The 405,114-nt window shown below is 39.2% G+C and overlaps 38 protein-coding genes, 2 long non-coding RNA genes, 1 other non-coding gene and 1 pseudogene across 64 annotated transcripts; 20 read left to right on the top strand and 22 right to left on the bottom strand.

The window, feature by feature from the left end:
* Positions 1-17,421: 17,421 nt before the first annotated feature.
* On the bottom strand, positions 17,422-22,984 carry LOC131663582 (cilia- and flagella-associated protein 43-like). The gene is made up of 9 exons (XM_058934054.1): positions 22,776-22,984; positions 22,416-22,710; positions 21,541-22,352; positions 20,019-21,451; positions 19,580-19,959; positions 19,177-19,512; positions 18,594-19,112; positions 17,784-18,338; positions 17,422-17,721 (listed from the first exon to the last, which is right to left on the bottom strand). The coding sequence occupies exons 1-9, from the start codon at positions 22,982-22,984 to the stop codon at positions 17,422-17,424; spliced, it is 4,839 nt and encodes a 1,612-aa protein (XP_058790037.1).
* A 25,275-nt stretch (positions 22,985-48,259) lies between these two features.
* Positions 48,260-60,493, bottom strand: LOC131663449 (chromatin assembly factor 1 subunit A-B-like). Its single transcript, XM_058933873.1, has 10 exons — positions 60,235-60,493; positions 59,724-59,810; positions 58,749-59,644; positions 58,481-58,632; positions 57,967-58,394; positions 57,731-57,894; positions 50,618-50,772; positions 50,490-50,544; positions 50,091-50,229; positions 48,260-50,026 (listed from the first exon to the last, which is right to left on the bottom strand). The coding sequence occupies exons 2-10, from the start codon at positions 59,806-59,808 to the stop codon at positions 48,981-48,983; spliced, it is 3,120 nt and encodes a 1,039-aa protein (XP_058789856.1). The 5' UTR covers positions 59,809-59,810; positions 60,235-60,493; the 3' UTR covers positions 48,260-48,980.
* LOC131663451 (early growth response protein 1-B-like) lies at positions 55,049-57,451 on the top strand. The gene is made up of 5 exons (XM_058933874.1): positions 55,049-55,154; positions 56,000-56,270; positions 56,337-56,591; positions 56,656-56,798; positions 56,883-57,451. The coding sequence occupies exons 1-5, from the start codon at positions 55,128-55,130 to the stop codon at positions 57,180-57,182; spliced, it is 996 nt and encodes a 331-aa protein (XP_058789857.1). The 5' UTR covers positions 55,049-55,127; the 3' UTR covers positions 57,183-57,451.
* Positions 60,494-60,798: 305 nt separating the features above from the next.
* Positions 60,799-64,013, bottom strand: LOC131663500 (arrestin domain-containing protein 17). Its single transcript, XM_058933949.1, has 7 exons — positions 63,310-64,013; positions 63,036-63,179; positions 62,385-62,540; positions 62,091-62,302; positions 61,612-62,006; positions 61,333-61,541; positions 60,799-61,261 (listed from the first exon to the last, which is right to left on the bottom strand). Exons 2-7 carry the CDS (start codon positions 63,148-63,150, stop codon positions 61,125-61,127), a joined length of 1,224 nt encoding a protein of 407 aa, XP_058789932.1. The 5' UTR covers positions 63,151-63,179; positions 63,310-64,013; the 3' UTR covers positions 60,799-61,124.
* A 1,841-nt stretch (positions 64,014-65,854) lies between these two features.
* On the top strand, positions 65,855-74,607 carry LOC131663598 (synaptotagmin-4). Its single transcript, XM_058934076.1, has 6 exons — positions 65,855-66,449; positions 68,991-69,296; positions 70,401-70,783; positions 71,262-71,420; positions 71,504-71,821; positions 71,902-74,607. The coding sequence occupies exons 1-6, from the start codon at positions 66,359-66,361 to the stop codon at positions 72,019-72,021; spliced, it is 1,377 nt and encodes a 458-aa protein (XP_058790059.1). The 5' UTR covers positions 65,855-66,358; the 3' UTR covers positions 72,022-74,607.
* A 1,530-nt stretch (positions 74,608-76,137) lies between these two features.
* On the bottom strand, positions 76,138-82,081 carry LOC131663597 (dolichol kinase). The gene is made up of 7 exons (XM_058934075.1): positions 81,154-82,081; positions 80,280-80,533; positions 79,981-80,201; positions 79,722-79,910; positions 79,434-79,643; positions 79,038-79,365; positions 76,138-78,959 (listed from the first exon to the last, which is right to left on the bottom strand). The coding sequence occupies exons 1-7, from the start codon at positions 81,231-81,233 to the stop codon at positions 78,826-78,828; spliced, it is 1,416 nt and encodes a 471-aa protein (XP_058790058.1). The 5' UTR covers positions 81,234-82,081; the 3' UTR covers positions 76,138-78,825.
* Positions 82,082-82,281: 200 nt separating this feature from the next.
* On the bottom strand, positions 82,282-85,915 carry LOC131663596 (glucose-6-phosphate isomerase). The gene is made up of 11 exons (XM_058934074.1): positions 85,429-85,915; positions 84,987-85,080; positions 84,715-84,906; positions 84,566-84,646; positions 84,261-84,479; positions 83,950-84,189; positions 83,693-83,873; positions 83,511-83,629; positions 83,204-83,432; positions 83,065-83,131; positions 82,282-82,990 (listed from the first exon to the last, which is right to left on the bottom strand). Exons 1-11 carry the CDS (start codon positions 85,557-85,559, stop codon positions 82,867-82,869), a joined length of 1,677 nt encoding a protein of 558 aa, XP_058790057.1. The 5' UTR covers positions 85,560-85,915; the 3' UTR covers positions 82,282-82,866.
* Positions 85,916-86,327: 412 nt separating this feature from the next.
* On the top strand, positions 86,328-88,577 carry LOC131663599 (uncharacterized). 2 transcript variants are annotated; one of them, XR_009301864.1, is made up of 5 exons: positions 86,328-86,420; positions 86,480-86,678; positions 86,867-86,915; positions 86,987-87,074; positions 88,526-88,577. It is a non-coding gene; the product is annotated as an uncharacterized LOC131663599 (long non-coding RNA). The 2 variants fall into 2 exon arrangements; XR_009301863.1 differs by lacking the exon at positions 86,328-86,420 and having other exon boundaries at positions 86,434-86,678.
* A 482-nt stretch (positions 88,578-89,059) lies between these two features.
* On the top strand, positions 89,060-97,179 carry LOC131663594 (phospholipase DDHD1-like). Of its 2 annotated transcripts, XM_058934072.1 has the most exons (12): positions 89,060-90,216; positions 90,489-90,536; positions 91,601-91,808; positions 92,179-92,496; positions 93,352-93,525; positions 93,604-93,732; positions 93,854-93,995; positions 94,349-94,455; positions 94,542-94,846; positions 94,969-95,254; positions 95,368-95,520; positions 95,602-97,179. In XM_058934072.1, the coding sequence occupies exons 2-12, from the start codon at positions 90,507-90,509 to the stop codon at positions 95,748-95,750; spliced, it is 2,001 nt and encodes a 666-aa protein (XP_058790055.1). In that variant the 5' UTR covers positions 89,060-90,216; positions 90,489-90,506; the 3' UTR covers positions 95,751-97,179. The 2 variants fall into 2 exon arrangements, with proteins under 2 accessions (XP_058790055.1, XP_058790056.1); XM_058934073.1 differs by lacking the exon at positions 90,489-90,536.
* A 349-nt stretch (positions 97,180-97,528) lies between these two features.
* Positions 97,529-100,913, top strand: LOC131663622 (polyubiquitin). Its single transcript, XM_058934115.1, has 2 exons — positions 97,529-97,685; positions 99,085-100,913. Exon 2 carries the CDS (start codon positions 99,092-99,094, stop codon positions 100,694-100,696), a length of 1,605 nt encoding a protein of 534 aa, XP_058790098.1. The 5' UTR covers positions 97,529-97,685; positions 99,085-99,091; the 3' UTR covers positions 100,697-100,913.
* A 104-nt stretch (positions 100,914-101,017) lies between these two features.
* On the bottom strand, positions 101,018-106,805 carry LOC131663581 (NPC intracellular cholesterol transporter 1 homolog 1b-like). The gene is made up of 23 exons (XM_058934053.1): positions 106,583-106,805; positions 106,071-106,285; positions 105,877-106,001; positions 105,659-105,806; positions 105,390-105,582; positions 104,988-105,328; positions 104,876-104,906; positions 104,651-104,721; positions 104,415-104,590; positions 104,150-104,350; positions 103,877-104,078; positions 103,689-103,805; positions 103,417-103,597; positions 103,217-103,344; positions 102,890-103,144; positions 102,644-102,807; positions 102,454-102,572; positions 102,231-102,379; positions 101,883-102,079; positions 101,561-101,792; positions 101,365-101,478; positions 101,108-101,270; positions 101,018-101,028 (listed from the first exon to the last, which is right to left on the bottom strand). The coding sequence occupies exons 1-23, from the start codon at positions 106,803-106,805 to the stop codon at positions 101,018-101,020; spliced, it is 3,756 nt and encodes a 1,251-aa protein (XP_058790036.1).
* An 829-nt stretch (positions 106,806-107,634) lies between these two features.
* On the bottom strand, positions 107,635-173,754 carry LOC131663608 (protein still life, isoform SIF type 1). 3 transcript variants are annotated; one of them, XM_058934090.1, is made up of 31 exons: positions 172,991-173,753; positions 157,360-157,925; positions 153,849-154,030; positions 152,902-153,020; positions 152,327-152,356; positions 151,578-151,863; positions 150,559-150,815; positions 149,139-149,727; positions 147,043-147,393; positions 146,652-146,708; positions 146,335-146,515; positions 145,064-145,291; positions 140,638-140,767; positions 127,210-127,355; positions 124,155-124,422; positions 123,374-123,517; positions 123,105-123,287; positions 122,782-123,033; positions 122,148-122,318; positions 121,599-121,785; positions 120,510-120,773; positions 118,528-118,796; positions 118,072-118,266; positions 117,896-118,004; positions 117,436-117,615; positions 116,978-117,096; positions 116,690-116,866; positions 116,087-116,376; positions 115,434-115,756; positions 114,891-115,112; positions 107,635-114,273 (listed from the first exon to the last, which is right to left on the bottom strand). In XM_058934090.1, the coding sequence occupies exons 2-31, from the start codon at positions 157,530-157,532 to the stop codon at positions 114,110-114,112; spliced, it is 6,246 nt and encodes a 2,081-aa protein (XP_058790073.1). In that variant the 5' UTR covers positions 157,533-157,925; positions 172,991-173,753; the 3' UTR covers positions 107,635-114,109. The 3 variants fall into 3 exon arrangements, with proteins under 3 accessions (XP_058790073.1, XP_058790074.1, XP_058790072.1); XM_058934091.1 differs by having other exon boundaries at positions 149,148-149,727; XM_058934089.1 differs by lacking the exon at positions 146,652-146,708 and having other exon boundaries at positions 147,043-147,732; positions 149,148-149,727; positions 172,991-173,754.
* Trnal-uaa (transfer RNA leucine (anticodon UAA)) lies at positions 117,222-117,305 on the bottom strand. Its single transcript has one exon. It is a non-coding gene; the product is annotated as a tRNA-Leu (tRNA).
* Positions 173,755-181,398: 7,644 nt separating the features above from the next.
* Positions 181,399-186,660, top strand: LOC131663494 (reticulon-4-interacting protein 1, mitochondrial). Its single transcript, XM_058933942.1, has 7 exons — positions 181,399-181,488; positions 184,989-185,262; positions 185,356-185,585; positions 185,677-185,886; positions 185,962-186,074; positions 186,134-186,401; positions 186,486-186,660. Exons 2-7 carry the CDS (start codon positions 185,010-185,012, stop codon positions 186,591-186,593), a joined length of 1,182 nt encoding a protein of 393 aa, XP_058789925.1. The 5' UTR covers positions 181,399-181,488; positions 184,989-185,009; the 3' UTR covers positions 186,594-186,660.
* LOC131663495 (tryptophan--tRNA ligase, mitochondrial) lies at positions 186,600-188,311 on the bottom strand. Its single transcript, XM_058933943.1, has 6 exons — positions 188,150-188,311; positions 187,910-188,077; positions 187,574-187,836; positions 187,367-187,488; positions 187,013-187,280; positions 186,600-186,941 (listed from the first exon to the last, which is right to left on the bottom strand). Exons 1-6 carry the CDS (start codon positions 188,249-188,251, stop codon positions 186,710-186,712), a joined length of 1,155 nt encoding a protein of 384 aa, XP_058789926.1. The 5' UTR covers positions 188,252-188,311; the 3' UTR covers positions 186,600-186,709.
* A 282-nt stretch (positions 188,312-188,593) lies between these two features.
* On the top strand, positions 188,594-189,954 carry LOC131663561 (uncharacterized). The gene is made up of 2 exons (XM_058934030.1): positions 188,594-188,836; positions 188,963-189,954. The coding sequence occupies exons 1-2, from the start codon at positions 188,733-188,735 to the stop codon at positions 189,420-189,422; spliced, it is 564 nt and encodes a 187-aa protein (XP_058790013.1). The 5' UTR covers positions 188,594-188,732; the 3' UTR covers positions 189,423-189,954.
* Positions 189,955-191,879: 1,925 nt separating this feature from the next.
* LOC131663552 (bifunctional 3'-phosphoadenosine 5'-phosphosulfate synthase) lies at positions 191,880-201,878 on the top strand. The gene is made up of 7 exons (XM_058934018.1): positions 191,880-192,304; positions 197,858-198,302; positions 198,867-199,225; positions 199,877-200,311; positions 200,390-200,599; positions 200,725-201,007; positions 201,075-201,878. The coding sequence occupies exons 1-7, from the start codon at positions 192,149-192,151 to the stop codon at positions 201,170-201,172; spliced, it is 1,986 nt and encodes a 661-aa protein (XP_058790001.1). The 5' UTR covers positions 191,880-192,148; the 3' UTR covers positions 201,173-201,878.
* Positions 201,879-202,000: 122 nt separating this feature from the next.
* Positions 202,001-207,312, bottom strand: LOC131663550 (uncharacterized). The gene is made up of 3 exons (XM_058934015.1): positions 206,977-207,312; positions 202,841-206,538; positions 202,001-202,775 (listed from the first exon to the last, which is right to left on the bottom strand). Exons 2-3 carry the CDS (start codon positions 206,420-206,422, stop codon positions 202,515-202,517), a joined length of 3,843 nt encoding a protein of 1,280 aa, XP_058789998.1. The 5' UTR covers positions 206,423-206,538; positions 206,977-207,312; the 3' UTR covers positions 202,001-202,514.
* A 1,084-nt stretch (positions 207,313-208,396) lies between these two features.
* Positions 208,397-216,473, top strand: LOC131663551 (WASH complex subunit 5). Of its 2 annotated transcripts, none has more exons than XM_058934017.1 (17): positions 208,397-208,875; positions 208,959-209,061; positions 209,140-209,331; positions 209,408-209,622; positions 209,702-210,068; positions 210,135-210,410; positions 210,479-210,704; positions 210,805-211,040; positions 211,110-211,361; positions 211,431-211,613; positions 211,694-211,810; positions 211,877-212,058; positions 212,130-212,377; positions 212,451-212,634; positions 212,716-212,924; positions 213,003-213,156; positions 213,221-216,473. In XM_058934017.1, exons 1-17 carry the CDS (start codon positions 208,754-208,756, stop codon positions 213,372-213,374), a joined length of 3,420 nt encoding a protein of 1,139 aa, XP_058790000.1. In that variant the 5' UTR covers positions 208,397-208,753; the 3' UTR covers positions 213,375-216,473. The 2 variants fall into 2 exon arrangements, with proteins under 2 accessions (XP_058790000.1, XP_058789999.1); XM_058934016.1 differs by having other exon boundaries at positions 212,130-212,392.
* Positions 216,474-219,368: 2,895 nt separating this feature from the next.
* LOC131663553 (cAMP-dependent protein kinase type II regulatory subunit) lies at positions 219,369-228,030 on the bottom strand. Its single transcript, XM_058934020.1, has 9 exons — positions 227,891-228,030; positions 227,203-227,441; positions 225,113-225,204; positions 221,662-221,745; positions 221,432-221,538; positions 221,111-221,354; positions 220,775-220,933; positions 220,595-220,697; positions 219,369-220,514 (listed from the first exon to the last, which is right to left on the bottom strand). The coding sequence occupies exons 1-9, from the start codon at positions 227,914-227,916 to the stop codon at positions 220,384-220,386; spliced, it is 1,185 nt and encodes a 394-aa protein (XP_058790003.1). The 5' UTR covers positions 227,917-228,030; the 3' UTR covers positions 219,369-220,383.
* A 375-nt stretch (positions 228,031-228,405) lies between these two features.
* Positions 228,406-231,445, top strand: LOC131663554 (uncharacterized). Of its 2 annotated transcripts, none has more exons than XR_009301861.1 (3): positions 228,406-228,565; positions 230,008-230,324; positions 230,480-231,445. It is a non-coding gene; the product is annotated as an uncharacterized LOC131663554 (long non-coding RNA). The 2 variants fall into 2 exon arrangements; XR_009301860.1 differs by lacking the exon at positions 228,406-228,565 and adding an exon at positions 229,749-229,933.
* Positions 231,446-235,391: 3,946 nt separating this feature from the next.
* Positions 235,392-238,406, top strand: LOC131663520 (ribonucleases P/MRP protein subunit POP1). The gene is made up of 2 exons (XM_058933974.1): positions 235,392-235,687; positions 235,774-238,406. Exons 1-2 carry the CDS (start codon positions 235,561-235,563, stop codon positions 238,317-238,319), a joined length of 2,673 nt encoding a protein of 890 aa, XP_058789957.1. The 5' UTR covers positions 235,392-235,560; the 3' UTR covers positions 238,320-238,406.
* Positions 238,407-238,508: 102 nt separating this feature from the next.
* Positions 238,509-240,546, bottom strand: LOC131663559 (ribokinase-like). Of its 2 annotated transcripts, none has more exons than XM_058934027.1 (8): positions 240,420-240,546; positions 240,009-240,095; positions 239,804-239,936; positions 239,609-239,735; positions 239,362-239,523; positions 239,192-239,283; positions 238,935-239,123; positions 238,509-238,852 (listed from the first exon to the last, which is right to left on the bottom strand). In XM_058934027.1, exons 2-8 carry the CDS (start codon positions 240,056-240,058, stop codon positions 238,679-238,681), a joined length of 927 nt encoding a protein of 308 aa, XP_058790010.1. In that variant the 5' UTR covers positions 240,059-240,095; positions 240,420-240,546; the 3' UTR covers positions 238,509-238,678. The 2 variants fall into 2 exon arrangements, with proteins under 2 accessions (XP_058790010.1, XP_058790011.1); XM_058934028.1 differs by having other exon boundaries at positions 240,476-240,509.
* Positions 240,547-242,241: 1,695 nt separating this feature from the next.
* Positions 242,242-267,035, bottom strand: LOC131663515 (frizzled-10-like). Of its 2 annotated transcripts, none has more exons than XM_058933967.1 (6): positions 266,378-267,035; positions 245,753-245,972; positions 244,923-245,251; positions 244,284-244,568; positions 244,000-244,204; positions 242,242-243,689 (listed from the first exon to the last, which is right to left on the bottom strand). In XM_058933967.1, the coding sequence occupies exons 1-6, from the start codon at positions 266,585-266,587 to the stop codon at positions 243,109-243,111; spliced, it is 1,830 nt and encodes a 609-aa protein (XP_058789950.1). In that variant the 5' UTR covers positions 266,588-267,035; the 3' UTR covers positions 242,242-243,108. The 2 variants fall into 2 exon arrangements, with proteins under 2 accessions (XP_058789950.1, XP_058789951.1); XM_058933968.1 differs by having other exon boundaries at positions 244,965-245,251.
* Positions 267,036-287,970: 20,935 nt separating this feature from the next.
* Positions 287,971-291,555, top strand: LOC131663530 (recQ-mediated genome instability protein 1-like). The gene is made up of 8 exons (XM_058933990.1): positions 287,971-288,184; positions 288,260-288,403; positions 288,470-288,691; positions 288,761-288,918; positions 289,003-290,596; positions 290,673-290,999; positions 291,084-291,179; positions 291,277-291,555. Exons 1-8 carry the CDS (start codon positions 288,071-288,073, stop codon positions 291,448-291,450), a joined length of 2,829 nt encoding a protein of 942 aa, XP_058789973.1. The 5' UTR covers positions 287,971-288,070; the 3' UTR covers positions 291,451-291,555.
* Positions 291,556-291,726: 171 nt separating this feature from the next.
* LOC131663453 (uncharacterized) lies at positions 291,727-292,416 on the top strand. The gene is made up of 3 exons (XM_058933877.1): positions 291,727-291,793; positions 291,978-292,111; positions 292,192-292,416. The coding sequence occupies exons 1-3, from the start codon at positions 291,790-291,792 to the stop codon at positions 292,414-292,416; spliced, it is 363 nt and encodes a 120-aa protein (XP_058789860.1). The 5' UTR covers positions 291,727-291,789.
* A 647-nt stretch (positions 292,417-293,063) lies between these two features.
* Positions 293,064-299,093, bottom strand: LOC131663452 (myb-like protein X). 2 transcript variants are annotated; one of them, XM_058933875.1, is made up of 6 exons: positions 298,393-299,093; positions 296,862-296,989; positions 296,542-296,794; positions 296,074-296,192; positions 295,376-295,823; positions 293,064-295,180 (listed from the first exon to the last, which is right to left on the bottom strand). In XM_058933875.1, the coding sequence occupies exons 3-6, from the start codon at positions 296,685-296,687 to the stop codon at positions 293,068-293,070; spliced, it is 2,826 nt and encodes a 941-aa protein (XP_058789858.1). In that variant the 5' UTR covers positions 296,688-296,794; positions 296,862-296,989; positions 298,393-299,093; the 3' UTR covers positions 293,064-293,067. The 2 variants fall into 2 exon arrangements, with proteins under 2 accessions (XP_058789858.1, XP_058789859.1); XM_058933876.1 differs by having other exon boundaries at positions 296,074-296,189; positions 298,393-299,092.
* A 1,036-nt stretch (positions 299,094-300,129) lies between these two features.
* Positions 300,130-303,738, top strand: LOC131663548 (E3 ubiquitin-protein ligase PPP1R11). Of its 2 annotated transcripts, XM_058934014.1 has the most exons (5): positions 300,130-300,333; positions 300,403-300,724; positions 302,588-302,696; positions 302,767-302,925; positions 303,006-303,738. In XM_058934014.1, exons 2-5 carry the CDS (start codon positions 300,653-300,655, stop codon positions 303,032-303,034), a joined length of 369 nt encoding a protein of 122 aa, XP_058789997.1. In that variant the 5' UTR covers positions 300,130-300,333; positions 300,403-300,652; the 3' UTR covers positions 303,035-303,738. The 2 variants fall into 2 exon arrangements, with proteins under 2 accessions (XP_058789997.1, XP_058789996.1); XM_058934013.1 differs by having other exon boundaries at positions 300,130-300,724.
* LOC131663547 (succinate--hydroxymethylglutarate CoA-transferase) lies at positions 300,741-302,551 on the top strand. Its single transcript, XM_058934012.1, has 3 exons — positions 300,741-301,499; positions 301,594-302,096; positions 302,169-302,551. The coding sequence occupies exons 1-3, from the start codon at positions 300,944-300,946 to the stop codon at positions 302,397-302,399; spliced, it is 1,290 nt and encodes a 429-aa protein (XP_058789995.1). The 5' UTR covers positions 300,741-300,943; the 3' UTR covers positions 302,400-302,551.
* Positions 303,739-303,877: 139 nt separating the features above from the next.
* Positions 303,878-308,990, bottom strand: LOC131663546 (F-box/WD repeat-containing protein 5). The gene is made up of 10 exons (XM_058934011.1): positions 308,706-308,990; positions 307,108-307,804; positions 306,792-306,949; positions 306,535-306,712; positions 305,957-306,149; positions 305,636-305,878; positions 305,386-305,567; positions 304,973-305,312; positions 304,683-304,895; positions 303,878-304,600 (listed from the first exon to the last, which is right to left on the bottom strand). The coding sequence occupies exons 2-10, from the start codon at positions 307,580-307,582 to the stop codon at positions 304,333-304,335; spliced, it is 2,250 nt and encodes a 749-aa protein (XP_058789994.1). The 5' UTR covers positions 307,583-307,804; positions 308,706-308,990; the 3' UTR covers positions 303,878-304,332.
* A 510-nt stretch (positions 308,991-309,500) lies between these two features.
* On the bottom strand, positions 309,501-314,600 carry LOC131663648 (phosphatidate cytidylyltransferase, photoreceptor-specific). Its single transcript, XM_058934158.1, has 11 exons — positions 314,447-314,600; positions 314,305-314,377; positions 313,184-313,308; positions 312,988-313,084; positions 312,735-312,911; positions 312,262-312,464; positions 312,016-312,172; positions 311,607-311,759; positions 311,391-311,522; positions 311,177-311,311; positions 309,501-311,102 (listed from the first exon to the last, which is right to left on the bottom strand). Exons 2-11 carry the CDS (start codon positions 314,368-314,370, stop codon positions 311,013-311,015), a joined length of 1,335 nt encoding a protein of 444 aa, XP_058790141.1. The 5' UTR covers positions 314,371-314,377; positions 314,447-314,600; the 3' UTR covers positions 309,501-311,012.
* A 770-nt stretch (positions 314,601-315,370) lies between these two features.
* On the top strand, positions 315,371-316,823 carry LOC131663455 (vesicle transport protein USE1). Its single transcript, XM_058933881.1, has 5 exons — positions 315,371-315,738; positions 315,815-315,864; positions 315,949-316,190; positions 316,282-316,599; positions 316,685-316,823. Exons 1-5 carry the CDS (start codon positions 315,640-315,642, stop codon positions 316,723-316,725), a joined length of 750 nt encoding a protein of 249 aa, XP_058789864.1. The 5' UTR covers positions 315,371-315,639; the 3' UTR covers positions 316,726-316,823.
* On the top strand, positions 316,801-318,257 carry LOC131663456 (osteoclast-stimulating factor 1-like). The gene is made up of 5 exons (XM_058933882.1): positions 316,801-316,991; positions 317,273-317,319; positions 317,388-317,511; positions 317,591-317,802; positions 317,888-318,257. The coding sequence occupies exons 1-5, from the start codon at positions 316,931-316,933 to the stop codon at positions 318,119-318,121; spliced, it is 678 nt and encodes a 225-aa protein (XP_058789865.1). The 5' UTR covers positions 316,801-316,930; the 3' UTR covers positions 318,122-318,257.
* LOC131663454 (gamma-tubulin complex component 4) lies at positions 318,101-321,151 on the bottom strand. Of its 2 annotated transcripts, XM_058933880.1 has the most exons (9): positions 320,940-321,151; positions 320,743-320,863; positions 320,418-320,617; positions 320,245-320,339; positions 320,025-320,172; positions 319,361-319,937; positions 318,932-319,109; positions 318,573-318,798; positions 318,101-318,503 (listed from the first exon to the last, which is right to left on the bottom strand). In XM_058933880.1, exons 1-9 carry the CDS (start codon positions 321,006-321,008, stop codon positions 318,252-318,254), a joined length of 1,866 nt encoding a protein of 621 aa, XP_058789863.1. In that variant the 5' UTR covers positions 321,009-321,151; the 3' UTR covers positions 318,101-318,251. The 2 variants fall into 2 exon arrangements, with proteins under 2 accessions (XP_058789863.1, XP_058789862.1); XM_058933879.1 differs by having other exon boundaries at positions 319,361-320,172.
* A 2,972-nt stretch (positions 321,152-324,123) lies between these two features.
* LOC131663651 (armadillo segment polarity protein-like) lies at positions 324,124-331,277 on the bottom strand. 4 transcript variants are annotated; one of them, XR_009301872.1, is made up of 11 exons: positions 331,095-331,277; positions 330,218-330,281; positions 329,688-329,933; positions 329,170-329,602; positions 328,453-328,814; positions 327,276-327,886; positions 326,918-327,091; positions 326,541-326,843; positions 325,903-326,002; positions 325,522-325,587; positions 324,920-325,056 (listed from the first exon to the last, which is right to left on the bottom strand). XR_009301872.1 is itself a non-coding variant. In XM_058934162.1 (11 exons), the coding sequence occupies exons 2-10, from the start codon at positions 330,252-330,254 to the stop codon at positions 325,583-325,585; spliced, it is 2,271 nt and encodes a 756-aa protein (XP_058790145.1). In that variant the 5' UTR covers positions 330,255-330,281; positions 331,095-331,277; the 3' UTR covers positions 324,936-325,056; positions 325,564-325,582. The 4 variants fall into 4 exon arrangements, 3 of the variants coding, with proteins under 3 accessions (XP_058790144.1, XP_058790146.1, XP_058790145.1); XM_058934162.1 differs by having other exon boundaries at positions 324,936-325,056; positions 325,564-325,587; XM_058934161.1 differs by lacking the exon at positions 325,522-325,587 and having other exon boundaries at positions 324,124-325,056.
* Positions 331,278-331,825: 548 nt separating this feature from the next.
* Positions 331,826-334,946, top strand: LOC131663521 (telomerase Cajal body protein 1-like; annotated as a pseudogene).
* A 762-nt stretch (positions 334,947-335,708) lies between these two features.
* On the bottom strand, positions 335,709-338,585 carry LOC131663512 (uncharacterized). Its single transcript, XM_058933964.1, has 3 exons — positions 337,105-338,585; positions 336,832-337,011; positions 335,709-336,707 (listed from the first exon to the last, which is right to left on the bottom strand). The coding sequence occupies exons 1-3, from the start codon at positions 338,125-338,127 to the stop codon at positions 336,438-336,440; spliced, it is 1,473 nt and encodes a 490-aa protein (XP_058789947.1). The 5' UTR covers positions 338,128-338,585; the 3' UTR covers positions 335,709-336,437.
* Positions 338,586-339,508: 923 nt separating this feature from the next.
* On the bottom strand, positions 339,509-341,739 carry LOC131663535 (uncharacterized). The gene is made up of 2 exons (XM_058933998.1): positions 341,529-341,739; positions 339,509-341,339 (listed from the first exon to the last, which is right to left on the bottom strand). The coding sequence occupies exons 1-2, from the start codon at positions 341,590-341,592 to the stop codon at positions 339,724-339,726; spliced, it is 1,680 nt and encodes a 559-aa protein (XP_058789981.1). The 5' UTR covers positions 341,593-341,739; the 3' UTR covers positions 339,509-339,723.
* A 442-nt stretch (positions 341,740-342,181) lies between these two features.
* Positions 342,182-343,598, top strand: LOC131663469 (RRP15-like protein). The gene is made up of 4 exons (XM_058933902.1): positions 342,182-342,401; positions 342,546-343,068; positions 343,141-343,369; positions 343,471-343,598. The coding sequence occupies exons 1-4, from the start codon at positions 342,347-342,349 to the stop codon at positions 343,588-343,590; spliced, it is 927 nt and encodes a 308-aa protein (XP_058789885.1). The 5' UTR covers positions 342,182-342,346; the 3' UTR covers positions 343,591-343,598.
* A 34-nt stretch (positions 343,599-343,632) lies between these two features.
* Positions 343,633-354,067, bottom strand: LOC131663468 (uncharacterized). Of its 3 annotated transcripts, none has more exons than XM_058933899.1 (6): positions 353,848-354,067; positions 350,863-351,023; positions 347,472-347,981; positions 346,469-346,706; positions 345,442-345,839; positions 343,633-344,754 (listed from the first exon to the last, which is right to left on the bottom strand). In XM_058933899.1, exons 3-6 carry the CDS (start codon positions 347,965-347,967, stop codon positions 344,459-344,461), a joined length of 1,428 nt encoding a protein of 475 aa, XP_058789882.1. In that variant the 5' UTR covers positions 347,968-347,981; positions 350,863-351,023; positions 353,848-354,067; the 3' UTR covers positions 343,633-344,458. The 3 variants fall into 3 exon arrangements, with proteins under 3 accessions (XP_058789882.1, XP_058789883.1, XP_058789884.1); XM_058933900.1 differs by lacking the exon at positions 353,848-354,067 and adding an exon at positions 351,408-351,538; XM_058933901.1 differs by lacking the exon at positions 350,863-351,023.
* An 892-nt stretch (positions 354,068-354,959) lies between these two features.
* On the bottom strand, positions 354,960-364,801 carry LOC131663647 (lysophospholipase-like protein 1). Of its 4 annotated transcripts, none has more exons than XM_058934156.1 (5): positions 364,787-364,801; positions 357,769-358,110; positions 357,551-357,675; positions 355,519-355,779; positions 354,960-355,445 (listed from the first exon to the last, which is right to left on the bottom strand). In XM_058934156.1, exons 2-5 carry the CDS (start codon positions 357,860-357,862, stop codon positions 355,206-355,208), a joined length of 720 nt encoding a protein of 239 aa, XP_058790139.1. In that variant the 5' UTR covers positions 357,863-358,110; positions 364,787-364,801; the 3' UTR covers positions 354,960-355,205. The 4 variants fall into 4 exon arrangements, with proteins under 4 accessions (XP_058790139.1, XP_058790140.1, XP_058790137.1 ...); XM_058934157.1 differs by lacking the exon at positions 364,787-364,801 and adding an exon at positions 362,176-362,190; XM_058934154.1 differs by lacking the exon at positions 364,787-364,801 and adding an exon at positions 359,483-359,750.
* On the top strand, positions 364,680-401,327 carry LOC131663645 (septin-7). 5 transcript variants are annotated; one of them, XM_058934152.1, is made up of 10 exons: positions 364,916-364,989; positions 366,040-366,271; positions 391,599-392,034; positions 393,783-393,990; positions 394,991-395,243; positions 395,749-395,938; positions 396,045-396,210; positions 397,195-397,330; positions 397,458-397,621; positions 398,940-401,327. In XM_058934152.1, exons 2-10 carry the CDS (start codon positions 366,149-366,151, stop codon positions 399,100-399,102), a joined length of 1,839 nt encoding a protein of 612 aa, XP_058790135.1. In that variant the 5' UTR covers positions 364,916-364,989; positions 366,040-366,148; the 3' UTR covers positions 399,103-401,327. The 5 variants fall into 5 exon arrangements, with proteins under 5 accessions (XP_058790132.1, XP_058790135.1, XP_058790134.1 ...); XM_058934151.1 differs by lacking the exon at positions 364,916-364,989 and adding an exon at positions 365,017-365,177; XM_058934148.1 differs by lacking the exons at positions 364,916-364,989; positions 366,040-366,271 and adding exons at positions 376,211-376,576; positions 380,799-381,285.
* The last annotated feature ends 3,787 nt before the right edge of the window (positions 401,328-405,114 follow it).

The following is a 405,114-nucleotide window of genomic DNA, read 5'->3' as shown; positions in this document are numbered from 1 at the left end:
GCAGCTGATAGCTTCCGTAGTGGTGTTGCTAGCGGCGAACGTTTGACGGCGAGCTGGGCGTAATTGATGGATGGGAAGTGGCGTTTGTTCTAATGATTAAGCTTTATTGTAAACACACGACTTGGTATCCTGCATTGGTATTTCTTGCAAATTCAAGTTTTTTTTTACGGTCAGAACGAGGCACATTCCCAGCAAGTGTCGCAATCAATTGTTGCTCGGTCGACGGAAATGAAAGTGACGAGCATTGTCTTGCGTAAAGTCAGCAGTAGGCGTTGATTGATCGCAAGCACGAGTAAATTCACGAGATCGTTGAGCTCCGTGCAAGCCTGCTCGGGCCGGATTCACCTGCGGCTTCGACAATCATTTCAACCCTTCGAATGCACACAGGCAATCTTCCTAAAGTCATCGTACGCTCGAGCCTAAAATCCTTATCTAGTAATTGCATTTTCTTATCTCGAAACAAGCCAGAGTTTATACGCGTTCCACCGGCAGACCGAGCAGGAAAGAAAAATTACATTACACATAAGCAATATATCGTTGAAGGCATCTGCAACCGAATCGATTGCCAATGAAAACGATCGACGCAAAGTCATTTGCAGTGGTGGGCAACTCGCCTAAAACTTGACTGCTGCACACACAAGTCGAAAACTCGTAACATCACGCGCGCAACAGAGGGAGAGAGAATCGGTAAACAGAACGCGCGAGAGAGAAGTCGGCAGCGCGGTATTTTCAATTAGTATGTTTGAATATGCAAGTTTGATCGATCGCGGTGTGGTACGAAATGCATGGCGTGCTGCAGTACACCTAAACACACGTTTAATCAGAGAGCGAAGTGGAGTTGGGAAGGGAGGCTCGCCTCGCCCAACGTCGAACCGTGAATATCGGACGCTCGCATCTCGCGCGCAGCCCTCGCGGCGCGCGCAGGATAAGCATCTCTCACGGCAGCTTCGGCGTCGCCCACATGTCACGCTCGCGCTCGCCGCGGCCTGTCCGAAAATTGGAGCGCTGGCGCGCATTATTGAGAGAGGGAGCGAAAAAGACGGACCCGCCCCGAGACACTATCGCCGCACGCTTTGCCGCGTACCGTGAAACTCATGCCGTAACGCGTGTCGAGAGCGAATTTCGCGATGTAAGATAGGAAATGCCTTTTGTCTAATTTTATCACTCGCGGAATCGGCGATTGTCACGAGGATCCTTAATCGGTCGAAGAACGATTTTTCGTATTTTCAATTTAGTTACAACACTCAGCAAGTTTACCAGTCCGAGATCGCAATGACGAAAGCAATATAACGAGTATACTACGACGACTCGACATAACATCCCTGTGTTGACTGATTAAAATGGCACGCCCGTTGTAACGAAAACCGGGCTTACAAAAATAAATGAATAATTATTCTCGACCGTATATCGATAGAGTAGAGATTTGATCGCGATATCAGTGTCATAATTAGCTCGTTGCTGTCCAAGTACGTCCAAAAGGAAAACATCGGCGAGTGATATCGGAGCCAATATAATCGTATTTCAAGGAAGCAGCAATGAGGTGCCGTTTGAACGGATTGTATTTATTCACGTTAAAGTCCACATTGAAGAAAAGGCAAACGTGCTCGGTTAAAGGGGGCCTTGAAATCTCTCTGGTCCGGCCAAAAAGCCGAGTATAGAGTATGGTATTTGCAAAACGAAATAATGAAGCGCACGCGGCAGTCGATCGCGGTGGCACGTTTCATATGGGAAAAAGATGAGCGTGCGACGGCGACGAGGACGATATAGGCGGCGACGTACAATGGCATCACGCGAGGCTTGCGCAGCCGCGTCGAAAAATCAGGCGTCGCGCGAACCGAGCCGCTCGCCGGCAGACCGCAACGCTTTTCCGGCACGACATCCACGCAGCCGCGGCGGAGCAAGGGGCCATCTGTCGCAGCGGTGTGGCGGCGACAAGTTCGCCCGCTGTTTTGTCGGGCTTCTGCGCTTCGGCGATCGCCGATAATTGGCCGGGGCTGCACGCGATCCTCGCGACGAGCGCCGAAATCCGGCCGCCGGCTCTTCCGCGCGAGGCCGAGATGCGCATCCGGAAGAGGTTCCCATGCCGCGCGGGGATGATCGCGAGAGAGGGAAGCGAGGCGCGGTTTATCGGCGCGCCGGCCGACCGGTCGATGCGCATAATGACCGGCCTTTATTTCGCCGATCCTTCTTCTGCGCCTTGTTCTTTTTCGGCGATGGGTCTGGGCTCTTTGTGCGTGAGCCACTATGGAGATTCCAAAGGCGCGCGCGGCATTTTGTCAGCGGGGCTAGCAGTTATACTGTCACGAGCTTGGACTGACTGACTTTGAGGCTCTCTCTCTCTCTCTCTCCCCGTCTCGCGTGATGCCACGTCCAGAATCGACGTATTAATCGCGCCGCGCATCGCCGCAGCAAGACTTTAAATCGAGCCGCGACGTGCCGTACGATCAAAGTATCCGCGCACGAGATTGGGAGCTGCCGGAAAATTATGGGCGGCGCGACGCGCAGCAACAAATTATTATTATCGGGCTGCTCTGGCGGCGCGATGGACAAGCTACCGTGAAGCCAGATGCATGTGATCGGCATATCGACAACCTTGCATGCTACTCGCTTTTTGATGGCCAAGGAATTTCGAGTACGACAAAAAATTGCACGTCAATATATTATCGAGGTATACAGCTCGAACAAGTGTATACATCTGAAAGCTTGCCAAGTTTCGGTATTAAATTTTACCTTTCAAATTTCACCGTGTACAACCCAATTATACCGACAGAAGGTGCGTACATTTTTTATTATGAGTTGTCAATATTGCTACATCCCTCCCTGTTCGCCTTCAACAACGCGGAGAACTGTTGCTTAGCAATAACTTGACTGCAATATCACTACGGCAAATCTGCGGACGAAAGCCCTTTACCAAGTGCTTGCTAGCTTAATTACATCAAATGGTATCTTGTTCTGTGTTTTTATTGAAAATAAAACGCAATTGTAACATCCCTCAGCGAGCTAAAAGTATAGAAATACTCTAACAATTTCGTGAAAACAAGCAATGAAAATTATTCATTTTCAATTCTATTCGAATTTTTACGACATCGTTACAGTATTTATAGTTTTGGTCAGCAGGGGATATAATATTTCAGTTAATCCTTCATAAGAAATTTCCTTGCTATTTCCATATATCGAGCTTTTAGCTTGCTTGCGCAATGTCAGAAGAAAACTGTACAATCCGCAATCTTTTAAAGTACGTGAGTTGTATATGGTATTGCAACATTTAAACTCGAAATACTTATGTTACGTTTCACTTAACAAATTATACAAAGATGTAAAAAATCTAAAAAGGTCTTGAATCAAGACGACAACGAATGGTCATTGTTTAGTTGAACAAATGCACCAAACGTACGACTTTGACTGTAAACTTGCAGCGTACACTGTAGTGTAGCCGCGCTCGAGCGCCACATATGAAGGTCGATCCTTATCTCTTTGCACGTGTCATCCACTGGGGGAGCGCGCACAACTCGTCCTGCCAGTGGTTACATACCGTCAAAGCCCATTTCGTTGCGCGCGCGATCGTTTTGGCATTCTTCAAAGTGAGCTACGTGGCAGTGTGCTGCTGCAACTAGGAGGCGAGCAAAAGCTAAGGTCTGACTTTAAGAGCTCCTCGACTGGTTTACTGCGCCCGCACGACTCTTTTTCCGCTAGGGCATTTTTTATCCCCTCCGAGAGAGATCTGCACACCCCGATCGTTTTCTTCGTCATCTTTCGCCTTTCACGGCGGAACGCCAGTCGTGAGATTTACGGAAGGGCACGAAGAACGGTACAACGATTAGTCCATAGCCGGCCGAAGAAAAAAAACAAAAAGATCTCGAAACGCGCGTTCGGATAAGTCAAAGATCACTTCTCCAAAATAAGCATTTAGAGATAATGCAGACGCGGTCACTCGGAACAATGGGCTAAGCTCACGCGAAAGCCGAAGAGAAGTGGAGAAAAAGAGCTACACACAGGCCGTAGCATCCGAAACAGAAATAAAATCAAAACCGTCCAGCTTGGAACTACCAAGCAATTTCCTCTGCGCGGGCAACTCCACAGCCGCGTCTTCACGCAACCTCTTTCCCAGAGTATATCCTCTCCTCGACCAAGGTTTTGCAAACAGAGAAAAAGAAAAAAAAAAAGAAAAAGAAAAAAAAAAGAAAAAAAAACTAGTGCCGCGCGCGCTATGCCGCCGCGTGTATGTGTTTTTTCCAGATCTTTCGCTTCCTTCTCCATCGACTCCTGCGCACGGTGAGCTTAGAAGGCGTGCGACCATAACGGCAGCGGCAGCCGCGGCCGCGCGAGAGCTTTTCGTTCCTCGGCCGCGCGCGTATTCGTGCACAAAACCGCGAGAGCACAAGAGACAACGACCTGTCGTAAAATGCTCTCGGAGGGAATGTCACTGAACGCTTCACTCTCTCCCTCGTACCGTGGCAATATAAGTAATTCGTTCGGCAATTACATAATTGGCAGCACAAGGCTCGCGGCTCACGACGCGAGTCGTTACGATATTTACTACTATATAATGGCCGACCCAGAAGAAACGACCCAAGAGCCTGGGCCTCTTCCCGCGGCCATTGCGCGCGAGCGCGCGCTCGTGGGCTCCCTGTCGTTTTCTCGCGCCTTGTTTTTTTCTTTTCGACGGTAACCCTTCGGCTATTTTTCTGCGCAAAACCGCACGTCGATGTTGTCCTTGTTCTCCGCAACTCTTCTTCTCTTTTCTTTATTTTTTTGCAAGTTGGCGCCTCACCTATAAACTTTATGACAGGAAGAAACGAGCACGATGAAAAAAAAAATGAAGAAGAAAGAAGAATAATAAAACGTTAGGGGATCCCGTTTAATCAGTAAGTTGTGGTGAAATTTTGCAATGCTGCTTCCTCCTCAATCTAGAAACTTTTTATTTTGGTGCTTACAACGACGAAACTCACGGCACGTTTGCACTTGAAAATCGACCGCTGCCACATTGGCAAGGCGTATTATGTACACGAAGCCTATATCGTTTGGCGACGTATTACGTATAACGGGAAGCCAGCTCGCTAAAGTGCGAACACTTGATAGCAGCTCGCGAGGAAAAGGGAATACGCCGGTGTTTTTCAGCGATTACGGATACCGGATGTCTTGACTTTGTCGTTGAAATTCCAAAAGGCCCATTCGTTCGGGCGACAGCGTTGTCGCCTGTAACGGAGACAAAAGAAATGCACAAACCGCAAGCTCTTCACTTGATCAAGTCGAGTGTGTTTCTCGGTGGGCAGCCAAGGTACAAGCAGCAAAAAGGAAAAAGAAACCGTTGGAGATAGACCGAGCAACATCCGCGTCGATGCTTACAGGCCAGAACAGATCTCATCACAAGGGCAGCGCCAGCAGCGTCGGGAAAGCCGAATGAATAAATCGATATGGAAAGGAGGCTGCTAGTGGGCTGACGTTTAAAAATGAGTAGGCAGCGCTCACTCGCCGCACACGTGAAAAAGCACGCGCGCGGTATAAGCGCCGCCGCCACCGCCGCCGCCACCGCCGCGCATATCGTTTTTTAACGCGCCTATAATTCCCGCGCGTTGCGGGCTAATCTGGTTTTAATGACGGGCTCCCACGTGGCGAATAATGAAGTGTCAAATCGCTCTCCTCGGCCGCGCCGCCTCGCTCGGCGGTGGGCGGCGTTGCACTTTTTCCACGCGCGTGCGTCCTCCCCGGCACGCAAACGCAGAGAGAGAGAGAGAGAGAAGACATATATACAACAAAGTGTTGCTCCGACGGATTTCAATTAACTCGGAGAGCTGCAAGAGCGCCCGTCAACTCTGTCTCTCACTATCATTACGATGCTCTAAGCGACTCCCTTCTTTTCCTTCTTCTCGTTCAATGTATTCCTTGCGAACTTGTTGCTAATTTGGCGCATTCAACCGTAAAACGACATTTCAATGATTGATACGTAAACCGACCGTAAAAAACTCATTGTTTCTACTTTTGCCTAATTATTGGTCTATTACACTTCGACGATACCTACTCGTCTGGAAAATAAACGTTTTTATTGCGTTAACGTAGTAACCTTCCGGGGTCTACGTTAAGTTTTCAAAATTTATGACAATTTTGGAAGAAAACGATCCTTGTTTGACGTCGCAAGATTTATATCTCATACGTTTTAATTTTTGTTTGTTGTATTAATCAAGTAATAAAAGTTACAATTTCAATCAATTGTCGTTTAAACTTCTTGTGTACTTGTGCAAGTTTGATATTTACAAAACAATCCTTTTTTTGTCGACCAACAGAGGACCATCGTCTCTAGTAGACCATATTTAAAAGTTGTTCTTATAAAGCTCCAAAAACATTAATATCAATGGCAGTGCTTATCTATTCAGCCCACAAGATATGTATCTTCACAAATTTATATAGCTGTGATCTGCTTTATTTGCATCTAAATTTCTTTTCGACTGATATTTAGCCTGAAAATGTAATGTGAAGCTACTGACGAGTATCGACGAAAAAGTAGTCAAGAAAAAGTGTAGGCAAACGTAACGGGGATCCATTTCTGAGGACGGAGCAAAGCCACACGCAAAGCTTAGCTCTAATTAACTCGACAGCGAAGTTTGTTTTCGAATTACAAACTGCCACCAGAACGCACTCTAAAAGAGAAACGTAATCCGTCGACTGGGCGGATTACAGCGAATGAATCTCGCGCGCGCGCTCCTTTTCGTACATACTTCTGTAATTTGCGCCGACACTTTTCGCGAGCACGCGCGCGTGCATGCACGCCAAAGGGGATGGCATCAGAGCAGCGCGTGCGCGCATTTCAAATTCGGTGACTGGTGACAGGTCCCTCTTTTGAAAGAATCACGGGGCGCCGTTCGCGTATATGACCGGAGGGCTCGTACCCAAACCCGTTCGTGATAGTTCGCCTTCGTTCGAACAAATTTGCATTGTCCCTCTCGCGGCACTTCGATATATCGTGCGCGCGCACCCTTCATTTGCGCACACAGTCGGTCGATTTTCGAAACCGATGGCTCGCAAATTATACATGTTATTTAAAGCGACCACAAGGAATGTGTTTTAAAACTCGGCGCTGCAGGTATATATACACACCAACCATCCCCGTCGTCGTTTAAAATATTTCTCATTCCTGGCGCGCGAGCATTTTTGCTTGTTTTTTTTTTTCAAAGAGAATATCATGCGCGAAACCTCAACAACCCCGTCGCGCGCGCACACACACTTGTCGAGCGGATATAATAACGTAAATAATACGCGCGTTCTATACGCTTTGGGTGTACATTCCTGTGGCTTTGAGCCCCCTATCAAAGAAGGGTAAATTTCACGATCGTGCCAGCAGAACTCTCAGAGTTTTGCTATATCTCGCGTGCGACCGTAATAATCTGGACAGTAGAGGCAAGCAGCATGCAACGACTGTACCACGGCATCGCCTTCCGCGAGCTAGATGTATCGTGCAAATTCACCGACTCCGAGTGCTTTCGCGGACTCGGTGCGTAGATATATTTGCCTGCAACCCCGCAAGCAATTTTACCAACATTTATATACTCCAGCGACGCGAGCGAGCATGCACGTATGATACGATCGCGAAAATGCGGGTGGAGAATGTGCCGCGCGCGCCCTTGCACGATGATTTTGTCAATTTTTTTTTTTTGTTTTTCATTGCCTTCTTATTCACTGGAAAGAAACTCTTTAATAACTGAAGCTTCTATTTATACATCAAAAGTTCTCTCTATGCTATTGCTATTAAAGATATAAAATATCTATTTTAAAACAATGCACTCCAAAATAAAAATACAAAACGTTTCATCACATTTCACAGTTTTGACAATACTTAATTGTCCAGTTGTTCATGCTTCTTAAATTTACCATCGCGATACAATTATTTGAATGCTTTTTGTTAGAGGTGAAATTTTTTTAGCAAAACTTGCAGGTGCAAGTCGTATCTACATGCAGACATTAAGATACTCTCGCTCAAAGTTTCAAACCGAATCTATACTACGTCGGTAAGAATAAAAAATTTTATATATGGAAAAAACGCAAAAAAAATTGTGCGATGTTTATTAAAAATAGTCGAAAAAAATTATTTAATATTGAAAGTTAAAGCAAGACGATCACAAAGTCTACGAGTAGAAAAGGCATAAGACAATTGATAATCAGTCACAAAAATCTCGAATTTACAGTTTCTAAAATTCAACCAAGAGAGTAAAGTCCAAAACAAAATATTAAAGATCACCATCGCTTGACTAAAATAGATCTCAGCAGAACGATTTTTACTTCCTTGTGTCAACATAAAAATGCTACGATACTAGTAAATTTTATCTGAAAAAGGGCGCGAAGCGAAAAAGAAGAAGAAACAGCACAACAAGCAAAAGATAACCTATGCGCTCAAAGAACAGCTAACCCTATCAATTTGGTATAGGCGCGTGCATGTGCAGGCAAGGCGAAATATCCCCTGCCATGATTCATCCTTTCTTCTTTGGCCAGTTGATAACAAGTAAATAAGCTTCGCTTGCGCAGCGCGCGGAACGAGGGTCTCTCTCTCTCTCTCTCTCTCTCTCTCTCTGTCTGCGCCCCATCCAATACTAATGCTCAGGAGTTGTACGGATGCTGCGCTCTCGGGCCGCCTCTCTAAAACCAACCCAGATATCCAGATTTTTCATATTTCTTGTCTCTCTTCGTTTAATCTCTTGATCCGTTGCGCGCGTAGGCATTACACGTATATATATACACATATCTGTCGATCTAAGTTAGCTTGGTGGTAAATAGTGGCAAGCGAGAGCGAGCCGATGGATCCGCGCGCAAAATCTCGGCCGCCATTAATTTAAACGCCAACCGACAGGTCACTCGAGTAGAACAGCCCATTATAGATATTACGGGGCTGTGCCCGCGCATACTCTCAAGTATTGCTGACCCCAGCGCGCAGACGAACACCTCTCTCATTCGCTCTCTCTCTCTCTCTCTCTCTCTCTCTCTCTCTCTCTCTCTCTCTCTCTCTCTCTAACTTATTGCCTACATCAAATAATTATTATTGTTGTTTGCTTTGGCACCAGCAACCTTTCGGTATCTCTATCTAAGCCTCTTGCGCGGGCTCTTTCGCGCGCGCGAGCCGTGTGCGTGCAGTGCAATTTATTTCGGAATTTATTACCGATCACCGATAAATTCGCCAAGCGGACCACGCGCTCGAGCCACAGCCTCCGCTCTCTGACTTGGCGATGATCTCGTTCTTTTCTTAGTCTATCTGTGTTTCGCGCGGCGCACGCTGTGTACAGCTTTTTCTTTTTCTCATTTCTCTTTCTCGTTTTTTTCTTTTCTCGCGCGAGAGAAGCCACGCGAGTCTGCGCGAAAAACCGAGAGATATCGAATTGGCATCGGGGATTGCGGAGGTTCGATTGCACCGCGCGCAGCACCAAGCAGATGTACGCCTCGCGCGCACGTGCTGTCCGCTGCAGCTGACTCGAGAGTCTTTCCTTGCCTTCTATGACGCTCCTTTTTTTCGCTTTACCATCAGTTTAGCTTTCTTCACTGATGGATCATTTCTTTGATCAGTTCTTGTTAATTTTGCCGAGAGCTCAATATTTTTTTGGCCTACTGTGAGCTTGCGCCTGTATGTTCGAACAACATAAAATTGAATAAATGTACATTGGTGTCATTGATGTAACCTGAATAACTTGTTGTCCATTTGCAGATTACTTAGTTTACCGATAGGTGAAGCCCTCGTGTTCAAATGCGATAAGTGGTATCTCATGCTTTATGCCAGCAAGTCGTACTGCTCATCTACCTGTATTGCTGTAACTGTAATACGTTGTGGTCTGTTGGGTGTAAGATTTGGCAAAAAGTAATTATTGTTATCTATTACAGGAGCTGAACATTATTCGACAAGTGTTATACTTACGCTACGATTATAGTCCAAAGGCATAAAGAAACCACGTGGCGTTCGAGGAAAAGCCGTGAGTAAACGAAAAATCATGTATGAAAAGAAGTACAAATTAAAATTTATGATTTTCAAGATATTTAACATCGATTAAAATTCTTAGAAGACAATAAGCTTTAACATGAATAAATTTGATACGCTTGGATCAAAAAATTATTTGTTGCAATATTAGACAAGCCAATTCGCTATTATTCTTTGAAAGAGACTATTCAGTTTAGCTGATAGTAGGAAAAACTATTTGCAATTAGAAATAATGCGAAGGTAATTTTTTTTCAATTTATTTATCAATTTTTGCTGTGAAGGATAGAGAAAGTTTAGAGATCTGACTTATCTGGACTCTTTATATTATACTATGCCATTTCAAAGAACATGCCGAAGAATTTCAACTTCACCACGCGCAACTTGATGATTTGTTGTTTCTTTTTAGTTATTGAACGATTACCTATTTTATCAAAGATCAGCCATGATCCAAAATTAAAGACGCACAATAATGTGAGACTAGCATTGAAAAAGTCATTTCTTAAAGTCAAAAATCACGCTCGAATGACTAATTTACGTTTTTGCAAAAAGTTTTTTATCGTAAACATACTTACGATAGAATTTGTAGAAAAATTAAGAATTTCATCTCAGACCTTAATTTGCATGAGACTGATTGACATAAAAGCTATATTCTATAATACAACCACGACGCTAAAAGTTCCATATTATCTACAATAAAATAACGTTATTTAAGAGTTTGACAAGAAACGTATTTCAATTGTGACTTCCTATGGAAATTATCTTGTTACAAAATATCGATGCGTTATTTATATAAATTAATTATAATGCCAATAAGCTCTTATATATAAATGTGCCATGATTTTCAATCACCTGTTCAGTCGCTTGAATGATCTTTTTATTCGTTATCACGTACAAGTAACAAGAATATTTTCGAGATTCTGCTTTATTCTTGATACTCTCTCTCTCTCTCTCTCTCTCTCTCTCTCTCTCTCTCTCTCTCTCTCTCTCTCTCTCTCTCTCTCTCTCTCTCTCTCTCTCTCTCTCTCTCTCTCTCTCTATCTATCTATCTCTCTATTTCTATGTTTAATCGACCAAAATTAAGCGCTACAAGTTATTATATCCTTAAAATGAAAAAAGGAAACAATAGTAAACAATAATAATGAAGTTTTTAAATTTTAACTGAAAATGTTACGAATTGAAACCTAGAAACTGGACCATTGTGTATTTCGACTATGAATCTCATAAAGTCGTATGAACGCGACTGATACCCATAATAAATCCGAAAAACAACTTCTTATTTGCAACCATCAATAAACTAGGTAATCCATCACTCGAATTTTTCATAATTCTAAATCAAGATAAGATTTTGTTACAATTAATGATATATTATAATTGGTATGTTAATTATGACTTAAATATAATATTATTCGTGTTGAAGAGAACGCAGGAGAACATGTACGCGAGTACGACTGCGGTTACTTCAAAGGCAGTGAGTTTAAAAATGATGTTTTTTATTGAAACTATATTTTAATGTTAATGATCTAATGTAATTTAGAATATTTCAGTGTTTTTCAACGGTGGAAAGGCTTTGGTCATTAGAGATTGTATACTAAAATATCTTTTGTGATACCTTAAAAATAATAAAGGTCGGTTTAAAAGTACCTGCTTTTAAACTTTTATTAATACTACTAAACTATATTATTTTATCAAACTGTAACTCCAGCATTGGTAAATATTAAATATATTTATTCTTATGTATTTTATTATTTTTCATATTTGTTAGCAATTTGTTTCAAATAACAACGTAGTCATGACTTTCATCTTATAGGGTTGTCGAGTTATAATGTCTTCGCGAACGTGTCGATTATATTTTATCAGTTAGATATTTTTATCTTGCCCATCAGGTTTCACAAATAGCACACTTTTTCTACAATATTCGACAGTTTGCTATGTAGCTGTTCGCAATATAATGATCTCATAAAATTTTAAACGGCACAGAATTTTTTCCCCAAGAGTTTTCACACTAATAAAATTGTTTTATAAAAACTAAATAGTTGCGGTAATTAATCCTAATTTACACCTCAACAACAATTGATATGTGTTACAAGGAAAGCTCACTAGTCAGAAACAACGAATTATGGCCAGTTTTTAAAAATTGCAGAAATTGTTTGAAAAAAATGAAGACTGTTAGATCGACTTACAGAGGTGCAATAATGATCAAAAACAAAAATCGCTCTTCGAACGGTAATATACAGTATCCCCCTCCCCCTTGACCTCGCATACCAGCAAACCTTAAATGCCCTAAATACATTGTAACCTCGGACGCACATGAAGTATATTACATACCATCGTCATCCTCGTTGTTTCTTTTTTCGGAATATGAAATGGTTGATGAGCGGCAAAAGGCGGAGATCGGTAGCGTTCTCACGTTGTTCGCGTGCGCTCATAGCAGCAGCAGCAGCAGCAACCGATGCGAAATAAGAAGACTCCGGAGACGACGAACTCTGTCTCGCGCGCGGCCGAGAGAAGCATAAATACAGGTCACGTGCGAGCTTGTGGTCACGCGTGTTTTTTGCCCCACGCACACACATACGTATGTCTGTTATTTCCACCGATCGCACGGGGGCTGAGCTGGCTACCTGCGCCGCGCATACCTTTCTTTCCGTGACGCCCGCCACACACCACCGATTATGTTTAGTAGCGATAATTGTTACGAAATCACTGTTTATGGAACCTTAGACCTGCGCGAGTGTGTACGCACACTTGCTGCTGTCTCTCACGTGTCTTCTCTTTCACTTTTTATTTTGCTTCTTTTGCGCCGCGGCGGCGAAACGTTTCTCTCGAAAAGAGGGATAAATGGCGTTCTTTTCGTGCGCTACCATCGCGGAAATTATATATATCGGGGTATTAGAACTTAGTTTATTAAAATGCAATTTGCCAGGCATTTGCCGATAGTCTAGTGATACTAATAAGAGGCCATAAATCTTGAGCGAGAAAAAGAAAAAAAGAAAAAACAACGACGAACTCAGAGTCACATTATGTTTTATGAGCACAGACGTTGATTAATAACTTATGCAATTAATTTAAAGTCGTTGCTCCATCAATCATCGCCTGGTTATTGGTGATTAATAAAGATCGGTATAACGCGATAAGTTGATGCCGAAGCCGCGCACGAGATATATTATTGTATATCGACGAGAGAAGAAAAACATCGAGTGTTTGCGCGAAACGCACTTGCAAATTGAAAGCGCCACTTGCGTCTCGGGCATCCCCGCATAAATACGCAGCGGCCCGTACGTTCATTCACGTTTCTCATGGTGGGATCATTCATTCGAAAGCCGACCGAGGGGGAAAGGCCCGAGTTACGTGAGCCTTGCCCGTGCATATTTTCGCATACACCAAAGTCGTCGTATTAGATGATTGCAGGATTCATTTTCGGCGAGGTCGGGGCACACGCGAAGGTCCATCTCTCTCTCTCTCTCTCTCTCTCTCTCTCTCTCTCTTTCTCTCTCCCTCGACCGCCTGAAAAAAAAGGAAGCCGGTGGGAATGCCGCGGATGCAAATTATCCTTTGCGCGCTCACACAAGCGTCGCTTAACGGAACGCGATTGCTCCCTCATCAGAAGCATCCACTTTAACATTTGTTCTCTTCGAGCAGTATGAGCAAAGGGAGATGAGGAAAAAAAAGTCGGTAGAAAGAGATATGTATGCTGCCGAGCTGTAATCGACCGCTCTAATGAGTGCGTGGTCGTAGGGGGGTATAGGTATACCAGTACTAAACTCGAAAGAAGGCGAAACGTGGGTTCACGTTGTAATTTAGTTGAGATGTGACTGCTTTGTCTCTGAAATAGATGAAGCACCTTTGCCTTTCGAGAAGTTGGCGCGCGGTTGTTCGAAGCAAGATTCGATTGGATTGCATCGATCCGGATGAATAAGGAACGATCGATCAAAATATTCTTTACGCGACAGTTGCGTTGATATTTGCATAAAGTATGAGAAAAATTACACATTCATAGATAACATGAACAAATGGTTATTGAGTGAGTTTTGAGCGGCTAACGACTTTGCATTACGATTTTGATGATCCCAGATACATTTATCAGTAGATGATAAAACGCACGTCCTCTGTCAACGTCGAGTGCACGCTAAACGAATAAACGAATTGGCTGGTTGAAACATCACTGCCTACAACATCATCGACGTGCAGAGCTAGCATGCCAAAATATGTAATGTGCAAAAGCAATATTGACTCGCCGTAGTCCATCGACGAGAGCAGGCATCGCGTGTGCTTAGGCGCAGCGCGCTGTATGGAATACATCGCTCAGACTCAAGTGAAATCCCCCGAAAAGGACGAAGGGTGACGTTGTGTTCTTCTCATTCGCTACTCTCGCGGGCGAGCATGTGCCTTTCTCCGTAATGGCAACAGCGGCAGCGACGGCAGCGGCGGCAGCAGCAGCAGCAGCAGCAGCAGCAGCAGCGCCGGCAACATATTGACTCGCGCGCATACGTAATACCGCCACTGTCCGGCTTACGAGGGTATTAACGTCATGTGTCAAACGTCGACTAGGGCATCTCTCTGCTACTCGCTGCACGCTTCGCTCACTGGCCCGTGAAAGTAGACGTACGCATAGCGAATATACTCCTGATGCTGGCATGTCATCGATTTTTCTTTCTCTCCTCTCGACTCCTTATATTGTTCGACGTCTTGCCAACATGCCTCATAATATAATAGCCTTTTTCCGAGGATACACGCGCGATAATGTCTAGCTACAGCATACCTGTTACGCATATAATTTTCGTGAAAATGATGCGGCGGGTAAGAAGCATTGAAAATTACTCCGAGACGCAACAAAAAGAAAGTTTTTTGAGTGTCGAACGGTAACTCCAAGATCGGCTGAGAGACTGGCAGGCAGTGCATACGTAGCTACGTCCGCGGACGGTAAAAGCATCCCGAGCGTGCAGTGGACATTAAAAAGCAGCGGATTACAGAGTGAGAGACGCGCGCGCGCGCGCGGTCGCCAGTAACAAAGCTATGCCTCTCGACAATTCATCTCTATCCTCTCTCTCTCTCTCTCTCTCTTTCTCTCGTCGGGGACTAATCACCGCTTAGGGGGCTCGTAAATCGCGCCCGCGCCTTGTATATGTATATACACGTATACCGAGGAGAGAGAGAGAAAAAATACGTTGCTTCCCGCGAGCGCGAGGTGCGAGTTTACGCAACGTTAAACCGCGAGACTTGCAGAAATCGTAAAACTCGCGCTGCTGGCTGCTGCGAAAGCGCCGTCACCGAGCGATTCTTTCTCTCCTCGAGTCCTTCGGTTTTTCTCCTTGCGCGTCTTCGCGAAAAGCATGCTTTACTACCGCGTGGCGAAGCTTCTTTGTGTCTCTTTATGGTCTGAAAGTGGCCGAAGCCCTCGCGGTGAAAACGACTGTGTCCGATGATGACGATGACGACGACCAGTCCGAGAGAGAGAGAGAGGTATCCCTCAACTTGTAATCATCCGAGGTTCCGTGGCGAAAGCCAACTTCCAGTAACTCGAGCGAGTGCGAGCGCTTATGTATTCTTTTCCGAGGGGGAGACAGTTACGGGATTCGTAAAAACTAACTTTGCTGCGCAATTCGTGATTTTTATCAATTTCATTTTCTCCCTTTTTCTTCAAATACATTTCTGCAGGAAATGTCCAGTTTCTTCACTTTCATATTTACGCTCAGTCGTTATGTAAATTGCGCACAAGATTATGACAAAGCAAATTGACTTATTTCGTCTTATGAATATTTAAACAATATAAACCAAGGTTTTTGAAAGAGCTCTTCTGATAATCTAATCAATGTACACGAATGCAAGTTACATCTACAAATTCACTTTTCAAAACCTTTGTTAAAGTCTAATTTAGGATTAGATTATTCAAGGATTTTGTCCGAAATACTTGATAAAATTGTTGTACATTTTACAAAGAATAGGACAATTTAATGCCATTCAATGAAACTTAAAAAAAATAGGCTTATCATCGAATAATCAGCAACCAAATGAATTTTCACAGTACACTGCTGCACGCACCCTCTACGATATAAAAAAAAAGAGGGAAGCAAGCGCGCAACATTGTCTTGGCGTGCGATTCAACGAGCGGTCGCGTTATTTTTTTTACGCCCGCCGCATACAGGAAAGACGCATTACCAGATTGGCTGTTGCGCTCGCTCGCACGCGGCATAGCGCAGGCGGTTAGTATTCAGCGGGTCTTTTACATTCATGAAGCTTTTACACGGTTGATTTGACTAGCCAGCGAGTTGTGGCTTTCGATTTGATTTGCATTGATTGGAGTGCCGCTGCTCGTTTGCTATTGCTGCGTGGCGATTTTTTAAAGCTACCCTCCCCCATCCTTCCCCCTCCTAAGAGCGAATTTTACTCTCGCGGTCGTGCGGATAAAATTGCTAGAGTAGGGCAGGCTATGCAGGTAGATGCGCACCAGTTGAGTATATTGGAATTGTAAACTTGATTGCATCGTTCTGGCCGTTTAGTGTCGCGATATTTTTGGGGATGCGCTTTCGTTTCTTATTATTAGTTTGGCGATATTTTTTGAAAATATTTTGATCGCGCACCTATCTGCTTAATAACGACAGCAATACTTTAATAAATAATCTTCTTCTGGAGAAGTTTACTTTTAAAAAAGATGCGAAAGGCCTTCTCACCGGCAGCTAAATCGAGCTCGCGAATCAATTACTCATGTGTTGACAGCGATCCCACGATAAATAATTCACCTTGCGCGTGTCAAACTTTTTCTCTTGAGCCGAAAAAAGGAGATGCTCAAAGTCCATTGAATCCTCGACGTCGCGTGAGAAAGTATCTGCGAAGTGCTCTCGCCGCCAAAATATTTGTTCAACACGCAGCCGCGAGAGATCATCAATAAAAATCATAAAGTCGTTAATGGAAACATTCAGGTGTAGGGACGCTTGCGCGACAAAGGCGAGCTCGGGGAATCCCGTGCGTCCGCACTTTTCCATTTTGATTGTGCGCACGCGTGTAATCGAGTAGTCGGGCGAGAGTGGCTGGATATGTACACTTCTTCGGAGGTAGATCAAATTGTCGAGGGATGATCGTTGGATTCTTGCTTCGCGAAGGGCATGAAATGTAGCTACGTCAGGCAACACCTGGCTGATCTTTCAATACATATATTCAAGAATGAGAGTGGAGTCGTAACGCCAGTGACGTCGGCTGGAAGAGATACACTTGGATGTGTTACTTCTTATTCATGCTCAACGGGTCAGTGGGAAGTGGATCGAGAAATATTTATGGCCTCGTATCTTTCTAGTGATACTTCGTGTTTTACGTAGATAGCAAGTGTTCCTCTTTTCCAAACGTGTGCGGAAGGAAGTTAAACATTATCAAGAAACTTTTATATGACTTTTCTAAATGAACAATTGTAGAGCTCGTGCATGGAAATGTTCAAGAAAAGTATGGCAATTTGAATTAGAACGTTTTAAGATATCAAAAGTTTATTACTTGGCCAATGGCTTTCCAACGCAAGAAACGCCGTCCCTCTTTTGACGAAGTTCGAGTAACTCTTCGTAATGTGTCAGCAGCTTTCTGACAATAGCCGATCGTTGCGCGGCCATTTTAACAACTTTCTCGCGAAAATTCCTCTGTCTCGCTTCACCTTCGACATCTCTTTTCAATTCCATGTCGCATCTGTCCACATTCAATTTCACCACCCTTCTGTCCAATTTCTTATTTTTCTTTCGAATTTTCACGATTTCCTCGTAAACGTCATCGAGCTTGGTTTCCCAGTCTCTCAGGATCTGAATTAAATTCAAGTTTCGTTTGAAATTTCGTACATCGACCACGTCCAAATACAAATTACCTTTTCTTGTCCGCGCCGAGTTATGTTTAACTCTTTCTCTATTCTCTGTGGGGTCTTGTCATCCTTCTGACCCTTTGCTGCTCTCCTCAAAAACTCTCTGATCTCCCTCGTCACGTTAGCCATCCTAATAAAGTACAAATCTTCTCCAAGATGTTTAACGTTTGCTTTAAGACACTCATGACCCCATCGCTCCACCATGATACTCTTTCTAAGCTTCAAACTTCTCACGATCGTTCGTATCTTCTTCCTTCCCGCTATCAAAATCGCCTCGTTCACTCTATCCAAATCGGATCTTGGTACGACAACTGCATTCTTCCAATCGTCCGTGATGCTACCCATAATCGTGCCAATTTCCGATTGACCCATTTTCAGCACCAACTGCACCTCCGTATTGAGTTCACGCTCGTTTCTATCCTTGCGCGCTTTTTTCAGCTCTCGATTCATCGAGTCGATGTTGATACGTTGCTCGATAAGATTTCGATGGCACTCATCCAGGGCTGCAGCCGCCAATGCCCGTTCCATCGACAACGCGTGCTGCCTCAATTCGTGATCGATCTGTACGCGCGCGCGATAAAGCAAGATGTGCCATTTACTTTCGGATTGACGATTGCCACGTGTGTGAGCGTGTGTCTGCGTGCGTGTACTTTCTTTTCGTGAGGGTTCGTGGATAGGATAACCGAATGGAGCAGTACGAATATACAACAATTTTACCGAATAATCATGAGTCGAATGTATATTTTTTTGAGAGATATGAGTGTGTAAGTGATTCCACGATTTCAAGTGAAATGTAAGCTGTTAGAGGTTACGTACCTTCAATCGTCTAAGAGCCACTAAATTCTCCCAATGCGAATCTTCAATCGACTGCGGAAGATTCGCGGGTCGTATTTCCAGCCCTTCGAGTTGCTTTAAATAATCCATACATTCGAATGTCAAGTAGGGTGGCTTCTCGACGGTTTTAATCGCTTTGGTAAGATCTAAAACTTCAGCTGGTGAAGTGGTTTTCAGAAAGTACTTGGGTCGCTTTTTAAATTGCATCACTATCGCAGCGTAAGCATTTTTGTTAAGCGAAGGAAATTCATTCTTCAATTTCTTCTCCATGTACTTGTCCTTGGTGATGAGAGTATCGTATTTTTGACGTAACTCTTCTTCGGCAGCCCGAATTACTTTTATTTTCTCGTTGATACCTGATATCAAATTATATGAGTGCTCGATTGTTTGTTTTGTATCGTCGTCGGCTTTCATTTCCATCAGGCGATTGACGTGCTCGACGGTGTATCGCAAGTACCGTAAGTTTAGCTGCTGTATCGCCACTTCAACTTTTATTTTTAACTGTGAATAAATAAAAAGCAATGATTAGCTATAATTACAATGAAAATACGTTTAGAATGCTCACCAAACGAAACTCTTCGAGTCTAGAGTTAAACTTCTCGATTGACTCCCGAAGTTCGTTAGTTGTCTTGACCAATTCCATGTGTAAAAGTCTTCTGTAACGTTCACGCTCAGCCTCGAGGTTTTTAAGTTCTTCCTCGTAACGTTTGATAGCAAAATTTTCCTCGTCGGTGTAAGTTTCAGGATCTCTGTCGGAGAGCATGCATTCAGGCTTAGGTGGATCGCGTTTGATACTGTCCTCCCATCGCACTTCCAATTTGCCGTCCATCATTTTCTGCAATTCCCGCTCCCGAAAATCATTAGCGAGCATCTCCAATCTTCTGTGCTCTTCTTCTGCTGCCTATGCGATAACAGCACGCAATGCAATTCAATATTGAACGTAAAAATGTCATGTAATATAACTTTACTTTTCCATCCAATAATTCTTGTCGCGACGGTGATATATAAGGTTTGGCTGACATTTCCGAATCTCTCACTTCAATAATTGACTTCGGGTGTTCTTTTGGATTCCATTCGGGATAAACGAAGTTCTCCGAAATCAATTCGTTAAACATCGTGTAAAGTTCGGAGGTTATGTGAATAATACGATCGATGCGTTCGCGTACTAGATTCATTTCGCGCTCTTTCAATGAGTACATCTCGTTGAATCGCTCGTTAAAAAAAAGACGCAACAGCATGCAGTCTTGCGCGATGTTGTACGAGTCGTATGTGATTTGAGTAAATGCATAAATTTCAAATTGTGAGTAGTAGTTGCCGGATGGCTCGATAAACTCGCGAGCTGTCAGACCTGCGAAATAATAGATATGTAGAATTATTTTTGAAAACAATATTAATGTTTAATGTTACCTTCTAATAAATATTTGTTTCTTTCTTCTTCTTCGTCAACTTCTGCTTCTTCGTCGATCGCAAGAAGTTGTCCGATATCTTCTTCTTCAAAGATGTTTCTCAATTGAATACTGTTCATTTTGCTCCTTCTTTTCTCGTTGCCTTCCCACGGATAAATAGTCTCCGTATGCATCAACTGCTTTGTAACATTGCGAGCAAATTGGACATATTTAAAGTCGTCCGACGCTGATGCTTCGAATTTTTCTACTGGTATCGCGTAATTTGTCACTTCGATGTTGTCGAATATACCACAAACTGATTGTGCTAAGACTTGCTGTGAATTCCAATAATTATTTTGTATCCAATCTGATATTCGTTCCAATTCGGAACAATTCGCTTCTACTTCACGGCACACTTCTTCGCGCTCGTCCTTTGCCGTTTTCATTCTCTTTTCTCGATGCATTTTATTCAAAGCGAATTGGGATATCGGCAGTTTTTCGTAATCGGAGCTTTTTTCATTTTTATCCAATAGCTCGACCAATTGATTTTTGACAATGTGAAATTTCGAATTCAATTGTTCTTTTTGTCGCGAAAATTTCTTTTTTTCTTCTTCAATGAGCTGCTGTTCTCGCCATTCGATCCAAGTCAAATTGTGATAATTTTCATTGCTCGCATAAGTTTCCATTGCGATATTGAAAAATTTGATTACTTTTTCATCAAATACTTTTTTATATTCGATAACTCTACCGTCGTGATCTTGAATATTCATAACACCAAATTGTAATAAATGTATAAATCTGTCATCTAATGGAATCTCATTGACATTTGAACGACAAACAGCGACCAAAGATCCGTCAGCACCAAGTGCAATTACTGTGTCGCCCGTCGAGTTAACAACAGATGTCGTAACACCGAAATCATACTTATGATGTGTCATAAAATGTAAATTCTTGTGATTTTTCATGTTTATATCTCTGACGGTAATTGATCCGTCAAGGCTACAAGTAACAAGCCATTTTTTATCCGTAAACACTTTAATGCATCTGAGATTATGACCGCTTGACACGATCTCGCTGCATGTAATAATTTTCCAATCGGTTATTTTATAAAATCTCAAATGCTTTGTCAAATAAGGCGAACCTAAGAAGCTACTATTATCTCTGTATGTGTAATATAAATCAGAATGAAATTCATTAAAGTAAAAAGCATTTTGTGCTTTTGTAAATTGACGCTGACCACTAGCAAGCGTATATAATAAAAGCTTATGCCCAATTGGTACGATGCTCGATGATTTGATAAGTATATAAAGCTTTAGGTTGTCTTGTACGTCAAATAAAATAATGTCGGCTATTCTCGCGTTTGCGTCAAGTTGCGTAACGACGTCGATCGGGCGATTGGCAAATATTGACAAAATATAACATATTCCAGATTCTCTTTGTCCGACAATCAAATAACTAAAAGAACGTTAAAACATCTTAAAATTAAAAATCTTCGTAATCTCGACTTTATTAGATAAGTAATTCTTACCCATGGTAAAACAAACCTTCCTGTGCTTGAAAATTTCATAAAATCCAATCCCTCCGAATGCAATTTATACTTGACCAAAGTCATTGGCTTATGATACTGAAGCAAACTTACAAACAATACTTCTCCTTTGTCAGAGCACACGACGACAATGGGATAATCGAGATGCGACAACATTTTGTTTGGCTTTCCTTCAACATCTAGAGCTATATTCATAACGGTCGCACCAGTACGAGCTTCAATAAGTTCCAACGCCAAAGACGCATCGATCGCAACGATATGATCACCCCAAGGACGAATAAAATCAACAAAACTATAAATTCCTCCATTGAAGTGTTTCTCCTCTATGATAGGTTGCACGGTATTCTCCGAGAATTTAATCTGATTTACATGACCTTCTTTGCTCGCGAAGAACAGTCGATCGTGTCGGTGAGGATACGAAGTCAGAACGGTAGGCCAACAGTAATTTTTAACGAACCAAACTTTGCGCCAAAAATCCGAACTGTCTTTTCGGTAATATCGAATCTGGCAAAAGGTTGTTCGCAATATAATGCCACCTTGGTACCAACAAAGTGCCGCCGGTTCAATTTCTACGCAAACACCGCAGCGTTGCGATAGCACGATGCGGCTCAGGTCAGTGCCGGTTGGATTCGTTAGGTAGATATGCCCGTCTTGATCGGCGATGGCGAGTAAATCGTTTTTGTCAGGACACCAAGATACATCTTTGACTAAGGCCCTTTTTGGCATTTTAATTTCAGTTTTAGCGAAAATTGCTGTCGTACTGATCAAAGTCATCTCCCAGATCAAAAGTCTACCGGAAGTGTTGCCAATCTAAAAACACGCACGCGTTATACTTGAGTCTACAAAGGGAACTAAAATTATAACTGAACTTACTTGCGCAGCATACAATGGCATTGAAATACTTAACCGCAAAGTTTGCCCATCATCCCCAGCATCAGGCAAACCAGTTTCGATATCGTTCATTTTCATCCCACTTCTCCATGACCATACTGTCAACTTAAAATCCGGCATCGAACCTAACGACACCAAATAATCCCCAGTGATAGCAGTCCTCAAATAAACATTACTCGTTCCATCGACACATTCGCTCAATCTCAGCATCGAAGGATAAGCGTGCACAATAATCTTCGGTTCGCGATTTTTTTCGGCGAACGCGAAAACCCGTCGACTGGAAAAAGCAAAGTAATTATAACCTGCTGGTTCACGTGCAACAAATTTTACAGGCGTATGCACCTCAAGTGGCCAGACAAGCACGTGATACCAGCCATAGTGACGTCGCTTGCAAACTTTGACAAGCGCACTTTGTTGGCAGCTACGTCGAAGAAGACGATATGAAGTCCTGAACACCATGCAAGCGTGTCCTGACCGATCCACACGAGGTCGGCTATTTTGCCGCCACGTACCCATGCCGTTTGCCAATTTTCTTCCGCCGTCGTACTCATCAATAGCACATAATTAACTTTTTATATACTCGACAACAGTTGGCAAAACAACAGTGTTGAATATTAAGGTTAAACGTGATTGATTGATTGTGATGCTTTACTTTCCGTGACAGAGTGAAGTTGGTTTTGATCAAACAACTGTGTTACCAAATCATGTAGTTCAATAGGAACAAAGAACACTAAAAAGAGACTTCGGTAGAATATTCGCGTGCTAAATAACGAAGGCATAATAACGTGTAATAAGGCAACAACATTCGCAATTTGTTAGACAGAACATGCACACGCAAGTGCAAAAAGGCCAACAAACTTTGCGTCGAATGGAAGCTGGATTCTATGTGTTATTGTTCTTGTGATTTATATAGCTGTTTTTTTGTCTGGAAATTTAGACATATAAGCAAGAGTCAATATTTTTTTGATTTTTAGAGATCGAAGTAGTATCGAATCAAATAATTTATCTTTTTATTTTTTTCCTTACTCTTATTGGATAGAAAAGAAAGAAAAAATGGACATATAAAATGTATAGAAAATGAAAGAGATAGGAATGACGTAGAAAATAAATTAATTGGAGTAACGATAAAGGATAAACATAATACTGAAATTAAAAATAGCATGGTACAATTATAGACCAACGTAAAAATATTTTATGAATCGAGGGCATTTTTGAAGAAAATTAGTTAAAAAATTAGATGGTTTAAATATAAACTTCAAAAATGGTAGCGTACATTCAGACTGTCAGTTTACTATACCATCTTTAAAGTTTTTATTCAAGTCATTGAAAAATGGAATAAAAACGTTCTTTAAGATTTATATCTAGGATAAACTCATACCACATGATCAATATCTTCAATTAACATTAATACAGGCAGGGCAAAATTCGTTATTGTAATCAAATTTTTCTGAATAAACTACAACCTAAATTATAATGATTAGATCTAAATCTGGTAATTGTGGAAATGTGAAATCTGGAAAGATTGCGAGTATTATATCACGGTTTTTATCTATGTGAATAAAAATTATTACAATAAAAAAACACTAGTATCAAATATAAGGTTCTGTAAAAAACTTTTTTAATTTATCACAAGATTTTGAAATATTAACCACAAGATCTGAGAAAGCAATAGACCCTTCATAAGGAATCGCTTTTTTCTCGCTTCATTGCTAGGAAAATCTACAAGTTTATTGATTTTTGAGTATTATGAATTAATTCGATTTCTAGTTCAACGATTATTTATAATTTATCATTAAATAATATATCTGGAAAGATATCCTAAGGTATTTTGGTGTATAAATTGGAAAAACTTTGTAAGTCTGCAGCAGAAATTATGTCAATTTTATCACTGACACGAGCTCGAGATCTATCATTTAATAATTTCAATTCGAGTCAATTACTTAATCATAAAGTTTAATTCCAAGAGTCAATTCCAAAAATCAATTTTCTGTAAAAAAAATTCCATAACTTGTTATCAAACTTGAGTTCGAGTGTAGAGAAATTTTTCTGTAAAATGCTATATCATAAATTGCAATTTCTGTTAATCTATGGATAGTTTGGATTTGTAATATGATATTTTTATTTACAAGTGACACAGTAAAGATCTTTATTGAAATTGGAATAGTGTATAAGTAGGCTATGATTATTTTCTCCAGAATATTCACAAAGTATTTGAGTGTTGCAAGATGATTTTGAGTATCTAAATTTAAAACAATTAAAAAGTTATTTTGAGTTTTCTTGATAACTGCTAATTTTATATTTGATTAAATTTAAAACTAATTGTTTAGTGTATATTTAGAGTTTATAATAAAAAGAATAGTTTTAAATTTAATTGTTTAAAGCGTCTGGGTAGTAACATTTTTCGAGTGAATCCAAGTTCTCAAATTTTAGCAAAGAAATATGAGTTGGAAACGTTTCAACAAAGACTTTGTTTTTTTGAAAATAGTCAGCAAAATTAGATTACTTAGACATTGAACTAGAAACTGAAAACGTTTTATCAAAATTATTATCTACGCCGCTATAAAATTGATTTCCATCTTTATTGTCTGTTTCATTCACATATTGATTACTGAAATTTTCTAAAAGATCATTATCGTTTGATATATCCATATTAAAGCTGTTATTATTTCTATTTTCAATTTCTTAAGGATTCATTGTACTTTTTACCGTCATAACGATTTTTTTATTAATATTAGAAATATTACATAAACCCATTCAAGCGTTTATTCAATATATGCGTTTTCCTCTGTCTTGTAAAGTCTCATCGATATTAGAGGTAGACAGAATAATAAAAGAAAAATTATATGTAGGGGACCTCTGACATATTTATCGTAATGAGAGCGTGAAAGTGGGTTAACTATAACAAATTATACTTGATACGGAATGAATAAAGAAAAGAGAAATAAAGAAACAAGAAAAATAGAAGTCTATAAAAAAGAATAAAATTAAGAAAAATTGAACTATTAACTTAACTAAAACATTATTCAAGAGAATTTTTGCATTTTATAAATAAAATCAGTTAGTAATATTAAGTACTGAACCCATACAAGTCAATGAAGTTTTCATCGGTGAAGTTTCATCGGATTTGACGCATAGCTTTCCATGTCTGTGTTTAATTCAATAGTACTTTCTATCAATTTTTATATTATCTTTTATCAAATGAAAACTCATTCCTCTTATTAAATATAATTAACTTTTTTAAACATTTTTAACGGTATAATAATAATCACCTTGACCAATGCCATTTATAGTAAATGTTAAGAAATCTTCTAAAAGTGACATTTTCTATTTTAGTTATAGGAATAAAAGTGTAATACTGCTCAAGTCAATTTCCAACTGGAAAAACTACGTATCTTGGATAATAGGACTCTTCAGGGTTTAAAAGTGGCAGAGAAGTACTACGAGCAAATAAGCACAGCGAGAATAACAGATAAAACACTAAAATCCAGAACTTTAAGCAACAAGAACAACAGCAACTTTTACATGATATACATAATCAGAAAATGATTACTGATAGTCAATACAAAATACAATTATTGAAGATGAAAGCTCCTATTGTTCAACCATCACTCCTCTTGTTACAGCAGCATCCACAGCAGATACTTCAACTAGGATTGATGGTATAGTTACAACAGCTTCTTAATTAACAAGTTAAACTTCCAGCTGTACACTTAGAACATCTATTACAGTAGCATCCTGCATCAAATGAAACTTTCGATTTGTAATCACAGCAGTAAGCAGAAAATGAATGTGATTATATGAATGTTTCAAATGGCGCTGAAGATTATAAAGCTGAGTATTTGTATGAAGAATATTTACATCCAAAAAAAGACAGTGATAATATGAGCAAGAGAAAAAGAAAGAGAAATCCTGAAAAACAGTATTAATTAGATGGAAGAGCTTCTGTGAAAATTCTGTTTCAGATAATTATAAGTCATTTACAAAATGTAGTAGAAACAGACTGATGAATGCGAGCGTGAATAAGGAAGACGAAAATTATAAGTTACATAGTTGAATAATGAATAAACCAAAATTTCATTGGAATTGTCTTTTCTATTAAGTATGATTTTAAATTGCCGCATGCGTTTAATCATATTTCCCTTACATTTTTACTACGTATAGTTATATATACTGCGATAAAAAAAAAAGAATAATTCCTATCAATTTGGGTTACCTATTCATTATTCAGTTTCATTCTTTCATTCTCAAGCTTGTCTCGTCTCGATCTCGTCGCAATGAAAAGAAGCGTAACACGTACAGAATCTAGCCCTAGCTAGCTGTTCGGATCGATCGAACGCATACACCACCTTCTCTCTCTCTCTCTCTCTCCCTCTCTCGTGGCTTGCGCGCGCGCGAGATAAGAGAGATGTGGCTGTACGTGGTATGTAGTCAGAAGAGCGCGTGCGGCTTTCCGGCAATCATTTATCAGTTACGCGTATTCATCATATATGGCCAGCCCCATCTCGTGTGCGCGAAATTGGAAACACGCGCCAACAAATCGAGCGATTCGCGGAAGTTCCCAGGCTCCGCGTGTACGCATATCAACACGCAGAGGTCGGCCGAGAGAGAGAGAGAGAGAGAGAGAGAGAGAGAGAGAGAGAGCAAAAATGAAGAGCACGACGATGTGAACGAGAACCGGGTGCAGCCGTATCGCGTCGAGAAAACTGGAAGCAAAGGGGAATGAAAGGAAAAGAAATATTATGTAATGATCGTTTGGAAAATCTTTTGATATGAAGAGGGCACGAGAGTTTTCATGCCGGCTGCCTTGTCCTAATTGGTACGTGGGCAGTCTTATTATTAATTTTAGTTTTGATTGATGGTTGGCTAAAATTAATTTATACTTGTGAAATCATAAAATCGAGACCTATTTAATATTGTTTATACAATTGTTCATCGATTCTCGTAATATAAAATTCGCTTTAAGTAAGGTAGAAATCATAGTACAGAAAAAAGGAGACGACAAGTAACGTAGCTGGCCTCTATTATATACATTTAAATATCAGCCCAAATCCGTATAAATAAAAGGCAAAGGAAGTGGAATCTCCTCGCAGCCCGGCATCACCAAAACAAGGCATAGCTTTAATTACTACATGGAAGCCTGCCCGCAGCACAATGGTCGCTCGCGTTTCGGTAACCGTATGTCGCGGATGCTGCTCGGCGTAGCAAGGGATCACTGCTTCACTCACATGTCCCGCGCGTCGGTTCGGCCGGCCGTGTATATATCACGCATCCACCGCGCGGCCTCGGAACTCGGAAGAAGAAGAAGAAGAAGAAGAAGAAGAAGAAAGAAAAGAAGAAGAAAGAGAGCGCAAAAGAGGTCTCGGGGATGGAGAGGGACGCAAGTATAAGTTGGCTTTGGCGAGTGTGGGAACACAGGCGGGTAGCATTTAATCAGAGAGAGAGAGAGAGAGAGAGAGAGAGAGAGAGAGAGAGAGAGAGAGAGAGAGAGAGAGAGAGAGAGATGCGCGTTGGTTAGTTTTTGCTTGGGCGGTTGTCTGGAAATTGGCGCCAAATTAGTGAGGAGACGCTCGCTGCGTGACGCGAGACATTAAAAGTAACCTCTGCTTCTTCTCCTCCTACCGATCGTTTCTTTCCCCTTGACCTCCCTCGCAAACAGCAGCAACAGCAGTTTAGAATGTGCGCGCGTAGTAATCACGGCTTTTGCGCGCGCCAGCGCAAGACAGAGAGAGAGAGAGAGAGGCCAGTACGAGCCACATGCACGACGACCTTTACCTTTGAATGAGATGGTAATTCCCCTTACTTTGCTGCCACTCAGAGAAATTGTCGGACAAAAGCTGAGCGCCAAGAGAGAGAGAGAGAGAGAAAGAGAGAGAGAGAGGAAAGAAGCGTCTCTCTTCGGCTTGTGTGTTTCGCTTTTTTTCCTCGTCGACTCTTTTGCTATTGACGAGCGCGCGAGCAACGAGGTTTCCTTCGACTTTTGTTTTTCGGAGTAACGCTTCGCGCGAGCTTCAGCACACATGCAGCGCAGTGTGCCATTGGCAACGAGGGTACAGCGGCGAGCGATTCGCTCAGAGCGACTACGATGGGCGGCGTTTCAGGCGGGAGATCCACTCGTTTTTCGTTGCTGTTGCCGCCGAGAGGAAAGATAAATAAAAAATACTTATTCTTTATGCGTAAACGTTTCAATTTGTTTTTCAAACCGAATATTGTCCATTTCGCGGACAGTTTTATTAAAACTACTCGGTAAAGTTGCTTTTATTTACCTTGTTGCGCCATCTGTTTCACAACGCCGTTCTGGTTGAAAAATTAATTGAATAACAAAGAACGGTAAAGCAGAAAAAGTAAAAAAAAAGCCGAAATTAAAAATACGCTAAATTCAGCAATACGTTACGTAGCAAATAAAAGACTCGCTAAGGTTTAATGAAATTTCCGTGCGCCCTTACAGAGGTGTGTGCGTGTGTACGTGGGTGTAAGCCGCGCTGACGTCGTCGTAATTTCAGCTAAACGTTCGATAGCGCGCGAGCCTTCTCCACTCCCACCACTGCCGCATGCAGCGTATATTACATATTAAATGAAACTTTGCCGCTTTGTACCTTCCTCTGTTCCTCGCTCGGCGCTATCGGAGAGACGAAAGCCCAACTGCAATTATCGAACTGTCACTGGCACACGGAGGCTTCGACTATACCGCGATAAGGCGCTGGGCTTCTGGAATTTTGCACTCTGACTTGTTTGAGCTTGCGCATAGCGGTTGCGCTTGGAGCTATTGCTCGGATCGCGCTCGTGTGAAAAAATTGACGCCGTTCACTGTCGCGGTAGTTCGCAGGAACCATTTGGAAAGATGTTCCTTTCTCGACGATCAATCAGAGTCGTCGGAGTAAACTTGGCCGCCTGGCCGTCAAAATGATAAAATTAACGCTCGATGCGCGAGAATCGTTCGTCGTATTCCAGCGTGAAACAACGGTCCGACGACGCAGAGCTTGACTTGAAAAAAGCATCGAGGAACCTGCCACAGACATCTCTTCTGCTGTAACTACTGCTCCGGAGTGCGGCGCTCCTCGGCAATGGCTAACTTTACGAGGTAGCGGTCAACGACCAGTCCCAATAAATACAGGGCTACGTTCCCCGAAAAGTCTAGCCACCGAAATTTTGTCGCAGCTGTACTTAAACGGGGCGTCAGCGGTGTGGCTTAGATTACAGTTGCAGCGTATAGTCGCTGCTGCGGTGAACGTCAAATTACCCAACGGAGCGCCTGCTCTCCCTCTTTCGGCGCTGCGCGTCTCTCGCTGCCTCTCGTAATTTCTGACTCTCTGTCGCAGAGAGCATGTGAGCCGTAAAAAATAATAACACGGTTTTTTGCGAGAGACAGAGCGAGAGAGAGAGAGAGAGAGAGAGAGAGAGAGAGAGAGAGAGAGAGGTGATTCTTTTTAGATCGCGCGCGCGATCTTTAACTTACGCGTCTCTTTGCCGCGGTGGTTAAGTCACGACGAACCTCGCGTGCTTCCGAGGCGTTATTGTCGTTTGCAATCACTGCTCTTTCTTTACGAAATGCGCCTTTCGTTGCGTTTATTGACCTGTTGCGTACGAGCATTCGGGACTTTTCAAGCGTTGTTTCTAGAATCACTCGATCATTCCTAAGATTTGTCTCTCTAGCGCGATGTAGTGAAATCGACCGATAGCGTCGTCACAGAGAAATCGCGAAATTAAAAATCGTGCAGCGCGCTCGTATAAGCTGCGGCGTTCGTTCGATCAGAGCGGCGCTGGCCGTGCTCGCTCGCGCCTCGCGACGTTCACAGGCCTTCGCGGCCAAATGGCATCGCACGCGGCGAGTCGCGTACGGCCGCGATCCCGCGCTTGGGGCTTTTGTCAGCCGCGATGAATACCAAGTAAATTGCCGATGCTACCGACGCTCGACGGAACGCAAAGCCCGGTAATGCTGCCGATGATTTATCACACGGAGCTGCGTTCGCGTGAAGCGGCACGACGAGCTCGGAACGCAGATGGCCTTTGGGACGAAGTCACGCCAATTTTCAATTTCTTTAGCCGAAGCTCGCTGATGGGACGGGAAGCTGGAGCACACCGATCGGCTCTGCACTCGCGGCGTTTCGAAGCTGCTGTACCGTCGAAAAACTCATTACGACTGTGCTAATTCCGGGCAGCGTTCACGATCGTCTAATGAAAGCCAAGCGGAGGAAAATCCAGCCGTCGTCTACACCGAGAGATCGCGATCCCGCGAGCCAAGGTCGCACGCACGCAACATACTCATCGGGGCAGGCAAAGTATATAACGCACAAAGGAAGAACAACGAGGTCGCATACGAGGTCCAGGTACGAGAGACGAAGAGAGGAGGTGGTTTCCTTGCTGGGCATCGCAGTTGGCCACGTATACGCGCACACACATACGGCAAAGCCGTAGACACGTCTGTCATTAATATCAAGCGTCCCGGCTATTAATAATCGGTTAATGAGACGCTCGAGTTCCGAGCCCCTCCCGTGCGTGCGGTGTATTTCATATGTGCTCCCTCTCACCTGTGTGCGAGAGAGTACACACGCGAGGAGCCTGACGATCATCGACAAAGGCTCCGCTCTCACGTGATTTATAACTATACGCGTCCTCGCTCGGCCTCGACTATTACATTGTGTATAGGTAGTCGGGCCATGAGCCGACTTTAATCGCCCCTACCGTCCAAGCCGCGATACGTTCGCCCTGTACTGCCAATTGCCGAGCTTAGCACCACACGCTCGAACAGTCGTCCTGTTTATGACGCACAATTGCGTCCAATCGATGTCTGATGCTCAGCTACAGCGCGTCAGCGTTTTAGACGGAAATCATGAGAATGAAAGTACTTGGAGGGCTTGAGCAAAATAATGATAATAATGGCGGCATTACCTTCGCCGATATCGCCAAGGACGCACGCGTCTTGTAATTGGAAATTAGCGTGAAATGGTTCTCACGCACTTGAAAATGGAAATCGACCGATCGAACGCCAATAACAATCTACGTATGATCACGATAAAGGAAAATTGATTATGGAGGCAATAGTGTGATCGATCAGCTGTATACATATAGCCATGGCGATTAATTCCCATAATGACTTCATCAATCGGCCGCGCACATTTTCTTCCCCTGCTCGTCCAGAGAATGAGCCGACGCACGCGTAAACATATTCTCCACGACGTCCTCTCCTCTCGGGGAGGATCGATCGTTAAAAAGACATCATGCCTGCCTGAAAAAAGCGCCGCGTCCACCTCCTCGCCACTAAGAAAATTGCGCAGTCATAATCATCCATAACGCGAAATTTCCCACGTGTGCTCGCTCGTCACGATCAACGAGCCGCGGTACAACGACTCACTCAGTCACTCGTGAAACCACGCACGCCCCCCAAAATGTTGCGCCTGCCTCGCCGTTGTCACGCTCGCGCGCACGCCCACGCATCTCTTTGTGGGAGGCTCGCGATATGTATCATCTCCGCTCTCTCTCTCTGCGCTTCGTGCTACAGTCGCTTTTCTTTGCTCGCTTTTCCTTTCGCCCCAATTATCGTCCCCGCAACGTCGGGGCAGCACATGCTGCACGCACGAGCTTTATGTATAGCTGGATCGCATGCGTCTGGTTGTGTGCGTGCCTCATGCTGGCTATACACACGCGGATACGTGCCTACAGTGTTTATTTATTTGTATTTTGGTCGTCTTTTCTTTTCTTTCAATGCTGCGCTCTGATTTTTGACGTCAATCAATGATATTCCTTCGCTCTCCCCGAAATAATTACTGTTTTTTGGTTTTATACAACGCATTAACAAATTTTAATTGATTTCAAAGGTCATGCGTACATTGGTAACCATTTGTTCGTTCACTTTTGATTATCCGGATTGTCGTTGCAAATGGAAATACATTTAGAGATTATTATGTTAGTGAAGAGCAAATATCGGTCACGCAATTTCGTGAACAAACCGCGCCCAGCTTACTTGAAATTAAAATAATTCTTAAAACTCGAGTGATACAAGTTATGATTTTCGCATTATGCAGAAGCTTATATTTGTACGCGAGTACATCGTTTTCTGATTTTGATGATGACTCTAATTATCTTCTCGTATATGTCGTTGTATTATAATTGACGAGATGGCCAGTCGTTACGTTCAATACGTCTTCCTTTTAAGGTCGTCACTGACTTATTCGTATTCTTATTATCGATTCTATAAACATTTGTAATTTACAGTGTTATAAGCCGATTTTGATGATTGAATGATTTGGAAGAAAATTTGAATGCATGAAAAATTATCATCCATTAACGAAAATGTCACGAAAATCGCGGTGCGCCGCGATTCAAGACTTGAACCTCGACAATCAGCCGCAAGACCGAGAGAGATAGAGGGAGATAGAGGGAGATAGAGAGAGATGGCGATCGTTTGACATTGGGAGAGGAAAAGGAAAGGGCGGCGACACTTAGGTCACGCACGAGGCGCGCGCGAGCGAGAGCAGTCGACCTCGAGAGGCTTAATTATCGATGTTGGTGCGACAGATATCGAGATGGAGTCTGGCCACGCCCATGTCCCCGCGAGCGACCAATCGCGCGGCTGTCGCAGAGCCGCCGCTGTGCCGCCGGCTGTCCTCCCGCTCTCCTCGCGCGCGACACACTCGAGTCGTGTCCCTCTGTCGCTCAGCGCTGCTGCCCCGCGCAGCGACATCTCTCGCGTCCCCTCTCCTTTCGTTGACCGTATAGCCAGCGCGGAAACTACCCTGACAAAGGGTGGGCGGTCTCGCGACACCGCCGCAAAAGCTACAACAATGCCCTGTCGCTCGCCGCATGGCTCATCACCAACCTTCTGCTTTGCGAGCAAAGTCCTGCACTGTCGATAATATTCTATTGGATTACATCTGACACTCGGTCGAACACCCACCACCCATGTGCACGTAGCACGAGTCGTCGTGCTTTTCAATGTTGCAAATACGTGTATAGTTGACTTGATTGCTTCTCGTCGACTTTCACATCTTTGAGCGCGCTTTTGGCAAAATGTTGGATAGTAGATATAAGAACGGCACGCACCACGAGAGCATTCCAGATTTCTATTTATCAGTTGAAATAATAATTTTTCCAATGATATGTTGCACGGCCCAAATTTATACTTATGATAGATCCGTTAAATTATACGACGATGTATTTTCGGATGAGCAATCGATGATTTGTCGTTTCTCGGAACAAGCAGTAACCGGGAATTCTGGAAAAGTATGAAAATAAAATTGCAGATTGTTGTTCTTCTCTGAGAAGTAAAATAGTAGTCAATTTACGAGGTAAACTTGACTAGCAATTACTAGCTTAAGTAAAACAGACGAGACACTGGTACGTACACTCGGGAGTATATAAATTTCGCTAAAATCACTGGAACTCCGCGCACACGTGCTGGTAGCTGGCGCAGCATCTCGGCAACGCGGCAGCGCTGAAATGCAAAAGCATATAAATATTTCAGTCGGAGCCTAAGCGCATCGTACGCAGCGTATATAGATGAGCGAGTGCACAGGCCAGTGACGAAGCAATAACATTTTTGCCTCTATCGGAAGTAAAGTGTGCGGCTCGCGTGCTGGCACACATAAATACCGAAATACTTAATAAGCGAGCACTAAATTACCTAAAGTAAACGCGTAAACACTTTAGCGGTATATTGTAGAGCGAGGAGTGAGCGCGCGCTCTGCCGGCGACGCGACCCATAGCTTTTCTCCGCGCTGCAGCTCTGCGCTGAGCGGATAATAAAGAAAAGGGTTCTACGGCTGTACTCCGGGAAAATTACTTGCCCCCCCCCCCCCTCCGCCCTCTCTCTCTCTCTCTCTCTCTCTCTCTCTCTCTCTCTCTATAGCAGCACAGAAATTTAGCTTACGCGCACAAATTAATAAGTAGCTGACGCGATGTACGAGAAAGAGCTGCTCACCTATTCATGCATCAATTTCAACGCGACCCTCTTTTTTCGCTTATTTATACTATACGTACGTTAGCTTTCCTGATTGACGACTTGTCTAATCTTTAGTTAACTTCAAAGTTTTTATTGTGATTAATTGTTTTCGTTAAGTTCTATACTCATAATTTTTGAATAGTAGGGATCTGTACTATTAATTATATAATATGCAACTTTTTTTGTAAAAAATAGTGTCAAAATCATTTTAATAAAATGCACGTGCGTAACAGCAATAATTATAAAATAAGTAGTCTGATCTATTTATTTTATAAATATGTTAAGTATATTCAATACTAAATTTTTTTTCATCTAGTGGAAAAATGTAAATCAATCATTATTAATTATAGAAAATGCTAAATGAAAGACAAGAAGTTCGTATCATATCAGATATTGATCTACGAACTCATTTATGAGGGTTATTTATATTTAATTTGTCGGATTGCTCATTCATATTGTATATGATTTACTGTTTAAACATTACAAGAGTGCATACAGTCTATATGTAAACATCCACTTGTGCATCGTGATCACTCGAAAAGAACTCCAAAGGCTCAAGAGGCATCGGAAACAACTTTCAGATTAAAACGAAAAGTGACGCGTAGAGTATTTATCGAACGGTCGAAAAACTGTGATCCAATAAAAGTAAATCGTCACTACGCGGGCACAAGATAAAAGGGACAAGAAGCGAGCCGAATTGAAAATTGAAAGCCACATGTAGCGTTGAAAAATCTGATCATTGTTGTTTGCGATGAACCGCGCGCGGCCGTTATTTATCCGGCAGTTCGGCCGTCCGCGTAGACCTGCGGGTTATCGGTCACCGGCTACCGGTTATTAATCCCTCTTCCATTTTCGCTTCCCAATACCTCGCGGGCCTCTCTCTCTCTCTCTCTCTCTCTCTCGCTCTTTGACTATATACACCTATATACGTCCGCGTTCCTTCCTCCATTATATACCCGCTCGAGCAATCAACGCTATGCCTGCATTCTCGGGCAAAACATCGCACGCTCGAGCGCGTGCGATGTTTTGCCGATCCGATCATCGATTTTCGTGTTTGATATTGGATTAAGGTACACGCGCTCTAATAGCTAGCTGCTGTTGGCAGTGTATCATGGAATTTTGTAATGTTGCGCGCGCGCGCGTGTGCGTAAAAATGCTTGGGTTGTTGGGATGAAAATTTTTATAGAAAATGCTCATAACTTTTTACAATCGAGATATAACGCTCTCATCGGACTCCTCGTAAAATGATAAAAACAATTATTTTTTACGTGGCATTTTGGATACTTCATTGTTGAATTTACTTATTCTAGATGTTATTACATATACGTTGTAGAGCGACGAATGAAAAATATAATGAACACTGGCCAAAGGTGTATTTTTGAAGAGAATATCGAAGGTACCGTAATCTCTATCATAAAATTCACAATTCTCTTTGAATAAAACACAGTCCTTAAAAGTTGCGAAAGATTTGAAAATCTCGAGAAAGAAAAGGTTCGATCATAACACAATAACCAAATATTTGATTGATGGACGTTAAGCAATGAATTAATAAAGAGGCATATATAGCTTCCACGTTCAGCTCTTGGCGATAAAGTTTTCTCGATAAATACGAATTTATGACTTTTGTCAAAAATATATCTACGTATTACGTTATAAGGCTATGAGTGAAATTAGTAAGTATGTCGTACAGTTTTTCCTTATTGATGGGATCAAATTTTTTTACATTATTACAGTTATGCAGAAACCACCGCAAAGTGATATGTAAATAATACGCTTGCAAGAAAGAACACAATCGGACAAGCAAACGAAAATTGCAGAGTGTACGAGGTGAGCAGTCAAGTGGATCGCATGAGATATCTTCCGAACAAAATGTCGCAAGATACCGTTTGGCTGCCGGGGAAAAGGGCGTGTACACGGAGCTTTGACAAAATCGTCTCGGAGGGAGGGTAGATCGGGGTGGGGGTCATGCGAGTGACAAACCGAAGGATGGGACTGTCGCACGACAGTCTCGACACGGTGGAGAAGGAAGGAGAGGAGGAGGAGGTGGTGGTGGACGAGGAAAGGCGACGAATCAGATGTCTCTGCGTTGGCGCGCAAGCGCTGCGACCTGCAAGCTCTTTCCACTCCTCTCTCTCCTTCCTCGAGTTTCTCCGGGGCTCGCGCTCGCCGGACACACCGAGGACACACCGCGGCATCGATCCGTTCCCGCCGCCGGCGCACCCCGACGACAACGATCCCCAAGCCTTCCTCTTCCTCCTTCCCCCCTCCCTATCCGCTATCTTGCGTCAGTGCTTGCTGTTGCGCTCTATATGGCATTTTCTTCAGGGCTTGGCTTTGCCAGTCCGCCGCTTCAAACTCCACATTTTACTTACCTTTCAGGAGTTTCTTTTCATTTCTTTGCATACATGGTTCAGTTCGATTGTTTTTTCTTTATTTCTACTGTCTTCTACTACGATTATAGCAGACAAGTTTCGTTTTCATTTTTCATACAATTTATGGGAGACACCATCTTTGAACGAAATCAATTGATTTCATAAACGGTTATAGCATAGCCATCTGGTGGTAGCTTTCTAATCGTACGTTACTCAGCACTGCAATTATTTGATAACTGCATATGTGCACAAAGAAGAATTTCATTTTCAGCGGAGTAAAAGATGCACCTCAAAGCTTCAGAATGATCAATAACCGGCTGATAACATGAAGCGGCAAACTATTTTTAGACCGCACAACTCGTCGATAAATCAAGTCCCAAAGTTATTACGTGGCTTGTCTTATCTCGTGGTGTATTTCGATGTTAAAAGAGAGGAAGAGAGTCGCGATGTGATTCGTCTCTGGTCTTATCTATCTTGGCGTTGCTTCCCTCTCCTTGATTAAACCGCGCGGCTTCTTCGCACTGCCTGCTTCTGTTGCAACTGCAAGGCTAACTTTTCGTGCCCCTACCCCATCTCTCTCTCTCTCTCTCTCTCTCTCTCTCTCTCTCTCTCTCTCTTCATCTCTCACATTCTCTCATTTCCACCAGCTTTGCTCCGCGCTTTTGCCTCGCGCTGTCCTGGTATATGGGCCTCGCTGATGAGATAGTTCTATATTTATAACAGTTTTCTTCGAGACTTTCCTCTTCGAACTTTAATGCTCTTCACGGCAGAAAATCACGACGAACAGTGAATTTCCACTCAACAGCGTCATTTCTCCGAGAGTTTTCGTCTCTTATTTTCATTATTCGAAAAGTTCAATTGTCGCAAGACTATAAGTTTTTACAATCTATCTTTCGTGATCATTTATGATAGAAAGATAAAAAAAGTGAAAATCCCCAAAAATCCCCTGGAAAATACCATCTCACTAGCAGAATTTTTAAACTCCCTTAAGAAACATCCCAAGAAGAGAGAGAGAGAGAGAGAGAAATGCAGTTTTTTCCTCTCTTGCTCGCGGCGGCGGTGGCGGCGGCAGCAGTAGCAGCAGCAGCAGCAGTGACTATCGATTCTCTCGGCAGCACGGCGCTTGCAGAAGAACGAAGATGAAGAAGCTTGCACGCCCACGCTTGGGCGAGTGACCGGGAGGAAAAAGGACGTCGGACGACATGGGCTTGATATATTGCCGGGAGCTTCTCTCTCTCTCTCTCTCTCTCTCTCTCTCTCTCTCTCTCTCATTTCTCTCCTCTACGAGGGACGACGCCAAAAACGCTATCGGCTACACCTTCACTTCTTTTATGTAGACGCGTACGTAGCGTGGGAGTATCTCTACCTGCAGAAATCGATTGATTTTCGCCGGTGTTGTAGTCTGCATTATTCAGCAAGAGCGCTGCTGCTCCGCGCGTACGTGCGTGTATGTGTGTGCGCGCGCGCGCGCGCGTGTGTGTGTGTTGATTGAGCAGATTTTCATAATTCAGCTTGAGGCCTGTTGGCCGACAACTAACATCCTTGTCCTCTGAATCTATGTACGTTTTATATGCCCGAGAACATTTTTTGAACAATATTTCATTAATATATACGTTGTTCGCGTTTGGAATTAATTATATTCGATACTTTAGGGTACAGAAATTCGTCTTCTTTACGAAGATGTTGTACACGCGAGTGCGAACGGAATGGTAAATCAGAAATTTCGTTTGGCTTGAAATAATCAATGAGTTATCAGTGGAACTGATAACTCTCCCCAATTTCGTCTTAGTTATGTAATTATAAAAATGGAAAATTATAGTACACCTGCCGCAAACGCTTGTGCGGCATTTCATTGACTGTTTATATTTGATGGGCCTGTAGTTACTGTGATTTTCAATTAATTAACTGTGGTTAGATGTAAGCGACGTTTAATTGTAATTATATTTGTAAGATCAAAGTATAGTTATATAATTGCAATCAAACATATTACACGCAGTCGAATATACAGCAAAAAATGTTTAATTATTACGTATAGAACATTCACTCGACAAGCGATCCGTATGGATATAAAATAGATAGAATAATACTTAAAAACAGAAAAAAATAAGCATCGGAATCCACCTGGTGGCACATCGACAATCCGTTATATTACGTATAAATTTCCTTCTTCTGTCTCGCCAAACTCGACTCCTACTACTGAACATTCGACTGGCCATTGGTTTTTTTTAATCAATAAGACCACACCTTTCAGTTTGGTAGACTAATCACACGTCGTACGAACGGCCCCGCGGTTAATGACGTATACTTTGCTGAATTCAAGCTCGTCTTTGGTACGAAATTCAAGTGGTATTGTCAGCGGGCAAAGCAGAATCGCCGTTCGGACGATCTTGTGTCATGCAACGAGACGATACGGGTGAATCATGGATGCCCGCTGCGATTACTCGAAGATTCCACTCGCGAAAGAAACAAAACCAAAAGCAGACGCGGGTAGCGCCGAAAATGCCCGTGGATGAATGGGGAACGCGACTGCCATTACCACATCAATGAAATTCCAGGCGAGAAGAGAGGAAAGAAGAAGAAGAACAGCCCCGGCGTCGTATCAGGGCATTTCGCACGGGAGATATGCCCTCGAAACGCATCGGCAGCGCCAGCAGGATTTCTCGCAAGCAGAGTTTCTCACGCCGGCTGCTGCAGCGGCACGGTCTTATTTAACTACTTGTTTCTCTTTTGCTCGAGCCACGCACTGCGCAGGGACGCTCCCGATCGTTTTCTCTCTCTCTCTCTCTCTCTCTCTCTCTCTCTCTCTCTCGTTCTCCTGCGAACGGTGGTTTATGCCGCCGCCGACGTTCTCGCGCGAACCGTGGAATGTAGAAAAGTGCCGCGCGATTCCGCGGGCGCTACCCATCCGCGCGCGCACTTTTCACGCCGATTTCTTTCACAGGGGGATAATAAGGACGCTCCTCGCTGAACTGCCCGACGCGTGCGCGACCCGTCGCGACGGACGCTTCGACACAGCTTTGCACTTGCGGAGCTTTTATTGATTCGCTGTCTTGTGTATGGCGATTAGGTGACTCCACCTTTGCCTCGCATTTCGAATCTTCAAGTCAATGCGCTAATCATCTAAATAATCTCATGGCTGACGAGTGGCGATACATTACTTTTTATTATATGTTCTTTAATTTGCTTACGATATTGTAAGGAACAATCTGCGCGTGATCGTCAGGTCGAATTAAATGTATGACTACGGTCATTCTAAGCTAATTCGAGAGACAGAAAACGTGTTTTTTGTACGGCTGATTATTATAATTTATTATTTTTTGACATTTTACTTTAAGTTGAATAATCCGAGTAATATAGATAAAATACCATCATACATACCCAATATCTAAGATTTATAATATTTCTTTGTATATAATTTAGTGAATATTGCTGAGTTGATATCTATTACTACAGAAGATTAAAGTTTACTTATAGAAAAATATCTTTGCAACTTCAAAAACGACATTATAAGGCAATAAAACCTGTAACAATTTACTTTCGATTGTCCTATTCATTCAAATTGCACGGCGAAACTCGTTCAAAAAAAAACGGATTATCCATTTCACCAACTGTATAACATAGTATATTGTGCATTTTGACGCGTGCGCGTGCAAGCTCCTAGAAAGCCTCAGCTGCCTCTTCGCGAAAATCGTGCGCGGAGGCGGTAACAATCCGCAAGCAGCTGCGAGTCTTATGGTAATCCGCGCGAGAAAGAGAAGACGCGGGAGAAGAGGAAGAAAAAAAACAATGCACGAAAAAAGAGAGAGAGAGAGAGAGAGAGAGAGAGAGAGAGAAAAAGTTACTCTCGTTACCGCGGCAGCTCGCTCAAGCTAGCCCATAAATCTCAGCGGCGAGCGTTGCTTTTCTAAACTTAATCTCTGTGCGTTTCGCGTCCCCCGTTCGTCGTGGCGGCAGGTGCGCGATGCCGCCTTTTCTCTCTCTCTCTCTCTCTCTCTCTCTCTCTCATTCTCTCGCTACGCCCACAACTTCGCCGTGTAGCACTGCGTTGTAGGTACCGCCGTAGATACGCTGTCTCGTTTGGATAAATTTTGCATAATTTTTCAGCGAGCAAGCAGCAGCACCACCACCAGCGGAAGCTTTTGTTTGGCCTTTTTTTTTTGTTTTTGCTTCTCGGGCCGTATTTCGTTGTCTATGTGACTTGCAAATTTTCGCTTCGCAATTCATTTGAAAAAAAGGGGTTTGATGGATTAGTCGCCTTTCCATTATTTTAAGTCTTGTAAATTTTTAGTTCTCTGCGGCAGCATTCTTGCAAAACTCGCGCGTTGATTGTTTACGTGCATTGTGAATTATTTTTAGGGGATTTTGTAAGCTATTTGAATACGGAGCGGATAGTTTGGTATGTATGTTGACTTAACACTTCTTCAGAATTTTCGGACAAAAAGAGATTCTATTCATTAGTTGAAGTGGTTTCCTGACATTATTATGTAAAAATATACTTTCCATCTATGCGTACACGAGCGTCATCGGAATAAATTTACTGGTAAGAGCCTATAATTCAGTGTAAAAAAGCGTATTTCTAGGCTACACGTTTCATCGAGTTCTCATGTCGTTGGACAGTCATTTTCGGTCGAACGTAGGTGAAAAACGCGCGAGAAAGCTTAGCAACGGAAAAATCGGGCGAAAACTTCCAGTGCTGATATTTTGTCGCTACTTTGACCTTTCTAGAAGATTGGCGCTGATGCGGTCGGGCGAGGACCTGACGTCTGACGAAGATAAAGAAAAAGAGGTAAGAAAAAAGAGTAAAACAGTGAAAACTGCTGGCGCACTATCGCAAAAAAGGAGCAGCAAGAAAGAGAGAGAAAGAGACAGCGAACGGCGGGGGGGGGGGGGGGGGGGGGGGTAGAGCAAGAGACGAACGGCAGAGTGAGATGCGCGAGAAAGGAAGTAAAAAGGCAACGCAGAAAGGCGAGTCGTTATCTCCGTCGGGCGAGGAGCGTCTGAAAAACCGAGAGATACGAGGAGGCTTGTCGGTAAAAGGTGGAGACCTGCAGTACGGCGCCACGACAGGAAGCCTGCCCTTTTTAGCTTAGGCGATAGTGCGCTGCCGAGCGACTGACCTGGCCGAAGTGTTACAGGTGAATTCATCGGGAATGAGAGCAGCGTGACCGAGGCGGCGAGCAGGCAGATCGCGTAAAAGACAGGTGTGGGGCAGGGGGACGAGGAGGTTGCGAAAAGCGGCAGAAAGCTCCATGGTAATCTTGGCGCGTGTGCGTGCGAGCGAGAGACGTTCAATAGCGGGCTGCTCGCTCGAGGACGACGAGCGCCATTCACTGCCATTATCTTCGCTTCTAGCTCGTGCCCCTTATATATGTGCCACTGCTGCGGCTTCCACCTCCGTTTTTATATGCATATACGTGCATATATCTACGTGCAACCTTTCCAATATCATCCGTCTTATTGAAATAATATTTTTTTTTGGATTGACAGCGCATTCTATGTCGTTTCAAGGTGTCACAAAGTCAAAGTGTTACTCGGACCAACACGAAAAATATTGTCTTGAAAATATTTGTTGAACGGATTTCCACCTGGAAGCTGTTGAAAAGAAGAGGCGCCAGAGTGAATTTTCACGCAAACATAAAATTCAAAAATGAAAAAGGCAAAAGAAAAGGAAAAAACAAAAATCTATACACACGACCAGACCTACGAGGGTGTTCATTAACTTGAAAAGCAAGAGAAGCGGCATAAAAAGGGCCAAAGAGGAGAAAAAACTGTATCACATCAAAGGGAGAGGTAACATTTTCCACATAATATACGTATTTTCACTGAATTTATTTACCGTTTGCCTACACACTCGTACTTTGCCGCGGCGCGCTTTAATGCTTGGCAATTCTAAATAATGAGTTGATACGTATATAGTAGAATACAGGCCAGCGGAGAAAAAGATAAATCTGCCACGCAGAGCAGAAAAAGAGCGAAATCACAACAAGAGAGAGAGAGAGAGAGAGATGAGCTTTATGTATAAAGCTCCCGACGTAAGCGTAAAAGAGGATAAGTGTGTATCCAGCCACGCGTATACTCTCTCTGCAAGCTCTGTGTGTGTGTGTGTGTGTGTGTGTGTGTGTGTGTGTGTGTGTGTGTGTGAGGGACGGCTTTCCCCCTTTCAGCCTGAGGCGGCCGTTCCTCGTCCTTTTTGATCTTTCTCGCTCTTCGCGAGAGCTTGCCTATACGAAAAGGCTTGCTTTTTGCGGAGCCTCGAGAGCCGAGCCAACTTCCGATGACTGCCTGACACTGCGCTCTCTCTGTGTGCCGGTGCCTGCCTCTTCCGTAATTAAATTATACGCCGCTAAGGAGCTCGCGCGCGCCCGGGACAGAGAGAAAGAGAGAGAGAGAGAGAGTTTATTATAGTTGGCTTGATCAGAAATCCTTTTAGAGAAAGAGCGATTGGTGCGCAACGAACGATTTCTTGTCGGCAAATTTTCTTTTGTGAAATGCTTATGACATTGTTTTTTTTTATTATTATGAAATATCCTATCGGTATCGTTTAAATTCGTGCACCGAGAAAAATCCGATTCGAAATATGAGTGAAATTTCGCTTGAGAGAAATATTATTGAAAAAAAAAGATGAAGAGAACAAGCGAGTTTCGCGTTCGATGACAAATATATTATTCGCATTGGGATAGCTTGCATCCGTACAACAAAGAAAACAAGTGACAGCCTTCGAGAGTCATTTGAAAGCATTGGTTTCGGCGATAGTCTGCCGTTCGTTCGACTTAGCGCAGACGTCACTGAGTGGGACACGGCTTTACTTTCTTTTTTTTGTGAGGCCACGAGCGCTCGGGAATCCCGTTTGGGAGGTTACCGGAGTTCCCAAAATTGAGCCGGTCCTATATCTATATATAAGGCCCTGTCGACGTTCCAGAAAGCAAGGCACTTTCTTTCCTGCTTCCAACGGGCGCGGACGGAGCAAGGTCGCCGACGCCGCAGTCCTCCAAAATGAAATACGCCTGCGTCGTCGTTTTATTTTTCGCGGCACTGGCAGCCGTTAACGGATACAGAGAGAACGATCAATTCGCGCAGCAGTTCGTCAAGCAACATCTCGGATGTCTTCTGCAGAGGAGCCCCTGCACCAGTGCCAGTAGAAAAGTTAAAGGTTAGTCAATCTACTTGATTCGACTCGCGCGTGAGCGGCCAATTTTATTGTCTTTTCAATTTGTCCCTGCGACTGGAAAACAAAGAATCGAAATATCTGTCTACGAATCATTCCCAACGAACTCTGCGGCGAGCATTATCATAAATATTAGGACTTACAACTTTTCAAATGGTCCAGTGAACATTTTTTCATTTGTTTTATAGCTATGCTGCCTCATATTGTAGACGGTGATTGCGCCTTGTGTAGTGCTAGGCAGAGAGCTATGGTTGGTCAAATCGCACGCTACATGAAAAGTTATCATCCGCACGAGTGGAACAGAATTCTCCAACTTTATGGATAATTAAAGAGCTTTCATACTGTCCACTACGACAACTGATGATGCACACGAAAGACATTTATTTGCATACTTTAGTGAATTACGGTAGTCAAAGACCAGTAATTCAGTGCTGTCTTACCCTTGTAATATGAACGTTGTTATAACTTTTTGTTGAATATTGAATAAGACTACATTTTTGTTTTGAATAAAATTTATTGAATTATTTTTTATCCATTGTTTATGATTTACCTAAATACAGTATTGCATCTAAATATTTACTAGAAATGTATAAAATATAAATAAAACGTTGTTTCTTGATTTCAACTAGTAATCGTACATCAGACATTGAAATAGCACACTTTGTCACAAATAACTTAACAAGTGTTCAAAAGCTCATCGATATCGAAATATCAATATTGGTTCAATGAAATTTATATCTATTACATGATACCAGAAAAGTGTTAGTGTTCATCAAAATTCATTATAATTCATTAAAACTCATTAAAATATCAAAATACGCTAATACGTAATTACCATAATTCATGAAAATTCATCGAATTTCCTAACACTAACTGTAACTGTCACACTTTTACGGGATTATACGGTATTCTAGTGAGTAAGCTCATTGGAATGTACCTATAATTTATCAAATTTAATATTAATTGCGGCATTATCTAGAACTCTATACCTTTTCGAAAGTTTACAATATTAAAAAATATTAAAAAATATAGAACTAACCAGAATAAATGAAATGGAATAAAATCAACACAAAACACGAAATCTTGTATACAATAAATTATTTTGCATTAAATATATTGCTCATTGTTTTAATTTGTAAGTCTTCAATTATCAAGTAATATATATTATGTAAAATCGGCGTATCCCAGCTCACGCATGAGCGGTAAATTCTGTCCTGCAGTTTTTGGCAGTAATAATTTATTTCCAAGTATCTAGGAAAATCCACCTTGTGATACGAGCGTGTAATTGAAATGATAATAGGTTTGGCACAAATAGCCTCATCTTTTTGTGGTCTCTTCTGCCCTATACAAAATAGCATGGTAGCAACTAAAAATAAACTTAATAGTAAGCGAGAGCAACAACCTCATCCCGTAGAGTATATTTCACGAAATAAGAAACGTTAAAGAGAGAAAGAGAAAGAAAATAGAGAAAGATTATAGGGTACAATAATGAAATGCCCGAGCTTTATCAATATATGAATCATAAATTAGTTCACACTTCATTTTCTCACTTAAACGTCGATAATTCATTGAATTGCATAGCGCCGGTTATTTTTCCAAATCCAGTAGAATTCCGTCAATTTTCCTCCGCACTTAACCGTCAAATAAAGCCGTGCGGTATTATGTACATAATATCATATTTCGAGTGCTAATTTGTATAGTTTGCGTAGCTCCGGTCATTTTCTACTTGTTATACGATTTTAACAAAAGCATCGAATCTCGCATGAAAGTTAAACGCCGTATGAAGAAAATCACACTAGCTTAGAGACAAAGCCATGTAGGTGCAATGAGTAGCAGTCGCTTTTATATTCCGCTGACTAAACTGCTGTTATTTGTGACGTTGTTAAACTTGGAATCGCCGTACCAAGGAGTATTAAGGCCGGGCCAATTCCATTACTGTTATAAGGTCCTCAACTGAACGTCGCTACAAAACGACAGTTCTCCTATTGTTTATCGCCGCAGTTTGAACGAAATACTCCATGCCTCGTTGTTGCAGTTAAAAATCAAGTAGATAACTCGTTTCGTTACCCTTCCAAGCGCTAGCAGAGCTAACAAGATTATAACCGAATTATTTAGTCAGGAGTTATGAGCGCTTTACCTATTTCCATTTGAATAATAAGGAATTTTCAACAAATCGTACAGCCGTATAATGGCAAGTGTTGAATCAATTTCTGCAATAGTGTCCCTATCTCCAAAGCTTAATATTCACGGGGAATAGTCTATGGAAAAAATAATCGATCAACAGCTCGGATCTATTCTCCAATGCAAATTTTGTAATAATACTGGCAGTCGATTGAAAAGCGTGGTCTTTAGTTTATATTTGTTTATGCATTATATTTTTTCCTTGGAACATTACATACAACTATTGTTGTTATTGTTATACTCAACTCATTGGACAAGCGCGTAAAGCAAACCGGATCATAAAAATTTCTCTTCGACTGTATAGATGTTTGTCAGCATGCTACAATTAAGTACTTCATTTGCTTGCGAGATATTCTGTGATGTTACGTTGTGTTTGAAAAAACACACTTTTTTAATATGTTTCATAATTTACTTGACCTACGCCTTAAAAATTCAAGCGCCAAGACCAACTCAAATCTTCCCTTGACTCGCCGCAAAAGCAAGAAAAAAAAACACTTCGTAAAACTCTAGTTCTCCATTGTCGCAAATTCGGTGGACACCTGCCCAAATCGGCGGTCGCTCTGAGCATCTGTCGCAAGCGCAAAATTAGTGGTTCAAGTTATTATTTGCTTTCGTTCGAAACACCGACTTGTCCCTTCCTTCTCTATTTAATCATCGACACAAGGTTTGTGCCTCGATGCTGTTGATCGTTTTACGTGGCAAACGGCAGCAACAGCAGCAATGGTGAGAGCCCTTGGGCTATCGGTGATTCTCTACGAGCAATTAGGCTCGAAGAATGTCTCGAAGTCATCGAGAGCAGTGATCCTCAAGAGAAACAGTAGAGCAGAGACTGGCCATTTGTCTCGTGCTACGGGGTAGCAATCGATTTGGCTCTTTCTTCTTCTGCTTCTACTTTTTGCCTCCCAGACATCAACGATTGCTTTGCTTCTTTTGCTTTATTTTTCAGGTGCAACGTAGTACTTTCTAGGACTTTATATCTAGAGAGGTACAAGTGAATAAATGGATTTTGCAGTTTTACTTGAAATATACTTCTTTGTGAAATTACGCACGTCTCTTTTCTTTTGTTTTGTTTGTTTTGAAGCGAGCAAAGAACATATTTTCTATGTCATTTAACAAAATTTGAAATGAATTTCAATAGTAACTTCAAATTCGATTACAAAGAACATATTGTTTCGGATCTTCATTAGTAAATTAATTTGCACTGTGAATATAATTTATCATTGTAATGCAATAAAAAGAGAACGTTTTCAATTTTCCAAGTTCGTGTATAAAACTTGAATTACGTAAAACCAAAATAAGATTGGCGTTCACTGACCGCTCCATTTTTTTTTTTGTAGAACAATAACGCAAAGCAATAAAAGAGCACCGGTCGCTTTCTGAAGTTCTCTTGGCTGCGGAGAGCGAGAGAGCTTCGACGTGCGCGCGGACGATCCTCGACAGCCCCGACTAATTCGCGTATAGTGGGGTAATTCGATAATTGCGGCAATCAGAGCGTTCGCTCTCGCGCCCCTTTTTTCGCAATTTTCGGACACATGGCGACGACGAGAAGGACGACAATTATCCTTCGGGCGCCAACTTCGAACTACCGACCGTAAAAAACTCTCGCGTCTCTTCTCGTTTTATGCGCGTCTACCGTGTTTCTTTTTTTATTGTTCGCCTCGACGAGTTGCTCTTTTCTCGAAAACGTTTTCTGCGAGTTGCTTGTCGTTGAACGTCAGCTATGTTCTTGCGACTATACAATCGTATTAGTAGAGAGAAATTTATTTAATTTTTGTGCAATTCACAATGACGGCTTTATTGTTTAATAAACATAACTATTTAACTAATTGCAAAATATGGTAATGGTCCATAACGAACAAGTACACGTGAAACTTCAACACAAAATACACTTTACGGCGGTTTTGCAAAAGTGCTTTTTCAGAATTTTCGAAATTCTTTTTTTATCTAAATAAGCTATATTAATCTAGATTAAAGATCATATATTGTCAAAAACGTTTCCTGAAATATTATTTGATATTTTAATAAGTTAAATATATTTAGTGTTGCACCTATCATTTCAAATATTTAAACATTATGTCGGCAAAGTAGATATGTTTACATTATGGATATCCATATAAGATTTCTATGTTATCGACTACTCAAATTTTGTTAAAAAATTCAAAATTTAATTAATTTGTTTAATGCTCACAAATATAGAAAATAAAGTATTGTCTTGTTAAGTATTGACTTTATTTAAATAATCACCATAAAACTACATAATAATACAAACGGACCATTAAATCTTCCAGAACTGTTTTTTAAATAACTTGTAATATATAGCAGTGAAAATAATATATTTCTTAAAGTTATCTTCTTTACAATAAACTAGTATTGGGTTTAAAAAATATGTAAAAATGATTAGTATGATAGTAACTATTCAAAGTATAGTATATTGCTGCATGGATTATGAAGCGACGACTAAAAATAAAATAGTAATCAATACGGTTTGTGAACAAGATATCTAATATAATTTCTGCAAAATTTTTTAAATGCCAATACAACAGTAACACTTATTTTTATATTTATTAAGGCACAAAATTATGTATCACAAAGACTGCTAAGTGTGAATGTTTTGAAAAGCTTTTCGTAAGTTTTGACTGAAAAATCAAATTATACATATTTAACTATAAAAAATATTAAGCTTGATCATAGTAATTTGTCTTCTCCTATTATTACCTAATACAGAGTAGAAAATATACGAAAAACATTAAAATAAAAATGCGTCAAAAAACATTCATGAATTTTACAAAATTAAAACTAATTCGTATAAACGTAGAATATATCTGCTTATATTATGTTGTATTTTACATGATTCACATGTTTCAGACGATTTAGAATAATACATCGTCAAACACTTAATTTTCAACGACATCCATATCAGAATTTGCCGATGAGTTGTCCAGTTTCTCGCTCTTTTTTTCACTTTCCACAATGACATCTTGATCAGTTTCTGATTTTTCTTTATTCGACATTTCTTTAACGTTCTTTGTGACATTTGATACATTTGAAGCTAGCGTAACGTCAATACTCTCATCAGAATTATCAATGATCATGCAATCTTCTTCGTCAAGATTATCAGATTTCGGCTTTTTATCAGTGACACTATCATCGGCACCGTCCTTAGTTACAAATTTTTCCATAAGACTAATACGAGGTGACTTGGGAAGTGACTCTCCCCGAGGAACAGAAATAAGAGTAGCACGTTTTGGAGGTCTATTCGAAAGAGGAGTTATTTTTGATGCCGATATGACTTTTTCTACCGTCTTTGGTGTAGTAACAGATGGTTTTTCAGTCAACTGTTTTTGCATATTTTCGGCAGTCAGCGTTTTAGTAAATTGAGTTATCAAAGGCACGGTTTTCTTTTCCTTTTCCTTTTCCTTCTCTTTTTCTTTTTCCTTTTCTTTGTCGTCAACTTTTTCTGTTAGCTCCACGGCTACTGTCCTTCTCTTTGGTTCTAAATAGTAAGTCCAAGCATTTGGCATAGAAAGTTTTTCTTCGCCAAAGTACTTCTTTCGAATTTCCTCAGATACCCACCAACAATGTTTACCATACATTGGTCCACTTTCCGTACAATTCATCCACGCTGCAATTTCTTTAATCTTCTGTTGTATTTTCATTTTAGGCATCGGCTGTTCTCCCTCCTTCGTTTTAGCCAAGAACTCTAAGAACTCTTTTACCAAAAACTTGCAACCGTTTATATTGCCATGTACCAATTGTATCAAATTTGGCGTAGCTTCTTCCAGGGCTTTAGCTTTTCTTGCACTGGATCCAATACCAGGTTTGCCTAACGATGAATTATCGTCGTTAACTTTGTCAGTATCAGGTGAAGCAGCCAATATGACCGGAATTTGGCGTGTCCAAGCTTGACGAGCTATTAAGAACGAACTGGCACGTGACGGTACTACGAAAAGAAGCCATGCTTGATAAATGTACATTTAGAAAAATGAATTTAATTAAAAACTTACCGGATTCTGGATAGGTATTATCACTGTGCAACCAGACGCATCCAATTACCTTGGGCTTCAATTTTGTCGTCTTTCTCGTTCTCTCAGCTTCAAATTGTTCTCCAAGAATTTTTAGTTTGTTCTTCTGGTTTTCGGGATTCTAAAACATTTAACAAATACACCTCAATTATTTGGAAAAGTAAATCTCACATATGTGTATTTATCAAAACAAATAATTATTAAAATTAAAACTAATTGATTAATTATGTAAAAATCAATTCGAAGTAATAAATTATATTTAGATAATACTGCACGATAGAATAGAATTCATTGATAAGTATTATAAAATAAAAAATGTTTTTGTTGATAATATTATACATATTTGTTGACAGAAATTTGCAGATGTGCCTTATGACATACCAAGTCATCTTCATCGTCTTCTTCATCAGCCATAATTTCTTCTTCTGACAGATACCTTAAATTAAAATAGTCCAATCAAAAAATGTATTCATTCTACTTTAGCTAAGTAATAATATAAATACACATACCCGTGAGGAACCATGAATTCATTGTCGACATCATAATCATTTTCATCTGGATCTTCCTCATCCTTATCCTTTTCATCATCAGATCCATGCAGAGATTCTCCAGGTTCTTCTTCTTCCCATTCATCGTCGGAATCAACTTCGTAATCGAAACAGCTCTAAAATGTACAAGTCGATAAATTAGTATTATATATTTCAATAAAAGTCTGCTATATCTGTATTATTCAAACAATTCATATCATGCTTAACAAACAAAAAATTTCTGCGTTCGAATGTTGTTTGATGACATTTTGTATTGTCAAACGTCGTACGCAATTGGAAATAAAAAAAAGAAAGAAAGAAAGAAAGAAAGAAAGAAAGAAAGCGCTAGAGAGAGAGTAAAAAAGAAATGATCAACTAGGTATCTCTGCATCTGGCTCTCGAAATCTCGCAGGCGCGATGTGTTTGTGAATAAGCAGGACATCAGTATCAGTCAACTTCCTTGACGAGTGCCTTATCTGCTTGCTGGAGAACGCAACGCGCGCGCTATGCCCGTGAATGCGGCGAGCGCGATGCTCGGCCAACTTTTTTAATCTCAAACTTAGTCAATGAAGAAGAGTTGTCACGCTCGAATCGCCGCATACTCGTAATTTAACGGCTGCTGACGTTACTTCAACGAATTTTGTTTCATTTTCCTACAATTTCAACGGCACTTTGATGAGATTCAAGAACAATTATTAAAACAACCGAAAATATTTTGCCATTTGAATAAATTGGTTGGTATAGATCTAGATCGATTAACATCTAACACTGTACTTAGCACAAATATTTTGGTGCTTATTGAGGTTCCGAAAATCGATTAGTTTGCTTTATAATATTGACGCTCTTAATCATTCAACATTTTCATCATTCACGCATGCTAATCTGCTGACTGAAATAGCTTCTTTTACTAGTTAATCATGCTTTTCTCACGCTTGTTTACTGATCCACTACGTTTTATCTAATTGAAATGAATCAGTTTTGTGTAGTAATGTGGGAAGTATGCCAGACAACATTGACAACATAACGAAGGACACTTTTATGAAGTGTCTTAGAACAAAGAAATAAAAAGTTTGGCTGTTAGGATAAGATTTGAGACTTTTCTACCGATCAATTAATCTCAATTTCATTTCCGTAAAAACGTCTACTATTGAGGCATTAATTTATTACTGGAGAGAAGAAGAAACAGTATAATTTATTGAGCGAGGCCCGCGCGAAATGACCGCCATGGGATTGAGCCGGAAGAAAAGATGAGTGATCGAGATTGATCCGTTTCATTGGTACAACTTTGGTAGCAGCTTATGGCAGCAGAGTCGCACATTATTTTCAAGGTAATGATTTTAATAATTTACTTATATAAATTGATTTGAGAAACAAGTATTTTATAAAATTATTAGGAAAGAAAAACGTAACAAAGAAAAACTATTGCGATAAATGATGTCACGGACAAACGTATAAAATTGCATCGACGACGCGGCATCTACCGCATGATTGTCGCTTATCCGTCCCATAGGGTTTGAACATTAGTGGCGCCTGCGTCATCTAAAATTAAATCCTCTAGAGCTGTGATATGAATTTGAAAAAAAAAAAAGAAAAAAATTTTAATTTATACCGATTATTTAGAAACTAAATATGCAACAAAGTTGAAAAATAAATGTGATTTCAATTGCACAAATATAATGTAACCGAAACGAATTCAATTGGTAATATTTTTCAAGACAAACCATGGCCTTGAATTCACTCAGGTCACAGTTTAGCGATAAACATTATCGCACTAAATTAAGATTTGGATATTTATCAACAACATACATGATCACGTAATTAATTAACTGGAGAATTGTCGGACGTAGGTTTCCACATTTAGACACGGAAAATTTTAAGTCGATCCGTTGGAATAAAGGAATTGAATTGCCTGAAATCGGCTTCAAAAGCGGCAGTTGCACGTTAGATCTCGCAAGTCGGAGAAAAAATAGAATTCCAGATACTTTTGTAATCGTGACGGACACGTGTTACAAATAATAAACTAAAACAGATTCAAAGCGGAAGGGATGCAGCATAAAGCGTCAAGAGTGACGTACAACACTCTAACTGCCTCGCGTGATATACGCTAGAAAGACAAAGTGGTGCCAACGCTCGATTCGGTTGTTGTTTTTTTTTTTTCCTTATCAACCTGTCGCGTGCGCCTATTCGACGTGTGAAACCATGAAAAGCCCACGTTGACTTTTCGGGCCATGTGTAATGGCTGTTTTATACCCCAATTCTGATAAGCCAAGCAGCTTGTTTAGCCTGCCGCTGCATCACCACGACAAGTCGCGGGTGTTCTAGGTTCAAGGCGATTTTAGTACCCAATGTGGTGCCACGATGATTCGTGACAAATGACAAGCTCTAATATTATAGAAAACGCATTGGTGTCACGGAAAATGTCCATTTTCGGATTTCACTTAACGGATCATGTAATTTCAACACACGAATGAATGTCTGTGAAAAGATCCTTATTCACGCGCGAGCAACTATTTTGGAGAAGCTGGATAAAATAAATTACCATTAAAATATGAATCTTTTTTGCAATTTTTAAGGTCATAAACATTGATACTTGATACGGCAAACTCTTCGGTTACTCTTCGCATCAACTATTACACAATCTACCGAAGAGATAATACTTCACTTTGACTCACAGTTATAATCCACATTCACAGAAATATCACATTATATTCTAAAACATTTACGAGTGAAATTTATCATTACATCAAAATAGAAGCAAACAATTAATTTGTCCTTATGGATGACTTCAAATTGATATAGTTTACAAATTGTAACCTTCTGTAAGCGTGTATGTTCCGATTTTGAATAACAAGTTGATTTGAAAAGAAATCAGTTCACGATTTTTCAGAAAAAAAGGAACACATTGCAAATTAACAGTCCGTTCAGCCACTGCGAAAAAAAAAATAATAAAACAGAAATTGTGCGATTGCACTTGGTCATCATTAAGATTAGCGACATGTGTGCCTATAAGGGGCTCAAATTTCCAATAAAAGTCCACATCCGCAAAAAATCTTATCAAGCCAACAGTCATTGGTACCATCGGCGCGCGCGTATGTGGCATTAAAAAACCGTCGCACTTCAGTCATTAAACGTCAGCGAGGCAAAAAAAAACATACCAAACAGATGCTATTTCATTATATGTGACGAATAGCGCGAAGACAGGCGGAAATCACGGCGTGATATGCCCAGAAATCGTACGAAAGCACGAGAATGTTTATCGGGACACGCGCGAGTTAATTAGTGGCGTATTGAAGGGAGCATAAATGGCGAGGTGCTTGCAAGCTTCCAGAATGCGATGTAAGGCTATTTTGAAGTCTGCTTTTTATATAAGACTTAATTATTTTGAGATTATGAAAAGGATGTAAGATCTAGGATTAACTATCAATTAAAATTTGGAATTCCCGATAAACCTTGATCTATACACGGGATTCCAATATTTTTAAGCTGAAGACATCAAATCAGAAGAACACGTCTATTCACTTTCGAGTGTAATATCTTCATAACAAATTGCAAATATTTAAAATTTTCTCGCTTTGTAATTATTCAAATAATTTTCATACGATTCAAAATGCATCTGTAACGCTGAAACCATGAATATGCAACTTTGGATATATTCTGAAAAGTGCTTTTTAACATGAACGAAGGTCAACTTTTACTTCAAAAGTAGTCACATACACACTTTCGGTTAATAAGATCAAATTATGTACTAATAATTTTTTTAAGATTGATTGAAAATCAAGATATTAATTATACTATCGATAGTTTTATTCTTAAAAATATTTATGAATAAATTTCACGATGAAAGACAACACTTCGACCGATCGTCAACAATAAAAAATAGAAAGCGCTTTACTCTCATCTCAAATAATTTTCAGCTTTTAACCGAAGGTTTCTTCTAATCTCCCCCCCCCCCCCCCCCACGTCAATTCGTTATCAGCGCAGTTGTAAATTTCCTTTAAAAAAATTCATCAGCAGCAACGAAGTATACAATCGGAATGTCTGAGCTTCGGATACAGATGAGCGTAGAACGCGAGTGTTTGTGTCTTCATCGGTGATCGGGGGGCCCCGTATACACGCACGTGGTCCCTCGGGGGATGGAGCGTGTGGCTGGTTTTCGAACGCGGTGACAGCAGTCACCGAATGGCACAGAGCTGATAATCGCTCGCTCTTTTTTTCCCCTCCAAAGCTAACTCCTTACCGAGACTCCTGGCTCCACGAGAGTTTCGCGTCAGTTACATCTCGGATGTGCTCCTGACGAGCGCAGCTCACGTGTCCTGACTCGCGCGCGCACAGAGCTCCTCGCTTAATTATCGTGGCTCCTTATCGGCAATGCTTGCCTTCGACTGCAAAGACGTTTGCGTAAGGTGCGACTATTCGGTGGATAATTCGTTATTGTCGCTTGAATGGCGGCGTCATTGAATTTTGAAGACGGCGCATTTTTATTGACTCCACTATGATTGAAGATAGCTCGATGTTTGACGTAAGTACCTACGTCATTGCAATTGTGAATGAAATATTATTAGCAAGTCTTTACCTGAAATAAAAATCAAGAAGTTGATGATCCTTTTATTCATAGACTTGCACAATCAATCGAGCATGTATCTTTCTTTAATCGAACTCAAGAGAAGCGTTATCAACGCGAATCGGAAGTAAAAGAAACGTGAATTTAAATCGGCGCGCAGACGTTTGTGAAGAACATGTAGCAGCGTGATGGGGGAGTTTGGCACGAATTTATATGGAGAAAAACCTACGGAGAAATAAAATATAACCCGTTGACAAACAACAATGCACGACACGCGGCTTTTCATCATTAGCGCGACGCACGAGCTCGCGCAAGTTCGACTTTTACGCTATTGCACATATATTGAGACTAACATTGAAGTTTTTCTCAATTGATTATTGTAACACACTGTTCATTTGAGTGTAACGTTGACTTTAGCTTGGTAGTGCTTTGCGATAACTTCGAATCAAATGAATTTCCCGAAGAATCGTGGATATAATTCATACGAATTACAAAATTGTTCTTGAAAATGAGAATGACATTACACAGATTAGTATTCGACTTAAACAAAGTGGTCTACTTGAAAAGCCTGCACGTAAACCTATTGGGATAGTTAATTTTTCCATTGGCCCAAAAGAATGCCCGGCAAATCAGTACGAAAATCACGAGCGCGAGAAAAAAAAATAAAATACGCGAACACATGCGTTATATAACATTATCGAGTATAGACTTTATCGCGAACCCACGTTGGATGTATGCGACACACGCGCGGCGCGCAGCCATAGATTCTCATCAATGATTCATGGTTGTTGTATTATTTGCAGATGGCCGACGAACTGCTGTTCTCAGCCCTTGGCCTTGAAGCGAATTTCGATTCGCCGGTGGTGGTGGCGCGGGACGATTCGTCGCCAAATTCAGCGAGTTTATTCTCCGACTACGAGGCGACGCCATGCACCACACCGTCCAGCGTCAATTCCGAGCTGCTTGAAAACTTGGAGAATCCCGCGAGCAACGCGCAGGACTTTTACACCGACTCCCTGTACTCCCCCGAGGTGTCTTGGAACGAGTGGGCGTCGAATAATCCACCACCTCCAGGTAATTAACTCAGCCCCCGAATCAACGAAGCTTGATTATTTTCAAGCGATATTGTACGAATCGCAGAGGACCTAAGCGACTTGATGACGGATTTGGACTGGTGTCTGGATAAAGAATGGAATACCGGTCTGCCAGTGAGAACACCACTTTGCACACCCGGATGCGAAGACTTTCTCCACCTGCAGTTGCCGAAACCTACGCAACAGCAGCCGCAGTCGCAGCAGCAGCCACAGCAGCAGCAGTATTCGCAGCTCGAGGAGCCTCTCTTAGTTTTAGGCATCGATCTTAGATCATTAGATGATAATCTCGTTATGGCATTAGGTAAGTAGAAAAGCTACGTATACGATCGTGCGATTCTCGTTTGCTGAAGGAAAAATTGTTCCAGATTTTAACAATAATCAAGTGAACGATAGCCTCGCGACGAATGCAACTGACGTAGCTCTGGCAACTCACGATTACACAACTCGCAACACCGTTCAAACGACCGACGAACGTTGCTTTCCATGCACATACCAAGGTTGTGAAAAGGTGCTGAATCTCTTCGAACGATTGTCACTACACATTCACACATTTATATTTTCTTTCGTTAACGAATCGCCAATTTTTTTACAGGTCTACGCAAAGGCATCGCACTTGAAAGCTCATCTACGCAGGCATACCGGTGAAAAGCCTTTCGCGTGCACGTGGTCAGGCTGTGGTTGGCGTTTCAGTCGTTCGGACGAGTTGGCACGACACCGACGCTCCCATTCCGGAGTCAAACCCTATCCATGTGAATTATGCAGCAAACGATTCGCACGGAGTGATCATCTCGCCAAACATCGCAAAGTTCACCGTAAAAATGCTTACAACGCGCTCTATCCTAGCGGTAGAGCGCCAAGAGGATCAAAAAGAGTTGAAGAAGCGAACGCTTGACGTGAATTAGAAGTGTGCAGACTTTGCCAAAATATTTCGCCAAAAGTGCCAATTTTTTTAAGATGCAAGCTAATGAGATTTTTTTATACTGCTGCGATATTTTCATACTATAGTGCTTCATTAGAATTTAAGATTTAGATTTGTATTTACAGTACTTTAGTGAACTGTATAAGCCATGACGTCTTTTTGACAGATTTTTGTATTTTTACCTTTGTGTATTGATGAAACCTAATTCTTATTTTGGTTTTTATAAAATTAGGCACGTTCATTTTTGTAAAATTAATGATGCATAAAGATTATCTGATTTACTGAACGACCCATATTTAACATAAAAAGTTTATACGATAAAAAAGTGCATTAAGAGAAATATACCAATAAAATTACATCCAATTACTTTTTACTATATCAAGATAACAATTTTTTCCCTTTTGTTATGGATTCAATTATGAACTCAAATATGGACTGAATAATCGATTTTCAAAAATATCTAGTCGACTAGCAGCAACTATATAATTTCAAGATAATTTAAAATAAAACTGTTAACTTACCTCGTCCTTTGCGAATGGCCTTCGAGGATTAATAGACGTACTCTTTTTACGCCAAGTGCCCCAGTATGGTGGTCGCCGGTTATCTTCGAATAGCAAAAGTTTCGCGCGATGTTTCTCCACTTTTGTTGCTTGAATGACATTAGCGCTCTCTTCTTCCCCATCCTCTGTAAAATTAAATTTATTCAGTAACAACAAATTATTGATATATATAAAAGTAGAATGGAAAATAAACACACCCACTATAATAATGTCATCGTTACTTTCCGGAGGCCAAGTATTTGCAGACTTTCTTATCCTTAATTTGTTACTTTTCAATTCACTTATATACAAATTAGATTTATCCAAGTCGTTTTTTAAGAATAATTCATAAAATTTCGATTTTTCACTTTCGCTTATCTTTCTTCTTACGTTCGGAGCTAATCTCATATCAGTCTTCACCTCGAAAGGCATGAAATTTTTGTTTTCAACTTTTGCCTCTTCCTCCACGGGTTTTGTCTCTGTTGGCTTCTTTGACACGAAGAAACTCACGAAATTAGATGCAGCTTTTTGTTTTTTTCTCTCCGCCTCGAGTTTTTCTTCTTCTTTTCGTTTCTTTTCTTCCTCCTTTGCTTCTTCACGTTTACGGCGGTCCTCTTCTTTTGCTTCTTTTTCTTTTTGCTTTTGTCTGAAAAAATCAAGCGAGCGCACGTGAATAGTTATTCTTTGAGACGTTTTGGAATAAGAATTACATTCTTTTTTATGTTTACTTACTCAAGTTCTGCTTGTCTTTTTTGTTCTTTCAACTCTCTCTCTTTTCGCTTTTGCTCTTTCGCCATTTTCTCCTTCTCTTCTCGTTCACGCTTTTTTTCTTCTTTTTCTCGCTTTCTACTTTCACGCTCCTCTTGCAATTTCTTTTCTCTTTCCTAAAATGTTATTAAAATTACACGTTAATAAATATTACTATCAACTTTTATTGAGTATGCACCACAAAAAAATTGTAATAGCATGACCATTTAATTTTATAAAATAAAATGCTTACTAGTCTTTGCTTATCCCTCATCTCTCGTTTTCTTTGTATTTCTAATTTCTTTTCCAATTGTCTGGGAGTTAATTTCCTCTCCTTAGACATATCAAGCAACTTATTTTTTGCTTGTGTGATTTGTTTTTTGCTAATATCCCTGCTGTAATCTTCTTTACTATCGGTATCTTCATGTTCTGTTTTTTTATTGTCAGTATCTGATATATGAGAATCATCATCATTATCATCATGACTATCATCTATATCTGACAGAGCATCAGAGTCTATAGTAATATTTTCAGTGCTATTCAAATGAGATGTATCAGCAGTTTCATTTTCTTTACTTGAAGATATCTCGTTTAATACTTCAATATCACTGTCATAGATTTCATCTTGTTTTGATTCATTTACATTTTTATTTTCATGGTCATCTTCAATATTTTCAGAGCTAGAATCTGTTGAAACTTTTTTTGATTCAGTTTTGACACTAGCTTGAAGTTTCAATTCTTTACTCTTAGAACTAGTAGGACTCTGATCATTATTTTTGGTAACTTTATTGTCGACTTTTTTAAAAAACTTGGTGAGAGAATTTACTGGAGTTTTTGATTCAGATTTTTTATGCTTTCCTGATCCTTTACTAGATGTCTTCTTATTTTTAGTACCATCTGTATCAATTGTATCTTCAGATTTTGAGAATTTTGAGGTATCTTTCACAGCACTACTGTCATTTTTTTCCTCTGTTTCTTCAATTAGTTTTTCATCTTCATTTTTAGTCTTCTGCTCAGATGCTTTGAAAGAATTTTCTTTTGTTGTAACTTTAGCTTGTTTAGCATTTCTGCAATCTGGCGATGATACTGGTTTCCTTTTTTTATTAACTTTAGGTGTATCTGTACTTAATGTTTGGAAAGGTAATCTTGCTGTAATGACAATATTGAAAACATGATTATATTTAAATGGGAAACAATATAACGTCTAGTCATTCTAGTAATTATTTACCTTGTTTTGATTTCTTTGATTGAGGCGTAATAACAAGTTTAATTTCACATTCTCCATCATCACCAGGTAATTCCATAATTTTCATGCCTATGTATTAAATCAAGTTGTAAATGCAAATGTTAAAATTTTATTCAAAAATATTAAAACAAATGAAAAAAGTAAAAAATACTTATGTGAACGCTATTAAAATTGATTAAATATTGCATATAAAATATATGATCTCTAAAATTAATATAATTATATTAATTGACATACATTTAAAATTCTTTAATTAATAAATTCATAATTGAAAAAGTTAAATAAACTTTTCTTAAATTTTTAATTATAGAGTAAATATTATATTATTACATAGCGTTCAATGTGTAACAAGTATGGCCACAAAAAAAAACAGTTATATTAGTAGATAATTAAAATTATAACGTGTTAACAATTCAGACTAAAAATAATATTGGATTTAAAATCGATTCCTGTGTTTTTGTAATAGTTGAACTTATAGCAAAATTAAGCAAACCTTTATCCACAATGAACAAGCACTGGAATTTAGTGAGAAAAAGATAATGAGCTTATGAGAGCACAGCGCGAGTCTTTTGTGTGCTCGGTGTTTCCATGTCCCACACACTGTTATGCAGAGAACTTCAATATGTCAACAGTAAATAATAATAAACAAGTCTTTCTTCGAGAGGTATAAATATGAACATTAACTTTTCCGATAGTTTTTGCAAGATTACTTTGACACTTTCGCGAACCACAAAAGAACAGTATCACCGAAATCCGCGGGAAATTAATGGATGGTGGGGGAATCGCCCCAAATCAGAAATTGTATCAAAAACATAGATGGGTAATATAGTGTTTAAAGTTACATGACCATAAAATATATGTATATGCTAGATGTTCAAAATTTATCAGCAGTTGCTCAGGTAGTTTCTTAGTTACAGTACTTACAAATGAGTGAATGAATGGGGAATTTGCAATAGTTGAGTAATTTTTTAATTTTATTATAAAAAAAATTTACAACTATTTTCCATTTTAACAATAGATCAGGAGTCTTAATCAAAAGAATAAAATGAAGCTGCTATGGAATCTAGGTATTAGTATTTATTTTTTAACTTACACATATATTCAGTATAGATTTGTCAAAAATATTTATGCTGTATGCACATATTTGACAATTTTTATAAAATATAGTATATATTTTTGCAAAATAGATATAAATTTATTTTGTCGATACATTTGTGCGTTAATTAAATTATAAATTTATAATTATACAAAATAATAAGTCTTACTTTCAATATCATTAAAATTATTCATTGCAACTGAAAAAGCCTAGGCTTTGTAATATACAAACTGCCTGCATTATCACAACTTATTTTGCTCGTCAAATCAATTTGTTCAAAAAGGCACCTATTGCAGAGGAGCATTGAAATTATAAACTGGATATCTTGGGGCAAAGTGTTCTTTAGCTCCAATTACATGATCTGATTCATCTCGATCACGAAGAGTCATGGCAGCAAACTGAGATTCTTCATATGATGGTGGAGCTAAAATGTTAAAGATAGAAGCATACTTATTAAAATAATTTTCATAATATAATGTTTTTAAAGAAAATTACCTAGATTTGGATAAAGACCAGAAAACCCTATGTCTGCTGCAGGTGGAGCAGAAGGCTCTGGAACTGATGGATACATTCCTCCACTTTCATCAGATTTTGGGTAAACAGTAGGTACGTAATTGTTGACTTTTGGATAAGGCATTTGGTACGAAGATAATGGTATAGTTCCGATCAAAATAGGAGTATTAAATGTCAAGTTAGTGCTGAATCTGTTGAAAAATTATCAAAAGGGTATGCTCATTATTCTTACTCAACTTTGAATCATATAAAAATACTCACAACCCTGAAACACAAGCTTCAATGTTTAATTTATATGCCACATCTATGATTTTGCAATTTTTAAGATTTGATGGTGGTAATGGAGGAACTTCTAAAGTTTGCTCATAAGCTGTAGTTTCATTTCCTCCAATTGGGCCTTTGCTAACTTCTGCAACTGTCACTTCCACTATTTTGGTTTCCGGACGTGGTGTTGATGCCGTGTAATTAATGACCTTGTCAAGTTTAAGCTTCACAACATTAACTTCTTTACCAGATTGATTTTCTACATTCACTTTAACTGGTATTATTTGTCCTGGCACATATCCTCTAACTGGTAGAGAAACATTCACAGTCAATGGAGGTGATCCACAGCATAGACAACAAAATGTTTTACTGTTTTCAATCATTACTGGTTCCTGAATACATTATCAACAGAATAATTTTAAAACTTCAGTGATTAGATTACAAATAGACAAAAAATATTTTAATAAATGTCTTACAGAAGCACTTGAATCTTGATTGAGATCATAATGTGAAATAACAGTGAAGGCCATTTTAGTTTCATGATCAAATTTCCATGGGCGATCGATGATTGCCTTTATAGTGTATCTAATACGTCCAAAGTCTGATTCAAAACTGCTTGGTAAATTGGGAGGTATAACACAATTGATCGGATAAGTATGGGTTCCCACAGGTAATTCTATCTCATCACCTGAACAGGCAAAAGATAATGTTGAGTTATATTTATTTGTACTTTAAACACACCGTATTCAAAATAGTCATATTGAAGTTACCAGATGATGATCCAGTGAGATAGAATTGAGCTTTGAAATATTCCTCATGGCCAGTAACAGTATCAGTTTCGTTAATGTATCTACCTTCATTATTTAGCTCTTGTCTATCTGTTGACCAATAAGTGTTCGCTTCTCCTTTTACTGTCAACTTAATACCTGAAAAAGTAATGTAATTGATTGATTTAAAAAAATATATATTCATTTATAAAATTTGCATTTACAATCAAAAAAGAATTCTAATATAAAAATAAAGAAGTTCTATGTTGACAGCAAATAATAATGAATAATATACTTATTCAAAATACAACTAAAAGTTTATTTTAATAATTACAAAAGTATATTTCAATTTATAAATTAGGAATGTAGATAATAATAATGTTCCAATTATTGAAAATCTGCACAATCATAAAAAAATGTAATCAGTAATTAATGAAATCAAATTTACTTTTTCAATAAAATTCCATTATCCACAAAACCTAAGCAAACAATTAGTAAACCAAAATAACATCGGAACATCAATGGCAATTCCGAGAATTCTTGCTACACTTGCAAACACTAAAATTAGCCGTTCATCATGCACTTTGCTGTCAGTGTATAATGAACGAATCACATCGAAAAAAAAGAAATAGACTAATTACTATGTAAACTTACCTCGAATTTTTTTCGGAGCATCTATAGTCACGATCACTTTTCCAGTCACAGTCTGATTTGGAAAGTAAGTAGCGTAAGGATTATCAAGGTAAATCTTGAATTCCTTCAAGCCCATCTTGGAGGCCGGCAAATTCCTGAGTTATTCTGCGTGTCCGAGAGAAATGTAGACGGCCGCGTAACAAAGACGGCGGCGGAGAGAAACAGAAAATATTCGAATTAGTCACATAATTGTTATTGCACATCCTACTCTAGTACAGTGGCGACTGTCTCTTACCTTATGGCTCGTGATCCTCTCTAAGATAATAACTGGCAACTATTTCATCAATATGTTAGAAAAAAAGGCATATTCGAACTCTTTATACTTGTAGTGTGTTTTGTCTAGATGCTGTGCTATATGCAGAATTGAAGACACTCCCTCCGTCCAAAGTCTCGAAGATGCGTCGCGAGAGAGACGATAAGAGATGCCGTATGGGCAGGGATCGTTTTTACTACGTGCGTGTGCGGCGCGATCACGTACAGTGTAGCTGCGGGTCTCCCACCCTCACTATTTTAAAGCGTGCGTGTGCATGTGTACATACATCTATGCGGATGTATGCAGTTGGGACTTGGACGGAGCTGTTCGATTTTGCGCCTGTTCTGCCCCGAATTTAAGTTTACAAATTAAGTGTTTTTTTGCACAGCATGCGACAATTTTAATTAATCATTTAAAATAAAATGAATCGTTAAAAGTTAGGTTACTTTATTTAAGGCCTTGAAATTGTAGTAATAATTTTCATTATACTCTTATCCTTATATAGCCGGTATTAAGTTGAACGAACTCTGAAATTTCAGATAGTGTCGTCGCTATGGGGTGACATTGAATATCACATTTTTCCTGTCAAATTTATGACTACCTTGATTGAAGATTTTTCTGTAAATTGTTTATGTTTATGTTCGCATCCATGATAATAACTTATTATAAGCGTTTAGCGCAATGTTTTACAATAAATCTGAAAAATTTGAATTTATATATACTCATAATGAGACTCCGAACGTTTTATTAAATATTTAATTTTAATTTTATGATAGTTATTTATCTTTTGCAAATCATGAAAAAAAAATTTCAATTTGATAATCACATTTATTACAATTTCAGGAAGTCTAAAATATGTTAGTTTGATTAAAAGATTAGTTCGCTGTAGTTTTGTATTGTTAAACTTGTGAGGTTGATATTTTTAAAGCAACATCATGTAAAGATATCAAAACAAGCGTGTCCACAAAAATAAAAATAGAATCCAACAATTTTTTCCGGGAAACCTTGATACTCTTTTAGCGACCAATAATATAATTGCAATATAAAATCGACGTCTTGTTGCAGCATTTTCCTTCGACTTGTTTGAATGCTAAGAATAACGATGAAGTTTTACGTAGCATTAATAGTTCGCTGCATTGTATTGAATGCTGAAAGTTCTATGTTTATCGTTCATTTATAAAACATTGCTTTTCACCTTTACGTAACAAATTTGTTTTGCAAACTAAATGGCCATTGGGAAGTTTATAACTGTAAACATATCATCAATTTAATCATTCAATTTGTTTAAAAAGGTTCCAATCCGAAATATTTAAGTATATAGTCTAGTCAAAATTTTGATTTAAAAATAATTGTTCATTAAACTATTTTTCCATTAGCAAATTGTCTGTAAAATAATGTAATAAGATAATACTGTAAGATGTTAATTAATAAAATAAAATATTAATGTAAGATGCCTCATTTCCATCTCGTTGTAGACGCAAGACAAACCCATTAAAATCTTCAGCTCGATGTGCCTCTCCGAGGTGAAAATTTGCACGGGTAAGCGGAAGCGATTTTTACAGACTGTCAAATGTTTCGAGTAATAGTGCGAGGCTTGCGGTGGAATATGCCGATGATATGAATTTTTGTTTAAAAAATTGAACTGTTTAGTTGCGTAAGTTAATTCAAAATACGTGATTAGCGAAAAACGAAATTCCCAGCGAACCACGTACGATTCAATTTCATAATTGCGTTACGAATAATGAAACTTGTTACTTGACCTTACGTACAAGAGGAAGGTGAAGCTCGATTGCCTATTACAGAGCTGATGTTTTATCAGACATCTGCGTAGGCGCAGTTGCGTTTGCGTAGGCGCTATAAATTGCGAATAAGACGTAGCTCTTTTATTGTTTATATTTCGTACCTGATACAAGCCACACGATATCATAGTGTTATTTTTAATTTAAACAAATTCCATCTGAAATTAATAATGGCAATATTTTACAACTGAACTCAAATTACTTAAAATTGTAGGTTTTTAATTATTGAAAATGTTCCACCAAGTTTTACATTTAGATTTAGTAGGATAAGAATTTCGAATGTAAACTAAAGAAAAACCCAATTTTCTTCTATGTACAGGGATGCAAGAAGAGATTTAATTGAACTCTATTGACGTATTAGAAAATCCTGCGAAGCACAACCACATGGCTTTCGGGCAAAGTCGATAAATAAGTAAATCACGAAAGCTTCGCTTGCGCTCGCGATACTGTAGGCAATTAGCTAAACATCGAACCAAATATGTTCCCGTAGCAAAGCGTTCGATCGCTCAACCGATTTGACATCGCGGGCCGACAGCGCGTCACATCGAAGCTCATAAACGCCAAGCTAGACGTCGTTCGACGAGCAAGTCCACCGACCGCAAAGAAGAAGCATCTCGTCGCGTCCTGGAATCAATAAATCTTCCCTTCGCCTCGACGAGGCCTCGACGAGGCGATGCTCGCGACCAGGGTGCGCAACACGCATCGCGCGCGATCAAGGCTGAAGCTGGCCAAGCGCGAGAAGAACGGATGGGCGTTGGACCAGAAGAACGCGCGAGCTTTTTCACGGGGCGCAGTGAAAAGACAAAGGACAGCACGAGCAGGCCATGCGAGCTCTACAGGTATAAGCGCGTGTGTCGGCGGCGGCAAAGCTGGCGTGCACCGCTTGGCGCAGGTGCGGCTACGGAGTCGTTTATTGATCGACGTGGCGCGCGCTTGCGCCATCGGCGCGCGCAAACCCACGGCAGGGTTACACCGTGCCTCGGCCTTAGTGCGCCCGAGCGCGGACCGAGTGAGTGGACTGGCGGAGCGACGAAGACACGGGTTACGAGGCGTTCAGGCGACGCATTTGTCCACGAAACAGCGCGAGCGTAACGCTGTCCTCGTGCCTCGGTGCGGCGCTACTTCGACGCTGCAAGCTCGTGTTCTGGTGCATCGGCCAGCAGCACGCCGCTGGTAGAGTCGCCTCCGCGAAGAAGCGATTGACGGGAGCCTCTCGGCCCAGTGGCAGCAACATGGTTGCCGGGCCCGCCGCCGCTGCTGCGGCCTCCGCGGCCGCTGGCGTCGTCGCCGAGGACGGCCCCATCGTCAGACCCCTGGATCAGGGTGAGTTGCGCCCCCCCTCCCCCGAGCTCGCTCGTCCACGGCCAGCGGCCGAACCGGGCTCGCGCTGCGGATCTTCGCCAGCTGAACGAACTGCTGGGTCGATCATTTTGTCCAGGCCGTGGCAATCGCGCAACGACACGTTGGACGCTCGTATCGCGAGACTGAAGTGGCACAGCTTCGGCGGATGGTTGTAGCGCGCGACGCAAGCTTTCTGCCCGTCTGCGATGTGCGCATTTTCATTCTCAACTCTCGCGCACAGCTCCACTATACGATGATTCATTAGCTCGCGGCGTGAGATCCGATTGTGCGCGCCTCTTATCGACGCGCTTGGCGAGAGACGAATGCTCGGACGTGGTGCGGATTATTGCTTTTTTGCACAATTACTTTTGTGCGCGACAATAAGTCGATCAACACGCTTCTTTCCTTCGGAGTACGGATTCTAGTCTAATGTGTGCCGTGATTTGGAGCGTCGAAAATTCCTGACGTGTGTTTGCGTGTGCATACTTATTCGCAGCTAATTACGAAGGGTTTACGAGCTCACGTTATTTGGCTGGAATACTTGCACTGAAGCAACACCACGCGGTCGCGACCATTCGCAAGATTGCACAAATAACACACACACGCGCGCGCGCTAAAAAGTAGCCCGGCTAGGCGAAATACTTGTCGATCGATTCTCCAGCTGCAGCCTGACAAAGATACTACAATGCGAATATACATGTGTAGAAAATACTAACTACACCGTATTTTCTTTTTCTTCGAAGAACGTTTATGTTTCGAGATTTCTTTTCTTTTCGACTTTATTGCTCCCTATAATTATTTTGCGTTTTTGTTCTGCCCGAAGAGATCCAAGGTAAGAGATTTCAGCTAAGTTTTGTTCTCCTCGGCTGCGCTATCTTCTGGTTCGTTAAAGTCACGCTGTCGTCGTTGCGCTCGGTTCGACTTAATGACAGCCTCTTTGGCGATTAATTTGACGCGCTATAACGCTGGGCAAATGGCAAGTCACACTTTTCGCATTAGCTGTATCAATTCAATATCCCGTCGATGGAAAGTTTGTCAAGTATCAATTCAATTAAAATTACTTTGCGGCAATACCAGAAACAGTTGAGCTGCGACGTTTTTTCTGGAACCAGTAGCGAGAAGTCACGGCGCGCAATCAGCATAGGTGACGCATAAGAGAGCGGCGAAAGCGCAAACAAGGAAGCACGCAGAAGTCAATGTGCTTTCAACCCCCTCCCCATCTCTCCCTTCGGCTGGCGTCAATTTGAGTGGAAGGAAAACTTTGGCCAATTACCCACCCATCTTTGCGAACGAGCTTTACGTGGGCGAGCGCGAGAGCGTTGTTGCGCAGATTTCTTTTTTTTTTTCACGAGGCTGAGGGTTTCCGGCTAAAAGTGGACTTACCCTCGGGGTCATGCGTAAACTTCATCAACAGGTTCGATCCCCGGGCTTGGCTTGCACAGAGCTGCCGCGATCGTTACGGCGAACGAGACGTAACGATCGCGATTATTGCGTAACTTTGAGGCGAGCAAAGCTTGCAACGCGACACGCTGGTCGCGCGCTGATTATTCAAACGAGGCTTGTCGTGAGCTGGCCTCTTGCGCCTTATTCCGAGGAATATCGAAGAAGAGCCATAATGTGCCGTTCGCTTTTCTTTTCTAGTCACGTTGTACCCAAAGAATGGGCCATGAGCGCAATTTCGAGGTGCGTAAAATGCGAATGAATACGCGTAAATCAATTATCGCAGAGGCGTCGTTTGACAGACGTAAAGTACGGTTGTCGTGTAAAGCTTTATGACGCAAACGCGAAGCGAAATCTCGGCGCTCTCGCGTCGTAACACTGCAAACAAAGATGACCAATTACGATATACGCACCGTGTGCCTTGCAGTCTCTGCGGGGTACTGTACCGTAACAAAATATCGGGTAACGTTTTGCAATCACGAGCTGTCTTTCAATCTATAACGCAACAATCGGTGCTTTCATTGTTGACTCGTGTAGAACAACACAAACAAGTTCGTCGAAACTTGTAATTTTAATGGAATTGATTAGAAGATAAAGACTTAGGAGCAAAAGTGATTGATCACGTGGAGAATAGCCGAAGATGGTAGCGCGCAACAATTGATTTTCCATCGTACTTATAGAGTTGATTGCTCGTTTGTTTCACGCGAAAAGCAACTGGGAGGGCAGAAATAAAAAATTTCATTAGCCACGAAAGCAAAACATCTATACGTATAGGCATACGCGAAATGTACATTCGAATCCTCATGCAGGTCCCGCGCATAGTAAAAGTGAGCGGGCCGTAAAGAACGCGTAACAAAGCACAAACAAAAGCACTCGAAAAGCTCGACGTTACAGAGGCGCGGAAAGGATGAAAAGTCAAATAATAAAAGCGCGGACTTGTAACGAGCCGATAAAAAGTGAGAATGGGACTGGAGATAGCTTCGTGTACACGTATCTGCGCGTCGCACGGGTGACATTCGACGAAGGCCATAGAGAGATGCCTGTGGCGCGCGCTTACGAGCGCTCTCATCCTCTTGATTGCAGTATCGCCAGCAGTGTACGTCGGCGTGTGCGTGGGCATGGGCTTTTTGGTATCGGTGATAGCAATGACATGGTGGCTGTGTCGCCGACGTCGCGAGCATACAAAGCTTGGCTCGGACAAATCATTAGCCTTCAGGCCACCGCATCGTAAGCCAACGGCAGTGAAAAGTCCCGGCAGTCAAGGTCACTATCTAAAGAAAAGTCCAAGTCCCACGGGTCCGGCTAAAAGTCCACCTGGTGCACAGACGCCGAGTCCCACGGGGCCTCAACCTACCAATTTACCAGGCCAGTCAAGACAATCTCCCCAAGGTAAGCAAGCGCGGGATTTATGATTCAATAAAGAATTTACTGAGAGGCTTCTGCGTGTTAGAGACTTACGATCATCTCGTTTCCACATTTTATTGAGTGCGTCCAATATATGGGATTTGAGACGCAATATGGATGGGATATGTGGCCTTTTATTCTCGATTCGAGCTTTTTATCATTCGATAAGCAAGATTACATTGATTGGCACAAGCTGCATTATTCCATTACCAGATAAGTGTGATGAGAGCGTTAATGATGTTGAGTGCATATTGTCAATAACTACTTATATGAATTTACTTTTACCCCTCTGTCACTCTATTCGCTTTTATAACAGTCTGCTCATACTTTTTTTTTGCGGTGGACTTACGTCGCCGTTGTGGTCATGTCTTTATTAGCTTCGGCTAGAATAAAACCAGAATATTAAGTTAAAAGCATTCCCGTGTAATGTTTCAACGTTTTCTTTACGTTAAGGGTATTGGTTTTCAAAATGACGAATACGCTTCACAAATATTTTACGCGAATGGCAATGTCAGTTGGATAAACTAGCGAGAAAAAGTTTATGCATTGATGAAGATCAGCGACATGAATAGATGGTTTAACTATCAATAACATTTAACAATTGCTAATCACGTCTTTGTTTGTTGGACGCTGCAGATACATATCGCAAGCTCGTTATCGTTACGGGTGAAATGCTCACTTTTTCAGATTAACCTTTACATACGAAAGCAATTTTATCTGTGATTGCGATATGAATTTAAGTAGATCTCAGTTTTTATAATTAGAAGCTATTTGATGTGCACTAAGCTCATAAATTACGCGTTCAGTTGATTCCGAATCAAATATCGAATACGCGTGTATACAGTCGTATTGTAAAGGCATAATATATATAATACATCCAGCAATTGCCCCATTTAAATGCGATCGATTGCCAAATCGTACCCACTTTAGAGTAAACTCGCGTCATCGAACACACGTTCTATTTCCTTGATAAAGGCTTATTATTTGTAAACACGTGTTCAATGCATTATTCGCGCAAGACACGCGCGCCTCTCAAGTACGTATCCTCTGTAAAAGAAAGAAAAAAAGCGAATAAACGCACAATGACAGGTGGAGCCACACCGGTACAAACGCCATCGGCAGACGTGACGTTGAGTATCGAGAACGAGCGTGACAAGGCCGAATTGGAGAACAGCGAGAAGGCTGACCGGAACGGCGACTGCAAAACGTTCGAATCCGACAGGAATGGTCTTGGACAGTTGGTTTTCAAATTGCGATATCTAAGCGAGCAAAATGCCCTAGTTGTCACGGTCGTCAAGTGCAAGGGTCTGCCAGCTCGTGGTCAACACAATGCCAGCAGTGATCCATATGTCAAGTTGCAGCTGTTACCCGATAAACAACACCGTACTAAGACCAGAGTGCTTAGAAACACTAGGGATCCAATTTACGATGAGGACTTTACATTCTTTGGTATATCGCGTACTCAGCTTCAGGTTGGTTTCTTTCCGATCCAATTTGCAATTTACACTTGTATTAAAGTTATAATGAATTAAAGTTAAAGGTTTGTCGCCTTCAGATTGGAAAAAATATATATTAAAACTTTAACATCTGACCTTATTTTTCTTTTTTTAAAAAAAGAAAACTTTCTTGTTCAGTTTACAAGTTTATTCGTTAAAAACATATTCTTGTGGCTTTTAGCTACTATATTTCGACCTTCTTCGAAGGATCTGCACTGAATATTTATCGAAGAGCTTGTCAATCCCTATTCGCGACATATTTCGTAACATTCTCTCGTGTTAACTTGAGAAAGAGCTTTTCCACTAGATCGATTAGATTTTACATATTTTTGTCATTCTGAACTTACTTGTACACTAATAAATTATTAACTCGTGTCTGTCGTGTTCATAACTTTCTATTTTATTAAATTAATTTGATTAATTGTTGTTCTCTTTCTTTTATTTGTATTTTTAGAAAATCAGCCTGCACTTCGTAGTCATGAGTTTTGACAGATACTCACGGGATGACGTTATTGGAGAAGTTGTCTGCGCAATCTCTTCAATAACCGACTTGGATATTACGCAAAACCAGCATATCACTTTGTGTCACGAAATATGCCCGAGAAATTTGAAGGTAACTTTATGAATTTTTAATTTAATAACAATACTATGGAATATAACTAAGAAAAATGAAGTACTAATTTTTGATCTTGTCAGATCCAATCTCAAGGTCGCGGAGAGCTTTTGGTATCATTATGCTGGCAACCCGCAGCAAGTAAACTGACGGTAGTCGTACTGAAAGCTCGAAATTTACCAAAGATGGACGTGACAGGATTAGCAGATCCCTACGTGAAGATTTATTTGCTTTACAATGGTCAGCGTATCGCTAAGAGGAAGACGCACGTGAAGAAACGCACGCTCAACCCTATTTTCAACGAGTCAATCGTGTTCGAGATTCCGCATGGCGCCGAGGGTCTCGGTAAGATCAGTTTGGAGTTTGCTCTACTTGACTGGGACAGAGTTACCAAGAACGAGGTAAGATAGCTTCGTAGTTTTCGCCGGATCTATGATCCTTTTGAGTAACTGTAACTAACGTCGATGATCGCTCGCGACAGGTCATTGGACGGCTAGAAATTGGCGGACCCAAGTGTCAAGGCTCAGCGCTGAATCATTGGAACGAGGTTTGCAGCTCGCCGAAACGTCAAATTGCTGACTGGCATAAATTACGAGAGTAAACGGCGCTAGAGTTACCATCTTGATGAAATATATGTAACTCGCGTGATTTTACCCGCCGCTCCCTCGATCGAGAAAACAAAAAAAAAGACAAACTTATCCTACGAAAACAGTTCTATCTCTCTCCTTCTCTCGGCCCTCATTGTCCAGTCAATCCAAAGCGTATTCACTAATCTAATCGCGCATGTATCAAATCTGAGCACTTCCATACTTGTCACGCTTTCCGCAGAAACAGTATTATTAAAGCCTTATCTGCATGCAGTTCAATTACTTACATATATATATCAGTTAGACCGACATTCCCGCCAGAGCGAGGAAAAAACTCCCCTTTGGAAGTATTGACCTGGAAATCAAGTGTACAACGAGTGCTCAGATCTTTTACAAAGTGAATGATACGCAAATGGAGGCACGGCAATTGTATTCTGTTTTATAAAACCATATAATCGATGTATAGAATGTTAGGGGAAAGGGGAGGCGACGATCTAAGTAATGGCCCATATATCGATTACCGAGTATGCGTCCCTGATTATTATTAGATCCAACCATTAATGGTTCTCGAGCTTTTTGTCTGATCGATGAAAAATGTCTTCACTTTGAGAAATCGACCGATAACACTTTGCTTCGTTATTTATTAAACTTCTCTTCCTTATTATTAACTTACAATATTTTACCACTCGACATTGTCAATATAAAGTTACAATTCGAATGTTAGTGTGATGGTGATAGCAAAATTTGTAGTGAAAGACGTTATGTTTACGGCTTTGGTTATCAATTGCTTCTGAGTGAAATTCGAGAGAATCAGCCAGGAAAAATTGTGTAAGCGACGAATGAAACATGATGTAACAATGTGAAGCTTAGAGATTAAAAAATCAAGATTATTCGACTGATTAATAGTGATATATATGTAGATAGCGAAAAATATTGTGCGCTGTGAATATTTTTTACGTCGTTTTACGCCTTAATTTATCTGATGGATATCAAGCTCATTCTATATAGTATCAAAAAGCATTTGGAACTTCTTATGTACAATTGCTTGAACTGCGAGAGAATACTTGAAATGAAAAAAAAACAAATTTTTTAAGTCACAATGATTGTTCGATTTCTCGAAGTGAGCATGAGACAAATTGGTAAAAGGTTCACGAGTGATAGCGAAAAAACAAACCAAAGGTCAGTGTCTGACTAAATGTAAAATTGTAATCGTTTTGTGCGGCGTGGATGTTCTTATTTAAACATAAATTGAACATAGACATTCACGAACTCGCCCTGGTTAAACGATATCATGAAAATTCTACGGAATATATGTGTATATTATAATTTATCATTATGTAAATTTTATCATTGCGTAATATAGTTAATCCTACATTTCATTAAATTTATAATTTTTCATCGATCTATTTTTTTATGATACTATATTTGAGAATTCATGATGTCAGTTTACGCTTCAGAGATATACGTAAACTGCAAGACAGTATTTTATAATAATCATTTAATTGCGCGTGCTCCTCCTTAATAATTATTGTCTATCATTTTTCCTTTGATTATAGCGTGAACAATAAATATTTACTGAATTTTGTATTGATAAACTAAATAAATGCAGTCACTGATAAAACACTAACATAAAATAAAGTGAAACTCCGAATCATGCCTGTTGAACACAAACATTATCACGCAAGTACGATAAGTACACCCAAGATTAAGCAGAATGAATTATTACCTTACTCACGATTAGTCGATCGAAAAAAAAAATTAAATAACTTAGATATTTTTGTTGGACATTAATGCTTGCATTTGAAATTAGCAAACAGTATTAGTGCTAAAAAAGACAATTTACGTTAAAGCATCATATTTTATTGAATAAAACTATAATACATATTTACAATGATGTCTTGTTAAAAGTTATCGTTGCAAATATGCATTGACGTTGGCTCAGAAATAGTTAGATGCGAATTATATTAATAGAATTATACGTACTTTCGTAAATTACAAAAATGAAATGTGATGGGGGACGAAGTTTAACGAACGAATTTTGAGTTTGTGTAGTTTCAAGGTCATTCCAAAGATTTTGAATTTTATCAGTTCTATGAAAAAATAGTAAGTAAAATTTATAAAAAAAAGCGTGTTTATATTGAGTATGTTATCTCATTTATTGGCCATGTATCATTTTCTAACATTGTAATGTATCAAAAGTTTTGGTCCGACTTTTAACGAAAATTGAAACTTCTCAACGAAAATAAAGTCGACCCATTGTAAAAATAATCCAATATGTAGAAATTTTTATTTTTCAACAAAAAATAAAAATGAAATTTATGTTGCTATACGCGATGCCTTTTCGTAGTATCGCTTTCTGGAGATTACCTTTAAAAAATACCTTATACATTTGACTATCACGTAAAAGTAGTAACTAGGCTGATCACTTTGAACGAAATCATCGAGATTGAACTCATTTTTGGCATTCACAACCATTACGACGCGTATGTACACACTTGAGTTCAACGTACCAATACAACTACTGCGCACGTATAGAGAAGGAAGTGAATATGGGCAAGTTGTTATTGAATAACATAACCGATCAACAACAAAAAAAACATGTAATTCTTTTTTCAAATAAAGTATTCAATAAAAAATACATTGTTTCAATCATTTTCTTACCAATATACAAATTCAATTAAAATTTGCCCATTATTAATATATCCATAACTAACACAAGTATAATGTCAATTTTTCGTCGAAACGATTAATAAGTAATACTTACAAATTTGAAAAACATAAATACAATTAATTCAATGAACATTTCAAATGTCATGGATTGGATAAATTGAAAAATACAATCAATTAACGTACGATTACTTGTCCAGCTTAAACGTTAATCGTTTTAAAATGTCCAGTTGAATAATGAATTATCTCTTGATATAAAACTAGCCTTGAAATATTTTATCAAATAATTGTCCTCAATTAGATTTTGAGACGAATAACTTAAATGGACATAAGGTTAATGACCGAAAAAAAGAATGATGAATAACTAATTAATATCACTTACTGAGCTTCAATGTATTGTATGCAACATTTGATTCGATTGTAATCATAGCTAACAACATCAATCATGTCATAAGCATATTCAATATAAAATTATTCTTGCAAAAGTATAGTTTAAACACTGCTTAATTTTCAGCCATATTATGGCTATAAGAGTTCGTTGCGTTTAAAACGCATCGATAACATTGCAAAACTTCGAAAGGGATGAAAAGTAGATGTATAGGTCATGAATAGTAATTAAAATCACGATTATCAGCGTTATTTATTTACGTGCTATACAAACAGTAAAAAATTTGTAGGTTTAATAAATATATAGCGTTTACCTTCAGGAACAATCAATTATTATGATTCTTTGCTGGTCACCGAATGCCACAGTTACAAATTCAACATTCGTATAATCATTCAAAAAATGAACGACTACATTTTAGAAGGTGTATGTACGATTGACTTTGACTCTGTCAAACTTTAAAAACTGCTGCGTTTTTCCCGCACGCTCGGCAAAAAACGTGCGTTGAAAATCGCACTTTCCACACGTCGTATCAAAAAATACGGTACGGCACATGTTCGGGAAAGAGTTTCTCGTTTTTTTTAAATCTATTTTTAGAATCTATTTTCCCGCACTTGTATCGTAATGTAATATTTCATAATCGAATTATATGCGTATGAATGAACAAATTCCTAAGTCGCATACAACGTGCGCTTTTATTTTTCACGGAAGAACGAATATTTTTTTATTGCGTTTTGCCGAAATACCCAAAGGCCCGTGAAATGACTTGTATTGTTACACGGCTCTAATGCTCTACTGTTTAAGACTGCGATTAATAAAACCGTAAAAAAATAAAAGCTGTAAATTACTTTTTCCCTAAGCAGTTGTTACGGAGAATTAGTTTACGAAATCTAAACTACGTGGTTTTATTATTTGACACGTTATATTAGACACATTGAACATTTAATAATTTAACAGTCTAACTTTGTATCATAAACTTATCATTTTTGTCGTTATTTGTTAATGACAATGATGTGTTATTATTAGATAAACTTTATTAACAATGCAAACTCAAAGTAAATAATACAAAATAAAAGCAGCACGTACCGTAGTACGCGAATATAAACTTGAATATCTTTAGTTAATTGAAATACTATATAAAACACTTTGTGTGTAAAACAATGATTATAACTTAAGATGTAAATTTGGAGTGCGACTATCTGTCGTGTCGGCTACTTGCGAACTGAACGCGCGTCGCTTGTAAACGGCTCTGCATCTTTCGGGGCTTCTTTGGTGGAAAAGGAAAAAACAATAAAAATCTACAACCGTAGACAATTTAGTAAACCCTTAATATCCTTATGGGAGTAGCTACGAACATGTACATGAAAAAACAAGAGTAGGAAGGGCAAAGACGGTATGCATGTCTTTCGTTGTCTTCGATTTTCAACTATGTGCATCGCTTTTTGCGGAATTCAACATTTCTTAAGGCCTAAACTATAGAATAGTTGAAAATAATAACTTAAGAAATTATGAATCATGAATGCTGCTGTATAAAATTTGGTACGGTTGACTTCAAGTTTTGATAACGTAGTAGTTTAAAAGAATTGAAAATAATATGTATAAGGTAATCAGTAAGAATTAAAATCACGATTATCATGATGTTATTTATTTACATGCTATGCAACTGCAACAGCAGATTTTAAAAGAAAATGACAAATGTAATAATCGATAGTGTGCAGCTTTAGGACAAATCAGTTAATGCACTTTTATGGTAACTACAGAGTTCTAAAGTTGCATAAAATTTCGATGATAAAAGGACAGCATTTCGACAAGTACAAGTGATTAAGACAGGAGATCGACCCATAATAAAAAAGAACTGACAACGAGTATCGATATCTAGAACCATAGAAATATTGATCAAAACAAAGAGATTTTTATCCTGTACCTTAACTATTCATAAAAATTTACATCGATAATATTTATTTTTTACATTATTTATAATCATATGCATAAATCTGAAAAATTTTTTATTCCGTAGCTTATCCAACATGCACATTTATTTTTACTTTCATTTAATATTTATCATTGCTCTTTTTATCTATTACAGAAGAACAAAATACATGGTTATTGCTTTTCGCCACGATACGCATAGATTCGAACAATTACTTGTCTTGATATTTGGATCCAATATTCTTCTGCGCAAACAAATTTGAAAACTATGCGGTAAATTAAAATTTTTAAAAATAAAAATTGTTAGTCTTTCACGATAGTTACGTAGATTTTAAATATAGAACATAAACGACTGTTAAGGTATAATAAATTGACATTTCTTTACAGTCTAACTTTATATCACAAACTTTTCATTCACATTTTAGCTTTGTAAAAACTGAATCTATTTTTTACTAACATTGCGCGAAATCACACATATAAAAGTTGAAAAAGAAATACAACTTTAATGCATACATTAATTTGATTAGTGGTATGAAATTTTATTTTAAGCATTTTTTAATTCTTAAATATTTTTAATACTTACTCAAACTTTTTTGCATAAACCTTCACCCATTTCCATGTTATTTGAAATGTTATGATTTATCGGCTTACTATATATTTATTCACAGTTCTTATGAAATCATTAATACAATAAAATAATTTACTTACACTTTCTTTCATCGATGGTAAATGCTTTACTAAGCATGTTTTATAAAAATAGCGAGGCGCAATATAATATTACATTACATATTTGTTTCGTTCTCAAGTAAAAAATAATATCTATTTTATGATCACTTTAATTTGATCATAATAACTATAATATATCTATATAATTATTAGATATCATACACACACGCGCACGTGCGAGCGCGTACGCACATACACACACATATATAACACCAAAAATTATACTTGATTAGACAAAATTCTTGTGACATTATGTGATCACTTTCTTTCAGGAAAACTTAATAGGCATTTACATCTCGACTTGCTTTGCACATACGAAAAAATATTCTACTGCAGAAACGATTACATCTCTATACATGAGAGTTTGCGTTTATTTATAGGAAACTTCAATTATGATAGTATAATTAAACTGCGTTTGATTGAGAATTGCATTAGTAGGAATGCTATAATTTATCATTGTTTTTTTGTAAAAAAATGTTCTTAGGCACAATCGTTATAACATCACTTAAATTATTCGTTGTTTGGCATATAAACATACGCGTTATATAAGTATTATATAAAATTTGTCGTTCTAATCGTTCTAAAATCAATAATTCACAGATATAAATTTATAACAAAAACAAATTAACCAATTCAATAACTTATCAATTAAGTATACCGTCATTAAAATTTGAATATTAGTAAAGCAAGATCATTTGAGGAAACTGAAAAAGTAATCTCGGACGATAATAATTTTTCATTTCCTTAATAATATTTTACTATTTTATATCGAGAAATTATAAAAAACAATGCATTTTATTAAGCAATTACTTATTTGTAATTAAGACATTACTTATTTGTATTGACAGAATGCTCAAACGTCTTAGTCAATTTTCAAATTTTAATTTAGTTTGCAATATTATATATCCTTTCAACAAAAAAATATATAAAGATTTATACATCCATTGATGTTTTACTTTCAATATAATAAATATATAATTTAATTTACAACAAGTTAAATCTATATTTGATCCTTCAAATGTATTAGACTCCAGGTCTAATATTCTGTACTTTTGGAGACTTGAGCGTGATAACTGTTTTGATAATCCATATTTTCACGTCAACTTCTTTTTTAAATTATAAGGCACAGGTACATAACGAATGGCAATGCCAGATTGTCTACTTGTTCAGTACGAGCTTCTATAAATGATACCAGAATTACTGAGCATACACTTCTGACTAGTAGTGACATATTTTCTATATACCCTGAAATAAAAATTTTATTAAAAATCGTTTAACTAATTAACTTATGTAAAAATATTAGATATTTCTAATGTAACATACCAAAAAGAATAAGTCCAAAAATAAAAATAAGTTGAGCCACTATGCAGGCAATTGTTCCTTCTATAGATTTATCAGTGCCCACCCATTTGTGCTTTCCCCAAGTACTTCCTACCATACTAGCTGCAGTATCACCAATACCAATGGTTAGGACACCACTCATAAGAGATAATAAACTCATACTCTCAATTGGCATCCATAAAAATGCTGATAAACCACATAATAAATATAATGGAGTTAGAGAAATTAAAACATCTTTTTCATCAGCAAATATAGAAAATCCATCTTGAAGAAACCCTCCTAATGGCGGTAAATGCAAAAATCTTAATATCTAAACAAATAATGGCCACTATAATATTTGCATTAACAACTTTACAAAATATAAAATTTAAAAGTTACCTCAAGAGCTACAAAAACTGCTAAAATGACACCAGTTGCTAAATATAGAAAAGTAGGATCCCAAATAAAGCCAGGAACATACACAATTACAGACAAAATATGAAAAATTTTTCTGACTGATGTAGTAGCCTGAGAATTTCTCGAAATTTGTATAATTATAGCTATAGTAGCAAAGAATAAACACGTTGCCCAATAAACTACCATCATTATCTATTAGAAAAAAAAAAGTATTAGCATTAAAATCAAATAATGATATCAAAATAAATTTTTTCTACTTGATAAACTTACTCTACTGTATGAGCTGAACACAAAATGCATGATCCAAAGTAATGGACTCTGATCAAGTATAACATGCAATGTTGGAATAACTAAAATAATGAGTATTCCTAATGCCATTGAGTAAAACTTTGTTGGTCCACGTAAAGCAGGAATATTTGCACAAAGAATGCAAATTAACATAATGTACAAAATTCCTACCTATAATCATAGAAAGTGATTTAAAATAATATAATTTTAACGACAATATCATGTATTTGGAAACACTCACTTGCAATATTACAGTAGCAATATCATTATCATGAATTGGAGGTAAGTGATACCTCAAAGGTAAATTTGTAAAAGTAGAAAGTAAAAAAAGTACAATGCCATGAGTTACAGCTGTGGCTTCACCTAGAGTAAATGCTCTGGGGAAGCTGGACATTACTTGAATAACACCCCATGTACTCAAGCTTCCCACAGTAAGACCCCATGCTACACTCACCAACAAACCTTTAAACAAAAAAATAGATTTGAAGAATATGAATTTTACAATGCATAACATAATATAATGGAAAATTTATTTATTACCTTTGCCTCCAACAAAATGAAATAACATTGATAGAGTTATGGCAGGTAAAAAATATACAACATGAAAGTCTTTTGCTGAGACATTAAGTGACATCAGACGAGTATATAAACATATACAACTGATAAACAAGCCACCTCCTGCAATTCCATTCAGCAAACATATTTCAGAATAACTACTATCCTCTTTTAAAAAAGTAAACAATGCACTCAAGCCAATTAATGGTCCAAGCCACAGCCCAGTGCAGTCTTTAGTTCTATAAAAGAGAAAAATTATTACATTCCATTGCTTTCTACTAAAAAGATAAAGCAGCATTGAGTAGTAAATGATTTTAGGAAAAAGATTAAAGTGAATAATTTATTTAACTCTGATAAGATATGTCAAATGGTTGTTCCCAATTTTTAGAGCACAGATATTTATCTTTGATTTTCTTTTATCAACATGAAAATTAATTGGAGTTTTAAAAAAGTTCATAAAAAGGTATTCAACAAATAGTTTTGTATATAATTGTTTGAAATTACTTTGGAATAATTGAAAAAACTCAGTTATTTACTTGACAAAGATATAATTAGAAATAAATCATGCAAGCTGAAATATTTACGAGGTACATGAAAAAAAAAAATAAAAAGAAGCTCTTTTTCCTGGAGCAAAAATACTCGACAAAGAAACTGCGCACTGACGCAAATAAGGACAAAACTGCATAATAACAGAAAGGTGTCAGAGTACGGCATTCGAGGTTAAGTCACGTTCATGTAGATGTATATCTTATTTGGTCCATCAGTTTAAGACTACACACGCGAAAGAGAAGCACATAAGAGAATAGAGAAGGAAGGAAAAAAAGGATAGCCAATTTAATTAATCGACGAACGGACGTACCGCTGACGTAGATGGCTGGCTGTGAGGCTGTTTAAAATCCTCTTCTCCAGAACGTCGTAATTTCTCGTAAGAATCTCCATTTCGATGCGTGCACTTTTCGAGTTCTGGCGATAAAACGTTCCTTGACTTTTCTCTTACGAATCGTTTATTTTTCTTTCTGTTCACGCCATCAAGTCACTATTTTGTGCACCACACCCCCGCCGCCCGCCAAAAAGGGAAGACCAAAACTGGAGCGCGCAATGTAAATACGCCAGTGTAAAAAAAAAAACGCGTATCTCTTCTCTCACTCGCTCTCTCGCACTCAGTCTTAAGTCCGTCTTTGATCTTTAAACGACTTGCGTCGATTTAAAAAGTCAATCTCCATATATTCAAAAAACAACTAAGATTTCGCATGGAGAATAAAAAAGAAGTAAATTTACACGTTATCACACGTAACGAGAATACGCAGTTTAACAATAGTATAATATTCAAGGTTAACCTATTGCACAGGATTAACTATTATTCAACGAATTTCAAATAAATATCGAAACACTCGCAGCAGCAAAAGCGAAATATTAGCGAGCCTTGCGCGCTCCCGTAAATGGCACGCACATACACGTAAAAACGTATATAAAGCAGAGAAGAACCTGCGATTTCAAGGCGCGCTATCGTATTCGCAAAAGATAATAATTAAAAAAGCGATGACGAAAGACATACGCACGTCCACGGCAAGAACATCTCTTGTGTGCTGCTCCGCGCCGCAAGAGCGCTCAGAGGAAACTGCCTCGCAGAGGCAACGACAACGCACACACGGTGCGTGCAGAGTTCGCGGGCGCGACTCATAATTTATTCCAGGCCTGTCAGGAAGTCCCGCCACACTACACCGCACAATTAATCGTGTTACGCATCATTGGCTTTTCAAGAGCTTGAGTGTCCTTGTATTGTTACTATGTTTGACGGTGTTTTTTTCCTCATTTATCTCTCGTATACGAATTTTTTTTCTTACGTAGTATATAGTGAGTTTTACACTCGACCGCGTTATTTTAAAAACGTTTGCAAGTACAGGTATAATATAATGAGATTAGCTAGCGATTGATTTTATATATTTAATTTATTAACGTTAACAATGATAATGCTGTTGATATATAGAATTCAATAGTGTTGTAGATTATAGCACCGCTAATCTAGTGTAATGAAGTACAATAAAATTTATCAATCAGATAAAATAGCGTTTGATTTGTGAAAGATATGTATCAAAATGAGCATAATACGGATATTTTTTATAAAACATAAAAAAGAATAGATGGCTTTCTTTTGTACAATCAGAAAATTCAATGAAATGGAGCAAAAAAAAACAAATTTTTTTTCCACAAATCGACATTTCAATGCTAATTAATATTGCTTTTAGCATTTACAATTATTGAAATTTCTCTGAAATTTAATTATTAGAATTTTTCATAAATAATTTGCAATCTACACGAACTATAATATATAGTATAAGTAATCATAAGCACACTGCAATGAATTGCAAGTGTAACTTAGTCACCAATTGAGTTTCAAAGCACAAGAGTACTAGTACGACATAAAAAGAACATGCAAGTCTAACTTTTATAAAAGGCTAATAAGTCATTGATAACGCTTTCCAGATGTAGCTAAATTTCATTAAAGAGCGACGTTTAAAACCTCACAGATTTTTGTTTTTTCCAAATTGGTGCTTTGTTGATCAAACAAAAGTTAAGCGCTGTGAGCCTTGATAAAAGCTATTAGTCCATTTGTAGATGAATCGTGACTGGTAATCTTATCAGCATTGTTCAATTCAGGTTCTATTGCTTTAGCTAACTGTTTTCCCAATTCAACACTGAAAATTTAATTTATATTATTAGTCAATATTTTTTTTATGCATTGTCATTATAATGACATTATTTTACTCACCCCCATTGATCAAAGGAGTTAATATCCCAGATGATACCTTGTACAAAGATTTTATGTTCATATATAGCTGGAAACAAGAAAGTGACGATTAAAAGTACGAATTGGACGAATAATTAGAATTATGTAAATTAATATATACCAATCAATGCTCCCAAAATAAATGGAGTGAGCTTTTTTACAAGAATGCTATTTGTTGGTCGATTTCCTTCAAAAACTTTATGTGGGAGTAATGCTTCGACTTGATCAGCATTCAATCCAGATTTTTTAAGCTCTTCTCGAGCTTGATCTGGAGATTTTCCTTTCATTAAAGCTTCAGTTTGTGCTAAGAAGTTGGAAAGAAGAATTTTATGATGCAAGTCCTTTTCAAACTATACGACAATATAATATAGATTGATTTATAGATTAATTTCAATGTACATTATTACACTTTTCACATCATAACTTGCCTTGTTATGAGATAGTGCAGGTGCAATAAAATCTGCTGGAATGAGTCTGGTGCCTTGATGGATTAATTGATAAAATGCATGTTGCCCATTAGTTCCAGGTTCTCCCCAAACAATAGGTCCTAAAAAATATTAGTACGAGCATGACAAAAAATACATAATTATCCTTTATTTTACACTTTTACCTGTTGAATAATCTACAACTTCTCCAGACCTGGTCACATATTTTCCATTACTTTCCATGTCTCCTTGTTGGAAGTAAGCAGCAAATCTGTGAAGATATTGATCATAGGGCAACAATGCATGAGTTTCAGCATTGTAAAAATTGTGATACCAAACTCCCAGTAAAGCAAGAATCACTGGAGCCTAAAATATTATGGTATTATCATTAACAACAAGTTTAAAAAATTAGTATTTGATGAAAATCACAACTGTTACAAACATTTTTTTCTAACTGAGCTGTTTGAAAATGTTGGTCTATAAAGAAAGCTCCCTCCAGAAGCTTTTCAAAGTTATCAAAGCCAATAGATAGTGAAATTGATAAACCAATAGCAGACCACAGAGAATATCTTCCTCCAACCCAATCCCAAAAACCAAACATGTTCTTTTCATCTATACCAAATTCTTTGACTTTCTGGTTATTTGTAGATAAGGCTACAAAATGAGAAGCCACAGCAGAATCCTATTGTAAAAATATTTTTATTTAATTATTTTGAATTTATTTTGAAATTTTAAAAAGCTGTAATGACTTACATTCTGCATCATATGCTCAAGAAGCCATTTCTTAGCAGAAGTAGCATTGGTGATTGTTTCCTGAGTTGTGAAAGTTTTTGATGCAATGATGAAGAGAGCTGTTTCAGGATTGAGCTTCTTCAGTGTTTCAGCTATATGAGTTCCATCAATATTGCTGACAAAATGAACTCTTGGTCCAATATGATATGGTTTTAAAGCTTCTGTTACCATAAGAGGTCCCTATGAATGAAATATATGTTAACTTTTAAAAAGTCAACCCAAGAAATGCTTTATTAAATTTAACATTAAAAAAATGAAATAGTTACCAGGTCAGACCCACCAATACCAATGTTAATAACATCTTCAATAGGCTTGCCAGTGAAACCTTTCCATTGTTTGGAAATGACCTATTCAAAACAAAAACAGAAATTTTATTTGCCATTCTATTAAAATACTCAAAATTTAAAATGTGTACCTGATTGGTGAATTGCTTCATGTGAGCTAAAACTGCATTTATATCAGGCATAATATTTTTTCCATCGACCATGATAGGAGTATTGGCTCGATTTCGAAGGGCAGTATGGAGCACAGCTCTACCTTCTGTGAAATTAATTTTTTGTCCAGTGAACATTGCATCTCGAGCATCTTCAACTTTACGAGCCTTAGCCTGAATAAAACCAGTAATTTTTATACTATTCGTTCATGAACTTATAAAATAATAGGTGGATATATTAGCCAATGACTTACCAATTGAAACAATAAATTGAGAACTTCATCGTTGACACGATTTTTTGAATAATCAATAAGAATAGGTCCATCTTCAGGTGTGGAAATTGTCAAACTAAATCAGTTAAAAATATAGCCTCATGTTGCTTTTAATTAATCACACGCAATATTCATTCAATATTACATAATTTTTAAATAGTTTTGTTGATAATCTTGTTTAGAATTTCAATGAATTAAAAAAAATACAAATCATCTACAAACTACATTTCATTATTTACAACAAAATCATTTTATAATAAATCTTTTTATAAAGTAACACAGATTTCATAGATTATATTGCATAACTTATTAAGAAATTTGTTAAAAGTAATATAATAATGCGATTTTTGAAAATTCACTGAAAATAATGATAAGGTGAGAAAGGTCAGCTCAAGGTCAAATGGTGAAAAGCTCAATTCAATACCTCATCTTATCGAAGCGACCGCGGTCTTCTTCAAACAGTTTATTAATGTTGATTTTAGCACCATTGTTGCTGTAATATTCGTTCAATTTTTTCCAGGCAGCTTCCTGGGTCAACTTTGGTTTTGCTTCCATTTTCACTTTTCTCGTGACCCCTTACGACTTGCAATGTACTCCGAAAATTTCAAACGAGTGTCTACCGCACACCTCGCACCACTTTCTGAGGCATGAATGTTGTATTTGTGCTTATATGTATGATATTCACTCACACATCGATGCACGTACAACTCTGTTCATGCGCAACAACGATGACGATTAAACCGCAGTCACATTTTTTGCAAATAATAGAAAAATTTGTAGATGAGAATGAGAACGTGACGATTATAATTTATTAGCAATTGCTATATATACAGTCTATTTTATTGCATAATATGAATTAATGCTATACATGTACTACGACATATATATTAACACAAAATTATTAATCTAGAAAACGTCAAGTGCCGAATAGTAGTCTGCAATTGCTTCGTTTACAATTACAAACTATATGATTACTTGCAATTGGTATAGTTTCCTATTTTCTATCTAAATAAAGATACTCAGTAAAATCAACGTGCTCACACACACGTGCGCGCGCGCGTTTGTGTGTGTGTGTATGTATGCGTCGTTTTATAAACTACACATTATGAAAATGAATATTTTTCAATTATGCTTTGAATCGATGAAATACTTCAAAAAAGAACAACAAATAAAGATTCATTTAGATAATTATATTAATATTTCTTAAAATATATAATTGATAAGTTTCCAATTTGAATTTCGAACGTGGAACGTTAAACAATGAACCGCGCAGAGTGGAACAGGAGAGCACAAACTATCGAACATATGTAGTATACAAAAAACGCAAACGTCGTAAACGTAAACGCGTCATCGTTTTACTAGATGGCGGTGGATGGCAGTGAATTTCTAACTGAGACGACACAAATACATTTACATGTATGTAGACGGCAGAAGCCAGAAGCATAAATCTACTATATATTCCTACACTCTTACAGAAAAGTCTGGATTTCACCCATGTAACTACAAACTACCGCTGTTTCCTATTGAACACGATTGAATTTTACCTTACAAAAAGTGCATTTGGTGTTTACAATTCCACTATCAAAAGTAGTATTTATTAAGTAATTATCTGACTATCGTAGTCTTTAAACAAAGGATTCGTAGATAGAATTAGTTTTTCCTACTTGCACAATGGTAAGTCATCTCGCTTCTTTCAAAATGTCAATGTAAATGTTTGTTTACGTTTCTTGCGTAATTGTAAGCCGCTACAACAATGTCATATCGTTAAAAACCATTTTTCTATTTTTTTACTTGGCTTGATACAATATTATATATTTTATTTAATCATCGAAATGTCGTTAAATAATAATTACGGTTTTTAGGTTAGTAAGCGGCGTTGATGCTCACAACGTTGGTGTAGATTGGTTATATGTAATAGTATACGACCCATTAATACGCGTTCAAAGATCATAGTTTTTAATCAATTATTACTTTATTTTCAGTCACACACTATTCTTCTTGTTCAACCTGCAAACAGACCTGAAACTAGGACATACTCAGATTATGAAAGTGTCAATGAGTGCATGGAAGGTAACGTGTACAAATTGATATATATACTTTATTATACACTTTAATTCCACAACTTTAATACAATTATCAAAATAGTCACTTGAATACATAATAAACATTTTGATTATTATAAATATGTTACATTAGAGCAGCAAATTTCTTATTAATGAATATACAATACTATTAAATGATCAAAACAATGCTTATTTTTTATTCTTTAAAATTATTAGTTATTTTTTTAAATAAAATTGAGTTAAAACAGTTTTAATGATATATTTACTACAATATCGGATAGTTAGAAATATTGATAAATTGTGTATCCTTAGAATTCAACTTTCTAATGTCAATTTCATATATTAGAAATATTACGCTTTATTTATCATGTAATTGACAAGACCAGGATATGCTGTTTAGCTCGAATTTTAATGTAAATGTACTGTATACATATTAATATAAAACTAATTTGATTAACTGACGTGAAAATATTAGGAAAACTATACAAACTTTTGACAAAGCATTCGTATGTAGATTTCTGTACATTAAACAAATTTTACAATAGAGATTTTTGAATAATTAATTACATATAATAAAATAAAAAAAGAAATTTACTTTGGAATTTGATTGTATTTTAAAACATCATTAAGGAATTATTCACCAAATATAAAAATTCTTAAATACAGATTACTTTGCAAAGTTTCAGGATAGTTAGATAGTTCATAAATTTATTTCTAATCATTGAACCTTATTTAAAGATACAGCTTTTCATAAAGTAAGCATTTTAATACTCACAGTTAGATAACAATTAAAGAAGTTGTTAACTGAAAATGTATACTTGATCAACTTTGGATTCATTTATAGTTACATAATTTAATTGTTCTCATATAATAAACTATTTTTTACTTTAAAAAAATCCAATTATAATTTGTTTCATACCTAGAAAGAAACTAGCTCTATTGTCTACATTTTTAATATTAATATTTAAGACACTACAGTAGATTTTCTTCAATTTCAATAATTTCTTTATTAATGCCATGTACTTGACTGTTAGGCTTATACAAAAACTCGGCTTGGAATCGCCAGCCAACTATATCAAGTCGCTTGAGCTTTTGAATCCGTAAAAATTATCTTGCGCGTCAAATCTTCATCTCGAATCTTTCAGATCTTCTCTGTTTACCGAGCTTTTTCGCAGTTAGAGCTATTTCACTCCTTATGTGTAAATTTTGTTGATATTTATAAATTCTTGTGAATCGAGGTAGAGTTGTATTTAAAATTATTCATTTCGGTAAACTGACAAAATATAAAAAACTAAAGGACTCTAAGACTTGAAAAATGTATGAACTTGAGCTTTACCATAAATCTACCGTGTCCTTTTATTTTAATTTTTCATTTTATTTAATGTATAACTTTAGTAACTTTACATAATCAAACGTAGTATGGTAAAAATAAATTTTTTTAACTTTAATTTATCACAGGCGTATGTAAAATATACGAAGAGTATCTAAAGAGGCAAAATCCAAACACACCGACAATTACCTATGACATAAAACAACTCTTCGATTTCCTTGATGATTTGACAGATTTGTCGTGCTTAGTTTATCAAAAGTCCACTAATACGTACGCACCATACAACAAGACCTGGATAAAGGATAAAATTCACGTTCTACTTCGGCGAGCAGCCGAACTCGAGTGAAAGTTCCCAATTTTATTAATACACTTCTACTTAGCTCGATTTTCAAAATAAATTAATTGACATTTAAATTTAGGTATCATTGAATTTTGTTGTAATAGTAATTTCGTGATTTTATAAAATGGAAAAATTCCGTATATCATTTATACATAATTCCACTTTTATTGTGAATGTAAGAAATGATCTACATGATATAATATACTTGTGTATTACAATTAATGACTGTAAAATGAACTAAATCAACGTACTCTATAATAAATACAATTATTTCCTATAAAAACAAATGCTTTTATATTTACTAGGACCTATTTCGGAAAGGTTTTCTCGCCTTGCATTAGGGTACGCTCACTCGATATTTTGATTGACTAACTTTTAAAGTTCTTTATTGTTTCGTCTAAAAAAAGAGAGTCGACATTTACCGCGCACGTCCCCTATTGAAAATCAATAAACGGATAAAAAAATGCTCGCCTTCTATTCGTTGAGTCAGTATTGCGGCACGGACATGTTTGAAGATAACGGGGATGATTCATATTTTTAATCAAATATTGGCATTAGGCTATATTTCGCCTTGCTGTGTCAGCTCTCTCTCTCTCTCTCTCTCTCTCTCGAATGTAATCAGCGAAACCTAATTTATGATTATAGATGCTAATCGACTTTAGTATATCAAATTCACCAAAAAATATATCATGATGATCGGTAAGTGCGCCTATTCTCTTATCATTAGCGCGCGTGAAATTTTCTAAAAAAAATATATCACGGATAACAATATCATTTTACCAGTGTCGACGCAGCAATAAGGTCATTTAGCCGCTTGACTAACAGTAGAGTTAGAAACTCATTCATTCGGCGTAACGAAAAAAAAAACATAGAAAGAATCGAGGAGTAGAGCAAGGAAACAATAAAGAATGATATAGAGCTACTACTTTCGAGCTGATTACTTTCGAGAAATTGTTCTACTGGCTAACAAAAAGGAATAGCTCGGCAAGCAAAACGCTCGACACTGTATACTACCACGGCACTCCTCTATAATACTCGTCGTCGTCGTTACTACCCGTGTACGTGCACCTCCTCTCCTCTCTCGTCAATTTCGCAAAAATAATGTACGTACCGATGACGCGTGTCGTCGTCCCTTGCGCGCCGACAATACCGTGCTACGTCTCACTCATCAGATCTCACGAGCAAAGTGCGCCAGTCACGTTGTTCCGCAAGGACGAACTCATCGAAAAACACTTTTTCGTTCATACCGCTCGTTGATTAATTAATATCATCTTTATCGACGATTTTCCGCGCCTTATCTACCTATAGTTTTTCGCTCTCCTTTGGAAAGCTCTAATCTGTCCCCTCACGCGCCTGTCTGTATATGCAATTTTTATCGCGACAGTCTGACTGCGATATTCTGCAGTGTGCTATATCGAGAAAAATGCCGGCCTAAAGCTGTTGCTGTGGAGCTGTCTGTCAAGGCTCTTTTAAAAGAAGGTAAATTTCAAATGAAAATTCAATAATAAAAGAATGTACAAGACACTGAGAGACGCTCGACGCCAGACACTCTTGTCACTTTTTATTTTTGTTTTATTGTTGTTGAGGGCCATTGTTTTTTTCGTCTCTTTCTTTCTCAAAGCTGATCACTATTAAGCTGGTGCATCCAATGAAAGAAGGAAAAGACAATCGTTAAGGAAATTCCAAACTAACGAGATCTTTGTTCTTTCCTGGCGTTGCACAATCCCTTCATTTATTCCACGGAGATATAGGTGCACGCACATTGAAAAATGGAAATTTCCGTGTCGCCACTTCAGTACGTGAGTATGTCATCTTTTTTTTAATACATTGAAATCATCAAATGATACCTCGAAAAGAACGTTCCGCGCGCGTACCCTGACAAAAGACCGACTACGCATGTCTAATAGGCTATTATACGCTAATCAGATTTGATTCAAGGAGCAATGTCCGATTTTTTTCTCTTTTATTTCTTTATACTCGTCGTGAGCTGTTACCCATTATTCATATCTTGTTATAAATAGATCAGCAAAGAATAATTGGAGTAAGGCCATGATAAAGTCAATCACGGCTTGTTTTTTTTAATAAAATATGAACGATAATTAACAGAAAATTATATTTGTCCAATCACTTGTTTTTTTTAATAAAAACGTTTGGTAATTAAAACACTGGCTTAAGATTCTTCTATTTTATAAATTATTACGTACTAAAATATATAAATCGCAGTCACACAAAATGAGAATATAACTCAAGAAACGTGCGTTGGATTGGTGCTTCCTTGTCATTCATAATACATAAAGTACGTCAAAAAGATTAGCCCTAACAATGGCCATACGGTTGCGAATGAGAAGAACAAATTTACGCGTCGGGCGATCATCTCATAGAAACACGCGATCAAAGATGGAAAAATGCACGCTTCGATTACGTAAGTCTCACGTTTGACAAGATATCCGCACGCGCTCGTGTCTTTTTTCTGATGCAGATCATCAAGTACATACAATGTTGCTTACGACGGGTGCTGAGAGAGCAAGAGAGAGAGAGAGAGAGAGAGAGAGAGAGAGAGAGATAACGCAAGCGAGAGTCTGACTCAATTCCGCGGGTTTCTCAGCTAAGTAACGGTCAGTAAGCTCGGAGCAGGCAGAGAAGTGTGTAAGTGCGTGTGTCTCTATGTGAATATAAAACCTGCATATATGTGAAAACATTGCGGCACAAATTGATCATCGCAAAACAAGAAACAAATCGATTAGTGCAACATCCGTCACAAGTGTTTTTCTTTGGCCAACAATCTAATCGGTCTTTTGTGTTCCGTTGTTGTCATCCATAAACTTTACTGTCACTGTTGTGCATATGATTGTTGTTATTCAAGTTGTTACGGTGCGTACTGCTCGAGGATCCAGAGACAACAGCGATCAAGGCGCCAGTAGCTCTCGATCTTGGATCCCTCATTCTTAACACCTCCAGGTGTGTCATACTCGTCGGCGCTGTCATTCTGGTTAAGAGAATGTCCGCCAATTTGTTTGTCGATGTTGACCCTTTCAGCGAGACTCCCTTGGAAACTGATGTCACTCACACTGGTACGTAGGTATACATATCTGGTCCTGGAAAAAATAAAAAACAAACTTTTTTCCATGACCTATTATTGGTTCTGCTAATTGAGAATGGTTGCACAGACTTTGAGCTACTTAATAAGTACATTCTTTAATTGCTAATGATATCATGTTTAAACATAACTGTTTAATGAATCATCCATCACACCTTTAGTATCAATTAAAAGTTTATCTTTGAGTTTTGAATTGGTCAAAGTACTCTAGAGTACATAGATAGAAAGTAATCAAGATAGTTGCATCACTATCATCTCTATTAAGCATCGTAAAAGCTTCATTTAAAGCATAAATAAAATCTCTTCAAAGTGTCTATCTCTTTATTTAATTTACTATTTTGTAGATTGCCATCTGTCAGTCAACGGAATAGACAACGAAAATAATGATACTAAAAAAGATAAACCAAAACAATTGCTGTTTGCTGAACCATTAAAACCTGAAGAAGTTCGATGGCTGTACAAAGATGATGTTAATAAAAGATGGATGGAATTCTGTGGTTATGATAGTCTCAGAATTGAAAATACCTGGAGATCAAAACAGAGTAATGTAAATGAAGACGGAAACAAAGACAATGCTATGAACATTGAAAGAGTTGTTGTTAGAGGTGGAATGTATGATGTTGAATTGGAAAACATGAAGTGTGTTTCTATATACTGGCCAGGTAATATATGTAAAAATTATTTTGTCACTATTTTGACAAATGAGAAAAGTATTTCTAATAAATATACTTTTTTATTTTATATATTTCTTACAAGAAAACTTTTTTAATATGAATGAATTTCATTTATATTTCATCAGGATTCTATTCTGGTACTTGTTTCATTAATTCATTGCAATTTCAAAACCCAATTTTACAAACTTTCAAAAACAGATCACAAATACGTATTGGTTAAGTATAGCAAATGCTTGTTGCATAAATAATAGATGGTAAAATTGAGGTTCATGAAAGATCATATATCATCAATTGATTATAAAATGATAAATTTCTCAATTTTACATATTCATCATATTTGTTCCATAATTGTATGATCCAACTGGTGATCTAAGATATGTAAGTCTCTACTGTCACAAGGTTCATGGTATTACTTCTGTACAATTTCTGTGAAAAAATTGGTTTATCCTTGAGTTCATTAAATTTAATTTCGTTTGCAATGTTTGACTGAGTAACAATCTGAAATAGAGACTGTTATAATTAAAAATTTGTTTTTAATGTCTCCCTAATGATAAAATAATCTATCTATAGAATTATTCATTATTACTCATTTAATTCTGTTAAATATAATTTTATATATAATTTCTTCATACTATATAGAAATCATAATAATATTAATAATTTTGAAAAAGAATTAGGTATTTTTTTGCATACGATCAAGTATATCTGAATCCATACATTATTCAACTTTGAAATTAGTAACATTTACTTAAAATTAATAGAAAATTTTTAATAAAAGTATTGAATCAAATGAAGATGTGTTAATATAATTATATTGATGATTTTAATGCTATTTTTTTGTAGGAGAAGAATGGGAAATAATGAGAGGTATATGGTTCTATGATGGAAGCTGGATACCATTAGAAATGGATCATTCAGAAGTACTCGAAGAAGCACATTTGAAGATATTTCAAAAACAAACTTTAACACAATCAAGTTCTACGCCAAATTTGGGTACTCCAACACATACATATAAAGGTATGATGTCTACTAAAATTATAATTCGTTAATTTCTAATTTAATTTTATGGAATAACTAATATTGTTTCAATTTTAGTGATTCATACTGAACATTTTACTCAATACCACATTGATTGGCATGCAATAGATGATGTGGTTTTACATAGTGAATACACACCTTCCAAATTGATGCGTAGTGTCACATCTAAGTTTGGTTTCACTAAAAGTATGTAGTTTTTATCTGATTCTTTGATCATCATTAAACTTATTGAATATAAATTTAGAATTAAAGCTGTCAAAATAATATATAATACGAAAAAAAATTACTATTATTTAAAATATTATAGCTACTGGATATAGATTAGTAAGAGGGTATAAAGAGCTAGCCACAATGGAAGATAAACCTGATGATATTGATCATTTAGTATTTGTAGTTCATGGAATTGGCCAGAAAAGAGATACAGGAAAAATTATTCGGAATACATCGATGTAAGTTTATGATTGAGAAGAATATAGTTTTAAATGTCACCGTTTTATTTTTACGACATTCATTTCTACATATTCACATTGAAAGTAGATCGCTGTAGAATTCAATGGCTAGCAGCCAATTACTTGCCGGATTTGTTTTTGAAGGTCGCAGATTCAGTCACATTTAACGAAACTTATGATTGATTTCGCAAAGCGAATTTTACGTAATATTTACTAAATAATATATCCTGACGCAAAGTCCTATATATTGTACACGAAAAAATCATGTAGGATTATCAAAGTAAAAATTGCTACAGAATTCATTGAATTAATTTAGTATATTCTATTTATAATAATCGAACTTTCAATTACAGGTTCAGAGAATGTGTTGAAAGAATGAAACAAAAGTATTTTCCAACTTCTGAACACAGAGTAGAATTTTTCCCTGTTGAGTGGAGGTCATCATTAAAACTCGATGGAGGTATTTTTCAGTTACTGATATAAAGTCCCTAATATCACGAAATAATCCATGTAAACATCAAACATTATTAACTTTTTATTTTTTAGATATTGTTGATGCAATAACGCCATACAGTGTCTTGAGTATTCGACATCTTCTCAATACATCTGCAATGGATATCCTATATTACACTAGTCCTTTATATGGTGGAGAAGTCAGAGCTGGTCTCCAGAAAGAATTGAATAGGTTATATTTTATGTTCATAAGTCGACATCCAGGTTGGCAAGGGAAAGTATCAGTACTAGCACATTCACTTGGATGTGTTATAGTTTATGATATTGTCACAGGATGGGTTGGTTATGAATCTCGTCCTCCAGGTTCACCTCAGCGTTTGACAGGTTTACAATTTCCTGTAAGTCTTTTGCAATTCAACAAAAACATAAACATTTTAATTTAAAATCAATCAATAAAATTTAGTTCTTATGTGTTATTTATTGTAGTTATTTCAAAACTAATCATTTTTCTCATTTACAGATTGAGAACTTATTCTGTTTAGGTTCTCCGTTATCTGTATTTCTAGCTTTACGCACACGCACGCCGTCCAACAGATTAGATTTAATGCCAGAATATTTGTGTAAGAGGTTTTACAACATATTTCATTGGTCAGATCCTGTTGCATATCGCATGGAACCATTGATAGAGAGAGGATACAGTAAGATAGAACCAGTTCTTATACCACCACATGGGGGTATTGACAACCATTTAGATCAACAACAACCCTCTTCAATGAACAATGGTGATCAGAGCAATCCACAGTCAGGTATGCTATATATTTAGTTTTTACAGAAAAAAATTCCATTTTGAATTCAATAATTTTCTATAGACTCATATAAACTAGATTAGTTTTTTCTCTAATATGTTTCATTGGTTTAGATAACGACGAAAGAGATGATCTAAGCCCAACAGATACACCAAGCAAAACTGCAGACAGAGGTTGGAGCTTATGGGGCTTAGTAAGAGCTGGATGGAATGCCAAAGAAGATACGTCACCAACTCCTGATAATCCACCGATTCAGCCTGAGCAAGGTGTTATTTAAGAAATTATAAACCTTCAAAAGTTTTTAGATTTAATGTCATCTCTAATAATTATTAAATTTTTGTTAACAGAATTGGCTCAACGTTTAGATTATGTGTTGCAAGCTGTTGGAATAGGTCGTAATTATTTATATAGTGTAACAGCTCATACTGCTTATTGGACTAATTGCGATGTTGCTTATTTTGTGTTAACGAGAACATTTCCAACTTTGGAAACGTGATGTTGGTACATAATTTTAGTGAGAGAGTTGTATCAGAGTACGCTGGAAATAACTAGTCTAATATGGGCCTATACGGCCTGAGCTTGAAAATAGGCCTGCCACCAAAAACAATCTGTGATAATGGAAAAACGATACAATAATACAACAAAATTAATGTTATACGAATGATTTTTAATTATTTGCACTTAGAATGTTAAAACTTTAAATATATAAAATTTTACGCGTATCGCTCATAAAAAGCTACTATGTAATTAATTTGAAATCGGAGCATGCTTCTTGTATTGATAGTTAAAAATATCATATTTGAAGTAAATGATTCACGTAATAATTTGTTTAAAAATGTAGTACAAATTAAATTTTGCTATAATACTGGTTTATTAATGCAAATACTTGACAATATTTAATCTTTGACTGTTCAAATATCTTGTCAGTTATATAATCATTGAAATGCTATTTTGAAGCATAACAGTATTGAAAGATGGCCAAATTGAGTTTTGATAACTTACAACATAATTGTATTGAAAAAAAAGAAATGTTAAAATAACTTCCTTCGAAATTTATTTTAAAGTATGTAAGGCATAAATTGAAAAGTAACTTTATTTTCTTATTTAAGTTTATAAATTATGTATAAGTTTTCTCTACAGCACGATTTGCATTATGTTTAGTTACTATTTGGTTTCACGTTTTTCAAAATAAAATTCATTGTATCATGAACGAAAATCTGTAGGAAAATAGTACAATTATTAACACCAAGAAATATAAAATCAATATAGAAATATTATTGCAATTATATTCAATGAAAATCGATACCATTTTTTATATTGAGTAATATAATATATCAGAATTATTATAACTAAAATTTAATAAGACTTGAATGAACTATATCATATCTTCACATACTCATTAATTCATGATAAATCTTTAATCAATACTGCAGACTTATAGCTTAATTGTATCAATGTAGCACCAAACTTTATGGAAATTAATATAAAAATATCAAAAATATCGAAAGAATGTAGGATAATTCTCACGATAAACTTTCAAAACAATCGTTCTGAGACCAAATCAACGTAGATATATTTTGTTTCACAAAAAGTAGAAATATTCTTTTTAATTATAAAAACTAATTGCTTTCTGCAATTTTGTATATAGCAACAGTTCATGTGGTTCTTTCACGTAAACTATTTGTATAAAGTATTGTTAACACCAAATTATAAAGATTACCGTTTTAGACTATGTTTGATACTTTTATGAGTGAACAAAACAAATAAAATTATGTTCGAAAATACGAGCCATTATCTGTGATGCCATAAATATTATTGGTAGATTGATAGATCATGAATCTACAAAAAGTATATGATGTTAACATTGTAATTTGTCAGGCTCGATCAATTATAACGTTATGAAAATTGGTAAAATTATAAATGAAAATCAATAAAATATGTTTTTATTGATACTCAAAAGAACATTTTATTTTGTTTATTGTCCTAAAAAATTACGTTATTTTATTAAAATTTTCAGTAATTCCATGATCATTTATATCAATGTAAAACTTGCACTTTATAAAAGAACACATTATTAATCCTACATTTATAATCAATTTCTCGGCAAACAAATATTTTTACTGTGTTAAGCGATATTTTCTTTTTCCTAATGTAGTTTATTGTCTCTCAATTTTTCAAACTTATTTCGTGTTAACCATTGCGCATGTGCTGATGTTGAACGTCCACTTCCGGTTGTGTTTCTTATCCGTTGCTACGTGAACGTCAAGTCGTTAAGCGTTGGAGTACTGGTAGTCGCATTCGCTTCGCTGGCATTCGTTGTTGGGATACCAAGTGGGTAAGTCGCATTACTGACTGCTGCTTTTCTCCATTTACTTCTACCAACAAAGACTTTGTTACACCTTCTTCAGTGGTGATTATTCGTCTAACGAAGGTAAATATTCAACAATAATTATATATCTATCTTTAATATAAACAACATCCAATGTTAACGTCTAATAATATCCAATTTATGACGCAATAAACTCGTTGAGTCATGCTACGTCCTCCATATTGACAGACTTAAATATTATAATTTTCTTTTTCTCTTTACCTCGTGTATGATAATTTCCCAATATTCAGTACTTCAAACTAATTCTATTTCAAAAACTTCGTTATATATTTCTTTAGTTTCGCATGAAGAAATATTAGGAGTGCATCCGAAGTGAAACTCAGTCTACCATTTTGATTTCCTTGAGTCGTTCTAGAGAATAACAAAAAAACATCAATATTTCACTTTTTGGTAACCTAATCTACAGTTAAATTTTTAGTTTTCATTTCATTTTTGAAACAAACTTCAAACTTCTTAAAAGTTAAATCGAAGAAGTTTTATTATTTACGACTCAAAATTAATCACTGAACAGTACGTTTATTATACGTTAGAGAACAAAGAAATTGGCAGTTACATTCCAGTACAGCTAAAACAACTTCGTAACCTCGTATGTTATCAATTAGCTAACTTTATTTAAAATGTATTAATATATAACTGCACAAATATGAGTGAATCTGTAATTTTTTTTTCATCATTTTGCGACACAGGCGGTAAATCAGGTCATCAGCTATCTCCGCAAACGAGTCGTTGGCTCAAGAACGTTTGAGCAATCAACGAATTGTTATACGTGTCTAAATAAAAATGGAACTGTAATCTTTTTGGTAAATGAATTATTATCCGTGTTTTGCACATGAAAAATAGAAATTTAACAGATTGACCAAAATAATTGTTGTAATTCTTATTTGGGAAATTTTAATTGATTAGGTTATTTTAAAAATTCAGAAAATCGATAGACAACTGTTTTTGTCAATATTCAAATATTGTCGTGATTTAATGTATTAAATATTAACACATAAAGCCCGAGCGATAATTGGGTAAGACAGCAGGAAATTAATCGCACCATTCTTTGCATAATCGAGAAATAAAATATACTTGTTTTTGCTTTTATCATTCACAATTGGAAATAAAAAATTATTTGAACAAGTTACATTAAAATAATTATTTTGAAAGATTAGTTTCAGCAATCGATTTTACAGGAACAATTAAAGAAAACAGCTATAAAGCAATTTACTTTTAGAGTTCATTTTGTTTTTATAAAAATGTAAATAATTCAGTGATTGTGCACAAAATGATGCAGTTAGTTTGCTACTATCCCATTTAGTTTTGAGATCTTAATAGGTTAATATTTCTGAGTCAATTATGCAAATATTGATTATATACCTAAAAAATTTCATAAAATATTGTAATTCTGTTTCAAAGTTACAATTAACATATAACTAATTAAAGTAAATTTTTATTTCAGGTTAAAAATGCAGATCTTCGTCAAAACCCTTACTGGCAAAACCATTACACTTGAAGTAGAGGCTTCTGATACCATTGAAAATGTAAAAGCCAAGATTCAAGACAAAGAAGGTATTCCTCCAGACCAGCAGCGTCTTATCTTTGCTGGTAAACAATTAGAAGATGGCAGAACCCTCTCTGACTACAACATCCAGAAAGAGTCCACCCTTCATCTTGTTCTCCGTCTTCGTGGTGGTATGCAAATTTTTGTCAAAACACTAACTGGCAAAACCATCACCTTGGAGGTTGAAGCTTCCGATACCATTGAAAATGTAAAGGCAAAAATTCAAGACAAAGAAGGTATCCCTCCAGACCAGCAGCGTCTTATATTTGCTGGTAAGCAATTAGAAGATGGCAGAACCCTCTCTGATTACAACATTCAGAAAGAGTCTACCCTTCATCTTGTTCTCCGTCTTCGTGGTGGTATGCAAATTTTTGTTAAAACACTGACTGGTAAAACCATCACCTTAGAGGTTGAGGCTTCAGATACTATCGAAAACGTCAAAGCCAAAATCCAAGACAAAGAGGGTATCCCACCAGACCAACAGCGTCTCATTTTTGCTGGAAAACAATTGGAAGACGGCAGAACTCTTTCAGATTACAACATTCAGAAAGAGTCTACCCTTCATCTTGTTCTCCGTCTTCGTGGTGGTATGCAAATTTTTGTTAAAACACTGACTGGTAAAACCATCACTTTGGAGGTTGAGGCTTCTGACACAATTGAAAACGTCAAAGCCAAAATTCAAGATAAGGAAGGTATCCCTCCAGACCAACAACGTCTCATTTTTGCCGGGAAACAACTTGAAGATGGACGTACTCTTTCTGATTACAATATTCAAAAAGAGTCAACCTTGCATTTGGTCCTTCGTCTTCGAGGAGGAATGCAAATTTTTGTTAAGACATTAACTGGTAAAACTATTACTTTGGAAGTTGAGACATCTGATACCATTGAGAACGTAAAAGCCAAAATCCAAGACAAAGAGGGTATCCCACCAGACCAACAGCGTCTCATTTTTGCTGGAAAACAATTGGAAGACGGCAGAACTCTTTCAGATTACAATATTCAAAAAGAGTCAACCCTTCATCTGGTTCTTCGTCTCCGAGGTGGAATGCAAATTTTCGTCAAAACTTTGACCGGTAAGACTATCACCTTAGAGGTTGAGGCTTCCGATACTATCGAAAACGTGAAAGCCAAAATCCAGGATAAGGAAGGTATCCCTCCAGATCAACAACGTCTCATTTTTGCCGGAAAACAATTAGAAGACGGACGTACTCTTTCTGATTACAATATTCAAAAAGAGTCAACCTTGCATTTGGTCCTTCGTCTTCGAGGAGGAATGCAAATTTTCGTTAAGACATTAACTGGCAAAACTATTACTTTGGAAGTTGAGGCATCTGATACGATCGAGAATGTAAAGGCTAAAATTCAAGACAAAGAGGGTATCCCACCAGATCAACAGCGTCTCATTTTTGCTGGAAAGCAACTAGAAGATGGCAGAACTTTATCGGATTACAATATTCAAAAGGAGTCAACCCTTCATCTGGTTCTGCGTTTGCGTGGTGGCATAGCTTAAATTCACATGTCTATCACCAGTAGTACATTAATATAGCATTGAATAATTAAAATGAATTTTTTTATGAATGCTGGTGTTATTTTAGACTGATTTGCAATAAGAACAGTATTTTCTTTTTACAAACTTTTAAGTAACTTTCTAATTTTTTGTTTACTTACTAAAGCTTTTTCATAAATGTAAACTTCAATTTCAGGAATAATAAATGACTTAATCAACATATTTCTTTCATTTTTATTACGAAATCCCACATTTAAAAACTATAAATAACTTATTCATAAAAATTATTAAAATAAAAATTAATATTAATTCAAGTTTGACTGTTCACAAGGGACCTGAAATATTATTTAAATATCAATGTTTTTGCGAATCATAATAATTTTATACATTTTAATTTTTTCAATCAATGCTCACCTATGTAACTCAACAAAACAGGTAAAAATATAAGTCCATGAGCTGCTCCAAATATAACTATACCTAAGTACATTCGAAAGTAAAAGACAGTGAATATTTTAGTTTTAGCAAAACCAAGTACTGCAATTCCAACAAATTTAGTGAGTGTTATGCCAGAGAATACCTAGAAAAGAAAATTGATTAAATAATTTTCACTAACTTAGAATACAGAGATAAATGAATTATGATCACTTAAACCATATATCAAACGAACTTACAGAACTTCCTACACGAGATAAAGCTTCTGTTGTTTTTTCTTCTCTGGTCTTTTTATTTGATATTATGTAAGCATGAACCATGTGACTGCAAAATTCGACGGAAATTCCGACAGCCTTTAATCAATAGTAGTACATTTAATATTTGTTTATAAAAAACAATTGATATTTTAATTGTAAAAGTATTTCTAATTTTCACCATGACTAGATTGACTAGAGAAACTCCATTTAAAGAAATATTTAACCAGTACATTGACCCTGCCAAGTTTATAACAATCATTCCAACTGTTAGCAATACAATAATTGCAGAAAACAGTGAAAATCCAATAAAGATGAATGTTGCAATAAATATAGATATTAAGGATAGAGATAATGAAATGGATGTCATGAACTTTATATCAAGATATTGTTCATAGAATACATAAAATACACTGCAAAAAGCCATTATTTTTTAGTACACATATTGTTTATAATTGTAAGATTTCTCAAAATAAATAAATCAAGTGAAACATTGAACATACCTGTATGGGAATACCGTGATTTTAGTACTGGTTAAATTAGCATTATTAATCATATTCGTGATACTCTCTGCGATTGATCTTGCACTGCGTAATGCTTCGTACCAATCAGATGCTTTTTTTAATGGCGTGTGATAAGACATAAAATATGTGTCACCAACATTTGTGAGTCCATAATTATCATAATAATAATTTACACCCTGAAAGTGTAACAGGTGATGAAATTTTGGGTGATACATGGTGAATGGTCAATTTTTTATAGTAAGAATTGGTTCAATAACTTGTTTAACAATTATACCAGACTTTATAATCAATTGAATATGTTAATAATTATTATTAGTAAGAATTTACGTCATGATAAGCTGCTCTACCGCCTTTGGCACAAAATTGATCAGGCACGTCAGTCAAAAAATGAGGAATGTATTTACGGAAACTGGTTGTATTAGGTCTTAAATTATAGTATTGATGACGCGCAATATCACAATCGTTACACAGGTCGCCTGTAATGCAGGAAAAAAATTTTACGCAACTGTTTCCTTATTTCAAAATAAAATAAATTGCCAAAAGATATTACTTGAATAGTCGTGCGGGCAAAAGGAATCGTTAATCTTGAAATATTTGCAACAGCCCTTGATAGTAGTCCAGTCGTAATAATCGTCAATCCACGAAGACGCAGCTTGCGCTATGTATGTTCTGAAACAATTTCGTGAAAGGGACATCTTGTTCGATTTTATGCCAAGCAATCTATGGTCCTCGCTACTCACTCTTTCGATCGATTCGCAGCTGAAAATAATTGCATGTAAATGGAATCGTCGTTAGAACCAGAAGCTCCACTTACTGCATTTTGCACTCTAACGTCGCTGTAATTCAATCCTTGCTTAACGACGAAATATACCGGTGGTCCCATCGACAAAACCTCTTGCATGAACTGAAGATATCAAGATTAGGCATTAGACGATCAATTTGGGCTCGCAATCGAACATTGCGAACGAGTTACGAGAAGGCATTACCTCGAAATATTTATAAACGTAAGAATCATCTGGCATTGAGAGTTGTTGGTCAAGGCCGATTTCAGTGGCGGGAACGAGAACAGCACTCGACGCCAATGCGACGATGAAGATAAGAAAGACCACAACACGCACCACTTTGTTCATGATAAATGGGGTGTATATTCTTTCGAAAAACCTATTGACTAGACCTCGATCGTGCGCTCTCGTCGAGTGCCTATTCAAAGATATACAGCAGCAGCAATCCAGGCGGTTTGCCTGAAACGCGTCATTTTAAACAAATCAATTTCCCATCTTCTCAGGCGATCGACGCTCGGTAAAATTACTCACTTCCTGGCGCATGCTGTCTAAGGACATTATGCTAACGAAAGCGGTTATCTGCAGGAGGAAGTTGAATAATATCGAGAGAGCAGCGAATTTCGCAAACGTATTTACGGCCGGCATGTTAGACATCGAGCCTATTTTCAATAATAATTCAGCAATAATAATAATTCAATAAGAATTTTTCCGACCATTCAAAATTGCAATACCGATCGCGAAGCACAAGCATTCCGACGCGCTCGTCAGCAGCATCGACGGCCCGACCATGGCGACGGTGCGAGCTATGTGCCCTGCTATCGACTCCGTGCTTTTCCTTGGGTACTTTTCGTGCGCTCTGACCAGAATGAATATATTGTCTACTCCTACGGCTAGCACGAGGAACGGAATGACCTGAAGATATCAATTGTCATTTGAAAGTCTCATCGTAAGTGCCAAAGAAGAAAGTCGGTAAGTCGCAGCTTCTCACTATACTCTTACTCACTTCGATTGTAAGAAGTGACGTGGGCACACCCATGTATCCGAATATTCCAATAGCAGAAACTACCGATGACATAACTGTGAATATTCCACCGATGCTCAACACGATCCTACTGGTGATCTGAAATGAACAGTCATACACGAAGTTGAACTTTTCCGTGTTGATGTGGAATGGCGCTGATCGAAACTTACGAAGCAGTCAAGCGACAATCGAAATTGTCCTAACGCCAACGCAATGTAAACAAACATCACTGTGTAGCTGATTGCCGTTGTCACGCCTTCAGCTTTCGACGTCTTTTCAAGCTCATCCTCGACAGATCTCTCGGTTGAAAAGGCAACTTCCATAAATTCAGGACGCTCCTCTTTGTCCCACTTTTTCATGAAATCTATGAATCTGAAGAATTGACAGTTTTCAAATGGCCGTCGACCAGTTTGGCTGAATTGAAAGAAAATTGAAATAAAAACCGTTGTTCCCATTTCATCGACAGATCTAATTTGTCTTTGTCTTTCGGATTGTTCACTAGAAACGTCAGCGCCAGTGCATTCGACGTAACGTAATCATCCGCTCCGTAACTTTCTTTGTCGTCTTCGAGAAATCCGCCCAATGCGATTGCAGGTATTATCGGTCCCTTATATGGCGCGAGGCAATTAATTTGATAGGGATTCCTGACCAAATAAATAAAATCCCTCTTTAACATTCGCATATATCAAATTACCACAAAATACTCACGATATGCATTCGTATAGTTCTTGCAAATAATTCGCCTCTAACACCTCAATGTCATTCTGTAAATATCCCCACACACTTTGCACTGTGCAGTACGATAATGTCATTGGGCCAGAAAAGTCATTTTTCACTGGCGCATAGCAGATCTTTTCCAAACCTTCCCTCTCGTCTTGACCGATCTGTAATCAATTGCACGGTTTCTTACCGGCAATCGCGCATGAATGAAGTACCATGCTTACCTCTAGTATTTTTTCTTGTAAAGCATGAACAGCACGTAGAAATTTTTTTTGGAAAACGGGTCCGAAATTTACTTTGTCGATAGTATTTCCATCTTGACTTGTAATATTGTAGGAAAACTATAAAGGATTAATTATGCAATGTGAAAATGAATGAGTTCTATTATTGCCAAGTTATCCTGCAACAGTTGCCTCAATCAAATAAGCGACAAAAGTCGTCAAAATAACACTCGTCATCGTCAATGTCGTAATTATATACCTATATAGGTTATTTCTCGCAACAAAGTTGATCATAATAATCTAACGATATAACAGAGGTGAACAAAGTCATTCCACTCACCGATTCCAAACCTACAGATTTGATAAAGATCTGTTCTGTGCGATAAAATGGTTGGAAGTGTTGATCGAAGTAATCTTTTTCCACTCGACAACGACTACTCGGCGCAGCCCAGATTTCGATAGGATTCGAAGTAATGGTTAGATATGACACTCCGAAGGCGCATATGAAAACAATGTTTACGATTATGGCTATCGAGCTGACGGGATGTTTAGCGAAAAAATAGCCAATCGATTCGAATGTCAATTCTAAAATTTGTCGAAATCTATCGCCGTAAGTCGTAGGCTGATCCAATTTTTCAAGCAACGTGCCGCTGTCCAATGTCGGGAATTCTAGGCGGTCGGCTGAAAATTGGTACGCTATTCCAGTGATTTGCAAAGAAATGAAAATCTCAAAAAGCCTCACCAGTCGCAGTAGACTTTCGGCTGAACATTAGAAATCCTACTGTGAAGAGAGTACTGAGGCCGAGAACGGTGACACCTGCTATCACCCCATAAGCGTTCCAACCAAAAATTTCAAATTCACTGGCATCCATCGGCACGTAATTGTCTTTGCAAGTCGAAGTACAATCTGCACAACTACAAGAGAGTGAAGAGTTCTACAAAAATCACAATCGAGAGCGAATTTCAAATAATTTCAACTAATTCAATTTATGATTTTGGTTGAACACTCACGTCATATGGATCGCTGCATTTTTTCGTTGGAGGATTCAATGGATCACTTAAATTTTTGGTTTTCAATTCGTTTTGGCTAAATGCATACTTCACTACGAAAGGTACCATACCAGCAGATTTGCTGGGTGATCCCATAAATTCGAACCAACTAAAACATCGTCAATTCGTTATTCGATTTTTGTTGAAGCATTACTGAAGACATTTTCCATTTCATTTACCGTCTTGGAGTACAGCTTTTAGCACCACCACAAGCCAAATCAAGTGCTAATTGATTGCTTGTTGGATTTTGGACGTTCTTACACGAATCAAAAGTTTGGTTTGCATATTCTTCGGACAACAAGATCTTTGAAAGTACAAGATTGAGTCAATCTAAAAACAATTCTACTGCATCAGATGCTTATCATAGACTGACCTCTACGGATTCGATATAAGTCTCGCCTTTGTCATTTTTAAGAATTTCCATAGCGTTCATAAATCGGCTTTGATCCGGCTGACACGTAAAATCGCATATGGAACGGAATAGATTTTTCATGCAGGAAGCACACCTACCAAATATCGCTTCTGCTCGTCCCATATTTATATCCATTGTAATAATTTGTGCAGCATCACAGCAAGTTAGTATTTCGTCTGCATATTAAATAAAATTAATTATATGCTATTATTCTACTTGCATATTTATTAAGCATATTATCATGCTTGATAAAGCATCATCGTAATATCTTTAATAAACGAAACAAATGAAACGGCATTTGATTTTGTGAAAATAGAATTGTGGTTGAAATTTACATATATCGTAGTACTACTTATTAGAAATATATTTTAATCTTCCAATGCATCATTCCAAATATCTAAAATCAACGCCTCTCGAAATGAGATTAACCGTGAGCATAACACAAAACTCTTTCAAATTGGTTAACGTTATACCTGTATTATTGAAAAAATGTGGACATCGCTGTTTAAAAATATATTCAGCTGTGACATTGTTGATTGGTTGTGCTGGCTGTCCAGATAGACAGTTTCGTAAACTATTAGAGTTATCGCTTACTTTACACTCTTTATACCACGTACAATGATATTTGTCATTTTTGCAGTCTACTTTCAGAAAACTTGTTAAAAGCAACAGAATTAATGCTAATATACACTTCATTTCGAGTCACTTGCTTTTAATCCAAGTTTTTTTTGTAAACGCCTTTCAATGGCCTCCACCTCAGCCACTATTTGTATAGTTGAAACTGTTATCGATATAAATAATTAATACTAAATCAAATAACTTTACTATTCTAGAAATGCAAATTAAAAATAATTTTTAAATCATAAAATAAAATGTGATAAAATATCACATTTTACGAAAGTAAACCTTACGACTTGACTACTACACGACAGCTGACTGAATGAATGATGCGGTCAATAATATGAGGCTTGAGATATTGATATCGACTAACTGTGTGAGTTTTATCGGGCAGGTGTGAAAGTTGTCGCATTTTTTACGAGGCCCTTTTATCTTTTTATATAATCTTCGTAGCTCTGACTTCAGAACATATGTTTTGTTAGCTGTCGATTTATTATATGATATAACTTTTTTTTAGATTTGATAATTTTATTAGTCATTCGGCCATAACCGCTATTTCGAGAAATTTTGTATACTTGACACTGGCATTACACGTGTTTTTTTCATTCCGCTGTATCGAGGCATGCAAACGTGAATTGGTATTATCAAATTAAATTACTGCGAAGCTCGGTTTCTTCTGAAATTGTTTTGATGATAAGAAAAAAAAAATGAAAAGATAATAAAAATAAAGACTGTACATAATGTAGGAAAAAAAATTCTGAATCAATTTCTAATGATTACATTGATTATCGTTCATTATCTTAGTTTGAAAAAATGTCAGAACATTTGTGTTTATTTTACGATTTGATCTAATTTTAGAAAATCGATTAGGGATAATATAAGGATTGGTAAATAAAACAATGTCACATCGCAATAATTAATAATCATATTTTAATGACGCAATGATTGTACAAATGGATCTCCCACTCAGACATCTCCATCTAACCGAGGAGCGATAACAATTAATACAGCTTAATGATCGTTTACAATAATTAATCAATAATTATTAAGACAGACTCGGTAGAGTTTAGACTACTGAGATTCATTTTATTCTTTCTTTTTATAATACGTAATGAAAAAACGCAAAAAATTACATTCGCTTCTCTGCTCGTTTGTTTTTTCTCCTCATGTATGTATATAATATTTATTTATAATCGTGAATTATATTATATAGGATTCATTTCGGTTTTTGCCGATATCCGCAAAACCTCATTATTCCCCTTACTCACACTGAAAGAGCTTTTTCACGAAATGGAAAAATCAAGAAAGGAAGAGACTCTATATCAGAAAGACTCGTTACGCTCGCCGCATATCGGAAATTGCACATCGTCCACTATTTTCGCGCAATTTACGTATCTTCATCCCGGTAACCCTGTCTTCGCCAATTTGCATTGTTTTTCTTTTTTTTTTTGGTTTTTTTTTTCATTTGTTTGTTATTTTTTCCCCCATTCGCATTAATGCAGGCCAATTTATTATAAAGTCCTATTCACTTGTTCTCTCGCAATTGTGTGAGCGCACGCGCATTACAAATAACTGAACGATTAAACAATTTATTTATCCGACGCAGTAGAATCGTCCACAGCTCTCTCCGCTCACTCTTTCTTTGTTAGCTATTTATTTACGTTTATATTCACCCCATTGTCTTGCTATCGTCTTTACTCGCTCGCTTCTTATCTCTCGCGTCACTTAACGTAACGCTTAATTCTCTTGCTTTCTCTCAACGGTTAGCGATAAAGACTTTGGTTTTATTATTATTATTATTATTTTTTATTTAATATTACTTATCGTCGTTATTCAATAAAACTTTTGCTTTGTTTTCTATCGAAGAATGTCCATAATTCGACGTCGATATAATTTAATAAATCGCTTATACAACTTTGGGTGGGCAAGGAAAACATGAAACTTCAGTTTACTAGGCCAACTATTTTGCTGGTGCTCCGTTACCTTTGGTACTCGCGAGGCTTCCTCGTCCTTGTTCATTTGGATAATTCATTGGAAGCGAGCATCGCAGAGCTATTTGTAAGGTGCACAAGGGCCAAAGAGTTGTCGCAAGTTCCAAGGTTCGTAGACACTGCACAGAATTTATGCAATAAAATTTATACAGACAGACAAATGCAATAAGTAAGTTCGAGCAACGTAAGGTCTTTCAATTTCATTTATAAGTTACTTGCATTGTTTATCGATCCCCCCTCCCTCTACCCTTTGATACCTCGTTTAAGATAATAGGTGAGTGTGTGAATGCTAACGTTTCGCTGTCAAGTGATAACCGGATGACTTTAATTAGGTATTTAAGTATACTTGCTTGTTTTTAACACCAAGACCACTTCGCATCACGCTTTCACTCCGATCTCTCTCGCGTACTTGTCACATCTAGTTAAGAATTTATTTTATTTATTTTGTTTAAATTTCCTTACGTAAATCGCTTCACTTTGTTAATAATAACCACTAACGAACCTTACACTCGTAACTGTTGCCTCTTTCATGCGCACGCATACGTTACACGTAATCCCCGCTCGAATCCTGTCAAGCTGCCGTTACGTGCCTCTTCCTTCGTTCTCCGTTCCATTTATCGTTCGACGACGAACGATGCGCGCTTTATTCGTGCGAGTACATTTGACAGGCTTTCGAAAAGTGGAGCGTTTATTTTATTTTTTATTTTATTATATTTTTATCATTTTTTTTTTTTCGTTTAAGTATTTTTAGAGTTCTCTCTCGCGACGTGAATTAATAGTCGATTCCTGACGCGCGTGGAGCTTGTTAACATTTGAAAAGCACCCGCGAGCTCGAGCCAGTTTTGTCCTGTTATTACATCGAAATCAGAACACTCGTATCATATTATTTATGTTTCAACGTAAGGATTATTTTTCATTTCTTTTAGCACAGCTCCAAGAAGTTTGTTACCATATCTGTTCAATATAATTTAATTGATAGTGTATGTTATTCAATAAAATAAATATAACTCTGTATGCATTATCACTCAGCCATTATAGACATATCGATAGATATCTCTCTCTTTGGTAATACGGCAGCTTTTTATAATAAATTTTAATTATTATTATTTGTTTTCTGAGAGTACACAATAAATTTTTCTTCATATCTTTTTAGCTTAAAATATCGAATAATACTTTATTAATATTCACTTTATTCTCAAGATAAAATAGTATCGATTAAAATTTTTCAATATATAACACATCTTTAATTAAACATTTTTTTCTTCTCTTCAAAATTATAATTATGCAACGTATAGTATCGGTGATGAAAGGAAGATACAAGAGTGAAATATAATTGAGAAATATATTCGGTGTTTCGTTATAGTGTGTGCATAATATTTCGTTGCGGTGTCATAGAGCGATGACGCAGCGTTCATGACAAAATCTGTACTATTTATGTATTGTATTTTACTTGATATAAACTATTTCTTAATTGATGCAACGATGATAAAAGTATGTTTAAATAGACACTCGTATAACGGTTCGTTCACCTATAACTATTGTATTTTTACAATAATAAGATAGTAAATTTTTTGTCATTATAGCTGCTTCGTCTATGCCCTTATGACATGTTTTCACCTGAGCATTTTTTTCAACACATACGCTACTGAACGTTACTCAAAGAAGCAGGTCCTTTTTGTTCTATATATCTTAAATATTAATTGGTAATCATTAATAATACTGCGTCAATTAAGATCTTTTTTCAAGGTTGCTTAGAGTGATGTATCCTTATATAACTTTTTTCCCACTTTTTTGTGTCTTTCGATGCTCGCTGTACTTCTACAAACCTCACAAGACTCGCTAATTTGTTTCCTGCATTTTTTCTCATTACGCACGGCATTTAAGGTTGATTTTTCATCATTTTGCAATTTTTTTTTTTTTTCGTTCAGTTCGTTTGGACATGGAATTGTTGTTTATGACGGTTTTCATCGCATCGACTGCTTGAAAATAAAGCTCGAGTAGCTCGTAAAAATGATCGACGACGGTATTCAACCTTTCATTTTATTGATTTTTTTTTCAAACTACGTCTTTCGCATTCTACATCTCTTACTACTTCCGACCAAAATTCATTCGTGATTGTCGTGACAAATTCATGTTTGTTACCAAATTATTCGTGAGACAAACGTTCTGTCGAATCGGAATCAATCTTTTTTTAATGCCACGAAAACTTCAACATAGTAACGTACATATAACAGCTATACTAAACGACTATATAATATTATATATACTTCAAGTTTGTTTCTAAGTAAAGCTATTTAGAAGTATAATTTTTAATTTTACTGAAAATATTTTATCCATTTACATCGTTACTTTATATACAACATAAAAAATCTACCAGCAAACAAACGTCAGTTATTTCAATACTTTCATTATTGAGATAACTGACGTAACAGACGATGCCACACAGCAATATTGATCTACTTACGATATTCTACGTCCAATTATATAAAAATAAAATGAACCAACTATTCGACAAACCCTTCTCACGTTAAAAGTTGAAAAATAATAAATTGAAACAAGTCATTTGATATTCAAAAATTGCGCGTGTTTTATATTTCAAGCAAACTCGATGCGATCAATTCGATATAGATTTGTTATCGTGTGACTTTATAGAATGCCGTACGTAAAACGCTAATTATAACAACGTTACTTTAAGTATGTATATATATATTTTGTTTTCTTTTAATTATTTATATTTATATATGTATAATTATATATAATATATTTTTGGTTGTAGATAATCATCAATCTATTTGGATACTTTCTCTCGTCTAATGTACACAAATTTTCTTTTATAACTCCTTGTCTTATCGTCGTTATTTTGTTTTCCCCATAACGATTAATTATCCATTAACAATGTATTTTTTTCAGCATAATAATATCGAATTATTTTTTATATGTATAATATCAGCCTCTCCGCAGCGCATTAGTAGACTTTGTTTCTATATTTGGCTCGCCGTTACGCGATTCTTTATAATCCATTCACTCCGGTCTTTCATGCGCGCGCGCACACATAACTACATTCATTCGCATTTGACTAGATTCAAGTTTTGCGCAGTGCGCGGCATCGTTTCATTGCGCCCGGCGCGCGCGCGCGCGCATCGATCGCGATCACTCGTCATCTGACCCGGACGCGAGGGCAAGTGTCTCGGATCGTTGTTACGCAATAAGCAATGTTAAAAATAAAATTCCGTGCGTTCATTTATTTGTTTGTTTCGTTTGTTTTCTCCCCTGTCACTCTTTATCGGCCTCTCGATCTCGAGCACTGGCGCTCGGTCGGTCCGATCGTTCTCGCGACGAGGGCTCGCGGCGCCGAATCGCGCGTGTTACGGCGCTTGGAGAATACCTTCGCGCGGCTGCCTCAGTTTCCACGGCGTCCGAGTGCGCTCTCTTCGGACTGCTCTCGCGCGCGCGCAACGTTACTTAACAACGAGCAGTAAGCGCGCACGAAAGGGCATTTGTTTGGTTTCTTTTAATTGATTTTAATCGCTAACATTACGTACTTATCTTTGTAATATAGAATATAATATCTTACTCGTTTCTTACTCGTCGTCGTTTAACTCCTTTGCGTGTATGTGTGCCTGCGTGTATGTGCGTGTGTGTGTGTGTGTGTGTGTGTACGTGCGCACGCGTGTGCGTGTGTGTGTGTGTGTGCGTGCGTGCGCGCGTGTGAATGCTAGACTCCGCATTCAACCACTTCCAAGTTTTCAAGTGCATTGAAATTCATTACTGTTATTACATTATTTACAGAATTGATTATTTCTTCATTTTTGCTTTTATGTGAGTAAATGTGTGTTGCTGCCTGCGCTAAAGGGGCTCTCACATACTGTGGCCGTCGGAATTTCCTTTCTATAATGTCGTGCTTACCATAACTAGTCGAGATTTCCCTTTAAGATACCGGAAAAATACAATGATATACTTGGGTGACTAAGTGTCAAAGTCATTTTTTTTTCTTATTACGGTAAAAGGTATAAACGTAGTTTTGCGGATAAACATGTGGCGTTCGATGTTGCCTTTTTTTATCTATACGAGTGCGCTTCGGTAAATACGCTAATTAATGTATGCTGGTATAAGATATCTCACAACTGTGATATTTTTTTTCTTTTGGATACAGCTTTGATTCATTATTTTTGCTTGTCATTCGTGATAATATAAGAATTCATTAATCAACTCCGATTCTTACGAGCATTCTTTTATCGTTAGGTGGTAGAGTTATTGCTTTTAGTAATTCGTTCGCCGTATTCCTGTTCAAAGACGATATTTTCGTGTTGCATTGGCTCTGAAATCGATTTGACGCGCGCGAGCTGAGAAAATACCTGAGAAAATCCGTAAAATTTCATCAAAAATTCTTCCAATTCCTTAAATTTCATCGACACTCGAATGAACAATCGACGCACGCGCGCGAGCGCGTGTACGAACAAGGAAAAAAAAGTAAAGTCGAAGCAAACTCGTATACTTTGAAGCGTGTTTAGAGCGCGCGAAAATCTCTTCCGTCTTTTTCATAATAATACACCCTGTATAAAAATCCTTAAAATGACCGACGAAGAGACTTGTGGTACCACCGTAAAGATTGTATATCGTCACGCTTGAGATTCCAACGTGCATATTCAGGATTCGAGGAAGATGATGAAATAAGCGCGTCGTGTTTATTTTCAGAAAAATTGAAGGGAAGGACATGTAGGGTCGACGCGCGCTGATAAAAAACCATTTATTTTTTCAGTCCCTTGCGAGCTTCAATTGGCACTGCCTTTGTTATACCGATGGAAGTGTTCTTATACAAAAGGTACAAAAAATTGTTATGAAAGATCAACGTAAGAGTGTAGCCGTGTGCATGATCTAACGCAGGAAAAAGACGGAGAAAAATGAACGAGGTCACAAAATCAAGCTTTTGTCGTCGTCTATCGGGCGAGGACAAGAGTGACTTGTCGCGTTATTTCGTGCTTTCGCCAATAAAAAGAGACAGCGAAAACATTGGCAACGCCCCCCATCGAGCAAGTCATCGTCGAATCCTCGGGGCGAACCCATCATTTCCAGGTGTATTGCCATTGTCGTGACATTTGTACACATAGTTGTCGTCGTCGTTGTTTCCGAAAATTACCTTGTTTCCTCTCATCGATTATTCTATAATTGTAGATCAGTTCGAAATGCCGAGTTCGCAGCGCGAGGAGCCGTCGATCGGCGTCCATTTAGCACGGACAGCAACCGGCATGCTTCAACGACGAGAGCCCGGTGAACGGCCTTGATCGGTCGCGAGTTAAGTGGTTAATTGGTGCCGCATGCGTACGGCTGCTGCTCGCAGCAGTAGCAGGCCCTGCATATGTGAAATCCCGTGCTCAGCGGCGAGTCCAAATCTTAGACGTGATTGTTGTGGGCGTTGATCTCGGCGAGAGATTTGCGCGACGTGCTGTGCTTCGAGCTCATGTTCGCGAACTCGCCGGTCGATGCCTTGCCCTTGCGCGGCAGCGTCGTCGCTTCGCCCAGCGACGGCAATTCTCGTGGCTTCCACACTGGTGAACCTGTTCGAAACAACCATTTTTTTTTGCTCAGTCGTGCGTCCGTCCGAGATTGCAATGTGATTTTCAGAAGAAAAATTTTAAAAAGTGCTTCTAAGGTGTCCTAACTACTTCTTTCAGTTTCATGTAACACTCATGTTGTGGAGAAAAATATGTGATTGTATGTATATGTGAAGCATGTAAACATTGGAAAGCCATTGAATTCCCAATTAATGACCAAATTTAATACGTAACGTTTTCACGCGATACACATCGCGAGCAAAGTAAAAGAGACTCGGAAAAAATCTGAGATTGTCACGGACGATTTGGATAGAATTTTTTTTGTCCGTCGTGTACTAGCGATAGGGGAACGTACGGTAAGTGGGTGATAAGAAAAGAGTTAGCTATACACGAGCTTGCTATCGAAGCTCTCGATCACCCGAGTGCGTCGTCTATGTACACTACTAAAGTGACTAAACATCATAACTTGGTCTTGCCGAGTGAAGAGGGATAGAGATAGGTCGTTAGAAGGGTGACGCGAAGAAAAAAAATGAAAAAGAACAAAACGAATGTCTGTTAGTCACGATGATGTCACGATGACGGAGGTGTTTGGCTGGTCGGTTTCAAGATTGGACACATACCAAGCTCTTTAACAGCAGGTGGCTGATAATGCTCTGGGTGATGTGAGGATTGTATGAGTTTCGCTTGACTTCCGGTACTGCCGGCGGAAATCGTTGAGGTAGTGCTCAAGGTTAAGTGATTAGGCGTGCGACCCAGATTCGTCTTTTTCTCGCCCGTGTACGCTTGCGAGTCCTCCTCGCCCTCGGACTTTGTGCCGGAGTCCATTTCGACCTTTACCTCCCCTACAAAACATTTTTTTGGTTTCTTCTTCTTTTACGAATAAAAAAAAAGAGAGACAAACAAATGCAAACCAAACACATCAATCAAATATGGTATTAACACAGAGACACACGGTGTTGCGCATGATAACAATCGCTTTATTACCGATCATAGATTGCAATCGCGATTCTATCGTTCTCTTTGGTTTTCAATTGTGGTACAAGAGAGGAAGACAAAAAACACATCAATTTGGAAGACGTGAACATAAGAAGAAGTACACATTTTTTCGACAACATACAGTGTCTCACAAGCGGCGCGCCTGCACAAGACTCGCGAAAACTCACCTGTGCTGTCGCTGATGGTTTTGCTCCTGGTGCGGAACGTCTGTTGTCCATACTGATGGTGGTGCTGCTGCTCCTCGACGTCTTTGTCCTCGGAACTGTCGCGATCGACGGGTTGCTTCGAGTGCGAATACTTGCGTCGCAGACTGGTCGCGCCGTGGCCCTTCATCGCTTTCTTCGACAACGTGCCGGTCGGCAAATTCGGCGGGATCGGCGTCAGCGCCGGCACCGGTCCTCCGTTTTGCGACCTGTCGCTCGTGATCATGCGCGGCGAAATCGTCATTGCCCCGTGACCCAGCGCCTGCGTTCTACACGACGTGCGAAGGCTTGCAAGAAATAAGCGTTGACCGTTAGAATTACTCGTGAGATAGTGGCCGTTCAAAAGCGATCTCGTCATCGGTTCAGCCGACTTTTAAGGATTACAAGCAATGATTCGTTCGTGCAATCTGAAATTGAACGCTAACGGTGAAAGAAAAAAGGAAAAGCCACGCTGCAATGCCGAACAAATACGCGCGATTAAGACTGAGCGATAGCGTCGATAAAGTAGGCACCTACGCGCACGCGTCACTTTATCAAAGTCGCAATCAATGAAATTGCTAAAGTCTCGACGGACTAGCCTAATCTCCGTCGAGCGGTGGTAATTGAACTTTACACACCTCGTGGATGGGATGCTCATGTTGCGCACGGACTCGCGGATAATCTGCCGGATAGTCTTGAGGAATGAGTTGCGGAACTCGTTGGTGCTGTTCGACAGCACGTAGACTTTCTCGGAGCGACGTTGCAATTGGCTGCGCAGATGGATGAGCTCCCAGAGGAAGTGAGATTCCATGTCTTTGGCCGAGCTCGAGCGTACCTGTACCTCGGTCACCGGGATCAGCACTTGATAGCGGATTATTTCCACGTCGCCCGTCATGCCCTTTTGCAGATTTGCTTTCGACGAGCCGCCCTGCAATTAACGAATGATCGTCATTTACTGCCCCATTCTGACGCTGACAGAATCGATTCGGCAATGCAATCAGAGATTTCTTTTGCTTTAACGATCCTATGAAGCTCTAGTCTTTTTATCGCGCGATAACAAATAATTATCTAATCAGGACAGTTGCAGAGTAAAGAAGGTCGTTTCAGAAGCCCTGGTATAACTCAAAACTCGTGAAACTCTTATCGACAAATGAAATCTTTCGTATCGATAGCCCGCGTTGAATAAGTCATCAATCCAGATATCGTTGCATATATAACAATTTCAGATAAAGGACACTCACCATAAGTTTCTTCTTCTGGCGTAGCTTTTCCTTGCAAAGGAACACGACAGCCGATTTGAAGACGAAGCACATTGCGTGTAATTCCAAGCCCTTCTTGATCTTTCCTAAGAAATCGGAGATATTCAGCCACTCGACACCTCCGTAATAAAGTAGATCACCTGGGCTCAAGTCGATCGGCTAAAGTACATTAACAAATCACAATTCACAAGTATGTATATTAGCGATCAAAGTTTGCTCAAAAAAAATATTTCACAAAGTCATTTATTATAAACTAATGCAATTGTTCACCTGTTTACAAGATTTTTGATGCTGTCGGAATAGATGATCGAATATTGCTCCGTATTCCTCGTGAATTCTTTGCATCTCGTTAATGTGCTCGGCGACTTTCTCCATACCTTTGAGCGCCTCTGTTTAGCAACAACGGGGAAAAAAATAAATACGTTGAAAAAATAATTCGAGAGCGCACGTCACAACGGTACATAGAAACGCGTCGTGAAGTAGAGTCGGGGGAGGGGGGGAGAAAAAAAAAGTTTGCTAGGTGTGGGGTTCGAACCCACGCTCCCAGACGGGAACCAGAGCTTAAATCTGGCGCCTTAGACCGCTCGGCCAACCTAGCTCACGCTGACAGTGACGTACTGGCATCACTTGAGGGCGCTCGCACCGTCGCGTTCATAATGCGTTATTCTAAGTGACTTATTTTAAAGCGACCTTTGAAATCGATCGAACGAATTATTTGTCGTACTTACCGACTAAATGCTTATGTTCGGCGCTGCGCTCGTCGGTGAGGTTTCGCAATTGCTGTAGCAGCAGCGGATACTTCAATATTCTCTGAATAGGTTTAATCAAGTACGACTCCAGAGTCGATGAATGCTGCTGTCTTGGATTTCGCGCTTGTAGGAACTCTTGCAACGCTTGATTTCCTTCGTCTGCGCGCAGATTTCAGAGATAATTGACGTAATTAAATCACGAATGCAGGCCGAGCCAAGCGATGCTCGATTCGCATCAATGATTTTGTACGTTTGCCCGAATGATTCATTGAATGAAATGCTATTCGCTCGCAATCACGCGTCACGTGGATAAGTGAAGTCACGTTAAGTGAAAAATGGTCGCGCGAATAACGAACAGTTGCGTGGCATTTCAATCATAAACGGACAAAATAATTGCGAATGCATGACCTAACAGTTATACGTTACGTAATATACATACTCGGGTGTAAGACTTTTTGGGCCTTCGAATGACTAGCGCAGAATGAGCTGTAGAGCTTAAAGTGGTTTACGTAACATAAGAAGGCACTTCCAATGGAAAACAGGACACTCTGTAAATTAATGCAAAACAATCGTTTATAAAACTATTATCGATCAATTTTCATCGTAATGCGTTACCTCAAATTGACTGGAATGTTCGAACTTATTGAATTCTGGTTCAACTTCGATTGCATGTTCGAGATTTTGCAAAAATTGCCGTTGGAACGTTACGATTTCTTGTATGTTGCCGAACAGGGCATTCACCTCGGCATTCGACAAGAATGTCTCGCGCTTCAAAGGTTCCAGATAGTTTTCCAATAAATTATTCAAATTCTAGAAACAAAAGAACGTACATTTTTGTTGTCATTTGCCCGCAGAAGCATTTTTATGAGAGTTCGATGAAACGACGCAATAATCGCGTTACGGGACGAGTTTTAATCCCGTGAACGCTGTCGAAGCCACTCAAAGCATTGGATATAACTCAAATTTCAAAGCTCAATTCCATAACGAGCCATTGACATAACCGTCCGCGAGTGAAATGCACGATGATTAATGTCAAGCTATAGAAAGCTGACCGTCGGCCGGAAAACGTACCTTGACATAAGTCCGCTCGGTCTCGACGAGCTCGAGGATGACCTTTTTCAGCTTCTCGGCATCGCTCAGCTGTCGACTTGGTGTCATCATCTGCGAGTGCGAGCTCAGCACGCTTCCGGTCGGACTGGACTTTCGCGTCTCACCTGGCGAGCGGCATATTCCCGTCACCTGTTCCGCCGTCTTCAGTAGGTTCTCGATCTCGAAAGAGTTCGTACGCGATCCTTGCTTGCTCTCCATGTGGCCTAGTGAGTCTGCAGTCGCTTCTTTGCCTATCGCAACGCACAATCGTTTCACGTATTTAGACTTGTCAACAAATTCGCACGTTATTTTGCCTATCGAGTACTAAAAGCCCCAAGGACTTTTAGTAACTAGCTCTTTTGCGACATAAGCATAGTCCTTCAACTAAGATGCAATTATTCTTACAGCACATCTATATAAGTGAAGGTAACGGTAACTTAATGTAAAATGTAACTTATTATTATTATTTTTTTTTTAATTACAATGCACGTTATTTTTCCACCGGCTGGACGCAAAGTTAATTTGCGTTCAAGAACGCGTTACACCATCTCGTTGTGCACTTCGCTATATTTAAAGGCAGTATTTTTCTATACATATCCATGCCCCTTTGAACATTGCCAACCGGCTATGTACGACACGCAGGGATTTTTCTGAAAAGACCTACACGAGGGAGAAAAAAAAACTCAGGGTTCCCCTTATTAATAAAAAAGGCGCGCAGCAATGTGAAAAAAAGGAAAATTCTTAGCGAATGTTACGTGTCAGAGAGCGGTGCTGCCGCCAGCGCTGTCAGCGTTAACTTTCACAATGCCATTTTTGCGCTTCCGCGCGTCGCGGAAAAATCAAAGAGGAAAAAGTAGACGAAGCCTTCGCTAATTAGCGCGGGGCGTGAAAAGATACGAGACACATCGGAAAACTCGCGCGGATCTTGAGCCGCGGGCACGCAGAGCTGCTCCATCGCGAAGCCGCGAGCGAAAGGATCCTCCGAGGCGTGGGATAAAGTGCAGGCCGAGCGGAAAGATTCGCCGAAGAGGAGTAGTTCGGCGGCGAGGCCGGGCGTCGGACGATGGCTTGTCGCGCGAGGCGCTGCTTACCCCCTGCGACTGTTATATCGAACTGTGGTCGTTGCAGCCGCCGTCGTCGCTCGCGAGCTTTCCTTCCTACTATTTCGCTGCGGCCGCCGACGGCGACGACCTACATACGATATGCGCGCATCGCGTGCTCGCAGCTTTAGCAGTGCCTTCCCCCTCTCCCCCCATAGACACACAGACATACACCCTCATTATAAATCTCGTGCTAACGACATCCTTACGTGCTCAGAGAGCTATATCTGATTTTTTTTTCTCCACTTCGCCGGCTAGCCATATTTGAATTGGTCGCATATTTAATTGGCTTGCAAATGAACCTTACGCGTAGCGTACATCGAGGTCGATTCCGTTGCGAAGCTTTTAGCCAGCGAATAAATCCACGCGCAAACTCGCGGGCTTTTAACGTTTTTTTCGCTTGCAGCGATGCAGCTGCCGCTTTAATTATCGGCGCGAAATTGCCGATTTAGCGTCTAATAAAAAATTCATTTTCAATGCGGTACGAAATAGAATATTAGGCTTGATTACGATTTCGCAGCAATTATCGACGGTAAATGGCACACTAATTGAATGCCAATTATTGAGCTTTAATTAGCACTCGTCGGAAATGTCTTTTTAACCGTAAAAACTAAGTTGCTGCACCGATGGACAAAAATCCAAGCTATATCAATATCAACATGACTGATGAATAAAATATCCGCGATACATTTGGCATGCAAATATAATAAAATTTCGAATTTGCCACGAAACCAAAACTCGAAGCTCGTCATAGTCGACCAACGAATTGTCGTTATTCACTGCTCAACAGTTATCAATTGGTCGTAAAAGGAAATCCAGTTAATTAACAAATAAGCGTAGCAAAGCGTGAAGATAAATACTCACACCATCCAGGTGCTGGGACAATTAGTCCGGAGATCATTTCCTCGCTGATCACAGGTGGATCTATGGGAGGTGGTGGACATACGAGACTCTCGATGTCATCGGTGACCCTGATGTTGCCACTGAGATCCGGTGGCTCGGTGCGCGACGAACGCATCATCATGCACAAGGCTTGCTCCTCTTGCAGAACGCTCTCAAGGTACATCATGTCCAAATCGCTAACTATTGCCCCGTTTAGTACCATGATCTCGTCGCCCTTGATTATACCTGCACGAGAACAATTAATAAACGATTATCGCTTCTTTTTAAATTTTCTTCTTTTCCTTTTGCTACGATCCGTCGTGCCCTCTATAGCGCGTAATTCAGCGCTGCGCGGTCGTCACTGTCCGATGAACGAAAATAAATTCAATTTCTATTTCATTTCTCTCCGGTGAGTGATACGTTGCGCTACCGATGGCGGCCGTTACACAACTAAAGTGTGCATCTCGCGCGCCCGAAGTTGTATTGAAAAGCGATAAAGTCTTGGCACATCCTACGTAAAAAGCCTATAAATAAATATGGCGCATATAACAACTCGCGTTGCCCTTCCTGCAACGCCGCTCTTCGTATCCTTTTTTTCTCCAACAGGAAAGATTTATTACCCTGACTATAAAAGTGTTACATCGAAATCCCAGTGTCTTCCGTACGTGGAATTTCCTTGAAAATAAAAGTAACGCCCCGTCAAGGAACCATTCATCCGTATAGTTTTCATGTAAAACGTACCAGTCAAATGATTTACCGACATTGAGCAAAAAAAGTCTTCCTCCCTCCCTCTCTCTCTCTCTCTCTCTCTCTCTCTCTTTGTCCTCCACTCGAAGGGCAGAAAGGTGGTTTGCTTATCGCGCTACTCTAAAAAAACTCCGAGCGCGCGCGCACTAATTAATCGTTGAGACTAGCAGCAGCTCTATCTGCGCGTGAGCAGGTGTCTGCCCGTTGCTCACGTCAGCGGTAGTAAAAAATCGATGCCCCCCCTTGTTTGTTGTCGCGGCAGAGAGGAGGGGGAGGGGGCGATTTTTATTATCGTACTCTCGTATAATCTATCGATGGACTTACCGTTATGCATGGCCACGCTCTTATCCTCGACGCGGCTAACGTAACAGCAAAGCTCGTCCTGTCGGTCGGCGTTTTCAATGAGCTCGGCCTCCACCGAGAATCCCCACATCTGGTCGAGCAGATTTCGTTGGAGCTCCGCTTGATACAGAATTTTCGCGCACACCTCGACCACTTCGTGCGTGTGCAGCTGTTGAGTCGACCATTAACGCAATCAATAATTTTCTCAATTCAATTTTCTAGTGCATAAAATAATGGCTAATTTTAACACGCCTAGGTTGAATTTCAAATAAAAATTTTGACGTGAACGTTAGCTGCACCATTCGTAAAAAGAGGAAATAGATACGCGAACGGCTGTTCCATTGAAGAACCTTGATCGAGTCTATACTGAGAAAGTTATTTATACCGATACATCGATAATATTTTCACGCTTTTTTCCCTTCTCTCACCTAGACACCATTATTACAATGGATATTGCAACAGTCATTAAAAAGAAAACAAAGAAAAACAAAGAAAAGGAAGAAGCGTGCCGATATAGAGTGTTACACTTACGTATGTTTCAATCAAGTCGGTTCTGTGCGGCACAAAGTAATTGTGATCCTCCATGTCGCGTCGCTTCTTCACACGCACAAAGTGCTCCATCGCGTTCAAACCTTTTCTGCTGCAGGCGCTGGCAAGGAACTCCTCGACAGTCATCCCATCTCGCAGGAAAACCGACACGATCTACAGCAAACAATTACAGCGCCGCGTTGGCGGTGGTAATACGGATGTCGATGAAAAGACGGCGCGGAATGCTACACGGTTTTACGGCCTCTACTCGGCTTTCTCGTAGCTTTCTTTTGGCGCGCGGCACTCGCGCGAGTTACGAGCACAAATCTGTCGAAGAGTATTGCCGTGGCGTTCCCCGCGGAAGCTGTTAGCGCGCGAGACCGAGCCGCTTGTAAATTGTCCCTGATAACATCAAAGCTGGCGATATCGTTGCGAGCGTGTCGGTCGGTGAAAATCGGTCCGCCGTCAGCGGTTCCGCCGCGACGGGGAACTTGGCCGCCAGAGCAAATGCAAATCAAATCACCGCGAGGCGCTGCATTTGATGAGGCCAACAAAACGCAAGAGCGCATCGAAAATTACGCGAAAGACGAGCCGGGCGAGTTTTCGATTGATCGCCGGCGCGGCCTGCACCACTGACCTGATTCTCAGGTACGATGACTTTGACGGTCTTGTCCTCGTCCCTCGAGATCTGCAGTGAGCGTCGACTCGAGCCGCTATTGGATCTGGAAAGCAGCAACGGTCGTCGTTTGGTGGCACCTCGACCGGCGAGCAGATTGTTCAGCAGGGACGGGCTGCGCGCGCAGATGAACGCGTGGAACGACGACACGGTGAACACGCCAAGTCGATTGAGCGTCTGCTTCGTTGCTCGTGAAACGTGGGTCAGAAGACTCTGGAAACAGAAGCGACGATGAGTGGCGTTGCGCCCCCCGCGATCGCCTGCAAATCCAAGCGCGTCGTTACCTTCGGATTAGGCAGCTCACCGCTCTGCAAGCTTGCCATGTAGCACCTGAGCCGGAACTGCTCGCAATGCAGTCGCTCGAGATTCTCCTCGTACTGGACAATTTGATTGTTGATCTGCTGCTTGGTGTCGATGTCCGACACCACCGACTGCTGCAGATCCGCCATGTGCCTCATCTTGTTGTCCTGCAACGCGCATCGCGCAATGTCTCGTGCAAATGCCCGCGTCGGCCGTACAATAGTTATACGCATAGACGGAAAGCTGAATTTACCGATTCGATGGCCTTGTCCAGACGGAATATCTCCTCCTGCAGAAGGTGTAGCGTGCCGGTCTTGCCGCGGTGCCGTGCGAACGCTGCCGCGCAAGCCGAGTGTATGCTGTTCACCCAGTTCTCCAGCTCCACTTGACACGGAGCCTTGGCACAAACGACATGAAAATTCATCTTCACCTGCTCGCTCGGCTTCTCGTGCACCGAACGCCCGGCAAACATTTCCCCGTCTTCCTCGTTTTTTACCTGTCTTGTTTTCGCCCCGAGCGCCGATGAATATGTATACGCGGGCGTTTTATGCGCGGATATTCTTAATTTCACGCAGGATAGACAGAGGGCAGGAGGCAAAAAAGAGGAGCGCCGTTACAGCTCTCGCGTTAATATTTAGCGTTTTTTCTCGTGAATATTTAGCGCGAGATTGGGGAACAACGCGAGTATACTTCGTTAGCCAACATTTCTTGGGGGATGAATTTCAAGATGTTATTGAGCAGCTGTTGTCCGGATTATCGTGTTGAGGACGTTGCCGCGGCGGGTGAAATATGACGCCGGCACGCTTTAATAGCTCCCGCGCATGTTTAACGGAAATCAAGTCTCGAGCGTTGGGCAAATGCAACAGGAATTGGCATTTTCGCGAGAACTGCTTTGAAAACGCAGCCGCTTGGCGCGATACTGTGCGAAGCGCAGCGAGCAAAAACTGCACGGCTTTGACGACCGCAAGGAAAGAAACGTGTCTAGCGGGCGCACCAACGAGTACGAGAAACAAGAAGGGAGTTTGAATTCTCACTTGGAAGAGATATGCGTCGCCGAAAGCAGTACTCAGGCAGAATATGTAGTCGCGTTTCGGATGCTCGGGTATCGGCTGCATGATGGCACCATCGACGATGATCAGATGCTTGGGCGCCGTCTCGACCGCGCGACTCTCTTGCGACTCGCAGGGATAAAACAGCAGCGTTGTACCCTTGAGGCAAACCCAATAGCCCTTCCAGCCGCGTTTGCGCGCCAACTCGATTTGATGCTTCTTACGTAGCAGCCACTTCTTCACGCTGAGAAACCTGGGAACATGCAATTTCGCTTGATCGCGTCGATTTTTCTCCGTCCCCCTTGCTCATCGGCCAATCTCATTTTGCGCCGGAAAATACATTTGTCCTTCGTTCGTCAACGAGAGGCTCGGCGAACTCGAGAGTTGTCTGACGTTCGAGGGCATCATTTTACGCTGTCAGCAAACTCGGAGCACAACACGCGATGGCTAAGGAAAGGCATTAATATGCAAATTCCTCAAAGCTTGCGTCCTCCTCATGGTATGTTTTTGAAGCTTGTTATCGCCGACAAAATCAACGCCATTTTCCAGACTCTTCAGATGGGCCCGTAACGATTGCCATCTCAACTCGGATAAACAAAAAGATAGCACTGTGTATTATCTTTTTCTCTCTCCGCGCAAAAGAAAAAAAAACATAGGTAAGATAATCGGCCAACACGTCCGGAAAATTTACATGATCAGCATGAACCTTTCATATAGTGCGTAGATGGGAAAAAGGGACGAGTAACCGTGTCAACGAAAAAGTGACCAGATATTTCTTTCTTTTTTTGTATTCTCGTTTCACCCGAGTTACGTAAGAGCAGACAAAGACTCGTGGCTCTTCCAATTTTTGCCTAAGCCAGTGACTCTCTTTTCCTCTCATGCCTACCTCCTAATGGCTACAGCCACTGAAGACGAAATTCATCTCAGAGGATTAACGAAAAATTATTTTTCGATACTCGGAGCTGATGTAACGGCAAGTATGAAATCCCTTGGTTAAACGTACGAAAAAAAAAAAAATTATTCGGTGATTTTCCGTATTCCAACTGGGCTGCACCGGTATCCACTTTGAAATATTAAGAGCAAGAATCGATCGAGCTCGAGCGAAATTTTTCGAATACTCGCTTAAGTCGCATCATTCGGCTCGCGTACATTTACACACGCAACATCGAGCACCGGTAGGCTAATCTGCTAAAAGACTCGGCAAGTACGGCCGATGTTGTTTGCCCAGTGTCGTTAGCCAAAATCACCGTAGTCCAGATGAAGCTCCGCAGTCGGAAGCCCGTACGTCAGCAATTTGCAGAGGATAACGCTCGCTGCATACGCTGCACGCTCGTACAATCCAACGCTTCTTTCCGCGCGCTCGTGCCCTCGACTAACGTGTTTCGAACTCGCTCAAAGACGCTCTGCCGCAGCGCGAATCGATCAAATAGTTCCCGGCCGATAGTACTCGCGCGAAGCGAACCGAAGACCGCTGCCGCTCAAGTTTTGCCCTTCGCAAATTTGGCGATAGCTAGTGATTGCCGCTGCCACCGCGCTCACGTTATACGGGCTGTAAGCTTCGCGCTCACAAGATGTATCTCGTGGAAAAACTGAAACGCGGCGTGGACTGCAATTATAATCCCTTTCTTATTTCATTGCTCGCGCTTCCGCGGGCGCGTAATTTAATGAGTCCGCCGGGGACGTAGCACTCGAACAATTAGCAATTTTTTCGACGCGACGTTTCATTATTTGAATAATCACGTTCGTGTCTGTAGTACGTGGTTTTGTCCTTCTCCGTTTTCTTTTAAATGATAATAATTCATTGTTCGATTAGGAGATGCGACACACACTTGTCCTCCCCAAATTAATCTGTCCCGAGTAGGACGTTTTATTGATTTACAACGAAATTTCGATTAGACAATATTCTTTTTTTTAAATAAGAGAGAGAGAGCTTCTGCGGAAAATTGTTTCCCACTCTTGTTTGCAAAGTATTGATAATCATTTAAATTAAATTTCTATATTAAACTCACGAATAAACTCCCCGTTTTTTATCAAGTAGATATATACAAAAATTCTCCCGATAAAAAAGAAAATTCAAACGATATTTCTATTCACGAATAATACAACGGGTAGCACGAATAATCTGCCTCATATTACCACTCTCCGACGTAACGTTTTCAGCCCCTAAACCCCAAAAAAGCTTTTCGAAAGGTCACCGATAAAAGTAATACCCCTCGCTCTTCTTTTTGCAGTAGTGTGTCACGCGACCAATACATGCGCGCGCGCATACACCGAAAATCTCTGGCATTTTTAGGCGGCAACCAACAAAAACAAAAAAGAATAAAATGAATCTACGCTACGAACGGATATGAAAATCGCGGAAGCGTAGTGGTATCGTATTTCAATCGACTCGGCAATTAAACTTCCCGCAGAGATTTTTTTTTAATCGACAACTTAACGCCTTTGGCACGAGTCTAGCTGTTTTTCTTGCGAATATATATGTCGAATCTTTCGTCGCCTCGAGGATTATATATCTTTGACCGAGTTTTTACAAATCAGCGATTTTGAATTGAATTATAAACTCGCGAGCGCAATTAAGAGGGCGCGCATGTATCTCCACTCAAAAGAAGAAAAGAACAAAATGAAAATTCAAGCTTTAAGTCAACGCGAGATGAGGATAATAAAGCTTTTTTTGTTTTCTCGTTCGAATGAATTTTTCAAGTGCAGCACGAACGTTGAATGAGCTCGCGCTCAACTCTCTCTCTCTCTCTCTGGGTCCACCTACCCGGCCGAGCAAATAATTGATTTAAATTACCGAGAATTTCATTATACAGGTAAATTCGACATTTCGCTTGGCTTTGTGTTCTTCTGCTGCAATTGTAGCCTTCCCCTCTCGGCTGAGTAAATCAAATGCAATTTATACATTTACTTTTGGCACAGTGAAAAATGCTGATTTTAGTCGGCATACATATCAATGCCCTTCCCGCCATTGGCTTTTGTCATCAGGACGATTCAATTGTTTTCGCGCGATCGTCGAAGAAATCGCGGCAATAATAATTACCCTGCTTTGCGCACTGCACCAGTGCAGTTGAAGGATGCTGCTGCCGTGCCAGTTTGTTTTCCTTTGTGGGGCGAGTTCATCACGCTTTCACCGTCGTCGTCATCGCTAACTGCCGTCGTTAATGACATTCGATCGTCATCGGACATCTACAGCAAACAAACAACAAATCACTATTAACTAACGTACATTTTGGTTTAGTTTGGTAATTCGTTAGACGGATGCACACATAGACATAGAGATAATGTCGCTACTGTCGATTATACTATGAATTGAAGCGTTTTTTTTTTCGAAATTTGAGTATATTGAAATGAATGTTACGCGTTGCTCCCTACTTTCGGTTTTGTGAAAAGAACTTTTGCAATAAAGTTTCATTGTGCTTTGAATTGATCCATGCGTCAACACCAAGATGCAAGGTTATATTTTATGATTTACTAGGGCAAATACTCGCACGCTAAACTCACTTCATTGAATTACAATTGAAATTGTGCAAATATAATTGCTCTTTGTATGCAGATCGTACGATGCCAAGATTAATCACCGTTCGTTTAATCGCATCAATCTTACTTTTGCAGAAAGGAGAATAAACGGTAGGTGAATAGTCGAGAGAAAATATGCTTCATCATGAGTAATAAAGCTCAAGTGTGTGTTCGAACAGCCATCGAAAATACGATTTGTTGCTGGTGACTGACGGGATTCAAGTGCGTAAGCTCGAAGCGATGACAACTTAATCCGAAGCCTCAGGCGTTTAACAAAAATACCACCACCTCGCTCAATGACTAAAACCACGGATAACTCTATTTATATTTGTCGAAAGACGTCCTAAATGTGTTTCCAATCGTCTGACCGTAGCTCTCTCTCTCTCTCTCTCTCTCTCTCTCTCTCTACGTATATGTAGCGTACCGACCACCTCCCACCTCCCCCTCACGAGGCCGTACGAATATGCGTTCATGTTAACACCAGTAACATTATATCGTCGTCGTATTCAATTACGATAATGGTCCATCATTTTACCAGCTGATTTATGTGCTATGGTCAAAGGGTGCTCGCCCTAGGTCGAATGGGCTGCTGGCAGTTTGAAATTCCCGTGATTGTATCGAAAATGGTTTTCTAATTGAATCTCAATGAAATGACGAAAGAGGATGGTACAACCTTCATACATCTGGAAAAGGAGAATAGTCGAATGAAGCTATGATATTCGGCGCTTGAGAGGCCGTCGCGAAGTTTAAAATCGTTAAATCGCATGAATATTCAGCTTTCGTCGTAAAGCACAAGTCGGCGTGTGCGCGATTCTCGAACTTCATTGGCATCTAACGGACGCAAAAATCTGTCCGCGACATCGTTGCGCTCTTCCATTGATCAGCCGCGAAAGTGTTTATTCACCGGCTGGCCCACGGATTACTACACACACCGTTGCCGAGTGTATAAACAATCTCGAGAAGTATTGGGCGATTGATCACGATGAAAAGTCGTCCGTGGCGTATGCGAGGGATGCCGTATAATGCGGGCAGAGGTGCGATAACAGTGGGATAAAGTGGCAACGGAGACAGAGAAATCGGAGAAGGGTGGAGAGTATAAAAGAACTGGCGGCGTGAGAGCAATAAATACCATCCAGGCAGGCGTCAACGCGTCAAAATCGTCACTCTCGTCAATGCCAGCTTGGTTATCCCTACTTACGACCCTCCTAAGAAAGTCGGCATTGCAGACGTCCGCGGTGATGTGCGGGTGATAATGGCAGTAGCAGCCCTCCTTCAGCAGCTTCATGTTGCCCTTGGCGCTGCCGTTGATCTTGAGCATATTAGCGCCGGTGGACGCCGCGCTCCTGCGCCTCCTCTTGCTCGCGGGCGCCTTCTTGGCAGCGCCGCCGCTGGCGCCGCCGCCGCCGCCGCAGCTGCTGGCACCAGCAGCGCCCGGTCGTCGATCGGCGCTCGGCGCGCTCGCGGCGGTGTCGACCTCGGCTTTCTTGCCCAGCTTGTAGCCGAGACCGTCGATGTAGCGCTGGGCCCAGTTGCTCAGCGCCCCGTTGACGATCCTCAGCAGTCGTATGTAGTAGCCCTCGCTGTTGCCTTGGCTTATCTTATCCTCGACGCTGCGACTGTTGAACCAGTACAGCTTGCGCGTCTCGTTCACGCATATGACGCTGACCACGTGCTTCTTGCACAGGCAGAAATACTTTTTGCAGTTTTTCTTGTGCAGCGTGCGTAGGTCTTGGTAGCTGCCCACCGGGCTCAGCAGGTCCAGATAGCTCTTGCTGCGTGGACGCTGTTGGCGCTGCTTGCGGCTACTGCTCGCTTGCTGCGGCGGCGACCTACTCGACGACGGCCTTCCTTCCTCGGACCATTCGGCATCTACCATACTACGCGACGACTTCTTCTTGGGCAATCCTTTTATTACTCTTTTCGTTTAGCCTTTACTTTGTCTCTCAGCTGGAGATCCTCGCGCGGGGCTCATTTCCGCTTCCGGCGCATGCCACCTCTGCTGCCTCTTATTGTCTATGTTCCCGCGCTTTATCCTTCTTCTTTTTTTCTTTTTCTTTTTCGAAGCAGCTTCGGACCACGTACGCTCGTTATAACTATTGCGCAAGACGCCGGGGGAGCAGGAAGCTGGCTTATTTATCTGGCAATCGGTCGATCGATTTTTGTCCTGCTGGAGCAGCGGCGAGTGTCTCTCGTCGAGTCGCGCGAGCACACGTACGCGCGCGCACACTCTGTTTGCACGTCGAGCTGTGTGCATCAATGCCCGAGCTGCAGCGCCGTGATTACACTCTGCACTGCACACGTGTCAACATAGGCACACACGCGTCACTCGCACACCTCGTCGACGCACGCAGAGACAGAGAGAGAGACTCGGCGGATTTTTATGCGCGCGATTATCTTATCACGACGAGTCGGCCGATTTTAGACTACGTGGCTTCGTGTTGGAAAAACAGAAATTCCTTGCTGCGTCGCAATTCCGCGGGTGCGCGATCAAATCCTGGGGTCTCGCTCGCGCGCGTATCCCAACGAGACGGAGTGGCCCGCTGCAGGCGAACATCATCGGCTCGCGGCGCACGCACGTCCTCCGCCACCGCCTCCGCTCTCGTCGACTCTCCTGCCTCCTCCTGCGCGTCGTCCTCGCCGAGCGTACAAAAATAACCTAGCAAAGTCCATGTCGGCCGTGCTACCTGGCGCGCGAGCAGCATCAGCTGGGCACTCGAGTGGGAGCTCTATCGCAGGAGGAGCGTCGTCGCAGAGGAAGGGCAGCGCCAGCTCGACGGGGGCAGCGCGTCGCTGGCGGGGAGCAGCGCTGGCTGCTGGCCAGGCGAGAGAGACGTCATGTTGGACGACTCCGGCGGCGGCAGCCAGCCAGCCAGCCAGGCAGGCAGGCAGGCAGGCAGGCAGGCAGGCGGGCAGCGGTTCGCGGAGGCTCGGCTGTCCTCGTTAAAGCTGCACGGCGCGCGAGCTTGCGCGGCGCTGGCGCCGCACCGATTGCTTCGTCGCACGCACTGCACACCCAAGGCTCGCGGCCGCTCGACTGACGCGGCGCTCTGCCGGAACAGGGTCTCTCCGCGTATATACTCGCTGCTGCTCGCACTCCACGCGCCGTCGCCGCCGTCGCTGCTGCCGCCGCCGACGCCGCCGCCGCCGCTGCCGAGAGGAATCAATACCTCTCTCTCTCTGCAGCAGTGGAACGGAGAGCGGAGGGGCGGCTACTGCTGCGCTGCTACGAGGCTGCGAGCTCTCTTCGCCCCGCGCTTGCACGCGCCGAAAAGCCCCGAGCGTGTTGCCTTACGCGTATCCGCAGCCGTGTGTTTGCGTGCGCGAATGGTCGCCTAAAAATATATGGAGCGACTGGACGAGACAGAGGAGGGGGGAGCAGAGGGTCGCGACCACAAAGGTGCATGAATGAACACACCTGGGTCTACGCACGCGGGTGCATCGCTGCTAATGTACGCTTGATTAGCGCGTGTGCGTCTGATGCTTTTGAGCCCGATATGGACGAATTTAATTGCCAAGCAGGCGCGCGAAGAGGAGTTCATGTACGTGCGGCTAGAGCGTAAAGCGACAAGTAGGTCAATTCATGAACGACATACGTTTTTGGAAATTAAATTGGCTTTAAATTTAGGCGACGACACAATGGCTGACTTATTTTTATCTTATTTTTTTTTTTTTTTGGAGACGGGGTGGCTGAGGATGGAAGAGACAGTTTAAGGGTTGGTCGCGGTAAGTTTACTGAAAAAGACATCACGACGCAAGTGTTGTATGCGCTTGATAGAAAAGGCATCCTTTTCGGTACGGCACACCCAGGCAGATTTTCTCGAGCGAGCAAGTGGTTTTGAATTGAATGTATTCTTCTTACTCTCTTCTTTTGGTTAAAGAGGAGGAGGAGGAGGAGGAGGAGGGGGAACGGAGGAGACAGCTTATCCCTTTGCGATCGTTTAATGACGCAGCATAAGCGTTCCGTCAGAATCCCATAAGGACATATTATTAGGTTGAAACCAACGTACATTTCACCGCGCGATCCCATAGCAAAAGCAAGGCGAGTTATATACGGCGACACATTTCCTGCTTAGCCGAATAACGTGTGTGCCAGCGCATATTTCATCGGTGAAGATCGAACTGCAGCGCACAAAAAAGGAGAAAGGAGAGTCGAGGCATAAACCAGCGGGCGTAGTTCGACAATAAGTACCCGCAAGAGATTGCGAAAGAGAGAGAGAGAGAGAGAGAGAGAGAGAGAGAGAGAGAGAAATGGGGGAGAGGGGAGGGTGCACACACGGCTGGGCTGTTTGTGCTGAGCTGCTACTTCCGGCTCAGCCACTCGGAAATGCTCTCTCCCACTCTCACCCTTTGAAAAATGCTAGCGCCGGTTTTACGACTGTTGGATCTTACGACGAGAGATGCTAAAGAGCTTAATTCCAAACGCGCGACGATAAACGCAGCTCGACGACATTTGTCACTTTACGGCTCCTCGGTCGCGCGCGTCTTCGACTTTTTTTTCGGGCGCGCCGGGCGTGCAAATTGAGAGGGACTCTCTCATCGGGAGCTAGATCCTCGCTTGTTACTCGGCGATGCATTACCGGGCTCGTTTCATCGGGAGAGAGCGCGCGCGGGGAAGCGTAATTAAGACGACGAAAAGAAGCTCGCGGGAGCGGTCACGTGAGCTCGAGCGGTCGGTGGAATTTCCACGGAGTGCAATGCCAAATGGAATTGCGCGCACAAGCAATTTCGCGATCTCCTTGCGCCGTTCGGATTACAGTAGTAGATAGAGGCTTTCTCCTTGGAAACCTTAAATAACGATTGCGTCCGAATTCTAAGCAGGTTTAATACGCGATAAACCGTATAACTCTGCAAGCTGTTGAAGAGAGAGAGAAAGAGAGAGAGAGAGAGGGGGCAACTACGGCTACGTATTCAACAATACATTTTCTTGTATTCTCTCTACAAAGAAATTTTTTAAATGGCTCGCTCTCTTGCGTCCGTGTATGCCACTCGCCCAGCGAGCAATTAATCTGAAGTGGAACAAAGTAACATTGACAAAACAAAAAAAAAGGGTTAATTTCAAAGTATAAAGTAATCTTTTGTCCTCGTTTTCTACGCCTCTAGTAACGTACAATTCACATACATACACAGTCGAGCTAACGTAACAATTGCAAGCGAGCGAGCAGCGATGCGATCCGTCCTCAGGAGGCATCGCGAAAAAGTGACACGTACCCACGCAGGAGCAAGCCCATGGCCGCGAGCACTTATGTACCGTCTAATCGGCGAGATTCGCAGTCTGGCAGACTGACGCGAGGCTGATTCCCTCGCCGACGTGTAGCCATTAGGGAGGGCGAGGGCGTGGGGGGAGTGCTAAAAGGGTCGCCACGCACACTCGGCGAAAGGGGCGCGCGAGCGCAGTGCGCATGCACCTGTTGGTGCGCGACGACAACGACGACCGACAACCAGGCGCAGAAAGGGACCTTTCTTCGGCCTCGCGTCGCCGTTCTGCGCGACAATTCGCGCTGCGCGCGTACGCGGCGATGACGCGCGGGGGGGGGGGCAGCAACTGCGGAGCCCTTTGTGCTGGCAAGCTTTCTCTGTGCAAACGTGCGCGCGCGCTTTGATTCCTCTTCCCGGCGCAGTCGTCAACGCTCCTCCCCGTACTACCCTCGTATTTTTATTTACCGCCAGCAGCTCTCTCGCGCATTATTCGCCACGACGACCCGTAATATCTCCCGGCGCGCCCTGCAGAAGCGTTTATTAATAGTTCGGAAATTGATGCCCGTGCGTAATTGAATGCCGACGCCATTGTCGTCGACTGGCACTCCGGCCAGAAGAATAATACTCGACGCACGTCTCCAGCGCGTCCTTCCGATACATTGCGATTGATCCGCCATTGTTTGAGAGTCGCGCGCGCGCTCAGTGGAGCTGACAAGCGGACGGCGACTACACACAATTTGCACAAGGACGCCGGTCGACAGTCGAGTATAAACTTTCGCGACGACAACGGGACAGTTGAACCGGAAAAAGGCTTTGAGTTTGAAAAGTGAGGAAGGCGAAAGAAGTTATAGTCAAGTGGCTTCTCGACGATATCCAGAAACAAATGAGCCTTTTTCTGCCTTTCGATAAGAACCGTTCATTTTTTTTCTTTTCTCTCTCTTTTTTTTGGCCGATCCCGTCTAGATTTTCAAATCGGGAAATAAGTTTCGCGTCGTTTTTCATCTTGGCAGCTTTTGCGACTCCCCACTCGCCTTTTCCCTCTCTGTCCGCCTTGACTTTCTATGCTGTGTGTGCGCGAGCGCGTGCTATCTCTCAGCTCCAATCTGTCAGGCCATTGTTAGAGAAATGCATGTCGCGTTCTCTCTCTCTCTCTCTCTCTCTCTCTCGCTTTGCTGCTGGGCGATACGCGAGGAATCTGATAACATCGGCGAAAATATTTACTCCAGTGCTTTTATTGAAAAAGGAAAGAGAGCGCGGACAGATAGAGAAAAATAACTCAGCGCGTTGAGCAAATGTAATCGAAGAAAATTGCGCTCTCTAATTTCGCCCACTAAATATATATCTCTCTGATACGTTTGACCGATCGTTGGCTTGTTTCCCGTGTATGTGAGTACCCTAATGTACAAAACTTTGTGCGAGCGACGCTCACAAGCTCTCTCTTCGTTTTCAATCGCGTTTCTTTCGATCGATCAGTTCTCTCAAGGCTTTTCTTTTTTTCATATATATTTCCGAGACGAAGCTATTTTTCTATGGGACTACGTTTTATAGAGACTCCCACACCCCGCACTGTCAATTTTTCAACCGGATTCCAAATGCCGACTATAATAAATATCTTAGCCATAATGTAACTTTCCCGTGAGCTGACAATTCCGAACTTTCGGACGATTGACGTACTTCCGTATGTTTATTTTGGAAATGGATAAACGCCAAAGACCTTTATCAAATGGTTTTTCGTCTACGAAAGGCGAACACAAGAACTTTTTCTCGGCAAAAGAAAGCGGCGTCGATTCAATTCGAACAGTATTCAATATTTTTGAACGACGCTTATTATACAGCGCATACGACTAAACAAACGTTTTTCAAGTCTTGTAATGTTTACTTAAAGAGTGCGACTTTCTCTCTATTTCAAAGCTCATCGTTGCATAACTCACCAATGTTTATTTAAAACGTGAAACGCCGGTCAGAAAGAATGAATATTTATCTCTTCAAATCGTTGCACAAACACGTAGTTACGCTATTAAAAAAAATGCCCGAGACTTAGGAATCTAACGCCCATCCAACAAACAAACAAAAAAAAATGACGTAAGTTCAAAACGATCGCAGCGCGTAAACATCGGCATTGTGTATTCGATCAATAGCGTGCACGGGCGAATAATCAAGAGCTTTCGAAGCCTCTTTTTGCAGTTTTAATCGCGATGAAGCAGTCGCAGCCGTAGCGTCTAATAGCGAACGTCGAAACCTTGTAAACAGGCAAACTTGGCGTAGTTAATCAGATTGGCTCGCGCGCGCACTCGCGGGAGAGGTTTTTCGCTCATCAGTCTCTTTCTGTTTCACTCTGCCATGCAATTTTTTCTTCGCCTCGGCTACGGCTTATTTGTACGTACCTAACTATTTAGCTTCATTCGGCGTCCCTTTTCTTACTTTAATTTTCTCGCGCGCTTTCTCTCTCTCTCTCTCTCTCTCTCTCTCTCTCTCTCTCTCTCTCTCTCTCTCTCTCTCCTCACTTCTTTCACTTCGCTCGCGCGTTCAAAAATTTATTTTCCATTCACTTTTCGTCGTCGTCGTTGTCGTCGTCGGCAATTTTCTCGTCAGAATTACGTCTTTTTTTCGCGTGCGCTCGACAATAAAAGAAAGAGAGCGAGAGATTTAGCTCTCAAGGTTGAAAAAATAAATCACCAATGATAACAAGGCAGCGGGGAGGGGTAGTGTACTCAGCCTCTATTTGCATTAAGTAGAACAAAACGAGTATAGTCAGGCGCCATCGTTCGCGCGCGCGAGCAACATTCAACCTCCATCGCACTTAACGCGGTTATTTACTCTCTGGTCGATGAACGTTTCTTTTGCGTATATCCAGTCACCTGAGAGCCGATTGAAATTCACGCGCGAGTACAACTTTTAGTTCGCCTCCCCCCGTCAAGAAACGCGTCACCGCTGCGACGACAATCGACTTTTGGCGGGAGGGCAACGAATCTCAGGAAAAAAGAAAACCAACCGCAACGTCGACGGCCACGCGCGCGCACTCGTTTCCACTTTCGCAGCGAGCGAGTTACCTTCTCCATTTGGCATCCGTTGCGCGCGCATAGACACGCATACACACGCGAGTACAGTACAGCAGCCGATCCGTTGCGCGAAAATCGAAGGGAGGCGAGACGAGATAGGCTGCTCGACGGCGCGAAGGCAAATCCATTGGCACGCCGGGTTACTGGGTTATCGACGTTCGTTACGTGTCATCTCCCGGACTTTTCTCTCTCCGTCTCCTCCTCCTCCCGGCCGACCGAGGCCTCCTTCGCTGCTGCGCCACGGCGTGTCGGCAGCTTTTCCGCGGAATTACTGCAATCCATTTCGTTATCGCTTCTCCCTCCGCCTCCCTCATTCTTTCGTTTCGCTTCACGTTTTCTTCTGCGAATCGAGCATCGAGCCAAGTCTTTTACTTGTCTCTCCGCGCTGCTGCTTCACTTTAATCAAGACATTTATTCGACGCAAATAACCGACGCGCGCGTTTACGCAACGATTATTCTTCGGATACGTATAGAATACTCGCTGCGCGTTCAAGCGTCAGGATGCGTTTCCAAACCATCACCCTCGCTATTCGCTTTGCTTGAAAATACTTTAGCCTTTTGATTGCCTTTCTCGCTTCACGTCGAATTGATTGTGAAAGCGTATGTCTATAAATAATCACAAATAACGAATACCTAAATTTCTCTCAGCTATTACTGCAGTTGTCACCTAAAGCATTTCTTTCGGAATGGAAAATTTTGTAATGGGAAATACATAAAAAAAGAAATGTAATGCACTGAACATCAACTGTAAGTGCTACGTTAAAAGAGCGTAGTTTACCATTTTTCTCGCGCACTTCACATTTATGTGTTAAAACTATCGAGATGAAAATATAGTATGAAAACCCCAGGTAGATAGCAAACAGAAAAACTTGTATGTAAAGGTGGTTAATTGCAGCGTGACGTTGTGCTTGCAACTAATTGTACGTTAACTCTTCTATTTTTCTTTCGGATGAGCGATTTTAACGTCAACATTGATCTTCGTGGATGCAACTTTGCTTACATCAGAGTGTACGCACAAAACATTATCTCATACATAAGGTCTCTTCAGATTGTTTTTCATAACAGCAAAGTAAAACTTTTCAGGTAATCCACTGTAACTTGTTATACGTCTATATTGCTATTGTCTTACGCGAGGAAAATTAAAACTGTCTAGTATCGTGTACTTTCGGACGTTGCCTTAAACTCTCATTTTTCAGCGTTACACCGCGTAAGGAAATTGCTAGGTGTAAGCGAGCACGCTGGCTAAATGTTCAAGCGTTGAGACACCACATGTCACTCACATCCACGCGGAAATAGCGTGTCGTAAAAGCGTTCTAAACAAGTTGTTACGAGGTGTTGAAAACATCAAATAAAGTGCCTGCTATATTATTCGCTCACCCCGCAATACCGGTGGTACTTGGCAGCACTGAATAATTCATCTGAGAGATAAAAGGCAATAAAAACTGACTATATACAAAAGAAGAACATTGTCAGAATTAAAATAATCCTACAATCAATTTTACGTCTCATGGCAGACGGTTGTTCATTCTTGAAAATAGGGGAAATACGAAATTCTTCTAACTATTTTACTTTCTTAGCTAATTAATTAGTATTTTCATAATTGGTATTTGATTATCGTTGCGTAGTATGCTATGAATTTGTATGAATTGTTAGTGTAAGATGTATTAAGCATTACATGAAAATGATTACCGATGAGGAATTGATTGAGTTGTGATGACGTATGTGAATTCCATGCGTACTTCTGTTGGGTCGTCCAGGGTATCGGCGAAACGTCAAGCTTAAGTTGTATCTTTGCCAAAAAAATATTATTCTGACACAGACGCACTTGTTCTCTCACTGCTCGGTATAAAAACACTGAATAAGCTGTTAACGTTGGCAATAAGCGCAATATACCTCAGGTATTACATTCCCCGCGTATTTGATTGGAAAAAGCATACGTAGAGGTACAATTCCGTGCGTGTACAACAGGAAAAGAGAAGAAAGAGAGAAAGAGAGAAGCAAGGGCTTCATCGTGTCCACGACTTGCTTTGGCTTCGCAATGTTCAGGCGTACCATCACTGACAATTCTCTGTTTATTTCTCATTTTGTTTCTCGCGTCATATACAGAAACAGCTTCGTTTTTCACCCCCTTTCCCCGGCAATCCCAACGACGGACGGCAAGTTAATGGGATTTTTATCTGCGCGAGTCGCTCCTCCTTGCTCGTACTTGCTCCCTTGCTCTCTCGACGTATATAACGCGCACACGCGGATTTCACTGGGCTTTATTTTTCTTTCCTCTTTTCGATCTATCCAACCTGCCACCTGCTCTTGCAGCTTTTATACGGCGGAGATGAGTCAATCTGCCACCTATCTCTCCTCTCTCTCTCTCTCTCTCTCGCTCTCTCTCCCTCTACTCGGCCCCTTCGCCGATGAATTCAATAATTTAATTTACGATGCATCGAAAGATTTTCATTTCGTCTGCGCGCGCCCGCACCCCCGTCGGCTTTCATTTGGGATCGTGAAAAATTACTCTTCGCGTTTTCTAGCTCTGCTACGTTTTCTTCACGAGCGTCTCGAGGGTGAATAAAAATTTTTATTTTCTTTTTTTCGAAAGCAGCCGTTTAAAAATGAGAATATGGCTGGCATCAAAATGTTCTCACTTCCCTCAAGAGCTTTTCTAGAGCGAAGAGAAGCTTGCAAAAGTAAGCCGAGTAGACGCGAGAGAAAAACTGTGCGTGTTTTAAGGAAAGAAAAAAAAAGAAAAAAAAATCAATAATCCAGCGAGTTTAATTTCCGCGCGCGCACAATGATACAGTGGAGCGCGGTATTCGTGTGAAACGAACAGGCAGCTTCGCGACGGCATTAAATATTTATCCGCCGCGCGCTCTTCGCGAAAATCTCTGCCGCGATAAAAGGTCGCTCGGTTGCGCGCACATAATCCGGCCAAAAAGAAAAGCGGCGCGGGCCTGTTCGCCGGGGGAGGCTCTTAATCCGTCCGGCTGTGTGCAAATGGATATATGCGAGGGATGGAGAAGGTAAGGAAAAAAAAAAAAAAGGGGCGCAAGCCGCTTAAAAGTAATGTACACCTTTGCTCGCTGCGCGAGCTTTTCCCTCCCCTCCCTCCCTTCGCCGTCGTATTTTTCTGGTCGTCTTGGGAAAAGAAAATTCACGCGTTTACGTGTCCAATTCGACGCGGAAACAATTACGCGGCGTCGATTCTTTTCTGATGAATAAAAAAGGGATCAGGTAGGATGACTTTTCTCCCTCTCTCTCTCTCTCTCTCTCTTTCTCTCTCTCACTCTCTCTCTCTCTCTTAGGATACGCTCTTTTTCCATTTTTTTGACACGCGCCTGCTATAGATATTTTTTATTTGCCTCTTCTTTTTTCCGACGACTGAAAAAAGTTGATTTTTATTCTGCGGCAGCCCTCGAAATGACGACGCAATTTCACATGTTTGCGCCATACGGAGTAGGTCAACTTTGGTTAAAGTACTTGCGGTTTAGTCAACGCTCATTTGTATGAAGTATACATTCCGTCTATTGTAATATTCAATATTTGTACAAAATGTCGAACTTTTCATTATCGAATCATTAGATGTGAATGCTACATGATATATATATATATAACCAATTTTAGGACACACGAAAAGTTAGATGACAGGAAATGGACGGAGAGGCTTCGTTCGATCAAATTTGACGCTTGGAATCGCAGCTCAAATTGGTCAGAAGTGAAACCGTGTTTCAATTTTCAATTGCACTACCTTACGTAATAGTGATCTGAGTAGAAAAAAAGTTCGAAACACTGACTTTTACTGGCTAAAAATATGGAATATCGATGTTTGAATAAGTTATAGCCTACACAATTTCATCTGAAATTCAGCATACTTTGCATTCTTATCATCGGCATTCCTCCCTTAAATTCTCTTCATTTTTGGAGGTATAATTAACTAAGTTCTTCAATATTTTGATTTATAATAAACGTACGATCTGCATTTCATGATAATATTAAAAATACAAAAACATATTGCATTGATTACATGTACAGTGATAACATCGACATAATAAATTATTTTCCTAGTATAGATCTGATAAGCACGAACATTTTATGATTTTTGTTATAACAGCAGAAACACGCGAGATCCAGGATTACTAAAAACTGTGTCAATTTTAAATAGTAAACATTTAAAAAAAAAGGCAGATATCCGGCTGAAAAGTTTATGGCGCATAAAAGTGTGACTTTAAAAAGAAAACGCTGCAACAATGTGGGCCTACAGTACGCCCCGCGTCAATTTTCAAATAACCGTGTCAGCTGGCTGAATTGATTGATATTTTACAGGTATTTCATCCCTGCGCGACGCGAAATTTCAAAGCGCATAAAATCTCGGTGGCGCACGAGTGAAAAATTTAATTAGCAGAGCAATCAGACTCTAATTTCTTATTAGTGTGAAACACGTGCAATTAGGCCGAATTTTATCTGGCTTAGGGTAATTAAAATCCATTCGATCATTGGGCTTTAAGGTCGCGCAGAAGTTTAAAAAATATGATAGATGCGAATCGCGCTGATAACGATAAGTAGTGCCTTTCGATGATCCGCTCGCGTATCGAAAGGAGTTGGCCGTCGATGAACCACGGTACCGTAGCAACGCGCTCGAAGCCCCGTGCTCAGTTTCTCTTCGTGCCGTATGAGCCTTCTACATAACTTTAGCATGCGAGACTTACCTCGGAGGACGTCAAATAGCAGAGTCTCGAGTCGGTGCTTTCGAGGGACGCTTGCTGGACGATTCCATATCTGCTCTCGCGGTCCGACATGTAATCCGATCTCACGCTGTCTTGGCGATCGAATGTGCCCCTGTTGACGGCGTGCCAGAAACAAAAACCAATTCATCCAATTACATTTTGCTCGCTTGTGGTCGCTGTGCGCGCGTATGCTTGTTTCGCCGAATCGCTCGGGGAATCAACTTCCCGCGCAGCGACTCGTTTATTTATTTATTTATTTTTTGTTATCGCCGCGTTGTTACATTTTGATGCAGCAGCTTTTGACGGCTGCTTTATTTCAGCGGCTAGTTTTAGTTTTATGGCCGTTTATACCCCGCCACTTTCTCTCTCTCTCTCTCTCTCTCTCTCTCTCGCCCGCTGCACTCCCTCGCGCGAGTGCAGTGCACCCGAAAATTGGCTTTTCGGAAACAGGCACTTTAGCCTTTTATTAATTGCTCATTGTTTAATAGTTGCCCCTTTTTTTATTCTTCGTCGCAAAATGTCATTATACGTCTACTCTAATTCTGTGGAAAGTCAGTTAAAGCTCTCGAGCTTGAGCGGTAAAATACTTCGCGTAAATAACTTTCGAAAATTCATCTCTGTCAGAATTAACTTTTCTATGCCGCACATTGCACACAAAATAAAAAAAAAGAATAAAAAAACGAAGAGAATATTAAACTTCCTTTCGCATTTCAAAAATGAAAGAAACTCCTTTTTTTTTTCTTCTCCTTTGAACAAGTTTCGTTCTAGAAACTGCTCGATACTTCGCGCGTGACCTCGAATCTATTTACTATATATAGTCTATATGCCCTTCGGACATACGGCATTCAATTTATTCTGTGAAAGCGCACACGCATACAAGAGCGGATATAAAAATATCGACACTGCTTCTTCGTCACGACAAAAATAACAATTTTCAAGAGAAAGAGAGGCAGCGAGAAAACCTTTGTACCTACTTCAAATCAGTCAGTCCATTTCCGCAATTTGATGTTCATTCGCCATCGCGCGCGCGTCCTTCAAATGCTCAATTTGGGTCAGCGAAATGGTGTGACTTGCGCACAAGTTGAGCGGGAAACAGAGAAATTATTACGTTGACACGTCGAACGAGCGTCAACGTAATAACAATAAAGAGAACAGAAAAGAGGACGGTTTATAAAAATTTACAGCGAGTAAACTTTTCGCTAAGTTAAGGATATTATCATTAGCGACCAAGGTATATTGATAAAAGAGGAGGCTACACGGGTAATAATAGTTACATAGCCTTCGTCTCGTCGAGTTCTAGTCGCTAGATACAAAGCCTTCAGCTCGTCAAATCAGATTTTTCTCAAGATCCGTCCGTGTGATTTGCTTCCTCAGGCAAACTCAATTACGTACTCGCCAATTGGAAGTCTTTTCCTCCGCGACGCGCGACCTTCTTTTTATCTTTCTGCAAAACGACGAGAATGCAAAACAAAAGCGCCAAAGATTGATCGATTATATTGCGACCGTTATGCGAAAGTTGCTTGTCTCGTTCGATAGTAAATAACGTTCGAACTTTGCTTTCTTCTTGGGAAGACTCGATCATGATCACGTGGCAAAGGATACGAGGTACGTATATAAATTATCGAAATGATAATGCTGCTAGGAATTGGTTCGATCGTATGAAAGTGAGCGTCAATTCCGTTTGGTCGAAATATCATCGACTTGCAATGTGAATTTCTCTTCTCGTAAACTTGAGTTCCAAAAAAAATCGATAATACGCATCAACACTTTTTTTAATTTCCGACTAGAATAATTAACAAGTTTTTGAATATACTTGGTTCTGGCGAGTTTCGATTTATTATTTCGCAAGTGCCTTGCGAGCTTCGAATATTTGCTGGAAGCTGTATCCAAAGTTGGGAATTAACAAATCACTGGCGAAAAACCTGATTGAATACAAAGGGACTCGCGTAGTCGACCCAAATCAAGTGGTATCGTATACACTATCTAGTATTGGCCTATTTCTATTAGAAGAATCAACCATCTTCTTGACTCTGCATCCATGGCACCTGTGTACGCGCGCGCGTGTGTGTGTGTGTGTGTGTGTGTTGGCAGAAAAAAGAAATAAATAATAACAGACGAAAAACGGTGAAAGTATATACCGAGAAAAAGTTCTTTATAACAAATGATAAAGGTTATTTATGTTTAGTTTAATTAAGAATTAATAAATAGATAAGATACATAGTACATACGCCTTACTCCAAAAAATTTTGGGATCAATGTGACCTTCGACAATAATTCGAACCAAATATAACATTTTAATTTATTGTTAGGGACTCATAAAAATGGCTTTGTATATATAGTAAAACTTACCGAGCTAATCATCTATATTATGTCGATAATAATAATTACCATGGGTTGTAGTAAATTTTACTATGTTAAATCGTAAAATGTCCAATATTTAAATTATACTACGTTAAATAGCAACTTTTACTACAATTAGAGTATATTCTAGAATCAATACGTCGTAGTAATTTTTACTAGGGATTACGGAAAATTATATAGTATCGATTCTCTCAGTGTAAATTTGGAGCACAATCGCTATATAGACAATGAAAACAATGCAGTTGTCGTCACATCCTGAAGGAGAAAGAGAGAGAGAGAGAGAGAGAGAGAGAGAGAGAGAGAGAGAGAGAGAGAGAGTGGCTTAGGCGAAACTTTTATCCCGCGTATGGATTATTTATGCTCACATATGCTTGTCGACGTTTGGCTAAGGAAATCATATATTGTACCTCGAGACAAAATTTGAATAAGGAGGATTATTGGAAGGGTTTGCGCGCGGTCGATGTCGCAATGGTTCAATTATCTTTAAAATGTAATTGTTCGATCGGGACCTCGAGAAATAGAATTACACGCAAGGCTTTGTTGTCGTTGAATTTGCGAAAGCTTATTTGGATGAATCGACGTGTTTTGATTGTTGATAAGGATTTTAACTGTAATTGCGTGGCTTGCATGTAAATCCGCTTAAAAAAAATTTCAATTTCAAGTTGTCAATCGATTGTGCGCGAGTTGTGAGAATTGGCGAATATAAGTCGAATCAACATTGAGCCGTGAACGGTGCGCGCTGGAAGAAAAAAAGGCGAATCCGATGAGTAGAGAATATCGAGGAAAAAGCAGCGGCAGAACACAATCGGAAAGCCACACCACTGGAAATTCGGCCAATAATCGAAGAAGAGAAATCGATTAATCACTCGAGGCCGGCGCAATGCCAGTCAGACGTGAAACACACGCGAGAGCTGCAACGAGAGTGGCTTCTTGCTCGCAGAGGGCCAAAGGAAAAACAAGCCGCACACGAGCGAGGGGAAAAAAGCATCGGATGAAGAAGAGACGAGAAGCTCGATGACGCGTGCAAAAGGCAGCTAATGCCAGCTTTATTGACTCTCCGATTCCTTCCTCTGCTCAATGCGCTTTGTCTTTCTCTCCGTTCTCTTCGTCGACCAGAACTGAGCGAATGCCGCTAATGGCTTTTTCACCTAATTATTATTGCCTGTGTAATTTTCATTGAGGCGAACGAGAGCGTTGCTCAATTACGGACGCCAATTGCCAATTGCCGGTGGTGTTTTAATGGGAAAGCTTTCAGCGACTTGAAAATCCTTGGATACCGAATTTCCTCTTTTGAAAACATACGCAAAGAAGAGACCGATGGAACGTTATCACGCGATTCCTGCATTACCAGCTCTGATTTTACCCCAGCTAAGGACGGGGTAAGCTCCAAGTTCTTATCGTCGATGAATAAGTTATACGTCGCGCCGGAACTTGGCGCTCGTATAATTAGTATTTTTTGTCGTCGACCACTCTTCAGCGATAACTTTCGTCGCGCGGTCAAGCTTTCGCGAGTTAGGGCTGCAAGAAACAACAGCGAAAGCAAACCAATTAAGTATTCATAATTATGATCCCCTTGGTTTGGAAGATTTAGCCTCGCGCGAGAACGCTCGACGCTAAGCTCAAAGGAGCGCCGCAATTCTCAACGCGTTGACGCGGAAAATGCAATGAGCGTCATTAGCTACATTTTTCCGCTCACAAAGAACTTCCTTGTCAGCGTGAAAAAGCCTTTTTAGAGATGCCGTTCCCCTTGTTCGCCAATTGCATTTTCTCGTTTGCCATCTTCGAGGGCTTGCCACCAATTTATCAAGCTGAGGTGTCCGTACGAAAGGAAGTATACGTGTACGCGCGCGCGAGTAAATTTCCTTTTTGTACCATTTGGTTACTTCGGTCGAGTATTCGGCGTTTGATCGCGTTGGAATTACTCGCTCCTTGGAAATTAAGGAGAATCTACCTATATTTCGTACTTTGTACTCGTCTGCTTTGCTTGTTGTAAATTGGGAGATAAGTAAAGTGCTGGCGCTCAAATCATTGACTCGCCAAAGCTTACCGGTGATCGAAGGAGTCAGTCCTGTTGGACTTGTAGCCGCTATCGTTGAGACTGCCCTCGTGACGTAGCGAGGGCAGCGAGTCCCAGGGCGAGTCGCGCTTGTGCATGCCGCTATAGCCGGGCACCGAACTCGATGCCGCTGAGCCGAATGTCGAGCTGCCCGATTGCCAGCCGTCGGAGTGACGGAACCATTGTGCTCGCGCCGACTCGCCGATGCAGCTTGCGCATCTGGGACAAACGAAAATGTGTATGTTCCTTCTTCGAGACGCCGTGCGCGAGGTTGCAGTTTGACGCGTGCTCGGCAAAGCAAGCCCGCTTCAAATCTCGTCTCGCGCGCGTCGTATCGCAAGATCAAGTTATAGATACACGCGCGACAAAGCGATTTGAGCCTCGCGTGGCTTCTTCGGCCTCTAACTCACTTGTCTCGGCCCAAAACCTTCACACGAAGCTCAAATCACTTTCTTGCACTCGGCATCGATATTTGCTATTCTAATTTTGATAATTATTTTACTTTACGCTGGTGAGCTACGTCGTTTGAACCAAGTATTGTATAGCGCTTTTTGGGCTTTCTTTCGCGTTGACAAGTTTAAGCTTCATACGGGGATCTTTTATCTACAGTAACGCAGAGATTGTGAAAGTTTCCATTTTATTTGGAAACGCAAAGAACAAAATAAGTATTTTCTCGTTTAAATTTACGACTGCGGTTGATTAATCGAGTTACAACAAGAATTCTTTTGCGTATGATTGACATAATTTGTCTTGTTAACCTTCACAATCATAATAATCGATAAACTGAATGATTGAACGATTTGACAATTGGAATATTCGCAGGAGCGTTAGAACCTGTGCGATTAATTGTTTCAAATCAATGACAAAAACGAAAGCTATGCCTTTGCATTACTAAATTAACGTAAGCAGAATGAATCATCTTTCCATAAGAAATTTAACTGTAAACATCAACATTTCAAATCCTATTTACAAATGATGGCTTACTTTTGTCAATTTTAATGCTAAAAAAATCACAATATTATAAACACAACGTTAATTTTTACACTAGTGGGTCTTCCATTTAATGAATTTGAAAGGTTCGGAAAGACAGCTCTGCATAACAATATTTTCTTTACAAGTGACATCCGGATAATTAATGATTGATTTGTCGACCGATGATTTGCACTTATTTTAAAATTATGTTAAATCTGAACTTTTCGTAAGAAGTTTTCAATGGTAACTTTGTACGACAATAGTTGGAATGTTGTTCGCTTTGTTAATACCTCGAATTGTAATTGTAATCGCTCAGGTAGCCCCGATCACGATCAAGCTCGCGATCTCTTCTCTCGCGCATTAGGTCGTTCCGATCACTGTAGTAGCCGTCTCTGCTGTCTTTGCTGTTCTGTCTTTCGTTGATGTAACGGTAAGATTGCGGTAAAGTCGACGATTTGCTGGCATTGGATCCTGAGAAAATATGAAATGCTGTGACACACGTCGCAATAATCATGCCAATCTAAGCCACGATTATCTAAGTCGATCAAGTCTACAATAGAAGCAATGAGAGTTATGATACGTGCAAGTGATAAAATGTTTTACTAACGTCGTCTCGATGCATGAGGTGTGCGCTGAGGATTTAGAGGTATATTTTCAGCGAATTCTGCAAAGCAAAAGATATTTAATAAAGCGTGAAAGTTTTAAAATACGACAAAGTTTAAAATACGAAATCTATCATCGTCCGTTGTAAACTAAGTCGCTGTGAGCCTGGCGCATCGTTCATTATTATCAGATCCTAAATCTGACGATATTACAATGACTACACGAGAATTGCAAGTGTCGTGAAGTGGAAATGCACAATGAAGCTTCGCTTTCGAAACTTGTCAGGGGAAGAAAGAACCAACGAGCTGCCGACGATTGCCTCGGCTTGCGAGGGGAATCGGAAGGCAACGAAGCAAACGACAGCCGAATGAGCCGGAGAGTACAATTGGACTCACCGAGATTCTCCATGCTCTGCGAGAGGAGCGCCTCGAAAGTGTGCAAACTGTAGCTCTCGGCGTCCATGCCCTTGGCCAGGGTGTTCCTGAGGTGCATCTCGTACTCGAGCAGCAGCCGACTGGTGGGGCTGCCGGGAGTGGAGACCGAGTGCGGGCCAGCCGCTTGCTGCTGCTGCTGCTGAGACGGGTGGGGCTGGTGCGCGGGATAGGACTGCGGCTGGCCGTTGCACCTGCGAGTCTGGCAATGAGGCTGCGGCTGCTCCATGTCGGAGTTGCCGTTGGAGGAGCTGGGCGTGGTGGCGTAGCACTGGTTGTCGAAGATGACGTTGTCCGAGGGCGGCGACATGTCACCTGCAGTGCAACGATCGCGTTCCAAGTCTAAGTACATGCGTGCTCGTCCACTAGCGGGCGTCACATAAGACGCGCAGTTTGCAGCGGCGGCAGGCACGTGCAGGCGCGTATCTGAGTAGGTGGTGCTTGTGCGAGTAGGAGGATTGGTGGTCGTGCTTGGCGCTGAGGTGGAGGCTGAGGCATGGGGAGCCGCGCGGCTGCTGGCAGCCTGCTGCGACCTCTGCTCTCCTGCAAGCTGGTGCTTACTCTTCGCCGACGCCGACGCCGACGCCGCATCGGCTAATCCGCCTCGACTCGACTTTTTCCCCGACGAGGCTTTGCCGCTCGCTTGCACGTGAGCTAGGTGCGCAGGCACGGGGATATACCAGACACTTGGTGCATTAGGAATTTCGATTGGTGCCGCGCGCATACGCTCGCCCCGCGCGACCGACTCGCAACGGGTGCTTACTGCGATCGCTATTGATGCGGTATTTCGCAGCCTTTAAACATCAGAGACGACAATCTCAACTGTGAATTCTCGAATATTTTCCGGCCAAACGACAGCCGTCTCGTTTCGATGCAACTCATCGATTATACGCTTGCTCGTTAGTATTCAATGGTATTCAAACACCGAATGCGCATAAGCAACGCACCGAGCAATTCACAGCTGATATTATATATCGACAAGCATTGAAAGGCATCTGGATATATCTTTGCACACGGCAGTAACAGTTGCTTGTTGTTCATCACAAGTATCCAAAATCAGACATTTGGAAGGATAATAATGACGTTTGGCATTATAAACACTCTTACAATCTTGCGAAATCTTCAACGGTAAGTTTATGTACTCGTATGTATTTTTAAAACTTGAAATTTTTAATTTTTCGTGGCGCAAGTGCTGCAGGCAGATTATTTAGATATGTTTTACGACTGAAAGTAAATGTTATCTTTGACAAGCTAGTAAATGTATAAAATTTATAAACGTCAATTGGTCAGTATCAAACAACTGTTATGAAATATCACCAATATCAATAACGTTTCAAATAATTATGAGCAATCCCTTTCACAATAGTTTATTTTTCACTTTACTCTTATTCAATATATACGATTATTTTGTTGTCATGTAATTCAAGCAGCTATATTTTTATGTGCCGATCGTTAGAATTTCATGTGTTTCTTTGCCATTTCATCTAAAATTCTACGCACCTATCGAATGTATATCTTCTAATTTCATTCGTGATTTGCTTAGCGACCGTTATTCAACACTAAATACATCGTACTAAAATGCTAAATTTTGGTAAAGTAAAGCAAAGCCGTTCGCAAACGTATTTTCTTTTTTTTACACTGATAAGATGTAACTTTACGAAAAAGACTCGACTTGATTTCTTATAACCGATTGTAACCGGTCACGTATGCGAATGAACAATACGATCTCAATGAATGACATTAAGAATTTTGTCGAGGTTTGGTCTATCTATGCCTCTATCCGAAGTTCGTCTATCTGATCCGCCGCAAAATTAAATCTATTTGTTTCATACGTTCACGATAATTTGACAGATAGAATCGCCTTATCTTGGTCTTTCAAAGTGGCCTTAGCGTATGACGAAAACCGTCGTCGTCGCCGCGACAATAGTCGTGCAGTAATCGAAAGCGTGGCCGGCAGATACAAGCAGCTCTCTGATCAGTGTAACAAAGAAAACACTTTGCCGCGCACTTGGCGTAAGCAAGAATGGGCGTGCGCGAATAACCGGGCACGCGATAGGTACATGTAATACCAGAATACTGTCGGTCCATCTCGTGGACGCTCCTGGAGCTTTGGAACTTGTTGTTGTAGGGCTGCCTGTAGGCAACGGCGTGCACGTAATTGTCGTTTTCCGCCTCGGACATGACGTATCGCTGATTGTTGTTGTTCGGGTGATAGTGATAGCCGTGGTGGCCGTTATGCCGCTTGCGAGTCATCTCGGGCGAGGTTACAGGACTGTCGATACTCGATACGGGCTTGAGCATGCGTTTGAGGGTGTGCTGATCGAGGCCCATTTGCTGTTGGTGCACGTTCACTTGGCGATGGGCTTGATTCTCTATGCGCATGTCGTCAGTGCTCTTGCTCTTGCTACGGCGCTGGCCGTGATTGTTGTTCATGATGTTGAACATGTGGTGCTGCATATCCAGCTCTGTGTAGTCCGCTGATTTGGTGTGGTGAAGACCGTCTTTGCGGTGGTGGTACCTGCTCGCTAGGCTACCACCGGCTTGGGTGCCTTCGGACTTCAAGTCGCCAGGGCCGTTTTGATGCATCGAACTCTCTTGTTTGGGTTTTTTCGGCGATGGTCCTGTGGCTTTGTCCTCTGGCATCTCGATCTGCAGGAAACATACACTTCAGTACATGGATTTTCGCATTACAGTCTGCTCTCGTACTTGGCTTCACTTTACGAGAAATCTACAGAAATTTACTTCACATATTTATGGAAACTAATAATAAAGTAAAGCCTCGAAATATTATATCACTGCACTGATATGATCATATCGTTTGTATTTTCAGTATTTTCTTGTTGAATTGATAGAATAATATTTGTTATTAGTTTGAAACGAAAGCTGCAGATAAATATACGTGCATTAATAAAGTATTTCATACTAAAGTTAACTGCTACATGAATTTAAAGTTCATTATACAATGTTCACCAAAAATCAATAATACATCCTCTATTTACTTTACATAAATAACAATCAATTTCTAAATATTGTCAGCGGTTTTGATAAATGAACCGTATTGTCAATGCCTTTATAACGATTTATTGATACGTATGATAACCCATTTATTACTGAAAACAAAATTGGAATTGATTATAATTTAATGGTTTTGCATTACCATCGCTATTTTAAAGAGCACTCTCCTCTAGTTGTAATTTGCAAGTGTATTTTATCTCTACGTTGCCATCTTCAAGAGAATCTGTTGTTATCTCGAAAATAAATAAACAAAGATCAAGGCAGTAAAAAAATGGGTTACAACGAACTAATTTATGAGTTTGTCAGCTGTGTCTATCTCAATGTAAATAATTTGAGACTGGCTCGACCGAGTGCCCACGACGAAATAATGATCTCCAAGTACTTTGAAGGCTTATTGAGCAGTACAACGGCGGAAATAACAGTAGTAGAGGTCGAGGAACGACAATGTCGATGACGAGGACACACCTGCGAGCCAACGTTCGCCGTACCAATACCCACGTTGGCGGTTTTAGGATTCGTTTGGCACGTCTCGTTCTGCTGTTGCGTGTCCTTTCGCTTGATCGAGTCGCCGCTTTTGAGAATTTTTGGACCAGGCGTCGCGCCGCCCGGCTGATTGTTCACGTCGTCGTAGAGCGAGGCACTCGACGTTGCCGTCGCTATCTTCTCGCGTCCGGTCATCTCTGCGTCTGCCGATCGTGATGTGCTTCGTGGTAGCGTCGAGGCTGCAATTACCAGTACATACTTTAGCTTCTTATCGTCGACGTTAACGTTACTATAATCTACGACGGCATCGTATTTTTGCCAGCTTGTATATTCCGCTAGCCGCACACCACAGCGACGTCGACCAAAATAAAAAGCAGTGCAAATAAGTTTTCAGTAAGGCATCGCGTTACTTTTAAGAATCAAGCCACCCCAGCAAAGCTATTTCAAACTATATTTGCATCTTTGGAATGTACTTTTTGAAATGTCGGCAGTAGTTTTCCAATGTCGAAAATCGAAACTGTCTTCAACTTTGTCAATAAAAATCTGCCGAGAAGCAGCAGGAAAAAGAGCTGTCGTCCACTAGATCCACTGAAATGAGAAATTGACCAACCGCGGCGCAGCCGCCCACGAAACATACGTACGCGCGCGCGAGAGCAGCAGCAGCGCATACGCCCTGGCTGCGGAGTAAAAGAAGAGGAAGAAGGGGAGGGAGAAAGGCAGAAGCCGTTCGATTCCTCGGGATAAGCAGAGAGACAGCGGGGAAAGGAGAGTGCATGCAAAGCTGGCGAGCGAGTAAAAGGCGAAAAGACCGCATCTCGGCTCTCCGCGGTGTCGGTCGCCAGAGCGCGGCCCCCGCAGCCAGCACACGGCCGATTTATTATTCCATTTGGGCTTGGCAAACGGCGGCCGGGGGGCCGGGCGGACGGGCGCGCGCGCGCGGGAGGGGGAGGGATGGCGGCCGGCTGCTCGCTGGGCAATCGATAGTAGCCGGCGCTGCGTACCGCAAGTGTTGGTCCTGAATCTTGGATCCTGGCGCAGTCGGTTGAACTGCTCGGGCGTCATGCAGGTGCACTGGGGCTCGCGGCCCGCCCCGCGGCTCGGCGACGCTGGCGTCGACAGCGGCTTCCGGCGGGTCTTCGCCTTGGCGCTGCCACCCCCTTGGGAGTGCGACGCCGCCGCCGCTGCCGCCGCCGCTGCTGCCGCCAACTGCTGCTGCTGTTTGCTCAGCGGATCCAGACGCAGCGAGTACGACGACGAGGCCTTGCGTGACATCTTGAACGACGGCGACTGCCGGGACAGACAAGACGTTCGCGTTAGCGCTATTTTGTTTGGCACTTATTGTCAGGAGGATCTCTCGCAATACATTTTTTTCTCTGTCGGTTCGAGATCGCTTTCGCGTTCTCGCTCCCTTCGCTACAAGCTGCAAACTCAAACATCTAGTTACAGAAGCTTGAGGCAGGATTTTGGCACGTGTCTTATCAGAAAATGCACGTGTTCGCTATCCAAAATCATCCTCGAAGGAGAGGAAATGAGAGAGACATTTTAGCAAGCACAATATGATGTATGAGTTTTTGAAATGCCAAAGATCGTCAGAGGGATCTTCCAGTTTGACATTAATCATCGGTCTTACTAATGATCATAGAAATAGAGATAGATAGAAATAATGGCTTAACGAGAGAAGTAGCTTGACGCTTTTTTCAAGCACCATGTGCAGTTTATACGATAAACTAAGCTATCTGAAGTATAGTACCTGACTCGTGTTCCGGTAACGGGCCGCAGACTATATGCAAATATACATATCAATTAATTTTTTATTAATTGTTGGCGAAAGATTTGTTTTGTGATTTTCTTATATTTGGAATTTAATTTATTGTGAGTGGTCTGATTGTGTTGCGGTGTTTGTATCAGAAAGGATAATTGAACATGAAATAATATTCAACTTTTCTCATAGTAGTCTATTTACAGGTCTTCGGTATCGTACTGTTGGCAGCGCGATTTATAGATGAAACAAAATGTTCAACAAATGCAAAGTAACGTTCACTAACGCGCTTCTTATTATTTAAATAAAGTTATTTCGTAAAAATGTGCAAATAAACGAGGTTATTTTCACCTGGATCTATACAGCGCGTAGATAAATTTCAGCGAGTTAGCTGCAGACACCAAATAGCCGCGGTAAAGTTCGTAAATTAATTTAGCCAAAAAATTTGAACAATGTCCCTTCGAGATTTCACAAAATAGGTGTATATGTATTGGTGATACGAGATTGATCTAGTCTTCGTTTTTTACGTGTTCCATTGTAAAAGACATCGTACAAGTACTACTTACAACACATTCTCGGAATTGCTTGGCATCGATCGCACAAGTGAAATTTAGTCCCCAAGTGTCGTTTGTCATCGTGTCCTTCCAGTAGACAAAGCATTCTGACGCTTGACCGATTCGGGTTCCTGGAGGGAGGACCAAAAAAAATGCAAAATTAACAACAGCGCAGGCACGCTCTCCTGCTGTTCTTTCCGGAATACAACATTTTTTTGAGCTACTCTCGTGCTCGTTTCTCGAATCACATTTTACGGTGAATAAGAAAAAATCCTCATATTCGTTTTCCAGCTCAGGTTTCGAATGGCAATGGCAACTCAAAAGCTACATTTTCCATCATTTTTTATTTTCTTTTTTTTTTCAATCTTAAAATAAAAAATAGGTCAAGACATTTTCACATCAAAATCCTTCTTTTTTCCTCTCTTCGCAAGGAGAAATAGCACACGAGGTAAAATTTACAGAAGTCGCACAAGCATCTTGCGCGCCTCTCGCAGTCGTAATGTAAAATCCATAATGACGTTTATTATGCATGAGAATAGCTCTTTCCATTCATTAGAGTTTTCAATGCAAAGTTGTCGCGCAACTCGCCGCCAAAGAAGAAGCGGAATTCGTTCTCTCGCGTTTGAAAACTGTGAACGATGAAGTGTCCTTTGCGGAACAGCAAAATCTTGCGAAAAAAAGCTCCTTCGATAGCACTCAATTAGACAGTAGCAAAGAGCATTAAAGGGCAGCTGGCTGAGCGAGAAAAGAGGAGGAGAAAGGGAAGCTCGCGCGTCGTCAGTCTTGACGTGGAAGGAGGTAAAATGATACGCTTGTCGCTGCAACGGAGGATAATAAGAGGGAGAATATGCGCGCGCGATAAGCAGCGGCGCGGCGTGCGAGAGGGCACACGTACGATATGCAAGCAGGAAGCAGAAGATAAGCGACGCGCTGGATATACATGTCTCGTAGCGATTTACCGGGCTGCACGAGTCGCACGTCGAGGATCCTGTCGACCTGGCAGTTGTACGCTGTGATATGGAATATGGTCTCGGGCGTCTCCTGGATGCAGGTGATGTTAACCGGCACCAGATCCTCCGAGACCTGCTGCCATTTCACGCTGCCGGCACCGCTTGTCACGTGAAACACCTCCGCCCACAACCTGCAACACGCGCGAAAACAACGATCCGCCAAGATGCATTACTGCTCTCTTTTCTCCAGCTTCTTCCCGCTCTTTCCTCTCAACATCCTTTCTACTCTCCACTTCTTTCCTTTTCTCTTTACAACGACACTCATGCATCGCATCGAAGGCTCTTTTTCGAGCCAATTTTTCGAAACTTAATTCTCTTTTTTTTCTTTTTCTTTTTCTTTTTTCTGTTAAAATTATAACTCTAATATACCGTGCTGAAAAATCTGAAAGCAAATCTATGTTTCTGCGGAAGCTTTACGACCAGCTTGCCTGACTTTTTCTCATCGACGCGATCTAGTATTTCATCTTCGCAAGGATGCTTTCAAAAATTACTTTCGCGGAAATCTTTTGATTAGTCTTTCCGTTTTTTCCAACTCCAATTAAAAAGTATTCCAATGATTTTTTTAATGTCGTATAGTTCGCGTGCTCTTATACAGCAAGACAATTAAGAAATTCGAAACGGAAATTATTTAGCGATCAAATAGTCGAAAAAGCAATGAGTAAAATTGAAGGATTGGACAAATGATACGTAAAGGGAATTCGTCAATTTATGCGTACAATTATATAAGACACGTCTCCGGCAAATGTCTTGATTACAATAAACATGACTACGTTTCGCGACGTAATGCGAATTCGAAAACTTTTCTTATTGCCATTATTGCGCTCGTGTAGTGAAGTTCAAGGTACGTATACACGTGAGAAAATGCTGTCTAGCTCCGACAAAAAGTTTTAAGCATCCATAATGATCTCTTAAAACGAAAGCTCCTACCACGGTGAGAATCCCGTTCGATCGCACCGTAAAATAAACTTTGCTATCGAATATGCAAAAGAACGTCATTACACGGGAATATTCATGCGCAAGCGAGTCGAGTCGAACTGCATATGTGCGTGTATAGTTCGCGCGAGAGCGAAAGAGAACACGGACCTCTAGCCGTCCCTCCGCTATAACCCGAAGGAGGCTGCTCTCAAGACGTGGTTCGACGCGAAGGGATCTTGCCACCGTCACCTTTCATACGCCCAAACAAATGCAAATTCAGCGTGATTTTCGCCAGGGAGCAAGCTAGTGGCTTTGGAAAATGGAGTTTGCTCAAGACAAAAGCCTTCTCAACCAGCTCCGCGTCACGTCACGACCCCCTCTACCATTCGATCGTTCTGCTCCCTAAATTCTTGCAAAATTAAACGATCTTTATTATTTCAGTGACGCTATAGCTTTGTAATTGGATATCAGAGCCTCTCCGTCCTCTTTTGTTTTGTTTTTTTCAATTCCGATGCAAATTCTTTATTGAACAGATAGATGTCAGTTTGGTAGAGGCAAGCGACGATTGCAATCGAACAAGCTCTGTCCGTTAAAAGCAAATAAATTCCAAGCCACGGCTTATCGGATCAACTTGTGTTTGCGCACACCGACTCCCTGACATTTTGAAATTCAGCTAGCTTGCAAACTTTCAAGTTTATAATTGATGTAACTGGCATTCCCAACTTTACCATTTTCAACGTTAATCGCGCACTTTTTTCAGTTCAACGTGACGTTCGGCTTATAATTAAAAAGCGTTGTATTACAAGCCCGTGATGACTTTCGAAACGTTTTATTGAAAAATTAACGTTGGACATTAATATGTAGAATGAAGTTACTAATAATATAGAGCAAAAAATTTAGCAATTTTCGCACGTAGAACTCTAAAATATTCGGAGGGCAACGCGAAAGAGAATTGAGAAAAGCTTGCGGGTAATGATTTTTTATTTTCGCCGAAAAAAATCAGCGATATCGTGAAAAAAGAGCGAAAGCCGCGACATAGAAAGATAGCTGCAAAAGCCCACACTACTTTTCCACGATAAAGGCTACATATTCCACACGAAAGCTCTCTATTCATGCAAAGTGTGTGGTGTATAAGATGAAGTGAGTGAGAGAGAGAGATTAGATTAGATTAAACCATTTTTTTTATTTAGCCATGGGGTATAACCCCGTAGGCTTAGAGAGAGAGAGAGAGAGAGAGAGAGAGAGAGCGAGAAAGGACGAGATCTCGGTGTGGATGTATAACTCTCATTCTTTCGCGTGACATTGAAGGAATAAACAGCATTACACGTCGAAGAAAAAGAACATTTAAAGACTAGTCAAAGAAATGCACTTTTACGAGAGCGAAATTGGATTTCAGTAGCAGTTATCGTGTACACGAACAAATCGAATTAAGCTTTTGGAAGACGCGAAGCGAACAAATAAGTAAATAAATAAAGTGCTTTACGCCCGCATACGCTGATTTTTATTTGCCAAATTTATTGAAATATCTTTCGTTATGTTTTTTTGTTCGTTCCATTTATTCGACAGCTCAATTTGTTCTATCGCTTGAAATTTCTGCCACGTTCTCTTTTTTTTATATCAGTGAAATTGGGCTCACGCAAAAAGTATATAACGGAATTCATATTGACAAGCAAGCTGCTTTTTTCAGTCGTGTCTTTTTTGCACTCGATTTTTATCGAATTTTAACGAATGCGAGAAACCATCGTTTGGCATTTCGGATTTTCATTCAACAATTTTAATACTTTTTTTACGGGGTTTCAATCCCAATTTAAAAAGAAATGAAGCTAAAGCTCATACAGTTGAAAAATAAATTCATTCTTATCAAATAAAAAGTAGAAAAAGACCGTATTTTTAAAATTTCGGTAAAGATACTTGGGCGATACACTGACACACTGCTCTCAGTGTAGTCTCTTACCAATCTCAAGTGTAGTAGAACACACACATCGCTTAAATATTTTTAAAGCCGAGAAAAAATACGCAAATGGGACCATATAAAGACAAAACAAGTAAAGGTGAGTGAAGAATGGCGATAGAATGAGAATGACAGTGAGTACAAAAGTTGATATAATAATACTCTGGTAATCTCTGTTGGAAGTCATATATAAACAAAGCAAAGTCATATATAAACTGTACTTCGATTATTTCTTTGTTAATTAACAAAAATAATTGACATTCTACTGCAATGTGACTCTTTCTTTATTATTAGTATAATCAATCTACAGAAGCTCTCAGTAAGAGATAAATAAGAAAAAAACCATGCACTCACATTAGTAAAAAAAAAGCGAATGTACCTACAGTAGACTCATATATAAATGACTATACTAAGAGGAACTCTTGTCTTTTAACAGCGCAGAGTCCAATCTTCCAAATATACTCAGAAAAACGCAAGAAAGAGTTGCGAGAGAAATAATGGAGTAATTAAAAAAGAAGTATGAGAAGAACCGAGAATAAAGGAGGTATAATAATGGAAATGGTTCTGAAATGATTGTCAATGGATAATGCGCACCTCTTTCTCTCTCTTAAGCTTCCGCACCTGAGCAAGTGGCCGGTGTCACCTCTGCGCTCGCCCTGAGCAACGCCGCTCATACGACCTCGATTGTTCTGCTGCCACGGCGAGTCCTCGTACCTGTATCCTTTCTTGATCAACGGCGCGCAACTGCACGACAGTTTGTTACCCATCTTTTTACTATGACTTTTTTACCTCCTAGATACTTGTTTTGGATTTTGGAAGCCTTGTTTTCTTCTTTATTCAGTCTGCGTTTTTTTGGCCGCGACTCAGTCTCTCTCAGTATATCTTGTTTGCTTTGGCTTGGCTCTTTCGACCTTTGGCACTGCGGTTCCTCTCTTTCTCTCTCCCTCGTCCGCGAGTTGCTTTTTTGTTCGTTTGCTTGCTGATTTTTCTTGTTTCTTTTCTACTTTGGGGGCTGCGGGTGGTACGGGAGGGGAAGCACTGGATTGATGCTGGGACGATTCGGACTGAGCTCCCCGAGATCAGAGATGCAGGAGGTAACTTTATTGTCACATCGTCGCCAGCCGCTGTGCGCATCGAGCAGCTTTACTACGGCATGATGGCTGCAATCACAAATTATTTTATTAATCTTAACACTCCGACTGGTGTGCTTGAGTGTTTATTATTGATCGACGCGTAATTACGAAAATTAACGGATCGCGGGGATTACGCCCTAAATACGAATGCATCAATTTCATTGAGAATCGAATGTGAGTATCTAGCTGATTAATTCAGCTTAGGAAGCCCTATCGCGCATCGTATTACGCTCTAATGGCATTCAAAACGCAAATGCAACGACTAAGGCCTTGGTGTTTAGCTGTTAATCGAGCGAGTTAATTTTAATTTTCTTATTTTCAATCTGCAAACGCATTATTTATTCATAAAACCCACCGGATGGAAAATATATACATTCGCGACGATGTTCCGCACTTCTTGAGTATTAAATATCAAATATCATATTCATCTTAATTAGAAGATGTAAAGTCGTCGAGAAATCCGTCAAGTGCCTCGTTATCCTCTCTCACGTAAAGTTTTGTTATCTTTCAACCCCAGAAATCCACGTCAATGTTACAAGATAATGAAATATGCAGTATTGTTTTCTCGAAAACTGATACTTTTTCAAGCTCAAAGCTAATAAGCGATCCCAATGACATTTTAAATATTTAAAAAGCTACCCTCGTCCGTTCTACTGCTATTTCAGGACTTGTAACCTTATCGATATCTAGCAGAAGAGTCTTGTGATATGAAATCAATTTGATTCCATCAATTCGATTTTCGCGTCATTCAATTTCAGTTTCGCAAACGCCAATATAATGGCATAAAAATAATTATATTGATTTCCTCATCAGTCTACATTAATCATTACTATTTGGGCTATAATCAAATCAATCGTATATTCGAGTGAAGTGCTTTGTAACTGAGTTATTTATTAACATCAATAAGATATGATTATCAAGTCACTATGAAATTAACCGAACAGAGTATATCAATTTTAAATCGCACGACAATTACCAGCTTCAACATTGTTCATCTCTAAATGAATCAGAATGTATCGAGAAATAATTTGAAAAAAAAAAAAAAAACAGATAAAAATTTTAATCGTCTTGAAAAAGGAAAAGTAAAAATCTGTAAAGAGGCAAGGCGAAAAAATCTAGGCTCTGTGTTGATAGCATACAAATTCCTTGAAATAACTAGTAAAAAGAATCCTCGGGCTACACAAAGGAGAAAGCCTCGACCCCTCTCTCTTGCAGTCACAAAATCCGGAGTCAAATAGAGCCGCGTAAGTAGTCGCGATCCGCTTGCGGTCAGATATTCCACTTTCCTTAAGTGGTAACGATCGGCTCGCGACAAGCAAACTTGCGGTCTACGACAAAAAGAAAAGCGAAAGAAAAAAAAAGAGTTTTAGAGGGTAGGATAAATGCTCTCAGCTACATGAGGGAGGGGGGATCATTATGTTCCGCAAGCCAGTAGTCAAAAAGAAAAACAACCTCGCGAAAAAGTGTTAGAAGGTCGTCGTAGATGCATCAGTTGAGAATACTAATTAAATCGTGTGACTGGTGGGAGGCCACTTGTTTCCAAGAGAAATACAAAGTTCGCATAAACAGAAACAATGTTGCGTATTTTATTTGGTGGGAATGTCAATAACCCCAGACATAGTCTTGTACGGCTGCTATTAGGCAGATCGATTTCTAATAAAGTTTACACGTAGAGCAGCAGAGAGTCGAGTATGAGTCTCGAATATAAAAGGAGGCGTTAATCACAATCACAGCGTCACAATTTAATAATAGGAATACAAACGCGCTCGAGCGACAAATTGAGTGGAAGCTAGCAGAGCGCGATTGCAGTAGCAGCCCTGACTGCGCGTCATCGCTGGAAAATCAACGGCCTCGGACGCTGGAAAATCAAAGCCTCCAACACATTAATCTAAAGCTCGCGCGCTCCTGTCAAAATTAGCAATAGACCAAGTCAATTTCTCGTATTCTATATAAAACGCACGTATGGTCAATGTTATGGAAGTCGATCCTTCCCGATAGCCTGGCGCCCTTTGCAGCGCGGATAATCGAAATCGAATTTACGTAGTATACGGGACAACACAGCGATCGCCGATAACTTAGAAAAAGTCTAATTCGATTGATCGCGTCGCCGAGGCCGTAGAATGCCGAGGAAAAAGAAGAATATATATATATATAAATCGGGAACGAATATCTGTTATACATGCTACGACGATTTTTTGGCTGCGCTTTCGGGTCCATTGTCAGCATGCTTCTTCTCCTTTTTTTTCCAAAAGAAAAAAGAAATATTAGCCTGCGAGCTGATTTCCTTTTGTTTTATGGTCAATGACGTAAGACGCGTATCTGCATTGTCTATTAAATCGAATGAGCTGCGTATATCTCTTGCATGTTTTTTTAACTGTACACAACGCCGTGACAATTAACGCAGTCGATTCTGATTCGCACTTGCGTGAAAATTCAATTGGTGATTTTTAACAAAGATGACTTATTAAAACGCGGTAATTAACTTGGGGTTTGCTCCTCGCTTGAAAGGGCCGTTTATTAAGCGGCTCTAATAAAGCGCCAAATTTCCAATTTCATAATAATAATCCTGTGAGCACCGCCGACATTTAGAAACACACTTGCTATGCTACATCCCTTCTTTTTAATCAACTCGCCCAAAATGCATGCTTCTTCCGCAGTATTTTTAAAAAATAACCTTGCATTCCTCGCAATTATCCAACTCGTAAAATAACCAAGTTTACGAGTTTCCTGAGAGAGAGAATTAGAGAAAGAGAGAGAGAGAGAGAGAGAGAGAGGGAGGGAGAGAGTATGTCAGAATTAAAAGTAGTGGGGGAAAAAAGGTCCGAATTACGTCTAAATTCTGGGGGAGTGGCTGCATACTGTGCTTCCGCAATTTGCCGCCGCCTGAAAAAATACTGTCCCCCGTAGAAGAGGAGGAGGAGAGAGGAAAGAGAAATTAAGGAGAGAAAAGCTTTTGCTATTGGAGAGATAAAATCTGGTTCGAATCCAGGTCACAGTCCTGCGAGCGAACCTCTCTCTCTCTCTTTTCCTAGCTACAAATTACGTAATGAGAACAGCAACAGTGAAGCGCCAGGTACACGACAGCGAAGAGAGAGAGAGAGAGAGAACAATTACCGGCAAGCGACAAAGGAGTAAAGTTCTTCGCTAGTGTTGCTGGCAAATCGTGATTATGCGCCGGGCTAAGCTCGCACAACTTGTGCATTTTTCTCAGTCAACGGAGTTTGATATACATCCCGCAGGATGGTCGATGTTGTCAATTGCTAACCAGGTTAGCATTTCAACGAAATTCTCCGCAACGGCTAAGATTCCGGTGGTATTTTATTGGACGACTACCCCCCCCCCCCCCCCCCTCTCTCCCTGATAAACTTGTTAAACGCTGCGGTGTATAATATATGAAGGCACTTTGCATGTTAACTTGGCCTGTAACCACTGGCGCTATGTCGCATATTCGCGCGCGAACATTGTACATAGAGCACTGTTGCCCGGTGATGCTTTCGCAAGTGTATAATAAACGCCATTTGATTTTGCATCCCTGATGCTAAGCAAATTCGCTTTTATTTAATGCCCTCCCCCTCTTTTACTCACGAAGCTGCAACGATGCAGACGATATTCTTTCAATTGTATAAAAACAAAACTGTCAAAGACAAAAGGCAATAAATTCAACTCGGCTGATGAGCAACTCGAGGCTCGTCCAACAGTCAACGAGAGTCGACCTAATAATAAACACGAGCGAAAGTGAAATGAAAATCCGTCGGCGCGGCGGTGCATTATCGAAAGTCGCGGATCGATCGCCGTCAAACTATATAGACGTTGCATAAACAAAGCCGCCGCAGAGTACGTATATTAAGCAAAAAGTCGATTGGTAAGAGCGACGATCGGCCTTCTATCGAGTAGCGAAAATTTGGCCTTTCTCGCGTGTCAAAGTTACTCTCGTCTTCTCTCTAGGCGCGCGCGCGTGCGTCAGTCCCTTAACGACTCTGCGTTACAGGGCGACGACGAAAACGAGGTCAAAAGCCTCGGCCTGCCAAAGTTTCTAATGGGACTCGGGCTGTTTGGACATGCTGATGACGACGCCGATGATTCCTCGCGCAGACGTGCGGCAGTCATCCCGCTGCTCGCCGACTCGACTTCGCGCGCTATAAATAGGGGGCGCTTTAAAAGTGGGGTGTGGCCGCCGCTCCTCCGCGCGAGATATATCCGTGGAGCGAGAGACGCGGAGTTCAAGGTGAAATTGCATTTTCAACTTGTTGATGTGTCGTCATTGTGTCTAAGAGAAATAAAAAAGGCCTAAAGGCTTAACGCTCACTCCTCCTCCTCCCCCTCTCTGCCCGACCTCTATGCTTTGACGTCGTCCCTCTGTGTACCGTACGAAACGAGAATAGAGTTGACGAAAGGTCAAGAAAAAGAATAAAGAAGAAGAGGACAAAAAGCTATCTAACTTTTTTCATTTCCTAAGTCAAGCTCGAAAACTCAACTCTACTCAATGCTTTTCTCCCTCTACCGCATGCCCTTCTTTGTGGACTCTAATTTTTATAGCTCGTCGATTTACATCCCTTCGATTCGTGTAAAAATTCATTTTTCTTCGCTTATTATACACGCGAGAGAGAGAGAGAGAGAGAGAGAGTGATGGGGGGGGGGGGTCGCCTCGAGAGTGCGTATTTATAATTTAATGTGCGCGAGGATATTGATGATGCTTTAAGTAGAAGAGGTCAAATACGCGATAAGACGTATCCCGCCGAGGAGCGTACAGTGCATTTTTATTTTGCCAAGAAAAAACAATGAAAAATCCCTTTCAACCGTATATAATTGCGAGGCTCTTATAATTGTGAGGCAAGCGGTGATCGCGCGAGCGCAGAGCGAAAACATTTCAACGCCGCCGAAATGTATTTCGCGCTTCGGCTTGCTCGTGTGCTCGCGGGCATATGTGTAACATTTTCGCGAAATGCGCGCGCGCTGGCAAGACAATCGTTCGGCGTGCACAATAGAGGAGTTTTTCGCTTATACATTAATCGAGAGAGTGGTAAATCTTTTATTTTGTTTGCAACTCTCTTTCTCTCACTCGGTCTCTCTGTCCCTCGATTCTAAGCTAATTAAACAAAAGAAAATTCATACAAACTATGTTAAAAAGAGAGATTGCCAGAAACAATGCTGAAACGGCGATTCAATGGGCTCAAATGAACAGCGTTCGGGATGAGGCAAATGATGACAAAACGAAAAAATAAGAAACATTGTTCGCCGGCATTTATACGTTTTATAATTATTCTACTCTGCGCTCTCGCGACGGGCAAGCAACGTTAAATTTATTGATATCAGCTACTGTTGCTGCAAAATTAGAAAACTTGAAACATTCGCTCGTGAAATACTCTTTTTTTTGCCAGAGGAAGAGAGAAGGAAGGAGGGGATAGGGAGGAGATTAAAAAAAGTTGTCGCAACTATTCAAATATTGAAAAGAACGAGCGCGCACCAGTGAAATCAGCGGAAAAATGTTATCCGGCAGTTTTCAATTATCCCCGAGGAAAGGACTAAAAATACTTTGTAATTAAAACGGCTCTTCAATCTTCCTTTCTCTCTTGCCCTTCTCTCATTTGATCCCCGCGCGTTCGTTAAATTAGCGTTTTCTCTCTCTCTCTCCCTCTCATTCTCACGCAAAAGAAGAGAGTTGAGCTGGCCTCTCCGCTGGCGCGCCACCGCGAGAATATCAAATCCCTCGGAATCGAAGCGTCTCTCCCAATAAAAAGCTCGTCGCGCTCTCGCCCACCCTCGTAAAATGGAAACTGTGAGTGAGAGACTTGTAGGACGAGACTGATAAGCTCTTTCAACGCTGCTGCCACCGCCGCCGCTGCCGCTGCTGCTGTTGGCACCACCCCACCCAGTTTCGACACCCAGCTAATTACGGTTCTGGAAATGCACTTTCCACAGGGCTTACCTAGATATCGTTTAAAAAAAATCTGATCATTTCATTCGGTGCTTAATTATCGTACTCCGTTTAAAAAAAAACACACATACCAAGTGATTGCCCCGAGAGAGGGCTGGAACCTCGTATATGAAGCCTTCAAAATTAATTCATTATGATATATATATATATATATATATATGTATATAAAACTTGTGCACGTGTATACATCGCGGAATGTATTCCGCGACGTATAGGAGTATCAAATTGACCTAATTAGCAAGCGCGGGCGAACTAATAAAATTATTAAAAAGAAAAAAAGGAAGAACGTCCTCTCCGCGCTCGCTCCTTCAAATATTCATTAGCGCACGAAGGAATGAAAAAAAAAGAACACGCGCAAAATAGAAATGATCGTTTGGAGGAAGGCAGCGTTAAGATAAAAGAAAATCCATACGTCCTCTACGTAAACCGGAATTTAGGCATAACAATTCGCCACGAGAAAAGACGATGCGGAGGAAAAGCAGGCCTACGCCCCCAACTCCCGAGGAAGGACGTCGAGAGCTGTCGGCTTCAAAAACGCATGCATGGCCAAAGTACGCGAGATGAAAGAAGGCCCGAACGTGAGAGGAGTGCGCCGGACTTGGTGATTACAACTGCCGAGCAGCTTCCATTGTTCGAACGTCTCACCGCTCTGTATTAAACATTAGAATTTTTTTTTTCCTCGCGTGGATTTCTTTCCTTTCCTCTTAGTTCGCGCATGGTCGCAATCTCGATAATATTTTGGGGATGCGTACAATAGTTATTCAAGTTGGAATAAGCTCGCAATCTCGATATCGTTTTGGGGATGCCTACAATGGTTATTCATAGTTGGAATAAGCTGTTTTATCAGAGAGAAAGACGACTAAAATCGCAATGGGCTTCGCGTCAATCAACTGTCAGAGACAACTGCAGTTTTCGCTGCAAAGCTGATTTTCGCGTGGCTACAGGGACTGTAGTTGTTTGTAGTTCGTGGGTAACTTGTTCCGTTTGACGTGTAGGTGGATTGGAATGAAATTGTGTTTTTTTTTGTTTTGTTTCATTTTTAGCGACTCAGATGACACGAATGAAGTGAGAAAGCAAACTTTCGTCGTCTAAGCAAAACCATTTTATCCTGTTTACGCATCAACCAACGAAACAATTGAGCAAAAAGAAATTATTCAATCCGTCTCAAAGCTCGATAGTAAACTACGCGCGTGCGCGTGTGTGTGTGTATATATATATATATATATATATATATATATATATCGTGGATAATTATCCGTCGACAGGGAGCGTGCACGCGAGCGACATTCCAACCGAAGCGCCAATCAAAGCTGCATAAAACGTAACATAACAACGACGGCAAATAAACACGAAGCTCGCTCGCGTAGCAGCTATTTCCCTTTTCATTAATAGCCATCAAACTGTGTCGTAAAAGAGCTCGCGGCTAAAATTTATGAATGAAACTGGGAGAAAGAGCGACGTTGTTTTTTCCGCACGCTGCTCACGTACTGTACGTCGGAGAGATGGAGATGAGAGCAAGAGAGAGAGAAAGAGAGAGACGCTCGTTTTACATTCACGATGACGCGCTAAAAAATGATGAACTCGATAAAATCGAACGGACGCTCGATAAACAAATGAAACGGCGCATAATTCTCTCGTGTGTTGTCGGGACGACAAACAAGTTGTCATAGGTTTTTCGCAACTATTTTAATAGCGTTGCTCGTGGCGGAGCGAGCGCAATGGCGTCACGGGTGCGCTCAGCTTTCTTGCTTTGCCAAGCGCGCCCAGTCTACGCTCCGGCACAGCAGTGAGCGCGAAAAGAGCGTTCTAAACGCTATATCGATTCCGAGCAGCCCCGCCGATGCAGTTATATGCGCCGACCCAGCCGCCAGCACACCAAGGAGCGACCCCCTCAACGATTTTCCAGCTGTGAAATCGGGCGCGAAACCGTCGAACGCGCCGTCTCTCTCTCTCTCTCTCTCTCTCTCTCTCTCTCTCTCTCTTTCTTTCCTTTCGCCCCTTGGAATCTCGGCATTTTCTATTCTTTTTCCTACCGCGATCACGTGAAAATCCTCGATAAGGCAGACTTAGCAAGCAAAGCACGCAACTAAATTAACGGTTGATTCGTTCACAGCGAGGATAATTATTATTTTTGTCTTTATAGCACGATGTAATTCAATTAGGAGACGAGGCAGGCAAAGAAGCGGCACTGCCGAGAGTTCGTTTCGAGAGCGAGAGAATATTGCAGGCGCGACTTTCAATCGACTAATGCACAGCGCCGCTTGACTACACGCGCTTTTCGTTCGGTCACGAGCCTCCCGTGCGCAATGCCACTCGCGTCAATTATTAAATCGTGCCTGCGACGACTGCTACTTACAGTCCATATTTAATGCACGAGCGTGGGCCCAAAGTGGCGCGCGCACTCCGTCAAGCGCGGCCGAGAATTGGCAATCCGTAAAAAATTCACCACGGCGAAATAGGGGGAAATCACTTGCGAAGGCGAGGGGGTGGGCGAAAATTGACGCGATTGCCAGCGGCGCAGAAGCATACATCCGCGTCTCTCGGGGGCAGGCCGCGCACAGGCTATAGGCCGAACTATAAAGAAATGAAAACTGGAGCTATGGGACTTGTCTGCGGAGTACGACGCACAATCTGCCTTCGTATTATTTTCTTACAAAAAAGAAAGAGAGACTCGAATTTCCTCTTTTGCTTCAATCGGCTCTCTCACTCGACTCGCTCCCTCCCTTGTCACCGGCATTGTTTGCGCTATCTCTCTCTCTCTCTCTCTCTCTCTCTCAGCGAACGAGAAATGAGCGAGGACAACGGAAGAATGCGCTTTTTTATTTTCTTAACGGCGGATATGAAAGAACAATTTTTGATCTCTGATTTCCCCTTTCTCTGTCTATCTCGCCAGAGAGAACTTTTCTCCGATCGCTTTTGTCCAAACGCTATTCGTCATTGTTTATTGCTCGCGACTTCTCCTTATTTGCCTAGAATTGCTCGAAAAGCCTTTTTCCAAACCACTTGCCTCGTTTCTCGAAAATACGAGTCATTCATCTACGCCTGAGCTTTCATATTTGTACTTTACGCGTCAATGAGAAAGAAAGAGAGAGCTAGCGATCGGAGGCCAAAACCATGCGGGGAGCGACGAGAACGTCACGTAAAATAAAGACATATGCCGAGGAAAAAAACAGGCGGAAAGATGAGGGGGAGAGAGGATGCTGGCCGATCACAGAGGAAGTGAGGCAGTAACACGCGATACACATGGATTGCCGGGGTCCACCAGGTATATACAGAGAAGGAGGCTAACTAGCGTTTAAGTGCTCGCTGCGGCGTTTCCCTCTAGCTCGTTTCTACATGAAAGAGCGAGCATCGAGGCTGATCCGACGGGAAACTATGCTATAGCACGACTACCATGCGCGACCTGACCTCCTCCTCGCAGCAGCAGCCCTTTCCCCTTACGACCCGTCTATATACATTAGTGTGTATGTGTGTATGTACAGTCAGCCAATAACTCTCTCTCTCTCTCTCTCTCTCTCTCTCTTTGCATCCAAATGTCAACGTACTGTGTCGCGGAAATGAGAGAGAGAGAGAGAGAGAGAGACAGAGACAGAGCGCACCACGCTAATCCTTCGCTGCACACTGCCGAATGTCGATTCAGCGCAAGCCCGCGAATTAGGTAAAAATATTGCGCCGCTGGGAGAGTGCGCGACCTCAAAAAAAAAACTCTACTTTTCTCTTTCGGGAGGCAGGGGAAAAAGAAGCGTACGCAGCTTAGCTTTTTCTTACACATGATTACACGTAGCTTTTATGTGAATTGTGTCGCCAGTAAAGTTGCAATGGAGGCAAGTGAGTCAATCGATTTCTTTTTTTTTTTTCGTAAACGGGAAAGGCGAGGCTGCTTGTAATTTGCTTGTCAACGGGTGGGCTACTGCGTGCTACGTCAGTATGACCAATAAAATATTTTTCATTTGACTATTTTCATTTTATTAAGAAGATTTGAACGGTTGCGCAGGCCATTCGAATCCGAGAAGCTTTTACAGTGACACATTTACGACATCGGTAACGGAGAGCGGATCGACTATTAATATACGTAAGCGACAGAAGCTCGCTGCAGGATAATAAATAATTCCATTAAACTCGACTGAAATTAATTCCGACTACATTCATAAGTGGAGGTATGTGGTATATTATTCCGTAACCGCTTCGGAAACTCCTTCGTCGATGGAGACGAAATCGCGTTATTATCAATCCGTAAAAAGCGAACAAAGCGAGCGTCCTCGCGAGAGTTTGAAAAGAGAGAAGTAACTCGATTCGGTTTTATTTTTAGTGCTCTCGTATCTTGTTTAGCGCTTGAATTTTTCAATAATTCGCGCCTCGCCTCGCGGCGAATCGATTGCATTGCGAACCGCGGGCTAGCTGGCTTGCGCGTAGCTGCAACTTCAATTCTCGCACTACTGCCACTACCGCTCTCTCTCTCTCTCTCTCTCTCTCTCTCTCTCTCTCTCTCTCTCTCTCTGTTTTGAATAATTGATTATTCCGATGTTTGACGGAGTATATAGCAATATGTGTGTGAGCGAGTTTCCCCAGAGTTAATATCGAATTTTCAACGTGCGCCAGAATTAAACGCAATTAAATTTTACGCGATGTATGATTGAGTAATTAGGCCTTCCAAAAGAAACCACTTTTACGAATTGAATGTATGTGTGCCGTGCTCTCGTAATTCACCGCGCAGTATTTACAAAACCACACGCGCAATTGACGATTCGATCGCAATTGAGTCAATCCCTGTATACCCCCCCCCCCGCGCATTTAAGTTACACGTTGACCAACAACGCCACGCTGTACTTATGACGCACAACACAACGCTTGTGAAGCGCTCATATATAGTCGAGCTCTCGCGTTATTATTTTAGCCCCTTAAATTTATAATAAATTCATCAAGGTAGCCTTCAACTTCACACCGACAATACAGCCTACCTCGGAATACTCAACTCATTCAAAATAATCATCGTACGCGTAATTAAATTAGCCGAGAGTTCTTGTTCTCGCGCGCTAATTACAGCCTCGAGAAAAGGAAAAAAAGAAAATCCTTTAAAAGAGGGGGGAGAGAGAGTGGGAGCTTGCAAGCATTTTTTTTCTCGCGCTCGCGACTAAATGACCAAAAATAATAATGGTGTGCAGCGCGTGCTTGCAGCGCACCGCGGCGGCAAACAAAAAAAAAAGAAAAAAAAAACGAAAGAAAGAAAAAAAAGGCAGAGTAGGAGAGAAAGAGAGAAAAAGCCGCGACAATGGGCAATCTCGTCGTGTCTCTGCATGCATACAGCCCTAGCCGGAGGCGGCAGCAGCAACCCCACCCACCTGCACACACATAATGCCTCCGCTGCACGCGACAGCGCCCCCCCCCCCCCCCCTCCTGTATTCCGCTATGCCCGCTCGCTAGCGTGACCGTGCGCGAACTCGCGATAATCAAGATAACGACCTCGATCGCCGCTGTACCGCTGCCGCTACTTCTCCCGTCGTTTTCCAACGCTAAATCACTTTTCCGTTGTTGATTCGAATCTGCATCATTTTCCGTTTGATGCGTAATTAAGTGCGCGATTACGTCGTCGAGATCGAAAACGGCTGGTTCGATTGTATCATTATACGGGGTGGTCGACCCCATCATCTTCGCTGAAAACGAGACGCGCGTTGCGTCGATGTGTAAGCTTTTGCAATTCGCTACTGTACAGCGCTTCAATCCGAACCGATCGAGTCGACATGCTTCGCCGACACGACATTTCCACGCGCCAATGTAATATTCACGGCGGATGTAAGTTTGTCAAGTTGAACTTGAGCAAGAGCAACCATTTGTATTGACTAACTGTATTGAATAACAATCGCTGACATTTCGACCTCGTTAATAAACAAACGAGAGTTTCGTTAATTCGTCCACGATGATACTATTATTATTGCAAGTAAAATCAAACAAAGCACTCCTTCAATGTGGCGCGTAAACGAGTCAGTCGAATTAAGACAGGTCAAATCGATAAATAGGTGCAACTGTAGGTGGCGTGATTTTGAACTGCGCAAGTGTGAAATGACGAAAATTGCTCATGGATTAACGAAGAGCTCAAATAACGCACTGCTGCTACACAAACGCACGAAACACGTCGATGTGTATGTGCATTCTCGCGCTGATTATAATGAATTCGCGACATAGCTGAGTGCACACGATTTTTTCCTCGGACTCGCGGCCGGCTTTTATTAATTATCATTTACTCGGGCGCTCTCGTACCTTGTTAATTGAAGGAAAGTATCATCAAGCCAAAATAAAGCGTCTCTACGTTTTTAATAGCATGACACCTCGTTTCATTGACAATTAAAAAAAGTGAGGGGCGAAGGGGAGGTGAGAGATCGTCGCGCGTCGTAAAACACTCGACAGAGCGAGGAGTATCTCGTAAAGCAAGAAGGACGAGAGTGCTGGGAATAACCGATGGTTTGATGTGATAATCGGTCGTTTTGTTGAAAATTGAATATGTATGTGGGTACAGTTGCATACATACGTCGCGTCTGGGTTTGGGCCACTTGATAAGGCGATGTTTTGTCACCCGAGGGACACAGCAGAGAGAGAGACAGAGAGAGACAGAGAGAGAGAGAGACTTGCGCGCTCTCGCGAGACGTGTTTTCGAATATAATAGTCCCAGTGGCTAAGCTCAATGCAAGCTGCCTGATTAAATATGGATCAAAGCGCATAGACGAGAGGGAGAGGCATCAACTGCCTTTAACACTTGCGACTCCGACACCAACTTTTTGCGCATGCGAACGTGCGCGTATAAATGCGCGTTAAATTTATCAAACTTTCGACTCTTGACTAGCTGTGCTTTTCTTCTTTCGCGCGATCTATTTCCGTGCGACTGCGCGAGGAAACTGATATTTTGTTTGCTCAGCGGCTGACTGTATCTCGGGCTATTCTACTTGATTCCGATAGACCACGTCGGAAAGAACGAGAAAAGAGCTCTCGAGATTAACCAGATTGCGTGCGTGTATGCCGTAGTAATGCTGCTGCGAGAAAAAGAAAATTATTACCCTTCTTTTTTTTTAATAATTGTTATTAACGCGCTGAATGAATAGAAATGAACTCTTTCCCGTGGTCTTTTGAAAAGGAGCCATCGAGGGTGTTAGTTTTCCAGCGAGTGCTTCATTCCAAGCTCTATTTTCCAAAGGATTTTTGGGTCACTGATTTAAATCAGTGGATTCTATGTCTGCTCGAGGAAGAAGGGGGTGACATAGAGGCAAACGCGCGCCAACCACGATGAATTATTTAAAACTCGGGACTTTTTTGGCCTATTTTTTAATTGCTATTCTTTCTGTCGTCTCTTTCGAATCATGAAATTCGATCGGCTACAACGCGCGTTTGCCTCTTCTTTTCTAACGAGCGAAAATGAAATACGTATACACGAAGCCACCCTTCAAAGCTCATCTAAAGGTCAATAAAAGTCCACGTAACAGCGATTTTCACACGAGCGAGCAGCGTTCATTTTCGCAACAAAGCGACTGTCTGAGCTGCTTCGGAAACTGCTGACAAACCGTGTCTGAGCCGCGAGTGCATCTTCGCGTTCGATATGAAAGCCAACCGCGAACTCGTGCAGCCGCCGAAAAAGCGAGAAAGGAGCAGGAAAGGAAAGCGATTGAACTTGACGCGCGGCAGGCGTCGCGGCGGAAATTTTTTTTTTTCCAGACGGGAAACTAGGTTAGTACAGCTAAATTGGAACGCGACGCGCTGCAAAAGAGACTCCCTTTCTCCCTCTTTGCGTGCATAATGCACGCGCGCATAACCAGGCCGAATTCCCCGGAGCGCTCGAGCCTCCGTTTCCGCGTGCCACGCGTGGCTCGCTGCCGAAAATTGACTAATATCGCGCCCCGCCGACCGCTCGCCTCGGCGATCCGTTGCGGAAGCAATGGGATTTATTGGGAGGGGCATTGACGGGCGCGATCACTGTGTGCGCGCGCGCGCGCTTCACTATATATCGCCGCCGTCGTTTCGCTGCTCTTGGCGTTTTGACGCATTTCATGCGAGCTCGATGACCGTCCAACTCTGCGCAATACACTTCCTGCTTTCTCGCGATGTTCTCGTCGTTGCCGCTGCACTCTCTCGCTCACTCGACACTCGCAATATTTACAGGCCTGTGAACTTTGGACAATGCGCAATGCGTGTACTCTACTCGCAGTTGTCAAATTTGTCAGAAACGCTCTTCCGCGAGTGGATGAGCGGCCTGCAGATCTGTGTCGAATGCCGAACGGCGTTTCGCCCTATTTCGCGACGTCGCCAATTAATCTTTCGTTAACGACGGCTACGCAGCCGCCGATCGATTAATAAATATCATTGTCTTGGACGTTTGTAGAAGGTACGCGAGCCCGTTAAAAATGAACGACTGAAGGAATGTCTGGGCTGCCGCGGCAACTTTAAATATCTAAAGGGTCGAAATCGAGCGGCGAATATGAGTGTTACATGCGAAATAATTTACAAAGCAAGAAACGAAGAGAGTTTCGGCCTCTGCGTGGAACGTGATGGCCGTAAAAAAGATTTAGGGGAAGGAGAGACGAGAACTCTAGAGTTTAAGAGGAGAATGCCGCGTCGAAAAATCAGATGTCCGAATAGCCGAGGGAGCTCTTTGGCTGGGCCGCAAGCTGAAACGACAAGGTGCGTAAGGTGAACGCGAAGAAAAGCTTCGAATTTGCGGAAAGTTGCGGGAAAGCGGGGACGGGCGAAACAAGAGCGAGTCGTGGACGAAGAAGCGGAACTCGAGGAGCAAGTTTGCCACTACAGCGCGAACAGGGAGCAAGTGGCGGGCGTAGCTGTCATTCAAAAATCAAGGAGCTCGCGTCCGCGACACGGCGAACTCGCTCGCTCGCCGGATCAACAACGCGCGTTTCGTCGCGCCGAGGAGACGCCTGACCTAAAAGACGAGAAGGAAGACGAGCGCGATGAATGGGGGGAAGAAATCGAGCCGCGTATATCGCCCGCGTCGGCGTTACAACACACCCTACACCAGCGTCGAAAGCCGCGTTTCCGCCAACGCAACGCCTTGATCCATGGAACGACGGCCAGAACTAAAGCCAGAATAAGGCGGACGCATCTTGGCACACCCCCGAAAGAAAATAAAAGAGATAGCTTATGTATATGTGAGATTACTTACTGACGAGGCCATAATCATGCTCGTGTTGTTTTGCCGAGAGCGCGGGGCCAGAGCGCCAAAAAGAAGCTCTCTTCCGCGTCCCTGTTTCGTCGTTTCTTCGACCTCTCGTCACTCAGCGCATATCCTCGTCACGGCAATCCGAACGATAGCACACCGGGCGTGGGACGACAAAATAAAAAAAAAACAATGCTCGTCGATCGTCGCACGCCGACACACAATAAGCAGCAGTCAAGAGAGAGAAAGAGAGAGAGAGGGAGTGCGTTAGCCCCACCCCCACGACTGCAGAGAGGGCACGAGCACTACTACAAGGTGCGGCGGATTTGCGGACTGGCTGGCTGCTGCGTGACTACGCACGATGGCAAAAACAACGGCGAAACAAAAACAACAGCCGAGAGAGAGAGAGAGAGACGATGATTCGCGGCGAGCTGACAGGGCCTCTCTCTCTCTTCCCGACAAATTGGCTCTGTCGGTCTAGCACTGACAACTCCTGGAGCTCGACTGGCGGCGGCGCTGCGGGCGCGTGGGACTGACTTCTTGCACGCTAACAGTGCCAGCACACCAGCCGTGGTCGTCGTCGTCGTCGTTGTCGTCGTCGTCGGTGTCGTCGGTGTCGTCGTTGCCGTCGTCGTCGTCGTCGTCGTCGTCGTCCTCGTCGTCGTCGTCGTCGTCGTCGTCGTCGCGTTTCTCGCGTACACTCTCGCTCTAACGACGACGAGACAGAGAGAAAAAGAGAGAGAGAGAGAGAGAGAAAGAGAGAGCGCGCGCGCGCGCGATCGACTACTACTCTGCTCCGCTGCCTTCTCTCCCTACGTGTGTTGGCCGTCGCGCGAACGCGAGAGAGAGAGAGAGAAAGATAGAGAGGTGCAGCGGCTGGGATACGCGCCTGCGCTACGAACACTCGATACCACCGCCCCAGCCACAACGCCAGCGATGGATTTTTTTCCTCTGTCGTTCTTTGGACGTAGCGTCGCGCGTTTTCACCTCATTTTTTTTTCGAAATTCCCACCGTGCGAGGAGAGCTTGCGAATGTTTTTTGCGAAAGCTTTGCCTAGTCACCAAAATTGGCCAAAAATTATCTTACAGATATAGAGCGAGGCAATGTGAAAGTGCGAGGGAAGAACAAGTAGAGAGAGAGAGAGTGAGATCAGTCGCCCCACCCTCGGCGGCTGCTGCTGCTGCTACATCAAGGGGCTGCTGGCGCTGCTGGACCTCTACAGGGCAAGGACCGAACTACAACGCTTGCCGCGCCCTTACCTCCGCTTACGTCTTCAACCCGTTAGCTTTCGATCGCCCCCTCTCTTCTCTCTCTCACTCTCTCTCTCTCTCTCTCTCTCTCTCTCTCTCTCTCTCTCTCTCTCTCTCACTCGGTTCATCAGCGACCGAAAGAGTGTAGAGAAAAAGTAAAGAGAGGGGACTTTTTGATGATGAGCTTGCGATGGCTGTAAAGGCATTTTACGTCGGCACAGCGACTTACACTAAATAAATGAAAGCTGCAACTTTTCTTTACACGGTTTGACTGTTGAGGAGAGTCAGCAAGCACGTTGCATGAATATTTATCGAATAAATTGGAGTGATAAGTAATGTTAAATGTAATTTACGAAAGTAAAGAAGACGGAGAGACGGAAGTTGTTGCGTGAGTAAAGTCGCGATTGCAAAACGTGTAAAATTTCGGCACTAATTCAACCGCGCTCGCGAGAGAGAGAGAGAGAGAGAGAGAGAGAGAGAGAGAGAGAGAGAGAGAGAGAGAGAGAGAGAGAGAGAGGACGCTGAAAGTAGGTCAAACTCTATTGCATCGCTTGAACAACACTACGCCAACTCAAATTTTTGAGATTATTGGCCTGTATTGCCCTGTAAAATAGCTTACGCGCGTGGAGCTCTGTAAGATGCTGTTAAGCGGTATATTATACTCGCGTGCACGCGGTTGTGCTGCTGGTGTTTACAGTTACGTGACTAAATGCAATTTTCATCGCCAAGCGCGACAGAGAATCTCCCCGCGTTGTTGTAAAAGCGCGCTAATGCCTGTAATCCCGAGATTTTCAAAAGGACAGATTGCGAGTGTCACGTTGACACGCACGTGTCCCACTGCCCGCTAAATACAGCTCTCGATCGAAGCAAAATAACAGTACATTACGCCACTAGGGAGTACTATGAGCAAAGTACGCACCGGGCGAAGTTGGCATTTCACACTGCAGTGCGCGTTTGCGAACTTCCGCGTTGCGTATTTAGCACGTTACCCAACTAGTGCGAGAAAGTAGATTTTTGCCTCGTGTATGGGTTTTCGACTTCATTTCGCTCTGGCGCAAAACAACACACACGAGACAAGAATCAACTTTCCCGCACTAGTTAGCTAATGCACTATTCCGTATCCCGGCAAAGGGGTGATTGTTGCGCCCTCAGCAGGCGACACAGAACCGTATCGACTGTCAAGAAGTAAAGTGCCTCGTGTACACGCGATGCGCCGTTTCACCGGTCGAGCCGTCACAGGCGAAAGCGATCAAGGCGCGACGCGCGTGCGCGGAGCGCTTTAGTCTTGTCCATGCGGTTCTACGTTCCCTGTTAGGAGGGCGCACAGTCGCCACTTTACGCGCAGCAACTATCGGACAACGGCAAACAGAGCTTCCTAAATCAATTATGAAGTTGCGCTCGTTAAAGAGGGATAGCGAAAGAGCGAATAGAAGAGAGAGGCCTAACAACGAACAAAGTTGAATGCCCATTGACGAGTGCGTGTGCACATACGCCAGCTGAGAAGGCAGTATCAAGGCGAGAGCACGCTGATTCGTCTCCGCGAGACGAATTTCACTAATGAACGAGGCCCGCCTGTAGCAAAAGCGCGTGTGCGCCTGGCTGTGTGTATGCTCCACGTGCGAAGGAGAGAGACGTTGAAGAATTGATGGGAGCGCCGCGGCGCCGCCGTCGCCGCAAGCCATGCCTTATTTATCGCGCGACTACGTGAAATATACCTATACCTATCACTTTCTTTAGCTATACGTATCATAGTCTTGTCTAAACCCGTAAAGTAGCCTAGACTATCGTTTTTCTTGCACCTTTAAACTGACCTCTTCTTTTTTTTTCCTTTTCCGACACGCCTCCAGGATTTTTATTTTCTTAAAATATCGAGTCATTCTTATTTTTTCATTGGTGATATTTCATATAGCGACGTGAGAGCACTGGAAATATTCGTACCTCCAATGTGTTTTCCTTTTAGATTTACGTGAATGAAGGAAAAGAGGCAAAGCAACGGTTCAAAAAGAAGATCAAAGAAAGAAAAAGTATTGCAGATTGGAGGAAATGTGTGTGGATTCAGTGATGAACGTGCAAAAGAAAATGCAATTGTCGCATTTCACTTGCGTTTCGAAATAGTAAATAATAGTTGATTGAATAGCGATGTAAAGATGTACACGACGTTAAACAAATCAACATCAATAATTTTTAGTTATTTGCTCTTGGAAGAAAGCTCATGAATTTTGCTTTATCTCCTCTAGTATATTATATTTACGACTATCTTATATATGATAGCCAAAGAGAGTTCGTTAATTCAATTGCCAAGATCTGACTGATGAGCACTCCAACTTTCCCTTCCAGCATCACAGTAAGGGCAGCAAATATTACCTCTAATGTGATTACGAAATCGTTTCCAAGTTCGTGACATTAACAATAATAAAAGAACCAAGTACTAAAACATGGTTATATCGTACGGCTACGCAAAATATATCAACCTACTCACTTCTCTATTTTCATGTCAGAGTAAGAGGTCCGATATGATACATATGATTAAAATAATTGATCAATCGGCATTCGAAGACGAATATCTGTGGCTTATTAAAGTTATGACTGTTGACTGAATTGGTTTAAAATAAACCATTTTTTTTATCACCAACACACTTTTTTCCTAATTGATACTTGATTGAACAAATAGTTATTTATGTAAGAAATATTTAATTAATTATATAGAATCGTATGCACGGATATCAAAAAGGAACAGTTAAATAAAATATGAACCTTATAAAATATAAGCATGAATTCGAAAAATTTAATTAATGGTATAACGATAAAATTACAACCAGTAAATTGACGGATTCATCGTAAACGAAAATTGGCTGTGTATTCAAGTAAACTTTAAATTGAAACAGTATTCAACATAATCCGTTCAAATGTTCTTTTAGTAATACAGAAAGAAAAATAACAAGGTGCCTTGTTCGCCATTTTTATTTTCTCTTTTACTATCTTATCACGCCATATAAATTCCTACGTATACGCAAATTCAATTGCAGTTCGTTTTTACCTCATAAAAAATACAACCATAACACACATATATATTATCAATCATTTTTAAGAACATTCAACTTTAAGTTTGCGCATATATAGACTATAAATAATTGATTAAACAATCTATTAGAAACAATTATATAATGTTCCAAAACAAAATCTTACCACAGACTCCACTAGCCGACAGCATTAATAGGTGAACTTCTATTTTTGTATGTCACAGAGTCGACAAAGTCGGTGTGCAGAAAACGAAGATCGTAACATTGGCGAACGTTGGCCTAACATTCAGCCTATTATTAATAGACTCGGGTAACCTTTTGCTGCAAGAGAATAATCCTTCCGAGTCAATTCTGTCACACCAAAATGAATTCTTTTTATAACAAGAGAAGTACCCTCTTGCCCCTTTTATTCTTTTTCATTTTGTGTCAAAAAAGACAATCCGTTTATCACAAGAGGATTCGCCTCTTGTCAAACGAACTACATATTCTTTTTTCAAATAACGTCGAAATTGTCAAACTGATATAGTCACGAAATTTACTTTCCTATCTTAGTGAAATGGTGAGTCGCCGATATTCAGTATCGTGATTGGCGTAAAACGAGCGCGAAAATTTGAATTTTTGTATACTTTGAAATATTTACGTTATGCATAATTCAGAAAAACAAGTCCTCTTGCTATAAAATAAAAATCCTTCCTTATCAAGATTATTTCATCAAAATTTTCTTTGAGTCGCAAGAAAATCCTCTTGTTACACGAGGAATCCTCTTTCATCAAGAGTACATTTTTCCAAACGTAATTGAAGTTTTATCACGTATATTTCGCACTAAAATTGTTACTTACGCTTCTTCAAGAAATTCTAAAACATTCTTTTGATATTCTGTTCTTGCCAAAGCCATGTCTGCAGACTTGAAAAATGTTACTGAAAATCTTCGTGATTAATGTATTGTTTTACTTGTAGGTATAATCAATCATTTTCGTCATACCTGTTGAATAAATCCATGAAACAGGTTGCAATAATGGTTGATTGACATTCGATCTGTGAGCGTGCGAAATATCCTGGAAGAAACTTCTATATCCACACTTCTGATGATTGGTTAAATGTGTGGACCTGACAACTAACAGAAGCGAGCTCAAAAACAGTGTTCTTGGCAGGAAAATCGCAACATTTTTAGCCACGATGATCCGATGAATTATCCAATCCCGTTTTGCATATAAGTAATTATACACATTCTATTTTTTCACGTACAATATATAATTTGAAAAATTGTTTAGAATATGTGTTATCTTAGTTTTTCAGTGGACTGTTGCGCAAATCATAAATTTGAGTTTTATTTGTTTTAAAATGTAAAACAGCTTGCTTGAAACCTTTGCTGGGTTAACGTTATACAAAAATTTAATACATGTTTTTTTTTTAATTCTACTCTTTAATGAAGCCTTTCATTGTTCCCATTGGTCAATATTTTCTAATCTAGCAAAGACATGCCTAGATAAGCTTTTTCGTTAATTGGCATCATTTGTTTACTGTCATTATTTACGCAAGTATTGATTGCTTTTGTTTGTGTCGTAAGTAAAAATTTTAGATATATAAAAAAACATTAACTATGAAGATAACAATTCTGCTAGATCCCGGTACAGTAATAAAAATGGTTGACTTGAGTCATATAACTACTAGGCATACTCATATGTAAACGTCCGTACAAAATCATGTATGATATAAAACTTGTATGACCGTCTCCTTCTACATTTGTAGCCTCGTTATCCGACCAAATGGTTATCACCAATGATACAATGAGTAAAAGTAGTAAACATCATTATTTGCCTTTACGTTTTCAATATCTTATGCTAATTTTGAAACTTTAGTTGTCTGTGCGTCGTTATTATAACTAGGTGTAGAAAATTTTGTTATTTGGAACTGCGTGAAAAGTTAACAAACTTATTTAGTTCACAACCTTTATACTCTATTTTCATAATCTATAATCAGAAAATAGAAGACGATTTCATTTTGGTGCTTCATTTCCTGCAAGAATTGATTCGGAAAGCCATGCTTCATTTCCTGCGAGAATCGACCCGGAAAAGCTTTTATGGCAGAATTTTTTCGATATGAGAAATTGTGATATCATTGAACTTGAATTAGTATCGATTTTAACACTTCAAAATGTTATTGAACTTAGATTAGAAAAGTTTGCCACTTGAAAATGCGTAAAATTAAAAAAAAAACCTGTTCTTTGCATGCTCTATATTTAATTTTCTATACCCATATAAAAAAATAAAGAATGATTTCACTGTGAAGCTTCATTTTGCAAGTATCGATTATGGAAAACTTTTACAACGTGATCTTTTTGATGCAAATTGCATTGAACTCGAGGTAGAAAAAGTATTTATGTATCTACACTACTAATCAAAACGTCATTGAACTAGGTTTATGAAACCTTGCCATTTGAAACTCCTTAAACTTAAAAAAAAACAATTTGTTTCGTAACTTTTCTATTTTATTTTCGCAATCTATATTCAGAAAATAGTGAACGATGTTATGCTTCATTTCTTGCGAGAATCGACTCGGAATAGCTTTTACGACAAAACTTTTTCGATATGACAAATTGTAATGTCATTGAACTTGAAATAAATCTATTTCAACTCTATTAACCAAAATATCACTGGACTTGGATTAGAAAACTTTGCCTTTTGAAACTACTTGAAATTAAAAAAAACAGTTTGTTTTGTATTTTTTCTATTTTATTTTCAAAATCTATATTCAGAAAACAGAGGAACGATTTTATTTTGTGAAATTCTTATATAAAAGTAAAAAAATAAGAAAATCGAAATAACGCCCATTATACAAGTTATCTTGCTTTACAAAAATAAAATGACTATTATTATTTTTACATTCATAATTTGTTTTGCGAATAAAAAGTAATGTATTTACGTGCTCAATCTTAAATTTTAATCTTACATTCATTTTGATAGTTGATAATCTATTTGTTCGCTTCGATATTTGGTTTAGCTATGAATATTTATACATAACGGAGTTAGTACCTTCAATTTGAATAGGTTCTTCAACAATTTTCCTCTATATTTCAATATTTATAATAAAAAATAAGAAGTGTACCTTCAAATTTTTAATTTAAATAGAAATTAAAATTTAATACAAGGTAGTTAAAGCTATTTTATTTACAGATTAACATTTAATGTATTTCAAAATGATTATTTAAAAAATTTAAAAATAAATAAAAAACGTTTTGTTATTGATAACTTATTATTTTTAAGTTCTTTTTAAAAGTTGAAACTGCGTCATCGGTATATAGAAACATTGTGCAATAGATGAAAAAAATGTTGTTAAGACGACGTTAAACGGTTAATTGTTGGAAACTGACGAATAATGGAAAGAATATAAAAGAATAGAAAGGCAAAACCCGTAACCCATCGATTCTAGTTTCTATTTCCACCATTATCAAGTTTTCTCATCTCTTAATTATCTGATTGAAGGTTTACTCGAAGTTCGATTATCTATATAAGTTTTATTCAGATCTCATTCAAATTACTCAATTACTTTTCATGTTATAGACATATATATCCAATAAAAACTCTAATTTTTTGGCTAAAATCGTTAATACAATTCGTTCACGGCATTTGCTAGTCAAAAATATAACAGAATTGAAAAATTGCCTTTTTTTAGATTGGTTTATAGCAATAAGTGGCGTACTCCAAGCGTACCAGGGGTATGACTATTGGATGAGGCAACAAACACAACGTTTTAAGAACCAAATGTCTTTCTCGTTTGCTACACCGAACGTAGCATTAAATTAACATTTGAAAAATTACGAATAATAATTAAGTATTTGATCATGCTAGTTTTATAAACAACAATAATTTATATTTACAATTTTTATTATTTGATTCATTTTCTATAGGCTATTGCAGCAGAAGCTGGTCGAGCAACTTGTAGTCAAGTGATATTTCTGCTAGAATTGATCATGCAGCTGACAAGTAAAAAATATTTGATTGAAAATCATCAAATTGACAGCAATACTGGATTTAAATACATATTAATTATTCTATTTTTTTTAATTCATATGAAGAATTCAATTCTTTGCGTTTTTTTCAGGGTACCGTGCGCCTGAGTCTATATATATAAGGATTAAACATAAGGAGTCTACATATAGAGTCCCATGAAAATATAGCTAACGCTGTAATATCAAAATAAGCCAAATGCCAGAATTTGATATCTAAATTTAAGGTTAGAAAGAATTGAGTTAACATTTTAAATACTCACGAAAAATCCCTTTCAAGTACTTAGTTTCAGCGAACTACTACTACTCCCACTTTTCTGCATACTTATTATGTTTTGCCATGTAAATTACAAACGTGCATCTTAATAGTAATTGCATTCCCACATAGCTCAACTGGTATAGTGATAACAGCCGTATACGTCGACAAATATTTTTTGATAGTAGTAATTAATGCTTGATTAACAAATATTTTAAAATTGCAAGCGAAGAAATTCGAAAAATTCCAGAAGCAACTCGTAACTAATAGGAAATTCTTTAGAATTTCCATCTATTGTTTCTTTCGCAAACGCAAGATATTTGACAAAATCTCTTCCTTTTTTTATCGTGAAACGCGATTTTCCATTACATTTTTTCAGTTTTACCTTTATTTTCCTCTTGAGATACTATTGACGTACTGGAACTGGAATTTAGTGATTTCTTGAAAGTATTTTTCTTGATTATGATTGTCACCTCTTTTGCAGTATTATCCTTACTGTATAATGGGAACTCTTTGGGTTGTTTCATGTCGAGAATTTCTGTGTTCTGGCTTGTAATAGTTTTAGTTGCGTTAGCGCTTTTCGAGCTTTGACAGAATCTCGCTAAGTGACCTTCTTATTAGGAGCTTTTTCATTGAAAAGTATACCCCTCTGGAAATTACTATATAAATTTTGTATATATCTTTGGACAAAGTTTGAACACAACATGTATAAAATATGCATATAATACGTATAAACGTATACATATTACGTACATATTTTGTAAATATTACTTTCATATTTTGTTCATATTTTGTATATATTTTGTATATATTTTGTACATATTATGCATACAATTTATACAATACTTCCAATATAGTCATAGATTGATAAATGAAATCGATATAAATGGTTGTAGAACTTTATTATAATCCTATCTAATTACTTCTAATCATTAAACACAAAACATTTTCATGTTATAAATTTGAAAATAATTTTAAGCTATCACTTTGGATTGCATAAATTTTATGTATCATACGTACAAAATGTAAACCAAATATTTAGAATATGTACATAGCATGTACATTGTATACATTCGATACATATTACGTGTGTACTTTAAACATATTGTGTTCAAGTTTTCTATAAAGATATGTACAAAATTTCATGTACATTTGCTTCTTAAAGCTTAGTAAATAACTGAAGGATGGGTATTATACAAAAGGCGCAGGAATATATAGCTGAACATTTAAAATCAATACTCATTTTACTTTTGAAACTAAATTTCTGATAATCAAGTTCTTCCTGTGAGGATAGCTGACTTTTCCTAGACAAGCTTGTCTACGAGATCCTTGCTATTGGCGTAGAAGTAAATACGGGTATGAATTATTCACAAAGCATACAATATTTATTTTTCATTCACAATTTTCCAAAACTTCAAAATTTATTCTTCGACAAGATGCCTTTCAATGGAGTCAATGATGAATGCTTGTTCACGAGACAAGACCTTTTCTTGCTGAATAACTTGAGAAAATGAAACTTTATTATTATAGCCATATTTTCTATTACGTTACAGTTTGTCACGATGACCTGGCTTCTTTAGTCAGAGGCTAGACACTTAAAAACACGAAGAAAAAATGAAAAACAAAAAACAAAAACAGTTATTTTTCTTAATTAGTCGCTCTTTTTCACTGCTCGAAAACTCATCATATACGCTAGGAGCGAGTAGTTATTTTTGAATTGTATCCGAAAATTACTTTTCACTCTTGTGAATCCATCTGCTGAGTCATAAACAAATTTTCTCTCATTTCTACGTCGTTTTATTTATGGAATTAACATACTGCAAAATTAAAAAACGAGCTATTCTAACACACTATATCGTTTGAAATATGATTGAATGCTTTTTACGTCTTTTATACAGTAGAATTTTATTGAGAATCCTCTTCAATTTCAAGCCATAAAAAAATTATTCCCTATTTTCGAGGCTTCTTATATAACTCACATATCACGAAACTCGGAAAAATGATCCTTTAGTTCTCCTCCCATTGGAAACATCATCGTTAAATAAATATTGTTTCCATCTTCTGTAGTATAAAGTTAAATACTCTTTTTATATCCAAATTGCAAACGAATATTTTCGATTTTCTATGGCAATTTGAATCCACTCGAAATTTCGAAAATCATAATTACAAGTATATGTTCTCTATTTATAAGTTAAAGTAATTGCCATAATTATTTAAGCAGTTTTCACATCTTACATGCAGTAAGATCCAGAAGTTTTTATAGTAAAGTGTCGAAGAAACATTTATCTATGATGCTATAGCCATTTATATATATCGCGAACAGCGTAAAAATGAGTATGATAGGATTCTTATTTAAGCCTTTAATCTCCTGTCAAAGTAACTGTAATCGTCTCTACATCTTTGGACAAGGGGACTCTAGTGGTTACCAAAGCGAATTCATGATCTGTAAGTCGCGGATTCGAATCCTTGCGTGGGTGATGTAATTTTAGCGATGTAGTGCTTTCTAAAATGAACGAAATCCAAAGTTGTCTTTGAGGTTTCGGCTTGGATTGCTTGAGTTTGAGCTCTATCAAATGGCGGGTACTGAATAGTCCTGGCCCACGTGAAAATCTTGCATTGTTTACAACGCGATCGTTAACATTGATATGAAATATAGCATCAGCTGTTGAGACAACGATTCAAAACAACGGAACGAGCATTGAACTAACAAATGCATATATAAAATACAATTGATTTCTAAAATTAAACAATTGTTTTTATTAATATGAATATTTTCATTCTCATTGAAAAAATAGTATACGTCATTTGTCGATCGAGTAGGTAATTTCTGTCTGATTTGTAATCTATTATTTTTTATTAGTTTTTTAAAATTATTTTCGTAGTTATATCTAGAGTTGTCTCCGATAAAACATTTCACTGGAATAGCTGGCAACATTTTTCTATTTGATTTGGGTAAAATCAACACACATTGATGTTTTTCAAAAATTCCTAAAATTTTCGAATTTACCACATTTTTTCACAAATCAGCTGTTCAAGCATAGCTGCCGTTTATTTTTAAACTTCACAGAAAGCAGACAACCCAGCGCTATATAATATCCCAGATAGCATGCATTTGTAGATGTTTGACGAGCAGAAGATTGTTTTTATTATTGTTTATATTATTATAAATTTATATTTATATGCGTTCTGAAGTATATTTAAAGTTAGCATCATTACATTAGACTGACTTTAAAAATGTTAATGAAGTATAGATCAATAAGTATCGATAATGTAACTAAATACCTAATAAGAAAAAAGTATTAAACTTGCCGGCCCAGTATTGAACTATAAAAGTCTATAGTTGTATTTAAAAATAACAGCTGTTTCGACTTTTTTTGTAATTAAGTCTGGTGTATTATATAGTGATCCATAATTTCCAACAAACTGCGACTAATTATTAAATGTAATAAGAAGAATAATTCTTAACCTCAGTTTCAAAAAATCGTGTTCAACATGATAAAAAAAACTGCAATACTCGGTCCGAAATCTTTTACACGAGTTTGTCAACTACGATGCCTGTCGCAATTAGCAGCAAAACGACAGGAAAATGCAGCTGAAAAAATGTTAGCATGGCAAATACATTCTTATGGTAGTTTAGATGAATTGAAATTATCAAAAGCTAGATTGCCAGTACTTGTGCGACCTTCTGATGTTATAATAAAAGTGGATGCTGCTAGTGTTAATCCAATTGATGTAGCCATGGTTTGTAAGTATTATTCTGTTAATTGTTGTATAATTTTTTCAATATGCTTAAATGAATTTTTTGAACAATTTCTATTTTTATATGACATGATTTTAGATGGATATGGTTCAAAAGTATTGAATGTTATGCGTAAAGTAAAGGGTTGTGTGGGTAAACCATACAGTGATATTGAGTTTCCACTAACAATGGGCAGAGACTTCGCCGGAACTGTAGTTTCTATAGGGCATGGAGTTGATAGACTCAAAATAGGTGACGAAATTTGGGGTGTTGTTCCTATAGAGCAACAAGGATGTCATGCTAATTATGTTATGGTCGACAGCTGTTTGGTAATGATTGAATTTAATGCCAAAGTTCTATTAGTAAAAATTAATTAAAATAAATTTTAACAACATTAATTAATAAATTATATCATTATAGGTCAGTCCTAAACCTAAAAATATATCTCATGTTGAAGCTGCTAGCATATTATATGCTGGATTGACTGCATGGTCTGCATTGTGGTACACTGGTGGACTTTGTTACAAAACAGTTATTCCTTCACAAATGTACAAAAAAATTTTAGTTCTGGGTGGCTCAGGAGGTGTTGGATCTATAGCCATTCAACTTTTAAAAGCTTGGAATATGCAAGTAAGCTGAAATTAGTTTGTTTCTTTTATTTAATAATTTTGCTGAGATTTAATAAGGATTATCACTATATTGAAGGTAACTACAACTTGCAGCATTGATGCAATAGATATGTTGCAAGAGTTAGGTGCAGATGTAGTTATAAATTACAAGGAAAGTGATGCAGATTCAAAAGTTATTGCAGAGGGGCCGTAAGTTATTTACTTTTCCAATTTGCTGCTAGGCAAATAATTTCATTTATTTTTTATAGGTATGACATTATACTTGACTGTGCTAATCAAGGGTTTGAAAATATGAAATCTAAAGGCTACCCTCATTCCAACTATATAACGTTAAATTCACCACTCTTAAAAAATTTTGATGAGCATGGTTTACTGTTGGGAGCTATAAAAAATTTTGGTGATTTGTTCAAGCAGAATATACCAATCAGTGAAAAGCAAAGCTTTGTTAAATGGGGATTTTTCGCGCCATCTCCAACAGGAATCAAAGTGATCGAAGAGCTTGTGGAAGCAAAAAAAGTACTTTATTTTATTTTTTATTTTTAATTTGGTTAATTTTATTTATTTCAAAACCATCATTTTTGAATAAAAATGTCCTTTCAGATAATTCCAGTTATTCAAGAAATTTTTCCTTTTGATGCCTTACCTAAAGCTTATGAAAGAGTAAGTGAGGGCCATTTAAGAGGAAAGGTTGTGATTAATATGAGGTAAAAAGTTGTGTTGACTATAGTGTGTTTGAATTATTTTTATATTAAATTAATATCTAGCTTTTATTTGTACAAAGAAATTAGGTATATTATAATAAATATTCATCTTTGTTATAAATGTTATCTATTAAATTGTAAATGCAATTTATCTGAAATTATTGATAATGTACCAATTCCATAACCAACTTTATTCCTTACTTCTAACCAATTTGTTATAGCAATATTTTCTGCTTTTCTAGCTCCCTGTTGTAAAACTTCTTTTAGATATTCTGGTTCATCCATAAATTCATTGATACGTTTTCTGATAGGATTTAATTTTTCTATTACAATGTCAGCCAGTAATAATTTATATCTAAAAATGATCACAAATTTAAACAATTGAATATTTATAATTTTAAAAATATAAAGTAGATGTATACTAACTGGCCAGTATTCAAATCTTCAACTTCTTTACAAATTTGTTCAACTGACTTTCCTGTGATCATTGAATGTATATTTAATAAATTAGCCACACCAGGCCGTTTTTCAGGCTCATACGTAATTTCTGATGTGAAATCTGTGATAGCTTTCTTTACTTTATTCAGTAAAACATCTGGTTCATCTGTTAAGTCAAGGCGACTTTTGACATCTGTAGATGATTTAGACATTTTGTCTTCTGGATCTCTCAATGACTTAATTCTACCAGCATTTTCTGTAAAAAAATTAAACAAATTAAAAAATGTGAAAATATTTTCACAGAAAAATATTAAATGCCAAATTTCAAAAGAATAAATTTACTGTAAATAATTGCAATCGGCATAGGAAATGTTTCACCATAGACTGAATTGAATTTTTGTGCTAAATGTTCTGCTAATTGTATATGTTGAAGTTGATCTTCTCCTACTGGTACATGAGTTCCTCTAAATGAATTGTATAAAAAATTATATATGTGTATATTAGTAATGAATATTCTATTAAAATAATGGCTAATGAAATAAAACTGACTTGTACAATAAGATATCAGCAGTTTGTAAAACAGGATAAATGTAAAGGCCTAGAGGAATATTTTTTATTTTTTCACTTTTCTCTTTGAATTGAGGCTGATGAGTGAGTTTTGGCATTGTAACTAAACATGAAAATATCCAACTTAATTCAGCATGCATAGGCACAGTTGATTGCTGAAATAAAATGCTTTTTTCTGGATCAATACCACATGCCAACAGAGTAGCAGTCAATTTCAGGATATTTTGTCTGAGTTCCATTGAGTTCTAAAATATTGTATTATATTTATTTAAAATTTCCAATAGCTTTGGATATTTACAAAAATACTAAAATTCTTACATATGGAAGTGTAATGGCATGCATGTCAACAATGCTCCAAATTACATCTTCTCCATTATTTTGCATATCAACCCAATTTTGTATTGCACCTAAATAATTTCCTAAGTGTACAGTGCCTGTTGGTTGAATCCCTGAGAATATCCGTTTAGGATAACTTTTTCTTGGTATCTGATTGTTCAAAAACATGTCATTAAGTATCATTATATTAATTTATTTTAAACATTTCAAAATTTTCATTACCTTACTGTAAGTTCTTTTGGAGGTAAGTCTTATATTTGTGCTTTGACATATTTTTAATTGATTGAGCAATAGATTTTTCGTCTCTAGAAATTTTTTAAACATTGGTAATTTATTTATTTATTATAAAGCTTAAAAATACAAATAGCAGTCCTTGTTGGCGGAATTGCAAGGTTAGGATGATCAGCTGACTTCTGCTATACGTACATGTGGGATTTAAATTTTTGCGGGACATTTATGTCGTCTGCTATTGTAAAACGCTTATGGAAAGATGTTTGATTAACATTCATTATACAATGTCAACTTACATAAGTACAAGTGCAATTCATTTTTTAACATTGTCAACGCAATGTAACTTCATTAACGATTAATTTTGTTTTAAACAAGATACAATTTGACTCCGTTAGTTATTGTTTACTTTGAAAGTGGTTTCCCAAATGTTTCGTCCTTGAAAAGGAGACTTTCCATGATTTTTGTCTAGACGGACCCCGCGATTAGTTGAGACTTTTATTGCTGTTGTGAAATCCGAGTTTAATAAAAAATAAGCATTGTAAAATCATTCAAACCCAATAGATTTTAAATAAAAATGGAGAATTCAAATGCTGAAAAGAATTGGAGTGCATGTGCCAAAAATGCGGCATTTTCAGACCTGAATACAAAACTTAACGACAGTGTCAATAAACTTTACTGGTGAGTACATTACAGTTTTCAGCTGATTACCTTTTCAATAGAGTTAATAGCATGAATTTGTTCATAAAAGAATCCATTTGTAATGCATCGGTCGATAAATTTGATGGACTTTCGATACATTTCCAGTGAATCGGACGAGAACAAAAACAGCGCGTACTTAGTCCGGGACAATGCAATAAGATGTCCAACGGATAACTCAATTGCAAGCCTCGTGCCAGAGATGAAAAACCTGCGGATGGCACGGCAGGAAAAGGAACCGGAGTATGTAGCTGGTTATATCAAAGCTGTTATCCCACTAAGCCGAACGCTAGTGATTCAACATGCACCAGGAAGTAAAATCCTCGACATCGGCACTGCGATTTTCACGCGCAAGTCGAACGCTCAAAATTACGAGGAGATTGGTTTGATTTCGGATATTTTTGGCTCTATCAACAATCCCATGTACGCCGTACTGTTAAAGAGGAAAGCTGAGAGTGATTTTTTTAAGCTAGATTCGAAAGTTTTCTATCTGTACGGTCATCCAAACACAAGATTTGTTAGTGTTCAGTGCGATGGGAATAATCGTTACACTGTGATGTATTCGTAAAAGTTATGTTCCTTTGGGACTTAAGTTTTTTATTATGTTGTCTTTTTATACGCATTTTAATTCTTTATTTTATAAAATAAAAATGAACTTTTAATTTGAGCATTTATGTTGTGGAATTGTAATGGCTACGTTTATTTTTAAGATTAGAGAACAGCTTTCAATATTAATGTCTTAATATTTGTGTTTTTGTTAATGTTATTACAAGTTCATGTTATTTTAATATTATTATTGAGTTTTCATTCATAGTATACAGATAATATCAAACATTAAATGCCATCATATTAACAGTTATCGATTAAATATACTGATTGCACAAGATCATTATTTTTTTACATGTTCACTAATAAAGTTTTGGATGTATGTTTTTAGTATACGAATAAAATACTGTATAACAATTTTACGTCCAACCCCGTCTGGAGGAAAATTTAAATATAGTGTTTATTCTAGTAATAGCTTTTTTACTACCAGTGATAAAAAGTTACGAACGATGTTAACAACATTCCATTTATTTTTCAAATCATTTCCCTGCACAAATATTACTCATTCGTAAAATAATTGGGAGAAATATAATAATAATAATATTAAATTGAAAACAAGTGGAAATATGCATAATTTACTCAATTTGTCGATAACAGTTGTAGAAATTTAGAATGTTTCTATAAACTGTTCTCAATATTAATCCAACGGCTGTTTCAATTGACTTACGATACACGAAAGTTTTCAATTTTTAGACGTAATCATTCATTTATAAGAATGCCTTTATATCGAAGTCTTCTAATAGTATAAAATTATTTCTCGAGTTATTCAATAATGAAAATTTTACTCCACAATAAGGTTTCTATCAACGATAGTATGTTGTCTCCTCGAAATGACGTGGTCACGAATTATATATAATACAGAATCATAGCAATGTTATCTTTAAAAATTATTCTTAGAACGCTGGAAAATATTTTTTTTAATGTTTATTTTTGCACTTAATTTATTTTTGAAGAATAACTATTCAAGTGAATGACTGAAAATACTTCATTGACTTTATCTAAAAATGTATTCATAATCTTTATTTTTATTTTACGCTATAAGAAAAACAAGGTCTTTTAGTTTTTCCTGTAAAGAAATCTGTTATTACAACGAATTTCTAACAGTAAGCAAGGATTTCATACAAAAAACAATTTCAGATGCTGATCGTAAAAGATAATGGCTATTGTTTAGAAACAAAAAGACATATTTCTTCCGTGTTCAAGGGAAGCCAAATAATGGAGCAATCGGCAACTTACTTGTGAGCTAAATACTCGTAAAACATTTTAGCTTGCATTTTTTTCTTCATAAAGTCGTTCTTTAAAACATTGGTTGCAGATGTAAATGAGTGCTTCGTTTGAATTATCGTCTTTACAAAAGAATTATCCCTTCCACGGAGAAACTAGTATAGTTCAATGCTTTTGCAAGTAAGCTATAATATTTTTCTGAATGCAAGCATTAATGTTGTTGTTAGTTTGAATATTTTCTAATTGGATTGCTTTTTTGTAAAAAATAACAAAAACTTATTAGATAACCAAACGCAAAACACTATTATTTATGAATGATAAAATTGAAATCGATTTCATCATTCACAAATTAGAATTTTTCATTTTTAAGATAGCTTCAATGTCAAATATATTATTTAGATTCCCATGATCAACGAAGGTGTCATTTATAATAGAATTAAGTTCGGATCTGAATTTCAAAAGCAAACAGTGGGAAAAAAATATTTCATATGAAATAAGTTTATTTTAAATAAGATTTTTTGAATTAATAAATGAATTAACGGTGGCATGCAAAACTTTTCAGCACTTATTGGAAAAATATTGCTAATTTTAAAGGAAATTATAAAAAATGCATTGATAGTGGAATAATAGTGACCAATAAAAATCTCTTGCACCTCTATCAAACAATAAATAAAAAAAATATACGTCGATTGTGTTTCAACATAAAACCTATTTCCATGCTTCCCGAGAAATTTTCATCACATCGTCTACAATTAGTTGGATTAACGAAGTCAAATGTCATAAATAAGTAGTAGAAAAAGGTCATTACATCACTGAATTGCAACGAAACGACAAGTCAGCAAAAACGACAATAATGCGCAAGTCATATTTATTGTCACAAAGAAGACGAAACTAAAAGTAAATAAAGTAGTTAATCTCTGATAACATGTATACAAATAATCCTTTGAAAACATATAAAAATCAAAATAGAACAGTGTAACACTAGCAGAGATTAGAAGGGCAAGAGAGATTGCTGAGCTGACCCGACTCGTATCTAGACGCACGGTCAGTATATATACCCCCTCCATAGCCTTTCGTCTGACTGGAACTGGAAACAGTATACAACAGCTTCAACAACTTGGGCACCACGGGGCGCTCGTATCAGCGGCTCAAACCTAGCAGTCCTGGCACCGGCCAAAGCCTAAAGCATTGTAGTTAGTTTAGTGGTTTAGTCAGTTTTGGAGCAACAAAACTCGGTAATGTCACAAGGAACGTGAATGTTCATGGCCAATCCAAGAAAGAAGAAGTTTTGGAACAGCGCCGGCACGCGCGTTCTGAAAAAGAAAGTAGCGTGTGCGGGAAATCATCCAGCGAGAGAGAGAGATTTGAGAGCGACTACAAGTCTAAAGTAAAAAGTAGCATCGCTGCTTGGCGTAAAGCGAATGAAAGAGAGGGAAGGTTTAAGTAGCGGTGGCGGTGGCACACATGTCGTCGAAGGTTTTGGAGCCGTGTACACTTTCGCATCAGCAGCCTGCAGCAGCAGTACGGCACAACTACCACGTACAATTGTCGAGGAGACGGCCTCTCATTATGTCCACCTCCAGCACGGTGTCAACTCCTAGCAGTAAGAAAATCATGACGGTGAGTGCCAAATATCACCGCTCCGATTCATTCATATCTCCACTTCTTTTATCAATTGCGCGTCGGTATATGCAGTGACAAGTGAACTATAAACTCCATGAGTGAACTGTTCCATGGGATTGCTGTTGTTGCTGTTTGTCTTTCGAACGTGGGTGTGTGCGTGTGTGTTGTCGCTCAGCTGCTCTCGAGTCTGCGCACATCGTTGCACATCAATTTGATAAGCTTCCAATTATTATTGGCAACAAGCCGCGGATTTTACTTTCTCTTTTATTGTGCGTAACGCGATATATACTTTCCAATTAGAATTTATGCTTGTTTTTTTTCTTGTTTGATATTTAATAACCTAGTAGAAGTCTTATTTGGTAAATGCCTTTTAAATTATTAAATTTTACTAGTTTTTCCATTCATTACCTTAATAATTTGAATGATAACATTATTTTTAGAAAATTAAACTATTTGAATATATTGTACAAAAGAAAGAATGGAAAAATGTTCAAAGCTGCATATTATATAAACGTTTATCGAGCGACCCATGGCACCCTCGCCTAATTTCTAAACAAGTGCCACCGATTCGTCGAGGCCACTAAATCAATCTACCTGGCATCCTTGTCCTCCCTATTTTTACGATCTCCGCAAACGGCCGTGCCATTATCAGCTAAAAGTGAAAGCGCATTCCTTACTCAGCTAGAACTACAAGGAAAAATCCTTCGTCCTTTTTCCTACCACCCAGACTTTCCGAAGGGGAAGCTAAGGCTGCGATCCACAGAGCAGGTGGTTATATTTGGCAACTCATGTTGTGAACAGTCGTTCCGAAATAGTCTTTTTCTACACTCAAACTAACTTCAACTTAATTCCGTTACCACTACATTCTCCCGACTCCTCCGGCCGCGTCACTAAACCCGCAATACGACAGTTATCCATGTAGAATAAAGAAATTAATCTTTTTTAATCAATGAATTATTTTTCATTATTTTTCATTATTTTTGCGATTGATACAACACATAGATTATAATGTGATTTTATTCCAAGCCTAGATATAACTTCCAACTCACAGTAAAGTATTTTTCATTTTCCATAGAACGTCAAACAATTCCATCATTAGATCTCGTTATATTCCGTTAGGCCACGGTATAAAAAATTATTACGTAATTATTCCAATCGTGTAAATACCCATAACTGGATGTTGCTTTGCGCGATGTGAAATTTCTGTAAGAAATTTCTCTTGCGTCAAGGAACCTCTAATGCACAATCAGTGCTATTTCGTGTTATTAATTTAAAATTAGAAATCAGCGAGCGCGCAGAGGAAAGATCTAGAACACAAGTGTAAACAGTGGCATTTTGAAAATTACTTTTGCGATAAGCAGTGAATGACTGAAAACGCGTGCGTGACACATAGGACTTGCCAATAGCTCAATGTATTAGCCGCAACTTGCATAATCTCAGAGCAACAAACGCTACAATTATTGTGATTGAAAAGACCGATATGTGATTACACAAGGGCAGATAGTGCGTAATTAGTCTCAATCGATCGGACGGTCTCCAGAGGGCGAATGTACATACGTCGATGATTTTATCTGGGTTCTGAAAAAAATCTCGATGAAACTTTAGTTTCGCATCGGCTCGATCGCGCTGAGCAATAATGTGTCTGTTACATACATTGAGATTTTCCTGTTAGGCAGTTGTGCCGATGCAGGATTTATGTATCGTGATACAACTATATTTTTTATTCTAAGGATTATAAAAATCAGTCAAGTATCGCAACTGAACATTATCATTGAGACACGAATCAATGAAGTAATCGGTCATTTGAAAATGCTCTTTGATCATTTGCAATTTCTGCGAAACATAATTAGTCTTAATAAATATTTTTGGAGTTTTACGTGTGAGGTCACAAATGATCGTTTAATGTCGCATTTATTAATATGCCTTTACCTTGTCTGTACACAGTCTCGCTTTAACTCGTAAACTCGGATGGTATTCGGTTCAGCAATATAAACGAAGCATGTTTGGTATAAAAAAAGGACAAAAAATTGTATCCAATGCCATTGGTTGCGATTGGAAATAATAAATAATGGAGAGAAAAGATAAATTGAGGTTGAAAGTTGCAGCGAGGCTTACATGGAGTCTATGTGTCTAGACAAGGCATTAGCTGTTAGTCAAGAATAAACGTATTCTGCAGGAAACCATCTATAGCTGCTAAAAATTTAGTCGGCGTGTGTTTGTAAGTAGAACGTGTAGTCACCTCCGAAATCCCGTGTTTATTGTTCGTTCAGAGTAACTGAGAGAGAGACTTTCGTATTGCCACTTGCCTTGAATTCTTTCACGTGTTTAAAGAGCATTACTTTCTAATTCATTATCATCCTCTCGACCTACATCCAGGACTTTTTTTCACTTCCGAACGAAAAAAAGGAGCCATGGATAGTAAACAGAACCGCTAATTATCAAGGGTTGCGGCAGCGACTTGCGGCATGAATGCCAAAGTGTGGCATATGCAACGCTACACAGAAAATCTAGAGAAATGCATTATTTATTATATATTTTGCAAAAAAAAAGCTGCATTGAAAATAAATGGTTTTATAATTTTTAATGAATTTTGACGAAACCCGTAACTTATATTTTCATGATAAAATTGTTTTTTCAAAGGTGTTTTTCTCTCAATGACGAAGATCATAATAAACGGTTCATCTGGGAAATCTAGCTTGGTCCTGGTCTAATCTGGCATTCAAGCAATATTTTACTTTACGTTGATCGAACGATGATTGGCGTGCGGCAGAAAATCTGAATAAATTAATGAATAAATTTCATCGCCGGAAATTGAAATAAACTCAAGCGCTGCGTCAGGTCTTTTTCGTATCGAGCGTTTATCGGATCTTGCCAACGCGACGCGGGCATCTTTGCTGTTGACCTGTTTTGATGAACGAGCAATAACAGAGCGCCTATCTCGCTGCTTTAGCATTAAGGTGGAAAATTTACGTTCAGCTGGGAAGAAAAAAGAATCTCGTTGTTCGATCGATAGGTAATAAATGTATGTAGGCGGTCAAGCTTTTTTCTATCGCACGGCTGAATGTATGTAAGCGACGTTCGAAAGGAATTAAGGGCACGACCACGCGGCGACCATCAAGGTGTATCTCAAAGAAACATAAAACTCGGCGTTACATCGACGCGGCGCCGTAGATGTGCTAGAAATGAAGACGACGGGCAATCACTTTCTACATTATTACGATATTCCTCGGAGAAAAAGCTGCGCCGCGCGCGACACGTGAAACCGGACTTGGAAGTGCATTGCTCCACTTTCGAAACGGTAAAAGTTACCGATTGAAATTACGTTCCTCTTTTATCACTATTTTGATACCCGAATTCAATGCTGCACGAAGATTTCAAAAGGGCTGTGCTTTGGTTCTCCGGTGGCCCATCCGGGACGAGTCGAGCAAAAGTAAAGGCACGCTAAGAAATTCTAAAATCATATTTTTAATATTACACGATGTGAAGTCAGTACGCGCAGTGATCCTCTTGAAGAATATAAATAATAAATTTATAAATTACTTCTCGGGTGGAATCAGCAAGGCCGACATTGACGACATATCTCAAATAAATGATATTCGTTGACGTGAGATGCTTAACAGGAGAAGATTTCTACAACTCGACTAAAGTGACTTTGAATTAACGCATATAAGTTAGGGCGTCGTGCCCGAGGCCCGAAGCGAAGCCCAAAGCACCGCGTCATCCTCCGTAATGAAGGGAAGGTGTAAAGCGCAATAGCTGCGATCGAGTAAAGTCCTTTCGAACAGCAAACGCCGGGCAGGAAGGATCGCGCGGAGAGGCAGCTGGGCAATGAATAAAATAAATCAGCGAGTGGCCAGAGTAAATGTAACGCGCATCGCGAAAATAGCTAGGATTGTTTTGAGTAGTCGGCGCATCGATGGCGGGATCTGCGCGTCGAGTCCCATCGGTAAGTCCCACGGTAGATCCGAGGCGAAACGCTCGGGGCTCGGCTGGCGGCGTCGTATACAGATTTACAGGCCAGATATCTTTCTTGCTCGCGCTCACCCCGAATAGCTGGAAACTCTTATCTAGCCATCTGTTGCGGAATAACATTTTTATGTAATCTCTCTTCGTCATTTCGAGGCTGCGAGTCGTTTCTTCCAAGATCGATTTGCGTCGTGAGCGTTCCGCGAAAAAAAAAAAAAATTTACAGCACGCTTGTAAGCGCGGCCTCTGTGCCCCGAGGTGTCTGCTTGCGACTTACTTTTATAAAAGTTAGATCGAGTGTGACAAATCAGTTTTTATCTGATTTGGAACATAATTCTTAGTAATGTGTAATATTAGAAATCAGTCAATAATAGTTAGTGCTTTATAAATTTTAATCTAAATTATACACTGAGTTACACGAAAAAAGTATTACTCTAGATATTCGAATACCTTGTCATGTTTTATCTTGAAAGATTTTTTCTTTTACAAAGCGTTAACGATACGTGCAGGTATGAAAAATTTAAGGAAACTTTTGAAAAATCGTCTCGGCTTAATAGCCACCAGATTATTTTTATTAGCCAACTTGTACTCGTTAGACCGCTTGATGAGTACGGACTTTCAAGGACTCACCGTAAAAGCAAAATAGTTGAGCGTAAAAATAATTGCAAACGATGTTAGGTTAATCGACAGTTGTACGTGCACGAGAAAGGCTTTTACTGCTGAGCTAACCAGTCGTGAACTAACTGCGCGACTTTGAAGGTCTTGGAAAGCAAATCGCTTGATGGATCCTTTGTTTTTGACCAAGCGAGTTCGCTAACTTTTCAAAAGCAACGGAAGGATATGTAACGCAACGCACCAGCAGCTGAAATAATACCTGAATTAATTTTCCACGAAGAACGATATCTGTAGCCTCACGATTCTCGTATACATCGACTACTAAACATTGTAAACATATGTTCTTGGTCTTATCTGCCGCGTACAGATAAAAATCTGTATATAATGACATGACCCTTAAGACGATCAGTCAGTCACATTGCGTCGATTTCAGTGGTTTGGCAACGATGCCATCTATACAACAATCACTTCAAAAGTTACAGAATGGAGAATATTTAAACGATTATTTATTGAAAAGAGTAGGTTTTTAACCGATCATAGTTTTGATTAGAAAGCAATTATTACATTTCGTATTTAAAGACAATCAGCTACATTAGTTTTTTATTTTTTTTATTTCCGACAAAACACTTTGAAATATCTCGTTGTAATCGTGCGGTAAATATTTATGCAGCACAAAAACTTGCAGCGAAGGGATTTAATCCATTGAAAGTTCGATTGAAAGAAAAAGGAGACTACGATAACTGCTTACTTTTTTTTTTCGCACAATCAATTACACATTACGCAGTACTGTCTTTTGTTAATCAGTCACCTAATATTGTCATCAGTTGTCGATTACGTATCTTTTCCTGGCCAACGGCCATACGCAGAGGAAGTGTGTTGCGCCGCCTCTGCAACTAAAGCCAGCGCTTCAATGTCCAAGTCGCACTGAAATGATAAATGATAAAAGGGACGATTGGTTGATTGTTACAGACCTGCACGAACGTCTCGTTCCAAGCTCATCACGTATCGCGAGTGAAGCGCGGTCGCACATTGGGCTCGGTGCGCGGCTTTCGCGGCTGTACGGTGTGGCTGACAGGACTGTCGGGTGCCGGCAAAACTTCGATCGCCTTCCAAGTGGAAGCGTTTCTGGTCGATTTGGGTATCGCGGCCTACGGCCTCGACGGCGACAACGTGCGCACGGGATTGAACAACAATTTGGGCTTCACGCCGGCCGACCGCAAGGAGAACATCCGCAGGGTCGCCGAAGTCGCCAAGCTGTTCGCCGACAGCGGACAGATCTGCCTGTGCAGCTTCGTCTCGCCGTTCGAAGAGGATCGCCGGATGGCACGAGAGATTCACAAGGAATTCGATTTGCCCTTCTACGAGGTCTTCGTCGACACGCCGCTCAACGTCTGCGAGGCCAGGGACGTCAAAGGTTAGCGAGCTTGATATTTTTTTTACAGCGCGTGCGTGTACGTGTGCCTCATTGTCGATTGCTCGTACTATTCCTTTATTTACCTTCGATTATTATTGCCGGTCTTCGAAACCAAGTCCGTGCGGAGTAGTCCTTGACTACAATACTACAATACGACTTGTCAGTTTGGTTATTGTTACTTCAACAATTACCTTCGTTTTGAACGCTACAGGACTACGCTAAATTTCTGTACAAACATTAAAATAGACAAATTTGTTCGGCCTAATTTTTTATACTTATAAAGTATTAATTGTTCGGTTATCTGCTTAACAATAAATTGCGATTATTTATCTTAGCAGAAGTTGTCACAAATGACGTGCAAAAAGTGATGATAAAGTTCAATGCCATATTGATTATATGCTGGAATCCATTGTTATCTTATCAGTTCTCTTAAGATCAATTACTTCCAATAAACGTCTTTTGAAGGAAAAGCTTGTAATATTTATCGCGAAAGCAAACCATTACTAATTCCGTAATGTACGAAAACATAGAATAGACAAGAAAAAAAAACTTTCCATTCGCCAGGTTTGTACAAGAAAGCAAGGCAGGGTGCAATAAAAGGTTTCACGGGTATCGACCAGATGTACGAGCGTCCATCGAATCCGGATCTCATAGTAACAACGGAAAATTGTTCGCTCGAAGATTCAGCCTTCACAGTAATCAAGTTTTTACAAGGGCAGCATGTAATACCCGAAACGCCACAGCCGAACACACCACTGCGCGAACTATTCGTCCCAACGTCCCGCGTACAAGCAGCCAAAGCCGAAGCTAATACATTGCACAGCATCGAGATCAACGAGGTGGACGTGCAATGGTTGCAAGTGCTCGCCGAGGGTTGGGCTGCACCACTCACTGGCTTCATGCGAGAAGACCAGTACCTTCAGGTATCTATCTATTTTTTCCTTGATCGTCATTGACTCGCGACTGGTACAGCTTGTGAGTCGCTTGCATTTTACTTTAGCTGTCTAATAAAATGCTGCTACGTGCTGACAATTCAAACCGAAGACTGCATAATTTATAAGAACGCCCATATCAAATGATTCGCTAATTTCATTTATTCATTTCTATTATGGAAAATGTTATCTTTATTGACTGAATACTACGTTGCATAAGTAAATCTGACAATTTTCCATATTCTTTTATCTGATAATCATTAGCAGATCGATAAAAAAAGAACCCTTCACTTCATTGCAAATTAATAACAAGATCCACTTACTTATCCTCTCTCGCTAATCGAGGATCATCGTCGACTTTATCTCAGAGACTTTGCATTCGCGAGTATAACGAAGTTTCCTTACACTCCATCGGTATTTTCCCGTTCAACTCAATTTCAGATAGAAGATAAAGTTTGTTATCGGCGAAACAGTATGGTCTTTAAGCATTAGTACGCATTATATTTGACAAGCGTTCTACCAGTGCTAATTCCAGGATGCATCGTTAATGAATCATTAATTGCAATTTCCTCGAGCAAAATTATTCACATAGACGTAGGTAAATAATCGAAAAAATACAACAACTGGCCTGATTGCATTTAGGTACAACACTTGAAGTGCCTGATACACGACGGTAAGGAGGTGAATCAATCCATCCCTATAGTACTGGCGGTGAAGGACGCGGACAAAAAGCTCTTGGAAGGCTCATCAGCGGTATGCTTGAAGTACGAAGACACAGCAGTGGCCATCGTGAGACGACCAGAATTCTACTATCACCGCAAAGAGGAACGTTGCGGATGGCAATTCGGTACTTGTAATCCTGGACATCCAGTGGTGAAGATGATCCTGGAATCGGGTGAATGGCTAATGGGTGGTGATATCGAAGTATTCGAGCGTATTCGCTGGAACGATGGACTAGACGAATATAGACTGACACCCAATGAAATACGAGAGAAATGTCGGAGAATGAATGCCGATGCTGTTTTCGCCTTTCAATTGAGAAATCCAATTCATAATGGGCATGCACTTCTCATGCAGGTAGGGGTTTGAGAGATGAGCTCAACTGTTATATGGTTAGTAAGTAACGATGACGATCGATGTTGGCTTATTTTATAGGATACGAAAAGACGTTTATTAGAAGAAAGAGGATTTAAGAATCCAGTATTACTTCTACATCCATTAGGTGGATGGACAAAGGACGACGATGTGCCTCTGAAGATTCGTATCGCTCAGCACAAAGCTGTACTTGACGAGGGTATCTTGGATTCCAAATCGACTTTGCTAGCTATATTCCCTAGTCCAATGATGTACGCGGGCCCGGTCGAGGTAAGTTCAGATCGGACACACATTATTATCATTTTACAATCGATGTATTCTTGATTTTATTCGTATTTGATTATTTATTTGATAATGATAATTCAGATTACTAAAACTGTTTATTTGAATTGCAGGTGCAATGGCATGCTAAGGCAAGAATGAATGCCGGGGCCAACTTCTATATAGTGGGAAGAGATCCAGCGGGAATCCCACATCCTGATAAAAGTCGAACACCAGATGGTAATTTGTACGATCCTACACACGGTGCTCGTGTACTTTCAATTGCAAGAGGCTTGCAAAGTTTAGAAATTATTCCGTTCATCGTTGCTGCTTACGACACCATCAACAAAAAGATGGCTTTCTTCGATCCTAGTCGAAAGCAAGACTTTGACTTCATTTCAGGAACTAGAATGAGAAGTAAGCATTCCAATTCATTTCATTCAATGTTATTTTTTCTTCCCGCTAAAGAGTTTTTCTCTTTTAGATTTAGCGAAATCGGGAGACTTACCACCACAAGGATTTATGGCACCCAAAGCTTGGGACGTACTTGCAAATTATTATCGGGGATTGAGCTCTAAATGAGTGATTACCGTGAAACAGAAAGAGACAGAGTGAGTGAGAGAGAGAGAGAGAGACAGAGAGAGACAGAGACAGAGAGACAGACAGACAGACAGACAGACAGAGAAAGAGAAAGAGAAAGAGAAAGAGAAAGAGAGAGAAAGGGGAAAAAGTATTGTAGTTCTAAGACGCCCGATAAATTTTTATATCAATTTTTAAAGATGACAAGTATATTTAGCTAGGAGCAAAATCGTTTTCGATTGCAATTGTACATATATAATCTTTTACATGCAAATTTATGTACAATGGGTCCTAGCATAATGTTATTTTGCATTCCACTGAGGCGACGATTTCTTAATAATTTGTTATATTACACTAAGGCAAAATAGCAATGATTGTATAAATTGCGAACTATATTGAAACTGTTCCTCACAATTCATCAATCACGATGATTAGAAACTATTATATGAACTATTGAAAATGAATTTAACGAAAGAGATGTTTTCTTCAAATGTAGGTTTATAAAAAATTCTATGTGTTGCTGCAATAATTTATAAATGTTTACAGATTTTAGAGAATTAATTTATTGTCTTTAACAAAATGTTTAATGCTTTGAAACTTTATTGTAATATTTTAATATTTATACGTAATGTCATAATTTTATCAAATTGTATATATCATACGATTAATTTTCTGATGTAAATTTAATGTTTATAAAATGTACAAAGTATGATGTTTTATATTATTTTTCATCTCCTATGTTTTGCCAATTTACGTGCAAACGTAGTTTATTCAAGCGTTATTAGAATGAAAATAATTCATTCACAGTATCATTAATCAAGTTTTTTTTTATTCTATTTAAAAACAGGATTGTTTTAATTGATATTTCAAATTCAATTGAAAATGAAACCTTACTAATAAAATAATAATTCAATGTCAAAGAATAATGAAATTGAAAATAATTACAGAATATATTAATTTTATGAATATACAGTAGAAAATTGATTAGTTTTACCAGCAAAACAACGTCCAAAAAATTACACAGATGACAAAAAATAATTTACATAGTTTATACATTACTTTTTATAAAAATTTCAAACAATATCTTCATTTAAAAAATTGCGATTAAATTAAGAACGATTAAATATAGGTGAGTAAGGCAATATGTATTATCATAACTACCTATTAATTAACTATGATTTCTATGATTTTGTACATAAAATTTTATAACTTTCATCACCACACTAACACTAACACAAGTGTAGATTTCGATATTTTCTTACTGAATAGTGTACGTGATAATTCGCGCAATGTTCCTTTCTAATCAATCAAAACTAATCTTTAAAAAAGTCTAGTTTCAATTAATTCATATAATAGGGTCAGTTGCTAAACTGACTTCAGAGTTTTGGTCGTCTGGATCTAACGTGAGATAGACTTGTATCAATCCAGTTTGTCCATTGGCATCTTTCGCCGGAATATATAGATGATGCCCATTTATATCACCAGCGGTCAGCATATCGCCAGTTAATACCGCATGCTCAACATTATCCGACGTAACTTCTTCAGTGTATTCACCCTCCATTCCAATCACTACTTTGGATACGCCATCCGATTCAGTGACATAAATCTGAAAAATATGATTGAAATACAATACATAAATAATATAGATACTAATAAATGAATGACAATTACTTGTTCATAAGGTCCTCCTGATTCTTCGTTCACTATATCATCTTCGAATTTAATCAATTGCGACGCAGCTAAAGCGTCTTCATTAGTCTCCGTATAGTCAGAAGTGGTGTTTTGAGACTCGTCAAGCCCAAGCGATTCATCTGCATTAACTGCTTCAGTGCCTATAGGATCTTGTTCGACGACCATCAAACCGCTTCGTTTTTTGATGACTTTTGTAGAAGTATTTCTGCCAGTAACGATCCTTTTGAAACCAGTCCCACCAAGGACTTCGTGTCTCCTCTCGTGTTTATTTTTATCGCCTAAATACTTGAATCTTTGCTTGCACACACTGCATTGGTAAGGCCTTTCATTCGTATGAGTTCTCTCGTGGCAGACCAGAGCACTGACTTGTTTACACCTCCAGTTACAGTATTTACACTGCAAAGGTCTCTCGTTGCTGTGCCTGTTCTGCTTGTGTTTGATCAATTGGACTTTGGTTTTCAACATAAAACCACAGATATCGCAAGTATGTGGTCTTTCGTCTGAATGAGAAATCATATGAGTTTTCAGCCTTAATTGATTGACGAATCTCTTGGTACAGTGAGGACACTCCAGAGTACCATCGAGGCGACCGTGTATAGTCATCATGTGATGTTTCCATCGTACTTCTGACATGAACATTTCCTCGCAGTCCAAACATTTCATGGGTTCTTTTTCCGTATGAGTGTTCTTTATGTGCGTTCTCAAAATCATCTCGGTCTTAAAATTTTTACCACAATGCGTGCAAGTAACTCGCTTCGTTTCAACGTCAACGGTGGACGCATCTTTAGGTAAACCTGGTACCACTTCGTTGTGTATGTGCGCCATGTGCCATTCCAGCGATCGAGTAGATATCATAGACCTGTTGCATATATGACAGGTGTAATTTCTACCGTCTTTGTGCTCTCGATTTCTGTGGATTACGAGCATCGAATGACTTGGAAACTTTTGGTTGCAAACTTGGCAAACGCATTCTTTCAATCCTTTACTGTCGGGTTTCTCGTGAACTTTCAAGTGCAGTCTCAAGCCATCTCGTCTGTTGAAACCGACGCCGCACATATCACATTTATACTGTCGTTGATCTTCGTGAATTCTCAAATGCTGCTTCAATGTCGATGTATTTTTGAACATTTTGTCGCAGTGATCACACTTTATAGTATAAGCTTTGTGCGTGTGCATGTGCTTTGACATACCATACACCGGTACCAATTTTTTGCAGATGTGACATTCTTTTTTATTGTCCACAGGCGCGTGTTTTCTAATTCTGTGATGTCTCAAACTTGCTGGGTTTTTAAAGTTACATCCACAGTCTTCACATAAAAAAGGCCGATTATTTGTGTGAACAGATTTCAAATGAAATGTCAGTTTAGTCCTAAAAGCAAATTTTTTTGTACATTGTGGACATTTGAAGACTTTTTCAAGGTTCATGTGCCGAGATTTAACATGCTGATCTAATGTCCCTTGATGTTTGAACCTTTCACCACATAAGTCACAAAGCTGGCCATATTGATCATCGCAGTGTTTTTGTTCATGCTGTCTCTTTTTTCCTTTAGATTCTAAAATCATATCGCAATATTTGCACATCAGTTTCTGAACACAGGTTATATTGTGAGAACGTTTCGCTTTATGAGTGATAAATTCTTGGCCACAATCTTCACAGTAATGCATCAATCTAAAATCATGTTCTTTTGCATGTTCAAATTCTTCTTCTAAGGAGAGAAAAGTTTCATTACAAAAATCACATTCATAACTTTCCACAACTTCAAAGGGATCTACATAATCGACAAGTTCTTCTTCTGGCTCTTCTGCAGGTGCTTTTTCCAAAATAACATTATTTTTATGCTCATATAAAGATATAATGTCTGCATCCTGTAAACGAGAAACAACAATTTTACGTAGTTTCAAATAAGCCTTAAAATCTTCAATGTCTTCATCTTTTTGCTTCAAAACTGCCTTTAATCTCTCTGTGTGATCTTCAGCAAGATCTTTATTTATAGTCTCATACCTTTGTTTAATATCTTTCCATCTTTGTTTCAATTTATCTGAAGCTAAGATCTGTTCGGAATCATCAGTAGACACTTCATTAACCAATATAGTTTCCTCGTTATCTGATCTTATTATTGTCACTACCTTTTCACTCTTTTTTATTTCTTCTTCAGGATTAAAATTTGTTTTATTTTCTGTAGGACTGTCTCCACAGGCTGCTCTTATTATTTCCAAATTTTTTTCTTCGGGTGTTTTATCTATTGCATTATCTCCTAAAATTTGACTTCTCCTTTTTTTATATTCTTCTATTTGCTTATCAATATCCTTACCTTTATTTCTTTCATTTTCAAATTTTTTTAACAATTCAGCAACTGCCTCTGATTTTTTCTTAACTGATACTTTTTCTAGTTTTTTATCAGAAGTTTTTATTACTTTTTTTACTTTTATCAAAAGCATTTCATTGGGTTTTGATCCTTTTGCAGTAACGTACATTACACCATCATCTGCTTTTTTTATATTTGTTGTGTCTTCAAGATCAAGTTTTGGGATTTTTAATTCTTTTACAATGTCAATATTGACTTTTGATTTATTTTTCTTATTAGAATTATCATAACCTTCATTACTTTTTTTATCAGAATTATCAACACTTTCATTACTTACACCTGGAGATAATTTTCTTTTTAATATTTTAGATTTGACAGGTGACTGAGACAGAGTTTCTTTCCTTATGATTACACTTGGTTTATTAATATTTTTGTCAATTTTATCAATATTAGTATTTTGCTTCTCAGTAAACTGACTTTCATTGTCACTGCTTATTTTAATATAGGCATTCAATGTTTTATCAAACTTGTAAGCTAATATTTTGTCAGTATCAGACACTGCATCTGTGGAAGTTTCTAAATCTAGACTTTTATCAATTGTTTCATTATGATCCTCTGCATCATCAGGATCAAACTCTTCAAATGATTCATTTCCATCATTGGATTCATTTAGATAAGTACAGTCATACTCTTCTGGCTCACTTTTAACATCGAAGTTACCAATAGCGTTTGCTGCTGAATTGTCAAGCAAACATTCTTTTTTGATCTCGTTAAAAGCTGGCAGTGCTTCAATAGCTAATTGAGATTTCAACGTATCATTGAGTGATTGTGAGATTGTTTTCAATTTCAATTCAGCTTTTTTGATCTGCATAAAAAACTTATAACTCATCTTTAAGTCACAAATGCAATCCATGCACATTTGAGTCGATAAACTATCATCCTTATCGATATTTTCTAGGTGTTGCATTTGTTGTTCCAATCTCATTTGAACTCCTTTTTCACTAAAAATATCAACTAGTGGAACTTTTAAGCCAGCACAAGTACGACAATACTCAAGCAACTTTTGTTTGATTTCCTTTGATACTGCTGGAGTTTTATTAGTAACTGATGAAGACACTATTGATGGAAATTTGAGGCGAGGTGTAGCTTTCTTAAGATCATTCAAGTTTGTGATTTTGAATCCGACATACTTCTCTTTTCCTCCTTGTGACACTTTAGAATACATGATATTACTAGAACTCTGATTATCCCCCATGTTTGTACTCTTTTATATTTATAAGTTGGTAATAATTTATGTTACTGAATCTTTTCAGTAGAGAACTACCTCAGCTTCCAAGTTTGCTCGATTTGAAATAGATACAATTTTTGAACCTGAAAAAAACACAGGTTTGAGAGAATAGATATTTATTGCTATTTCATTATGGAAAACGAATTTTTAAATTGGTTTAAAATAATCAAACCTTGTATTTATAATTAAAACATTTGCATTCAATTCATACAATCACTAAATATACATACATTTCTCTTTTACTACTTTAATAATATGAATAGCAAAACAATTTTTTAATGATTTAAAAGCCATATAAACTAATTGTTATAAATATTCTAATTTTGCTAAAACATTAACATTCATGATTTAGGACAAAATTAAAAAAACAGAATTTATTCATTTTTGCAATGAATATCAGAAAAGAATAAAATTACTAAAGAAATATTCCAACAGTCACAGAAATTTCCAACTGATTAATTGTGAAATTCAAACATCGAGAAAATCCGTGATAGTAGTGCACTAAAGATGATGATATTTACCTCCATAATAATTTCTTCGTTGTGGTGCTGTCCAGATGGCGCGTATCCCCCCTCGGAACAACGAAGTTTTGTTACTTCGTGGTATTTCGTCTTTCTACAAAGCTCGACACTCTCATGACTATTTTTCCGATGGTTCTAGCACTATTCCTTGCCCACCTGAGTGAATTTCGGATAGGCGTCTGCACTAATACTTTTTTTTCAAACCTTTTCAAGGCAATGCCTAGCGAAAGCTAAAAGGATGTCTGCGTGATGAGACATTCGCTTACGGTGACTGTTCTGTGAAATTGAAAATGGCCGAAGCCTTCATCACACTGACCTACTCGTATTAATTGTACACTTTTTACACATTTTTAACTGCATGTCAAGGCTTTCTATAAACCATATCTCAAATTCGTTAATTTTAATGAAAAAATGTCTTTTGCAACATTCAAATTTATTAAAGAACAATTAATATAAATAAATGAGGTAAAATTCGTTTCGTAGTACGATAATTCACGCACAGATAGCGCTGTTTCTACAACTCACATTTGATTGGGTGTTAGGTCGCATAATTTCACCAATGAAACATTTTCAGTAGTGACGTCATTAGGCAATATGGCGCATTACTTGGGAACAAAATTTGAATTTTGACTTTAGTTTGAATTTAATAATAAAAATATGAGACGGAATAATTTCCTTGCGAAATTGATTTCTATAATTTCTTCGTATCATAAGCTATTAAAACCCAACTAGTTTTATACATAGAAAGCTTTGTATAAAAAATCTATTTATTTACTAATAATAACAAATATATTATATACCGTACAAGCAACTAAGATATAACCAAATAAATCGGTGGTTATTCATTATTTTAAAAATAATGAGTGAGTGAAAAAATCAGTGTTTGTAAGAATATTATGCATTAAAATAAAAATAATTCTAAAAGTATTTTTCATAAGCAGTAAATCAATTGTTATTAAAATAATAATATAATTATATTACGCGCTTAAACCCCCAAAGATTAACTAAAGTTAAGTAATAATTGCAAAAATTTCTATGCATAAAACTAGCTTTGATAGCTTATAAAATGAAAAAATTTCGGAAAATAATTTTGCAAGGGAAATATTCCGTTTCATATTTTTATCCCTAAATCCAAACTAAATTTAAAATTCAAATTTTATCCACAAGTATGCGCCATATATTGCATGCAATGACATCACAACTGAAAATGCTCTGTCTTACCGATTAAACAGAAAATGAATGTTTTTATATAATTATTATTATTTTTTGTGATGTAATATCTATAAAAATGTTTTACCAATTTTCCAAGAAGCTTTTCAGAAATGCGAAGAAATTACTGATTACAAAAGGTGAATGAATATCATACCGTTCAATTTTTACATGTTAGTTTTACAGTTTGTTATAAATAACAACTTTTGCAAATAATGTGGTTTAAATGAACATCTCACAAATTTAAACAATTTGCTTATCAATACTTAATTAATCAAATAAGATAAAAAGATACAAAATCATTGTAAATAAATACGCCATCACGCGGTATAAACTAGAAATACTAAATGTCAAAATATTTGTAACTGTTGGAATAGCCTAAAATCCCAATATAATATAACGGCTTCATAGATCCAAACTAGCAGACTACTATTTTTATTTACATGAACAGTCAACACTTCATGAATCATTGTTGATCAACGTTTCTTTCTCAAGTTCCACTTAATGTTATTTCAGTTTAATTATGTTAATTGTGTATTAAAAGTGTACAAACAATTGTGTATAAAATATGTCTGATTTTGCAATGATAGGCAACACCTGCGGGCAAAATTTGCTCCGATTAGTTGCCAGAGGAAATGCTGTTATAGCAGAATTAATGAGACTGAAAGATTACATTCCTCCAGTTTACAGGTTACTTTTTCTTATCAATATTGTTTTTATAAATCGAAATTTATAACTGTTTCTACAACCATATAATTGATGTTAAATTTTAGACTGGATACAAAACATTATGTGCAAAAGTATGGAGTAATAATAGTAGATTTTGCATATTTCAAAGCAGCAAATGCTCATGAACAGAAAATTGAAAATGATGCTGTAAATAAAACTTAGAATTCTTACAGAAACTAATTTTACTAACCAATTTGTTAATAAAAATGATGTACTTTTTTTCAGACTCTTCAAGACTTGGATGAGGAGCTCAGAAATCATTTTTCTGAAATACTTTTGAGATTTTATTTAGCATTTGAAAGTGTACACAAATATATAACTGATCTCAACAGTTATATAGATGAATTAGAAGATGGAGCCTACATTCAACAATCAATTGAATCTGTGATTCTAAATGACGAAGGAAAACAATTAATAGTAGGTTTTATAATAACAAATTAACATTTGTAAATAAAAATCATTAATTTAAAGCATTTTTTCATGAACATTCTAGTGTGAAGCTATTTATTTGTATGGGATCATGCTGCTTATTGTTGACTGTTATTTTGAAGGAAGAATAAGAGAACGTTTAATAGTATCATATTATCGGTATAATGCTCAAAGAGCATCCTCTACCAGAGTAGATGATGTTTGTATGTTATTGCGTTCCACTGGGTTTGTTAAAGGATCTTATAAGAGACCTCAAAATTATCCTGAATCATATTTTCAGTTAGTACAATTTTGAAAATAAACTACCACCTAAAAATTGCAATTATTAATTACTAATTTATATAAATATATTGTACAGGAGAGTACCTATTAATGAAACACTTTTAGATCATGCAATAGCTCGATTACGTACAGATGAAGTATATAATCAGACCAGTGCATTTCCGCATCCAGATCATAGAAGTATAGCATTGGCAAATCAAGCATCTATGCTGGTTGTTATTTTGTCTTTCAAACCATCTGTTTTAAGTACACAGTCTTCTGTAATGAGAGAAGTTGTAGATAGATTTTTCCCCGATACTTGGGTTATAAGTGTATACATGGGAATTGTCATTGATTTATGGGATTGGTGGAATCCTTATAAAGCTGCCAAAACTGCTCTTAATAATACTTTAGAAACAGCTAACATTAAAAGAGTTGCATTGAAATATGGTCAGAAAATGGAGGTATGCATACAATTGTCTACATAATATCAAACTACTTTTTTCTGTAACATAATATTCTTTTGGCAGAAATATCTCAAAAAAATTGAAGAAGCTCAGGTAGCATTATCATTGGATGAAGGTGCAATAGGATCTGTTGTAAAACTTATTAGAGAATGTAATGTAACATTACACTGGCTACTTTTACATACTACCATTCCTACCATACTCACTGAAGACTCAAAACGTTCAAGAAGCTTCAAACAATTAGTAATTCAAGAAAGTAAATATTCTGTGAATGATACATTAAAATTATTGCTGAGTACTGCTCAGATTGAATATAATATCAAGCAAATGTACAAACAGGTATATTAAAATGAATCAAACAATTATTGAAGATCAAATTTTTGCAATCAATTTTTATAATTACTTAGTTACTGCAAGACAAGGAAGCTAAATGGAACAAAAATAAACAGAAATGCATTGAGCGAGTTGATAAATTATCTGAAGTTTTCAATGGAAACAAACAACTAGATGATATTGAAAAAAATCAATCTCTTGAAACGTGGTTTAAAGAAATAAGCCGACATATCGAAACATTAGTCGAAGACGATAGTAAAAAGATTATGCAGCTATTGCAAGCTTTAGAAGAGGTACAGGGTTAGTGTTTCAAAAAATGATTGATTTTTAATTGCATTCAATAACAAATTATTTATAATAATTGGTTAATAATTAAAAATAATTAAAAACTTGGTTTTAGAATTCCATCAATTAGAAAATAATTTACAAATATCGCAACACTTAAAAGAAACGCGTCAAATTTTGCACAATATGCTAAGATCAAGTTCCATGAACGAAGATACAATGATTACATTAAATATTATCACGGATTGCTGTTACGCTTGGAATATTATGGAAACTTTCATTCCAATAATGCAAGATTTGATAAAAAACGATCCTACAACTGTTATACAGCTAAAAGCTCTATTTTTGAAGGTAAAAATATATTCAAAACTGATTAGGATTTATATAATAGTAATGATAAACTAATATTTTATCGCATAGATGGCATCTGCACTTGAAATGCCTTTGCTTAGAATTAATCAAGCTAAAAGCGCAGATTTAGCCTCTGTTTCTCAGTATTACAGTAGAGAATTAGAGAGCTATGCTAGACGTGTACTTCAAATAATTCCAGAGTCTGTTTTTGCAATTCTTGCTAAAATTGTTCATCTTGAAACGAACGTATTTCTTGAAATACCAACAAAATTACATAAAGATAAAATCAAAGATTATGCACAGCTGGAAGAAAGATTGAAGGTGATTGAATGATGATCTTTTATGCTTGAAAACTAAGAGAATTACTCATGATTTTATTTCAATTTTTAGATGGCAGAATTAACTTACTCTGTTTCCGTATTTACAAATGGCATGCTTGCTCTGAGGAGCGTTTCTTTGGGAGTTTTACGAGTCGATTCTCAAAGGCTATTGGAAGATGGTATTAGGCAAGAGCTTGTAAAGAAAGTTACTTTGGCTTTACACAACAGCTTAATTTTTGATGTAAAAACAAAGGTTAACAATCGTTTTTTAACGAAACCTTAAATAAAACGTTCGTTTACTACTGCAACATTCCTATAAACCGTTTATTTCAGGGAGCATTGTTAACTAAATTAGAAGCTTTATCAACAGTCATGGATGGATATCGAAAATCATTCCAATACATTCAAGATTACATAAATATCAACGGTTTGAAAGTGTGGCATGAGGAAGTAAGTCTATGAAGCCTTTTATTTAATAATTGACTTATACATATAATTAATATTTTATCTTCTCAGATCACTTATATAATAAATAATGCAGTCGAAGAAGAGTGTCGCGGATCTTCATGGACACCAGGAAAAACGTGGACATATTTACCAGAAGATAAAATAAATTTGCATTTAGTCCCTAGAGACTCAAATTCTTTGACATTTATGGGCAGACTTGCCAGAGAACTAATCCGAATAACCGATCCAAAGTAAGCATATCATGCTAAATAAGTTTGAGATTTGTTTTTGTTCAAAATAATTATAATTCAATTATATTTAGAATAACTATCTACATAGAGCACGTACTTGCTTGGTTCGATTTGAAAACGCAAAGCCAAGTTTTGAGCCATAAAACGCTTCAAATGATATTGCAAGCGATGGGAACTCCAGGACTGGCTGGTTTAGATAAAATGCTGTCTCATTTTATCGTTCAGGACATGCAAAAACTTTTCAAATTCATCGGAAAAGGACTAAGAAATAAAACGTGGTCGGGGTCATTGAAAGAATGTGAAGAAATGTTTCAAAACGGTGATAGCTTGAAAGGTATCTAGTAACATCTTTTGTTTTATTTTGTTGTGGATGACTAATTTTCTTTTTTTAGCCAACAGAGGCAAGTTTTTCACTAGCGTAACTACACTAGTTAATAAATCTTGGTCACCATTGTTAGAGTTGGTATTAAAAATAGGACACCTACAACTCCTTAAACATAAGATAGCATATGAACTCAATACCGCATGCAAGTTTGAAGCAAAGCATATGGAAGCTGCTCTTCAAACTTTAAACGAGTCAGTATAATTAAATCAACCGTAGAATTTATTTTTGTTTGGCTTTTGATACAATCAAATTTATTATCTTTTGAATTTCAGCGCTATTCTTTGCGAAATAAAAGGTAAAGAAGAGGAATTACTAAACTCGCAATTCTTGAAAGATCTTAGTATCAGATTAGAGTGGGCAGGCATTACTGATGTGATTAATCAGCTTTACGTACAGCCCACGAATATAACCAATCTGTCATTTTTGTTATTTCTTTTGACTCTGCCACAAATACATAAATTATACTTTGATAAACATACAGGTGACATAAATACGTATTAATTAGATTCATATTCTTAAGGCTGCAACACGCTACTAACTTATTTCATTTTTTTTCCAGCAAGTCTTTTGAGTAAAAAGTTGCAAGATTCTATCGATGCGTATATCTTTGCTTTGGGTATCCAATCAGTATTAAAACAATCTGGTATAACACAATTGTATGACTACATTACTCACGTTAGCGAATACATTTTATCGTTTGTAATGTCCGACAGGTAATAAGTTCAAGTTACATATTCATTAACGTATCCTGAAACACTATCAAATTATTTGTTGCAGTTCGAAGCAAACAAATGAATTCGAAACAGAAATAATAACTGGAGTGCATTTTCTAGATCTTTTTACAAAACTAGCGGGAGTTCCAAATACTGCAATCACGAACACTATTCCTGTTGTTGTATTGGATCATTACGAAGCTAAAGTTGTAAAATAAGAACATAAAACATATTTATAAGTATATTGCGAATGAGGGAATCGTTATATATAATATTTGTTACGTATTTTATATGAAAAAAATCAAGTAATAAAAACTACAATAATTTTAAATTTTTGTAGGGTCCATTCATTTATTATATATTAATTTTATTACACTATCTATTTATATTATATATTCCGATTACTCGCTTCTCGAATAAGATCGCGTAGCTCATATTGCAACGTTCCGCAGATATTTTTTCTGCGTGTTCTTCATTTATGAAGACTGTGTCGAAAATACACATTTCGTATTGATGAGCTGTAAAACTATGATGCTCTTTGCAGGAATAAAAATAAGATGACAAAAAGTTGACATGTCGTAAAAGCAAAGTCATTGAAATGTACGTATATATTACATAAAGTATAGGGCTTCCAGAGCCTATTCGAGTAGCGATAAAGTGTGAAATTCATCATTCCGATCAGCGATTGGTAATGTTTTTTTATACTGGCTTTTTTTACTTCCACAAACAGTCGGAGGGCCTATACACAATCAACATAAAATATGATTCATATTCCTCGCGTTTTTCTCCGCAGTTTATTACCTTTATAATAATAATGATAATAATAATAATAATTATTATTATTAGTTATTATTATTATCGTCGACATAAAATTCGCAGTTCGAAAGAGGGTGAAATGAGAGGGAGGAGGGGAACGAGAAGTAACATTCAACGCAAGAGTTGCCTCGATTATTAACAAACGATATGATGATACTCGATGACAGACCAGCTGTGTAAGTCGAGTCTCATTACAATAGTTTGCTTACATCCTAAGTTATACATTTTCCTTTTTATTTGTTTGTGTTTTGTTTGCGTTCCTTTGTGTGAAATGGCGCTTTATATTCTTAATCTCCCTTTATGCATTCTTGCACAACGAAAAAATCATCTCACTATAGAATGAGGAATGAAGGACTTGAAGGGAGCGTACAATCCTTCAGTCGCTCAATCTTTCGCAAGTGTTCTCACTTCTCTGGTGAAATATATTTTTTTTATGTATCAGAGTATATAAGTTTCATTGTGGTCCATACAATCATTCAAGTAAACGATGACTATGTTCGATCGATTTACAAAGCTTTGCATAATTTGCAAGCTAATGTTTTAATAAAGATATCGGCTTCTTTTCTCTTCTACAAGTCTGGATAAATTTGGAAATATACGTTGTGTTATTTGTTTACAATGTTATACAAATTTTTATATTTCATTCCGAATCGATCAGTCATTTCAAGCGTATTTGAGATGCAAGTTGTTGAATTAAACGTTGTTTCATTTTTTCCACTACTATGTAGTCGCATTCTGTAAAGAAAGTGATTTCTTGGTGCGAAAGCTTCGTTGAAACTAAACCTTCTTGGACGAATCTTTTGTGACTTTACATTCACATTTTGCCGAGTTTTTGCACGCGGTACAATCGAATGAAGATTGATTCACTCGCTATTCACATTTTGTAAAATCAATTGTCAACACTGTAAATAGCTCAACGATTTGCCATATTTTTGTTTTTCCTTTTTTGGGAGCCTTAATTGTCTCTATTTTAATTAACTGAATAAACGTACGATATGTGAATATAACAACACATCTTTTATAAGATTTGTTAATTTAATTTTTTTACCTAAGTTATGTCTGAACATTAATACATAGTCTGTGCCAATAAAGTATCCGTACGAAATCATTTTTCGAAAAATGATCTTGACCAGTTGGCTGACTGTTAATTGTTAATTAGGTTGAACATCTTTGAAGATCAAAATTTTTTGTTAATTAAGCGTATAAGTTGAACCGAGTATCTCGGCTCGGGTACCTATGGATTTCTTTTTGTCGGAAATTCCTTAGAATAAAAAATTATATATAAATCATAAATCATAAATCATATATACATATACATTCATATGTATGAGAAGTGATTATATATTTCGGATATAAGCTTTTTTCGTAAATCATTTACAAATACCGTATAAGGTATATACTTATACAGAAATGTATGACACTTATTAAAACGCATGAAATGTTTATACACTCATGTATGTACGAGTTCACGTACAAATTAGCAAATACAACATTGATTTTACATTAATGTATAGTTTATATATAATTTTCATTCTGAGGTAAAGAGTTTTCTTTTGAAGTAATTAAAAACTACCTTGTGCACCAGAAGTTTCTTCCGAAAAGATGATTAATTAATTATATGCGCTTTGAACAGTCGTTTAAACAACACATTTGTTTTTTAATACTTTTATTTTAACTGTAATAAGTCTGACTTCAAGACGCCAATACTCGATTAGTGTAAAATTTGGAATTCTTGGAATTACGTACGCTTACTTTTATGGTCTTATTATTTTGTAAAAATGTCAAGGTGCATGATAACAACTTACTTTTACATCTTTTTTAATGAAAATAAAAATAGAAATTAGCATAAGCTCACATATAACTTCAAAATACTGTACGTTTGGATTAATTGTTGACAAATCCATCACTGCCATCTCACATTGCATATATTACATGCGATTTCATTAAAAAGAAATCCGATCGAATATTGTTATTTTTGTTATTTACAAAATGTGACTGGAAACTGAAAAAACTTATTTGTGCCATACCTTTAATGTAATTAATTATGTCATAGAACATTCTTTTTTATGCCGAATTCAAGAAAATAAGAAATTATGACAAAAATATTCGCACATACAAAAATGTTAAGTATTTGAAAGAATGGTCTCTGATATCATCAGTGCAATCGTTAAATTTTTTTTGCGTTTTTTACAGGCTATTATTTTATATAGAATTTCAAGATATTGGTCGGCGGACTTTGAAAAATAATCAATAGAGGTTTATATTATACCTTGAAAAGTATTTTTAAACAGATAAAGATGGTTAGATCAGTGCGAGAGTTGATTTTATGAAAACGTCCACTCTTTGAATTAGTTATATTGTTTATTGTGAAGATTGAGTATATGGATGGAGGTTCTGTTTGAAAAGAGTTGGTAAACTTGGTAGGCTGTATGGAAACGCTGTTTCGAAGAGGACAAAAATCTCACGAACATCCGCAGAATCCGATATATACCACATTTTTGTGTATTGCTCTCACACTTATATTTGTAACGAATCTGTTTTTCTTGTTATATATAATATTTAACGGATCTTATAGATAAACATACAATATACACTCTTTCAGGGTTTTCGCAAAATGTTCGCCACTTTTTTATGTTTATTTTATTTTTTTCACCATATCCAGACATCTATGTTTTTTACACGAACAGTTATTTCTTTCTTTTTTTTCGTAATCATTGTAATTGCGATTGAATATTCCTGATACCTTACTGTGTGTTCTCGCACCTTGTTACATGAAATTCGGAAGTGGTCAAGGCTTTGTTAAAGATGTACAAGACTATATTTGTGAAGTATCGCCAATAGGTCGAAGTATTTTTTTCAATTTTAGTTTGCATCTCAAACATCAAAATAATCGTAAAGGTACATTATTTTTCAAAAGGTATATATTTAATTTTTTTCTTTTTTATTTTCATTTCGAATTGAAGCACCTTTATACTATAAAAAAATGACTAGGATTTTTCATATCTTTTTTGCATGTTTGTGCGATTATTGACTTACTGTTACGTTAATGATCATATTTTCTCTTGAATGCAACGGACTTTGAATAATACAAATCGACCTTTTTCCATTTTTCAAAAAAAATCAATAAAGATATTAGGATTAACAACTTTTTTTATATACTTTACTATTGTAATTCGCTTATGAAATCTTTTTATTTTAGAAGTATATAGCAAGTTTGCGAGATTTTTAATCTGAAGACAATCAAAGTAAAACTGGATAAAGAAAACATTTCAGCTTTCAAAAAATCAGTTTGTGTGTGATGAACACTTGATCCGCTGTCTTATGAAAGTAAGATTGAAATTCCTTATTACTCTCATTTGGTTCACTTTATTAATTAAGTGATTGAAAATCTTCCAATTTATATATCTGTTGTATGAAAGTAGTTTTTGGCAGAATGTTTCCTTGGAAATTTTTTTTTTAAATATCTTAGAATAAATATTTTTTTGAGGAAGTTTAAAATTAAGTTAAAATAATTAATACGTATGAATAAGTACATTTTCAACAACAAAAAAATAACTGATAAAATACATTTGCACCAAAAACAAGTACTTTGTAAAAACACGCGCAATTTTTCAACACATTTGTATTTTATCATTATCTACACTAAGGGAAAAAATCATAATTATTTTCTGTCTTAAAATCTTGGTCGGCAGTATTATAGAATATTCTTAGTGTTGTTCAATTTGATTATCTCAATTGGATAAGTTCTCATTTCATAATATCAAACATAATAATACTCTATATTCATTCGTTTACCTAGATTGATCGACTAGAAAATCTTATGATTTTTTATAGCTATATATTAACTATATGATCTGAAAGAAAGCAACATAAATAAATCCGCGAAGCTTAAAAGAACAAAATTACGCATAAATAATAACTTTTTTTATAGTTCGAGGACACATTAGAAATGCTTATTAAATCCTTTGCTTTGACCAATATAACGGAAATGATTGTCCTACAATTCCCTTTACATCCTCGCCCGCGACGAAGAAATCAATCTGAAGACATTCTATCATTTTTTAAATATTCTTTTGCCTAAGCGTCGCGCAATCATGTAACATGCTTTTCGATAAACGATTATATGTCATTATAAATTGTCGACATGTATTTCTAATATTACTTTATGTTAACGGCTGTTCGGTAAGGTGTTGATATTTAAAATTGAACTTCCATTTTTAAAAGTTCTGGCAAGTGTTGTATCCGAGATAAATTTAAGTAACGAACGAAGTTAACATGCAACTGCTTTCACATACATGGAAACGTGTTATCACTCAACATACACAGCATAGAAATGCGCGCACACTTTTGTTTTTATATAAATCTTTAAAAACATCAAACTCACAGTTGGGTTTGACAAATAACAAATCACGCTTCCGTTATCTTATAATTTTTCCCCGCAATTAACTAAAAATTTATATATATATATGCCTCGTTCATAAGTTTTCTGCTATTGCAAGGAATATAAATAACATAGAAACTTAAGATGTTACGTTTTCTTTGCTATCTTTCAAGCAAACGATAACACGTTTATGACATACTTATATTAAGAAATAATCTTACACTTTAACTTTTACCACACTTAACCACACGTAATAAGCATAAATGTTCATATTATTGTTTTTACATTCTCTTCATTTGATAATACGATTTCACGCTAAGCACTTCATTCATTTTTTAGGTAAATTCAAGCGAAAAGTCGTCTTAGTTTTTTTATTCTTAATTTGCGATACCCGGGAGATTCATATGAAAGTATTGAGCAAACAAGGATAACAAAGTACTTGTTAAAGAATTTCTTTTTCTTTTGTCGCGAACAAGACTCAAATAATCACTGGTTTCCAACAAATATTAACATGTTTTGTACATTTTTACCGCCTTTACATGCAAAATAAGCAATAATTCAACAGGAGAAACAAGTTATAAGTAATTTTTTCGAGTTGATCTGTTATTTTTTGTCATCATTAACCCATCATAATGTCAAATAGGAATGTTGATGATATTTCTTTCTTCAAATAAAATCAAATGCTAATCAAGGTGCTCATCTAGTTGTTAGTGACAATCTCCAGTTTATCGAGGAGGCCTTAATTACGTGGACTTTTTATTTTCCTTAGACATTTACACTAATTTTGACAATGAGTATACTGTACATCCCAGTGATATTTAAGAGTAGACGATATTGAAAAACAGGACAAAGGCAATTATGCGGAAAGGAAAAGATTTTAGTTACTGCTAACGACTAGCTGAGATTTTTCTTACGTTTCGAGACATTGTAAAGGGCATCGCTGTTATATTGTTCATATAATGACAAAGTAACGATACGATGAATAGAAATGAGAGAAGCGATGTAGAACGTATGAGATACATGTAACAGATAGAATAGGAAATCGAAGGTAGAAGACACGATGAAGCAGGCAACTGATATGTTCAGTGCTATATCACTGGTTTTGGCCCTGCCATGAACTCAATTGTTTTGGTTTTGTCACATAAACCATGGCAATTTATTTTTTCTTTTCAGAAATCTTACTTTCGATAACAAGTGTTCCTTGGGGCTCTTCTACTACGGAAAAATCAAAGTTCTGTCAGCGGCTCGCTAGATGCGTCTCTTCTTGGAACAGTTTAGCACCGATTTCAATCAAAATTATAATTGCTCTACTACGGTTTTTCAACCTATTGGACTCCTATTTGTCTTTGTCTTTGTCTTTGTCTTTGTCTTTGTCTTTGTCTTTGTCTTTGTCTCTCTCTCTTTCTCTCTCTCTCTCTCTCTCTCTCTCTCTCTCTCTCTCTCTCTCTCTCTCTCTCTCTCGCTCTCGCTCTCTCTCTCTCTCTCTCTTCTGTTTTCTCTTTTTCTTTCCTTCTCTATCTTGGTTTCGATTTAAAAATGACAAAAATTCAATTGCAACAACAAAGGCTTTACAATAAGTCAATAATGACGATGGCACTAACAACTTAATTAAAAAATCAAACTTAGATATCCGTGATGCGAAGCTTCGATCTTACAAAAACTGTAATACTTTCCAATCTAATACAGTCTTTACAGATATTCTCATGGCGTGTCGTACATATTAAGGACTGTGTGTTGTTTTTGTCTGCGTTATTATTATTCTTTTTTTTTGTTTTGCTTTTTTTGTTATGTTAGTTTTCTTGGATATTCATTAATAGTAGGTGTAAATGCTGCAGCTACTAATGATAGAATCATACAATGTCTAGTGGACAGTCATAAGATCTTCGCCTTAAAAAGACTCTTAAAGTACGTGGATGAAGATTCACAAACGGATAGTTTAGAGTTTGTGCCTCGCTGTGGGATCTGATATTTGTTGTTATGTGTTGTTCTCTCATACAGCGATTTTTACGGATTACATCGCGCGCATCGATTCATCGGATGTCGGATATCTCGGTTTTGCTGCCAAATATTTTGATTAATTGATCTTCGTAATCATCTATGTTACGCTTCATCAGCTCCATGCAAGGGCCTAGCAAACGCTCAAATGCTTCAACGTCCAAGACTAAAATGTATTCATTTAACAATAAGCAACATCACTGCAATAATAATTATCGAGCAGGAATTCAAAAGTACACAACTTACAGGCTAAATTCACAGAGCCTACGGCGTATGCAGAAGCTGCTCGAGGTTTGTGAGTGACAAGCGCAAGTTCACCCAAGTAACCACCAGCCGGTATACGATTTACCTAAATTTAACGATTTTACAATAATTAAGGAGACAAATGAAAAACTATTACTGAAAGAATAAGTTTCCAAGGCTCACCTCGACTTCCTTGCCATTATCACCAACAATCGTAATTCTAACGACACCCTGTTCGACAAAATACATTCCATCTGCTATATCACCCTGTTTGATAATTTGCTGGCCGTCCGAGAAGTGCTTCGGAATAAGAGCGTCGGCAAGATTCATCCGCTCGTAGGGCTGTAACAATAAAAATAGAAGGTTACGACGGTTGTTGAAAGAGTTCACGCACATATTGAGCCTTTTGCAAGCGGCTATAAAATATGAAACAAAAGCCACGAAGACTGTAACATTCATCTGCCACCGCAATAACGACCTCAATTTTTTTCATTAATCGAACATAATTGTTGTATGTACCTCGAGGGATTTGAGCATGGGAACTTTGTTGATGAGATCCTCGTACATCTTGCGCTTCTTGTAGGCGGACTTGAGAAGAATGCGTCGGAAAGTCTGTCTGTCCATGGCCCACAGGGTGCCTGGTGAGATAGCTTTGACCGTGGCAGCTCGAGGCATGTTATACAAAAGAGCCAATTCGCCGAATGCCCCGCTGTTATCGTACGTATGAATCAACGTGTCTTTTACGTGTACCTCGAATCTGCCTCTGTAAAAGCCATTCGACATTATTTTCGTCCAAGTTAAAAAATGCACGATACGAGTGAGAGGATGGGCGTCACATACTTTTCGATGACGTAGAAATTGTCGCCATCGTCACCTTGCCGGATAATGAATTCTCCACTTTGAACAGTCTTCTCAAACATCGCATCTAGCACACCTGCCATTTGTTCCTGCGAAGACCCAATAATTTGCATGATCTGTGTGCGTCGGGAACAGAGCGCGTGGATTGCCAACAGCAGTCGCGCGTCTTCGCGGCAATTAGTTATTATGCTGCTCGACAAGAGCTTACGTACCTTATCTAAAGAGCGGAAGAGGAGAATGTTTCTGACGCTCTCGCCGAGCCGTTGTCGCTGTTCGTCGCTCTTTGGATGGACGCTCTGCAACAAAGAGCGAACTCATATCGCAAAACAATATCATCCGCGTAGGTGGAGCAAGCGAATTTTTTCGCTCGCGCGTGGGCAAACTTTTGCGCATCGCATCGCAATCCGATGGCTGTGGCGCGATCGCGAGCAAAGCGTCTACTTTATATTTTTTTTTTCCTCGACAATTTCATCAAATTATTTCAGCCTGGCCGACGCACAGCCGGAGCTCCGCTGCGCGCGGTAGCTGGGAAAATCAATTTCTGCGCAAAACCGTTTGACACACAAAATGACATTTAGGGCCATTCTATAACCTAGTTTCGCACGGAGAAACTTGCATCCATCTCCGAACAGGAGAAAGATGAAAAATCGATTAATGTCCCAAGCGTGGCTGAATAAAAACTCGCTGTGGCCGAAAAAAAAGGAAGCCGCTACTGCCACGTGCGTGTGCTCTGTACGAGTCTTCCAAAACATTTTACGCGCGTCAATGGAAAAACAAACGGAGAACAAGTAGTCGTCGTCGACGAGGTCACAATACAAACAAAAAAAAAAGAAGCCGGGAGCGTTATCTCGGCCCGTGTATCGCTGCTCTGACAGAAGCAAAAGCCGAGCCGTTTCATAATGCAGGTACAGTTCCGTGATAGATACATACACAAATTTTTTTTCGCTCCGCCGTAATGTAGTGCGTGCGACTCTTGCTATCTCTCTCCCTGTTTCGCTCGGTTTACGAGTATCTCGTTTTCTCTCTTCTCTTGTTGTCCTCGTCTATATATAACGCATTACTGGAATATATTTCATGTACACGGCAAAGCAGCACCGACGGGTTATTGTACAGCACGTGGCTGCTACGTCACAAAGGTGAATTACACGCGTCGCCGGGCAAAGCGAAGAGAGAGAAGAAAACCTCGGGGCGAAAATTTTCTCTCCCCGTTTTTTTCCCTCTTTTTTTCATTATCACAAATACACACCCACACACACACACACACACACACACACACACACGTATGTACGCGGCGACCCTCAGCGTATGTGTATGTGCAAGCTCTATATATCGATCAGCCGGTGAATCGAGAAAGAGAGAGAGAGAGAGAGAGAGAGAGAGAGAGAGAGAGAGAGAGAGAGAGAGAGAGAGAGAGAGAGAGAGAGAGAGAGAGAGAGAGAGAGAGAGAGAGAGAGAGAGAGAGAGAACCAAGCACAAGCAAAGAGAGTTGGGTAAACATGGCGCCGAAATTATCGAGCGTATCGTCTACGCGCAGAGACGAGAGATGCTCTGTGTGTACTTGCTTCTTGACGTACACGTAGGTAAACCGTCCGCACCACGTACGTCAGGACTACGGAGAAGAAGCGTGGATTGATTTTCAGTCCGACGTTGGCGATTTTTTTTTCTCCGCCGAGGAGTCAGGGAGCGTGCACCGTGAAATTTAATAAACAACGCGCGCGCGGATGATTTACAGTTTAATAAAACTCGCGCGCGTTACAGTCACATCGTAAATTTGAGATTCCGTCAAGGCTGTTGAAGCCGAACAGGCCGTCATGATATTTTCGTTATTTTTTCCCTCCGCCGACAAACGAAAAGAAATGCTGAAATTCTCAAAGAGAAAAAGCGAAACGTTGTCTTTAAAGAAAAAAAAAAAAAAAAAGGCCAGAGGGAACACATCGATTCCCGTTCGCTGCGTTTTTGTCTCACCGCCAGGGCAGCCTTAAAGTAGCTTTTTCAGCCGGCAATCAAAGAGAAGTGCACGCAGTTCGACGGAAAGGGATACCATTGATGCCAGCGAACGACTTATTTCAGCTTTCTTTTCAATGATACCAGAGCGCTCGATCAAATTAAAAGTATTTTCCGATTGCTTTCCGCTTAATGCCGCATTACGAGCAAGCTGACATCGCAGCTTTTGCAAAGCACAATAGCTCTGAGATGGCTCCCGAGAGGTTCTCTCTTTCTTTGCCCGCTTGCATTACCATTCGCGATATGGTCAGAAATCATTTCCGTTCGTTAAGGAGCCGCGGCCCCTGTTCGCCCTGATTTTTGTAGCGCGTCAATAATTTAAAGAGAGAGAGAGAGAGAGAGAGAGAGAGAGAGAGAGAGAGAGAGAGAGAGAGAGAGAGAGAGAGAGAGAGAGAGAGAGAGAGAGAGAGAGAGAGACGAAGCCTCGTCCGCCTGCCTGCTTGCTCCTCTCTCTGCGATTTCATGAAAAAAAAAAGAACATGTGTTCGACGATGACAGCGTCATTTCTATATTCTTACGAGCGTTATTTATAGACAAAAAGCGCGAGCCGTTTCTTAACGCCGATTATAGCAGCAAAGAGAGATAATAATGCTAAAAGTTGAGCGGTAAAGAGAGCTTCACCCACGGTATCGTCGATACGTGTGTGGGTTACATAAAACTCCGCAAGTGCATCCGAGTGTTCAGTTATCGGATCTTGATTAAACAGCGCGCCCTTTTTATTTATTATTTTCTTTTAATAAAATAAAAATAAAGAGACGAGCAGGCCTCTGAGGCGCGCACGGCACGTTCGATACTTCGCGCAAGATCGAGCTCCTCATCGTCAAAGCGGCTCGCGCGAGCAAAATAAAATCCTTCGCGTTTATCGAAGGGCGCTTTTGCCGCCGGCTCTATCGTCGCTCCGCTCCGTTTCGAGTAACGAGCGCCGGACAGTCAAAGATCACTCCTATTATTCGGCTCCCGAGGTTTTGTAATGTCGAGAGCCGCGATTGGTTACGCCGACCACGCCGAGGACCCCGTGACTTTCTCTCTATTGTTCGACCTCGGGAGCAAAGGAAAGGTATTTGTTTCCCTTGGCTTGTTATTCCATCTGATACTCGAAATCCTTTCGCGCGCGAGAGAGAGAAAGAGATATTATTTCTCCGCCACCGCGCACATTTTCTTTTCACTCTCTTTTTTCTTTTTATATTTAAAAATAAACTCTTAAATAAGCAGCGAGATAAGAAATTGCCTCGCCACGCAGAAATTTTATATTTGTGTTTCTCGTTAATTTGCAGTGGGCAAGTGGGCAGGGAGGGAGATTTCTACCCGGCAGTTGTGTGCGTCATTCCCCGACCACTTTCTTTTTTTTCTGTCTTTAAACGTTATGGAGATTCAAGCAAAAAAGAAAAATTAATTACGTCCCTTTCTCAAGATCATTTCACAATCGCGTGATTCGATTAGCGCGCGCGAGAGAGATTACTGACTGTAAAATCGATTTTGGAATTTTTAAGACTCAACTGTAGAATGCAATAGCCAAAGAAAGTGAAACGTGTGCGGTATTTCATATGCGAAATTACACCTCGTATCATTTCTCGCGTAGCGAGCGTCATGTGTCATTAGAACGACTGGGAAAAAAAAGAACAACGTCGATAAAGAGCGTATATAAGGCACTGTAAATACCTTAACACCATCCTCCTCCTCGTCGTCTTCGGGATTGTATGTTTCCGCGAAGACGCTCTTCCTCCTGGAGGCGAACTTGGCGACCGGTGGTTCTACAACACATCACAAATCTCCTTTAGTTTCACCGCAGATCTATAGAGTTCCATTTGTATAATTTTTTTCACACTCCATAGACATCTAAACTATAATACGGCATCTCATCGAATCTGCTATTTTATTATAGATATCCAAGAAGGGAATCGATGTATTATACAAATTAAGTGCTACTTCAAAAACCTCTTAACATTTGCTTTTTCAATACCATCGGAGAATAAATAAATATAAAGAATCGTATAAAAATGAAGACGAATTGCGACGATAATGTGAAAACAATTTATGTATATCCTCAACATTCGTAAAATTGACATATCTCCCTTCGTATAGGTAAGTACGTATACGAGCTAACGTTAATCGAAAACATCGAAATGTATACGTGTATATAGGATAGGAGAGGGAGGGACAGGAGTGGGACAGTCAATATTAAGAGATACGTAAGGATCGATCGCTTTTCAATTCAACATATGCATTCGTGGATTTTTTACGGGACACTGATTCCAGGCGATTCTTTTTGTTCTTGTTTATTCGAAAACACAAGTGTCTGATACACAATGGATTTGAAGTGTACACAGGATTTGATGTTTCTTCGTTAAACTTCTACTTTTAGAACTGTTACATTAAACAAGTTGTGGAACCGATAAATATTGCTTTATTAATAAAACTGTAACAAACTTTATCGATAAAATATACGATCAGGAATGTAATAACCAATGTTTCATAAAAGCTCTGCAATATATATTTTAATCGAAAAGAATTATTCGACTGACTGCGATTATTAATAAAAATAAAACGAAAACAATATATATGAAGCTCGTCAATTAAAATCTGTTAATGCAATCAAACAAGAGAGCAATAACTCTCTCACCATTCTTTCTCGTCACGAGATGAGATCACGAGTAACAGAAAAAGGTCATTTCTTTTTTTTTTTGGTCGACTAAAGAATCATGCGTTCGCTATTTAAGGCCATCAAACTCTTGCATCCGAGATAGATTGCCATCACCGAATGCAGTCCATTACTTGGAATGTCTGTGTGTGCGTGCGCGCGCGTGTGTGTGTGTGTACATGTGATGGACAACAAGTTAATTGCGCGTAACTAGTTCCAATTTGGTAATCCGATCACGAATTGATCATTATCATAATGCTAGTCTAAAGGGAATATGTGTACGACTGTTTGGAAATTGTGTTTCAGGCAAGGACAGACATACACACACGTGACTATTCAACAAACAAGAACGAAATAAAAATCAGTGATGCGAATGTCGTTATAGGAAAATTGTTTTGCAACGCTCGCTCGCGCTCGTTACGTGCGCATTGTCAAGTGACTTGGAGGGTCTGTATTTTTACTATTTTCAAATTCAAACGGTGTAAGTGCGCACGCGCATATGTATGCGTATGTATGTGTCGGTATACAACAACTCTCATATTTCAATCCAAAGAAGGAACAGCATTCCGGGATTAATAATTGATTGTTAATACCTTGATTGAACATCATGACATAGTAATCAACTGTTTTTTCAACTGCAAAATTAAATACCAAAAAAATGATCACTATTATGCTGCTTTTTTTGGAGGGGATATAGTTCTACTGATATTACCGTTACAATTAAAATTTTAATAAAGTAAATAATTGAAAATGTTTTACCTATCTATTGGCTTACCTTCAAACAACATTTGTTACTATTTTTTTATTGGAAGGTAATAACTATTAATGCAATATTAGTTTGTTTGACTGTCTTTAAATCGCACTTGCTAAAACCTATGAATATAAATTTTATATTTATGTTTACTATTCTCAGAAGACAATATGAAAGACATTTAGAGTTTCAAGAGGATTATTAAATTATCATTCATTATTGTTATTTAATTGTTACACATGAATGAATAAGTGGGAATGCTCCAGCTACTTAGAAAAAAAAATTAGCAAACAAAAATTTATCATTACACTCAGAACATAATAAAAGTATAACTCATACAGTTAAGTGATTGAACATTACCTTCATCAACAGATTCATCAGGTGTGGAAGTACACGTTTGTCCTGACTGAATTAGTTGGTTCTGTCGATTCTCTCTGAGTCTAGTGAAGAATTCCAGAGCGTAATCAATAATATCTCCAGGCTGTTGAAGAAGATAGCTAATTGTGAACTCCAGAAGAATTTCCCTTAGATCATCTGGTACTGTAATTCTATTGGAATTGCGTTGACAACTCATCTTTGCCGTAACCAATTGTCCCTCACTGCACACAGAACAACACTTTATTAGACCTTTTACACCAAAACACTTTACTATATCGCAGTCTTGTTAACAACTACGGCAAATATCTCAGCTGCTACTGCATTGAGACTCTTGTGCGATCATAAAAAGGAAACATTTGCTTCTCAAAGATTAAAAGCTACACTGAGATATCTACCATAAGGGACACAAGACTCTGAAGTGCAATGTTACACACTCTCACAATGCTTCAATAAACTCATGGCTATGCAATAAAAGTCTATTAAGAAATAGAGAGAAACTGCAAAAAAAATACATGGACTGAGCAAAAAAAGCTTGTGAAAAATAAAGAAACCGCATGTGTAAAAATAGCAATGAGCACAGGATCCTGAACAACAAAAAGAAAGGAAGGAAGCCAGCACCAGCACCAGCACCAGCACCAGCGTAACAAATTAAAAAGCCATTATGGCTCACTTTGCTCTCACAACACTATAAAGCATCGAACTCGCTCATAATTGTATTCTCTGTATGTTACAAGCCTATGGAGGACCGAGGACGGTGACAGCTCAGAGCGAACTGCGGCTCGACCGTGCCAAGAGTCCAGTAGCGAAGCTCTGGCCGAGCGTATTAATTGAATCTATCGCATGTGAGAGAACGTGCACACACTTCCTTACACAGGGAGGGCTCTGCTGCTGCTGCTGGCTCTCAGCAGCCTCTACTCGATCGCACGCGCCCGTTTTTTATCTCTTCTTCCTTCGCTTAAATACACAACGCACAGGCGAAGCACACACGCACGGACGATCAAAAGACCGCTCCAACTAAGTGTCCAGCTGCTGATGATACATGAGTTTATATCTCCCAGCTGAGTGTGTACAAGGCAAAGATTTTCTTTAAATTTGCCCGACCTCCAACTCGAAGATGGCGACTATTTGGCACACATAGCACTCACACACACACACACTTACACAAGAGGCGCGAGAGGCTCCCTCTTCGTTATCAAGTCCCAATTCTGTCGCTCGCTTCTCGCTCAGCGCATGTGTATGAGTGCGGCCAAGTGAATCGCCAGCAACTCAATACGCACTTTGATAAGGCTAGACGAGGACGACAAAGAGAGAAGAGAGTAAAGAAGGAGGACCGGTCAGAGAGACGGTAAAAAACCGTACAATATGTTACTTCGTGCTTTAGCTTTGGACTTCTATTACTATCCCTCTCCGCCCCTTCGCACGTGCGCTGTCACGTCGGCTGATTACTCATATTGTATACATATACTAACTGCTTCTCGTGAAAATTTTCGAGTGGCTCGAAGGCCTCGAAGCAAGTTTCACCGCGTGCACTTTGCCAAGTTTTGGAGTTATAACTTTTCCATGTATCGATCGGTAGGTGAAGGTCACACTTCAAATTTTTATGAATTTTTTTAATCGATTTGATTGGCATCTCAGTTGAGGCTAAAAGCTTTTATTCGCAGAGAGATGTGTTTGTTATTTAATGTTAGTATTAAACTCTTAAAATTGCATTTTTCTTTTTTATAACTCCATCCCTCACGAATGATTCACGGTTCAATAACCTTCAAGAACGTTGGTTGAAATGTTCATTCGTTAAAACCTGTTATATCATTTTATTACTTGCACTATATTTAGAGAATCTTTTCCAGTTCAGTGTTGCGGCTTTTTTTCCAAGATCAAAAGCAGAAGGAATTCCGCACGTTCAAAGACTATTATAAAATGACATGAATGCGAATTTAATATTGAATAAAAATTTGAAAAAGCATTATGGATTAAGTATCGTGATTCTATCCAAAATTCAAGAAATCCGAAACGTAGAAAACAAATTTACTTTTCATCGCTGTTATTAAAATAATTTTAGCTGATAGAAACAACTGAGAATCTAACTAAAACCAATTCAATACAATGTTTTTTTAATATAAAAATTATATGATTGAACATCTCACAACATAACAACGTTAACATTGAATGCTGTGAAGATACTTTCAAATGGTAATACGAAAAATTTGGTGCAATTATTGTGGATATCGTTATCGATCATTGCTGATCATCGTTAATTTAAGGGAAAAAATTATTATTTCCAAAACGTGTTGCAGATACTTAAGTGAGGTGGCCTGACCGTCATCAGGTCATCAGACAGAGAATCGTGTTCTAATTTCCCGTCCTTTGAAGTAAGCCTTATGCGTAAGTTTGCAATGAACTTAAATTGATTCCCAAGAACTGCTTAGCGTTACTCATATGAATCTGTGAAACGTACACTCGTAGTAGAACACACAGTTATAGAAATAGCTACAGTCTTGTTTTTTCACAGCCTCTTGACGGTCACTAGACACAATAGTGTGCAACACATGTTTGCGTGTGCGGAGGGCAATGATTTGAAAGAAAAAAGGAAAAACAGATGTGCACGATTGACACAGAAAAAAAAAACAAAAGAATCGCTCAGTAAAAATAACGTTTGTCTCCATAGATCGCGGACAACGATACCAGCTAAAACTTAGAGACAAATATTGAATACGTCTCTGATTTTCTCTCTTTATTCGCGAGGTGGCTACTTAACATAAGAAATGAATTTTTTTTTTTTTTCGGAAGGGTAAAGAAGGCGAAGGTACAACGCACCTTCCGGTCCTTGCCTGCGCCGGGATATCCAAGGGACCCTGGACGTTGAAAGATGTGCGCGTCACGGTGATCCTGGTGATGAGAGCACTCACACAGTCAAACAACAACAATAACAATCAAAAAATCCAATGAAGCAGAAAATAATTTATCGGTGGCACGCGCGCGCGCGTGCACAATTCACACTGACGCACCACCGATATCCTAACTCGGACAACGGCAACAAATGGCTTTAGCAATACTGGTTACGAGGCGCGCGGGCGCTGCTGTCGTAATTCGCGGCCTGTATTGAGGTTAGAATAATTCGTGCTTATTGATTTTTCGCTTTTAATTTTATGCCGTTCCATTCTACTTATGTCCTCTCATTATTTATTGTCTCGATCAATTTTCGACAGCAATACACACGACATTTTCACTATTCAATGCAATTAATTTTTTTGTGTTACAGACTCCTTCGTTATCGATTCGGAAAGATTTTTTGGCAAGTTTTTTAGCGGGAAACTCGAATGCGGCACGGTTGATTTCTCAATTAATAAACAGCATTATGTAATCTTGTTGATATTTATTATCAGATATTTACATTGTGAATCATTTTGACGCTTAAGGTTGAATTTGAATTTTTTTTCTTTGGACAAATATTGGCGCGTAACTGCCGATAATTAATATATGATCGTGTGACAATCGATAGAATTTATAAATAACGCTATATATTGCTCTTTGAAATGATTCGTAAATGTAGATCGTAATCAATGTTTACTCGTTAAAAGTATTTAAGAAAATATATTTACCCTAGCAATTCTTTTTGTTTTTATCAACAAATATACGAAAATGGTAATATTTTATCAAGTTCTAAGCTTTTACTCGGGAATACGATAAAGATAAAAGCAAATAATAGCCACGTGAAGAAAAATAGAAAAAAAAGAAAGTCAAAGGTTGCCGAGCAACCCTAGGTAAGGTGCCAAGGTCACAGAGCGCGCTTTCAAACCTTTGGTTTTATTAGATACTCGTTGAGGACGACAATACAAGGCTTTTCAATTTTCGGCTGTGATAACTCGTGACGTAATGTAAGTAGCACTCTCACGAGCAAATAGAAAATCGATTCTGTTTTTAATAGCCTATAAGTACTCGCCATTTATTATTATTTTTTTTTTTAGATATTTTTATTGTTCAATAAATCTTTATTATTGTCATTGTTATTTTAATTATCAGTATTATTGCAGTTTCTGCGAATCAATACTGACAATACAGTCGTCTGTCTGCTGCTTACTAGAAAATTAGTTTTACATTCTGTTATTTATCTTGGAAGGCAAATTAATTTTTATTCCTTGAAAAACTCTCAAAGATGCGTACATGTTGAAGTTGTGAATATGCATTGGAAATTTTCAATTTCTTTTTTGCAGTTGCAGGAAAATGTTAAATTAGAAACAGTTATTGTTTTGCAAGAGTGATACAACATATATACCGCTACACGTAGACTTTTTTTCGATTTCCTACTCGCGATTGATTACTCGTACACTCGATTAATCTCAATCTTCTAGCTAATCGCTTGGGAACAGAATTTTTCTCGAAAGGAATATACAAAAAAACCTTAATCCTCCAGTAGAAGATTAACGTGAACATGACTGGATGGAATTTAATTTATTTTTCTTTTGTCAAGCTATGTAAGTAGTTTATTCTTATAATTAATCATTGAATTAATTATTCTATTTCTCAATGTAACTAGTTTGATAAATGAAATAGGTATCATAGGTGCAAGTATGAAATGTTACTTTTAATATCTAATGAGAGGAATCACAGGCTAAGAAGATACTTTTCGCAGCTTTAAAAATATAATATATTTCTGCTTTGTAAAGCGTTTTTAGGAATAGTTTGAAGTAGCAAAATTATAGTTTTTACGTTTCTGTAAGTCGGAAACAGCGCAATTATAAGTTGTCGTTGATGATTGTCCTTATATAAAAGCACACAAACATATAGTAACAACTTGCAGCGCAAAAACAAGAAAGTGTATAATTAAAAATTACCATTGCATATGAACGTCGTGTATGATGTTTAGCCAGATCCGATGAGCTAAAATCTATCGGCTGACAATTGATCAAATTGTTCTTATAAAACCTAAAGCTGCATGTAGAAAGGTATAAAGGACACTGTACTACTATCGCAAATATTATTTAATCGTTGGATTTTAAGTACGAACTTTTCACTTTGGTGACAATTGCATCTCCTTGCTGAATGTGATCCAGGTAATGGATAGATAATCAGAATGACTCAATGGTATGTAGAACTCTCAGTGAGTGCACCTAGCTTGGGTCACACCAGACCCATCGTATATTCAATCGCACTTTAACCCGTTCGACCAATTTTCCATTTCAACTATCACTAACCGTCCGATAATTATTAGACCGGCCGATGTTCGAGCCCACGTGTCCACAATCTCGACTGTCACAAGTATTATTAACCCGTGACTATCTCTGCTGTATACAGCTATAAGCGTAATCTGTTCTATCCTGATATAAATGCCTTTTTTATTAGTTTAGAATGATAACATTTAACAACGCTATAAAGAATCTACTTTTATTTACATGAAAATAAGTATTGGTTTAGAAAAGTTTAATGAAGCTGGATAAATAAATATTATTAAATTCACGTATTCTTAGCAATTTTTTTTGGATATATTTTTTAAACAATTTGAGTTACAATTGAGTTATCTGTTGTGACTGCAGATTGCGCGTACATACATACAAGAAATCGATCGTTTTCCAAGATTTTAGAAATAAAATTTAATAAATGATCGTTATTCTGACCGAAATATAAAATCTGTTATTTTGGTAACACCGAAAATGTGGAAAATCCAGAAATGAAAATGCATGCAGACTATTTTCCAGGAGTGAAAAGGAAGCTTTTGAACTGTTCAAAGCTTCAAAATATTTTTTTTTTCTTTAGTGAATGCAAAAATATTGATATTTTTATCTTGTAACAGATGTATATTTGGTTTTAAACTTCAAGATAGTGCAAATAAATTACAATATACTGCTATCACGGTGTCCGCTGGCTGTCGTTTACATAAAAGCCAAGAATTGTGCATTATCAAAAAATATTAATGTTCGTTCAAAATGATCAATCTGTAACAAACAATAAAAAAGTAAAGCACCACGGAGAATACCCTTCAATCAAAAAAATTAAATTAAAAAAAAGTAGTGATTTATAACATAAATAGGTATTTTCAGAATAATCGGAAGTTCGTTATAAAAATTCTAAAAAAATATCTCTTCAATTCGATTTTATCAAAATAAATATTAAAATTAATTCAATGTAACCATCGATATTAAATGAACAAACTTTAAATGAATCGAAACAAACTGTGATATCTCCGTTAGAATTATCTATAAACAAGAAATAATTGCTATGCATTTTTAACATTAACGAATAAATAGCATTTTTCACTGTTACAAATAAAGTAAAACGAAAATTCCTGCTTCAATCAATCAAGATGCTACGCATCTTTCAAGAGCACGTGCATGAATGGGGCTGAATCACATTCCTGATAACGTGAAGGAGAATATGAAATAGACGTTCTAAAGAAATTTTTCAGTCCACTTAAATTTTTTTAAATTAAATAATTCCAGATAATTTTGAATTAGCGGATACGTATTTCTTCTTGTATCATAATCTAGCTCATAAATGAATTTTCACTGGCGACATTCGGTTGAAAAGATTTTTACATTTTTTTTAGCTACATAAGATATCTGTTTTATAACATATTTATTTGTAAATCCCCTATCTTTAAGTAAGTTCATGCGATGCAGTGTAACTAGTAAACTAAATTCTGCTTCCATAAAATTACCATTATCTTCGAAAAAACTTGTAAAGTCATATTCTGCAGGTAATATACCTATCAATGTTGTTTTTCTGCACGTATTAAGAATTGACGTGACTATATCAATCTTTTTATATTTTCAATCATCTATTGCCATTAAATTATTTAAAAACATTTTCATATCATTTGTAAACAATTTGTAAAAAATAAATGTATAAATGTATAAATGAAATGTAAATAATTCTTGCCTTCTGCTTCGTCATTTGAGTCCTGGACGTATTTGCATGTTTCTTATCACTTCGATAGGTTCCTTTTAACTAGGTATCGAACTTTAGATTCCAAAATCTTTTACATATTTTTATTTATTTATCTTTTTTTCTTGACTGCACCATTTCTACAAAAATTATATGGAACTACAAAGAAAAAATTACTTCGTCGATTTCTTTTTCATGGTAAATACACAATAATGTCATGATACATACAATACACAATTATATCAAAGGCCTCCAACATGTAACCCTGTTCGTAAACTATCTTTTCGACACTCCATGCGGAAAGTGCGTTATTCCCGCACGCTCGGTAAAAAACGTGCATTGAAAATCGCCCTTTCCACACGTCATATAAAAAAATACGGTACGGTACATGTTCGGGAAAGAGTTTCTCGTCTCGTTTACTTTTCCACCCTCGCTTCGCTCGGGCGTAAGTGCCACACGAGATCTCGCACGAGATGAGAATCTATTTTCCCGCACTTGTATCGTAATGTGCTATAATAGTAATTTCAAATGGCTTTCTACATTATTGAAGTATTAGGAAGCATTTTTTATACATCTTTCAAAATCGAATTTGAACTAGAGAAAGATGCTTACCGATAGCGATAATGTTGCCACTGGAAAAATTGCTCTGCTGGGTCTCTAGAAAATAGCCCTTCAAATTTAAAGATATTCAATTGCGTCAATTGCTCCATCAGTGCCGTACCTATCTTTTTACATGTTAAAAGTTTATTCAATTAGTTTATTTATATTTATTATTAAAAAACACGTAGGTATTGAATTAAAAATTCTCAGCCGTAATTTGTCAAGAACTAAGCAGTCGCTGGATGTTGATTACATCTGATTTTAACCTGGAAATAATATGATCATTATCATTATTATTTTTTAAAATGCATACTTTGTGATTATCTACTTTTGTATAATGCTAAGTAATTGTGATTTCCGTCTGAAAAAAGTAAAATAATCATAAAGTATCAATTTCAAAGAATAAAAATAATTATCTATGTTATTCTCAAGTTGAAACTTAATTCTTATTTAACCAACATCCAGTGACTGCCCTCTTACTTAAATTCAAACCATAATTGAGAATTTTTAATTAAATAATACGTATTTTCAATAATAATAAATACAAGTAAATTGATTGAATAATCTTTTAGCTTGTAGCAGCAACTACGCGAGTAATATTGAATAACAAAGGTAGATACGGCATTGACGAAGAGCCGATGCAATCAAATTTCACCGAATCTATAGGCTATTTTCTAGGGACCCAGCACAGAGTAATTTTTCTAGAATTTAGCATCAACTCATGGTGGATATTAGACTTTCACTAGCATATACAGACTGAATCCGCGTAAACACAACGGCACTAAGACTAACCTCCGTTGCACTTATTTTTATCTCGGCAGATTGTTTAATACGTTACTTTTGTATCAAAAGTGTATCAAAATGTCGAAAGAGAAACAGCAGTTTGACGTATCCCTCGGTGGCGAGGAAAGGCTACCTCGTGATGCATCTTTTAAGAATCTTGCTACAGCCAGAGCAAATGAGATGGCTGCGATGACTTATAATCTCGGTGAGTTTTTCTTTTTTTAATGAACGATTTACGTTCATTGGAACGATTGGTAAATGCCAATATTAATCGCCTATTTTGTTTCACAGAACACCCAAATCAAACGAAACTAATTTTCCAAAAACTACCGATGCACATGCGACGTCGTGTTATGTCCCACAATGCCAAACGCATGCCAAGAAAATTAAGAAATGGACACATCAGTCAAATGACTAAATCTGGCTTACCACCAAAAACAAAGCGCCCATCTAGAAAGTTTAGACGACGACCGTGTAATTTACTTTTGGAATACAATAGAAGGCAGAAAAATAAATTTTGGCTTGAAACTCATATATGGCATGCCAAGCGTTTTAAAATGATTGAAAAGTGGGGCTTCAAATTGCCATATCATTCCAATGACAGATGTTTTCGTGCAAATTATCGAGCAGTTGTCAATCATTGCCTAATTCAAGACATTTCTTATTACACATGTATAGAGATTAAAGGTCCAGAAGAATTATTGAAAGAAAAGTTAAAAATGCATTGTAATCCGAATGAATTGACATTTTGTGCAAAAGCATTTATCAATGGAGAAAGAGAAGGTACAGTAATGTTCTATGAGAAGAATAGTTGTCCAACTCATCCTATTGGATATGTAAACTTTTTATGGAGACCTACCAGTAAAAATAATATAAAAGCTATTTGGATTTGGATACATCCATCATTTTATGAAGAATTATTGAATTCAATTATATCAAACTTTGATTTTGAATTGAAGAAAAGTAAAAGTATTTTGGATGCTGAAAGTGATTGTAGCCAAGAAAAGCTCAACAGTCAAGATCAGGAAAATGTAGAAACTGGTCTGAAAATATTTTTGTTTACAAAAATTCCTGTTTATGAGAATAGTCATGGTTGTGAATTGGTAGTTTTAAGAAACTGCTTGAATAGATTTCGTCTCTCTGGACCTCTAGCTTTGAGTATATTGACTGATGCCTTCAAAATTCCTAATATCAATTCTAAATTAAATAATGTACAAACTAAAAAGACTGTTATGGAAATAAAAAATTCTGAAAATGTTAACTGCGAAAATGTAGGAGACTCTTATGAAATGGAAGTGGACAACATTGATAAAACTGAACATTCAATTGACTCTTGGTACAAAAGCTATTATGAATCTCAAGATAATTTACAAGCATTTAACATTCAAAATAAAGTTTATAATAATATAAGTAATTTGAAAACTCCAAATCAACTGCCTCCAAACATGGTATTAGCATTGACAGTATTAGATCCTCGATTTTTTCTGCCTAATAAAAGAACTAAATCACTTCCAAATACAAAAGATAATGAAATCATTTCAATGATTCCATCATTATTAAATCAAAGTCCACTTTATGATAAAAATATAAGAAGTTATGTTACTAAAAATTGTATATCAGCAAGTGCCATTAACAGTATAAGAAGTCAAAGCTTAGTACCAGGTGTGGAAAACGATCAGTTTTTCAACGAAGATATCATGCATAAGGTTCCAATTCTTCTCATCCAAAAACCTGGTAGTCATGTTCATAACAACAACATTGGATTTGGAGCCGGTATTGACATAATCTTACCAGCTAGCTGGTCCATGCCTTTTTGGCTTGCTCTGATTTTGAGATGTGCAAAACCTGGAGGATTGAGAGAAGCGAAATCAATTGCTTATGAAAACTCAAATCTCAGTATGCCTGCTTTAAATCATCCAGATACTAATGCCTTCAAGATTGAAGCAGATATCATAAAGAAAGAATTGACCAAAAAATATTTCAAATTACCTCCGAACAAACGTGTCAACTATGTTAAATTTGGTATATCTTCTCCATTCTTTTGTGAATGGAATATGCTTATGAAAGAATGGAACAATGTAGATGATTTCTATGTTTTGAAAGATCATAATGTTCTTTCACTTTTAAGAGCAAAGCTCTGTTCAAAAACTAAGAAAAAGAACAAGGTTACTAACAAAGAATTAAACGAAGAGTCAACTACAGTTAATCTAGATAATTTGGTAGACAATAAAAATTGCTTTGTGCCTGTTAGAGTAATTATTGAAAGAAAAGGATTACCTCATGATTTTTCTATAATTTGCTTACCAACAGAACAGGACTTGATCAAACTAATAGAAGATCCTAGATGGTGTGGACCAGAGGATTCCATAAAGACAGATCCTAATGAAGAGAAACGAAAGAATTTGAGAAAAGATCATCTCACCCACTTAAAAAGATTAAGAAAACAGAGAGTAAGAGCAAAAAAGAAAATTAAAGCTGCAAGCTATGAGATACCTTTGGAAAATTCTTCAGAGGCAAAACATTTAAATAAAATTTGTCAACTTGTTAAGGAGAAATTGTCAGATGTAAATAAAACAATAATTGAGCAGCAGTCTAATACAATGGCCAATTTGTTTTTACCGAAATGTGCAGCAGTAAGGCATTCTTGTGATAGAGAAGTTATTGGATATGTGACTCAGGGTGGATTTTCGTTTTCAGAGGCCAAAGGTGTAGGTTTAGGATATGTCGTTTTTTCTACAGTGTTAGAATTAGTCAATAAAAATTCAAACATTGTTTTAACAAGAAATACGACAACTCGGAAATACAGCATATGCCAATTAGATGTATTAACTTGTTGACCAAGAAATTATATAAAATATTATAATTTATTTATTGAAAGTTGTTATAATATTTGGATAAAATCTAACTTTCTTTCCAAGTGTAAATATAGTAATCTAACTGAATGTAAAGGACAGTTTACATAAAACATTTGTAAGTATTGAAACTTATTTTAATAAAATATTCTTAAAAAATTACATTTGCTTTTTCTTGCTTTGAATCTTGTAATTAAGATTTTTTTTTTGTACTGTGTAAAAAAATGACTATAAAAATTCATCATTTTATAAACTTTACTGCATCTACTTTTTCATATTTTTATAAATTATGCATTTTATCAATGTATTACAATTGCACTTATTTATATAACTTAAACTACTTTTTAAAATAGCTCTTTAGGCAGGTCTTTTTTATATGGAAAGCTTGTTTGAGTCCCAGTTTTCATAACACTTTCAGCAGCAATTCTGTTAGACCTTTTAATGCATTCTTCCAAAGAAAGATCAGAATGATATGCTATGAAATATGCTAATGCTCCTAAAAACGCATCTCCTGCACCCTAAAATATAAAATTGTTAAAATCAATAATATTTATGATTTATTAATATGATTTTTAATGAATTCATAGTCATTTTATATACTGTAGTATCAACAGCTTTTACAGGTTCTGATGGTATGTGGATGATATTTTTATTGCTTTTAGATGCATAAACTGCTCCTTGAGATCCTAATGTTATAATAACAGTATTGCATCCTAATATAAAAAATTTATCTACAGCTAGTTGGGCATTCGCTACTGTTATATTCTCTATACCAGTCATTATTTCAGCCTGAATTAAAAATTAATATTATATGTCTATTTGATAAATTTAAATCGATTTAAAAATTGATTGCAAACCTCTGATTCATTAACACAAAAAATGTCAGATAGCTTGAAAATTTCTGTATTAATATCTTTTATAGCTGGTGCAGCATTTACAATCGATGTACCTATTATAATATATTTATTAAATTACATTTGTTTTCTATTGAATCTTTCGTTTTTCTTAAATAACTCTATTTACAAACCATGTCCCTTATATAGTTTTAAAGCTGTTAAATTAATTTCCAATGGTATTTCAAATTGACAAAGCAGAACTGACGCATTTTGTATCGCTTCTTTAGCTTCTTCAACATCTTTTGAACTCAATAATGTATTTGAACCTTGTACAATAACTATTACATTTTCACCTGCAGTTAATTCAAAATATCAAACACTCAATTTTAAATGTTGTAATTCAGAGAAAAATATAAAAATGTGTGTAAGAAGCTTTACCTGTTTCTGTGACCATAATTTGAGCAAATCCAGTATGAAGATCATTATGAACTTTTATATAGGATGTATCTATGTTTTCTGTTTTCAATTTTTTTATATATTCTTTTCCCGATGAATCAGAACCCAACTATGAGTATAATATGAATAAAAATAAAAATAAAAAAATTATAATTTAAATAAATTTCAATTCTATACTGATGCAATAAATATAGTTGAAGCTCCAAGTCTAGCAGCTGTAACACATTGATTTGCTCCTTTTCCACCAAAACCTTGTTCATATTTATTTCCAATAATTGTTTCTCCTGGCTTTGGAAGTCGAGAAGAATAACTAAAATTATATTTCTATTTTTAATATTTTTCTTATTATACAAACTACAAAAATAATGTGAATTTTACTTACGTGATAGAATCTATCATGCAAGAACCAACAACAGCAATTGTCTTAGACATTTTGTACAAAAAATGCCAATCTCAACCAGTCAAGGAACTAAATTTAAAAACAAATAAAAGTTAATATTTGTGTTTGATGTTTGTAAGATAAAATCTTATCAAAATGTTGATAATTTTAATGATTCTAGAACAAAAACTGAAATTAATGCATGCTTCAAGCAATTAATTTCTTTTTCAACTTTGTCAGAAAATACATCATAATTGCGTTTTTTATTGTTTTGCTCAATAAAAAAGTTTTTTTCTAGAATTAGTAAGTAATACCTAGTCATTAAGTATGCTTAATCTTATTAAATACAATCAGTAACTGAGATTGATAAAAATTTTGCAAATCATGTATTGGATATGTTAATATTATACTTACAATTAAAATTAAGATATACTATTTCTTTAATGTACTACTTCATATATCACAGCTACCTGATACCCAGGGAGTAAGAGAGAAGAAGACCCCACTCATACGGCCGGCCAACAGAAATCTGGGATGTTTTCACCGGCAAAGATCGCCAGGCTCGCTCATCGGAAAAGCTGACACTAGCTAGCGTCAGATCCCTCTAGCGAACGCCATTCGTACTGCGTAGCAGGTTGATTTTATCTACCGTTCCCTGTCAACTGACATGCAACAACGTATATGAAATTATATATGCTTCAAAACTGTGCTTAATTATGATGACGATATGATTTGAGTTGACATAAATGATAAGTCAGCTATCAAGAGACTCAAACCCCAAATACTATAACCATAAACTTAATCACAAGCCACTCTCGGCAACTTAAATATAACTTTTAACATTCATACATTGATATAAGCACGTTAGCTTAGAGGCTAAGGTTTCTGCTTTGAATTGTTAGGATCGCCGGTTCGAATCCTAGAGATAATTTTTTTTTCGTCATTATGAAGAATATTCGAAGCATATAGATACGTAAAACTAAATTGAAAATTCAAATAACATATATTTATTGATTCTGGGTTTAAATGATGAAGTACATACAAATGAAATTTTTTGAAGATGATATTTAAAAAAATTAGCATAGACTTCCACCATTTTTTCCTGTACCTATTCAAAGTATAAAATGATAGAAAACTTCCGTGAACATTTGAAGAGTTTACTGGGGCATTTTCATTAACAATTTGATATATTTATCCTTAACTGAAATGCGTGCCACAAAAACTAAGCATTAGCGCTTTTAACATGAATGCTGAAAAAAAAATAATATTATGGTATTATACGAAAAAATGAAAAATATCGCCGGTTAGAAACATATATCACATTCTTCAAAATATAAGTTCATTGCGCTTGAAATTCAAATAAGTAAAACTAACGCATCAACAGACTGTGCTGTCAGTCCGTTTAATCGATATAAAAAATCACCTTATTTTCTATATTTTTCAAGAGCTACTGAAAATTATTTTCAATAATGCTACGTTTATTTGAGATCTACTTTTTTGTTATACAATATGATCATATTTTTCGTATATGTATAGATAAACGAATGTTGCAGTGATGTTGTATAAGAAAAATACATTTAAAACAGTGGAAATGTTATATTAACATGTGTGTGTGCATGTGTGTGTAAAGAGGAACATCTGAAAGCTTGTATGAGCGAAAAACTTTCGCCTATTTGAAATGGTAAAAATTATCATCTAAAATAATGTCGAATGAAAGGGTTGAAAAAGATATTAATGGTAGTTTGTCAAATATTTTTTAAATTAAAATTTTCTCGCTCGCTCGGGTGTAAACGCCACACGAGACGAGACTCTACTTTCCCGCACTTGTATCGTAATGTACTATTCACGCACTTTTAACGTAATGTACTATTCTCGTCTCGTGTGGCGTTGACGCCTGAGTAAAGCGAATTACTTTCCCGCACTTGTATCGTAATGTGCTATTTCCTATTTTTTCCCAAAGCTCATTAACGCATTATTACTAAGCAAAGAGGGTACAAATAGAAGTTTATCAAACCTTTCGGTTGCTACAAAATTATTGTTTTTCGTTGTTGTTTGTCAAATAAACTAAAAGAAGTAAAAAATATATCATTAATATTAAAAGAGATTTTATTCATCATAAGCAAATCATTATTTTCGTACAAGTAAGCCTACAATACTTCAATACTCTCGTAGAAAATATCGAAGAGTATCATGATACTTTTTAAAACATAATAACATTTTTAGAGTAAGTTATCACTTTACAATATGTACATTACTTATATACAGTCTTTGTTTTCTGAAGTATATTAGCTATCTCTTATAATATATGTGTATGTGTTTGTAACATCAAGCAATAGTCAGTTTGAAATACAATTTGGCAGCATTGAAGTGTTTACATTTTTATTTTGAGAATCCTACAGTAAAAAGTCTTATTATATGCAAACATACACTTTTTATTATTGAGTATTGATAAAGATAAATTAACTGCAGTAATCACATATATTTGTCTAATTTATTGTAAGAGTGACAGCATAATTTGGAAACGGATTGTCTGAAGACGTCACTCCATGAATGATTTGTCATTGAGTACCTATGTGGATAAAATATTTATCAAAATGTAACAAACATTTAATTTATATTCACAAATATTTTCCTAGCAAAAAATAATGCTATAGGATAATAATCGTTCATAAAAAATGTCAATAGTTTTGATATAAAATGTTAATACAAATGTTTCCACCTACACTTAGTTATTAGTGAACTAGAATCTTAACACATAGTCACAATTATTTCAGCTAACATCACTCGTATCATTCATACATAATTATTGATCTTTTATATTTTTGGTACTCTCATAAATATAACAAAGCCATTGTAGTTCAGTAATCGGCTATACAGTTAGAAACATGTACTTAACATATAATCCATCTTCTAGCAGTGATGTTTCACATCGCTGACTGGAAGCTTTCATACATATCGTAAAAAAGAAATATTAAGAAAGCCACATTTTGAAAGTGAACAGTCATGAATGAAGTATATCGTCGATCGCACGCAAAAAGTCTCTCGAAAAAATAAATAATAAAAAAAGTGTCAACGTCAATCAACAATAACAACGAGATTAAAATCACGCGACATTAGCAGCTTCGTGTTTGTATCCCTGGAAGGGTTGGGCAGCTTGCTGTTGCCTCGATGGTTTGCTAGGAGCAGCGAGCAGTTTACTCCAGGCTCTACAAGTTTTTCCTGACCACACCCACATACCGGAAGTGATGCCGATGACCAATGACAAGAACAATCGTAAGAGCGTAACTTCGAGGCCAGAAGCTTTGTGATTGGGCAAACTGCCTGGTATGCAGTCGGTGGACGATCGGCAGTCGAGGGCTGCGAGAAATACCAGAGTACGCCACTTAGGACGAATGTGAGATTCGCGAAGAGCACAAGCCATGCTGCTGAGAGCCGGCAGCGCGTAGAGAACGGCGAACACGCCGAGACGGGTCATTAGACGTTCGAGTTTTGTGGCGCTGCGTCCCGCTTGGCGGATCGCTCGACGCACTCGGATCAGAGCGGAGCCGGCTATCCCGCCGAGGACGCAGCCTAGAATTAGTAAGCTTGCGTTGGGTAGAATTTCCAGCCACAGAACTGATTCGTCGGACACTTGACAGAGACCGGTTAGCTCGTCGGCTGACAGGCTTCTCGAGATGAGCGTCACTGAAACATCAAATTATTACTATTTTACCGGTATTCGTGTTTTCGTACAAGTCGCGTTCCCGTTTGGTCGACATCAAAGTTAGACGAGAAAAGCGAGCAACGACCACGGCTGAAATAAGAGCTACCAGAGTAGTTTTCGTATTTCGCCGAACGAACAATGACCGAGCAAAGAAAAAGACGTCGAGCGTCTGCGGCGCCCGTCGAAAGCTGGGTTTTCGAAAGAGCAGCCTGCCAACGCGCGCAATCAGAGAGGTGCATCCTCGACACAGTGGGACGGGCACAAGGGAAACGAGTCGGGAGGGCGGCTTACCACTGGTGAGGAGCACCGGAGTGCCCCAGGCGACGGCGTGCAGATAGGTGGCAATGTTGTGAAGCGCTTCGCTGCTCCACTCGTTTCTGGCGCTCAGCAGCCAGCAGCCGCAGAGGATCGCCCACCAGAGGCTACTGGCCAGTCCGAAGTAGTAACGCGCCACCCACCAGAGCGTGCAGGACGCGCTTCTCATGCCGTCGTTCACCTGAAACACGCGCAAGGCAAGCTCGTGACACGTCCAGGACGCGCGAGCGCGCCGTCGGACACGCCAGAAGCAAACTTACCGGCACGTAACTCGGCCCGTCGGCTTGCGCGGCACATCCAAATTGCTCCGGGCCAACGGCACCTCGCACGATGTAAGCCAGCGAGAGGAAGTTGTAACAAAGCGCCAGGAAGACGATAGGCCTCTCGGGATACCGGAATCTCATGGGCTCCACCCAGAAGGTAAGCAGCGTGAAGAGAGTGGAGAGGAAGCACAGCCATGCCCATCCGGTCATCCAGCGGTCGGTGAATTGCTTGTCCTCGTCGCGGTAATAGACGTCCTCGCCACAGCGCGGTACGCAGGACGTCTGCAAAAGGGGACGCGGCGCGCGTCACGCTCAGTTTAACAGTCGATGAATCGCTCGCTTACATTAACTCATTGATTCTAATGGACAACTTGGGGCAATCAATTTGGCTGATAGGTGCGAATTAATATGGAGATTAGCGCTGATAGTGCAGGTGCTGATAGTGCCGACTAGAAACTGGTTTGACATCACTTTAGTCGCGACTGGCGCTGGCGCCCCAAACGAGCTCATCGAGCAGCAATAAATTCAAACCAACTTTCAGGCCTTTTGAAAATAACAGGGTTATTTTCAGAAGGAGCACGCAGGGCTTGACGGAGGTGCGTCTTATAGATAAGAAAAATATTGAATGATAATTACCACGAGCATGAACGCGCGGATAGAATTACGTGAAAAACTCACAACGTCGACATAGGGTGATTCGACGAAAGGCGCAGGGCACTTTTGCAAACGATCTCTCGGTGGCAACGGCATCGGTTGCATCGGCTGCACCACCGGCCATTGCGCTTGCTTTTTATCTTTCTCATCTTCGTTCCCATCCTCGTCGTCGTCGTCGTCCTCCTCCTCTTCCTCCTCCTCCTCGTCCTCGTCCTCGTCATCCGCTTGCTTGTCCTTGGTGTCGTGCAAAAACGGCGCTGTTTCCGGCGCCAGACTCTCTTCCGGCGGTGGCTGCACGCACAGAATGTTACCTGCGCCGACATCATATGATATTACATCGGCTTTCGTTTTCCGCTGCCGTTCGTCCAGCTTTCCGCAAGAGGTGTAATTCGAGAGCTTTGTGTAAGCGCAGCAGAGGCTTTTGAGGATGGCCATGTGAGCTTCGCCGAGGGATTAGCCGTGCGTATACCGATGTAGTCGCGTATGACTTTTTAAGGTCTCTTTTGAAGAGACCTTGCGGCTGCATTCGCATTTCAGCAAGACGCGCCATTCGCGACCAGGTATTTTTCGATTTATTTATTTATTTTTTGACGAAACTAAGCTTTCCAATTGAACTTATAAAAATGACGTGTTTTTTGACAGATACCATAATGATTAATTCTAACAGCAGGGCACGGAAATTCGCTTCGAGCTCAACAACATCGACCCCGAGGTGACTTGAAGTCGAAAATCCAAGTTGGGCGTTTCTCTCAAAAGCTAGCCTCGGAAAGTCATCACGAGCTTGCTCTCCTCTCGAACGGGGGTATACTCACTGTTGTCGGGGAATCGGTCGCAGTCCAGCATGTGCGGCCACGGCAGCGTCAATTCTCGCAAGGTGTGCTCGCAGTCGCGCCTGACGGATAGGCAGAGCGGCTTGCAGGCCGGTATCTGCATTGCCACGTGCTCGGAGCAGACGGGGGCGAACACCGAGCACAGGAAGAAGCGTAGATGCCGCGAGCAGTTGTAGTGGACCAGAGGCATCAGCGTCGCCAGCTGCAACAATCAGAACGTCATGTAGCCTTTCATTAGTGCCTCGCTCGCCGACTTTAATTAGCCCAGATTCCTCGTTCCTCTCCGCGCGCCGAGCACGTTAATGCTGTTATTTAGCCGAGGTAATTGTCTCGCGTCCCGTGCGCGCGTATTGTTGTGGGAGGAGACGCGTAGTGGTAATTTTCCATGTATTGCGTCGCCGTGGTGAAACGACCCGTATGGTCGTTTAAAGCTGCGCTAATGCGACTAATTATTGGCTGCGCGAGACTTTCGCTGACGGTGGTCGCGGCCGCGTAACGGACGATCAAGTTAAAGAAAAATACCGCCCGATATTTCATGCCGATCGAGCGCGGACCAAATTAAAAACAATGTTAAATATCGATGAGATCATATCTTTCGTAATAATAACGAAAATATCCGTGGCGGCTGCCTCGTAAGTTTACCACCATAAGCATCGAAAATCCATAAAAAGCCTTTTAATATTCAATAAAAAAAATGGATGCACGCTGCCGGAGGAGCTTAATAAGGACCCACGTAAGCGAGCTCTCCTTTCCTGGCAGCACCGATGTTAAATTAACCGACCATTAAACTTTCACGCGAAATCCTCCAAATTGCGTTCATAAATATAACCCTTCTCTCCAAATCCCGCAGTCGTGCTCGCACGCATGAGCTTTTCGATAAACGAAACGAAATAAAAAGACGGGAAATTAGGCGGGCCCGAATCCGAATTCACGCGTAAAATTTTGAAAGAACGCGCCGAGAGAAGAAAACAGAGGATAAAAAAATGATAAACCCGTCTGGGTGGTTCCGTCGCGAATGCACGTAGATTGCGAAGGTTTAACGAACGCGCGCGAGACCGAAATGATTCGAGCGATCGACCCTCGAACGTGCATAAGCGTCGAGGCATTTGGAAACCAAACGTCAAACACGTCGCCGTCGAACAGTCCGCGCACGAGCGAGAAAGTACTCGGAACCGCGCGCACAAGCGCATCTACTACTCGCGGGCAGAAATGAGCGACGAAATAAAGAAGAAAGGAGAGAGAGAGAGAGAGAGAGAGAGAGAGAGAGAGAGAGAGGACGCGGCAAGCTGGAAGAAGACGAAGCAGCAGAAGAAGGAGAAAGAAGGCAGACTTGAGATATAACGAGCGACGGGCTTCAGGGGTAATTATCCCGCCCATTCTTCCCGCCTTTCCCGACGGGCCCAAATTACAGTTCCCATGAAATTACGTGGCGAGCCGTAAGTCCACGCACACACACGCACGCGTAGCCATACGTGCCCATTCGCCTTCGGGGCCTTCGTTCTCGCCGACGCCGATGCGCAGCGGAGCGACCGCCGCCGCGCGCCTCCGTTTATGTCTCTTTTTTCCCCTTCGTCGAAAAAAAAAAAAAAAAAAAACAAAAAAAAAAATTATGTATAACATTTCGGCGCTCCGCAATTTCGACTCGCCGCCTTTCTAACTGTTTCCTGCAAGCTTAATGGAGGTTATTTGCCGGTCCGAGCGACCAGTTTCGCGCAATCGGTATTTCGAGAATAAAAGCAGTGCAGGGACGTTGCCCTTGAAATTGCCAGCCGACGGATTCCCAATGGCATTAATTGCCGGCAAACGGAGCGAGCGGCTAACGGCAACGGTCGCGCGGCGTTTAGCACACCGATATGGATTTTCGCGCGTCGCCCCGAGGGGCTTTTCAAGTTGGCCGCTCGTGGGGCGCGGACGCACCTTTTCTCCTCCGGCGTATCTCGTCCTCCAGCAGCGTCGCTCGCGAAAAGAGCCGACGCGAGGGACGAGCGGCTTTGATCTAGCGCGAGAGCCGCGATGGCCTATTCTCCGCGCGGCGCGTGTGCCTGCAGTCGAAAACAACGCCACACTTGCGCGGCGAGCGACAGCAGCCGCCTCCCCTCCCCTCCCTTTTTGTTTTGCGCGGCGACGAAAGAGGCACTCGGCCGATCCGTCGGAATGGCTGCGGCAGCAGCGGCGCTTTACGATCCGCTCGACTGCGATCATCACGCCGAAGGATCGATTTTTCTCTCGAATATCCGCGCGCGCAGTCGGCCGTCTAGCGATGTGCTACCGCTCGTGCGCCTTCTCTTCGACTACCGCCTTTCATCTTTCGCGCGCTGATAGCGCGTAGGCGATCCAGCACGAGAGATATTGGCAGGTTGGCCTCGGACGTTAAAAGCCACTTAATGACACGGCGCAACCGCCGCGTAACGACTCGTGCAGAGGCCTGCGCGCGCGAGCTGCGGTACAGCGTAGGGCGCGCCGAGAGAGCAAGCTTCGCGGTTTCCGCGGAGGCCGCCTTCCCTACTTTCTGCCGCCTCTGCGCGTAAATTTAACGAACAAGAAGTGATCGGCGCGCGACGACTCGAGAATTCGCGAGCGCGTATGTGCACGATCGAACTCACGTCGGACAATGGTTCGCCTGAGGCTACGTAGATATTACGGCTGCACGCGAGAGGGGGGGGACAGATGCAACGACACCGAGTGATGGGTAATTAAGACCACGTCTGTGCGTCTGCTCTCTTGTATACCGCATTCGTTGATTTCCAGTCTCTCTCTCTCTCTCTCTCTCTCTCTCTCTCTCTCTCTCTCTCTCTCTCTCTCTCTTTTCATTGTCGCTACTCGTTGCAATTTCAGATATTGCATAACGGTCGATGCACAATTTTCAATTCGTTACAGGCTATGGAAGCTTGATTCGGCGAGAGGAAAAAAAGAGCGCATGGAACGGACATGGCGGATGGCGGTCTCGGGTTGACTGATGTCTCCCTTTCTCTCTTTGGTGAATTTCGCGGTGAGGCAAGCACCAAACACAAGAAGAGAGGCGTGCTCGAAAAATTGGCCGACCGGTTTACTGGGTCGCGCTTTGCTTCGTTATTTCGCGTTTTTTTCTCGTCCGTTCCAGCGCTCGGCGGCATACACACACGCGCGCACACTCGCACGCACGCACGTAAGATATACGAGGATGCGGATAAAGAGAGGAAAGAAGAAGAAGAAGAAGAAGAAGCGAGCTTGACAGACGCGACGAGACAACGAAACGTCCGTCTTGTGCGCCTTGCCAGAGCTCTATCTCGGCCGATCGGCCCGGCTACCGACCACAGAAACCTTTATTCTTCCCTACCCTTTCCTTCCTTTTTTTTCACCTCCTTCGAGCTCCGTTTTTTTCCGTCCTTTTTTTCCTTCTTTTTTTATTTTTCTTTAGCGCGCGTCAATGCTCGCTTCGCTGCTTTTTTTCCTTCTGGTTTCCGAAGAGGGCATTTCTGCGGACAATCCTTCCCGATTTCGATGCAAGCCGAGAAAAAAAGAGTTTCTCTCGCTCCTCTGGTTTTTTGCGAGGACAGAGAGGACGATGCTTATTACGGGCGACGATACTACTACCGGTCGCAGCGACGTTTTTCTCGGCGAATTCGGAGCTGAAAGTTACGACGTCGTTTGCGGTGTATACACAGAAGAGTCGAGATCAACCGCGTTTTTTGTCGATCGAGATTCTTCTCCGTTGTTGTCTTCTTTTTTCCATGCTGCGACCGCGGACGCGCAGCCCGCGAGAGATGATTGTTCGGTTTTTTGCCACGCGCGGCCGGGGCATTTCATCTCGCGCGGACTTCTCGTGTTTTTGCGCGAGAAGAGCCCGCGTGCATTCTCGAAGAATACACCGCTGGGAGGCCGATCGTTTCTTGTGCGCGCCCGGTTTTTCATCCGCGTCGCCATCGAATAGCGAGTCGCGAGTTCGCGCTCGCAAGCGCGGATCGCGCGCTTCCTTACGGCCGTCCGGCACAAAACGCCTCGATATCGAGCGAGCACTAAAATCGAGAAAGCCCGCGCGAGCGGAAGCTCGGTTCATCGCAACGCGCGATCTGACGCGGAAGGGGGAGTCGTCGCCGTCGGTTCTCTCCGGTGTGGCGGCAGCGGCGATTACGCCCGGCGAGCGCGGAAAATTCAACGTCGTGGGAAAAAGCGATAAGGAGAGCAGCCGGACGTGGGAAGGAAGACCAACGCCGTCTTCGTCTTCATCGCGCGCGGAATGCGATCGTCTTCTTCTGCGGCTAACCAGAAGAATCGAATCGCGGATTATAAAACTGCCCTGAGGAGATGATTGCGAACGCGCAACACGCCTAACCTTTTTTTTCTCCCTCTCTCTCTCTCTCTCTCTCTCTCTCTCTCTCTCTCTCTCTCTCTCTCTTTTCGCGGATAACGAATTACACGTACTGCCGGCATCACCAGCACCACCAGTACCGCAAAGTATCTCTCTCGAACCAAACCAACCTCGTTAAAAAACAGCACCCTCGATGTACACATCGAGGGCTAATAAGAAATCTTTTATCGGAAATTGGCTTCTCCTTTTTTGCCAGGGCGCATATAATTTATCATTGAAGCGCTCGTTACTAACGGCAGAGGCTCCTTCTTGGATTCCAATTCTTTCTCGTTTCTTTTTTTTGCTTTCTTGTAACGCGCGTAACGAGAGAAAAGGAAATTACTAATGAGGACGTCGATTATTGCAAGACTCGGCTGCTCGCTTTTTTCCGCGCGCGCGATGGATTTTATATTTTTCTTTTCAGAGATTTTTAATTAACGCTGCAACGGCGACGCTAGAAGGGCATCACGGCGCGTCCTTGTTTCTTTTTCAGCTTCAACGGGCGCTTCGCTAATTACGCCGTGTTGAAGAAAATATAACAATGGCCTGCTCGCGAGGATACGATGTTTTTTCTAATTAGCACGAGCTCGCGCGTCGCAATTTTTCTTTCGGCAGGTCGATTCGGAAATGAGTTTTCGATGCGCGCGCGCAGAGAATTAATTGGAAGCAAGTCTACGGATCTAACGCGACGGAAACGTGATATTTGTTGCGAGGTTAATTGCGCGTCACGATCTGCGTAGCTCGATTTTTTTCTTTTAAAGAAGAACAAAACAGTTCGTAGCCACTGCGCTCCTCGGCGGCGATCAGCTCTTTCATCTCGTTGCCGATCTACTGTTACTCGACGAGCAGCCGCGTGAATATTTCATAGAATTCTGGAATAAAATTTAACGGTATGACCGTATAAAGAACACCTCGATATCGACGGGCAGAGCGAAAACCAGGAGCAAGAGACGAGAGATGAAGGATGATGACTTTAAAGGAAAGAAAAAGCAAGAATAACAAACGACGCGGAGGAGGACGAAGCCAGTAAAGAAGCGGGAAGAGGAAGGGGGGGGGCGACGGTATATATCCCGAGCTTTATTACGTCTTCTCCGCGGACGTAATTGCTGTCCTTAACGTTCCACCACATCCGGCCCCAAAGCTCCTATTCCCGCGCGGCTTGGCTATACGCCTCAATTACAGGCCTTACAGCCTATAGGACGGATTTTTCGGAATATTTGCCCATAGCGCAGGTGAGACCGGGAGAGCGCAAGCAAGACGTAGGCGTTACTGTCAATTATGAGCCCCGACCATTCCCGGAAGGCTCCAAATTACAGAGCTCGCCAGCACCGCTGGAGCTCTCTACACGCGTGAGCTCACTTCTACGCGGGCCGTCCAAATAACGACAGAGCACGCCACCGAACTAGGCCGCGCCGTTAATCGAGCTTCCGACGGAGACGGATTCCAAGCGCCCGAGTGCAGGCTAATTAACGACAGCGAGGAAAGCCGACTGTTGCCGCCAATAAAAATTTAATTGAGAGTCGGCCAATTACGCTCGTCAAGTATGCGCGCGACGGTCAATGTGTACGTATCGAACAAATTGCTCGACCAGACAAATTGTCTCTAGGCACAGTTAAGACGATGAGATCGAGCAACGGACGACGAGGACGGCTCGACGAAAATGACGCGATCATCATCGAAAGGAAATGTAAGCTCGACGGGACGGCCGGTCCTTTTTGCGCGCAGCTCTCGCCGAGTTTCGTAAGCTGCTAATTAATTTAGCCGATAAAAGTCGCGTTCGTTTTGGAATAACGACTCTCGGCTGTTAACTCAATGCGAGCTCGGCATCTGTATATGAATCGCCGTTCGATTCATTCATAACTCGATTTGTCGCGCGGCTGTGGGCTTTCTTTTTTCGTTTTACTTTTTACTTTTTTTGGTCGCTGGCAATATTTTTGGGCTCCTCTTTTCTCGCTCGGCAGACAGGATTTATGGCCGATAGCCTACACGTGTTTTGGATTGTAGATTTCCGGTTCGATTGCGCGCTTCTCTTCTTCGCCGTGAATATTTCGCAGTGTATTACGCTTGCGACGGCTTTTTTACGAAAGACCCCGCTGAATTTTTAACGACGGTCATTAGGTAAATGCGACTTGAATTTAATTCAGCGTACCTTCGATAAGACGTCCCGAAGAATTATTTATTATGTTTTCTACTTCTTCTTTCTTTCTTTCTTCTTTCTTCGACGTAACTATTTGTAGCGGAAGTGAAATCTCTTTAACAGTCGAAATAAGAAGCCCCAGCGATTTCCAAAGGCCTTTCTTCGTTGAAAGCCGTTCAGCGGTAACTGTATCGCGCCGTTTCATCCATTCGATCGAAAGAATCAATTAGCGGCGCATTAAAAAGCCGCGCGCATGGCTTCCACAACACCTTGCACGCGCGCGAGTGACCGTACGATACAAAGCGGTTTCCGCGGTGGTGCGAGCGGCGCACGCTGCAGGCAGGTCTTCGACCTTCGAGAGTGCGGGGCCTTGCACGAGAGGCAATTACACAGCGAAGAGGATTTCCAGAGAGAGATCAGGGTCCAACGGCCACGTAATCTCCCCTTGATCTTTTCGCATTAGAGAGACTACTAGAGCACGGCAAGAGTGACACCTTCGGATGGGCTCTCCGGCGATAATTGGAGGGCTGCAGCGCTCCGACGCTGATTGTGGCAAGTTTTTCCAACGCGCAGGGATTGGTTTGACTTTCGAGTGCTCGTCTAGCGAGTGTTTGGCGAACCAAGATTACGCTTGCCCTTGACCCGGTCAAATGATACACGTTTGCTGCGAGATTGCACGAGAAAAGAAGAATCGCTGCGAGCAGATCGCGCGCGCGCGCGAGAGAGAGAGAGAGAGAGAGAGAGACGCGTGCAGGGGAAAAACGACTGCAACGAAGTAGCGGCAGCAGTATATAGAAGGGATCAGCCGACAAAGCCCAAGACGCTCCCTTACACGTGCGTCGCGCGCGCAATCCTCTTCGCTCACTCGCTTGCATCCACCAAGCGAGAAGACGGAGGCTATTCAACCGCATCGCCGCGAGTATTTCGGTTCGCTCTCGGCGCGCGTTATCTCTCTCTGGAGAGCCAACAGGTGCGAGCAAAACGCGCAGGCTTTCCTTCCCGGCCCCTGGCTGGAAAAAAATATATAAATAGGCAAACATTTTCGTGCTAGTTAACAACCTCCGCGAGAGTGTCCGCGCGCTTCACTGACGAGCAATTTATGTACTGCGTCGCGTTGGAATCTTTTTTTTGAGGAGTAGAGGGGCGGACGGTGTCACAGGCAGTTGTGTTTGACGGGATTCCGTTCGGAACTATTTTCGTAACAGAACATCCGCAAGTATCGACGAGAGGCTTCTGTAAATAACCGATACATAGTTTTAAAAATTCTCGGCGGTAAATGTATAAGAGAATGTCGGATATCGGTTGTGGAAGCAAGTTTTTCAAAGAGAGAGAGAGAGAGAGAGAGAGAGAGAGAGAGAGAGAGAGAGAGAGAGAGAGAGAGGGAGAGAGGTGGGGAGGAACAATGGGACTTTAATGAAGGACCTTCCATACGATACTGTTGCACGCATATGGCAGCCACGCTTATGAGAGGAGCTGGCCTACGCTTAGGGCGTAAAATATAACCGCTCTTCGTATGTAATAATATTCGTGCCTGTAGCAGAGCACGCGTGTTGACGACATGTGACTCTACTGATGTTGGGTACAGGCTTTCCTCGAGCGCGGTGTGTTCGTCAGAAGATCCAACGTCGGGCTGATAAATCAAGGTCCGGAACCGAACATTGGCAAAAGCCATCGTTGCCTGCGACAAGAGTTGCACGCAGTCACGGAATGGAAAGCTCGAACGATACGCTCATCTTCCATGAAATGACAACCGAACACCCGTAATGAAATGACCAAGCACGAAGCCTGCGAGTCACAATCGTGACGCTAAAAAGCCACAAGCGACATCGCTCTAATAAGCGATCTTCGGCCAGAAAAAAAAGAAAAAAGCTAAGTAATGAAAAGCGAGCCACAGAGTGTGCGTAATAGCCATAGAAAGTGGCGTGGACACGGAAAAAGAAGCTGCCCCGATATTAAGCTTAATTATCCTCGCGCAACGTTCTCCCATCGTCTTGCCCATTTCATCCTTTTCAATCTCTCCTCTTCCCCTTTTCCGCGCGCGGCAGCAAAGCCGTTTATAGCCAAGGGAAGAGAGAGAGAGAGAGAGAGAGAGAGGAGAGATGATCGTCCGACACACACGCATGCAACTGCCGACAAGATATGGCGCGAATAATCGACTCTCGTTATAGGCGCGCGCGCGCGGGGAATGGCACTTTCTAGAGCTGCGATAAGCGCACCTTCATTAGCGCGCCAATATCAGAAATGCTAATGGATTGACTGACCGCTCTGAGATAGCGCGAGCTCGTGGAGTTATGCGATTTTTCCCCCTAATTAACGCTTCGATTCTCCGCCGCAGCTACGACATACGAAAGGAGAATAACGGTTCGAACCGGTGCGCCTCTGACTTTAGATGAGTTCAACGCGAGAGTCTTCAAGAATTGAGCTATAAATTTCGAGCGCGGAAATGTTACGATGCGAGATACATACGCCCCACTCCCGGCGCATAAAGCGCGCGCTCGTAATCGTATAACTTCGATGCCGTAAAATTCATTCGATGAAGACGCAAATGCAGCCCGCTACGTCTGGAAACTTGCAGGCGATCGGCCAATTTAACAAGCGATATAAATGAAGAAAATTATTCGACGTCACTTCAAAGAGACAAACACCGCGCTTGTTAAGAGCTTTCGAAGATACGTGCAAACTAACGCCAAACAGTTCAGCAGTAACGAAAGCAAACTCCGGAGCAGCTCAAGGCATCGTTTGCCGCGCGCAGTCGTAACGTCAGCTTATACGACGCAGCCGTAAACGCGATTTTAACGTCGCGCTCCCCAGTCCAAAAGTCAAACAATCTCGGATAGGCTGGGCGCATCGACTCACAAGACAACGGAGGTACGCCTGGAGTTTGTCGCGCATTCCCCTGTCATAATTGGGTACCTGCAGAGAGAGATTACGTAGCGAATCCTCCATCTGCGTTTCAGCTATTGACTTTTTCCAGATGGCAATCTCCGATTCGCTCGTTTACATACAGTGGATAAGCAAAAGTTTTCGGCTTCTCCGGGAAATTCGACGCTTTCCACGTGCGCGGATCTCTTTGACAAGTCAAACAGATGGATGGGAAGTTTGCTTTTCTGCGTCATTTTCCAACTAGTTTTCATCATACGACCGCTTTTTATTGTTTTGTCAAGGAACTTCTCTCCCTCTGTCTCTCTCTTTCCCACTCTCTCTCTCTCTGTTTTTCTTGCAGCGACGATCCTATGCCCGAAAGCTCCAATCCAGCCGATAATATTTACTCGAATCCCATCGTTGCTTTCTTTTTTGGCGGCCTTTTATCCAACGTAGTCGATTATATGAAAAAAAAGAAATGTGCACGGGACATTCCTTTATCGGCGCACTCTAACAAATTGGCATCGCCATTAAGCGGAGCGCGCCGATAAGGCTAATAGTGCGCCTATGCCCCCACGCGATAAGAGCGCGAAAGCTTACCTTACCTTCGTGGAAGAAGGAGGAGAAGGATCGGAGTTGAAAGAGAAATATAAAAGCACCTCTTGCGGTTATCCTGAAGGCACTGTCAATAAAGGATCGCCCAGGTGCACCTAAATTTCGGTTTTTGTCCGGGGATACGAGCGAGCCCATTGATTTTTTTTCCCAAAAGGGTTCTGTTAGCTTTTTGCCAGCGATGTGTGTGTCTATGTCGATAATAATAACTTTTTACGTGTGTGTGATATGTAAGTCAGAGTGTATAATGAGCGACACGCAGGAGGGGAAGTCCTTTTGTTTTAGGAGAGTTGGTTTGAACTTTTTGACGTAATAATTTATCCTGGTTTCGAAGTGTGCTTGTACCGGCAGATGGCTTGCACAGCGATGAATGTTTGTTTTCAAATGACTTACTTACGCTGAGTGAGTTTCAAAGACTTGATCGATATAGGAAAGTGGCTTACCTGTAACCAAAAAAAAAAACATCTATGTATTGATCTGGTAAACGTATTGAATTTTGACGAGAGTTCCATTGATTTCGAAAAAAACAAAATATATATATATATACTTTTATCTCGATCTAGTCACGATTGTCAATAAACAGACTGAAAGATAGTGAACAATTGAAAATAAAAAAAAGTAAGCAAACGAGTAGACAAAAATTATAAAAAATACACACTCGTTAAAAGAGGAATAAGACGCATAAGGAAGAGGAGGAGAGAATCGCGATGAAACGTCAAGTCTCTCAACCGTAGTCTGTCGAATTTTTATGCCGACGTATTCAAAGTTCCGAGAAACCGTCGCGAGCGATTGTGCACCGCGGCATTGCACACACGACGACGAGGGACAATGCAACAGCAACAGCAATAGCAACAGCGGATGCAAAAAGGGGAAAAAGAAGCAGAAGAAGAAAAGGAAGAAAAAAATGACGGACATGGGTCAAGCGGAGTAGATTGAAAGGCTTTTGCCGAGAGCGCGGCTACCTTCAAACGCCAATTACAGGCGAATGAAAACGTTTACGGCGATTGTAATCGCCAGCGAAAAGGAAGCACAACGGCGCGCACTAGTCATTAGGAGTAGCATGAAAACGAAGGGGATATGCATTAGAAAGAGTGAAGGGCAGTATTATGCATTAATAAATTCTGCTCTCAGGCGGAAGTGTATTTACCCGGAGGATAAAAATTGTCGGCTTCTCTGAAAGCACCGCTGCGAGAGATAATTTGCGAGAGAAAGAAAGAGAGAGAGACGACTTTATCGGCAGGTCATTTCGCGCGCACGCGCATTTCCGCCTCGATAGAAATATTATTTTTTTTAAAGGGAGACGCATCCACGTGAGCTTTCAATGGGAGATTATTAGAGCGCCGCACGGAGTTTACGGTCGCGTCGTTCTATGCTTTATGGAGGGCCGTGCTATGCTGTAATGAAGGCGCGCGCAGGGGAGAATCGGCAAGACGAAGCCACGCCAGCGCACGTTAATGCGATTCCCGATGCGGAGAGGCTGCTGCCGCAAGACGAGTACACGCGCGCGGCTCTTGGTATGGACGCGCTGGGACGCGTCGCGGAGATGATTGCCAGCGCGAGGACCGCGAGAGAGTTTGTCCCTTTCGTTGTCGCGATTAGCGAGCGATTCAAGCCACTTGCCGGAACAAACCCGAATCTTAGGGTAAAACCAGCTGGCAGTATCCAATAGGTAAATCATCGGTGGACAAATTGTTACTCGAGATAAAGGAGAGCGCGACGCACTCGTTCGCCGTGATAAACGAACAAAAAACGAAAAGAGAGCGACGAGCGATATACGCACCTGCGCTTTAGAGCAACGGCGCATCATTGTTATTTACCTCTTTCTCTCTCCGAAAGTTCGTGTGCTCACGCGACCCACGCTCGAGACAAGAAAATCACATTAACGATCGTCGTTTGATGCTCGCCGCGCGCACGCGCGAGTGTGTGTGTGTGGAGGTCGTACCCGCTCGAGAGAAAGATCGAGTTCAGCTTCGCGCGAGCGAGCGAGGTGGTCGACTTGTTTGATTTAATATTTTGTTTCCTTCTCTTTTTTTTTGCGCGTGCGTGTGCCCAGAGTCAAACCGAGCTTTCGTTGTACACCCCGATGGGTTAATTGAGTATTAATGTTCGAGATTTACGCTGCAGCTCGGATGTAATGAGCTCGAAGAGAAAATTTTAATTGCGAAGTACACACGATTTCCGTTCGTTGCAGCTATAAATTATACTTTCTTTTTGGAAATGAAAGAGGCGCGACGATCGTAAATCATACGTGTAATGCAGTCGAGAGGTAAATTGCAGAAGCGAATGTTTGCCGTTGACTCGAATGTATTTGGACATTGCGAAGGTTAATTAATGGCCCGCTGCTCTTTGGCGCGCGTTCAATTTAAATGCAATTAGCCGCTCGTACCGGCCGATGCAGGTTCGACGCACGGATGGAGAAATTAATTGTCGCGATAATTTTTCCAATAAAAACGAAAGGAAAAAAAAAACAAAAATAGATATCTATAAACGCGCGCGATGAATCTCAGTTCGCGAAACGGTCGGTGCGTGCACGTTCGCCGAGGTGATTCGAGAAATAAACACAGGCTCGCCACGCCAATGGTAAGTCGCATGGAAGCCGCACGCGGCGTGTGGCGGAGCAGGAAACGCGCGCGGCAAGAGCAACGAAACACGCATCTTCGATTAATTCATCAAAAACCGAGCGCGCTGCTGCTGTCTTATCTCCCACGCAACGAACTCACTCTCTCGCGTCTGTGTCACGCGTGCGCGTGCTGCTGATAGCGCCCATTAACACGTTGGAAAAGAAAATTTACACGGGCAAAAAGACAGACAGCGCTATAAAAAAAAAAAAAACATACAGCGCACGCCGGTACGAAGCTCTTTGATGCTGTTTCGCTCAATTATACATTACATCTCCCACGCTCGTCTTTTCTCTCACTCTCCTTGCTATTTATAGCCTTAACTTTTATTGCACGACCGGCGCGTCTCTTAAATAACGCTATGTAGCCGCCGCTCGATGACGACGCTCTCGGCGCATTCTTTCGATTCTTTTTCTTTCGCTCCTTCGGTTTGTTTGTTTGTTTGTTCGTCTCGTTGTTGGCGCACGCACAATACGCGATCTCTTTGCTAATTACGCGTTGTCAAGAACAGGGCTGCGACGCAAAAACGAAGGCTTGACGCACCCGTCTTTTAACGAGCCCAGCTGGAAAGTAGTTTTCATCGAGGCGATTTTTGCAGAGCGCGCGCTAATTGATCGTCGTTATTTCTTTCTCGTCGCTCGGACGACGCGCGCGGAGCCCAGTTTTGACGTGAGCCTTCGCTGCGCAGCAGCGCGCTCTCAAAGCGAGAACGTCGGGATTTTCTCTTTCGGCCGAGGAAGCTTAAATGGGTTTATATGATATATTGGGAGCGCGAGCGCGTGGAATGGGTTCCTGAATTAGTGCCAATTTGCCGGAGGCGATAAGCGCGAGTTGCTTGTCAAACAGCTGATTATCATTTCTTCGTTTATTTATTTATTTATTTATTTTTTCAAATAGTCTCGCCGAGGGTATTGCAGAATGAGGCTGCTTCACGAATTATTAACGATGGGCAGTCGCGATCAAAGTTTCAATCGACGGGCTGCGAACATTTTGCCATCGAAAAGATTCGATATGCTCTGTTGGAAGTCCGTCGTTCACGCGCAATTCCAACTGCGGACTCGCTGTCATCCCAAACATTTACCCACGGCAAACACAGAGGCGCGCAGAGAGACGTATATAAGCCCCTGCGTATTAGAAATCCGCCGCCGCTGACGTTCGTCGCTATTTGAGTGCAGCTCGGCGTGCGCGTATTTTTTGGAGCAAAATGAAAACGGGACTGCGTACAGCAGCTGCGACGTTGCGCGCAGTTTTGAAAGGGATGCAGGCGGAAAAAAGAGAAGAATATGCATAGGTAGGTTGCTTGTAAATGGGGCCGTTTATCCTGCGCGAGCGCCTGCAACGCTTATTTATGGAGCGGCTGATGCTCCGTACGGCGATACTCACCCCTCCCCCCTCCCTCCCAACGCCATTTGATTTTCGCACTTGAGGAGTCAAGTGTTTGTATAAATAAGTTGGCCAGAGAGAACGAGAAAGAGAGCTCTGTCGTCTTTTTGAAAGATATGCGTCGACTAATTCTCCAGACAAATAAAAAAGATGCAGGCGCTCTTTAACGCGTACGGAAAGAAAAAAACGAGGATTGTAAATCATCGAGCGCTCGCGCGAAATGTGTGCGTGTGTGTGCGCATACGTATATTGCCAAGGCTTATTTCCGGCTTGTCTCATCAAAGTCTGTCCGCCAGACGAAATTATACGACAGTTTACCTCTTCTCCAATGTCGACAGTTCTGACTTGTGTACGACAAACATTGCCTATTATAACAGTTCAGCTGTTTCAATACGTCGATGCATTAAATTACAAATTAGATCATGCAGCATAGAGCAAATCTCGTAGCACGCTTGCGAGATTTTTAATTCAATTTCGTATTCAATATCAATTATCGCTCTTCCAAATTAATATAAATTTCATGGATTGATAATATCGTTATGCGTTCGCAATTTCTACCTCATCCACGCACTATTACACACAATGCTTATACCCTTGTCGAGTGTCGCTTCCTAAATCAATATAACTCAATGAAATTTGAATAGAAAAGAGCAATCCAAATTAGTTATAAATAGCCGGAATACGTGAAAGCGCGGAGGAAAATTAAACGCAGACGCGCTCACGCAGGATATAATAAAATCGGCCACTGCAGCGGAGACGCTTGCTCGAGAAAAAAAAAGAAGAGAAAGAAGAAAAAGAAGAAGAAGAAGAGAAGAGGCGAGCAGCGCGGAGACGAAAAGGAGAGAGAGAGAGAGAGAGAGAGGCCTCTAGTAATTCCTTTGATGTCGAGGCGCTTGCTCGCGGACAGCTGAGTCCACATCAGTCGAGAGAGAAGAAGAGTGGCGCTCGCGCATAGTTGGATTTCGAATCACGAGTCGAGCATTTGCATGACAAAAGCTTAAAGGGTTAGCCACACGCACACGCGTACGCTGCACGGATACGCGCTCACCAGACACTTTTATTTGCTCTCGCTCGCATTGAGACGTCAACGTTTGCCTTATGACCCGCATTATGCGCATTATTACGCAATCGCCTTTCGTGGAAGAGCGCCATCTCAACTACGCGGCTTTGGCTTGCGAACGAGGACGTTCGGAGGCACGGGTTGTTCGCCAAACGAAAGATCATCTCGCACAGCGTCCGCTTGGGAAAAGCATTTCGGCGACGTGTAATCACTGTTGCGCCCGTCTTTTATTGCGCGAGGTCGGCTTTGATTACGGCGGCTGAAGCAACAAGTTGTTCGCACAGAACTAATTGTTTTTTTTCGGCGACTTGACAAATTATCCGTCGTTTGGATTTCAATGGAAACCTTGTGAATGGACATTTTTCTCGGCCAATCTTTCAACCAACTACCGAATCAGTTGTGGTGTCTTTCCGTGCAAACGACAATGGATCTCGACGAAAGTTTCATCTCACATAGGGTGTTTCGATAAATGCCTCAACTTGCCATTCGAAAAACTGAAAATGACGATGATTTCGGATATGAAAAGCTCGAATGCGACCACGAGCGCATCCCGAGCAACAGGAATATAATGACGAACAGCGATAAACCCAAAGCCTCGGGAAAGCTTGAAAAGAGAAAGAGAGCGCGAGGGAAGATGGGACTACCTAGCGGAAATAAACGCTGCCGCGATAAAAGTCAAGAAGCTGCTCCAGGCACAGAGGCCAGTGGCACGCTCGGCACTCAACACGTTACGCGCAGCGAGAAGCTTCGTCGAGCTCTTAACGCGCTCGCACAAAGGTTTTGCGCCCTCGAAAACAGATCAAAGCTCCGGCTTGTCTCCCCCGCGACCGCGCCCATAGCAAACAAGCCGCTCTTGGTGTGCGTGGCCTCTTCAAATAATATCAGCGTGTACAACGGCTGCGCCCGAAAAACCGAACGACGGCCCTTTTGACAACTGCTCTTCGCCGCGGATGCTCATCCTTGGCCCCGTGACGCGCGCGCTGATAAGTCGATCGGCTCGTTCAAACGCAATTTTTTTTTCTTTTCAGAGCCAACTGTTCGAGTCGCGCTCTTGTCGACGAGCCTGCCTAGTTCCGCGCGAACAGTGGACTGGATTTCAAAAAGCTACAATCTCCCCGAGAAATCTTGCGCGACTTACTTTCTTCTCGGGTTACGCTTTACTACAACTCGGGACGCGGAATCTCACTTTGCGGTATAATTTATAAAGACGACCATTGCGCAGATATTTGAAATTTGAATTCGACTCCACAGCAGCGCACAAGCCATGGCGGCCGAATAATTGACATCACCGGAAGAGCAGTCTCTCAACGCGCCACCCCTTCATCGCCTTTAACAATAAAAGTCGTCTCTCGCTCTGAGGCAATAAATTCATCAAGAGCCCAATCAATAAACAAATAGAAAGCCGCGTTTAAAGCTCCGAGCAAACGCACGAATGGGAAAAAAAGGAAACCGATGGTTGCGCGGACGGACATAACAAAACAATTATAACTCTCGCTCGGTCGAACAAAGAAAAAAAAAGAAAAGAAAGGCATACTGTAACACGGTGCCTTATCTGCGCGTTGAGTCTGCCGGCGTCCGTTATCGCCCGTCGATGATTTACAGCGAAAAAAGAGAACGGCGCCGCCTCAGAACCCTGCGGCACTTTTGATCGCTTATCGATGCGCGCGCGCAAACACACACGCACACCCGTCGTAAAGAAAAAAAAAAAATTTTTTATTTTTCTCTCGCGTTCATAGGTATGCACGACTTCTCTCTTTTGACGCAGGCGAGCCCACAATGAACGCGTCTCCGCCGCCGCTCCGCGAGCAGATGGATTGAAAATCGGCTTTTCACAATCGAAAAGTGCACACAATGGCATGAATTTCGCTCGCTCGCGGAAGTTTCTCACGAGCCGACATAACGTATGTGTGTGTACAAATTGCAGCTTTCTCGACTACATACATATAATCCGTTGCATCACGAGAGGAGAAAGAGCTTCTGTTGGAAAATATCGCGTCGACGTCGCCGCGCGGCTTGCACCTCTTACGAAACACCCTTATTCGAGGCTTTTACATATACTTTTTTTTATTTCTGTATATCCCTGACGAGCGCGGAATTCCAGACCCGCCGTTTTATTTCGTTTCGGCGACAGACTTGAATCGTGCGAACGGATATTGGGATCGAGGGAGACAGAGAGAGTCTCGTAACAGTTGAACATCGTTGTTGAATCATTCCGATAAAAAATATACTCTCGTAGCTATATATCGGGTTCAAAAGCCAAAACAATACAACTGGCACGATAATCTTTCGCCGGTTCCGGGCAATCACGTCCGGTCCGATCTCTCGGTCAATTATTTTAATTAGGTGGAAGAGAGAGAGAGAGAGAGAGAGAGAGAGAGAGAGAGAGAGAGAGAGAGAGAGAGAGAGAGAGACGATCCTCATTGAAGAGAGCAGGCAAGTCGGCAAGAGTAAAACATTGACGTACACATTGATTTACGACCTCGTAATCGCTCCTTCTCTCGTATTCAACTTCCGATCGAGGTCACGCATACGCGCGCACATGCACAGACGACACGTTTCCGCGTGCTCGAATAACGAACAATACTGCAGTCTGCGCGACCATGACGAGCCCCTATCGCCTAAATTGGACCTTGCCGTCAGTCCCTTATTCAAGTGTCCGATTGTAAGACTGACGTCGCGCTCGGTTTACTTCGCGCGCGGAAGGTCGGCGAAGAGCGCGCGCGGCGCGGATTTGGTTCGCTTCGGCGAACGCACCGCGAAGCGACTCCGTGAATCGAAGATTCGATTCAATTGAAAATCGCTAATCGATCGAACCATCCTCTTCGAAAGACACAGTACGGCCGTCGAAACTTCCTTGCGCGAAAAGCAATCGACCCCCCATGCCGGGAACTGGCTATTAAAAACAATGATTTACCACGCCCAATTCAAACTCCCACGCTAGTGTGATCCAGATAAAAAACAAGAGAAAATCCATCACGTTAGACGCATTAATTACCTTCCACAACAATGCCAAAAAAAAAGAAACAAAAAAGAAAGAAACAGGAGTCACGCCAACGCCGCACGCAAAACGCAGTCCACTAATTTTTCCTTAGAAGCGTGTAACTCGTCTCTCACCTGCTCGTCTCTTTCCCTTTAATTTTTTTTTTAACCGCCGCGCCGTCTATGCTGGATTTACATATAAAACGCATACACGGCTTTTACGAGCGCGGGCCGTTTTCACCGCTGGCATAAATCACAAATTGATATCAGAAAAAGGAGGGCGCACACGTGCGCAACCACGGGGGAGGCACGTATAAAGCCTTCCTGCCCCCCGCCCCCTCTCTAATTGATTGCTAATGTCTTTTTACATTTCATACCCAGGGATACGCTCAATGTTTGAACTTAATGAGTGCTATTACAATCTCGGCATTCCGTAAGTGCGTCGATTTGCGTATATGAATTCACAGCGGCGAATCAGGGAATCTCAAGTACTTACAGCAATCATACCGGCTAATTAACTATTTACAATTAGTCGTAAATATCTCTCGCAGGCAAGGTTGAATTCTAAATAGCTCTATGCGATCGCAGTACAAGAGCCGCCGTTGATCTTTATCCGACCTCTTTCTTTTTACACTCTTATCTAAATCACTATAATAAACATCATATCGCCTCGTATTTATAATTGGTCTGCAGACACATTCACGAAATTAAGAGAACAGCAGTTTTCCGTAATAAAAAAGAAGCACAATACTTCTTGTTCTCCTACTATTGGCCAGGCAGCCAAGCCGAGCGTTAATAAATAATCCTTAGATCAAAGCGTGCAGCTCGCGTTTGACGGACAAATCGCCTTCTGTCACGAGCCTTCGCTGTATTGCAGTAAATACCCAGGAAATAAAAACGGTATTCTACGTACTTGCGCTGCCCATACGATCAGACTTTTCCACTCATTGAATATTATGTAAATAGGAAAGCAATGAAAACGGAAACTGTCCAATAAAAAATCTTATCGTCCGGTTTTTAAACATGAAAGATGATAAAACCAAACTTCCTGTCCCGCATCTACATGAGTCGCGCGTACGCTGCGATCAGTATAGGGCTCACGCAACATTTTTCGTGCGATCAAGATCTCAGCTCTGTCTCTCTCTCTCTCTCTCTCTCTCTCTCTCTCTCTCTCTCTCTCTCTCTCTCACACGAGAACATATTATAGCGAACGAGCGGACAGCAACAAAAGAGAGCGAGAGAGAGAGAGAGGGAAGGGCCAGATGCATTTACACGCGAGCAAGATGTAAAGCACCGATAGGGGCGAGATGCTTGCTGTTGTACAAAGTTGTCATGCCCTGTCCTTGCCGCCGCGCTCCTTGGATCTTACGTGTTTTTTTTTTCTCCCCGTGGACGCAATATTTTTTTTCTACGCCAACTGCGCCCAAAGAGAGCGATCGTCAACGGCGATTTATCAATGGCTCTTGACGGTCGTTTCCACGGCGCGCATCCCCTCCTAAAATATGACGAGTCAGCGCTAGAGCAGCACCACAATCGGAAAGTACATTTTAATTTCCGTCGCCGCCGCACTCTCGAAAATTATAATCGATCAATCTTCATCGTCGGCTCCATTACGAACTCCGCAGTTAACGCTTCGTCCACGGATGGCGATAAAAACGGAGCACGCATCTCTTTTCTAGCCAAGGCAATCCGAGAGACATTATACTGTCAAGCGCGCGCGAGCGCGGCCAATTTCAGCGAGCGTATCAGGCAAAACGAATCAAATGAAATCGAATAAAAAGCAACATCTCCTTACTCATTCGTATAGACCCCCCCTCCCTCTTTTTGCTCGCGCTTCTTTGCTTGCTGGAGATCAAAGCCTGGAGATCGCGATCTCGAGCGCGCGAGTGCCGAAGGACGGCAGAAAAGAGAGAAAGAACCGTCTAGCACGGTCAAAGCCAATAGAGGTAGCTTATACGTGCGCGTTTTATGCACAGCGCGCAATAGCGCAAACACAGCAGAAAGAAAGAACACCTTGTCCCTCCTTTATACGCCGGTAGGTGGGTTTCTCCCTTTAATCGTCGAAGATCAGATGGTGCGCCTATCGATTGAGAGAGCACTCGGCGGATGTCGAAATCTTTGATAACCGGGTTACCGTTTTCGAATAACTCGAAAGCGCGCCCGCGTACAGGGAGAGAGACAGATCGGTATAAATTTCGATTATCCGCGCGTGCTCAAAAGAAGAAAAAAAAAAAAAACACGAAGACGCGAGGACAGGTAGAGACCTGTTGTGCGTTGAGCTTACCTATTGTTCTCTTACACCGTGTCGATTCCGATAATCCGCTTTCCTATGCACGCATCGATCATTTTAAATGTGTCTGCTTTCGAGTACAGATATTATACACGTATGTAACCTTGATTTTTTTCAAATCACGATAGACAGTAGTTGCACGCTGAAAAATAAAATTCGAGCACACCGGCACCACGAGCGAGCGGTTCTTCTTCGAAAGGAGATTCCCCGCAGTCACTGGCCAATGGCGAGAGGCATTACAATACAAAGAAGGCCGAGCGAGGAAGAACGTAACGAGTCGTCGCTGCCGTGTGGCGAAAAGAACAGAAATGAAAGGAGAGAAAGGGAGAAGTTGCTTACCCCACGTTCAGCCTGCAGCTGATCCTCGTGGCCCATGAAGTTCGGCATGGCAGTGAGGTTGTACCTGAGACCACGACAAAACGACACGTTTAGGTGCTCACACTTGGCGTTGGAGCCTTGGTGGCTTCGACCGCTGCTCCACGATCGCGTGTCGGTGATTAGCCCCAAGATTAGCAAGAGCTTGACAATCAGTAGCAACATCGCTGACATCTTTTCAACACACTTGCTTAATTGATGATAGGCGATGAAGTCTACTGCTGTGTGCTAGCTGGCAACGAGTTGATCATTGCTGATGTTTGCGCGCTTGTTGTTGGAAAGTCTTTGCAAGTGGAAAGTGTCACTTTCAGCGGAACTGCAGCTTAGCTTTTTGCACTCGCTACTTTGACGTGTATTCTGTGTATTCTTTCTTAGCGATTGCAGAATGTATAACAAAGCGATCCTTAAAGGTCAGTCGTTATAAAAAAAACATCACTCCATCGAGAGACCGATCTCTAATCAATATAACGCTCCAAATTCAAATTGCGAGATGGGAAATTTCGGCTCACTATTGGTACCTGAACAATCTTTTACGAACAACTAAACACTGTGCTGGCAAGCAACGGGGAGCAACAATCTCGATAGGAAAACAAATGCGCGTGCTGAAGGCGCGCAGGCGAAAGCTGCGGCCGCTCACCTCGGCAGTCAGGAAGGTACTGAGCTAATGCCTCGTTCGCGCCACGCTGATGTTCACGTCGGCTCTCTCTCTCCTCTCTCTCCTCTCTTCGCCTCTTTCTCTTTCTCATTCGCCGCCGCCGCCGCCGCCGCGCGAATAGCATTTTTGATGCGCGCCGCCTTCGGGGAGAAAGGAAAGAAGAGCGAGCGCAGGCAATGATGATGATGATGATGATGATGATGATGATGATGATGACGAAAATGATGAAGGAGTAGAGGTGGAAAATGTGGTGTGCGTTGTTTATGCGATTTTGATTTGGATTTAGGTGCTTTATTATAGTACTGCCGGATTATTTTTCTTCATAAAAAAAGTACTCGACGCTATTACTTGTACGACTGGCTGTTTGTGGCGTAAGCGTCGATTCTTTTATTTTCGGATGATTATGGTTGAGTGATTTCTTTATGGGAATTTTATTGATGGTACACGTTTGGTTTGCATTAACGGTAATTATTCTATTAAAATAATCGACTGTCGTAAGAAAGTCTCTAACGTTTGCGGCATTGTGGAACGGAACATCGAGACGTCATTATTATTTGCATTATGAATTCAGCAATAATCGTTAAAAATTACAACGACCGCGAACCATCCGGCAGTTCTGCAACAAATTATTCAGATAAATGAAAGAAAAAAAAACGTGCGAAAACCAGGAACGGAGCAAACCTACGACCCATCAATGCTGCGAATTACAATGTAACAGACAGCGATCAGCGCAGTAATGAAATAGACGTTTCCCAGACGAACATCGAAAATTGCGCACGAGCGTTATGCAAAAACAAGTAAGGACCCGCGAGCGAAAGAAGAAGGAAAGGATCAAAAGTAAAAACTCGACGGTCGCTACAGGGGGGAGGGGAGGTTGGTCTATTATATTTGCCGGCCTAGAACACGGCCAAAAACAATGAGCGGGGCGATTCGTGCCCCTAGGCGAGCAGGTAGAAGAGGTCCTCGTTTTTTATTGGTCCCTCCGCCTCTTCCTCGTTTTCGCTCCGCGCGCCTATTATTCCCGAAAAGAGAATGCGAGGCGGAATTTCGGGCGGCGCGGGGGCCCCTTCGCGCTTGCTCAATAATTGGGGGGGGGGGGGGGGGGGGGGGGGGATGTAAATTGCACTCGCTCGGGCTCGCGATCTTGATTGCGTCATTGCGTGACGCGCGTCGATCAGCGCGCCAACTGTGCCGCGCGAGACCGTTAACGTGCACGCGTACGTTCTCGCTGCGCTCGATTATCAGCGCCGATAAGAGATTCTCCTCTCGCCTCTTTCGGGCGATCGATGCTGCGGCGGATAAGGTAATGGTACGCGTCTTTTGCACGAAGCAGCCTGTCGTTTCGCTGTAAAGTCGACGCACGGTAGTATATTGCGTGGCGAGAAATCACCTTCAATTGATATAAATACATGAATTATTGAGAATCGAAAGAGTCACTTGGCTTGATTGCGTCTCAAGGAGGATACCTAGCAGCCCGAAGCGCAGAATAATTCATGGTCGATTGGTCGGGTAATCCACAATCATCTTTACGGCTCCGTGCGAGTAATCTCGGAAGTTTGAATAACCAACAATCGCATCGCTGCTGTATACATGAGAAAACGGTATGCACGCTTACGTATTTGCCAAGAAAGGCCAAACTCGCGCGCGCTAGCGACTTCAATTGCCTTTCAAATTTTTATCGAACAACCGCGCAGCCTGAAACGAATATAGTCGCGAATGCAATGAAATTCTCTCGATATATCCCATTCGGCTTTCTACGACTCGTTAAGAGATCTAAACACGTGCAGTAATTTTCCATATAGGCGAATAATGGTAGTCAGCTGCGGGGCGTCGATTTCGCAACGCCGCTACTATGGTCTTACGGGAGAGAGAAGAAAAAAAAATAAAGGAATCTTCAAGTGACATCGCGAAATTACAATGCGACGGCTCGGTATGTAGGACGTTAATCTCGCTTGTAGGTATCGCGCTGTAAGCATTTGTACGCCGGGATGTCACTGGAATGGCGGCGGGCTTGCGCGAAATAGGAAACGCCAAATGCTTCTTACGCGTTGAGGGGCAAAGCCCAATTCACTAATTTCACTCAATGCTCTTAGCTGCGCGAAGCGGATAGAACGATTCTATATGCGCGATATGACGATGTCGGAGTATATTTCACTATTGCTTATCAAACATGTAGCTACATTGTTCGACGCAAGTTGCTGCACGCTCGGCTCGATCCCTTCTGTGCCAAACGAACGGTTGGTGTAAGCGTACTGCCAAAGTTGACTGGCAGATCCGCCCGTATACGTTTCTCTGAGCAAATAAGCCGCCAAATGTGCGCGCCCGGCGACCTCGAGAGGGGGGCTGGAAAATAAGTGACGTGCGTGTATGTGTGTGTGTGTATATATACATATGTCATGCATGCGGTAGCCGTAACAATTCGTGAAATTTCGTCTCATTACCCGTCTGGCGTGTACGCGCGCGTGTCTTGCGAGATCGAGTTGCCCATGTACTAGCCGCGTACTTCTCTCTTTTTCCGTGCGAGCCTCTTTTGTATATATAATTTCATTATAAGAGAGAGAGAGAGAGAGAGAGAGAGAGAGAAGGTCACAATAGCCGCTCAAGCTACGTGTATTTGTGTAGCTCTTGGCCTCGGTGAATGAATAATACAATGCGAGAAAGGGAGGAGGGAGGGGAGCATAAGTGGGCTCTAATAAATTCCATTTCCATGCGGCTTTTTGTCGAATGTATGCGTTTTTCTGGTAAGCCACTCGATTTTGCCTCTGGCTTCTTTCTGAAGCGAAGAGGATCGAAGGTCTCTCTCTCTTTGTACGCACGTTGGTGATACAGCAGCAGTTATAGCGCATCGAAATAAATTTAGCTTGACGGCCCATCCGTCTCCTATATAATACGTATCCCGGACATTTTGCAGCTTATCTTTGGTCCCGCTTTAGTGGAGCATGCATACGATTACGTATCGATGGATTATTGAATATCATATGAGCTACTGAAATGCTTGGCATAAAGTATGATGTGATGTGCCAGGTTAGCACACGCTCACACTTGTTTTTCGTCTTATTAGTGTGGAAAAGTAGAGTGTAAAGTGTATTCAAGCGAATGTATCTACGGTTTATCAGCATGTGTTATGGGCTTAAGCTGGACTTCGGGAAAAGCCAAAAATTATAGGAAAACCGTGAGACTGAGTGTTAATCGTTAAGAGTAAGATATGAGGCCTTTAGCAACAAAAGCAAAAGACTTCAGTGTTTAGAGAGCCTCTGCATCGTGCATGTTGGGATGAACGTAAGATGAGTTTTTGTTGATTAGATTTGTGAATAATCAACATCGAGCGCTTATTAAATGCAAATATAATTACTTAAAATCATTCACTCTCTATGACTATTCTTCTTACCTCACATACGAATGGTGCCTTAACCACAAAAAAATGAGAGATTATACTGACAAGCTCATGTGCCTTTAATAAGAATATGCTATTGTGCGGTCGCAAATGTTGCAGAAGAACGGTTATTACGTTATTGTACTTTGCGCGAAATGCAGTTTTTAGTTTTATGTTTACCGCAACAAGAATAAGACACTATAGTAAAGTGGGTGGACCTAAGATATATTGGTCCACTGTATCTATACTCCTATACCTTTTAATTAAGAGTGGACCATTAGGTTGTCAAGCTATCGCACTTAACAAAACAACTAAATTTTTCTTTTTCATTTGTACAAAGAAAATGTGGAACTAAGTGTGAAAAAATATATGTCCAGCAATATTGATTCGAAAGTATAGCATTAAATGCGATTTTAGTTATTGCAAGCTAATTGACTAAACACTTCCTATAGATGAGAATTCGAAATATATTTATTGAAATATTCAACTTGAATACATATATTAAAACAAATATTACAGTATTACTTATAATTTTAAAAGCAAAAATCAATATTATCCTTTTTAAAAAATATATGATTACTATCCGAATACTATTGACATTCGGTGAATTATATAACGAGAGCAGAATATACGGCGGAGAGATCGACATTGGAAAGTTTCAATTTCTCATAGTTTTTAAGGCTTTTTATACATTTTAATTTCCACGTAAACCAAGTACTGCTAGCACGCTGTTCTCATATCTATAAAACAAATCTCTAATAACTTGACTAACGTTTGCTGACAGGTCAATCAACATGAGCTACGTGTTTCAATTCGATATAAACTAGCTGGTGCTATAGTGGTGTATTTCATGACAAGCGTTTTTCTTTTGTTCAATTATTCTGTTTTATTTCTTTCGTATTACTTGACAACATATTTCAAAAAGGTTTGAGGAATATGTTACATTGAACACAAAAATCATTACATACTAAATATTACCCATCAAGTGAATATAAGCTTTTTTTTAATTAAAAAAAGTCTGTCGAGCTGTCGAAAAATAATGTAGAATTCTGATCTAAGCACGAATTTGTATGACAAGTGACTTCTACATTAAACACAGTCATGTTAGCAACACTCTTTTAATAATAAATATGCAAATAAATATTTAAATGTTATATCGAACATATATCGAATATAGGTATTTACTTTGCATAGGAAAACATACCATAGGACAAAATGTACCTAAGTGTAATATATAACATGACCATATCCATATAATTAAGTTGTGCGATTTCCAACTATATTTAAATAACACTTGACATGTTTTTCGAAACAACGATCGAAAAGCTATTAACTTTTAATGAAATTCAATCGATTCGCGTATAAAGCAATTAGGTGAAACGAATTATTTTATGTACAACGGCTTAACAATGTACGAGATTAAAAAAATTGTTGTTTTTTTTAATATAGTCCATTGACTTATCTGCGTAAATATAAACAAATCAATGCAGAAGAAAAGAGCGAGTATCGGTGAATTACGCGGAAAATCAAGGATCACGCACGACAATCAAAAAGCCAAGAGGAGAGGTCGACATCTCATTCCCGTAGGCCGAACAATGCACAAAAGAAGAGCAGGATGACGACGACGACGACGACGACGACAAGTCCGGAGTAAAGGGAGCAAAACTCGCTCTCTTTCCGTGGAACGCGCATAATGGCAGGAGAGGGAGATGCGCGAATGCGCGCCGCGGCGACGACGAAGAAGGGAAAGAGAGGCGATAGCCGGCTACCGGCGCGTCGCGCGCGTAACGGTGCAGAGCGCGTAATTAGCACTTTTGCCCGGCCGCCTATATGGTGGACGGGCGCGCCGTGCCGCGGGATCAAAGCGCCAGAGGGACCCGCGTCGTCGTCCTGCGCGCCCACGGCCAACCTGTCGCGCCGGTTCCCTCCGCGCTTATACCGTGCTCCTCGCTCTCTTTTCATTGGCGCTGCGCCCCTCCCCTCGCCTTCGCGGCTACTCGTTTTCTCTCTTGCGCGCGGACAAAGCGGCTCTCCGCGTTTTTCAGGGCCGCACAATGGCCCACGCGATGGGTTTGCCGTGGCGCTCAATCCGCGCTTTTAACGGCATTACCCAACGAGTTTGCGCTCTAGGTGTCCATTGAACGGCACTTCGGGCTCTTTCGTTTGTCGCGGCAGCATCTTACGCTCACCGCGCTTATCGTTATCTCGTGCTTCTGCCGCTCTGCTCTGCGCGTTCAGCAGTTTTAAATGCAATTTTAATTTAATTCGCCCGTGCGTTTGGCTTGTTTCCGCTGGTCGGAGACAACGAATCAGTCGAAAATGATCCGATACTTCGGAATGAAATCTTGACGAGCGCCCGATCATTTCAAAGAATAACTTGAAAGTAAACTCAACAAACAATGTGCATTCGGTATCCTTGCGAGAGTCAATTATAATCATTACGGTCCCGCGCGAAAAAAGCATGACAATTTGGAGCCCCTCTCGAATAACAAAAACTCATGAAGCCAGTTCAAAACTACCGCTCACGAGAGAAAAAAAGTAATTCGGCAACGGTAAGCAATCCATGAAAGATGTATCCGCTTTTGCGGCCTCTCGTGCGTGCATTCTTTCCTTTGACATTTCAGCGAAAACGCGCGCGCGCGCGCGACGGATCAATGCGACTGTGTGCTCGTCGGCTTCCTGCACTCTTTATACATAAAGAACAGAAGAAGCAGCGTACGGACGCGACGAAAAAAGAAGCGGCGATCGCCCAAGTAAAAACTCTTCGAAACCGTCTCTCTCGTCGGCCTCTCTATTTTGTCGGCCGATGGGCGTAACAAATCGGCGCCGCCACACAAAGGCGGCATAAGCAACGCCAGCGCCGATGATGATTTTTCTCTCGGGAAGCCGACGCACGATGAGTTTTTCCGAGGACGCTCATTTATTCTCTCGAGTTTCTTCGATTGACTGCGGCGTGCGGCGCACGAGAGTCGTCGTTGGGGCCCGATGACGTGTAAATTTCTTCGGCCTAATATCGCTCGAATATTGTGCCCCGATCTAAGCGTGAAACCCCCTCCTGCGGGCAAATTTCTTTTCGTCGGTGAAACGAATTGACGATCTATGTCTCCCACTTATTACTGTCTCGCGGTCCCGAATGACTAATGTAGGATTTTTCTTTGTACCCTTTATTTCCAATCAGAACGTACATCCACCGAGATTCAAGATCTCATAGGGGTAATTTCTATTGTTACCTGCGCATCTTTAGAATACAATCATCGTTTCTGCTTCGTGAAATCGAACGGCAGAAAAACTTTGGTGTAGCTTGCTTCAATCGGATTAAGAAAACGTTCCGACGAAGAAAGACAGCGGAGAATGATCCGATCCTCCTGGTGTATCTCAGCGAGAAATCTCAAGCAGAAAATCTTCTCATCGTCTCCACAGAATCGCCGGTAGCCGCGGTCGAGTTTTGCGCGATAGAAAAACGGCCGAAGCCCCGTAGCCACGTCCGTGTAATCCCTTTTCGACGGCGCACAAAAACCTCTCGGATCGGGGAAAAACTGTGCAACCCAAAAAATCATCCGTCCCGAGCGAGCGCACAAACAATAACGCATGCGCGTTTCAAAAAGCGGGAGACAATTAAATTAGCCATTGTTACTTGTACGTGGCGGTAGCATAAAAACGTTCGCGTCGGCGCATAAAGGCCGAGAGAGAGAGAGAGAGAGAGAGAGAGGAGACAAGAAAGCGGAGATTGATTGCCAGAGGGAGAGAAGAGTTTCATGGGAGCGCATCAAAAGGAACTCGTTCGCGAATTCGGAATCCGCGGCACTGCGAAAAAGCGCGCGCCGCTCGTTATTTCGCTCGCGATTTTCGGACGAGCCCTTTGTTTTATCCTTGTAATGGCGAGGATCGTTGCTGGCGTGACAGCTTTACGGAGCGACGTTTTTTTGTTGCCGCGAGAGCGTGTGATGAAAAAATCCAAGAGGATCGAGTCTTTTTTTCGTCGATGGGTCACGAATGCCGCTTCTATAATTGCGACGCGCGTGCCGACGAGAGGATTTTGCGATTCGGATGTGCCTTTTGTTTGCGTTTCACGAGTTGTCGAGCTGTATGCGCTCGTGCATGCGTATATACGTAAGCTCTCTCCGTCATTGAAATTATAAATTGCTCTCGGGAACGTTTCCACGTGAATGCGTACACGAGGTCCTCGTTATATTTTGGCTATCTTTAATAGAGTTATCCTCGGAGAATACTATTCTTTTCGTTATTTTTTACTGCAATTTGTTTTGTCAGAGAGCTTCATTGTATTTGTGCATCGCTTTGTTTTTTATTGCATCACTTACGAACATTACATTTTTATTTTTATATTTTACTGGACATTCGCTAAACAAAAGGATAGTTAGTTCATTTCTGCCGCAAAGCTTGGCCTCCGGGCAAAAAATTTTGCATGTAGAGTAAGTGTCCCAATTAAAGTATAAAGATTTTTAGATTCCTTGAGCTGTGATAGATTAAATAAAGGCAATGAAATAATAATTTTCCACGTATTCAATCAATTTTTTAATTTTTAAATTATTTAAAATTAATACGAAAATCATTGGATAATATGAACCATTAGGCGACAGAAGAAAACGGACGGCACATATACATGGAATGTAGGGCATTATAATAATAATAATAATAATAACGGAAAGTCGACTTATTATCAATAATAATGGGAACAATTATAATTTTACTATACTTTCTACGCGATTAAAATTTGTTTGCTTATAGAATATACAAACAGCTTAATTATTGAAAACAAAAGCGACTCTAAAAAATTCTAATTTAGTACGTTTAACAAGAACATTGGCGACTTTGTAGATCATCACGTATCATATCTGGTTAGAATAGTGCAACCATTTTTTTTATATAACATCATCATATAAAATTCATATAACATCATATAACATGTATAATTGCAGCAAATAGCAAAAACATTCAAAACTTTATTTTCACTCCACAGTTTTGCAACAAGTGCAATAAAAGTATTAACTCTAATAAGTTGTGGATATAGGTAAACAGCCGTAAAATAAATTTTAATTCATAATAATTTTGTCCATTTTTCGTACTTTAAATGATATATGTATTATTTGTACTACAAAATGTTGCCATGAAAATGTTGCTCGTGTAAGAAAAATACGTATAATGTTCCGAAATTGTTATAAAAAGTATTTTACATCGGTTAATAATTTACAAATAGTATCAATGTAAATTAAGTAACTGATTTCATTATGTTATTACAACTTTAGCGTTTCACATATCCACATTCCACAGCAACATATAATTTAGTTAATAAAAAATAGATATGCAAGATATTTTTATACTTTTAATTCAAACTCAATGCAATCAGCAGAATTTCTATTAATTATTGTTGATGGTACAATTAATCTTGTTGAATAAAAAAAGTACTATAATGGTCACATACAATGAAATTTTGTAAATGCACATATATATATATATATGGTTTATCCTTGGATTTTTTACCTCGCGTAGTTTGCGAACAATTAAAACAATTGAAGCATTACCTGGTTATATTTCAAATTCATATTTTATGTGAGCATATTTGGTAAGCACTCTTGTATTAACGAACACGTATTATTCGTACAGGAAAAAATATAATCTGCAATTATATGGATACGTACTGCAGCTTCGCCGTATGTAAAAACTCAATAAATTTCTGCTTTTGGACAGATACAAATTGATTAAACGTGTAGATTGCTTATCGAAAATACACCTCTAAATCCCGAGCCCAAGCGAAAAAAAAAACAAACAAAAAAAGAAAACGAAAGAGCCAAGTAATGCGCGGGCAAGAGCGCAATCTTAATTCAGCAATTAAACTAATTACAAAAATCACTCATGCCGCGCGATCGGAATCTCCAGCAGCGACGACTCGGAACAGCAAAAGGCTCTTTCCGTGCACGGGGCTCGCGAGTACAAACACACGATAAACAGGAAAAGCATTCAGAAAATTCCCGCGCGCGAATAATAATAATGAAAAGAGAAACCAACAACCCTCCAAGATTTTTCCAACCTGCGTGTCTTCCAATCTACTGCGTGTATAAAGTAGCGGCGCGCAATTAGTTCCGGATTCCGCCCAGACGGAATTCCCTTTGATTCGCGCGGTGTATAAGCTGTGTTCGTCGCCGACAGAGAAAGATAGAAAAGAGGGCCGAAGCTTTAGTTACCTACGCTGAAGAGCGCTTAGCTCAGGAAATTCCTTCTCTCCCTCTCTTTCTTTCTCTCTCCTTTCAGAAGAAGTGGCACCGTTTCCAGTGAGAGGACCATCCTCCTACACTAATATGGATTACCGACGTTACTTTGCGTAAGCGTGCTTCACCTTTTTTCAGTGGCTCTTCATCGCCTGCGCGCTGCCTTTCAAATATATACACGCTTGCTAATGATCCTGCGATGCGTTGGGACGCGATGGATGCTTTTCAAAATTTCATTTGTTCCATGTATTCGTGAATAGACGATTGCGATCGATATTCGGCTGGAGCGCGCGATGAGCTTTGATTTCAAAAGGAGGTCCTTGAACTGCTTCGGAAACTCTTTGACCAATAACATGAAAAAAAGCAAACCTAAATATTCAACGGCAGTGTAAGCTCCCCACCAGTCATTTTCCAGCTTACTTCTCCTTCAGCCTCTATAATCGCAAAAGTCGCGGCGCGACTTTCATGCTATACTCATGAAAAGCCAGGGTTGTCTCTTGCGCATCAAGCACAAAAATAGAGAGAGAGAGAGAGAGAGAGAGAGAGCTCGTCGCGCCAAATTATTTCTCCCGTAAACAAAAAGGACATCATCATCGTACCCTCAGGATAATTCCGAATGAAAACCCAAGATTAAAGTTCTGCTCTTTCTTTCTTCCTTTTTCGTCGCTCCGTTAAACGCGCCAACACTTCGCCATTCCCTATCCTTTCTTGACGAAGAGAGGGTCAAAGAAGAACAAGAAGATCACAGGCATCGCAACTGCAAGATGATCGGGCGCAATTGCACGAGACAGAGAGAAAACGGTGGGTGGTTGTTTGAGCGCATGACCGTATAAATAAGAACAACGGAACAAAAAAAGGGGGTTTTAGAGGAATACATTTTCTCCTCTGGTACACACGTTGTGTTATGATTGTAATACATACACGTTCATGTCGGAAATGGGTCTTCAAATATATTAACTTTTGCATCTTCATTAGCTAGAAACATGCAGCTGTCTAAATATTTTTTGCAGTTCGTTATTGTTCTTACCAGCGTGATTGCATGACTTGAAACTCCTAAAGAAGCTTTGTCATATAAACAGCAAAATCTTTGTAGACACTGGTCAATCGTATAACAATGCTTATTGTAATAGGTTTGCAAAAATCTATTACAATGAGCTTAGTTATGCTACATTATTGCAGATAACATGACCTTGCAATAATTCGTTTTCATTAGTACAAATTATGGTGCATTAGTGCATAATAATTGCATCGCATTAGGGATGCGCTACATTGTTTTACAAATGATAGTGTATTTTTATTCAAACTTCCGTTTCTATCAAAATGTATCCTTATATTCCAAATTCAAATTCTGTGAGCGATGGAATAGAATATGGATAGAATTATGGTGTTGTTTATTAATAAAAATTAACTCAGAAATATGCCGAAGGCAGAAAGAATTTATTCAGAAGACATAAGGAAAGGCACGTCTGTACCGGAGTGCCGTTTTATAAAAACTAACGATAACCTATTAGTGCATAGCTATGAGGTTTCCGACTCAATATCATTATCGGCGACATAGATGACACCAATCGTAAGTTTACACGTGTTACAATTTTATGGTTTTCTGGAAACCTTGGAAAAAAATAAATTAAATCTGAGTCACGCTAGTACATGCTCGAGCATTCCATCAATAATAAATTTGGTACTTGTTGAAGTTCAACATCAGTTGTTGGATACTGCTGCTAAGTTTGAAGTTACTTTTAATCATTGATCGCATGATATTAAACTATTCAAAAGTAATTTAAATGAAATTTGTTACAAGGAATTTTCGTTAAGTTTTTTTTTTTTTTAACTACGAAGTAATCATACTCGAAAGAAGCCATTTTGAACTTCCGACGAAGAAATTAAATAAAGTTTTCGGGCACTTTACGATACAATAAAGTTCCAGGTATTTTGTAATACTTGCCTACACAGTACGCAACGATCAAGTACACGGTGAATATGTCGCGTGAACGCGCGGCTTAAAATTTATTCACGATCAATATGGCTGATAGGTGTGTAGCACTGATTGGACACGCATTTACGTCAAATTATATTAATTGTATATCATTAAAGCGCCGCGACTGGCGCACGAAGCGAATATAGCTCCCGGAAACGCATTACAATTTCCAGTCCGCGTCGTATTATGTACGTTCAGTTTTTGATTGACTCCTGCGAGAAATAAAGCATCAGGAGAAAATTATTTAATCTCGAGGTTCGAGAAAAAAGGAGAAGGTGGCATATGAAGAGCTACGGGCAAGAAGAAGGCGACGAAGAAGAAGAAGAAGGAGGAGAAGCGGAGGAGCGTTTCACGCCTGCGCGCAACAAATGGTAAAAGAGAATAAAACGGCAAGCGCGAATGTGTTCCCTCGCGCGCACCCGATTATTGCAACGTGTTATATTATACGCGCGTGCGGCGAGCGCAACTTTTTCAATGAGCCGCACGGCGTGCGCTTTCAATCGAAAAAGCGCGCCAGTCAACGTTGCGCATTGAACGTTTGCCGTGTTCCCAGGATAGGGGCAATAGGCCGGAGTACATAAGCAATGTCATTTGACCCTTGGAGCTCTGTCTCCGTCGCATCAAGATAAGATAGCTGCAGTGCTCACGTCTCGGAATGCCACCTTTCATGCGCGCTATGAATTTTTCATGGCAGTAATAACAGGATAATTTCAGCGCGTATCTCTCATGCGTATACCGCAGTCTTTGGTTTTTGCTCCTCTCGTCGCTTATTGAATTACGTAGACGCGCGCTCTCGCTGGGAAAGGGCCCTTCTGGGAAACGGGACGCCATCCCGAACGGCGGTCCGCGGGCACGCATCGAACGCCGGCCGTTTGCAAAAAGCTGTATATCGCGCAGCGAGGTGGCGTTCGCGAGACGCTCGGCGCGCGAGCCTAATTGCGCTCTTAAAATCGAGTGCCACTCTCGGGCCCCTCGACCGCGCGCAGAGCGCGAAAGCGGCCGCGGAGTGCGCGCGCGACAGACGGCGCGGCTCATCAAAGGGGATTGTAATTAGCCGGCGCATGTGCCGCCGCCGCCGTCATGCCTACTGCGCGCCGCGCACTGCGCCCCGATTCCTTTTTACGAGGCGCGCGGCAAAAACAAACGAAAAGAGAGAGAGAGAGAGAGAGAGAGAAAAAACACGTCTCGACCGACGCAAACCCGACACGCGGACCCCTCGGCAATTTCGCCAATGTCCGACATATCTGCGATGGAGATGATGCTTTTTTGCTCGGCCACGCACGTGAATTATTTCAGTTACGTCGCCGAGGACGTTGACGGGCAAAAAGCGAGCATCTCCGTGTGCCGACGATAATAGACCGCGTTTGCTTTGAAAGTTTGATCGCAAGCCGGCCTGTGCCGCAAAGGCGTGGGATATTGCGCGCGAGGGAAAGAAATAAAAAACAAAGACATATAGGAAAATGGGCGAGGGAAGGGCTGGTTTTGCGGACCCGGCGCTGTACAAATAAACCGATTGATTTAATCGGATCGCCCGCGGAGCGTTGAAAAGAAAGAAACCTCCGTTCGGCAAGTTGATTGCTTTTGTCCGGGTGGAATGAATCTAACGCCGTATTTGAGACGGACGAGGATTATTAGCCGCGAGCTTTCGCAACGGCGCGGGAAATAAAGAAAGCTGAGAGTTACGGGAGTACGGAAATTACAAACTGCAACGCGACTTGGGCGGTGAAATATCAAATGCTGGCGCGGCGCAATCAGCGGACAGTGAAAAATTGTAATTGAATTTCGTCCTCTCGGCCGTCTCTCTGGCCTGTACAATTAAACCTTCAATGAGAAAAGGCGAAAGCTCAATTACCTCCGTCGCGTCGCGCGTTTAAGGTCCAAACGAACATTGAGCCGTAAAACAAGTGGCCGATATGAAAAAGAAGCGCCGTCCGCTACGGTGTTTACGTAATAATACCGCGGGGCGAAAATTGAATCCCAGCGCGCGCGCAAATATTCATGCTACTCGTAAATTAATTGTCGGCGGTATTATATAAAGCTCAAGGTCAGATTTATCACTCGCCGCGCGCTGCAAATATATTCGACACGCGGGACGAAAAGCACGCCAGCGCAATTCATTAAAAGCGCCGCGAGCTAAGTTTGCCTCTCTCTCTCTCTCTCTCTTTGGAGGCGAGCATTAAATCCACGTTATTATAGGTTATTACAGGGTAATGAGAGAGAGAGAGAGAGAGAGACTCCTCTCCCGCCGCTTGGCCCCGAACTTTTATTTTTCCTCTCGCTCGTTTGTGTGTCCGCGCGCGCACGCCTGCTGCTCGGCATCTCTCGCCTCTCGCGAGGCTTTTCTCTCTGCTCTCTCGCTCTCTCCCCGAGTGCCGCTCACCTTCGACTTGCAGTGCCAGTATGTGCGCGTCACTAATGCAACCTCGCCAGATGCACGCGGCTGTTTGGTCTTTTGTTATGCCTGCCAGGACCACCGTGCAGACGCGTCAGCGCTGCTATGTGGGAATCCGATCGTTCTCGACTCGCTGCTCGCGCTACGGCTCAGCGCAATCGCTCGGCGACGAGTTTCGTGAAAAATGAAAATTCTAGGAGCAGTACGCACGCGACGTTGCCTCGCATTTCCTCGGGCGTCCCCGGTAGTCGCGATCGCGGGGCGAGCGCCGACCGTGCACGGCAAGTGAGCTTTCATTAGACTCGGAGGCTCCTCGCCGAGTGCGCGCCAATCGCGAAATTACGGCGTTGCGTGCTTATTGCGCGCGCGGGCCCAGCCGTAATAAAGGGCCGCCGTAATGTTTTCCAGCGATGCTGCCTCTCCGCGCTCGTCCCCTTTCTACTGCACACGCAAGCGCGCGATCGCATACATGTATAGATAATTATAAGTCTGGCCGCTGGTGTGCGCACGTGTGTGCGTGTGTGCGATCCCACAGGCCTTTTACCGTGTCCAATCGACGCGTTTCTCCTTTTTTTCCTTTCGATCTTCGTATCATCCTCCTCCGCCCTCTAATGTCGCCGATTCCGCTTTGGTATTGTTTCTAGGTGTGCCGAAGCACGGCCTCGGGGCTTATAAAACGCTGCCGCGCGCGCGCGAGTATGATTCGACTGCTTTTTTTTATTTATTCGCTTTATTGTATACGTGACGTTCTCGACATTGCGTTGTAAGAAATTGCTGATAATTATTTTTTTTCCGAGCAATAATTCGGCAATTGCGAAAGATAATATTTAAGTATCGAGGGGTTGCAATCTACGGTGTGCGATGGTAATCTCTTGATGGTCAATTTTGTAATGCACTTGCGCTGGGGTTCTTACGTATTGAGTAATTCGATAAGACTTTGATGGCAAGAGTGTGTACGTATGATGAAATTCACGTTACCGAACGTCCAATAATGATTGCAAACTTTATATAAATTGCTAATTCGTATAATTTTTAAGTATTTAGACGAGTCTCTTCGTAATTTCGAGTTATCTATCTTTTAAATAAAATATGAACGATGGGCATGTTACTTTGACAGGCTTAATCGAAAGAGTTGAAATTGCTAGCGCGTTCCGCTCAATTCTAAAATCAATGTGCCGACCTTATACATATTTAATTGAAATTTGAAGAGCAGACGACTCGAAATTGCGAAAAAATAGATTGAATCGATTTTGTTAGAAAGCCACGGACGCATCGTAAAGCTTGTTCGTACTTTATAAAGTGTATTTCCGCGACATTTCACACTACACGATAAAAAAATAAGTAGCACGCGCGCGCGCGGCAGCGAGCGAGTCTCTCTCGATTCCGTTCGCGGAAAGTCAATCGGTAACTATTTGTCAATTACCGGAGGATGTGCTAATTGACGAGAAGCGGCAATTAAATCTAGCGCGAAGAAAGGACACGAAGAGAGAAGCCTCTGTCGATCTGGTTGCACCGCATTCCTCGATAGCGATACGCATCGCGCTCGCGCGGATCGGCTTTTAATCCTTCCTTTTGTTGATTTCTTCATCGTCGTTTCCGATTTTCACGCGCACGCGCGCGCAACGACGACGAAAATAAAAAAAAGTAGCGAACTCATTGTGGAGAGCGGGAAAAAAACAAGAAGAAGCCATTCGCTTCGCACCTCCCTTCGTCAAAAGAAGAAGAAGAAGAAGAAGACAAATGAAAGAGAGTCACAGTCCGTGACCTTTTCGAAGCGTGAAGGGGAAATTTGGCTCGCCTGCCACCCTTGAACGGCAGCGCGGCCACGTCGCTTCAACTTGTTGCGACCGCAACGTAGCGGCGCTCGTAAAACGCTTATGAATTTCGTCTGCGCGCTTTTATTTGTCCGTGGGGATATTACCACACTTTTTCCTTTTTGTTTGCGAGCGGCAGGTAAGAGAGTTTTGCTGTTTTATTGGCTTTTGAAGAGGCTCGGGCGAGCGAAGATAAAGTGTTGCTACAATGTTTTGGTAATGACTGTTTGGGCCGCGTTTTACTGCTGCAGGCTTGGCTTGTTTTTTTTTGTTTTTTTTTGTTTTTTTTTTCTGGGTACCGCTGCTAATTTTTATGAGATGAGTTAGAAATACATATCAACGACTTTATTTTACAATGTATATCTTGCCACACGCAAACTCACATAAAACAAAGTTTATTCAAAGACAAAGTATATTGGTCAACTGGTAATTTTTCGAGGACATCATCCGATCCATGGAGAAAAATCTTTGCTTATTTCAATGAAAATATTGTAAAACTGAAATTGATCTCTGGTACAGCATATATTTCTCTTAGAAATATCTTATACAACACAAATTTCTAAAAGAAAATGATTAATGTTGATTGATTCAAATAAATATTTTATAATTAAAACGTCGTTTATTCGTCTATAACAATAACAGTATTTAGTGTATTTTTAGTATATTACACACACACACACGCGCGCGCGCGCTCGGTGTACGCTCATAAAAGGCTACTGCAAATTTTCGCAGATGATTAAATGTTGGAAAAGTATGTCACTATAGTTGGTATAAATTTTATATGAATTATTGATTGGTTTAATGATACTAACTTTGCTCTATACGGCAGTTTATCTTCGAATAAACATAGTAGACAATAAAAGTTAGAAATCCGTAGATTATCACAATAAAATATTGTACAATAATTTCGGTTTTATTCAGTTACATGAAATACAAGAACATTTTTGTGAAAATACACTAATCAGAACCGTGAACGTCTACCAAAGGATATTTACATCATTAACGTATATGATTAATCTGACTTTTCTCCATTTTACTGTCGAGTGTTGCGGCTGGCCAGCACTCGTCGTAGCCACTTCGTGCTTACTCGCCTACAGCTCTCAACCGCGACTCTTGATAAAAAACTTTTTTTTTTTAGTAAATGTTTTTAGAACTGATATTACGAAGAAAAAAAAGACGAAAAAAGATGAGCGCGTTACGCGCAAAACATCACTAGTAGTATTGCAGATTTATTGAGCTTAGAAAAGCCACTCAAGATCTTCGAAACACTTATCCATATCGAATAAATATTTGTGAAATCAAGCAAAATAATTAGTTTATAGAATTTTTGTAATCGTAAGTAAATTTTTCTGTAAGGTGATTGAAATTCGATCAATAGTATTAAATGTTATTTTTTATGAAACAACGAAATTATTCTCGAAAAGATTCGGTTGAATTAAAAAAAAAAATTTCTCGATCGTGTGCAGTCTGCGCATCCCGATCGAACGGATATTTACGCAGAACGCGCAAAGTATCTGTTTCGATGTTCGGTCGTACTCTAGACAAACGGAAGAGAGTGTTAAATTGATAAAATAGAGAAAGCAAGCGTACGAGGTCGCGTTTGCACGAGTGCGACTGTCGATCGATGAATCGACGGCGGAAGATGGTCCGAGCGAGAGCCTTGCGCAGAGAGGTGCGCGCGTGCTCTCTCGCATAGAAGCGTCGCCGTGGCCGGCAATTCTTACGCGCGCGCTTGCGGCTTTGCGCTTCGTTATGCAAATAATGCGCTCGCTCTCTTTCTTCTTTTTCCTTTTTCTCTCTTCATCTCCTCGCCGTGTGTATTTCGCTTGCCTTTGTTTTCGCTTATAACTTCTCTTCTTTTATTGTCTCCATGATAATCCTTTCGCACTTTGTCTCGCGGATAATTTCAAGCTCTAATTAAGCGTTTTTGCATTATTCATCGCGCGCCTCGTGAATTATACACAGAAAACTCGTTCACTTCGAGACGGAAAAAAGAAAGAAAGGAAAAAAGATAGTTCGAGAAGCGAGTGCCGCAGACGAGTTTAATTAATTTTTACAGTCGCGCTTACCGGCGACGTAAATAAGTAGAGTTGCAGGTCGAGCGTTTGTCTCGTCTCACCCTCCGCGGCAAGGCACACGTGGCGTGCGCGCCAACCGAACTTTCGTTGGGGAGTCCAGTTAGCTAATGGCACGCGGGCCCGTAATTATTATTCGCGAGTCGGGGTAGGGTATATCCGGTGACTGACTGTGCACGACGCACGTCACGCGGAAAAAGAAGAGAGAGAGAGAGAGAGAGAGAGAGAGAGAGAGAGAGAGAGAGAGAGACGGTACACAAAAGGGAATTTAAGTGGCCGCGCCGCCAGGCTGAACTTGAAATTATGCATTCATGAAATGTATCGCGACGCGCCGATCTCCGCGCTCGCCGGAGAACAGGAGAGGGAAAATTTGAATGACTAATTGATTGTCAGGCGGCACGGCGCTGTCTCGAGCCGCGGATCGCTGTTACACAACAATAAAACGATAAAGCGGTCCCAGGCTCGCAATCTGTTTTTCACCGTTCCGCAGGTCTTTTTTTTTTTGTTTGGGGTTCTCACGGTTAACTTTATTGCGGGCTTGGGTGTGAATTTTGTCGGAGTTTGATATTATACCTTTACGGCGCACCTGCTAAAAACCACTTGGACGCCGACGTCGGCTGCTCTGACGTTCTCGCATGAGCCGCAATAAACTCGTAAAAAAGTAACTCGCAGCTCTCTCGTGACAGCACGTGCGTGCGCGAGTCAACAGAGTCTTTTGATAAACACTGATGGTTATTACCGCGCATCACTCTATCGTTCTCCAACTGATATTTTCGCGGCGAATCTTGTAAAACTAAATGTGTTCGTGCCAGGCCTTTTTTGGTGCATAAGCGTGTGTTCAAGTTGCAAAAATCATTATTTGCGAGAAAATATTGCAAAAGTTAACCCTCCAAAAAGCTTTGTACGATACCTTAACAGATTTACTTCTAAATTTAAAAAACTGAGTAATTAGTTAAGCTAATAACAAATGCTACTAAATGCTTTCAACTATTTGCTAAATATATATTCATAACAATGATATTTACACATCGATTACACCCTCGTGTTATGGAATAATTTCAAGTGTTGTCAAAAATAAAAGAATAAGCCGGTTTGATTGTTTGCGAAGATGCCGTGATTCCGCTGTCAGTTTTGTCACATATATAAGGAACGATATTTTCTGAGTACCTGCCTTATGCTTATTTATTAAGATTTACACAATATTCTAAGCAAATAAACTTTCAGGCAACTGGCACATAATGCTAACGATGTTATTGGCTTATTATCACTAGTCAAGAATAAAAATTTTTATTAGTGTGTCGAGAGAATTATTACTTTTATTTGCTTTCACTAACACTTGGTTGCTGCGAGTTATTATTTAAATAATTTAAGAAGCCTTGTAAATGCTGATTTCTTTATCGAAGTGTATATTAATGTTCAAATTCCATAATAAAATGCTTGATTTTTTATCTTCGAGCATAATTTTATCTTCACCATAGAGTATACAAAAAATATTTTAATTAACAGAAAAAACGGCTCTATTTTTTCAGTTCAATTGAAACTCTAGGACAAATTTGTTTTTGTTGAGCGTTCGTCGGATAACTATAACAATTTTTCTATCGTCGCCAGCGATGTCATCATTTTTTTTCTATTTGAATTAATGTCGCTTGTTTAAATATATACTCAAGTGTGAAATTCGAAAAACATCTCATCATATTTTTACAGATTTTTAACTGTATTTAGTCCTATTTTGGGATAATGCGATAATATATGCAATAGTGAATACATTTACATGTATTCACACAAACGTAATTTATCAGCATAATTTACGATGTCGACACAATTTGTACATGTCGTCCACAAGAGTGAAAAGCAAGATTTTTAAGCAGAAACACTTTGAGGTTCCTCTAATTTTTTCAACTACGCAAAAAATACCGAGCCATAGAATAATAATTGGCTTCTAAAAATTCGTTGGGCAAAATCGAAGCCAACCGACAATTCGTTTCCCAAGAAACTCATGGAGACATAAACGTGCGGCCATAGGGCTCAATTACAACAAATCAACGCCTTGGGAGCCTAGACAATAGCCCTTCGGCGTCAAACGCGCGCATACAAAGAGATAGGAACATTGAGCGAAATCATTTGAGGATAAAGAACCACGCCTCTCTTACTTTCGCGGCTGCGAGCTCTTGGTTGAAAAAATATTCGACAGGTGTGAGCACGCAGCGGCAACGGCGGCGGCGGCGGCGCAAATCAAAGGAGAACGGACGCTCTAAACCCACTAATAATGCCAAGCACCCCGGCGTTCTCAGCTCCTGCACTTATTACCACCCTGCAGATCCAAGCGAATTTCGGCAGTCTTCGACGCGCGTGCGCGCGCGTGTGTGTGTGTGTATGCGTATGTGTGCGAATAATTGCACGGACGCGCGAGCTTTCAAGCCTGAAATATATGGCGCCGAAAATTATAGCTGTAGTTTTTTTAATATTCAAATTTGTTCTGTGGTTTCGCCGAGATACTTTTTTATGGATTCATTCCATAATATATTCGATTATAATGTTCTATGAGTTCATTTTTGAATGAATTATACGTTTTTGTTTTCTTGAGTTTTTGTTTTAATATTTGTAATGTTATCCATATGTTCATTATGCTTAACCCTTAGCTGATTTACTGACATGTTAAATCCTGCAAATGACAGCCCTCTCCTCCTTTTCAAGTTTTCCGATTTTCATTTCTTTAAAAAAATCATTTTTTGCCAATAACATTAGATGTTATAAAACAAATAGTGAAAGATTGTCGATGATTTTCTTCTGCTTGAAAACGCTATAGTCGATTAAAAAGAAGTGACTAGTTGATTGAGGTCATGAATATACTATTCGATATTCCAGTATACCAGTCATCGATGTTCTCAAAAGTATCTCATAATTTCAAATCCACTAAAAATGCGAAGCTGTCGCCCTCTATATAAACATCTATAGTTTGTTTGTACTATAGTTTTACATACGCGGTTCTACATACTATATATATATAGCAGAAGACAAAACAGGAGTACGATTGCTGCATGTAAAACTCGCGCTCAATTTTCGTTTTTTATGATCCGTTAATGATATGTAAAATATGAAGAATTTAATTTAATGGTACGTAATTATATATAATATCAATTAACAACATGAACGAAGATTTATTACAGCGAGTGAAAAGCTCGCTGAATAGACAATATTATACAATGAATCATTCTTGGTTGTCTGACTGTGTTGATTATTACACGAGTCAGCATGAAAATGTAAGATATTTTCTTTATTTTTAATACCAATTATGTTGTTGATTTAAATGATATTATTAAATAATAAATTAACAGCCTAGGCAAGATGAAATAACCGCATTTGTTATACTTCAATGGAATTTGAATGACATGAGAGAAGTAAACAACGAAAATGGTTGCTTACCAAGAAATTTAATTAACCAAAAATGCATAACTTTACCTGGAAAATACATTCTTCAGGTCTGTCACCTAGTATTTTTTCAATTCCACCTCCTAACTAATATAACTAATTTTTTGTCTTTTTAGGTCGATAAGCTGTATGACATTTCATTATCTAAGTATAAACAGCTTGAAAAAATTAGAAATGTTTCACTTGAAAATATTGAAGCTACAGAAAATGAAAATAAAATGCAAGATGATAAATTTCAAACATGGGAACCAAAATCTAAACGAATGTTACAATTATTTATGACTGATGGAGTTCAAGACATATTGGGTATTGAGTATAAAAGTATAAGATTTCTGAATGTATGATATAAAATATAGATAAAATTGAAATTTTTTATAAGCATCTAAATTTATATATTCTTATTTTAGGAATTCAAGGAACCTGGTTTTAAAGTATTGATCAAAGGCCCAGTTATTTGCAGGAAAGGAGTCTTACTATTGGAAGAAAAGAATATTGAGGAAAAAGGAGGGGAAGTCGAAAGTTTACTAGTTCCTAATGCACTAGAAAATGTGTTGGCCAGAGCTTTGTAAGTCATCCATTAGTTTTCAAAATATATATTCAATTTTGTTATTCTTGAGAATATAAACAAATGTAATATATATATTTTTAGAAATTTAGAAGAAAATAAAGATCCATACAATAATAAAAATAAACCAAACCAAAATACTGAGGGTACTCAGAAGACTGTACAAATAGATGATGATTTTGATTTTGATTCTCAAGCATTAGATCAGATAGACACACATATTCAACAAAAGAATATAAATGCCTGCAAAAATTCAGCTACTTCTAATTGGAACAACAAACAAAGTCAGAGCTGCTTAAGTGACTTGAATTATAGTTATCAAACACCAAGCATTTCCAATCAAACACAAAATTCAAATATATCCAGTGTAAGGAATCAAAGACTCAACTCAACAAGCGCCTTAAATAATCAAAAGAATAATAAAATGCAACAGAAAGATAATGAAAAGATGATTGTCGATTTTGATGATGAGGGTGATTTATTTTTGAAAATGGTAGATGGTTCAGAATTTAAAACTCCATCTGTGACAATAGCATCCACTGTACAGGGTAAAGTTAATGTAAAGAAGACTTTATCATCAAAAAGTAAAAAAGATGAATTTCCAGTTGACAATGAAATATATGACCTAACATACTCTCATTCATCATTCTTTTCGTCATCAAAATCAAAGTCTCAATCTACAGTGACTAAAATTAGTTCACAGAAAAAAGATTTGCCTAGTAATACAACAAGCAGTCCAAAATACATTTATAATCAGAAGCAGTTAGATAGAGAAAGTAGTTCTTCTAAAACAAAGTCGAAAGACAATTCTAGTGTTGCTTTGAGTTCTAGAAATACATCAAAAATGGCATCTCAAAACAAAAATAATATTATATCTACACCATTAATAAGTGATATAGATAATTTAGAACATGATTTAGATTTAAATGATATAGATTTTGATGGTTTTGATGACTACTACAATGCAGATACAAAGCATGTAAAGAATTCAAAACCTACTCAAGCATCTGCAAGCATTTCACACATAACTAAAGACAAAAGTGCATTTTCACAAGATTCACCACTAAAGTTTAATACAAACTCATTAGCTTCTACAGACGAAACTTTCTATGAAAATGAATTTCCTGAAGATTTTTATGAAAGATGTAAAAAGAAATTATTGACAACACAAAAGTTAAGTCAAGACACAATAAAAAGTTTGCCCAAATCAAATAAGAATCAATCAGTCACAACATGTATTTCTCAAGTTAATAAACCATCATCAGCAAAGTTATCAGACAGGCTTAAACTTGATAATAAAAATAAAGATTACTACAATACAACTAATAAATTAGAAGAGAAGACTTGTAGATCTAGCCAAGCATCAATAGGTAGCTTCTTTAAATCAGAAAATATAGATCGAACAACAAAACATCCAGTTTTTCAAACAGACAAGACATCTATTAAAACTAAAGTTGAAAGTCAGCATTTGTATGAAAATTTAGATGCAACTTTTGAAAATGATTTTGATATTGAATTTGAAGCTAGAAAAGAATTAGATCATAAACCATTTGCTCAACAAATGCAGGAAAAGACATTAACATTAGATAAAGACCATAATTTCGAAAATTCTACAATCACATCTCAAAATTCAGAAAATTGTAACTTGGATCCGTTGATTGGTTCTAAAAGATCAGCAGTGTGTATATATATTTTTTTTCATTTTTCATGAGGTCGTGAGAGTAATTCTTTGATCTTCTTTTTGTTGCTTTCAGAGTTTAATGTCTCCTAGCGTAAATAATCGACAAAAATTACGTTGCTTGGAAATTACGCCAAAAGACAATACCAGCAGTAGAAAAATTACCGATTTTTTCAACAAGCCGAAACCAGAATTGCTCAATGACTATTTGCCTTTATACGAGGCTATTTGCGACGTGTTAGAAAACTCTCGTAAAACAGATAGAATTCGAACTGTAGTGAGGGGAAAAGTTATAAATATTGTGAAATTGAATTTATTAAAAAACGAACACGGATCTTATTTTCATTTAGATGGCACTATCACGGATAGCACAGCTAATTTGGACGTAGTATTTTGTTCAGATGTAATTTACAATATTCATACAAATATAAATAATATTATACGCAATTCTTATGATAACAAGAAAAATAAATCTATTATCTTTCAGGTACTAGAAGAAATTGTTGGATATAGTGTTAATGAATTTATTTTGAAAAGAAAACAAGCTAAAGCTGATCCCAAGATAAAAGATGAATTAAGAGATGTAAGTATAATTTATTGAAGTTTGAACAATTAGATCATATAAATTGATTGTTTTTACTTTATTACTGTTTATCTCTTTTTAATTACTTTTCTTCAAGGATTTGAAAAAGGCACAAAGTACGTTAAGAGTTATGGATACTTTGATGGAAATTGAAGTAAAGAAGGACGAGAAAGCAATGATCATTGGAATTAGGCCTTTGTCGAAATCAGAAAAAAATCGAATAGATGAGAGATTACAACGACATAAAGCAGAGAAAAATATCCATAAGTAGTTTGAGATCACATTTATGATCACAATTACACAAGGATCTAGTTTGCCATTACAAGTTCAATACTTATTTTTTTATATCATTGCGTTAATTATATATTTATATAAAGAAAATTGTATATACACCTGAATAGTTTTTTTATTTATTAAATTCATTTTACTTTAAAGATTTTAAAGAGGCAAGGAAAAAATCAAATATTAAATGCAAGCAAATTAAAAAATGGCGGGTGTTGTATAATCGAATCCATCGATATATCGAATGAATTTTTAAAATGGTGGATCACATAAACGTTATATTTACACTTTACATTTTAAACAGATTTTTCAAACAATATGCGTCATAATGGGTAAGTATATTTTATTAATTTTCAACAAAAAAAAAAAACAATTGTGTACAACTCACGTTAAAATTACATTGTAATCAGATCAGATTTTATATTTATGTTACATAGCATTAATACATATTTATTCACATTAAATAATTAATGTACAAAAGATAGTCTTTTTTATACACACTGCTTTGTGTTGCAGAAAACCAAAATAATGATGATTTGGAAGAACAGTGCGAAGATACTGTATATAAAATCTGCTGTACAAGAGAACATTATTCTGCTCGATGTGCAAAATATTTTGAAAAATATTTAGGATTAGTTACTAAAAAGCAGGTATAATACTATTTAAGGATTATTTTAATATTTTGAAATACAATGTAATTTTTTATATTATCAAAATTTTACTCTTGCAGACTGCAAAAGTTCAAGTAAATCTTGTATCAGATTTTGTCCAACCTGCAATTACAGAAAGACAACAGAAACTTTATCATGATTTCATAAGTGAAAGTAAAACTCACCAATCAAAGAAAAAAGATGATGCTCGTGAAATCTTGACTAGAATTAAAGAATTAAAAAGCATTTTAAACCAAATAGAAAGGTCTAAGAAGTCTGAATTCCAGCAGTTGTTAATGGATTGAGCATGTGAATAAAACTAGCCATCAATGCTAGCCATTTTATTATTTTTAAATACAAGTAGTTAGGGATAAAATATTTCACAATGAATAAATTTATTTGTAATACTTTTAATATTTTTTTTATTTAAATATGAAACAACGTTCATAAAATTACAAGCATATACAGTATAGAAATGAAATGCATGAATTTTTATACATTGTGTGTTTTGATGTAGAAAAATCTACCGTAATGGAAGATCTGAAAAATTGTCAACACTTACAAATAATGAACGTTATTTAAAAACTAGAATTCTCTTTACAATTCATAAATAATTATTTGAATACTACAGAAAACATAAAATAATTATTGCAATTTATACAATGCACTCTATATATAAACTATAGCAAAAATTTGCTTATTTCAATAAACAATTTACAAAGAGTGACTTTTATATTGTTTATAAAACTCATTGAAATGCATGATAAGTTGAAAAAGTTTATCAATGCTTTCAATTATCCAAGCATTTATACATATTAATTTTTAGTTACATTCCTTTATCTTGGCATACATTTTCTATAAGAAAAATCTTATATGCACATTGTATTATCTAGGAATATTTGTTATATCCATTCATTCAACTAATACTCTAATTTTATACTGCAAATCCTAAATCATTATCTAGGAATATTTTTTATATCCATTCGTTCAACTGATACTCTAACTCCATACTGCAAATCATTAATCAGTTTCCACACTTTAACTTTTATATCCTTTCTTTCATTACCATTTACAATAACAGATTTGCAAAACTTCAATGCTTTCGTATTCTGATCATTTATACTTCTTTTTCGCTTTCTTGATAATCCACTCGATTGAGACATAGTTTTGTTCTCTTGATTTTCAAGCTTCTTTTCTGTCAATTTTTGAGCTCTTGTTTCTATAGAACGTTTACTTGTTTGTAATCTTTTAGTTTTATTAGATTTTGAATTTTCAAGAATTGGCTTAGTTTTTGCCATATCTTCTGGTAATAATTTTTCATCTATTTTTCCTAGTATTTTTGAATTTGATCGAGTCAACCTTGTATTATTTGATGAACTAGAATTGGAAACTTCACTATTCTTGATTGTAGTACTTCTACAAATTTTCTTATCACTAATTACTTCAGACTCTATTACACGTTTTTCAATAATGCTATTAGGACTCAATTCTATAGCATTTTCTTGATTACTCCCGTCTTCATGCCTCTGTATAATTACTTTAACATTGTATTCCATAACTTTTTTAGATTTTTCAACACATTGGACTTTTACTGAATTTTTAACTTTAGAACTTAATTCCTTGTTTATTGGAGTGTCACTTTGAGGTTTAATTTTTGCTTCAATTTCAACAGTTTTCTCTTGAACACTTTGTTTATTATTATTTTGAGGAACATTATTGATTTCGTCACTGTTTTTATTATCAGTTTTTTGAGACACTTGCTGTGTTGCACTCTTATTATTCTTTAAAGATTTTAAAATTGCTGCAGGTATTTGATCATTTGTGATGAGTTCATTAGAAATTACTTTAGGAAGTTTTGAAGTATCTTTGGTACCAGCTCCATTTAAAGTCACTGGACTGTCTGATTTACAAACGTCACTTTTTAAAACCACTCCTTTGTTAACTATATTATCATCAAATGGTTCAATGTCATCCATGAGTAAATCTTCAAAATTATCCACAGCAGAAGTATTTACAGAGTCTAATTTATCATTAAAGAATACTTGATCAACTAAAGCTTCTGGCACGATATCTTCGTCTTTCAATTCATACTCTTCGTCGGTATGATAAATATCAGTGTCATTCCAAACTTTTCCGAATGTTTCAAAAGCAGAATTAGAGAGATTTTTATTAAAAAACTGGGATAGACAGTTGGCTGTATCCATGGTGTCGGTGTTTTCACTTTTTTCTTTAGTCGATTCCGCTTCGCTAAGTCTTTTCTCGTTGTCTATATTAATTTTGTCCGCCAGGTCGACAAAAGAAATGAGCGCGTTCTCGCTCGTCCCATTTTGCTTTTGCGCAGGAAGAGAGGCGGGATCTTGTATTCGTGTCACCATTTTTTCAAGTCTCAGCAAGCTCGAATTCAACAAGCACTGATCACCTTCTTTTGTCTCGACTTTTTCCGAATTCTCTAGCACTTCATCGACTTCTAATTTAGTTTTCTGTTCGACGACCGTGACTGTATCATTATCTTGCCTAATGGTAAACATAAGTCCTTTCATAACCAAATCGGTAATATCGGAAGACTTAAGATTGGCAACTTCTGGAGGTGGAGCTGTATCATTATCCTTGGACTCTTGTCTCGATCTAAGTTTACTGTTGCTTTTGCGAGAATCCGATGACTTGGAGCTGTTATCGATGTCGTTGCATATGGAAGAGTTGCACGATTTGACCGAAGGATGAGTGTTGGCAGTAGCCGCGTTGTTTTCTTTAGACTCGTTCTTGTCAGAAAGTCGCGAGTTGAGCAGTTCTCGCTCGATATCACGCTCGATAAGATACTGATAAGGTAAACTCGCGGAGTCGGATTGCGAATCATTACTGTCATTGCTATCCTCGTCTTCGTTGTCAATTGGTTCTTGTTTTTCCCGCCTCTCGGCTAACGTTGCTGCTGTGTCATCTGCTTTCGTCAGCTCGTTCCCGCAATCGGAATCCATCATGTCTTTTTCACTTATATTACTATTCACCTCGTCTGTATTGCAGTCATCGACATTCTTTTCGGTTGCCGCCTTTTTTGCTACCGGTTCAACGGTCCTACAACAGTGAAATAAGCAAATTTATTCTATGAATTCCGATAAGGACATTGACATTTCGAGGTAAAAAAAGTGACATCTAGTAGAGAAGTGAAGCACGTGGTCAGTGACATGCACATTTTGTAGCAAAACAAAAATATAAAGAAAAAACTTAGCTATTTGTTTTGTCTAAAAAATATTTAGCAAAAATATATACATCGTTGTTGTGTCTGTAGAGCCACTACCGCCGTCGCCATCACCGTCTGAATCTTTAAGTTGTGAGCGCGTACGCAGCGACCAAGAGATGCTACTGTCGTAATTTTTATGTACACTCTCCCGATGACCATTCATAGTTGCTGTTGTGTCTGCTACCGATTCATCTTGCACTGAACTCCCTGACGGTGGCTGCCACACCGCTATAGTGTTGATGGCGGCTGTTTCTGTGGTTGTGCGCATCAACAGATCAGCAGGTGCGGTTTTGGCCGATGTGCCGCCCATATTTTTTTCTTCGGCTTCTTCGTACTTCTGATTTACGATTGTCTCTACTTGTTGATTCAACAACTTGACCGTCAGAATAAACGCATGTGGAAATGCAATAGCGTCCGGTCTGTCGCAAAATTTCATTTTGGCGAACATCTTATCTTGCCGCGTCCACGAGGCATGATCTTGATTGGTGCGGTCGGTTAAGGAAATTAACAGATTTTTAGTACTTATATTCAATCACTCACGACGAAACAAATCAATTTCGGTCGATTGAATGCTGTACCGAATAAAAGTACTGTTTTAAATTACATAATTGTTAAGTAGACTATAAATATTAAATTTAATACAAATTTCTGGGGAAAAAAATTATTACAATTTACAATAAATAAATTAACAAGAAATTAATTTTTTTGCATAACTGTAAAAGGATACTGTAGGTTACAAGTAAATGTTTTGTGCCAAAGTGTTGTCCTTGCTTTGGTTGCCACTTAATAATTCGCCTAATAATTTTCATCAATTCTTTGCTGTGTGGAAAATTTTCTGCACTACTGCTGACAATAAAATATTTTATTATTAATAAAAAATCACACATCATTAAACTTGAGGTTAAAAAATTATTCATTACTAATAACACAATACTTTTTGCACAATTAAGTTCAAACACTTGATCATAACACAGCTTATCTTTAAATTAATAATTCATATAACACATCATACTAGCTTTTAAACATATTATTGCATACACATATAGACATACATTACATATGCTACATTCTACTTTTAATACTGATAAGATTAGTGTAGTTAGCATTTCACAATACAACAGCATGAGCAGTAGGAAAAGCAGTACAGAATTAGTAATAAAAAATTTTCTTTATTCAAATTGTGAAAAATATTCACCTTGTTGATTTATTGAACTTGAACATAAATTTATAAATATTATTTTTGTGACATAACCAATAAGAACCAGGCACAGTTAATGTTGGTTCTTTGTCCCTGTCTTCCCAATGAAGTTTGCCAAGCGAACGTACATGTATTCCAGGCATTCTCTTTCAGGTTTCAAATCACGAAACAAAGGAATAAGCCTTATGTGTTGCTGGCCATTATTAGTGAACTCTCTAACTATAAATGTCAGATAATACAAAACTCTTTGCTGAAAAATTAATATATTATTACAAATAAAGCTTAAATTTGTTATGAATATTTTTATAAAAGCTTACTTCTGTGATAACTTCATTAATAATAATATCACTTATACTATTCCAAGGTAAGTATTCTTCAAAAGTTCCTAAAAGAGTTTTTTGACTAATAATGTGAACACCAACAGATTCTACTAGCAATAAAGTATCTGTAAAAAATATAGAATTGTATTATACCAATTTTTTCTGATAGTATGTGAAACATGAAGAATTTATATATCAAATATTAGACATAAGTATTATTTTCAATGTTATTAATGTAAACAATTTAATTTTTTATATATTAAATCAATATTGTTCATTTACAGTAAGCTTATAATTCATAAGTAATTTCAAAACTGTCTTCGTTACAGCCTCAAACTCAATTATAGCTTATATAGTTCATTATTATTATTTAACACCAAACCTTCTTTATCTATTAGTTTCATAACACATGATATGTATACAAGATTTCAAAATACTATAATTTTAAGCATAGACAAAAAGTATCTAAAAAAAGATCTGAAATATAATTAATAATGGATAAAAAAAGAGGCAACATTTTGATTTAATTTAATTAAAACAACTTGAAAACTGATATATCTACAGGATTTATTTATTCTAATTTAACATTTTAATTTGATGCAATTTATAAGTCTGATTAATTAAAAATTGTAACAAAGAATTGAATAACCTTATAAAGTATACTTCCATTAAGGGATTGATATTTCAATTAGATTTTGCTTCAAAGGTCATGATAATTATCTAAAGTGCTGAAGGCAATTATAAATTGTGTTTATTCCATTTAATGTCAAACAATATATAAACCTTTTTTTAAAATACTTATTAACTTTTTATACATCAAATTATATCCTAACGTGTTATTCATCATTAAAAAACTATTTAAATATTTTATGAATTTTGTAATTAGACTAGAATAATTATATTAACTGTTATTGCACAAGAAATAAGAAGTTTTATTTAAAACACTTCCAAGAAAATTTAAACAGACTGTAAACATGAATTTCTATCGCATTGTATCAAGTATCAACTATGAATCTGATAATTAAAACAAGTTGATATTTGTAATCTGAAGAAAGTTATTACTAAGCAAATCTAGCACATATTCATCTTAGCACTGTTAGTGTTATTTCTAACTCATTATATATTCATTGCGCATTATATATTTTATATAGAAAAAATATAAAACATTCTAGTTAAATCTAAGTTTTAAGAAGCCAAGGACATGATTAGTCTAATCAATAAAAACAAGAAAGAGAGAAGAAAAGAAGCCCTATATCTTTACCCTCTCCACCTAAGTATAACTTTCACTGTTCTTTGAATCAGTAAAACCTTAAAAATCATAAAACAACAGCGAAGGCACAAACGCAGCAGCAACAGTGAAGCAGCAATTGTCAGTGCCTAAACGAATAATTGCACATCCCACTTGACAAATCCTATTAGGTAAATAAAGCGAGAGACTGTAGCACCCAGGGTCGCGAGCGAACGAGATACAACGTAAACAAACGATAAAAAAAATGAAGGAAAAAAAAGGAAGGAAAAACACACTCACTGGTCCTGTCGGAGAAGAGAGTACTTTTGAAAGCAATTGCTAGGGCGATAACACCAAGAACAAGGTACACAGGCGAACGAGTGGTCGTGGAGGCCACAAGACCAAGCCCAAGAAGAAAAAGATCTCTGGATGAGAATCTGCGCCGGCGGCTCAGGTCCCTCAGTACAAACTGAAGGGCCGCGCCATCGCCGGCCTCAAACAACGTAATCCCATTGCCGTTGGCCCCGCGGTATTGACGCGCACCCACCTCCGGGGCCGATGATGACATTAGAGATTGGCCTCCACGGGGGGCCTTTCTTACGATCTTGCTTTTATTGCTGATTTTGTCTTGTAGTTGTATAAACACGCTTTTTACACGCAGTTCGTTGCACTATACAGTACACACTCACATTTCACATTGCGCGTCTCGCGTGCTTTTCTTTCTCTCGTTCTTTCGCTCTCTCTCTCTCTCTCTCTCTCTTTCTCTCTCTCTCTCGCTCTCTTACTCACTCTTTCTCGCTCTCTTACTCACTCTTTCTCGCTCTCTCTTCAGTTACTTTGCTATTCGCGATGATCACGCTCTGTCACACACTGCTTAGCTTTTACGTAAAGTTTCTCTATTATCATACGTCGAATCATTATCTTACGTCACGAACCATTGAAATTATAATAGATTATATCTAATTTTAATATGACTAAAAATTTTATTTTTTGTTTATACGCACTGAATTACGATAACGATATTATCGTGAGATAGAAATCATTCAAATAAGTTGTCAGATCAGGTGTAGTGGATGTTTTTGTTCCTAGCCTCAGGTGCTTTAACCATAAATAAAGATGTACTACATATATATGTATTTGGTTTATTTGAAGATCTTATTAGAGGTCCTAATCCTACTTTCCTGCGTTAGACTTTACTTTATCACTTGTCATATAGGTTATTATTAATTACCATGAAATGTTATTATATTGATTTTAACGTTGAAAAAGTCCGAATTATAAATTCAGAGAGATATAAGTTTTCAAAATTATAGCTCTATGAAAGATGCAACTTATTATTTAAAAAGTAGAAAACGTATTACAAAAATTGAACATTTATCGGAACTGTTATACTATAAGCCGCTCCGTGTATTTCGAAATGTTCCAATATTATTAGGAAAGGAATAATAGGAAGCAGCGAGTTATTGAATTAAAAAGAAATACCGGAAAATTGGTGTTCATCTTTATATGTAGAAAATAGCCTATTGCAAGGTAAGAGTAGTAAAGTAAAATTTGTTTCTATATTCGTATAACAGCGTATCAAAAAGTTTATTTCCCGATTGTATGTAATAGAGATTTTCAATTTCTTTTTATTGTACTTGATTTAAATAAATATCTTTATTTAAATCAAGTACAATAAAGGCTCGGCTTGAAAATGTAAACACTAAGGCCCTCGCCACATATGCGCATACGCGTGCGTACAACGGAGTACAAACGCGTACAAATCGCTAAAAAATTTGGTAGTGCCAACAACAGAAGATTACTACTATTTCTCGCATGCCCCAAATTTAAATGTTGTTGGCACTATCAAAATTTTTAGCGACTTATACGCGTTTGTACGCCGTTGTACGCACGCGTATTGGCATATGTGGCGAGGGCCTAAGGGGAACGTAGAAGCGTGAAACTAATCAAACGACGGTCACGGGTACAAAGAAAATCTAGAAACGCCACGACTATCCTTTTATAAGTTTGCCTTTGCGAGAGAATGATCGGATTTTCAGCACTGGGCGTCATGGCGACGCATGACGCAGGCGCAGTCAGTCATATCGCCTGTACTGATAGAAAAAAACAATAATTTAGTGTTTATTGCAAAACTACCACCATTTTGCATCGAGTAAAGAGTTTTTCTGCACTATCAAAATCGGCGCGATCGATTAATGAACTCAAATTGATAAAAGATCGGTTGATTTTAAGAAAAAAATTGTAAAAAATTCGTCCATTATGAGTTTTTTAACAATCACTCGTCAATTAAGAATCGCGGTATTTTTTTAGTGACAGCTGCGTAACGAGCACATCGCGCGGCATTTTTTGATATATCACTCTTTAAGGTTCCTGATATAAGCTTAGTAGGATCCGAAGTGAGGTGCCACCTAATTAAGTTGATCAGGGAAAATCGTCAGACCTAGCGCCGATCAGACTGCCTGATTGACATTTCTCATCGGGAAGTCCGCGGTTACATTTATTGAGTATCACTTCGCTAGAATAGAAAAATTACGTTTAAACTCTCAAGAATCTTCCTTAAATGGATAAACAAATGTCGGCTGGACAGGCAACGTCATCTCAAACCGAGACTGTTGTGGATGGAGGAACACAGGTACCTTATCTTTGTTTACGCACCGTAGAGAAATGTTAATTCATTTATGGAACTGTCCCACTTCGCTTACGTCGTAAGATAAGACTGCTTTCTTTTTATAAAATTTATCTTTTGGATTCTCGATTTATTTAACGGATTTCTGACATTATTCTGAGTTCGACGCTGTTCTGATTAATTTATAAATAGTTTACGCAGTTTTTCTATAAAAAACTCGTGATAATGATGCGTTTTATGACATTGTATTTTTGCTCAGTGTCGAAACTAAAAAGTGCAAACAGTTTTTTATTGAAAAGTTTGTACTCTACTAGTTCTGATGATAAATCTCCTTTAAATGGGATTCGAGTGCTGGATCTCACTAGAATTATTGCTGGGCCATATTGCACTATGATTCTTGGAGATTTGGGAGCTGAAATTTTTAAAATTGAAAAACCTGGTGTTGGGGATGAGGCTCGTAAATGGGGTCCTCCTTTTTTCGAGAATACCAAAGAGTCAACTTATTTTGCTGCAGTGAATCGTAATAAAAAAAGTGTGTGTGTAGACTTAAAGAAAGGAAGAGATATAATTTATGAGTTAGTCAAAAAATGTGATGTTTTGGTTGAAAATTATGTGCCTGGCAAACTATCAGAAATGGGATTGAGTTATGATCAAATAAAAGACGTGGCACCTCATTTAATATATTGTTCACTTACTGGTTATGGGTATGAAGGACCATATTCCAAAAGGCCTGGTTATGATGTTATAGCAGCTTCCTTAGGTGGTCTAATGCATATTACAGGCAAGTATATTATATGTATAATTTGTTCAAACAGATAAAATTTTGGCAAACTGATTATTTTAAATGGTAGTTATAAATAACATTTACTTATTAGGACCAAAGGATGGACCTCCATGTAAAGTTGGTGTAGCAGTAACTGACTTAGCAACAGGATTGTATGCTCATGGTGCAATCATGGCAGCTCTTTTACAAAGAATCAGGACTAACAAGGGCCAATGGATTCAATGTAATCTTCTATCAACTCAAGTAGCAAGCCTTATTAATATTGGTTCAAATTATCTTAATGCTGGCAAAGAAGGATCCAGATGGGGTTCTGAACATGAAAGTATAGTGCCTTATGAAGCTTTTTCAACCAAAGATGGTTATATGACAATAGGAGTTGGAAGTGACAAACAATTTCAAGACTTAATGAAGAAACTCAATTTGTTAAGTTTAGCATTTGAAGAAAAATTTAAAACTAATACCAGTAGGGTAAGAAATAGAGATGAATTACTAAAATTACTGCGAGGAAAATTTCTGGAGAAGACAAATGATGAATGGAATAGAATTTTAGAAGGTTCTTCTTTCCCTTATGGGCAAATAAATAATATGAAACAAGTAGAAAACCTTTGGTTACATTTTTTTAAATTATATGCACTGATCTTATAATAATAATAATATAAATTACAGGTATTTGAAGATTCCCATATTCAACATATAAAATTAATTAAAGAAATAGATCATCCTGTTACCAAAAAAATGAAGGTTGTAGGACCACCTGTTCAATATTCATTTGCAAAAAATGCCGTACGATTGCCTCCACCAGTATTGGGTCAACATACAACAGAAGTCTTAAAAAATATTTTAAATTACTCTGATAAAACTTTAGAAAGTTTAAGAAGAAATAAAATTATTGAATAATTTTTTTATCAGGAAATTATTTATAAAATGTATTGTTATTTACATATTTTATAAAGGTTTTGGAATAAATTTATTTTTACTGCAAATATTTATTTCATTGCAATACTTGAACTTTTTTGTTGATGGGACCGTTTCATTATGTAATTAGACAATAAAATAGATGTGGATGCATTTGCTTTATTTTTCAGAATGCTCCTACTGTCAGATTACGTCTTCGAAAACCACGCTCAGATAAGAAAGTACAATGGACACAAGGAACTGTTGATAACGAACATTTAAATAAGAAGAAATCAAAATGTAATTTTTTCAATTAGAAAAATAAATTGTACATATTGACATCTTTTTTAATAATCTATTTATGTTATAGGCTGCTGCATATATGAGAAGCCCAAAAACTTTGGAGAAAGCAGTTCCGAAGACAGTGAAGACGAATGTGAACACTGTCATGGAAGTAAAAAGGGCCACAAAAAGTCTGAACCCACCAATAAAGATGAACCACCTGGTGAGAGCATTCCATCTGGTCCAGGTAATTTAAATAGCTCAATTATGAATTTTTTTATATCTACTTATATGTATGTGGTACTAATAATTTTTCTTATATTTCAGAACCAATAGCGACTGGTGGATCAGCTTGAAGATTTCGTGGATTTAATGATTTAATCCCTTATAATAATTGACGAAGCGCGAATCGTGTGTCAAATGTAAAGTCATAACTAAGCGATATATCTGACTGTGATTTTGTTATTTATATTTATCTACATAAATGTTTCAATTTTTTAATAGTTATATGAAGATGATGAAATCAAATTTATCAACTACTAATAAAGCAAATACGTTTTCGTCCATTCAACTTCAATTTAATATAAAGTTTTAAATATTGTTTAAAAAAAAACTATCTTTGTAATCATAACAATAATAATAATAATAATAGTAATAATAATAATACGTAGAAACAATGTAAGTAAATCGTTACATGCTAATAAAACTTAAACTAAAAAAGTTCAATGGTTCATCAAAAACATAACGTAGAAAATAATTTAAACCTACTATTTTTCCAGTTTTTAATATTTCAATCAATATTTGCTTCTATCAGTTTAAATCTATCTGTTGTACAAAAGTTAATATAAGTCTTTACGAACAAATGAAAAGCATTAATAAATTGTACAAGTTTGCAAAAATATGAAGTATATTATTAGGAAAACATAAAAGTTACACATCTTACAATATTCTCCCCAAAACTAAATATTTATAATATCCGCAACTCATATAAATAACATTCCAACAATAGATTTTAATTTACTACACTTTTAAAAATGAACAAGCATTTTGAAAGTATAAGCATCAAATAGAGAGAAAAATGTCATATTTCGAAAGTATATTTTATAATTCAAGTCATCAAGCTATCTACTTTACTTTCAGAATACTCATAGTTCTTTCAACGATTTCATAAATATTGACATTGGTTATACATCTATCTGATTCATTACAAGAATAGTTGTCTTCAAAACGGTCGTCCATTAAAATAGTCTCTAATGGTAGATTGAACAGTATTCTTTTTATGCGCTTTCATGTTTTAAAATAGAATATAGATGTCATGGCATTTAACTAATTATTATTCTAATTAATGTTTCTGTGTATTAGTATGTAAAGGTGTTTACATGTCACAATAATTATATACAAAATTTGATCAACAAACCGAATTTGATTATAAGTACATTTCATTCAATATATATAGAAAATTTAGTCATTGACGACATAAACATAACAATCCCAAATTAAACATGAACTAACTGCCATCACTTATCTTATTTTGATTGACAGAATAATTTTTTTCATTTATAATTTATTATATTACTTGAAACCATTCAATTCCCAATTTAAAAATTTTAGCCATGACAAACAATTTTTAAATTGGAAATTGAATGGTCTTTAATCAGTCAATATTACATCTACTTTTTTGATATTTGTGCCGTTTCCTCACTTCCATGCCTCTTTGCATCTTGGTTTCATCTAATCCAAGATGTTTTACCATTGCGCGACTCCTCCAAACTTTAATTGTATAATCATCACTTGTAGTGACTAGCATCTCAGGATCACGAGGATTGAAAGCTACTGAATTGACTATATCTGAATGAGGAAATTTAGCTAAACATACACCATAATGCCTGTCCCAAAGATATCCATGTTTGTCTTCAGCGCCGCTATAAATCAAAAATAAATTTTCACAACTTTTAGCATTTTCAACATAGTATCTAAATAATTTATAAAAGTAATTATTTTTACCTCGCAACATATTCATTACATACATCTAAAAATAAATAGTAACACTCATGATTCGGCGTGTAAGCTTTGTGAGCTCTCAACATTGTACCAACTTGCTTTAGTGTTACTAAATCAATAACATGAATATCAATTTCCTGAGCTATTGGTGGCGGTTCTAATGGATTTGTAATTATATATCCTCTCGGCCATGGCCTAGTATTAATATATAAATATCTAAAGAAAACAGATAAATCTTATCATCAAACAACTCGAAGCTGGTGAATTTTTATTATAAATATAAAGAGCTATACCTATGATCGGGTGACAACCCCATTCCTATTATATGACCATGAAGGTCAATAAGGTGATCAATTTTATCAAATTTATCAGCTACCGAATCGTAATCACCCCAATTAGGTTCCGGTTCATAGACGCCATTGTTTTGTTTGAGACGTTCTCGATCTCGTTGAGCAAGTCGTTCTTGGAGTGAAGGTCCAGGATCGAGTCTTCTAGGAAACGTTACTGGCTTTATTCGCTTGAAACCCACTTGATGTGGAGTGTACGTTTTCGAGCCTTGCGTAAAAATAAGGAACTTCTCCGGGCAGTCAGCTAAGTCATCAGAATCATCAAATTCTTCGGCTGACAGTGTATCTGTAGAAATCAAACACAGAGTTGTAGCAATTATTAACTGTTTAAAGTGGTAAGATTCACAAGTAAATTTTACCATCTTCGTCGCTGTCATCTTCGTATTGTGGACTAGACTCATTATCACTATTATCGCTATTTTGAACTTCTCTCTGCGCTTCGACTTGTCTGTACTCTTCATTATATCGAATAGGATTTGCATACTCGAAGCCATCGCCTAGCTTTCTCCAATTCATAAAGCCACCCTCCAGCGTACTATATCTACATAAAGATTATCAGAATTAATCTTCAAGTTTAAATAAAATTAATCTGTAACTTATTTTGCTTACTGCAGTCTCGACGATGCATGGTGCAAAACCTCAGGTTTTTCTTCTTTTTCTCCGTCTGGGCTAGTAGGACTAGCAAAAGCCAACGAGATATCTCGATGACTCAGTGGATTTCCTTTTTCCTCCTTAACGTCTACGTTAGATGTCGACGGCTGCTTATTTTGTGCGTCATCTTCTGTTCGCGCTGGGGTCAAACAATTGGCTACCATAACTGCTCTAATTGACGATAGGTTCCCGTTGTAAAACCTGTAATACTTGGCTTTGAGTCAAACGCTTCAGTGTCAGGTGCGTGATGACTATTAATGAAGCAAATTCATTACGTACTTGTATAATTTATTCATAATGGGTATGTGCTCGCTTCCCGTCTCTTGATTAGCTTTGTTCAGCCACAGTACACTTGTGCTGACCAGGTGCGCAAGAAAATGAAGGCTACCACTCAATAGGTACCGTTCGCTGTACCAAGTACCAAAGATATCATACGGTTTATTCACCACTCTGCATTGCAATTCGAAGCTGGCTGTCGATGAATGAAATATATATTATTAAATGGTTTATATAAGTATTTTTAAATATGTAGTATCGATTAACGTTCACTTTTTAGATAATTGATCTCAAATAAGATTGATACAATTGTGTAGTGACACAATTATCTTCGAAAGTGTTTTGTTATAATTGAACATATAATAAGTGCACTTTAGCGCATTGACATTAAACATTTGGTATTGACATTGTTATTGTTCTGAATATATTTAGATGATCTGTTTTTCTTGGCAACTCTAAATTAGAGTGAGCTATTTATATCTTATATGACAATGAAATAACGTTATTAATAAAATTATAGCTTTCCGAAAATCACTCGCAATAATGTGATTCGTATTGTATAAATTTATATGATGTCTTACGGGCAAGTTTGAAAACTGCTATTTCGCCAGAAGTACTGGGTGGAATGCCAAAATGTACACCAGATACCAACAATAACGTATCTGAAGAATTAAATTGAGAAAATTGAGTGTATTTCCAGCTGAAAATCTTCATGTCGTGCTGGTATTTCACGGTCACTGGGTGTTGGCTATTCCAAACCTATAATTAAAAATAATAGCGGTAGAAAAAAAAACTTATACGGTGCTTGAAAATCATTTTTATTTTTCCTTATACTTACGATTACCCAGCCATCCTTTGAACAAGTTGCAAACATTTTGCCATTATGCGAGAAACTAACGTGTAAAACTTGATGAGCGTGTTCCTTTAGTGTTTCCGTTTCGACCAGTGGTATGTGATAAGCTAAACGCTTGAATTCGCTTATCCAAGAAGTTTTCCCTTCAAATAATAAAGCGAAAATTGTTGTTAATTGATGTTATAAAAATTACCAAGCTTTTATATGCAAATAAAGCTTTCTAAAAATTTGTAATTAAAAAATCAATTTATAACGTATACAATTAGCCAACAAAATCTCACGTAACAATTTGAAATCTCACCTGGCATAATACCAACACTCGGATCAATTTTGTAAGTCCGATAGAAAAGTGCCTTCCAGAGAAGTTCGTCTCGCGAGACACGATTCCACGACCTGCATACTTCGCCAGCAGTAAGTAATTCTCTCGGATTGAAAAATTGAAATATAATTAGAAGTACGAAATCCGGCATATAGAACCACTTGGTCACTTCATAATTCAATTCTTCCTCGCAGCTTTTCATCTCCGTCTCTTCGTCAGATTTCTCATTTTCACCCATCGATTCTATTTCCTTCTGAACGTCCTCATCGCAATTCATTTCTCCTAATTCCAAGTTCTCCCCTTCATACTTCATGTCCGGTTCGTCTAAGGCATCCTCGAATTTCTCCTCTGTCTCCTCTTCTTCGCTTTTTTTCGTTTCATTAACGTCCCACTCGCAAGTCTTTTTCTCATCCGCACAATCTTCCTCGTTCTTGATGAATTCGTCGAACAACTCCATGATTTCTTGGATGACAAGAACTACGCTCTGTTTACCAACGCAGCTGATGGCGCCCAGTCACCTGTGGCTCCTTTGTGTGCGCCAGCAGCAAAGAGCATCAATGCAGTGCTGCTGCTAGTTGACTGCTGCTGCAGTAGCAACGATCGATTGCCTCGAGGTTGCAACTGTTCTCCATCGCGATTACTTGGCGACTGCTGCTACGTTGCACTACGCGAATGTGGCCTGTGGAGAGGATCAAACGACTCTCTGAGTCATATATATATATATACCCTTCGCACTGTCTGCACGTCTGTTTTTTGTTGCCTTATATTGTTCTTACACGCGGCGACACCCGGTTATGCCTTTTTCACTTATCTCTCTCTCTCTCTCACTTCTTAGGCGGTCAATGCATCGATTCATGGCTCGCGGAAAAATTATATTGATCTTGATTGATTAACGTTTCGTGTAATATGGTCGTAAACGAGGGAGAGAGATCTATATGTTTCGTTTGTCCCGGAAGTACGATAGATATATATTACCACTTTGACACAACGTCATCATAGCGTGCACCCAATATTATATTTATAAATTTATTTATAAACACAGATGTTTTGCATTCGAAAATTTTCAAAATAATTAATATATATGTATATATATATATACATATACATACATATATATACACATACACATTTTTAACGAAAAAAGAAGAGTGCACACGAATCCGGCTAATTATCAATGTGGAAAATAATGATTGGTGAGAAATAATGTATAAACAAAGAACCAGCAGGAATTCGAGACAGAGAACGATTAAAACCCCCTTTGATAATTTTTACAGACACGGAGATTCCAAATCCAGAAGATCGGAGATATACTATATATATATTACTGTCGAAGGTCGCAAGTCGCAACAAAGAAATTTAAAAGGCCTAACTCCAAAAAAAGACATCATCGCCTATTTTGCGTAAAACTCGTTTCGAGGTTAACCTCTTTCTAACATCCTTTCTTCTCTGTGTTGCTGATCTTTTTTTCTTTCCTCGCGAGTGCATACTACGCACAACTATCAATTACTCGCATATCCTCTTTGATATTCTTAACATCACAGTTAGTTGTTCCAAATTTAACAAATCGATAAACGACTCACCTGCAACGATAGACGAGAGACACTCACTAAACTTGACACTTTTTCAAAACAACGTCGTCGCAATGCGCTTATAGAATCAGGGGGGAGGGAAAAGAACGAGACTATAAAACACGGGTTGTCGTGTGCAGCTCTCTCTTTCTTTCTTCGTCGGCACAGTGCGTTTGCATGTGCAGCAAGAGAAAAAATTTCGCATAGGTACGTGTGTATGTACGTACTTGCAAACACGTCAAACTATTTTCGCTATTATTATCGTCAAGCAGAACGTCCTAAAGCCCTATAGTTCTATTCTGCTCTGCGCATGTGTGCTGTATAAAACTTGCGCAATTTGCTTGGCGCCAGCGCGAGCAAGCGTAATATATGTTGTATACGCTTATTTTTCTCTTCTTTTTTTCTCGGTTCAAGACAGAAAAATCCCGTTGTCTCATGTACGTATACACCTATTGTTAATCAGAATGCACGCAAGCGTTGTAGATGATCGTAAAAGCTCGTTATTCCGCGCGCAGTACATACTTAAGGTAATGATGCTAGTTAGTTGCCTCTGTGTAGAATCGCCTGTACCTTTGTGCAAGCTTCCTTCCTTTTCTCATTTGCTTTTCGAAATATATCGAAATAAAGCTTACGAAACAGAAGCGTCAATGTTGTGGACATGCAGAAATAATATTATACCTTCATATTGGATTAATTATAATCAAAATCAAATTTTTTTATAAAATTTATATCAGAATTTTGAAAGCTGAAGTAGAAAACCAATCTAATCATAAAAAGCGGCTGTGAAAGATTGTTCGACAATACAAAAATTTTGACTACTCTTTTGCATTAAGTCATCTTTATTTTAAATTTTTTTCTGTCTACACATCATAAATAAATTAATATATATTTTTACATAACTGAAGATACGATCACATTAAAATGTACAATTATTCGATAACATTCCATAATTAATATTCATAATATCTTTCTTTGTATATAATCTTTCCTTCAATCTCGCGTTCAACACTCATTCTCGTATACGTCGCATGTGCGCTCTCTCTCTCTCTCATTTTTATATAATCATTTGCATACTTTCATCCAATATTAAAATCAACAATGATAAAATATATCCACTTAATTATAACTGTATGTTTTTTAAGTGTATAACGTAATAAAATATATGTACAAATATTTTACTTACTTAACGCGTAAGTACAATGGAGTGCTTTCGTTTGTTTTAAACAATCTTCCGTAATTTTTAGTATCTAAATATATGTACGTGAATTTTTTTTCTTTTATGCATCTATCACTGTGTGTATACACTTGAGAGACATGAATTCCTTGTTTTCCTAATTAAACTTACATTTTTATACAAGACCACAAATAACTAGAGGATCTTTTTCTTTTATTACATTTTTAACACTGATGCTTCCGCACTGTGTTTTGTTTCTTGGCTTGACTATATTCTACATATAGTATTTTCATTGGAAATTAAAAAAATTAATATTTTTCGTATATGCGACAAATTATTATGTCATGATTGTTCTTCCTAATTGTTCGAATAAGACTATATACTAAATGAGATTTCTACGACACACACATATACACATAAAATAGTATGGTTTACTATGCGATTTTTAATTGCTACAACACTGACATCGCATGTCAGATAATAAATGCGAAGAAATACATTTATTTATGCCTAATATATCAAGAGACACATAATTCTTGTCGCTTTTTTTAGTTTTAAATGTACTATTTAAAAAGCAGTTTTTACTAACCACACAAACAAACAATTCAACAACTATTATTCATATGTATCAATCAACAAATTAGAATTTTCCAACAACTCAGCAAATTTAATAACTAATTAAATACAATTATTGTATTATCTTTTTTTGTATATAAATGCATAATAAAAAAAGGAAAGCTTTGCGAGATCTATGTATCCGATTCTTTTAAATTCATCGCATAGCCAAAAAATAGAGAATAAAAAAAACATAAAATAAAAAATCAATAAATAAATAATTTGTGACCTAAATCTTAAAACATCATAAGCTTTATGTATATGCTATCTGATTATGGTTTGAGGTTTTGATCAATTAAATGGTAGACTGACAGCAGAAAAACAGTGAAATAAATGGTGATAAATATGACTTAATGAGAAAGAGATACGAAATACCCGTAAAAAAGTTAAAAGACTGTTCTATTAAAGATTTCCAGGAACCAATGAAGTATTTGTCTAACAGCAATATACTTTATCCATCATGGTACTTGGTTATCAGGTATCTATCGTAATGAACGCAATTTATTTTTGAGAAAAAAAACTCAAAATACTTAGGAAGCATTTAAAAGTCCTTGATGCTGCAATGAGTCTTGCAAGCTCTGGAATAATTGTAATTGTTGCTCAGGTTTTAATGAAAACACCTGTAGAAAAGAAACACATATTGGTAAATTCTGATTTGTACAGACTGTGCGTACTTGTATGTACTTATACTAACCTGCTGCAGAAGTTTTTGAGGAGAAGCAGTGTGAATGAAAGACGAAATATACACGTTGACAAATGTAGCCATCAAATATTGACAATCGAATCGATCCATTATACCACCGTGGCCAGGGATAACGTCACCAAAATCCTGAATTATAAAAATTTGAAGATCAGAAAATTTACAAATATAATGTATCAACAACTATTATTCCAAATTTACTTATTACCTTAATTTTGAACGCTCTCTTAAAGCCGCTAGCAAAGAAACCACCGAACGGACCGATTACTGAACTAAATACTGACAGCGACAAGGAATGTAACATGAATGGGTAGATAGTGACAGTCGACTTCCATTTGAACTACAAATAAATTTGATTTGTTTACTGGTATACTTTTATATTAAAACATATTTTACGCGAATAATCATAGTGGTCCCTTCTTACTATGTTTGTTACAGTTTGCATGAAACTTGGTAAGGTGTATTCTTGTGGCTTGAATAAATAAGAAGGTTCACAATCCATAGTCATTCTTCCCAAAGCTTCACTATACTCAATTGGACAGACAAAGTAACGGTATTGGCACATGACGTACGCTATCTGTAAAATTTTAAAAATAGCAGTCAATTAATAATTGATTTTTAATGTTTGAGATATTATATTATTGTTCGATCAGTTGATATATCGGCTCAAGAGTTCGAAAAAAGGAAAAATGAATGTACTTTATTTAATATAGTAGTGTTAGGCACTATTGCATTACTGTTACTTATTTCGTTATTTGTCGAATGTGTTACAAACTTTTAAGAAACATTTTAAGAAAACTTGTAAGGCAAAAAAGTTTGTAAGATATACATACTAATAATCCTAATACGACAGTCGAAATACCGCCTCCAATAAATCCTTCCCAGGTTTTCTTTGGTGACAATTTAATCAAAGGTGTTCTACCAAAGAAAAAACCAAACACATACGCCATCACATCATTAATAACTATCATACTCACTGGTACAATAAACCTAAAAGTAAATTGTACATTCATTATTCAATTGATTATAGAATTAATTCAAAATAATACGACGGTTATGGTTATAATTATTTTTCTTACCATATTAAACCTTCAAATACATTTTGAATAATTAAATAACTCTGTGTTACCACAATTAATAGAGCAACATGAGTCCAGGCAAATAATGAAAATTGTTTCATGTAGTATTTCTTTACTAATGAAAGAACAAACCAAACAAAGCCAATAATGTAAAGACAAAATGATAAAAATCTATGGTATGTGACGAGAAAACGTAAATATTCCTGAAAAAAAAATAGTAAGTATTACATTTCCTGGTATTACATTATTCAAGGTTACCCACAAGACAGTTACAAAGCTTATTTAATTTTATTGATGTAGAAGCCCCACCCGTTTTCTGAGTGAAACCTTAGTTTGAGTAATAGTCAATGTAGAGAGAATGGCTATTGATTTTATGTCACATTTCAAAGATCAACTTATATAGTATTGACTATTACACTGAATATTTATGGAAATAGAATTCACAATATAGCAAAAAAAGATAAGTGTTTAACCGTTCTATTGATGATAACTCCAAAGTAGTCCATCAAATTTTCTCCATAGAAGAAATAATTGGAAGTAATTAAAAAATACCACGATAATGAGCGAAACCATGGCAATCCATGAATCCTGTATACTGCATAACCAATGTTTATGATTTCTTCAAAACATTTTACCTGTACAACTAAAACCTATGGTGGAAATAAAAAATATTGCTAATAAATTAAATTGCATAATTTTTTATAGTAATATAAATAATGTACAAACTGTAGCCATCATTGCTAAAGGGCCTCCATAAACGATCAAACAAAATGCTCCTATCATCACAAAAGTAAATATACCCCGAATAACCCAATTTTTCCAGCTGTAAAAACATAATATATTGCAAAATATGGTCAAGAAAATGGGGAAATAATGTATATAAATATGTGTTTGTTTTAAATATTATTTGATCAAGTTTTACCGATCAGGTAAGCCAGTAAGAGCTGATTTCAGGATCTCTGGAGTATGATCTGTCCCTTGTGGTAGGCTTTTTGCCATCTCGTCAACATCAAGTTTGGCATCGTCTTCAGACTCAATATCTTCTTTCTATAAGAAAATAGTTTATGTGTTTAAATTTATATTCAATGTAGAAAAGACAAGTCTTATGAGTTTTAATTATTAATTAATAAAAACAAATATAAACTAATAAAAGCTCTTTGTGGTAAATTACTATGTGGAAATCCTATTACAATTGTTTTTTCATTTACAAATATGTCATATTTGCCTTTAGATAAAACTGTTTTATTAATCCACCTAAAAGTAAATGTATGCACAGAGATCTGGGATATATTTATTAAAAAATAAATGTTTGCTATTATGTGATAAAATGGAAGCTTTATTTATTAGTGATTGATAAATCATTGAAATATAATTACAATAAGTATTTCATAATTAATTTAAAAAAGTTTCTTAATAACATGATATTAAAATCTTAAAAATAAATAAATTAATTTTTCAGATTCTCAAGTAAATTAACGAAATAAACCGAAGTCAGTATGATGAAAAAATGGTGCGTACTTAAAATGTGAAAAACGAATCGTTTCAAATAGAAATATATAATGCGCGATACACGTCAAATAAATAAATAATTACATCAAATAAGTTGACTATTTATATATCTCGCGAGAGCATGAGCAAAGTGCGTGCAACAACCACGTCATTGCGGGATTGCACATTTATCATACGCAGACTCTCATATTGAAATGAGAAAAAGGAAGAAGACTCCATTACCCTCGCTCATTGTTTACGTGCGCATCAACATTTTCTGTCAATTAATATTGGATACATATAGCAAACGTGACTTTCTTTTTTTTTACTCGACTTCTTTCTCAGTCTGGAGACCGAGTAAGGTCTTTTGGTTTGTCTGCTCATCTCTCTTTTTCTCTCTCTCTTACTGGCAACGAGTTGATGAATTTACAACAGGTGACTCGGTACTTTTTTCGTTTGACAGAGTTTGCTAGAAAAATCGCGAGGAATGTGAAAAACTATAACACAAAGGGGATGGACGTGATAAGGGAAATGATAAAAGGTGTAAATATTTACTTGGTCGTCACTGACGTCCTTTGGGGCCGCCGCCTCTGGTACCGTCCTTTTGCGCACCTCAGACATGATATTGCTGCGTGATAAGTTGTAAAAGATCTCGAGGGGTATCACCGAATGTTGAGACAATAGTCGTTATGCTCACCTGAGAGATACTCAGACACGGATAGTGAGATAGAATGGTCGCGCACGCACGAGGGTATAGCTTTATCTACATGGTAGCAGCGGCCAAACTGCAATAAACGCGATGACGACAGCAGTGATGCTGCTGTTGTTGCGAGCAGAACACTGCTTATGCGTGACAGGTTAAAAGAGCGCAGACGTAGAAACCTTCCCCTCTACGCTCCTCTCTTACCGCCCCTTCAACGAGTTCAATCTATTCCGTTCTCTTATTAGTGGCCGCAGTAGTGGCGGGGACAATAATGTTACTATATATATATATATATATATGAGAAAAGAAAAATAAGCACGACCGAAGTCGGCAAAGATCGGCAAGATTCGGGAAACTACGGATAATCAATCGTATGTTTGTTTTTCCCATTTTCTCGCCCACGCGTACCCAATTCTCCGAGGAATAGATTATAATGATCCAATAATGGGTTGTGTATGATAGGAGAAAAAAAATAAATATAGCATAAATACCCCTTTTTCGGGAAAAAAATATTTTTGCTGTAGAATGACAAAAATATGCCATGATATAATTAATGAACACTTCATGTAAATATATATGTATGTAGCAACCGTTTTACACAACTTTCATTGCTTCAGGGCATGTATGCAGTGTCAAGAAACTCGATTGGCAATCTACGTGATAAAGAATGATTAATAAAAACTTATATATCAATGAATTCGGATGCTATATTTTTATAACATTTCAATATTCTTACAAATTCATAATGATTAATTTAATCGTATTATACAATTAATACAGTTCCTATCATAGAAAAATAAGTTTAATAATAAATGTTTTGTTATATTTTTAACTGAGTTTAAACTCACCGCTTTTGGAATAGAACTGACATCTATGGGTGATATTTCTCAATCATAAATCATAACAAAATAATAAACAGCTGTTTTTAATCGAATGGTAAATCATTTCAAATAAATGTTAATTTTTTCATTTGACAGCTGCTAGTTATTGTTTTTACTTATATAACCGATAAAAAAATACCTTTTAAAGTTATTGAAGTGCAAATTGAAATCGGGCTAGCATAGTAATTGTCATTCAAATTATATGACGAAATAGTACAAGGTGGTTCATGAAAATTGAATATACATGGGTTAAATCAATAAATAATATATTTTTTGCTTTCTGAGGATTAAATTGTTTTTCAAAATATGACTGTAAAAACCAGATTAGAAATAAATTTAAGAAGATTGCTAGGTCAATGTGAATTGCTTGCTAAAGATGATTTTGTTGATTGGAAACTTGAAATGGTAAATTTATACAGCAACAATATTTTGATTACTTTGTCTTTTCATGAAGTTATTTAATATTTTTTTAAATTTACAGTATCTAGAAGCTGTACAAGAGATGATTGAAAAACTTCAAACATCTCCAGGGTGACATTGCTTTTTTGATAACTCAACATGAAAAGTCTTGGATGTAATGAATAATTATAATTTATTTTCTTTTTATTATTACAGGAAGCCATGTAGAGATATTATGGTTAAATATATAAAAAGGGTTGAGTTTTTAAAAGGTGTTATAAATACAAAGAAAATTTCAAATCCTGTTGAGCGAGTAGTTGCTGCTCAAATGCTACCTATAAATATCATATCAACAAATGAAGCAATTGATGGACCCAGTATAACCACTCAGATACATCAGAGGACTACTGCCAAATATGGTCAAGAAGTTAGAGAAGAATTATTTAAATCCAATTCGGGTAAACTGAAGTAGTTTTAATATTTATATAACTGTATATTAATGCACTATTAATTGAACCAATTCTTTTGATTTGCCAAAAATTAATTTAGTTGATGGAGCGAGAAAGAGACATTTTGGTACAATTGAAGATAGTCAGGATATAGATGCTGTTCTAAAGCATCATCGGGAAGTACAAGAGAAAGTTGCTGAAAACATGATTAGTCTTACTAAGAGTATGAAAGAACATGCTTTGACTGCTAATAGAATAATTAAAAGAGATGTTATACTCTTAGAAAAATCTGATCGTTTGACTGATCAGAATACATCCAGATTAAAAAACGAATCAGTGAAACTATCAGAACATACTAAATCTAATTGGAGGTGTTGGACATGGTTGATGTTAGCATTTGTTATTGTAGTATTCTTAAGTAAGTTTTGCTTTAAGATAAAGCATAATTGTCTTATATATATGATTCATATAATTGTGCTAATCACATATATAATTTATTTCAGATATGGTTATTTTCATGAGTATTGCAAAAAAAAAATATTAGTTTGATTAATTTAAATAAGTTAACTATTTTTAATTAATTATAGTTATTTTATATTTAAAACTTAATATTTTTTATTTCAATTGTACATTGAATCATTTGACAATAGTGTAGTATATCACATGCTGGCAAAGCACATACTATAGTAAATAAAGAAACAGTACTGTTATGATTATTATCATGAGTATTGTGTGTACAATCAGTTACAATGGCTGCTACTGTAAATATACCAGGGCGTCCTGCTCCTCCAAAACCGATTTCAAAACCTGGTAAATTTTTTAATGTTTTCTACAGTAATTACATTTACATAAAATATAATTTACTTTGAATGAATGTAATATACTCTATGCAAATAAACTTGATTAAAAAATTACTATGTGCTCTTATGATTTAAACGACTATTCTTACAACTAGTTTCTAATTCAAACAAAAGGTTCACTTTCAGCAATAGTTTTTGTAAAGCAGATATGTACATTTTTTAAAAAAGACAAAAGTAAATTTGAAGGAATATCTTGTCTAGCTGTTTATTATATATATTATTTATTTTAAGGTAAAGTGAAAGTTGTAAGAGCACTGATGAAGTATACTGCACAACATGTGAGTCACTATTTCACACTTTTTTAATCAGTGAAGATAAAAAATCTTTGAGATCAATATTTTTATAGAATGATGAATTGTCATTTGAAGAAGGTGACTTGCTCTATGTCTATGATAGTGGGCTATTGACTAGCAGTAATCAATTACAAGCTAGGTGTGGCAACAAAAAAGGATGGATACCAGCAAATTATGGTATGCGAGTAATAGGAACCGTACTTGTCTAATTAATTTTTATCAAATAGTTTATATTAATTTTGTCATGTTGATACAGTTGAAGAAAAAGTAGAAGAACTTGTTTTACCTTTGCATGAGGCTGCAAGACGAGGGAATATATCATTTTTACAAGAATGTTTAAGTGGTGGTGTGTCTGGTACTGGATTAGATTCAGCAGGTAATACACCATTATATTGGGCTGCTCGGGCTGGTCATGAAGATTGTGTCAAATTACTACTAGATTTACAAAATCCTGCTATAAATGCTCAGGTACCATGCATTACTGTTAAATAATCCATGTTATTGATCAAAACTGTGATAAGATGAAATAAAATTTTATTTATATTTTTAATAGAATAAAATGGGTGATTCCCCTTTACATGTGGCAGCAAGTCATGGACATTTAAATGTAGTGAATCTTTTATTGGAAGCTGGCAGTGATGTAAGCTTGCAAAACAATGATGGATATACTGCAGAAGAACTAGCATGTGATTCTACGATAAAGAATGCTATTCAAATGAGCCAACAAGATCCAAGTATAAATACACACAATTATAATGAAGATGACTATGGTGATGAGAGTGATTGAAATCTGATTTCTTACTTTATTGAAGATAAATTTATATTTCTTAATAATTATATATACTGTAGAGTATTTATTTATAATTAAGGTGGTGTAAATAGATTTTATGATTTGCTACATTGCAGCTAAGATTCATTTATAGCTGTTTACTGCTAAACCATCTGTTGAAATCAAGTCTTAGCAATAGTTGTGCCAAATGTTCTCCACTTGGTTGAGCACGAACTCTATTTAATGTCTTTGTCAACCAACTCATTAATCCATCTAATACATCATTCAATGATTTTAACTCTTGTTTTTCCGTTTCGAGTAAATTATCTATTTCCCAAACTGACGCATTACGAATAAAGTCGTCGCATAGCCGTAATAATAATCGAATTAGCTTACTTACCTGCATTTGAAAAAGATATTAGTAAAATTTTTATTTTTTCAAAAAGAGTTTATCTAACTAAATACTTACAGGGTTTTTTTTCTTGGTACTATCTCCCAATGTTAAAAAAGTTCGTGACATAATATTTTTCAAAAACATTGTATGTGCTCTTTGTACTTCTTCAAAATTTCGGGTACTTTTCATACCGTTTTCCATTATTGCATATTGACTTTCTATAACATCAACTTGCAAATAATACTGTAAATTATCAATGATGAAAATGAGATTATTTCTTAGCTGCATTACATCACTATCTCTGAAAATCAAAATAGCATTTATATGTACTTATTTATACTAAATAATTATAAGACTGGGATGTATAAACAATTTAAGTAATAAATTATTTTTAAAATACTATATGCCATGCCTTAAATAAAAATAGAACTTACATATTTTTAGAATTCATGTGATCTCTCCATAAATTCCACAAGTTAATTTGGGTTTTCTTTACTCTTAGCAAAAACCTAAATAAATTATTGTAATGGCCCATAGTTGTTGGATTGAAAATTAAATGTAAAGGCCACATAACTTTGTATTTCAAGTTAATCAATCCCCATCCTTTTTTATCTAAAAAAATATATGTTCGATATAAGTTTCCAATTGTATTTTGAAATAGTACATTGCGATACAAGTGCTCGCTTCGTTCGGGCGTAAACGCCACATGAGACGAGAAACTCTTCCCGCACTTGTATCGTAATGTACTATTTCGATACTCCGTGCGCAAAGTGCGTCTTTCCCGCACGCTCAGCAGAAAACGTGCGTGGAAAATTGCACTTTCTATACGTCGTATCAAACAAATTTTTTAATTTAATAATTACCTATAGGATCTTCTCTTTCTTTTTCTGAAATTTCAGCACTACCACCAGTGGTTTGCTCGGTTATTTCCGCTAGATTGTCTCTCTCATCTTTAGTTGTTTCTAATATAGGTACAGTAAAAGTAAAACTCTCTAAGGCAATTTCTTCAGTAGAAGTTCTTCTCATGGCCATTTGAAAAGCTAAATTCACGTCACGCGATGTATGGTTTGTTGAAGTTTTCTCAAGAATATGCGTAGCTAGTTTGATAAATTCCAAAAACATATCTCCACGTCCCATCAAATAAAAGTCTTTGATAAGTTTAAACCGACTCATAAGTTGTGCTTCTTCAACAGCAACATGCCACAAATGTTGAGTTACACATTGTTTCAATTTATCAACCATCCTTTCAAATTCAACTAGTGCAAAAATTGGTCTTGCTTGTAATAAATGAAGCTTCTTGAAGTATTCATACTCTTTTTCTCCCCATATCAAATTCTCTGCATTTGTTGTCAAGGTTTTCAAGTCTTTTTTCTGACGAGGATCATTGCCAAACATTATTATAGTTTGACCTATTGTTAAAATTTTATTAGCTAATGATAGCTTTATGTAATAAGGTAAAACATTCACATTAATATCATAATCCCACATTTCACTTGATAATTTTTTAATATCTTTTTCTATATTTACATCCTTATCTTTATCATCACCAATAATTAGATCATTACTTTTTTCAGTCTTTTGAATAAAAAATTCTTTGTGTACATCTTCTAAATGACCATACAAAAGCCAGCTTGTTAAATGTTTATAGAAAACAACATGAACACAGTGAGTCATCCTATAAAAATAAATAAATATTTCACAGAAGTGTCCATTGCAATTCAGTGGAAATTTATGTTACGATCCATACTTTTGAAGAGCTTCTCTCACTTGGGAAACACCAGTGTTATTATAATGATGTAAACATTGCAAAATCCGACAGCCAAATAAATTTTCTGATTCAATCTATGAACAATAAAATTGATATGAATTGACTGAATCATTTCAAACTATAAAAAATAAAAATAAAATGAGTAATTGTACTTCTCGAATAATACTGTTGAGTATTGAAAATAGTGAAAGATACTTTTGAACGCGGCACAAGATCATTGATACTGGTGTATATCCATCATTCAAAACTGTTCTTTCCATAGCTATAACTTCTTCTCTAAATGGTTCCAAAGCATTATTCATACCATCACACAATGCTGCTAAGTATAATCCATTGTTTGGATATCTGGGATCTGTGTTAAATACAAGGTTATTGTGATACCTTAATAAAGGACTATATGAATTATTTATACAATAAGTTATCTTTATTAATTATTAATATTAATAATTATTAATCTTAGATTACTAAGATACTCACCAATAGTAGAACTTTTTTTCTTTATGAATTTTCTTATATTATTGTAGTCTTTAACAATCGCCAAAATCTTGGTAATTAAAACTTTTTCACCAGGATGAAGATAATTATCAAATCTCAAGGGCTGTAATTTGAAATAGTTTCAAATAGTATAATTTTATTACAACAAAACATAAATATCTATTTATGATTATTTTTACGTCTGTTTCAATGATTTCTGCAACGCTCGACGTACAACCCCATAACGACAGTAAAATTTCGTGTAACATTTTGCATATATGTACTAGGTCTACTATTTACATAATTTTATGTTTTTTATTTCACGTTACTGATCAACAATAACATTATTAGAATTTTAGCATTTTGAAAATATTTTTAGGTTATATTTTGAGCGGGTGATCATTTATAATTAGTTAGTTTACTGATACTCATACATGACGATAGTTTAGTTTACTAGATGGCGGTGGGTCTCTTTGAGACTCCGATATGCCAAAACGCATGCGTTGACCATCATACATTGTATGTATGATGTACATACATACATGCATACACATGGCGATGGCTCTCACGCATGCGCGTTTTGTGATAGCGCCTAAATTTAAATTGATGAAAGATTAGTAATAAGCTCTACCTGACCTGAAATGAAAACAAATTCATAGACCATTTGTTTTTATTATATTACTATAATTGATTGATTGAAGTTTTCATCCTAACATGCCTGTCCTTGATGATGCATTAATTAAGGGGAAGGGTATTTTGAGGACTTCAAGAAGTTTCTCCTGAGACACAAGGTAATGATAATGAGCTTTATCTTAAAAAATAATTATGATATTTAGAGATTTTATCGAAACTGAGGACAATATTGATGAAAATGAAAATAAAAATCTTTATATGGAGGCGTCGAATGATGAGTTTAGTAAATCTGGAGATGGATTGGACAATCAGGATAGGGTTAAAATTGGCAATGATTTTGATGAATCTAATTTAATTCCAAGTTGAAATTCTGTATTATCTAAAACAAGACAACAAAAATATTACAATATAAACTAATAGTTTAGTAAAAAATAGTATGAGATAATTGTTTTACGAAAATGTAGCCAGAATTTTAGGTATTAAATAAATCGAGGTCGAAAAAATCGATTCTGAAATGTTCAGGACTCTGTCCACAGGAAATAAATTAAGTGAAAATAACGTTGGACAATTACTTTTGTTTATAACTCGCAAACAGCCTAACTGACGGTAAGGTGACCTACACCAAAAAAAGGCGTTATAATTATAAGGGGATGTGATACCTCTGTTTTACCGATATTTTCATTGAGGTATATATATTTACTCCTACAATAAAATACGCATCAGAGAACGTTCATACTTCGGGCTCATAATTCGGGTTCATAATTGATTATTAGACAATAAAGCAAAGTACGGTCGACTCGTTGATGAAATCAACAAAAATTATTCATTTCCATAACAATACTTCGTGGTGACTGTTTATTTTTCTCAGATAAAATTATTGATCCAGATTTCTTTTAAAAAAATAATTTTGTCAATTTTATTAAAATGAGTCGACTACATTTCGCTTTATTATCTAATAACACGAGCCGACATTTCTTAGATTTAGAGACCAGATAAGGTATTTCCAAAGGGATTTTGGTGTGCTGAATATAAATTCGAGGTCAGAATATTGCTTCATCACCCTCAGTTTTCGAAATATTCTAATTTTCAATTGTTAAAAACACTTTTTTGATATTTACAAACCCCTATAACTGTGAAAAAAATTTGCTGTTGTTGCAAATTTGACAACACCTTAAAGAGCAATTCTTGCCCTTCAAAGCGCACTCCTCATTTATTACAATATCATTTTTTCCGTCAGAGATACAATCCATTGAAGTATGATAAATTTGCATTTTCGCGAATGTCGTTTAAGCAGAGGAAAGTTTCTCTGAAAGATAATCTTCGCTGAAAAATAAAATAATATCCCAAGTTCTTTAATCAAAGAATCCTGTACCCTGCTAGGCAATAACCTCAGTCGGCTACATCTCCTGTACCCTGCAACAACCCCTGACCGTTACGTCCCAAGTTCCTTAACTCACGAACCCTGTACCCTGCTAGGTTAACTACTATTATTTTTTTTCACAAAGTTACAAGGGTTGGAAAACAGCAAAAAAAGTGTTTTTGACATTTTTAGATTAGAATATCTTGAAAACTGAGAGTGATAGAGCATTTCTGAGCTCGGATTCAAATTCACCTCACCAAATCCCTTCGGAAATACCTTGTCTGGTCTCTGGGTCCAGATATTTTTCAAGTTTTGTCGGCCTGTGTAATCAATTATTAGCCGAAACATAAACATCTTCCGATGTGTATTTTAGGACAAAATATGTTCTTACATATAAGAAAAAGTTAGTAAAATAAAAATATGGCATCACCTTATATCTTACATAAGAAACGATATTTTGCTCAACATCGATAAACGCAAAGTTTCAAAACTAACTACTTCGGCATGTGCGTCGGGAGGAAAGAGAGAGGAAATCATAGCCGAAACTGGCATAAATAAGAAATTCTATCAAGCAATAAGATAAAGGCAAAACGATAAACATTAACAAGCAGAAGAAAAAGCTATTTGTAAGTTTTATATATAACAGCTATAGAGTGAAACTATACAGGATATGATAAGACTACTGTTTTTGCCAAATATTGATGTATTAGAGGGAATGTTCATTGAAGAAAAACAATTGAGATTCTTTTATTGAACTTTGACCAATTTTGTTAGCAAAAGCTACTTTTTAATATAGAAACATCGATTAATGATTTTCATATCAAATTATTCCAGTATCATGAATATTTCTGTATACTGTAAGTTTTATAGCTAATCATAAGTAATATTAAAAATGTATGACAAACTCTTTCTATCAACTGATAATTAAATCAATAGTCTTTTAAATATGTACCAACTTTTTCTGTAATTTATTCTATAAAATTAAGTCGCACATTATAAAGCATAAATGTTTACAAATTAGAGTTTTTTATGTTATCACTTCAAAACGTCCATGTACACAATTTATTTGAAAGGTATGTCGACGATGTATCAAAGTGCGGCCTATATCGTCCGCATGGGCTTACAAACACGAACTAAGCATTTTAATTACGCGTACCACGAATAGCTCAAACGAGAAGGGGAAAAGAAGAGCGCAAAGAATGTGGGCGAAAATCGATGAATATATTGCTCTCCGATATTGAATAGTTTGGGCACGTGAGACATTTAGGAATCTTGCAAGTTCCGATGTACTTATTTTTTTCCTTTTTCATCTATAACTAAAAAATGAAATATAATTTTATACTCACTTTTCGTATATTTAAGCATTGTAAATGAAAAAAACTCAATGACGACCATTATAGTAATCTTTTATTTCTCAATCGTCGCTAAAATTCTAGAATACAAATACATAATTGTATATTCGTATTATATAATAATTATAATATACTTTCTTGTGAAAAAAAATTGCCACTGTCAAAACATCTGCATCGAGATGGGATCGCGTCGACAGTAAACCACGAGTGGCTAAACCGCGTCGCGAATCAAAGATTGGAGCTTGAAACAAATATTGTCTACATTGAAATCATTCAAAGTCTAGATGTTTCATTTAGTTGTAATGTTTAGAATGTTTATTTCAAGCGCTTTTAAAAAATGAACAGATAATCAAAGTATTTACACTGATTCGTCTGTCAAAACAACACTAGCTACATAAGTGAATTCACTAAAAAAATTATTCTAAAAACTATACTGCCTTATTCTTATTAGATTGAAGAAAGAAAATCATTGAAAAAAATTCTTTCACGTTACTTTATGTTAAAAAAAAATGCAAATTGAAAATTTTATTTTTTCCTGGGGCAGCATGTCTACTAGAAGCTCTTTATAAATACTCCGTGTTGTAAAAAAAGAAAATTCATCTGAATCGAATACGTTTCTTTATAATTTTACCCTGTGATGATATGCTTTATGTATCAATATATAATTTGAAATAGAAATAAGCTCGAAGTCAAGGCACACTCAGCTTCGTCAAATGATTAAAGGTCCAGTAGACATCCTGTCAGTCACTTGGATAGTCGTTCAGAGATCCGTGTCGTACCAAGCGGCGGATACGGAATTCTGATCTTGATTAGGGGTTGGCTGAGCTTGAGGAGGCGGCTGAAGATCACCAAGTTGCTCGAAGCTCAGGTCGTCTTCGTGTGATACGTCCATCGCATCAATTGCGCCATAGGTTGATCCGTTACCGCCAATCTCAAGACCCTGCATCGAATCTATTGGTATCTGGTCATAACCTGAAGATAGAAATAGATAAGTTAGCATTAAATTTGAAGAATACTTTAGGCAAACTCAAGTACTGCCTAGTAGTTTGAACTTTATTCAAGATTTCATTAGTATTAAACTATCAGACTAATATCAATAAATATGGTCTATAGGATTACTAATCTCACTTCAGAAAATAAAAGATAACGTCATTAAATATAATTATTAAATAATAATCTTATCTGCATACATTACTGTAGAAAATCAAAGAAACATATAATATAAAACTAAATAAAAACTTAAATCTCACAAATAAATATAATAATAAACACTATTTCATAAACAAAATAAGCTCTTTTTATTTATGAATAAATAAATAAATGATAATATGTAGTAAAACATGCGAGTAATGGAGCTTAAACTTCTATAAATGCACAATAACATCAATAAGCAAGCTAACCAACATATACAACACCAATGATTATCATGTTTTTCACCTAGAAATTTATACTGCACGACAGTGTCGCGTAGTCTCTTACTTATCGTTTAGTCCATCGGTTAGTCTGTTAAAATAAATAAAGTATTCTTTATAATCATATCCGTTTATAGATGGCGATCTATTAGTGAATCTAAAATTTGCTTGGATGACAGTAATAATTCTGAGAGAATTTATATTTAATTTGAACAATGTTTTGTTGTACATAAAATAGATAAGCAGAATAGTTAGACTATTGGACAAAGTTAGATGATTGAAATGAAAATTTACTTTCGAAATGTTTTTACAAATGAATGCATTATTAATAGCGTATTGAAACAAGGATTCATAGTTTCGAGAAGTATTATTTTAGCGAGGGCAGTAGAGATATAATGCTTTTTACCTTGAGGCTGGTACATACCACCCCCACCGTGGCTGCTGTGTATACTTGGTGGTCCTTGTCCATACATACCCTCGTATGCTTGTTCGGCTCCGAGCATATCCTAAGAATTTGTATGTTTATGTCAAGAAAAAGAAAATTTCAAATAAACGCTGCATAATATTCATATCGTCGACCAATTATTTTAATATCCAACGAAATTTCAGAAAAAAAATATTAAACAATCGTTACACGATTAATTTACGTACCGAATATAAAGGATTGTTTTTAACACTTATTAATGTTTGTCACCTTGATTCTTGACGAGTTGTTGGCATCAAAGTTATGTATCGTAATATTGTAATGTATTTGACATATAATTTACTATCTCATAGCAACTAACTGCTAGTCTGTTTTTTATTACTTTCCCGTGAACGACTACTGTTATTCACAACGATGTCACAAAAATTAGTTACGACTCACTCAACCATGAATCTAACAAGCAAATTGAATGATATATGATATATGTTGCAATGATATGCGTGATAGTACTAGTAATAACGAGTGGCTTGTCACAGTAAATACTCCTTCCTTTTTTATGAATCACACCACCAATGATTCATTTTTTCTCACCTTTTAATCAAATGTATTTATCAAAGTACCTGTAGATCAGGTCCCATAGTGAAATCAGCATTATTCCACATATTAGGATCTTCGCGCAGTAGCGAGTTGGTCAGTTCAACGGACAATCGTTTCTTATAATCTTGAGGCTTGTCCTCGCTCATGCGGAAGAGAACAGCAGCGGCATAGGTGGCAACGCCTTCATTACGTGAATGTAAAAGTTCGGTCAATGGTGCGGTGGCACCTTCTTGTTCGATCATCTCGGCACCTTCCTTGTCAACGGCTAACTCGCAAAGTACTCCTGCAGCAACTCGCTGTATGTTTTCGATTTCATTGAAGAGGAGCTGAAATCAAAATAGGTCGTTAATATTTGACGTTGAAAAAAGTTTATATAATGATGGATGCAAGAAAATGTTACCTGCACGAAGATCGGAATAATCATTTGGGTGCGGATTAGAGCTCTGTTGTGCGATTCTCTAGCGAGAATATGAAGTGCACCAACAGTGCCTTCAACGATTTCCTCCATGCGTACACCATCTGCGTAAGCTCCGGAAGCTGGGCCAGTTCCAGTATTGGCTACCGAAGATCGTTGCTGCAAGAATAAATAATGTTAAAGTCACTGGTTTACTTGTTCAATAAACATCCTATTTTTTAAGAATCTAAATTGAGCGTTATTTCATAAAAAATTAAAAGCTTGTTCTGTAATAATTTAAATTCAATTGGTATGAAATATTCAGATAAAACAAAATCAATCACAAACAATAAATATAACTCACTTTCTCGGTATCTTGGAATGCACGTATCAGCAGTCGCACAAGGTGATGAATAGCCCCGTGCTCTCTAAGTGGTACATGATTAGCCGGGCATAATGCTAAATTTCTGGTCAATCCAATAACTGCCTTGACAAGCGGCCACCTCGACGGTGGTTGCAATAGCTTGACGATAACTTGAATACCATAATTTGCTCTGACGGCGTTCTGTGCCATTTCAGCTTCGACGTGTCTAGATGTTAGATGACGCAGAGCACAAACAGCTGGTTCGGTGATCTCCTCACGGTCACCAGCATTAAGAATAGTACGTACAAGAGCGTCGACTCCCCCGACTTGGCAAACGGTAAGTTTGTTGCGTTGGTTATTGCAGGTTAAATTGGAAAGAATACCCGCAGCACAGGTGACGACGTTTACATCGCTCGAGGCCAACAGCTGAACAAGACTCTGTAGTAAGTGTTCCATGCCATCAACTTTTGTGCCAGCGTCGGATAAGTTGCGGAGAGTCCACAAACAATTTTGAACCAAACGTTGACTTGTGTGACCGAGATGCATGGCCAGTGCTTGCATACCGCCTGCTTCTACTATAGATGGCTTGTTACTAGCGCATACCGATAGTACTATAACAGTTAAAGATTGAGGGTTTAACTAACTTTTAATAGAACAGACAGTTTATTATTCGTAATTATTTAACGAAAAGGAATGAACGGCAAAGTTATACTTTGATCGAATTAATAATGAAACGGAAGTATCTTGGAAGCTTATCTTTTCAAATGCAAATATCTCCAATGAAATCGATTAAGCCATTTTAGATATGTATACAGACACACATAAAAAAATGAGGTCGAATACAGAACCTCCTCGCTTTTGGAGTCGGTGAAAAACATACGATGCAGTATCGTAAAAAAGTAAAAAGCTGCAAATCTTTTCTTTAATGACGGAGCATCAGATGTGATGAATTTATAGTGAAATTTGTGGAAAAATTACACAATAGTATGCCCTTTAACTTTCAAATTAAAGCTTCCCTTCAAAATCACAAGAAATCCAAGTATTTTCTAACAACATGATATTTAATGTGAATCAAATAATTTATTAAATAAATTAATGCATATTTTTATGTCATATATTTCCTCATATATTCAAATTTTTTAATAATTAAACCTAACAAAAATCAATCAGCACCAACCTTTTAAAACTCTCGAAGTAGTCCACAGTAATTTTTCGTAATCGTAAGTCCGCATAATACGCACCAGCTCAGCTGGTCCCTGAGATGCAAGAATAATAAGTTTGCTCTCTTGATTGCCGTAAGCAAGAATCTGTAGGCAGTCAGTGACAATAGCCAAGAACTTGACATTATTTCGCTGCAATAGGAACACCATACGTTGAAGTCCACCAGCGAGACGCACTGCCATTTTTGAACCATCTTGATGAAGAAGCAAGTTATGGAGAGTGGTGATGGCGTAAAACAACACTGACTCGATACTCGAACTGAGTAGCTTGACTAAAGCTGGGATTCCGCCGCTCTTAAAGATTGCCAAGAGACCTTGTCTGTGGACATTTGAATAAAATAATAATTATTTAGTTTGAAAGATAACTATTAGAAACTAATCTGCATAATACATATGAATGACATCTTAAGTAATTGCTAGTGTTATTCATATCCGAAGCGCTTTCTTTTTTGAATATTCATGAAGTTAACTCGCAAAAAATTATCATGTATTTTAATTAGAAAAAAGAATTTACATATTATGCAGAACGTAAACGGCTAGCCACTACATAAAATGCATCTCTTTTTCATATGCTTTAATATATGGTAATGTGCATGAAAGCGCCTCACTCGTTAGAAATATAACAGGAAAAACTTGAGAAAAGTAGTCTCTTATTCATAGCATATTTAACTGACCTGTGATGTGACAAATTATGCAAAGTACCAACAGCGGCCTTAGTCGACTCGAGATCTTCGCTATTAGAGATAGCTCTGACCAAAGTTTCAACCATCTGCAAGCTGTTCATAATTGCATGTCTGGAAGCTTCTTTCTTTGACAACTGATGAACAACCATAGCGGCCTGCGACACAACGACTTGATCTTCGTCATTGAGCAATTTAATCAACTCGGGAATAGCTCGCGTAGCAAGATCAGCGTCGTCCTGGAAGTTGATTAAATTGACAACCGCATGTTTTAACATTTGACTGGGCTCGCTCAAACGTTGCACTGCTGTTGGTTGTGCTGGGTCGAATTGGGTTGAAGGGATTTCGATGCCTTCTTCAAGTGTCTCCGGGAACATCGCTGCACGTACTCGCTGAGAGCGAGTATGGCTTAATTGCTGGTTCATGTCTAATAAGCAAATAGAAACATCATCAGAATTTTACGAATGTTTCTAAAATGAAAGCGCTAGTGTATGATAATGAATATTAAATACCATCAACTTGGTCAGGCGTGAAATTCTGAGCGTAACCCTGATCAAGATCGAACATTAATGGGTCACCCTCCATTTCATCGTCATCTTTGCCTGTAAGCGATGGTGCTTGAGTTGCTGCACCTGAGTGGATACCCGAATCAGCCATATATGAGTTTTGCTGCCACATGAGGGTATGCTCTTTGCTTGACATCGGCATCCCAAGATCGCCTGCTGGGCCTTGGGCCTGCTGGTAGTTGCCGTGCGACACTATGCAGATAAAGCAATTAAAACAGGTTAGCTTTATATGTATTAGCAGTAAAGTCGTTTAAACGATAATACGTTGCAGGGATGAATTACCAATCACTTATTATTCGCTATTCTTACATCATATTTGTTTTAGATTTCATTCAAATTAAATATGCAATCAATAACAAGTTTTGAAGCAATAAAATTTGATTTTCACCGAAACGATAATAAAACATGAGTAACGATCGTCTTCACAATTAATCGTGATAATTTGACAAATCAATTGACAATATTTTCACACTTACTCGGCCTGGATTGGTTCGATGACATCTGATAACTCATAGCTGTGGTGTTTCAGTTGATCCGCACCTACAACAAAAAGAACGTAAACCCATTCGACCAATACCTCTAGAAAAGTCAAACTAACACCATCCTAGATCTCTATGTCTATAAACAATTTTGTTGTACACATCAATTTTACATGCGTTGTGCGATGACGTTTCAGACGCAATCCCTGTGAAGAATAACTAATGTACCCGCGCGCAATACCACATCGCCGTTGAAAAAGAATTTTACTCTTCGCAAGAACCTTTTTAGAAAAGCATACACATAGAAACTCTCAGTCGTAAATCTCTCGCTCCACTACCTACTCGCTCTGAACGTTCATTCAAAATAAAAAAAAACAGCACGCATTCCTTTGAGTTTCTCTTTTTCTCTCGTTTACTCCCTTTCGGAAACATACACAACAATCGTACACCCGCTGTCAAAGAAAGAAAGAGAGAAAGAGCGAGAGGGGGGAGAGAGAGAAAATGCAGGTAGATTCTCTGGTGCGCAGCAGGGGAGGGATTAGAGGGTACTACACCAACTATGTGTACCTGCAGCGCATACATTTTTCAAAGAGGTTCTCACGAGGGCGAGCTCTTTTAATTAAGGATGATCAAAGCCGCGAATATACACCGTATACGCTAGGTTTATGCATGTGTATGCAGTAGCATCCACGTCATATACAGCAAGTAGCGAGAGCAACCGACGCGTTTCTCTCTATAGCGCACACACTTGTTTACACTGAGCAAGCGAGGCGTGGGCGGCACACAACAAAGGCTTTCTCAACACTGTCTATCACACACACACATCTGATCGATACCTTCTTCTCTCGTAATCTTTTTTTTTCACATCACTCACCGCTTTTATTATCTTTGCCACTTCTCCGCGATAGTCGCTTTACTATCTCTTTGATATACGATGATTCACTCGTACTGCAGCAACTGAATGAAACACTGAAGGCGCGACGTATGGAGTTCTCTCTCTCTCTCTTTTTTAACGCAGCTGCAATGGCAGCAAGCGACGCGCGCTTAAAGAGAGTGGGAAACGGACTGGCGCTCTGCTGGCGTTCGTTCGTTTCGTTCCCTTCCTCCACGTATTGCGCGAGATTATATCTATGTATGAGGAAGATGGCTAAGAACTTTATCAATTGCTGATAACATAGCTGGAGAGCACTGCAAATTTTATTTGTTTCTGGTATGCATATAAAGTTAGCGCGTATATGTGATGTTTTTTTTAAAATGAGTTTCAAAGCTAACAGCTTAGAAAAAAAATTTTAATATTTAACTGGTTATTTGCTTAGTTTTTAATTGACAAAACTTTGAAGTATGAACATTTTTCATAAAGTATAACTTGATTAAGTTATCGAATAATGAATTTTCAATTGCGTTTATTATTATTCAATGCTTTAATAAATCTTTAAAATAAACGCACCAACAAAATTCAAAATATCGCTAATAATGGCGTTACTGTCTACGAGGGTTGTCCGATAAGTACTTAGCCTCACCGCCCGATGGCGCCACTCTCGCAAAAGAAATATTCTATCACGTAGTACAACCTTCTCGATGGTTACTGTCAAGATTTTAGCCGGGTCGAAGTTGTAGTTTATTTTTGAGAGCGTGTGAAAGCAAGTGTGTCCGTTGATTTTTGAAAAATGGAAAAAGAGCAGTATCGGTCGGTGATTCGATTCTTGTTTTTGGAAGGGAAATCACGCAACGAAATTAAAAAGCGCTTGGATGCTGTGTACGGTGACTCTCTCCTTCGATGGCAACCGTCAAAAATTGGTTTAATGAGTTTCAACGTGGTCGCACGTCGATTTTTGATGAGCCACGTCCAGGTGCTCCGAAAACGGCTACCACGGAGGATAACGTGACAAAAATTCACGATCTCGTATTGGCAGATCGACGATTGAAAGTGCGCGAGATAGCTAGGATCATAGGCATCTCAAAAGACCACGTAGGTCATGTCCTGCATGAAATTTTGTGCATGAAAAAGCCGTCAGCGCGATGGGTGCCGCGTTTGCTCACTCTGAACAACAAGCGCAACCGTGAGACAACTTCAGAGCAATGTCTGATGCTGTTTAAGCGCAATCCGAAGGAGTTGGGCCAAGTGTATCGAACTAAAAGCAGACTATGTTGAAAAATAAAACGCCACTTTTCCAAAATTTTGTAGGCTAAGTACTTATCGGACCACCCTCGTATATGTACAGTGCGTTCACAGAGACTATATACATATGGTTTCTATGTATTCAGGTAATGCCATATCATGAAGAACAGAAGACTCGCGCCTTATAGTCGGCACGTCACGTCTGTCGTTTGTTTACATTATTTAAAGAGCTAAAACTGAAGTACATACGTAATTTAAATACCAAATTAAACCGGATGCGTAAACTATATATGTTATTATACTAAACTATTTAATGTAAAATTGCGTTGATTTGTTTAAATTTTAGTTTGAACAGTAATAATAGCAGTAGAAGAGAAAAAAGTGTTTTAAATGGAAACAGATGTAGTTACACAGCTAATACTGGCGGAAAAGCAACAAAAGTTGCTCGAAAAGAACGAAGAAACCGAAGCACTGGAAAATAGTTGTTCAATGATGAAAAAAATTGAAGATTTTGTTATTAAGTCGAAGATTATAATTGAGAATTCAGTTAACAATATCAAAGGAAATTTTCCTGTAAATGTCAAAGATGTTAACAATTTGTCCTCATCATTTGAAAATCAAACTTTGCAAGAACACAAACGAATGGATATTGATGGTAATAAGGCGTAGGAGAATTATAACAATTTCATTGATGAAAAATTGAAAGAGGTATTTTTAAATGTTCAAAATTTCATCATAAAAGTTGCAATGATCAACTTACTTAAACGCAAACTTCATTAATGATATTGAACAACTACTATTTTTTAGAATCCTTCAAACATAGTAGTAGAAAGTACAAATACAGTAAAGTGTATTCCAGCTATTGAACTTGAAAAACTAGAAAATGAAACTATTGATAACCAAGATTATGTTCAACTAGTTTATGAATGGAGCTCACTAAAGTTATTGTGTTCAGCAAAAAAGGAATTCAAGCCAACAGATAAATGTGAAAATTTCACAGAGTTGTTTCTGGTCACCAGATGGGAACATGTATTTTAGTACCTAGTGAGGACTTTAAATTCAGAATTTTTTGTGTCCCTCATGAACTATACTCAGGAATTCTACCAGAAGATTTTCAAAAGAATAACTTTGTCATCTGCTCGAATCAAAGAAGGAGGGTTGATCTACGATTGCTGTTGGTATCCGTACATGAGTTCCTGGCATTCAACATGTTGTTTTCTATCTGCAAGTCAAAGAAGCCCTATACACCTGTGGGATGCTTGTACAGGTGAACTTAAAGCAACTTATAGGGCATATAATCAGTTGGTCTCAATAACTTCAAGTTTCAAAAGAATTTTTAGATGTAATGAACTAATTATTTTGTCTTTTATAATGTTGATGAAGTAGAAGCTGCTGTTAGTGTTCAATTTACTGACTGTGGTACAAGAGTGTGGAGCGGATATAAAAATGTTTTACACATTTTTGACAGTTATGTACCTGGACGACAAATAGAAAATATTTACTTAAATAAAGATTTTCCAAATGTCACAGGATTAGTTTCTTGCATTCAGGAAAATCCTGAAATATCTGGCTTAATTGCCCGTGGAAATTACTCCAAATGTATAGGTAAACTTCAACTCTGTATTTTCTAATTAATTTTTATACTACAAAAAATAAAAGTAAGATGGTATAATAGAAGTTCAATATTTTTAGGATTATATAAAGATGGTCCCCTTTGTTCTTTCAAAACCACCAGTGGAGTAACTCAAATAGAATTCAGTCCATGTGGAACTAAACTTTACTCGGCTGTTTGTAAGGATAGTAAATTTTTGTGTTGGGATTTGAGAAAGCCTGGTACAGTTTAATATTCATTTCAAAATCGTCAGTCTGACACTAATCAAAGAATACACTTTTCTTTATCATATAATGATAAATAAATAGTTTCTGGTAAGTTATTATGTTATGGTTAGTGGTTTTAATATTATTGCCAAAAAAAAGAATAAATGTTAATTTAAATAGTTTTTAGGAGGTAGTGATGGTGTAGTTAAAATATGGCATATTTCAAATGATCTTCAAACTGAAAAATTTTAAAACAGCGTTATAGAATAATTGTTTCAAAAGATTGCGTTAATGGTATAAATTTGCACAAGAATCTTCCAATGCTGGCAGTATCAACAAGTACCAGAATTCACAGTGAAGAAAATAATTACCATGATAATAGTCTTCGCTTTTACTGGCTTAGCAGTAGATAATAAAATTAATTGTAAAAAAATATAATTAAACCACTTTGTACATTTTTTTCGTATTAACATATCATTAAGAAGAATTTTGGTGTAAAAATTTTAAGTTATAAGAAAATTGTAAAAGTAAATATAAAAATACGGAATCAGACATCAGCGATCTGTTATTCAAACATCATAAGTATAAATAGAATATACATAAAAAAAATTCTTTGTAGAATAAGTAGCATGTTTTTTTACTTTAGTTTTTGCTTGTTGGGCATTTATTGTTATTTATAACTGGGTAAAAAGACGAAAAATAAGTTTCTGTAAAAATTCGCCTGTAAAAGCTCGAGCAGTTCTAGTTAAAGCTTTTTAAATTTTTTAAGATTTTTCATAATTTCACCAAAACGTGTCAGTTTGAAATGAATTTTTTACAAGTTATAAATAACATAGTAGCTTACTGAGTCTTAAGAGAGGACTTTGTATGACTACATTTGAAGAGTATAATATTCTGTAATAGGCAATAACAAATTTTAAAACATATTGTACTAATCGTAGCAATGAAACAGTTTTATACGTAAAAATTAAACTTAATATTATTGCAGATATTGTAAATAATAACGAAACCTTTTGATAATTTACCAATTAATCAGTAACATATAATCACTTTATCAGATTTACATTTCAAAATTTATGTAACAATCGCTATACAATTTTAGATTTTAATTAGAGCTAATTTCATATTATTTATATCTATGACTTTATTTTACACTGACAACGTGAAAATTCACATAGAAGCATTGAAAGATCTTTCAATTAATCACGAGCCGTAATATCTCAAATTCTTTTTTGCGATAATTGTTTAACAGATCGAACGTGAATCAATAATTATTGCCGCGAAAAGATATCTACTAATCTAATCAAAGAATTGTTATTATCAACCTAATATTAAAGTAATTGAAATTAATATGTATCATTGACACTTTTACTTGCACTTATATTGTGAATTGGCGTAGTTGACTAAAATGTCACAAAAAAACTATATTATCTTAAAAATGTTAATCTTTTATGGTAAGAATAGAATTTAAGTTATTGACAGTTGTAAGAGTCTTTATCATTTTCAAAATGTTAAAATTACTGAGAAACGTATATAATATTATAATAATTAATAGCATATAACATTTCTATTTCCACTTTTGTTGGCTCATATATAAAACTGGAAACGTTTATAAAAAAAAATAGCAAATTTATAAAGATCCTTCGTATAAATGAAATGTAATGTAATAAAAAAAAAGTTCAAAACGGGGAACATTTGGTAGAGGATGATTTCAAAGTATAATTTAATAAAAAAAATTGATTTGTACTCTCGTTGTAGAAAGCATACTGTTCAACGTATGACAAATATGATTTTTAGACTCGTATGCGAACATCGCTTAACTAGAAACACTCGATTTTTGTTTGTTGAACAATCTACTATTTTCGTATTTATCATAATGCGTGTAATACACTCTTACGAATTTACACCAAATAATAAAGTATTTTCCGTCCGTTCTATAAGAAAATTATCTGGCTGAGAAATAAAAATTTGTATAAAATAGGAACAACTGTAAAACGGAAAGAGAGGACATTGTAGAAATTAAAAGTAAAAAAAGAAAAAAGTATATATTAAAGATTACACCATAAATAAAAATATTCATATCTTATGCATACATTTTCATAAAAACAGAAGATGCACTTTTCGTATTAAAATTTTTAGTAGCATGTTCATAGTCCTTGCATACAATTCTCACCTACTGTAAAAAGCTATTTACTTAGCATGATAAAAAATAGTAGACAAAATTTGATTTCAATAAGTATGTCACTTTTATAAGTTCTATATGATCGTTTAAATTTGTCGTCATACATCTATTTGTATGTCACTGTCATCAGCTTCACTTTCTGTACTACCCATTGCATCTTCACCAACCAAAAGTGCTGCAGGTAAGTTTTGTGATACATTGTCAATGTCTAACTTTGGAGTTGAATAGACATTGAGCACTTGTATTGTTGGTGATACTGAGAGGCACTGTCGTGTAGAGCCTAATGGATCTGTAGTCATAGTATCACTGTCAAGAGGACTGGATAGTTGAAGTTGCAAATTATGCAACTCTGGTATGTGAGGACGTATCTAGATCAAATTCATAGTTGAATTTTGTTGATAATGTTAAAAAATATATTTTACAGATTAATAAACATAAAAATATTAAATTTTTATTAAATATTAATTAGAGATATAATTTTTGAAAAAGTACCTTATAACCATCCCTGGTATGTGGATTTCTGCAACCCCTACACCTACATTCTAAACAAGGTTTACTTTCCACATAACAAGGACACCTTTGTCCGCAGCATGTCAGTTTGCCAGGTACTGCCGTAGCATTTCCACATCTGCAACCTTTTCTTTTGGTTCTCACTGGGTTGGACCTTGGTTTCTATGAATTTATGAATTATTATTATAAATAAGTATGATCTTGCTATAAAGATATTAAAATGAATAAGTAAATAAAATTTACAAAGATCAATACCTTGTTACTTTTTACAGACTTCTTAACTTGGCACTGCTGGTACAAATGAGAAGCAGGTATACATTTTACAAGACCTAGTTGCTGTGGTTCTGATAACTGTTGTATGGTATCAAGTGGTTGAGATTGCAAAATATTATCAAGTTGTTGACCACCAACCCCAGCACCAGTAGCAATATTATCAGACACAACTGCTGGATTTGTAGCTTTACGTTTAATGGTAATTTTGTTGCCTGACCCAGCATACATAACTGAATATATGGAAGAACCATTAGATACCATTTTAAGTGTTTCATTTTGCGTAATAGGTATGGATGCACAGAGTGTTGAAACAGTATTATCATTAACTAGAGTGTTATCTATGCTGGAATGAGAATCAACATCAATAGAATGTTGAGCAGCCAGTGGGTCGATAGGTTGCTGAGGTTGATGTAACGTTGTCAAATTTGAAGTTATGACAGTTGTAGTCTGAGTTGAGGTTGTACTGGTAGTGTAAACACAGGGTAGAATGCTGTAGGCCATCTTAGAAAGACCATGATTAGTATTAAATTCATCTTTAAAACCAGCGCCTTCTTTGATAAGCTCTGTAAGACAGTCGGCAGGGAATAAAGGTTTGCCAGTAGTGCTACCTGCATTTACAGCATTAGTAGTTGAGGTTGAGCCAGTGAGCAAAAGACATTGGTAGATGTGACTGCTAGTGAGGTAATGGCAAAGCTTTTTGTAGCATTGCAACAGGATTCTGAGCTGAACATTTTCGATGTACTTATCATAGTCCTTGCACCAGCCACACGAAGGTTTCAGTTTCTTACGACCACCGCGGCAAGTTCGACAAACGTGATGCTGGCAATTAGTTTCAGTAGGAGTATGCGGTTCAATTAGGAGATTCGAGCATACAGTACAGCTGAGACTCTGACGAAGATATGGAACCAACCTGTAGAGGTCTATCCATGAATTAGGATCGTCGCTATCAGCCTGCAAGATTAGCCGGCAGGTCGATACGTACAGACTCGTAGCGTTCATACTCATCTTTTTATCACACTATCTTTCTTTCGAGTTCCGTATAACGTTAACATAAACAACTTAATTACAACAAATTGAATGGTATCAATGGCACTAACTCACTAACACGTCTACTCTCACTGCTCTCTTTCGCATAACCCAATTTAACATTGTCCTCGACCGCGAGACTGCAAAAAGTCTAGGGTTGAGCCGGAGCGGAGACAATAAGCTCAATTTCATGACTCCAAAGCGGTATATGCAAACAAAACATCAGCCGTTAGCTCGACCATTAGCCATAATTAGAAATTATTAAGGCGAAGACAGATTAACTGAGATAAAAGCGCGTATACTCCGGTTCTATTTCAGACTCGAAAGTCTAAGAAACGCTTAAGCTTTTTATATACACTAACAATAACTAGACATTCGTTAAAAATATTTGTAACTTGTAAAACGTGCACCAATTTATCCATTAATCACTTGTAACGTGTTAATAATAAAATTATTTGCAAAATGCTTGACTTAGTCGAAATTAAATAATAGATATCTTGCGCTGAAAAAAGATTTCATGGACGTTCTCTTTGAAACTAGAGAAAGTTTTTACGATTAATGGCTATAGGTATATTGTACATAGTTTTTGCATTAAGAAAATGTTTTTATAGGTATAGTTTTCTTAAAATATGTGGTAGAAATAATAAAAATCTATTTTTTCATACAACCTTCAATGTCCTCACAGTTATATTGCGCGCGGCGTCGTTTCGTATTTTAATGATCCATTGGACATTGAATTCCTCCTTCTTATATACGAACAGCTGATATGAAAAATAAAACAAACATCCCTAATGTCGGATTTCGACTTATCGATGTTAGATGTTGAAAATTCAAAATATATATCATAGAGCTTTTACCAGAATATTATTTTTGTTATTTAAATTATAGATAGACAAGATTCTGAGGAAAATAATAAAGAAAAATAATCTTATAGTACAGATGGATGCTTATTTTATCATTTTGAAAAGTTAAAAATTGAAAAACATTGAACGTTTGCATAAAGTTTGCATAAAAGAAATTGTAATATTTTGAATTGACTATATGTTCTGCTATTAAAATTCTGAATTTAACTTACTTAATTTAATGGGTGATGCAGAATTCTTAATATTTTTAGTACAGATTAAATACATCTTTTCAAATGAAGTATGCTAACAATTGTTAGAGCATTAGACAAAGAAGCAAATAAACATTTTTATTTACTTAATCTCAAGAATTTGTTTAACTGATAATTATACAGACATATTGTACATGTAAAATGCTTAATTAGCAAGGGAGGATGCCACGAATTATAACAAACATAACTAAATTATCAAGTTTTAAAAATTAATAAATAGAAAAATAAGAATTTGTGTGGCACAGCCATTGATTTAATATCAAAAAGTATAAATTTTCTTAAAGTACAAACAATATTATAATATATTATATACAAGACCTACTACAAGCAGGTTTATAACGTTCAAATCTTCTATTGTCGTCATTCTTATTATTATAATTGACTCTATAGTTAGACAAACGACTTAGAATTTGGAACAAAAAATACTAAACCTTGAAAATAAACCTTTAATAAATAAAAATTTATCTCTTCACCGGTTGCTGCGCTGGCCTTCTCTGTGCAGCATTGTTATTCATTCTTCTGTTCCGCCTTTCAATTGCTTCGAGACGTTTTCTTTCTATTTCTTCAGCTGATCTAGATGTTGACTGCGATGTCTCACTGTTTGTCAATATATTGATGTTTGTTTGGCTGTAACCAATGGATAAATTGGAATTGGTTCTACGCCAACCTTTACTTTCAGATGATGTAGTTGAACCATAGCCTTCTGAATTTTGTTGCAATGTTTGTTGTTTTTGGTAACAAATAGAGTTTATATTAAGATTGGAGTAACTTCTATCCAAATTGTGGAGTTGATGATTTTGTTTTAAAAAATTAGAATCAGAAAAACTTTTTGCTTTGAATAATCTGGTTCCATTTGCAGAGTTGTCCTTTGTTATTTCTGCAGTTAAAACAGAAGAGATCTTCATATAGTCTTTATTCAGATAACCATAACTAGCGTTTTCGTTCACCACTTTGGTTTGTTTAAAGACTTTTTCGTTTTTTGAAGTTTCAGTATAATTTTTATTAGTTGAAATACTTTTTGATTCGACATGATTCAAACCTTTAGATTGAAAAAACTTCTTTTGATACTCAGAACATTTATTAATTGTTTCATCAACTTTTATTGTACGTGGCTTGTTATGTATTTTTGCTGTTTTAGTATTACTGTCTAGAATAATCTCATTATTTTGACACAATTTTTTGTCATCGATAGCAACGAAAAAATCGTCAAATGAGTCATCAGGAAATGACTCTGACTTACTACTTTTAGATGAATTCCTGCTGGAAATGTCACTTAAATTGATAATTTTTTCATTATTATGCGAAGGCTGTATATTTTCTTTAGCTGGATTTTTAAATACTTTTTCAAAACTCCCATTGTGAGATGTTTCAGAAGAATTTTTTTGTATAGTATACAGTGATAAAACATTGTGATTTTGTTTTGTACCAAACTCTTTTGCTTCAATTTCCTGACTACAAAGTACCATCATATCTTCAATAGAATCATCTAATAAAGCATTATGGTTTTTTGCTTGGCCAGTTTCAAACACAGTTTGCTTGGGTGATTCATTGGTATTAGCTGAAACCTGCAGCTTCATATCAGAGTCTTCCGATACCACTTCCATATCAATAACTAATTGACTTTCAGGATTACTATCAGTCTTCTTAATAAATTCATCACTGTCTTTCTTTTGTTTTGATGTACTTTCTATTTGTTTCAATGCATTTAAAAAATCCTCGATACTCTCTCTTTGTTGATCTTGAATAAGTTTCTTTTTTACAGGTTTGTATAAAAGTGGGGAATTAGAGTTGCGTTTCTTGGATAAAAGATGATTGGTACTCCTTTTGGGAGTATAAGTATTCATAGGAATTTGAAGTTTGCTATCTTCATCATCCTTCAAAAATTGTCTGTAATCCCAGCCTACCTCTGATGGTGGATGCTGTGTCAAAGGCTCTATAATTGGACTTTCATTATAGTTTAATTCTGGAGAGTCAATAGCAACCTTATTCCTGATTGGTGTGCTATGATCATTGAAACGCTTGGTATGTGGTGTTGCACATGATTTGCTTTTTACTTCATCTGTAGATGTGCCCATTTCTGCAAAGCAGAATGTCAAATGACCCAAAATAAATATATCAATTGACAGCAACCCAGCTTATTGAGTAGATATTTCATATTTTCAAATAATTAGTTTTCAAAGATTAAACAAAAGATATTTTTGCAACATATTTTTTTAATGAACAAAATCTTTGTTTCATGAAATTTCAAGCTATTCTACTAATTTACCTTCGTCTTCAAACAAAACTGGTGAGTTCTTGACATTCTTGTTTCCTTTCCATTTTTCGTTCATGTTTATGTCCTAAAAATTCTAGTTTTATTGCAGTCGTGCCTAGGTTACAGGAGCAATAAAAAAACAATAGCGCGGTCGCGCCCGCCAAGGGCTGTCAAGTCATCTCACTACAAAGTAGTACGCGGTTAATTTTAGGTTTCCATCAAAAGTGCTGACATCTGGATTAATTGCAAAAATTTAGAACTTTTGTAATTTTATTTCTAACAAAAATAAACGACAATAATGATGCTTTAATATCTTAGTTGTAAAATATGTTTATATACGAGTCACGAACGCCAGCTCAGTGCTCACGTACAATATAACAACATTCTAATTCAGCAAAATTCTTGAAAATACCGTTACACTCGATCGATAATTAAACGGTCGAACATAACATTTGCCTATGAAAACTATATCATGGATAATAAAGTTGCTAAAAATAGCAAAATATTTGATTTCAAGAATGCTAAAGCTGTTGAATAATGTTTGTTATTTGACTGAGAGGTATTTTGAAATATTTTCAATAAAGTTTCGCGCATGCGCTATAAGCAATATCCAATTGGTAAAACAGAAAATTATGGCCATGTGCGTTGCTTTTGGAGCACGCGGTACGACGCGATCACACCAAAGTGTTGTTTTTATTCATGTAAATTATATTTTAAAAACATTTATTTATATTTTAGTGCATTTCTGTAATAAATCAGTGAATATTTATCATTAAAAGTTTTCTATAATACTCTTTCAACAGTATTTGTTTGTTTATTACCTTTTCAAAATGATTGCACTAGATTCACCATCAAAATTGAAAAAATCGCCAAAGAAATCTGTGGGTAAGTTCATTTTCAAAATAATAGTTATTCCAATAATAAAAATACATATTATAAAAGCTTTTATTGTTTTTAACATCTAAAGAAATATTTTTTCATGTAAGAAATAAATCACATACATAACCTACTAATTATACTGTTTTTCAGTACAAGCACCTATTGTTAAAACAGAAGGAAGCGATTTTGATGATCAAGAAGATTCAGATGCATCTGAAGCTGGGACTGACAGTCCAAATGAAGAAATGGATATTCGCGAAAATTTGAGTAATGAAGACCAGTCAAGTTCTGGAGATGATGGAGATGAGTCTGATAGAAATGAAGAGGATGAAGAATCAAATGATGCAATTGACAAATCTAAGGCTAATCATGGTTGGGCAAATGCCATGAAAAAAGTTTTAAATACCAAAAAACCAAAACGAAAGAAGTCTATTGTCTTATCAAAGGCAAAAAAACTAAATGAGGTTTTATCAAAGACAAAAGAAGAAGTTGTACCGTTTGAAGTTGAAGGCAAAGATGGTACAATTAAGAAAGAAACTATTAAGAAAGAAGAAGAAGGGAGTACAACTAGTAAAGAGTCAAAGAAACACAAAAGAAAAGACTTGGGCATTAGAGTAAAACCATCTGTCTTAGACAGGGAACGAGAAAGACGCTTACAGAAAATAGCTACAAAGTAAGTTAAACTACATTTATTTCAAAATAAACAATTTCTATTCATAATTCTAATGTATTCATAATATTTTAGTGGTGTGGTTCAGTTATTTAACGCAGTTAGGCAACAGCAAAATGAAATTGAAAATAAATTGATTGAAGCTGGTCCATTAGAGAGAAAACAAGAAAAAGCTTTGAAAAGTATTGACAGGAAAGCTTTTTTGGATGTTTTGATGGGTGGTACCAACAAATTGGTAGAAGTTGGCAAAGGTGAATCGAAGGAGGAAAAGCAAGAAGACAAAGTTAATGATAGTAGTAGAAAAGTAAGTATCAGAAGCTTTGAAGACTTAAATGATTTATTGTCTCAATAATGTTGATTCTTTTAGATACAAATAATAAATTTACATTTTATTAATTGTTACAGGATAATAAAATATGGAGTGTTCTAAGAGATGATTTTGTTATGGGGGCAAAATTAAAAGACTGGAACAAACATGATACCGATGAAGATTCATCTGCACCAGAAGAAATGGATAGCGATTAAGTTATACAGAATAATATTTTTTTATATAAGTCGGTAAGTTGTACATTGGTATAATAGAAGATCAATTTCTACTAATTATTTTAGAGTATATCGATAAAAGCTGTAAATATAGATTTTTTTAATTAAAAAAATTATGTAAATAAAATTAAAAAAAATGTAACTGCTTTTAAAATTTTTTTCTTCATTTTACATCAACTGACTTTTCATGCTCAGTTATATCACTTACATCAATAGTGCACATAAAGATATATTTGTATTACATAAATAGTAGTATCATTTACATACTTATTCTACAACATGTTTGTGCCACAGATTTTTTTTTCGAGTTCTTTCAGAAGTTACGAGATATTATTTTCGTATTCATTAGAAATTTAACACAGACATATAAGTTTTGAACAGATTTTTTTTTGCAGTAAGTTATATTCACGCTTTGTTCGTTTGCGGTCAAATCGCTCAAGTAATTCCATGCTTAGAGCTAATATTGATATCGTTAAAAAAATAAGGCTAAAATAGACCATCCACTGAGCATTCCAAAAATTTTTGCAAATCTTTGGACGGATCTGACTAAAAGGTTTATTCTGTTGTTATTTATGATAAAATAAAAGTATATTACTAAAAAATAACTTCTAAATGCCATTCTCACTGTAATATTCGTAAACAAAACTTTAAAAAATGATTTACATAAAAACAAGTCACATTCGCAACTGGAGTGTATCGGATTCGATCATAATTAACAGTGAAAAAGCTATACACTGACTTGCTTACTCACATCACGCTTGCTTAGTTGGAATGACAGGTATACTCGAAGGATCAACACATTTATAGCACCATACATAACTCTATAATACAGTCTTAAGATTGCGCTTCTTTAAACGCGACTTTCGCGTATATCGGCCAGAACTTTAAAATGATTTGCTTCGTCGTCGTTGCCGGCATTGTCATCGCTTTGTGGCTCTTCGGCGGAGATGTATCTTGTTTCAGGATACCGATGTAATTGGACAGCATCATCATCGAGACTCGTTGTTATAGATCTTCGAGATCTTCCGTAAATTGGATTCACTCTAAACGAGTGCTGTTGTTCTGCCTCGTTGCTGCTGGCTGTGTCGTTAGCAGCTCTTGAGATTTCATCCCATGAGCCGCTCAGTCGGCTATCTATGAAGTTGTCTGATTGGAAAAATTAATTATTTTTATTTTGTTCCATAGAAAACTTATTCTTAACAATATTTCGTCAATTAATAGTAAAACTGAGTTTTTTTTGCAAAAATAAAAAACATCTTTTGCTTCTTCAGTGGTTTTGAACTTTTCTGACTACTTGGGTCGTTAAAAAAGTATTTAGGATGCATTCCTGGTTCAGGACTAGAAGCTTCATAGTTAGGATTACTTTTTTCAAAACTTGGGCAATTTTTTCTTAGAAACTAGGTGTCGGAGGAAAAAAACTGCGTGGGACATGTTTTTTTTTAATCCGCTGAAGAAGTTAAAGAAATTTTTTGCTTTATAAGACATTAAATTTTACCATTGATTGTTGAAAAATTGTTAATAGCAATTGAACCGATAATCTGTCGAAAAACGCAACTAAAACATGTGGATTTAGCGGTTAAAAATATACATATCCTAATTATCAAATCTGGCTTCTTGAATAATAAGCCTGCCGTAATATTTTTCAGATTTCCAAAATGAGACTATATAAATTCCAATTTCTCGCAAATAAAAAAAGCCTCGCGAAGATGCGCTTTATTACAGAGAGCTGCTTGAGAGCTTTCTTATATCAAAGATAAATATTTTACGCGAGACGAAGGGGAAAATCTGCATTTAAATTAGCATCCGTGTTATCCTTACGACTATGTTTCTCACCCGATCGACTAAGTTGAGTATCGTTGGTCCTCGAATTTGTTGGCGGATCATCTCCGCACGATGTCCTCCGCGTCCTGACAACCACAGTGCTGACGTTATTATGAGTCGTAAGCGCAGTGGCACTGCTGCGGCGCCGTTGATTCCTCGCAGCGGTGGACGAGGGTAGAGCAGCGAGCTCGTTGTCGACGAAGTAAACGTCAAGAGGATTACACTGTACTGATGGGTTACGTGGCAGGCTGGAATAATTGCGCTCGTTGCTGCTGGCAGCTGCACGGCGGTGATGATGAGAGAATGGGTTGCTAATTATGTGCGGGCAATTCTCCAAACTGCGGTTCTCTACTGCTTCCTCCTTACTGTCGCGGCTGTAGTCTTCTATTTCGAATGGCAGGTTCGCGAGCCTGGAAAATTTTTTGTTTCAAACAGATTGGCTTTTGTTTCAGATTTCGAACGCATACTCGAGCGTTGAGAGCCCACACTACCACGACGGCAACGCATTTAAATTTCACCGTTGCTCTCGTCGATTCTCATTTCATTTCAATTTTTTTCCTTTCTTTCGCTCGAGACTTTCCACTCCGGAGGAATTCCGATTGAAGCTCTCTTTTTTGCGTTCGTTTTGCGCCATTCGATTGTAGGCTGAACGGAATAAAATAGAAATTGCGAGTCGTTGAAAAAAATTTAATTAAAGTTTTCACTAGCACAGTGCGCGCAATTATTTTGGTGTTTGCGTCGGCAATCGAATTAAATTTGAGTGAAAGTTTAATCGACGGAGCTATTGAGCCGGGATCGATCTTGACTAAAGTTATGAAAGACAGTGAAACGTTTTGATCGACGACTCGCAAATGTCCTGCTTGAAGCTCGGAGCAAAAACGAAATAGGAAGTGGGCTATAAATACTCGATGTCCATCTGCTTGCTCGGCTACGTTTAATTCGAGTGGAAAGCGCCCACGGGGTTTGCAGCGTCCGTGCAATAGATTGGCGAAAGCAAACGATTCGCGCGAGTCGCGGAGCTCGCAACCGCGCAGCTCACCTGTGTAACAAAATATCGGAGTAGGAGGGTGGCATGTCGCCGGTTTCCTCCTTGCCGTAAATACTTTCGTAGGTAGGCGGTGGAAAGCATCCGATCGAGCCCATGCTGTCTTTGCTCGGCGTTTCCGCGTCCATCTCGATGATGCTCGCTTGGCTCGCTTGCAGCTGACGACAATTGACGCCGCTCGGGTTTCTCTGCGCTCGCATCACGCTCTCGCCCAGCTCCACGAAATCCAAGCCTGCAACGGCATCTTTCATCTTAAGAGGCAGCGTGGTGTACGTTTTATATTTTGCGCGCCAGTAGCGACTCCGCAGAGAATTTATGGAGACGCCGCGGGTTTCTTACGTGTCGCGCGCGTGAGTCAACTGGGTCAAACGCCTTTTCTACGGGATTGCGCAATTCTTTTGTATTACGCTCTCCGTGCTTGCAATTACTTTTTCAAAATGTATTATGCGTATATATTCGCTCACGCTCGCCTGCGTACGCCACAGGCGTAAACATTGTGTGATATTCGGTTTGAATTTTTCTCCCCTCCCACGCCGCGCGCCAATTTTTTTTAATGAGCGCGGCTGGTGCGCGAGCGCGACTATTAATCACCGAGAGAGCTTTTGCTATTCTTCGTGCAAGTTTTAATTGTACGAAAACGAGAAATCGATAAGGGTAATGCGATTTGAAAAAAAAAAAAAAATGAAATAAGGTCATAATAAATATGCTATCTATTGTATGTGTGGGCGTGTGTTCGCGACATTTATTTCTTATTGATTATTTACTAAAGCCAAGTTTGTAATATTCTTCGAGGTGCACCTCGGATAGAAGAGAAATCAATCTATTTTAGTTGCAAGTTTATTTTGCAACCGCGAAACCATAATAAACGGCACGACTGTCATCTGCGAAATCGTGATGTTTAGTTTACAAATAAACAAATATTTCTGCCACGAAATTGAAACACCGACCGGGCCAGAATCATCCGAACAAAAAACAAAAGAAAAAAAAAACAACTCACCGGTACTATCAGCCTGCAGCTGCGTAAAAATCGTGCCATCGACAACCAGCATCCTACCGTGGGGCAATAGAATAATCGTGGGCGTGCTGAGCATCGACGGATCAGCGGTATGATTGCGTCTGCCGGCAGCAGCCTGGGAAGTCGACCTGACATTGGAGGTGGAAACGAAACCTCCGGATTCCGAATCGGTGGCGGTGGTGGCGTCGTCGCTGAGCAAAGCGCGACAGCAGCAGCAACAGCAGTAACGTCGGCAAAGCGATCGGCAAAACGGCGCGCCCCAGCAGCAGTAGGCGAAGATGAAGCACAGCACCGCCAGCATTATCAGCAGTCCGGCCATGCCTTGGTTCTGCTGGGTGACCGCGGCCGCCGCCGCCGCGCTGCTGGCTATGCCGTTGCCGCCGCCGCTGCCGCTGCTGCTGCCCGGCAGGCCGACGAAGTCGTAGGCCGTCGCCGATCCTGCCGCGGACGCACTGCCGCCGCTGCTACTGCTGCTCATCGCGCTCGCCTCACCTGCAACAGACGCACCGATCTGGCTCGTCTCTCGCTCCTGTGTTGGACGCGCGCACTTTACGCATTTGGACTTGCGCAACTTGTCTGCGTCCCCTGTCAAGCGAACCCGCGCGCCATTTTTCCATCGCGTTATCCCGACGAACGGAACAAGAAAAACGAGAATCGCCCAGCGATTATTAATGCTCGGAGAAATCGAATTTCTCAACTGTGCTAATAATCAGCTTGGGCTGTTTGGACATTCTGGAAAATTATTAGCAACGCAAACACGAACCGCGCGGATATAAAACAAGTTGTGACGCGCGTGCACTTTGAAAGTTTAAATCGATTTTCTGGCGCGGCGATCGCGCGTTTATTTTGAGGATTCGAGATATATTTCTGGCGCCTGATAATATTCGCTCGTGACCGAGAGCAAAACGATAATATTTCAGTCGAGCAGCTGTTCAATTGAAAAACCATTCGCCTGTGTCCAAACATAGAGCCATCGTATGTGAGTATTCAGCATTTCGTGCCCTAATTTGAAATCAACGCATTGTGCAAAGAGAGAGAGAGAGAGAGAGAGACAGCATTATGTATTCATGATATACTGACTATATTGCGCCTGCTAATTGTCAACGCAATGCACGTATATCGCGTTCGTCGCATTGAATTACATAAAATCAGTCGTAATGTATATGGAATAAACAGCACGTGCAAGCGCATGTTGCGTCTACTTAGCCGGCATCGCACGCGTACGAATGTCATAACTCTCTTTCGTTCGCAAGCATGCTCGATTAACTTGAGCATCCTACCGCAAAAGGCCTTGGGATACGATATCGGAAAACTCGTGAATAATCGCGATGCTTGCTGTTGTATGGATTTTTGTTTTGTTCTCTACCGTAACTTTTGATTGCGTAGCTCAAGTATTTGTGCGAACGTAAAGAGCAACAACGCCAAACGTGGGAAGATTTAGAAGTTGTATTTTCTTTATTATCGAAACATGTGTGCCACAGGCATAATCCCTTCTGTGAAAGCTGCCAAATCCCTAGAAGATGACCTTAACGCGAGGCAGACAGCTTTTCGAAAAAATGACCGCAGCGCGTATCTCATCCCTTGCGAGATATAGAGGAAGGCAGAATGTAATCTCCGCATCGTCCGGTGCAGTGAATCATTTAATTCCCGAAAAAGAGATTACATTCTGGCGAAGGTTTTCGCGCTTGAAAAAGTAGTCCCTTACGGCCAATTGCAATTAGCACGGAAATCCCACATCTGCCCAAAACACACACAGACACACACACTCGGTCCTTTTTGGCTCGCGTTCAACTCTCTGTCTCTCTCTTTTACAGTCTGATCAAAAGTCTCACGGAGCGCAATCTCCGCGTAACGAGATTTCAATTGATCCTCTCGCTCGTCCGTTCGCACAGTTCAATCACGGCTATTGATAAAATTTAGTCTCGCGCGGCACCTCATACGCACGCTCGAATTTATTTTTTTTTGCGAGAAGCAAAACTTCGCGGAGCGAGAGAGAGAGAGAGAGAGAGAGAGAGAGAGAGTCTCTAATCTTTTAGTTGAGTGGTGCGATATGATAATCATTTCGAGTTAGCTCGAGCGCGCGGCTCGTAAGAACAGCTGGCGCGTGACATAACGTCGTTGGCGTAGTTCGCCAAATGAGCAATCGTCTTGCGACTCTCTCGACGAGCGGTAGGCCGTCGCCTCGCGCGCGCGAAAAAGTATATCGCGCGTAATAGCGCAATCAATCCGAGCGAAACCCTGACGTATTTGCATCGTCCGCGCGACACGAGCCAATCGCTCGGCTGACACAGTCGCGCGCACGCAAGCCGTAAATCAGTCGGAAAATTGTACGAGGCGCGCGGATTTCGGCGCGTTGCCGCAGTCCCCTCACGTACAGCGACCCAATTTTCAGGGCCGCGGCTCGTGCCACAACAAGGAACGGAGTTTTGAAAACGGCACGCGGATTCGTCCAGCGATTAATCCGAACGTCCGACAGCTGACAGTATGTAACGGTTTACCAACGAATACTATACTCGTGCAAGTCGGCATTGCCTTTAGGTCCCAGTTACGCGCGAGATGCTCGAGACGAAAACCGTAGTCTCGTCCTTCGCGCGCACCTCAGCCTTTCCCTCTTAATTCTGCCAACGGAATTGTACAGGCACAGCGACCGGTTTGCGCCCTCGACAGCACTCAATTCCAACATCGTTCATCAATCACATTTACGCGCGCGGCTTTCAATTAAGAGAAAGACACGCAAGGCGCCTCGTATCGATTCACACCTCGAACGATTTCGTATATCTTCTAAATGCCTGTGTCTTCGGAGATGCACTTTCGGTAATGAGTTTTGGGTCTGTCTCCGCCGTGGTTGCTGCACTCAAGTGAAAACGCTCACGTCGTCGCAAGCATCTCGAAAGGATCCGCTTCTTCCGCCAATCGGGGAGTTCACTCGCGAACGAGACGTAAAGGAAAAGAAACGAGCTCGGACGAGCTGATCTAGCTTACGTAGCAGATGTCGCCGCGGCAGCGGCGTTTCATTTTCATCGGCATTTCCCATCGTCAAAGTCGATCGACACCGGGGCCAGAGACCGGGTCGACGCGCGCACGGCGACCACTTGCGCAACGCCGGCGATTACGCAGAGCACATCCGTCGGCGCGGTGACCAAGTGGAGCGCGCGCGCTAATCATCGGCGTCGGAGGCAGCCGCTAATCCGCGTGGTGAAAGCGTGGCGCGCCGCGACTCTTCGCATCTCTCGCGCCTTGGCCCGCGTTGCGCAACGAGCGAATGATCCTAGGCAACCGACGGCAGCCCGCCCCCGCGAGACGCGCGTAGCGATATCGCGAGTTTCTCTTGTTTCGTCGGCGCACTCGTGGTCCAACACTGACCCGTGCGTACCTTGGCTGACGTTCAGATGAAGCCCCCCCGAGCGTGACCCGAGGATCGCGAATACGCTTGGGTAAATGATGACGGCTGCTGGGCATCTACCCCGTCATCGCCGATAACAAGCCGCTGCCGGGTTTGCTCCTTCGACTGATGCTCTTGTTGCTGGCGTTCACCTGCGAAAGACAGAAAAAAACACGGGCCTTTTAATAACAAAAGAGCGCGTCGTGCCGGGATTTCAAGAATTTTTCAATTTCGCGCGCGCGCGAGCACGCCAAGCGACGAGACGCTACGGCCGTTCATATATACGGCTGGAGCAATTAACTATATATTTATAGTGATCCGCCAACTCAAATATAATGACACGTTTCACTTGCAGGCTTTAAAGTTGCCTCGTCGTTTTTATATACAAACAACCGAGCCTTTTTTTTAAATAATACATCGCGTTTCTTTCGCTCCGGCGGGACAATGCGGAATAAATTGGCGCCGCGTGCACTTGGATGGCTAGCGAAGCGTGCATCTCGCGATAAAACACGAGTAACGCGAGCGCTCGTGTGCACCTGTATGATCGATGAGGAGCCTCGTTTGTGCGCGCGATAGCAAGAGCATCCTCATGGCATCGCTCGTATAAAAAGGAAATCAATCACTGCCGGCATTTGGCGAACGCGGGTATAGTAGTGCGCGCAGCGAGAGAACGAGCGACAAACTGTCGGGCCGAGGACTCGCTCTTCGAGACTTTGCCTCGTTTCGACTTCCCTCCGCCCCACCATCTCTCTCGCACTCCTAAGACAGGTACACAGCGCGACGCTTTGCTCGCACTTTTTTGTCGCTTGGCAAATTCAATTTCCCCTCGCGCTGCGCGGGGCTGGAGAGAGCAAACCTCTGTTTTGCAGGCGCTTCTCTCTCTCTCTCTCTCTCTCTCTTTCTCTTTGGCTACGTAATGAGAGCTGTGTTTCTTCTTCTCTTGTTTCGCCGTTGCGCCGACGGGAATTCGCACTTAATTGGCTTCAAGGCCGTGGTTATTGCCAGCAAGTGCGATCATTTTGAATCGCGGGCGCGCGCATTATTTCTTAAGTCGCAGAAAAACATTAGAGAACCAAGGGTCTCAAGCGGACCTTACTCGGATTAACTTTGACGTTAAAAGTAAGCAGTTTTTACGGCTAAGGGAGGCGCTCAAGCTCTTACGGCTGGATTATACCTTTTTCCGGCAATAACATTTAGCAACAGCAGCGCCAGTCCTGCGTGGTTATAAAAACCTCGTAAAAGGCTGGAGGGTGGCCAGACAGAAAAACTTTCAGAGCAATATCATAAATGCCATTTCAAGCTACAAATCATCCCTTTATCATTTCAAATTATCAAGCTAACGTCGAGTTCAATTAGCAGGTTATTCGTTTTTTTTTTGTTTATTTCTTCTTCATTTTGAATGCGACTAACGAATGTAATTCAAACTTGAATCCTCGTTGATGCTTGAAAACATAGGCCTGAAAAGCCATCGCGCGCGACTCTTTCGGCGCTCCCGTTCTCGTCGTCGATGCGACAAGGAGCGTGGGGGAAGCGGGCGTCAAGTGCAGGAAAGAAGAAAGAAAAAAGAAAAAATTCACTCGTTATCCGCGCCCGAATCGCGCGAGTCTGCAATTATGCGAATTGTGCGCGCGCGCGTTGCCTCCTCCTCCTCCTTTGTCCATAGAGGGTCTTATTTTATTCGCGAGAGAGCTGATAAGGCCAAAGCTTCTCTCCTCTCTCCGCCGCTGCAAAAGTAGAGCATCGACGTTTTAGGAGAGCACACCGTGTACGTGCACGTACGTGTGCGCGCGCGCGCGCTATACACTGCTATGGCATGGAGCGTGCGTGACCGTGCTTATTTCACCTCTTAGCCTCCTTCGTTTTTTCTCTCTCCCTCTCTCTCTCTCTCCCTTTTAGGAATGTCGAAATTGCATCGTTCGCCAATTAGCTTATATTTGTAGGCGAGCGCACTTGTTACGCTTATCGACGAGTTCATCGGGACGCGCTCGCACTGGCTTCAATCGTGCGTTCGCGTATGTGCACGACGCGTTTCTACGTGAATTTGAATGTTGTTCTGATTAAAACGCAGTATATGCGCGCGTGCTTTTCTTCTCGTTTCGCGTTACGACGTTTCGCCCCTGTGAACCGAGGCGACTAAACAAGGTCTCATCACTGATGAACTCCTCGCGCCAATTGGATTAGTTTTCACTGTACACCTATCCGTTTTACAAAACGAACCTGTCGCTATATATTCTGACGGGCACGAAGCTGTCCGTACCGTGCGCGCGGCCTTCCCTTCTCCCAAAAAGCCCAGAAGCCGCATTGTGCGCGAGCAGCTAGCCTGTGTGAAAATAGCTCGTCGAGCCCTCTGGTCCGCAAAACCTCTTTTCGAATATTACGCGTGTACTTTCACGCGCGGACAAGAGATAACGTAACGAGCTCGTTGGGAATTGCACGTGAAATATTTGAAAGAAAAGAAAAAAAAAAATTTATCCCCGTAGCGCGGTCGCCGTGGCGAGCGAGCGTCCGACAATGAATAATTCCGAACAGAAGACGAGCTTATAGGCACTATGGCCACGAACGAGCGTTCATTTGTCTATTGACGATCCACAAATAGCGGGGCGATTGGCGTGCGTGCAAAGCCGAGAGTTGGCAAGGTAGCCGTGGAAAAAGGAAAAACAGGGCCGATTAATCGTGGCTTGCGAAAAAGGGAGCCATCGATCGCTAAGAGATTAGATTCTCCGTGGCGCGCGCGCGAGACACTTTTTTAATTACTCGAGCTTGCGCTGGTGCGCAGGGCTAATAAATCAGCTCGGCGACTCGGCACTGAAGACGCCGAGTCGCGCGACGCGCCGAGGCGTCAGCGAAAGCTGTCGAGGGCAAACGAGCAAGGCAGTCCAGCGCGACTCGGAAGCTACGTGTGCGTGGCAGCGCATGCAGCGGCGGCGGCGAACAAAGAAACAAACGGAACGGGAGGCGCGTATAGAAGCGAGCTACCTTGACGACAAGGGCCGTCGACGTGTAGGCCATGACTCGGCGTGCAGCTGCGAGCGGGCGAATTAGACTGGGCCGAGCGCTAGGGGGGTCGAGGTCAGGCCGTGAAATCGTCGCTCTATTATTCAGCTGTGCAGCCTGGCGTGCGTTTGGCGACGGGGTTGCACCGCCGAGTCACCGTTGTCGTCGTCTGCCTCGGTCGCCGACTGGGCATGCAGGCGCGCGGGACGCATCCGAAACACTGGCGACCTGCTGGCAACGCGCCTGGCTCGACACGCGGGTTAGGTTGGTCGCCGCTCTCGCGCGCGCTCCGCGCGGTGGGGAGAGCTTGCGCGCCAGCGCGTCACGCCACAACCACCCGCAGCTTTCTTTCGCCACATAGACTTTCGCGCTTTTTTCCCGCACCTTCTGCCCCTTTGATCAGCTTGTTTGGCGAATGGGCTTCGCTGCTGGGCCTCCAACGAACATTCGCAATGTTTTCAACGGTTCACTTTCAGTCTGACTACTTTGTCTCGCTGTCTTTTTATCTTTTTTGCGGACATGTCTGCTGAAATTTAAATCCGCTGTTGCATCATTGTCGCATATTGTGCATGTAGTTAGTTACCGTTGATATGCTCAAGTTGATGTAATTCAGAAGTTGTTCTTTCGACTGCGCAATTGTTTTAAAACAGAAGTTGCTTTATTCAACAATTTTATACTTCTGTTACACGTTTGTATTATAAAGTTTTTTTACGCAATCTCGTCGATATTTCAATTTCATGTAATCAATGTCAACTTTCGTGAAACGTGAAGTCGATGACTTTACTGATACAGCGAATAACATTTAAAATTTGAAATTATATTGTTTCTTTCATTTTTATTGCTTTAAACTGTCATATGCATATGGTATCGATAAGTACCAGATTATTTACGAAATGCAATTAGTATTACGTTAATACCTTGAAACTGTAAAAATTTCAATTGGAATGTCAGGGGTAAAAAGGGGTATGCGATTAAAATTAAAGTAAATTTCTCAAAGAGTTTGAAAAACGTAGACTCACAAGAAAAGAAATTACGTGCTATGGATTACAAAAATACATGACGCACATATTCTAACAAATTAAATTCCAAAAAAACATTTTATTTAAAAAAATTAATTTTAGTACAATGAATGCAAAATTGTTTCCGTTTACATTCTAAAAATTGTTCAATTGTTGCTCCTAATTTCGAGATGAACAAATCATCTCAATAATTGCATTGAATATACAGTTGACAATAAAAATAGATTTTTCAACTTGTATACATTATATACAAATACAACAACTGTAAAGAGAAATTCTATCAAAAATGACATTCTTTTTCAAATTTTCGGGACAATAAGATTATGATTTTTCTAAAATGTTTTCCGGTAATAACTGCAATAACCAGTCTTTAACAAACTTCAATTCTTTTTGAACAAGTTCGTGTTCAGCTCCTTCTAATGTCATAAATTTTCCTTTGATACCGACACTTTGTAAAGAGTCAAAAGTAGTTTTTCCCCATTCAAATGGAACAATATTATCAGTAGTACCGTGAAATTGTAAAAGTTCTGGTAAAGCACTAAATTTATCATTTTTCAATGACTGCAATTGAAAAGATAAATCATTATCATTTCGTTTCCATATTAAAAAAGCCAATAACAACAATGAGTATTACCTCGTAAACGGAAGATTCATTATTCAAAAAGGCAGACATTGCTAGACATCCAGCAATAGATCTTTGATATCTGTAAGCAAGATGTAACGCTAAGCAACCACCCATTGAAAAGCCTCCGACTGCTATCCTCTTCACTGGTATTCCCTCAGCAATTTCTTTATCAATGAGATCAGAAGCTTTCTTGCACATGAGGTCGACTGAATCCTTTACTTCGGGAACTCTGATGGAAATTGCTTTCCTATCGAACCAAACGTTGCTCGGCTGAAAGTATTTTTTGTTAAATATGTGTTATAATTGTTGCTATTAACATTGGTCAATTTTATGTCATTTTGATATGTAGCAATATCGAATATTTCACAGGGCACTCATTTGGATTCTTTACTTTTCATTGTATTTATTAATGATGTCATAACCATTACTAAAACATTTTTAATTTCATTTTATGCTGACGATGATAAATTATGGAACATCATAGTTTTGTAAGAAGAAGATACTGCTTTTCAAGAATATTTATTACAGTTCTATCCATAGCGATCTTTTATTTAATATTACTGAAAGTAATATAATGTATACTAAGCACAAATCTACTTACGTTTAAATACATGATTAACAACTTAGCATTATTTAGAGTAGAAGAGACAATAGTCTTGGAAGTTATTTTTGATTCTAAATTACAGTTCAGTAGTCATCCTAGCAATGCACGTAAGACGTCACGATTAATTAGAAATTGCAAAGATTTTTATAACCAAGAATCTTTATGTGCTCTCTATAATGCTTTTGTTAGATATAAGTTTGTCTATGATTCTTTGGTTATTAGTATCCGGTCTATGACGTTCGCTCAAAATTCTTTGAAACTATCCGCATGGATTTTTATGATTCTTAGATTGTAAGTTAGGTAAACGCATGGATCCTAATTCGCGTGACTATTGTATAATTTCATCATTATCGGCGTCTATCAGCTTATTAAGTTCTTTTAGGCACCGTTATGGTCTGCTATTTATTTACACAATTTGTGGCGATTTTATAGATTTTATAGATTCTATTAAACTCGTCAGTATGATTAGTTATCATGCCCCTGTATATGTTCTTTGAGACAACCCGATTACTTTTTCCACTAAATTACGCTAAGAAGAACTCAATAGTCGCTCGTGTCTGGATAGAGCTTGTAATTTAGTCAATACGAATACTAGTTTATGTAATTTTGCCAGCTATGAAATGTATTCAATTAAGAAAAGTGCTAGAAAAATAATTTGTCAATTCAAATAAACTATCGATCATTGTGAATTGGATGTAGAATAATATTTTACGTACGAGTAATTAATTTTTTTATTAATATAATGTGCAACATGTCGATTGTTATATTTTTTGAATTAAGATGACAGTGAAAGTGGAATGAGATGATGATCTTTGTATGAATATCCTGATAAAGATCATGTAACTCCTCCCATACTTCATATTTATATATTTTATAGCAACATTGTTTAAGGAGCTCACGCCTTTCAAATGTTAAAATAAATAAATAAATATTCATAGCCGCAACGATTTTATAAACGTCAATAATTTTACAGCGTAATTGCTTTAATTAACTTTGTCCTTCGACAAATAGTTAATTGGAATGTAATTGCATCTGCTGATCATTGCAAAACGATATATTTACAATTTCAACGATTTAAGTCAGAAAAATACGAAGTAAATCAGCAACTGGCAATTTCAATTAAAAACATTTCTATACGTACTTACTTTATACCGAATGCAGTTTATTTAAAAAAAAATTAAAAATAAAATGTTAATTACCGAGCTTAAGCTGTACTTATTGCGACTTACGGAAAACTAAACAATGTTGCGAAATAAAAAATAACATCATAAAGTGACTTCACTATTTGTGCGTTGTTAATTCGAATTTACTTCAAATTTAAAATAGAAAATAAACAAAAAAAACTGAATATTTAATCATGATTCTAATATGAAATTTCATAAGAATGTCATAATTCGTCGAAATTCAAAATTTTGATGCTGACGAAAACAACTTTACCATTCCCCTATTTGGAGTGTAAGGCTGAATAGGCGCAGTCGGATAAACAATTTTAATGTGCGGAAATTTAAGCTCATGCCTATTGAGTATATCTATCCATTGCTTTAAATCTTCACCACAGCCTCCTTCATTGAACAAAGCAAGAGCAAAGCGTTAGAGATATTAGCAAAACTGTATAGAATCGGAGAAAAAGTAAGAAACCTATTGGTGTTTCTCACCTGAACCGTGAAACAGAAACAACGTGGCGGTATGCCTGGTAGTCGCCTTGACAACGTTCGACCTGGGTATGTGAATGGCGGCAGCAGGTAACATTTCTGTTTACTTGTCTGTCGACGAGAATTAACGTCGCGTTCCACGGATGAAAATAGCGTCTGCTATCAGCTGACGGTCTGAGTGGCGTGAAATCGCGACAGCATGGTAATCACAACGAGGAGAATTTGTATGGGGGGTATTCCAGTGAGTGATTGGTGACTCCTCACATTGATCAATTGAATTTTGCCTGTCGATTGGTAGGCGTTCTATCCAATGATACCCTTGCGTTGTGCTGACGTTGCGCAGCGCTGAAATTTGAAAAGTTTATTTTTATTTTGAATTTTTTATTTCAAGTTGCATTAAAAGAACGAAGCAGTGATTTCATTTAAAATTATTAATTAAAGCGTTCCATCGTAGCCATTATCGATCAACTTTTAGCAGTAAATTATCGACTACAGAATATTTAGCATTGACATGCGCGTTATTATCACTGATATTGTGTTACAGTTTTGTTGAATGTTTACGAAGATCTGGTAAACTAAATTACGAAATCAGCTACGGTAAGTATAAATTGAATGAATTCAGTTTCTACTACATTTAAGTTATCAATAAGAACTGCTTGATTGGCCTAGTTTGATCGGTGCTCTCGAATAACAAATTCTAATCTAATTATATAATGTTATAATTTAGAACATTAAATAAATTATAATGAAGATTGTTTACAAAAACAGCTGATTTATATCCTTAGCTCTGACGCATGGTGGAATTGACCAAAGGGGAAAAATACTAGATTTAAACTTTTAAAAAGTCTGCACTGACACGATTGTGAATAATGTTATTCTTGATCTTGACCGGTAGCAATGAGAAGAAATAAGCGGAGTTTAGGCTAAAATAAGACTGTTTTTAGCGCGCTCTTTTGGTCGTTTTACGACTTCGCGAATCGCGCCATTCGCGCCTGCAATTGTACGGCACCTGGTGTAGAAATGAAGAACTCTAAACTCCATTCGAATATACTGTGTCGGTATTCTTACACTAACGTAAATCATATCATGCGGCTTTTGTTATTTCGAAAAGTTGACAGTATTAATGGAAAAAGAAATCTAATCGAAAGCAATACCCGCGTTCTTCGTGAGTTAGCAATTTTTTCAAGTCAGAAAATCAATTGTTAACGGTGCATGCGCAACATCGCCAACTGAGCATTTGCAATTATGATTGTTTATCAATGACAAAATTGAAAATCCAAAGAACATTCTGACTGCCTATATTTTCGCATTTGGCGCGTTGTCGCTCCAAAACTATACTATAATTCGTTTGTCAGCTGCTGAACAGTTGCTGTATACCTGCAGTTGTGTTCAAACATACGCAAGTACATATAAGCGAGTGCGCGACGCGTTACGGCACGGCACACCTGAGTATTTACAAATTCACATTCGTGAACGCGCAGTCATTCATTGATCGACCGTAATCGCCGTATCCTTAGCAATGATCCAGAGAACTTTCTGTGAGTAATCGTCTTGAAAATTGATTACGAGCGGAAGAATCGCGAGCGTCGATCGCGGAAAGCCGCCAATATCCTCGTTTCGTCCTGCTCGCATTGGTGCTTGTCTCTGTCGCGCGCGCGTCGTCGCAACGGCGCCGGTCAATACACAAAGCTGTGCGACGCGCGTTCGCCAAACATACCTATACTTTTGGAGCGGGAGAAGAAAGACTCCTAACCTCTGTACATCGCATCCTCTCCGGAAGAGTCTCTTGTATAGTGTTTTGAGAGATACCGTTTTTGTGTGTCGATATAATGCGCAGCAATGGCAGCAGCGCTCGAGTTTACTGATAGTAATAGGAATTCCGAGAATTCTGGTAATTTTACGATCCAATCTCTCTCTTTCTCGCTCTCTCTCTCTTATCCTACGACATGTAGTTGCTTTTCCCCGCAACCTTCAGTCAGGTGAAAGTCATTGTTGTCAAGCGCATACCCACAGCAAACCTCATCTTTTAGCTCCAGTATGTTCTAGACTAGACGATTAGATCATTTTCCTTTATTTTGCTATTGTACGCTCGTTTGCCATTGGTATTTTAAAAGTGCTTTGGTTTGATCCCCAGCTCACCTGATCGACACTCGTAGATGTCCTTCAAAACTTTGCTCGTACACAGTAAACTCTTTATTGTCTATTACTTCGTAAATATCAGAGGTATTCTTTGCCTCGTAGCCGACTGCTCGCCGACGTGCGGAAAACGGTCTGCATGCGCGTTAAAGAATCACGGAATCAAGGCCGTACTTACTTCAAGAATGAATAATATTTACAAGCGGAAGTTGCAGAGAACAAAAGACGGAGGAAAAGTGCGGGCGCGCTAGGAATAGAGCAATTAGAAGCGCGCGGTCGCGTCGTTATATCGTCGACCCAAGCCGATTGTTCTTTCCTCGCGCCGCGGTGGAAGGCGACGATCAAGCCTCAAATTTAGCGCCGCAGCCACTTGGAAATCTTTCCCCCCTGGGGCTTTTCACCTATGCTCTTTCATCTTTTTAAACTACCCCCTTGCCCTTCCAACACACCCATCCCCGCCCCCCTTCTTTTACACGACCTCTTGCAAATTCAAAAGATCATATAGCGCACACATTCACTTTCGAGTGCCTTTGGAAATCAGCCTTTTTTTTCGAAATTCGAATTAAATGGTTGCCGTGCAATTGCCAGCGATTTTCATTTACCCGCGAATGCTATGTTATTTTCGAAATTTATGCGAATCGATACAAGAGTACAGTATTTACATTCTCTTTTTCTCTTTCTCTCTCGTGTGGCATCGCATGTCAAAACTCAATATTGACCGCGCGCGGCTATTTCATACGCAATGCAGTGGAGAAATGGGCCGAACGAGTCCGCGTATAGGGAAGAGAAAAAGTTCAAATGCCCGGAAACATTTGAGAAGGCCAGCGGATAGTCTTCTATTGGTTCATCAACCGCATCAGCAGTTTGCTTATCTACCTTATTCCCACAAAAATAGTTTCCACGCGATGCCGTTGAAGGCCTGATTTAGCGTTACACGCGCGTACAGCACAGCTACGTACGGTAGGAAGTGCGCGCCTATATGTTTCTGGGGCGATTCACTGGTCGTGGAATCACTTAAATGGCTCACCACTCTTATCTCGAGCTGCACAAACAGAACACGAACGAGTCACTCAGCACTACGTCTTTGAGTAGGCTTGTTTTTACTTCCTTCACCCAGTTTAACTGTATATACAACGGAGTCGATTCTATTTCGAAAGAGCATCGATGTCCGGACGTTCGTGCAGTAAGCCTGCCTGCTTTCGGACAATAAAACACGAGGATAGTCCACAACAGCAGCATATGAGGATATCGAGCGGCCGTAAGGCTCGTAAAGCCGCTGCTGGCAGGCCTGGCGCGCAAGCGTGCATATGCCGATATGCTCGCATCGCGCGAGCTTTGCGCGTGGGTCTGCGCGGCTCGACAACGTCGTCGCAGCCGGTCGGAAGTTCACGGCGCGAAGACGCGGACACGTCGCGCGTTGGCAAACAGGCGGCAACGCGACACGCGTCACGCCCTCGTTCTAAATTAGCAGCTCGGTTTCGCGCGCGTATCACTTTCGCGCGCGCCTAGGTACCTCCGCGAGGATCGTCGCCTCTCGGCAGCGAGCTCGCCGCCTGATATCAAGCCCGTGATCAAAGTTCAATTGACAATTGCGCTCCGTCGCTGTCGGACGAGTCGCGCGGGGCCGCCAGTTCAATATCGCGAGGAATACCACGCGCGCCCCGTCGATCGCATCTCTCTCGTCCCTGCGGCTCGACGCTTAGCCGAAACAATGCGGTTATCCTCTCGGAATTTAGCCCCGTATGCGCGAGCAAGCTGGGCTTCGCGCTACCTATGCGGACGATTCGCGAGAGCTAAGCGCGAGCTTGAGTTTGCAAGCGCGCGCGCTTTATCTTACCTCGCTTTTTGTTTGTCCGCGTTGCTTACCGCGGCTTTTTCGTTGCCCCCCCCCCTCCCCGCCTAACAATCCGTATTTGTAAAAATAAGAAATGATGTTCGATAGCGTGAAAAAAATCGTCTGTTTCGTTTCGCTGTTTCGTGCGACGCAAATGAAAAGAGCAGTGAACGAAGAAAGTCGAGCGATGCTCAACGTACATCGCTGCTCACAGCAATCCGAGCGTGAAACGAGGGGGTTTGGCCATTCGAAATTGCTAAACAAAATGCGCATCCGCACTTCCCTTGCGGTTCCCTCTCGCTTTAAAAGCCGGACACGAATTGGTCCAGGCTGCGTACGCGTGTATCGGAAGCACGTCTCGTTTGCAACGCACACACGACGACGACGACGACGTCGGGGCTAAGGTCAGCGACGTGCTTTCGCGGATAATGGTTAATTACCATGAAGAGCTTTGAAATACAGAAGAACGGAGAATGTACAGCGTGTCGTGTGCCTCGCATTAGATACGTTACGAGGCTGACGACAGCAGGAAGGCACAAACGCTTCACCGTTTAAGAGCGCGCGCCGAATGTGAAATCAAAGCGACTTCTGACCTTTTCACGCATCGACGAGCGCGCGCGCGCGCGCGGGGGAACACCGCGGCGCGACGTTCTGACGTTCGATCGTGCGTTCGCGCGTCGCGGCGAGGCTGCGCTGATGAGAAATGAACGTCGAGCGGAAGCGGAGAACTATCGCAAGTAGCGCGCGTCCGGCCGCGCGATCGAAACGTGCAAGAACGCCGCGAATATACGTGACGTTAAGCGTGAGTTTTCGCGCCGGGCGCCTCGTTGTACATGCGGCTGCGCTCGCCCCGGCCTCTGTGTACGCGTGTGCGTGCGCGTGTGTGTGCGTACGCGCGTCGCGATGACAGAGAAAGAGCAAAGCCGAGAGACCGTGGCTCGTGCGCCGAGCCAGCTCTGTGTAGTCGTGGCGAGGTTTAGTGCAGCTTCTGGATTCGACACGATCACCTCTGCGACACGCGCCAAATCCTGCTCCCAGTGCGCGCGCGCGCGTCAGCTCTTTCTCGTGCGTGGCAATCGGCAGTTTTCGCGACGATCTTAGACCTCTCCGCTCGCTCGCCCGCGTTTGCCATTAACCAGTGGACTTGGACGTCGCCAGTGAACAAAGTTCGCGTTGGATGAGCGCAAGCCTTCGAATCTTGGCAAGCGTGTTTTTCGAGTTCGAGTAATTGTTACGAGCTTTTGCCAATGATCGATATCTGCAAGAAAGAGAGATTTCTCGTTTTGATCGAGTGCTTTCCCGACGTGATTGTTGATAGGCCCCGTCATATCTCTGTGAATTTCAATTTTCATGCGCTATATCGTGGCCTTTGACCGATGAGACCTCAATTGAACAGAATTTCGGTACTATTGCACGATTAGACATGTGTAGCTACCGAGCAGAAGTGATAATAATTCAGTTTGAATCATTGTTAACGGCCATGGTGCATTGAATTTCCTGTGAATCGAATTTCATTTTGACAAATCAATGCACATTGTTAGAGCCGTTCCTGCCAGTTGCATCCGCTATCAAGCTCTAATCGAAATTGACAGCTTAATCTTGTCAAACGCGTCGAACCGATTTTCCTCGCTGACAGACCAAATGGCTCGAATTGCTTTACCAAGCCGCGATGAAAAAAAGACAGCGCCGATGTCAGTCGCGGCAGTTGCAATTTTTTTAATTTGCCTAATGCACAGAACAGGCGCGCTCAGGCGGCAGATCTGACACGGATCGGAACGCGACGCACGCAATTCGTTCGCGAGCGACATAAGTGCAATAATAAAAGCTCGTGTATTGAGTGCGCGCGCCTCCTCGGAAAATGGACCACTAAATCAGCTACATGAAAGGAAAGAAAAGACAGAGAGAGAGAGAGAGAGAGAGAGAGAGGATCTCGTGTTGCTTGTTTTTGTGGCTGTTCGTTATGAAATGTCACGCGACGCCGAGAATTGATATTGCGCCTGGATTTTTCGAGTTGGAGGGAGAGAGAATGCGCCTTGAATGCAAATTAAGTCCATTTGTGTAACCGAACGAGCTGGTTTTCGTGTATGATTCTTCTCGGATGGAGCTTAAAGTTATCTTGATAATTTATTATATTTTAGGTCGGCGATCGCGTTTACGGCACTCTTAGCCGAATAGCTCAGACGCGCGACCGATTGCCCGTCGCTAACGATCGTTTTCGCGAATCGATACTCTTTGCGAACGCTCGAGCCACGGCTTTGTTGGCACAATACACGAGTACTTCGTTTCAATTAGCAAGCATAAACGTTTGTTCCCTTCTCGGCATATAATCCAATTGTCTCTTCCGCTTTTCCTACCATTTCAACGAGTTTCTTAACGCGTGGAAGCCTCGCGAGGCAAAATCCTCGATTCGTTGCCATGAGCTTTCTCGAAACAATACGCAATTTCACACAAATTCCGCTTGCTCTCTTTTCATACCTAAAACCTAAAACCACACGATAAAGGCATAAAGGCAACCGCTCGACGGAATCTTGCTTGCACTGGTCCGACATGAAGCATTTTTACAGATAGGCGTAAGAAATCCATCGTAACAGCGAACATTAGCGGAATAATGGAAGGAGCGAGCTTGATTTTGTTACAGCAGAACCCGACACGTAAGAGCCACACTCGAAAGTTGTCGAATCACAATTGAAATCGGCCCGCGTGCTTCGTATAAATCATCATCCCGCCGCGAAATTGAATGACTCACTCGTAATATATCTATCCATCGTAGCATGCGAAACTCATAAATAACGCACCCTCTCGCGTCAATTGACATAAGCAATGTACTCATCTCGACGCTCTCTTCTTTTTGCCCTCCTCTCCGCCTCCCCTCCTCCTTTTGCGCAATATCTCCTGGGCGTCCTTGATACCCTGCCTCGGGCCTTATCTCCCCACTCCCTCCCGTCTTTCTTTTTGTTTCCGGTGGATGCTGTGCCTGTGCTACGGCTCGCTCTCCGTGAATACACATCCTGGAACGAAACCATCGAAAACAAAAACAAAAAAAAAACATACAACTCTGCGGCTGCGAAACTACGTCATCGTCGTCATCCCCGCTACTCTTGCTGCCTCGGTCGGCTCGCTCTCAGCGGTAAGTCTCTTTCGCAGCCGACGTGCTGCTGCTGCCTTTACGATATAAGCGCTTTTTACAACTTCAGTTTTCACGCGACGCGCGGACTGTACGCAACTGAGCCGTCTGAGACACAGCCGCGAGTCGAGTAAGCGACTTTTTTTTAGTCCGGGCAGATCCCAATACAGTTTACGAGTGCTCCTTTTCCAACGGTGTCTTCTGTCTGCGCGCACGCGCGCGCGTGTGTGTGTGTGTATGTGTGTGTGCGCGCGTGCGTGCGCCTATGCATGTGTATTGTGATATATTTAATGACATTCGCGCGTGAGATTTTCTGCAGTGAGTTCCACATTTTTTTTTTCATTGAAAATAGTGCTTTTATCGAGAGAAGATATTTTCGCCGGAAAATCAGGTTTAGTTAAAAAAAATTAATAGGATTTTCCGTGATTTCGAGCGAAAGATATGGACAGGCTGCGTCGCGGAAATACCTCGCCGTGACGATGATGAATACAATTCAGCGTATAAGTCATAGCATCGGCTGATAATGAATCGCTATGCTCGGAAAAAATACTGACGGGTCGGTTGCTGTTAAATCAATTAGTAAGCAAAGTTCTTTTTGCTGGCATTCGCGGTATTCGGAGCTTTTTTCCTTTCTTTTCTAAAGTCGAAACAAACATTCGGAATACCGCGGCATTCCGGGAGATCACGCTTTATGTATAATCTTATCGTGCTTACCGGAAGTTTTATAAATAACGTCGCAGGCGCGTGCGTAACCGATAACAATAGAAGCATCTGTGACGCGGGAAGAGTCAATTGCATCGAATCGTCGCTCTTTCCCAATCAATATATTCTCGCCGATGTGTTAATACAATTAGAATTGACGGAGCGGCAACGAAAGAAAAGAAAAAGAAAGATAGAAAAATGACAGACTCTAACGCGATTGTCACGCTCGGCACACATAGGCAATTAAGCAGCACGTATCCCGTCTCGCTAAACATTCGCTCTCGCGCGACCTCACGCGAGATCGCATTGGCAGTGCGGTGGGGGGACCTTCGAATATTCGAGGTCGCGCGTCTTGCATACGAGATATATCCCGCGCGCACATGTGTCCGCGCGCGCGCGAGAAGCAAAAAGACAAAAAGAGGCGAAAATCGCGCGCCACGTGAATTCCATCGAGCCGACGTCATCTTTGCGATTCTAGCGCGCGTTCGAGGATATCTTCTCTCGATACTTGGTCGCAGCAGTGTGAACGCAGGGGCGATAAAGTGTGCCTCGTTGTGGATCGATCGATCTGTCGAAAGTAAGAGAGGATGAGCGCGGAGCCGATAAAACTATCGACGCCCAGCGCGGCGCAGCAGAGGGGTCGACTCAATCCGGCCGTGCTCGCAGTCTACAATGCCAAGATGAATCATAATAGCGACGAGCATCACCAGGTATATAAGATACTCGCGACATGCTCGGTCCGATTTACGCGAGGGGCCATTAATTACGCTCGCTATCCGCCACTTTGTGATTCACCAGTTGCGCAATGAGAGTTGTGTAAGCGAACCGAAGCAAAGACCAGTTTTTCGTTGTTGCGCCCGCCATTGGCACGATATAACGACGTACATTCTCTCGATACGAATCGGAAGGATCAAAGATTTGTTCGGGGGGGTTTTTTGTTCTTCAAGAGGTCGAATGCCGGGGTTGCATTGTTTTCACCTCTCGGCAAGGTTTTACGGAAAACCAAAAATTTTTTTAATTGTCAAATTTTTCTTCGCAATTAATTATACACAGTGAGTTGTCCTCGTACTCGTTTTTTCATAGTTGTGAGGGTTCACAGCGGGAGTAATTCATTACGACGTACACGCGAACATCATAAAATGCAACTTTACGTTCCACCCTAGCAACGTTCATCTCTCTAGACGAAAAGTGTCATTTCAAGAATTATTAGAACCGCCGAGCCGTAACGCGAGCATTCTCTCTGTAGAGCTGACTGCTGTAGTAAAAAAACTCCTTCGACCGCGACACTTGCAATCAGTCTTTACCTTGTAAGGCTTCCCAAGCTAAGCAATACAAACGGACAAATAAATCTCCCTTACGCACGTGCGTTTTCTTAATTAGCGAATGCATTACGTTCGGTCCTTTTCTGTCGTCGCCGTCGCCGAGGATTAAAAAAAGAAGTAGTTGTAGTCGCGTAGAATCTTTCGTGTGCGCGGAGCTGAGCCGTAAAGAAAAAGAAAAAAGAAGAGCGGCTAGCTCGTTTTGCTTTTACGATAATGAGGGAGTTTGCGCGATTACCGGCGAGCCTCGTTGAAAGGAAAGAAGTTTACTGTAATGCTTGCAGAGAGAGCGTCCTTAGCTTTCATTGTTTGAGAGTCATGATTTTTTTTTGCGTGCGGTAGTTGGAAAACCCGTCTATTCTCTGCTTTAGCTTGAAGTTTACAAAATACTAAGATCGTCGTGAGGTTTGTGTCTAAAGGATCACTGCTAACAAGTTCTCTTTGGTAAGAAGCTGAATGCGTAGCTTTTTTTTACTCCACGAGTGTCATAAATCAGATTAGTGCTGTGAAATCATTTTCTTTGCAGGTCAGACTTCGGTATTCAGCAAAAATATATTAATCTTATGCGTAGTGAAATAACAGCGAAAGCTCCAATAGATATTCAATTTACGCGACTGACTCCAATTAAAAAAACATGAACGTCCACAGACATGAAAAAAAGTAGAGCACAGAGTGAACTCATTGACCGTTATCGAATGACCCATTTGAAAGTTATTGTGAGCACACACGAAGACGACAAATTAGCCAAGAGAGCCGTAACCGATGTGTGGCATCCGCGTGTCAATACGTGCGTCACGTATCGGGAAGTACGATAGGCGTGCGTGCAAGTAAAGTTAGCCTAGGTCTTAATTGGCATCGAGGAGTTGCGCGTCTGTGTATACGGGTCGGGCGCCCATCCTTTGGCCACTTGCCAATCGACGACGATACCATTATCGCGCGCCTGCCTTGTCGATTTTCGACTCGCTCACGCGCATTTGTCTTCGTAGTCTTCGCTGCCCCATTTATAGCCGCGTATGGAGCTTTTTTTTTGAGAAGAACGCGCGTCATTCGGTTCTGCAGTTGTGACTTTTGTGCTCGATGCAGTTCGTTTTATCTTGCTCGTCGTGAGTGCATTTGGAGAAAGAGGACTTGAACAAATTTGAGTGCGGATGTAGGGAGACTCTTGTTGCTCTTCTGTATGCTTAGTGCGTGGTATTACTCGCAAAGAGCTAACATTTTACTTGCATATAAAATTCGGTCTTTGGACAATAATTTCTACCTAAAACTGATCACACGACCTTAAGAATAAAGTCGTCGTGCTTGCGGTTCGAAATCGTCTCGAACGGTACAGTAAGCTCTTCTCGACAGAGTCAGATTATATAGCATAAACGTTTGATGGCATATTTAAAGCCGGGCGTGCCGCGATCAAAGCATGTATGCCTAAGGAATAATGCATCAGCGCAGAGTGACGATTTAAAAAGTGGTCTTAACGGAGCTTCAAGAACGTGACAGTAATCAGTGATCGATTATGCTAATAAGATATAATTATGATTTACAGTGAGATTATGTTAATAAGATACGTGAACTGTACTCGTCGCACATATACCGCGCACATTGCGGGAAATTATTCAAATTGCATCGATCGTTGCTGTGTTCAGTATTTAAAAACTGTATTATTGAGCATTTTGTACGGGGAGGTGAAGCTAGCTGCTCTATTATAGCCCAGTTGGCCATCAGTTCGTGTATTAGTCCCCGACATAAACGTAGGAGCTGCTGCGTGCAATCTATATGCGCTCGTCGCGTATGCAATGTCGCATTCGCCTTCGCTTAATTGAAGGCTCGGAGGCGCACCACCGCAACGCTCGCGTGTGACGTCGACGGGACCAGGTTCGGTGATGCGCGCGCGGCAAACGGCTGAAGAGCCAACGGTCTTCGCAGGGCAACGTACGCGCGCGAAAGGCTTGTTTGTGTGTGTTGAATGTCGGTAAGAGGTCTCCGACTAACGAATTTAAAGATATGGGATAATGCTTGTTGGAAAAGCATCCGCTGCGTGACGTCGCGCCGTTCGAACGTTTTATCAGGATGAGCTAATCGAGGGAACTTACCAAGCAGTAATACGGATAACAAATGTTAAGCAATGTATGATTTTTTCATTCCGATTAGTGCTACGGAATGCATTGGATTTGTGATGGCGATAAAATTATTTAATAAGTTCTACCTGTAAGATAAACGGATACGCACTATCATTCGTACAAATAAAGCGTTGATATCCAAGGAAAAAGGCACTCGTATTTATGTAAAGACAACGAATCTTTGTTTTTATGGATAACAACGCTTTAAAATTGGTCGTGCAGCTCGTCGCTGCTCTGATTCACTTGCGAAATGCCGCGTGAGATATCGATGCATATGTCACTTTAAAAGTTTCTTCACTGTAAACGTGGCTTTCGTTCATGTGAGATTGTGATAAAAAACAATTTCTTTCTCCGTGTATAGCCGTATACCAAAACTTTTCTTGTCAGTGTACTTGAATAAACTTACAACTTGATTTTCAAAGCCCAAGCTGGTGCAATTTTACCTGCAGCATTGCGCCACAGCGCCCCGAAGCTATCGAACTATCTCGCACGAGCATCTTTATCTGGCGATATTCTCATCGCAGAGCCTGTCTGAATACATTAGCTGTGCGTGTGTATATAGACGTGCTTTCTCAACGCACGTACCTACCACCCGAACTTACCGTTTTAGTATTATGTACTTTGAAAATATATGAAATGATAATTCCATGGACGGTCGAATGCCATTTGGGTACGATATTTAAAAACCCAAAAAGTCATTCAAAAAATTTGCATTATGATACTAATAGTCAGAACGATGTAGGAATTCAACTTCAAATTTAAACCGATAAATTTCGTTTTACATACTTAATAGAACCTTATTTTCAGAACATTTATAGCAGATTTTTTTTATTATGACAAAATATCTGGTAGGCTTATAAAAAGAAATCCGTGTTTTACATCGTAAAGCTCTCTGCCGAAAAAACTATGTTTTGCATGCAAATAAGGCTTATGACTGCTGCTGCATATATATACTACGCCAAGAGGAGGTCGGATAGGGTGCACGTGCATGTCGGGATACTCGTACGAGATCGCGTATAATATACGCAAAAAAAAGAAAGAAAAAACGAGAAGAAGAGTAGAGTTCTCGAGAGTATAGCCGCAGAAAGTCGAGCTGTGCGACGACGATGACGACGACGAATCGCGAACGTCCTTGACGCTACTTTCTTCACTCGCACTCAAGTGCTCTGCCACTACTCGGCGTCACACAAGCACTTTGCGACTCGTTAAAAAAAAATAACATGCGGGTCGTGTGTTTGTCTACCAATCTAAAACTTGTACGTTACATCCCGTAACTCGCGAAAAATGGTGCACGGCTCTTTTCTACGAGGCTGTTGCGCTCTTTTAATGTGGCGATTTCTTGCCTAATTAGCGGATATGGTTCTTATTGTTTTTTAGCTGTATCGTGAAAAGCTCTTTTTGTCTATACTTTGTTGTGTTCGATGAAAATAAAATATTTGCATGAAATGTTAAATGACGCGTTCGATTTGTATCCAAAGAAAAATTGTTTTGCGATAACCCAAAAGTTTCTTTGTATGTGAAAAATCGAATTCGACAGTCTCTTTGTCAATGATGCATTTAAATGCATTTTGTCACCATATTTTTCGTATTTACTCCGAATCGGACGTATATTGAAGTTCATTCAAATACATTTGAAACCAGACAGAAAGCTCTTTCGTTCCAATTTTACGCGATTTACTCAATAGCGATATGCTTTTTTCCAATTAAATTAATTGAATTGCAAAGGTACATTTTATCGAGTACGTGCGAGTAATGTCAATTGAAATTGCGATACATTACATTTTATCTTTAAATTGTGCACTCGATTTTTTTAGCAAAATGGAACAATACAAATGACATTAGATTAAGGTTTATTGGGGTAGATTTTATTTCACTCATTTCCGCTATGGAGCATTGTCAAGGAACACTTATCGCTAATTGTATCAATGAAATAGATAGTTATTTTTCTTATTTATTAAACTTGTCTTTTTGTAACAGTTATTAAAGCGCAGAATTCTGTTTCAACAAAATCAGTGATGGAGTTACGAATATTGAAAAAAAACGATAAGAGAAAATATACGATACGTTTTTTCTTGACTGAAAACTAAAAAATATTTTTCAGTTAAACGAAGAGTTTGCGTTTGATCTTTAAAGAGAGAAGATGTGTTTACATTGAGCACTACTCGAAAAACTAACGTATTAACCAATCAAATGACAGTTAAATTAAATTAATTGTTCTACATCATAACAAAAAAAAATAATGGCCAAAACGGCTACTCAGACAAGGGATACAATGGCTGCTACTGCACAAAACATCACCAAGAACTGTAAGTAGTAAAAGACAACAAACTTGTCCAGAAAATCAAATACAAAATACGAAACGGCAAGCCCAAATATCAATAAGTCAATCCACTAACAAGTACGACTTTCTTCAGAATAATCACAATGAAGAAGTGCATACAGTGAACAATGAAATGAATATATTAAAAAATAAATCTTCTTTAATCTTTGTTTACAATGTAGAAAATATTCACCCGTTAGGAAATATACTCAACGCAATAGCTAAAAACTGTTATAAATTCAAAGTGTTGGAGCAATTTACCAGTACTTTCAAAAATTTTTGAAAAATTAATCCTTGCTAGCATCAATATAATAATAATAATAATAAATAGAAAACTTATTCCAAACCATTGATTCGAGTTCAGGTGCAACTACTCACTGATTTGGATAAGTAAACAGAATAGTATCTACCGCTAGGAAATCCAGTGAAGATAAACATATTTGCACCAGCATATTCCTTGCACAGGCGTTTGACAATGTTTTGCGTAAAGGACTTGTGCTTGTACTCGAGAGATATTTCCTACATATGCAGATAATACAGTTATTTTAATATCACACTAAGAGGCAACAATAGCATTCGAATTATTAGAAAATTATATGAACGATTATTTTCCAAATGGTTCAATTTATGGAGATTTATAGTACGTGAAAGCAAATTAATACATACGACGTTCATACTTTGAAAAGACACCTGTACACCCTAGTAAATTGAACGATAAATACATTTCACAAAACAACGACGTAAACTATTTATAGGTATACTTCTTGATCAGAAGTTCACATGGAAGGAACGTGTATTCACAAAACACAACCGATTGGGACTGAAATGGATAAAAATGTAGTGGTTTATCAGTGAAACATTGGAACTATCAATTGAAAACAAATTGCTGCTAAACAAAAGCTTTACTCAAACTAGTTTGGATTTATGGTAATTATGCTTCAAATACGAATATTGAAATCTTAGAAAGATTTCAATATTCATCTTAGAAAGATTTCATCTTAGAAAGACCTACGTAAAATTATACGGATACCATGGTTCATCCCAAATGAAATTATCCGAAATAATCTGCAGATTCTAGTAATAAAAGAAGAAATTAAAAAGTTTTACTCAAAATATAACACCAGACTCCAAAACTACCCAAATAAACTCATTAGCAAATTTCTCAAGACATCTATTACCTACACCAGGCTCTAGAAACATAAACTAATGAATGCATAAATAAATCCTAATCTATTCAATACATGCACATTTTTAAATAAACACAGAATACTCACTGGAATAATCTTCTGGATTTAATGTAGATATAACATAGTACTAACATTCACTCATTGGATCAATATGTTAGACAACTTGTAAGTAAACTTGTAAGTAAAAATAAACAGTTAAGTCAAAACAAATAGGATAATATCCTAAACATTGCAACTGATGTATCAACAGAACCAAATAATCCATGTAGGCAGAGAGCAAAAGAGTACTCGAGGTACGCTCGAAAAAAACAAAAATAAAACAAAACAAACAAAAGCGACGAAGAAGAATGACGGAGCGAATGAGTGTAGGTGTCAGCTCGGTTTACCTGCACGACGCGCATATATAGACGCTGCGCTAGAGCGCGGGCGTCAAAAGATCGTATCGACCGAAGGTGTATTGTGTGTCGATAGAGCCATAAATTTGCTTGGCTCCGGGTGTACACGCGGAGAGCTTTTCGCGCCGGGTCAGTCGATTTTCAACGTTTTTCCAAATTGCGCGTTGTTTAAGCAACGCGCAATGAAAGCCACTTTTGCGGCTTGATCGCCGGCTAATTGACGCCGTACCGGCCAATCTTATCGTTCGCTTTTGTGCGCGGCGCCGCGCGCGCTTTATTATGCACTTCTAGCGATGCTATCGCTGAAAAAGAAAACTCGGACATACTTTGATTACGATCGTCCGGCACGCGCACTCAGCGCGCGCGCGGGAGTTTTTCAGAATTTTTTTTTTTTGTTCCTCGATCGCTTGGAATGATTTTTTATTCTACGTTTCGGTTTTGATCAGACACAACGAGTTATTCATTTTCTTTTTCGGATACAAGTTTTATACGCACCATTGCCAAGTGAAAATTCATTGAAAGGTATTTCTTTTTGCAAAGATAAATTCACCGCAGGCCATCAGTTTGCCGTTCATCAAATAAGAATTAGTTTCACAAATTCTATTAGCCACACGGTATCCTTCAAATAGAAACGGCGTCAGGCAATTCACTTTGATCCTTGGAATGTCCATGGTACAGCGTAGCTCCGATAAATCAAGTGCTATCGCATACGCTCGCGCTCAAGAAAATCCTATTTACTGGACTACTCGCATATAAATTCGCAAAGTCTCGCGGGAAGAAGGAGGATACGCAATAACTCTCGGGTGGTGGGAGTTGATTTTCGAAATTGTGTATCCAGTCCACGTATCTCGATCTACCCTCGATGAAAAAGACATGTATTTTTACATAGTTAAGCGGGGGAGCTACAGTCGATCAAGTTGTTTAAAGTTTTTAAATCGAATCTCCTGTACAGAACGCTCTCGCTCGCACTCACAGATGGGCCAACTTTGTCCGAGTACACGTCTCTCGTCGAAAATTTACCTACTCTGCGCTCTGGACTTTTTCCTATCAAATAACCCACCTTTTGCAGCGCACTACTCTCGCAAATAAAATTCGCACTGCAATCGATATTTTTATTCAGCAGAATATTACTGGAGGCTTATCTGTCCGTAGGCGTGTTGTGTTATCCGCCTGCGTAACTATTATTATCGAAAGAGAGCGCAATTATGTCACGCGGAATTTTCGTAGCGTGCGACCATCGCGTTGCTTGATCATCGCTCCGCTAATTCTTTTTATATTGTCCTTTTTTTTTCATTGTTATCGGCTTTGCCGCGAACGCGTCTAGCGGCAATAGCGCACCTGCCTTTCCAAAAATGACAGCGCTGTTTCTGCTTCTCGTTACACATATTGCGCTGGACAAGGGATTTTACAGAAAATTCTAAATCCATTTCCGAGATTTGTCCATGAATCTAAGCTATTAATTTTCTTTTTCTGCTTTTCAAAGTGACTTCCCGTGCACTGCACCGTTTGTCAAAGGATCTATGAAATTCATGCGACACGAGCGCAGGCCAAGATGGAAAAAATTGCGCGGTACGGTTAAAGGCAGTTTCGCTTTTCGGAACGCACTGAAACTCAAGCGTTTATTATGCAAGGATCTTAAAAGGAATCTAAGTGCCTTAGTAGAAACCAGTCAGTGAATAATCGAAATGTGAAATGTAGCTCTCAAAAAAAAAAAAAAAAAATAAGCGCACTTACTGCCAAACTCGAAGTGGCTAAGTACTAAAAAGCGTGCGATATATTCAAATTACCGAAACGACAATGCGTTAGAAACAATCGGACAAATAACAGTGCTATCAACTAGTTATTCTCTGCCAGTATAACATTCCTTAACTGCGCGTGGAGTGCGGTATGGCTTTGGCGTCTGAGTGTTAATGTGGCATAAATCAGCGGCACTAGCAGCCCCTAGTATGGCTGAAAAAGATGTATGTATATGGTGGCCCAGCAGGCAACTCTGCAGATGGCTCCCCGCTCCTCTATAAGCACACTTTTAAGCATACGCTGAGCGCGCTCCGTGCTCGGCTGGTCAATCTATTTCATCGCGAAAATCCGAACGAGCTTGTTTTTGCTTTTCTCGTTATCAATCGTGCGCCAGCAATGAGCCCATGTGGCTTCCTCGGCACGTACGTACGTGTGTTTCACGTACTACCGTTGTGGAGGAAAAATATGCCGGGGAAAAAGATCAAGGAGCGTCTACTATTTTGTCTGCGTCGACGGTCACGCAAACTTCTCAAAAGTTGCCAAAACTCATCGATACTCCAATTATAACTGGTACACTTTCCCGGGATATCTCCGTAAATTGCGTTAGATTGCAATTTATCTTTGAAAACTCCAAAATAAACTTGAAATTCTAACTCGTGAGCATTGATTCAAGAAAAATAACTTCCAGACATGCGTTTATATATTGCACACAGCAAAAATCGTAGCGATACAAAATAAAAAAAGACTAGACCGTGCGCCAGCGTCAACGATATTGTATCGCATCACTAAATATACAGGCGACAGGTTTCTGATTGAATGGAAGTTTATTTTGGAGCACCTTCGTCGTTTCAGGCTCGGATCTTGTCGCGACGACAGCCTCGTTAAAATATTGCTGGCTACTTATGGTTACGAGCATCGACGACATTACATTGTCAAGTAGCTAATGCGTCCGGCGACCGATGTTTATGACTCGTTTCTGAATAATCGCTTTTCAATTACAACTAACGAGTTTAGAATCTGGTCGTTGACGAACAACCAAACGCTGACTTATATCTGCGATCGAGATATTATTGATAGCGACAAAGCGCCAGCAATTACGGGAGTGCCTTAGACGTAAATTGCAAGAGCACCTACGGAAAAGTAACACCAGAATATTATTACAATGGCCAGTGCTTCACCGACGACACATTACGCACACATCACGTATACAGCCGAAAAGTGAGAGCGAGAAACGAAGCAGCGAGCCAGCAACCCTCGCCCATGTCACGCACCTTGTGTCAAAAATTTTCCCCTGCGTGCGCAAAGTTCAGCGTGGTTCGTTTATGCACACACAGCTATTTATTGGAGTGTGTTTATGTTTTGTGTGTGTGTGTGTGTGTGTGTGTGTGTGTGTGTGTGTGTGTGTGTGTGTGTGTGTGTGTGTGTGTGTGTGTGTGTGTGTGTGTGTGTGTGTGTGTGTGTGTGAATCGGGGGTTCACCCCCACCCTAACAGCGCGTCTGCAGCTGCGTCAGGCGTGGTCGGCGTGGAAGGAGAGAGAAAGAGAGAGAGATACTATAGCGGCTTCGCCGCGCCAGTGTCTGCCAGTGTGCGCTAGTGTCTCGCCGACGCCAGTCGTCTTCCACCATTACCGCAGCGTATTATATTAAAAAGCAAAGCCGCCACCGACGCCGCCACTGCCGCCACCGCGTTGCTTCGTGAAGAATAAAAAAAACCGTTACGCTGCTGAATTTGTGTGTGCGAGTGTGTGCGTGTGTGCAAGATCAACGATGCGGCACCGCGTGTGAGATCTTTCAAAAAGTGAAATTCTATTGTGTGTGTGCTCGATAAAAGTGTCATTCCATTACATACAGTGTCCTGCCGCCGCTGCAAAAAGAGTAAACAAAGCCAGTGTTGCTTTCATTTTTTTTAACAACGATCGATAGCAAGGATACTCGCCGGGGCTTTGGTACGTATAGTACAACACGTACTTCGCTTTCTCTCTTTCTCTCCTGAGTTAGTGGTATAAAACCCCCTCGAAAAGGAGAGAGAGAGAAAGAGAGAGGGAGAGAGAAAGTGCCGCAGACCTAACCTTACTTATGAGCAGAGAGCACACGACTTGTGTCCGTGTGCACAGAAAGAGAAAAAAGAAATGTTTATTATCTATTCGACATTTTATTGATGGAAAATTAGAGACAACTTCATTGAGATTGATTACATTTTAATTGGACTAAGAACTGGCCAACGCACGTTTGTTTTACGAGAAAAAGTGAGAGTGCTCGTCAAACATATATAACAAAGTGCCAGTCATTGATGCTTTTGTTAGAACTGCGTTCGTCTCTCTCTTTGATTGTGGTGTAGGTGATAAATTACTATACTTGCATCTCTGTGTGGCTAACGAGTTGCCTGCTACACGCTTGGTTTGCCGTTGATTGCTTGATCAACACTTCGAAAGTGTGTGCAATTAAAATGCAACTGAATGCAAGTTCAGTGCACTGACATACAGTGTTTACACAGATGTATATGATTTGTTGTTGATAGTTAATGCAGTTAATTGTTTTTTCCGTGTACGCAGATGCGAGTATTTCTCCCGGTAGAAATGTCTATTCTAAACGAAAAAAATACCTGGCTTGAGAAACTCAATATAAGTAGATAAAAAAATACAATCTTCATATTGATCAATGTAAATATCATAAAGATACATTTACACGTGAATCATTTTCAATAGTAATCTTGTTTATTCTGACAGACAGTATCGTTTCTGAGCAGATAGAACCAATATAATGAAAAAATACAGTCACAACTGTAATCAATATTAGGCCGTCCGCATTCTCTTTCGATGATGTTTTCCACAGAGCATTATTTTCATTAAAGTTCCACACAGTCACAAAATTAAAATTTCCGGAACTATCGCTCATTTATGCAGATTTACGCAGGCGTATACAATGCCCTTTATTCGTCATTTATGCGACTTTGTAAATAATGTGTTAATCTGTGATACCGCGGGTAATGTACTCGTATTGCATATTTTAGTCGCGTTTTTATTGCCGTATTCTGAATTTTAGAGTAACCTCGGAATAAAGAGAGCGATGCGTTTTATTTGAACTTAGCAACGAATAGATTTTAACGAGGCGTGCTTATTATTCTTTTCTGCATATCTTTCAATTAAAACGCCCGGGATAGCTCCTTAAGTCACCATACATCACGTAACATCGGTCTTTTATATAGCCAAGTATAAAGTCAGTACAGCGCACACATGTGGATCTTTGGCGCGTCTCTCGCGCGTCGGCATGAAAAGTCTTGGAAAGCTGAGCGAGAGCGCGCGATAAGGTCATTCGTTCCGCGATGATACAAAGCACACACGGCATGGAAACTGGTTCAGCATAGCAGCTTCTCAATCGCGCGTTTCCAAGGCCCTTTATCGCGCTCGCGTTTCTTGGATCTTAGTCGCGGTTCATATTGTTGTGAAATTCACTAGTACAGCACACTAATGGATCGGCCCTTCTTTTTTCTTTTTCTTTTCTGCCAAATGCTTCTGGAGCAGCGCGACTATCTCATCATTCTTGACCTAAAAGTCTGTTGCTTGTTTGCCACGACTGTTTTTTTTTCTTTTACGCTTTCTAAAAATAATGCCCGAAAAATACTTAGCGGCACGAAATTTCGCGAAGGGACTCGTAAACAAAACGCGAGGGAACGAGAGAGAGAATAGGGACCGGTTGAGGAGTCGCCTACGCGAGCACACACTCACAAAACGCCACTCCCCCCTCCCCCCTACGCACACGCACATGCACGCGCAGACCTTTCGTTCTGGGCCGGTTATATTTAGTATAGATGGGTTTATAACGCTTTTGGGTCCTCTTTCTCGCGAGAGAAGGCGTGTTACTTCTCGGAACGAGAGTAGCTCGGAAAGTCACGTGCGGCGTTGGGATTTTTGGACGACTTTGGCTCTATAGTGTGTTATTTTAGAGAAATGGGACCGCAAGTACATACGCGTTTGAGACTATACTTTGGAAAACGACGAGTTGGCAGGTTTGATTGAATTTGTTTGAAAAGATACTAGGCTTTTCCGAAAGGTTATTAACGTAAATATTTTGGCTTGTGTTTTAAAAATGTTAATAGCGGATATTACTTTTTACGAATGACAAGCTTCAAAGACTGTATCGGTTAAATAAACGTCGTTAACTGATATTGGCGTATCTTTCAATTGTATACGTCTTCTCGATAGTATTGGATAAAATTGAGTTCCCGTAGAATCCTAACCAAATATTTTCCAATGAGACCATTAATCAAGCACAGCCGGGCATATTCCGTAATCGTCGTGGCAGCTACTTCCAGTGAATCCGTTCTCTTGGTAGATCTATCAAAGAAGCTCATTATTCAAACTGCAGCGCGCTGCCTAGAATGGAATCGTGTGTGCAGTCAATCGCCGATGAGTATAGTTTTTTCATACAGGGGGATTTTAGTAGAAGCGAAAAGTTTTCTCTCTCCAGCGCTCGCTACAGAAAATCTGTGTGCAGTTAGGAATGTGTATGCGCGGGGGTCTCGTCAAATTGTCCTCTTTTTTTTCAGCTTCCCCGTGTGCCGCCTCTCATTCGCTTGCTCTATGTGTGTCACCACTGGCTTTTGCTGACTTTTGTTTTGTTTTTTTTTTATTTTTCTTCCGTCGTCCGTAAATGTTTCACAGAAAGTGTTCATGGTTACTTGGGGAAAAGTTTGGTCACTTCATTGTCTGATAAAAATTAATTTTCTTTTGTTCGAGTTATTATTTGCAATAATAGTTTATTCAGTAAAATCTCCGGTATTAGAAAGTATAGTTTCCTCGGAATAATCTTTGAAAAGTGCAATAAAGCTTGCTGGTTTGCATTACGAAAGAAATGCATAAAATCTCAGTCTTGCAAATTTTCAGCTTGTGAAGAAACTCGCAATTTTCGAATGTTTCAAAGAAAAAAAAAGAACTAGCCTCGGTCAAAAACTACACGTTCGCATTCCGGGCAGATTTTTCATGCATTAACTGAGTTCTTTCCTTTTTTGTCTTTTGAGAGAGAGAGAGAGAGAGAGAGAGAGAGAGAGAGAGAGAGCGAGAGAGAGAGTTAATTGCTGGCAGCAACGGCACGACATAAAAGCTTACGCGCACGCTCGCGGAATGATAACTTGTATTATGAGAAATAAAACAAGTCGTATGGCGTGCCCCGTCATGGTTCGATCCGCGCATGCGCGTGAAAAAAAAATCAAAATTACTATAATCTCGCAGGCTATATTGTACTGGTAAACAAACGTGTTGAACGTCTCGTCGGTAAATTTGCATTAGCATCATGGCAATCAAAGCCATAGTCGTCCCTTGCTGTCATACAGCCAATTATTCGATCCCCGTCTCTCTCGAACGCGCTTGCACGTACACGTCGCTCTCCTTTTTTTCACTCTCTCGTTTGTACGGAGAATCCTTATAATTGCGTCTAGTCGGAAAACGATTAGTTGGATCGATGAGTATCATTTACGTTCGGTCTCTCTCAAATCGGTGCGGTGGTTATAAACGTGAAAATTGTGCAGCGCGCCTTCTTCAAACTTTCGTAAAAACGTGTTTTCCTTCCCATGTGCGCGAGGCTGCTGCTCGATCTAGATTGTCGTTCGTCGTGCTTCTGCTGATACGTCTAAATCACTCACATGCAAAAGTTAAACGGCAGATGTATACGCATCGCTTATATAAATATTTATAGCCTGATTTCAGTGATTTGAATTCGGTGGTTGTTTGCGATTGCATTTATACGGAAATGATATATGATCAGTGATGGAAATACGATCGAAAACATTTACCGTTTGTATGCTGATTGCTTTCGATTAATATTTCATTTATCCCTTCGCAGTTGTTCGTTTTTATTTTATTTCACTTTTGATTGCTACGAAAGCATATTTGAAATTGAAAAATGAATATCATTGGAAAATAAGTAAAAATAAAGTTCGCGCAAACATTGATCAATATGAAGGCTACTTCGACTTTCAAATGTAAGAAACTCAATTTGTAAGAGCACTGCGAAATTACTGCAGCATCTAATCAAACATTCAAAATCGAATTTTGGTCGAGCTGAAATTGAGTCAACTGGCAAAATGTGCAAACGCAATTTCTACAAAAAATCAAGCTTCTCAAACTTGTGTTTATCGACAATTGTATGAACGAATCGAATCTCTCTGCACAGAAATGCCAAAGATTTGCTAAAGCCACCACCGAGCCGCAAAATTCATCGCTAAAAACAACCTCGCACATCCAGTTTGAGCGCGATGTCGTCGACATCGGAGAGCCAACAGAACGGCACGGCAAACGGCCTGAAAACAACGACACTATCCAGTTTATCATCAAGTTCAACGCTGAGTTCAGCTCGCACGACAACCAATTCGTCGTTCCTCTACAGTACCAGCAATTCGCTGCTGACTCGAACGGTCACCGCCGCTGCCGCCGACAAAGCCGTCGCAGCGTTGGGTAGACAAGTGCCACCGCCGACGTTACCCAAATACACTTCTAGCTTCAATGCCGGAAGTAATGGCACGACCAACAGCGCTAGCAACGATCGTTTCAGCAAAGATCGCGAGGGTGGCGGTAGTTACAGGTTGACTAGCCTTGACAGGCTTGCGCACAGACAGAGAATGATGGACGCTGAATCCAAGCAGAACGGTGATGTCACATCGGTAAGTTTGTAATCGTCGAAGTTTGTTTCTTCTCGCCAAGCCTGTGAAGAGAGAGAGAGAGAGAGAGAGAGAGAGAGAGAGACGCAAATATTTCTGCGCGGTACACACTCCAGAACCTTGTGCAGGCGGACGTGACGGGTCTCTTTACTCGGCGTGTTCTGCCACGAGGGAGGCGAGGGCTGCATTGTAACGAGAGTACATGTTTTCCTTACTCGCTAGAGCGACAACGAGCTGCGTTTTATAGTTTTGTTTTTTTTTTAAAGGCACCTTGGCTCGCGTTAAGTCATTCGAAGAGGCAAACGCGTGTACTCCGCTGCTTGCTTTTTAGTGACTAATGCGCGCTGCGATATTTTAGCATGCGGGCCTTTTACGAGCACGCCGAAAGAACGCCGTTTACTACTCTTTTCGCCGAAAGTGTCGCGTTTTAATTTCGAGATGAAATTGCTTTTATTGCCCCCCCCCCCCCCCGTTTTTATCTCCTCGAGATCTTTCGGCCATTTTTGGGCCATTTTTGTAAAGTAGACTTTTTGAACTAAATCGGTCGTGAACCGAAACTACGAAAATAAGCCCTCGAGTGACTCGCTCGCTCATTAAGCTTCACGATAAAAATCTCAACGCGCGCGACACGCCAATGAAAACGTTCTATTCTCGCACACGCAACAGCTCCGTGCAACAGTTATTTATAAAAAAGAAGCACTTGCCGACGTATAAAAGTCTCTCTCTTTCTCGTCTTGGAAATAGAACACGTCGGATTCTGGGTGTCGGACGAATTTTTACGTAGAGCTGCTCGGCTCGCGCGCCGCGTGCCGCCATTGATCTTGTCGGCGATTGGAGGATCGGCGAAAGTGAGCGCGGCCAGAGAGAGCTACGACATTTTTCTCCCCCGCGCCCACTGCGCCGTCCATTATCGCGCGGGAATGGGGCGAACGATAACGCGAGCTCTCCTTCTCGGGATGCTCGAAGAGGCGTGTGTTGTCGTCGAACGTCAACACTCGCGCTCTTGTCGTTGTCTTATTAACGCGCCGAGAGATGAGCTTACTTCTGTTTGGAACAGCGAGGAGCAACGTAGCCCCCTTATACATGTACTCGGTTGAATAAAAGGGGGAATGAGACACGAAGCGCAATCAGCGATCGCGCATACAAGATAGATGAAAGAGAGGCAGTATTTAGAGACGAGTCGGCTTGTTATTCGGGAGGAGGGTGGCTCTACAAATTGGCTAGAACACGATGTTGGGAGTTATACGAAGGTACAAGTGACGATATATATGCCTTATAAATAGTACTCCTTGTTTTTCGAGCGACAAATTGTCGAGGGTGATCTTCCAAAGCTGCATTTTCCTATGAGACTCGATGGAGTTTAAGATATACTATATTTCCGGAGAAACCTTGTGACACAGCGCCCAGAAACAGCCAAGCCCACGGAAAACCAAGTGTAGGACACTTGGGCCCCCCGCCGCACTCTTTGCCAGTTCTCCGCGGGCACAACCTGCTAATCTTTACGGTAGCGCGCGATACGCGGCCCCCGAAGAAAGAACCCCAACGTAGGTACAGCCTCACCCTTATTCGTCGTGTTTCCACTTGCCGAAGCCTTTTGTTTTCGCAGCCACGCGCTCGCTCGCGGCTTCATTCAACGAACGTGCCTCGGTTTTTTTTTTCTTTTTTTTTCTTTTTTTCTTCTCAATGCGGCTTTTTGGTCTCGAGCCGCCGCTGCACTTTGAGATTCACTCGGCCGACCGAGGCAAAGATATGCTCTGAGAGTTTCGTTGCCTGTGGATTTCCGGCGAGTGTTTTAGACGCTTGGATAAACTGCTTCGCATATACGCGACTCCGCGTAGAAACGAGCGTTATTCACTGGCTTTCAAGTTCGTTTTAAATTAAAAAAGAAGCGCAAAATTCAAATGAAATATAGTTTTTCCTCTTGTGCGCTTTTAATTCGGCAATGTGGGAGCTGCACCTGAAGGCCTTATTCCCGGAGCTTTATAGCCTCGCAGCTGCAATTCACCCCAACGGACAAAAGAATGGAGGCCACATAGGGAACGCCGAAATTTCGCAGCCAGCAGCAAATCGATATAATCAAAGAGGGGGTAAAGAAGAGGCCAGCCAGTATGACTCCCTTTTTCGGCCAAGAAAATGAGAGTCACTGCCCGAAGGCCTCGTACAGTCGCATCCCCGTTGATTTTTTTGCGACGCTGCCACCCTCGCAATCGAAAAATCCATCATGACTCGTGCTCGAGGGGAAAAGTTTTTCGCCAATGACCCTGTGTTGTACGACACGTTGAATCGTTCATATTTGCGGAAAAACGTGCAGTGCCGAAATGAAATATAAGAAGAGGGAATACAGGCACTGCTTCTTGTTAATTGGTTTTTATTGCGAGCGCACAGACTCGGTGGTTCGAGTAATTTTTAATTAAATTGCGTCGAGCTAAAAGTCACGCAGATTTTTCTTGCGCCAATATTTGTTTCGTCGCTGTCTCCCCCGTTCTCCCGTTCTTTTTTGCGCGCGCAATTACGCCGAGTAACGATGTTAATTATTTTCAATTCGAGGTTTTCCTTGCATGAATTAAAGGAAAACGTGAAATGCTTGTACGTGGAGTAAGCCGTAAAAAGTGCATCATTTAACGCAGTGTACGAGCTTTAACGCGGAGACTTTGTACGAGAGTGCCAGGCCTGATGATTTTCATAAAGCTCAACTCGAAAATAATACAACCGCAGCATCGCCAACAGCTCGCGCACAGAGCCTTGTACGTCAAGCCGAAAAGCAATTTTGCCGAGTTCGCGAGAGACGGAAGCAGTTAGTTCGCCGCGCTGGGTACCATTATTAATTTGATACGGCGTACTGACAGAAGTCGAGAGAGAGAGAAAATCATTTTACGAGCAGCGCTTCATATAATTTACTCTGGAAGCATTATGATAGCCCTGCTAATTGGAAATATTACACAACCGAGATCCAGGCCAAAGACAATGATTCGCGATCCAGCGCAGATGTACAATTGCGATAAATTTGTTTGCGGGCCAAAGCGCAGATTGCGCAATAAGCGTCTCCGCGATGCTTGCGCTTCCGCAGAGAGAAAAAGGGAAAAACATAATCCACGGGAGCGAGTATCAAGTTCTCCGCGCGCGCAAACATCGTCGTGCGCCTCGTGGCTCGGCCGACGCATTTTACTCCCATTCCGCCGCGAGAGCAGCTCTTTCCTATTTGACGCGCTAGAGCGCGAGCTGGATTTCGCGCAATTGTGCCGTAGCCGCGCGCGTCCCGATAGCCAGCATCGCTCGTTCGCGGGCTACTTCTGTAAATTCGCGCGCGGCTAGCGATTGTCAGTCGCGAGTGCTCCCTCCGCTCGGTACCGCGCACAACAGCCCCATTGTGCCGCGGCAGATAGCTCGGCTCGGCCGAGCGCAGCGACAGCAGCGGCCGAAATAATTTTTGCCTCGCGGCGCACATAATTCCGTCGCTCGCGACGAGTACAATTTGGCGCCGCTGCAAATTCCGTCGGACAGTTCGTTCGGCGAAAATTATGACCCCATTAAAGCGCGCGCGGCTATCGCGTCATTCTAATCCACAGGTAGCGTATCTCTCAGAAAGCTCCCGACTGTGCTGGACGACGAGCGTCCGCGGCAAGGACCGTTATCCTCTCCCGAGGGGAATCCGTTTTTACGAGCCATTACAATAACGCTTATTGCGCCCATCTGCAAGTCCCTTCGCTGCGCTCGACGGATGGCCAGGGCTTATGTATTTTTGCGCGAGATCCTTCGACGATACGCGAGAGCGAGCTGATTTCATTACGGGCGCGACGTCTTACGCTCGGTCTCGTTTCTCGAGAATCAAATTTAATGCGATCGCGCTGCTGTTTTCTCGCGACACAGTAATCCTCAAAGCGGATCAAGTTCATTACGAGGGGCTTTCTCCCGCAGTCACGTAGACGCGCGCTAAACAAAATGATTAACCGTTAATTGCCGGCGCACAGTTCAGCTTTGACTCTTGGGCGGGCGTTAATCATCCAGTCGTAAGGAAATCCGCCGTGGCACCTAGCTAGCGCGCGCGCGCGCAGCCGCTAACAATGGGAAGCGCGGCGAAAGCGTCAATTTGATTTGAGCTTGGGCTCGCGTATCCGCGGACAAATCAAGCTGCCCCATGCGGGCCCGTTCGCGCACGCACTCGCTTTCTTTCTTTCTTTTTTTTCCACTTGCGGGCGACGGAGCTTTCGCGCTCACGTTACTCGACTGCTCTGACCTGAAACTCGAAAGGCAACGTCTTGGGGAGCGCACGCTGGGCCGGGATGCACGTACTCGCGATGCCTTATCGCAAAAGTGCATGTGCAGGCTTTATCGATCGCCCCCCCCCCTCTCTTTCTCTCTGTCTCTCCGACAGTGTAGGAACATTTCCTACGCCGGTTTTATGGATCGGCAAACTCTACCACCCCAGCGTTGTTTATACCGCCTACCTGATCGAGAAAGACACGTATCTCCTCATCGCCAGACACGTATATTTTTACATTGCACTTTACTCGTCGTACCGAATTGGTACCCGCGTTGTCCTCCTTTTAAAAGGGGAGTTCATTACGCGCTTGAATCGCGCGTAAGAGAGCTTTCGGGCTTAATTAGTCGGCTGAGGTCAGATGGTCTCCTCTCCTTCTTTTTTTCCGATTCATCAAGCGCGCATATAGCATCGCGTCTTTTCATTGCGGAATAAAAAAGGAACAAAAAAAAAAGGGTCAAGTCAAGCTGTGTGGCACACATATCTCGCGCGCAGCACCGACCTAGCGTCTAATTACTTCCATTATGCCAGACAATAGCGCCGCTTATTCAAGTATATATGTACTGCCCTCCAGCCAATCTCACGGTGCTAATTAATCATTTACCTAGTTCTCTGGTGTTTTCTTCTTGCCCTCGCAAAAGAAACTTTCTTACGTAACGAACGGACAATCGTAATTTTCGCGGGCTCGCGAGTAGGCATCTTTTCCTCCCGTAATTGATTTTGCTCCGCTCGTCGCGAGCACGCGCGATTTTTCGAGTAAATATCGAGAGAGAGAGAGAGAGAAATGGAACGGCCGAGAGACGGAGAGAGAAAAAAAAATAAATCTCCGACGAACAATTGCTAAAGGGAAAACAAACGGCGGACTGGCGCTCTCGCGAATCGCAAAAGCCTAAAGCAAATAAAAGGCCTTTTAGCTCGTGGGAAATCATGCCTCCGAACTTTTTTTCTCTCTCTCTCTCTCGCGTGAACAAGAGAAGAAACGGCAGAAAAAAAAAGAAAACGGATTGCCGTGGGGTGGTTCGCTACGAAAACTCGGTTCGGACGCGAGCCAGAGCACACGTCGATTCGCGACAACAGTTTTCAGCAAAAAAGTACATGTACAAGCCTTCGCGTCACCGCGCGACTGCAAAAGTAGCGAGCGGAGGACGTAGGAAATGGGATTTCCATCCTGACAGCGGATGATTATTATTTCATGTGACTTAAGCGAAGCTGTGCGAATCGATTTTTTTTATTATTAGTGAATTGATGCGGCCGGATCGTTTGAAATACATCGGCCGACCTGCTTTCCGCGCTGATAGGTGGCTTTCTGTATTGAAAGCCATATGTATTAACATCGGGACATTTTCATTGACTCTCTCGATATTCGAACGTTGATTTACATTTTTTTTGACGATCCGCGAAGAAAACAATGACCAATAGCGATTTTTTATCTGGTCTAGCTTCGTTCCAAGTGTCACTTGTCATTCGCGGAATTGGCAATCGCATCAGAGGAACGCGTTTTGTCGCAACAAAAAGAAGAAAAAAACGAAGGCTATGAAGTCGTCAGACGCGCATACTTACTTTCTTACCGGCGTCTTCGTCTCAAGCAAGTTCGATACCATCACGCTGTGTGATCGCGAGAGAGTGCAAGGACCGTGGGAATACGCACGGCATATTTATAAAGCCGTCCGACTCGACTGCAGTATGGCATCGATGAAATTTCAGTCATCGACGTGTCACTAGAGATCTCTTCTCTCGCACGTTTTCCTCCCCTTTTTTTATTTTCTGATATTCTCTCGTGTGCTGTACGTATATGCAAATTCGTGCTAGGACGGCAATGCCTAAATGTCAGTCTATCAGGAAGTCGCTTTCGCGAGAGCTTCTGCTTGAATAATGCATGTTCTACTGCGCGGCGATATTGTTTTTTTTATACTAATTAGACCTCTGCCATGAATACAGTTATTGCGACGCAGGCAGAATCGTCGGAAAAGTCAGTTTTGCGTTATATCTCGATTGAAAGTTCGACCCCTTTATTTTAACTCTCGCTCGACTTAGCGCCTGTGTCCCTTTTACGAAAATCGGCGATGCAGAATTTACAATTTTCATCAAGCGCGCTGCCGTGCATGCAAAGACAGGAAACTCTCTTGGCCCAATTTCTTTCCTTGCCGATAATTCTTGAATAGTAATCCCTTGGCTTACGAGAACGAAAACAAAAAAAAGAAAGATATTGCTAGTTATCGAAAACATTTGTTGTAATATAAAGATAACGACGATCTGTCACGAATCTCACGCGCTATTGGTAGGTAACTCGGTCTAATCGACATTTATCGGATTCCTTTAAAAGGGTGCCATTCTCGAGCTGCTCTCGCGCAATATTGCAACTTTGTATGTACTCTGATATGAGTGTCTCGATATAATTGATCTCGAATCATGACACCGTCGACCTATATACAGCTTCCTCTCTCGCCTCTGTTACCGAGCGAACAGGATTTTCCCGTGCCACGTTAACATTTCATTTCGTCGCTCAAAAAACCCATAAAGAGTCAGTTTCGCCAAAAGTTCGACAAAAGAAAGAGTCATAAGTTTCCACTGATCGAGAGCGAGACTTGGACTGAGCGGGCGTCAAGAGTGAAAGAAAGAAGTTGGCTGATGGAAAAGGGGATGTCGCTGTTGTCGACTATCTAGGCAAGTTCTGCTGCCCGTCTGATTATGTTGAATCGTTTAAAAGTTCATTTCGCTAGCCGCTCGGCATTGCACCTTTTTCACTGCCGTGGAAATTTCAAGTTCGAACACAAGCGATCGTCGCGCAATCAAGTCACGGCGGATATTCGTAAGTAACGTCATCGGATTAAGTTTACTCGAAGAATACAGTCAAAGTCATTTGAAGAATGAAAAAAGCCAGCTAGTCGAAAAATCGAAGAAAAAGCGGCCGATCGTTTCAGCTCCATTTAGCGTCGCTGACACGGTTTGCAAATTATAGCAGAGGCCTCTCGTGCCTTCTTCCCGGCATCGATAATTAATGAATGCTTAATTAACGATCGACGATGCCACGTGCACAAAACGCAGTGGCGCGCGCACAGTCAGCGTTTTATATAAACCCGGAGTGGATGCACGAGCGGCGAACAAACGATTAAATTCATCGATTAAAATTGCTCAAACATTCCCGTTTTCTCTTTCTTCCCCTTCGCGCGCGCTGGAGGTTAATCGCCGGACGAGCATTTTCCCGCGCAGTGATTTATCGCTTTTCCACAGGCGCGCGTATACACTCCTTTCGTATGGTCGCAAGCGGGCGCCGTGTCAATGAACCTTCACCATCGACGCTGAGCTGGTGCTTCGCGGCGAGATTACTCTGTCGTTGCATTTAATTGCCGAATATGCAAAGTAGTGCAATCGCGCGCGGCGATCGGATTCGCCTCGGCGCTGTAAGCAGGTGCTCCGGCGGCGTTGATAATTGCGCTAATTGCTTGTCGACCTTTCGCAGTGTCAATTCGCGCGAGCCCGGATAATCGCTCGGCCTACATTCGACAGCTTTGCCTTTTGATTCGTCCGAGCGCGCAAGCTCGGCAGGGCTCTCGAAGATGCCGCAATGTCTCGATTGAATTCCACTCGTTTTGGAGAGACTCGCAATTTTCGGGAGGACGAGGCGTTATACACTCACCCGGAGTCTCTCTGGTTGCGTGATCAGGGCCTCGACGTTGCCTGCCTGCGCCAAGCGAGCGAGATCGAGCGGCTTTTATATGACGGAAGCGACTTTCGTCCAATTTGTATTCCGCCACGAATACATCCGCGCGCGTGTCTGCGAGCGACACGTTCGCTGCCGCGGCCCTTTGTCTATTTATCCGCGCGTATGGCTGTCTTAACGATTATGCCGTCTGATAGAGGCGGCCTCTCCAGATGCGAGCTTCAGATTGGAGACGCGTCGAGGCACACTGCGCGCGTTTGTGTTGCGACCGAGTGTGCTCTTTGTATGCCGCGGAGTTCTTTTTCTTTTGAGCGAGTGCTCGCTGGAAAATGATTGTCGAGTAGCGCGCACGACGAAGATTTTTCTATTGTTCGGAGGCGCCTTCACTCGATGCGAAATGAATGTTATTTGAAACTTGTTGCTCCGATGAGAGAATCTGCTTGTCTCGTACGCTCTTGAGCTTCCGCACGAGAGTTGCACGTAAGCTCGCGATTTCTCTTTTTGGAATTTTCAACTAGCGCCACTTTTGTCGATTTTCGACCGCAAACGAATATATCGCGTGGCCGAAATAAAAAGCCTGTACAACGATGGCCCACAAGCATTTTTAATTGTACGTACCGCTGCAGCTACGTGCATCCATATACGTAAAACAAACACCATTATTACTCCGAACTGCACCCTAACAAAAAATTATCCCTGCTCGCGCTAGAGTCATTCTTTATGCGTTAGTTTATTCGTCTGCACATCTTATCCAATGCTGCAGCATCACAGAAGCACGAGCGAGTGAGCGAGAGAGAAAGAGAGAGGCGGAGACGCATCAACTCTCATCAACTGCTTGCGCGCGCGACAGAGCGTACATTGGCTCTCTCGCTCTCTATCTCTCTCTGCGAATTAAAAACAAACTGCTGCTGTTGCGAACCGTATGTGATTCGTAAAACATCGCTTCTCTCATTTTTATGTTGCTCTTATTCCGATTGTTTCGTACGCTTCACAATTGCCACGTGCAGAAGTACATTCAAATTTTCTTTCGCTCGCTCGCAATTTCATTTCACCGTGGCGGCTTTGTTGTCACAAGCACACCACCAATTTGCGACAATCAAAAAGTTGTATCCAGCAAGAGCGAGAGGGCAATTGCACTCCAAAGGCCATTCTTCCTCAATCCCGTTCAATTTCGCGAGCTCTATCGTCGGACGCGCGCTGGCTAACGGGGTTAGAAAAACGAAGTTACAAAGAGTGAGAGAGGAAAATGCAGTTGCCAGGTGCTCCCTCGCTTATCTCCGGGGCGCGCAATGAAATTTACCTGCGCCGCGCACAAAAGGTGTCGGGGGATGGGCAAGCCGCACGGAGGGTTTCGACGCACAACGCGGTCAAAGTTTCACGCTCCCGCGGGCATACGACGGTCCGTCCCCATTAACGTCGTCATCGTGCGCGAATGCGTGGAGGGGGAGGGGGGGAGGGGGCGAGGAGGTAGCATTGTTTATCGACTGCCAAGCAGAGCGAGAAAGGAAAACGCCATTGATTGCACGCCACGGCGAGGAAGATGAGAATAGTGCGGGCCCATCGACCCGCGAAAATATGAAGCGCTGCACGCGCATGCGGCGCGTCGTCGCATGGCGGTGCATTGTCTCACGATTTTTAACGGCGCACCGCGAGGCGAGGACGGACGTCGCTTGACGGCCTCTTGACGCGGAACTTCCTGCGGACGGAACTTCTTCGTGCTCGCGCGATAAAAGCGACACAGACCTCTTATACGCACACGGACGCAACGCTGCTGCCATATCGATATTTGTCTTCTATCTTTTTACGACGCTGCCAGTGACTGTAGTTACGTCGTGTTTTTTTTCTTTTGGGGAGGGCGGAGGGAGGCAGAGCTTTTCTCACTGCACGATTTCGCGTGTTTGAATATTTGAAGCGCGTATCGAGTCTTTCTTTGCGCAATTCTGCTGACAAGTGCAAAAAACGTACAAACGTTTTTATGCGGGCGTTACTTTGCGCAGTACGTGCGGTAGAAAAATAAATGAAAAGCCGTGTGTCACATATGTATCATTTTTATTACAAGGAAAGAATTGTTACGTTGACGTAAAGGTTAGAATGCATACGGTTCGATATTCGCGTAAAAAATGTTTGCCAAGCAGTACAACTTTTGTCAGTCTGATGAAGGTTCCTTTGAAATTGTATAGAAATGTACATGCATAGAAAAAGAAAGTAAGTTTTAGCTGGGCGGCCAAAAAAATAACTTGTTCGTTAGCCAACCACTGAAAGAATCGTCGAGAGAAAATGACACATTGCCGTATAACGCTGCTCGCAGGCGCAATTGCCATTAGTTGACTTATGTGAAATAGTATTTCAATCATCAGACTTTCGCTAATCGTAATAACTGACACATTCTTCCGGCAGATCCAAACGAAGCGCGAGTTGTTCTTCAAGGGCGACAGCGGTTCAATAACGTCGCCACCGGCGGTACCAACAGCACCATCGGTACCACCGCCACAACCACCAACGGCGCCAGCATCGAACAACGTAAGCAACAGCACTAGCATCAACAGCAACAACTCGACGACGACGATAGTGGTGCCACCGAGCGCCCCGGCAAAACCCAGACTGGCGGCTTCGCTGAGTCAGACAGACTCGTCCGAGGACAGCAACAAACGCGCCGAAAATGCCAAGGAAGCTGCTGCAAATGCCACTGGCGTTACTCTCGCGACCGCCCCGAGACCCACTATACCGACCAAACCCAAGGAACTGGATGGTTACGTTGGCTTCGCCAACTTGCCCAATCAGGTCTACAGGAAGGCTGTCAAGAAGGGTTTCGACTTCACTCTCATGGTTGTCGGTAAATGCTCTCGTATTTTTTCTAATTTTTCTCCGGAAGTTTTACACCTACCTCTTCGCACGACTGATGGAAAAACTTTGATGCATCGCATCCCAAGGTTCTTTAATATTTCAAAAAAACTTGCGCGCGCGTTGACTTACGTCCTACAAACTGTTATTCATTTTAATTTCCCTCCAAACTTCGGCTCTCTCGAGTCGTGCTTGAAATACGCGAGTTTTGCGCGCGCGCGAGAGAGAAGGAGAGGGAGAAAAGTTGTTTCTCGCTTTATTTCCTCCGCAACTACATATGCCGGATATTTATAATACCCACGCACAATGTGCGCGAAAGCCACTTGAACCGCGTTGATTGACGGGAAACCGATGAGCCGTTCTGCGAGCTGTAGCTATTCAGAACAAATGTCTGTCCAGCGAGACGTATAGCTATTTTAATAGGGAAAACGCACGTCGTCGATTCCACGACTTCTTTTTTTTGTTTATTCGCAACAGTGATTTGCCGAAGAGTTCGCCCATCTTCTCCGCGCTGGTCATCGCTGGCTGACGGCGAAAAACGCGAACGTGCCGTGACGTGACAATGATCGCGCTTGCAGCGCCAGATGTCCGGCAACAACACGTGCGCGACAGATGGAAGTGCATTTTGCAAAGGCTCGAGTGCCTTTCTCTTCTTTTGCTCGCTGTCTCGCTCGCCTGCAGTCGAGAATAAGAAAAATAGAACGTATCTTTCCTTGCAAGCACGACAAAACGGCGCGCCGATGATTCACGAAACTACTTCCGCGTGGCGCGATGGGCTGTCTCGATTGATACCGTTTCGGAGCTTACCGTTCTTCATATTCGACTTAGCGCGCGGGCGCCCGATCGCAAATTCAATTGAGCAATGCTCCGTGGACCATGTCTATCTTTAGGCACCGCAACCTCTCGGTCGCTAACCTTTGCGAATGAGAGAAAAAAAGAGCAAACAAACAACTCGGCAGAATCAAAACGCAGCGAGCTCCTCCTCGCGCGCACAGATATTCATATCTCGCAAGTGTGTTTATACTCTTGTAACTTTTCATTTCTCTTTAAACGAGGGATACGCGTAAGTGCTCACATAGAATGTTCGTCTTTCCTTAACGTTACCAAGTGGATATCGGGAATACTTGCGCTGCTACCTGGCTCGGCGACGCTTTATTGTTTTGCAGTTTTTCACGCGCGCCACCGACACAGGACAAACGACCGTAGAGTGGCCTTCTTTTTTCTCTTTTACGGCAAGCTATCGATTGATTTGTTGAGTCACACTGTGACACTTTTTTCGAAATATCAGAACGTGATCGTAATAGTCTTTTGGACGATGTAAAGCAATAATAATCGATGCTTCATGAAAACCTGAAATGTATTAATTTTCATTTTGACTGGATTTGAAAAAAACTGATCGCGATAAAACCAAAAGTAATGGATGATTTTGAGACGGAAATGGAATTGAGATTATTGGAAGCAGATAATGTCGTTCGAACGTAGAAATGGGAAAGAAATAAATTATAAGATGTCGTCTTTTATACAATCTACACACAAAGAAGTTGCCATTTTGCTAGACCACAGTTCGATCAATTATCCAATACATCCAACAAAAACACGAAAAAAACAAATAAACGTCCGTTACTTTTTGTTATGTTGGTGAAAATCAAGAAAAGGAGGGGCAATCCATCAAGTTGTCGTCTTTTCTACGTAGAAGAAAGAAATAAATGATCTCAAATATAACCTTATATGTATTTACAGGGGAGTCAGGCCTTGGCAAGTCGACGATGATAAATTCGTTATTCTTAACGGACATCTACAGCGCAGAGCATCCTGGACCAAGTCTACGAATGAAGAAAACCGTTGCCGTGGAGACGAGCAAAGTGCTGCTAAAGGAAAATGGAGTCAATCTCACTCTCACGATCGTCGACACTCCAGGCTTCGGTGACGCCGTCGACAATAGCAATTGGTACGAAGATAATGTATATCTATATCGAACTCTGAGAACAATTAATCCTTCGCTTTTTCTTTTCTTCGCCACTCCATTGTGTTTCATAACGATAAACCGCTTGCGGATCATAGAGAGAAAGTTGAACGAGTTGGATATCCAAATTTTCCCTTCTACCTTCGAGAACTTGCGGATACTTGAAAACTTGTATTGCTTGAGTTTCAAGCTGCTCGATAATGATATGCCTGCTTTATTGGCAAGGAGTTGAAATTATTAAATTTCGATAGTTATCGATTTTCAACAAAGCCATATTAATTTTCTCATGTCAATTCCCGGTTGAGTTCTGTTTTGCCGATGGTGCGAGCTTGGCTTCTTAAAAGTTTTAACGATAACTTCTTAACCTTTAGAGAGTTGGGGTTTGGAGAAATTTCTAAATCGCATTTTTCTATAGAAATGTGGTCTAAGGTCCGTAAATTAGAGCCAAATTAAGTTGGGTTGTTGGTAGATTAGATTTCTTACGCCTAGAGGCGTAACCGATCCGGTACGGTAAAGCCAAATGTTAACATTTTCAAAATTTCAAAATAAAATTCAATTGCACTATTTTTTCATTTTTAGCTTTATATTCATCTTATCACGCTAAAAAAGCTTTACCACAAATAATTGATTAGTTACTAGTTGTAAAATATAAATAAATAATTTGATTTTTTTATACCTCTAGGCGTTTTCCTGTCCTCTAAAGGTTAAAAGTTTCTGCTCGCTAGTGAAAATAATTAATGTTTTGTATTTAATAATTAATAATTAATAGTCACTGAAATTAATACTTGCACGGCATTTCAATTTGATAGCGAAACTTTTGTTGTGCGTTATTCGAATAAATTTGTCGCAAAAGCCACTAATTGTTCCTTTCACGCAGCAAAATTCTTGCGGGAGAAATATTGCACTGTCAAAAACATCCGCGGTGAAAGCACTCTTTCCGGGCGAAAATAGCCCGACAAAAAAATAATTCGATTGTCGGTTACAGCTGGCAGCCAGTGATCGAGTACATTGAGAATAAGTACGAGGAGTTTCTGAACGCTGAATCGCGAGTGATAAGGCGTCAGATACCAGACAGTCGAGTTCATTGCTGTCTCTATTTCATCGCGCCCTCTGGTCATGGATTGAAGCCACTTGATATCGAGTTCATGCAACGGCTTCACGACAAAGTCAACATCATACCCGTCCTCGCCAAGGCCGACACCATGACGCCTGACGAGTGCGCTTATTTTAAGAAACAAGTGCGTGTATATTACTTTTTTTTCATTTTTTACGACTTTGATGACTGGCTTATAGATTCATTTAGGGGAAATTGCTGAGATCAAGTTTATATTTGAACAATGCTTTTGCTTTATGCTTTCAAATTCTCTTTAAATGTAATATATCTTTTTTATATGCATTTTTCATTATTAATGTATGTTTGTAGACTTTTGTAAATTGTATTTTTGTTGATTTTGTTTTGTTATGCTAGCCTTGCCTATAGGTAACTTGTTTACATCTGCAAAATACTTTGTAAATGTAATGTATTTAAAGGCAATAAATAGTAATAATAAAATAAATTACAATAATAATTTATGCTTAAAAGATGATTTGCTTTTTATGTAAATGGCATTTTAAAAGCTTTCTGTCTTTTTTAAGTAAAAAATACTTTTTTAAAAGCAGCATTTAAAAGTACATTTGCAGATGTATTTACACGGCTTTTTTAATCTTGATGTTTTATCTAACACTTTGCCTCGCTCTTTTTAGGTATTGAACGAAATAGCACAGCACAAAATAAAGATATACGAGTTCCCAGAAGCCGAGGATGAAGACGAAAGTAAATTGCACAAAGTCCTGAGGGACAGAGTTCCTTTCGCTATTGTCGGAGCTAACACAGTCATTGAACACGATGGAAAGAAAGTACGAGGTAGAAAATACCCATGGGGCATCGTCGAAGGTTTGTGTATTTCAATTCTATTTAAATCATAACATTTAGTCTTATATTTATTTGTATTTGGATGACTGTTTTTTTAAATCAAACTTAATTTTGTCACTTTTTGCAGTTGAAAATCTGGAACACAATGATTTCATCGCATTGCGGAATATGATAATACGGACACACTTACAAGATTTGAAAGATGTTACGAATAATGTCCATTATGAAAACTTCCGATGTCGCACTTTGGCGGGTCTCAGTGTCGACGGCAAACCTGCTAGAGTTTCAAACAAGTACGTAAAGTATTACTTTTTAATAATCATGATTAGGAAAGGATACATGATCTTGCAGCCTTCGCACACCATAGAAACGCTGTCACTATATTCATAAGCTAATAAGAAAATATTTTTTAGTTTCGCTTTCTAGTTTATAGCATCAAAATATATAATAAATTCACACGATTCGTAAGCCGTAGCAATGAAACCTTCATTAAGACGTTAGATACTTTATTCAATTTATAAAAAATTCCATTCTTTTCATATATTTTAAAATACAAAACAACAGGAGGAAAAAGCTTGTGCATGCAAACTGATCGAAAAACTAAAGTTAGTAAATATATAGAATGCTTAATTTTATTTCTTGAACAGAGTTGTACTTTTAGATGTCTAAATTATTTCTAAATGATAACTAAGCTTATAAAAATCTAATAAATATTTTACGTTGGTCAGTTTGTGCCCTCCTGGAGTGATGAACAGTTTCATGATGGTGTGGTAAGTTTATTCAAGGCTAAACCCTGTAATACAGTTTTGTGTGCACAAGTCTTGTATAGATGTATTCAATAGTCATAGATATTTATTTAGTAGAAAATTAGGGTCTCTCGTCAATATATGTTTATTTCACTATAATTAATTACTGTTGCGAATTAATTTTTTGGTTGCTCTAATCACATGTAAATGTTTAGAATATGCACGACGATTAGTCTACATACTCCGCATTAAAACTCATTATTATGATATTTTTATAATTCAAAAAATTACCACCGAACCGCACGAAACTGCATTTAATCACGTACATATAAAACATTTTTTATTTTATATATAATATGAACGTTTATGGTATAATGTAAATGATGTACTCAACTCATCACATACATACATCATTATCTTTACAGCTTTTTAGATATCATGAATACACTGCTAGTCATTAATAATATACATTATATTGTATGTATACTGCTTTTATATGATATTGAAAAATTATTTGTTTATTCATCCTAGGAATCCGTTGGCACAGTTAGAAGAGGAAAAGAGAGAACATGAAAATAAAATGAAGAAAATGGAAATAGAAATGGAACAAGTTTTTGAAATGAAAGTTCGCGAGAAGAAACAAAAATTAAAAGATCTAGAATCAGATGTAAGTTCTATGACCTATGAAAAAAGTATAAATAAGTATTATTGTAGAATTATTTTCGCATCTTTATGTAGAAAAACTTTAGCTTGAAAATACAATTGTTTAAAAAAATGAATTCTTTCATCCGTAGTTACAACGAAGGCACGAACAAATGCGACGTTCTTTAGAACAGCAGGCTAAAGAACTTGAAGAAAAGAGACGAGCATTCGAAGCTGACAGGTCGCAATGGGAACAACAAACTGGACACAGTATTGAGGAACTACGTCGACGAAGCCTCGAAGCAAATTCAAAAGAGTAAGTTTTTTCTTTACAATTCAATTCTTTTTTATTATAGTAAATTTTCCTTTCTATTGGTGATAGTACTCTTGTTATATTTTGCTAGTCAAGATCTTGTATAGTTTACTTATATTCTAGACTTTTAATTTTTATATTTGAACTGTTACTAGCTTATGTCTATTTCACTTGAATTACATGAAATCATTTTGCCTACTTTTAGTTCTTTCTAAGTATTTCGATTGACTCGTTACTACGATCAAAGAGAGGTATAGATTGCCTTAATTAGAGGAAATTGCTAATGATTAATAATCTAGTTCTATAGAACACAATTGCCTTGTAAAGTCTGTTCATATGCGATATTAAGAAAACATCATTGTTACATTATTAATAATTTGCTTTCACAATTCATGCTTCATTGTATACAGCACTATTTTTTGAATCAACTTTTGCAAAAAAAAACAAATATAAATATTTGGAAGAGGATACTCATCTTGTCATTTACATTAAAATTACAATTAATAATCATTAATAACCACACCATTTTTTTCAATTTATTCACATTATCATATTTAGAAACGTTTGTTGTTTTTTAAAATTAGTTTCTAACTAGTTAAGAAAAAGAACAATTCATAGGCATAAGTAGCTTTTTTAAATGCATGCTGTGCATAATTTTTACATTTTTAAAATGCAATCATTGCAGTAGTTATGAATGTGTTTGAATGGTTTTATAATTTGCAAGAATTAACGCTAAACTTCAATAAGATATGATTTATTTATGTTTTGCTGAGATTGTTGAATTTTTTGTTAATCATACTTTCAAGGTTATACAAAATCGTACACAAAGACCTATTTTTAATTTAATTTCATGTATAAACTTATATCCATTATTTATTTACGTATGTACATATGCATCAACAATTATCATTACTAATATTTCAATGTTGAACTTGGTTATGCAGTAATTATTTTTATAAACTTGTTAGTGATTTACGTAAAGTCACATCATTTCACGACACAACATAAATACTTTCTATGATTACATCAGATTGACGATAGTTACAGAAACCAAATAAATAATAAAAATACTTTTTTATATAAATTGTAATTAACGAAGATGTATAGCCTTGAAATGCAGAGCATCATTGGCAGCATTAAAAAAACGTTCGCTGAATGAATCTAGAAGTTTGTTAGCGGCATAACGCTTGCGTCTGTTCTCTTCAGTTTCTTCTGTCTTTATTTCTCTGTTTCGTTTGTTGTGTGTATGCGCAAGTATAAGAAAAAGAAAGAAAAAAACTTAGAAAAGACAAAAAGCAATACCGGGGTATCCCTGATTTAGGACGGGATCGGTGTCGTCCGAGAGCTCCGGCGGTGGCGGGGGTACGTTGAGGGGTGCTCGCGGCATAGGTAATCTACTACGCCGTCACACCAGTTTCAAATCGCCACAAGAGAATCCCATGCCGATACAGCAGCTTGTCATACAGCATCCCGAGCACCCTTAGTAGGATTTTGCAAGACGAGATTACCATACAAATACACATACTCCGAGCGTATAATCACGTGTAAAGCTTTCCTGTTTTGAAAATTTTTGTTAGATTGGGCGAGCGGCGTCACATACAAACTGTTGCCATATGATTTGTGCCACAACTGCATTTATTTTTATGTTTGGAATATATCTAACTGACTTTACAATAGTGTTTTCTTTAGTTCAAAGTTGTAAGATTTTACTAATATTTCCATCGATAAATAGTGAAAATTTTCTAATCAGGAAACCTTTTATGGATAAATTCTTGTTCTTTTCCATATTATTAAAAAAATGCTGTCTTCAATAACTTTCAATCTTTATAAAATTACATCAATCATTTTTTAAAGTTATATCCACTCAAAAACTGTTTTTTTATCCATTCGATCAGTGAATTAACACATATCTTTTAATTTTTGTCAATTTACCATGTGTCATTTTGATCGTCAATAATAACAGATGTCATAATCGTTTGCATTTACCATTGTCATTATATTTAATGGGATGTGAAAGCTTCTTCAGAAAATAGTTTAAACTAACCAAATCTAACCAAGTAGCTTTAAATGTTTTTCAATTGCATAAGAACGTATAATAAACAGTTTAATTTATTTTTTCAAACAGCACTACATAATAAGTATAATTAAAGCTGCTGATTAATATATTTCAAATAAATTTTTGTACTTGCTAATAATCTTCTACATCCCATTAACGAAATAACTTGATTAATCTTGTCATACTTGTCGATATGGATTTTAAATGTGACGCTAGAATCTCAAAATAAAGTCTATGTAATAAACGAAAAAAAACGATTCATATTAATTTTCTTCTGGAATGTGCGTGCTGAATTTAATTTCGATTTCTCGCTTGAATCATATCGACTATTGTCAAATGAACATTGATTTAGAATTTAGAAGGTAGAACAAATAAGCCAAGTTTTCAAGAGTCAAACAAAACAACAAAGTATTTTGTCATATTTTTTAACACGACGACGTAGTAGATAGCAGCGACGTACATATTAAAATAATAAAATATGAAAATAGGAGATGAGAGACAAGGTCTTTTCTTGATGTATGTTATATAAGTGATGATACTTTATTAGCTAAGACCTAGATAAGCCTATAGCGTAAATTTATTCGCGTGTTTGTGTACGCGTTGCGACTTAACGAACAAGTTCGTTAGAACGTTCCTAGGGCATAAACTTGCATTTATAGATCATATATATATATATATATATATATATATATATATACTTATATACGTATACATATAGAGAGTATATGTGTATTACGATGTCACACGCACAGACGTTCATTAATTGTAAACTTCGAACAAGTTGTCCGCTCGACCTCAATCAAACAAAACTCCTTTGTCTCCTTTTGCTTTGTTTTTCTCTTTTATATATCACAATTCAACCATTTTTGAGATAAGCTGTTTCGAAATTGGGCCCAGCGGACCACTTGACAGATGTCGACAGAAAAGAGAAGATGCAATTTAATTAAGATTTAAAGAATAAGGAGTTGTTAATTTTCATTATACGATAACATTTTTTCGCAAATAAATGTAATGCTTTCTTATGATAAAAAAACTTACTAACAATAATTTTTTTTGTCCTTCACGTACATTCGTCTCTAAATCTTGTTTTTCTCTAAATTCGTTAATAAAAAATGTACAATTGAATCATTTGAAATTGAATTAACGATGTAAGGGGCGAATGAAAGATAGCTTCATACTTACACTGTCGTCTTGCGGCTAGCATGTGGCTTGTTGGTCGTACGTCCGTCTAAGAGAAAGATGTACATTTTTTTTTTCAGAGCATGTTTCATTATCCATTACAAATGTGTTGGCATGTTTTTTTTCTCAGCATACTCATTTGATGTAACTTCAAGGATTTTGCTTTCATAATTCATGAAGTCAAAAAATCTGTCGTTTAATTTTCTTTTACTTTTTAAACTTCAAAAGCGAAACTCTTTTCGTTTTTCATAACACGATACGTTGGCCAGAATATCCTATTATCTGATCTACTAGTAACATATTGCATTTGACACTCGTCAAATCGTAAACTCATTTTTTGCGATCATGTCGTTTTTATTCACGTATTTTTATTTTCATAATATTGTAACTACTGTGGTTAAGGTGGGCTTTGTTTGTAGTTAGATTCTTGTATATTGGGTATTATTTTAGTATTTTTGTATCATATCAGCTGCTATCAATGTAACTTTAGTTCAATAAATTGTGCGAATTGATTAATGATCCATTATCCTGAGTAATCCATAACCACCAACTTTTATATTCTTTAGATAAATTAATTTCTTATTTTTCCGAAAAACGTGGAGTGTCGTATTCTATTTTTAAAAGATCTTGATTTTGTATTAGTTTATATATTTTTTCTTGTTCACTTTCTTTAGTGAATATTTACAAACTGTCACTACATAACGTATTTATGGAAATTTATAAGCTCCTTTCATCACAAATTTAAAGCTTCTTGAATGATATACTCTTTGCAGCTTTCTGGCCGAGGGCTTGAACAAAGTAAATTGAATCTAATGCATCACCATGCATCACTTGAATAAAAATTTTGAAATCAATATCTAAAGAATATTAACATAAAATAACAATATTGCACTATCGGTAACGTTGAACTTGAAAAATTTATTTGAAATCGTAAAGTGCTGCCACCTAAGGCGGTAAGTGTTTGTTTATTCGAACTCAGAAAGAACATTTGTAGGTAACAGCAAATTGTTTTAATAAGCATTGTTGATGAAATATTTGTGAAACAAGAACAAATTATTAACACAATTAAATTATCAGAAACAATGCTTCATACACAAAACAAAATGCTTAGAAAAAAATAGAGTAACTTTTTAGTATGTTCTACAAAGGAGAATTTTTCATCTTTCAGAACTGTCGATGGTAAGGACAAGAAGAATAAGAAAAAGGGCGGCCTGTTTTAAAATTCCTGTGAGTTACGTAGCACAGCCAAAGATCCAAGAGTGGTCCGTTTGGTGTCAATCACAAAAAAAGATTAAGAGGAAGGCAGTAAATACAAACATCCTGTTTTTTTTAAATCAAACATTTAGAAGTTTTTCGCAAAGAAAACATATATACCACGAATAAACTATAATCTACCGTAACAACCAGGTCTAATCTGTGAAAATTAAACACGAGAAATATCGTCAACTTATTTCCGAGAAACCGAAGTAAATTCACACTCATGAACAATTATCTAATTTTTTAAACGACTCATGATACGATTGCACGAATAAAAATTAAACAATGTATACAAAAGAACGACAAGGAAAATTACAAACGTTTAAAAAGAAAGGACATAACAATCTTATGCAGATTAAAAAAATGCATCTGTACAAGTGCAAGTGGCCATATATTTATACATGTATAAAAATTAAATTAAGCTGACAGAGCAAGCGCATTGAAAATATAATTTTATAATGTACATCGCGTAGACAAGTGGCGTGCATCTCAATTATAACGTCTGATTGTGCGGACAAATTAAAATGCTTATAGTATTGTAACGATTTTATATACATATGATGCGCTAAATAATAATCATACACCGCAGCATAATTACGGTAAACGCCAACCAGTTTACTTTCAAACTATTTGTAGTTGTTGTTTTAGTGTCTTTTTGTACAGCAGGAAATGAATTTCAGTTTTGCGACAATCAAGAAATCGTTTCTCTTTTTCTGCACCGGCACTTATACTTTTGTTTTTTTTATACCTTTTTCTTCGTTGGCGTATAGTAAATTTTTACGACGTCTCGAGTATCATCGAACGTACACCACTGATTTTAAGTTCTTCGAATTGTACATAAAGCAGAAACATAAATTATAAAATTTTCCACTTTGACAAACAAGGTCAGACCTATGAATGAAATTTATCACCGTAATGAAGCTATTTAAATTTTTTATACATGCGGGGCATATTTTACAATTGTACAAATATTTGCAAGGCCTCATATTGTTCACAATAATTGAATATGAACTTGTAACGGCACTCATTATATTCATTGCGTAAACATTTTAATGTAAAAAATGATATACTATTTGTTTTTCTATTTGCTTATTTACTTTTGATATAAGTATTGAATAAAAATATCCATGGACATTTTTAGTAGATTTATTAAATATATTCCATTAGTGGGAGCCGCAAGCAAAGCTTTTGAATGATATTGTGTGTTCTGTAAGAGGTGATAACACGTATTATAAATATAGACACTGTTTAACTTGTTTTATTCGTACAGCGAACTGCAATTCCAAATTGAAAGCGTGTGCCAAATTAAAAATGAACAGTGTTCAAAATTTTAAATCCGTTACTTTATATTTTACGTCGAAAGAATGAATTTTCCTGATATACGAAATTAGGGTAACATTCGAAATTCAAATTCTTCCTAGAATGTAATTATATAATTAAAATATAATACGTATTTCAGTATGAGAGTCGAAAACATAATTTTGCTTTTAATTAAGCTAAATGTATGTGACGTGACTTGATTATCCTTTGTATTGAATTCATTTCAAAAGTTGATGAAATTTAATTTCAGAAAGTAAAGCAGTAAATGAAATAATTGAATCATTAAAAAGAAGAGAAAGGTTAACAAGTTAAGGTTATTCTGATCTAAATTCCAAGTTATGTACAATACAACAATTTTGAATTGTTTTGTACTTACAATGAAAATTAAAAAAATTTTAATACGACACTATCATCTTGCATACTTGTATAGCCTCACACTTGAGCTAAGCCGAGAAAAAGTATCTCTTTCGTGAAGCTGGTAATCGAACTCATTAACATGTGCATACCGGAATCGTGGAAGATGCTTTCCTCTGTCTTCTATCTCCGGTCATTAATGTTTGGATAAGCCGGTTATTTTTAATGATTTCGAAATGAGTTAAACTTTTGTTCTATTAGGAGACTTTTACGTTGTGTTTTAGCACTATTAACCACAACTTTCTTTTTTAGTTCCTCGCTCTTGCGAAATCAATAATCTTTCATGAAAGGATGTTTAACATTGGTATAATGTGGTTTGTCAATGATTGTAATATAGAACTTGGTAAATTATTTCGTTTTCAGAACGTGCCCTGATAATGTTTGAACATTTTTGTAGCATTGAACATTTTTGTAACATTGAAGCGCGATGGCTGTATACTGTAGTTATAATCTATTCAGTATTTTTTTTCGTCGATTTTTTAAAATTGAATGGTACATCTAATGATCAATTGATTTATTTCTATACCGAGTCCTTTTGCTCAAAGCGATTTTCATTTCTCGACTTTATGGAGCATAAAAATTAAACATGAGCACATTCAGCGTTACGTTGAAAAGATAAATTATACTTGAGAATGAAATGACACGAAAGTCAATTATTGGTATAATCAAACTAAATGTTCGTGGCTTATGTAACTATATGCTATTGAGGAATAATCTTAGTATTTAATTATGCAAAGAAACAATCTAAGCACGTAAAATCAAGTTTAAATGTCATGTATAATTCTAACTACAAGAATGATAAAACTATTATCTTAAGTGGAAAACGGTTTAAAAACAAAATTAAATTTTCATAATTTTCTGATGATAAGCCAATTTCTAAATGTTTATACTGTAAAATTTGTATGATGCTTGCGGTATGTGTGACCTTTCCTCTAAACGCAAACGAAATTGGACTAAGTTCTATTCAGGACGTAATACTAAGAACATAAGTTACTATTCAACTGAGTTGCACTTATGAATGTTTACGCAAGATTGAAGCATGTACATTTATTAAGTCATCCTTAAACGAAAAAAGAAGTAGGAGAAATAAGTAATTTTTATTAATTTTGTTTGTTAGTGTTACTAAGTGAGAGTGCAAACGAGAAGAAAAAAAAACGATGACGAAAATATCATTACTATAATAATAAGAGATTTGTAATAAATTAAAGATTGTAAGTGTAATACTTCTATACATTGCGATTATGTATTCAATAAATTATATATAAAAATA

Source organism: Phymastichus coffea, unplaced genomic scaffold (assembly GCF_024137745.1).
Source record: "Phymastichus coffea isolate CEN01 unplaced genomic scaffold, Cenicafe_Pcof_1.1 PCOF00036, whole genome shotgun sequence".
Taxonomy (NCBI): Eukaryota; Metazoa; Arthropoda; class Insecta; order Hymenoptera; family Eulophidae; genus Phymastichus; species Phymastichus coffea.
The sequence above is the reverse complement of the archived record's forward strand: the minus strand, read 5'-3'. Positions and strand labels throughout refer to the sequence as shown.

Excerpts from the sequence above, each read along its gene's own strand:
- LOC131663582 (XM_058934054.1), bottom strand. The coding sequence starts at position 22,984 with ATGAGTACGACGGCGGAAGAAAATTGGCAAACGGCATGGGTACGTGGC. Across the intron at positions 19,960-20,018 it reads AAACAAATATTTATTAGAAG|GTCTGACAGCTCGCGAGTTT; the intron begins GTAACATTAAAC and ends ATTATTTCGCAG. Across the intron at positions 18,339-18,593 it reads TGGCTCTTAGACGATTGAAG|ATCGATCACGAATTGAGGCA; the intron begins GTACGTAACCTC and ends GCGCGCGTACAG.
- LOC131663451 (XM_058933874.1), top strand. The coding sequence starts at position 55,128 with ATGATTGAAGATAGCTCGATGTTTGAC. Across the intron at positions 56,592-56,655 it reads TAATCTCGTTATGGCATTAG|ATTTTAACAATAATCAAGTG; the intron begins GTAAGTAGAAAA and ends AAATTGTTCCAG. Across the intron at positions 56,799-56,882 it reads CATACCAAGGTTGTGAAAAG|GTCTACGCAAAGGCATCGCA; the intron begins GTGCTGAATCTC and ends ATTTTTTTACAG.
- LOC131663449 (XM_058933873.1), bottom strand. The coding sequence starts at position 59,808 with ATGAAAATTATGGAATTACCTGGTGATGATGGAGAATGTGAAATTAAA. Across the intron at positions 50,773-57,730 it reads GGCCATTCGCAAAGGACGAG|AGCTGTTTCGATTACGAAGT; the intron begins GTAAGTTAACAG and ends TGTACATTTTAG. Across the intron at positions 50,230-50,489 it reads AAGACGATGAAGATGACTTG|AATCCCGAAAACCAGAAGAA; the intron begins GTATGTCATAAG and ends TAAATGTTTTAG.
- LOC131663500 (XM_058933949.1), bottom strand. The coding sequence starts at position 63,150 with ATGGGCTTGAAGGAATTCAAGATTTACCTTGATAATCCTTACGCTACT. Across the intron at positions 61,542-61,611 it reads GAAGCTTGTGTTTCAGGGTT|ATTCAGCACTAACTTGACAT; the intron begins GTGAGTATTTTT and ends ATTTTTCAACAG. Across the intron at positions 61,262-61,332 it reads TGGTCTTTATCCAAATCTAG|CTCCACCATCATATGAAGAA; the intron begins GTAATTTTCTTT and ends TTAACATTTTAG.
- LOC131663598 (XM_058934076.1), top strand. The coding sequence starts at position 66,359 with ATGGTTGCCGGGCCCGCCGCCGCTGCTGCGGCCTCCGCGGCCGCTGGC. Across the intron at positions 66,450-68,990 it reads CGTCAGACCCCTGGATCAGG|TATCGCCAGCAGTGTACGTC; the intron begins GTGAGTTGCGCC and ends TCTTGATTGCAG. Across the intron at positions 71,822-71,901 it reads ACAGAGTTACCAAGAACGAG|GTCATTGGACGGCTAGAAAT; the intron begins GTAAGATAGCTT and ends CGCTCGCGACAG.
- LOC131663597 (XM_058934075.1), bottom strand. The coding sequence starts at position 81,233 with ATGGAGATTCTTACGAGAAATTACGACGTTCTGGAGAAGAGGATTTTA. Across the intron at positions 80,202-80,279 it reads TCATTTTGTTGGAGGCAAAG|GTTTGTTGGTGAGTGTAGCA; the intron begins GTAATAAATAAA and ends TTTTGTTTAAAG. Across the intron at positions 79,644-79,721 it reads TGTTCAGCTCATACAGTAGA|ATAATGATGGTAGTTTATTG; the intron begins GTAAGTTTATCA and ends TTTTTCTAATAG.
- LOC131663596 (XM_058934074.1), bottom strand. The coding sequence starts at position 85,559 with ATGGAAGCAAAACCAAAGTTGACCCAGGAAGCTGCCTGGAAAAAATTG. Across the intron at positions 85,081-85,428 it reads GGTCGCTTCGATAAGATGAG|TTTGACAATTTCCACACCTG; the intron begins GTATTGAATTGA and ends TAACTGATTTAG. Across the intron at positions 84,647-84,714 it reads TGAAGCAATTCACCAATCAG|GTCATTTCCAAACAATGGAA; the intron begins GTACACATTTTA and ends TGTTTTGAATAG.
- LOC131663594 (XM_058934072.1), top strand. The coding sequence starts at position 90,507 with ATGGAAATTTCCGTGTCGCCACTTCAGTAC. Across the intron at positions 94,456-94,541 it reads ATCATTAAAACTCGATGGAG|ATATTGTTGATGCAATAACG; the intron begins GTATTTTTCAGT and ends TTTATTTTTTAG. Across the intron at positions 94,847-94,968 it reads TGACAGGTTTACAATTTCCT|ATTGAGAACTTATTCTGTTT; the intron begins GTAAGTCTTTTG and ends TCTCATTTACAG.
- LOC131663622 (XM_058934115.1), top strand. The coding sequence starts at position 99,092 with ATGCAGATCTTCGTCAAAACCCTTACTGGCAAAACCATTACACTTGAA.
- LOC131663581 (XM_058934053.1), bottom strand. The coding sequence starts at position 106,805 with ATGAAGTGTATATTAGCATTAATTCTGTTGCTTTTAACAAGTTTTCTG. Across the intron at positions 103,598-103,688 it reads CGTCACTTCTTACAATCGAA|GTCATTCCGTTCCTCGTGCT; the intron begins GTGAGTAAGAGT and ends TGATATCTTCAG. Across the intron at positions 101,479-101,560 it reads CTCTAGTCAATCTAGTCATG|GCTGTCGGAATTTCCGTCGA; the intron begins GTGAAAATTAGA and ends TATTGATTAAAG.
- LOC131663608 (XM_058934089.1), bottom strand. The coding sequence starts at position 157,532 with ATGGGTAACAAACTGTCGTGCAGTTGCGCGCCGTTGATCAAGAAAGGA. Across the intron at positions 121,786-122,147 it reads CCGACTTGATTGAAACATAC|CTGCACACGCACGAAGTGGT; the intron begins GTAAGTGTAACA and ends TCGACTCAACAG. Across the intron at positions 115,113-115,433 it reads AACCATCAGCGACAGCACAG|GGGAGGTAAAGGTCGAAATG; the intron begins GTGAGTTTTCGC and ends AATGTTTTGTAG.
- LOC131663494 (XM_058933942.1), top strand. The coding sequence starts at position 185,010 with ATGATAAAAAAAACTGCAATACTCGGTCCGAAATCTTTTACACGAGTT. Across the intron at positions 185,887-185,961 it reads TAAAAGCTTGGAATATGCAA|GTAACTACAACTTGCAGCAT; the intron begins GTAAGCTGAAAT and ends ACTATATTGAAG. Across the intron at positions 186,402-186,485 it reads AGCTTGTGGAAGCAAAAAAA|ATAATTCCAGTTATTCAAGA; the intron begins GTACTTTATTTT and ends ATGTCCTTTCAG.
- LOC131663495 (XM_058933943.1), bottom strand. The coding sequence starts at position 188,251 with ATGTTTAAAAAATTTCTAGAGACGAAAAATCTATTGCTCAATCAATTA. Across the intron at positions 187,489-187,573 it reads GCTGATATCTTATTGTACAA|AGGAACTCATGTACCAGTAG; the intron begins GTCAGTTTTATT and ends CAATTCATTTAG. Across the intron at positions 187,281-187,366 it reads GCCGATTGCAATTATTTACA|AAAATGCTGGTAGAATTAAG; the intron begins GTAAATTTATTC and ends ATTTTTTTACAG.
- LOC131663561 (XM_058934030.1), top strand. The coding sequence starts at position 188,733 with ATGGAGAATTCAAATGCTGAAAAGAATTGGAGTGCATGTGCCAAAAAT. Across the intron at positions 188,837-188,962 it reads AGTGTCAATAAACTTTACTG|TGAATCGGACGAGAACAAAA; the intron begins GTGAGTACATTA and ends ATACATTTCCAG.
- LOC131663552 (XM_058934018.1), top strand. The coding sequence starts at position 192,149 with ATGTCGTCGAAGGTTTTGGAGCCGTGTACACTTTCGCATCAGCAGCCT. Across the intron at positions 192,305-197,857 it reads GCAGTAAGAAAATCATGACG|ACCTGCACGAACGTCTCGTT; the intron begins GTGAGTGCCAAA and ends TGATTGTTACAG. Across the intron at positions 200,312-200,389 it reads GGCATGCACTTCTCATGCAG|GATACGAAAAGACGTTTATT; the intron begins GTAGGGGTTTGA and ends CTTATTTTATAG.
- LOC131663550 (XM_058934015.1), bottom strand. The coding sequence starts at position 206,422 with ATGGGGGATAATCAGAGTTCTAGTAATATCATGTATTCTAAAGTGTCA. Across the intron at positions 202,776-202,840 it reads CAGGAGGACCTTATGAACAA|ATTTATGTCACTGAATCGGA; the intron begins GTAATTGTCATT and ends CATATTTTTCAG.
- LOC131663551 (XM_058934016.1), top strand. The coding sequence starts at position 208,754 with ATGTCTGATTTTGCAATGATAGGCAACACCTGCGGGCAAAATTTGCTC. Across the intron at positions 210,411-210,478 it reads TCAAGCAAATGTACAAACAG|TTACTGCAAGACAAGGAAGC; the intron begins GTATATTAAAAT and ends ATAATTACTTAG. Across the intron at positions 212,925-213,002 it reads ATACTTTGATAAACATACAG|CAAGTCTTTTGAGTAAAAAG; the intron begins GTGACATAAATA and ends TTTTTTTTCCAG.
- LOC131663553 (XM_058934020.1), bottom strand. The coding sequence starts at position 227,916 with ATGCTTTATAGTGTTGTGAGAGCAAA. Across the intron at positions 221,746-225,112 it reads AGGAGGAGGATGGTGTTAAG|AGCGTCCATCCAAAGAGCGA; the intron begins GTATTTACAGTG and ends TCTTTGTTGCAG. Across the intron at positions 220,934-221,110 it reads CCATGCTCAAATCCCTCGAG|CCCTACGAGCGGATGAATCT; the intron begins GTACATACAACA and ends TTATTGTTACAG.
- LOC131663520 (XM_058933974.1), top strand. The coding sequence starts at position 235,561 with ATGTCGAAAGAGAAACAGCAGTTTGACGTATCCCTCGGTGGCGAGGAA. Across the intron at positions 235,688-235,773 it reads TGCGATGACTTATAATCTCG|AACACCCAAATCAAACGAAA; the intron begins GTGAGTTTTTCT and ends TTTGTTTCACAG.
- LOC131663559 (XM_058934027.1), bottom strand. The coding sequence starts at position 240,058 with ATGTCTAAGACAATTGCTGTTGTTGGTTCTTGCATGATAGATTCTATC. Across the intron at positions 239,937-240,008 it reads TGCATGATAGATTCTATCAC|TTATTCTTCTCGACTTCCAA; the intron begins GTAAGTAAAATT and ends ATATAATTTTAG. Across the intron at positions 239,524-239,608 it reads AATTATGGTCACAGAAACAG|GTGAAAATGTAATAGTTATT; the intron begins GTAAAGCTTCTT and ends AATTAACTGCAG.
- LOC131663515 (XM_058933967.1), bottom strand. The coding sequence starts at position 266,587 with ATGTCAGCGATGTTGCTACTGATTGTCAAGCTCTTGCTAATCTTGGGG. Across the intron at positions 245,252-245,752 it reads CGACCGATTCCCCGACAACA|GTAACATTCTGTGCGTGCAG; the intron begins GTGAGTATACCC and ends ATGTCGGCGCAG. Across the intron at positions 244,569-244,922 it reads TCCGCGCGTTCATGCTCGTG|ACGTCCTGCGTACCGCGCTG; the intron begins GTAATTATCATT and ends CCCCTTTTGCAG.
- LOC131663530 (XM_058933990.1), top strand. The coding sequence starts at position 288,071 with ATGAACGAAGATTTATTACAGCGAGTGAAAAGCTCGCTGAATAGACAA. Across the intron at positions 288,404-288,469 it reads CTGGAAAATACATTCTTCAG|GTCGATAAGCTGTATGACAT; the intron begins GTCTGTCACCTA and ends TTGTCTTTTTAG. Across the intron at positions 291,000-291,083 it reads ACGTAGTATTTTGTTCAGAT|GTACTAGAAGAAATTGTTGG; the intron begins GTAATTTACAAT and ends ATTATCTTTCAG.
- LOC131663453 (XM_058933877.1), top strand. Across the intron at positions 292,112-292,191 it reads GATTAGTTACTAAAAAGCAG|ACTGCAAAAGTTCAAGTAAA; the intron begins GTATAATACTAT and ends TTACTCTTGCAG.
- LOC131663452 (XM_058933875.1), bottom strand. The coding sequence starts at position 296,687 with ATGCCTGGAATACATGTACGTTCGCTTGGCAAACTTCATTGGGAAGAC. Across the intron at positions 296,193-296,541 it reads AAGTTCAATAAATCAACAAG|CAGTAGTGCAGAAAATTTTC; the intron begins GTGAATATTTTT and ends TTTTATTGTCAG. Across the intron at positions 295,181-295,375 it reads TCTACAGACACAACAACGAT|GACCGTTGAACCGGTAGCAA; the intron begins GTATATATTTTT and ends TCACTGTTGTAG.
- LOC131663548 (XM_058934014.1), top strand. The coding sequence starts at position 300,653 with ATGGATAAACAAATGTCGGCTGGACAGGCAACGTCATCTCAAACCGAG. Across the intron at positions 302,697-302,766 it reads AAATAAGAAGAAATCAAAAT|GCTGCTGCATATATGAGAAG; the intron begins GTAATTTTTTCA and ends TTTATGTTATAG. Across the intron at positions 302,926-303,005 it reads GAGCATTCCATCTGGTCCAG|AACCAATAGCGACTGGTGGA; the intron begins GTAATTTAAATA and ends CTTATATTTCAG.
- LOC131663547 (XM_058934012.1), top strand. The coding sequence starts at position 300,944 with ATGATGCGTTTTATGACATTGTATTTTTGCTCAGTGTCGAAACTAAAA. Across the intron at positions 301,500-301,593 it reads TGGTCTAATGCATATTACAG|GACCAAAGGATGGACCTCCA; the intron begins GCAAGTATATTA and ends TTTACTTATTAG. Across the intron at positions 302,097-302,168 it reads AAATAAATAATATGAAACAA|GTATTTGAAGATTCCCATAT; the intron begins GTAGAAAACCTT and ends TATAAATTACAG.
- LOC131663546 (XM_058934011.1), bottom strand. The coding sequence starts at position 307,582 with ATGGAGTTGTTCGACGAATTCATCAAGAACGAGGAAGATTGTGCGGAT. Across the intron at positions 305,313-305,385 it reads AGATGACAGCGACGAAGATG|ATACACTGTCAGCCGAAGAA; the intron begins GTAAAATTTACT and ends TGATTTCTACAG. Across the intron at positions 304,896-304,972 it reads GGGTTGTCACCCGATCATAG|ATATTTATATATTAATACTA; the intron begins GTATAGCTCTTT and ends TGTTTTCTTTAG.
- LOC131663648 (XM_058934158.1), bottom strand. The coding sequence starts at position 314,370 with ATGTCTGAGGTGCGCAAAAGGACGGTACCAGAGGCGGCGGCCCCAAAG. Across the intron at positions 312,173-312,261 it reads GTATTTGAAGGTTTAATATG|GTTTATTGTACCAGTGAGTA; the intron begins GTAAGAAAAATA and ends ATTTACTTTTAG. Across the intron at positions 311,523-311,606 it reads TGCAAACTGTAACAAACATA|TTCAAATGGAAGTCGACTGT; the intron begins GTAAGAAGGGAC and ends ATTTATTTGTAG.
- LOC131663455 (XM_058933881.1), top strand. The coding sequence starts at position 315,640 with ATGACTGTAAAAACCAGATTAGAAATAAATTTAAGAAGATTGCTAGGT. Across the intron at positions 315,865-315,948 it reads AAACTTCAAACATCTCCAGG|GAAGCCATGTAGAGATATTA; the intron begins GTGACATTGCTT and ends TTATTATTACAG. Across the intron at positions 316,600-316,684 it reads TGTTATTGTAGTATTCTTAA|ATATGGTTATTTTCATGAGT; the intron begins GTAAGTTTTGCT and ends AATTTATTTCAG.
- LOC131663456 (XM_058933882.1), top strand. The coding sequence starts at position 316,931 with ATGGCTGCTACTGTAAATATACCAGGGCGTCCTGCTCCTCCAAAACCG. Across the intron at positions 317,320-317,387 it reads TGAAGTATACTGCACAACAT|AATGATGAATTGTCATTTGA; the intron begins GTGAGTCACTAT and ends ATATTTTTATAG. Across the intron at positions 317,803-317,887 it reads ATCCTGCTATAAATGCTCAG|AATAAAATGGGTGATTCCCC; the intron begins GTACCATGCATT and ends TATTTTTAATAG.
- LOC131663454 (XM_058933879.1), bottom strand. The coding sequence starts at position 321,008 with ATGTTACACGAAATTTTACTGTCGTTATGGGGTTGTACGTCGAGCGTT. Across the intron at positions 319,110-319,360 it reads AGAAAGAGAAGATCCTATAG|ATAAAAAAGGATGGGGATTG; the intron begins GTAATTATTAAA and ends ATATTTTTTTAG. Across the intron at positions 318,799-318,931 it reads CACATGAATTCTAAAAATAT|AGATAGTGATGTAATGCAGC; the intron begins GTAAGTTCTATT and ends TTTGATTTTCAG.
- LOC131663651 (XM_058934161.1), bottom strand. The coding sequence starts at position 330,254 with ATGAGTTATCAGATGTCATCGAACCAATCCAGGCCGA. Across the intron at positions 329,603-329,687 it reads CACGCCTGACCAAGTTGATG|ACATGAACCAGCAATTAAGC; the intron begins GTATTTAATATT and ends TTTGCTTATTAG. Across the intron at positions 326,844-326,917 it reads TTATTCCGATCTTCGTGCAG|CTCCTCTTCAATGAAATCGA; the intron begins GTAACATTTTCT and ends TTTTGATTTCAG.
- LOC131663512 (XM_058933964.1), bottom strand. The coding sequence starts at position 338,127 with ATGAGTATGAACGCTACGAGTCTGTACGTATCGACCTGCCGGCTAATC. Across the intron at positions 337,012-337,104 it reads AGTCTGTAAAAAGTAACAAG|AAACCAAGGTCCAACCCAGT; the intron begins GTATTGATCTTT and ends ATAAATTCATAG. Across the intron at positions 336,708-336,831 it reads ATACCAGGGATGGTTATAAG|ATACGTCCTCACATACCAGA; the intron begins GTACTTTTTCAA and ends AATTTGATCTAG.
- LOC131663535 (XM_058933998.1), bottom strand. The coding sequence starts at position 341,592 with ATGAACGAAAAATGGAAAGGAAACAAGAATGTCAAGAACTCACCAGTT. Across the intron at positions 341,340-341,528 it reads AGTTTTGTTTGAAGACGAAG|AAATGGGCACATCTACAGAT; the intron begins GTAAATTAGTAG and ends TCTGCTTTGCAG.
- LOC131663469 (XM_058933902.1), top strand. The coding sequence starts at position 342,347 with ATGATTGCACTAGATTCACCATCAAAATTGAAAAAATCGCCAAAGAAA. Across the intron at positions 343,069-343,140 it reads TTACAGAAAATAGCTACAAA|TGGTGTGGTTCAGTTATTTA; the intron begins GTAAGTTAAACT and ends ATAATATTTTAG. Across the intron at positions 343,370-343,470 it reads TTAATGATAGTAGTAGAAAA|GATAATAAAATATGGAGTGT; the intron begins GTAAGTATCAGA and ends TAATTGTTACAG.
- LOC131663468 (XM_058933899.1), bottom strand. The coding sequence starts at position 347,967 with ATGAGCAGCAGTAGCAGCGGCGGCAGTGCGTCCGCGGCAGGATCGGCG. Across the intron at positions 346,707-347,471 it reads GCTGCAGGCTGATAGTACCG|GCTTGGATTTCGTGGAGCTG; the intron begins GTGAGTTGTTTT and ends ATGCCGTTGCAG. Across the intron at positions 344,755-345,441 it reads TACTCAACTTAGTCGATCGG|ACAACTTCATAGATAGCCGA; the intron begins GTGAGAAACATA and ends TTTTCCAATCAG.
- LOC131663647 (XM_058934156.1), bottom strand. The coding sequence starts at position 357,862 with ATGTTACCTGCTGCCGCCATTCACATACCCAGGTCGAACGTTGTCAAG. Across the intron at positions 355,780-357,550 it reads ACACTCCAAATAGGGGAATG|CCGAGCAACGTTTGGTTCGA; the intron begins GTAAAGTTGTTT and ends AAATACTTTCAG. Across the intron at positions 355,446-355,518 it reads ATGAATCTTCCGTTTACGAG|TCATTGAAAAATGATAAATT; the intron begins GTAATACTCATT and ends TTTCAATTGCAG.
- LOC131663645 (XM_058934148.1), top strand. The coding sequence starts at position 380,881 with ATGTCGTCGACATCGGAGAGCCAACAGAACGGCACGGCAAACGGCCTG. Across the intron at positions 392,035-393,782 it reads CTTCACTCTCATGGTTGTCG|GGGAGTCAGGCCTTGGCAAG; the intron begins GTAAATGCTCTC and ends ATGTATTTACAG. Across the intron at positions 395,939-396,044 it reads CCCATGGGGCATCGTCGAAG|TTGAAAATCTGGAACACAAT; the intron begins GTTTGTGTATTT and ends CACTTTTTGCAG.